General features: G+C 38.1%; 5 protein-coding genes across 15 annotated transcripts; 2 read left to right on the forward strand and 3 right to left on the reverse strand.

The window, feature by feature from the left end:
- Positions 1 to 15,062: 15,062 nt before the first annotated feature.
- Positions 15,063 to 23,189, reverse strand: SDHAF4 (succinate dehydrogenase complex assembly factor 4). Of its 2 annotated transcripts, XR_014618281.1 has the most exons (4): positions 23,109 to 23,189; positions 20,991 to 21,143; positions 18,097 to 18,536; positions 15,063 to 15,747 (listed from the first exon to the last, which is right to left on the reverse strand). XR_014618281.1 is itself a non-coding variant. In XM_084283839.1 (3 exons), exons 1-3 carry the CDS (start codon positions 23,146 to 23,148, stop codon positions 18,427 to 18,429), a joined length of 303 nt encoding a protein of 100 aa, XP_084139965.1. In that variant the 5' UTR covers positions 23,149 to 23,189; the 3' UTR covers positions 15,063 to 18,426. The 2 variants fall into 2 exon arrangements, 1 of the variants encoding a protein (XP_084139965.1); XM_084283839.1 differs by having other exon boundaries at positions 15,063 to 18,536.
- A 3,572-nt stretch (positions 23,190 to 26,761) lies between these two features.
- Positions 26,762 to 105,438, reverse strand: FAM135A (family with sequence similarity 135 member A). 3 transcript variants are annotated; one of them, XM_084285256.1, is made up of 22 exons: positions 105,310 to 105,438; positions 93,497 to 93,582; positions 89,874 to 89,994; positions 72,426 to 72,505; positions 68,296 to 68,435; positions 68,109 to 68,179; positions 67,607 to 67,780; positions 66,839 to 66,965; positions 66,275 to 66,428; positions 64,599 to 64,676; positions 62,399 to 62,448; positions 60,474 to 60,629; positions 53,873 to 53,946; positions 53,400 to 53,554; positions 50,850 to 53,154; positions 48,737 to 48,897; positions 46,705 to 46,796; positions 44,581 to 44,678; positions 38,606 to 38,757; positions 36,984 to 37,094; positions 29,385 to 29,498; positions 26,762 to 28,194 (listed from the first exon to the last, which is right to left on the reverse strand). In XM_084285256.1, exons 3-22 carry the CDS (start codon positions 89,948 to 89,950, stop codon positions 27,989 to 27,991), a joined length of 4,575 nt encoding a protein of 1,524 aa, XP_084141382.1. In that variant the 5' UTR covers positions 89,951 to 89,994; positions 93,497 to 93,582; positions 105,310 to 105,438; the 3' UTR covers positions 26,762 to 27,988. The 3 variants fall into 3 exon arrangements, with proteins under 3 accessions (XP_084141382.1, XP_084141383.1, XP_084141384.1); XM_084285257.1 differs by lacking the exons at positions 93,497 to 93,582; positions 105,310 to 105,438 and adding an exon at positions 79,911 to 79,972 and having other exon boundaries at positions 89,874 to 89,947; XM_084285258.1 differs by lacking the exons at positions 89,874 to 89,994; positions 93,497 to 93,582; positions 105,310 to 105,438 and adding an exon at positions 79,911 to 79,998.
- Positions 105,439 to 167,372: 61,934 nt separating this feature from the next.
- COL9A1 (collagen type IX alpha 1 chain) lies at positions 167,373 to 231,925 on the forward strand (the record flags this gene model as incomplete). The annotated part of the gene is made up of 38 exons (XM_084284332.1): positions 167,373 to 167,386; positions 167,709 to 167,782; positions 169,187 to 169,264; positions 169,401 to 169,533; positions 175,546 to 175,942; positions 184,825 to 184,902; positions 185,568 to 185,588; positions 186,504 to 186,578; positions 187,140 to 187,175; positions 187,284 to 187,346; positions 191,263 to 191,316; positions 191,896 to 191,931; positions 195,009 to 195,032; positions 195,323 to 195,376; positions 196,575 to 196,628; positions 198,397 to 198,429; positions 198,545 to 198,601; positions 199,325 to 199,378; positions 200,751 to 200,804; positions 202,769 to 202,822; positions 204,243 to 204,296; positions 206,333 to 206,386; positions 206,560 to 206,613; positions 206,719 to 206,772; positions 207,006 to 207,059; positions 208,126 to 208,170; positions 208,961 to 209,014; positions 209,118 to 209,171; positions 216,600 to 216,653; positions 217,411 to 217,482; positions 221,005 to 221,040; positions 221,171 to 221,215; positions 222,866 to 222,898; positions 224,964 to 225,110; positions 225,568 to 225,622; positions 227,656 to 227,844; positions 230,519 to 230,596; positions 231,741 to 231,925. The coding sequence occupies 38 exons, from the start codon at positions 167,373 to 167,375 to the stop codon at positions 231,923 to 231,925; spliced, it is 2,760 nt and encodes a 919-aa protein (XP_084140458.1).
- A 6,346-nt stretch (positions 231,926 to 238,271) lies between these two features.
- On the reverse strand, positions 238,272 to 440,733 carry COL19A1 (collagen type XIX alpha 1 chain). 6 transcript variants are annotated; one of them, XM_084284378.1, is made up of 51 exons: positions 440,348 to 440,733; positions 439,643 to 439,772; positions 431,728 to 431,802; positions 431,428 to 431,527; positions 408,462 to 408,585; positions 407,801 to 408,076; positions 405,260 to 405,340; positions 403,074 to 403,199; positions 402,536 to 402,598; positions 392,155 to 392,208; positions 371,790 to 371,843; positions 367,399 to 367,443; positions 347,009 to 347,062; positions 337,550 to 337,603; positions 336,516 to 336,551; positions 323,623 to 323,676; positions 307,519 to 307,572; positions 299,222 to 299,275; positions 294,667 to 294,729; positions 293,894 to 293,938; positions 293,228 to 293,263; positions 292,261 to 292,296; positions 292,075 to 292,128; positions 289,696 to 289,749; positions 287,361 to 287,414; positions 285,747 to 285,836; positions 285,341 to 285,385; positions 285,165 to 285,242; positions 283,818 to 283,853; positions 283,658 to 283,711; positions 283,521 to 283,574; positions 279,340 to 279,381; positions 278,365 to 278,418; positions 277,397 to 277,450; positions 273,426 to 273,479; positions 272,469 to 272,522; positions 270,181 to 270,225; positions 268,407 to 268,457; positions 268,284 to 268,328; positions 267,492 to 267,518; positions 264,822 to 264,875; positions 259,998 to 260,042; positions 257,643 to 257,687; positions 257,472 to 257,534; positions 255,158 to 255,193; positions 254,959 to 255,003; positions 251,492 to 251,662; positions 250,463 to 250,529; positions 248,507 to 248,662; positions 241,899 to 241,976; positions 238,272 to 241,668 (listed from the first exon to the last, which is right to left on the reverse strand). In XM_084284378.1, exons 2-51 carry the CDS (start codon positions 439,734 to 439,736, stop codon positions 241,532 to 241,534), a joined length of 3,420 nt encoding a protein of 1,139 aa, XP_084140504.1. In that variant the 5' UTR covers positions 439,737 to 439,772; positions 440,348 to 440,733; the 3' UTR covers positions 238,272 to 241,531. The 6 variants fall into 6 exon arrangements, with proteins under 6 accessions (XP_084140504.1, XP_084140503.1, XP_084140505.1 ...); XM_084284377.1 differs by having other exon boundaries at positions 440,244 to 440,733; XM_084284379.1 differs by lacking the exon at positions 371,790 to 371,843 and having other exon boundaries at positions 440,244 to 440,733.
- A 28,743-nt stretch (positions 440,734 to 469,476) lies between these two features.
- Positions 469,477 to 542,640, forward strand: LMBRD1 (LMBR1 domain containing 1). 3 transcript variants are annotated; one of them, XM_084285269.1, is made up of 16 exons: positions 469,477 to 469,556; positions 470,113 to 470,289; positions 478,344 to 478,404; positions 488,166 to 488,263; positions 488,961 to 489,028; positions 494,172 to 494,260; positions 496,380 to 496,453; positions 509,697 to 509,822; positions 511,481 to 511,633; positions 522,640 to 522,704; positions 523,464 to 523,566; positions 524,720 to 524,824; positions 526,066 to 526,215; positions 527,168 to 527,246; positions 542,021 to 542,112; positions 542,243 to 542,640. In XM_084285269.1, exons 1-16 carry the CDS (start codon positions 469,497 to 469,499, stop codon positions 542,360 to 542,362), a joined length of 1,620 nt encoding a protein of 539 aa, XP_084141395.1. In that variant the 5' UTR covers positions 469,477 to 469,496; the 3' UTR covers positions 542,363 to 542,640. The 3 variants fall into 3 exon arrangements, with proteins under 3 accessions (XP_084141395.1, XP_084141396.1, XP_084141397.1); XM_084285270.1 differs by having other exon boundaries at positions 488,964 to 489,028; XM_084285271.1 differs by lacking the exons at positions 469,477 to 469,556; positions 488,961 to 489,028 and having other exon boundaries at positions 470,125 to 470,289.
- The last annotated feature ends 34,076 nt before the right edge of the window (positions 542,641 to 576,716 follow it).

Consider the following 576,716-nt stretch of genomic DNA (forward strand, 5'->3'; position numbering starts at 1 on the left):
AGATGCATTTCAGGATATGGTATGGATTTTAGAAAAAGCTATGGTCTGCAGTGAAATGGCCAGGCAGTGAATGTAGTGCACAGAGGCCAGAGATGGCATCACCTCGGGCTACTTCAGAAGGAGAAGACAGGCAGCTGTCTCACTGAGCCTGTCAGCCTGGTGCCCTTTGCTTCACCTTTCATAAAGCCCTGCAGAGCACAGCCTATACAATCCGGCTTGGGAATTGTTAAAGGACATACTCGGGTGTTTGAAGAGCTGTATCTTCCAAAGCAAGCGAGTTTCACGTGGCTAAGTGAATTTTCCATGAAGTAACTCAGACACCGGAGTTCTGCCATCATTGGTGCTAGAGGTTGTGTGGTGTTCAGTAAAAATGCACACACCGACCTTGCATGAAAAAATGCTTCTCCCAGCTGTTGCTACTTGTCCTCCTGTGGGCAACCCCGCTGTTCTGCAGGGGTGCTTACGGGCAACTTCTGAAGCTCACGTTGTTTTATAATCTGATAGCTGACGTTCACTGCATATAATCTTCCTGGCTGAAATTCACCAAGTCTAAATACTTACTTTATTCAGAAATCTCCATATAAACCAACTTTAAATAGTATTTGCTAATCAGGGCAGTATTAGCATAAATTTGACTTAATGGAGGAGGATGTATCAGGTGCAAAGTTATTAACTGAAATGAAACCAGGTGTTAAAATAGCTGTGTTTTCCTAGTGTCTCATCTGCAAATATCAAAGTCCAGAAATAAATGGGTTCCAATTACAGAGCTTTTGAATTTGAGAATTTCCTTTTCATAAGAAACCTCACTCCTTCAGAGATTTTCATGCTCTTATGGAAAAAAAATAAAAATAGAGAGAAATAAAGAAAAGAAAGATCTGTATCTTTCTGGGAAATGGACATCTCAGTAATGTTCTTGAAACTCAGTGCTCTGAAGATGGCTCCTCAGGCTGCAGAGCCTGGGATGCCCACGGACTCAGATAACGTGGTAGCTGCAGCCCGTGGCTGTCAGAGAAAGGCAAAACCCAAAATGTTAGTATTAGCCACTGTGTTTCAGAAAGCACTTCAGGTGGAATTTCTTTCACAAACTTGAGGTGCTTAAGGAAATCTTTATTTAGCAGTGAGCTGGCCACCCTTTATAGTCAGCGGAGAGAAACAGACGCTCCAGAAGGTGATTTGTCTTCTTCTGAGACAGGCGTCTAACTCCGGTGAGGTGAATTACCATCGGGAAGAGCCGGCATTAGAAGGAGGCGAACCACTTGCTGCATCATTTGTTTCCCCATTGGCTGTAAAGGGCAGGGAGGGTGGCTGTCTTGTACCTGAGTGTACAGAAGTTGGTCATTTAAGAAGCAGATTGTAAGTGTTGTTTTTAATTAAGAATTTTCCAGCGCTGTTTAGGAAAATTCCTGCCCAGCTCTACTTCTGATATCTTCAGACAAAAAAAAAGAAAGGAAGCACTAGTAACTTCATGGAAAATGAAGTAACAGCTGCACAAAGGCATCTAAACCTATGCCAGGGGATTTTGTTATTTTCCTTCTTTGCTTATAAACAAAAACATAATTCCATAAACAAATTCAACAAAGTGTTAAAAAGCAGTATTTAATAATAATAATAATAATAATAATAATAATAATAATAATAATAATAATAATAATAATAATAATAATAACAACCAAGCCTTTGAAAATCAGAAAGTTTAGTTTTCAAAGCTCAATTTTAATTCTGCTTAGATAAACCTTTTTAATGCTAACATTAAAATGTTAAACTATACGTATATTTTAACATACTACTTGCATTAATTTATGCTTCACAAAATTTTAACAGTACAGAAGGTATTGATATGGAAAGACATTCCTTATGCAATGATGCAATGCAGAATTTATTAGGACAAGACTGTCTGAACTACAGCTGAATACAGTACAAATATAGTAGTGGAGCAACAAGTTTATCTCACTTCTTCCCCAAACAGGGTATTAAATGTTTGGCAGCCCTGCATGATCACTGCAATTGGAAGTCTGATATAACCATAGCACACCTGCCCCAGGAGTCGCAGGAGTTACTTGTTCACCCCATAGTTTCAGCACTTAGTGCCTGCCCCGTGAAGCAAACAGTAACAGTGTCATGCCCGAGGTGGTTAAAAGGTATAAAAGAAGCCAGATTTATAGGGGAGGCAGTATTTTCAGTGACTTCTTGTTTCTGTACAGCAGCTTGACTGGAGGGATGAGATATTAGACGTAATAAATTCTCCTTCCAGTTTCTTGGTTCTTCATTTACGTCTACGCACAGCGAACAAGCAGCAGGTACTGAATGCAGTTAGGGACATGATGGTATCACACCTAATGCAGTCTGATCTCTGTAGGTGCTGACTGCTTGAAACACACTGAAATCTAAAGATTTCCGAAAATTAAGAGAGAAATCATTAAAACTAGAAATAGAGCTCCGTCTCTTGCTAAGTGGCATCGCTTAGTGGCATGCCAGCACATGGTGACACCCCACAAACAATCTTGTGTTCTTGAGAGTTATTAGTAAGCCTGCATTGCAATTGTAAATACAAATGAGTACCTGGCAGGAAACTATGAATTAAATAGACGGATGCAAATGACTAAGTGCATTTTAATGAGCTTTGCTGTCAGTCATAAATTGTGTAAGCTCAGAAAAAAAAAATCATTACTGTACAGCTAATAAGCATGTATGCAATTATAATTTAAACCACTGCATATATTTGGCCGCTGTATGCTTGCGTGGAATGTCGTGCGGAATAGTGTGGGTGTGCAACGTAAGGGAATGGAAGCTCCACGCGGTTCCAAAGCAAGAAGAGATCTTAAAAACGAAATGCTTTGCACTTCCCCAGCTCCCTGTGTATTTTCAGCTGTTGAAGGCTATGTGTATGTTTCAGCCTGAGCCTTTTCATTTCCATTCTAAGACTGGGATTTCTGAAGGGAAGCTCAAAAAGAGAGACTATTAGATGAGACTTTGTGAGTCATGCATTTGGCACACTCGGGCTTTTAGGATAAGAATACCAGCCTTAGGTATCAGCAGTCCTTGATACCTAGCCAAGAAGAAGAGCAACAATCAGATGTAAAATTGGTTGCAAAACCATACATTTGAAAGATTAGGGAGAAATATAAAAAGAAAACATAGTGAGACAGCTGAGCTCCATTGTATTTACACCTCCACATGCAATAGGTAGTCTTAGAGCTTAAAAACATTTTGTTGACTCAGTAAACGACAGGATAGACCCTACAGCTAGGAAAGGTTTTCATTTTGGCTTCACATGGAACAAATCCCAGTTTTAGCTCCTTAACAGTAGAAGCTGTGAGTCATGTAGCACGCTTCTTCAGCCCTCTGAAATCACGAACTTGTGGAGAGCGCAGGTTGAAAACCAGCCGATGAACCACGAGTTTCAGCCTGTTGCTATCAAAAGAATCTGTCTGTACACAGATCTGCCTCTGTAACAGCATGTTTTTCCTACGATTTTCTGTAGCGCTGCTTAAGTATTAGTGTAAATAAACCTGTGTTAATCTTTTCAACGAGGAACAATTAATAACTGCATGCTAGATCTTGCCTGCTTGAACATTTGCAGTGCTCCTTGCCAATGCCACCTGTTTTGTCTTAGTGTTAGAGTATAATCATCCTTAAAGAAGTGAAAATGTTAAGGAGAAACATTTAAAGTACTTTCACTTTGCTGTCTCCTTCAAGATAATTTCTTACTGGGGGAGGCTGAAGTGGCTGGGTCATAGCCTTGGCTATGCAAATCACACTGGTTTCTGGATTTCTCTGAAGTCCAGAGATGCCGGAGAAGTATCATTTCTACTTCAAAAGCTGGTTATTTTTAGTGAGCAGTGAGCCTTTTATCAATAAAAGAATGTCCTTAGCACTCGCAAGCTGAGCTCCTATCTGCAGGAAAACATGTTTTTTTTTTCACTCGGTGGATACTTAAGAAATGAAAAAGTCTCTTCCTTCAGCCCTCTGTGACTGATCGCTTGAGAAACAGGCTTGGCTGTGTTCACTGTGCTGTGTCTGTGTCTGGCAGCTGGGTGACTGCCTCTCCAAGCACGAAGAAGTCTGTGATGGTTCCTGGGTTGCTTCCCTTGTCTTGTGTACAATGTAAAGCCCAGCTACACTGCACAGAAGGTGTAACGTCGGGAGAATGGGAGCTCTGATGCCAACAATTTGCAGCTCTAGGAGCTGACACGTGTCCAGCTAGGTATGTCATATAACAAAAAAGAAAAACGAATGTTGCAATGTCTGTACTTTTGTTACTACAGCATCTTTGATGACAAAGTCCTGCTCGAGGTGTTAGTACAGTAAAGCAACAAGGATTGGCTAAAATCAATATTGCTTGGATTTTTTAAAAATAGACTTCTATCTCTAGAAAGAATTGAAAGAAAGAATTGAATTTTCTCCTTTACGGCTTAATGATTTGCTGTTATGACAGACTTAATCAATCCGATGGGTCCACGTTCAATGTTCTGGCAAGTATAACCAGCCCTGGAGTGTTTTCTTACTCCCCAAAGGACATTGTTTCTGTGTTTATTTCATTCAGACGTCTTATCTGGAAAGCATATTTCATTTTCTTGAAGAAAAGTGTACAGTTCTGAGACATGCATTGAAATCCATGCATTGACTTCACTGAATGTGAAATGATCTTTTAACTTAGGAATTGAGCAGAAAAGGTTACAGAACAAAAGGTCCAGCTCGGTAATGGGTGCAGAAATTACAGGGAAGAAAAGAAAAAAGATCATACAAAAATCACGGGGCAGATTGAAGACAGTTTGTAGTAACAAGAAAGACCGTTAAAGGTTGCCAGACAAGACCCGTGTGTCATTTCTAAAAGTGTGCTACACAAGGTCCATTTGTTTGGCTGCAAGATTAAGATCTGCTTTCCATAACTTGTTCCTTGTTTCTGAATCTTCATGTTGTGTTCTGTAATGTCACTGTCTGCCAGATGCTTCTAGAGCCTCTGAAGCGCAGAAGGATGGTCTATTTTCAGCCTCTACTCCCATGCAGGCTTCCAGAATGCGCTGCAGGTGTTCAGTGGAGCTCTCCTGCAAAGAAGGAAGCGTGTCACTGAATCGGATGGAATAGTGAATAAAAAAGAAAGCTGAGAGATTCTAGACTGTAAAAAGTTGATGTAAGTATATATCCTATGTGATGTTACACCTGCTGAGGGGGATCATTACTTAACAAACACTGAGTTTTTAAAAAAATGTCAGTAGCTGCTGCTGTGAAGACAGAAGTAAGTGCATGGAGCAGTAGAACTGACTGCTTCCGTTCCTCAAAAGTGCAGTTCAGGGCATGTTGTTTGGAGTGGTGTGGACCTTTCCTACTGTGGGAAAGGCAGAAAAAACTGTAAGTGATGCTCTAACAACTGCTGCTTCACGCTAATGGCTTTATGACATTGCTAGACCCTGCTTGTGTTCATGCATGCTGTGGGGGCCTTTCTTAACTGGATCAGCTGCAGGAGCAACTTGGAACATGCACCTTGTTGAAATAAGGTGTCCAGCGTAACACTTGGATACTTCGTGTGTCAGCACAATTTGGACTGGGAGCTCTATTGAAATGTTGTTTTGCTTACGCAGCGCGTTTAATAATAGTCTAGTGCTAGGCAGGACACAATCATTTGTTCTTTAAAGGATGGTTTGTAATGAGCAATGTTGTCCTTACAGCCCTGATGATGTGAAATCATCTCTGAATCTGCAGTTTAAATGACACACCCAAGGTCAGCTGGCATCCCTGTGCATTCTCAGCACCAGGCAGTCTCTTGGGAATTGCCTTTAATATACAAGCTTAGAGCGTTCATGTCCATGACAGCTGTTTAATGTCAGAGGACTTTTTGTTGTGAAGTAGATAGGATAAGCCCTAGCTGTAGGCTTTTAATAGTTTTGATGTTTTGAAATGTGAATTAACGATAGTTCACTTAAACTCTGTGAGCATTTCATGTTAATTAAGTAAAAAATGTATATTTTGACAAATCTTCGTGCTTACCTAATTCCAACGGGTCTTAAATTCAGATAATCATTCGGGTATGCAAATAAGGACGTGGCTTCTTTGCATCCTTTTGACACGCTACTCAGTAGGAATCCAAAGTGGAGTGCAGAGATGTGCCTCTGAAGCCCTTCAGCCCAGTCAGTGGGGACTGATGCTGATGGCGTGGCTTTTAATCGATGGAAAAATGCAAAATAAAACTGGACGACATTGTACTGGCGGAAGTGTGCTGTTGGACATGGAAGAGGGTGTTTTTTAGTTTGATCGGACTCAGATGTTAATATTTAGTTTCATTTCTAGTTTGGGATCGTTTTCCGTGAAATCCCTCAGATCAGCAGTGGGTTCTTCTGTTTCCCTGACGGTTCTGAAGCCACCCGTAAGTGCAAACATTGCAAACAATCCACAGCTTCCTCTGCTTTCAGATGAGTTTCACTGGCTGGGCCTCACATAAAGGAGCAAATTTCCCTGGGTGTCACAGCAGTATTGAGATTTACCCATGCCTGTGTTATACAAGTTCCCTATATTCTCTGCTATTTTCTCACTTTGCAGTTCAATAAAGACTAGGTTTCATGTCCTTTGAGCTGCCGCTTTCAGAGATACAACACATTAACGAAGCTCTGTAAGTGGATCTCTGATTTCAGGGTGGTTTACGTGACATTGATGGTGTAATTTAAAACTACAATAACCGAGCCTTTTATCTTTTTTTTTTTTATGTAGCACACACTTCTATTACCTATTTGTATCATATAAAAGGAAAGAAAAAAATAATTTCCTGTTGCTTATTCTTTTGGACTGAAGGCATAGCTTACTGGTACCAGTTACATCAACCTCACTTCTGCCCCGCACGATACCGTAACCAGGCAGACTCCTCAGCACACGTCATGTGGGTTTTCTTGTACTTTTCTTTGACGAGTCTAGCAGCTGTAGTCAGAGATCTCATTTTTGCCGGGATGAAATGGGTCTCATCCAATACAGGCAGACCCAGGTCTGGTTCTGGCCAAGTTACTCCACCTCCCCTGGCTTAGTTTCCCCTTCTGTCAGATGAGGATGAAGTACTGGCCTCCTTTTAAAGGTTAATTCTGATTTATAGGAGCGAAGTGCCAAAGAACATATTACGTCTCGCACCCCTGGAGCTTGGATTAAGGTGAAAGTCTTTGCCTTGTGCTCATGTGTTCTTCCTGAAATACCTACCTGCTTTGTATGTATTTTTAGAAGATGGCATGGAGTTTGAGGTTTAAAGAAGCACTTGCTTTCTGCACTTGAGAGCAACTGTCTTACTTCGTTGACCCTTTAAGGCACTAAGCTGTCCCAAACACAGAATTGTATGACTCCTCCTGGAATCACAGCTCCCAAATCTACCCATCAGAGCAGCAGCATTGTAAAATAAGGTTTTTTGACTTCTGATCCCACTTCTGGCTGAGACTGAAAATACCTCATGCACAAGTCCTTAACCCTCCAAGGTAAGTATCTGGGAGGAGGTTGCAGGACCCTGTAGGAAGAAGCTGGCTTGTAGCCAGCAGTATTTGATGAAGTTTCAGAAGCTCTAGCCCCTCAGAAAACCAGAACGAAGACTGCAGAGCCAGCGGAGGATGTGCACAAAGGAAAATGTTTAAAAATAGATCCGATGAAATCTACACAGTTGGTAGAATTTGAAGCCTTATTATTAGTGAATGATTGCTGTGAGGAGTCTAACACTTTTTTTCCTGTAAATTTTCAAAGATAAACAGCTTTCATAGATGCAATTTGTTTGAATGAAAATGTTTTTAGAATAAACACTACAAAAAAATATCGGCTGTTATTACAGAATTGAAGAACTCGGTAGTAAATGGAAATTAAGAAGCAACTGAGTTTTTCCTCCTTCAAATAACCTGAATTTAATGTTAATGAAGCCTTGACACAAAAATAAATCTACAGGAAGGGTAAAAACTGAGAAAAACATTGAGTGTTAAAGAAAAGAATTACTCTAAAGTGGCTAAAAGAGCCTAAGGTGTTGCAAAAGCACTGATGAGATTGCTCCTTTTGAGAATGGATTTTAGTCAAGTCATGTGCAGAAAAATTTGTTCTGAGAACACGTAAGAATTGACAAAGGACCCCATGTGTGTCTGTTTCTACCTCAGTGGACCTGATGCAGAGATGCAGTGACTGGCCTTCTCCCACGTTTCTCTCTCCGTGTGGCCTTTGGTGTCGCCCAGTTACCTGGCTTTTCCAGACGTGTGCCCTGGTGCTGTATGAAGTAGCCTGCACATGTTGGCTGTCGGGGAGTCTCGGAAACAGACCTTCCCAGCCTCCTCCACAAACAGGGTGACCCCCATCTGGCTGAGCAGCGCCATCTCAGGTTTTGTTCACGTGTCTCCAGTTGTGGAAGCTGTTGTCAACTTTGGAGATGTAAAATACACGAACACACTGTGTTTGAATTGTGACCCTTACAAGGAATCACACAGAATCACAGAATTTCTAGGTTGGAAGAGACCTCAAGATCACTGAGTCCAACCTCTGACCTAACACTAACAACTCCTCCACTAAACCATATCCCTAAGCTCTACATCTAAACATCTTTTAAAAGACCTCCAGGGATGGTGACTCCACCACTTCCCTGGGCAGCCCGTTCCAATGCCTCACAACCCTTTCGGTAAAGAAGTTCTTCCTAACATCCAACCTAAACCTCCCTGGCACAACTTTAGCCCATTCCCCCTCGTCCTGTCACCAGACACATCAACATCAAACGAGAAAGCATCTGTCGGGAGAAGTGGTATGTGTACAGGTACGTTTCCAAAGGAGTTTGTTCATTTACACAGACATTCTTCATTCTTCTTGCACTCTCTCTTGCTCCTCTTGTTCTTGAACACCTTTAAGCCACCACTGGCATGAAGTTTAGTTTGGATGACGGAGTGCTCTGAGTTCTGTTGTGCATAAACTGAGAACACTTTGATTACCAGCCATTAGGCTCATGTGTTTTCCACATTCTTCCCATTGTTTAGTGATGATGCAAAAAGGAGCATTTTGTGCCGGTTCTGTGACTGCCGCAGGACAACGATACAGCCCACAAGTAGGACAGCAAACATCACAAAGCACAGGAGCTGCACGAGCCTCAGCTGGGTAAGAGAAGTGAGACATGAGTAAGAAGTGGATAAAAGGAGTAAGAAGTATGACTTATATTTGGCCAGGAATTGTTTTCTAATGTCAGGGGATACAGTGAACTACACATACCTGGGGAGAAACCAAGAACAGCCTCTTGTTTTGGTGCATATGATTGGAAGGCAGGATATAGGTCATGAAAATTAGATGCTGTTTATATTAGAATTTCATGTGGAAAGACAAGTTAGAAAATAGCCTGAATAGGACTGAGCCCCTTATGAACATACAAAAGTACGTGTTCACCTATGAGTGTAAATTTTGAAAGCAAAACTAAGCAGAAGGTTTACCCAGATGTAGCTGATAATAACCAGGCGCTTCTCCACTGAGAAATGTAACTGCATCTGACAGCATTTCAAATCATGCTCTAGAAGAATAATGACATTACTGTTACAAATGAAAAATGCCAACGTCTTCTTTTAGCTTCAGTTGAATATTTGCAGAGGAAAAAATATCTTTGTTCACATTGAATTCAGTCTCACATCTGTTAAAGTCAGTAGAAACATTACAGTTGATCAGGTCCGTAGTATCTCAAATGTATTCTCTATATTACTTTCTTTAATGACGTTTATCTTTTTATTGACTTTTTTTTACTTAGGAAACACTCAAGGCCTCACAACTAATCAGAGCATTGCAAGATAAACTGTAGGAAACAATTCAAGGAAGCTGATCAAATGGTTCCTTAAATCTTTTCCTAAGCTAATTTATACCTTTGTATATCAGTTCTGTCTCTTGACAATTGATTTTGGTGTGGGCCTGTTTGAGGAACATGGGGCCTTGAAGAGAATTGTGCTGAAAAGTTGAATGTGCTTAAAAGCTAAACTGCAAGACCACGGTAAGCTCTATGGAGGGGTGAATCAGGAAAATGTCCCGCTATCATCCCACAGTGCCTGTTAGGAGGGGCTTCTGCCAAAGTGCCTGGCAATACTTTCATCAGTCAGCTGAAGGCTGCTGGCCTTGCTGGATTTGGGGTGTGCTTCCAGCAGGTGTTACCATGGTGTCTTACAATTTGGTGTGTCCCATCAGGATACCCCTTTCATGACTGCGAAACAACGTGCATCTGGTAAACAGCTTCTCAGGACTGGAGACAAGACATCAGCCTTTGCTTTCTACTTCAGTAACTTTCTCAGTTTTCAGAATGATCTAAAATATGTATAAACTAGCCAGACTCCAAAAGAACTATTAGCTGTAGTTTTACTACATAAAATATTTCCTTATAATTTTTAGCTATTGAGTTTTGATGCATTGTGAACTGGTTTCGTGAAGTGACAGCCTCCCACACAGGGATGGAAGCTGCAAACACTTCTGCATTAGGCTATGGCAGTGGATGTGGATATTCACATTCTAGAAATAGTTATGGTTTTCAATTTCAGCTGTGTGTAGGAGGCTGTTAGTAAAATAATTTCCTTCCATGGAGAGGAACAACACACGCATTTTGTCTTGCCACAGGAGAACAGCATGCCTGTACTCAGCAGAAAGTGCTCGGAGTCCAAATTGCTGCCGATGGGGTGGCTGAGAGCACTCGGGTAGTTCAGAGGACAGCCTACAGACCACGGCTGCCCCTGCAGAGGACAGTGCTGGGACGTGAGGCTGTGGTTATCTACGCGGGACAGCGGGGAAGCACGGCGACTCACCCGTTCTGCAGATGTTTGCTGGGGTTTGCCTAGCCAAGGAATGGGGGGAGAGAGCTAACAGTGCTGGGAGAGAGGCCACAGGAAAACAAGATGAGTTTGGGATGCAGCAAAGGAGTTATGCGAGAGGAAATTGTGACATTTAGCGATGTACTAGGTCATGCTGTACATTCCTTACTGCTCATAGGAAATTAAGTTGTATTAAGAGTGGCTTCCCACAGAACTTGTGTGTGCCAGCCCTGCTTCGCTGCAGCGTGTTCTACTCATGGGATAAGTAAAAATAACTCCCACATACCCAGCAACGTTACCAAATTACCGAGGCTTCGGTGACCAGTCTCCAGTACACCGAGTCCTTCTCAGGACTGATGGTAAATCTCCTGGTAAGTCTGGGCCTCCTGTCCTTGAGGCTAGCAAAGCAGCTCATTCGTGCTGGGACTGGCTCTGATAAGGCAACTCGGAGATAGCCTAAATTAAAAAAAAAAAAAAAAAAAGAATCATCAACACGGGCTTAGAAGAAACTTATTGTGCATCCAGGAACAGTGTGAAATCCAGACCACTTCTGAAACTCTCTGAACAGATCTGGCTGTTGGAGTACAGAAGAGCAGCTGGAAAGGCTTCTGTGGGCTACAAAGCCCAGATTATGTTACATGAGAATTTCCTGCAGAGCAGGCTCCGTCTGTACCTTACCATTTCTCTCCCAGCATTCGGCAAACGATGAAAATCTGCGCATTCATTTTCTTCCAGACCAGAAGCAATTGTTCATTCCTCTGCTCACTGATAAAAAAACTAACTTCATGTTTTCCAGTGCCAGTGTGGTCTAAAATAAAGCAAGCACCAGCAGCAACTATCAGTTTCAACACGCTCTGAAATGACACAAACCTTATTCGTTCCCATAAACTGAGAGAAAAAAAGCACATACAGTGTTGTGACAGCAAAAACCCTGGGACTGTGTCAAAGCAGAGACAGAAGAGATAAGAATTGCAATTTTTATTGTGGTATAGAACAAGTAAGCTTTCCATTTTGTTCTGATAACCAGACACGAAGGGCGCACAGGGCTGTCAGTAGCTCTGGGCTATCGCTCGCCTGAGCTGCGGGGGTTCCTGCCAGCCCGGGACTCACTGCCACAAGGAAAAGGCCAGGAGGGGTCAGCTGGATTTGAGGGTGACCTTGCCACTGGTGAAGCCCACTGGGCACCTGTTTCATGACTCACCCCCGCCACCTGCTCTGCTGCCCGTCTGCCCCATCACAACGAAGCTGCTCGTGGTGGTAGCTACCAAATTTATTTTTTTTTTTCTCTGCCACCCCAAAGTATATGAGGACACGGGCCAGAAGAGAGACAACACGAGGCATGTCAATGCACGGGTAAGTCAGTATTGTCACTGCTTCGTAATAAACACTCACAGAAAGGGTTATCTCAGGTATGGGGACACAGCTTGCTACTGTAATGCTCCAGTCACCTCATTCTCCCCCCTAATTTATCAAAAATATGGTGAAATAACTCTGCTTCCCTTGCGTCCTTGTAGTGCTGTGTTTTCTGGCTTCCTGTGAAGCCCCCCAGTCGCTGCTCAGATCCAGCTCAGCGTTACCCCGCTCTCTCCCCACGTAGCCTGCGGAGCACAGCAGGCCTCAGTGACACGCCTGGTATTACCCACACTTGGCTGCAGATCGGAAATAGTTTCAGAGGAAGGGCCATCTGCTCTCCAGCTGTCCAGGCGCGCGTTTCCCTGCCCTCCTGCACCTGTTCAGCGTGTCGGCCAGCCTCTCCCTGCCAGGTGCTCGCACACCAGAGGTCCTTCTGAGCAAGGGGATGGGATAAGGATCACCCAGTCACATCCCCCTGCCATGGGCTGGGACACCTCCCACCAGCCCAGGCTGCTCCAAGCCCCATCCAGCCTGGCCTTGAGCACCTCCAGGCCTGGGGCATCTCTTTTTTTTCTCTCTCTTTGCATCCTTGACTTCCTGCAAGAGCTACATTTTACTGTAATAACGAATCCGAGTGTGAGATGTGAGACTCATCACAGTTCTGAGATGGTGGAGTTCCAGTTCCTGGGGTTACCTTTTTTATTTGTCTATCAACAAGATCTTCAGATACAAAATACAAACTGTCAGATTTCCTTCAGAGAAAGAAGAAGAAACATCTGCAACTTGCGATTCATTTTTGTGAAGCATACTGCTACCACTCAAAAAGGAACTAAAGGTACCTATCAAAAATGACCCAAATGACAAAAATTAAAAGCAGGATTAAATAACATGTAATTACCACGAGAAGAGCTGTAGCTGGCATTACCAGGCTGAAGAAATGGCATCCCCATATACAAGAAGGATGAAGCAGTGTGCCTGCCAGACCAAGCAGTTACCTGTTATTACACTACATTCCTATCTCAAGTGGAACACTGGAAAAATAAAATCTAATGATCACACGTAGACACTGTAGAACTTGCAAGTGAAAGCCCTGGGAGAAAAAAAATATCTGAAGGCATGATGCTCCCTGAGCTAAGCAACATTTGCTCACGTATATTCTGGGAGACGGAGAAATTTTCCCCATCTTTCAAATGAAAACTGGAAACACGCAGCCCTTTGTTCCTTACCCTCCTATAAGGAAACCACACAGATCAAGGGTTTGCTGAGCAAATCTATTCTTTTTTTTTTCTAGTCTGCCAGTTTTATCTTCATATTGGTTCCCCTCTTTTAGCAGGGCATTGGAGTTCAGTTGTTTTACACGCTTCACTTATTACTGCCTTTCCTTACTAGGCAACAAAAAAATCACAAATTCCCAGGTTTGAGATACCTGCTGTCATCCAGGTATGGTGTAGCCTATTTTAACACTAGCTTTATTCTCTCTCCTTTTAAGGGATGCAATTTGCTGTTCACACGGTGCCTACGAGTTAGCTCTGGGTGTCCTTTCCCACCAGAACCTCCTGGGAAGGGCACAGGCTGTAGGAGCAGTGCGGGTCCCGCTGTCTCCTCGCACGGTTCACTCGGAGGAGGCGGTGGCACTCGCTGGCACTTGGGCTTCTCTGCTGCCAGGACCACAAAGCCGCCACGTTCAATTCTTCTTATCTAATGGTTGATAAGCTCTTGCTGTCTTCAGATAAGGGAGACCTTCAGATCGCTATTTAGGCAGCTTTTATAGTTAGTTAATGGGGAAGATACGCTTCAAACTTCCTCCCATTCACCATCTGTAGTGAGGAATTCATCTCCCCACTTTAAGACGGGCTCCTGTTGGGAGGCGTCTCCTCCGCTGCAGCTAATTAGGAAGGGAGCGCAGATGGCTAGGGAAGTCGCTGAGTTTTGGAAGCAGCTGATGAGGTGGGAATCTCAGTGCAAACAATAGTTCATTATCTGGCCTCCAGAACTGACCTCGCCACCAACTCACTTCGTGGCTCACCTCATTTTGACAGAGACTAACATTTGAAAATTACAACTGTGTGTCTTAATGGCTGGGTATGTCAGCTTTGTTATAAATGAATTTGTTAATTAAGGACCTTAAAGAGCCGTGAACACTCTCATCCTAAAAATACACCATTAAAATATGCGATTTTTTAAGGCTCAAGACTACAGTTGACTGGGAGACTTAATGTCTGGAAAAAGCCTGTCAAAGTCTTACCGCCCTAAGCTTTAATTGGCACTTTTAATGTTCTTTGAGGGGGAAAAATAGCATCTTTTCTTAGAGAGAAAAACGCAGAGAGACAATGAGTATTTCCAACAAAAAAATATTGGGTCAAAGGATGAAAGGCTAATGTCTGCACTGGCCCATTACTTTAGAAGTCACTGAGCAACTTTAACCTCTTCTGAAAAGGTATCAAGAAGAGAAAAGTTTCCACGGTAAGTAAGCTCCCAACAGCTCTGCAAAAGTCAGTGCAGGTGAGGGGGGAGCAGAAGAAAGAAGTCCAAGCAGTGCCTCCAGGGAGGAGATGAGCAGAAAGATGGCCTTTCTTTTGCCTGGTCGAGATAATGTCAATCAACAGGAGAACACGGGGAAAGAAACTGGATTTACAGGAGGCTCAAGAAGCTCGTAAGAAACAGGACTTCATGACTTCTACTCTTCACAATACTTGTTTTAAATAGAGGACTTTTCTCAGGATTTGCCAAAATGATATGCATTGATATGCATGATATGCATGACTCCGTTCATGACTGATGAACAGTTACAAATGCCCGAAAATCTCCAAATCCTCTTCCCTCACAAATTAATACACTGTTTTCTATCATTTTCCTGCTGCTTCAGAACAATGTGCTGTGGTCCTTTTTAAGTGACAAAACCAAAGTCAGCATCATAAAAATGCCACATCGCTACAGACTGATGGTGCCTGTGATCCATTTATTGCAGTCAACTAAACAAGCAGTGAAGTTTTACAACAGCATTCCACAGTCCCTTAAACACATCTGCTGCGAGACAGGATAATTTGACTGATTCAACTATATAATACAACCTTGCATTTTAACTCAGTAGAATCAGCGCTGAAATACATACTTTCCAAACATGACAACACAGAGCAAGCATTTTAAACGTAGAGTGCGACTTCATGTATTTTGTAACAAAGTAATTACAAAGCAATTCCGTCGAACAATAAAGGCTTCCTAATTTTAATAATGCACTGAATGTGTGTAAACAAACTAGCAGAAACAAGTTTAAAAATGAAAAACTACTGCAGAAAAGCAACATCCAGCTTTATAGTAGACAGCGCCAACAAGCATCCTCCTGAATTACGAGATTTTGCTTACACAGGCAGAACAACTCTTTGGCTCACAGAAATTTAAGAGAACAGAAAAGGAATTAAAACCCCTGATGCTTTCCATTCCTCTTATACTAACAAAAAAGAGCTACAAAAATAGATCAATTGGTATTTACAATAAAGACATACCTTCATGGCTAATCTAATAGCTAATGCCTTACCCTTATGCCACATCACAGTGAATTGCTAATATTAGTCATCTGGAAAGAGCAGGAAGACAGCACTGAAAAAGTGCTGAAGTGCTTCCTTCACAACTGCAGACACTGCAAGAAAACCAAACAGAAATTATCATTTACACCCCACAATGTCACTGCGTTGATTATTGCACTGAAACCATGATTGGTTTTGACGGGGACCTTGCAGCACCACAAAACAGTATTTTGGACTTATCAATGAAGGAGCCCAGGGCTTCTCTTTTTGGTAAACGTCCCATAGCCAGACCGAAAGGCTCCTTCCTTGGCATTGGCCTTGTGGCCATTTATTTTGCCCAAATGTTCGGCCTCTCCTGTCTTTATCGATACATTCCTGAACCAAATTAACAAAATATGTGGTGGTTAGCAGCACTGACTTGGGAGGTGAAGAAGGCCCGTTCCTTTATGTTGCAGAGGTCTCCTCTATTTCCTGAGTGCCCACCCACTGACAACTTGTATTTACATTGGTTAGCAGCTTTTTTAGCTTTTGGAAGGCAAAAAACAAAAAACAACAACGAAAAACACCTTTGTGAGGTGCTCTTGGTACAGACAGCACTTTGAGAAGCAGCTTTCAAATGAAGGAACTCAGTGGATGCAGGCAGGGAGTGCCTAAGATGTGCCTGAGCTCCGCTGCAAACAACTCCTGTGGCTCGGGCTGACACAGCCATCACCTGTTTGGAGGCAGACACACAGGTGCCTGAAGAGCCTTCACATCAGGGAGGAAACAAGTGATCTTACTTTCCTCAAGGATAGCAACAAATGGGATGGATGGCAAGTTCTGACACGGGAATCTCCATTTTGCAAAGAAAATCATCGGTAGATTTAGCTCTTAATCGCAATGTTAAGAACTGAAAAATAAAGAAAACCATAGGCTGGTAAGGACGATTTTGATATGCTAGCCAAAAAATGCTGTTCTGTAACCAGAGAGAAGCGCAGCTGCAGCCAGAAAGCTGTCTGCGACGAAGGCAGCAATTGGAACTGAGTATTAGGAGCACCAAGAAGTGGAACAAGATAAACATTCACGGAGCTGGTGCTGGGAAAGGCAAAATCTGGCAGGAGATAATGAAATCGTGCAACAACCCGTGGGTAAGAAGGGTAGGATTCAGAATGCTACAGTAAAATAACTGCAGTAGCGTTCCTGCCTCTTCACTAATTAAGCCGTTAAGCCTATTGATAACGATGCAGAAAAGGCGGAAGTTTCCAATTAAAATTTCTGCCTTGTGTGTGAGAAGTAGGCGGTGTGTTGGGTGCTGACGTGTTTTTCCCTCTACTAGCAACTGAAGAGGCAAAGCACCACTAGAAATAGACATTTTAATAAACACCATACATTAAATAAGTCTACCCAGTGCGTTTTTAGGTAACTTAGAAATTCAACAGATTTGGGGAAAATGTAGCTGCTGTACTACAGAAGGGCAACAAGAATGAATAAGGTAAATATTAGACTGATTTTCTGATATCCAAGCAGTGCTGCAGAACTTATAGAAGATTAAGGGATCAAAAACCTAATTGCCACTTGTTAACACCCTTTTTGAAAATAGTCTTTAATAATCCTCATTTCGTTCTTCAGTGACATATGTAGTTGATAAACCTAACCAAACACATATAGTACTTTTGTAGGGTATCATGGCAGCGAGTCAAACATCTTAATCCCCAACCACCATGATACTACATCAATAAAATACACACTCAATAAAGAAACTGACAGATTTGGAGGAGGAGCTTCCCCACTGGCCGCAGGTCAGGTGGGTTTTTAGGGAGGTTTTACCGAGAGCTGTACAAGGACACACTTAATCACGCAAAAGGCAAAAGTGGATGAATTGGTACATTCTTACTGAGCCAGAGTAATGCAGAACAACATAAATCATGACTGAAGCTGATATTCAGTCAGGTAGAACTTGCTTTGGCATAGCAAAAGGCACAAAAAATATATGTATGGGAAAAAGAAATTTAGGCCATAAAATGGAAGACTCCACTGGGTTCTCCAAAACCCTTTAATTCAGTTTTAATGCCCATTGTGATGCTATGGCAAAAGCAGGTAATAGGAATTGTGAACATATAAAATCAGGGAGTGTAGAGCTGGGAAATCAGCAAAGCGCAGGCAAGGAAACACAAAGGGATGAAAAAAATGAACAAACACTTTCAGTTGTTGAAGATTAGAGAAAATCAGGTTGTTTCGTCTACCAAAAAGAGCTTCCACAGCAAATACCTAGAGTGTTAGCATTTTCAGACATTTTAATGTCAGCTTATTCTCATATTAATAATACAGAAGCAGCCGGCTCACACTCTACTGAAGTATTTTAAGACCAGGCAAGTTCTTGAACAAGTGACTGAGTTCAATCTGACTGGTGTTCAGCTCCGTGCCAGGTACCTTAGCGATATTTAAAGGCCAGCAATATTAAGATCATCTTATCTAATACTCACCTTGGACCGTAAGGTGTGAGAAAATGTCATTTTCCCCCGAGCAGCATTTAGCCAGTTTTCAAACAGACATCTCGATCTTTTCCGCCACCTCCATATCGCTTTGCCTGCATTCATACCGCCACAGGATAAATATCATTGAAGATCAGGTGCACATACAACCAACAGCTCCCAAAATTGACGTGTTATTGTGTTTATTTACATAAATATCTCAGAAAATTCATCACAAGCATGACGCAAACAGGAAGCTTCACAGCAAATCCAGCTGAGGCTTTTCTATACATGATATATTTTTCACAGGAACATTATTAGCAATATTGATACATTTACACATTAAAAGTCTATACAACGTCCTTTCCTCTCCCAATCTCCAAAACGTGTCGGTTCAGGGCCTTTAGGTCCACCCCTCTCTTTTGTAGTAGGATTGATTCCATCAGGGAACTCTAGAATGACAGGGAAAAGTCATTAAAAAGCCTATAATGTTGACAAACATAGGCACTAATTGAAACAAAGTTCTCTTTGGACATCAGGAAACACCTTTTTTTAAACTGTGTGAGTGACAGAGCACTGGCACAAGTTGCCCAGAGATATCATGGTGTCTGCCTCTCTGGACACGTGTAGGTGGCCCTGCTCGAGCAGGGGGTCGTAGCAGAGGACCTCCAGAGGGCCCTGCCAACCCCAACCTTTCTGTGAAATAGAAAGTTGTCATCATCTGTAAGCTTTGCCTCTCAGTCCACACTTAAATACAAATTATCTTGTTAAGGGCAACCTTGAGTTAAGTACCTCCCCGAGCAATAATAGAATCATTTCAGGGTTTTGGGACTACAGTCAGTTAAAAGCGTCATCAAATTCTGTTCAGCAAACAAAAAAGCAACTCATGTCCAAAGCACCACAGTGACTTCACAGAAAGAACTGGCATCGTGCAGGTATGCTGTTAACATGTTTGCTACATCTAAAATATCAGGTTGTTGTCTGCGTTTGTTCAGGTTTCTGATTTTAGACTCACAGGTGTAAGAACTTTAGTTGAGATTCTGTAATTCTTGTACTTAAAACACCGTGTTTTCACGGACACTGTTTTTTCAGTAAATACCATGTTGAGGTGTATCAACAGGCTAAACACCACCATCTATGAAATCCTAGATAACTAACATTAGACTTTTTACTTTTTAGAAAGGAGCATGAGGCTGCTAAGTCCCTGTGGTGCCCCTTCAGGAGAGGGGAACCCTTCCTGAGCAGGGTGTGAATGGGACTCCGAATGGGACTCAGGGCCAGCTGCACAGGCATGGCCAAGCCACAGAGGAGTCACTTTCTGGCATGGCACACCCTAGGCTGGGTAGTTTTTCATCCTGCGGCAGACTGCAGAGTGCTCTGAAGCTCTCTGCACCCCACACCACCCTTGCCACAGTGATTCCAGAACCTTCCGGTACACCCCGCTCTGGGCTCCCTCTGTCGCATCACTGAGCCAGCACCGGTGGGAACGCAGGTAACAAGGAGCAGGGCTGAGAATGAGAGAAGACAACAGGAACCCTGGAGAGCGATGAAAAAGGGCAGTGCCAGAGGCAGACTCATACAGCTACAGGTGATGTGGGATGACACACCCTGAGGCCTGCTTGGACACTCATAGGGACCCTGACAGGGAACATCAAGTACTCGAGTACTCCCCACAGCTCAAGGAGCACAAAAGCTTCTCACATTATCCCGTAGATGTCATCATCCTGATACCCAAGCACTGCTGCTGTGCTGACAGTGGACACAGAAGGTCAGAAGGTTTCTCCACAACAGCTACACAGCAGAGGGAATCGCAAATGGCCATCTCAAACCCTCACGTTTTTTTCTAACAGCCATCAAGGATACTATGGGCAGTGGGCGTTTTAACAAACTCATGTTATGTGTAAGAATACTCAGGTACAACTACATCTAAAGCCAAAAGAAACCTTCAATTTTGCTCTAAAATAGAACACTTAAGCCAAAAGCACAAGATAATTACGCATTTGTTTTAAATGAAGCACTAATGGCATTTATTTCCCCAGAACTAAAAGGGCAAGAGATTAAGAATTAAATACTGCTTAAAGAACAACTCCAACTCTGAGTCAATGCTCAAGTGAGTCACTCTAGAATTGCTTGCAGCCATTTTGCAGACCATGCTGTAATTTTTCAGTCGTTCTGTCATCTGGATAGTCACAGGGATCTACCAATATATTGAAAAAGCCCATCCTGGAGACCTCGAAATGGATCAACGCGGGTTATCGCTACTGGTGAACAAACAGTAACCAAACAGCACACTGGCGTGTAAGATCAAGTCTGCCTAGCGCTTTTATTTAAGGAGAGATGGCTAATCAAAAAGGGAGGGAAACAGATTCCTTCTCTCTCCTGTCTGATAAATAAGCACATGCTTACAGCAGCTTTCAGCAGTGATGTCTGGTACCTGGGGCTGCCAGGCCCCCTACACTAAGGCCAGGGGAACACAGCCCCAGCAGCTACACTTCGTCAGGGCCCCCGGCCCCACCGAGGGCTCAGGAAACAGCATCTGCTGGTGCTCTTCAAAACGCTCCGTGCACAGCTAAGAAACGGCAACCCCAAAATACAGCACAGGTCAGGAATCTTTTGGGGACTAAGAAACAGAACTGACTTTTTTGGTCACCACCACCAGTTAGAGCTATACAGTAACAGGCTAATGCTGGCCACCCCAGTGACGTTTAGTGGAACCCTCAACTAGGTGAGGAACTCGCTGGGTGACTTTCTGCAGCGTTCGACCACCCTTGTTTCGAGGAAGTTTCTGCTCATACATCCTTTGTGTTACTTGTCACAGCCGTCCCATCTCCATTTGTTTTCAGCACAACATCTCCAAACCGTGACTTTTAAAAATACGGCTTTCAATTTTGTAAAACGTGACTTACTTTCCAGGGGTTCCCTCTCTATACTGGACTCCTCTGGTTCATCAAATCGACCCACTGGTAACTTCGGTTTCTTAAGTGCCTGCTTAGCGGGTTCAGGTCTTCCTCCTGTGTTAGAGCTCGTGCTCCTCAGAGAGCTGCAAAGCACTGATGACCCTGTCAAATGAATGGACACGTGTAATGTAAACATGAGGCTTTAACACTGAACAGCTCTAGCACTGTTTAGAGAACGTCTGGGGAAAAAAAAAAAAAAAAAAAAAAAAGGAAAAAAAAAGGGAAAAAAAAAACAAACCACCTAACTTCAGAAACTAGGGAATGAAGGCCAACGAAAAACCCTTCAAATACTAGTTGAAAACTCAACTCACAACCACCTAAGGCCAGACTCTTTATTTTCAGTCCTAGAAACATATGCAGGGAAAACTGTGTTAGTTGTGTAACTCTGTTCACATAAACAGTGTATTTTAAACTGCTTGAACTTCTCTTCACCATTACCTTCTTGTATTTTAGACTCTAAATAGTAGTTGTGCTAGCACAGACCAGTACATTCTGTTTTCCTGGAAGAATCCTGACCTCCCCAAACCTGCTGATTTCCAGGTTTTGGCTCATTTCCAGCAGCTTTTTAGTCAGAAAAAGCTTCCACCTTAGCAAAGGAAAGCATTAAAAAAAATAAAGAAAAAAACATTGATCCTTTAGTAACAGGTATTCCAGAAAATTGCTATAGAATAGATGGGCTTTGTTTATGATGGTAAAATAATTAAGCTGGTAGGCAAAAGCACGACAAACTTTAAGCACATTTATGTTCACTTACACAACTGCAAATTGTGCAAATGCTTTAAAGAGAAAAAAAAAAAGGTATTAAACAAAGACCTACTAAGAATTTTTGAACATGAATGGAGAAAGCCAATCAGCTGTACCTCAAAGTTAAGTAGTCTAAAAACAAAGAGGTACACAGATAGGATAAGTCACGAATTGTTCAAAAGTCATTATCAAGTTAGAAGTTACTTGTGAAAACCTCTCAAAATGACTGATATTCCTGCACTTGGTTAAAAAGCCAAGGCCATAGCCAAAGTATCTTCGGAGGGTAGTTCTTGTTACTGTGGACATGTGCCTGAAGGGGCTCTGACCTTTCTTAAGGAGGATTCAAGCAGGAATCTTCCAGGTAACACCCAGGTGCAAACCACTGTGAAGAACTACCCCACCGTGCTAAAGGGATTGCAGCAGGCAGCCTCTGCGAGCAGTGCGGATTCGCCTCCCCTACACCAAACAACGATCCACCTGCACTGCCACAACCAGCGCATCCATTCATCCCGAAATCCCACAACCTTAAGATTCAACCCTATGGTCACATAAACCATACCACACCTGCCACCCACTGCCAATGCCCCAAAGGAATCTGTTTTTTTTTTTTTTTTTTATTATTATTATTATTATTATTATTATTTTTTTTTTCCCTTTAGCTATGACATAACAGACTATGAACAGGGAAGAATTTAATTCTCCTTCTTACACTGGATCCTTCTACTCCTGCCAATCAACTGGCTCTTCAGCAAGCTGAAACAGAGGCCACTTAGAGAAATATGGCTAAATTATGGCTGATATTCTAGCCTGAATTCAAACAGAAGTCACATTAAGCTACTGATATGAGATTGATTATCTCAGCACAGAGAGACAAAACCCATTTTTCCTATTTTTAACACTTGCTGCTGCTGACCAAGATGCATTCCCCTTGACACAGCGGTGCGAGAAGTTGATCACCAAGCACCTCTGCGACAGGCACACCCAACCCCAGCAGCACAGCGCCTTCTGCAAGCTGCCCTCGGCCTCCTCACCCCCTGAGGGCAGTCCCCAAGCCACGCAACGCGTTAATGACCCATCTGGACTTAAAGAGAAGCTGAAAATCCCTCACACACCGGGACCGGGGCACAGAGCGCCGAGGCGGCCCCCTCACCCCCTCCCCCCCCGCCGCCATTTCAGGCGCCCTTCAGCCACCGAGGCAACCGCCCTTAAGCGAGGAAGAGGAGGAGGAGAAGCCGGGAAGACCCCCAGGGTCCTCCTCACCCCCTTCTTTTCCCTTCTTTTTCTTTTCTTTTCCCTTCTCGTCCCTCCCCGCCCGCCGCTTACTGGCCGCCCCCTCGGCGCCCCGCAGCAGCCGCAGCGCCATGGCCGCCTCAGGCCGCCTCAGGCGCCCGGCGCGTGCGCAACGGCTGCGGGCGGGGCTGGCGCGGCCGCCGTTGGGCGCTGAGGGAGGGGCGGGAGGCGCGGTGCCGGGCGGGGCGGAGAGAAATAAAAAATAGTTAAAGGACAGCGGGGAAATAGCACCCGGAGGGGAGCTGGGACGGGAGAGCTGCTGGTTTAGGAGGAGGTGAACCTGCTCGCGGCAGAGGGGTTGGAATTAGATCGTTTTTAAAGCCCCTTTCAACCCCAAACGATCTATGATTGCATAAGGGAGTTAGGCTGGCACCACAGGGTTGAGCTTCAGGCTGGCTTTTTCCGCATAAATTAAAGGCTATAGAACTTTAAGGTTGCCGTGACTTTTCCCTTTTTTTTTCCCTTCACATAATTGTTTCATTATTTAATAAATTTGACCTCTCTCCCCCCAGCTGGTGCTCTTTCTGCACCAGAGTAGGTAGGAAGAAGGCAGCAAGAAACCAAGCAACGCAGCCCAGTCACTGAACCTGATGGAGTACTTCAGACCACATCTTTTTTAACTTTCCCAATTTATACGCTGAGAAAGTGCTCTGAACCCTCTACAGTCACAGAATCACAGAATTTCTAGGTTGGAAGAGACCTCAAGATCATCGAGTCCAACCTCTGACCTAACACTAAGAAGTCCTCCACTAAACCATATCCCTAAGCTCGTTAGTACAAACCTAAGCCTGGAACAGATAAGGTCTGGGCATAGGGGGGTGGAGGTCCTGTCATAAGCTCCAGTTGATTTCTTTTGAGCATACTGACATTTTTGTCAATCTCCTAACACCTCCTGCTAACTTTGCTCCTCCAGGAAAGGGAATTCAAAACTCTGTGCACAGATAGGAAGCCGCAGAAGATAACTCACTCACTCACTCAGCCATTTGTGGAGATGGGAGTCTAAAATAGCATTTTGTGTTTGAGCAGTTTAAGAAAGTAAATTAACAGCCACGCTCCGCTGGGTTTATTGCGCTGCAACTGGCAATGCCTACACGCTGGAAGTGATTAAATTTAACTGACTGCCTTCTGTGTGACATTTCCTCAATAAGCTTTTTATAACATGGTTAATTGGACATTAGAGACTGAAAATAATGGGAAGCCCTCTTCTTTATTCTAACAGCAAGATGCTGGGCTTCTAGACTAGAGAGAATAAAATGTAATACTGGTGGTTCGTGCAGGAAAAATGCTCTTCTGACCAAAAGCAGCAAGGAAAAAGCCCACAGGTCTATGACAAATTCTGAATTATGTATGCACTTGCAACAGTAAAAGCTATCACAAAATCCTCACCTTAAAAAATACCAAGCTGTCTGCAGGTACCAAGTAGCAGTACTCTCTGTGGCTTGAGGGCTTAAAGCAAATCCGTGAAAATCATGCTGACATGCATTCCCAAATGTTAAGGATGAAATAGCAATGTAGGATTAGCTAGGAACTATTCTTCCACCAAAAAATAAGCTGAGGTCTTCAAAGCATTATTTTCTACGCTTTATTTGTTGTATTCCTGTAAAAATGCAAAATGCACATTTTACTCCTCAATTGTGTATTTCTAGATCCTGCAGTTGAGCAGGTTGTGAATCTGAACATAGCTAAGTACAAATTTACCACATGCCACAGGAATTTGCCACTTTGTGATTAAAAGAAATGCTTGCTGTTGTTGTTTCCCTCCCCCCATGTACTGATCATTTCTCTCTTACTCTCCAGCTTGCCTTGCAAGGAGGAATCAAAAATTGTATTATTTATTTTGCTGTTCTAAAAAGCAGGGAATAGGAGACTTGGAGCTAACACACACTCTGCCAGCAGGTCAATTCAGATGAGCCAGAACATAAGCTTTCCATGAGTGTTATCTGGAAAGTATGACATCCACCACTGTCACACACCGCCGCCAACAGAAGTTGATTCCTAAGGCTCCCTCTGAGCATTTCCTTTCTGAAGTCAAGAAACCTTAGCTGTGTGAACAACATACCTGTGCTGATAAGATTAGCTTGGAATGAAGGGTGTTTTGTGGCCATAGAATAAATTTTCCACCAATGTGGAAATTCTTGGCTCTGCTGCAAAGCCTGGTCACTTCCAGAGTGTTCTCTTTTTTTCCCCCAATCAGTATCCAGACCCATGGGATCAGAATGCTTAATTTGGATGGAAGATTCAAATACAAACCAAGAAATTCATTTATATACACTGCACACAAGCAGAATTTCAGACACTGTCATTTTACAAAATGATGTCCTAATAATATCACTGTGAGCTTTGCGAATAACAGGAGCAACAAACCCCTTTCAGGGATTGAGAGATGGGCAGCTCCCTGAAGGAACAAGACCCTAATATGTAACTCCCATCCTGTAAGCAGCATCCGATGCAGCATAATCCTCTGTCAAGTGGTTGTACAATACCTGCACAGAGGAGAGGTCGCTATCACCACGGGAAGATGAAGCCCTGATTCAAACAGAAGAGGGAGAGAGGGAGCACTTTATGGCTGCTTTGGATCACAGCACTGAATTAATTTTGCATATGAGTCTGTACTTCTATCTGGTAAATAGAAATAAACAGGAGTAGGGGGAGCATGCTGTGCAACACGTACACAGTTGTCCAAAACATGGATGAATGCATGTGTTGTTCAGACAGCAACTGCAAGCATACCATACAGTTAATAAATGCACTTCCAGGACATGCTGGGGTCATCATGCCACTTGGTGCTGTCTTACAACAAGTAGTGGCCATTCCTTTGGGACTTCAAGATGTTGAACAGCCCCCACGAAGGCTGCAGTACTGAGAGGGCTCCCAGACTACAAATGGACTGCACTGGGCAATACACATTAGGAGAAAAAGAAGATCTCTACGTGCAAATATCACATGATTTTCTATACCATCCATTTCCCTTAAAGAACAAGCCAAATGCAAGACTGCTTAAATGTATGGGCTCCAGTATTAAAAAAGAAGACAAGAAAAAAAGTGACTACAGTGCAGGATATCTCTGCTTCGCAAATCACAAAAGCATGACGTACACTTTCCGATTTTCAGAGGGATCCAGCAAAACATTTTTCAATAGTGACAGAAATGTCTAAATAGTTCTGTACTCACAGTATTTTAACTTCATCATGGTGAATCAAGGAAAAATTTGTAGATCTACCTCCCTAAACTGATATTAAAAAATTAAGCTACTGGAATACTCTTAAACAAAAGGCAGTCAAGATGCCAGAACATAATTTAAATATTTCAAACATGGTAGCACCATCATAATATAAGAATAATTAATAAAGCTAGACTTTGTTAGAGGGGGAATGTTAAGGTATCTTTGTGTCATAAGCACTTGCTTAACCCAACTCTAATAAAAACCTCTGAAATGGACACGTTGCCAAGCTGCAGGTGCTCAGCTGAAACTTGGAAGCCAGAGAAGGAAACAGATTACAAAGACTGTATTAACAAACCATATCAAATGCAAAACCATGTCATTATAAACTATTATTGCTATATTCATTTCAAATAATACAAAATTATTAATTATATGCAAAAATGCCTCCCCAAAATTTTGGTAATTCGCAGAAGATTTCAGTTTCTTTAATTGCTTCCATTAGAGCCATTTGTTCATTTTATTAACACCAGATGCAATAACACAAGGCTAAAAATAAACATGCATTATACAACAAATTTATATTTTTCAAAAAAAATGTTCATTACAATTAGTGAATGCACAATGTCACCCCCTTTTCCCCCCACCTTTAGTGAATTATTGTTTGAAACAGAGAAAAGGGAAGGAAGGAGAAACCCAACGTAATGCTATTCAGCACCAGTAGAAAGTCAATAGACCTTTAACATTCCTGTATATCAAAAACATTTTATCTGTATCACTAAACAGGTAAAGTTTACAATATTGTCCCATTTGAAGATGTATTGGTTTCTATTTACAATACTTTGTAGTCAATAAAACATTTTAACAATATTTAAAAATTGATTAAATTCATAAAAGTATTGCAGAAATTTATAACATTTACTTATTTTATGTACATACAAGGAAGTCCATGTAAAACTGTCCATGTTCATCTGAAGAACTGACAGAGTAAGGAGCAATTTTAATACAGTTTGCAAAACCCCAATTATTTGAAGGCAGCTATCATTAAACATTCAAAAATCCTTAGTTGCCATTTGCTTCTGAAAACTAAAGTTCCAGTAATAAAATTGAGTATGTAAACTAACATGTTTTTGAGATCAGTAGAAAATATATTCCCGCAGGCGTAACGTATTTAGTAACGATGGCAATGACTTTGTAGAAAATTGTTAAGATGTAGTGATATCTGAACAGACAACTCACTAATGGTCTTTGCGAGACTCAGGGATGTAGTCATTTTCAAATTCCCAGTATTTTAGCAGCTCGTTGTGTTTCCAGTTAAAACTTCTTGCAGTGCTAAAATACGACGACTGAATGTGTAATACCGCTATCAGAATTTTTAAATCCAATTAATTTTGGCATCTAAACCCTCCTGTAAAATGAGCCAAGTAGCATTGACTTCTGTAGTCTAAGAGCCCGTAATAAACAAACCAAAAGTACACACTGTGCTTTAATCTCCAAATAATCAGGTACCCCAAATTAAGAAAAAGTAATAGAAAAGTAAAAAGAATAAAATAAAAAAAAAATATTGCACAGCCACATTACCTAGAAAGTAAAGTTGATGTTAAAAAGCCCTAAGTGTGGATGATATAAATTATCTTCCATATAAAAAGTATAAATATCTCTTAAAATACAGCTGCAGCTATACTTTAATACCACACATTATTTGATTCATCTGTTAATGAGGTAATAACCAAGTCTCTTACAATGCTTTTCTCTACTGAAAATATTTGAGGGCAGCAACAAGGAAGAATTTTTCTAAAAATATTTCTGAATCAAGAACAGCAATGTGTGCAGCTCTCCCTATGAGCGAATCTGCCGTATTGGGCAACGCGTTAATTACGTTATAACGAACCAAATTACATTCCTTATTTTGAAGAACTGGCAGAAGCAGGTTCTGGATCATTTCAGCATAAATTGGTCCTGCAGAGGAAAACAAACATTGCACTGCGTGAATCACCAGGAACAAACACAGTTCTATGACCTTGAACTGAAAACAAATGCATTCCAGAGCACTAACAGCATGTGTTATGCTGCTTTTCTGTTAAGACTGAGTACAGTTTAATTTCCTCAGATACCTGGGATTTGTATTTTGTTCTTTCTACATTTAGCGTGAGAATGTGCTTATCAGTATTCATTTTTTATACTGGCTATGTAAAAGGTATTTACTTGTCAACATATAATATCAGAATATGACTGTGCTAGGATAGCTCAACAGTAAATACAACAACCAGCCATCCAGGGCCTCCAGCTCAGTAAGGGTATGGAAGTATTCAAATTAGACCAGAGGAGGGCCATGGAGATGATCAAGGGGCTGGAGCACCTCTCCTACGAAGACAAGCTGAAGGATTTGGGGTCGTTCAGCCTGGAGAAGAGAAGGCTCCAGGCAGACCTTACAGCGGCCTTCCAGTACCTAAAGGGGGCCTACAGGAAAGTTGCGGAGGGACTCTACCAAGGCAAGGTGTAGTGATAGGACAAGGAGTAATGGCTATAAACTAAAAGAGGATAGGTTTAGATAAGGAGGAAATTCTTCACTTGTAGGGTGGTGAAGCCCTGGCACAGGCTGCCCAGAGAAGCTGTGGATGCCCCATCCCTGGAGGTGTTCAAGGCCAGCCTGGATGGGGCTTTGGGCAGCCTGGTCTGGTGGGAGGTGTCCCTGCCCATGGCAGGGGGTTGGAATTAAATGGTCTTTAAGGGCCCTTCCAGCCCAAACCATTCTGTGATTCCAGGATCTCACAAAATTGGAAAATTGCATTTTCTTCATTGCTAGTATTAAGCCTCAACTAAATAAAGCCCACGTGTTTGAAGCTACAACTGGACATCTTCAAAAAATGAAAGCTATTTGTCCTCCCCATTCATAGAGTAACACATCAGGGGCTGTGTTTGTCCCACCTAACTTTCAATGAAGTTTATAAGCTAGAAATGTGTTCAGTCTCATCTTTTGCAGGACATATTCAGAAAGCAATTCTGTTCTTATGTAGATTTTCTCCAGTACTACAGAGTAAGCCAAGGGTGTCTAAGATGTAGCTGAGGTGCCTGAAGCACTCAAAATTAAATGGGATGAATCCAAAACCTGTAAGCTTTCATATGAGTGGTCTTTCTACATTTATTACCTGATTGTTTATCCTTTAAAGCTGTTTTACACATCTCAATGCGAGCGGAGTGATAAGGAACGTAACGATCCTGCAGAGATCCTACCAATACAATGTTTTTGAAGTAATGAAGACCTACAAGAAAAGAGAAAAAAGTATATATTATAATGAATCACTTGACAGTTAGTACAGAATAATTGAATATTTTACAGCTGAAATTTGGCAGTGATTTATTATAAGACCTTGCATGAAAAGGCAGAAAGAATTAGTTACAAAAGACAAAACACAGAACAATTAGATTTTGAGTACTGGCCTTTTTCTCTGTACATATTTTAATACACATATACAGGCGTGACTCAAGTGCATTTCCTATTTAATCAAAACCAGTATGGTTTAAAACTTGCTCTGGCTTCTTAGACTGGAGGAGATGCAGGAATCAAGTGCTCAATTTCTGGCTGACAGAAGGGAGTAAAGCCCCTGCATTGCTCAACAACTGAACAACTTTAATGTGTGAGAAAGTAACTGGACCTTCCCAGGTTTCAAATAAATTAATAAATAAAAATTCTGCATATCTATAAAAACATACAGAAAATCCATCCAAACTAAATCCTGTGCTCTTCAAAAATGAAATCCCGTCTTTCTGTTCGTTTGTTTTGGCTGTTGTGGTTTTGAGATGCTTTTACATTTTGTTTGGTTTGTGTTTTTTTTTTGTTTTGTTTATTTGTATTGCCTGTGACCGCTGCAAAGACAATACTGTCTCAGCAGATCAGCTAAATCACCGGAATCTTTTATGTGACATCTGATGAAAAATGACTGCAGCAAATCTTACACAAAGATGCAGATACCAGTTCAAAAACTTTGTACTAGGCTGCAAACAATGCATTTGGAATGAATCAAAGGCAGGAATTCTCTGCAGGCTAATCTGAAATTGTTTTATAAATTCCTTGGGAATTTATCCTCTATCTTGTATTAAGTATTTCTGATATGAGCTTTCCCTTGAGAAATATGCGTTAGCATTCATGTAAAAGGTACAAAGAAGTGGGTTGCGTAGAATCAACCTGAGGAAGGAAGGAAAGTCCTGCGGAATCTTTAGAGGAATAGCAGCCTCCATCAATCCACATTTATGTAGTCTTTTTTCAGCCTCACATACAAACAAAACCAGAATTAAAACAAAAATAGCTTAGGACATCACAGGTTAATAAATTAGGCACCCCCCTTTTGGTCACAGTGACTCATTTTTGTGGTTTATATAAAAATAGAAACAATAACTTATATTTATAGTTCATAAAAATAACTTCCATAAAATAGACTTCCCTTTACTTCAGGTATATAAGGAATCTTTCCTCAAGTGTTTGAGGGAATTCTCCCATAGGAACAAAAAAGGCATACAGCATATTTCATAAGCATGAATTTTATTCTTTAACCATTCTTTTTTTTTTTTTTTTTTGGTGGTGGTTTTTTTTTTTTGGATGGGTCTTTGTGCTTATTTTGAAGAAAAATATCCAAGTCTCGTGCTTTGGAGTTGTTTCTTCTGACACGGTTGACTACAAATGTGCACTCCAAGAACGAGAGGATTCAAATGGTGTATATAAAACATACAGAGCCTGGCAACCCCTTGGATGTCTACAACGTGAGATAACTCAAACCATCTGTCAATGAGAAAAACCTGCACAGTGTTCAACAGCATCTTTTCTGCTCTCCAGACAGTCTGTGAGACTACTGAGGGCACGGGCTTGGAATGATCTCTAATATGGGAGTGTGCAGTGCTCAACTGTGCCTATCTTAAGCATACTTGTGGACAAAGAAGAAATTTATCACTATCTTTCTTTTATGCAGATGTAAAAACTGGATGGCAGACATCTTTCCATGTTGTTCTTTCACTTACTTCCTAGACTTCAAATATACCCTGCCTTTAAATTTGAAATTATAGAATAGACTGAAAACCAGAATAAAGCTCTGTTAATTTCTATGATCCTTATCTTAATTTTCCCTCTAGAAAGAAACCAAAATAATAATAAACAACTCACCAGACATAAAACAAGGTCTATCACACACACCAGAAGTATTCAAAAAACAACAAAACAACCCAAACGTAAAATTATTCTAAGCAATCATTGAACCAATCTCACCTGTTCAGCAAAATTTTCAGCTACTGAATTGGGAACCCGCCCCCAAAAATCTCATTAGGCTAACATTTTTAGATTCCTGTAGATTCCTGCAAAACACTAGAAGATTAAAACTGAATTCTATCAGAACAAAATATATTTGAACTCACCACATGACCTCATCTGCAAAACAGATCACATTTTGGCAGAGTACTATAAAAATACTGATGTTTTCATTAACTAGAAAGCACTGACTGAATTTTTCAACAGGATTTGAGACGGCCTGGAGGAAACTAAACAATCCAATTGAAGGATCACTGCTGAAATAATAATGTTTGTACCGTACAACAGAATGTTCTTTTCTGTAGTAACAAACCTTTTCTAGGCTTTCCAAATTTTTATGATGATTCTCATAATCTAATGGAACTTCATTTTCAGTCAAAATTAATTTAAGCACACACAGAGAGTGCATTTTTTTATCATTTAACCATCTTTCCATTCATGTCAGTGCATCAATGAATTCTGGATAATGGCATTAGTCCTTATTAATGAATGGTATCTAAAAATTCATGACAATTTTTCTTCCCAAATAATTTGTCATTTGGAAAAATCTGTCTGGAGCAGTAGGTGTAGAGACCTGGTAATCCCAAACTATCTACAATCAGAGAGAAATAGTTTTCTTATATACATTCCAGTACCAGAATGAGAGTAAATCTAAAGCTAAGTCTGCCCTCTAGCTGAAGTCAACGTGCAAGTAGGGAATGGAAGATGAAGCCACTGGTAGAATGGGCTGGAGATTTTCTCTGACATTTTATGACAAAAGGAATGACAAAGTTCTGTCTAACCCCCTTTAATTCAAAACAAGGCTTGAATTATTTGCAGTGGACAGTATATACTGTGGATACAATTCTTGAGCATAAAGAAATATCACTTATGATAAGCTTCAAAAAAATATAGCAATCTGATTTTGGTAATAACCTCCCATTTTGTTTAGGAATATACTAATTACAGAATCCAAGAATAGAATAATTTAGGTTGTAAGAGACCTTTAGAGATCCTCTGATCCTACCTACTTGCTCAAACAGGGCCAGCTTTGATGTTAGATCAGTAGCTCACATTATATCTGGTTGATTTGACTTGAATGAAACTCCTCAGTTTTGTCAAGCTACTATATTGCTAACATTTCCTACAATTCTATCAATTTACAAACCTGTCTGGAAAAAGGGATCTGGAAGCTTTGCCAAAAACGCAGTCTGAAAATAGGGACTTCAGAAACTCGCTGTGAAAGGCAGCTCTCTCTCCTGCAGGTTGTCTTCTGCGCTACTTTGTGAAGTTAGTACAGCACACACAAAGCTGGAATCATGACCTCAAAATTCACTCTCCATAATAGACATCTCAAAGCAGAAAACATCAGCCATGCTTATTCATTGCTTTTCTGTTGTTACTGTGGACATAGACTGAAACCCAAAGAACTGTCCTTTCCTCCTTTCAGAGATCAGGAAAACATGTATTTTAAAAGGCAGGAGATAACGTAATAAACAAGCAGATCACAATCCTGCTAACCAAGACCCGTGGAAGTGCTAAGACACATGAATCTAAGCCTACCTACGTTAAGTACAAAAACGCCTGGAAAGAGACCACAGCTATGCACTCACATTTGTGAACTCTGTGGCATAAAAGGAACAGAACCGTAGAGCAACCCTGTTGGTGTGAGGAATCCCTCATCCATCACAATGCCCGTTTTCAGGAGAGTTTACTTTGGACCAGCTCTGTCTGGTCCTGTGGCTGGAACAGGCGTTGGCTGCTGATGCTCACTCATTGTGTTCTGAAGCAAACGGATGATGAAGAGATTTGCTTCCCAATGCATTCCTCAGCCAAACTGAAGTGCCGATGCAGGCATAGTCTGCGACTGACTAACAGGACTTAAAAGAATACATACATAAAGCCGAGGAAGAAAAACTCGCAGCTCTGAAGTTTGTTGCAGGAAGCACTCCTTCCTGTGAGCAAACAGTCTGTGACTGGGGGGGAAAATTGCACTTTGAGGTTTTCCTTCGGGAAGCGAGTCTCAGCAGGCCATGCTTCTCATACACATTCATTGTAAGAGAACTAGTGCTGTCTGAAGTTCTGGAGGCACCCTATTTGGGAAGTCCTTAATTCCAAATGACCTGTAAAAATTTATATCAACTTGGGATTTACCTCCAGGGTCTTCATTCTCAGTGTCTGAGCTGACTGAGAAGCTCAAGTTTCTGTCAGCAAAGACCAGCTGATGGAACGGGGCTCCTTGCTTTTAATACCTGTACTGAACAGTGTGCTGGGATTCTAAACAAGGTATTCACACACAAAAGATTTGTCTGAAACCAAGCTAAAGCCAAATATTACACATCCCTGACACTGTTTTTAGTCAATCAGAATGTCAAAACCAGCCTACCCCATCTTCAGTTCTACCCAAGCTACTGCCTTTCCACTCCTCAGACAAAAACTACAATGTGTTCCAACTGAAAAAATAATGTATTTGAAAACCCTGATCAAATCCATATCCCTCCTCAGTCTGTTAAAAGAAAGAAAAAAACAAACAACAACAACAACAAAGTCAGATTATTTTGGTGATATGCCAATAAACACTTAGAATTTCATATACTACCTAATTCTTCCATTTTTTTGTTAGAAAAAAAATGAAGGTACAGTATCACTTGTAGAATCTGAGCATGCCTGATTCTCATAGTAAGTGGAAGATTAGTGGTAGGTTAAATGGGAGCAGATATCAGAAGCTTTGTGAATTCCTGAACTTGTCACTGAATCACAACACGGTGCTGTGCTGCGCAACGCATCCATGCACTGGTTTCAGATAATACTTCACTAATTTCCAGTTATCCTTTTAAGGACAGGTCTGTATTACTACCATTTTGTAAGTTTTATGGCAAATATTAGGTGTTCAGTTACAAGAAGCATTCTTTTCCACTAAACAAACAGACCACACTAACGTCTAAAAGCCAAGCAATTAGAAAATAATACTAAATATTTTTTATTTTTCTGTCCAAAAATTTTATCGAGTTAATTTCAAATAACTTTTTTTTTTTATTGAATAGTTATTACTGCAACATGAAATTCTATTTACACAGAACACAGTAATTTTCATGTGTTTTTTCATCTGCGCTGCTACAATTGTTTTTGTATCGAACAGCTTGTGTGTCATCATAGCTGGCAACCTGCTGTAATTTCTTGTCGCAGTATGAAGCTAACAATCATTTCCAAGACCCCAGAAGTTACCAGACAGATTGTGGCTGCTGAAGATATGACAAGCAAATTTTAAGGAGATTGTTGTTAAAGAAGATAATTCTTAGAAATGTCATTACGAAGAAACAACAGCAGAAATCTCTATTTTCCACCAGTTAAAGCCAATGTAAGTTGGCCTCAACCGCCAACGTGAAGTGATCAGTACTTTAAGTAACTTAAAATTCAGGAATTATCATAAACTTGAACTCTCTTCATTTTGAATTATCCTACTACTATTTATTTTTTTTTTATGAGCAGGTAAGTTTAGATTTTGCACCTTATCAGCAAGTACCAATGATGCTAACTGTAAGAAATAAAATACCTTTCACTTAAGAACTTTTGAATGGTCAAGTCCAGAAAGAAAAAAAAAATATATATTTTAATTTAAATAACAATCCCATCAGAAATTGCAAAATATTTAAGTCACCATTTCTTCCTGCTTGCACTCTGTTATTCTTCAAAATAAAGATTTCTTTTCATAGGGTAACTTATTACACATCCCCCAAAATTATTTTTTTTTCAGAACCCATGAAGATAATGTACAAGTGGTCCTTCTAAGGTTGCTTCAACAACAAGTTAACTTTTTAATGTTGTTCTTTCTGCTTTGACAAAGACACTTGGTAACAGAGCAATAAATGAGTTGTACTGGACTTCAAAAATATTCTACAAGTATAACACTCCATTAAATGCAGAGAAGCAAAAGCAGCTCAAAGACAAGCCTCATAAAATGCTACAGAAAAGCAGATACTTAGTTCATCACTATCATCATCGCTTGTCAGTTGCTATAATTTATTGAATCAATCATTTCAAAAAGCACTTATAATTTAAGAATCAATTCCTATTTATACATCAGAAAGATATAAAGAGGATTGTTAAAATACCCTGCCTGTCATTCCTGACAATTCAATTGAGAATAAAATGTATACGCTCCCAGACATCACTTTCTAAATGTGTTAGCTGTATACTAGATCTAAGGAAATTCTGCAAACAAAACTCTTATGTAGACGTACTTGTACACAAACAATCCAGTGAACACATTGTAAATCATAGATATCTATGTTTAGGTGGATGTATTTCCTTTTAGCTTAAAGGTACTAATAACAAGTAATGTCAACAACAACCTCATAACACAAAGGTTAGTCACTTAGATAAATCACTCTTCCAGCATATAGTGATATTTATCAGGCATAACACAACATAGGTATGGTTTTCATCGATGGTATTTGCCAGAAAACTTGAAGTACAAACTCAATTTTGCACCAGCTTTTTCTAAAACAAACAAAAATCAGACCACAACTAATGACAATAAGCATCTAGTGTTTGAGTACGAACCACGTCATCTTCACAAGTTCACTTTTTATCTCAGAACTGGATAATTATCATTCAGTGCTATCACAGGGTGAATTACAATACATGAATAGCAGGCACTGTAACAACTGGGAAGAAAACTTTTTTCACTTTTCAGTGGTCGCTTTAAAGAAAATCCTACCAAAAGATTTTTACAGTGAAGGAAAACTGAGGTAAAGAACTTAAGGAACTTGAGTAGCATAAGCTCTGGGTGACAATTCATTCAGCAAATACTGACAGATGGATTTAAGTTGTACAAAGGAAGAGCTGCATGATATAGACGGGAGGGATTTGTTTACGACATATCTATCATTTCTATTCTTACTCTGTTCTGCTTCTTCCAAGTCCTGTAAGTTTTAATACATCAAACATCACAGAAACAAGGATGTCAGTCTCTTGCTGCCCAAAGCTCTCAACCAAATGTCAGCTGTAACAAGCTGCTACAAACATTTTGACAGAGAAACGTGCCCAAATTTTCCACAAAACATCATGAGCACCTCTGGCTTGGCTGACACACATTTCAAAATCCCTGTCAAATGAACCCTCAATAAACTTTATGGAGCGTGGAGGTACTTGACTCATCACATTGCAATAACTAGCTTCAGAGACTGAAGAGGAGGCTGACATATACATATGGCTGACATATACATATACGTATACATATACATACACATATACATATGACTCCTTAGTTAGGAAGGAAAGTCTAAATGTAGTGGTCCATCTCCAGAAAAAATAATGTTTTACCATTTACTTACTTGAAAAATATAGAACTAAAACCAAAGTAACTTAAAGAAACTGAAACAAGAGCTTGTTGGAAACCTTTTTTCTAGGTTTCCTGTTCAGATTTATGCACAGTGGTCTTTAGAAGACAACCGATAATAACAAAGTTTACCTGCTTTTTTACTAAGCTTGTATAAGAACGTTTGCCGTGGATCCGAATGGTCTCGACACGTCAGCTGCAACAAAGAGCCAGACTTCTTCCACTTCTGCATAAACCACAGTCCTGCATTGTAAGGTACAATATGAGTATGGATCCAAAATAAAATATGAAAATGAATGTAAAGTACGTAACATACATCCATTTAGCCTCTCAGATGTGACTGTTCTATTTTTCATGTCAGCACTGTCACACTTAGGCATTTTACATTTTTATTCCTTTTTTCTTGTCTATATGTGTAATAAAGCATGAAGACCATTATTTCAACTAATGTACATGCCCTCCTACAAAGTATACTTTAAAAAGTGAAAATATATTGCTGTTAGACATAAGGCAATGTACAAACTATTTCCATAATTTACAGAATATTAGAACACTTTGATGTTGAAATATATATCCCTAAACAACAAGCATATTTTCAGAAATCTGGGAAATAAGCTTTAAAGCAGCACTGCTTTACACATCAAATATAACTAGGAAGAAGAATATAACAAAGGAAGCAAACTTTTCTGGGAGGAAAACCATACTAATACTTATTCTATGATTTTGTACCCTCTTTATTGGTCAATGAGCAAGTCAACTGGCTAACTGGCTTTTCAGAAAAACCTATAACCCTTGCCACACACGAGAAAAGCACACAATCAAGTCCTTATAGCCTCAACGATTTCTTTATGTGCTGATTCAACCCTCAGGGAAGTAATTATTTATTTAATTTTTTAAAATAACAATTTACTGAAGGTCTTTCTTGGTATTTTCTAAAATCTTAGAGTCTGCTTCCATAACATACCATCATAATTGCCATTAGCCAACAATTCCTGTTAACTTTTTAAGCCAATCCTATGTGAGTTAAAAGTTTTTCCTTTTTTTTTTTTTTTTAATTTTTTTTTATGAAGGAATTGGACAATCAATAAACTGGCACCAAATGAAGTAATCTTCTTCATGATTTTAGCATGTACACTGAACAGTTTAATGAGCATGTTTGTATTTACTGAAAATAAGGGTTACTCAGTTTGCTTCTGCACCCTCCAAGGCAGGGGGTAAACTCAGAAACAAATTTTCATCTTTAATTTATTTTAAATTTGTATACTACCTGAAAATATACTCTAGAATTTATTTGAAAAGCATTTTCTACAAGTTCTCCTAGAGCTATATTTAGTCTTCAGAAAAACAGACATTGACGAGACACGCATCTGCAGAAACATACTGGATAACTCATGGGCATCCAGCCTTTTCTCTTTTGTTAATATAAGAAAAAATTGTAAGGTATTTTTGAGAGAGAAAACACAATACTAATGGTTCAGAATTGCTTTACTGTGTCTTACCCACTTGCTTTGCAAATTTAGTATACTAAAATTCAGTTTATAATAAATTGAATTCAGTCCATTAAAGCTGGAGTTTCTTTAAGATGTAACAAAAAAGCCTGAATCAAACATACTGGAAAACTCATGTATCAGCCATCTTCTGCACATCTTTATTGATACTTTATTTTTATAACCTTGCACACTACATGTAACTGCTAAATGCATTTCAAGGACAAAACCTCCCCTAAACTTATACTACCAATAATAATAATATACCTGTATTAACAAGAGCACTGCTGTTGTAGAGGGTACCAAGATGTGGTCCAGACAGAGACAGGAAGGTGTGAAGTTTGTTGAGGTAATATTTAAATCGAGGTCTTGTGAGCACTGAGCGGATTATTAAATTACCCAGTGAATGTCCAATAAAGCTGTTTAAAAAGAAAAACAGAATTTGAAGGCAAACTTCTTATTTATTTTCTTTTAGACAGCAAGAAATAAAACTGGTATCATAAAATGCTGAAGGAGCATAGGAAAAAAAAAAAAAGAACGTTTCCATTCAAAAGCCTGTACTTTAGGAAATAATAGAAACACAGCTTTTCTTTCCATACATCCCAAGCCACACAAGTTCCTCAGGAAAACATTCTGAGCTCCTTCAAATTTATTTTACACATTGTTTTTGAAAAACTGTGAAAACAAACTATACTTTGACCAACACCTCCCACCCAAAACCAAGATTATTGCTGGGTCTATTTCCCTTAGCACCAAGTATTCAGAAAATATTTTGAGATGTACAGGACTGAATAAATCACAACTTCAACATGTGATGACATTCAGTATGATGAATGCATGAGAGTTACTTAATCAACCTGCTGGAGAAGGATTCTTATAAGGGGGAAAACAATTACTGAAACAAATCTGAATATTTTAAAGTAGAAGCAACATCTCAAATCTGCTTAACAGTTTGACCAAAAAAAGTGATAATCAGCTTGAGCTAGGCAACTGAAGTTATCTGTCTACCAGGAGAATATTACATTTAGTTGTATGCCTGGTTAATCAACTTAGAGGGAAGACTGATAGGACTCTTTAACTTGATGTGCCTATAATTATTACTTCATCTGAGTTGCCTCCAGTCATATCTACAAATCCATACAAAGCATTTCTTTAGCAAGGACACTACAACATAAAGCATTTCTAGTTATTATGCAGTCATGCTTACAGATCCCTGCTGAGGTAAGGACCATACTAACTTAGGCACCGAGTTAAGGAGGATATGGTACAGGTAAGACAGGCAAAATTGAAAGGAAAAAGTTGCCTTCCTGTTTTACAGAAGTAATTTCATGACTTGGAGAGAACAAGCCACCATCCAAAAATAGATGGGAAATCTATGCTAGAACTATTGTGGCTGAATCACCTAACTGCCACATTATATCCATAATATCACCTTTCCAATATGCTTTGTGTCACTGCATTCTTCGACAAAAATAGCTACAAGCAAAGCTACCAGTATCTACATAAAATATACTGCTAACAAATTACTTGACTATTCAGTTTCTTCCCATGCAAGAACTACTAGCTCTGAAAATTCCAATTTAAAGATAAATGAAAAAATCAAACATTAGGCCACAGAATTGCAGAGCCACTCGTAAACTCTGCCATAACCATACATTTCTGGGTGATGGAACAGGCTATTTGTTTGTTACCAAAACAGAGTTTAACAATATATGTGTATTTTTTCTGGTCACTTTTACTATTGGATTTTCAAAATTGCTGCAGTATCAGAAATCCTTTGCCACTGTGTTTGCCTGCTATGTTTACCTAACTTTGAAACAAAAAATAGGTATCCTCTGTGTTGCCACAGTCACATTAAAAAGCTCAAGAGAGGTGTGCTTGCAAACTAGAATACTGAGTTGCTGAATCTCTTGAATACTAAGATTTAAAACTATTCTCTTAGAGTATTCCATGAAGACCATAAAAGAAAACCAAAACTGTAGGTTATTATTATTATTTCTTTAGGAACAAGAAAATGCCTATAGAAATTGAGCAAGTTCATCCTGCAGATGGTCTGCACCACAGTTACAGCTCTTGGAAAAGAGATTATTTTCTAAACAAGATCTGGACATTAGCAGAGATGATCTCTTGGCAGTTCTTTGAGAGTTCAACCACCATTTACTAAATGACATAAGGGGATAAGAAACTCTTGTATTATACCATAAAAAGGACAATTTTTAATCCTATCATCCTCAAGAATATGGGCATACTTGAACCAAAACTTCAGAAACATGAAAAACCCATTTGAGAAAAAAAAAAAAAAAACACAAAACAAACACGCACAACAAAACATGCTTGCAATTAGCTCTGTGAACATATTTCAAAGATTAAACATTTCTTAATTTGTAAAGATCTTGAAAAACAACAAAAATTACTGTAATGTGTTGGGTTCAAACCCAGGTGTTTAGGTGAACATGCAATAAGCCTTTAATAGGATTTTCTGAGAGAGAAAGGTTCAGGAATTTTCTCAAATCAAGTGTGAGAAGAAAGGCTTTGAAAAATGCAAGACAAAAACGTAACTCATGCTACTCATTGTTTCAGATACCTACAACTGTGGGATGCTCTGAAAAACCAATGCATTTCTGAACAGCAGGTGGCAACATTACTGTCTTTTGAATACAAGATATTACTAACTCAACACACTAAAGGAACAGAATTATAATGTAGTATTTATATTTGCTTTATGCCCCAGGTTTTCAAACTCAGATCATACTGGGAAATTACACACAGTACAACCTTGTTTTTCTGTGCTAATACATGAAAGATCATGTCCAAGTATAAAAATTTATGGAAGAAAAAGATATCCATCAAAAGGCATAATCAAAAAGAAACAGAAGAAATTGCTGAAACAATCTCAAGCTCAGGAATGCTATCTAAAGTGCCAAGAGGTACATGAATAATAGGGTATATATACCCTATTGTACGTCCTCTGTTTATACTCTTTCCCTAAATATTTGTCTCTGGTCACCACTGACTGTGCTAGACAGAGTCCAGAGTCTGACTGGGGAACAGATGTTTTCATGTATGCAGAGCATGAAAAATTGCCTTTTTTGGGGTCAGGGGTGAGCCAAAGTTACTTAAAAGAGGATGAGAAGTTGAAAAATCCATTGAAGCCGAAGACCAATAGAGGTGATCAGAAATATATATAGGACCATACATGAGGAAGATGGTTTCTGAAACTATCTGCAAAAGCATGTCGTTCATTTCCTAGTTGTATCATGACCTAGAAAGGCTTCCATCCTTACAGATATTCAAAACTTGAATGGCTCTAACTGAGCAGTTTCCAAGTTGGATCTTTCTTAAAGTTGATCAAAACCTGATCTAACTATTAAGGTGGCACTCCTATGGGTGGGTAGCTGGCCCAGATGGCCTTCAGTGGTCTGTTAAACCAGAAAGTATTGTGTGATTCTTAATCCATTTCTTTTTTAAAGAAATAAATTGCTGTTGCTTTCAATGAAGATTCCAGTTCACTCCTCCTAGCTACGCTGTTCTAACAAAGATTTTGTTCAAAGCAAACGAATGCACTTGCTGGTGGGTGTATGGGTACAGTAACAGGTATTACCTTTGGCAGTACCAAACATGTTGGTTCATTAAGTTGACAATATTGTATGGTTCAGGGTTCTGATGGTACATGGAGAGCCTCTTCTATCTCAGTACAAAAACGTAGCACGCTAAATATGACTTTGAAAGCATGAGGCTTTGCTATAACTGGCCAGTACAGAATCTCAGAGTTTCTCATGACTTGTCTTGGCCTGAGGTGATTTTAGTTTGTTTTAGCTGTGACAACAACTGTCTAGCAGTCAAGAACAAGTCAGGTCTAAAGTTGGTTTAGTTTCTCTGTAGTTTCTAGTAATAACATATAGATGTTCTGTGTGGATTGAAAGGTGTATCACCAGAATAAAACACTGTGGAGGAGTGCAAACACAGCTGTCATACGCCTGAGGTCCCCAACAGCCAATTAATGGCCACTGCAGAAGCACAGTTTCATAAGTCAGGAAATAAAAATGGTGTTAGGAACAACAGAGAACAGAGACTGAGTGACTGGGTAACAATGAAAAGAAAGATCATGTGGGCAGACCAAGAAGATGAGAAGATAAATCCAGGCAGGCCCAACGCCAAGGGGTTAGAAAACCCCATCAAGAACATCATTCTTCTGCCAGTGAAGCCCCAAATGCTGAAGTCTGACTGCAAGCCATTTGTCTTTGTTCTGCTGAAGGAAGGGAGAAACCACCAACCTCAGGACTCTGACAGCTGCTGGAAGTAGAGCCTACCGCCTCAGAATCACAGAATATCCTGAGCTGGAAGGGACACACAAGGATCATCGAGTCCAACTCCTGGGTCCCCAAAGGACCACCTAAAAATCAGACCATGTGTCTGAGTGCGTTGTCCGAATGCTTCTGGCAGGCTCGGTGCTATGACCACTTCCCTGAGGAGCCCCTTCCAGAACAGATACCTACCTACCTCTGCGTGTAAGGTGTGCTCCATTTTGCCTATAGCAAGATTTTGGATGTAAAAGAGCAGGCTTTCCTAAGACAGGGCACTGCCCAGTCCTTTTTGCCTTATGGCATTGTTACAAGTCTGAAGGCTGATTTCTAATTTGACTCGGCTATTGAGCACCACTTGTATGGAGACTTCCTTCAGTACACAGACGATTTAAGAGAAGCTAGCACCATTCAGGAGAGCATGGCTAGCTAGACAAAGCCCACTTCCTTCACAGTGGGACAGCCAAAATGAGTTAGGAACACAGTGGCTGTTTCAATAGAGGTTTTCTCAAGAGTACTTTCCTGGGCTTTCTGGTTATCCCTTCAAGGACTTGCACATAAGCACGTCTTTCTGAAAGATCTCTCACACAGCTACCAGGAAACAGCTGCAGGATTTGCTGATAGACACAACTTTCTCTTAAGAAAAGCAAAAGTTGATAGATGGAGACTTCTGCTTCATGAAGCCAAAACATGACTGTAAATCTTGAAAAGGAAGCTAAAATAAAAATTGTAATTTCTTTTTTTTGTTCAAGTGTCAGGCAATAAATAAAGCTGAAAAAAATATTTACAAATCAAAAGTTTTATGAGAAAATATGCAGCAAACCAGAAGAGACTTCAATTCTCAGATATGAACAATAAGAAGGAACTGTGTGGGTACATCTATCACTGCCTTCTGACCACAGGAAAGAGAAAATACCAGCGTGTGCTGGTGGGTACAGAAGCCTCCGATGCCAAGGGTGTTCACACGCACTCTGCATAACAGACACAGTCGCACAATGCTTTTTTTTAAAAATAAAGAATAATCACCAAATCAGACAAAATTAACCATGTCAAATCTCAAAATATGAACATTTGTTTCAATGTCATCTCACTTCTTAAACACGTTAGAAGTTTTCTCTAGCTGAACAAGGCCTATCAAATACATGAGGATGCAGAAAGTTGTAGGATACGCAACAGTGACCAGTGAGTCAAAACCCGTTACAGAGGGATAATTTGAGGATGTCTAAGCAAATGGGTGAAGTCGGATAATATTTGCTCCTGTCGTCTAACAGTGAGCTAACTCCAGCTGTGTCAGTTAGAAAGTCTGTCCAAACGGTGCACCCTACTGTGAAAAAATAAATGGAACAGGTATATCCTGAAAATAACTAAAAAAGGGAAGAAGAGCACTGGGATGAGCCCTCTGTATTACGATGCAAAACACGCTTTTTAGCAGATGAAACAATCAGAAAATCAAAATAATGAAGTATTGTTCTCATGCAGCTTCCCTTTAACGTCACATATCACACTGAACTTTCCTGTAGGAATGACAAACTGCCATCTCATACTTTGTGAAGAGACTAAAACCAAAAGAAAGATAACTTGATCTAGAAATAGCGCTGCTGTGGTTTCCTTCTACTTTCTCAAAGTATTATCAGTTTTACCACAGACCACTACCACACGGGATCTCTGAGGAGGCACAGGACAGCAGGTCCGGAAACATGTAATGAGTAACTCACTCTGCCCTACAACCACCAACAGGACTCAGTGAACTCACAGTACTGTTTGGTTTGATTTCAGCTGGGAATTCCCTCTCTCCTCCATCCTCCTTTTCCCTATTCCTCCCCCTTCATGAATTTCTCTTTCCCTTATCTCTCGTGGCCTGCTTTTGAGCATCACAGTTCAGAACAACAAAGGGCTCTACTGTTAAGTTTATTTCTATAAATAGTATAGAACAGATATTACCTGATTTTTGAAAGGGTTAGATTATAAATTTGTATATACTGTATAATTTCATCTAAAAGGCGATCTGTCATGGAATCAAAATCAGCAAAGGTATCATTCTGTAAAATAAAAGAAATAAAAAATAACAACTGTGTTTTCTAATGCAGCAATATACATTCTGCATTCAGTCTGAACTCTTATTCCCCAGCGTTTCGATTAACAACACACAAATAAAAGCATTCATATTAACTTTGATTACAAACACTACAGCTGGTGTTCTCATTTTTAATTTTTTTTTTCTCATAACACGGAATAAAGTAATATACATTTTATTGTGAGACTGCTTTCTTCTAACACACCAAAACAAATCTTAACAACATGACACAACCAGCCTTACTTCCATGCCTTCCCCTGCATATATTCTTATCTTTAGTGAAACTGAAGACCCAACTACGTATTCAAAACTAAATCACACTGCCCATGAAATAAAAATATGAGACAAATACTGCAACAGCAGAGAGTCTACATTAGTGTCGTTTATTCAAAACACACACACAAAAAAAAAACTTTAAAGCCTTATTCCCAATTCATAACTGATTCTCTACAATGATTAACAGTAAGAAATTTGAAAAGAGGTAGGCAAAGGTTGCCTAAAACTTTTAAACACTAGTTCCAAAGGATCTGCACTAAAATCTGTAGTGTTCAACATATTGAACAATGCTCTCAAAAAGGGAAGAAGGAGAATAATGAGACATCGGAGTTTGTACATGAAACCAAATATCCAGGATAATCAAATCTAGCAATGACCAGAATTTCAGAAGAATCTTAATAGTACTGCACGACTGAGTGATAAAATGGCAAGAAATGCAAAACATTGTTACACAGGGAAAAACAGCCCTAAATGCACACGTAATCAGTAATCTGTATATCTGTGTTCTTTATAATAATCTACAATAGAAAAATCAGGAAAGAACAGAAAATATAAATATGGCATTTTAAAATTTCATACTGCACAAACATCTTCAATGCCCTGTCAAGTTCTGACCGAACTATTTTAAATAAGTTTGAAAACGGGCAGAGAAGGATATCATTCAGGAACTGTTCCACATGTGTTCCTGAGAAATACTAAATGAAATAGGTCTCTTCAGTTGCCTCCTTAGGAAGGAGAAATTATTCTTGCTTAGGAAATACTTGATTAACTGAAGCAGCAAATGGGGAATAATTACTGACACTTTTTTGCCCCCAAACAAGATGTAGGATTGGTTTTCTTTGTTTGCAACTGAATTATTCATGTATATGAACCATGGAATTAATCTCAACTGTATGCTGTGTAAACTGTAAGTAAAAACATTCAAAAACAAATCAGCCAACATTAAGCAGAGATGTCCATCAGTAGCTATTAGGCTCAGCGGTCTCAATGGAATTCCCAAATCCCAAAGTTTCAGAACTGCTGACTGCCACAAACTATAGGGCTACAGAAGAGAAAGCACGGCTCAGTGTCTGCCCAGCCTCCTCTCAAAGCATCCGAGCAGCTATCTGCAGAGACACACCACTGCACTAAATGAACCTCTCCTCTGAGCCACTGAAGAGACTCTGTTCTAATACTGCCCTGAAGTATGTCTAATACAATATGTAACACGCACAAAAAAAAGTAAAAATTAGTCTTCTGTGCTTTTCGAAGTTTACTGCATCTGAAAATAATAAAGGTCACAAAAGATGAAGACAGAGGTAACTTGATATGGATTCAGTGTCATGATGCAGATCTCGCAATACCCTGACAAAAGATTACATCCTGCAAAATAACACATCTCCCTTCTTGCCACACAAGTTTCTACTATTAGTGGTTTTACCATTAATATAAAAAAGTATTTTATAAACAATCCTAACTGATAATGCTGAGAATTTCGGAGATATCAGTATACACAACAAAATGGCAACAACAAATACTTCTCCTTATACATTTTTCAATGTCATACTAGGTTTTGTAACTACTTTAATGCAAGCCACAGAACAAATCACAGGTTCTGCTGGAATGCAATAAAAACATATAGAATGTGGTAAACTGCATACAACCGTACTATTAAACAAACATGTCTGAAAACATAGTGTTTATTGCTTTACAAAAATTCTTTTGTTGGTAAATACCTGATTCCTTTCGGACATAAGAAAATCTATTCTCCCTCCAGGCAGCCCTAGCTCAATGTAAGTCTTCACTAATCTTAGGTCTGCGCTGTTACCTTTAGAGGAAAAACAATCAAGAGTTATATACAGCAAAGTGAATTTGCAATAAAAGCATTTAGAGTACTAAAATGAACCTATGGCACAAGTTTATATTTAAACACAGTTAATGATATTCTCAGACCTAATTAAAATTCAGTGAGACTCAGGAAGATAAACTGCAATGTCAAATGCAGTGCCAAAACGAAAATGACATTCAATTGCAGACGCCGTTTTAAAAAAGCAAGGATTTAGGAAGGCGTTTCATTTTTTTATAGCATCCAAGAGATACATAGCACTGTGAACATTAAATTCTTGAAAACCTAATTAACTTTAATAAAAGTCAATTAAAGAACTCAGAACTAGCTTAAAGGATTCAGTGAAGCAGCAAGGAATAATGGCAAGTTGTAAAGTTTTTCATACAGTAAAAAGGCAAAATGGACCATCAGTAGATAAAGATATGCTTCGACTGGTATACAAGACAACTAAAGCTACTTTATAAGACTCCTGAAGATTCCTCTGTATCAGTGATCATGCATACTTTTGAAGAAAGGGTACCCTTTCTGCCTCGGAGAAAAAAAATAAATCTCATTAATAGGAAAGAACCTTTATGTACTGTTTTACAATAAAATTTTTACTAAGCGGATTATTCTAAGGCTTTGAATACACGTTCTTATAACAACACTTTTTATGGCCACGTTAACTTTTGTGTTAACTCTAGGTATACAACAGCACACAAACATCTACACTAGTAAGAAGGAGCATTTCTGAGTTCAGTTTCAGAAGTGCTTAATAACGGATGCCTTCTGCTCATAGGAGGAAAGAAAAGCTATTTTGTTATTTTATTTTTTTTCTAACTTAGGAATGTGCCCAGAGGAGGGTAACAAAGCTGGTAAAAGGGCCAGAATGCGTCCTATGAGGACAGACTAAGGACACTGGGTTTGGCTAGTCTGGAAAAAAGGAGGTTCAGAGGCGACCTCGTTGCTGCCTACAGCTTCCTGAGGGGACGTGCAGAGAGAGGTGCCAGTCTTTTATCACTGGTAACCAACGAGAGGATGCCCAGGAATGGCACAAAGCTGCACCAGGGGATGCTCAGACTGGATATTCGGAAAAATTTCTTCACCGTGAGGGTGATCAAATGCTGGAACAGGCTTCCTAGGTAAGATGGTTGCTCCATGCCTGTCATGAGTTCAAGATGCACTTGGACAATGGCCTCAACAACAGGTTTTAACATTTGGTGAGCCCTCAAGTGTTCAGGCAGTTATAATCAAAGATCTTTGTAGATCCCATCCAGCTGAACTAGTCTATACCGTTTTATTCTACAGTATTTAAATTCTCCTATCTTCTTTCATTTAGCAAGGGATGTTCTCATTTCTACTACAGCAAAGTCTCTGTCCTTGGAGACAGTAAAAAAAAACAACAACAAACCACTGGACATGGTCTGGGGCAACCTGCTGTAGGTGACCCTGCTCTGAGCAGAAGAACTGGACCTCAACCATTCAGTCATTTTGTGATCTAAGCTTTTAAAACCTAATAAACACTTGACTGCATTTTATACATACTTTTTTTTTTTTTTCATAACAATATACACACCTTTTCCTTGACAATGTAACACTACAAATTCTAAATAAAGCTGTTTTGTTACTATCTCTCTTCTATTACCACAGTACGGACAAACACCTAGATGACATAAGAACTGGAAGATATAACTAATGTGAATTATGCCATATATTGGGTTTATGCACATGGAAGTTTTACTCAAGACAAATCTTACATAAAATTCTAAATCTAAATGAATTTCTAGAACACACTGTTAAACATCACAATATAATGTCAGATTCCCATCTCCCTTAGGTGAACCTGTTCCAGAAGTGTTCAGTTCACAGTTCAAATAACAAAAGTTAAGCCTGACTGGTAATCTGAACTGCCATCTCATTCGGTATCATATTTCCCAGCATACCATCGAGGCCATGGACACAGACTATAAGATGTATTCCTTCTCCTGAACAGTCATCCTCCTCCATACTGAAGTAAGGTATTGAAGAAGCCAGTTTGAAAACATCACTATACATGAATCCAGGAAGTTTAAGTTGCTTCAATTCTTCTTTAGCCTGGAGGAAACTGGAATGAAACAATATTTATGATAAAATAACATCTACTACGGCCAGGCAAATTTAGGGTATCCTAGGATATAGTTTTCTATTGACTTTTTACTTTTGTCACCTATGTAATTGAAGAATACAAAGAAAAGATATTTACCAAATTACTGTTTTCACAAAATAACCCAGTTCCTCAAAATACTTTTTCATTTCAGCTTCCTGAAGTCCCCTTTCCTCTGTAACAAAATCTGTACCCTAAGATCAACTCTTCTTTCCTTTGAATATCTCTGCTAACTGTAAAATATTTCTGAAACCATAGAAGATTCTGGTTTAGTTCCAGTCTTGAGTAAGCGACAGCTTTGTTTAACTGCAATAACAACATTAGATCTGGTTCTAATTCCTGTAAAGTCCAGATAAAGATTTCCAGTGACTTCTGATAATTCTTGCCAAATTTAAAACCTATTTGCTAGGTTAGCAGAGTTAGTGCTGAATTGGCTCACTATAAAGTTCCTTTAATATGCTGAGTAATTGTTATTTGCTTCAGAAGAAACTAGATCCAGACCTCTGATCTCTTACCTATTAAGAGAGGACTTACTCTATAGCTTCTATAAGCTGCCCAAGTGCCAGGAGTTCCTCGTGCTTAAACCTTTCTGTAGTTTCTTTGTGTATGACCTTTCTACAAAGTTGTGCATCAGTTTTCCCTGCAACGCTTCAAACAGCCTTGCTTCTTTCTCTCCTTAATTTGTCTTTTTCACATGACCCCTCAGTGTCAACCCATAGTCTGTCCTCTTCTGCTCGTTTCTTTTTTTCCTCTCACTCTGCTTTTTGTTCTCTGGTTCCCCAGCTTTTTCTTTAGCTCATTCCTCACTAACTGGTAAGAGCAAACCTCAATAAAGTCAGCCTGAACAGAGACCACTGCAGAGAGCTGCTCTTATCTCTCTGCAGCAGTTTACTTAGTTCGTAACCACAGGAATGTTTAATGAATGAGATGTACCCAAGTTTGGTCTCCAAGTGACTGCTTTCCCCAAGGCCAAGTTCTTGATTTTACTCTGAGTGTCCTCTTTCTTTTATTGTTACAGAAAGCCACAAAGAGCTTTCAACTAGCTTTTCAACCTAGTCCATGCCAGTCCCCATTATCTCAAAGCTGCATTTCTGTCTTCTCACTTCCAATCTTGTTTCCTCCACAACCACTAGATCCTTCCTCCTGCTTACCACAAACTGTCTGGTCTTTATCTCTTTTGTCTGCTGATTTTTTCTCCTCGTTCCTACTTCTCTTCCAAGCCTTCTTCATTCTGATAGCAACATTTTGCTTCCAGTACAACACAGCTCATAAAGCTGCTGCTTCCCGTGTTCCGTTAGCAACAGGAATTATCAGAGAAACTCCTATTTTTGCATCTGGGATCCCCGATGTTCCTCTAAATTTGACCTTCCTGGTACCCAAAGTGTAGTGTAATTTAGAGGTGTTACATTTTGGATATTTGAAGTTAAGATAAAAAAATAAGGCTGCAATCTTGGCCAGCATTGCAAAATAGCTTCACAATAAATAGAACGGACAGTGAGTTACAGATACTTTTTGCTTTTATGCTTTTAAACTCAAAGCATATTTTTCCATACGTGCTATTTTAACAGCTTCCATTTCATTAAACACCATTTTTTATGCTCAGTAGCCACTCCAACATCACTTTTCGGTTGAATGCTTATTTTTTAAAAAGGAACATATTAAAGAAACAAGATACATGCATTTTGCTTGAAGTTTGTGAAACCACATGAAATTGCAATGTAAATCATATAAGGAATTATGTGCTAACACATTTTCCATATTAACATCTAAAATGTGATGTTACTTGAATATACAGGATCCACAAGACACTGTCTTGGGGGCACTTGAGCATAACCACATTTCTTTCCCCCTTTTACACTATATTAACATCATTTCTAAAAGCAAATAAACTTTGTTTTAAAACAGTCACTTACGCTAGCATTTGAGGTTTTGGGGAGCTTTCATACCAGGAAACGGATGAAGAAGCTGAGCTGTAGGATGTGCTGCCTGGCTGCTGTGTAATTGCATCAGATTTACTCCTTGAAGAACAGATAACATTGCAAGGAGAGTCTCTCAGAGAAGACGGAAAAGACAGACAACCAGGAGTACAGACGGGAGGCACAGTCATTCCGTCTCGCAGATGCCCACTATCAATCCTTTCAGATCTCAGGGCTCTTTCTTCTGCTAAACCATGATCCTGGTCAGCACTGGAAGCTCCATCTAATATACCATAGTCCGTTTCTTCATAATACCCATTTTCAATCATTTCTTGATCGTCCTCTTCTTCCTCATCTTGTTGGGAAGAGCAAATAATTTGCTTTTCATACATTTCTTTTTGAGGGCTAACAGGATTGCTGTTGTCCATAGGCCAAATATCTGAAATATCTGTGCTGCTTCGAGAGCCAAAGTAGTTTTCTACAAGCCCTTGCTTTACAATATCAGTACTACTGGTGGGAGAAGGATTATCTGTACCAGTTTCACTTTTAGCTGCTGACAATTCTTCCGCTGTTTCCTTTAGTTCTAAAGGCTCATTATATTTTCCTTCACTTGTTTTTTCAACCTCGTACCCTGCACTTACAGATGAAGAACCTGAAACAACAGATGGCTCACTCATGCAAGTGATTTCTAAATGCAATTTAACTGTTTCTTCTGTAGTGTTATAATGCCTTTCAAGGTCCTGAGAGCCTTTGCAAGTTGTGCCAAGGTCTGCCTGTGGGCTGTTACTTTTCAAATCAGTAGATGTAACTTCATCTGAAACAACTAAGCCTAAAAGATCTTTTGTTCCTGAGAGAGAGGAATGTATAGACAGAGTTTCGTTATCTGAATGCCCTGAAAATAGAACACACTGTCGCTGCAAACTGGTATTTGATTTTTTAATGTCATCGCATTTTGGCAAGTCAACTGTTCCAAGATCCAATACAGTTTTACTGTCACTTAGCTGGCATTCAGGTACAATAGTTATCTTTGAATTTTCATCAGGTGAGAGTTCATCATCATCTGAAGGCAAAGAATTTATAGATGTCAGGGATGATTGTATTTCACTTACAGCGCTGGTACTCTCAGTACAATGGCTTTCCAATGCATTTTTTATAGCACAGTCTGGTTTTAGCAAAAGCTGAGGAAATAATCTCTCAGTATTGTATACACTTTGCCCTTGAACATTTTCAAAAACCTGATCAGGGTTGGGGAGAGTTGCAAAAGAACTTGGTTCACTTTCTATACCAGAATCTGAAAACCTAGAAGAGGCATACGTCACACTAACATCTGGTAATTTAGTCATGTCCCCACTTACAGAAAGCTGGCTTTCTTTTGTAGATAAACTAGGCTGATTATTTTTCAGTTTTGTCAAGACATCGCTGGTGTGTCGCAAGTTTTTTTCGTAGATGTCTTCCTTTTCAAGCACTGGTTCTACTGAATGCAGTTTATTTCCAGATTCTGAAGCCTGAATATTGGGCGTCTGCAAATTCTCCCCTTGTACTCCATCCTGTGGAAACTCCGACCACGATCCAATATGAACAGTTACTTTCTCCCCTTCGTAGGGATTCTTATTACTTGGTTTGACCTCAATCGTCCTGACCCCCGAGGAAACTGGCTGACCTCCTTCAAGTGTACCTCTGGGTTGCAGAGCACTATCTACTTGTACAGTTCCAGGACCTGCCTGGGAGATCGTAAGTCTACCAAAAAGAGCCGCGTTTTCACAGTGCACGGGGCTACCCTGACTTGGTTGAACGCCTTCAGTCTTGGCAGTCTTTTCCTCAGTTCCAGATGACAAACACGTAAACTCTCTTTGACTTATTTGCCTGGAGCAGGTCTTTGTATCACAAGGAAATCCACTTAACGTAGGGTCCAGCCCTTCACCAGCATTAAATGAAGGCCTGCCTTCTGAGCTTTTAGAGGCATCTTCCAGTGCTGCACTTTTCAAACATTTGTAGCCTACTAAGACCACAGAGTCCTTAGAGTTCTGTTTCACGACTTTTTTTGTGTTTTCAGGTTTCATTGTTTTCATGAGCTTAGTAACCTTAACTTTAGGTTTATTTGCATCTTCATTTTTCCCTTTCAAAGACTTTGTTAGCATCTTTTCACTTTCTGAATGCCAAAGGTTGGAAGCACCTGCAGGTCTTATTTTCAATTCCGGGCTAGTAAATCCAGCTACAAAGCCTTCTTCAGCTTCAAATTTATCCAGTTTATTGGACTCTGACCTTGGAAGATTCTGAACTACCAACCAGGGTACATCCAGATCTTTTACCAAAAAAAGTGAGAAAAAAAAGGATTGTTTACAACAAGATTATGGAAGTAGCTGAAGCTATACAACACTGGTAATTACAGAATTTTACACATCCTCAAAACTCAAATTATAAAAACATTTCCTAACAAACAAACATACTCCTTCAAAGCCATCAAGAAATTACAAGAAAAATACTCAGTTTTTACATCGCTTCTGCTCTTTTTTTTCAAAAAGAAACTGCACTGTGAGGTGTGTTTACCTTCAGTAATTGAATCTAAATACCGATCTTCAAAGATTATGGGCAAGGAGTTCATATCTCCATCTAGTTCACTGCATTCAATAGGGAGGGGTGGAAGAGAACTGCAGAAGGAAGTGTTTTTGATAGCTGCACACATCTGTAGATGACTCTGAGCACTGAAAAAAATGAAGTAGTCCTACATGAAAAAAATAGAACTGTTTATTTTTACATTAACAGAAATCAGCAGTAGTTTAACTCCTTTAGCAGAAACTTTTCCTCTAATCACTTATTTAATACAAAAATTATTCCATTACTCATTTGAATTGCACTGTCTTAACTTGTATGTTCTTAACTAAAAAACTTGAAATCTCTATTTAAGAAAATTAAGTTTCTTTTGAACTTATATAAGTATTTTTGCAAGACAGTACTTCTACACAATGTTAACTACAGAATAATTACATGCTAAATGTTATGCACTTCAAAAGGCTACTCACTGTAGTTCTTGATAGGCAAGGGCAGCTTGCCTAGGATGCTCAAGACAAAAGAATGCTTCTGCAAATCTGCGCACCTGAAAGATCCAAATAACGTTAGAGCTAATTGTGTATTACACACAAGTTCTGAAAATTCACCAGGATTATTACACTGCAATGCTATTAACTTGAATTGGATTACACAGTAGTAATAATAATAATTGAATAATAATTAAATTACATGTATAGTTTTTGGTGGTGGTAGTTTGTTTTTTTCATGTTCAGTCTGGGCAAAGGGGGAAGAGGATACCATGGACAAGACTTGAAAGTGAAATGAAAATTTTAACTTGTGCACTAGATGACTGAGGGAAATTATATTAGACTCAGTTGCCTGCTGAAAACTTGATTACCAAGAAATGAATCATCTAAACCAGGCCCACCTGAAATAATAACACACAAAAAACTATTAGAAATTTCAGTGACAGGAAAGGAAATAACTGTTTGATGGACACTTCTGAATGGGCTCGAGGATTACCTTTGGAAGGAGAAACCCATTACATGAGCTTGAGACGTATGTTTCAAACATTTCATGAATACCCTCTTGCCCATAACTAAAACATTGTGCAAAAAATCTTTTGTTTGTAAAGATTTCAGCTGTGATTGATAAATAACAGAATGTATGGTAATTATAGGCATTGTATTCAAGACTATTGTATGCCTGAAGTTAATAAACCATACAATATTAAAATGGTATTTAATAACATATGGAAGCCTATTTTTTATCATCAGCTATGTAGACATGAAATACTGTGAATTATACAGCAATTTACTAGATAATATATATATAGAATATCTAGAAAAGCCAAAATTTTGCAAATCAGATTTCACCTATTTCCAGTATTACATTAAAATATTAATTCAATCTGAGCGCATTTTTGGAGCTTTTGTTTTTGCAACTGCCCAATTAACTGCATCAAAATGTGCAATTCAATGCACTATGTTAGTATGCTTTAGTTTGTTTCTTGTAGCATGACATACAAGAAAGAGAATGTGCTATACAGAAGCTTGGCAACTGCTTATGCATTACCTTGAGCATAAACGCCAATTTGTTTACAGAAATTAAAACAAATTTTCTATCCCATTTAGATAACCACATACATATGCAGCTAGTCTACTTAACCAATTATTATTTACCAACCACTTCTTGGCCCCCTACTCTTTTATTTTCCCAAGGTACTCTGGGCTTTCCTCTTGCTTTATCTAATTTCCCAGACAGCGACCACGAGTTTCACTTTCTGTAACTTCCACCTTTTTCTTTTTTTTTTCCCCACCCCGTCTTAATATAAGAAAACCTGGTTAAAAAAAATGCTCTGATGTGCCTAAAAAAACCCAAACAAACCCAACTAAACAAACAAAACAACACCAAAACATCACACAAACATTAAAACTCCCTATCTCTAAGCTGTACAAGGGGATAAAAATCCTTCCATCCCAACCTCTCAAAATCCTATTTGCTTTGTATATGAAATAAATCTCAGTGATGTATCACCTATGAATAGTCACAGAAAATGTTTTGAAGCAACAGAAAGCATTACATTTTATACTGCCTTGTAAATGCAACTTCTACTCTCAGCAGTGACCAGACACACACACACACCTTCAGAAATGGCACTCCAAGTTTATGCACACACATGCTGGTTTAAAACCAAGCATTCCTAACTATGCCCCTGTGCTTTTCCAGCTCCTTTTCTAAACAGACATCTACCTTGCAAATACGTCATTTTGTCAGGGCTAATCCTCAGCCTTTCCCCCAGAAAGGTACAATGTTGTTTTACTGTTTAAAAACTAGATATCAGAGCACTCGATCATTAAGACTGGACTGGTTATCATTCTAAACTCAGCAACCTAAAAATTAATTACATATCCTAATTGATTGCATAATAGAAAATAAAACAGGAGCATTTCCCAATTAGATGTCTGTGATTTGAGTCAAGAAAAGGGCGTATAGCCGTTTCCCAGTAGGGGAGCAAAGTGCTTCTGGTTTGGATGCAAGCAATCACTTTACCACCAACCAAAACTGGGCTTACACGGAAAACAGATCAACAAATCTTTATTGGCAATTCTGCCAATACCTCCAACAGAAAAGTAAGGCTTTTTTCAGTTGCAATAAATCCCATTTGTAATTGCTCAATTAATTCCAGTGCTTTTGAAGAAAATCTGGTTCTCAGCTCCAACAGCATTTAGTATAACAGCAACAGTAGAAGACGAGTTGGAAGCAAGCTCCAAAATTGCTCCAAATGCCCAAATGATGAGTATAAAACAAACAAAACAAAACAAAAAACCCTCACAACAGTAGTTTATTATGTTTAATCAGTGTGTACCTTATGGAGGGACTGAGATGTTTGCTAGGACACTGTTAAGCAGGCTCTGCAGCAGCAGAGTGCCCACCAGCTGGCACTGGTGACTCAGATGCTACCAACTTGAGCTGACTCCGCAACAGCTTTGCAGGAGGCAATTGTAGGCACTGCTCCTAGTCCCTACAGGCTTCCCCAAATTATGCACTCGATGGTCTTCCCAATGTAAGCAGAAGAAAAATTGGATAGAAGAACTGCTGTGGAGTACATACTGAGTCCCAGGCACACCAATGAGTAGCAGCACTCAGATCTTGGTTCCCAGTTCTCCTATTTTAGGACTAACCAAATGGTAAGAAATCATTTTGGAATAACGTGTTCAGACCTACCAGAAGATGTCACTATGAAACAAAGATAGTGTGCAAACTGTGTGTAATATAAAATATCTTAATCAGTTTTTTCAATGTAGTTGCAAACCTTGTTGATGGGCTATTGTAGCTGATGGATGTTTTAATCTGAATTCTTCCTGCTTTTTATGTAGCAATTAAAATCTGATTTAGTTTTACAGAGATGCACTCAAATAAGATGTTGCATTTCATTATGACCTTATTTTCTACCAATACTCCAGCAAAAGCACCTATGCACGGAGGGTGAAAATGATTTGACCAAATACAGATGACAGGCATTTCTAGGGGATATTTTACTTAAGACATCTAAGCCAGTCAGATGAATGAGTCCCTAAAAGCATTCATTTGTCTTAGATTAATATAAAACTTTCCCAGGGAGAAATTTCCAGTGGAGAGCATAGTCTACAAATACTGCAAGATGAAAAGGTAAATTTAGAAAAGATTTAGGATCCAATATAGACCAGATGAGAACATCAATTTCTAAAATAAAAGGACAGAAATTTTGTATCGTGAAAAAATCTTATTTCAGAAAAGACAGATATTCTCTCAAGAGAGTAATTATAATTAGTAGGTCATCTCTCAGATTCCACCTACATTCACTAACCAGAAAGTCTACATCATTTAACATGCAGATTATGCCTCTAGTGAAACATGAGCATTCCAGGTTTCCCCAAAGTTTATATAAAAGGTTTACAGTCTCAAGACTATTAATGCAAATTGCAAAATGTTATAGTAAGCCCTCAAAAACAGTATCCAGAATCAGTAAAGCTCTTAAAAATATCATGGCTCAGATTCATTTTTAATGTTAAAGTTTACTGAAGTTCCGCAGTGCTGACTCCTGCTCAGCTGGCAGTATGTTTTCTTATATATATTTAATTGCACATATTTGCAAATTGCTTGCACCAACTCTTCACATCTTGGGACTACAGCAAACCAGTGTAGTATCTGCAAATTAGTGCTTGTAAAATTAGGTATGATCACATTGCTGTTTCTATGCAAATCGGCTCAGGTAAAATTTCCTTCTCAATGCTGTATTATTCAATTCGTGCCAGACGGCAGCCTTGGAGACAGCCTACTTGCTCTTCGTTATCAGGCCCTAAATAAAAGGTAAGTTTAAGATTACCTCTGTCCTGCATCTCTTTTTCAGACTTCGATGTTTGGACAGATACTGCAGTATCCAGTAACTGCAGAACTCGGTAAGAAATAGCAACTGGCCACTTCTTTCAAAAATAAAATAAGCTTTATATATACATATATATTTAATAAAAAATAAGAACATTTTCAGTAATAACAAGGGTCAGCTCTGAGTTCAACCCTGAAAACTCAGAAGTTTTACAGACAAAGTATCACCACCCAGTAGCAAGCTACATGGAGGACTATGCAACCATCTTCATCTCCCCACCGCTATGCTGCAAATGCAGCTTAATACCTAAAGAAAAGAGTATTTCTGCTGCTTTTACTAAAGAAAAATGTTTTCTTTTCCTCTTATTAAGAAGCAAAATTTGCATATGATGTGATGCTTGAAACAAGATTATTTATGCAGAGTGACAGCTAACAGGATGGCCTGCTGCCCACCCCTCTGCTGGTGCAGCCCAGGATGCAGTTGCCCTTCTGGGCTGCAGGCACACACTGCTGGCTCACGTTGAGCTTTTTGTCCACCAGAAACCCCAAGTCCTTCCCTGCAGGGCTGCTCTCAGTGAGTTCTTCTCCCATCCTGTCCTCATGCCTGGGATTGCCCCGGCCCAGGTGCAGCACCTTGCACTTGGCCTTGCTGAACCTCGTGCAGTTCACATGGGCCCACTTCTCCAGCCTGTCCACGTCCCTCTGGACGGCATCCCTTCCTTCTATTGTATCAACCACACCACTCAGCTTGGTGTCATCTGCAAACTTGCTGAGGGTGCACTTGATCCCACTGCCTGTGTCATTGGTACAGATATCAATCAGCACCGGTCCACGGACAGACCCCTGAGGGACATCACTTGTCACTGGCCTCCACCTGGACATTGAGCCATTGACCACCACCCTCTGGGTGCAGCCTTCAAGCCAATTCCTTTTCTAGTGAACGATCTACCCTTTGAATCCATCGCTCTCCAAGTTGGAGATGAAGATGTAATGTGGGACTGTGGACTGGTCAGGCATGATTCCCACAAATCATGAGTCAGAAGGAAGGGAGGAAGGGAACTCCTATCCAGCTTCTGTGATGCTTTCCAGTTTTCACAAAAATATTTTTAATACACAACAGTATCTCAATTCATGCCCCAAATACTTTGATTTATATTCCCTAAAAGAACTGCAGTAAAATTCAGTTCTTAAAGTATTTGAGAGCTAGAGAAAATGACATAAATTGGAGACTTTGAGAACCACATTTAAGAAGCTAAGCTATCATTACTAGCATACACACATATTTTACATTGGTCCAATTAAAATAAAAATATGAATACTTTTGGCTCTATTCAACGTATACTTGTACAAACACTACCTTAGCAGCAGTTGAATGCAAATGCATGTTAATTGAAACAATATTCTCATTTTATAGCTTCCACCCCCGTTGAAGGATTCCAGAATTTATATGAGAAGCAGAGAAAGGCAAGAAAGATTCATAGATAGCCAGTAAATTGATCACACCTTGCTACTGCTAGCATGTTCATTCTAACAAATAAGTCTTGCACTCTTTCTGAAAGATCTCACTGATTCTCCAGAACAGACTATTGGCACAACCACAATTCCCTCATTCAACAGTGTGATTTTTCAAGGCTTTACATAAGACCCCAATCCAAATATCCCTTGTAAACAGTTTCTCCTACAGAACTAAACGAAGAAGGCTTCTGATGCAAGTGATAGAAAGCCTGGTTAAACAAATGAAATCTTTGCAAACTAAAATTTGCGAAACTTTATTTTGGATTGTCACTATTTACAAACCACTGATACCATACTCTCACTAACCAGACCTACGAATAAACTCTCTGCAAACGGTTTTACAAGGAGAGCCTCCAGATAAACTCTTAAAATGACCTCTTATGTATATGTGGTATATGTATGGATTATGATGTCAGACAGTAAAGATGTGACGCTAGCTAAAGATCAAGTTGTGTGATTGCAGAACAAGGGTGCTGGGAAGTGTTGTTTGTTTAAATGAATTTTACTCCCTGAAAATTTTTAAATGTTATATTTCTTCAAATCCTTGACCACAAAAGAGGGGAGGAAAAGATATATTTAATAGAAGATACAGGCGAAGGTTTAGTTCATACTTGAAAATATTTCACCATGTGCTCTGGTTTTGCATGTAGAAAGCAGCAAGTGTATATACACATTATCAGATCTACTGCATGTGTAGTTACCACGCATCAGTTTTTGTACATGCACACACATAAATGCCAAATTGTCTCTTTTTTGAAATCCCACTTCAGAACCCTTTCAAAGCTTAGGAACGTTATCAGTTCTCAATTCAGAAGAAAAATACATTTCATTTTATGATGTAATCTGGCAGCCTAACTGCAGTAGGGAAGGAAAATGAGTGGGCACTAGACATTGCTCCTGCAGAAAAATACATCATTTTACACAAACACATCTCCCACAGACTGCAATTTGCCTACTGAAATGCGTTTCTTATTCAAACAATCAGTGAATAAACATAAACAACGTACTTCATGTGTATTTTATATGTACGTACTTTATATATATTCCAAGAATATGCTCTAACAACATTATATACAAACTAACCAATGCAATGTAACAGCTCCCTTTGTGATTCCAACTACCTTTCCCCAATAAAACCAGAAAAATTACAATTTGCAGTCTCATTTCCATTATAACGTGTCCCAGTAAGAGTATGAACATCCCTTTTATAACACCAGAGTTAATACTTACTCTTAACGTGTGATGCTCTTGTGCAAGCAATGCTGTGACCTCCTCTTGTAAAGTAATGACCTCCAGAAATTGCCCCCAGAGAGCCATTAGAAGTGAGCAAAGCTGAGCAAGATTCATATTTATAAGTTCTGCCAGTTCATCGGGATTTTCCATTTTCTGAAGTATGGAAGAAAGATTTACATGATTACTAGACCACAGTGAACAGACAAAAAAAAATCAAAAAAAGTGTATTAGTAAGAAATTTAATTTTAAAAATAAATTCCAAATGAGAACTGTTTTGTCAAAGTATTAGAATTGAATTAAGTTATATTACAATGCTAACAAATTAGTTTTTTATTATTTTAAATATTATCTAGATGTCTATTAGTGTTAGGACTCATGATCTTAAATTGAGGCAACAAACCCATTAATAGCAACCATAACTATGAATTGCAACTGTTTGATTTTCCAACATGCAAAAATATAGTGCCTGAAAGCAATCAGAATTAGAAAACAGGAAATTGATTCTAGATATATTAGCCCAAATTTGATACAATCTTAAAAAAAAATAATAATAATGAAGACATTTCCACTTTGGAGTATTAATAACTTACAATAATGCTTATATGTCACTATATGCCTACATACACTTGAAACATGTTCAGGAATCAATGTTACACTATTTGATAGTTATAGAATAGGTTTCCTAGAACAAGGTCATACAAATTCAATGCAAAACAAGTTTTTCTTTCTAAGAGTGTACTGTAATCCTGTGATCTGGTTCCATACAAGTCAACTGTAAATTGTTAGGCTTATGTTCCCTACAACTTCAGAAAAAAATCTAGCTTTTCCAAAACTAATTGGAGACAGATAAGGCATTGAGGCAAAGGGTTTAAAAAGTAAGTATAGTAAAGATCCAACACCAACAGTATTAAAGGGGAAGCATAAAAAAGGATTACAAATACTGAAACACCAACTTAGTAGGCAACAGTAGAAATAAGAGGAACTTTGGAAGAGAACTGCATAAAAGAACAGAAAGGAGAAAATGGAAAGAACAAATATAGTTTAGCAAGCTAAGGGAAAAACTAACAAAAAATTATCTTAAGTACAAGAAAATACATAGAAACTATGTAAATGTAAAAAAAAAAAAAAAAAAAAAAAAAAAAAGCCTTTCTAGTTTATAAAATAAGATTATCAGTTGCTCACAGAGAGAGAACTGTGTTGGCTTTCTTTGTCTCCCGTTATACAAATAGCATCCTTTCAATGTCAGTATTACATTTCCTTGCAATTGCGGCACTACTTTTGAAAGCACGAATGAAAGTGAAGTCTACTACAGAAGCTGGGTAGAGAGCCCACTCAGCAGCAAAGCATGGACCATCCTGCAAAAACGTTTTCAAACTTCTGCTTTAAATTTGTCTGTGATAAGGAAATCAGCTTAGGCTAATTCTGTCTGGTGCACATGAAAGAGAGCTGAGAAGACAAGTCTAAGTAATCTATAGTGGACAGTATTTGCTTGAGAATGCATGGAAAACAGAAGGAGACAGCCTCAGGACAGATCCTTCTGGATGAGGATACGCCTTGGAGAATCTGCTTTTGTACAACTTACTATTCACACTTGATCTTGTAACTGTTGTTTGAAATCTTCAGAAAGAAGGGATTCAAATAATGAACGCATAAAATTCAAACTATGATTTTAATACAAGTAATCCATCTTTCTATAATCTTCAGTTTTATGATCTTTAATAGTTACCATGGCTACTACTGCCCTGCTGAGCCACTAGATCAGTAGGTAAGTTTTTGAGTCAGTTGAGTGATTACTCTTTGAAAGAACAGCCAAAAGAAACGTTGGCAAAAAAAAAATACAGGATGTTATCACCTAAACAGTTTATTCCCAAGTACCATGTAAAATCAGCATACTCTACTATTCAACAAACGTAAAGTAGTACCTTTACTTCTTCACACAATTCTGTAAGACGGACCTCTACATCTATGTTTTCTGGAAAGATGAGAGTATATAACTATGAGAAACATACTGTCCGAGTCGCATAGTAAAACCTATTATCTCACAAAACAATTTACAAACTTTAAAAAGAAATGAAACTATCAAATAAAACTTGATGTCACATTAAATAACACAATCAACTTCAAATTAAGTAAATGATAAAATAATTTCTTACTAATGACTGAGATTGAGGACAGAACATGGTCAATAAAAAATGGTTTGCAGCCAGGTATCACGAAGACTTATCATCAGACCTCATCAAGGATACAATTTTTTTTATTCTGAGTTACACTTGCAAGCACTGTATTGTAGATTAGTTTGCACATTATTAGAACTGCTCAACTATTCAGCAGCAATATTATCACTCAAAACCAAGGTAACACAACTTACACATTTGTTAATTCAGCACTGTTTTTCTACAGGTATATTATTTACCTGATTTGTAAGCTACATAAATAAACATAGATTCTTGTCTGATGAGTTATAGTTTGGTCAGATAAAACTCTAATTCATCTTTCCCTCAAAAGCTCAATGTCACGAGTAACTCAATCTTCCATGCTATGGCAGCTTAAATTGCATCACAACCTCCAATGTCTTTATTCCTTCATGTAAGATACTGTTCCTTATTAATCATTGCTTTTCTACTCAACCAAATCCAATCAATTAAATAATAACATTGCACTATGATAAGATTTCCTTCTACATCTGAGGTACCAGTAACAAGGGAGTAATTCACAAACCTAAAATTATTTCTGACAAATATTTAAGTTATTTTTTGGAAAACAGTACTAAGGGGAAAAAAAAAAAAGCAGTTTTACTTAAAAGCATACACCAAAAAAACATGCTTCCAAACCCACAATAATATGTTTAGGATATGGATAATGAACGTAGGCTTGCAGAACAGCAATAGCTTGCTTAGTCATCTGGTCTTTGAATGATACCATCTGGATTTGCTGAGCATATATTGATTTTCAAATAATTGCAATACCTTATGTCTAGGTTTAAACTTCATGACAAATTAACTCACACAACTCAACGTTCTGAGGAAATATGCAATATAGAAGCGTATGAAGTTCTCAGAAACACGTTTAGAAATGTTTTTGAAATAAACTACTTGCACCTGTTAACTAGACAGCACTTCATAATTGCTCTGAAAACATTTGAAAGCATTTTATATACACACTATATATGTCTTTTGGAGTGTTTGTGGCCACACAGATTTTGTCATTAGTGAAAAAATTAGATGGTTCACTTTTGAGACACGATACTAAGTAGTTATCTTGTTTGCCACACTGCGACTGAGCGTAGGTTTGATACAATAGGTAAAGCTGATGTCTGAAGTCATTTCTGAAAATCCCAAATTATAATGCTATCAAAAAACCTACAATACCAAAAATAAACAACAAAAAACCCCACTAGACAATACAAGACTATACAAAATTAATTGTTTTATAGCAGCATTGTTCATACATCTAATAAAATTTTACTGGCTCAGCTAAAATAGTTTTGACTTATTTTTTAAACAAAAATGCAGTTATTCATGATTAAGTTGGTGTCCTACTATGGGCTAAACTGCCATTTTATTCTTCTCTCATCATAAACTGCCTTGTGCTTAAACAGCACTGTACTTTGTCCAACATCAAACCAACAGTGACTCTCTCCAAAGAGAAGGCCATCCATTTAGATGTGGACAAATGCACCCTAAGCTTTAAGAATGTCTTGTGTAGTGTTTGGAAGAATCAAACCTTGAGATACCAAAAGCAATCTGAAAGATTTCACAGGAAGAATAAATACTAGCCTTTAATTATTAAAAACAAACAAAAACAAAGCCTGTAATGAACTAAATAAAATGAATTATAAAGAAATAAAAATAATTTTAGCTATTTTATTTAAATGGTGACAACTGACTGAACTCTTCAATCATTTGTTTATTAAAATAAAACAACACTAAAACAAAGCATAATATTTTCTTATTTTATTATCTACACTCAGATCAAAAAATAAGTAGCTCTAAAGACTTCAGAGTTCAACATACTCTCACTATGGCTAAATAGTGAAATAGTGTTCCTGTTTACAAAATAACATAACGTTTTATATTATTAATAAATATCTGAGGGGTTATATCACCTGCTTTGCAAACATACCTAGGTAGGCGTCTCTCTGGGTTCGTGGAAATTTTCTTCTGAGAAGGCGTTCATAAAGGACCTGCATGCTGGCCTTGGCTAGTTATAGGGATTGCACACACATGACTAGTTACTACACTCCTTTTTTCATCTTTGATTTATTATTTGCCTTAAAGTTAGTAAAAAAGCTTATTGCTAGCCTAGCAATTAGTGCAGTTAGATCAGTACACGAAAGCATATAATTTTGGTGTAATTTCTAGATTAGGTATCACTCATGATATACATTATGCTAGCATTCTTTGATTTTCTGAAACCAGTAATACTTAAATGGTCAATTACAGTTACTGAGTCCAACAGTTGTCTCCACATGCTTCTGCAAAATCACTGTCTTTTAAAAAAATTATATGAGAGAGCAACAGCAAAGCGAACAGAAGAAACAAAATTAGGGAGGTTATAATTTAATTGAAAATTAAAAAGTGACGATTTGAGATTTAAACGGGAATTGAGATTCTCTTCTGCAAAGGTCATTTAAATTTAACATATAAAATCTCCACCAAAAAACAGTTCGTTTACTTTAAAAATTAGAAATAAATGCAAGAGAGAGTTTTGTTCTTTGTGAAGTCCAGAGAGCTTCATTTTTTTATAGACATCACAGAAACATGGCTTTTTGTTCCTTTTTAAATTATTATTGTTAACTGCTGATAGATTTTAGAGAAATTAGTGTTAATGATAAGCACTGGTTATTTTACATGAGCAAAGAGTGAGTAATAATAGCATAATTAGTATTTACATTATTAGTTCTTTTTGTTATATCAATTTCCCCAATCAACGTATATACAAAATAACTGCAATAAATGAAAAAAAAAAAAAAGATTCAGAAATAAGAAAATAATTATAGCAGAAACTTAAGAATTAAAACAAAAAGCAAAATACCATAACAACACAGGAAACAAACCATGAGCAGAATATATACAATGTATGTTAAATGTAAGTACTAATTTTCTTTTAATTAATTTATTTATTTTGAGTGTTTCTTTTCAAGCTTGTATCTCGTTAGGGTAAGCTAAGTCACCCAGAGACACGACTAAAGGTCTGATCCAACTACCACTGAAGGTTTTAAGGGTGTTTGTTTTGTTTTGTTTTGTTTTGTTTTGTTTTGGTGTGATGTTAATGAAGACTAAAAGATACCTTCTGACTATGCAATTTGATTGTCAGCTTTTTTCCATTATATGTATTTTGTAAGAATGTTCTAGGGGAACTGAAGGTCCTACCTGAACCATTTAAGTATCAAGACACAATCTTAGCCTGTCTTTACAGCAACAATAGTGCCAACAGATTCTATTTGGCAAAAAGTGCATTTTGTCCTTACAAGACAGACTAAAAGTTGAGTCATTCAATAGGGTGTTTCCCTCCATATCAAGATTAAGATAACTGACACAGAAATATTCTGTACTGTAACTGTAGCAGTACTTTTGTTTCTACAAAGAAAACCCTCAGTTTCTGGTATTTTTCTGTGCACAGATTTTTAACACACTTGTTTCCTTTGTGTTCTTGAGTTATTAAATTCCAGCTCAGTTTGAATAAAAAGATTTTAGATATACAAGATGTATGAAATCAGAGCCAGTTTAGCCTAGGAAAGGGGTTATTTTTAATAACCATCAAAAGGAAAGTGATATATTTTATTAAATTCAACATACCTAGTTCAATTCGGTGAGAAGAGGGGAGCTCCTTTGTTATCATAAGGAAATAACTATGTAACCCTTTGAAAGCAAGCAGCAAACTGGCACAAAGTGTATAGTGGAAATTATAGGCATGACTGAGGAAAGATTCTGAAACAACAAAACTGCAACCCTAGGAAAAAGAAAAAAAAGAAGAAAGATTTAGGCACATACTAATGTCATACAATAAAGGACATGTTAACAATGCAAATTGTCTGTTTTTATGAATCTCATCCATCTTTTTGCAATTTTCAATGGATTGCAATATCTCGAAAAAATAAGGCTAAACAGTAAATACTGTAAGCTTTCATTTGCACAGTTTTGAAACAAGTAACATAGCCTTCTGGAACAATTCTTTTATTTTCCCATATTTAAATTATATAATATTCCCATATTATTATTTTCCATATTATATTATATTCCTGGCACAGCAAAGTAACTCTAACAAAGTTCATTTTTTATCAAACAATACTTGTGCAGAAAAGATAAAATTCACACCACCCAACAAAATACAAATGAAATGTTCAACTGAAGTATTCTTACATCTGCTGATAACTGCTTTGTGTAGTTATTGCCAAAGACCACGCTTTCAAGAGAAGGAATCACAGAGTCCCTGTTTTGTGCTGGTGCATTTCTGTTCAACCACGTATTCTTCACTGGGCGAGGGAAACTGCAAAAAGCACAAACGAACCGGTAAGCGAGATAAACAGTGATTGCAATGGATGACACGACTTAATGAAAGCTTTACTAAAATTAGGCAAAATTCTATTTAAAGAGAAAACAAAATCCCCTGGTTTCATTTATTTTAGAGAAGGTAAATGTATCGTTTGCAGAAATCATCGCCACTACAGTAGCAACTGAGAACTGAGAAGATAGCCATCAAAAGATGCTCAATTTGTATTGGACTCCATGATCCTTGTGGGTGGCTTCCAACTCAGGATATTCTATTAACAGCACCTACTTCAGTCACTAACTACAGTCAGCAGCAGATCTCAGTGATTAAAAACATGAATAAATATTTACACATACAAATATACATGTATAAATACCAATGTTTATACATTCCTTCTCTCTTCTCTGGTTGTGGGTATTATCTCTCTATTACATTGCATACTCTTATTTCTAATAAAAACAAACTCAAAATTTTGTTTAAGGTAACTAAGAAAACAAGCTTCTCCTCACTCTGAACCTTGGGTTACAAAATCATAAAGAAAACTACGTTGACTTAACTTCTTCCTAAGTATTCAGTTCTCGTAACGTTTCCATTTGGACACCCAATACTTTATTTGTATTTTATTAACAAGAGATTACCTTATCAGGGGCTGATGCAGAGCAACCAAAGAAGCATGGACTATAACCGAAATGACGGAAAGGTGGAAGTAATCAAACATAACATTGACGTAATGGTGAAGGCCCCGGTGTAAGTTAAAGTGCAACTTTAAAGTTCGGCTACTAATTGGCTGTAGTGTGCTCAGGTCATCTGGTCTAAAAAAACAAACACATACAATTACAGTGACCACATTCAAGGTGCAACGTGCAAGCGAGTTATTAATAACTGATGCAGATAAATAGACAATACAGCATTGGTCTATACTTTGGAATGCAATAATATCTACCCCAGAGGAGAGAAAAAAAAACATAGAATGAGTCAAACCAGTTATGAAATCTTAACAGACTTCAGTGTTGGATTTCTTTCTTACTCTCATATACGTCTAATATGAGCACAGTACATCTATATATAGCACAGATTTAATTAGTTTAAAAAGTTAACATATGCTGTTGCTTTAATAAAATCTTCTATATTTAAACTTACGAATAGTCTGTATCCGTGAAGTGTAGATCTAATGTTAGCAGAAAATTCATTTCATTAAGAGACTCCTCAATCTGAAAAGAAATTGTGGAATTGTGAAATCTTTCCATGTCTCTTATTTATACTAATCCAAACTGTACATAACAAGGATTTAAGTATCTGAATACAGTTAAATCAGTTAACAGATTACCTTCCTCTCATCTAACAGCATTTTTATTTTGAAAATCATCACATCGTTCACAGACACTTCCTCATTTTTGTAAAGAATCTGAAATGTTTTACTGCAAACTATATTGTCATGGATTGAAGCAGGAAAGGCAAGATCTGCACCTGAAAAGAGAAACAAGGATTAATATTATTGGCCTAGCATCTGGCAACTCCAGAGCAGCTAATAAGTGAATTTCCCATTACTATCAGTTCCATGACCACAATTAAAACCGTAACACCAACAACATCTGTGGTTTTCCATTTCAGTCAGCAACTACTGGAATTTGAAGGGAAGCACTTTGTTTCTAAGAAATGCTTTATCAATATTTTTCAATGTAATTCACTTTTTATACAATTTCTAGATTGAAGAATCTGATCTGTTCCAAGTTGGAGTGAAACGCTCTAGGCATCAAAAATTTTAACAAACCCCCTTGAAGTCTGTCTTGTTTCATTCACCATTCGTGTTGTTTTACAAGGTTTTACCACACTAAGAATTCGGAATTAACTACCGATGAGGCAGAGGTTAACTGATATATATCACCCCACTGAATTAATCAAGAGCAGCGGTGGTTCCTCCTTTCCTTCCAGATCTTTGCGTACTGCTCTGGCCAGACTAGTTCCAAGTGTATCACCTGAACCTTACATTTCCTGCTCAGGGTGATATTTCTGCTTTCAATTCAGAAGCTGTTCACCACAAAGAGTGCACAAGAGAGTGATATATGGTTGGGGAATCCGCTGCCAAAAAAGGTCAAAAGACTTTTGGAAAAAATGAGAAAAGGAATAGTTTTAAAAAGTTACTGAGGAAGTATTTAGCAATAATTACTATCCAAGGGTTATCACACAGGAAATATGATGATGGCCACTACCCTGTGAAACAACACATGAAAGAAGGTGGAATTTGGAAGAACTAAGTCAACAGAAATATCGACAGTTTCTTATCTCTCCTCACCAAGTAGCCTCAACAACATTAACCTCTCTCAGAACACTGAATCTGATAAGTTGTGCAAATGGGAGCGTGAAACATTTTTTAAAACATTTTGATTCTTCTTAATCAATCACTTCAAAGGAGTCCACAAAAGAAAAATACATCTGCAAAGCTGGCACTTCACAGGTTTGGAGTCTATGGACCACTGACAGAAAATCACTGCCCGAGTCTGTGTATGGCAAACACTCCCACTCTATAACCTTCGTTATTGTTCAACCATCCTACAGAAGCTAGAAACCAGTAAAAACATTTTTTTGTTGAAGTGCTTTGATACGCATCATTGATCTAGGTCTCTTGGACAAAATAACTACAAAGGATGACTCATTAAATGGCAATTCCCCTAAATAATGGCACGTTCACCTTGCACCAGTCCTTGTCGCATGCTGCAGGTGAAGGGCAGAGAGGGCAGGGTCTCACGTTACGTGTAAGCTGCCAGAACCACACACCATCAGCAGAAGGGATTCTGCCACTGCATTCGGATAGAAAAGAAGTAATGGAGACACATGGCCAAGGTCTGCTTCCTACACGCCGTCCAGCTCTATGAGTTACAGCTCTCGGTTCTGCTGACTTGAGAGTAACGTGAAACTGCATCCTCAGAAGTGAGAGAAGAGGAGAAGAGGCAAAGCCAGCACCAGGAACAGGCTGAGCCACGTCTACCTGGGAATCGAGGTCTCACATCAGTGGGGACTGAATTCATTCTTGTGCTGTGAACCTGTGGACATGGTCATCTTGTGTCTAAACTGCCTTATAGAAGAACATCAAACAGGAGATAATCTCATACAGACTACAAGTGCCTAAGCTTTTCTCTTGATTTCCTAAAGGATTCCTCCATCTCCCTTCAAGAAACAAAAATGCCAGGAGACATTCTCAAGTCCGGGCCTAAGGCAAACAGCTTGTCATATCACCACTGTAATGACACTTGTCCTGGGTCTGCAGGAACTCAAAGGAACTGCTAAAGGACACGGGAAATAGAAATGTAAGAAACATGGATTTAAATAAGCACAGGACCTCATGAAAAGGTGGAAAGGACCAGGCAAGGGATGGAAGAAGCTGCAAAGGATGGAGAAACAGGATGGAAGGAGGAACGGGAAGAAGGGAACAAATAAGCACGTACAATTAACCTGGGGAAATAAAAGGAAGAATTAGTTAAGAGAGTCTGCAGGTGAGGGGAAAACACAGCTAGGGTAAGGAAACTGTTGGTGACTTGTGGACAGGCTGGGGAGAATGAGAAATAGCTAGGCGAGATGACTTGGACTAGAGTGGGAAAACCGTGACTGTCAAAGGGAATGGGATTTAGAAGAGAGGTAAGCATTAGGAAAACAGAACAACAGACAGGTAGAAAAGTATAGGAACTGGCCAACAACTGCTCTCAAGAAGGAAAGACCTACAGCTAAACCTACAGACCTAAACCTACAGCTCCCCGTTCTGCTATTTTCAGCAAGCAGCTGAAACAAATGGAAGGCAGAGGTCCTCAGCAAAATAAAGCACAACCAAATCCACTAGAGGAAAAATTAATACCGCAGTGGCATCTTTACCACCAAAAAGAAACCAAAGCTGTAGCTTAACATGCATTTAACTGACAAAAAAAAAAAAAGCAGCCATACCCACTCTTTTGTTGACCAAAGTTGGGAGAAGAACACAAGCTGTTGTGTCACAAACAGAGAGACTGATCTGAAAAGGACCCCAGTTTTTGGGGTTTGGAGGGTCTGTATTTTTGTGAAACGGTTGCTTATCGGAACTGAATTCAGTTTCCCAATTGGCTTTCCAGGCCAAATCAGACACTTGTGTCAATACAGTGCATGGAGCAATACGAAGGTAAAGAGTAGCAGCTGGGGGAACCACAGGCCGATTTGTTTTGACAGCACTGCTGATCTTAACTCCTGTCAAATTGCAGTCTTTAATGCTTCGTCTAGTAATGAGAGACCAAAGAGCTAACACGTGTCACAGAATTTATTAACAAAACTGCAGCTTTCTGAGATTAGCTGGAGACTGTTCTAAAATACACCACGAAATGGAAATAAAACATTCTTTTAGCAATATTAAACATCATTAAGCAATGCTATTAAAAATTATGTTTTATTAGAGTGAAAGGATCAGTCTAGCATAGCTAAATTCCCTAAACAACCCTACACTTTGCCACTGAAATGGAATAGCCATAGTTTGTAAGAATTATTTATTTACTTTACATAAACCAAAGCAAACATAAATATGCAGGAAGCTTGATTAAGATTCAGTGTCTAAATTGTGGTTCTTCTCAAAGTTGCTTTTAAAACAGTGTCAAAAATTCAGGTTTCAGCATCCCAGTGTTATATCCCATTTTTTCGGACTGCAGCATGTTCTTCTACCTGGCATTTCCAGGAATTTCATCTGTCACTTGAAAACTTCATTCATTTCCATTTTTCACATTTCTACAGCACACTGAGGTGTGGGCTGTACAGAACTAGAAGAGTGCTAACAGGTTTCTCCAGTTCAACTTGCCTCAACAAAGAAACCAAAAGGCAGTTCTGCTTTCTAGGTCAGGTACAGGGAAAAAATGGGGGGAAGTGGGAAGAAAAGGTGGGGGGGAAGGAGGGTAAAAAAGGGAAGAGGGCGTAGCTAATTCTGTGCAGGGACTTAAATTAATTTTCAATTTTGCTGCTGGACAGCAAGAGAGCAAGCTTGCAAACAGCAAGACCGGATCCTTTCAGAGCCTTCTTGGAGGGGAAAAAAGGGGAGGTGGTATGTAGCTTTCTATATAATTGCTTGTATCTGAAGTTCTCCACTTCTTTGAGGATATCGAGTTAAATGAGAACTGTCCTTGGTAACCTTAGTCCAAAACATAAGAAGACTGAGCATATCGGGGAAAAAACAAAAGATATTAACATAAAGGAATCCTCACGTTTCACTACCAGCAAAGAGAATTAACAGAGGAAAATCAGTAACACAAGTTTTGCAATCAGCTTTTGAGTCTCATCACTACAAACAAGTAGTTTTTCAGCAGGTCATCATGAAATAATTTACATTTCATTGTGTCAATGACTGAATTAAATCACTTTTGTATTAGTTATAATAATACAAGACAAAAACGATGCTCCCTTAATCAACAAACCGAGATAACGGCCTCGCTTACTAAAAGGCTTTGCACTTACCAGTTGCGTGTAACAAACTAGCTTCTAACTTGTGTGGAATTCTTGGAGGAATTTTCATAGATGCACGGATCTGGTAAAAGCTAAAGGAAAAGACAGTGATTTGCAACACATGCTGTACAGTACAGCTCATTTACCATATGCGCTTACATACTATGGCAAAGGCAGGAACACAGACTGAGAAGGGGGAACAGAGCAAGGGAGAGTAAAAAGCTTAAAACTGTGTTCTTGTGTGTCATCACCCAGATGGATAAGAATATAAGAAGGAGGTCTGAACGCAGAGCTAGACTTTCCACACTCCACAGTGTAAATGCAAGTCTTTATGTAGATACAGGGTAATTTATTGGAGAACTGATATGAGTGAAAAATCAGGATCATCGGCTACACACACGCCCATCTCATAATGATTTACCATGTAGCACATCTATAGGCTGCTCCAGCTCTGCTGCTGAGGAAACTATTTCTGAAACCGCAGCACACACAGCACCAGGAACCCCACAAAATACCCTGCTTGCCAGACACTCTTGACATTGCCTGTCACCACCACCACCCGGTGCAAACTGAGGGTCACACTAAGCAAAATTTGGCAGCACTTGAGTATGAAGACATAGTGCTACTGCCTTTGTGATAGCAAGGGCAGCAGCTGCAGGCATACAGACGACAATGAAATAAATTAAACAAACAAAAACCACCAACAACACAAAACCTTCAGTCTTTGTTTTCTGAGTCTCTGCCCCCACCTTTAATGAGCTTTTAAACCTGTTCAGTTCCATGTGGTTCCCAAGCTTGTTTTTGATCTATGATCCTTAATTGTCTCGTATACTGATTTTATGGGACTCCTCACGTGACACAAGCACCCATAAATACACACTTAGATGGTGTGTTCTCTCCATCTCATCCCATTTCAGACAATTTGTTTTTATTTTAAGGGGTGAGGTGCAGCCAGACCTGCACGAACTTGAAACCACCGAAGCGAGAGAGCAGGAACATCCTCAAGCAGAGGCAGAAACACAGCCTCAAATACCTTTTGTATGCAATTTCCCTTCTGTATTCCATTCAATCTCATCTCTCATTTTCATGGTCTGCACTATCCAAACTATCCCTGCTTATTTCTTGTTCCAGTTTTGGTTACTAGCACCTCTGCTACACCTGACGATCCAGTAGTTCATCAGCAAATGATGCATCTATTTCCTAGTCTGACAGTCAATCAATAAAAATAATTCTTAATTTAATCCTTCCACAAAACTAATAAGTCAGCTATAGCCTGGTCAAAACTATGTATCAAAGAATGCCTTATAACAGAAGATACTTAATAAATCAGTGATGTGGCTAGAGGTAAGAGTGGAGAGCAAAATCATTCCTACCACTTTAAAATTGAATAAAGCAACCTACTGCGAAGTAGTAATTATATATTTTGTATTAGAAACCTGAAGGCAAAGAAGATTCCAAATACATTTCCTAAGTGATTCACAACCAGTAAACTCTGAATTAATTTTGCACTGGATAAAAAGTATAATATCAAACATTAAGCTTTCACTATCTTGTTCTACAAGAGTGTAGGGCATCAAGGCGATTAGGAGAGCCCTCTTGTCAATACCCCAGCAGGATGCAATCCACTGATGTCTCCTTTCTTGTGGGCCAGATGCAGCCTCCATCATCCAGTCAGTTACCCGCTTCAGCACACCGAGGACACGTCCTCACAATACTCGATAACCTCAGCAAGGAGATACTTCTCAGCAGCTCCAGTTTCGCAGTAAGCATTTCTGGATCCCCAGTAAGCATTTTGATCCCCAGTAAGCAAGAGCTTGAAACCCCACAAGCCACATCTTCTCACGACCCAAATGACTTGAATATGCTAGCAGACCACAGTGCTTGTTGCTTCAGGTGTTATGAAAAGAATGTAAAGTAATTGATGTGGTTAAATATTATTTCTCAGCAGTTCAGAAACACGCCACGTATTTTATTTCATGTCACACTAATCTTCTACCAAGCTGAGCCCCTTTACTAGCCTTTAAAACAGCCCAAATCTGCACCATTCTCAGTTCACCTTTAGTATCAGGATGCAGCTCTACACAGCATAACTTTAACTATAGCTTAAAAACTTGAACAAATGTGGAGAGATGACTGAATTAGGACTGCAACAAGGTATCACGCAAGGCAATATCCCTATTAAACCAGTTAAGACCCATTTGTCCTGGTGATGCTACTATATGACTGTTTACAAACCAGGCCTCAAAGAGAACAATAATCAATTGAATTGTTCACATTTAGAATGTAATTTGTGAAACCAAAGGCCATTGTGACACCCTTACATTTCCTATTATTACATTCAATTCATCAAAAGCAGAGTACTCGACCCTGTATCCAGTAAACCCGATGGATTTTGATGTGAGGTTAATGTGGAGATGGAGGTGTATTGTCTGCTTGTTTGAGACAGGTGGCTTTGATATTCAGCACAGATTTAAACTGTAAGCAGTTTATAACATAAAACATTTACCTGTTAATCTGAAAATTTAAATCCTGTAGGAGTTCATTTTAGGGCAATTTTTTAAATTTTAATTTCCAATCTTGTGCCCAGGTCTTTGAAACAATTATGTAACTGCATCAAGATATTTAAATGACAAGCCCAACCTCCTACACAGTATTTACCCAAATTAATCACTGCCACTCATCTTTAAATACCGTATAGATTAAGGATCTATCTGCAAATGCAATACTGTGATACTGAAACAGGGTATTTAATTTACAATGGGACTGCATTTGTAATGCATAAAACAAGGAAGCGTTTTCTAAAGCTGAGACATTCCTCATGCGACAGCAGGTTTCTAAAAGAGATTTCAAAAAATGCACAAGTGTGGTTACTCTCTTCTCCCCCAGCCCTGCTCTCCTCATCTTTCCATCTCTGTTTGGTTCAACTCATTGATGTGTGTCACAATCCTTCCTTTTCTATTAAAAGCAAACAAACAAACAACACAATGCCAACACAAACCAATGACTTCCATCTTTTTCCCATATGAATATGGAACTGAAGCATCGTCTGGGTCTGATGGAGTCTACAAGTGACCCATAAACCTGCTCTATTCAATTGCATCTGCTTGGGAGTCCAGATAACAATTCAGCACCAAAGGACTTGTCACATTCAATTATCCCAGATATCCTTAAAATACTCTGCAAGTAGGATCTGAATACAATCAACTCTCCATTATCTTATCTTCGTAAGGGGAGAACGAAGGTATTCTGGATAGTGGAAAATCCCAGACAATAATGATGCTAGGGATGCTGTCACGAAGGAAGGTCAGGGCTGGCATGCACGTTCTTAGGAGAAGCTGAGAAAACTGAATTTTTCCAGCCTCCATTTTTCTGGATGGGTATTTTTGAACAAGAATTCTTGATTCTTTTACTATATTTAGAAACAAACAAACAAAAAACATGTTACAACCTTTCCCTTAGTCCCCCTCCTTAAATGGGGAAAATATCATATATTACTGGATGTCCCATGAAATGAACCAAGTATTTAACTAAACAGAAAATAAACCCAAGAGAAATATCACCAAGAACTGTCATTTTTACAGTGTGATGGAAAACACACTAAAAACCCCGACCAGAAGCAACAACATGATATGTGATAGTTGTTGGATCACTTTATAGATTTTGCATTTATAAGACCCACCACCTGATAATTCATGTAAGATGATGTAAGATGGTTTTGGCATTTTAGCTTAGGCTACAGCAGCAGCTCACGAAGCAGAATCTGAAGGTGAGTCACTGCAGCATGGGCAGTGCCCGAATCCGATCTGGGAAGAAAAGCAGAGCGAGAGCTGGATGAAGGTCTGGCACCACACAACAAAATGATTCTGAGCAAGTCTTTAGCACCGTTTTGTCAAGGCAAAGCAACACAAGCAGGCGACAGCTGCATGATGCTTGCTGATACAAATGATATGAAAGAAAGTCTCCAAAGGGAGACTGAGCAAAGTGAGACTCAAAACAGCCTTCCTGAGCATTATGAAACTATTTACAAGGTGCTGCAAAAACAGCTCTCCTGGTGAGTGATCAAATACGCAGCACATCTTTGAGGTACTTTGATCTTAGTGGCTAAGAACACCCAGAAGAGCTCAGATGGATGTCATCAAAAGAATCCAATATTACAATAAATTGCCTGTACCGAGGCCTTTTAGACCACGGACACTTGGCAGAAATTCTTAGTCTGAAGGAATAAAGTAGATACTTGCCCTCTTATGGAGAATCTTCATTCCTGTAAGAGGAATTCCCATCCAATGCTTTTTAAAAGCTTCGCTTTGTTGGAGGGAGAGCGAGCAATTCTGAAACCTCTACAGACACCACTGCATTCAAAATTATGAAGGTTTATTTTCTTCCTGCATTATCTCACTTCCCCCAGATTCCACAGCTGAAGCACGGTACTTATTTCTGATATCACTGCTTTACCTGGAGAATGAGGAAACATTCCCTGGAGACAGGGGCCACTGCAGGGTTTACTCCCTTGTGAGCCCCTATTTGTCCTTCCCACAGATAATGTAACTCAATACCTATGGAAATGCATTCTGCTCATTTCCCAAACACTATCGGGCCATCAACCCCTCAGCAAAGGAAACCTTGACTATTGCTAGCATGGCTCTACAGTGGCAGACCATCCAGGCATGCACCTTGTTAAAGCTAGAAGCACAGCCAGGTTTTGACAAAGATGATGATCCCTCTTTACTCAGCACTCATTAGACCACATCTGAAATCACGTATCCAGCTTTGGGACCCCCGGCTCGAGCAAGTTCAGCAGAAAGCCATCAACTTGGCTGGGACTGGAGCACAGGAAAAAACAGCTGAAGTCACTAATGGAGGACTTCTAAAAATCCAAGGGATGTCTGTCAACCCAAGTCTATGTAGTGTGCTAAACGTGTGCACGTGCTGAGGTTCACTGTCTCATTTGGTCCTGAAAATAACCATATGCAAATCCATAATCATGTTATTAAACCTGCAGCTTAGTGTCCTTACTACAGACCTTGTAGAAAAAGTCCTTCTGAAAATGGTAGTTAGACTTACTGCTCTCCAGTGGACAGAGAAGACGTTTATTGCCCACACTGCATGAAGGATTCAATCTTTTTCAAATGAGCTGCATTAAAGTCTTTGAGATGCAGGATCTGGCATGAGCCTGAATTACCTTCTGACACTGCAACATTGTCAGGTTTCTTTTAACACTGGGATCATCATTTAGGTAGCTTATATTTTTCCATTAAATGTGTTGAAAAACATCATTTATAGTCTGAGCAAGAAGTGGGTTTGACAATAATTGGAATTTATCTTGCTACTAACAGAAAAGGAAATATAAGAAGGAACGGTTATTTGACTTTCTAATGCTCCCACATGGAACCACGGGCAGTAATGCGTGCAAATGCAGTCAAAAAGAACAACCATTATTAAAACAAAAATCTCATGCATAAGAAAGTGTATGTGCTTTTACAGAGATAGCCGCATGAGCATTTACTTGAAAAACACTTACTTTGCCGGCTAAAGCACATTCCAAGGGAAGCGTACGTCCTGAAAAAGCTTTATAATACAGTTCATCATTGAGGTAAAAGTTTTATGCAGTTCCTCTTGCCAAGCAGAGGACAGGCAGAAATGCACACAGCAGATTCTGACCTTCCCTCGTCCCTGAGTCCCCGTGTGCTCAACGCACACATAAATGCCTTCAGTCACACTAACCAGAGCAAACACTGAACATCTTGGACTGCAGCACTCACATGCACAGCAGGTCACCTGCAGGGCAGCTCCTACATCTATCAGTCCTCGAAACGAGGGGACAGATGTGACCCTGCAGATGTAAAACCTCAGGAGAGCTCCTGGGATCTACCGAACGCATGGCCCTGCTGAAATCCACGTGCTCAGGTGCAGACCACCACTAAGACTTCTCTCCTTCTCTGCTGTCCAAGGGGACATCAAAGAGACAGTTGTGGCAGAGCAGCTCAGGCAAGCAAGCTTCACTTGGTGCACAGGCAAATGCAGAACAGAAACTCCCACTGCACTGAGGGGTCGAGGCAGCCACGTATTAAAAGAATCCAAGAGTGACAGAAAGAACATTGCTTACTTCTGTTCAACATCTCTGTCCTACAAGCTGAGCCCCTTGCTACTACAGAGATCCTACACTACTAATTCTTTCAAGGATTTATAAAAAATTATCTTAAAAGCAATGAAGGTGTTTGGCATTTCACACGACCAGTCACAAGCCTTTACTGGTAAATGCCAGCATCCATGCATTTTTCAAGGCAATCTGAGCCTGCCTGTGATGTTTGGAGCATTTTAAATGACCTTGAAGCACAAAAACTCTATTTTAAACGTTGCTACAAATTATTCAGAATTATTTGGTATTCTGTTAAAGTTAAAACCAGTTACAGAGCTTATCCAAACAGGGAAGCATTCGATACAGGCATAGAACACACACAAAACTTCCCATCCTACACTCACCTTGTGTAAGTGCTTCCAATATACAGCACCATGACATTACATGTACACTCTGCTGTAATTGTGGGGTTTCTGCCATTTAACAAATTCCATTTCAGATCATTGAACAACAGGAAATCATTGCGCCCCAAAGACTTTGTTTGAACTCTTTTATCAAACCTATCTATGAAAAATCCAGGTATTTTTCAGATGGGTAAGACAATTTTTATTAAGAAATAAAGCAAAACAATTATTAAGCCAAAAGTCTGATGACGTTTATTTGGAAGCATTTATTTGGAATACCTCAAATAAGTCACAGCAGCTTGTTATGAAACAGGATCATATACAACAGACAGGGGAGACCAGAAAGTAAATGCAGTAGGGATTTTGCCTTATTACTACACAAAGCTTTTCCCCATGTTCCTACCAGCAGCAGCTCGGGCAGAATTCCTGCAGTGGCTATCAATGTTTGTTTAAAAACTTGAAAGGGAAATACTCTTGAACATTTATTTTAAGAGCCATATAAATGTATAGTAATAGCTCTCATTTAATCAAGTAACTCTTAACTTGTATCACTCTGTGTTTATAATTTTAGTTCCCCTTTTATTTCCTGTTATTACTGAAGGGAACAAAAAAAGAAATCACGCTGTCTTGCCTCTTTAAATTATAACAGCTCCATGAAGCTCATCTTCAGAGCTAATGATTTCCTATGTTCCCTAATAAGAGAACTTCTTAACTGTACTTATTTAGCTTTAAATTTTTATAGTTGATTTATTGATTCAGGATAGTAGCATCATAAATGATGTATTACGAGTGTGTATCTGCTGACTGACTTGACAGCTTTCTGGGGACAAAGGTATGGGATGTAGAGTTTTTCTGGCACGTAGGGCCACCGTTTTTTCCAAAGCTCCACCTCTTGCAAACAGGCAGTGGTTCTTATTCAGACACATCATAACATGTTAATTTTGAAATCAAGGTTTAGCAAACACAACAGATGGGAGACCAGAAGACAAGTCTGACAACTCATTTTCTGGTACTTACTGCCAATGGTCTTTCAAATCTTTTTTTCAGGCTTTGCAGCTGTGCAATTCTGTTCCTCTCATCTGCCAGCAATCAAATACACAAGCTTTACAATTCACTTTGTGACTTGCTTTCATGAAATGCAATCTCTGTTTTAAAAGCAAATATATCATACATTTAACCAGAAACAGAAATTCAGGTACCACAAAGGAAATTCTCACAAAAATGTGATCAAAAATGCACATTAACTGTCCATCATGTTGTATGATACATTACATAAAGGTGTTACTCTTTTAACCCTTACTAACATCTTAATCTTCCCCTGTAGAAAGCTACATCACTCCAGGAAGTCACATCAGCTCCTCAAGTTCATTTTTTTGGTCTGCAGCAGAATTCGAGATCTGTTTGTCTAAATTCTTCTTCAGGTGATCCAAAGCATTCATGAATGTCAAATGAGTACGGTGAGCATTCAAGACATGAACTCAGGAGATTCCTAAACATACCACTTCTTACCCATCCATGTAAAGGAAACAACTTGCTTTTCTTGGATGGACTTTTTTGTATTTTTTATTTTTGCCAAGCTGGAGCCACCTCCTACAGCTAAAGCATCTTCATTCTCTCCTGTACCTTTACAAGAGCAAAGTTAAAAATCCAAACTCATCAGAGTTAACCTTCAGATACTAGTTTAAATGGGCTTGAAAATGACCTTAGCCTTTTAAAATATAAGGATTTGGAGGGGAAAAAAAGGATTAAAGAGCTCTGTTTTCCCCTTTCCCTCTGCCCTGCCCTCCCAGACCCTCACTCTTGCCCCTGTGCTGCGGTGTATCAGCCTGTTCCCAGTTACACCAGCACGCTACCTGCAGACAACACTGCCCACTGGACTGGTCCTGCAGCGCTCGTGTGGGAGCTCTGGCAGCACAACGGGAGGGCAAGAAACAGCCAGGAGCAAGGAAAGGAGAACCTGCAAACTCGCACTGCCACCCAAGCTCCCAACTGACAGCTCAGGGAAATCAGAACTGACACACCTGATGTCTGCCCCCATCCTGTACCCTGCGGGCAGGGATGCCAAGTGAGGTGAAGGCAGCAGCTGAAGCAGAGGGTTTCTTTCAACACATACTCATCTCTGGGCTGCTCCCTCTCAGCCTGAGGTGTGCTGATGCAGCAGACTCTCCTGTTTGAGATGTCTTCCCAGCACAGAGGCTGAACTACAGGCACCTCTCTCCGAATGAGGTCCAGCCTTACAGTTCACAGCCTGGAGGCTGGTTGGTGAGACAGGAAGGGATCCCACTCCTCTGTTTCACCTTCTGCTCCTGCACTGGCACCGACTAGCACTGAGCTTGTGGAAGGAGAGCCAGGGAGACAAACTGGCAAAAGCAGAACCATGTCCTGTGTTTTTTTGTTTGTTTGTTTTTTTAATTTTTCTGCTGGCCTAGCATTTTGAGCTGACCCACCATAAGGCAGAAAAGCCACACTGCAGGCAAAACAAAGTTATGTGGATAAACATGAATGTGTTGAAGAGCTCAGATACGTAGTTAAGTCTTCTTAGCAGCCTAAGTCTGGAGCGCCTCTAACTCTCTGAAGTGTCTTGAGCTTCCTACCTGTCAACACAAGTCAGAGAGCTAGGAAAGGGGAACAAGTTCAGGAGCATGAAAAATGGTTAAAAACCTGAGTGTGTGAAAAGTTATTTTGTATGGCATACAGTAATTGGCAAAGGTACCAGGAGGTTTAAGGAGGGAAAGAGGAAGATTTTAAGGAGAGATGTGAAGCACCACGAGTCTTTTGTCACTTGCCTGGTGACAGGACGAGGGGGAATGGGCTAAAGTTGCGCCAGGGGAGGTTTAGGTTGGATGTTAGGAAGAACTTCTTTACCGAAAGTGTTAGGCATTGGAATGGGCTGCCCAGGGAAGGGGTTGAGGCACCATCCCTGGAGGTCTTTAAAAGACGTTTAGATAGGATATGGTTTAGTGAAGGACTTGTTAGTGTTAGGTCAGAGGTTGGACTCGGTGATCTTGGAGGTCTTTTCCAACCTAAATGATTCTGTGATGCTTGAGTAAAACACCTGATGGAAGCAGAAGCAGCAGGCCTGGCGGTGTGACAGGGCCTGGCTCCATATTCAGATGAAGCTGTATTTCTCACATCATCCAGTAAGCTGCTGCCTGTGATTACAGACACAGATCTGCATAAATGTATGAATAGATGTACATGCAGCAGAAGGGGCACAACAAGACCCAATGCCAGGACCTCCTGTAGTACCACAAGGCAGTCAACGCTGTGGAATACTCAATGGCATCTGAAGAAGCAGAGAAAGATGTTTAATGGATGTCAAACTAACTTAAAGGACTAACATAATCATCTTTCTCCTATAACCACGTGCACAAAAATAGGTCAGAGCACTTAGAAATGTCAGATTTTTCTCTGTTTTTCATTACCATCACATAGAGATTGGTCTGAACTGTAAGCCGATGCAGAATCTACATGCTACAAAAGGGTGCTGCTGAACTTGTGAAAGAGTCTCAAAATTAGCAATTTTAATGACTAAGCATGTATTTAATGAAACGTTAAAGCTGCTGCTGCTGGCACATGTCACTGCAGAACATTCAACTCAGTAAAAGATTTAGAAAGAGAAGTCACATACTCAAGAAACCATTACACAGATATCTTCAACCAGCACCTCAGCGAACACCTGCTCTCATTCTACCTTCATACAACACACAGAAGCTAAGTATATCGTTCTAAAGGTTAAAATAAAAAAGGGTTTTATCTGGAGAAAATCATTTTATATTCAGTTCTGTCTCCATTGTCATTTACTCCCTCACTAAACAGAGCTCACTGATCATGTTTCTGCTGGCAGTCTTCACAGCAGGACAGCCCTGTGCCATGCTGACACTCGATCTTTATACCACAATGTGAAATGGTACCTGGTCTTACAAACACAAGGCACATCTTTCTTTGATCACAGGAAGAAGGAATTACACACAGACCTCCAAGCATAGTCCTCGAAGGAGGCCATATGACATAAGGCATGTCATAATTACATTTAACCTTACTGTCACATAAAACAGTTACACCTACCACAGTGCTACCAGGCTCCAGCAAGAGATTAAGGTGGCATAAGCACATATTTGAGCACTTTATTTCTTAAAAAGTGAATTTTGATTAATTCAATGTCTGGAGGGTACGTCTGACTCATTCAAAATAATGAACTTCAAATGTTATGATTTTAAGTTTCCTTCCAGAAGGACGATGTAGGTCTAAGAGCTAAAGCCTGGACAAAATTCTTCTTTGTGACTTGAGATTTTAACCCAGTATCTGCGAAGTCTCAAATATGCAATAAATACCCATGAACATTTGACAAAGCCTGAGGTGTATTTTTGAACAAATATTGGCTGGGGGAGGGTTGGAGGAAATAAAAAAGAGAAGATTCTGTAAAACATCCCTCCAGTAAAACTACAATTACCAACTGGTTGAGCACGCTTCAAGAGCTTTATTTTTTCAGCTAACTCAAAGGGAGCAGTGCTCAATTTACACTTACTTTTCCAGTTTCTACTCTCAGTAAACGTAGGGCTTTTTATTTTTAAAAGGCACAATTCTAAAGGACCAATTCTATGGTACTTCAAATGGTTATTCCTCTTTGGGAGCACACCATGTTGTTGGCCTCTCAGACATCCTGCATCGGAAGGGCTAATTGGACATTTGATCACACTAACATGTCACTTCTGAAGCTCTACCAACAGAAGATATGACCTTCTTATTCCTCATTCCCAGTTTTACCCATTCTTGCCTCAGAGCAAGAAGGACCTGTGTATGTGCATCCACCACTGAATCAGAATCAGAAATTGATCCACCTCTAAAAAATATGAATAAAAGAAAAAAAGTATCTGCATTTTTTTCCCCGGACAGAATATTCCCATTTTTACAGCCCAGCCCTCCAAATCTTGAATCTGCAATACTGCTATTCGTATTGCTGTACAATCACAAGCTGAAGAACAGCGCTTATCTTGCAACTGTTAGACAAATTTGACAGCTTTCTTCTCCCTTTGAAGAGATGGCATTACATTAAGGAAAGATCAGAGCACAATACTTCAGAAGATACGCGACACGACAGAAGGGAGTTCAGAACACTTACCTCCAGAAAGCTGTGTCATACACTAATGCAGTTTGAAAGCAAAAGTTCGACTGAGGTTTATGAATTCCAAAGAAAACCAAACAGCTCAGCCTGAATGTGCCAAGTACCCCGCCAGTCTGTTACCTGATCATATGCTAAAGGCACAAACCATGGAACTCCTTTATTTAGGAACAGAAACTGTCCATCTCCTGATGTAGCCAGAAGAAAGATGAGTTGCCCCACTCTTCAAATTTTAATTTACTGTTAACAAATTATAAAATTAATTCAGACAACTCATTGGATACAGGAAAAAAAACAAAACCAAAACCAAAAAACCTTTCATATGTTGCCTGATTCCTCATTAAATTACCCTGTAATGATAGTAAGATTCACTAAGATTCCTACTCTGATTCAGTGTGTTGTCTTTTACACAACCAGACACATGGAAACATAAAATGTCAATGCTGCTGAGACACATCAGCAAGAGTCTGCACATGAGAAAACAAATCCATGGAACAGAAGAATACCATAACACTAATTTTCCAACAGTCTCTGAATTCCTGAAGCTTAAATTCCTTTGCCTTTCAATGAGGCTCAGGTTCACAAGCAAATCAGTGCCACTGAAATCCTCCCAATAACCTAATTTCAGATGTGATATGCATCCAAAAAGTGTTTTCACATGCCTGTGATATCACACCCCACAATGAAACTTCTACTTGGAAAAACAAGACAAAGCAGAGACAGAGACAATGCTATGGAAAAGCTTCTAAATCCATCTGGCTCGATGTGTATGCACAGCTATCACTGACAAAAAAAAAAAAAAGTGACAAAATAAGAATTTAACATTGGGATTTTAAGAATGCAAACAGGTAGAGAAAATGTAGACTGAATCTACAGCATCTCCTTTGTAGATTTTTCCAAGAGGAAAATTAGTATGGAAAAATCAATATTGTGGTTTCAAAACTACCTGAGAAATAGAGCCTGACACTGAGCCCACGCTGCTGACAGGAGTCAGGCAGCACAACACAGGAAGGATGGAGACCTCGCTTTCCCAAGTGTGCTTGATGCTCTGAGGAAAGGAGTCAGGAGGCTGACAAGGTCAAAGTGATAGCCTTGAAAGTGGGAGAACATAACACATGCCAAGACCAAAGGAAAATTCATGGAAGTCAGTAAGGGAATTTGCTAGTTTCTGCTACAGGACAAGGTAGGGAAGATGTTTGGTGGTAACAACAAAAGCAAGCCCATAATCTACACTTCTTCCTAAGGCTGCCACATCTTCAGTTCAGGGCAAAACCAATCTTCAGTTAGGACAACTTTGGCAGAAAACGGGCACCAGACCTGTTAATGTGTCACAGTGTGACTGGCTGTCCTTCTCAAGTATCACATAATGAGGGGACCTTAAATCACAGTAAATATGACTGCCATCCAGTGACAAAACTCAGCACACTGACACAAACAAGCATGAATAAAGCGTCATACTTTCAAAGTTATAAACCTCCACAGGCATCTGTTAGCAAAACAGAGTAATTCATACTGTGCTGGGCAATGGCCTGTGGATTATTTCAGTAGGTTATGCATTTATTTTTACATACAAAAAGCGTAAAGGCAGTGAATATCACTGATATGTCTTAGGTGTAATCACAATGTTTGAGAAATCTCGAAGTCACAAAACAAAGCTAGATCCCTCAATACACAAAATCATAAGAGTATTAAAAAAAACAGTGCTTAGCTGGGAGACATGGCATTTTCCTTTTTCTGAACAAAGGCTGATAAGAGGCACCTGAATCACAGAATAATTGAAATTGGAAGCAAAGCCTGGAAGTTATCCAGCCCAAACACCTGCAGAAGGCAGGTCCCACCAGACCCTGCTGTGCTGGCACCTGTCCAGTCAGACTTTGAGTGTTTTCAAGGATGAAGGTTCCACATCCTCTCCGTGCAACCTGGTCCAGTTGGTGAAAAAGCATTCCTCATGCACAATCTGAATGTCTCATACGGCAGCTTGAGCCTCTTGCCCATCGTCCTATCACTGGAAAACTGCAAGAAGAGCCTGGATCTGTCTTCTCCAGCCATACAAATTAGCAAGGTCTCCTTTTCACCACACGTGTTCACTTCACTATCCACCAGGGCCCCTGGGTACTTCTCTGCAAAGCTGTCTTCCAGCCAGTTATCCCTCATCCTGCCCTGCTGCATGGGGTTGTTGGGTCTCATGTGTATCACTGCCTTTAATGCAATATCAGCTCATTTCTCCAGTTTGTCTAGGTCCTTCCAAAGAGCTCTGTTTTCCACTGTATCCAACCATTCCCTGCAAAGTGTAATCGTTCAAAAAGTTGCTGAGAGGGCACGATGTCTCATCATCCAGGCTGTTAATCAAAACACCCAACAGAACTGATGCTGCATCCACCTGTGAGGGATGCCACTAGTCATTAACGACAAGCTGGCCTTTGCCCCACCTGAGCACAACGCCTGGAGCCCAGTCACCCAGCCAGTTTTCCATCCATCTCCTTTTCCATTTCTCCAGCCCACATCTCCCTCACACCGCGTTGTATTTCCCTTTGTATTTATAAAAGGCCAGCACTACAGGGCCCAACTCTAACCGGAGCCTTTATAAAGTAAGACAACGGAAGAGCTTGAAGCCCTGCCATCTCAGATGGGTCTTCTTTTATTCACTTTGTCATACAATACTCACGTATCAACCACTGACTGTTTGGGCAAAAATTCCCATGATCACATCACCCTGGTTGAAAAAGGAAAACTATGTGCAGCCTTATCTAAATGTAGCAACAGTTAAAATAAGCCAGCAGGACAACCTGGAGCAAGTTTGCTTTTAAGCAAGCAGTGCAGAGCTATAAGAAAATATTACATACTGAGATAGCTAAATTAGATAAGAAGAAGTTGTGTTCTTTAACTACGTTACATTCCTCTGCTACTTACAGCTGCAGTACAACTTCCAGGAAAAGCCATTTGGGTCCAAAAAGAACCCCACTTGCTACATGCTGGTTCGAGTTCACTGAGTGTTTTCTGTGTATGTGAACTTGATCTCTCCTAGAGAAAGTTAAACCATCAGTTTGTGACATCTGCATACCATAAAATGTGCTTCAGCCCAGGGGACAGAAAGGTCTGAACAAACCACTGGTACAAACAACTTCAAAACACACTCATGATGAAAACATCTGCCCCAGAGGACCAGACTAAACCTAGTCTGAAGTAATCCTGGAACCACAGAGATACAGGGACCTCAACATTGCCTCTAGCACTTTATTCTGAATGTACCAAATTAATTGCTGGCATAAATATAGTCCTACATGCTTCTGGAAACAATGTTGCTACAGATACAGACCCAAGAAAACATGCTACAGTGAGATGCGATAGATGGCAGATGTCTTCAGATGGTTCTGAAAGCAGGAAGAGATAATGCTGTTTGAGACTGAGTACTGGGATATGTGGACCCCACAGAAAAGCGTGGGGGGAGCAGCCTGTCACAAATTCAGATGACTAAACTGATTCAGTTTATACTTAATGAGAAAGACAAATGACTGACATCTAAAAATACATCAGAGTGAACATTCAGGCTGATAAAGTCATTTAAAGCACAGGACAAAGCTGGTAGGAAAAATAAACAACTAGACATTGATGAGAAGGAAATTCAGGCTGGACACTATGATATCTGCAATAATTAGAAGAGTGAGAATCCAACTTCACTCTCCAACCAAACGGTTCAGATACAAATCCCCTAAGTTTTAAGAAGGAGCTTGATCTGCTTGATGTGATTACTTGAAATGGCTGCAACTGTATTTTACACAGTCCAAAAGTCCATTGTGCTTCTAACACCATGAGACAGACAAGCTAAGCTGTGTTGGCTTGAATGCACCCAGTCCCAAGCAAACACACAACACGCTCAGTTCTATACCTGACTTCTGGTGAGAGAAACCAGGCTAAATGCAGCAGTAGCTCAAAAACACAAAGCCAACAATGAAATTGAGATATTTTTTTTTCCTGCTGATTCAATCCACCAGCAAAGAGCTCCTCTGGCATTATCATGTAAGTATTACATTCCTATCTCCACTAAACACAAAGGCTAGAACTTGCCCAAATTGACAGAAATGACAGAATTCACATTACTCAGTCTTTTGACTTATTCTGGCAGCTTCTTCTCCTTCTTGACATTGCTTTCTAAGGGAACATGCCCAGAGTTAAAGGTGCAGCTTGAAACCAGAGAGGCAGTATCTGCTAGCCATTTTTCTCATTATGTCAGCATTTCGCCTCCCTCAGCTTGCTGTGTGAGTTTCCTGCATTTTAAAGAGTAAGCTAAAAAGCAACAAGCCGAGTTGAACACTGGTAATTATAACGCTGTGCTTTGCTTCCAAACTACCTTTCTGAGGAATCATTTGAATCAGAGGGTGAAGACAACCTAAAGACTTCCTTTTTTTCAAGTTCTTCTCTATGAGAGTTAATGTGTTGCCATATTCTATCCTCTCCTTACATGCTGATTTCAGAGACAAAAAAAAGGAAAGGACACAGTTTAAGCAAGTGTACTTTTTGCCAAAGTAATTAGAACATTCTCAGTGTTTTCCCAGACCTGTTAAGCCTTCCTTAATCCTCTTCCTCCAATGAAGAGCAAAGTTACAATTTCCTCTAAAAGATGGGCACAGCTCGTCAGCTGCATACAGTTTGACTGCAAATGGTAGTGAACATAAGTCAACACTTCTCAGTACCCACTTCAAGTCAAAATTAGAGAAAGGCTGGCTTTACTAAGCTCTAGAGGAAAACTAATAGAAACACAGCAAAGTTGGAGCCTAGATAGCCAAGATGTGTTTTATGACATCATCTTACGCCACTTTCTCCTGATCTCCTTCCCAATTCCTTTTCATATCACTCTCCCCCAAAATATCCACCTCAGAGATTTAATACAAAGATAGCTGTGTTGCAGCAAGGAAAAACAAAACAAATGGACACATTCCCACCACCCCTGACCAAAAACTGTTTGCATTATCACCAGCTTAAAAAACAAGAATATATTTCATTATTACTCAAATGTTTCCAAGTCAAGTTCTTCTACAATATTTTGGAAAGAGCTATCATAAATCAACACTGATATATAGTGTTCCTTGTCTGTAAGCACTGACACAGCCTCAAACAGACTTGTCTAAAACCATTATCATAACAGCTAAAAGACTGACTGTACTTTTACTGTGGTCTTTCAGAAAGCTTACAGAATGGCAATGTACCACGATGCTAGATGACTAGCGAGCTTTAATAACTCAAAAATAAGCTACAAAGTATTACTTCCTACGTAGCCATAGGAAAGCAGGACCTTAGAAAGTAATCTGGGAACAACCAGGTAACAACAAATTAAAGGAGTGTGACGGGGTCTTCTACAGAGACCCCGTGGAGTTAAGTGGAAGTCAAGAGACCTATGCAGTACAGATTCTTCTGCTACTGTGGAGGCACAGCACAGCGTGACGACAGAAGCCAATGAAGTTCTCTGCTGCCAAATCAATAAATTAATAAGTTAATTGGGGCAGAAACGTTTTAAGAAGATTCAAAAGATGCCTGACATATTTCAAGCAAAAGGGATCCCAGCAACTGAAATATGAAAGGGTAAGAGCCCAGTAAGAACACAACCTATCCTCAAACGCTACAGAACTTCCCTCCTCTCCAATCAGAAAATAAATACTTGTTACAACTTAAGTTTTAGGCCAAATTACTCAAGCATTTCGATTCTAGCAAGCATATACCTTTCCAATAAGCAATTAACAACTTTCAAATCGCTGTAAAAACAGTCGATAACACATGAAGCAACACTGCGTGACACTCCCCATTCATGTCTTTCTAACATCAGCCACACATCACAGTAAAGGTTTAAGGAACACACTACCTACCCTCTTTGAAACAAATCCACGTTGAAGAACTTGTGGAGCTCCACGGAGAATTCTACCATAGCCTGAACTTCGCTCATGTTTATGAGGATGAAGAAGTCACAGCTTGTCAGCACCTTCGTTACTGGAAACAAACAGAAAACAAACTTACAATACAAGTTGGGGACAATGCCTATCTGGTCCTTAACAGGAAAACGCTACTCAATTTTACACAGCTTCCTTAAATATATACGTCCTGGGGTAAACATGAATATAGGATTTATATAGGATATGCCAAATCCTGCCCACAGTAGCTTCTTGCTTTGTTGTGAAGGAATCAAGTATTATCAGAGAAGTATCACGATATGATCAACATAATATAACCTTGGAGCTTACTGGTACCTACGTACTGCGGCTCTGCTCTGCTCCTTGGCTGGAGAGAGGAAAAAGCCCTGCCAAGGAGACAAAGAGTGTATTTGGTCTGCTTCCAGCCCCTGCTGAAGCAGAATGGCCCAACAGGTAGCAGGCACCACCTCAAGCCCAACACAAGGGCAGGGACAGCTGAACGGGGCAGAGTGAGGCCTGACAGCAGCTGTAGGATCTTTGATGGAGTGACTGGAGAGGGAAGGCAAGAGTTAAGGAGGGCACCGTGCCCACTCTTAGTCAATCTTTGTTAGCAGCAAAGTGTTAATTCTCATTGTCTTCTTTGCAGCCACAGACTGGCACCTCGCTGCTAATTTACAGCTGCCTGCTGATACTTAAATTAAAATCTTACAGACTTCGACGAGTTCTGCTGGTTTTCCTTCAACAATATCAAGTGGGTTAATAAAACAGACTACTCGTTCTGCAAACACTTGTCCTCAAACTTCCTAGCTCCTGCAAGCACTGTCAAAAAAGCCTAAAATGGTCAACCCTTTGTGCACATTAGTACTCCTGGGTCTCGTGCAGAAGCAGTAAACCTAATAGTGAGCCTGGCCTGAGCTTGAATGGGTTATGGGATTTTTTTGTTTCTATAAAACAAGCTTAAACAAGCATGTGGGAGTTTGTGAAGCAGCAGGTGGTACTACTGAGACAGAAAATAGAAAGCTGGCAAAGAAAATTCCTAGCCACAGCAGATATCAGTCACCTGAAAGCAAAGTTGTCTGAAGGGGCTACGTCTAGCCTACCAACTAAATTATCTTGGCATATGACTGAAGATAAGATTTACCTTGCTGCACTTGCTGTGCAGGTTTAGATTTTTAAGTATAAACAAGTAAATTCTGACCTTGGTTTAACAGCCTATACAATGACTCTACACACACTTTACTAAGAACACAGAAAGAGCAACTTCGTACTTCTGACTTAACAGGGAATAGGGAAAGAGGAATTTTGCTTCTGAAGCTGAGTTATGACAATGTGAAGAACTGCAGGCAAGGACCCTTCATGCCAGGTAAGGACTACAGCATGCAGGTGGTGCATTTAACACAGCTTGTCTAAAAATTCTGCATAATAATCTGAATTCAAATCAAGGGATTTTGACTAGTTGAACGATGCCACAGCATGCAGTGCAAGGGCTATCACTGATAACCTACACCACTTTGCAGCAATTTGCAGCAAGCACATCTTCTGCAAATGGAACCTGACCTGTCACCGAGCAGGGATCCTGGACCTGCCGTGACCCCAGGGAGCAAACCCTGTGGGCAGTGCATGTAACACGTGATGACGCTGGATGACACCTCAGAAAGGACAGGACCCCGTTTGGAAATCCTCAGGCCAAAGAGAAAGGACTTCAGAGGACAAAGGATGCCATTCAAAAATCTGAGGCAGTTTGCATTTTGATGAAGCTAACTACATTTTCACGACATCAGATCATCACACGCCTCTGACTCCCCAGCACTAATGGCACTGTCTTTTGTCCCTGAAATTTGGCTTCTTATGAGGAAGGAAAACCGTTCCTGCAGGAGTTGTTGAGCTACGCCAACATCCAACACTCCCAAACGTTTCCCCAGGAGAAAACCAGGTGGGAACAACCCAGAACTAGCCTGGTTACACAGATTTAAAGGCTCATTTTATGCGAGTTACTTCAACAACAGAAAAGCTACAGAGCGCCACATCTGGCATTACAAAAGGATTGCCCCATGAACTTGGGGTATTTCTGTTGGGTCTGATATGACTCTAGCTGGAGCCAGTCCCTCCCTGCTCCGCTGAGCCAACTCAGCATCCCCAACCAGCCCACAAAAAATGACCTGGGCAGGCAGCACGGCAGAGTGAACACAAGCACACACACGTGTGCACAACACGGTACCACCTGTTTTAAAGCAGTACTGCAGCAATCAACTATCAACAATATGTGGAAAAGTGGCACCCCTGCCTTGCTCCAGGATGTATTGCTAAAGCAGCACGAACTGCTGAGCCACAGCCGACAACGCTGTGCACACAGCAAGCAGTACAGCGTGCCACTGCGAGCGGCGGGGGCTGCAGGCAATCCGCTGACCTCTGCCAAGCATCGGCTTGTTCCATGCTTGTTCCTGGGTGACGGGGAGCAGTCACTGTCCTGGTCTGACATAAACCCAATCACCACTTTCTGTCGAAGCCTTTCATAACTGCGCAAAGTCAAACAGAGTTCTCTGAACCGTGTAACAAAAAGTGTTATGCAGCAACTAAATATTTCAAAGGGGAAAACCAAACTTGGAGAAGCCGTCTTGAATTTTTGGTTTGCTAATCATAGAAAACCCAACATAAAAAGTTAAACTTCCGTAGAGATATTCCTTTGTATAGATTCCATTTAAATTTACAGCTATACCTGCACTAACTTCAATAATATTACATGTCCACAACTCGTTTCAATACTTAATGAGTTGATTGTTGTATTTTAAAGCATATAATTATCATTAAGAAACAGAGAAAGAAACTGACACTTGTCCTGCCTGCAAGAAACAGAAGAATCCTTCATTAAGAACCACGTTATGAACAACAGAGGTTAATGCAGCATATAAACACGCATCAGAGGATCTGACAGTAAATGAGAGGAATATCCTAATACAGAGGATTAGAGACAACAGAGGGTTTCACAACTCTTGGTGGCTACTTAGAACTTATGAATAATCAACACAGCATTTTAAAACCCAGCAGCATTAAAGCACTGAGACTGAGTATCTCCGATAGTTAAAGCAGCATTAAAGCCACTTGATCCTATACTGAGGACCAAAACTTTACTTTCCTTTACACCTCTGAGGGTTCATCTATATGAACCTTTTCTCAAGGAAACAATTTCCTACATATCCTTGCCAGTCAACACTGTCCCCACAGCAGCTCATTGCTTCTTTAGTTACCCAAATCCATCTTTTCTGGGGCAAAACCAGAAAATGGATCAAAGATATATATATCAGACTGTTAAAGTCCACCAAAATGGAAAAAATGTTTCTTTATTCTGTTTTTTTTTTTTTTTTTTTTTCTTCTTTTTAAAATTATTGATCATTTTAGTGATACTTTACAGCAGCTGCACCAGGGCACCTCTGAGCGCAATGAGAAGACAGATGGAGGTGCACAGAAACCTCCTAAACCAGCTTTGTTCTCAGAGAAATGTTTGTGTAACAGTGCTACTTGTATTAGGAACTGCAAGACACTGCTAAGAAACGAAACCACAGCATATTCACAGGTTATCTTACCTCTACTGGTAAATACTCCATTTTAGTATGATAATTAACCAGTCGTCCAGTTCTCCACTACTGCTGTCAGAAGCATACTGCTTGAACTAGAAAAGAAAAACAAAAAAGCTTTATTAAGAACATTATATCTAGAACTTTTCAGTACTTACGTTCTTTAACCTCTTTTCTGTGTGCTAATACCAGAATTTGCCCTCAGCTCCTGCAAGTCTAACAGCCTGACAGGTGTTCTTCCAAAACAAAGCCAAAAAATAAAGTGTTTCTTGAAGCCAGTGCTCTGGCAAAGCCGATGCTGCCACGTTCAGCCAAACCTGCCCCGTCTTCGCTGAGGGATCCACAGCTTCCCATCCACAGCTGAGCTCCCACAGGGCCCCGCAGCCCCCCTGGTCTCCAGAGGGAACCTCAGCAACGTAGAGCAACCATTGCAGCTAGCTCCATGCCACTGGCTATTCCGAAACCCTCCTGAAGCTGCCGCTGACCCCATCTTGAAAGGACTTGCTCAGAATCAGGGCTCCTGTATCCTTCTGAAGCATTAGGACACTTAAAATAACAACAAAAAAATCATTCATTCTCCACTTTATCTGACATCTTTTAAATTTCAGACACGAAGAGAAGAAAATGCTTAGTTATGTCCTTTCTGTATTAATTTCAGAGAAATACAAACAGCAAACCTACTGCAGCTTGTGCAGGCAAGTTGTGCAACTGAACTGTTTTTGCCTTCACTTCACAGAAAACAGAGACACTGAAGCATAAAAAATAAATTACCTGTTTGCTTGTTTTTAATAGAAAACGTGTGTGCTTGTCATGTGCAATTATCAGTAATGCCCTGATGAAATTCTGATACCACCAACTTGCAAAATTCCTTATATTCCATTTAACTGCATGGTGCAGGCTGTGCCATACCAGTATTTTCTTGTTTTGCCTTTGAAAGGAAGAAGCTCAGTGCAAAGTCCTCAGAGTAGTTAAAATCACTCTGGCCTTAAATTTAGTATTTCATACTTGGAAGTCAAATACAAAAATACAGAATCCTACAAAGGAAAATACACCAAAATGTTTACTTTCCTCTAGTTTTCTTCTAGCATTTAAGTCTTCAGATAACTTTTTTTTCTTCTAAGTTCCTGCAGGAGCGTTGTGCACCTCTCTGCCTGACCTTTCTTCCTGTCCTCTCCTCCCCGCGTACAAACTCGGCGACCCAGTATCTGCCAACACAAACTCCGCCACCATCTATCTCTGTGCTGATGACTCACAGATTTGTCGTCCCCCCCCACCTGAGAACTGTCTTCAGTTCCAATTTTAGCTGTTTCTTGGACGCAGCCGTCAGCTGAAGCTCATTGTGGCTGAAGCAGAGCCCTTAACCTGACCTGCACGGCTACTCCCGACACCTACTTTGGGAGCGGGCACCACTGCACAACCCCACTGCAAACCTAGAGAGCATTTTTCATTTAGTTTTCTCTTGGTTCTCATAGATTTTGGCAAGGCTACGCACAGCTCCTGCCAAATTTGTCTGCATGTGATCAGAAATGTGTCCTATCCATCTAGATGGCCAAAACACATCCGAGCTAATATCCTCTCTTGTTTTAATTACTGTTAAGCTGCAAAGGAAAAAATTCACCGTGTGTGTTACTCCAGCATGGTGCTGCAAAGAACCAGCCTCAGATTTTGATCATTTCACCTCTCCTTCTGCATCCCCCACAGGGAGAGCCCAGGCCACTGCACAAAGCATCACGTAACCTGTCTTCTTCTGAAATCCTTTTGGAGCTGAACAGTGCCACAGTGTCCTGGCTGCAGATTCGAGCTTCCCAGCACCACTAACAAACCCTGCTCCTCCAGAATTAAAAAGGTGAGGGGGGAAAGGGAAAAAAAAAAAAAAAAGCTAATTCAATTTTGGGTCGCATAAACATCATGTTGTAAAACATGGGAAAAAAACCATCAACATAATGTTAGGTGAAGGTATCTAGGATACCTCATGCAAATTTATTATCCCAATTTTAAAAAGATGCCATGACTAGCACTCAGAAAAAATAATAATAATAAAAAAAAAAACAACACAACAGAATAGACTGCTTTATACTAGGATTCATTATTTTAATGAAAGCTGTATTGTTTTAAAATCTGCATGGTTCTACATTTCCGTATGAGTATAAATATCCCCAGTTACTTAAACATAATTAAACAACGATCCAATTTCACAGGCTCAGGGCAAAACCCCACTATTCCAATTTCCTTCTTGCAGGGTTCTCTGAGGCTGCATTACTCGCAGACAGCCATTACAAGGGTTCATTCCCCTCTTCTTACCAAGCTAATGCAGGATACCTATGACACTTCAATGGGCTAGATAATCGACCAGTATACAAACTCAAGTTTTCCCACTTTTATCTTTAAATTTAGCACCAGTATCTGGTCCTCTGTGCAGCACTGATAAAAACAACATACTACACTGAGCTGACGACTCAGTTATTCTCAGTAAGCGTGGAAGTCAGTAAAATGTTGCCTTTATTTTCTTCTACCCTACTAATAGACCACATATCTGATATAACAACATATCTTGAGCAGTTATTAGGCTTATTCTCTTTTACCCTAACATTGGCCTTCGACAAATGACATGGCATTTCTAAGCTTCCTCGTTAAGAAGTTTACCATGAGAAGTTCTGCAAGCAGCACAGTTAAAAAGCTGCCTTCCTACAGACACACTGCTCCCCCTCCACCACGATAACCCCCTATCTGCCGTGACACCTTGACGAGGCAAAAGATCACACGTCCTGCAGGTACTAGGAACGTATACCCTCTGTGAGGGGCCAGCTGCTACAAAACCACATAGCAGCCGATTTCTGCATTTTTCCTCCCAGAAAGGGCACTAATTTCAGTGTCTTCCCTCTTCAGCCGCCAATTTACACAAAACACAATTCATCATCTTTGAGAGCCCTTCTCCTCTCTCGCATTTGGCTGAATTGAGCAATGGTCTCCAGCCCTAATTTGCACAGAAAGAGGAAACGGAACATGAACAAACCAAACTGAACATTGTATTTGTCCTTCACAAAGACTTCCCCTAAAAAAAAATAATGTTAAAAAACAAAATTATGGTTCAAAGGGTAGGAAATAACTAGCAGAAATTGGACTGCAATCTGGTTTGTCCCAGCGAAACGTAGCATTTCCATGAAAAGCAGCGGTGGTTCAGGATGCATACTGCCATGTAAGCCAGGCCATGTCCCACTTTGGTCCCAGCCATCAGCTAAGTGAGAAAAACAAAGCAAATACTACTACACTCATGTCCTAAAACCCAAGAATAGACTTATTTTGCATATAATTTTTATTTAACACAATCTACCTATTTTTCCTAACAAGCTACTCAATATGGGAGAGAAAGAAAAAATAAGTGCTTACTCTAGATAATTAAAAGTCTTCTTGAACGTACATTCACCATCTCATAACCTCAAGGATTTACGAAGGCTGCGCTATGTAAGAATTAATAAACTAGGAGGGGGAAGCTTTCCAACATAGTTTGATTCTGTCCAACTGAAAAGTTTCCTCATAAAGGGTTTACTAAGGTTCTATTTCAGCGTACGTGAAGTGTACTTATTTCCTTTTGCTACTTAGGGAAAGAAAATAAGCACTTCTCTGAACTCCACGTGCCATGCAATGCCATTACATGAAAATTAACTCTCACATATGCATGAATGAATTTCACGTTAAAATGTCTGCAATGACTGTTATTATCATTACTCTGCCATATTTTATGAATCAGAATAATGCTCAAAAGAGTCAGTTGTCGCAACTTCCTTCCCAGCCTAAGCAGATTTATTGTTAAAAAAATAAAGCTTAAGAGAAATAAAGGAGAAATCTAACAGTACATGAAGTAAACGGTACTGTAGCATACAGTGTATTATTTCTTCATAGGTAATAAATCCGTATTAAGCAATTCTGTAAATAAAAGAGAGTACAGTTTACTGACTTAAGTCACTGTTCCAATACCTGCTCCGAGGTCACAGTTTGGCAAGACAGTAAATAAAGTTTAGATTTGACAGGTCGATTTCATACTGGAAGGCTTCATGCCAAATAGCTACCGTCTGTCCTCAGTCAGCACAAATGATATATTGTGTACTCTTACTAACTTAAGAAAGGTGATAGTTTGCCTACCTGATCAAAGTTACATTACAGGATAATCTGATAGTAAATCTGATCCAGGAACAGCGATCACAAAACCACTTCCTTGGTAGCTCCTACACCAACACCATCTGTGGTGACAGGCTGGATGTGCCAGCACGGAGGAACAGCGACTCCACCAGGCCCTTTATGCGGAGAAAAGTCATTTCATAAACAGATGGGGGCACGGTGTCGGAGCCTCGTTTATTTTTAACACATCATGTTAATAACCTAACACAAAGCCAGTTGACTTGGAGCTGACTGTACAGGAATATATCTACAAAAAACATGGTCTCCAACATCACTTTTTCCCTTACTGTTTGGCTTCCAGTTTCCCACAATTTCAACAAAAAAAAAAAGTGGCAAATATTATGTCACATAAATTTAGGCTAAAAGATTGTTTCTTTGATTTTAAATGAAAAAAAAAATATCTTAAAACTCTGGAAATACAAAGGATTGTTCTCATCCTCTCAACTTCTGTCCACTGCCTTTATTTACTACTGGTCAGAGAAATGCCACAGCTTCTTGTTCTTTGTTAATGGTTTTCTCACCATAGATATTCCACAATGTCCTCTGTGACACAAAACATGCATTAACTTTGCAGTCCAATCTGTATTATTTTAGTACAGTGCAGTTCGGTTAGGGTTGGATGTCGATTACACAGGCTGCCACTGGGAGCGGTGGCCTCACAAAACTAACGGGGTCATGGCAAAAGTATCTCAGACTGTGAGTCAAAACCATTGACAAGTTTTCAAAAACATACTGCAGCTTCAGAAGAGAAGGGACCATCCGCAGTCAGGCTGGTATTAACATCTAACCCTGAAGAAATGAGCAAGGACACGGCATGAATTGAAGCCAGCTCTTCTCGGGAAGCAACACCGGTCATGAGCACCACAGCAGCTCGAGAAGATCCTGGCCCAGGTGCTCATTTCTGTCTTCACAGCATCAGAGCCTCACCCCCACAACATGCCGACACATTGCTTGTGGGACAGCATTTTAAAACGAATTAGTTACCATTTCAGAGTAATCTATTTTTGCAGGGCTCGATCGGATCACTTCCTTATCCTGTTTCAAAGCACAGCTCCACAAATAGCTGTGTCCCCACCACTGCTGGGGAAGGGACAGCAAGCTGCAGCCGGAGACGGCAACCCCTCAGGGCTCCTTTCTCTGCAAGGCAATGCGAGGCCAAGCAAGGAGGCTTGAATAGCAGCAGTCTGAGAGCAATTTTCCCTCTTCACAATCGTTCCAGAGGTAAAAAGCCCTACACTCTATACCAGTCCTTATACAAACCAAACAAGCTGGAAGAGGAAAGGAGCCAAGGCAGGACACAGCACTCCTCCTGCTGGGATGGATACAGCTGAAAGAGCCCAAGCATGGGCCCCAACCTGACTTCGCCTCAGCTCAGCACTCGGGATGTCCCAATCCCTCTTCCAAGGGCTTGTGTTTCAGGGAGGGAAGCTGAAGATGGCAACATGCCCCTCCTGAAGGAAGCGTGAGGAGCCTCCAGCAGTCCTCTGTCCTGCCAGGTCTGGAAACAAACTCTGCTCACAGGATCACTAATTTACAGTGCCAGCCTCAGAAGACAGGCACAACTGCTGCTGAAGAAGGGCTCTTCCTCTCCCCGAAATGGAGGAAGAAAGAGTCGGGCCTGCCCCGCGCCCCACGCCACATGCTGGCCCCTCACGGAGCCGGCAGTTCCTCCCGCTCCAGCACGGTGCCGAACCAAGAGTTACGTACAGAACCCCTGTTAAACAGGCAAATATAGCAACCTTATCATATTCAAGTTTTGCTTTTGTTTATTTTACGGCTTAATAGCTTGATGCCCCTTTTATCTCTCCTCCCCACATGCCATTTCACTGACAGAGTAAAGCTGACACTTGATGAGCTGCTAGGAGAGCTGACAGGAGCGCAGAACGGCGTCGCTGTGTTTCGGAAACAACACGTTCAAAATAAAACAAACTTAATGATCACCTTCAGTACCTTCAACGGGTAGACTTGAAGGGTTACATCAAAACAAAGCAGCAGACTGATTTTTAAATTAGCCTGAACCATCACCATTGCTATTTAAACAATTTCTGGCAATGTTTTATATGGAGCAGTTTTTTGTTCATTCCTTTTTTTTCCTACAATTTACTTGTCATATTTAGTCAGAAAATACCATACTAGCAGTTGGTAATCATTAAATCCTTTATACGCTCCTTTCATGTATGCTACAACTGCGATAAGGAAAATCACCTATTAAATACAACATAACGCATCCAGAAGAAAAAAGCCCAACAGCCAGGAGCCCAGTTAGCACAGGTATTCCCTACCCTATGGACACATAGTTTTCAAACAGCTTCTCATCACCTCCTATTCTAGGTGAGAGGGATGAAACCACAGCTGATCACGCTGACTGGCCATATAAATTTATTTTCGCATCTAAACTCTACCAGCTTTCGTACCTTTCACACATCAAAAGACGGGAACATACCTGCCAGAGCTCCTTGTTGCCAACCAACAGCCAAACCAAATATTTGCAGCCTTAGCTGACATTCAAAGTTACTTCAGAGTAACACAATGTCCTTTCCACAGAAGAGACCGTATCTCGAGAATATTCAAGGTAAAATTAGGTAAAATTACCAGGTGAAAACCGATGGCACAAAGCCCCTGCCTGCCCCACAAGGGGGTTCATTAGAACAGGTCCAGTCTGACAGAAGAGGCGCAAGGTTGGAGGTCTAGGTGTCACTTCCACTTGTAGCTCTACTACTGACCTCAACCATTAAAAGGCTTTCTCTCCATGCATCACAGTAAAGGTGTGTTTTCTATTAGCTACACCCCCGTTCTTCTGTCATGTCAGAGATACTCACTACCTTGGCATATTTTGCACCAACTTATTTCACTGAGCTGAAGAATTTAAGGTTAGAGGTATGGGGAACCACAGGCCCTGGAATTATCTGGTAGTTGCTATAATCTCAGTTTGCCCAGAAAATTCATAAAATGGAAATGAGCAATCATCATGCAGAAAAATCATAAAGTGACATCTGAACTGACAGCCTGAGAATAAAGTAGGTTCTCCAAAAAAATACTTCTTAAACCTGTAGGAGAGCAAATACTATTACATTTCTTTCATAAGCTTTAATAGAAAGAAGATAAAAGATATACTGCGAGTCATTCTGAGAGCAAAATTTCAAGCCCTTAAAGGGAAACTTGCTTTATTAACTTCAGAAGCATCTAAAGCATAAAGAGAATTCAGCTTATTTATTTTATAGCTAGGAAGCATGATTTGCTCATCTAGCTTGACATCCTGTATAGAGAAGGTAACAAATGACCTATGCCATGATCAGTAGCACATAGCAGTGATAAATTTATGAAGTTTAAAGAGGTGAACAAGGTTGTGACTACAACAAACAGAACTAGATCTGAAAAGCAAGACTGCTTAGTATTTCAAAATGCCATAAGTTAAAGGTGAGGCTTCCTGCACAACTGACAAGTGCTGTGGATTTTTTCTGCTTAACTCTATGAATTAGGGAGAGATGGGGAGGGAACTGGTGATTTATTTGGTAAATGAGATTCAGCAAACTGTATGTATATGTATGTAGGTATATTCATATATAAAATATATTTTTTTAGTAAGTAATATTGATAAGGGTGACTTCATGTCTTATTTCCAAGAAAACTGCTGGCAGAATATTAAACTTCAAGGCTTAGCACTGAAAATGTTCCCAAATCCAAACCCTCCAAAGCAAATCCATGAAAAAAAAAAAGAAAAAGACAGCACTGAAACCATCTAATGAAACAGAACTGATATCATTTCAGTCTACTTTATCACTTTCAACCCTTGTTCTGCTTATAAATTGAACTCTATGAGGCTTCACTCTGTTTCTTTTCCCTGCCTGTTCTTTCCAAGAATAGTGCTGTCACAGATTTCCTGCTTGAAGTAAACACAGTTCGCTCACCTCACTTCTCCCTGACCCCAAAGTATGGCAAACTTATTTCCTTCCTTTCAGATTTTTTTCTTGTATACTCTTTGTTGTATAGTCTTGTTACCACAAATGTTCCACGTATTGTTCTCTGAGGAAGACAATTTGTAAGACAGGCTTCTAGAAATATCAGCTACACTGCATTGCAAACATACCAACTGCTTTTGCTAGAAATGAATGCATAAATATTTAACTGCCGTGTTCATACTTCCACAGTGACACAGCTTGCTATACACGATGCTTTCTGAGATGTATTCCGTGAATTAGTGCGATTGAAATGTGTTCAGTAAAATGCCAGAGTAAGCCAAAACCAGCAAATACTTGAACTTGAAAACACGTGCCGTGCCGCACAGAAAACATAAGGTGCATGAACATTACCAGAACATAAGGACATCCTTTTTTGTTCTTCTTAGCTGTGGCAGGAAAACGCAGAAGCAGCACTTACTCAGAAACAGTCTGACTATAGTAACTTCACGGGGAGATGAAAAAGTGGCTTTTGAGTGTACTTAACCAACCAAACCCCAGTCTGCTGCTCCTGATTTAAAACAGGAAAATGCAAAGTCTTTGAAGGCTCCTATATCCTACACATAAAGCTTTGAAGGCTCCTACATAAACAAACTTTTCATTAAAAGAAATAATCACATTTTCCAAGCTTTTCCACTAGCAGGGAAGAATGACTGTAAGACTAAGTAATTCATAACTTGAGAAACATTAAGTTACGTTTGTAGTTTAACCAAAGCAGAAACTGACCATGCCTGTATTTCACACCAATGCTTTGGCTACACGCTTTCTGAGCCAGCGGCCTGTCAGAAGTGCCTGACATACAACAGGAGGCTCTCTGAACAAATATCCATGGTGAACAATTACTGGTCAATACACAGATGCTACTTGTCCACCCTGTCATGAAAACGACATAAAGCACCAGTGAGAGAGTATTTTTCCATAAGGAGAAAAGAGGGAGGGAAGAAATCCCGAACAAAAAAAACACAACTCTTCAACCTTGGTTAACTAGAGGGTATCCAAGGCTAGGCTTTAGTCTTTAGGGACCAGGGGTTGCAAAAGAACAAAAAGATTTCAAGACAGAAGACACAAAGGAGAAGATGAACCCTTTACCAAACAAGGATGAGAAGCACTAGTCTCTATCAATAACTTCAAATATTGAAACACAGGCAACAGTAATAAGAATACACAATTTATTGTGATTCTCACATTACGGTCCACCTTTGTTAACAGCTTAACTTTTGTGTTTCTTCAGGACAGCACCCATGCTGAGAAAGAGACACAAAGGCACCAGTAATCTCAGCATTTTATCGACAAACATCTATATATCCACCTCCTACACGGGCACAGACATCTAGTTTCTCTTCAAAAATATAAAGTAGTAGTACAAGAATCAAAGTTCAGACAGGACTGCCCTATCTGTCTACCCCCAGTAGTTCAAGGCTTTGCCACTCACAGTAATCTGCTTTGCCCTGCTGCCGTAATTTGCTTTCCTATCCAGTTCCACAGGATGGTTGTGGCACGCATAGCCCATCCTAATCACTTCCAACACTGCCAAGGAGAAGCTTGCACCAAAATATCAGACTGTAACCTGGCGAGAGTGAGATAATGACAGAAACATCCTGTTGCAGGGTGTTAACAACGTCTGAAAACCACAACGATCAAGTCCACCAGAGGCTGTCAGCCTTCCCTGGTGGAGAGCTGACATTACAACCACAGAACTACAGCGCCAGGTAACAGTTCATCTGCACGAGGGTTTCGGTGGCTTCACAGCAGACACCAAGGCTTATTTCTACTGGAGACTGAACACAACATGAGACGCTGCTTTTGAGGTTTTGCTGAACTCAGAACAGAACTAAACTCTACAGCAGTGGAATTAGATTCAATCAGCAAATGTATTGGGCTGTCTGGCACATTTCAAGAAATCACAGTTTTGAAGACAGATTTCGGCTGCTGCGTTCACTTGACTATTACTGATTACTCTGCGTGCCAAACCCTACCCAGGCCAGTCATGCAGACTGTAATTTAAAGCGAAGATAACAAATCCATTTTATTAACCAAACAAGTGTAGATTTAAGAAGAAAAACAGTACTTCCACATATGATATCAGAAAATCCTTACCAGTTTTATAGAACCGTGCTTCCCATGGAACAAATGTAAACCTTACCAAAGAAGAAGTTTGAATTAACGTTCTAGTCTTTCCTGATTACTGTAGGAAAGCTGAAGAACTGACTTATGCTACTTACAGGGTGAAAAATGAGGCAGGAGAGGGAAAATAAGCACGGCCAACCACGGAAGTATAGATTAAGAGCTATAGCTGTACTCTGACCTTGCAAACGTGGGTGCTGCCACCACGACTGCCACCGTCACATGGCAGAAACAGGGCAATACGACAATTCTGCATTTTATTCATTTTGAGTATTTGCAAAGATACAATAAAGTCTGGCTTATCGTTCGCCTCCTATTAAACAGCATTTTGGTGTTAGCAGGCAAAACACTGCTGAATGGAACAAGGAGAACTATGCTGAAATACGTAATTTGCTTTTCCACAAACCAGGAATTTTTTCCTCCTGAAAAAGCTGCAACGCTCCAGGAAAACACAGCTTGACCGAACCAGGCTTGGCTACCCTTCAGCAAGGGCCAAGGAGTTCAGCTTCACAATCCAAACGCAAAGTGTGAGAGTTTCAGGGGCCTGAAATGTAATACACCCCCTTCCAGGGCACTGAGGATCACGCCAACAGCCTTCCCTACTCATCCGCCCCACAAACGGAAAAGCAGCGCAGGGGGATCTCCGCTCATGTTGCCCACCGATAACACCACATTAAGGTCGCCGGCTGCCTGCCTTAAAAACCCAAGAGAGCCAAAAAAAGGCACTTACGCCCCGCCACTCGATAACAGGTTGGATTGCAAGGGAAGTTTGCTTCCTTTGCCATCGGAAAAGCCCACCGTGAGGAGAAAAGGGAAGCGGCCTTGAACACCTTGGCATGACAACCTCTTTAGCTGGAACCCGGCCGTGACCGCAAATCCCCCAAAATAGATTTTATTTATTTTTTTGTCATGCCATGTCCCTTCCAAGCAGCATGTCGGTAACGTTCGGCCACGCAATACAGCTTCACTTATATCCTAATAGGAAAAAAATAATAGGTAAAGAAACCCCTACGGCTCCAGAAAGAAAGCCAAGAGTTATTTCTATGGAAGCAGTTCCCGAAGGTGCACAGCTGGGGGGGTTGGGGCAGCTCACCCCACCGCCGGGAGGTGCTGCAGGGGGAAAGCTGAAGCCCCGGAGCCCCCCTGGAGCCCCCCAGGGCCGGTCCCAGCACCCTGAGGCTCGGGGCAGGCTCCCAAAAAGCCCCCGGAGGCTGCGAGCGGCGCCGGCCGTGCCCGGAGCCGGGGCGCTGCGGGCAGGGGGCGAGGGGGGGAAAAACCCCTCCCTGCCCTCTTGGCAGCGCCGCCCCGCAGCCGTAAACAAGCGGCGGCAACGTCAAAAACACTCCCCGGGCAGAAAAAAAATACAGAAAATAAGGAAAAAAATCAGGGAAAATCAACCAAACTTCCCGCCCGCGGCTCACCCGGCGAGGCGGGGGGGGGGCGGCACAAACGAGCCCCGTGTCCCCCCCCCCCCCCCCCTCCGTCCCCTCGCCGGGCCCGGCCGGGGGGGTCCAGCCCGGCGCCCCCCCGCTTCCCGTTCCCCTTCTCCCCGCTCCCGGCACCGACCTGGGGCCCGGAGCGGCGGCGATGGCCCGGCGGAGCCCAGGCCGCGGCGGCAGCGGGGTGGCGTGGCGCAGGCATCCGCCGCCCGCTGCTCCCGGGAGCGGCCCCGCGCCGCCGGCGCCCGCTCTGCGCTGGGCGGGGAGGCGGCGGCGGCGGCTGGAGGAGGAGGAGGAGGAGAAGGGGGGGGGGGGGGGAACCGGGGGATGGCCGCTGGGAGCCGGCCGCACGCCGCTTCCTGCTCCCCGCAGCCGGGGGGGAGGAGGGCCGGGCCCCGGCGTTATGCTGAGGGCGGCGGAGCGGGCGGCAGCCGCATCCCTCGCTTCCCCGAGCCGGCGCCGCTTGGCGGGGGAGACGCCGCCGCCGCTGCCGCCGCCGCCGTGGCGGCCGCTGGCAGCCGGAGCCCCGGCTCCCGGCTCGGCCCCGCTGCTCGTGCTCCCCCTGCCGCCCCGCTGCGGCTCCGGAGGGGCCCGGGACAGGCCCCGGAGCGCTGCCCCCGCAGCCCCCGCGGCGGCTGAGGGCGGAGGAGGCCGGCCCCGAGCCGCCGCCATGGCCCGCGGGGCCCCGGGGGTGGTGGCCGGGCTGCCACGGCCCTGCTGTGGGCAAAGATCGGGGGGCTGGGGGCTGGGGCAAGAGGGAAGGCGAGGCTGCGAGGGGAGCAGCACGGATCGTCCCGGTGCCGAGGGGCTGGGAGGCCCAGGTGCTTCAGCCTCCCGTCAGCAAGCGCAGCCTGAAAGGCAGGAGGTGCAAAAAAAAAAAGTGCCAAAAAAACAAAGTTATTGGCTCCCTGAAAAGACAAAAATCATCTTAGGCGCCTTCTACCTGCTTTCCTTCCCCTAAAAAATAAATAAAATCCTTGATGGGAAGAAAACTTGCATCCTAGCTTCAATATAGTTCTTCAACGTGGGCTTCCCCTCTGAAAACCAACCCTAAACCCTTAGCTGTTATACAGAAATCGGTGTTAGAAGAAGTTAGAGGCAGGCTAGCAGCAGCAGGGCTGCCTTTTCCTATTCACTTGGTTATCGTGTGTCTTTCAGCCTCGCAGTCTTAGGCCAGCCAGGTGGCCGGCACTGTTGAATTTGATCTCTTAGACTTTGGATATGGTTCTTTCGGTAATACTTCTGTCAACTGATTCAACATCCAAAGATGCAAACAGAAAATTAAGACTGGCCAAGGAGGAAGCCTGAGTGGTACTGGGTTTGGAAGAACGACGGAGGGATGAGACGCTGATCACAGTGCGGAGTTGAGATCAGCTTCGTGAGGAACCCCTGTGAGTTCCCAGCACCTGTTTATCGCCCTAAAATGTGATTAAGATTGCTCTGGTCATTACATGCAGGAACTTGCTCACTGCAGGCTAAACTCATGGCTATCACGGAATTTAATTCTCATAAAAGAAATCTCAGTTCATGAGAAATTAATGATTTAAATTAAGCTTGCATCTGATTTATCAGGACTGTACAAGTGTCTTGAAGCTTTTTAGAAAGGTAATTCCCAAAGCACTGCTATCGATCCATGCCATTTTACTTATTTACCCTTGATTCAGGACAGGCTTGAGCGGTCTTGTGGAGTCAGTTCTGACATACGAAATAATACTGAAGCAGTTTGTGCATGTCTTACAAAAGGACCCCCCAGGTCTCAACACAACACACCTCCAACTTACTTGCCCCATAAATGTAGCATTTTTATATTAAAAGGTGCTCAGCACCAGATAGTGGCCACGGCTCTCAAGAGCCAGATTCTGCTGAAGGTGGTCTGGTTTCTGAGTAGCCAGGGTCGGGCTGACGGTTTGGATCGGCTTTATACATTTGCACAGACATACACTTGTCTGGCTCAATATCATACTGGTATTTTATCTCTCCTGAAACTTGCCTTGACTTCTCCTATAAGTTAAATGTATCTAGCAGGCTTCTTTCCTGTCAAGTCAAGGAAGCATTTCTTGGCAACAGCCTTTTCCCCTGATACAAGCAGAAAACTGGCAGCTTGTTCCCATAAATGGCAGCATTCCCATTAGAGACATCTGATTCACTGCTGCTCCCTCACCAAAACCCACTTGCAAAGATCTGTCGCAAATCAGCCCGACTGCTGACCACATCTCTCCTTTGGATGTGACAGAGGGTACTCTTTTGGGATGGGGTCTGCTGACCTCCTTTGTAATGTAAAACGTAAAGAAGGATGCTCTGACAACTCTTCTGAATTAAGACAACCTTCTGGAATAGCAGCTCACTGAGTGCTACACAAAGCTGCTGTCATTCCCAGGAGATTATTAAAGTATAGGTGTGCTATACATGAAAACTGTCATGAAATGAGTACCCTGTTCAAGACTGGATGCACTGGCAAGCATGTAATTTAGAGATGCATATCTGGAAGTTGCAGATTATCGTCATTATTAAGTAGCACAGAGAGATCACTTAGGTACAATGCAGGAGACCCTAATTGCTCACTCCTGCCATATGATTCTGCTGAAACTGCTTTTTCTGTGGGAAATTAAATTAAATCCTCAGCTCCTATCTCTGAGCATTTTTACTAATCCAGGATTTCATTAAAAGAATAGTTCCCTGATTTATGAGCATGTCTGCATGGCTTAACGCAGCACCGATACTGGGCTGCACCTCAAGCTAGCACTGAACTCATGCAATGCGTGACCAGCCCAGGGAACTGAAAAGCGGTGTAACACCAGCAGCTGAACTGAGAAACAGGACTGAGAACCCGAGTGCAATACCACAGGAAAGCAACTGCACCACTTCCAGTTTCAGAGCTGGTCTGACCAGTGAGGAGCTGGGCATCTCTCCACGGAGCTCCAGCGCGTAGCACAGCAAGCACATTGAGGGAAAAGAACAACACGGTAAAAATGAGGCAGAGTGGAGCTGCGTAAGTCTTGGAAAATTGGGTGGAGCTTGATCTCGATTCAAGGGAGAAGAAAAAAACAACAATGGATGTTGTGTGGAGGAAGCTTGGTAACTGTGCCTGGGTGTATCAGGGGGATATTCAAGAAGAGCCTGGAGTAAATAAGAAAAAAGAGTCTGACGGAGAAGTCTGTATGGGTGGACAAAGAGAAGGATTCAATCTCAGGAAAAATTAACACAGAAGAAAAAATTGGACATGGAACGGAATGAAAAAGATTGCCAGATTTTGAGTTGAGTTTATATCACACGAGTGGTTCTTGTATTACCGTGTCTAGGATTTAAAACTGAATGACTGGAGGAGCGATTCCTGTCAGAAGCAGCTGCTGATTGTGCTTCTTTGCTGTCAAAATATGGAAAAATGCTGAATGAACTTTCAACTGATTGCTCAATGAAAATAAAATTCTAGACAACTGCCAGATTTGGCTGTGTTCCCCAAACGAATATCTAGATAGAGGATACACAACGCTAGGCATGTTCATTTTCGGATAACAGATTTGTGTGAAACATCCTCTGCAATGGCTTTAACCATGAGAAAACATAGAAGCTAATTGCATCGTGAGAACATTTTGATAACTCTGTGTTGAAAATAGTGAATGGAAAGATACTTTTATGTACTGAAAGGGATCTCAGAGTTCTCATTGGAACATGTAATTACAAAATCGTAATTAAACTAGTATGCTACTAAAATAGAAAGTGTTACGATCAGGATGTCCTTTTTTACTTTAAAGAATTTGATTAGGACAATCTAAAATTAGCTTTGAAACTTTATTACATAATAAATGGATGCAATGTGTACAGGGTTCATGGAAGAGTGGTTAAAATCTACTTTTTAACAACTGTGATCATTTCCTCACATGGTGAAAAATGAGAATTTTTTGGTCTTTTTGGGTGAAGAATCATATACAGAAAATAAATTACCGGTATAAAACTATGGCTACAGAATTTAAAGGATCGATCTTCACCTGTCAACAGAGGCTCTCTACATGGAAAACAGGGAGCTCAGTGCTGCAGCTGGCTTCAGCTTGCATGCTTTTAGGTAAAATAAGGAACTTGCTCTTTCAGCACAGGGCTGACAGTGCCATGGGGAACCTTTCAAACCACTGCTGTTGTCGCTGGTTTCAGAGGAAGCAGCAAGAGTTCAGGTTTAGATGTACTGGCCTGAAATAAAGGCCCTTCAGGAGGTGCCGAAGAAAGTGGCTAGACACAGGGTTAAATGAACGGACACAAATTAGGTGTTGGAAATGTGCAATTAAGGATGGGGAACAGAGTTAACGCAAGGAGATCAGTTAAAGAGAAGTTGAAGCTACAGAGAGGAAAATGATCCAAGGTTGTTAGTATGTTCAAAAAGGAAAAGGGAAGGAGAGAAGGCACGAGAAGACAGCAATGTGAGACTCACAGGGAATTAAAATTTTAGATACGGCATATTAATTATCCTTCAGAAACAAAGACAGGAAGAAATGTAATCCATAGGGTGTAGGAATAAAACACCCATGGTCAGCTGGCAATCCCAGGGAAGATAGATTCTACAGAGAAAACTGCATTTGGTTTTGTTTACAGGTGTGTATTTCAAGGAAGAGCTGCAGGAGTCAAACTATTCATTAGAAAGGCACAGTGTATGTTATGTTAGTGTTCATCGAGTGAAAACCAATGAGGGAAGGAAATGTGAAAAATAATTGAGTCTCTTAGCCAGAACCGATGAAAGTTATCTGTTTGGAGATCTACTTTAAAAGTCTAGTGCCAAGAGAGACCACAGAAAATATATCTGCATTAAGTGTCATTGCTATTTAGAAAGTTAAGACGTACTGAACACGAAGATTTAAATCAAGTAGCGCTTAAAGATCTTCAGGGTTTCTGAAGATGGGTTTCTGTGGGTCGTTCTCTGACCCTGTCATGGAGGGAATGATGCTCATGCCTCTGGTCCCAGCTGTACCTACAGCGAAATGCCCCCAGTTTGGGGGTACCCATGGCTGGGTTCTCCCAATGCCCGGCCATGCGGTTGGGTGACATGTCAAATGACTTCTGCACCAGAGCCCCTTGGCTCTTGGAAAGGTATCCCATAGCACTGTATATTTCCTCCTACTCAGATCACATTTTGCTTTGCCACAGGCTGCCCTTAGCTCGAGCCACTATCGTTTCACAGGATGCAGTGCATACTGCAGATACTTCTGTTCCCACCAGAAATCGCCATTTGCCATCTTGATGAGCTGCACAAGTTTTTAGGACTACTGCTTCTTTCCATAAGATAACTCCGCTCGCTGACTTGGTTGTTTCTAAACTCTTTCTCATTTTCTCTATTATTCATACAGAGCAAAACATCGCATTCGAGGTACAACCCCATGGGTGCTGGATGGAGAGAGACCACTGCATGTGCTGCTGGGTCAGTCAAATGCCCCCCAGCTTTTTTTTATGTGCTACTCTGCCATAGCAAATGAGTGTTTCGTGAACCATTTTCTATCCATTACCACCTCCAGGATATTTTGGAGTATTTTCACTCTTGCTGTATTTGCTGGCATTTTTTCTGAGCTCGCTGTTAGTTTTTTTTTGCCAGCCATATACCTAGGTTCTCTGGATCCTATCTGTTCTTTCTCGTGATGATTACTTTTCTTAATTGAGCTGTCATTACTAAGTGTAATTAATGTGTTGCTTGATTTTCCTTCTTTAATACAACTGAAAATTGTTAAGACCAAACCTAAAAACAAGTTAAAAAATTCAGCTAGATGTTTTTCCGCATCTAGTTTCCCAGTTCTTTGTTGCTGTTTATTGTTGTATTTCATGTACAGTATCTTTCCCAGATTTCTGTCTGATTATGTAGTATGGGATTTACTGCTATTTTCTGTATTATTATTATTTTTTTTTTTTAATAAGAGTATATAGTTCTGAGAGCTGGGGAGTCCAGCAATAGAATAAATCCAAATTGACTTTTCTACAGGATGTGATTGATGGCCAAAATGAGCTCTCAGCTCTCATAATAAGCTTGGCAAGATGACAGAGAGAGAGAGGTATGGTGTAACAGGCATGAAGAAAACAGAAGAAACAAAGTTTGGGGGACTTAACCACGTTTTGCCCAGTCCTTTGCTTTGGATTTGTCAAGGACTTGAGCAGTAATGTGGGCCCTGAGGCCAGAGCTTAAAGAATTACCGTACTGTTTTGTTACAGGACTGGTAGAAGAGATCACCACAGTCATTATTGCAATCACACACAGACGCACGCACACACACGCATGCAAAAAAAAATAAATTTAAAAATGAGTTTTATGAAGTGTGGGAGTGGGATGGTAATTTGTAGATAAGCTCAAATCTATGACATTACTGATTTTAAAATGTGTTAATGTAAGTTTCTGTATGCAAACAGCCGTGAATTATGTTTTATTTAAATTGTCATGTGCAACTAGATAGAGTATGAAATTCACTAAGACATCCAGATGGTCTTTTATTGAATTTTTTTTTTTTTGCAGAGTTACTGTCAAGTTTACAACCTGAACTGTTAAAAAGAAGGTATCCTCGCAGAATTTGATTCAAATTGCACAGTTTCAGGACTGCTAGATCACTTATTTAAGTCTACCAATGCTGTACCTGTATTTTGGATAAAAATTTAGGTCTTGAGGGATAAATTATTGCTTAAATAGCTTCTGAAATACTGGGGTTTTAAGATCACAACAACACGAAAGGCATAACAATGGAAATTTACAGGTAAAATACCATCCTGAAACAACTAAGTCAAAAGAGACACTTTTTTTTTTTTTTTTTTTTTTTCTAATATCACCCAAGAGTTTTAAAAAATCAGTGAGAACAAATAGCTTTTGCAATAAAATATTCTATTTTTCAAGGTTACTGAGGTTGAAAAAAATATTCTGAAGTTGTATTGGCTTTGAGTAGTGTAAGATGTCATTACAAGATGAAAGGAAAGTTGCATCTGAGGGCAAACACTTTCATTATTACTACAGATGGTCTACTTCCAAATTTCCCTAACTGATGAAGTCTTCTCAACGCCACTGTGACTCTGATAGTGCTCTAGGTTTCAGTTGCCCTGGATCGAACTGAATATATACTTGAGGAAAAAAAACATGATTCTGTGTCAGGGTGGACCAGCTTGTATCTCCAACAGAAGAACAGTTACTCAATTTTCTCTTCAGCTATCTCAGATATGATCTAGCCCTGGTATTTGCTAAAGCTCTAACACCCATTTTTTAAAGAAGAGTCTTTAAAACATCACAAATGGTTGTCAAAACCATAAGTCATACAAAAACTATTGCTCACAAATACAGAGTTAAAAATGCGTTGCAGATTATTGTTCAAATTTATGCTATTGTACCGTGCTTCAGACACTTCTGACACAAAATAACATTTTCAACTAATAAAATGGAGAAAAAGTCCTCGTCCTTTGCCACGTCTGCTGCAAAGTATTGGCTTTTTCTTTCATTATTCTATTCTAAATCTCACATTATCTGGGATTTTAAATGACACATCTACTAGAAAAATGACTATAAGCACACATTCCTAGTGTCAGTTCTCAGTAAACCAAATGTCTCTGCTCTTATGCCTATAAAAATAGGCTGGAAAATGTGAACTCCAAAAGCTGAGAAAGCTATAATGCAAATTAAACTAGTCCATGAACTCTTTTTTTTTTTTTTTTTTAATTTACACATCTTTTTGGTGATTGAAGTGGTACTATGGAAAAATACATATATATATTTTTGCACGTAAGCAAACAGGTTCCAGGCAAGAAAACTGGTTCCAGGCAAGATTATGTCTTTTTATTATTGTCTAGACAAGGCAGTAAAAGTAAATGGTTTTCTGCCTCTTTGTGGTTGCCCAGATATTGGGCTTAAGCATTTCTTTATGTTTCTAAGCAGATGGAGCTGAAATGGACAGTACTTTGGCTCTCCCTATCACGGTTGTTAGCCAGCAGCAGGTGCCTTTCTTTACTCCTGGTACAGACCCAAAGCAGGCTGGCATTAACCTCTCAGGGACTATGTAGAAGAAGGATTTCTGCAAATTACAATACCTTAAGGTAAGATGCAGGTTACATACACAGCCTGTAACATTCGGGTGTTGCTGGATGCATTTATTTCTTTGTAGACATCGTGCAGTTAGTGTTGTGTGGACTGCATTAACAGAACTCTTTCTGGATGCTTGCAAACCTACCCCACTGCTGTATACACAAGGAAAAAAAAAAAAACAAAAAACACAAAAAAGGCATATGCTGCCAGTGCTAAATAAAATTAACTGTTGCTAAATTCAGATCAAAATGATGCTCTTATATGAACTGATGCATATCCATCCTGTGCACTGGTGTAGGGACCTAGGAATCAGACCATGCAGCTGCTTAGCTGAAAAAAGTGACCCAAAGATAGCAAAGGGAAAAAGAAAGCATGGCTTTAATTCTTCAGAGTGCAACACTGAATTGTCCAGTGTTAGCTCCACACACCTGGGGGCTTATAGCAGTGTCGAGGCAACCAGGTATGAGTGGAAGAATTAGGTAAAGAAAATGCCAAGTATGAGAGTATTGATAATTATAATGTACCAGTTATCAATGTGTCCTGCAGAGATTGTGAGCAGGCACTGATGTGACTAATTCGCCAGGGTGTGGACTCAATTAATGTAATATATCACTCTCAGGAGAATGTATTGGAAATCCAACACATCCTCAGCAATGTGAACCAGGACATAGTGCTGAGAGCAATGATTCCCATTTAATGCAGGGTAGGCGTTCAAAACAGGGGTGTCTGCAAAGAAATGTCCCAGCCTCTCCTTCCATGTGGCTCCCCATAAAGGCTGATCTGATCACTCTCAGTTCAAATGATCTCTTCCTTAATTTGGACATGAAGACTGTGAACAAGCTTGAGAGAGAAGAGAGAAATGAGCATCACCATGGGATATGATAGGCTCACCTATCCTTGTTTTTTGCAAAGTGTATGAAATCTCGGAAACTTATCTTGCAGTCCCTTGCTGCTGCTGCAAGAGCCAGACGATGTTTCCCCACTCGACAGACCAGCTCCACGCAGCCTTTTTTTTTGCTCACACTCACAGTGGTGATGGGAAAAACCTTCCTGCAAACTGGCAGCAGTGACTGTATGCGGTAGTGTCCTTTAATGGAAAGCATTAATACAAAAATAAAAAGCTTCACGGAGCATACCCAGCAAAGCATGACTTACTGTAACAGTCCTTAGAGTCACTTCCATTTCTGTATTTGAGATATTAAGACATAATATGCTGCTCTTACTCATCCTGTTCCTGTAGATTAATAAAATATAGCTCTTGGATCATTAAAAATTCCAATGCATTTCTGAGTTATTTTGATAGAGAACATGTCTCACTGTCACTGCAACTTGAAATCCGCTTATCTGGAAACTTCATTTATGACATGGGAAGGTTTTGCTTGTGCACACAGATATCTTCCTTCCTTAAATAAGATCTTTCCTCCATGCTGGTATCTGAACAGCTCAGTATTCATGAAGTTGCAGCAGACTGAAAAGGATTTAAAACAGTTACTTGCTGATTTTTCTGCTAAGATCTAGACTCCGCCCTTACACTAGTTTATATTTCAGATAGATAATTTACAGATAATTAATAATTAACTTTCCAGGTGCTTTCCTAGAGAAAAGAGCTATGATACCAAGTTTCACAATATGCAGAAATTTACTGTCTCAGAGATTCAGCTAGCACTATGGATTCTTTTTGAGATAAAAGTCATTATTTCTCAGTTATGGCTGCATACTGGAAATTACATTATATCTTTCCAAACTGTATTTTTCTCTATTGGATTCATATGCAACAAGATCAGTTCCTTCGATGTTAGTGACAGCCTTCAAGGAATTAGATCAAAATAATGGATGGCCAGGGCAAAATGACTGTCAAGCTGCATATGGACAGGACTGTGTGGATGTACACGTGTTTGGAGCACAAGCAAGGAAAGCACACAGGAGTGCTGCAGGAAACTGTGTGTGCAATAATCACAAAAAGTGGCGTGCTGTAGGGGTGTGTTGAAGGATGCTCAGGTTTATTAGCCACAGGAGTGAATCTGTGATAAGCAGGCTTTAAAATCTGTATCATTTTATTTGTGGATAATAATTCCACACACCAGAGTTGTGGAACCTCACACCATCAGCAGCTTCTACTGCTCTCTGTCTCAACATCAATGGCAAGAGGAGAACAGGTACATTTGTGCTTTTAGCTCCATGAAAAAGCTATGGGCAATGTTTGCATAGTATTTCCCTGCAGCCAGACAGCTATTTCACTCACATTGAATGCCTGCAAAAATGCTGAATTTAAATACAAGCTAAGTGCACCAGTGAACTGCAATCTTACTGACCAAGTTTCAACACATTACTGATAAACCTGAGAATTTAAAATGCATACAGGTGTTCCTTATCGTCTTTGCTGTGACAGACAATGCACCCTTAGCAGCTTTAAGCATTTGGTGGCTGTAAGGCTGTTCCTTTGTTCACAAATATACTGTGAAGAGGAAAACATGCCCAGTACTGAAACAAGAAAGCAAACAGCCCCTTTTGTTGTTGCTTAGCTGGGGTCACATTCCTCCACCACCATGTGCCATTGTGCTGCCACTTGTCCTGCTGGCACATAGCAGGACAAGGCGTCTGCAATCAAGGCAGCAGATGGTTCTTCGGGTCGCCTAAAACCAGAGTTGGCACGGACACAACATTTATGACGCTGCTAAGAGAGAACAACATATTGGCATGGACATAATAACAGATCTCTGGATAATGAAGGCATCCTGTGTCCTATTAATCCGTTCACACAACGCAGTAGCCTTCAAGTTTGCGAATAATGCTTTTTTTCTGTTAATGCACGTGCTTGTTTCGTATCTGGTGATACACAGGCATTCAATACATAACCCATCAATTTAAACCCAATTCAGGGCAACTGTTTGGGGAATATTTCAGGTTTGGACTATGCTTGTGGACAGCACAGCAGGAGTTGCCTTGAAAACATCTGTGACTGCTGGGCCAATGATACAATTGCCAACAGTGAATTCATGGCCAATTCATTTTGTTCTGTTTTGCCAGGCTCCACAGAGGGAAAGCAACACATTTCTGAGCAGTGGTTGGCACAATTGTTAAGGCAAGTCCCCCAAATGTTCCAGGAATGCAGAAATTTCAAGAGCCCGCTGCTATCCATATTCCATTTCCACTATAATATTTCCAGTAAAAAAGGCGTGAAAGAGAGAAAAATACAGACCTTCAGTGTGTTAGACTCCCCATCACATCGAGTCTTTCCAGAAAATGTTTCCCAGTCCTAGACCATTTTCATGTTTTAATGTTCACAATATGTTGCTGTAGACCACTCCACAAATGTTAACGGAGGCAAGGCAATGAATTATGATGCTGTGGATTACAGAACACGCTCTCTGTCAGCTGAATTGCTTGTTATGGCCAAATGCGGATACAGTGCTGATATTGATCACTGCACTTACATTAATGGTTTGTTGTGGATCAGGCCACCATGCCCTAAATAATTAGTATTAAATGACTCCAAGCATGCATTTTCAGTTGAACTCCAAGGAGGAGGCCAGTTGTCAAAACCTCACTCAGACATGGCACAAGAAGGTCTTCAGAGAAAGGAAGGAAGAGGGGCATTGGGGAAGATGTTCAGCTGTTTTCATGTCAAAGCTTATGCTCCCTTTAGTCCTACTGTGTAAATCCTCTTCACTGTGAGGTGAGATGGTCAAGAACACAAGGTTTACCAAAGGGAAGAGGCCATAGATACATACAGCTAGCAATCTTTCAAAACCAGGAAGCAGAAATGTCTTTCTTGTGTGAGATGTTTCTTTTCTTTTATACCTGATCCCTGCTCAGTTTGTCCTTTGGTATCTTGGTGTCTGCTTCTTGTAAATAGACCAAGTACTACAGCTTATGCTAGGTATAGTATGAAAGAACTGCCTGATGGATCCAATGCCCGCTACTTGTTTATGGGCTATTATCTACGGAAATGGGTAGGAACCAGGCAGAAAATCCTTATTTTCCTCCTGTAACATATTTTCTTTAAATTGCCAATAATGAGCTTTAAAAAATGTTTTTTTTTTTTTAAACAAAATAAACTAATGTACGTTGCATTAACCCTTGTTACTTTTGTAACACGAAAGCTACAGACATAATATTTTGCAAGTAAGAGGTGAGATTGTCATGACTTCATGGGGAAAACACCAGGTAAAATAGGATGAAAAAATCCAAAAAATGTACCACAGGGATCCCGTGACAGTGAGTAGCAGCAGTAGAGCCAGCTATGGCACCTTCACAACTAAGCCAAAGCACTGGAATACATACAGAACTATTTAATCCTTCAACTCTGGCGTTGTGACATTGTGTGTAAACATGTGCACACACAACTACAGATTGCACCTACACTTTCAGTGGTCTTTTCAAAAAATGCGGCCTTTGAATTGTAGATGGTTTGGGATTTAATGCTTAGTGGAAAAAGGAAAGAACACTGTGCTTTAGGTAAAATCACATAGTCCAAAGACACCTGAAGATACTGCTGTGAACATATGCATGATGTGACTAACTGAAATTTAAGGGATATTTTATAACCCAGAATAGCTTTGTCATCATCCTTGTGAGGTTGCAGCACTGTCTGAGCAAAATTGAAGCTTACAGAGGTGTCTGCAAAAGGTCACGTCTCACTTCTGTTCTCAAGCACCACTGCTGCTTTTTGGGGCTTATAGTGAATGTAAGATAATATGATGAAGTGTGCATCTTCCCAAACACGGTGAGGCACAGGGGAATAACAGTGGATGTGGGCCCCCATCATCTAATCATGGAAATGGATTGGATTTCCCTGGCCCAGCCCTGTCAATGGTTGTCCCAAAAAAGCCATCATGACACCTGTCAGATAAGTCAGGAGCAGGGCAGCCCCAGCTCCAGCATCGGGCACCTCCATGGGGACAGGGACAGGCTGAGGCCAGGCTGGGCTGAGGGCCCATGGGTGGGCCTGGCTCAGTGGGGCCCGTGGCCAGGCAGGGCTGGGCTACGAGGAGCTGGAGCCCGGCCCTGCTGCAGACTTGCTGGGGCAGGGGCTGATGGCCTCAGGGCTGACGTGGGACCCTGGGCCATGGACAGGGTGTGAGGAGTCCCAAGGTGGTGGGCAAGGACAGTCAGGCCCATTAGTGCCCAGACACCAGGCTGTTGGGAGCACACACTCATCCCTGCCACTCGCTGCAGCTGGGGACATCAGGATTTGGCAGCCTTGCCCCTGCTGGACTGCAGGGCATGTGTGCAGCTCCTAATGATAAACCCAAACTATTGAGGATAATAGGCTTTTTCATTACGAATTACATTACTGTTAGCATGCCAAAGATTCATCAGATGATAGTCTCCGGCTTTATGGGTTGTTTTTAATGCATGATAATCTTCTCTAAATGTTTTGTATTATTTCTTAACGAAAGGTACATTAGAGTCATATAAAATATATAGACATCATCCCATCCACAAAATCTCTCCCTTTTTATGAGTTATTTCAGCTAATGTATTTGTTTTCTTATGGATCATGATCAGTGTATTTTGAATGACTACTGTATTTTGAATGATTGGCCTCTATTAACAGGAAAAGGATTGATTTTAGGAGTACAAAAAGTGTATGGATTTTCAGTAAGTAGATAATATTTTAAAATCCCCAGACTTTACAGTATCGGGAACAAATCTTACCCATGCTGTAATACTGCTAATTTGGATAAGTGTATGCCGAGTTCTTTAAAAACAATTTTGAAGCATTTTGTACAAGTGAAAAATGAGAACAATATATTCCACAAGTATAATTGGCCTGTTCTGATACAGACAGTCCTGTATTTCTCTACATAAAACCACGGACCAAGTTCTCTAACCCCACACCACAGCTCCTATAACTGCCTATACCAGGAAATTAATAGGGACCAACACACAGTGCTCAGGCACAGGCACGGAGGTTGTGTGCTTCTCTGCATGTTTCTGGCCTGCACTAACTCGTATTCTCTCCTGCAATGGCCAGGCAGAGTTTAGGGAAGAGCTTGGGGCTCGGGGCTGTTCTCACGATGCAGGAGAATATAGCTGTATATAGGTAGCTGTATGAACATGAGCTGTGCTGTGCCACCTTCTCTCGGGACCAGCGAACAGGTCCTGACCCATTTTCTTTCCCAACGCAATAGTGCGTGGTATTTCTTCACAGCATCTTGGGAGAGGGTGAAAGGTGGCAGGAAGAAGCAGCCCAGACATTGCAGGATGACACACAATTCCTTTGAGACCATGTCAAGTAATAAGTTTGGCACTTTAGCTCAGACAGACGCAGTAATTCTGGGACTTGGCCATACCTGTCCTAGTTTTTCCTTTTTGTTGTAATTGCTGTTGGTGGTAGGTTTTTTTTTTTTTCCTTTTTTTTTTTTTTTTTTTCTTTGAACAACAGCATTTGATTAAGAAGCAAATGGAAACATGGCTGTCCCTCTTTCTTATCTCATTTGGGCTCTAACTACATTTAAATTAATGACAATGTCCAAATTGGTTGTGGTAGCGCAGCACCAGCCACTCACTGAAAGGGATGAATGTGAGATCAGCACTTCAGAAAAGGAAAATCAGCACATCCATCATGCGTTAGACCCTCAGCATTCAGCATAACAACAGAAAATATTTATGCAATAAATATAATGAAAGTTCTGCTCTGATATATCTAAAGATTGCTTGAAAACAGCTAATTAGTTCTGCATTTCTCAGACCGTGAGGCACAGTGCTCTGGCTATGCACTGGTAACAAGGGACAAGGCATTCTCCACCTCAGACTTGGATGACATACATTATGATGAAACTTGGAGATCCTTAACTGAGCCAGCCCTTGTGGGAAATGAAGCATGACTAAAAGGGTCAGAAGGCACTGAGTTTTCTCACTTGAGACAATCTATTAATGTTTATAATCCACTACATAAAATATGAGAAATAATGTTGCTAAGGACAGAAGTACAAGGTTGCCCTCTGCCAGAATCCCAGTTTCTCTAAATGAACAGCTCTCTGTGCAAGAACAACTTAAAGTGACAGGAAAAAAAATGGTATGTTACAGTCAATTATTTTTTCTAACTGCCCAGGCAATAGAAACAATTTGCTAATATTTAACTAACAATTAGTGAAATTAATAGAATACAATCTGCTTGTAACCTATTAGGCAGTTATTTTGTATGCTGTTTATCCAGGCCCAATGATAACTGCTACTAGTCTACCCTGTAGTACTAAATGGAATTGTATGACCATGATGAAAATACTTCCTCAAACAAAATATGTTGCAACCAAATGCAGTGATGAAATTTTATCTGTGCTGTTGACAGCCCCAGTTTCTCCTGCATTCAGTCTCCATTTGATGAGCAAGCCTGGACAGGTCAAAGCAGCAGAAAGTAGCTTGGATTTAGCATGGTTAGACATCCAGTACAGAGGAACCCAAAGCATGTTAGAATTTGTGTTCTGTTCTTCATGTTGGGAACCAGCTCAGACCTTGTTCTTGCTCAATGTTTTCAGGGTTTGTATGATCAAAGCACTTTATGTCTATATGGGAACATCATTACTGAAAGAGGTGATCTAACCAGACTATGACCTATCCACACTGAACCCTGAGTAAGGCATAAAACCTTACTTATGGATCTGTATCTTTTCCAAAATCTGTGTAAGAAGTTGCTGTGCTCAGCAGCAATAGCTCCTGTGAGCACTTCTCACTCCATTTTACTGCAGTGACATGTTTTAGCTTAAATACTACTAGCTATACATCTTTATATTAGCTCAAACAATGCAACAATGGCTTAAACTATTCAGTCCTTGCTAAACTGGAACTTATGAGTGAAATCCAAGGAACTCTCTCAGCAGACCAGAAGGGTGGGAGCACAAAGGGCATGCAGAGCAGAGGGCAGAGCATGGTAATCTCTTGCACCAAGGCAGATGAATCCAGAAAAGCACAGCACTCACAGACTTAGTCAGCTAGCATTTAAAAAAACACAGCTGGTCTGGTCTGAGACAGTTTAATGTAAATGTCATTTTACAGAGTAAAGAATTATATATATACTTCCTACTTTACATAAGTATATACGTATACTTCCTATTTCATACTCTTTTCTTTGCCTTTTCTAAATCGTGTCTCACTTTTAAAAGCAAACACCATGAAGCTAAATGTCAGAAGAATTTATTTCCAGCTGAGTGATACAATTATTAACAAACGAGTAATCAAGCCCTTGATAATATAAAATTCAGAGCATACCTTTGACATTTTGAATAAAAGTATAAAAAGTGCAATTAAATCAATGCACCCCCCTAACAGAGTTCTTACATCAAAATTCTGGATGGCTTAGGTTAACTCATGATTTCATTCATAATTTTTCAAATTATGCTTGATCACTGCTATCTGTTTCTACAGAAAATCATTAATGCTCTTTAGTGAAACCAATTATCTATCATGAAGATGATCGTATCTTATTAATAAAACATTTCAAGAAAATATGTATGTATTTCAGAGGCAAAATTATACAAAGGTGTCATTGAGATAATATACAGGACCAAATTTGAGTCTACATGTTGAATACCTTCAAATATGTTTTATTCTCAAGAAAAAAACATATGCATTTTTTGTTTCATGTCCATAGGCACAAATGGTATCTCTCCTTTATGCTGAGAAGTCCCCCAAAATAAATCAGTGTTTAAGAAATAAATACGTTTGGCAACATGCTTTGTCCTCAGAAGTCATAAATGTTAAAATAAGTTTCAATGCTGCTATCACTTTCATGAAATTCATATTTGTAAATTTTGTCTTAAAATGTCAGAAAGAAAGTATGGTCTAGGGGTTTTAAATATCCTTTTTTGTTTCTCTTCTCTGTATCTTCCATTTTATTTTCCCATCATATGACAGTTGAAGGAACTGGCACACTACAATAGTAGGCCAGAAAGTATGTAATTTGTGTTCAATTACCCTTGTGCAGTTCTGCTATATGCCACAGGTCCTGCTGGCAAGCTGAAATTCATTGAAATCTCATAGAAAACTCATCAGTTTAACCTGGCATTTTAGACTGCAGTTGTACAATAAACCGGCTGTTTTTGAAATGGAGATGATAACTTCCTTCAAAACTATAGCTCTTCCAACCTCGTGGAGGTGGTTTAATCTTATTCTCCTGATTAATCTAGGTGCATTCAATCTTTTTGAAGTTTCTCAGGGATTTATTTTATTGTAAATCTGAATAGACCATTGGAGGATGGAAAAAACATGACAAAATGGCTGGGAATTTGAGAAAGCAAAGGTACATTGCTGTTTTCCAAATACTTAAAAAAATTTTTGAAAGCCATTGTTTCAAAACAGGTAGGCCTAGAAACTACAATTAAACAAACAGAAGAAGTGATTAGAGCTACTGAAGGGTCTTGTCTTTGCTTTGATTGCTGTTTAGAAAGTTTGATCGTTAGTTTTACAGTGACTGAAACCTGATTTCCCCATAGGAATACATTGTCAATAGAGAGGAAAATACTACGACTCTTTGTGTCTGAACACTTTTCCTGCTGGCAAACCCATTGAACACTATCTCCATCAATACTTTGTCTTCTTAGAGTTGTATTTTGAAAAAAAAAATAAATCCCGAAGACAGGGTCACCACTCCTGTGGGTACACAGCAGGAATATCCAGTGATAAATATTTAGGAGCTGTGATATGTAACTATCATTGCTACAACTGCAGAACTAATACGACTGGTATTCAGGATGCTGTACATAAACATTTTAAATTGACTTGGGCTGAGGGACATATCACTGATCACACTGTTAATCACACCAGGGTGAAGCTACCCCAGTTTCTGCTGTGCTCAGATACTGTAGTAATTACTGTGTCACAGATAGCTAGTTTGATGGAGTATAAAAAGCCGTGCAGACCCATTAGGTCCCTTTTTGATAAGTATAGTTAACGTTTGCTGGTGAAAGGAAGAGCTGAAGGAGCAGCGATTAGGCACTTCATCCTCACAGAAAATGTGGCGTTGTTTAGTGTATTGTCTTGAACCTTCCTCTAACAAAAGGTTATTGAGAGATGCTGCTTTTTCCACGTTTTCTCTTGCTCTCTATTAACGTGTATGTAGTTAAGGAAACAGCAAATATGGCATGGAATTGGAATCACAGTAATATTTAGGACTGATGATAAATAAAAAGATTAAAATGCATGGTATAAAACCTATTTTTGCCTCTATTTTTGATACTGAAGGCCCAAAAGTGTAGGAAATTCACTTGCAATAACCCACAGAAATGGTTATGGCTATTCTTTTCTGGACTATCTTTATTTATTTGTTTGTTTGTTTGTTTGTTTGTTTGTTTTCCATTTGTAGTTTTAGTGGCCATCTTCTTCCTTTCTCATACTTTTCTCGAGTTGGCTGGAGCATCACCAAGATGCAGACGCTGTGTTTGCCGTATGTTTACTTCGTAGACCCACCGGTCCTGGGGAAAGAACTCCATCGCTCTGAAGGGTCAGAGGGACACGCGAGCCCTGCGAGCACTGCTAGCAGACTGGAAGAGGACAACGAGGACCCTCAAGGCGTGTGTGATGCGGGCATGAGGAAGCAGCGTGGAGTATGGCATAGTTTGAGGTGAAGGGAGGCCTGCTTGCTCTGCAGTGCAGGCATGGTCCTACAGATATGAATGCCCAGAATGCAATAATGTAGCCTAATGGCTGCCCTGACCATTTTGAACGGTATTAGGAGTCACTCCCATACTTTCATAGTCCCAGACGAGAAAAATGGAAAGACAGCCTAAAGCTGCTTCAGCTCTCTGACGCCTGCTCCATCATCAAGTTCTTTATTATGCCTGCGTGGTGCACAGCACAGATTATCTCCTGTGTGTCTGAGGGAAGAAGAGATCTAAATGTAAAGCAGACCGGCTATATTTTAACGATGATAATGTTTGCCCTGGAAAAGGCAATTCAGATTTGTTTAGATGCTCTCCTGACTAGTTCCTGAGCTTGAATGCTGTGTGCAGACTCCTTCAGCTGAAGCAAATCACTCTTCCTGACGTGCCAGCAGAGGCACAGACTGCTGCCCTTCAGGGCACAGTGCAAGAGACGTTTATTTTATTGAGCAGCTGATTGACTAGCTATGGATATTTTTCTTGGGTTTGTTTTTGCCAACAGCACATCTAATTTGCGATTTAATCTTTTTATTCAATGCCTAGCTGTCTCAGCAGTCCACTTTCAGAACAAGCAAGTGAAATGTATACATTGTCTGTTGTTTGCAATTAATCATCAGTGATTACGCTGTGAAATTATCTATCCCATATGATTTAATATCAGTAACGGATGGCTATAAAAGTTACTTCTGCCATCTGCATATTTGTTTTTTCCAATTGCTATTCAGAGACCAGCTTTTTAAGGATTTTTTTGAGCAGAGAAAGATAGCCATCTGCTAATCTTGACCATGAACATATTTTAAGATATGTTGATTTGATTATGTAATGGAAGTGCAAATGGGGAACACGCAGTTGAAGACTGTTATCAGTTTATTGATCAATAAATATTTAAGTAACTACTTACAACTATTTCTCATTTCTAAGAATGAAACAAACATTTCTGAATGTTTCTTTTTTAGGCATTTTTGAAGCTTTTGAAACTGTTTACTATTCAAAACAGGATATTTTAGAAACATTGTAGTCTGATAAAGGACAGCATGTTTTTCTCTTTTTAGCAATCAACTTACTGTGTCAGTAATTTTAAAGCCCATTACAGGTATTTATTTAATTAATTAAGGAACAAGCATGTTCATATTCAGTGGGTAAATAAAGTTCTGTCTTTATTTCTCACCTTTCCTTATCACTGCAATCATAAAAAGTAGGTTTTAGATGATACATATTTAATATGGTTTTGTTTTTAATTTTTATATTAGTTTATTAGAATTTGGCTAAATATGTGATTTAAAAACATAATTTATTACTTTTATTCTGACAAATCACTGCAAAATACTATAAATAACTTTTCTATTGTTTTCCATTATTTTTATCACTTACCAGCTATGCAGCAAACTTCGATTTTGCTCATGCCTAGATATCTTTCTTAGGACTCTAAGAAATTACATTGGTAATTTCACATTATGCTTAATCCTATATTTATAACCTGTGTTTGTTACTTGAGTATAGTATGCTGTTTAACTTCTGTGTTAATATTTACCAATGAATCACCAATATAAGGCACACGAAGCGTATCTGCTCTCTTTTCTAGTTGTTGAATGTACATATAGTAGAAATTCCTGAGTATTTTTTTGTTTGACTAGTCAAGGAAACTGGAAATTTTTGTTTTAGGTCAAGTGAAACAGAAATTCTTACCTGTTATGGATAAATATTTGGAAAAAAAAAAAAAAAAAACAAAAAAACAAAAAAAACAAACAAAAAAAAAACAACTCTAAAATTTGTTTAATTCACTTCAAAATATTCTTTTAGCTGAATATGAAATGCTGCTTCTAGATGTGTATTATTTCAAAGTAGTAAATTTAGGTACATTCTTAAACAAATAATGTTTTTGGAAATGAAGAGTAATGAGATTTGAAATCATTTAAAAGGTTTAAGCAAAGTATTTCCATTTTTCTGAAACAGTATATTAATTTTTACATCAGAAAATATCATTTACTTTTGGCTAAAACTCATTTTTAAGCAAATTAATTATTCATTAAGACATTTGGCCCAACACTTTTTCTGATGAAGTAAAAATTGATTTGAAAAACAGTATTATCACTATGAAAGATATTTCAATACATAATTTATGAAATATCACCCAATAATGACATAGATTATTCTTTGTGTGTGTGTGTTACACAATATTAATAAAGTCCATATATTAGACCAGTTTCAAATAATGCCAGTATTTTTAATTCAGGAAAGATAGACCACTAGAGAATATTATCATTTCAAACTTTTTTGTTAGCTTTATTTTTAGGAAGGGAGTATAAACCATCTTCCCTAATGTTTTAAAATTATTTTCTGATTATATCAAACATATCAAGCAGTCAGAATTCTGCCCAGTTCTATACTGGCTCTGGATCTCTCCCAGTGCCCTGAGCAAACCTGGGTCTGATACTTAATCATGGATTTATTCAGAATTTTTCTCCACCATTTCATTTATTAGCACATAAAGAGCAACAGAGAAAGATGGAGTCATTGTCTGAGCAGTCTATGCTGAAAAGGCCACTCATTTCTCCTGAGTGTTATTAACTACAGCTGCTGTGAAAAATGTACTGCATTGAATTAATTAATTAATGCAATCATGAGTCATGATGGTTTGGTCTTACTGAACACATCTCTTTCATTAATAGAATCTGTGATTCAGACATTCAGACATAGCTTTCCATGGGTAATCGTGCACTCATTTAACCATTTATCCTTTTTGTGGAACCATTTTGTTCTACATTCACTTTGTGTGCATAAACACTGTAATCCTGTAAACTAGTTGCTTTCCCTAAAAATATGCTACAACTTTATAAAGTGGGCAAAACACCAATAAAAATAATTTTGAAAATGTTACTTGAAGGCAAGGCTTGGACTGCTACAATACATAGTTTATTTCTTTTTTTCTTTACAGTGTATTAAAATTGCAATATTTTCCTTTCACTTGCTTTGATTAATCTTTGTATAGTGTAACATAAACGGATCTGATACAATCTACTACAGCATGTGACACGTAACACACAACCTAATTTTAACCTTCCATGCCCGCGTACACGTTGTTTGTCCTTGTAGGATTAGAATTGCTAATGCTGCCTGTGGCTGAGACCTAAACCAAACAGCGCGAAGTCACATAAATAAATGAGAAATTGTATTTGGTTTTGAAAGTCAGTTGAGCTGAAATAGCTTTGGTTTGGGTGAAAGAAAAGGCTTAAAGTCTTCAGGAAAGTGAGCAGCATGGTTAAACAACAGGTATTGTCTCCCTCTTTCAGTAAGTTGTACCCCATTCTGAGAGCATTTAAAATAAGATTTGATTCCTGATGATACTTCTGTGCTCAATTCAGATATCTCTGTTTCTGTTGGACTCCAATTTTCAGTGCAAATATTCTATCAATTTCATGAATATCTAAAAAAAAATAAAAAATAAGTACAATGCAATGCAGAGAAAAGGAAAGGAACCCTGTCTGAATCTTGGCAGTGTAACCATATTTTAAGGAAGATGCATTTCAAGGGAAAACAAGAAGAGGGAAAATAAATGTACCTGAACATTGTCAAAAAGAAATGAAATAGTGAAGAAAGGACATAATTTTATGAGAAGTGTTTATACCACAAGCACTGTCGTCTAGTTCCTATTGTTCTCTTGAAGTCAAATGGTATAAGAAAACCAGGACTAAGAGCATGACAAAGCATACTTGTAACACTAAAAAAAAAAAGCCTCATGTGTACATGAAAACTATTGATGTCTGAGAGATGAGAGGCCCAAGCCAGAGAGGGACTTCTCATAATGCAACAATACTGCTTAGTATTATAGAGAAGTCTTTTTAGCAACATCTGTGTCTTGCCCACCTGACTGGGACTTAGAGGGAAAGACTATGAGCACTTGGATTGGATCCAAATGGGTTTAGGTAATGTGAAGCACAGTTTAGTCCACAACAAGTAACAGCTACATGTTGTTGCCTCAGAGGCTGTGGTGGTAAAACCAGACACACCTAAACCAGAGACACCTACAGAATTTTGCACAAGTGAAAAATTGGTGGGGACTCCCTTCTCCTTGAGTTTAGGTCTTCTGCATTACCCCTTCATTCATGTGCTTATGTAGATGCTAACATCAGGATCAAAAGAATTTGGCAAGCTAAGAAAGAGGCCACCTAGGCTAGGTAGCACAACTATTAAGACTTGGAAAAAACACTGACACTGCTCTGAGAATGACTTTCCAATGGGTCATGAGTTAAGGCAGGTGGAGGAGAGGACAGCCTGTTTTGTGGAGAGGCACAGGGGTTGTATGAGAGTCTTTAGGACAGAAATTTAGACACCTGTGGATGCCAATAGAAGAAATATTATTTGGGGGCAGAAAACACACTGAAGCAAAGTAGGGGTTCAGAGGATGCTGTTGATTGAATTATGATACAAGGCGTTGCGCTTCATGTAATCATTTCAAGTTTTGCTCAGTGACTTAATGATTTCTAGCAGTGCCTTGGAGCCAAACCAGCTGGTTCTTATAAATCAAAGTTAGTATAAAATTGAAAGAACACTGTTAGGTCAAGAAGCTACTTTACTGGTTTGCTTGCTTTAAGCCCCAGAGATGCATTTTGACACATGTCCCCCGATGTGTCTGCTTATTTTAATATTGTAGCCTGTCTTGCATAAAAAACAAATGCAAAAAAAATTCTGCACTATCACTTGGACAGCCTAGAGCTGCTTCCATGGCGAGCTTATCCCAGGAAATAAATGATCAGAGAACTGATCCTACTAAAAATATAAAGAAAATAGCTTTCCACTGGTTCTTTGTATGAACTGCTCATATCCAACAAGTGGTTTGCCAGCACAGAGGTGGGATATATGGTCTGAAAGGAAAGTGCTGAGCAGCTATGGCTGGCTGTCACTTAAACTGTTGTGAAAAATGTATGCTGTCTTCCTAAGTCTCTGATTTTCTACTGTCTTTTGTGACCTGGTGCAATGGTGGTTCATGTTCTCATCCTCAAGCTGGTGAGAACCCTGGTTTTGTAAAGCCAGGTGGTGTTGAAGTGAGGGGAATTTGTTACCCGTCTGTAAAATTATGCAAGTAGCTGCTTGATCAGGCCTCGCTAGGGAAAAGCAGTCAGATAAATACTGTCAGCTGCATGAAGTAGATGGAATAAAGACATTTCTTTCTCTCATCTCATCCTCTGTCAGAAATCTTACATAGTATTTCTAAGAGTCAGGTATAAATATGTTTTGGGCACAATTTTTTAGATTTTGTGCCCTTTTTTTCGTTTTGTTGGCTTAGGAGAACTGTTCTGATAACCAAAGATGATGTAATCAGTTCTTAAATTGGTTCTTAAATCCCCCTCCACCCCTTGGAAATCTATCATGATCTAGCCAGAAATATCCACTAAACTGATCTGTGGACTGTGGAGGGGTTGTTCTTTATTCTTGTCTTTAGTTATTGAATTGTGTCCTGAAGAATACAATTTTTCTGAGTTCTTTATGAATGTATTTCCTGATGAGTACTTGATGCATATCAAGATTATTTTCCCGAGGGCACTCAGCCACTGTGCAAATCAGTCTGCAAGGTAAACCTGGTCCATGGCCCTTCTGCCTGCACAGGGCATGGTATGTCCCAGCACATCTTTGATCCTTCCAAAATACATCCAGGAGTGAAAGACTAGATCCACTAATATTAAGTTACTAAACAATTTACATGAATGCCTCAAGACCTGCAGTGGGAATCCAAATGAGACATCTTAAGGCTAACTTGGAATGACTGCCCTTTGACATTAGAAGAGGGAGTTCAGAAGGCTGAATCTTCCATCTCTATAGGTGTTATAGGTCACGCCTTGAGTTGACTTGCAGCTACAAGCTTACCTTGTGAAATTATCTGGGTTTTGTAACATTTTGCAAGCCATGCATCATAAATACTTTTTAAATAAATCACATATGACACATCAATAAATCAGTGTCAGTGGTGGGAAAAGGATAGTTAGGCAAAACAGTATCCTTTAATTCTCCAGTGTGGTCAGGATTAGGAATCATTGTGACTCAGCAGAACCAAAACCAGAATTCAAGCCTGATCGTAATTATAAAGCCAGGTGCCATGGGCACTCAGATAGGAGAGAAGATTTTCTCTCACCTCAGAGGTTCCAGCAAGAGCCACTGAGTCACCATGCACCATGTATGAACAAGTAATCCTCTCAGTTGCTGTCCTTGCTGAAATACTACCTGGGTTGCTTGTGCAGAGTGACACATCCTCCTGATCAGTCTGTGAGATGTGAGGAGGAAGACAGAATGAGTGGTTAAGGAGTTTTCAGTTCACAGGGTAAACCACCTTCTTGCCATAAATGCAGACAATAAAACAGATGAAAGATAATTATGCATCATAATCTCAAAATATATATAATTTTTTTTTTTAAGGATTTTTGCAACACTTGTAAGTAAATTCTTTGCAGTTCCCATATTTTCTATAACTTTCTTCATTTTTTTCTTATCTGACAGTTAAATGAGTAAATAAGAGGATGTAATTTGTGTACAAATTGCAATGGTTGTAATGAAGCATTAAAATATGTATGATATGTATGATTCCTAGCAATTTGTGATTCAATAGTTTTTATGAACAAAACTCTTGGATCTGTGCTCAGATGTAGTAGAATGTATTAGATAATTTAAGATGAATTAAATGTATTAGAATATAAAATTTATCAGAATAAACTATGTATCCGAATAAAATTATTAAAATAAAATTAAATAGATGACTAATAATGATAAATCAATTAAGCTATTTAAATTTCTAACAGTCAAGAAAATAGTTAAGATGACTACTGTCATCTGATGACTACTGAGTGTTATTTCTTGGATGACTTACCATTTTCTTTTACTCTCACAATAAATATACAGACTGATGGCATGTTACCTTACCCATACATCTGTAAAGAAGAGAAGTGGGTAAAAGTCTTACAGAAAGGCATCTTGGCTGTAAGAAATAATACAATAAATCTAGGAAAAAAAGACAAAATTTAGACATTTAAAAATATATTTTTAATCATTTTTTGCTGATGAATCCAAATGTTGAAGTAGATATGTTCCTGAGTGCTTCACTTCAAAGCTATTCAAAATATCTATCAATAATAAATACATATTTTATAACCAAAATGCTTGGAATATATAACTAGTTTAGAGAATTTCATTTGTTTGTTTGTTTTTCTGAAAGTCCTACATATGTTTAAGCAGGCAGTGTGTATGGTATGACTAGGAGCCAGGTGTGAAGACAGTGCCTCACTGAGCCTAAATACAAGCAGGATGTGTACGAGAGGTGGAAGTGGGGCCAGGCTAACTGGGAGGAGTGTAGCAGCATTGCCCAGGCACGCAGGGAAAAGCCAAAGCTCAGCTGAATTTGAAGCTGTTGAAAAACGTGTAAGGTAAAAATGGCTTCTGCAGGTTCATCAGCAGCAAAATGAAGCAAATATGTGTCCAGCTGCAGAACTGGATGGGTAAAAAAGAACCTGAAAACACATGGAAGTACTTTCTTTGCCTCAGTCTTTACAAACTAGGTATTTCCTCAGGCATCTCTATGGTGACTGATTGACTCTAGGGGAGAAAAGTACTGCCTGTAGTAAAAGAGCACTGAGCTACGGACTGCTCAAGCACATTGGACATAAACCCATAGGTTCAGACAGTACTCTGAGGGAACTGGCCAGCAGTATCGTGAGACCTTTGAAAGGCAATAGAGGCCATGGGGTCTGGGGCCATGATGTATAAGGAGAGGCTGAAGGAGTTTGACTTGTTCATCCTGAGGATGGGAGGCTAAGGATTCTCACCCATGAGCATGGGCAGACACTGGGACAGGATCCCAAAGCAGTGGTGGGATGCCCCTCCTTGTAGAAATACAAAACTTGACTGGACAAAACCCTGAGCAACCTGATCCAGTTTGAGAACTAGCCCTGCTTTGAGCAAGGAGTTTGGCTCAATGACCTCCAGAGCTCCTTTCCAATGTAAATTAACCTGTGATTCTGTGCTACACTAAAATCTGTATTTTACATGTTAGTTTTTACTTGCTTTAACTTTTTGTACCATTCTCTCTTATCTCTGTTAGAAAATTTAGGTGAGCTTGGATATTGTTATTCATAAGACATACTTGCATGAAGTCTTCAGTTGTAAGTTAAAAATATATTAAAAAGCAGACTCTGAAGGTACCTGCTTTTTGGTCAAGAAGCACTCAATAAATCTAACAACAGGTATTCCTCTGTGAAGAATGGGAAATTTCTGCCTTTCAAGGTTTGGCAAGCATATGCTCTTTATCTCAAGAAAGCAGGCTTTGTAGCATAGTCGTATTTTAAATTGAAATCTGTGGATTAAAAAAAAAAATAAAAGAAAAAGGAAAAGAAAAAGAAATATGGCTAGAAGTATGTTTTTGCAGAAATAAGAGGGCCTGTAAAGCACCATGGGGTTGATGGCTCCTTGGGGTGGGGCTGGGAACAGTTTCCTGGGGCTGTGAGGGCAGGGCCTGGCACCAGGACCTGTCCCACCATCCCAGCCAGGAACAGGGCAGTGGGGGAACAGGGGCAGCCCCAGCACTAGGCACCTCCTGGGGAATAGGGACAGGCCAAGGCCAGGCTGGGATGTGGTCCTGGTCGGTGGGGGCCATGGCCAGGCAGGGCTGGGCTGCAGGGAGCTGGAGCCTGGCTGGGGCAGGGGCTGGCAGCCTGGGGATGGTGGGACCCTGGGCCGGGGGGCGCCTGGGTGGTGCTCATGGACAGTCAGGATAGTCATGGTGGCCTTTCATGGTACTTTCTTTCTTGGCACCAATTTTCTGTTTAAATATATTAAAAAGATGCTAAAGCATTTCTTGCTGAAAATATTTTCTTCTGGGAACATTTTAAAATCTTCCATCTCAAAGCAAGCCTTTATCATTCAATTTTTTCTACCAAGGTTATTTGTTAGCTCTGTATAATTTGTATTTAAAAAAAACTTGTTTATTTCAATGTTTAAAACAGTATCTCTCTTTTAAGACTACAGATGCAAATGTTTTATATATGTCAACATGTACCACAGAGTAGTTTTCTGGTACTCTTATTGTGTGAATGAATATTATGTACAGTATAGTAAGGTGCGATAGTGGTTACTGAGAAAAACAGCTATTTGTGTTAGAATATTTATATTAATTGGGAAGTTAATTTAGCCAGCTGGCATACACAAGCCTTTGGCTTATACAACTCAAAAAGAAATGACTCAGATGACACCCACTCTCATAAGAGAAAAAAGATTATGAAAAAATGATAATGCATTCTTGAACAGCTACTTAAAAGTCAGAAACCATTCATTTGGTGAGCTGCAAGATTTGCATGAGTAAAGCTATTTGGATTTATTGGAAACAGAGTTTAAATTTTAAAATATAAAACCTAGCTCATTTGAATGTAGTTTAAATGAAGGAGATTTACTGAAATGGTGATCCTCATTTCTCTCACTGGTCTATATCATACACAACATACAGTTAATAAAGAGTATATAGATAACAGGCTATATAGGCTACCTGTGATAGCAAACAGGATCTATCTTTCCATAAAAGAATTTATCAGTCCTTCTACACATTGTTTCAGGTATTTATAATACATAATAAGTAGACTTCCTGTTATTGAAGGAACCATAGAATCGTTGAGTATCCCAGCCCACAAGTATCATTGAGTCCAACTTCTGTCTCCACACAGGATGACACAAAAATCAGACCATGTGGCTGAGAGCATTGTCCAAGTGCCTCTTGAACTCCAGCAGGCTTGGTGCCATCAGCACTGCCCTGGGGAGCCTGTCCCAGTGCCCGACCACCCTCTGGGTGCAGACCCTTTCCCTAACACCCAGCCTGACCCTCCCCTGTCCCAGCTCCATGCCGTTCCCTCAGGTCCCCAGAGAGCAGAGCTCAGCGCCTGCCCCTCTGCTCCCCTCGTCAGGGAGCTGCAGGCTGCTATGAGGCCTCCCCTCAGCCTGCTCTGCTCTGGGCTGAACAAACCAAGGGACCCCAGCCTCTTCTCATACCTCTTCTAATAATGTCTTCCCTTCTAGATCCTTCACCAAACAAAGAGATTAGAATCCCTAACAAAGAGATTAGAATTGTCCTCAGGACCAGTAACTGGATTTCTGTCCCATGCTCAGCTTTACAGCTTTTGTTACACTGTCTCCCCTGTGTTTTATCCCACAGATTCGTTACGCCCCTCCAAGAACAGACTCACTCTCAAAGCTATCAGCAGCAGTAACTTTCTATAGAGGGATATGGAAAAGACAAAATTATCTATTCCTTACAATGCTGTTCCTTCCAGCATATCATTTCCTTTTGTTAATAATAAAATAGTCATTGTAAGCAATATCAATTATATTGTTTTATTCTAGTCATGGTGGTTTTTTATATCCAACAAGCAGAGTGATATTGCAAAACCAGTCCCCGACTCCAGGAGTAACAACTTCCAATGGCAGCAGCTCTTCCAATTTGGCCTACTGCTTTTGTTTCTCTAGGACATCTATATTTAACTCTTTTTAGGTAATTTGTGCTCTTATGAGGCACGTTTTACCACACATTTATCCCTGCATGTGAACTTTTCTAGTCCACATACGGAAAGACAGCTCTGCAATTTTTCCATCAGTGGTCATTATAACTATATTCCCATCTATCCAAAAAAGCAGCAAACACAGAAACACAATTCAGGTTTTAGGATTTTTCCATTTCCATATTCTCAAACTCTCTAATCAACATTACATAAGCAGAGAATGCAGAGTGAGGGTTGCTTAGGAAATAACAATGTCACTTTTATTTTAGCTAAGTGATTGAGAGAATTTTTGTCCCAAAGTGATAATGAAAATGTATTGCCGCAAGATATCTTTAATCACATAGGTACTAACAAGACAAAAATCTTGCTAAGCCTGTTGTATTTCAAGAGTATTATATATTTGGAGAACATTGAGGTTTTTTTATTTAAATCATTATGTCAGGGTGTATGCATTTCTACAAACTTATGCATATTTTAAATAAGAAAGCATGAAGCTGCCACAATAAATTCATACAGGAGAAATCTGTCTGTCTATCAGTACTTTATTAAATAGCCAACAGGATTGGCACACTTCTACTGGAGAAAAAAAACAGAGGCTGTAGATCCATAAAAAATGGAGAGTCTGCACTTTCTCAGAGCTGCAACACTCTACCGTGCAGTGGCAGCCTTAGTACTGGCACACAGAAACATTACGACAGAGGCAACGGGCCAAGGAAGAAGTGCAGCACTCTGCAGCTGGAGAGTGAGACGTCTGTCCCTTGCAACTACAATGGAATTGCACATTCATGGTATGGGGATTAGATGCCTGGAAATACTTTAGTCATTAGAGAGTGCTGACAGGAAACTTTGACACTTTCGGCTCTCCTGAGTGCTACCATGTCCCCAAAGCATTCTTTATTTGATCCCTCGCTCTGTCAGGACAAGCCTTCTAAAGATGTATTGCTGTGTTCCTGGTAGGTAGCTTAATTAACTATGCACCTTATTAGTACACCGTACAAAGGAGCAGGGAAATCTTCAACCAATACAGTCAGTACAAATAATGGCTGGTTGAGTGTGGAACACTTTATTGAATGAGCTGGTACGGCTTGACTGTGACTCACAGACCTCTGTACTTCATGCATAAATCATCTTTTCATGGTTTCACTAAGTCACCATGTGAAGGGAATCAGGAAAATGTAAGTGGATAGGCTTTTCACAAAGAAGATCATACCCAGGCTTCACAAGGCCCTTCTGGAGCCAAAAGCAGGGCATGCTTTGCATACAACTGCATTGGTCAACCTTGCCTCGCTTCTGTTCCCCCTTGCCTCTGCAGCACATGCTCCTCCTTTATCTGGCAACAGTTTGTAGAGAGAGGCACAGCAGAACAATTTACTCCTAATCAAGCTCACATTTCAGGCTAATATTTCAAGCAACAGGTAGCTTGTTATATTTTTTAATATTTTCTTCATATCAGACAGAAGAAGGAACATTTCTTTTAAATTAAACACTGATACTTTGATCTTATCGTGTGGCCCTGGGCTCTGTCCAAGATTTTGATGCAGCACCTCCCTTCTCCCCACCCCTGCTGCTACATCTTGTCTTGGCAATACCTACTGCAGCTCAGAGGTCGTCTCCTTGTCTGCGTGACTCAGCTGTAATTGCTCTGAATTTTGATATGGGAGTTTTGGAATGTGAATCAGTGACTTAATGGATGAGTTGTCTGTTTCTTACATATGGCTTTAATGAGGCATTATTTCCTGTTGTCCTAGATTTATAAGACAGTACATCTACCTTCACCCACGTGAACTCACCATTATTATTGATACAACTGTCCTGTTCATGTTTGTTGCTTCCTGCACATCCATGCAGACACACCTATTCATGCATAGCATATACATATATGCATGGTGTGGTGAGACATGGTACTCTGGTACAGAGACCATGGAAGAACTATAAACACTGACAATATGGGGATGACGAGTTATGCTTACCTCCTTCATATGCATATCCTTGCACAACTGCTTTTCTATGGTTCCTTTCTTCAAGGAGTTGTTTGCACAGCACATAATGACCGACTTTTATAGTGCATTGAAGTGGTGTCCTGGTCTGTTACACTCAGCTTTTCACATGGACTTTGCCCTTAAATATCTCCTCTATAATCCAAGTGAAAGAAGGATTGCACAGTTGTTTTCAGAAAATAAAAACCACCTCTGTAGTAGTAGCACAATAATGATCAGAAAATAGATAATGGACACGTCCATATTATCTTGTAAGGAGAGCAGCATATTTGGCATGTGATGCACAAGTCCTTAGCTTAGCTGTGTAGAAATTCAGCCATCCCTTGCTGTGAAATCCTCCTAAGAAGGGTCAATATGCCTGTCCAGGTATCTACTAGCCACATGCTACTACTTCACACCACTTGTGGACAGGCAGTGGAGAATTTTACCTGGCAGACAGAGTCCTGGCCATGTCCTTGTGGCAGGAAGAAGAGCCCTTGGGCTCCTTCCAAAACAGGCAGGATGGGGCCACTTCTCCCTGTTTCTGCTGTTGTCTCAAAGTCCAGTTGACAGAGAAGGGAGCAAGGACAGCCTTTATGAAGTCTTTGTTGGGCATTTATCAGGCGGGTTTGAAGTAGCCCATGGGCTCTGCACGGCACTTCTGTGGGAGCTCATTCATTCTCCCCAGCAACTTTGTTTAAATGTTTAAAACAACAAATGAAGGGGGTAACAAAGCACTTCCAGATTTTGAGGGGTAAAAGGTTCAACATTTGTGTGCCTTTTAAGTTGAAGAGGACCTTGGGAAATTTTGGATTGACACAGCAGTTAGGTAACCGAACAGGGTCCCCACAAAGATGCTTAAGTGGAAGGTAGGTAGGAGAACCCCTGCAGCTTACAGTTGGCAAATTTCCTATCATTGACAGGTTTCTTCATGTCTCTTCTTATTCATAGTAATTTTATTTTGAACTTAAACTCTTAACTTCTTATTCATATGGAAGCCTTTCTTTGGTTCTATTTTTTTTCCACTTACCTCTGAACCCTTAATTTCTGCTTGATTAAAACACAGCCAGTCATTTTGTTCAGAAAGATGACCTATTTTATATAGGTCACTATATAAAATATACTATATATATATATATATATATTGTATATATATATATATATATATATAAATATATATATATATAGTAATAGTATATATATATATACTATGCACTATATATAATATAGTGCAGTATAGTATATTTTATATATAGTATATATATATACTATTACTATATATATATATATTACTATATATATATATACTATATATATATACTATATATATATATATACACACTATATATATATATATAGTATATATAAAATATACTATACTGCACTATATTACCATCAGTGTGCAGTTTTTGCCACCAGGTTTGTTTAAAAAAAAAAAAAAAGTAGGTCAATAATTATTTAAATGAGGAGACAGGCTTCTTAGGTACTAAATTAATTTCAATAAACTGCCAAGCAAAATGGTAATTTGCCACTGCAGAGGACATATTAAACATGTTAGCTATGAATTCTGTAATAACTGGGGCAGCAATTTCAATACATCTGGCTCCAAGACCCACTGTCTCAGCATTTATATTCAAATTAACCAATCTCTGGATATTATGGATGAACTCAGAAATTACATACTTCAGTAGAAAACTTGCGAAAATGAAAGTCCCTATTTTTGGAACATAAATGTAGGCTGTGAATTTTCTCATCTCAGTTTACAGAAAACAATCTCAACCTCTTGGCTTAGGTAAAAACAGTAATACTGAGTTCATTAGCATGCTGACAGCATCATCAGCTCCATAATCACTTGTTTTCCAATGCCTGTGCCGCGTATTGTTTTGGCTCAAGCAGGTAATCCCTCCCTTTGAGCAAGGCGAGCGCGTTATGCCCACTCTTCCCAGATGGGAATCATCTATCTAAAGCGTATTATGGAATATGAGCAAACACGATAAACAGAACTTCCAAACCCCTTCACAGTATGATATAAATGTCAACACCAAGATTAGAAATGCCAGCTTCACAGAGAATGAGATTGGTAATAGTGGAAAATCACTCCAAGTCTCTACCAATAAACCAGACCTTTTTCAGTTTTTCTGTTTACCATATTATTTGCATAAGGAATAAATAGGAATAAGTCCCTTCACGCTTTGCATAGACTCTCAAGGAGCTCAAGTCCCCAGTCAATGGTGGCTCCTGTTTTGTAGTGAATACTCAGGACCTGCTATAGGCTGACAGATAGACTTTTTTTTTTTTTTTTTAAAAAAAACACAAACTTACCCTTTTTAACTGATAACAGTGTTTGGCACGAGTTTTCCCTGACTAGTCACAGGATTTCCTCAATACTTCCGAAAGTGTTATAGGGGATCTGGAGTGTCAACCAAATCTCTGTTCTAAAAACAGGGAAAAACATTCTTTCAAAGATAAGGAGAACACAGCTCTGATGGATGGCCACTACAGTCCATCAACAGCATAATGCGATAGCCTGCCTTAATTGAAAGGATAGCAGCATTACTGTGAGTTGTGTATGTAAAATGTCAGTAAGATAAAGGAAGTTTTAGGATGTAACTGAACTGCAAGATTAAAAAGGATCAGGCAACAACAGAATGGTTGGCAATCGGTTGGACAGATCCCGTGGGTAAGGCTGAATATTACTCTGCTCAAAAGGGAGGCTTGGATCTAAACCAGGTTCAACAATATTCCCTCATGCCTTTAAAAAAATATTGTACTTACTGCAAAAATAGACAAACAAACAAATAAATAATACCTGAGCCATGCTTATGACAATTTAGAAAGAACACAGAACAGCAGCAATACAGGTCTCCTAAGGTTTGATGGGTAGTTTTCAGAAAACTATATAAGTAGAGAGATATGATATATACCCTGTAACTTTAAAATTTCAGCTCCTTTAAGCCACTAATAAATTAACAGAAATGAAGTCCCAGTGGGGTGTTGTGACACAGGCTAAGCAAGCCTGTGCTATTTTGTCACATTGGTTTAAAAACTGTGAGTTAACTGCAGTCCTGTCAACAAAAATCCCAAACACCATTGTATACCATATAAATAAAGAGAAAATAGCACATGGTCCTTAGTCTCTCTTCCACATATCTATGTTTTGCATTTTACAGATGCGTACCTCTTTTTTGTATCTCATTGTCCACAAAACCACAGCTGAACTGTTTGCGATTCTTATAAAAACAAAAAGCAGAACAATCTGCATGGTATGACTTTTCCTCAAGATACCGCAGGCTGTGCAGATGCCTAGGAGTTCAGCAGTTCTGAAAACTCACTGTGGTAATGGTTTCATTTTCAGACAGAAAGCATTATGTACGTGCAGAGACCGTAAGAATCTCTAGAAATGCCCAGAAGGCAAACTTGATTGAACAGATATCAAGCTCTACTGGAGCTAGCAAAGGCATTATATGTGATCTTCCAGGAGCCTGCAGAATAAGCGTAGGCAGCAAGATAATGTTTAATATATAATAACTGATGGAGGAAAGGCCTTATTAAATTTTGTATTTTTTTTTTTTTTTTTTAGGAACAGGTAGACACAGTCTACATTCTGAATTTTATTACATACATGCAACAGTTGTGATGCTGATATTGCCCAGCATTAGACTGCTGTATACATGTGTGCATAGCAAAACAAGCACTGCAAATGCATGCAGCCTTCCGAGGAGTAAAGTATATAGAATCTACACTATTTACCTCCCCTCCCCTTCCTTATTATGTAAGTGAAGGGTTTCACTTTTTAAATTTCTCAATATTTTATAAGATTACAAGTGAGTGGAAGGAAATCAGAAATTAGAATCGGGAGGATTAAAATGCAATACATTTCTCTTTTATTTTTTTGATATTTTTTCCATAAATATTATGATTTCAGGGCTTTGAGTTAAATGAATATTTATTCAAGCACAGAAACAAATTACTTTCAAAGGTCCATAATGTATTCTTCATAATACACTTGCTTTTATATGTCAAAAAATGAAGTTAACAATCAGTACTCTTTAGAATTCCTTAGCATAGATACCCAGTGTAGCTTCATCTGGTTAATTATAAGGGAATTACTAGGAATACATGGAAGTTTACACTACCACAATTGTATTCACCCAGCAGAAAGTAAAACTATCATGTATAAGCTGTTGCCTTCAGCACCGTCATGTTTTTTGAAGTGTGATTACTATATATTCCTGTTTCAGTGACACAGAGGAGTACTGGTTGGAAAAACAGCATGATTTTAAATTGTAGTGCACTTATGTCATGTGCTCTTAGACAACCGATATCATCTATTCTCTTGAATTCTACATCTGGTGATTCATCCATAGTCACTAATCAACAATGTGAACAATAGATATTCATTTGCAAATTCCTCACGTGACAAACTTATTCTTTGTCTTTCAAAGTTATGGTTATTACTTTAGGTTACATGTTGAGCTTAGACTTTGTAACCAAGACAGATGAGAGAATCTCTAATATAAACATTAAAAAAAGAGAAATAACGTGTATTTTTTTTTACTGTTGACATTTGTGAAAACAGTAATGTGAATATTCACATAAAGTAAAAATGATACTGAGCAAGGTAGGAAAGAAAGGGGGCTAAGAACTCAGATGGATACTTAGGAGTCTGGTATTACACACCCTTAATTGGTGAATCTGTAGAACATAAACAGATGGTGAGGTCTTTTCCTATAACACACAGTTTTATATCCACTCATAACAAAGGATTGTTAGTACAATTGTCACAGCAAGTATAATATTCATACCTTAGTCTCAGTTTGCTACTGTGATAGTCGCCCCCTCAAGACACAAATATTGCTCTGCAGAAACTATTAACTATAAATAACTTAAAATAAAAAGCTCTGATTGTCACCCATATTTTTAAGACTTTAAATACCATTTCTTTTATGAAAAAAGAAATCATGTTGTGATTCTTCTTTGAAAATCATGGTATTGTTTTAAATAAAAAGGAACATTTGTCCTCAGTTTCTGATTTGAGTGGAGAGATGGCAAGACTGAAATATGTTCAGTTATTCAATGAACACAGAACAGCAGCACCTCTGACTTTTTTCTTTGCACACACACATATATATATGCATTTATTAAAAAAAATGCATAAAATAAAGGCCAAAATTCTAGTCCTGTTGAGGACTGGAGCTGTTCAGATGATTTCAGTAAGTCAGGCTTTCATCCAAGGGCATTGTAACTGAGAACAGATTCAGACAGTCTAGCCTCGGGCTAGGGATAAATTGAAATCCTAACAACAGACCAGGGTTATGTCTGTCCTGTGGGACACGAGAACATTTCCAGGCTCCTAAGGCCAGTCACATCCTCTGCTTGCTCATGTATCACCTCCATGTCAGAATGAGATCTCAGCATCACCACACCTTCCCTCATCTCCCCCAAATCCTTATTTTCTCATAGAAATCTCAATTTTTCATGAGCAAACTCAGCTGTAAGGGCTAGAAGGGAGTAATGGCATTCCCAGAAGAGACCTTGATCTGGACTGTCTAGGAACTAGTGCACTGAGATGCACCACGTACCTCCCCTGTCCCTAAAATGGCCTTCACACCAAAGACTACACGCAGAAGGGAAGGGATGGGAGATGGCTGTGCTGGGCCTGTGTGTACAAGGAACACAGGCATGTAAGAGTATCCCAATTTAACCAGCCGAGGGAAATGGATGTCCTACTCCACTCTTCACTGGTGTGGCCTTACATCACTACTTTGGGCAGCTTTGGGTGCCACGGTATAAGAATTACAGAAAACTATTGTTTTCTTGACATGACAGAAGTAGTGCCCCTTTTTTCCTGTGGTCTGAAGTCACTACATTACTAGAGGAAGAAAACCAAGAAAACTTAAGCTAATATTATTCTTTCACCGTGTGTACTTAACTAAATCTAAACAGGAATTGGTCTCTCTGTCTGCACTCATCTGAACATGATTGCTTAATTGGGCTGTTTTGTAACACTTCTCTAGCTACCAGAACTTACTTTCTAACCACAAAACCAGAGTATGACAAAACAGACTCACAGTACTTTGTAATTTACTGAATGCAGACTTTCAAAAATTTTTCCATAATAAGAGGCATTTATCAGCTGGGCTATGCAAATGCATCTTCAAAGCCGTCATTGATAAACTGAGAAACTGGAGTAGAAAGCCAAGCTGCAGAGCATCGTAGAGCAGCTGCCACCAAAGGCAACCTGGGCTCTGACTTGGGCTTTGCTGCCTACACCACGCAGCTTCTGGCTTTGCCAGTTCTGACCAAATGCACTACGAGTTCCCTTCAAATACCCTTCTCCAGTTATGCTGTACATTCCACACTGCACAGCCACTGCTTATTTTCCTTACTTATATGCAAATCTGTGCCTGTTGATCAATTTGAAAAGCAACAGGAACATGGCTGTTCTGTGGCGTATGAGGCAGTGTGCAGAAGTAAGAGGAAAAGTGGCTGCTCTCCCTGCAAAACTGAGTTCAGTCCTACAGTAAGTGGATGAATCTTGAGTTCTTTCATTAGACCTGTTCACTAAAGTCTCTGATGACCATCTATTCACTTAAAGAAAGCTTTTATCCATTCTTATATTTTTATTTAATTTATTGACATTGATGGATAATCCTTTCTCCCTGAGTTTCACAGAAGCTAAATTAAAAAGGAAAGCAACTAGTTCGTAGAAATGCAGCTAATGAAAGCTGTTGGAAATTCTACATCCACCAATTAACACAATGTATAGATGTTCAGTGTCAACATACACGTTGTCTTGGTCCTTTTCAACATCTACTTGCATCCTCTAAATAACTTCATCAGATACTGCAAAGAGCAACCACATGTTTTAAATGTGGCACCCAAAAAATCAACTTATCACATACCATACACTCATGAGTAACACTTTCCATGGTCATCAGTTGGCTAAAAGCTTCGATCCCACTCTGGTGGGCAGTGCCAGGTTAAGTCCTATATGAAGGCTGGAGGAAGAACAAAATCTGTGATAGAAGAAAGGGGAGAATCAGAAGGGCAAGCAAAAGAGGATGAGCAGTAAAGAAGGGGGAAGAGAAAAAAAAAAGTGAGGTTAAAATCTGGATAAAGGGATTCTCCTCCTAAAGCATGAGAGGCTGTATGACACATCACAGCTGCTGAGATTGTGGTTGGAAGTATAACATGATGCCATGTAAGCAAGTGCTTGTGATTAATGGTAATCTAAATCCACATGGTTTCTGAGGACATAATTCACTGATCTATATGTCATTTGCTTGACTTTGATGTATGAGGAGCACCGGTGAATATCTAAATTCATTTCTGCAGTAACAGTAGACCACACTCAGCATCCCCTATATCCTGCTCTCTACTTAACAGGTACACAGACTGCAGGAGCTATGAGCTGCTAAAAGAGAACTGCGCAGGCCTTTCAGCAAGCAGTACACTCATAACAATCAAATTCTTTGCTTCATCCATCTAATCCACTGCTGCCCAAGCTCACCACTTTTCAGTTCATAGAGTTTATTCACTGTAGGAAGGCATGGTTAAGCTTCATCAGCCTTACTGTACTTTGCAGAAGTGTTTTCCTACACAGGGACATTTTTTTTTTTGCTGACTTTTGCTTGAGGTACGTTTGATTACAAGACTACAAACCTTTAATAAGAAAGACATGAAGGAACCCTGAAGGAAGAGACAAAGGAGGAGTGAGAGATGACAAGGATGTTAGTGTGACCGATCACTTAGCAGAGATGAAGGTGGAGAAAAATATCTCCCACCTAGACTGGTTGTAAAGTCTTGTAAGGTGACTCCTTGTCACCATTGACCGAAGCACACACGGGACCTCCTGTGGGAAGGGAGTTTGCTCTCCTAGTGCAGAAGTGACAGGTGGCATGGAAGCTGCAGCCTTTGGTGTGCTTGTGTGAGGATGCCTCCCCTCCTCTGAGACAGCCTGACTGCACATTCTGGCCCTCATTCATACCTGCTTTGCCCTGATGCAGCCACACCAACTTCCCCACCTTTGGTTGGGAAGGGCTTCCCAAATGCTATGGCTGAAATGCTGTGGTTCTTTAGATGCTCCTTGACTTGTATCCTGTGGTCACAGTAATTATATGCTCTCTGGCACAAGAGGATTGCTTGGATGTTTCAAAAGACCCACATACAGTGAAAAAATATCTAAGTTTAAGTAGCTGAGTGTATAGATAAAGATATTAAGTACAAAAGTGTATGCTAACATTCAAATTGGTATTGGCAGCAGTGTAGCTGCTTGTCAAAAGATAAAGATCATATCCTGTAAATGGATTCTCTTTGGCCTCAGTTCAGCAAAAAAAAAAAAAAAAAAAGTGTCCAGTACAGCAACTAGAGTCAATACAGCACTGTAACATCATTTCCATTGACATCTGCCTTCTCTTTGTCCCTGTCTCTACCAAAATGATTCCAGCAATAAAATCTCCAAACCAACAATTAAAAAGCTGAGAAACCATTAAGAAAAAGACTAGGAAGGTTATTAAAATAGCCTTGATAGAGTGCATAGTTTGAACTTCCTTTTTCAATCTCATCCTAATGGATCAAACAAACATTTGTAGGAGAAGAGATTTCCTCTTTATCACCTAACCATCACCTTCCTTTTATAACATGACTCCAGATCCTGTATGAGGCTCAAATACATGGGAAAAGAACAAGAAAAATGTTCCTACCCTATAAAAATAGTTTTATGTCCACCAGCTACTAATTTACCTCATGACAAGTTCTTCAGCATATTTTTCTGACTTACACAATCTTTCAAACTCTTCAGAAAGTAAGCATCTTCAGCATGAAAGACAGGAGTCCTGACAGCTTGTAGTTAGAAAATGATAAATTGCATCATCATAGCATTATTCAGCAAGCTGACCTCTTCACAACCTAATTGGCCATGCTACGAATTTGGAAATTACAATTCTAACACACGTTGTCAGGACTCGAATCTTCTGTGTTGGCTTTACTATTGATGCATTGTCTGATCTTTGACACAGCAGTTTCCCTAAGTTTTTCCATCCATGAAACCAAGATAAAATGCAACTCCCTGACACATTATTTTACTGTTGTGGTTTATTTTTTTTTTGTAAAATTCCTTCAAGGTCTTAGATGGAACCTGTTAGGGTCATGCAAATAGACATGTTCACATAGACAACATTGATTTTCTATGCTCTTGGATTGTCAAAGGACTTAGTGAATCACTCTCTTCCACTGGATGGTAAATAGCAAAGAAACTAAATTTAATGCGATTAAATTTGATTCTTATCATGTCAGGTTTCAGTCCTGCACATGAAGGCTACTTTTTTTTTTTTTTTTAAATAGAACTTGATATGTTTATGTTTTCAACTCAATGACTGAATTTGTAACAGTTGTGAAAAGAGGGCACCTGAACTGAATAAGGGATTTTCATCAAGTCTGACTTCTACATGGACATATCAGCAACTCCTAACCATCTCCCAGCTGCCCCATCATTTGGGGTACAGAGTGGAATTAAAATACTATTGATCATAAGAAAGACTTATGATGGTATTGATGGCATTTTTCATGTATTTGAGATCAGTGGACTCAAAAACATGTGTAGAAATACAACATTGAATGAAGGATACCAAGCCCTTTCAGAACAGAGAACCCATTTTCAAATCAGGTGGGTTGTATATGAAAATTACTAAGATTTGGATTAGTTTTCCGTTTTGAATGACCTTTGCCCATCAACACGAAGGTGAATAAAGTTGTTTCCTATTCCATAACAGATGTTACAATACAAATGATTTGTTTTGTTGTATGTTATTGTTGACAGAGAAGGTGGAAGTGATGTTGTAATGCTATTAGTTAAAAGCATGTCTTTCTTCTGGAAAGACCCCATGGAGTTTAATAGGCAAGAAATCAATAGAGAAGTCTTTTATCAGGAAGAGGTAATCTACTGAAATCGATAAAGAATTATCTACTGTGTTATTTCTTAATGGATCTTAGAGAGTTCTGCAGCAAAGATACTTATTTCTTTATATTAAAAATTACAATCATTGTGATTAAAATTCATACATTTGCTTACAAAGTTCCGTAAGCTAGGATCAGGAACATGCAAATCATAAGTTATATGTGGCTCCTTCATTTGGTATCATTCTTTTTCTTCATTTTTTTTTCAATCTAGCCATGATACTTATTTGCAGTAAGCAATAACACTTACTTTATTTTTTTTTACTAAACTATAAAGTTTAGTATCTATGTTGTTTTGTTTGTTTACAATGTTATATAATGAATTTGAACTAGAAGTACACACTAAAAATAGATAATATGACCTCCCATTATGCAAATGTGGAGACCAAACAGAGTGAGGTTAAACGAGCCATGCCAAAACAGTCCGAAAGTGTCAGTACCACGACCAGAAGTCAGGCGTGCCTCAATTCTATTCTAGATTTAACCCGCTACAAAGTACAGAGGGGTGGTAAAAGGCAAAACAATTTTAAAAATGTTAACTATAATCAGTGGAGTGGAAGTATATAGGATATCTCTTGTGACCTTTACATCTGCTGGTTGACCAATATTTTGTCCATATAAGTTTGAGAATGTTTTTTATATTTTCCAATTTAATAGGAAATTAAAGAGAAAAAAAAAGAAAAAAAATAAGACCTAACCATCTGAAACAATCAATACAGAATAAACATGCACTACAAGTAATAGTAGTGATACCCAATGATAAGATCATCTGGATCATTTCAGTTGGGTCATATTATTTCTCTTCTTTTCTGTGGTATGTCTTTTTGCTTATTGCTAGCCTGCCCTTGCTAAAAACAAACAAACAAAAAAAAAATCACCAAAATAGCATATGTTTATGGCCATTGACTAATGTATTAATGTGTTTGTATTGTTTATTTCAGCTCATTGTCTTTTCTCAGATTAGCGTTATAAGGTTTACTGAAGCATTTATTACTGAGACATCGTTTCAAAATTCCAGCTGCTTGTTTGCCTGAGAGAGGTCACTTTTTGTATGGTCAAGTGAAAACATTATTATTCTTTTGAGTTCTTCCCCTCAGCATAATAAGCATGGACAAGACGACTTTTATACAAAGGCTGTTAAATTTTTATGAAAATTTCACTAAGTTCTTATTGAGTTGTCTAGTCTGACAATAGCAAAACATGCTTTCCCTCCTGTTATGGGCGATGTTCACCCAGCATCACTTCATGCATGTGAAGTGCAGCCATATCATTCTATGAAACACATAAATGCTAATATTTTGGAGATACAAAATTCGTAACCATTCCTTAGTGTTTAAGCTGAAAACAGGCACCGCTACCCTGTCTGGTTTTCCACATGGAAGTTTTATACGTGCGTGCTGAGGTGCAGGGGTTTCCATGGCAACTATAGGTTTGCAGAGTATTCAAGAAACTGCAAGTTAAAATTAGCTCGGATGGTCATGCATAGATGATAAGGGCCTGGGGCTGTGCAAACTATTTTTGTGAAATTTCGTGGAGGATGTTGCAATCCAAAACCGATGTATGGTATCGATGGCTTAAGGCAACAGTGGATCTGGAGCAAAAGCTGGCCAACTGTGGGGATCTAAGATAAATGGATTGGCTTTTAAAATAGATTTTAAAAGAAAACCCAACTTCTAAACACACTGGAGAATGGAGAAAAATTCATTCTGATTAATTAGAGTTAATGGAAGTTAAATGACTCAGGAGCCTTCTTGCTGTCATTAAGTTAATTTGTTCTTACAGCTATTCCAGTTTATTCCTGAGTGTCTTTCCCTTGCCTGGACACCATTCGCAGCCAGGGTCTGTTGCAGCCTTACTCAGTGCATAGCTAAAAAACTATAAATTTAGAAGAGAGCTCAAACAAGACATTGGCTTGTGTCCCCTGGGTCTCCATTTAGACTACAAACACAGCACTAAACCAGGAGGCTTTTGATAACTTTTCTGTTTTAATGAATCTTTCTTATAATACTGTGGGATCCATAGAAATTGGAGTAATGCTGTAGCTAAGTTGTTCAATCTGCCTCTGAGCTTGTCTTATTTCCCAATAAAGCTGCACAGAGCAACTATGAAGTTATATTTATGCCATACAGTCATTTGTCATTAAATGCCCTTGTATTATCTTCCATGGTTGTTTGTATATCCTAACGCAGGAAAGTCTCATGTTCTGTGGGCATTATATCCTGAGGAAATAGAGATAGCCTGTTTGGGTGTTTCTCTGAAACAGTTCAATAGATAAAAAGTGATTTAAAAGGCATAATCTTACTTCTATTGCAGTCAGAAAGAGACTTAGATCTAAGAAAAGGTGTTGTGTTCTGTCCAGTCACTGCTTTAAGAAATTAAAACCTACAAGTTACATGTAACCACCTGCTTTCAATCTGCACTACATATTTTTATGTATTTTTTAATAATTTTATTACAGTTTTTAAAAGATGGGATATGTCACCCTTCCTTTCTGCTAATGAAAACTCTCTTTCAAGAAATCAGCTAGTTGATTGAAGATACTGACACTGCAGAGGAGGAGATACATGAAATACTCTGAGCAGAGATGTTTGTCATCCTGATTTTATTATTCTGATAGTTTTGATAACACATGAATTCCAACTAAGTAGAGTTCACTCAATTTATTTTTTTTTCTTCATCATGGTGACTTCTACACTTCTTCAGAAATGTGTTCAGGGAACACTAAAGTAATACCACTGACTCCATCACAGTAAAACCATCTTGAATTCAGGGTGCACTGTCAATATGGATGCCCTCTTCTGTAACTGAATATTAAAAAGTCACCTGCAATCACAGGTTTGCCTACTGTTTTCTATCAAACTGACAAGAGACCAACATCTCACTGTGAAAAGAACATGTATCATTTATTAAGCTCATGAGCCACTAGGTACTGAAAAACAAAAACATATTAAGATGCACAAGAAAAAAGATGTAAATAAGAGCAGAAACATGCAACTGGCCAAATCACTGGTGCAGCTTCATCTGCATACACTGTGCTATGCAGATTTACTTCAGAGATACTGTACGTTATGCTTAAAAAAAGGGCGAGAAAAGTGATAAAGGTACAGCAAGGTTTCTCTCCAGAGAAAGAAGACCGAAAATACTGGCACCACTTATTTTAGGACAAAGACAAGGGTACATAGTAAAAAATATTGTAAAAGCCCATGTAAAAGAGAAGTATGTTATGACTTCTGCTCTTGCTGCAATATAGTGAAAAAAAAACCAAGAAATCAATTCGCTGTTTAATTTCCTCCTTTCCAGCCCACTGTAGGGAAAGCAGCATCAATGGAGTTAGTGCCCTACTTCTTACTCCCTGTCTGTACATTTTCTCACACTCTGTTGTGGGTGGTAAGAAATTGTAACCAGGCAGACACTTGACAATAGGGCACTGCCAGTAAGGGTAGGTATAGTTTTCCATCATCTTAAAGCTATAAAGAGCCAAGATAAATCCCTCTGCAAAAACATGAGGAAACTGGGACATCAGTCCCGACCAAATCTGTCTGCTCAATCACTCTTTAGGACATCTCATCTGTCTGCGGTTGTGTGGTTTCTACACCTTAACCATAAATGTGCAGCATTTTCTTCATTTTTACATCATATTGTGCATATGGCATCCAGAAACAAAGAATGTAATTTGTTGAAAAGAACTGTGAAATGGTGCAGCAAAAATCTGTACGTTACAGAGAGTTGTTTGAGAAACAGTAGCTAAAGAAAATACATGATAATACTAGCTGTGCACTCAGGTACAGTATTTTTTCAATTTTAAGTGATCATTCTACAAAAAAAAAAAAAAAAAAAAAAAAAAAAGATTGCTTTTGCACCAAGTATTATTTTCAGCAAACTGTAACTTGGCCAGATCTAAACTGATTTTCATCAGCACATTCATATACTTTTCCTGAGTGAGGGCTATTTTGTTAAAAATCAATTTTCTGCTGAAGCACTTTTGGAACTGCAGCTACTTAAAAGAAGAAAAATGTCTTTATACACACGCATATATACATATATATGTAAGTTTTGTTACTCAGTCAAGCTCCAGGATTGCTTTGTCTTGGACTAAAGTAATCTGGGTCCAACATGTAAAAATTTCTGGAATGAATATCTGGGAAAATGAAGATCACAGGGGAGAGTGCTACAGCATCTGTCCAGAAATATTTACACCTAAAATGTTACTAGTCAAAATGAAGCAAGCACAGCTGGCTGTTTTTTCTACATACATTTTTTTTTTTTTTTAAATCTTAAATTGTCCTGTGTGTACTGCCCTGTAAAAAGTCCAACTATTAAAACTACTGTTAATGACCCTCGCTAGTTCTATTAGGACATAAAAATGTTTTAAATATATAAATAAGTATCCTATGCAAACCAAATTGGATGATATTTGTGAGTATTTTACTTAAGCTTTTCTTGCTGATGCCTACAGACTGTTTTATGAGGGTCTTTTCCTTGTTATATTCTATACAGGAAGAAAATGACAGATGAAATCCTAACAATTAGGCCAGTTATCTTAAAGGGTGGTCTTAGGAGCATTCAAGCTATAGAGTTGCAAGACAGTCATAAAACAATTATTGTCTACCTTAATAATACAAATGACTAACGATGAAATAGGATGTGACCTGTAGTAAAGAAAACGTGCATGACGTAGGGAAAGTTTCCATGGGAACACCATCACGAATTCTAAAATATCTCTGTCTTCAATAAGAAAAATATGGGTAGACATAAGCTTCTCTCACAGTGGAGTGCTTTTGGCAGTTAACAGGCTCACTGAATAGGTGCTGCCCAAGCCCTGTTAGCCTCACTGCTTGTGATAAACCCAATTGTCTACTGCCTCTATCTTTCCTCTAGCAGCTCTTTCAGTGTCTGCTATGCAAGCAGCAGATCAGATGCACTCAAAGCAGACACACTCAAAGAGTTCGTTACTCATTTAGGGGGCTTTCATATACAATGTCAATGAGCTATTTTGAAGTATATATTCCTAGGCTAGATTCTGACTTTGTCTACAGCTTTGAAAATGAGGAATACTTCCATTTATTTCTGTGGACGTAGTGGGGACTAACTCAGGAACAGAATAAAAAAGATCAGCAGGGAAATGTCTAGCTGTATTCTTTGAAATGTATAAATCTGCTGTAAACTGCACTGTTCTTGCCATAAATTCATATTTGTTCACTGAGCAACTGCAGCAGAAACAGTGCAAACAGCTCAAATACATATCTTCCTGGCCAGGTTTCAAGTGCTTTATTCTGTCTTGTTGACTTTTATAACTCTGGACAGCTTTCTTCTCCCTGATGTTCAATCTTCACATGTTTTATGGGTTGTTCACTTTAGTCTCCTTTTATCCCCTAGCTATTCTTTCAATCTTTATCAGCATCCCTCAGACCTTCAGTTTTGTTCCCGTTGTTTTTAGTGAATTCATGGGCATTTATGTACTGCCCAACACGCTCTTCTAAGATAGTGGCCTTAAAATACACGTCCACTCTCCAATGAGAGGAAGTCTCCATTACAATCTGGGTAGCACACAAGCATCCTAAAGTCAAGGTGGCCCTCACAGAGTAAATACTCTTTCTTTCTCCAGGGCTCCATTCCCTAACATGAATCACTTCATAGGAATCATCTTCATTTTTCTTTCTCTTATGTCTCTTGTATGTCTGCTCTTACAAAAATCTGGTGTTCCCCCCCCCCGCCTTTTTTTTTTTCCCCCCTCTAGAACGTTTCTTTGAAGTCTACCATCTCTTGATCTCATCATCCTTGTGGTTCTGCTGTTTGAAACTCCTAATCTTTTTGAAAATAAAATGTATGCCTCCTCATAGTCTGCCCTATATGCTGAAGCTGCATGTTTTGCTTCAAGAACACAAAATCCCTTCTGAGTCATGTCCTACAGCTGCTTATTGAACTGTATCTTAAGTTCAGTTTTCTCCTTGTTCTCCAAGCTTTCAACAACAAAAAGATGCAAGCTCTCTTGATGTATATCGCTTACTGAGATGAGGCAGTATATCTGCAGCTGAAGCCCCTCCTAGTCAAGCCATTCCCTGCGTGTAGATGTATTGGGTCTGGCTGGAATGTTAACTTTCCCTGCAGCAGCCCATACTGTGCTGTGCTCTGCACTTGTAGCTGGAACAGCAGTGTTATCACACCAGTGTTGTATCTACTGCTGAGCAGCACTGACACAGCATCAGGCCTCTCTCTAACACTCCTGGGGGGTGGGCAAGAAGTGAGAAGAGAAACATCACCAGGGCAGCTGACCTAAACCAACCAAAGGGATATTCCATACCATGTGATGTCACACTCAGCAATAAAAGGTGGAAACAGAAGAGGGGAGGGGTGGGCTCTCGTTGTGAAAACGTCGGTCCTCCTCCCAAACACTGGCTACGTGCATTGAGGCCCTGCTTCAAGGACGTGGTCAATCATTGCTCATTTGTGGGAAGTAGAGAGTAATTTCTTTCCTCTGCACTTCCACATAGCCTTCATTTATTTTATTTGTTTGTTTTCCTCCCTTCTTTTTATTTTCCCTTTCCCCCTCCCTTTTCCCCTTTCCCTTTTTATTTCCCCTTAGTTAAATTGTTTAGTTCATAATAATCTTTATTTTATTATTATTATTATTATTATTTCCCTTTAATTAAATTATCCTTATCTCAACCCGTGAGTTGGTCTTTGCTTTACTTCTCCCCCTCCTCATCTAAAAAGAGGGGGAGTGGGAGAGCAGTTGTGGGGTTTAGCTGCCCAGCATGGTAAAACCACCACAGTAGAGTAGCTTCTGTCATATGTCACAATCAGGGCCCTGAGGGCTCTAACAGGACCACAGTGTCCCTGCCCACTCAAGGGCCCTTGGTTTGGCCTGGCCTCATCTGCCTCCCCAGGGATGTGCCCAGTATAGGCCCAGTATGCTGTGCAGTACCCCCATCATGTTCTGCCCTACCCCACAGGGGGTGCCAGGCCCTACCCCACATCCCCAGGGAGCCCCACAGCTCCCAGCCATGGCCTCAGGGAACTGCCAGCCCTTGTTGCTACAGGCAGACTCCTTTTTCATTTCACTTATCATTTGAGATAAGTATAAGATTGATGCTAACATTGAATGTTTAAAGAATAATACTTTCCTCATTCTTACTAGTATGGAGATGGACAGATTCCCTAATGAGTGGCTGCTCCTCTCTTTGGAGTGCCTGGCCCTCCATGCTCCCCGCTGAGTACTGCAACCCAAGGCCACGGTCTGGTATCCAATACATAACTAATACCACTTCACTGCCAGGAGTAAGTCCAGAGAAATGGAAGTCTCAGCTGAATCATGTAGTGTTGATTATTCTTTGGAACATCTTCTGTGACCTATAAGGTGGCTGATAATGTTGCAAGGAAGAATCTTCACTGAATTTGTACAGAATCTGTAGAATGTTTCTGTATGGCTTCAGGGTGAAAGAAAGAGGTTTCCCACTGCTCACAGGATTCATGTGATATAACTACACTACACAGTGTGGACACGAACTCATGTCCTAGGCTAAGTCCTATCTGTCCAGTTTGTCTGGATGGCCATCATCTTTCTCAATAGTAGAAAAGTGACATTCAGGAAATGCTAAAGAAACCTCACATCCATGCTAGTCCTGAGTATGTCTTTGCCTGAAATGTAGATGTGCCACTCCTTTGCTTTGCTAGATTGCCCCATATATCCTGCCTGCCCTTTTGACACCTGCTATGGGGCTGGAAGGAGCCTAGGTCTTTCCTACAAGAGCCTGTGGCATCATCTGTAGCCCGCATACCAAGCGGGCTTTGTGGTCAGACTGAGCACAAGGCTGTCACAGGTTGTTTAAGTACCATGAAGCCTGAAAGGGACAGACAGCAACCCCCTGTCCTGATAAGCAAGCCCAGGGCAAGAAAAGAGTTGATCAATGCCTTTGAGCACTCACAGCTTTTAGACTATAGAAGGAAGTATGCTTCCTCTGTTGAATCCCTCCTGAGAACCAACATAAAAATATTATGATCCTGCAGTATATTTGAAGGGAATTTTTGTTCTACAGCCAGACCTAGTTCTATCAGCTGCTGCCCTAAGATTTAATTCCACCAGTTCAGCTGAATCCATATTTACCCAGTAAGAAAGGTGCTATGGATCACCATTGCAGAATGCCAGACATTCTTCAATTGTTAACATAGTATTCCACTAAATGATTTATGATGAACCCAGTACCCAAATAACCCTGACTGTTAATGTTGACAGAGTACATAAACAATAATAAATACAGTTATACTGAAGTAATATGTTATATGAAGAAAATCTAACCTCTTTTTTTACTGCTTGCAACCAGATTCCAGACTATAGCATTTGAATCTGCATGCATACATTCTTATTAGTTTTCTTGCCTCCAGCATTTACAGTATTTTCTGTGTGTTTTTGGTATGAGACATAAATTTCTAGCCAAGTAATATTTTCTTATTCTGAATGTAAGAGAGATTCCTAAATTATCATTCCTCTGGAACATGTGATAATTTACAGACATGTCTACATTTGGCTTCTGTCCAATTCAATATACCTGGTTTAAGAGAACACCCAGAAGGAAGAAAACCTGCTAAAGCTGCAGTTTCTTAACCTTGGCTGCAAAAGGGAAAGACATTATTAGTAACTGATGACACCAGTAAATTCATTCTTTCCTTTATCTTTTTTTTTTTTTTTTTTTTTTTTTCAATAATTGAATAGTTGAATAGTTTTTCAGGATTAATTCAACAAACAGCATAGAAAATCTCTAGACACTATACCTCATCTAACCAATACGTTCTATTTAGCCCATCTTAGTACATTTTCTTCTTTCTATACCACTTTAATATGTACAAAATGTAGGAGGAGACAACTATTCCAGGCAATTTCCAGAGTACATGCCAAAATCATACAATGGCTGAAATTTCCAGAAAATTTTTAAAAAGTAATATGGACTAAACTAAACAAAACATTTAAATGCTTGCATACTCAACATTTCAATTTTAGGGCTCTCCTCCTAAAATGGAATCCAGGCCTTAAAATTAGTCACTTAAATTTCCTCTTCAGGGCAGCAGGAGAGGACGGCATACCTTAAGGCCTACACCCCAGTATATCACGTGCTGCATGGGGAACCAACAGGAAATGCTAAGTGCAGGAGCATGTTTAAAATCCTCACCTAGAGCCAAAGTACCTGACTCAATGCTTCAGGAAGGTTCCTCCCTGTTTCTGGGATCCAGAACGTAGAGTCCATCCCTGATATTAGGCATTTATACCTAATCTTTGAAAGACTAATCAGAGCACAGCCTGTTCAAATCAACAATCAGGATGGTTACAGATAATGGTACCACCACACCTATTTTGTGTGTAATAACAAAACACGTTGCACGTGTACTCAGAGTATGTGCAATCAAGCTTCCATTTCTTCTGCTGCTGGGACTGACTGACACTGCAGTTGTTCCAGGTGCACTCCTGGCTATGCTGCATGAAGAATGATGCAAGATTCATCATGTTGGAAGGAGAACATACAATAAACAATCACGACTTACACATGAGAATTGGAACTAAACCCCAAAGGAATGGATCTAATTTCTGAATAGGCTGGGGAGCAGTAATCAGTCCACAGCTCTTCCATCCATCCAAGTTGAGTCCATGATCATTCTCATTATTGCAGCTGCATTTTTTTTTAGGTAGTTTTGCAGTTACAGGAAGAGGAATATTGTTTGGCAAAGTGAATGAAAACTCTGTGGAGTGCAAAGTGTAAAGCAAATGGAGGGTGTGAAGCAAATACACAAATAAGATGTCAGCTTATCAAAAATATGGGATCACAACGTGGGAGTTACCAAAATGTCTTTATGTAGCTAGTAGGTGTACAATTATTGCCATCTGTATCACTGATTCTCCCAGTCAAAGAGGCAGACTGCAGAAAAGACTGAGAGGTCATTTAAATTAGTTGAATAACAGTCAACATAACTCAAGAATGTAAAGCTAGTTAGTATTTGATAGAACAAAGTGGTCTGCTCTTTTTGCAGTAAAGCTCCTTTTAAACAAGGTGTCTGCCTTGCTGATAGTGCTAGAGTGCTTGAAAGCAAAAAGTTTAAAAATCCTAATTCTTGAATAGCTCACCAATTTAACTACGGATAGAAATAACACTGCTGACATCGAGTGTCTTAACAGCCTCCATACTACCAAAAGATGGAAAGGGCTAATAATTCGTTCATCTATGCAAACATACATCTTGCATTATCAATATTAAACAGTGATAATACATTGTTAGGTCTAATTTAATTTATAATGAATGAACAGTATTACATGAGAATCTGAGCATTGGTGATTATAAAACTCCACCTATCGGACAGAAAAGTTAGTTCATGCATCATGTTGCCATAGATAGTTTATTTGTGCCCAGCTAACACTGGGAAAAGATTTCCCAGTTTAGATTGTTTTCATCAAATGAAGCTCTGCTTTTCCTGAAGCGGCTTATGCCAGCTCAGCAAGTGAAATACGCTATGCAGATGAAGCCCATTTATCTGGCATAACTGTATATATATGAGGACTTTTCTAGTATAAAATGTCACAAGAAATCCCACACTCTCATTATTATGCCAAGAAACGGTTCTGCAACGTAGACGTGAACTCATCCTAAAAAAAAGTTTCCTATAGGTGGCATTAAACAGGATTACTGAATAGGCTTTAAAAACAGCCCGAAATAGGGAAGTTTCTGAAGTTTTAGACATTTCACAGAACTGGAGTACACTGTGTGTCAAATTTGTGCTGCATTACCTTGGAAATTGTGTTCAGTGCCCTGGAGTATTCTTCTCAATTACATCAAAGGATCTGAAACACTCTGAGAAATGACCTAGAGGTATAGGAGACAGCCTGAGTGACAACACATTTAGAAAAGGTTATCACTTGCATTCATATGCTGATTGTGGCAAGCAATTACACTGCCAGTCATTTGCTCTGGGGCTGCAATCTAGTTCAGCATGAGCGCTGTAGATAAGCTTTTTTTATGAAGTATCTGTGTAAGAGAGTAATCAAATAGTGGAATTTGTTGTCGAGAGAGGCTGAGGAATCTCCATCCTTGGAGATAATCATACCTTGACAGGTCTTGAGCAACCTGTTCTAATTCGCAGGTTAGTTCTGCTCTGAGTAGGGGTTGGATCAGATGGCTTACAGAAATCCCTGCAACCCAGAATTGTTATACAAACCTCTGCTACTCTTCTGATAAACTCATTACACACCAACACAAACAGGATGTTTGTGCTCTTCAGTCAAGTACATGAGTTTTGGAAGATTTGACTCAAGAGAGCTCATGCTTAAAATGGTCTTTCAAATTCCTAAATCTAAATATTCTTAAGCGTAGCATTCAAACATACCTATCTATCTCAAATACTGTTGAGAACACAGTACCGAACAGAGTGCTGTTCTTGTATATCTAGGCTTTTCAGACAGCTTGATATGGGCCTAAAAGATAGGGTTTTAGCACTCCTGTGAAGTTCTCTGACTATCCTCAAAATTGCTAGTGCCAGGGAAGCAGCTGCTTGCTCAGCCTTCCCCACCACCTGGTTTTGTCCTTAGCCTGGGAAGACCTTTGCTAGAAGAGACACGATACTTTGCTTTTCATGCTCAGTTTGTCTTTGGTTTTCCTACAAGGCTTCCAAAAGGGAGAGTGATTTTGTGGTGGGAAGTTTGCCTGCCAAGGGCTGGCCTGTGATCATTAACTCATTTCACACGCCCTAGCGGACATTGGATAGTAACAACGTCTGCTCAGCTCTGTGCAAGGCTTGACTCAGAGCACTGACCTAGAAGTGGCAGAAGTCCTCTCCCACTGTTAATCCTCCATGCTGCTGCCTTGCCCTTGAACACGTGTCTATCACTCGGAACTATTTAAAGTATGCTGTAAATCTTTGCAGTAGCTGGCTGGTTACCAGAGTGGCTGCAGTACACAATGCAGTCTGCATAACTCGGGTGAGATTACAAATATTGTGAGGAAATGTGACATTCAGAACATTGTAGTTAGGTTATTTTTGTTCCCAATTTTTGTGCATAGCTCCCACTGACAGAGACGAGATGTCTGTATATAGGAGACATTCCTACCTGGATTTCATTGTGAGTCACTTGGCTCTTGATTTGTCAGCCCTCAATATCAGCCAAATTTCTATTATCACCTTCCTAAATCTTTTGGGGGAGAATATTTTCTTAAATTGATTTTGGCATTAAAAAAAAAATATCTTCCCTCGAAAAAAGGTATAGTTGCCTGCATGTTATAAATGTTATGGATTTCTCAATCCATAATTTATAAGGACATAAATTCTGGGAAAGTTCTACGCTTTAGGAAATGAACAAAGGTATCGTTTCAGCGGTAAGCAAAGGGAAAGACATCTGAAGATATATTACAATAAGTTCTATTTAAAAATACATTCTTACATATATATATATATATATTTGCATTAAAAAAAAAAAAAAAAAAAGTCTCATCGATACAGAAGTTTAATGAAAAGAGATCCAAAAAATAAGACTTCTTAGGTCCATTGTACGAGAAGCCCACTGGTCAAAAAAGAGGGGAATAAAAAAATGGTAGTAACAATGGATTTTGGTCAAGCCAACTATAGGACTTCTAAAAATAAATGAGAAAGCAGCAAAACAAGTTCTGTGACATTTGCAGGAGTGACTAATTTGTAAATGACAACAGGAAATATCTAATCATATCTGATGAGATATACTTCAGAGCGTTGCATCAGAAACATGAGAGACAGAGAAGCTTATGCCTCTAGATAATCAGCATGAATTTATTTATAGGCATGTTACATTCCTTCTTAAGTGAGTTGCAGTAAAACATTTACCAATCTTTTCTAAAGCCTGCTATTTAAAAAAAATCAAGATGATAAATAGTCTGCTGCTCACCCTTTATTTTTGTGGTTTGGTTTCTTAAGAAAAGTTCACGTAGTTTTCCAGAAGAAATATTGCAGATATCACCCAGATACCACTGGAAAATATTTTTTCTTTTCTGAATTCAGTCTTGCCATACACTCCTCTTAAACTATCTGAGCACTTGATTCTTGCAGCAGCAATAGCTACCTACAGCTATAGAAACTGAATAAAAAGTGACTACCAACTCACTTGTTTCTGGTAGTGAAAGTCTTTCTCATTCTCAAGGTCAAGACAATGGAGAACAAGGTCCAGAAATTGAGTACAGGTACTGAGATACTCATAAGTTGCAGCAGTACAAATTCTGTTTGAATGAGCAGAAAAAATTGCCAACATGATTGTGTCTAAGCCCTGGTTCAGTTGTTGTGAGTCATTCAGGAGTCTCTGACCTTGGAGATATGACCTGCTCTGACTTTGAAATAGATTCTGCTTTGAGAAGAGTTTGTACCAGGTCACCTTCACAGATCCCCCCAGTCTTATTTTTTTCTATGCATCCTATGCTGTTCGGATAATGCCCAGTGTGCGATGTACTCTTTGAGATTCCTCTCCATTGACAAGAATAAAGCTTCCATCCCAATATCTTGCATTTTGGAGAAAATTAGAAACAGCAGAAGAAAAATCCCTTCCTTCTTAAACTATGGCTGTTTTTGCTTTTTTAGGAATGCTGCTAGGTCTGTCTCCTGCAATGTGTTCTGATATTACAAGGAGAGATTTTCCTTTATGAATTTTCAATATTACAGAGTATTTTAAGTATTAAGAACATCTGTATCAGGTCAGACCGAAGGAACATCTGACACAGCATACTTTCTTTGGTATAGATATTAATAGCGGATGCCTAAAGAAGCACATCGGGTAGAATGAGTACACTGCAACTTTTCTCCAATGTATTTTCCCAGCCTGCAGTGATTTGTGGTCCAGTACCTTTGTGAGCTGGAGGTGGTCCCTGGTGGATTTTTCCTCCATTAATCTGACATGTCTCTTTTTGATCCCTTACAACCTTTTAGCACTCACAATGTCATGTGGAAAAGAATTTCACTGCTCACCTACATGTTGTACGGAGAAATTTAGTCTGTTGCTCATTTTGAATCTTCTGGCTTCCAGCCTCAGTTGATAACCTCAGTCCTTGTTCTGGAAGAGGGCAATACCTGTTCTCTATTTGCTTTTTCCATGATGCTCATAATTTATTACATCTCATTTATTTCAAGGTTGAAGAACCCTCATTTATTTATAGAGTCACTGAATGGGAGAGAGGCAGGATTCACAGAATCACAGATCGGCTGAGGTTGTCAGGGCCCTCTGCAGTCCAACCCCCTGCTCAAGCAGGGACACCTATAGGTGCCCAGGATCATGTCCAGATGGCTTTGAAGGTCTCCAAGCAGGGAGACCTCTCCACAACTTCCCTGGGCAACTTGTACCAGTGCTCCACCTCCTGCACAGTAAAGTGTTGCCTGATGTTCAGAGGGAACCTCCTCTGCTTGTTCTGGCATGGGCACCATTGAAAAGAGCCTGGCTCTGTCTTTATTATACCCTCCCTTCAGGTATCTATGTATGCTGATGAGATCCCCCCTGAGCCTCCTCTTCTCCACACTGAAATTCTTACTCATATTGAAATCATTCCCAACCCCGCTGACCGTGGTTTATGCAGTAGCGATTTGAAATTTTCTGCTTTGTTCACAATGGTTTTCCTAATTTCTCCCAACATGCAGTTTTCATTTTTTGCCTACTACTAAGCACTGGGCTATGTTTTCATAACTCTTCATAGAATAGCTGACGTATCTTTCTAGAACGGTAGAAGCCAACATAAATTTAGGACTTTTTTTTTTTTTTTTTTCATTGCCAATTATTCCCTGCTTATTTAAAGGGAATTTCATCTGCTATTTTATCAAATGCTTACTAGGTATTTTGGGACTTTCCCACAATTTTACGCCCTCAATGTTCATTTTTATTGCTTGGGTAACTTCCTCATATCTGCAGGTGTTACCACATCATTATTCACAATTTTTCAAAATCATTTCTGGATGTGTTTAACAACACAGGCCTTTGTACAAATCTCTGTGGGGCTTGGCTAATAAACCTCCCTCTGCTTTGAAAATGATCATTAATTCTACCCTGTGTGTTTTACTCTGTAGCCGTCATTTTGTCAGCGCAATGCTCAGAAGGGCACTGCCAGTCATGACATAAAGGTAGACTCACTGAGAGAAAACAGAAGGAATAATTTTTACAAGTTTTTTTGCTGTGTTAGTTTCATCTGAATCAACTACTGACCAGAAAGATTTTTGCAATCCAGTAGCTGTATTGATGTCAATAAACAGGGGCAAGTGGGAGTGTAAAATCTGTGCAATGATGACATAGAACTTGTTATAAATAATTGAACCCTTGCAAGCAGATAGAAATATACTTCCCAATGTTTTATTATTGTGTTATTCTGCCATATTTATGTACTTTATGTTTCTTACAAGAGAGAAGATAGCAAATGTTAAATTTTGGCACAGTTTTTTGATACAAAACATATCTTGCAGATTAAAATGTATATTCCACATGTCATAAACATGTCATAGAGGTCGATATTTGCCAGCATTCTCTGGTCCTAGGATCTGCCCTAATGTAATAAGTTGTGGAAACCTAGTTTTCATTATGAAACAAACTGTGTCCCCATCCCAGAGCTGTTCAAACAGCACTTGAATAAACACGAACCTACACACTGATCTCCTAAGTCTGCAAAAAGTCTGAAATGACTTTGGGAAGAGCTGGAGACTTTGGGGATCACCATTCAGACAAAAAGCTGCTACAGAAACCTCACAGTCTTCAATGATGTGATTTTTTTTTTTTTTTCCCCAGCTGCCACAGAAATCAAAATTTGTGTCACAGGATTTGCTCTTTTGCAGAAATGAGTAAGAGGAAATTAATATTTCTCTCCTTCCCTGCCATGTCAAGACCTCTCAACCTCTGCTATGCTGCATTTTTTTTTTTTTTCCACAAGGGGCATTGAGCTGGGCTGAGGAAAACCTTCCCTGCCCTTTGGGCCAGGCAGCCGGAGCCAGGCTGGGCTGTGGATGGGGGTGAAGGGTGCTGAGGGCAGCTGGGGAGACAAGCAGCAGGGCAGGGAGTGCTGCCAGCCTTGTCACTGAGTGAAATAACTGTTTGCTAATTTTAATTTCATGAGTGTTTTCACCTATGAATCATTGTTGTGGTGCACATATGCTTGTGTAAGAAAGGGAAATCTTGATCCTGATTAAATCAATGGAAGGTTTGTTACTGGTGTTATCAAGGGCATGATTTCTCTCAAAGAATATTTTGTGACAGTAAAATAATTCTTGCTGCGTCATTTTGAGATAAAGATCAATGGGGCTAAGTTCCATCATGTTAACAATTTCAAAAAGTTCAGCTTTTAAGAACTGAAATTTGTGATCAGATAACATAAGCTTGGCTGGAAAAGAATCTGAGTTATAGTGTTAGAATTTCCCAGCTCTGTAGAAACATGAAAGAACATGTTTTTCATCCTCTAAAATGGTGTGATGGTGTTGGAATAGTATTTAGGTAATTTGCAGTAATAGGAAGAGATAACAATATAAAACAATATCACTGAGTTATATTAAATATGACTGAAGCTGCTTCCAACACGCATGCATATATGTGCATGTATATATGTGTATATATATATACAGGTATATATGTGTATATATATATACAGGTCTAGTTAAGTGCAATTGTGAGATTCAGATCCTGGGTCTTAGGAGTACTATTTGCTATTACAAATTAGAAATTCTTTACTATATTTTATACTAAACTATCTAATACAATCATACAAATTCTATTTCTGATCCTATTTCTCTTGTTGAGAATCAAATCAGTAAGATCAGCGTGATCTGTAGACCAACACAGCCGTAACTTGAGTGGGATCAGAATTCTAATTTCTGCTGAAATAAAGCTGTTTTTATTGCAATATTAGCATATTTCTGCTTGAAGTCTGCTTAACTTCACTTTTGATTTTCTCTGCAATTCCTCTAGAAAATAAATTCTCCTATATTTAAGATAATTGGAATTACTGACTGTAACATTAGGGGATAATGTCTGTCTGGCACCCCTGGAGACAAAGCACAAATCTTTTGACCTAGAAAGAAATGAAAATAGGAAAGATGCCCCAATGCAGACTTTCATTCCAAGGTATGGGAACAGTAAGTCTCATCCATAGAAAGAATTGTTACAGCAAATGGACATGAAGCTCTGGTGGAAGTTTGTCTGGTCTGATGTATATACCATTTCTGTTTGTGCCATCTCTGTTATACCATCTCCATGAACATCCCACAGAGATCTGCTGGATTTTGGAGACTGCACTGGGAAAGCCTGGATGTTCACAAACTGGCTTCAATGATAGCACAGTGAGGTTAAGCTGGAAGGATGATTATGCTGAGGAGATGATTCTGGCCCCATGTACTTCCAGATTTCTCTAAGTGACCTCTCGTATAAAGAAGCTGTTTGGTCTTTATGAAAAATGAAATCTGACAGCTTGGAAAGAAAAGCTGTTTTTCTTCCCATGCCAAAATTCATACAATTTTGGACAGAAAAGTACATTTTTATGATGAAGGTAAGGATTTATTGGCTAATAAATTATATGCTGAATTCCAGTGATGTGTTGGAACCTGGCAAGGATTATAGTTTTGCTGTCAATTCAATTACCCTAGACTTTTGGATGTTGGTTTAATTATTTGTTGTTGGTTTAATTAAATGGCGCTTAAGTCAGTGCAAGTTTTGCCCCTGATGTCAATGAGATCGGTCACAGGTCTAAGTTGTCTTAACTCTTAGAGTGATTAATAAAGAGCTGATCTTTCAGAAACACTATCAGTCATAGTGGTGTGCAGTTAATCTCGAACTATCAGAGCCAAACTCACGCAAGTTCAGTGAGTGGCATGTGCTTATACCAGAGTCTGTTAAAATACCAAGAGAACAGGCAGCAATGTCCATTGTCCTATAAGTAAGAACAAAGAAAGATGAAATGTGAAAAATAGATTTTTGTTATTGTGAACTGAATGATGAATGTGGCCTTAAGAATCTGAAGTTAAATGGGAAGAATGAAGGCACAATTTAAAAGAGAAGTACCATGTGATGCAGACGTGGCATTTCAGAGAAGATGAGATAAATAAAAAGCAACCTCCCTCAAGTCTTCTCCACTGCCCTTCTCCCCTCCAGCTGTGCCTGGAGGAGCAGGGGCAAGGCTGAGGCCAGCAACCATTTCTCTCTTGTGAGACCACTCGCTTGGGCTTTAGCAAAGCAGATTGGACTTTGGTTCCTCTGGTTCCCAAAGCTTGTTCGTGAGCCATCAATATCTGCAGGTATGCCTTAAATACTTTTCAGAGGAAGGACAAACTTGTCTAGTCTCTCCTAAAATTCCTGCTCGAAAGTACAGGCCAGTGACACTGAGCTTCTTCGAGACTAGTCAAACAATGAAATGTCAGGAGATGGCTTAACTTAGCCATCCCAAATTGCACTCAGCCCGAGCCTGAACTGAGGGACCTTCTTCTCTGCCACATTTAACAGCTCCTCCTGAGCCAAATGTTGGTTTCTGTGGTTTGTGTTGGATTGCGCCTTCTGAAAGTCTAACTACAGCCATCTCACTGGAACCTTTTTCATCACAGAGAGCAAGCCTTTATATCTGCAGGAGAAGCTGGGTCCACCTAATTTATTTGCTATTTCCCTGGCAAGACCACAGTCTTACCAGACAGCTGTGCAAATGCATGTTCACCAATTCAAGCTACACATAAGAAAAGGAATATGGAATCAGACATATGAGGAGGGGATGTGAAGTCAGATGTGTGAGCACACTTTTAAACACCTAGTGAGGTGATGACATTCCTACATGGCTTGTCTTCAGGAGATATTTGATCAAAGTCACCAAACCTTAGCTAAACAACAGAGATATTTTTGGAGAATCACATTCTATGTTGTTTAATTAATCTACTTTCAAGGGTTTAGCAGTTGTTTTTTAGGTGACGAATTCCCAAGCAAGTGGCTAAACATCAATTACAGTGCACTGAAAATTTCTGGAAAAAAAAATAAATCTGTATTAGCCTATTTATGTATTAGCCTTCATAAAAACAGAAAAACACAAAGTGACAAAGAGACACATCAGAATACTCACGTCTTCTGAATCCGTATACCAGTTGGACAGGGACTGTCCCTGTGACCCTCAGCAAGGTATATAAGATACCTTCTCCATATATCTCAGTTTACATCTACATGGAATGGGAATAATATTGACCAGATCATGGGGCTATTAAATCAGCTACCACTAGTTTGCCTGTTAACATTTATCGGGCTCTTTGAAGATAATGTGATAATTATTAGTAGAACGCCTAATCAGAAGGTTCGTTGTAGATTGTGAGTTTTGTTTCAAGTGGAAGGCATCAGGATGCACACAGGACAATCAGAGACTATTAGCATCTTTTAAAGCGTTTTCCTTTTCTCACAAATAGAATAGCAAATGAGTTTTCCAAGCCTTAATTACATCATTTTATTTCAGTAAGTATGTCTTTTGAAGATGCTGGATTGGGAGAAGACATATTACAGGTACAAAATAACCCCTTGAGAATCACTGAAATGAAATGCAAATGAAAATAGATTATAGATTGTTCAGAAACCGAGTATGTGTTTTCCAAATTTCTCTGAACACGCTTCCCCCCCCCTTTGGAGGGCATTATGTCTGTTTGAATAGCCCCAGACACAAGCAATGTCAGGCTTCTTTTTGCTGTGTGCCCAAAATATTTGCTAATCTATTCAAAGATGGTATAGATATGTCTCCATATCTAACTACTTGGATGGCTTTTTCTTCCTTAATGCTGCTGTAAATAAATTGACAATATGAAGCAGTCTCAAGTGCACACTGTCTGCCACAACCTCCCATTTGATGAAAGAGATGGTTTGACACCTAACTCTTCCATTCCTTCACAAATTTGTTACTACTTATAAACCCCGAGTGCTCTCATTTGTTCTTTCCCATGCCACATCATCCCTTTCCCTTCCTTATAGCTTCATGGGACTTCCACATCACTCCCTCCTGCTCCTTATAAATTCCTCTTGCATCCTACAGGTATCACTGCATGCCACAACAGTAATATTAGCATGGTGGATAAGTGACTCAGGTTTGTGGTGACTTCAGCAAACTTATTGTGAAATCTAAATAATATTTCTCCAATTTTTAATTTTCTTAATTGACAGTAGTTTCATCTGCCCATTCTGGCACATGTTGTAGGTTGACCATCATGATGCTAGACTACAAGCCTCCTGGTGTTTACCTTTCTCTTGATGGGGGAAAAAGTGGTGTTACTCAAGACCTGTGATTATCTGCTTGATCAGGCATCTTTGACTCCAGCAACTGTCAGGACTTCTTGGCTTTTCACCCCTTTCCTTTGGTCTTTTCATGCATACAGATTTTAGGCTCTCTCACTGTCTCTAGCCATGTGAACAAATGCAAACAAATGTCTTTCTGTGTCCAAACGTGTGCATTGTCTATGGAAAACAAGTGCTTTATCAACTGAAGAACAGGAGTCTACTTTGTAGTGCCTGTGTGTACATGTATTCCTTAAAAAGGCTCAAGTTTAAGCAATAAAACCCCTTTTAAATAATTGGTTTTATTCAGAAGGATCAACTGGGACATCTCCAGCTAGGCTTCTCCTGAGAGCGTCAGATGAACAAATCAGTGAGAAATAAAACTATCTCCTTTCTAGGACTGGCCTCTTCTCGTGAAGCTTTTAGCCTTAACACCGTGTCAGGGCCACCAGTTTTCTCAAAAATCCCTTGGTACATGTAATTCTTTCATCTGCCTCGCTGAACAGCAGACCCTGCCATTCGGCGACTGGCATCACTTAACTCACATTTTCTTAATCTCTCTACCCTGATGCTGGCATAAGCAGCAGCCTTTTCTTTGCTCTCTTGGCATCTTTGTGCTCAGCTGGCTCCTGAGATCCGCCCTCAGACCCCACCAGGACACACGTCTGCCAGCCCCCACCTCCTTCCCTTCACAAGGTTAAAACCGACCCAGCAGCCGCACCTCCCTCCCTGCTGAGTCCTGCATGGGGCAGAAGGAGCAGTCTGCACCCATTCACACTCTCCTTGACAGGGCTAATGACAGGGAACCAGAGAGTGTGAATATCTACACCAAATATTCACATGAGAGAAGTGAAGAAAAGCAGCAGTGAAGATGAAAAGCAACTGGTAAGAGAACAAGTGGGATTTAGAGAAATCTGTAAATAAGAGATTAGAACAGTTAAAGCTGTCTTTGCCAACTGCCTTCTTTGTTGTTTGTTTTCATGACAGCATTATACGAAAGAAATGGTAATAGCAAGAGCTTTGTAGACATGTTTTATTATAAGGACAAAGATAAAATTTCTCGTGTAAAGAAATTGTCTTGTCAAGTCTGTTAGTAAATTCTTACCTCATGGTTTTATACACTTAATATGCATGACTGAGGAGAAAGTCAACAGCAGAATCTGTCAGAAACTATACATTCATACTGGACTTTACTTTCTGTTTACAGGAAAATTACAGCTTTCTTGTACGTGTGTAGTTTTCTGGGGTCTTTCGTCTCAGCTACCATCCAGCAACAATCAAGTAAGGAGATAGACTTTATCTGCCTTTCCTCTTTCTGTAATTTTGACTGTCAAAAGAATTATTCTGAGCTTATTCAAAATTAAAATCCTCTCTAGCTAGCCATCACAACAGAAAGATAGAACTACCTGTGTGTGTATGTATGTATCCATGTATATATAGAGAAAGAGGGGAAAAAGTGAGAGCTATGTGTATTATTTTAAATGCACTATTAGATGTATTTTTTAAGGTAAAGATTAAAATCTGCATATAGGTGGTAGGTACATGACACAAATTCCCCCTCCTCCCTCTCCTCCCCATCTTTCAGTGCTCCTAGTTAGATATTAGTCTGCTATATATGGCAACAAACTGGTTCCACTTTATTTGCTGGGAATAAAATATAAATGGTTGGATGTCTGCCATAAGTCTCATCAAATAATATAGAATGAGGCTATTTCTAAGGTGTAACATGTCAGCTTGAATGTTCCCTTTAAGCCTATGTTGTCAGAAGGAAACCCACATTTATGGTTGAGCCCTTGCAGCACACAAGAGGCTCTCTGTAGGTTAGAAATGTATCTCCTTCCAACTTGCATTCTTCATTCTTCCCCAACCAGACTCTACTAACATTTTCCATATTGACCTGATACCGGACTTGCACAGAATTCTGAAATTATTTGAATAAATTTTTATTTTCCCTTCTTTCTTCCTTAAATTAGGGAAATCAGCTGGGTCTCCACTTCATTATGGGGCTTCTTGGCAGATAATATTCAGAAAAATTACATTTTAAAATTTGCTTTCTTCAAACAAATGTCTTCCACGTTCTTGCTTGGATCAGTAAAAAAAGTCTGTAAATCCTTCTTACCCCTACCATGTATTTCATGAATCAGATTCTCTCTGATCAGACGTGGCCCAGTGGATGGTGGGAACACCTGGAATACCAGAGAGGATGGAAGAAGTGCCAACAATTTCTCCCCTTCTCCCCTCAACAGCCTCTTTAGTTGGCATAAAGCTTGTTTAAGTTTCCTTTGGATTAGGAACACTATTGATTTGGGCAACAGGCTTTTTTTTTTTTTTTTTTTTTTTTTTTTTTTTTTTAAGTTTGCGTAAACCAGAAAAAATTCCAGACCTAAAACTCCTAACACTGCAGGTCTTCTTATGCTGGTACAATTATTCCTCCATAACTCTGCTAGAAAAGAATAACAACTCCCTCATTTAAAGGTCTAATAAATCAAATAATGACTCATTTGAAATTTGGAGCTCCCTAGAAACAGATGTTTATTTTATTTGACCTCTGGCTTTACCAAGTACACTTTACATTTATTATTTATAGTTCTATTTAATTCATAAAATTCTTACAATTGCTTCAATTAATTTTTTAAGGTGATCTCTCTGCAGACACATGGTTAACTAATTCACCCCTTTTTGCAGGACTACCAGCCATCCTGGGTGCTAGTCGGAGAACTGATCTCTGTCCAACAATTAGGATTGGCCAAGATGACTTACCAGGAAAGTATCATCTGACCTTTTCAGGAAATAGCAGCTGTTCAGAAACTCTAATATTCAAGTTATATTCAGCTCTGTCACTGCTGAAATTAAATTAAAATAAAAGTTATATTTTGGGCATATGTATTTTTTCTTGTAGGCTTTGACCTGATTTCTCAGTTCCAAATAGAAAAAGCTGCTTCCCGAGGAGTTATCCAGAGAGTGGTGGGTTCCACTGCTCTACAAGTGGCTTATAAATTGGGACCCAATGTAGACTTCAGGATCCCAACCAGGTAATTTTCTTTGCTGCTTGATTTTAAAATATAAACATTTTGCAATTTTATTATTTAAGTAATCCTCTCTGTAGTTAGATGACCTCATTTACAAAGTTTTTGAAAGGGAAAGATGAATTCAACTTCTATACATTTTTTTTTTTCATTGACACTACCAGACTAGGTTGATTCTGTAATAGCAATTTCGGGGACAGCCACGTTCCTCTACCAGTGGTATTGCTCAGGGTTCCTGCAGGTCTGCTGAAAGAAATATATTCACCTCTAGAAAGTGAGGCCAAAAGCAGAGAGGTGAAGCAAAGACAACAAGAGGACAATAATGAAAGTTTTCTTAAAACATTGAAACAAAGAGATTTTCCTTATCCTTTAAAGGCTGCAGAGACAAGAATTGAAAATTTTTGTGTTTGTTTGTTTGCTTGCTTGCTTGCTTGCTTTTTTGGATAACTGTTACGTGCATGTTCCTGGCTGATTTATGATCACTTAATCTACAAAGGATGATAGCTATTATTTAGCGTGTCACAGGCAAATTGCAACAGGAGCCACTATTTTGGAATCTAATTATGTTAGTTCTTTAGATGCCAGACCTGGTGCAGGTGAAGGAATAGAGACAGTACAACAGGGTAGAGAAGTCTTTGTCAAACTTGTGCAACCTTGCATTCTGGTCCAGCACCTGATGTCATTAAGAGTTCCTTTAATTAGCAATTGACTGGCATAGCCTTCATTGGACTACTGTTTCAGGTAGAAATAAATGGAGAGCAAAGTATTTCTGTTGTACCCCAGCTATCACTGACAAGTTTTGCTTGCTGCAGTCTTCCCTGGCTTTTGACTCTATAGCCATTAGGTTACCCAGTTTTGAGTTTAACTGGTTGGTTGCATTGGACTCGATTACTTTCCCTCACAGTGGCAAATCAAGGCTGCTAGTGCATAAAGATGAACCCAAACACAGAGAGAAAATGCGATCTTCATTTTATGAAAAAATGTAGATTCTCATATTCTCAACTTGTGCATTTTATCTCAGAAAGAGTCTGAGATATCAAAGCTATAATATTTTCAAGAAGGTTTAGATGTATTGCTGTAAATGGCTCTAGCTATATGCTTGATACACACAAATAATCTCTAATCAAGCCTATACCAGCTTTGTTAATATGCTGTGACATCTGAGCTGACTGCTGCCACTGGGCTTGTTGGCTTGGTGTGGTGCTGTATTATCAAGGATTTACCACATTCATGATGCTGACTGGCACCCTCAGTCAGCGCTGTGCCATCACACCGCAATGCTAGCTCACAGTTTACCTGAAATTTCAGTTTGTCATAGGGCCTGCCTGCCACTATTCATTCAATGTGTATTAGGAATAGTAAAATTTAGGCTGGTGTATGATCATTACACTAACCTGTATTAGTCAACATTACAGTGGCTATGGCATGGGAATGAGAGCTCAGTTAGCTGGCTGTGGCTCAGTATATTTATTCAGTCTTTGCTGTAGAACTAGCTTACACAGTAGCTGAAGGACTTAGCTTTAAAAAGTGTGCATAGTTTCCTTAAAATCTATGAAATTGCAACTTGGTCTTTTTGCTGCTTAGCTTACTTGCCAAGGTTCAGAAGTATGTCCCAGAATGAATAGAGTTTATAGAATTTAAGTAATAATTGTAATGTTTTTTAATTACAAGCTTAAAAAATATTTTACAACAAAGGAATATGCTTGCGATATGTTTTTAAGTGGGGAAAAAGGCTAGCTGCCTTTATGTGCTGGATGAAGTCTTAATCCTTTGACTTCACAAATGGGAATCCCATTGCCGGTGTCATGTCACAAGGCCCCTAAGTCAACACCTGCATGGAAAAATGAATGCCAGGGAATGTTCCAAGGCATTCATACATTAACATCTACACTGTTAAAATATTGTGCAAGACCTTGACATGGTTTTGGTCCATACTAATTAACACTCTTAAAAAAAATCCTGGGTACTGCTTGACAGTTAGCATTAGGTCATGGACCTTAGACCATGTTGTAGGTGGTCATTGTGTTTTGGAAGTAAGCAGTACTTTTAAGTAAGAACTTTCTCTTGCCAAGTGAACTTAGTATCAGAGAACAGCTCTGGGCACACTGAACTTAGTAGCACGAATGTGGACAATGAATCTACAAGCTATATCTCTTTGCCTGCAGTCTCTTCTCTGCAGAAAGAAGAGCAATGTAAAAATGTAAACTGCCTTTTGAACAGTGCTTGTTCTGGGGGGAGTTGTGTACTGGAGACCACTTTAAAAGATGACTTGAAAAACACTAAGATGGGAAATTATAAAATGAAAATAAGAAGTTTACAAAGAGTTTTCAGTAAACTTGGAATATCCAGAGAATTTCATAAGCTGATTTCCTGGTTTTTCCTTTGGCAATAATGCTTCCCTACAAAGTAATGTGCCTCAAATGCCTGGAGGTGTGGCTTTCCTACATCCAGCCACCAAAGTTGTTTGGGTGCATTTCCTTTTTGCATTACATGTAAGATACCTTACATAGTACCACTCCATTGATATTGATGATGACACTATAATGGAAAAGAAGAAAAAAAAAAAGCAACTAAGAATCTAATTAGCTCATAAGAGAAATAATTAGCTCAGACCTGGATGCTTCTGAAGAATAAAGACCAGCCGAGGGTAATGAGTCCTAGCAAATGGCTTCTGGCTAATGACTTTGGACAATTGCTTTTAAAAATGCTTAGTTAGTTAGTTAGTTTTCTACTGTTATTGCCTTTTCTTTTTTTTTTTTTTTTTTAAATGTCTGCCAGATAGTTCCTGCTAGGTCAGCTGTGATTCTGGGCTTCAGGAGGTGCAGATGCAAAAGAACCCACACCTGTGGGTATATAATACTGCATTACCATTACATTACCATGAGGTTGGTCAGAGGGATTTCAACAGACGTTTCTAGCTGATTGCACTAACATTTCTAAAATCTTCATTTAGCAAGGAGTAAGTTATCACAGTGGGAAATGGTGCCTATCTAAGAAACTAACTCTTAAAGAAACATAATAAAGCAGGTGGTTATTTTGCAGTATTCAAGCCTGTAGTTAACATTTTAAAATACTCTGTTGCTCTTAATGAATTTTGAAGACAATGACGCTATTTAGTGTTTCCACTGCCTACTCAGTCAAATCATCTTGTTTGTATTGACGCCTGCTTTGTAGGACTCAGCCTTAAAATTTTAAAGAAATATTTCTGGTAAGCACTCAAGCTATCAGAATAATAAGACTATTAGGTATTTATGAAACAGAAGGAAAAGAAAAGAGTGGTGTTTCAGAAGTTTCCTTAGACGAATTACAGAGGGGGAAAAACTGTGTACTGAAATGCATTGGCAGGACTAAAGCCAATGGGATTGCTTTTCATTACCATGGGAGTAATAGAGATGAGAATTTGTCTCTGTTTTACTTAAATTATAAATCTTACACAGTTACAGTCCCACACAGGGTACGTTTCTGGTGTTGGTCAAACAGCGTTTAGTTATGCTGATATTTTGTCGTTTGTCTAATGGCAGCAGCTCTTCTGATTTGTTATTATTATGTTTTTAAATATAAATATTCATGTTTGTGCGCTGATTTTTTACTGTTTTATAAAGTATACTGTTTATAAAGTATTTCTTATACTTTAATTTCCTTTTACCAATGTCACAGAGTCTTGCACAGCTTCTCTTCTTTGTATAACACTCGAAAAAGTTAAAGTAATTCATTTCTGTTTTAATTTCTGAGTAAGAAGGAGGATCCATATGATGGCTTTCTTTTTTCTTTTTTAACTATAGCTATTATTTCTCTGTCTCTCTGTCTCTCTCTCTCTTTTTTTTTTTTTTTCCCCATTCTTTCATTTATTTTTCCCAGTAGGTCAGATGAGGTGAGAATCTGTGCAATATTTTCAGCAGTGTTACTGTGAGAGTAAAACTTATCTGTGCAGAGAAGGAATGCAAGTCTCTCTTCAGAGGATTAGTAATGCTGCTTTTAGCTGTAAGGCTTGGCGTGTCAGATCCCCCAGAGCCACTGAACTTAACAGAAAGTGGAAAGTCACATGGAATTTAGTTTAAAAATTACCTAAAAATAAAAAAATAATACCTTTGATAGGATAGTAGTAAAAACAGCTGTTGTGCAAGAACATACAGTGAGATTCAGCAAATGAAAAAATAAATGGCTTGGGTGAGCTAAGGTTTTAGGAGTAGAGGAGACTGAAATACTTGTTTAAGAGACATTATAGAAGGATGCAGAGGTCCATAAGGGATGTGCTGACTGGATCAGGAGCTTAGCAAAGTTTAATGTGCATCAGAAAGGGGTTAAGGAGTGTGTTTGCAGAGCAGGAATATATATATATAAATATGTTGCATAAGCTAGAAGCCTAACAAAAGGAAGGACTGTGGACAGCAGTAAACACTGGAAAGTGCTCAGAATATGAGGAAAGGTAAAGTGTCCACACATCACTGGCATTTGCTTTTAAGATGGCAAGATACAAACCAAAACACAACACAACAAGCTAGACAAAATCCCACCAAACAAAGCCAGCTGGGACAGACAACTGCATCTGCAGTCACCAGCAAAATGAGTCACAGCAAAGCGCAGACAACTTAAAGATGCTGGCAAGGAGCCCCCTCTCCCACCCACCTGCGTATATCTCTGCGCCTTGTGCAAGGAGATAATCTTCCAGCCAAGTGTTCCCGTTCCTCATGCAGCAGCTTTCCCTGCAGCTGAAGTACATATCAGACCCCAGGCTCACGGGGAAGGAGCAGGGACGCTAGCAGTTCGGGTGGTTTATTATTAAGGTGAAGCTGCTGCTGCTGCCAGGCTTTCCCAGTCCTTCTGAAATCTTGGTGAGACTGTGCCGTCGCCTGCTGGAATACGATTGTACTACAGCTTTGGACACATTACTACTAAGAAATGTGAAGTACGCTCTTACCAACTCAGTAATCATCAAGGATACAGAATAAGAACTATTTTTTTTTCGTTTTTTCCCCTTTTTTAATCTCAGCCTAAGGTTGGAGGTTCACTAATGGCTAAATTCCTGCTGACATAGGATTGATCCGCCACACAAAAATAATCTTTGTTCAAAATGTCTACTTGCCTAAGGAGTTATTTTAATGAATGCTCATGACAAAAAAGCCCTGCATGTCTCCATACTTAAGAATTTTAGTCAAATACATTTTGTGTGTGTGTGTGAAATTCTTAAATGTGGATATGTGGCAAACAATGTGTCAATGTCAACTCAATTTTGGCACTGTGATCTTACCATCTATAGAATATGAAAAGGCATCTTTTAAAAATATTCTACCAGTTTCACTGACACATTTGAGCTAAAAAATGGCATCTCTATTTGAAACAGTGATACAGCTAGTAGTATGTGTTTGTGTTATAGGAGTACAAAACAATGAAACATGTAATAAGTCGCAGATCTTCCCCTGCTACTTGTAGCCTCATGGTTCAGTGCCACAGGACACAATGCATTTTTAATGTAGGTTCTCACTGTGTGCATGATTGTCGGTGAATGATCTGTTGTATGATTACTGCTGAAGTGATAGCTAATGCATTAACAAAGTGGTTATTATCAGACTGAACAAGAAAACGCCTTTACTAAATACATTCTTATGTCTTCAAAAATAAAAACAGTTTTACACTATTTACCTAACCAATTGAAAGTCACACTAAGTTGATTTTGTAAGTCTAATATTAGAAACAGCATGATTGTAGGATAGACTTTCTAAATGTAAAGTACTAGCCTGCTGTTGCTTGATCCATTACACTTCAAAAAGGTTATCATAAATACTTCACAATGAAGGAAGAAGAACCCACATTTCTGAACCAGTTTATTTTGCCATCAGTTACACCAATTACTCAAAAAGGTATGTCATTTTGGGACTCTACAGGTAGAAGATAAAAAGAATGATAAAAGAATGTTTAAAATATGGTTCCACTGAGGAACTGATTTTTATTACTCTGCTGTGGTATGTGGAGGTTTTCAGAAGAAATACAACAAATTTACTCTATTTTGATCCTACACAGTGCAATATATTCCAATGGATTGCCTGATGAGTATTCCTTTCTTACTACTTTTCGGATGAGTGGACCCACACTTCAGAAATACTGGACTATTTGGCAGATTCAGGATTCTTCAGGAAAAGAACAAGTTGGAGTGAATCTTAATGGTCCAATGAAAAGTGTCGAGTTTTCTTATAAAGGAGTGGATGGAACTCTCCAAACTGCATCATTTTTACATTTGCCTTTCTTGTTCGATTCCCAATGGCACAAGCTCATGATAAGTGTGGAAACAAGCAGCGTCACACTTTTCATTGACTGTATTAAAATAGAAACCCTAAACATAAAACCAAAAGGGAAAATCAGTGTTGATGGCTTCGCTGTGCTTGGAAAGCTTAAAAATAATCCTCAGATTTCAGTTCCGGTAAGTATCAAAGCCTTAAATTACTACAAAAAATGTTTTACAAGATCTTTACACTTAATCTTTTTCATGGAATGCATCTTCATATATTTCCTGAAAACATAAAAGGCAGCACTTGGCAGGTAAGTACTATGATTTTCAAATTTTGCATATATAGATATCCTGTGGAAGGTAAGGGATCACCCAGGTTATGTCTAAATTTCAATAGTAAAATGTTTTAGACACCCACGCTTCTGTCACTGGATTCTGCTGTCTGGATATATCAGCTGCTAGTTTCCTTGTTTGCATCATATGTTGAGCTTGATCTAGAAGGAAACCTCAGGACATGGGCTTCGGGACTGTACTCACACCAAAGAGAGCAAGAATTGGGACCTTTCACTCCTATGTGTGAACCAACCATCAGCAAAAGATAATTAGTTCTGTCTCTGTCAGAATAAATATTTTAAATAGTTAATACAAAGGGAATATCTTCTGCAAGAGATTGACGGGAGTCCTTATTTACTCAACTCTGATGTTCACACAAGAAGTAAGAGAACCATGTTTACACTGGTGCTAAATCAGAGATTTATCTTCACTATCTTATACCTCAGGAAACTCTTCCAGCCATTGTGTTACCTGGTATGATCCTGTTGACAGAATTGTTTTCTCTTTAATTGGCTTGATTTTTATTTTTTTTTTCCAAAAAGACTGACCCAGAGTAGACAGCTAATTCTTAAAGAGGGTTCTTGTTAATGGGCACCATAGGATGCATAAGCATACTTCCTATCCTATATCCTGGAAGTATAATATCAGAGTCCAGGTCCAATCCAAGTGAAGGGCCTAGCAGAGATGAGACATAAAGCCCACTCAGCTCCACAATACTTCTCCTGGCTACCTCAGGACATCCCATCCCCATATCCTGACTTCTGCAAATCCTTTTCTTAGATATTAACTTTCCTTGTGCATTGTACTAGATACCTAAACTCACTGTAGAGTGTTCCTTTACTCTGTGTAGCAACACTAGGCAATGAAATTCTATTTTATATCCTGTTAGAGGATTTAATGCTAAAAATATCCTCTTCGTGCTACTATATTTTGGGGAGAGTTGTTTTGATGGAGAAAATAACATTGGGGCTGACCTACAGAAAATATTGAATGCTTTTGTGACCTTCTACCAAGAAAAATGAATCTGAAAAACCCCAGGGATTTTATTATTTGGTTATCTGATTTAGTTTCCAAGATGAGTGATTAATATAAAACACAGAGAAAGAGACATACCTATAACTTCTGACAGAAAACAATTTGTAGCTGTCACATCTGCATTTTACCTTTTAGACATCTGTGAAAGTGTTTTTCTCAGGCACTGTTTTTTCAGCTAATGAGTCATACTGCACTTTATGCTGAATAATAGGAGAATTTTTTCCCATGGTAGCAATAAATGACATTTAAAACTTTGGAACGGATTTTTCTGTATTCACTTTGTAGATTAAAAGGAAATAGTTTCAAAATACTGTTGAAAAAATGCAGAAGACAACTGCAAAATTCCATACATTTTCCTGTTCCTTTCCCAAGGATCCTCTGTAAGTGCCTTAAAAACGTATAAAATGAATAGTAAGGTATAGGGCATTCATTTTAAAATGACTTGGATGGCAAAAAGAGAATTACATGCTTAACATATTGTAACCATTTCTCATACTACTACATTGCAGATTTGCAGCAGCTTTGAAGTAAAATGCATGAAGTGAGATAATGTTGCATTACCTATATCTCATATTATCTGCCAAAATTGAATGAACTTCAAAGGCCAAATGTCTCAAGAAAAGTATCCTCTCATACTTTGTCACTTCTGTATGTGTAGGCAACACTATTGCACCAAATAGAAATCAGATTTACTTGAAAAATGGTGAGAGAAAGCTGCCACAGATATCTGAAAGTGGCTGCCTAGGTAAGTTGCTCTAGATGTGGGTTGGGAAATGTCAGTAGGTGAAAAGTTACACCAATTCTGTTGAGAACAAAAACTGATCTTTGAAAATTTCATTTCAGTAATGCTGAAGTTGATACTGTTAGGATTAGCTGCATGTTTTGCTGACTGTTCTGAGGGATATGAGTAGATGAATGGATGGATGGGATGATGAAAAGTTTACATATTCTAGGCATGACCCTAGGATGAAAAAAATTCCACCCTAACACCACATCCTTCTTTGGAAAGATATCTAGATTAAATGTACAGAAGGATGTAGGCATTATGGATTATAGCTTCCAGTATGCAGTGCTACAGTAAACCATGCCCTCAAGCTAGACACACAGACATGCCTTTAAAAACAAGGAGGGTTTCTGTTGCGTGCTGAAGTAATGATTGGAAGTGGCAGCCTACAGACTAGGAAAGAGATGTAGTATTAAGGTGACATTGGCAAGAACTTGGATTTCTACCCATTCTTCATTGGTGCTCTGGCTGACACTTATTAAGGCAGCCCTGCAGAGAAGGAATTGGGGATACCGGTGGATGAAAAGCTTGTCATGAGCCAGCAGTGCACACTTGTGGCCCAGAAAGCCAACTGCATCCCGGGCTGCATCAAAAGAAGCAGGGCAGCAGCTGGAGGGAGGTGATTATCCCCCTCTGCTCTGCTCTCGTGAGACCCTGCCTGGAGTGCTGCATTCAGCTCTGGGGTCCCCAGCACAAGAAGGACATGGACCTATTAGAGTGAGTCCAGAGGAGGGCCACAAAGATGATCAAAGGGCTGGAGCACCTCTCCTATGAAGAAAGGTTGAAAGAGCTGGGACTGTTCAGCCTGGAGAAGAAAAGGCTCTGGGGAGACCTCATTGCAGCCTTTCAATATATATGTAAGGGGGCTTGTAAGAAAGACAGAGACTTATTATTTTTTTAATTATTTTTATTTTTTTAACCAGGGCCTGTAGTGGCAGTACAAGGGGCAATGGTTTCAGACTGAAAGAGGGTAGCCTTATATTGGACATTTAGGAAGGCATTTTCATGATGATGGTGGTAAGGCCCTGGCACAGGTTGCCCAGAGAAGCTGTGGATGCCCCATCCCTGGAGGTGTTTAAGGCCAGGTTGGATGGGGCTTTGGGCAACTTGGTCTGGTGGAAAGTGTACCTGCCTATGACAGAGGAGTTGAACTAAATAATCTTTAATGGACCCTTCCAACCCAAGCCATTCTGTGATTCAATGGTTTTGGCTAAGATTAAAGAAGTTGGAAAAAGCACCAGAAGAAAATTAGAATTTTATCCTCCTTCCTCTTCAGCCATGTTTTTTTTTGTCTGTTTGTTTTGCATTCCCATGTTTTGCAGAGACTTTTTTTTTTTTTTTTTTTTTTTCCAGTGATGCAGACAAACAAGGAGCAGTGAATAGGTTGGGCTCCTCAGACATTTTGTGAGGGAAGAGTGTCCAGTATTAACTTCTGTCTCATCTATGTTTAAGCACTTACACCATTAGGCACTGGTATGAAGCTCCTTGAGGTTGGAAGAATGTTAAGTATGGGTCACACTGCTTCAAGGATGAAAAGACAAAATGTTATTTTTCACTTATAATTCACCATTTATTATGCAAAATGTTTGTTTACCCCTTTAAAATGTTTATGGAAATATTCAAACATATTTAGTGCATTTTTGGGGAAAAATAAAATCTTTTACATAAGGTAGGCCTTAAAACAGGAATATGTTCCACATTTTTTGCCAAAAAGCACTGGAACAAACTGCCAAGGAAGGAAAAATGTAAGCATCACGTTAAATTTTTAAACCAAGTCTGGACATCAAAAAATATACTTTAATTCAGACAGTGCTGTGGGCTTGACATAAGACTCACTAGATAGAAATGGCTTGTTCATGGCCTGTACTCTGAAGTCAAAACTGTCAATGGTGTTGGTCCAGCCTGATACTATAAACACATAGATTTAGGGAAGCCATATGCTCTGGCATTACAATAAAGAATCACAGGATGATGGACTAGAAACTTTAAAATGTGTTTTTATACTGCACAAGTTTGTGTTTTGGCCCGTGTGTTTGGTTTCTCTTAAAATAGAGTAAATAAATCTATGGTTAGGTACGTCCTAGGCTTATCCTATAACTTGCTTGACTATATTTAGTTTAAACATCTCAACACTCTTGGTTATTTAATATGTCCCATGCACAATTTCTAATTTATTTCCAAGCATTGTTAAAGTATATGACTTCCAGTGTTAACAATTTTTAAAGGACATAAGTTACGTTTCCTGGTTTTCTTCTTTTTATTTATTTATTTATTTATTCAGTATTCCATGAGTGCTCTATTTATCTTGCAGAATAGGTCAACTTCTTACAGGTGCACTATAATACATGTCATTTTAAAAGAGATTCTTTATGGCTTGTTGTTACTGTGATTGCCTCAGAGTAATGGAGTTCCGTTAGAAACTGGCTTGCCTTTGAGTCTTTACAAAGATTTATCCCAGGATTTCTGGAATGTTTTATAGAGGGCAAATTTTTATACGGGTTTACAGCTGCATTTTATCTTTTCTTAGATAAAAAAGAAAATAGTTCTTTTTATCTAAAAGTAATTCAAATAATCGACTATAAACTCTAAGCAATACAAGATGTATCATCAGCTCAAAACTGAAAAAGAACTTACCTCCTGAATCCCATGTTTGTTAAGAAAAGGTAAGGGCATTCATTTCCTACTGCTCAAATATTAACTGCTGTGAGATGGTGTAAATTACCTCAGTTTCTGTGATTTCAAAGGCACTACCCTGATTTTCTCATAATTGTCACTAAACAGTTGGCTAGAAGTGATCCTACATCATTATTTCATCTACATTTAATGCTGTTGAACTAGTTCAGTGCAGTTACCTAACTTACAGCATGTAAGAGGAAACTGCTTATCAATATTTGTTGAACAAGGATTAATTTACACTGTTGCACAGATTATATCCATGTATTGTAAAAAAAAAAAAAAATCATCTTTTTTTTCACTCTGTGAAATCTCTCAGGATAAGATATGTTTACATAGATGTCACTTATTCCTGGTCACTTAACAAATGTGAAAAACAGTTGATAGCAGACTTCCCTTGGAACAAACAGATATCACCAATGAAAAACAGCAAAACCTCCACCTGAAAATCAATTAGCTGAACTGTAATTCCCACAAAGTGCTGTTTTTCCTTGAATCATCCCTGATGCAGCAGTAACCCAGCGGGACACAGGTAGCCAGCTTGTCCAGAAGGCAGCTGTAGACACGCTCTGATTTACCCCCAGAGGAGCATCACAATTTCTCTTAAAGCCTATGGTACTGTTAAATGCTTCACTGTGGACTTATGCTGCTATACTGAAAGTAGTACTCTAGATATTTCGGTCTTACTAAATTTACTAAACTTCATATCTAAAGCACTGATAAGACAACTGAATTGCATAGCTCTCCTACTGAGATGTGCAAAACTTGGGGCATTTATGGGCATTTCCATCAAACTTAAGAGGACAAAACAGTGAACTGATGGACATAACTAATCCAATTATATCTGTGTTAATAATTTAAAATGAAACTGAAATCCTGTGGGAATTTTGGAAAATGGATGTCAAGGATATTGACCTATGGGTCATAACCACCTATGGGTCTTAAAAGATTAAATTTTAATAACTCTGCTTTATTACTACCCTTGGTTTATCCAAGGTTAATTTCTGTGAACATTGTGCTTATATTTAATCCTTAATAACACCTTGTACTGATTTTATAGAACATCTACTCCAGCCATCTTCAAAATGGTGGCATCCTTTAGATTCTAAAAAAGCCCAAAGCAAAATAATTAGCAAGAAACCATGGTTAAAGATAAATAAATAAATTAGTGCTGCCTGACTATGCAACTGTGAACTAAGATATGTCAAATTAAAACTGCATGTTCAAAATATTACAACTGCTTTCACATTCACATTGTGGCACAGTGTTTTGTAAAGAATGCTAAGTATTTTATTCTGCATGTGATGCCTGCCTCTTTTATTAAGACTTATTTCTGTTTGTTTATTAATCTCATGAGAGTTTTGCTAAATGCTTACTGTTCAAACCCCTTCTTGAACAAAACAAAGTGATCAGTTTTCTCTTTGGCCATTCAAGAATGTTGGAAGAAAGCATGTGAGACATTAAAAGGATCTCCTGGCTCAGCAAGTTAAGTTCCTACTGTAGCAAGTAATCCCATTTTACAATCTCATTAACAATTTTTCTGTTTTGATATTGACTTTGTACAAAGTTGAAAAACTTGGTTCAAACTTAAAAACGTAGATGCATCTGCTAGTAGTATTCTCTTGAGACTTGGATGTTAGCACTTAGAGAGTCATTCATCAAAGCCTAGGCCAGCCCAGTAATTAGCATCTCACAGCTTTCTTACCTTAGTGCGGAAGCCAAAAAAAATCTGAAGACAACCCTCCTGCCACACACACACACACACACACACACAAAGAGGCAACAATTATCTATATATAAAAAAGGCAAAACAAAACAATGTAGTGATGCAGGTATTGGCTGCTGGTAGTATGTTTTAAAAGTTATTTTTCAGAGTGTTTGCAAATTTTGTAGCACTTTATAAGTTGCAAATACAGCTCAGGACTATTGATTTCAGTTACAGTTGTTACTGATCAGCCTTCTTGCATAACCTATACCCAGATACTTCAGTTCAAGCTACTAACCTTTCCTCCCGTAATGCAGATTGCTGTCTAATTGGGCTATTTTGATTAAAATAAAAATTAAAATTAACACTATATAAGAATTACGAGGCAAAATCAGGAGTACAATCCACAGTGGCATGTCTGCCTTTGTCACAAAAACATCCTTTCTTTTTCTATCATACTTTGCCATATTCACTTCCAATCTTCCAGTTTCAGCTGTGTATGAACCATTTCCACAGCCGTGCTCCTTTGGTCTGGTAATTGAGGCAAAAGTTCTGAGGAAAGAAGTGTGGAATCACAGATTCAGATTATGTGCAGAGGATGCATTTACAGGCAACCTTAATTCTAGTATTTCCTGGCTACTGAATGGATTACATTTTATTTTTAGCATTATTAAATAATACTCAATATCATTTTACTTTAACATTAAACAGATACAATGGAAAATAAAACATTGTCACTTAGAACCATACCCACCCCATTTAAATCAGAAGCAGATTATTATTTAAATCAGAAATAGATTATAAGCACTGCTTTAGAGGCATTGTGGACCTCTCTGCCTATGCAAATGAGCTCCCAGGGTGAATAATGCAGACTCAGGATTTAATGGTATGGTATGAAGTAAATTATCATCTGGGGGTCATTTGGTCCCATTTTTATGCCTTTTTATGAATCATTGTATTGCTGCCTATTAGTAAGAAATTATAGTATACGTTCAATTCTTTTATATGTCTATTATGAAGGATTGGGAAGGGTTTTAAAATGAGAACTGGGTAAAGGAGATGAGGAATTGACTGACAGATAGTGGTGTCAGATAACACTGCAGGTAAAAGAAACTACTGCCTCTGTGCTGTTCGCAGCACTCTGGAAACTGGAATGGCTGTGCTAAATAGAACAGCAGAGATGTGATACCAAGGAGTTCAGGAGTGGCAACAGAGAAGTAGTGAAGGTGAAAGGAATAACAAAAATATACTTGTGGACATGTGGGTGTCTTGCAGAGATCTTAAAGGACTTCAGACTCAAAGCCTTTTTCAGCTACAGCAGTCAGCATGCAGCTAAGTCAATGTAAGGAAGGTGTCAGGAGAGGAAAGCGTCTCAGTGACAGTCTGCTTTCTGCTTTAGTCACAGGCTGGGATTGAAGAGAGCAAAGAGATATCTTAGAGCAGCGCAGGAGGCAGCCAGGAAACACTAAGACATTATGTTGTGGGAGAGGTGGTGGGAAGCTGCTTTAGCTCTATAGAATAAGAAGAAAGATTGAGAGAAGCAGAAAAATAAGAAATGGAAGCCCCTGGCTGCTCCCACTTTTATTTCAGTTTCTCAGAAAAACAAATCACAGTCTTTTCTATACCAGGACTCTATGTTGCAACAAGAAAAAAAATATCTTTATTTTCCCCCAGGTAAATCACTCATTAGTGGCTCATAAACCAAGCTGGTACTATATACGATAGAAAGTGAAAACAATCCTAGACTTTAAAACTTGAAAATAATAACTATGCACAGTGTAATATGCTTTTGGTACTTAAAATTCCACTTGATGCATTATAAATCAGATGATAACACCTCTGAAGATGTGTATGTGAGTTATTTGATAACTATTAGCAGAAGATTTGTATTCTTTTATTTACGTATGCTCATTAAGTGAGACTTGGTGGCAGTTTCTGAGAAGAGGCTATCTTAATCCTGGGTCATTTTCCAATGCCAAATGAAAACTCAAAGAAGATGTGAAATTTCACAGATATATATAACTTAATTGCAGAGTGTTGCTACTGTACATACAATCCAGTTTTCTGAACCACTCACACTTGAACCATCTGTTTCTGTCCTCAGACCTCTCACACTCCTTATAGACATAACCATCCAGTCAGAGAAAATCTTTTGGGGACTGTGTGTCCTTTAATAAAACCACCACTATAGCATAATATGAGATAAATGCCTGAGCTCATAGGAACATCTTTAAAAATAAATGATGGATCTCACCTCTCTTTAAATCCTTCTGCAGGTTTATGCCTCCTCTATAAAATGTCTTCAGATTTCGGGGCTGGAGGCATGCAGGGAGGTGATCTGCTCTGGAATAAGCTCCAGAGGCTGAGCCCGACCACTCCAGTGGCTCGTGCTGAATTGCATCTCTGTGCCCTTACACCCACACCTTTTATTGTTAATACCTGCCTTTCAAAACATACCATTAGCTGAACAGTGCTCATCCTATTAAAACCTTTTCAAGTGTGTTCCCCCAGACTGATTTAATGTTGTTTTGTCTTCCCCACCAGTTTGACATCCAGTGGATGGTGATTCACTGCGACCCCCTGCGACCCCAGCGAGAAGGCTGTGGCGAGCTCCCAGCCCGGGTGAGCGGCGTTCCCAACCTGGCACTGCCGAGCCAGGCTGCCACCAAGTCCATCCAGCCCTCATGAGCCTCTTTTTTTCCCGTCTGTGTCCAGAGATGTCTATTTTCACCATACCTGTGTGAAATTTGGTGCCTTTAGAAACCCAGCCCCCCATGAGCAGCAGCCTCATTTTAACTCTTCCATGCCTTCCTTTCTTTTCTTCCTCACTTGCCACTCGTGCCAGAGACTTTTGAAAGCTGTGTCTTGCAGCGAGGGGAGATTTTTGCCATCTCCTTGCAGACTCCTGGGCAGCCTTAGGGAGGGAAAAACTTGGTAGGGGGTGAGGGAAGGTGCCCAAAGCAACAGCAAGCAGGGCAAAGGGTTAAAGGCGCTGCTGTCATTCAATCCTCTCCTTCCCAGCCTTCAGCTCTCCTCCAATCCCCACGACCCCCCTCTCCCAGGCATTTAATAAGCAGCCGTGAGGGGTGCCTGCAGCTGGGCTCACCTTTTGGCTGTGGGGACACGTTTGGGGTTTTGGTGCCTTGTGGCACCCAAGCAGGGTGCTTCCTACCATGGCCTGGGCTGTGCCAGGCCCCCTGTCTCAGGGGCTCTTTCTGCAGATTATATGCCTCTGCCTGGCTCAAGTAAGTTTCCTCTGACTTTGTCCCTTTTTTTCTCCCTTGCAGATAAGCCAGACGGTGATTGAGGTAAGTGGGAGGGAAGGGATGGTGTTGTGCGCTAAGGGAAGGGGTCTGAGTGAAGGGAGGCTGAAGGCTGCTCTCTGTCATGCCCAGGCACTGACCCACTGAAGGGCTTTTGACCCTTTTCTCCTCCACCTACAAATACCACGGGCTGGGTTATTTCTGGAAAGATTGGTGTGGGGAGGAAAGGCGGCCGGAGCAGCAGTGCAGTGGGGAGTAGGGCCCCAGGCTGGCTTCCTGCTCACAGAGAGCCTTTGTGGGGGCTGGAGCTGGCTGTGAGGAGAACAGAGACCCCCATTATAGGGACGGAGGCCCATAAAAGCCTTTCTCAGCTTCCACACACAGGCAGTGCCTCCCACCTCTCCCCTGGGAGCCTGGTGCTTGCAGGAGCCTCTGTGGATGCTAATGTAATCCTGCAGAAACAGGGGGAGCTGCTGAACCTGCTGTGAAGTACAGAAAGGGCTGGCTTAAACTTTCTTCTTTAGCACAAACTCTCGGGAAGACTGTCTGCTTTTTGCTCTCTGAGTAATTAGAATATCTCAGTGAGTTTCAGTGCTTGGTTTGCAGAGTTCACTGTTTCTTTTTTTTTCCTGCTGCCCTACCATCAGCACACAGCTGGGTCAGGGAATCAAGCTGCTGTTGCCTTGCCCCAGACCTGTGAAGGATCACGGGGTGCAGGGGTGGACAGGCTCAGGGAGGGGGTTTAACACCTCATCCCCCTTCGTCCTGTGAGGGGACTATTGCTGGCCATCACCACGAAAGCTAAGATGGGAAAGGGCCTGTGGGTCCTGACACGGACCCCCACTGCTGCTGATACCCCCTGACTAACCCAAAGAAGCCCCTCTCATTGTGCTGGTCCCCCCTGACTGGCTCTCACAGGTTTACCAGGATCTAATTGCTCCTCTTTTTATTTCTTGTCAGAGAGGTCTCCCTGGTCCACCAGGCCCCCCAGGTCCGCCAGGGCCACCAGGAGTTCCCGGTATTGATGGCATTGATGTAAGTATTTCCCGTGACGTGCCTAGGAAATAGGTGATACCTCGAGCTGTACCTGCATTGTCCTCACTGCCAGCACTTGACCCCAAGGAATTTGAATTTGTCTAGAAATCTACACTGGAACTGACAGGTCTCATTTTTTTAGCAAATGGGAATGGAGAGAGGGGAAGAGGTAGCCTTTCAGATTCTCTCTGATATAAAAATTATGGGATTTATTTTATGTAATTATGGTCATATGATGTGATTATTTGCCTTAAATAGGGTGTAAGGATTTTATAGTTCTTATCTGAAAGGGAATTACCTAGTATCATTCTTAATAGAGCCTGCTAAGGATTTGTGGCATTATTCATGATAGCAGCTACTATATATTTTCCTTCAATTCCTGTCAGAACTTTGAGTGATTATTCTTGTTAGTCTATAATAGAGATCATGTGGGTTTATATTCATTCTTTACAAAGAGAATCAGTATGGGATTATTCCCAATAATCTGCACATCAGGGTTTCTCATTAGGGACCATGAAAGGTCCCTGTAAGTTTAATACCTTTCCTCTTGTTTCTTGTTAGGGAGAGAGAGGTCCTAATGGCCCCCCAGGTCCACCGGTAAGTGATTTCAGCTACTTTGCATTTGCTTCTCAAGAAGAGACGTAAAAAGTTTTGTTTCTGCTTCTGTAGATGAAATACGCATAACTCTCCTTTTAATTTCTGAAGGGTCCGGATGGGGATGCAGGCAAGGCTGGATCCCCTGGCCTGCCTGGAGAGCCAGGAGCTGATGTGAGTATGCTTGACTTTCTGGATTTTTTTTTTTTTTTTAATTTAAGAAAAATACTTGGTTTTAATCTATTTCTGTAGGAGCATGACCTTCTTTTGAGGTCTCTGGCTTCCTCACAGCTGCCAGCTAAGTGCCAGCAGCATGCGTGGGGGAGAAGGACTTTTCTCCAAGCCAAAATGTGCTCTCTTGAAGGAACACAACTCTGTGTCCCGCCTACCAGGGGGAGAAGAAGCCAAGGAACAGTGTTGGGTGCTGCCACCCTACTGAGGAAAGGGCCCTGGTCAGTGCTGCTGCAGGCAGGAGGCTGTGCTGCAGGCTTGGGTGAAACAGCACGGTGCCCTCCTTCTCCTGCCCCAGAGAAACAATGAGAGCAAGGGAACTCAGTGATGGACAAGTAGGGGAGTCTCTGTAGCAGCACACCTTTCTAGACCTGTGGGGGAAGCAGCCACCTCTGGAAGCAGTCTCAGGTCAGCACCCTGCTCCCTTGGGAGATGCAGAGCAGGGCAACGAGGGCAAGGGGAGGATCCAGTCCCTGGCCAGGGCAGCTCCAGAGGCAGCACAGGGCACGGAGGTGAGACCTGCTCCTGCACATGGGGCAACTGACATGGGGCAGCCGGCACGGAACACCTGTGGCCCTTCCCTCAATGGTCACCACCGGGTGGCCATAGGCCATTGGCACTCAGTGCCAGAGGGGAGCGCACAGGGTGTGGTTTCTGTAATTTTAGGGCTCATTTGTCTGCAATTCCCTAAAACAGAGAAAATGGGAAAGAATAAAACAACATTTCGATTGATATTAAAGCGAATGGTTATCTATTTTTTAACAAATTGAAGCATAAATTGGAACATCTCAGTTTCTGAGGAGAAACTGATTTTCATGTAGCTGTTCTGGAAAAAATCTAATGTATCTATCTTTCTCTGTGGAAAATAACAGGAGAATAAAGGTTCAAGATTCACCTAATGCTGATGGTCTGTTAGTTGTATCCATTGAATATGTTAGTGGCAATAAAAACACCTCTGTTAAGCAAGACTTACATTGTTACTTAGATTGTATGCCAGGGTGCAGGCAAACTGACATGTAACTTACATACAATGCTTACACAATTTCAGACAAAAAATAAAGATTATATAGAAGTATAGATTTTATAGATCTATACTACAGTGTAGCATAGATAATAGCATATTAGTATATTATGTAATATTACAGTTGATATAAATTGAAACACCTCATATTTGTTGAAGATTACAACACTGCAGCTAAGTTTTTAATTTATTATTATTATTTTTGGAAAAGGTGCTAACTGGACATGAACCTGAAACAGTCTTTGGTTAGACTTCAAATTTCAAGACTAAGTGGAAATGGGCTTGCCAATGCTCCCATTATTTTCAGTACTTCAAATTTTTTTTTTTTTTTTTTTTGAGAGAGAGAGAGAGAAATACAGGGCCACAACCCAATTTACATGTCAAAAACCCATAAGCAAATTTTCAAAGATGATTGTCTCTTAAAATTTTCACATTAGTTGTGATTTTCTTTTCCTAGCCGGGATTCATGGTAACACAACCAAGAGAAACAGAACTTGTAAAACCCACCTTAGCTTTTAATATTTATTTGCACTTCCATGTTCCCTCATATTAGTGGATGAATGAAACTAATACTGAAATAGCGTATTCTGAAATGTTAAGCCTTTTTTTTTTTCTATTATTTTCAGTTGAAGATAAAACATGGGAGCTCATTGTATTCCTGCTGTGCATTCAACTTTTAATTGGGTTTTAAATTTATTAATTCTTTCTTCCATTTTTAATTGGTGAGGCAGTTCTGACTTAAATTCTTGTTTTTCTTTCACAAACTATTTCAGTGTCAGGTTTAATAGACCGAGTAAAGATATTGTACAGTAATTGCCTGTAATGGTCATATAAGCTCTAGAAAGAAAATTATCGGAGAAAACATCCCTTTGGGTGAACAAAGAATCGCTGGATGTGCACCAAAAAGAAAAGTATTGGACAAACATAAAAGCAAGGCTTTTCTTAAAGATTTCTGGAAATTTCTTGGCCACATAAGCTGATTAAAATGTTGGAAACAAAAGAAAGCAGAAGAACTCCAAATGAATTTGCAGTTATAATATCATGATGACTTTTTAATTTTAGCCAGATAAACAAGTACAGTTCAAAGACTAACTTCAAATCCAGCCTGGCATCTTTGTTGACTTTTTGTTCAGAGTGGTTAATATAAGCCTGTTCTGGTTTATGTAGACAAGGCAGTCTCTGTAACCTCTTTTTCCCAAGAGGTGAATGTTTGTGATTCAGTTATGCCTGATTGCCTTATGTGGCTATCAGAAAGTTGGAGTGTCGTTTCCCTCAGGACTGAATTACAGGGAATGGTGACTAATGGTGTAAACTAATGTGATCTTTAGAGTGAGGGCATGGCAGATGCTGCCACAGTGAAGCGGTGAGCCTGAGGAAGAAGAGCTGAAAAATAGATGTCAGTCCTTCATTAATGGCTGACAAGAAGTAGAGGAAAAACTTTATTTGGGGTGACCTCTGATACCAATACTGAACTGTACTGATGCTTTCTTCCTCATGAATTATTGTTTCAGCATGTTAATCATGAAAAAAGGGGAAAAGATAAACAGAAGTATATATATGAAGTATATATAGCATATACGATACACAGAAATATATATGGTTTAGGAAATGCATTTGCATCACTTTATGACTGGTGCTGGTTTGTCTCTGTTCTCCGGTCTAACTCTTTCCATAATCAGCCAAGGTCCTAACTAGTCTATACAGCTGTCCTGCAGGTGTACAGTGCGAGCCCTCTGACTCCAAGTGATTGTAACTTCTTACTTTTGAATTGGACACATCAATTAAAAGCATGAAGAATATTTTATTTTAGGGTAGTCAAGACTGATTTTCATTAAGTCGTTGCCTCCTGATTCACAGAATCCTTAAGGTTGGAAAAGACCTACAAGATCATCTGGTCCATCCATCCCCCTACCACCACTGTCACCCACTAAACCATGTCCCTAAGCACCACATCCAGCCTTTCCTTGAACACCCCCAGGGATGGTGACTCCACCACCTTCCTGGGCAACCTGTTCCAATGACTAACTGCTCTTTCTGAGAAGAAATGTCTCCTCATTTCCAACCTGAACCTCCCCTGGTGCAATTTAAAGCCATTGCCTCTAGTTCTATCATTAGTTATCTGTGAGAAGAGGCTGACCCCCAGCTCCCCACACCTTCCTTTCAGGTGGTTGTAGAGCGAAATAAGGTCTCCCCTAAGCCTCCTCTCTGAAGTTACAACTCAACCAAAATGTCTAATGAAGTTATTCAGAATCTCAATATGTGTGTCTCTATAAATTGGTTTTACTAATATATACTTCTTAAAGAGAGTCTGACAATTCATTTTAATTTCTAGTGAAGTGCATATGCGTAGAAAGGGCAGAAAAAGGACTTCTACAAAACCAGTCTTCCTTGAGTAATTTCAGATACCTGCTTACCCTTTTGAGAGCTTTGATGCTTCTTCCAGTTTGTAATTATGAACAATTTATTTGAAATGGAAAGCACGGATGGTTGTTGTTTTTAACATAATCAACAAACTAAATTCATCAATCTTCCATCAGGACAAAATATGATCATTTGAGTTTGCATAATAAGTTAATTGAAATTTAACAAGAATTTTTGGAAGACATATATCACAAGCACTGATATTGGCCACCAGAAGCTAGTACTTTGAATTTGGTTAGTGTTTAAATGTAAATTAATATTGAATCTTAGTTCTATTTCTATATGTAAATAGGCATTTGAATTGGAAGTCTGCTGCAGTTACTCAGCTTCATTATGCTATGGTTTAGAATGTTTCCTGTTGTGATTAAGAAAAGCTCAAGTAGCCTTTAAATTAACATTTTATCCATACTTTCAAAGGGATTCACAGGCCCTGATGGATCACAAGGACCCACAGGACCAAAAGGACAGAAGGTAAGAACAAAATTATATGTGAAATTATGGGACAGGCATTTTATCAGGATTTTGTTTGTATCTATGCAACTAATGAAATGCTGCAGCCTTTCCTACAATATTAAAATATCTGTAGAACTTGGTCCCATTAGTTCCTTATCTCATACTACAAAGCAACTTCCATTCCCTCTGTCAGCAGTAAGGGAATGGTGATGTTACATTGGTAACATTAAGACTGAGCATCATAAATAGTGGCAAAGCTCTTCACCTCTTGTTGAATTGTAATCATTTCATAATTGTATGCAGTGGGAACAAGAACAGTGAAACTTAACTTCACCAGCAATCAGACAAATGAAATATACATCAGAAGTCAGAGTAACTAGTGTGTTTGATTCTTTTCTGAGGGGAAAAAAAAAACGAGGGTGTATCCTTTTAATATTGAGAGTCTCCTTTATGTTATGTCTCACTGAAACCACTGTAGCATTAAGTGAATAATACTTGCAGAACATGTCCACTAAATAATACCCTCCAAAAGACGAGAGCTGTACGTTGCATACAAAACTTTGTGCTAATGTCTCTGCAAAACTCCATTTTTTCAAGGGTGAGCCAGGACTGCCAGGTGCTCGTGGACTTCCGGTAAGCCATACATTTACTATACGAGGAGGCTTTTTAGACCTTCACTATCAGTATGAGGGATTCTGATCGTAAACTATATCTGAGGTTTCAAAGAACTCACAGGATAATGAAGTAGCATGTTGAGGAACCTTTTTTTCCATTGTATCAGAATGTGCAGATATTATCAAAGAGGATACATTTGGTTTGTATGCTAGAGAAAAGAAAAGCCTGTCTGTGATGTGGTCACAAGTTTTGGAAGCATAGATACTGTTGGTTTCCATCCACTTGTGAAAGTGCTGTAGAAACAAGATAGCCCACGTTTTATTGGGATAAATTAGTCTATGTACAGTCATTCCTGTTTCAGCTCTTCACCATATGTTTAATTAGTTTTACTCAAGTGCAAATGCTGTATATGACTTTCTGTACTGTTCTGTATGCAAAAAAGATGAAAAATGAGAGAGGACATGCAAAGAATACTGGGCAGGTTGACATGCAGATGGATTTAACATTGATTTTTGGGGGCTGTAAAGAGTTGTGAATTCTAGGAATTTTACAGGTTTAGAGAAGCAAATGCTAGTTGGTATGTAGAAACTTAGGTTATACAGGAAACCAGAAAAACCTCAAGGAAAATGAGTACGGGAAGAACATTAGTGGTATAGAATTGTAATAGGTCTATATATAATTAAAACTTAATTAAGATCTAGATTCCTTTTACAGAAATTGTTGGAATTACATAAAAGAAGCATTTTTTTCCAGCACAGCTCTTCTTTTCATGAAATTCTTTATTTTTGACCGTATCTTTATTTTTGACCCTAACCCATTAACTTTTATTAAATTTATATTACAAAATCATTTTGATATTTGTCCATGGAGGAAATTGCAATGTTGTTCCTGAAGAGGTTACCTTATAGATGTGTTCAGACTTAAGATGAATCATCCTGTGTGGACATTTGCATTTGATTTTCATGAATGCTATTTCTTGCCTGAAAATATGGAGCCAGATTTAAATAGGTAATACCTTTATAATGGCTAGGTTATCTGTAGACTCAACAGATAAGCTAAATTTAGTCACAGAAAGTAGCAAAACTGAGGTACATGTAGATTCTGGGTAGACTGAATGGCTTGAGGGTTGTTTTTTTTTTTTTTTTTCTTTTTTTTCTTTTTTTTTTTTTTTTCCCTCTCACATGTTGAGGAAACTATTTCTGTGTCATTTGCAATATTTTTTAAAATAAGTAGCTGGAAAGAAGAAACAGGTTAACTCTCTCACATTTGTTACTCAGATGATATGGAAAAAAATATACATAAAAATGACTACTAGGTAAGAGAAAAAGTGGGGAATTATAAAGTGAATTAATGAATTAGAGGTTAAATACTGTAGTAAAAATCTGCTTGACTTGATTAAAAATTACTTGGGGAAAATATGCATTATTTTATCTTATCATAAACAGACCAATGAGAGATGGAATAACTTAAGAGCCTTCAGAAAAATTGGGTATATGAAATATGCACAAAGAGGGTCAAGCTAAGTTCTTCAACTTAGAAGCAGAGATGTATGGGAAAGCAGCAAACTGGACCAGCTTGTCAAAGTGAATGCTGATTCCACTCAGAATAGCACTGACTTAATTCAGGTGACCATGTTTTAATGCTGTAAAAACAAGAAGTCTGAGGAGATTTTGGACTGTTGTTGGAAGTGTAGCAACCTTTGACCTGAGACTGGTGACACGCTTCAGTGACCATCAGTAGGGATTGCCTTTGGAGATGTTCTGCTTCTGTTAAATAAGCAACTGGGCATTGTGTTTAAAAGTGAATTTGCAGGAATATTTGTGATGCTGAGTCAAAAACTGGTAGTTATTTAAAGGTAAAGAAAAGGTGGATATACTTGGTCACCTCATAATAGTACTGGAACCTGTTATTGCCCTTGTAATGATTAAGGTTAAGGTTAATTTGTAGACCTCAGATTTTAGGAAGGAGCCTAGTGTTTGATTTTCTGGCTCCTTGGTTGTTAGCTTGTAAATGCTGAATCCATATGGAAAGATTAATGCTCAAAATAAATCTTAGGGAAATTCCTTTTATATTGGCTTTCATTTTGATGAATGGCTTTAAGCTGCTGAAGAATAGAGTAGCCAGTGAACTCTTTTTCAAAATGGCTAATGCCAGTCAGGTTGCCTTTAATGAGATTTAAATTTAATATTTAAACTTAATTTGTGCTAATGACCCTCCCACACACACACATAAAAGAGGAGGAGGTAGGAGTGGAGGAGTGGAAGTTCTGAAGTATAGTGATTCCAATTCTCAGACACATTTTGAGAAGCTATCACCACAAATGCAAAGTGGTGAGGCTGTTTAACCTTCACAGGTCTTTGGCTTGATCTGAGACCTCATTTACTAGAAACATAGTGAGCACACTTCTGAGGCCTCATACTGGCTACATGATTAATTGAGTGTTTAGCTGTAATTATGCTTTGCTTTGAATTCAGTCAGTGGCCTTTTGCAAGTAGAGTAGTCTGTCTTTGGATGGTTATCCAAAGCCCTCGTTTCTGACAAAAATAAACTGCTTACATTGCTAAAATGCTAGGTGCAAACAGAAAATCAGAAGCCTTGGCTGCAACATTCATTAGTTATAAATGATTATCACAGTTTTTCAAGCTCATCCAATGGAATTAATTGTCCAAGTTAGGACTTGAGAATAACTGAAACAAAAAATGCAAAGTACCTGAAGTTTTATATATATTGTTTGCCTTTCTGCTTCTATCACACTTTCTTCCCCAGAATGTATCTGTAGATGTGTTTATCTTGGTGATTGATGATTAGCTAAACCCAAATGTTTTAATCTCTTCATTCCTTTGTTTAAGTTTAGGCTTATAAATAAGGGCAAAGAAATGCTACTTCAAGGCAGCTTAATCAGTAATTTAATTTTTCTTCTGATATTGATTACCTAATAATAAGTTGATGTCTAATGTTGGTTAAACAAGTTTTCTAATACAGAATGAAACATCAGAGCTTTTGTGTGTTTTTATCCCAAATACTTTATTCTTGGTAAACAGTTCAACTAGGTGTGAAACTCTTTCCACATTTCTGACTTTTTTCATATTTCACAGGGCAAGGGGCTTCTTGGGCCACCTGTAAGTATCATCTTTACAATTCATAAACACACTGTTTAATAAATCTTTTAAAATCTGTAATTAAAAGTAATTCAGTGAAAAAAAGAAACTTTTAATCCTGATGTTCTATGTCTATTATGTATGCTTTCTTCAGCTGTTGAGGTTGCTTAGGTCTGTGGTAGATAAGACAATAATACTTGTGTCTAAAGGCATAATTTGTTTTTTGAGAAAATGCTATATCCTCTCTCCTTGCATACTTGTTATATAGGTATTGTATGATCTAAAATTACTCTTGAACTTGGTTGTTACAGGGGCCAGTTGGTGCAGCAGGACTTCCCGGTGAAGTAGGCCGTTCTGGCCCACCTGTAAGTACTGCCTTGTTTGCTAAAAGTTGTAGGTTTGTTCAATTGCTAGAATGTACTTAAAGAAAGTGTGGGTAGTTACTGTGCCATCTAAACATGACTTGGGTTATAACAGCACTTGAAAACATATTTTTTTTGTGTCTCTGCAGTGTTCACTGGTAGAGGAAAGATCGTGTTTGGTCAAGCTCATCAGAAATAAAGAGTGATTAATAGCACAAAGTTAGGGCCAGCCAGTAGAGCTGAATTAAATGATTCATATAATGTTCCTCCTATTGAAAGAAAACTAAAATCAAAAAGCTAACCTGCCAGAAATCTTGGACGTAAAAGTTATTATTACATGTAGAACTTTAGCTTTACTCCTGTGTTCTCACATGTACGTTACAGTAACCCATCACGTACTAGTTCTGTTTTCCATTTGCATGGCAGTGAACACAGAGCTTCAGTATTCCTATTTAGTCTCATTATTTAGTGTGACTACATCTGCTGATCTTAATGCTGAACTGTACACTTAGCTTCAGTACAGTGTCATATTTTGACATTAATATTCTGTTTCATTTTTGATTTAATAACATATTAAACAATACAGAAATGACAGTATTAAGTTATAAGGTGGTCTCAGTCAGAAGATTAGATTATTCTTTTTCTTAATTAAAGACATTCAGAAAAAATAATTAGCAGAGCTTCTGTGTTTTGTCTTTACTTCTGAAAGTGCTAGATATCAACATTCCTCAAACAGGAGAAGATTCTAAAGTTGTAAATTCATCTTGGGCTCTGATTTATTTATTTTTTTCTTTTTGCTTTAGGCACTTTTGTCAGCTACTAGGATTTTTTAAGTCAGATCTTAACCAGCAGTTATGAGAGAGAGGTATAAACAGATGATCCTGTGGTCAGATATTTCAGATTTCTAAAACAGTTGAAAGTTGGTGTTATTTTTTTTCTTTTTTTTTTTTTTTTTTTTTCCTTCCATTGTACAACATGGGTCCAATGCTAGTAGAAAAAAATAACCAAATTTTCCATTTCCCATTCTGCTATGGGAACCCATAACCATATGCTTGGTTATGGGGTCAGGTTTCAGTTGGCTACATGGCCTGTCCTTCTGTAGCTACTTCATCTCTCACTGTTATTTGGTATGAATATGTAACTACTTCTTGTCATTATTACTATGAATCAACATAACTATTTTACTTTTTTTTTTTTTTAGGGAGATCCAGGAAAGAGGGGGCCACCAGGACCACCAGGTCCACCAGGCCCTCGAGTAAGTGATTGTCTTTAATATGTGCTAATGTCTGAATTATATTCTATTGCTGCTGCTTGAACAAAACATCTCCTTAAGTTGTACAACTGAATACCGACCTCAGGATGGTCTGTCTCAGCTTAGTAGCGGTAAACTGGTCTCTGTAAGGAGGAGAAAAGAATTATGTTTGTCTCAAGAGCTTGAGAAATACATGCTCCCAGGTGCTACTTATTTTGTCTCTTGACTGCTACTTGCAAGGGGTATGAGGAAGATACACTGGTGCTTTACCTCCCCAGAGGAGTGGTTGTCCTCTCCAAGCCTCTTGACAGGAAGGATGTTTGTTATGCCTTTGTGTTATGGCTATTTACTTGCCCGGAGAGAGAAAACCTGAGCATCTGGCAGGCACATTGTAGGCTGTGTGCTGTGAAATACAGCCACTGGGAAATGTGTCTCATTGTCTCTTAATGTCTCTTAAAAAGCTGTACTCTTCCTCTGTTGGACAGACCCCATATCCATAGGCTTTATCCAAGTCATGTTTCTTTTGTTCATAAAAGTTACCAAAGAGTTGCAAGAGACATTGTAAAAAATGTGAATGATTAAGTGGAGAAGAGTATTTAGGAAACAGGTAAAAAGGAGCCCTCAGTAGCCCTCAGTAATGGTGTATCTCTTCTATTCCTTGACAACTTTGTCCGCTAGGTTTCTGAAGTGCCACCATCTTCTAGTTAAAGATGTTATGGACCCTACTATACCCTCAATTTTTTTTAAATTTTTATTTTTTAAAGTCTTTTTGTATAAAAGGAGAGCAATTTATTACTTAAGCACCCCGCTTCTGTCTGAAATAATGTTCCATCCCACTGGGCTTCAGAGAATCAAGCAGCTGCTGTGAAGTCATATTTCTCCCTGTTGTGCCTCATAAGCACTCCTGTTCCCTTCCATCAGTTGTTAGATTTAATATGAGGAAAGGCTTTCCCCCCACTGAGTCCATCTGGTTGTACAGAGATCTCCAGTTTATTGCAATATAACTGACAGACATTCACTTTTCTGCTATGTGTGTAGTAGGAAGATTATTTTCACTGTAAGGTTGTTTTTTTTGGTCTTAAACAATATTAAGCTGGAAAAAGAAAAGACCTGACCACAGAAATTGTTTTGGGTTACGTTTGAAATCTACATTGTTTGGAACTTAGCCTTGGAATACCTTAGAATAATTCCCTAAATACTGAAACTAAAAATTATTTTTTTGTTATATCAAAATGTTATGAATACGCTTCTATGGATATAATAAACCTCTGTTACAAATTACAACATCAGGTTAATTACAGATATATTAGTAAATTAAGCAGCAAGTCTGGAGAATTAAAAAAAAAGTTGGACAATCTGAATTTCTATATAACTTCTGTTATATAAACGTATTTGCTTTATATTTAATAGAAAGTATCTTTTAAGTAGCTTAAGAAAAAAAATAATAAAACATATATATATACACACATATATATGTATATATGTGTGTATATATATAATATATATATATATATATATATATATATATATAATATTTCCCCCCCCCCAGAAAAGTTGATGCAACTTAGAGGACAGGATTTTGTAGGTACCTAGAACCCTACAATAAAATCCTACAATCAAGGTGCTCCTCATATCATAGATCTTTTGGTTGATCGTGCTTCTCATTCCAGTTTAAGATTGCAGTATTTTCTGTTTTGCCTAATGACTCTATTGACTGGTGGGTCATGGGTGATTATTTTTCTTTTTACTAATTTTGATTAATTTAATTTAGGGAACAATTGGACTGCAAGATGGTGACCCACTGGTAAGATTTGTTCACCCTTTTTTTTTTTTTTCCACTCTTTTTTTTTTTTTTTTTAATCACCTTAAGGCAACCTTATCCAAGCTATGTGGTACTAATTATGTGGGTGCTTTTCCAGTGTCCCAACGCTTGTCCACCCGGCCGCCCAGGACATGCTGGCTTAATGGGAATGAAGGTAAGAGAATCTGTTTGAACATTCCTTACAGAGATACCTTCTCAAAGCACTAGGGAGGGTATTAGCCATCTTAAAAGAAGGGTAATTTGCTAGTTTCAAAAACCATTGCTTAGAGTTTTTTCTACCCTTTACTGCCAAAACAACCTCTTGTTGAAATCTCTTACAGCTGCTGTAATCTGCAGAGTAAAATTTATATTTCCTGAAAGGATTAGAGTATCCGAAGGAATTCTTCGTTCACTTTTCAGAGCATTTGAAATCTAATGACTCCAGAGAGTCCAAATATTCCACCAAATCCTTAGTCTGTTTTCCTTTTTTTTTTTTTTTTTTTCTCATCATGTAACTTGTAACATGCTAAATTGAAAGGAACACTCTTATTTTATCTTTTATTTTATCTAAGATTTTTTAATTTAATTTTATTTTTTGTATTCTTCACTGGATTCTGGGAATATTGTTGTCCTGAGCAGATTGTTATGTGGTAGCCTAAAAAGAAATGCTAATCTGTCTAGAAATATAGTCTTGTTAGATTCAGGAACTGGTTTGTTTGAAGATGGTACTTAATATATGGTACTAAATGAGTGGATGATGAAGCATTGGTGAATGGGGTTGCGGAGGGAAGAGCAAGATTGTTCTGAGGAGTCTATGTCTGGTTTACAGAACTCTGTATTTTTAATTTGGAATCAACTCTAATTATTTATTTTGGTTTCTACACTTATTTTATTTTAGGGACAGAAAGGCTCAAAAGGAGAATCTGGTGAACCAGGAAAACAAGGTTATAAGGTAATAAAATATATATGAAAGGAAAAGCTGCTGCTGCTTTTTACAGTCTAACAGTAGTTTAGCCCTTTCAAAAAGAGCATTAGATTTTGTTAGAACTATTACCTATTTTAATAGCATACATGAAGAGATATTACATCTTGTAATACTGCAGAGTAACCAAAGACACATCTCTATTCTTCATTCACCTGTAATCTGTATTTATTATGACACAAAAATCAGTGCTGCTATACTGCTCTTGCTTTTTATTTTGATCATTCAAAATTAATTATTATAGAACTTGAAGTCAAAGTTATTAATCAGAAAACTTCCAAACATTTAAATGCAGAAATATTCTGTGGATTTACCAGATAAATTGTTCTGTGGCACAACTTAGTCATAACAGGGACAGGAAGAATGACAGGGCAAAATATGTTTGAGAGGGAAAGGACATAGTGTAGGATCAGACACAAAGAGAAATTCTAACTGTAATAAAGAAGCCAAATCTGGTTCAGCTTGAAGTCTGAAACATGAACTCTCTTAAGGTGTTTCATTTGGGTTAACCTTGTTTAATATTGAAAAACTGGTATGAAAATTTGAGAAATTTTGGACTGCATGCATGCATGATTCAATGCTGGTTGAAAAAAAAAAAAAGAGAACATTAAAAAACCACCTACCCACCCACCCAACCAACAACAACTAAAGAAAACAAACAAGGAACACAAAACAACATGGCTCTCTATTCCTAACTATATTGAAAAGAATGCTATTTTTTTAGGAAATATTTTTTCCCTTGTTGTTGAACAGTTGTCTTATGCTCCAAAATCCTTTTATGCAAATTGAATTGGCATTTCATAGCGTTGTGCTACTGTGCACTATTATTGTATGAGAGAAGTTATCATGTAATCACTTTGGGGGTTAACCAGTTGATAAGGCATTTTACCATTTTAATTTCCGAAAAATTTTGAAACACAATGTGGTATTATGACGCAGAGTTACTGGCATATCTGGTCCTTGAACATTTATGAGTATCCCTTCTTTAACATTTATGAGTATTGCTTCTTTTTACTTTAATCTAATAAATCTAATAGAACAAGGAAACCTAAAGAGATTAACATCGAGGAAGAAAATGAACAAAGATAAAGAGGAAAATATCATTACTTTTCTCACTACTGGGGATTATTTGAAATTATCTCTTTGGCTAGTAGTCAAACGGAATGTGAACCTGAACTATCTGAATCTGTCATTGTTCTGAGTAACTAGTCTGACTTCATCTGGATTTTCTTCAGTCAGGGCTTGTTGACAGAGAGCAGTAATTAATAAATGTATTGGCTGTGATGAGAGGGCATATCCATGGTACTGATAAGCTACAAATGCACTCCTTTTGCTTTCTCAGGGTGAAGAAGGGGATCAAGGACCCGTTGGTGAAGTTGGAGCTCAAGGCCCACCAGTAAAGTATTTCCTCTTAAATAGTGTTTACTATTTTTACTACAAGCACATTGGCTTCATTATGTTGCCTATTATCTATTTCTTTTTATTGTAAGAGATATTATAAAAGCTCCACACACGTTTCTTTTTATTCTGCCATATTGGTTAAAAGTGAGAGTAGACTTATTTGTAAAAAACAAACAAACGAACGAAAAAAACCTCAACCAACCAACCAACCAAAACCATTGTTGCATGGCTTATTTTTAAAGTATTTCATGTCATATGTTTTGTAATGTTTGGACCGTGCAAATAGTTTTTTTTTTTTTTTTTTTTTTTAATCAGTTTTTTGCTTTTCCTGTCTTTCCATAATTTCAGCCTTGCAAAACTAGTGTTTTTGTTTAAAATATTTAACTGAGAAATTCAGACTTTGCTAAGACTTGGGGGTGGAGTGTCTGCTATGGAAGAACAGATGTTTTCAGGTTTCTGCCTTTTTGCATGTCAGGGAAGTAGCCTTCAATCATACCTATGATTTTGGAATTATTTTATTGTACTTCTCCTGGCTTGTTTGTTCTGACACATACCTTCTCAGCTTGTGTCCTCATGAGGACCTATTACTAGGGTTCAGCATAGGCAATATGTAACAGAAGTAAGGGGGTCATTCTGAGTAAGAGCAAAAGATGTGGAGCTCAGGCATAACACATTTAATTTATATAGTTTATTTTCTGATGGATTCTTATACTTTCTTCCTAGGTGTGGAATTATTTCTCTAGTTCCACTGATATCTAGATGTGACATTTTGTGGGAGCTTACCTTGATGCTCATGACATCCAAATCCTAAATAACTGAATTCTCTATAAACATAAAACAACAAAAAACTGCATTAGGACTAGAGAAGGATGAAATAATCCTTCTTATGTCTGATGCTGAAAAAAGTATCCCTGGGGCCTTGGTGCAGAGAAGGCACTTGCCTAAGATGCTTATTCTGCTTTCTGAAGGGCCTATGGGGACCAAACTCAGTTGAAGGTTCTTGTATCACTGCAATAACAGGAATATAAAATACTTAGAGAATGACTTTCTTTCCATTCCACTTTACTGCTTAATATCAACTGGTTAGTTGATGACCTTACAAACAAGCTTTAAAATCATTGTTTCCTCTTAAAATGTGAGATTCTTAATATGAAGAAGGTGATGTCAGATAGATACCCTATAGAAAAGAGGATAGACCACACCTTAGAGAGGCAGGTTGAGAAGCTGTTGACAGAGCTCTCTTCATATAATTTCCTGCATGTTTCTTACATAAAAGAATGTAAGGCTCTGATGCACAGAAAGAATTGGGAATCTGGTCTCCACAGCAGCACCTACCATCTACCACTTTCACATGATGGATAAGACTTACATAAGATAACACCTCTCCCACAAATGAAACTAACTTTCCCACCTGACTGTATTTTGAAGAGAAGAGGTAATAGTTATGATGCATCTTGCTGCACTACAATGTCTATGCAGTCTAGTCTCTGGTGGGCATATAAGATGAGCACTTATATTTTTAAAAATATTGCCCAATTTTGTCTACTGCTGTTGTTCTATAAAGTCTGTTGGTGCATTTCTCTGCATCTGTCCTATATCTCACTTCAGACAACTCAGCTCTTTTGCAAACCTGGTCTTCATGTATTCCTCTTACACAGACCGCAGAACTGTGCTTCAGCTCTTTGGTAATTTCAGTTGTTAAAGCATATTTGTGGTTGTAGCATTCAGCCTGATTGTTTACTTAGTCTTTTAAAAAGTCTTAAATTAGTGAAATGTCAAATTACCATATAAATTAAATATTCAAATACAGAAACAGATGGATTTTTCCTTTTGTACTAAGAAAGTAGTAAAATAAACATAAAGAAAGCAAGTAGGACTGCAAGGAGTCTTCCGTTTGAAAACTAGGACAGTTCTGATTAAAAGATTTAATAATGATTTGAATATATTTTTCATTTTCAGGGCATTCTAGGTATCAGAGGTATAACTGGTATAATGGGACCTAAAGGTACCAAAGTGAGTATTAACTTTTCATAAAATAGACTGGATACAAAAATGTACACCCCTGAATATTTTTAACCTTACTTAAATTTCTCCTTTTTGCTTTTTTTTTTTTTTTTTTCTTTTTCTGCATGTTCTTTCTCCTGCCACCTGTTTTTCCATTGCTACTATACTTTTGCATAAGAAGAAACACACCATGGTCTTTCTGATAAATGAAGTACACATACTCTTCACACATACTCACCATTCCCTCTAATCCTTGGATTTATAGTGGTTTGGCATGTGTGCAAGTACGTAGCTGGAAAGATTGCAAGTTATAGCAGCTGTAAACTATAACATTTTAATTAAAGCTAACATTTATTACGTAGTCCTTCCTGTGATTTGCATCTCGCTGAAGGCTTTTCCTTCCCTTGTCCCAGTTTTTGTCAGTATTTTTTATTGAGAATTTGTTCCCCCTCCATTCTCTCTCTCTCTCTCTTGGATCTTTGGTGTCTTAAATTGCTGCCAGTGGGATTCATGTTTATATGGGCTTTGACTTTGCTGGGTCATTTTCCTGTTGTTCATCAAACTGTTAATTCTAAACTGACTATTACATTTCTGCTCTTATGATCTTGCTAACTCTGAATGGTCAAAATGTCTGGAAGGAAAAATATGTAGCAATCGTGTCATTGTCTCCTTCTCCAGAAATGAAGTCACAGAAACTTTATTCTGAGACCCGCTATTTTCAGAAACAATAGCAAATTTGTCCTGATTATGAATCTTCTCATTGGTGATCGTTTCTAACCTCGCAGTCATGTTTACTGAACTATTACTGGCTTACTTTGCTTAAATTTTTGTGCTGGTTTATCTATTTGAAATACTTACTGTATCTGTTTACAAGGAGTTTCTTGTTCTCTGTAAATCCTTCTGAAAACTTTTTTTTTTCTCTCAACTAAAAATGATTGAGTAGCAATTCTACTGTGTGCTTGAAACATGTTATACATGTAAAATAGCTGTAGTGCAGTTTACAAGTTCTATTCACATTTTGGTAGTATTCTAGTATGTGGTGATGGAAATAGTATTGTTAAGGACAGCACAGACATTTTCTGAAGTCATGTGAAAATGTCTACCTGCTTTCTCTCTCATTTTTTTAGAGAACAAATTGGTAGATGAATGACATTTTTCCATAGTTAATAACATAGTTTTTGTAACTTCACAAACCAAAACAAAGATATATTAAAAGAATCTTTACTAAAATTCCTTTTTTAAAAAAATATTTTATTTTACTATTCTGTTATAATGTAGTGCTATAAAAATAAACAAACAAAACAAACAAACAAAAAACCTACCCTCTGCTGCAGAGAAGCTGCAGCTCCCAGCAAGCTAGGAGGGAGCATAGCTTGTTAGTGTCTCAGTGCTTCATTTTAATGTTTTATGTTATCGGCTTGTTTTGTAGGGAGCTCGTGGCCTTGATGGAGAGCCTGGCCCCCAGGGTCTTCCTGGAGCACCTGTAAGTAGAATGTGTGTTAGCAAAACACTTCCCAGGGTCTACCCAGTTAGACGCTCGACCTGAAACTTTGTGGCTGTAAATCAGAAAAGCTTCTGATTAATCCAATTAAACTGATTCCTCACAGGTGAATAAATGTCTTCACAATGACACCATGTCCAAAATCACTTACTGTCCCAAAGGAATTATTGTGCAGTTGAACTCTTTTTAGCCTTTCAGTATTGTAACCTCTTTATTCTGAGTGCTACTGTGCATTAGGGTGGCCTGGAATTCTTCAGCTACTTTTCTTTTTCTTCTAGAAAATAATACGTTCATTAGAACAAAACCTGTATAGATAATTTGTGTGCTTCCCTTCTCTCCCCGCTCCAATCTGGCTGGAATTTGTGTTTGGGATAGCCAATAAATTCATGGGTTAAAGAAGTGAATGCAACAATCTTTGCTTATTCAGTCCTGGATTTCTAGGGGATGGCTTGGCTTTAGCTGTGTTTTTAAAATATGTTTGTCAGCTGGAGTTTCAAGAAACTGCATTTTTTAATGTAATATAAGCTTAAGATGTTTTGCTTTAACTGAGTGTGAATGTACAGGTAGACTAAAAGATACTAAGCTTCCTGTTCTGTCTCCTAATACACTGTCCAAATTATCACATGCTGGGAGTTACTAGGGGCATGCTACAATGCTGTTTGGTTCAGTTAAGGCTAAGTCTTCTCCTGATGCACACAACACCTTTCATTTTCAGTTTGTATTACTGGGAAGAATATTTGAGAGATGTTAGGTATTGTTGTAATTACTGTTATTAGTGAAATTGTTGCTGTACATCAACAATTTCACATCAACAACAATTGTACTTCAATATTTGTTTTGAGCAGCTGATTCTTCAGACTGCCCCTATGAACTGAAAGTTAATGTGGATCCTTTTTGTAATGCAACAGAAAATTAGCATTCCCATAACTCTGAAGTTTTTCCTCCTCAGCAAACATTCCATCAAAACAGGTCTGGTTTGTCCTTTCCATAGGTAACCATATGAATATATGCTCTAGTGTGTGAGAGGAACCAGCAGTGCTTTTGGCAGTTCTAGGGAAGAACGTAGTGCAGGTCAGGTGTCTACTTTTCTGCCCTTCAGTTTTCGATCCTGTGGGAATCAGGGACTAGACTCTAAAATCCCAAACTAAACTCTAAGTTTACATCCAACGTCAGTGTGAATTAAGTATTTTTATTAATAAATACACTACAGGAAAATACATTACAGTCAACTCCTTAGATGAAGTTTGTTTTGTAATATGAAAAGAGCAAAAGAAATGTACTCATTGAAATGTACTCACGTACATTTCATGTATGTATGTACATGTACTCATGAAATGTACTCATAAAGAAATGTACTCATGTTATTTTGAAGAGCTCAGAGCAAACTATTCACCCCAGTTGTGATTCTGATAGTCACAGATTTTTATTAATTCTCTATGCATGTTCTATGTGCAGGGCACTGCAAGTCCTCAGTGCTGCAGGTAACACTGATTATCTGCAAGTTTTCATGGCCCTTGTGTGAGACAGGTTCAGGACCCTCCTGAGAAGGATCCTGCAGCCAACTTGTCAGTCAAGTGCCTTTGACTCCAAAGGTGCTGATGCTGCTGGTGGCCATTATATACACTGTGCTATGGCAGGCAGACTACGTGGCAGTAGATGCAGAAGGCAAGTGTGGGCTCATTTTTTTTTAACCTGTGCCTGAATGAAAACTTGAGTGTAATAGCAAGGGCACAAAGCAAATTCAGTCTCAGAAACAGTCGTTCACACATAAAAGATGCTGTAGGTAAAGTCTACTGAAGGGATGAGTGATCTTTGTGCAGCTTCCAAAGCCCAGATAAACCCTGAATTTGGATAGATATGGGACCAAAGAGGCCATAAAAATTCTAAGCACTAGAATGAATTGTACTGTTGTTGATTTACTAAAGGTCTTATCTTAGAAATACGAGTAAGGTTACTCCGGTCTTACTGCTGAAAGAATCTTGTATATATTTTTTTGTTGTTGTTTTTTTGTTTTGTAGGGGGATCAAGGACAGAGAGGTCCACTGGGAGAAGCAGGTCCAAAGGGCGAAAGGGTAAGCACAAATTTCAAATCATGTTTGCTTGCAAACATTGACAGTACCAATTACACTGTATATTTACATGCTGTAAGTAAACACACTAATCCATATCTGACGCATGGATTGATGTTTTTTGCATCTGTTATTTCAATGTGTTTATTTTCATTTCTTAATTTTATTATTGTTAGGGTCCTCAAGGAACAAGAGGAATAAATGGTCTCCCTGGGCCTAAAGGAGAGTCTGTATGTATGCGTTATTTGTTCATTTGCTTTGGCATTATGCTGGTTTATATAGCAGAGTGCTTCGAGAAATATCTCCAACATTTATTTTTTTTTTTTTCTTTCAAGGGCTTACCAGGAGTTGATGGCCGGGAAGGTATCCCTGGAATGCCTGGAGCAAAGGTAAGGCACAGCTGGCATGCTTTTAATTTATGTAGCTTTGGTAATGCCCTAGATTTATTCACTCATTTGGGGCTTTTCATTGTGCTGCTGCCCATGGCTTTATGCACATTACTAGGGTAATTAAATGAACTTTCCCATCCTCCAGTTGCAAAAGTACTTCATCTCTGTGTTCCAGAATTAAAGTTTTCCTTTATGTTTGACTTGCATAAATTACAAATTAAGATGTTTTTCAGGGTGAACCAGGAAAACCCGGTGCTCCTGGTGATGCAGGGCCTCAAGGACTGCCAGTAAGTATCTGGTGTTCTTCCTTTGAAAGCTAGGTTCAGTTCAAATCATAGAAAGGCCAGATACAGGCTAGTTTGGCACTGATGCTGGAGTGAAAAGTGAAAAACTAACCAAAATGCCAAGGAATAGCAAATCTAGTGCAAGGGGAAATTCTGTTGTATGTATGCAAAATTGCTTTGCACAAAAGTTTGAATCTCCTTGTGTTACTCCAGTGAGGAATTCAGTCTGTGGCCAGTGTGCAATTCTCTCACGGTTTCTCATACCTGAAACCCTGTGGATATTGTGGTGTGACCCCACAGTTAGAACTGGTTGTTAGTGACAGGGGAACACAGGTTCCCAGGGTGACCTGGAAGAGCCAACCTGCTGGTCTAGCAAGGCCTAGAAGAACAAACATCTCCTTTTGATATTCTGCTGGCCCAGAACTTCTAGAATACATCACACGTCTTTTTTTTTGTTGTTGTTGTTTTGTTTGTTTTTCTTCTTCTGAAAAACTGTTTTCCATTGTACATCCCTGTAGTGTGGTTATAGGGAATCAATAGTGGGTTTTCAACCATTTTTGAAGGTACTCTTCTTATGGTAACTCATCATGTTTGAAAGCTATGCCAGTTGTCAAAAGCTAGGTAGAAACTTCTTTGAAACACTAAGCTATAGGAGTAATTGCTGTATTAAAACAGAATTGGAAGTAGATTTGTAATATGAAGGGAGCTCTTAGGCTTGGAAGAAAATTTGGTAAAAGCATGTAGGCTGTTGCACACAAGTGAGGAGAGGATGAAATGTATACAAACTTTATCTGTTAAACTCTGCCTCCAGTATTGGGACACTGAGGCAAGGATCTATTTCTAGTCTAAGCCTGAAAAAGGCATGACTCCTTCTATTTCTGCCAATTACAAAGGAGAAATAATACTCTCTATTACTTTATAAGAAGAATTCAAGGTTGGCCTATTGGATAAAAGTGCTTCAATACAAAGTAGAAGGACCTGAAGTACTTTACTGTGAGAAAGAGATAATTTAACGCTGTTTCCAATCCTCTTAACATCAAATAAACACTGAACATGCTATTTCCTTTAGGGTTTGCCAGGTTCTCCAGGTGTGAAAGGCATTCCTGGTCCAAAGGTAAATCATCTTGAGTATTTGCTTTCTTATAAAACTGTATTTGTGCTTATCAAGTTCTAAAGTATTCAGTGAAATTGTATTAATTTTCCATTGTGATAAGTGACAAGTCTTTGGCTGAAAGAGCCAAATACATTCTTTCATCAACTGTAGTTGTGTGCTTTTTAGTGATTCTTCTACTGTATGATCTGTCTGTGGTGATTCTAGGTGCTAAACAGTACCTAAAAAGACCATTTCCTTTTGAATCTATGGAAGTGATTGCTACAGAATGCATGTGACACGGGTACCTCAAAACAGTTTGAAATGAGGAATCTCTTAAGAATATTCACAGTTGCAATAAGTTTATAGAATCATGGAGATTGTTGTCTCTATGTATCAACAAATTGTAGCACCATTTCAAATTTTGCTTTAAAAAATCATATGACTGAGACTGTGGAATGTGTCATGCCGAAAATAAATAGTTTTCTTTTTCAATTACTTAAGACTGACCAAGACTAAGACCTGAATTTCAACTGAAATTACATGGGTTGATATTACCCATTTGTGAGTTGAGAGCAGTAACCAAGTCTATTTGGTCTTTGTCAGTACATACACGACAAAACAACTGAAATCTGACTTTTGAAAAATTACACGGAAGGAACTAGGTAAAAGTTGAACTAAAACCAAAATAAAGGTGAAAGTTAAAAATGAGTAAAGACTGATTTTTAGACCTTACTGATTTTCTTACTTCTCATTTTATAATGGAACAGTAAACCATTGGCCTGGCTGATATTTTTCATCGTTTGTCCAACAGGGTAATAGAGGTCCCCCTGGGGTACCAGGTTTGATGGGAAATTCTGGTAAACCGGTAAGATCATTAATCTTATTCAAAACATAGAAAAATGAAATGTTTTGCATTGTGTGAGGAATCACTTTTCAAATTTGTTGCATCATTCCTATTCCGAAAACAGGGTGAACAGGGGCCAGAGGGAGAAGCAGGTCCAACAGGACCCCGGGGACCACCAGTAAGTAGTGAATACTTTTCTAAATGACTACTTACCACTGCAGTGTCTCAAGTTACTGTTGCTGCAGCTGTCAGGTACAAATATTATTAAGTGCAAATGCTAATTCTTAAGGTTAATACTAAGTCTTTCACTCTACCTGTACCAGGTGGCTGTGCATTATCGTGCAGAGAAATCCAGAAACACAAGTCCTGTGACTGTTTTTGGCTTTGGTGATAGAATAAATTCTAAACCTTTGTCTACATTCTTCTGGTCTTTGTTTTTAAATAGGCTGAGTAAAAGCCCAAACAGTAGTGTTGATTTTTTTTTTGACAGTATCTATTTCTAGTGCAAGTAACGTGAAGGCAGGGTATGGAGGAAAGGTCCATAGGCCTGTCCTGCCTAGTAAAGAAAATGACTAGAGACTTTTCTTTGGCCCCCTTGGTCAAGTGGCCTGGCATGGTTTGTCTTCATACTGCTATAATCTCTTAACACCCACCCCCTGGTATCCAAGAGCAGGCTGCACACTCTCAAGTTGCATGTTGGAAATGGTCCCTTTCCTGTGTTCCCAAAACTGTTCCTGGGCATTGTCTAGGACAGTGCCAGGTGACCTGAGCTATAACTGTGCTGACCATTTGTCATGGATGATGGTGTGCTGCTGGGGCCTCTGCCTTGGCCCTTTCTGGTTTGCATTGTGAATGCAGCTTTACTAATGTGAATTACAGCATTTATCTCAACTTAGAAACACTGATGTTTTACTGGCATGGGATAAAGTTACATGAGGTCTATCTAACTTCCCTTTGCTCTTAATCCTTCTGTGGGGGATAAAAGGATCAGTGATTCGAAGAAAACTTTCATATACCAAAATTCAATCTGACTGCATTGACAAAGCTCACGAGGCTCAAGGATCTATAAGAAATTGCTTTTGCAAGCTTCTCTCTTGCCACTGGTACCGTAGGGATACTTTCCTGGAATCTGCCGAGCTTCTGCTATTGTACATAAGTGATTTACCCATGCATTTGTAGGGATATCCTCATACAGGGCTTAGGGATTTATTGATAGGGATATATCTGTAAGGGTATTTCATGGCTCAGGGATGTGTTCTCTAAATTAACTCTTTTGTGTCTAAACATGCAGCAGTCACCAGCCAAATATCAGCCTTACTTTTCTGCTGTTTTCTTCTGTGGTCTGCATTATTGTGTGTTAGATGCATTAATTCATGAGATCATGTGTGCTGTAGATTAAATCTTTGCATGAGAGCTGTGCCCACAGCTGCCTATAAGTGATACAAAAAGGAGGTTATAGGGGCATATGTTCACTAGGGCAGAATACAGCACTTTCAGCTTCCCATACCCCCAACCTAAAAAAAAATTAATTTTGTTGTTTGTGTTTAGAAGTGTTGGATGTATAATAAGGTTTTTTAGCTCTGTTCTTCTGTTGATATTTTGTATACCTGTAACAGGAGTAAGAATTATAACTGAATCAGACCAAAGTAATTGTCCACTCCAATAATGCAAGGTAATCTGCTAAACTATGCTTTTAATCCTCTCAATCTGAGCATGAATTTACAAAATCAGCAGTCCATACAAACAGGAGCTGACACACAAGGTTAATTATTAGTAACCCCGATTAAATACAGTGATTTTTCTGTTTATCACTTCAGAGACCATTACATTTGTACCTGTCATTACAAAATGCACTTATTTAGGAAAAATGAACATAGAACAAAAGCATGGAAAGAAAAACTTGTAGCCAATGCAAAATGGAGAATGAAAATGCATTATTGATAGTAAAGTTATGTGCAAAGCCCTAAGCAGTAATCTACTTCTCATCTCTAGTTCCCTGAAAGTTATAAAGAGTCCTGAATATTAACTATGTTTAGCCTCCTCCTGATGAAGACTACAAGCAGTGTATGGCTGGAAGGGCAAGCTGTTTTTCTTTGGAAACAGACAAAACATTACTTCTATGCAGAAAATTGGAACGACGAGGATTTTCTGCTCAGTAAAAACACAAGATTGGATTTTTGAACCTCAGTGAGCTCTGGTCCGAGTTGTGTTTGCATTTATTTTCAGTGCAGAATAAAGTGTATTTTCTCTTCCTTCTGCAGTAAGTACTAAGTCTATTTCAGCCTCTGCTCTGGCCTTGTATTTCCAGGAAAAAAATAAAATCTGCCAGTTAAATAATTCCACACCCCATCATTTTCAAACTTAGAAAACTATAAATTTTGGAAATAAGCTTTGAAAAGTCTTTATAATTGCTCTAAAGAGATTTTCTTGTGAATATGTTTCTATTTCTTTCAGGTTTTGAAATTTTCTCACAAACTTTAACATTTACTGATTTCTGATCAATTTTATTGCCAAACACTTTCGAAACCTGAGGATTTTATGGCTGCTGTTTAGGTGTTTTTCTTGTCTTTTTTCTTCATATTTCAGACTTTTTAGCATTCACTTCAGTTCCTTTCTTTCTCCTTTACCCTTTGTACACTTTCACTACTCCTAGTAGAAGACTCTGGCCGAAGTCAAGAGGGGCTGGGCTTCTTCCTCAGAATTGGAAGACATTTTGCAGGAAGAGCTTCGTTCCCTATCTGTATATCCCTATCTACACGGTAGCAACTACATTAGAGATCCACTTTATTTTCTCATGTTACTTACCTGTGTACTTCACTACTGGGGAAAGGCAGGTGGCTGGTAGTTGAGGGCCAGAGCTCTAGAGGAAAGGACCTGACATGAAGGTCTATGGTGGAATAACAAGGCTGACTGCTAAAGTAAACCACAGTCTGGTATCTGTACTAGGGAAAAATACGCCTACGTTTGTGCTATATTAAAATTTTACTTGACTATTCTGATTTAACTACTTGCAAAAGACAACTTATTGAGAGAAAATCTTCATTTCAATCAGTGTGTAGTTTTTTGAGGGGTTACACAATGGAGCACCATTAAACTATAATCAGTGACCCTGTTTGTGGGAGAAATCAAGTTTTCTGTACTGTTTACAAAATGCTGTAGCATCCTCTGCCACAAAACACGTTATTTCAGTGTTATTTTCATTATTAAACAACTGTTGGAATGTAATTGAAGTGTATTGTTAATAAAGAGCAGGTCAAAATTTTTTGCAAGTCTGTAAGCATTTACAATTTCACAGGGAAGATATTAAATCACTGAAAAACGGATAGCTAGACTTAATAAAAAATAGGCAAACTCATGTTGGGAGATTCTTATCTCACTTTCAAAAATACAGTTTTAGTCTGCCATTGCTTTTCCTTAGAAAACCTAATTGGCACATGAAAGGAAAAACTTTTAATTTTGTTTCTTTAGTTTAATATTCATCTGTTCAGCAAAACACAAAAGCAACTGGAGCGACATGGAGATTTTGTCTTTCATTTCTAAATCAAAAATATTCCCTCTTCCACTCTAATTGTTCTGTCAGTTAACTTTATGTTTCCTTCACATTACAGTAGCCAATCCAAGTAATTACCAAACTCATTTGTGATTTAAATTGTTCTCAGTCAGTTATCCTGGCAGGTGGCCCAAAGGAAGCAAATCTCAAACATCAGTGTGTCATTCCTAATCAGTGGAATTTAGCCATGCTCCCTCAGCTGCTTAGCTACTTTTTTTTTTTTTTTTTTTTTTTTTTTTTTTTTCATAATGGTTGAGATTTAGTAAGATTTTAATTTCTAATTTTTTTTTTTTTTTTTCAGAAAATACTGACATCCCCCTTTCTTCCCCCTCCCCATTTTTTGTTCCTTGTTTCTCTTCAACTATTTAACCTCTAAATTGCTACTGTTAAGAAAATATGTATCCCATCCTATGGTTTAGAAGTGAAGAGACTTTGGACCATTTAAATATGTTTAAATTAAGTTGAGCACAAAGTTGATGTATATGCAGACCAGCATATGTGTGTTGTTAAAGTATTTAGGATGTGATGCATGTTTTCCTAACATTAGCAATAGAGGTTGCATATGTAGCTGCATAAAATTTGGTACCTTGGCTTACTTTGAGAGGCTTTTGAGTATGAGTGACCCTGTATTCAGGTTCAGGCTGGCTGGGCTGACTTATTCTCTGGAGCTGCTTTTATCTCTGTTCATTTTGAAGAGGGAGCTTAGAACATAGCTTGCATTTGATTCTGAAATGTCAGATAACTTAAATGTAGATGAGAATACTATTTTCATCTTCTTAGATTTTTTTTTCAACTAAATCATTTTTTGATTATTAAAAGACATTTTCCTTTGTCTTACCTACCCTGAAATGTATCATCTTACCTTATCAATTATAACTAAAATCCATTTTTCTATGACATTCTTTTCAGATGACTCAAACCGAAACAATGGGTCATTTTCCAAGTTGTTTTTGGCATAGTGGTATTGGTACAGTGACAGGATGAAACGTCCTCACCTCTAATGTCCTTATATGATATATGTAGGTATTATTGGACACGTTTTGTATGTATAATTCAGAGGTGTTTCACAAATGGTGGGTCATAATTTACATTTAGGGTATAGCCAGAGGACATACTAGTTTATAGCAGAGCTGAAAGAACAATGCAGGCTTCCATCCTGTCAGATAAGCTGTGTTTCCAGTGACCTAAGCCTCTAGGTGTATGTGACCATGCTTCCTGACCTTCCACGGCTCTGCAGTGTGGTTCATACGGGGCAGTGCTTCCTCCTCTCAGTTGCACTGCATGGGCTGCCCAAACCTGAGTAGTATCTCCAAGCCTCGCCACTGTTGACCCCTGTCTTTACAAACTGCATGTTCAGATTCCTGTCTGCTACCTTACTTTCTAACCCTCCACCTCCAACAGCAGCTTCCATTGAATTTTGGACGTGTTATACCTCTGCTGTCAGCAGGTATCCAAATGCTGGCTTTTCATAAAGACCATATTCTTTAATAGGCAGTAACCTGGGTAAAAAACACCTTTATCATGAAGTTAGTGTACTGATGTGATATTCATTAGAAATTCACACATTTGTGAGATTGAAATTAGCTGGGGATATCCTCATTCTTATTACTGTTCTACTAACAGTGGCATCCTTAACAGGATCAGTTGCTCACAAGGAAATCAATAAACTAGCGAAAGGAACTGTTGTGCCTGTGTGCTCTGTGCCTGTGGGAACCCTACAAAAAATCAAATCCTCTGAATTTCAGTGGGAATGAAAACCATCCCAGACCACTGAAGGAAGGGCAACCAGAACTTGTAAACTGCGTTGTAATGTACGTGGCATTCGAAGGCTGAATCTAACAGAACTGTGAAAGAGACATTAAATCTGCTTTTAAATGTACCGAGGGGTCCCTTAAATGAAGGGAATGGGGAGAAAGTAGATTCTTCTGATGTGACTCTTGGCATATTTTAAATGTTTACATGAGGACACTTCAAGATGCCTTTTTTTTAATTCATTCTCTGGGAAGGGAACCTAAGGTAAATAGCTGAACATGAATGTTAACCCTGAGCCCTTTCAGTTAAATGTAGTAACTTGGAAGAAGCTTTGCAGTCTTAAATTATGCCATGGGCCAGTGGGATTCCTGGTTGTTCTTTGGGTTATGGTCTCTTACTCTCTGAAACAACACCTGCAGATCCTGCAGTGATGGCCCTTAATTTGAAGTGATCTCTCCTTACAGCCATAATGCCCATGTTTATAGGAAGCACCATGCTTCTGTGTTGTGGTCTTATATTCTTTTTTATATCACTTTTTTATATCAAAAGCATCAATGTTTGAAAAAGTGCCTACAAGGATTTTTTATATTTAAATAAAATGAAAGACTTTATTGAATTCTTTATGACCAGCAGAAACATTGATGTGCTTAAGACATTAATTATGAGTTTAACTCCACGGAAGGAACATTGCTTTTTTTTTTTTATAGCTGCATAGCATTTGGATGTGAATGGTATGACATATACAAGGAGACAAATTTTTAACACTGATTGTAAATTTAATCCTCCTCTTTCCTGCATCAGAAATGAAGTATTCTGGGTCAAAGATGTAGTACTGAATTATGTGATTAAAATACAGATTTACAAAAAGGCTAGTGCATCTTCTGGGTAGCAAAATAAAGGTGATCTGGGGGGCTTTTAAAATTTATTTTAGGTTTAGAACTTATACAAAGACCTTTAAAAGGATAATGACCTTAACACAATAGGATGTTTTGGAAGGAATGAATGGAAAAGTCTTTCTGTGTTTGGTTCTCTGATCTCTCCAGGATACCTAACTATTTCTGGAACTATAGGGCTCAGTCTTTCCAGGCTTGTATGAGAACTCATCACTGCATTTATGACCTGGTGTAAAAGGCATTTAAGTCAGCTCTTTCTTTTTATTGTTCAGTATGTCACAATATTTTCCTTATTACAAAGAAAATACTTATATTTGAACTTATTGATTGTGTACAGTACTAGAATGCTTAGATCTGCTTTTATCCAAAATTTTCTAAGCTATATATAGCAGGGTTTTACATTTAACATCCTAATAACTTTGATTCTTGATATTTTATGATCTTAAATGATGCATCATGCTTTTATAGCAAGTAGTGCACATGTGTTTAGACAACTGAATTAAGAAAAGTGTCTTGCACAACAGGCTTGTGTTGGGTCAGTGTTTGAATTTATCTGTACAGGTGAGAGTACAAAACTTATTAAGCTTTTCTTAATAGTTTGGTTGTAAAAGACAAAATCTTTTTGAGATAGGTACTTTATTTCAAGATTTGCTTAAACTCTTTGAAATTTTGACTCAGTGTCAGGTTTACCCAGAATGTGTTTTCAAATGGCTGCATTAAGAGATGAAGTTATAACACTAATGTGACTGATGATCTGAATGCATTAACATACCTGAAGTGAAGCTAAGAAGACAAAATCCAGTTAAGAGCATATTTATGCTTATCAAGGTTGAATGGGGATTTTAAAATGTCTCTCCTCCTGACAAAAGTCTTGACATATATAGACATGTATTTTTACCTAAATGAATTTGTTAAGCATGACTTCTGCATGCATTTTTCAAATTTGTCCATTGCAATGTGGGATAATGGGCTTTTAAATATTTTAAGATGCTTGTAAGTCATGCTTAATTGGGTCAAGTGGGAGTCTGGTTAATGAAACTAAGCATAAGCCTAAATCTAAGGGTTAGCCCATTGGGATTGTTGTAGTGAAATAACTGTATTCCTAATAGGTAACTTTCAGGTGCAGGACATGAAGGAGACTTTATTGTGAATAATCACTCATCAGAATTAAATGGTTGAGTCATTTAATGCTAATTAAATATTGTGTGTCATTGTGACCTAAAAATATTTAAATTTCTTGGCATTCTGGTATCTAACTCCTGTGATATTTTTACAGTAATAAACAGAAGTCTTGATTAAAGCCAACTGCTAAGTAATGTAATTCACTAAACATTAAGGAAATAATCATACTTTATTCCCGGTTCACAAGAAACGTTTCAGGAAATAACAGTGTTCTTCTATTTCCCATAAGGGCAGCAGAGGGGAGACAGGTCCTGCGGGCCCTCCAGGTTTACCAGGGAAACTGGTAAGCAGTTTATTTCCACATTCAGTGCTTATGTGTACTTTCAAGAGCTATGGTATCATCTGGAACTACACTTAGCCATTCATCTATGTAGGGAACTGAAAATAATGTTGAAATGAGAGATTGTTGAATTTCTTTTTCAGCCCTCTGTGACCGTACTAATATTAGTAAAAGTTGTTTTGAAGTTTCAGGAACTGTGTGACTTTTTCTTCTGCCTAAAAGAAACACTTCTGTGATGTGCAAAGCTGGGTTGCACACCCCTGTGTGGGCTGTGCGTGCATGGGGAACAGGAGCAGTGAAAGACTGGCTTTCTGCTAACAGCTACGTGAAACTAATGAATGGAGCAGATTATGAATGCCACCTTTTACTACTGCTCCAGCAGTATTTACACAGCAACAGTCAGAAGCATAGCTGGGGAGGTTTTGGCTGAAAGAGCCTGCTGTTACAGAGGAATGCACAAATCACAGGCTGCAAGATCTGAGGAAGTATTTTAAGGGAACCAGACTGCAGTCGAGGGACTGAAGAGTGGAAAACCCTGTAAGCCATTTCTCTTGTGCTTGTCAGCAATAAAATTATTGTAAGACACTGTTTAAAGGGATATATTTTGGATCGGCTCTATTTTGATCAGATAATCACCTTTCATCAAGTTGGGACTGCTCTAGAAATGAGATTCTTACCTATCTGCTTGTCAGGGTATGACCTGCAGCTGATCATTCTAAAACCGACTGGGTAAGTTTACATCTTTAACTTATTTTCACAGGGTCCCCAGGGTGATATTGGACTTCCTGGACTGCCAGGTCCTCCAGGCCTACCTGGTGGTAAGGGTGACAGGGTAAGAAATGCACTCATAAATACAGTCTGCACTTTGACATCAAGAATAAATGCAGCAATATGAGCATTGCTTGCAGTTTTTACATGCATTGATTTCTTGTGATTTCTTGTTTTGTATGTAGATCTGTTGGCTGCCATTTGGAGCCCATTAACTACTTGTAGCTCATAAAATATACAGGGAAAGTCACAACATTACTTCAGATTTTTAAATAAGGTTACTGTTGTTAATACATTTTTTTTTTTTTTTTTTTGAGTTTGAATCATTTAGGTACTTATCACATTGAAAATCATTGACCCAACCAGATCTGAAATTGTAAGTCAGGCTCTCTGGTCACTACAGAACTATGTGGAACATCAACCCAGTTCTGCACTAGATAGAGTGTCTTTAACAAACATCTTAGGATCTGCTATGGACATACACTGCTTTATGTAGGTATTGAGAAACCTATGTGTACATGCACACTTGCAGGATAGAAGTACCCCACCTAGGATTTTGTTAGGAGGGAAGAATTGGGCCATAGAGACCTCAGGTACCTGCAGAAGATATCCTGCTTTGCTGAATAGATGTCAGTGAAGACTTCATATACATATTTAAAAAAAAAAATAAAAAAATCCTTATCTTCTTTTGCTCACAGGAGGCTAGAGAGGGTGGAATTCACTCACCAAACTTCAGACATCTTTGTTACAGGAATTGTCAGTTCTGCATTGTGCTTCATCCTTCCTATTTCAAGCATTGCCTTCAGTATGAAATGAATTGCACTTTTGAAGTGTCTGTTGCTTTCCATTCACAATTGAGGAAGCATACGACTGTTAGACATGTGTATTGCTGCTCTAGATGTCTTTTCTTTGAACAGACGAATCCTGCCCCTGGCACCCTATACACCATATGGTGGCTGGATAGGGCTCACAGTTGCATTTGGCAGTTTTTAAAAGCTGCTCAGGTACTCAAAAACATGTTTGTAAGACAGCCTTTGTTGTCCTTGAAGTATTTCTTCATGTGGATTTTTTTTTAATGCTGAGATCAGAGACATGTTTCTAGTCAAATATAAGCATTGACATAAAGCAGTCTCTTCTTTTTAGATTGGTAACGATTCATAACTTACTCTTCCAGAGGGAGATCGAAGGCACCTAAGGAAGCAAATATGACATGAACATGACTAGTATCTGTTGCAGTGCTGACAATCTCCCTCCAAAGATGCCTATTTCTCTCAATTTATCATATAAAGCGGCTTGACCTGCAAGATAAGAACAGAATGTAGATGGTGTGAACAGCCCCATTCAGATTCTGGCTAGTCAGGAGGTTTCTGTTTGCCTAATGGGCAGATGATGATAGTTTTTGTTTGTATCCTCATGTTGGTTTCATGCCCAATGCATATAAAGTCCAAAAAACTCTCCCAGCAGTGATTTCATCCTATGATTGCTTTTTAGCTTCCCTGTTCTGACACAAGTATCAACTGAATCCACTCATATCCTGGATTCATTTTTTAATTCAGTCCCACAGAGACTGGAGTGATTTTTCTGGGTCAGGCTTAACATGGCTGCAGCTCTGCTAATGCATACAGCAAGTCAGAAGCCTGAAGAGCAGTCACATCATGCCACTCTGTCCTTTCTCTACACTGGTTTTCTCACAACCGCATCTGCCTCTGCCTATTATACTAAATTACACAGCTTCAGGCCAAGACCCAGACCTTGGCACTGGAGCATGGTCTGATACAGTTCTTGGGCATGGTTTCGAAGGGATTTTTACAAATAGATAAAGAGTAAGTTAAAAAAATAATAATATATATATTTATATATTAACATCTTACCCTGTTGTCTCCATTGAAATTTTGGAAGACAATGGAAAATGGATTTGGATTGTTTCCGTTGTGATTTTTTTATGCCTGCTGATACAAATATTACAGATCAAGTTTCACAAAAGCAAAAGGTTGTCCAGTTCCAACATTATCAGCAGTTTTGTTGCTCAGAAGAAAAGGAAGTGGTGAAAAACAACACAAAACTCACTGTGTTAGATTGGAAATCAAAGTCTTCTTGTTTGAGTAATTGGAAAACCTGAAGGCATGATTTTGAAAATACTTTAGACAAAATAGTTTGTGTTATTTGACAAAGCTTGAATGTTAAATAGGTCTGTGATTTCCACTGCTTAGCTTAGTGGATAATTTAGTATTGGCTCTTCATCCTCATCATAATGAGAACAAATCTGAATTCACAGTTTCTGTGCCTGTGTCTTATAGGAATTAAATAGATCTCTGAAATTAGAGAGAAAATACTGCATCTCTGTCTGTTTTAGAAAAAGAAAAAAACTTTTTATGTACAGCTATAGTAATTTAGAATGGGTATGTTTGTGCATTGACTGCAAAGAACATTTAAGGATGATGTGATTGTTTTTCTAACAAAATACAAATACTAGAATTTTCTTAATTGGTGCACTGTTCTACAAGTGAAATACTTCTACAATAGAAACAAATGACATGCTTGAAATGAATCAGGTCATAAATTTATTCTTCTTATGTTCCTGCCTGTCCAAAAAGGTACATTTAGACACTGTTACAGGATTCTAAGATAAAAGATAATAAAAAAAAGGGGGGGGGGGGGGAGAGGGAACAGAATAACAGTTTTAAGATACAGGTAAATTCAGCTTTCACTGTGATAAAAATTCTAGAGACAATGCTGCTAAAACCCCTGAGAATTAAACAGAAAGCAAGACAAGGTTGTGACTGAAATTGTGGATGTCTGGCAGTGCTTATCCCACAATACCAAGGCTAGTATGGCTCACAGCTATACAGAATACTTAATATGGCCAGAAAAAGTGATACACTTATTAGATTTTTACTTATAATTTCTAAGTGGTTTGCAGAGCAGAGTTGTAGCAACTTCAAGAGCATCTGCCATATAAAGGAGAGATCTGCTCCTGCTTGACAGGCAGCATGTGACACATTCCGGTGTGTTATATATTCCACATTATTACTTCCCTTCAGCCTGTCACCTTAATTATCCAGGGAGATTAAAGTGCTTTCGCTGTCATTCTTAAAAATGTACAGCTTTAAAGGTCTACTGCATTAATGCTAGATAGTTGGGAAGACTGAAGATGATTTAGTATACTTTTGTGAGGTAGGAAAAAAAGTTAAGGGGGTTCAATTCATACTAGCAAAGTGGCATGAGGAATTTATTTCCAAGGAATCATCACTGTTTTCCACAGTGCTGTAGTCCTCAAATCCTGTTATCTTTCCCAGTAGATATTACTGCTGAGCAAAGAGGACAGATCTAATTTTCCCCCTTAAATTAATATGATTTATGAATACACTAGAAAGCTCCTATTGTGTTACTCGTGGTATAGCATATGACACAAAATCGACTGTTCTGTATGCATTCAAGAAAAGGAATTAAGAAATGGTAAAGGGAGACAAATGTTGCTCTGAACAGACCATGACTCATTTACATCTACTGTACAGAGTGGAAGAAAACTATTTAAATTTCTGCAGTTTCAAATTCTAAAAGATTTTTTGTATCTTTAATCTTTCAGGGTTCAGTGGGTGAACCAGGACCTAAAGGTGAACAAGTAAGTGATGTTATAGATCGTGGTAATTTAAATTTACACTACCAAATGCTGCACTGCATCACATTGACCAAATCTGAGGGCTCACAATGTTTTTTTTCTTTCTTTTTTTTTTTTTTTTTTTTTAATATAGGGTGCACCTGGACCAGAAGGAGATGGAGGAGAAAAGGGTGACTTAGTAAGACGTTATTCTTTCTTCACCAGATCTAATATTTTGTTGCTGTTAATTAAGACTTCAAAGTGTGGTTTGATCACTGAAATACAATTTCAGTTGTGTACTAACTGGACATACTGCAAAGCATAGCAGTTCTATTAGCCTGGTCATATAGTCCAGCTTTTGGAAAGCATTTTGAAATATACATGTTCTTTTGTGCGTATAACATAGTATGTTGAGGCGTGTGTGTATATATATATATATATATGCATACACACACACCTATTTATGTATATATACATATGTGCATATATAAAAATTGTTGGTGTTTGAGGCAGTGAGGATGAGGAGATAATTTAATTCAGGTGAAGCAGGAGCACAGATAAGTAACCTTAATAACTCAGACTTGATTGAAATGTATTGTATAGTATCTTTTGGAAATAAGATGCAACAACTCTCTGTTAGAAGGAGAATGGTCTCGGAGGAGGCCTTGACACTGAGATGTTGCTGGAGAGCACAGAAGTGTGGCATGATGTGAATTTAATGGATAATGCCTGTGGCATGTGCCCTTGGGTAAAGAGGATTTGTTTTTGTACAGAAAGAGAAAAGCATGAGTGCAGTGGGGCTCCTACAGTGGGGCTCCCTATCCAGCAAAGCCAGAACTTGATCTTTCAAAAGGAAGTAAACTGCTCCCTACTTAAAATCAGTATGCTGCCAGGTGGTATGCTGTTAAGAAGTGCTTTTTTTTTTCCCTACCCTCTACAATTCTGAAAAGGTTTTGTAGCTAAGTAACAGCCCTGGTGAGCTAAATGTCCACTGATAAAGCTGTATTACCAGTACACAGGATTCCAAGGAAGCAACACCAGAAGTTCTTTAAATGTGCTGTCAGCCTGTTTTTAAGCTGGTAACAGTTGTTACTTCTATTTCATTTATAAAATATTCATTAATAGTGGCCTTTCTGGCCTTTAGAAACCACTTATTTCATCAATGCCATTTAGGAGAAATGGGAGAATATAATTTTCTAAAATCTCTCCAAGTGTAGTATGATAAAACCAAAGAAGATGAGTCAATGTTTCACAGGCAGTTACAAGATTTTGAACCCAATCTGCTTTTTGGTTTGTTTGTTTGTTTTTCCCCACAATTTAGAGGAAAAACCAAAAACTTCTGAATAGTGACTGCTATTCTCAGTCAAGCCATAGGGGGGGATCTTGGGGTTGCTGGAAGCCAGAGGTTATGTTTCTGGGAAAAGGAATTTCTAGGGGTTTGGTTTTCTTATAGCATGGTGGGTAGACCACTGGTTTCTGTTAATGTTTTATTAGGGCTAACAGAACACTGTAAAATAGCCATGAATCTGACAAATAAGCAGTACAAAGCCAGCTGTAAGAAAAATGCTTTCTTGTTTGTGCCTTACAGAAAGAAATCTTACAGAAAAATCTGAAATTCAAGGTTTTTTTTTTTGTTTGTTTGTTTGTTTGTTTGTTTTTGTTTGTTTTTTGTTTTTTTAATGAGTTGTAATTCATTGAAGTGCAATTTTGCACATACCAGCAAGTGCCTTGGATGCTATAAGCGTGAACTTTTTCTTATACAGGAGAAATGTGTCAAGTTTACTGCATTTGTAATGATGATGGCAATAGATACTCTCTTCTAATATAATGTGTCTTGTTTTTTGTTTAGGGTGATATGGGATTACCAGGTGCAAAGGGATCTGTAAGTATAACAAACTGCACTGTTACAGAAATACTGGTAGATCAGATAGATGGTTTTCTGATTAAGGAATAAGAATACAAATAGTGAGACGAGTTCTTTACAAATAATAGTGACATCAAATGAGCTCCAACAGCATTTCTTCCTTCTAAATTCTGAACACAGTTTGTATTAAAATGAATTAGCTTTGGAAAGGAATTCACATCCTGAATGTTAAAGAGAACCAGCACTGAACTGCAGTTTTCTGGCCACTTTTTATTATTATTATTTTTTGAGGAAATGAATGCACTCTTTATGCAGTAGAGGTGCAGAAGGAGGCCCGCTGCAATGGCTGCATGCGGTGTGTAATCTTCATACTGTGAAAAGGTGGCAGTAGGACTATACTGCCTGTGAAAGTATTTCTAGCCCAGATTAGTTGTTTTTTTTTTTTTTTTTTTCTTTTTTCTTTTTTGAATAAAGAAACAGTAGCTTTGATGTGGAAGATGAGTAGAAGCTTGTATGTCTCATAAGAGGAAGAACTTGAGAGCCGAATGCATTCTTTTATTTCAGCATCACTGAGGAGTGGGATTATCGCAGGAGCTGACAGTTTGGGCCATACTAGTAACATATCAACAACTCTGCCTCCAGGGAACTGAGATTGAACGTAACAAAATGAGCTGTGCTTGTGTTCTAAGGGGCCACTGCGCCTTTGGGACTAAGCAAATGCAAACTAGGCATTTATTGCTAAATGAGATATTACAGGAAGGACATGAGGAAGAGAAGCAGCAGAGGAGAAATCTGTAGCTCTTTGCACCAATTTTTTAAAATCTCTTCACCTGATGAGACCCTGGAGTGCTTGTCATCCCAGTGAGTAGGGGGATGAATAAACCATCAGGGAACCTGATTACTTGCCAGGCTGGGCAAGAAAGAAATGATGGCTTCCTTGTTGTGTAGCTCACAGGGGGAATTTTGCTCTGATTATTTTATTCTGTGAGTGTGTTCTCTGGGTCTTATGTCAGAGCCAGCAATTAGCTGTCGGGAATGCAGTGGAAATGGAACTGAAATGGCTCCATCTTGTGGATTTAACTGATATTTAACTGATAATCACGCGGAGGAGTTGACCATGTTTTTGAGGACCTGCTTCAGTGGGGTAATTTTGCCGAGAGATTTGAGAAGCTGTAAATATGTAGGGATTTTTTTTTTTTGTCCTTTTTTTTTTTTTGGTGCTTGTTTTTGGTTTTGTCTTCATTACTATTGATTAATGGTAGTAGAGTAACTTGTATTGGAAGTAACTTGGAGGCTTAGGTCTCACTCTGCATGCTATTTAATCCCTTAGAAAATTTCCTGGCACAGAAGGTATGGCTTTATTTACTAGGATGTACTTCAGTGGCAATATTGATGTAGCCCCGCCATTTCCCAGGGGCCAGGATGCTTATACCAGTAAAATAGCTCTTTATACCCCATCCCTGAGTGCAGTAAGCTGGCAATGCCTCTGTTCTAGCACTGTGCCAACATCACCTTCTGTGAGCACGTTCCCTCCCCAGTGCCAGCAAAATCAAGCGTCGGACCTGGAAGCTGTGTGCTGAGAGCTCTGGCTCTGATACCTAAACAAAGCCAAAGTGTCCACTCCTGAACTCAGCCTGGGGCTGGGTGATACAAGCTCATACTGTGGTCTCTGACAGAGGGTATGAAAGGCATTTGGAGCAAGCAGGGAGCTGGAAATTTTGTAACTTGAGGAGGACTTAATGGCCAGGGAAGTCGTATGTGACATACATGAGGGCAGAAGTACAAACTGAGAGACCGTTCCTTGACAAAAACAGTGTCTTCTGTGTGCTATGATGGATGATGATTCTGTCTCTTTTGGCAGAATATCTTATTTTCCCACTCTTCCCCTTGAAATGAGGGGAGACTTTTATAAACCACACAGCCACTGACCCCAGAAGCTTATCTGAAAAGGTGCCGCATAACAGCTCTGCAGCCCCGTGGCTGTTACTTTGAACTTGTGATTAGCTCTTGTCCTGATTTTGATATGTCAGGATAAGTCCAATGCCAGCATGGCGGTTTTTTGAAATTCCTCTGTCATTGCCAGGTTGGTAATCCTGGAGACCCAGGTTCCCGGGGGCCTGAGGGAAGTCGAGGACTGCCTGGCATGGAAGGACCACGAGGTGCTCCTGGACCACGAGGCCTGCAGGGAGAACAGGGTGCCCCAGGGCTGCCTGGCAGCCAAGGTCCAGCTGTAAGTACTGTCCTCCCCTAATTGATATCCCTTTGAACAATTAGCTGGCACTTGCACCACTCCTTTTCTTGCGTCAGGAGATACATATGCATGGGAAACCCAAGTGCTACATTAGAGTACTTGAAATACACCATACCTTGCAACAGACCCATCTGTACACCAGAGAAATCTTAGGGCTGGACAATTGGGTCCTTTGGTCCTCAGCTTTCAGTTTACTTCCATTTTCTTGTGCCCACCAGTCTCCTGTGGTATGCATGTAGTGTGTTTGATACATGGGTGCACCACGTACACACAGGATCTACCTATCTTGCCGGTCAAAGTGACTTCAGCTGGCACAGTTGTAATTGCAGGGGCTGGGACACCTTTTGTTGAACAGCCAGCATTTTCCGCATCAGGCACCCTTATAAAATGCTCTGTGGTATCAACTGGTTTTTAAATTACTATTTTTCAATCCTAGGGAAAAGAACCGACGGATCAGCACATTAAGCAGGTCTGCATGAGAGTCATGCAAGGTAAAGATGCTGAAAAGTGTTTGATGTTTCTTGTGCATTTAAGTTACGATACTCAACTGCTGGGGAATCAGGCAAGATTTTCCCAGCCTTAAGCACAGTAAATGGCATGCTCTTAGCAAGGCATGCTGTAGAAAGTCTTTCCACACGCTAATGTAGACACAATACGAGAAACTGAAGTCCTTTTTTTACATACCCTGTGCAGCTCATTGCACTACTTGTTGATTCCACGCTATTTATGTAGTAACCAGGCCATAGACCAGAGTGTTTTTATAAAATACAAAAATTTTGTATACAAATCACTTACTGTGTTTATATATATAAAGTACACAGTGTCACTGAAAGCTTGTTTTGCCTTTTGTGCTTATACACTGTTAGATGACAGCAAACAGACTACGGCAAAATAGGTTAAAAAAGAATGGAGGGAGTGCACAGAGAACCTTTCTACAGCTAACTTACCATAAAATGAAAATAATAGGCAGATGTTCAAAACCTTAATTATATTTTCTCAGTTCTTCTCTGTGCATGCAGAAAGCTGGAGCTTTTCTAATACAGTCGGGTGCATACTGAGTTTAATAATTTATGCTGTCCTGTAAGCACAAAAGAAATATTTCAATACTTGCTATTGAAGCTGACCTTTGGGATATTATGACTTTGTAATGCTAAGAGTTTACCATAATGAAATTGCTGCTCATGATTTAATCTAAAAAATCTCAGTACAAGTCACTATTCTTGATACCATGGGGATATTTTTAAAAAAACTTTCAGATAAAGCTGTCTTAGGGTGAGATGATTTTCACATGCCTATAAGTAGGGTAAAGGGTTTTTCAGAGTGGTTTCCTGAAAGTCTAATTTTAAGGAGTGAAATTAGATACAATTCTTGATTATATTCATAACAATCACAATTAGCAGTGAAGAGAAGGGTATGAGAAAAATCCAGACTATTTTCATTGCATCCCTCTAGAGAGCCTCTGTAATTGTCAACGTGATCATGTTAAAAAAATAAAATCCAATAGGGTCCCTGGTGCCTTTTCACCATAACAACAATCATAATTGAAGTCCAGCTCCTCAGGAGGCTTAGTCTGCAGATTTCTGTACCCAGTCTTCCTCATTTATCTGCCGGACACAGTTGTGTTATATTTCAAATCCTGCTCTCCCTGTCATCTTAACCATTTCTGGACTGTGGACACAAAAATAGCTATTTTTGCCAAGTTGTGCAGACTTTACAGCAAATCTCATGTGGAGTTGTGTATGGCTATATCCAATGAAAGTTATTTCCAAGGCGTGATGGAAAGATGGCTTTGAAATCAAATAGGATCGTTAAGGAAGGAGACGGCTCTGCTCATGCTGTTACAGCAGTAGACTGAAAGGGGGAGGGGGAGAAAGGAATGTAGCTGGGTCAGACCATTCCAAGGAATGACAAGTTGATCTTATGCCTAATGAAGAGCAAAGCTCCTGTTGATTCACCTTAAGAAAAGATCAACATTAAATGTTCAATTCTTTACCAAAGTTGAGTTCATGACCACCAATCCGAGATGTGTCTTTCCTCTGAAAAATAAGGCCTGCAACTAAGTTGCAGGCTCACTGCCTGTGGTCTTTTTAATTCCTTTTTGCAAAGATGAATCTTCGTAAGTATTAACAAGTAGTAACAAAGAGAGAGATTTGCTCTTTTAAGAGGCAGCAATTACATGAGTAAGTTTTCTTAAAGGTGGATGAAAATTAAATGACAAAGAAAATTGTGAGGGCACTCGTAAGTAAACTGTATACATTTAAGTCATTTCAGCCTGCAAACATTACATGTTTAAGATGTAGGCTTCAGAGTGACCAGCTACACAGTTTGCCACTGATGAAACTAAGATAATATGTTATACGTAAAGATTTTGCAAATAGCATTTTACATAAGGGAAGTGCTGCATGGTAATCTGTCTGTTTCCATAGCAGAAGATAGACAACCTTCTTTGGTGACCTCTAATGCTTGTGAATCTCTCCATTCAAGCCCCGCGTGCTGCTTAACTTTGTCCTTCTGTTCGTTGCAGAACAACTCGCCCAGCTGGCCGCCAGCCTCAGGAGGCCAGAATTTGGCGCTCCAGGTCTTCCAGGCCGACCTGGGCCACCCGGTGCTCCAGGGCCTCCTGGGGAAAACGGCTTCCCAGGACAGCTTGGCCCCCGTGGCTTGCCTGGCCTTAAAGGTCCCCCTGGTGAGATCGGTCGTAAAGGTCCAAAAGGTAAGAAATTCTGTAGCTGGCTTTCAGTGGTTGGCTGGAAATGCTCTCCTTGTACTTGGGGTCACATTACATAATTGAAATTTGGCTTTCTCACATATTAACTGCATTAAAATTAGACTTGGCTTTCTGAGTTTTCCATGTTGTGTAACAAACAATTCTCAATGCCAGAGGCAGCCTACGTTTAAATCTCCTTTTTATTTACTATCAACAGCTGAACAACAACAAAATCAAAGCTCTTCTGGCCAAGCTATAGAATTTACAGTTGTTGTTCATGATATTAGGTTGTCTGAGGCACAGAGAGATGATAAGCATGTCAATCCTCTGAGCGAGGGATTTCAACATCTTATTTTTCAGTCAGTTGAACCCAGAGAGTGATGTTTTTTTTTCCCCGTTGGATTACAGGTTGTTAATAAACAATATGCAGGTGTGAATGTCAAGCAGATCCTGCATTAGATATCTAACCTGTTTCCTGACTCTGCTCCTTCAGTTGCCCCAGTGATTAAAGGGCACATTGGCTGGCCTCAGCAAAACTTGTTTATAGATGTTTCTTGTCATCATATCACTAATACACTATGAGAAAGGACAGACATCTGCCTTGAGCTAGACGTAAGCAGCTGAATCAGTTTCCTAATATTAACAGTCTGTCTCATGGACTCCTGAGGTTTGTGTTTTTCACATGCTAAAAAGTTCCAGCAGGGATTTTCTCTTTACCCTACGCAGTCCAGTTGTGAACCTCACTTCTGCATGAATTACAGTCTCAAAAGCTAACATAAACAGTCAGGTTCATTCACTAATCCCTAGTCTAAATCCATCTAGTTTCTCACATTACAAGTGGCTGATAAAACTCTGCCTCGTATTTGGGTATAATACTCAAGCCATTCTTATATTTAACATCATTGCACCTTATGCCACAATCTATTGATTCTTTGGAAAGGACAAATCTGTAAGAAAATTGAGTTACCTTACGCTTCACAAAAAAAAATGTTGATCTAAGTTAATCTCTTTTGTTCCCATCTGAGAGGGTTTATATGCCTTCAAAGGATTATGCAGGGGAATTTTCTGCAAAGTCTTTTGTGCACCATGTATGTATTACTGTTTGTATTCAGCAGTGGTTTCAATTTGTTTTCTTGAAGGAAGGTTTTATTTTAAAAATTGTATTTCAACACAAAGCCAGTCTGTTGCCAGATTAGAGTGTTTACTTTTGTCTCAAGTTCTATTTGAAAGTAAAATTGGAAAAAAACTTTGAGAGAAGGAATAGAATACAAAGAAAGCAAACCCTAACTACATTGTTGCTGTAGTTCTGTTACTGTTTGATTTAATGTGGTGTCACCTGTATTCACAGAAGCAATTAAAATGGAGATACAAAGGTGGGCTGATGTGATGAACTTGAGTCAGCACACAGCAGGCTGCACTGTCATAATGTTAAAAAAATAATAATCTGCACAGCACATGAAAAAACAAACTCAAAATTAGCAAAATGCTTTTTCATACCATAGTTGGTGTTCAAATTCCAGGTTACCTAATGGTAAGCCTTGAAACAAATTTGCAGATACCAAAGAAGTGGTGCACACGCACGTGCGTGTGCTATCATGATGGTGCTTTACGACACAAACCAGGTATTGCCTAGGATGTCAAACACCTGCCAACTACTGTTGTGAGAAGACATCATCACCTTGCACTGAGGGCTGGGCTGCTTGGCTGACTTCACTTTCTCCTCTAAGTGAGGTTTTTGCCATGTTCACCTGGAGGCTGTCTCAGCATAGGAGTGGCACCAGGGGGAGGCTCCCAGTGCTTTCTTCAGCCTTGTGGGCACCAATATATTGCCCAGCTTCTGTGGCCACCTGCTGTATAGGTAGTGGAGGCTATTTGGTACCCCCTTGTCCAGGCCATTTCGTGGAAGTGCCAGGGTAAGATGAGTGACATTGGTGGGGTCTTCAGGAGCTTCAGTGCAGTCAAATAATTAGACTAAGAACTAAAGTAGTTGTTTTAAATGGCATCCACGTTGATACCTCGTGAAAGACACCCCTAAAAGACTTTGATTATATTATTTATGAGGTTCTCAATAGCTGCATGTTTCATGGTACGTGGCAGGAAACATGAAAAAGATCTCCATGCACCCACCAAAGAAAAGCCTGTGTAATAGCGGCCGGCACACGAGAACAAAGTAATTTGTCTTATTTTTGTGACCATATGCCTTGGATGTCGACAGTATGCTGTAATCTGTGCAAGTAAGCTTCTATTTTCTTCTGTGCAATAGCTGTCTCAAGTACTAGCACTGGAGAATTTTTACTTACTAGCTGAATTCACATGGTCTTTCAAAAGCCCTCTGTCAGTAACCCAAGGCTGAAACCCAAAATAGCCTTTGTGGTTCTGTGATTTTGGTTTATTTCTCTTATTTAGGCTGTGGTGTATTTCACATGGTACTCACTGTCCTGTCCCTATTTTTTCCCCTCCAGCGTGTCTATTAAGTATAACTCAAACATAGGGAGGGTGGAAATGGCGCCCAAATCTGCAATCTTTTACAAGAACATATGTCATGACATCTTTCAAAAACTCTAGGAATATATACAGCCACCTGAATTCTCTGCTTATGAGCTGTTCACTTCTTAGAGGTAACTTACTGAAGGTAATACTCCAGGCAGGCTGTAACCAATGTTTCATGAATTTGCTTTAGGTGAACCAGGAGAAAGAGGAGAGAGAGGATTTCCAGGCAGAGGAGTGAAAGGCTTCCCTGGACCAAGAGGTCTTCCAGGTAAATATAAAAGGCTGAGGACAAAGCAGAAAAGGGAGAGATGTGCAATAAAAATTTATTCAGAATGGATACCTCAGGCTACCTTGAATACGTTAAAGGTATCCATTATTAAGCAATAAGCTTCCAAACAACAGTAATTCCTAACTTTTTTTGTTGTAGGTAGTGATAAAGTCACAAATCCAAATTAAAAGCTCTTTTACTAAAGTGCTACCACCCCACCCAAGATTAAGAAAAATATGTACAAAGCATTAGAAAAAAAAAAATAAATCAAAAACATAAGAGGCAAGCCACAAACCCAGACTATCTTACTGGCAGTCCAAGCAATCTTCAAAATCTCCATTCATAACTTAAGACATTCAAAATATAATTCTTCATTTTTGCAGTAATTAATTACAGTGTTGTGTAATAGGGCTCGAGGATAGATACTTGCTGATAAATGCAGCACAACTGGCCTCTAGTGGCCAGTGATGAAAATGAACATTTCCATCAATGTCTGCAGCATGTTCACGTATATACATAGTAGCTACCAACATTTGTTCCCTTTGTAAAAAGGAAAACAATTTCAGTTGCGTATATACTGATACCCAGGATGTCTGGGAGGCTCAGAGCTCTTCTCTTCAGAAATTTATCATTGGAAAAGGCTTACTAAAATCACTGTATTTTATCCCTTCATTGAAGATTTAAAAAGAAAAAGATACCTCAGTGCTCAGCAGTTCCACTCTATGCATCTATTCCCCAACATATCTGAGTGGAAAGTAAAAATAAATTCTTGATACATCTCTTTCCAGAGCAGTAACGTAACTCTGAAATAGCAAGTAGCATCTGCAGCTCCACAAGCCTCACCAGCAGAATTGCCTGTGTGGCTCCAATCAGCTCTATGGTGCAGGTTTATAGGGTGGCAGGTATAACTGGAGAGGCTTGGGACCGAGATTTCATTGCTATAGATGTGTAAAGGCAGCCTGGTTCTCTGCTGGTGAGTAACTGTCTCTCTCTGTGGTCACCTCTCTGGGGAATCCACTGAGAGCAGTAAAAATGGAATTTATCCATCTTCATACAGCTTTTAACAAAAGGCCGTTCAGTAATGTGAGATATATGCTGAGCGCATGCCATGCTGCTAGCTTGAGACTTGATTCCTCTTTTCCAGGTGAGCCAGGCAAAGCCAGCTACGGCAGGGAAGGCCGTGACGGCGTACGAGGTCCCCCTGGGGTGGCCGGTCAGCCTGGAGTTCCCGGTCCTCCTGGCCCTCCTGGCCCTCCAGGGTACTGCGAGCCATCGTCTTGCCGGATGCAGGCTGGGCAGAGAGCTGGTAAGAACGTGAAAGGGCCATGAGTGGGCAGCGCACGTGCCACCAAGTGCTAGCATCAACTTGCTTCCTGCACAGACAGCTGAGAAACAGATAAGGAATGGAGGAGAAACACAGACACAAAGAAACCTTGCAGCCGAGGTTTCAGTAAGGCATTTTAACACAGCGGGTGTCCATTAAAGGTGTGCTTAGCAACACAAGTTGGAGCAATGGTGCTTACAAAAACACACGGGCAAGGCCTTTTGGTTCTTCTCCCCTGGGGAAAATAAAAGCACTTGTCTATTAATAGTGTTTTTTTATAAATAAAGAGTTTCCATGAATACTTCTTCTCCCATCCTTAATTTCTTTGTATGATGTACAGTGAAATGACATGTCTTCAGGCAACAAATAAAAAAGGATTAGTTTATTTACTTCAGTTGTAGCTATATTTTTTGTGCACGTAAAACACAATCTAGAGCCCCCTGAGCAGGCTCCATCATTTCATACTTGGTTATTTCGATGTACATACATGGTGCATGTGCTGTGCTAAGCCTCCCTCAGCTCTTCAGCTGTGGAAATGCAGCGTGGAAACCTGCCCCCTGCCATGCCTACAGTCACCGGGGGCTCATGACTAAGCCCTGTGGAATAACCTCTTTGTTTTCCATTCCAATTTGTGTTGCGTTCCTAATTTTGGATGAAGCCTATTCCAGCTCAACTCCTGTGTCAAATTCACATAAAAGGCTGGCAGCCATTTTCAAGGGAATGTTAAGTCCCAGAAACGTACCAGTTTCATAGCTGAGATTACGTATTTTAAAGTAACATCTGTGGTTGTACAAAACACAAACAAATAAATGATGTCTTAACCCCCTGTATGCTTTTATATGTGTGTTTATGTTCAATATCAATAAACAGAACAGCTGGAAGGCCACCATTAGACATCCCAAGTTGCCTTTTTTAGATAAACTCAATTTAGAGAAAAATGTGCAATGTGGATATTTTGTTTCTCTCTGTGTAAATTAAACTATTTGTGTTTTTGACTGTACCTTCTCTGAAGCCTGTTCTTTCTCAAAGAAAACAATGAAACTATCACATGATGTTTTCTTTCATTTTGCTATTAGTCACCTGCATTTTAAAATACAAACCTTGGCACATTATTTTTTTTCTAGACCTTCGTTGTCTGTTTCTGTTCAAAATGGGAGAATATACAGAAATAACACAAGCAACTGAACTATGTATTTTGCCTCTAACATACATGTATAAGAGAACACTTAGGAGAAAATATTTTTTTATTGTTATATTATAATATATACTCTGAAGGAAATTGCAAAATCAAACCCCATAAACCTACCCCCGAAACAAACCTGATGCGGTAGCTGCATTTAGGAGCTGCTTCCCTGGCACCTCAGCTGGTGACAGAAAATGCCTAAATAAGCTCATGTAGGAGAAAAAGAAAAAGCTGCTAATTTGCACATCTGTTTAAGAACACGTTAAATGGGATTAATGTTATTAACCTCTGTATGACCCTTGCACAGCCCAGTGTTTTAAATGATGCAATACTGCAAGTCGTAGCTTCAACACTGCTGTCTGTTTAGTTCCACAGAAGCAGCACTGGGTGAGATCTGGGGGAAGAAAGTAGAAATAAAGAAACATGACATCCTTCCTAGAGACTCTGGGCAAGACTGAGACAGGATGGTTTTCCTGCACCTCCTGTTTGGCCAAGCTTTCTCATAACTCATAGAATCATAGAATCATAGAATATCCTGAGTTGGAAGGGACCCTTAAGGATCATCAAGTCCAACTCTTGACATCGAACATGTCTACCCAAAACTGACATCTTCTACTTCAATACTACAGGAATTCATCAGAATAGATATGTGCAAAGAAATTCAGTCTTAAGAAACAAATCCAGACAATTGCATATGAGGTGCTTGCCTTGCTCATCCATAGCAGTGTTCCACAAACTTTCAGATTAGGTCAGTTTTTACCGATGTAGATGACTGTCCTAAAAAGTACGTAGCGTAACAAATAAAACACTAGTGTTAATGACAAATTGTTTCACCAGCAAACTTTTATTTTGATTATAAAGTGTGTAAAACTTGAAAAAAACAAAAACAAAAACAAAACCACTGATAATGAAAGAATTGAACTGATAAATCATACAGAATGAAAATATTATTTTCCATACATAATGCATAAACATAATCAAAAGAAGAAAAACCCCAACATTTAAATATAAATGTGAAGTGCTTTAAAAAATATAGTCTGAAAATGCAAAAAATTCCACAATGGAGAGAAAACATTGATATGTAAAAAACAAACCAGAATTATTACAATCAAACAAATGCAACACTGAGGGTCAATTCAATGCAGATGCTATGTAAGTGGACAGCTTGAGATTGGGACAGATTTTATCTAAATAATGGTAGAACATATATCAAAAAAAAATAATAATCAGGAATTGAATGTTAGCAACAGCACATTCAAGTAAATAAAGATTTGGAAAATAAAAGCATAATCATGAAGTTTAAGGCATATTAACTAAGGTGATATAGAAAAAAAATGGTGGTAGTTTAAATAAAAACAGGTAGATGGCACAAAGCAAAGAGGGTGGGAGGTTTCCCAGGCCACTGATAGCATTGCCAATTCTAACAGCTGCTCCTGGACTCTCTGGGTGAGGTCCTGAGTAAGGATTTTTCTCCTGCCTTTCTGGTTCAACAACACAAAACATGATGAAATGTCCAAATGACAACCTCCTGGAAATCCCTTCCACCACTGGGGATCTTTGCCGCCACTCATCACCCTCAGGGTGTAATGGTGCTGTGATCATAGATGGCACAGCTGCCCAGTTATATTACCCAAGCGTAGGCAGGAGCCCAGAGAAAAACATTCAACAACCGCCTGCAAACTGATAACCAGTTCTTTGCAACCTGACCTGATACCTTAAAGTTTTGACAGACGTGCTTTCCCTACTAGGCTATTAACAAGTATTAACAATACTGCTGCCAAATACTGCACTATGTTTTTATATACAAATATATATAAAAAAACATATATATGACATATTTATATTGTTAATATAGTGTATATATTTATATATGTATATCTACTTAAAGTTTTCTGTCACAGCCATCACTGGACTCAAGCAACCTGGTACGAACAGGTACCAAAAAACTTTTGTGACTATTTTACAAGGCCAAGCTAAAGGATGAGTGACGGCTCTAGAGCACAATTTGAGGCACCTGAAAGAAGGAAGAAAGCAAGGCTGGCGAGATTACACCAGGATTTGCTTCCATGAATACCCTCATGTGAGCTGAGTCTACACAGAGCCAAATCCTTATCTCCAAATTTGCTTTTCCTTTGAAAAGGGAGTGTCAGCAGGTGGTTTGAAGACTACCTGGAAGACAGAGTAAAGGAGAAACTGAGTCCTGTTGGTTCCTCCTGGCAGAACACAGCAGCGACACTCCACGTATAAACACATGCTGCACTTTTGCAAATGTTTTGAAATTACTGAATTAACTGTGTGAGATGTGTTTGCTTGACCTGCTCATAGGATGGACCAGTAAGATGAGGGGTGGATGCCACTGTTCCCAGTATTATTATTTGGCCTTGCAGTTTCTGCCTCCTTTGTACTTAAAACGCAGCCACAGCACCGTCTCTGCACCTGGATCACAGGTAAAGAAGAAAGGGCCTATATTTTGTAGGGTGTGTTACTCTCATCTCATTTGTTATAACCTCAGTTTTATTCCCCTCCCCTCACTCCTTTCAAAAGGACTACTCAAACTGTGGCACCTATAGACAACACATGTAGCAAGCCTGCTGAAGCCACTACCAAATTTGAAGAAAAAAAAAATCACGCCAGTGGTCAAATTATCACCTAGCATCCTTTATAATGCCACTGACCTGGGAGTTCTCTTTTTTTTTTCTCCTGGAGAGTTAGTAAGAGAAGAACGAAAACAGTTAACTCACCTGAAGTTAACCACTTTTGGAATGAGAGCGATTGCCTCATTTTTAGACTGGACTGTTTTCTGCATCTGATTCATAGATTATATTAACTTCCCTCAGATTTATTTACCTATTGAGACCAAGATTTTCCACTTTTTTTTTCCCTCCAGCCTGTGCAACCTTAAGTTTCACCAACCTGTCATAAAGCATGAGCCTGCCCACGGTGTGCTCAGCAGCCCTGTGCCCCACCGGGCTCACTGCAATGGTTGCCTTCCTTTGCATCCTCTTTTATCCTTCCTTTTGATTTGAAACGTAAAAAAGAAAAGGTTGTCACTTCTGACAGAACCACTATTCATGTACAGAAAACATAGGAAATGTTGCCATTTTCATCTGGAAGCCTGTTTCACAGATGTAAATGGCCACATGAACAGTGCAAAGAGCACACTTTCTATCCACTCAATACATATCCTTTGAATTGAACCTTAAGTGTTGCAAACCAAAAATATAATGAAGGAAAGAAGCAACCAGTATGCATGTACTGTGATGAATTCAGTGACAACTGCATATCATTCAGAAATGAAAGAAAACAATAAAATAAGGTATGTCATTGAACTTCCTTCAAATGTATCAACTGGAGACAGAATGTATTTACATTGAAACATCAGTAAATAATTAAAAGCATTTAAGAACAGCAGACTTGGAGATAAAACTGCTAATAAAATACATGTAGACTACATTCTTTTTAGCTACAACTTATTTTGGTCTAGAATCTGTAATGTTCGTTAGCAATTAATATTTGAAAACTGCATTTTCCTAAAGTACGGTGAGGTTTGAGTTGGCTTTGCCAACTTCAACAACAACCAAGGCAAGGTCACAGTTAAACTTGTTCTCCATGGTCTACACCAACCTCTATGAATGGATTTAGAAACCCATCCAGCATCATCTAGTTGTAGTGGTCATAACAGATTTCAGAGAAACTTTACATGATTCAGTAAAGCTCAAATCTAACAAACACAAACAAAAAAAAAAAAAAAATAAGGCAAATGCAAAAAAAAAAAAAAAAAACAACATCGTTTTGTTTCCTGAGATACTTCTCATGTTTTAACATGCTAAGTTAGAGCAGCACTTCTACCGAACTGGTAAATTAAGAAAAGAACTTAGTGGCTGGCTTTAGGCTAGTGTATCTGGAGAAACAAGTGTATAAAATGCTAATGTAGCTGGGGGTGTGTGTGTGTAAGACTTTTATGTAAACATCACAGAAAAATAATAATAAAAAAAAAGTGTACACTGACATGAAAAATAGTATTTCACCATCGTGAAAAATAAGTGCTAAAATATATTGTGTGATTATCCATTAATTTTAAAAATATGCATATTTAACAAAGCTGTGCATATCTAACACCTCTCGTAATCCACAATCAGAAACCAAAGGGAGGAGTGACGATGCACTCAATCCCATTTCCTCATCACAGTGCTCTTCTAGCATTAAAACAAATCCAGTTTAAGACAAAAATATCTGATCTTAGAACATAACTAAGTAGGCTGCACTGCTGCTTGATTGTACAACTGCGATTGTGCTGCTTTAGTTTTTACCAACCTCTGCAGACCCGCTGCTCTCCTGGAGACACCTGCCATTGCGGGGGACGTAAGTGATGCCCAGGGGCTGCGTGTTCTGCTTCTGCACGTTCTTCTACGGTGTGTCTAGATACATAAACAATCTAAGCAAAATTACCTGAAAATAATTACCGAAGAAAGGCAGTATTTCTCCATATACTACCATGTAAAAAATAAAGGGATTTTAGGAAAAACTACCAGGCTCAAGAACACAACGTGAACTCTGGTGCCGTGCAGCTACACAGCACCGGGCCCTTCCTTGAGCTGCTGAGTTCAGCCCTTGCTTTCTCACTGCTCTGGGAAGGTTTCTGCGCTCCCCCGTGTGGACAACAGGAGCTAAGCTGCAGCCTCGGAAAAGTCTAACCCTAAGTTTATTGCCTTCTTCGAGCAAGCCGAGTCGTTCTGTACATGGCTATTAGAAAAAAAAGCCCAACACTTTCTTAGGAGGCAATAAAGAGACTTGCCATCAAGTAGAAGTGTCCGACCCTGAACAAGAACAAAGCTTGGAGAGCTTTTAAGAAAGGTTTCAAACATTTTGTCAAAGATAATTCAGCTCAAAGTTCCAAATACACATTCCCAAATCAGAGAAATACCTTGTGGTGCTGGAAATAACAACCCTCCCTGTCTAGTTTCTTGCAATGTTTACCACAGCACAGACTGCTCAAAACAAAGATGAAATCGATGTTGTGGATGCCCCAGCCCTTGAAGAGCTCAAGGCCAGGTGGTATGGGGCTTCGGGCAACCTGGTCTGGTGGCAGTGGGCTGGAACTAGTGGATCTGTGAGGTCCCTTCCAACCCAAGCCATTCTACAATACTATGACACAGCAAATCCCCAAACAGATGAAAATCCCCTTGCCCTCCCTGGCTCCCCTTCCCAAAACCCCAGAGAGCATCAGTCTAAAACTGCAAACAAATTTCAGGGGCCAAACCTGGAAACCACGCAGACACACGTTTCCAGCTGCATCCTGCTTTCAGTTGTAAAAATGTGGAGTTGGAGCAACCCCATGTAAAGGGAAGTCAAGCTGGGATTAATTCTGTGAACAACATGAAATCTTTAAAAAAGGTATCAAGAGAGCCCATGTAACAAAATACCCGTTTTCTCATGTGAGAAAATTAAATTGGGCTTTTAGGAAAACAAAAAATAATGCATCAAGGGTAATTACCAAAGTAATTACCTGCAGATAAATTCAAAGTTCAAATGTTCAACTACATTTTAAAAGACCTTTAGATTTGAGCCCCAAGAAAAAGAAAAAGGCATCTGTAGGAAATAAAGATGAAAAAATAAATTTCTTCAAATATAAAAAGTGTTCTACTTTCTGCTCAGTTCAAGTAAATTAAAATACAGGAATTGCATCTGGCAACTAATAAATGCTCAGTTTCAGCTAGCTAAAAGCCCCAAAATATACAGATAAAACCCTAAGACAGCGTGACAGTCTATGTACAGCATTCCAGAAGGGGGCTGCTCAGAACCCTTTCAATCTTGTGATGTTCCCTAAAAGACAGCACCCTTTTTGATATTATCACAGAAAATGAAGTTTAAAATTAACTTACAAAGTAAAAAAATATTTCCATTTTACATACATTGGAATTACTAGAGAAGGAAAACAAAATGTTCCTGTGGGCTGCCTGGCCAGCAGTTCATTTGAAAGAATTGAACACGGTGCGCGGGGCCCGGGTCTTTGCGGGGTGAGCCGCCCACCCCCAACACCAGCAGGGTGGACATTGAGTGAGGCACCACGGCAGCCATCGGAAGCACTCCTTCTCGCACCGCTGGGCCAGCTTGTAGAGAGGAAAAGACCAGACCTGGAGGGGCAGGTGACGTCGGAGAGAAAACCGAGGAGCGTTTATAGGCACGGGAGGTCTGAAGCAGGAGCAGGAGATGTGGAGCTCTGCACCGGTGGGAGGAGTTGTCCCAAATGTGCCTTCATCATGGTGCAATGAAGGTGCCCTGGTGGGGCCTGCAGGGACAGAGGGCCAATGCTGCCTGCTAGGGCACTGCGAGGGGTGGGCAGGTGAGGAGGCTGAGAGCTGCAAGCTGTCCATGGACTTCAACCCAAATCTCAGTACTTACAGGGCATGCACGTAACACCCTGAGCCCCTGCAGCATGCCTCCAAGTGCAGCGTGTTGCAGCTCTCCATCAGAGATCAGGCTTGTGACACGCCATCGGTTTTCTGGCATCCTCCTTCCAGCTCACCTCTCCTGTCCCGGGTGCCAAGATGCCAACTTTCCATCCCTGTGTTCATTTAAACATTTTCCTTCTGCTAAGCACCTTCCTCCCTCAAAATGTGTGCTTAATACACCAAGTGACACTTGGAGGTCGCTCCCAGGGTATGATTTTCTTCTTAGAAAGTGTGACTGAAGACTCACCCTACTCCCTGGATACCTAATGTGACTCTACAAGGTACAAATCTTTCTCCTCTTGGTCTGGAAGCAAGTGCTAGGAACTCTACCCAGAACAAATGTCAATATATTATTTTAGTCTCCCACCATTATTACTGTTTTTAAGTCAAGATCAGAAGTCAGACATTAATTCTGTATGAGAGCTTCTCTGGAATCTAACACTCCCAATCTGGGAGCACTTCACTGCCACCTGACTGAGCGGCTGGCTCCTTCGGCACTGCTGAAGCACGGCGGCCACCAAGACCACTTGCCTGCCTACAGCAACACAGCATTACCACCTTTCTAATGACAGAATTCCCTTAATAGCATTTTCAATTTCTATTACACTGTAGCCAGTTCCTTAGGACTAATCTACAATTGTCGGTTTCCTGATTGTAAGGAGTGAAATTTTGGCCAACCCTTCTACCTCCTTTTCAGAGTCAGGCTCTGTACAATTGGTTTTCTCCACCTTTTCTTTTGGCCACTCCTTTGAGCTCTGTATGATTTGCATGTTGTTCTCTTTTGTTCTTTACTGACAATGCCTGGTCATTTACCCAATGCTTGCAAGCTGCATGCAGTCAAGACCCATGTCTGACAACTTCCAGAGGACAGTTTCCTAATTTTTCCAAACTTCTCTTGAACTTCAACTATTTTTATTTTTGCAGCCAGTTACAAGGACCTGTGAATTTTACACTTTACTGGTTTCAAGTTCTTCTGAAACTTATTTCAGGATGTAATTCTTGCAGGAGAAATAGGAAAATGTGCCTTTTGTAAGATCAGGGACTTATGAAGGTTTCTTCTCCAGATGTCACTGCTAACATGTGTGCTCTTGCTAAAGCAAGATGTCTTTTTCATAAGCAGACATAATGGCAGAGTAGCTTGATTACAAGCAATGATAATACACTTACTGAGTTCACATGACCATTAGAAGGTGTCCCAGTTCTCAGTGAAGAACAACACCAGGAGTCCCTACCACTCACACCCGGAGTGTATATACAACCGTGACTAAACCAACGATCAAGTTCTCAGTTGGAACATCATTCATTCAACAGAAACACCCCTTAGTGCTACACCTGGTGAATTCCCAGTCAGTCTGAATCTGAACTGGATGGGAGTAGAGATCATAAAAATATCTGTTTCTTTCTTTGACATCTAGAAAATTATATAAGTGGTTGGTAGGGCTCGTGGTACATGATGCAGACCTGGTTCAGGGGGTGTGCCAGAGCCTCCTCAGGGGACAGTAACATTTAGTCTGAACAGAGTTCCTAGCACTCCAGCTAAGATCTTACATTCACCACCAATGGGTACACTTTAAAACTTCAGAACAGCATTTTCTCTGTTTAAACTTCACCACCAGTAAGAAACATCAAGCCAGCTTACATACTGAGGCATATGTACTGCCTTAAGTTATAATAAAATATTTTTTGTTTGAAGAAAGAAGCTTATGAAAATTATTTGGGCCTATTTTCTCCTCTAAGCAAAATAAATATGAGAAACATAACACATGGAATGCACTCTGGAAAACAAATGTCATCATTTCGCAATTATGACACTGCAAATAGAATAGAAAAAGGCTCAATTCCGCGCCTTACAAATTATCTACAGACCATGCAGTGTCAAGGGAACAAAAAATGCACCAAGTATTTCAAAGATTAAATTAACTTATTGAGAGGAGTGAAAAGTGATTGTGAACCCAAGTGTCTATGGGAGAGGGTTTTTATTTCCCACTGGTGCGTGACCGAGTCTGTGCTACATGGTAATAGCAGTCTGCTGGATTGCATCTTCCATTAGGTCCAGGTGGCCCTTGCGGTCCGGGTGACCCTGGAGTTCCTGGTGAGCCCGGCAGGCCAGCAGCTGGTGGAATAAAGTTAGAATTAGCACAGTCCTTGCCAGAGTACATGCAATGCCTTACATCTCTGAAAGTTCGCTTCATGCCAGCTCATCTGCCAGAAGGCTGGCGAACCTGACCTCACGCTATGGCAAAAATCAGGAGGAATTCACTGATGTAAAATGTGGGAGAACCAGGAGAAAGGCATGTTAGTACATAAATAATGATAGCGTAAAATAAATCTGGAGACTTGTACCTGCAGGGCCAGGTGGTCCAGGATTACCAGGCAGTCCAATTCCAGGCTCACCTCTTTCCCCTTTCTGTCCTCTATAACCTACACAGAATAAAGATATGAAAATAAGAGTGTCCTCTTATTACAAACAGCAATCTTCTATAGACCTTGTTGACAAGAAATTACCATGACAAATGTAATTTTGAAAATTCATGCTCACCTCTTTTTTTTTTTTTTTTTTAAACCTGTGACTATCATTGACTATCATTGTTTTCTAGGACAGCTGTTGCATTTCTATTTTCCTTCTGGAAAATATGAGGATTTCTAGCAGTTGCACCCTCTGCCAGAGGACCCTCACTATATTTAATATCCTGACCTTTTCCATTTTTTTTTTTTTCCAAATTCTTAAACTTCCTGAAGTTTCTGTCAAAATGAATTGAACGTATATGCTGCTCCAGCTCCATCTGTTTGATGAAATGATATAAAGCACCAACAAAAGGGCCATCTGGAATCCAACCCCATCTTTAACTGACCGTACTCACAGGACCATAACTGCAGCCAGCCAGCCCATCTGTGACAGCCCACAAACTGCGTGAGACTTTGGCCTCCTTACTCTATATAAACCCTGATGTCTGCACTTTTTAGCTGTAAACTTGGGCTGGAAGCTGTATGCTTTGATGTTCTCCTATGTGTAAGAGAAGATCTATTCACTCTCCAGTGTTATGTACCTGCCCTTACTTAGAAGTTGTCTTCAGACCTTGTGCAGATTAGGGGTGCTAGCACAGAAAGCCTTCTTTAATGCAAGTACCTACATGTTGTTAACAAGGTGATTACTAATCATACTTTGAATATTTCTCTTCATTTTCTTCACAGGACAAAGCTTTGTATTTTTCTAAATAGCTTCCATCTTCTCACATGGTACAATTCCTATATAACTTTTTTTTTTTTTTTTTCCCCTTAAACTGTTCATAAAAAATTTTATTAGTTGGAAATACTGGCTGCTTTAGAGAGAAGGGTTCATGGGTACCAGTATAACATTTTGCCTCATATTTCAAGTAAGAAGTCCTTCTAAAAGTGCAGCTTTTCTGTTTAAATTATGTATTTTATGTAGGACAGGGGATGATAGCATTTTTAAAGGAACAAGTGTGACACCTTCCACAACCCCTTACTTTAAAAGGGATTTTAAGAAAACCCTCTTGCCTCCTCTCCCCAAGACCCAAGATGTTGGCGTGTAAGCAAAGATTAATTTGCCACCTTCTGGTCACACGTAGAATTAAATTTGCTCTGCTTCCAGGACCAGCCCATTTCCAGTGTCACATATGCCATACAAGAAACCCTCCTGTGAAGAGCTATAACTTAGTTTAAATTAAAAGAGAAGAGGTGTAGCTGACCAGTCAGCATAGTGGCATCAGTCCACCTGATGTCTCATGAAGAATAATAGGCACTGGCAGACAGAAGGCAAAGGTGGTCCTGTCAGTGCACTGCAGTCTATGGCAACACTGGTACTTGACAGGACAATCCAGAAGGAAACTACTCAAAGTGCTGTGGGTACCAATTCAGGGTTGTTACAACAGACACAATGCAAGAGGAATGGCACACCAGTACTCAAACTTTGTTAAACACAGGCTTACTGTACACTTCTGTAGAAGGGCTATTATTACCTGTTGCGTTCTGGATTTCAAAACAGAGCATGGATGATCTTTTATCAATTATCTGTCAACACCCCACAAAGGCAAAAGCATTTGAAAACACATGCAGAGTGACATGCATAACATAATAAAAGGAAACAAACTGATTAAAATCTCACAGAGAAACAAACTGATCATGCATCCTGGTAACCGAGTTGTGTTAAACAGAAGTGTGTGAGGCATATATGCACGTAAGCTATGAAGGCTTGGAAAAGGGTATATGATGGTGTTTCTATTCAGTTGTGAACCTTGATTTTCTCTTCAGTGACCGTAGTAGTGCTTTATAACTACATCAAGTTGGTTGACTCTGAAAACCTTGAGTAATACATAATAGTTGCTACTGTTTAAGAAGCTCAATCACACACTCACAGGATCTATTACACTTCCTATTTATTACACATCTCTAAGTTTCTTAATTTACAATAGATAATTACAGTACATTTCTCACTACAAACCCAGTTAAGTTGTAATTTTACAAAGTAGTGCTGCCACTAATCATTGTTTTGGGGAAAAAGAGAGAAATCACATTTACGATGTATCACATTTACAAAGTCCATGGTAACCATTACTGTAGATATATGACACAACACAGTTGAAAAGGGACTGAGATAAACCAAAAGGCTCTGTAAACATCAACGGAATTCAAGACAATAAGGAAGAAACCACAACAGTACAAACAGCAGCCTGCCTATGCAAATGTAAGAATGAGGGTAGTGTAAACAATTAACTGGTTGTATTTGAATACATATACAAAGGTGTAGGTTGCACATAGTGGCAGATGTTCTTTTGACACTGAAACTTAATACAAAAATTCCCAGGTATCTTTTCTAAAAATAAGGCTTTATTTCACAAAATATAAGCATATTCGTAAACAGGCCTATATGTAAACAGTCTAAACAATGTCATATGTAATTTTGGCAGTAAAATATTGGATTTTAAATGAGGTATATTTGCTCAGAAGTAGGTCCATGATTATTCTTCTAGAGGTTAATAATACCTTCTCTCTGAGCTTAAAGCAACAAACTCATACTTAGTCAAAGGAAAATATTACCATACAATTACGTGAGATTTTGATTTATTGTTTTTAACATAAAGGCACATATAAGATGTCTGTTTTTACTGGTAGAATTACAATGCCAGTAAGAGGTACCTGCTTAATTCAAAAGGTTTCAGCAAAGCTTTCACTTGGGTTCCAGGAGTTTTGGTGTAACTCCTACAACCCAAAATTTGTTGTATGTAAACATGTACCCAACACGGGTAGTAGTATGGTAAACAAGTGGTAGTAGTGTGTAGCAAGGATCTATTTAAAAAGAGAAGCATTCTTCTGTTCATAGACTGGTCATAGCTAAAATGAAGCTTTTGGTTCAGTGCTCTGTCAGAACTACAAATATCACATACAGAAACATCACTGTTGCAACACCCTCAGCTCTACTTGGAAATGGTGCAAGTTTGTGTCTACGTGTTGTGGAGGTAAAAAGGAGTCTCATTTAAACAGCTCCAAAAAGTGTTCTGCCTACATTGCTGAGACCTTCTCCCATCCACATGGATAATTAATAATGCAATAGCTGAAACCAGCATGCCAGTATCTAGAGAAATCTGATGTTCTTTAATATGAATGTGAAGCAAACACATTGACACAACAGGGAACAATGATTCTAAAGTATCCACAGTATTTTACTGTGCAAATGCATATGAATGCATAAGAATGCATATCACTGCATTCCTACAAGCAAAAAACTGCAAAGCAACTTCACGGCTGAGAGGTAGTAACTATGTTTCAGATCAAAGTAAAACAGGTTAACTCCACCCTACACAGCAAAAAACAGTTTACAGGAGGTAACAGTTTAAAGCAGTACAGCTATTTCAGAAGAGTGACTGTGTCTGGACAACATCCACTACAATGGGCTCATGATGCCAACCAAGGTTCCCAGATGCTCCTACCATGCAAATTATTATATTAAAAGCTCTAAATTTCACTTCAGGAATCAACAATAAAGACAAGGAATTTTCACTACTCATCAGATGGTCTTTTTATTTCCTGATTCCTTGAGGCTACCATGAGCTACGAGGACTCTTATGTTTCCTTATTTTGATAAAAATAGTGAGGCTTAATCAGGATTAATACTTCTTTCCATATGAGAAAAATCATCATATTAATGTAAAAGATAATATGCATCTCTTAATTACAAAGTTCTCTGAAGGGAATTCTGTCTGATGGACCAAAATTCATATTGTATTATAGATTAAAAAATTGAATTAAATTAACAGAGTCAGTTGAACTATTTCCTGTAACACCTGGCAGTCTGACTGCCTGCAGATGGATGGCATTGTTATAACTTGTCAGTAAAATCTTGAAATAAACTTATTCCTTCTCTACAAGACTCTAGCATCATTTACAACACTGGTAACACTGCCTCACAGTATCAGCTTACTGATGCATATGCTATAGGTTATTTTTTAAAAAGAATATATAGAGAGATATTCCAATCACTAGTATACAACCTGTTTAAATACCAATTGCATATTTCATCATTTATTTTGCAACTCTTTGGTGGTTTTAAAGAGCTAGCAGCTCTTTATATATGCTTTTTGAAGACCATGCCCACGCTTCCTAGACTTAGTATCTGTGTTTTCTGCTTCTGAGTTTACTGCCTCTGCCCATGAGTTTACTGGGCAGGAGGCTTCCACCTCCTGGTGGCATCAGAGCAGACTGACTCCTAAGGAAGCCACATTGGAGGGACTCCACACTGGAGAGACTCTTCTAAGCTGCAGGCTAAGCAGCTCCACGAACACATGGCAACGCCTGCTCCCTCCCACTGGCCAGAGCTCTGCTCAGCATGCAGCATCACAAACTGCTCTGGAGGTGTTTGTCCTATTAATTATTCTTCAAAACTATCTTTTTTTTTTTTTTTTTTTTTTCCTTTTCCACTGACTTTTTTGGACAAGTGACTGTTTCACTCTGCTAGCACAGATGTGCATTACTGTGCACAGCAAAACCCTATTAAAAACCAGTTGTTGCCAATCTGGGCTACAACTGAGTGAGAACCACAATAATGAATAACTGGCAGTCAATACCAAATACCCCCAATGCATGTTATCTGTCTGGCCTCCCAGGTGGGTAGGTGAACATAACATGCTTCCTCACTGACTTGGACACACGTGCACACAGCATGCTACCTTGATGGTCTCAGACACACATGCACATAACATGCTTCTCCAAGAAGTCTTGTCTGCTCTGTCCTTTATGGTTGAAAATAAACTGAAATATGCAACGATACTTTGCAATCTGCTCAGAGATCTGAATTTCTTTTTAGCTGTTGGCACAAAACAACAAGACGCACAGGCACAACTGGGAAAGGCATGAAATGCACTTGTAAGTGTGCTTCTCTCATGGTAATCTCTCTTACTCATAGTGTAATAAGGAGGCAAGATGAATTTTTGGTTTTCTTGCCTTTGAAGTATGATTTTCTATACCTTTTGATATATCAAAAGAGAAAAAATAAATGTGTTTTATGATTATTAAAAAGTAACGAAAGAGAAGTAAATGCTTCTCACTTAGCTTAATGCTTATGAAAAAAGGTTATTGATAAAATAAATGGAATTTTGTGTACATGGGGCACTACTTTTACTTAAGCATAAGGCATGAAAAAGCAGCTTTATTATTTTTTTCAAGCATAGCTATCACCTTTACTTTTGATGCTCACTAGCTGGAAATGAAGCCTAGTATAACGATCTCAGAGGCATCTCAGACTATCCACCACATACATACTCATTGAACAATCTGCCACCAACATTAAAGGTGACTGTTTACAGTGATCTGAATATTCAGATAATGATGAAGTCAGTGCTGTAAGATTATAAGGCTTTATTGTTTTCCTTGATCCTTTATTCTTGTTCTTCTCATTCTGAGCTCATCTCATTTTTCAAGCTTCTGTCAGGGGTTTGCGCTTATCAATGTTAGTAAGTCTTTATTCTTCTGATAGCTTTAGGATCCACACATCTTCAGTTTTGCTTTCATGTTCTTCATTCCAGTCTGACTTGCTCTGACTCCAGAGCAGACCAAACTAACAAAAGATAATAATAAAGAACTACCTACAGATAAACTGCAAATTACATATTGCCCACAAAACATTATTAATGGATAAATTCCCTTTTTTTTTTTTTTTTTTCTTTTTCCTTTTATTCTGTTCTCCTCTTCCTTTTAATCTTGGATAGGTTGGGTCTACAGTATTACACAGCTATGATGATCTTGGATTTCTTGAAGCTAATTTTGCAGTGAAGGACAGTTCACTGGAATGAGCATCTTATACTGTCTGAGTGCATTGAAATATACAAAGTACCATTAAGGGTAGAGTGAAAACCTTATTATTCTGAAATTGATTTGTGAAAATAGATTACTTCACAGTAAGAAGGATGCATGCTGTAATATTTCAGTTTTCACTGCTCCTTAAAAAACAGTATTTGCCTTCAATTTTTCCTCCCCTGTGTTGTCCCAGGATCAGAGCTGAAAGTACTCACATTTGGAATTCAATTTTTTTTTTTTCTTTCTTAAAAAACATGGTCTCTCAATATGGAATAGGATGTTACATTAGTTACATTAATAGTTACATTAGAGTGCTGGCTTAATTTTTCCTCCTCGTTCAAGTATTTTGGACAGGAAATAACTGGTACAGCACTCCAGATATCTGTCAGTTTTAGATATCTGTCAGTAATTAATTTGATCATTTATTAGACTCAAATGCACTGATTAGGAGTTTCAAATCAGTAAAATCCACACATTTACTATGGGTTAATATTTAGATCTAGTCTGGAAAAACATAAGTACAGTTTTAAAAGTTAATCATTAGGAAGCTAGGTAGGTAATCCTGGTTTATTTAATAACCATTAGCAAGTGTATAAGGATTTTAAGATACAATTCATGGAACCATTTTTTGGAATTCCTACCTTGAAGCCCACGTTCTCCAGGTGGCCCTGGTAAACCATCCTTTCCTGGGGGCCCTGGCAATCCATCTTTTCCTGGGGGTCCTGGTTTTCCATGAGCTTGGGAGGCAAGCATTGCAGCAGGCAGCTTCAACTGGGATACAAACTGAGCCATCCTTTCTTCATTAACAAAGGACACAAGAAAAAATGCTAAGAAATCTATTCATAATACATGAAAATAAATAAACCCCAAAGCTCCAGATAAAGTAAGTTTCAACAAGTAAGGTGTTTAATCCTTCTAAATTTTCAGCAGTATTAAATGCTCCTATAAGTACTGAGGTCTTCAGTTCAAATGAGTTCATGTCTGAGTCTTTACCCATTGCAATAATCTGAACAGATTTGTACTAAATTCATGTACTATCTTTTACTGATAGTAAGTAGTCCAATATTTTAAATGACTTCTGACTCCTGCTGGTGAAGTACTTGAAATACATGAATGCAGAATAATTAGTATTTAACATACCTATGAAGGGTACATTTTATAACTCATATTAAGTTGCAAAGTAGAGCTCAAATACTGTGAACACTTCTTGGGATGTGCTGAAATCTTCGAAACAGTTGTAAAAAGATAAATGCTCAGCAAACATTATTGATTGCAGAGATTTCAGCATGAATTGTTGAAGCTCTTGGAGTAAAGTGCGCTTGCTAACATTTCAGCATTCTTTAGAGGCAGACAAAGGCTAACCTTGAATCTGTCTCAGTTACACTGGATTAAAAATCTTAACTAAGTACTCCACACTTGATCTAGTATTTACTCTGCCAGAGTTTTAGAATTTGAGTAGAGTGGGCATCAGACAGAAAATAAGCAGAATGATAGAAAACAGGCAAAGTGAAACAAAGCCAAAACCAGAAGATTTGTGGGTACACAACTGAGGTGTAGAAAATGGAATAGTTACAAAGACAAAAGGCAGGACACCTTTTAACACTTTCTTTTTATGAATAGACTAAACATCTATTAGCATGCCATTTGAATGGGAAAAGGAGGTAACTTCAGCCAACTATCTGTTCTTCAAATACACAACAGGCTGAACTTCTAAGAGGTGGCAATCTGGGTAAGTGTGAAAATACACAGTAATACCGTTGTTATAAAGTGGAAAACTCCCTGAATGGTTTGATAAGTCTCAAACTTTATCTGGTGTCTTTCATCCCTAGAAGCTGAAGAGGTTTGTATCCACAGATACTGATGATGAAATAGCTAAGCGTATTGCAGACATAAGGCATTGCAATAGAAGAGTCAAGATGTATTCTAGCAGCCCCTTGCTTCAGACATCCATCTGAGTTGCAGCTTTTCAGCTCTGACTAGGAAAATGCTGGGGAATAAAAATATTTCCTTTTCAGCCTAAGGACACAACTAAGAAAGCTTATACAGTACAAAGGCCTTGGCTGGATCTTGCACTTGTTTAAAACTGCCAGAAGTTGATGGTCTGCAAGGGGGCTTTGGATCTCCACATAGCTGTTTGCTGAAAATGAACAGCAGTTTAGACCTGTGTGACACAAAGCTGTTAAGTCTTTATCTAAACAGTCACTAAGTGGCCATACAATTCTGTATTTCTATTGTGTCCATTTCACTATTTTTTCAGTGTCTTACTGGTACATTGCAGATACATATATGTGTCAGTATGTATCTAAAATTATACATACATATGCTTGTTATTATGATTTGGAGCAAGTTATCTTTTAATGCTGATCTTTTACATAAGGAAGCACTCTGGCTAACATATTTTGACTTATAATAGTTTGAACATAATTATATGAAGTCGACAAACAGCAGCTAAGCATAGCTATAGCAACAAGGCAGCTACTATGCACCTTGTGAGTTACATGACTTAAAGAAATGTATAAAAAGGCTATAGGAAAATAAAAACTTTTAGAATAGAATTTAAGACTTACTTTTAATTGTATAATACTTATTTGTCTTACCTTCAAAAACCTTAAGAACTTCTTGTTTGATATATTTTTTTATTTCTTCAAGTGAAACCGCATCAGCCTGATGAGGAAACAAAAAGGTGATATATACTGGAAGAAACATACAGAGGATACTTTACAATGCTAGAGAATAAAAACATGCTGAAATTAATACTAAGAGAAAAAAAGGTTTCACCAAAAATGAAATATTCTAAAATCTGTGTTACTCACTTAGCTACAAAGTTTGCAAATAAATTATAACACTATAAAGGCCACTAACACCATAGAGTAGAAGAGGTACACTCAACCATTAGGATGATCAGCACTTATGTGTTTTGAAAGTAATTTGCATAAGACTGTAAAGAAGTCCATTAACACTGTCTTACTTTAGTAGCCTTTTGTATAACATTTGGCAACTTGTCACCCCCTTTAGGAGGCTCACTACTTCCATGCACAGCCAATGAAATAGAACGGTATCACAGGACCAATAATTTCAATGCAAAAGGTTTTTAGACCATTATCCTATCTGATTCAGAGCCTCTCATTAATTAAAAAGAACCCACAACATGTATGTGTGCGTACATGGAGACAAACTAAAGTACATACTACTGACAGGAAGCACTTCATTGTCTTTTTAAATACTAATTTCTCCTTTATTAAGAATCATATTTGTATGCCTGCTTTTCTCTCTCATTTGAAAATATGTCAGCTCTTAAGTTTATGGAAAACTTTAAAATTAGCTGTATTAAGTAGCCACACTGATTTGTCAGGAGCTAGATAAATAAATAAAGCTTATGCAGAGCATGCAATTTTATTTTATTATTATTATTTTTTAATTAAAAAGAACTGCTTCATCATCTTGGTTTATTTTTTCCACAACTGTGAACAGAACACTGAAATAATCTCAGAGATATCTTGACTTTTATGATACTGTGGTATCATAAAAATGTCTGTTTGAAGTGCTGCTGCTCAGCACACACTCAGCAGACACCTTCATCTCTTTTGAATTCAAAAGCAACCAACAAAACCTTTTTATTTTCTTACCAGTAAACCCGGGGGGCCTGGTGAACCTGGGGGACCTTGATGACCTGGTGATCCTGGATGGCCTCTGTCTCCTGGTGGCCCAGTAGGACCCATGGCCCCCTTTTCTCCTGATGGGCCAGGTTTCCCTCTTTCACCTTGTGGACCTTTGTCTCCTGGAATACCCTGATCTCCCTGTGTAAAATAAAAGTATAAAGAAAACACCTATCAGAACTGACTAGGAAAGATCACCAAGAATGCTAGAGAAATTTCTTCCTTGTTCAGAAGTTGATTTTTATACCAATGAGTTGTGCAGGGAAGCTGATTTATATGCTAATCCTTGCCTCTGAAAACACAGCAAGTAGTGTTTTGTTTTCTTACACTTTTAAAGTTGAAGTCAATGACAAAACATAGCTTGACTCTGCAGTCCACTTTTTAAGTACAGAATTTCATGCAGAAATTTTATAGACCTGATCCATAAAAGGATCTAGAGTTGTCAAATAAAGCAGAGGCTGAATTTAGGTGCTTAGCTTCTCCTGGGCATAAGGTATCATTTCTTTTCCCCTGTAAATTTCCATAGATGTCTTATATGTATATCTAAGGCATTATATATATATAAAAGAAACAACAGATACACATTAATCAAAGAAACAACAGACACACTCCACTTAAAATGACTAACTTCCCTACAAATGAAATAAATTAAAGGTTTATGTTCTGGCCAATTTTCATTATGGGCTGAGATGGCATTTAAATTTGTTTTATTTGTAAGGAATTAAATCTTTTAGAATGACTGATTGTGTTGTCTATTAGTTCACTGAGCTATAGCTGTGGAGCAGAGTGCAGCAAGTCATGCGTTCAGATTGTTAACAAACAGCTGATGGTTCTTATGGGTCACTGGCTGCCCTTGATGCATCACTGAAGCTCATGTTAAGTTCTGCCAAAAGGAGGAAAGAGCATTAGGAACTGCCTACATCCTTACCAGATAAATCGACAATACACATTTATGAGGAGTAAATGAATGGAATTAATTGCATTTTTAATGTACAGAAAGTACTGGTAAATTGTATTCAGATCTGAAACTGATAAAGCAATAAAAGTGTAGTTATATTCACAAGGTTCATTTACATGACATGTTAAGACTGAAAAAGTCAGAGAGAAAAGTAAGGATGAAATTAGGAAGTTGTACACTACTTTCATCACCATCTGTACTCCAAATCTGTGTTATTTCCAGTGAGTTAGAGCTTACTAAAGGCGATAACTAAGCTTTCCTACAAAGACTGTCACTTGAGTTGCTTTACTGCATTAAGTGAAATTGCAACACATTCCCAACTGACGTTTAAATTACCCTCAGTAAGAGCACAGAGGCTCTGAACTCTGGAAAGCCAATCACAAGGAAAAACAGTAAAAACACACACACAAAACAAAAAACAAAAAACAAAAACAAAACCCCAACAACTGTCCAAATCAAAGACCTCCTCAAATCCTATCTTACATATATAACTGTAACCTGTCAAAACTGCTAATATAGTCAGGGAAGTCAGTGTGACATAAAAACAATCTCAATGTTAATTTTAATTTATTGTATTTCTATTAAAAGATTTATTCTGCAAATATTGCAGGTGCCTGATTTCCAGTTTAAGTTTCTGGCATTAATATTTTGGGCAAAAATATGCAGCATATGAATGATTTCCTATAAACATATAGCTAAGTTAGCTATTCAGTCAAATATATATATATATAAATAAATGAATAATATGAATATGAATATGAAAATGAATAAATATATATAAATGAATATATATATATGAGGCAATACACAAAAGATACCTGTTGTAATCTTTGTCTCAGACAACTGGATTTTCAAGAGCAGGCAGGAGCAGGAGAGGGAGCATATGTGCATTGGGGAAATTGGAAGAGTAATGTTCTGACGGAAAACACAAACCTTTCCAGGTTCCTAAAAATTTTCAGACTTCTAGCAGAAACTGTTTTGTTCTGCATATACTTATTGTATCACGATATGAATTGCAGGACCTTAAGAAATTCAAAGTACAAAAAAGTCTCTGACTGATAAGCAGATCTTCAGTAGTCTGCAGGAAATAGGCTCTTTCCTGGCCTTAAAAAGTTTTTGCATCCAAAGCCCTATCTCATTCACTCAGAGCAACCTGAAACATTGCAAAACTGAACAAATCCTGTTCTATAAAATGTTATTGCAAACTTTGGAAGAGGCATAGCCTTTAATATAATTTTTAGCTTAGTTTCTTTTTAGAGATTGCAGTCCAGGTTATGTGGCACCTGAGAACACTCCATTTTGACTGATAGTGCTTTTAAAGGAGATGACTCACATATACGTGAGTGAAAAACTATATGAAGACTACTAGCTTAGAGGAAGACTTAATTAAAAATATATTTAATGCATAAATACCCACGTATCATTTCATAGGCTTAGAACTCAGCAGAGCAGGTATGGATAGCTGTACTACCACTGCATAGTCCCTCCACAGTCTGGCGGGTTACAAACTCTTGTCAAAATCTGTCAAGCTCTCTCAAAGATGCAGCTTTAGGTGGGGTCAGTATGTTTCAAGGTCATGCGCTTGAAGTTCCAGCCTCTTTCTCTCTTGTATGTGTATAGTACTAGTTGTAGGGCACTCAAATAGGTAACATTGATAAGGTTAAGGCTGAGCAATGTAACGTAATGCACAGTACGTGGTACAATAAAAAGGTTCTCACATTTTATTTATGTTCTTAAAGGCAGGAATAGACATTATGAAATGCTAATTTCTACAGGAAACAGTTATTGTAATAATGGTTAAAACCCGGTGTATGTCTCCTTAGTGTCATACAGCAGTATTTCCATTTCCAGATTAGACAAAGAGGTGCTTTTTGGATCATCAGATAGACATGGCATCAACTGTATTAGAACATCAGGGCTTTAGCCTTTTCTGTTACAACAGAAGCATCATGTGCCCTAGAATTTTCTTTGTTCTAACAAAATAATGATCACCCCCTGCCTCCTGTAATGATTCCTGTCCAACATGATCATCTTACTAAGAACAGAATTGTCTAAACATTTTGGCAAGAAGTAAAGTAATGCATTGGCACTCCGGCTGCCTAGAATTACAGGCTTGTTTTACGTAAAATATGACTATATATTCGTGACATGAAAAGGCTCCCAGGTGGAAGATGGGGAAAGCTTTACTGCTTTCAAAGTTTGACTGCATCACAATGGGATTATCTATTTTCTAGTTTTCATCCAACTGAACCATTTACACTGTCCAGACCAACTGTGTTAGAAGGTCAATAAATGTGTTTTTCTCTAGATCCAGAAGCCAATTCAATTCTAGTTACTTGAAGTGGTCTCTGGGACTCTCAGTGTCTAAAATGCTTGGAGTTCACAGAAAATTCACTTGGTTTTGACTGTAAAATACATGCCAATGAGGTGCTTAGGTACTTAGTTAAAGAGAAATAAGTTATTAAGACAAGGGACTTACACGTTCTCCTTTGGGCCCTCGGTCTCCTGGTCTCCCCACAGCCCCCTGAAAAAATGTTTTTGAAAAAAGCTAAATATATTGCTTAAAGGCTTTGTTGTATGTCCGTTTATTAGCAGATATGAAAGCAAATACTAGGATTAACAGGTATGCTATTTGTGAATAATTAAATAAACTAGTGTGCAAAAGCATGTTTTCCTACCGGAGGACCTGGCAATCCATCTTTTCCATTGATTCCCTATAAAAAAAATATAATATTTTTATTATTACAATTATGTTCATGCATTTTGAAAACAAGGGGTTAAGCTATTTTTTTAGAGCTGGTATTAATACATATTCTAAAGCTTCACAGTCAGAAGTTTGTGTGGTTACAGTATTAAAATACTCAAAAATAGTCTTGGGGCATGTACAACAAAAAAGCTTGGGGCCATATTGAACTATTGAGCAGATTAAATCTGAACTGAGATAGAAGTGCAAGAAATATCTTCAGTGACAAGGTGTGCATAAATTTTAATGAGCTCACAACTTTAAATGACAAGTTACATGGAAATTCTGCAAATATGTAGAATATAGAGCTGTGAACTCCGTATGAACTTTTCAAATCATAGCTAATCATTATGCCAACACAGAAGAGATTCTTATATTTCTTATTCTAGATATTAGCCCAAATGTTTTATGAGCCCTCTGCTGTTACATAGATTAGGCCTTAATAATAAGCGCCAAAACCATTCTTTGGTCCCTAGGACTTGTGACATGCCACACACGCAACCTACTGGGCTAAACATTTTTCCTGCCCAAAAGAGGATGGTCTTATTCACCCTACCTACTGGGAGCATTTCCAGCCTCACATTATCCCCCAAACTGGAACATGGCATTGTCTCACAATGTGCTAGTTGGTATGGGCCAAATTAAAGTCACATAGTAAGTTAACCATTGCACAACACCAGATAACTACAAGATAAATGATCTGGCATTGTTCAATTTACTGGGATATATATACATGGCCAGAATCTGCACATGCAGAAAACTCAGTGCTATTTTGCACAATGAGAAAGAAGACTTGTATGAGCAAAGATATCAGGAATATTTCCTCCCCTTTCGTACTGCAAAGCACAGTTTTGCATGTATTAAGCATTTCCTCAGAAACTGTCACAAATGGCAGGATTACACCGAGGGGGACAGAGATAAACCACCCTCTATGGAAACGCACAATAATTTGGCTCAGCATATCACAGCACCAAAAGGCTCTGCAGCTCCACCCCAGCAGGGCTACAGGTGCCTGTGCTCAATGGCAGCTCAGATCTGGTGCAGCCCTGTAATCTGGGATCAGACTGCTGTGAAAGAGCTGGGGGAACAAGACCTGTGAGGTGCCTCCTTCGAGGCCTCCCTTGCTTCTCTCAGGAGCCACTCAAGCAGCTTGTGTGGGTAAGTTAGTGATGGCCTTGTGCCTTATACACCCTGACTGTGCCTTGTTGGCTTGATTTACAGGATTGACCAAGGACCTGCCCTGTCATCATGGGCTTCTCTGGCTGCCACTGGGCTGTTGGCTGACCTGAGTCTATTTTAGTTTGGTCACTGTGAGCCTGCAGCCCTTGCTGGTGAGGCCACAGCCCCATCTTGCTCCTGCCCTGAGCTCACTCACTTTCCCTTGCAAAACAGCCCACTCTTGTGACTCCCTGACAGAAACTATGGAGGTAGGCATTAGGGCTTTAAAGTTTTATTAGTGTTACAGATTTTCAAGCTATTCCTTAAATTGGTCCAATTTGCTACAGAAATTGTCTCTTTCAAGAGAGGAGCATAATGTAGAGGCATGCTAATAAACCTAAATGGTCTACTTCTCATGCTTGTCACTGAAACATCAAGCTTAGGGAGACACAATTAGTTCTGAGCTATCCTAGCTGAATTGCTTCTGGAATATAAACCAGGTTGTTTTAAACTAGCCCAGACACTGCTGACTACAGTACTGTCACATTTTAAATAAAGAGGTCAGATTAGACATATCCTAGAAGCCTAGTAAATGCTTCAGCTGCAGTGTTGCATTACCTGTATACAGAAGGACAAGAAGTTTATACAGAGAGTTATGAAGCAAAACTGTTCTCTATCTAAATTGAACCCAGGAATGCATTTTGTTACCCCATCCTTTATAGACCGTGTTGAGTGTCTGGGTTAATATTCTCATTCTGAAAATCCACTAGAGGAGCCTTGAAATCAAACGGATCCCAAGGACCTTCTAAAAGGATCTCATCTACCTTTGACGTAGCTCAGTAACATCAACTACAAAAATATCACACCAGGCTTCATATAAAAGGAAGTATTGACTAGATGGTTAAAACTGAGCACTGCAACTCTAGAATGTTCTTCAGAAGTTATCTTGCCTGGTCTTCAGAAGTTATCTAGCCTTTGTAGGATCACATCCTACAAAGCAGGATGTAATCTGATTTCTTTTGTAACTTCTGACAAAATAAAATGTAAGTTTTTGAAATGAACATAAATATATTTCATATAAAATTGCTTACTGGTTTTCCTTGTGGCCCTTCTGGCCCAGGGAAGCCTATATCTCCTATAGGTCCTCTTTCACCCTAAGAAAGAAGAAAATACGTGTATGAATCTGCATTTAAATTTTTTTATTCAATGTTAGAAATATTTACGTATTATCACAATGCTCCAGAACTCAAATCTGTACTTACAGGTTCTCCTGGCATCCCTGGGGACCCTGGAGATCCTGGCTTTCCCTGCAAAAGGAGAGCATTACAAATTCAAATTAAAAATAAAAAGCAGAATATCAATTTCTCTTAGGTTGAAATTAAGACAGGATATGTATTTGAGTGAAATACTCAGGTTATAGCTCAATAAATGCTTTAAGAGAGAAAAAGAAATATTTTAAAAAGGGTTTATAAGTGATTTGATGTCTTTTGCAAAACCGTTTGTTTTTTTGCAGGCCTTCGATGCTCCTTTCCAGGAGCAGATGTGCACCACAGCTTCTGTCATCCTGTTTCTTTGACTGTTAGGCATTATTCGTAACTTGGTATTCCACACAAAGTCAGGTTCACATCTTGGCAATTTTCTTCTCAGCACTTTTAAGCAGTTGGTGACTGTATTTAAGAACTTAGTCTCTGTGACATGTCCTGGTGCAACATTCATCCAGTCTTATTGGTATCAGCTGAAGTCATCCTTAACTATCACTCATCCTGCTTCTGCAGTCCCTTACCTCTCTCAGTCAGCACTGTTGTCCCAAGGACATTAGTCATCACCCAGTTTAGGTTGGGACACCATTTAGGCCTTGCATATGGACAGGTGGACAGCACACTGCTATCCTAATCATGTGTAATTTGAAGAAATTAACAGACCTCTTTGTAGGAACAGAGGATAACTCAGATTGGAAAAGACCACTGGAGGCCATCTAGTCAAAACTTCTGCTGGGTCAGCAATCAGATTGGGCTATTCAGCCCCAGAGAAGAATCTCAACCCACATTCCCTGGAAATATCTTTGGACCAGATTCTCAGATGACTTCTACAAGTGGTGAACCTAACACATCAGCACCTGTGACGACTTCAGGAATGACATGACTAAGGATTCTTTCTGGTGAAAATAGGCAGTTGTGGCAATTCTTGCAAACTCAGTCCAAGTTTCCTTGATAATCCCACTTGGCAAAAAGCCAAAGCTAAAATGAGATATTTATATCCCCAAATGGGGACAAGCATCCTCTACTAAATCTAGGGAATAATGCTAGCTGAGGGGGACAAATACTCCTCCAGCAGGCTATGTGGATATAATTCCAAAACTCTTCCTCGACTACTAAAAAATATTGTCTCTCATAAATCTGTTATTTTTTATTAAAACTGCTTAACATAAAATGTTAAAGCAAATAATTTGTTTCAATGGATTTTATTAGAATTAAATGTAAACGACAGAATGCAACTTCATCAGTGACAAAGGGAAGTCATTAAATATTTAACATCCAGCTAAAATAGAAAGCAACAAGATTTGAAACATATCCAGTGGGAAGTACACAGGGAATGAACAATTACGACCAGCCTAACTGGCTGTTGCATTATTGATTCACAGTGTAAAATATATTTCAGAGTAACAAACTTTGAAATTTCTACATGGGCTATAAAGCTCAAAGAAATCCTTCTCTTCTTCCTTTAAATGTGCACTTTTACCTTGTTTTAGGATAACTTAACCAAATTAAGCTATTTAAGCTGATGCTCTCTCTTGGAAATAACAGTAAATATACTAAATCAGTGGCTAATGGAGATGGGAGTGCATAGATACAGACTTCTCTTTATTTCATGATACACATTTATAATTTAAAAACAGCTCCTGAATGGATTGGTAGCTGCCCATATTTAATAATAAATGTATTTGCATAGAAATTACTCCATGCTGCCTCCTGAAATATGAATATATGTATATTTTTATTAAACTGTGAATGCAATCTAAATAAAAATAATCTTTATTTCCTTTAGGAACACAAACAGAACAATTATAATTTCAATTTATCATTAGTTACATTTCCTTTCACCTACAACAAAGCTTCAGGATGACTTTCAGAAACTTCTTGAATTCTGTATGTAAATAGCTGACAAAGTATGCCCCTAAAGCAAATGTTTGATTGACTTGATATGCAGATTGTCATGGATTTCAATAAACGTTAATATTTTTCCTTTGTGATAGAAAGATACTCAGAAATTTGTGTATGCCCAGGACCACAGAAAATGACTTTAGAATTTATCTATATTAAGCTGAGGCAATGAGACGAGTCTTCTTTCTTAAGTGATATGAGCATATGCAGCTTATAATTCAAGCTTTATTATGTATTCACTCCATTTCCTCTAGTTACTTTAATAATAACATGAACCCTCAGTACTATTAAAATACTAATCCCTTTAGGAAAAACTTGTCGCTTTCATACCTGCTTATAAAGCATTAACCAAGAGTTGGCATCCACAAACAGTGAGTAAGATTACAGCTCATCATCTTTCTTGACTATTTTTCAACTTCTTCTAAAATATGAGTTTTCTTTAATGAATATACGCACCGGTGTCCCTGCTACTCCTGGTGTGCCAGCTGGTCCACGGTCACCCTGAAGGAAAGATAAATCTGTGTTTAAATGGTAGCACTCAAAACAGGAGTTTGTTCATGGATTCTGATTAAAACCTGAGGAATGATTATGCAGTGAACTGAAAATGAGGACAAAAGCCAGGCTCTGCTAAATGCTAATATTTAGCTCTGACACTGACTCATTTTACAGACTTGAACAAGTAACTTAAATCCTTTGTTTAGATTTCCCTGTCATAACTTCCACACTATCCTTTACACTCTGTTTGAGGCCTTCCTTGAAAAGGGATGGAAAGTCCTGACTTATCTGTAGTTTTCCAAATAATTATCATTTGTGGTCATGACAATGACCAAAATCAACACAGCATAATTGACTATCCTATCAAGATCTCCATATTTAAGATGTACCTTTTAAAGAAGCTTTTGCCTTCTGCTGCCCAGTCATCCATTTGCTTCAAGTTAACATCCTTGATTTGCTTGTGCCATGGTCTTTTAAGGGGCAAAGTTTCTTCATTTATCATACCAGACACCTTCATCGATGCTTTAAGCTAAGATAATAGATTTTGTGCTGGAGCTGATGAGGTGTGGGCACAAATTCATCTTTCTCTTTTGAGAGGACTATAACTCAAAGCAGATGGAGGAAGCTCACCAGTGGTGAAACTCTACAGAAAGATTTGCCCTAACCCACTGCTGTCATGTATCAATCTGTAATACTGCACTCTGCTAGTGTAACATGGGTTAAAAATGCAAGAAAATCGGGATGCATGTTTCTGTAATCATGTCAGGAAAGTCCTGACACAAAGCCAGGTGAACAGGAGAATATTTTCATGAGTTTATGTTACCTGGAGCTGTTTTGCAAAAGCCCTTCCAACATAACTCAGACACGTTCTTTTGTACAGAAGACCCTGAGGAGACGTTGGGAATTCTGGTTTCTGTATTTAAATCTAATGCTGATTTGTGTCATTCTCATAATTTCGTTCAGGTAACACAGTGATGATGCTTCTAATTAGAAGCACTTAACTGCATTACACAAAGCGTAGAGAGATGACAAGTTAACATCTATAAACAGTTTCGAGATCCTCAGATCAAAGGTGCAATGTAGGGAAAAGCATCAATTATAGTTACGGTAGTAACAATAGCTTTTCAAAAAAAGTTAAGCAAATTATGCAATACAAGATGGAGAAATGCAGTGCAGGACAGTACCAGACAAATGAATACAAATTCTGTTTTGCTTTTCCCTTTGGGGTTTTCAGACTTCATGACAACAGCAAGGAACATGTTTAAGGTCTTGCCGTGTATTACCTTTGTGACAGAATGGCTGCTGTATTAGAAACCTGACAATGCAGTAACTAATTCTGTGTCAAATAATCTGAATCTGGCTGAGCAGCCAGAGGCTGGCAGCCAGCTTGCATGCATTGGCTGCTGGGAATCACCTCTGCAAACTAGAAGAGAGATCTCCAATTTGCTTATCAGCCCAAAGGGGCTAGTTAATGAAAAGTGCCCTGCCTTGCAGGGTACCTTCACTCTGACACACCCACTCATGTAATAATGCTGATCAGACCAATATCACCAAATCACACCAAACCAGAAGAGACCTTCGTGTCTAGAGGGAGTAGCTTGCTTGCAGGCCACAGTTTGACCTCTCTTGCTCAGGAGATTAAGAGAAGTCACTTAAAACAAGTTTCCCCCTCAGCAAGGAATCTAATGTGCACCTTCAGAGTAATCAAGTACTCAGAATACATTTAGCAGGGCATATTGGCTTGAGTAGTGCACTCTGCCCCTGTATTTATTTTGTACCCAGAGCTTATATGGGTGGTTTCATCATATGCTGGCTAGGAGAGTGAAGCTGGAAATTCCCAACACTTCCCCTGCACTTTCTTCCCTTTAAGGAAAAGGAAATTCCTTATTCTTACCCCTCACCCTGACCACATTCAGCGATGTGATGCACAGCTGTAAAACCACAGTGTCTGCACAGTGGAGGGAAGGCAAATTTCACCCTGAGAACACAAAGTTCTTCTGCCAGTTCATGATATTATCACAAAACTTTAGCTGGCATTATCTACAGAAGATAGCATTCTGCTACACAAATGTACCTCGGAGCTCTAAATTACAAACCAGCATGCACTGTACTGTTGGGACTGGCAGGCAGACACTGGGATTGTGTTATTTGCACCAGAAGTGTGGAATTTTGACTAAATTTAGTAAAGGAAAGAATATTTTGGCTTTGGGAAAGGGCCAGGCACTCACTTAGCTTGTTTATACAATCTGCTCCATTGCTTGTTCCCGTTATTTAATTCTTGTCCCCATTTTGTCTCAGTTAGGCCTGTAATACCACCCTGTGTTTGTTCATGCTAAAATTAGATTGTCCTTAATTGCTTGTAAATTGTAGTCTTGCAGAGCAAGAATCATCTCATGTAATTTAAACATCTAGTGTAGACACCTATGGTAGCTTGTTACCCCCCACCTCTCTGCACGAGTATGTACAGTGATATTAAGAGAGAGAAACTTTTCATGTATATGGCTTTTTGATGAAAAACACATTATACTAATTTTTTGTATGAAGTCATTGAAAAACATGTAATTCCTAAAAGATAGGTATTCCAATTGCAAAAACAAACAATCAAAAAAACCAAACAAACCAAAAACACACAACTATTTCTCCATATTGTACTTTGAAGATATTGGCAAAATCAAAGCAAAGCATTTTTACTGACAATAAACTTTTCATTTTTTTTTTTCATTTATCTGGTGATTTTTTTTGTGCTTAGCCACACCTAAAAGTAAATACCAAAATCTTGAAATTTTTAGCATTTCATAACAAACTTTTCTCTAAATTTGTATCAGCCTCCATAACTAACATGTGAAAGGCTGAAACACCAGCAGCTCAAGGTAAAGATCACTTCCCAGCACTAGAAGGTAGACTTGAACTAGAAGAAGGCGCTGGAAACTATGACACAGTTCAGGATGTGCTGGAGTGGCTTCATACAGGCAGGGGAGAGCATCAGAAAAGTAAAACAGAAACAAGGGGCCTTTTTTAAAGTAATGATCAACAGTCTGAGAAGTCAGTTCTAGTCAGTTCTGCCTTTGCCTTCACAACAAATGCTGCAGGGAATCGGAATCAGTCTATTTCTACCTCTTCCTCTATTTCTATATTTCTGTATTTTTTTTTACTCACCTGAAATAGTCTTTTTTTAATTATTTTTATTTATTTATTTTTTTTTTGTATGAAAGTCTTTCATGCACTAGATCTAGACAAATTCAGGTACAAATTTCTCTTCAGGTCTGTAGCTATGTCATAAGTCTTACAAGACAGACAGACTGTAAGCATAAGATGACTCTCACAAGAGAACAAGAATTAGTGACCATACTTACAAACTTGTTAAACATATTACAGAATCACAGAATTATCTAGGTTGGAAGAGACCTCAAAATCATCGACTCCAACCTCTGACCTAACACTAACAACTCCTCCACTAAACCATATCACTAAGTTCAACATCTACAAGTCTTTTAAAGACCTCCAGGGATGGTGACTCCACCACTTCCCTGGGCAGCTCATTCCAATGCCTCACAACCCTCTCAGTAAAGAAGTTCTTCCTAACATCCAACCTAAAACTCCCCTGGCGCAACTTTAGCCTGTTCCCCCTCGTCCTGTCACCAGGTAAGTGGGAGAATAGACCAATCCCCACCTCACTACAGCCTCCTTTAAGGTACCTGTAGAGAGCAATAAGGTCGTCCCTGAGCCTCCTTTTCTCCAGGCTGAACAATCCCAGCTCCCTCAGCCGCTCCTCGTAGGACTTGTTCTCCAGACCCCTCACCAGCTTCGTCACCCTTCTCTGGACTCGCTCAAGCACCTTGATGTCCTTCTGGTAGTGAGGGGCCCAAAACTGAACACAATACTTGAGGTGCGGCCTCACCAGAGCCAAGTACAGGGGGACAATTTGGAGCACACTACAAAGCAGGGCTTGGAAAATCTCCTATATGGCACAAATTCACTACCTTATTTTTATTTTTATTTTTTAACAAAAAGAGGAGAAACAGTTCCCTAAACCCCCTACTCTCCTCATAAGACAATATACATATGGTAAAGCCATGTTTGCTTGAGAAAAACAGAAATTACTGTGTCCTTCTTGTAGTGAGGGGCCCAAAACTGAACACAGTACTCGAGGTGTGGCCTCACCAGAGCCAAGTACAGGGGACAATCACTTCCCTAGGCCTGCTGGCCACAATGCTTCTTATGCAAACCAGGATGCTGTTGGCCTTCTTGGCCACCTGAGCACACTGCTGGCTCATATTCAGCCGACTATCCATCAATACTCCCAGGTCCTTCTCCGCCTGGCAGCTTTCCAACCACTCATCTCCCAGCCTGTAGCTCTGCTTGGGGTTATTGCGCCCCAGGTGCAAGACTGGCACTTGGCCTTGTTGAACTTCATACAGTTAATTTCTGTAATTAATTAATTGTAAATTAATTATTGTAAGTTAATTTCTGTAATTAATTTCTGTAAAAACAAAAATTAATTTCTGTAATTTCTGTAAATATTAATTTCTATCAAGTTAAGGAAATAAAATACTACGTGACCTCCTACACACACATTTCCACTTGTTGAAAATGGAATTTTATGTTGGGTAAGCAAATGATTTAGATCCACATTAAAGCAAAAAAGGAAATGCAGCTAAGTATACAAATCTTTTTCACATAAAAACATTAACTTTCATAGAAAAGAAAAATTAAACAAGATTTTGGACACCATTTAGCTGCAGAGAGTTCCACTAAGAAGTCATGACTTCATTTTTAAAGTCCTACCTTTTCCCCTGGGAGTCCTTCCAGTCCTGGTAATCCCATTGGTCCTGGGTCTCCCTATTTATTTGTTTTTTTTTTTTTTTAATTAAAAAAGATTGCATGGATTAGAATTTCTGTATTCTACATGACATGTTGAACAGCAAACAACAGCAGAATATTAAACTTGATATTACTAAAATATCCAGTTGTTAGGTGAACAGATTTTGCTATACCATGCTTTATTCATCTGAGAATAAAGCTATTCTCAGAGGCACTGTGCAACTATTTCAACTAACTGTTTTAATTTTGATTAAGAATTTAATCCAGAAGACTCCCCTCCTGTGCTTCTGCAAGCCAAGGTCAGCTCTAAACCACCTTCAGGTGGTAGAGGCACAGAGTGTGAGCATATGCTGTCAGCCATAGAATGAACATCTGAGCAATTCTGTTCAATTTTCCAGTTGCATCACTGTATCAGAGCAGAGCTCCGTTCCCTGCACAAAACTTTCTCTGTAACAAGAGACGCTGTTCCCTGCGCAAGTCTTCAGGTTTTGAAAGAAAAACAGGAAAATGCTGCACTGGAGAAATCAGTTTAACAAGTGGAAAGGCCCTTTAATTCTTTTTCCTATTTTAAAGAAAACTAACATGTAATTTTCCACAGAGATTTGAACTACTGTCAACAATCCCATTATTTCAGCTATCTCAGTTAACCCAAAAGCCACAGCTACAGCAAATTCCTTTTATGGATTTCATGAAGTCTTTGGCAGATTTCACTTTCCACACCCTACTTGGGAGAAGGTGCTTCCTGAGTAGGAAGTGGATGCCAGTATAGGAAGATACATTCAGCTTGTCGGGATTATGATAAAATCACTTTAAAAATATATTTAAAAAAATATATATATTTTTGGAAAATCAATTAATCAACTGTTTTAGGAAACTTTCTCAAAACTAAAACTCAGAATGTTTTGCTTTGAGAGTTCAGTTATTCAGTTTTAGGTTTCTGCATTGTCCTTGAGCACAGTTACCACACTGATCACTGATTTATAGATTGAGGTTTATCTGTTTGTGTGTCTGGCTCTCTGTTAACACTTGGCAAGGAGTCAAACATTATCATAGGCCTGCATAGGAGATGATGTGCCTTCATGACAGATGAAGTCTTAGCCAACTTTTCAAAATATTACCTCCTATCACTTTGGGCTCATCTGGGTTAGCCTGATCTAGCTGCGCTTAATTCTGATACTCTTTAAAAAAAATATTTCTCCAATACAGGGTTAATAAAAAATATTTATAATAAAAATATTTTATCCAAATCAGGGTTTCCTGATCTTCATCAAGTAGGCAATTCATCAGCAGTTCAGGGTGAGCATAGTCTGACGGTACAGTTTTCTTTCCTAAACTGCTCATTTTCCACCACTATTAGCACCAGAAATCAGCAAATTCTTTGCAGTTCTACCCATTAGCTAACACTTGGTACTTATCCTGATTCAATCATACTGTCTGCTCTGTGACAGAGGTCTGCTGGACACATTTCTACCACTTCGACCATGAAAGTCCATACCTGTTTCACTGCCTTACAACATTATAGTGCTGTAACTATCATTATGTAGTTATGTGATGTTCCTTAGACTTAAAAAGGAGAAATACAAAAATGTAGTGAAATTTTAAAATCTGTGAGAATACCTATCCAATTTTTAAAACAGTATCCATTTAAAATGACATTTGATAGTATCATACTTCTTGAGCTGAACCACTGGTACTCAACTTCTACAAACATTTGTTGGGTAATTTTTACTATCTCCAGTCATCAAGATGCAATACACTTAAGTTTCAATTTTGCCACCTTCAGCGCTAAGAGCTGCAGTGACAAATCACAATCTAATGATGAATATAGTTTCTCTTTATGAAGGCAGGACATATCATGTCTGTCACTTCAGGGAAAATGTATTCCTAGTCAGGATTTGGATCTACATTCTGCTGGTGGCTAGCCATATGCTAGTCTATGCACCTGCTCAATATTCTTCCAGTAGTTATTCTTCTCCTCGTAATTGGGAAAGAAAGATCACATGAAAAGAACATAATGAAATGCTTAAAGGAAAAATACTAAAAAGTTAAGCAGATCCGCTTATTGTGGTTGTTTTTGAATGTCAAACTGCAGAGCTGAAACTTGTAGTGGCTCCCATGATAATCATCATCTTGTTCACTAGGGGCAATGTGATCATACTGCAATTACCTGTCATGTCATTTCTAATGAAAACATCAACTTCTGGTTGCTCCTAGCTAGCATTACATAGAATACTGTCCCTTTGCCATTCCAAATTTAATGTTGAGAACAGTCTTATAGCTCTTAAGTTATCTTCTATCTTTATTTTTTGTATGTCTGCATCAAATAAAAGCTTAATTTCTTGCAGCATGCATACTTTAGTCTTAAACATATGCAGTGGCAGCTCAGCAGAGATGAATCCAGAAGCAGTTGATACTGTGTTCAGTCATTCATTATATTATCACTGCAGAACTAGTCACCAGAAATTGCAAAATTCTCAAGACTGGCAATAAAAAGGACTTTCCCCCCCCCAGATGCACTGATTCTGCAGGAGATAAGCTACCTGCTAAAGTACTTAACGGACTTGTCCACCCTTGTGACTGGGATCATGTGTTGAATTACTTGGGGAATCTCTATCATGACTAAAAAGTACATACCACTGTGCCGGGATCTCCTTTTGGACCCTACAAAGGAAATAAGAAGCGGATATACATTTAGAGAATTACACAGTAACGTGGGATTTTTCTGTATAAATGTATTATATACATTGTTAATGCAGTGCAGTTAGAATCAGTACTAAGTCCAGCCCACTCAGCTGGTTAATTGTGTCTTAAAAGAGTAGAACTTGCTAATGACATTTACATGAAAGAGAATCTAAGTAAGTGCAGAGGATCTTGGGCTCCACAGAACCAAAACAAGAATGTCCAGCTGCAAACTGGTATATCTGCACTGTGCAGAGTAGTGCCTGGAAAGACGCCACCTCTGTAGTACTGCCACATTAACTATTTTGCCAGTTGTTCTGCCCTGTAGCTACACGCACTGCATTGGTGACAGAACTGAGATCAGAATTCATGAGTTTCTCACTTCCAGCACAAAATTTGTTATGAGACCATCACTACCTCTAAAGAGTATACTGCATATTTTAAGATATTAAGATACTGTCAGTAAAGAGTCCAATACCAAAGTATGCACCACTGCAGAATTTACTTAGTATTTAGCATAACTTTAGGGTGAAATATTTAAATTGAAATAAACTACTCTCCCAAAATGGGCTAAAATGCTTAAAATCACATACTTCATACTTTACTACACACCAATCATATGCTAGTTGAGTTATCTTTTCCCTTTCACATATAAAATCCAATTCCATGGCATTTGTCAAAACTCCATTCAATTAACCTATGTTACTGTCTGAATTATTAGAAATTACATTTCTGTTAAATACTTACTGGAGGTCCTGGTGGACCTGGATAACTTGCGACACTCACACCTCCCTGCAACAGCAAATTTAAAAGTTGAGGTGGACCAAAATTAGGTGTTGATTGAAAAAAAAATGCATTATTAAGAAATACCTGGAGTTTATATAAGCTGCTCATTCCATTTCTTTCATTGTAAGGCATACCCTTTAAAACACACACACAAAAAAAAAAAATTAAGTGTCACAACTACGAACTATAAAGGCATGCCCTGTTCAAGTCCTGTATCTCAGCAAAGCTGTGGTACCATTTTTGCTCTAGATTAATTTTTCAAAGATTCCAAGCATTTCAGTAAGAACATAAGATGCACACCTATGTAAACATTTTTTTTTTTTTTTTTTTTTTTTACATACAACTGTAAATTCTCAGTTTACATTATGTTTTGATATTCTTACATAAAATCTATGAGCAACTGGTCAACTGATACAAGCAAAAGCAGCATTGCACATTTTCTTTTCATGCCTGTTTGAAAATCAATGTTAAACTAAAAATGAGAAAGCAACTAACCTTAAGCTTCAAGTGATTTGAGAACATGAAGGCTTGATCTGTAACTCTAAATTAATACTCAAGCTTGACTGATAAGACAGCAGTGCTCAGAAGTAAACTGATTCATACATAAAAGTCAGTGGCTGAACTGCCAAAATATGTTTGGCCTGATGATTTCCAATGCACAAAAAGTTCAAACTACACAAATTTGTTCAACTTATGAACGGATGAAATTCCTGTTCTGAAGATATTTAGATTATTGAATGTTAACCATTCTTCCTGTATGAATATTTACAAAACATGTATGTAAAAATGACTATACTGAAAACAAACAGCTTTAGGCAGCCTTCTCAACTCAGCCCCCTCCTCCCCACACACAACATGCTTCCAGCACCAATGAACTTGTCTGAGGCTCTAAAATCTTTAAAGATTTAAAGATTTCATGATTTCAAGATGAAAACTCTCATTATGCATAAAAATAATGCAAACAAATATAGTATGTTTTATTTTATTTTTGCTTTTATGCTTATTTTATGTGTAAAACCTGATGGACACAGAAAACTACTGCTGCAATACAAAGTCACAGATCTAGCTAGTTATTCTGTCATTACTATGTACACCTTGTATCCTGGCAATGTCCTTCTCATTGCTATCCTTATACCAAATTTCCGAGATTCTGAGTATGTCCTTACTTAAAACGAGCTGCTGCTCTAGAGAATTTCCTGAGATGTGGATTGAATTTTGAGAACTGTTAAGCAAGGACTGAAAAACATACAGTCCTCTAAGCGAGATTGATTTGGCTCTAAGGTTAAATTTGGGGCAGAAGAAAATTAATTTTTGCAGAGCAGGCTAAAAAAGGCTGCAGGTGAAGTAGGCAGGGATCATTAGGATGGGGCTAGATTTTAGAACAAAAGCTCTCCCCTGATTATGGTTAGGGATGGCATTTCCAAGGCTGTTGTTAGCGTTAGGAATTTTAAGGTGCTGCAGTTATTACTTCTCCAGAACTAATATTGTGCTAGGGACTATTCCGGTTAATTTAAAGTCCAATGAGCTCCATGGACTTCCCTAGGTTACGTGACCAGAGTTCCCTGATCTCAGGTAACTAAAGTGTCTAAACGAACCTTTTTGTCCAAGGTTATTAAAGTAACTCATTTGCCCAAATTTCTAGGATGGCTTTAGTGACCTGAACTTACTCAGTGATGAATCACAAGGAAAAAGAAAAAAAAAAAGGAATACAGAACTATTTTGCAAGAAGACTTCACTGCCTTCCTGCATTACAAGTATGTATTACAGAGACAGTCAATTATTGATATATGACATTGCATTTTACTCATAGGTATATCATTCCTGGCATACCATTCAAAACGCAAACAAAATGTCTTACCGGTGGTCCAGGTGGTCCAGGCTTCCCAGGAGAACCTTCACTACCCTAGCACAGTGAGAGGTATAAAACTCATTTAATAAAACTGTTGTTCTAATCTATTCCATACCCAAACTACGATGACCATAATGACAATAAACAAGAGATACAGTCAATAGTATCTCTCAACATGTCGGTAGTATCAAGAATGAACTATCCTGAACATCTCCTACTAAAGCTTTAGGCAAGTTATTAAACATTACTTTATACCAGCTTGTATTTTGTTAGTTACTTGATGCTTTATGTGTAGTAACTTCCGTATGGCAAAATAGTGGTAGTAGGGTTGTGAAATGCTCCATATTTACCAGCAGGCAGAAGAGGGAAAAAACACTTGTTAATAAAAAAATCTAATCAGTTGGCAGATAGAAGTTAATATTCATTTTATGGTTTGTAAATTATTTTGCTAAAATCAATCCTCAGTTTGTTCATTCACAGGTAAATCAAGATGACCTAGTTTCAGAAGTTCAGTTTATTCAGGAACATAGTGGGTAAGAAAAAATCTTTATTAAGAGTTATAATGAATATCTTCTTGGTTTTTACTGTAAAATAGTTATCTGTGGGTTCTTGTAGCTGTAGTCTGTACTGCTGACATGCACTAAATTGCTCATATTAAGAAAAAAAAAAAAAAGTTTCTTAGTTTTACCCTAGTGAGCGCTTTGAGCATTATAGATGTGCAAAGGTTTAAATGTCAAATTTCCCAAGCAAGATCTTTTCAAAATCTCATCATTAAGATTCAGTTAAAAATTCTCTATAATTTGGAACAGGTCTGCCAGAATTTTTTACTCACTTCATTGAATTTTAATAAACATACTTCATTGAGAAACCTAGGCTGCATATTTAAAATTATTAAGGTGGGAAAAGTCAAGCTGAGCGTACAACAATACTAATTAACCAACCAGAAATATATCAATATTTAATTACTATTATATTAGGATAATTTCCAAATAGTCCTGCTAAGTGTTAGAAATGTTAAGCTCCAGATCGGAGAATTTAGAGTATTTCACAAAACGAGAAAAACGCTCTTTTTTAGAAAGCTTATTAAATGATCACTTTTTAGATGTGGTCCCCAGATAAAAGAAGGAGGAGGAAAGTACTCTGGCTGTTGTTCAGCTCATTACTTTTCAGTGATCTGACTTCTGCCCTTTTTGACCACACTATTTAAGAAGAACTGGCTTTCTCATTCTCACGTGATAGTAAGAGGCCAGCTTCCCCTGATCTTTCTGATGCATAATGTAAAGAGCAGCTACAATTAGGCCTTAATCAAGAATAGAGATGTGCACGCCTTAAGCAGCTGGCCTAACCCTGCATTCTCAGACTCTTTTTTCAGTACTTTGGAATTGTAAACAAGGAACTAACAAAAACTTGTTTTTAACAATGGGTTACTTAAAAAGGAAATTAGTTTGGTAAATTATTTCTATTATGGTCAGGAAGAAGATGGTTCTCAACTCATTTTTATACTGAAGTCACTTCACAGTTTTACAAAGTAATGTTTCTTTTTCTTAGTCATACCAGAGTCAAGGTTTTGTAGAGTATTAGCAGGATCACAGACTGATGTGGCAGCACTGTGCCTGGAAAAGTCCAAGCCAAAGCTGAAAAAAAACCTCCAAAAAAGCATATTCATGTAAAATAAATAATAAAAAAAATTATCTCCAAAAGTATTTTGCAAACTCAGTTTGTCTTCTGTATTTGGCTGATCTGAAGTGCCCAAGAAATGAATTTGACATCTTCGTTTTAATGGAAACTATCAAGAACCTCATAAAAAATTGATTAAAAAAACAGTGCTATAACAGCCTAAATTAATTATAAAGGAAGTTTATATACTTTTGCAGAATACATATACTGGATAACTTTCCGTATTCACAAACCACTTTTAGAGTATGCAATTACTTTTGACTAAAATACTGGAAAAAGAATGAGAAGCAGAGCAAGTAGCTAGTCATACACTATTTCACAAAGGTATTTTTACTTTCTTAATTTTATATAATATGTCATACTCAGAGAACATTGCATCTTACATGTACCACAGGGCTATGCTTCAAAATACAAGCCCATCTTCATGGCATTGTTTGGGGAAAGCACTTAAGACACAAATAAAAAATTATTTGAAAATATATGTCAAGTTCACGTTTACATTCTATGTTAAAAACAACAAGAAAAGAAAAAACAAAACAACAACAGAAGCCAAAGCGTAAGAAAGTAAAGGGATTACACAGCCTGTGCAGATCTCTATGAAAACTAGAAAGAAGGTATACCTTTTCGCCTTTTGATCCAGCAGGACCAGGATGCCCAGGTCTTCCTGTGGCTCCCTGCACAACAAACACAGTATTGGTTAATACCAGTTAAGAAACAACTAAACACTGTAATTTGCATTGCAGCCTAGCTTTTAAAACTTGCACCTTTTGAAGGTCACTTAAACCTAATTACTCTTCTCCTTCAGGTTTAAATGTTTCTTTTTTGTCTGATACAACAGCTGTGTCCTACTGATAAGCCCTGTGAAGGGTAAAACTTGTGTTTGTGGTTGTATTTTCACCTTGTGAAGACTAAATGCGCTGACCTTAACCAGAATCTCTTGATACTGCTAAGAATCATGCTTCACTGCTAAAATGGCAATTTACATATTTCACATTAAGCTTCCTAAATGTGTTATTTCTAAAAGAAGGGAAGCATTAGTATTGTCAACAACCTGTGAACAAAGAATGACACTAATATTTCCTCATAGAAAATAAAATTTTAAAAAAACCCAAGTTTTCACAGTACTACCATTTTTTTTTCAGTGACTTTAAATATTGTTAGTTTATTCCCATACTTTGTAATTACTTGGTTTCAGAATTTAATGTTTTCATAACGCCTGGTTAGAAATATTTTTAGATTTTTATTACTAACATTATTACAGTAACTGGAGTATAAATACATAATTAACTCCAAGTTTGCCCATCGTACATATTTTAACCTCAAAGAGTCTCTAGTAAGGCCAAAACACCAAAAGCATTTAAGTTACATCAACTCTGAGGCCAGACAATGACAGTATTTTCAGAAATATCAACTCACAACATAGCTTATTCTTTTAGAGCCACTGTGGGTAAGATTTTATTGTTACTCTCCTAAAAGCTACAAAGAGGCACAAGAAAGTAAGAATAAGAAGTTTTGCTAGATAATCCCATCAAGCTTTGCAGAGAAAGGTTAGACCATAGAAGACAGAACACACTTACAGACGGTCCACTGGGTCCTGGCACACCAGGCAGTCCAGGAACACCTTGAAGGCCCTGAAAATTAAAAAGAGCATATGCCTGTTGCTTCTCCCATGTACACTTACAGTCTCAAAAACTACTTACATTTAGCACATCCATCAGTATTATAACAATACCGAAGCACACTTTCATATTTTAGGAATAAAAATGATATACCTGTAGTTGAGAGATTATTACTGAACAAGGTTAGAGGCAACTTACTGCTTGACTCAAACACAAAATTCATCCTTCAGCGTTTTCCATTGTTAGCTTATATCCTCCAGATCTCCTGGTCTTAATTGTGCAAACAAGAACAGTCTGTCTGGCTTTTCCTTACAGATTAATTTTCTATTACTAAAAAAATGTACTCAGACTTCTCAATGGTACCTCATACTATCGACAGGGCGGAAGGGAAGACTGACGAGACTCTCATGAAGTTCATCAAGAAGTGCCAAGTATTGCACCTGGGGAGCAACAACCTCAGGTACCAGGACATGTTGGGGGCCATCCAGCTGGAAGACAGTTCCGCAAGAAAGGACCAGGGAGTCCTGGTGGACACCAAGTTGACCACAAGGCAGCAATGTGCACTTGCAGCCAAGAAAGGTAATGGTATACTTGGCTTCATTAGGCAAGGTAATGCCAGCAGGTCAAGAGAGGTGATCCTTCCCCTCTACTCAGTGTTGCTGAAACTGCACCTGGAGTGCTGTGTCCACTGCTGCACCCACCAGGTACAGGAGAGACCTGGAGATATTGGAAAGAGTCCAGTGTAGGGCCACCAAGATGATCTAGGGACTGGAGCACCTCTCCTATGAGGAGAGGCTGGGAGAGCTGGGACTGTTCAGCCTGGAGAAGAAGAGGCTGAGGGGATATCTTATCTATGTCTATAAATACCTTAAGTAAGGCTACAAAGAGGATGGAGACAGACTTTTTTCACTGGTGCCCAGTGCCAGGACAAGAGACAGTGGGAAGAAACTGGAACACAGGAGTTTCCCTCTGAACACTAAGAAACACTTTATTGTGTGGTTAACTGAGCACTGGCACAGATTGCCCAGAGAGATCATGGAGTCCTTGGGAGATTATAAAGATCTCCCTACTTGGAGATCTTCAAAAGCCATCTCAACATGGTTCTGGGCAGCCTGCCAGGTGTCCCTGCTTGAGCAGTGGGGTTGGACAATATGACCTCCAGAGGTCCCTTCCCTCCTCAGAAATTCTGGGATTCTGGGATCTAAATGCAACGATGCTTTTTTGTTGTTGTTGCTTTGAGAACAAAACATGGTATTTTTCATAGTATTTATTGACCTGCTTTCCTATTTTTATTTTATTCAACTGACTGAAAACTGATAGATTCTGGTATCCATTTACTAAATATACAGGCATGTAACTTATTACAGCAAATACAGGTAGGTTTTGAGATAAGTCTGCACATCACTGAACTCTTTCCTCTGCCCCACCAGACTTAGTCAGATGAAATTTTAGGCATGTAACAACCATATATCTAATCTACATATAATATATATATATATATAGTTTTATATATACATAATTATAAAACAAATACCAACAAATAATAATATATATATAATGAATATATACTATATAATATAAACTATATATTATAATATAAAGCATATAAATAATATACATTATATGTATGTGTAATGAATAATAAATATAAAAATAATATTAAACATATTATAATGTATAACAACAGTATATATTTAAGCTAAATGCTCTTGATTCCCTCTGTAGTCAATGAATGCCCCACCCAACAGTGATTAATTTTATCTGAATTGGGTGCCTATCCTCTGAAAACAGGAATCACCCCAGAAAAGGCATGTTTCTCCTGTTAAATACAGTGTTACAGAAGGTATTGTGGAGTGGGTAGTGCAGAAAACCAAAGAGGTCAGGAGCCCTGAAAGGGCTCTGAGCGAGGGTCTGAAGGAAAAGCTTCAGATAGAAATAAATCAAGAAAGATTTGGAGGTGGAGAGAGAAATTGATTTCCTTTTCTTTGAGGACATTGATCTACTTCTGTAGCTTTTCAGCAATCCAACGGATAATGTGTTCTCTGCTCATTTTGAATTATTTTACTCTTATAGCACAGTCACCCAGAAAATTATTATGAAACCAAAGGAACATTTTCTGTAATTCTTATTGCTAATATTAGAAAAACCCTTCCCTGAAAAAAAATGAATGCTTTAAAAAGGAAATTAATTCTAAATAAAGTAATTGTTGAACTTTTATCATGGGCCACAATAAAATTTCAGCTGCTATAAATACTGAAATCAGTTGAAGAAAATGAAACTTGAGGAACTGCCCTTCCTTTCTAGTCCAGAGAGAAAAGACTAACAAACAAACCTGTACTGAAGTGCTAAGCATGGCACCATTTTTACTACACAATATTAGATTATCACCATATGAACTGCTGACAGGATTCCATTCAAATCTTTTATCATGATGTTTCATTTGATGAAACAGTTTTGGTTTATTAATATTATGTTAGAGAGCTAAGCTTCACAGAAAAATTAAAGGGCTATCCGAAAGCATACTGATATTCATGAGTGTATCACTATTTCTTTTGAAGAACTTCAGGCTGGGATTTGAATCTCTTCTCATTTTGATACTCACCAAATCATAAAAATCAAAGTAAATGCACTATTTTGTACTTTGTAACTTTGTAATAATGTTACTTTGAAACTTTAAATCTTTGTAATATCTTCTATATATTTTTCTGAAAATAAATTCACTTGCACCCTCATACCACACTAATCAAAAGACATTGAACATTGAACAACACTGAAAATATCAGAGTTAAGGAACCTAACCAGCTATCAAACAGTGAAAAAGCAGAGCACAGTACCCTACTAAATCAATAAAAAGAAAAATTAGAATTAACTTATTCTGGAGTTCTTTTAAAAAAATGGTTACACTTATAATCTTACCTTAATTGCCTCTAATCTCTCTTTTGATTCTCCATAGTTAAATAGTGTCAGAATTATTTTAACTTTTTTTTTTGTTAATGCCTCAGACTGCTAGGGTTGAATTGTAGAGATATGCTATAGGTCATGCAAATGAAAGATGTATTACTTTCTCATTACAGCTCATGTGTTTTAAAATACTATTTAGTAACATATAAGTATCAAATACTTAACTGGTATCAGTTAAGTATTTTGGGATTTCAGAGTGGTCGTCAAACATTTCTTAGAAGACAACTTATTTTACCTCCTTCAGTTGGCTACAGGCACTGAGAAAATTATTTATTTACTCAGATTCATCTGCTTAAAAGCTTTTGATTTGGTTATTTATTTATTTATTTATTTTCCCCAGAGATTACTCTTGAGCTGTTAACTGCAAATAGTTCAATCTAAAATGAAAGCAATAGCAGCTATTTTGGATTCAGCACCATAAGTTATGTGCCTTTTTTCTTCCCGTAATGACATAAAAATAACTCTAAAAATCCAGTATGTGACGCAAAATACTGTACATATTTTAAATTCAGTCTCCAAATATTTTCTGATTTCCACTTAATAGTAATTGCTGTTATTACTGTTCCCATCACAGTATTTGCCTAATGGAATAATTTTTAAAGTGAATGCTAAATAGGAACTAACACAATGAAAGCAAATACTTTATAAAATATGAAGTATTTTCTGAAAATATTTAGCATTTACCTTTTTATCGCTCTATTGTTAAAAAATAGCATTTAAATAAATTTGAGACTTTAAAATATACAAATGAGAAAAAAAAACACACAAATATGAAATAGATTTTACTTAATTCAATAATAGTGTTTAATCTTGTTGAAAGTTTGCAGACAAGGGCTATTTATTGTGATACACAACTATCTAATCTGTTTTAAAGAATGTAATATTATTCTATACACATCATTCTTAGCCTAGATCTTTATTAAGGTTCAGGTCAGAAAGTAATTGTTACAGAAAAGAATTAATTTTACCTCATCGCCCTTCTCTCCAGCAAGCCCAGGAAATCCACGTTCACCTTTGCTTCCCTATGAAAACATAACATTCAAACAAGTAGTTTCTATTAGATAACAATGAATTTCATGCTATGGAGGGCATTTTGTGACCCACATTTAATAGCATGAAGCCCTTACAGCAAAAGTGCCTAAAATAAATAAACAAATAAATAAATAATAAATAAATAAATAAATAAATAAAAAGAGCTCTACTCTAAAAAAAAAATAAAATAATAAAATACTATCTATAAGTTTTAAAATGTGCCTCCCATTGAGATGAAAGGAAAAGACTGTTTTTAGCTAATAGGTGAAGTAGCCTAAAAGACTGATGGAGATAGTCTCATCTTATGAATGCCAAAGAGCTCGTCCACATGGAGAAAGTATACTAGGTATCCTTTCACGTAATTACTTTCAAGTAATTTCAAGTAATTAGGTTCTACTATTGTAGAGCTCTATACACGAGACCATATGGCATTTGATCTGATTACAGTAAAGCATAACTTTGATTGACCTCAGTGAAACTTCAAGTCCCAGTGGAACTACTGAGTTAGTCCCACAGGGAACAATTTGCAAAGCCACAGAAGATCCAGTTGTTACATGCTAGAGGGATATAGGGGAAGTTTCTTTCTTCACTGCAGGATTCCTGCATGAATAAATGACTTAAAATAAGCCTATAGATGGCAATGCACAACTGGATAATTAAATGTGATCTAGGCTTAACTGACACAAGATACAAAAGAGCTATACTGGCTTGGGACTCAATTCCCAAGCTGTTTAGCTTACTTTCCAGAGAGGAATGGTGCACTAACATAGGAAGAGGACTGAACTGTGAAAATAGTTGGAGCTTTTAAGCTTCTCAGATGCTACAGGAATAGGGCTCAGACAGAGAAGTCTTTTATTTTTAACAAGCAACAAAGCAACGTAAAGTACTGTCTTCAAAAACTTACCTTTGGCCCCTCTCTACCAGGGATGCCTGGAGGACCTCTTGTGCCAGGATCACCCTAAGGAACAAACACAAAGTGAAACGACAAATAAGCATTTTTATGACAGGGCAGAAGATTTGATCTATGCAACCACACATGTTGGTTTACCTTCCTGCCTTTATCACCATCCCTACTGGACAAGTCTGTCGTTCATTCTCATGCTCACTGATTCAGGTACACTAATTTAGTCATTTTTGCAAAAAAGATTACGTTAGTAATAGAAGCTTAGTTTTAATAGTTAAATTAATACTAAATTTTCTAACAAAATTTGGAAGAAATAAGGAAAAAAAGAAGGCATGGTATATATTATTAAAATACATTTTAAAATAAAGTAAGACAGATATAGTCTTGGTAAAATAATATCTGAATGTAGAATTTGAGCTAAATTATTTCCAAAGCTCCTTGGTGAGACCACAGAGTTGCAACAAAAGGAAATCAAGTTTATAGGAGGTAACATATAATTAATTGATTGTTACTGGTAATTGTTATCTTTCCAACCTCAACCCATTTTATGAGATAGTGACACTATTTCTTTCAAAAAGAGATAGTACAACATTGTCAGAAATTGAAAATGAGGTGTTCTACTATTATTTTTATAACTGAAAGAGGATAAATATAGACTGGATATAAGTAACTTTTTGATAACGAGGGTAGTGAGGCACTGGAACAGGCTGCCCAGAGTTGTGGCTGCCTCATCACTGGAACCGTTCAAAATCGGGTTGGATGGGGCTTTGAGCAACCTGATCTAGTGAAAGATTTCCCAGCCCACAGCAAGGAGGTTGGAACTAGATGATCTTTAAGTGTCAACTTAAGCTGACACTTAAAAATCAAGTTTCACTTGAAAGATCATTTAAAGATCAAGACACTTAAAGATCAGATTTCCCACGCAAACCATGCTATGATTCTGTGGTTCATTCTATAACATCTGAAAATGTTTACCTTCAATATAGCACCCATGTCTCCCACTAGTGGCAGTGCAATCTGAAATTTTAAAAGGCAACTGCAGTTAATATTTTATTCGACACTACTGATTCTAATAGATACTCATGTTTTCAAAAGTTTATATGGCTGCATAGATAGCTGATTACATACACGTTGGCTGAAATATTTTTCTATGAAAACTCCAAATAAAAATCAGAGATTCAACATGTTTTTTAAATGTTAAATATCACTCTTGACCCAATCTAGCAATGTAATTCTTTGTTACAGCTTGAACAAAATTGACATGACAACAGTGTAACTCCAGAACATAGTAAATTCCGATTTCAAATAGTAATACATACAGTGTTGTTCTTGTAGCATACCAGCAACACATCATCCTTATTGGAAATTCTCACAGTCTATTCTCACCTGATTATTTTTGATGTTTTCCTTCTGTTTTCTCCTGGGCTTTGACTCTACTGTGAACTGCAGTCTGAATTGTGGAAATGCCAAAGCTAACTTCAATAAATTATCTCAGATACTGGAAATAATCCAGCTTCAGAAACATGTGCAACACATGTAGTATTTTGTCCTGCATTTAAACATTAAGAATTAATGCAAAACTCTATTTTGCCACAGCCAAATTGCTACCAATACTAAAGCCAACCCATCTAAAGTTCAATTAATAGGCTAACACTATGCTGCAATATATCTGCATCCTCAGATTTCCAAGTGTTGTCATTAAACTTACATTTAAAGACTCCCCATAAAATCTGATCGAGCTGATTATCATCAGTTTCACTCACAAATAGACTTCAATTCCCAATGCTTATTTCCTTCTGCACTTGCTGAAGTAAAAATAGCCCTGGGCATACAATAAAATTAGACACATGAGAACCTTGGTACTGTTTTTTTCAGTGTGTTTCAATAATTTCCACCTTCTACAAGAAAAATACAATGTAAGCACTTTTGTAGCATATTAGAACTGCTGGTTGGTTGTTGGTTGATAGCAATGGGTGTCAAACCCATTTCAAGAGAAGCACTGTAAATAGACTCACTTCTAAGTGTAATCATGAATAGACCATTTACAGTGTCACCTTTAAAAGCATGCTGAGAAGTTTTCTAATTCCCGTATTTTAGCTGCTGTACAATTTTAAGACATAGAGCTGTACAATTTTAAGACAGGGTCCTACCATCCAGCTGCCGGGGCACACCACGTATGAGAGTAAGTCTACTGCGTTTGTGCCATGCAGTTCATCTGCTCTGCACAAGAAACTAATCCAGTCTAACTGCACACACACTGCGAAGTCACAACTACTTACACTGAATTCTGCATAAGTGTATGACATATACCGGGCTTTTAAAACTGTTAAGATGGCCTTTATTTTCCAGCCTCCTGCTTGCTACATCTTCCTTTAAATATGTTCTGTCCAAAGAGAAGAATATTTCAAGAGAGCAAAAGGCAGTAACTCCCCTGATAGTGAGTTTTAGCATTCAGATCTGTCTGTTTAGAGGTGGCATCAGATTTTTTATTTACATTTAGTTTGCAGTGCACTGGGCCTTCCAGAATCTGCTCTATTTATGGATTTTATTTTTCTTATTAAGGACTTTATTATCAACTGTCTCAAGTTTCATCTTACTGACTTCAAACTGTCTCTGAATTTTAGATTTTGATTCTATCTTCAAAGAGCTAGCAATCTTTCCCAGACCAGTTATGGAGTTTGTATCTACTTGTCCAAATAAAATTAAAACACTGAAATGAACTGGGCATGGGAGAGACCTCTCTTTCTGAGTTTGACAAGATCTGATAGACACTGATACCATATTTTTTTGATAAGCCTTAGCTATATGGCAGTTACTTCAAGAGCATTTTTTGCTTGCTTATAAAAACATCATGAGGATAGTCTCAAAGTTTGAAGCCAGCCAAGATACATAGCAGCACTGTTTCCCTGTCTTTCCCAAGAAAGTTAACCTTCCAGAAATGGGAAAATGATTTATTCCATGCCAGGTTCTTATCAAAATAATGCTTGCATTCTTGTATTCATATCATTCTTATCATTAGTATTTAGAATTAATTAGGAAAATAATTCATATCTTTATAGCAATAAAGCTTTTTTTCAATTGACCTATTATACTATAGTCCCCCTCCTATTCACCTTTTATGATGTATGCTTTCTGATCTCTTCATTCCTCAAAAGCCTCATTTTTATTAAATGATTAAATAGTAGACTTGACTCACCTTTTGAATAATTGCATTTAAAGTGCATTTTTCTTGGTTTTATGTCCATTGCTAACCAAAAATCATTTATATATCAATCTTTCTGACTCTATGACTTAAGTTCTATCTTCATGCTCAATGCTAGTGAGAGATCTGCTTTTATTCAATGATCTTAGTCCTTTGTGGAGCTATTGATACTGTCAAATGTCTCCTAATGCACTGTAACATTTGCTGCTGTAGTCATGACTTAAATGAGGCAAATGGTCCAGCCACATAGACAGAACTCTATCATGCAACCGGAAAAGGTTTGCTGCATTGACTGATGATAACATGGGAGCAACCTAATGGAATCACCATCCTAATCCCTGATGATCAACGACAAATACATGCCAGCTAGTTCCCCGTCTCTTTTTCCGAGAAAGCTGACTATTCTTTCTGATATGAAATCTTTGTGTGACTTTGGGGTTAGTTTATTCCTTGATTTGCTCCAGTCCCCAGGTATACTTATGGACTGCTGTGCACCTGTACCACTACATGTTTAACTGCAAGCACTGTTAATTTTATTGCCTAATACATTCCTGCAGCAGATATGGAGCATTTCTAAGCTCTTCACACACTGTCAGTAGTCTGCAGACCAGTTTGGAAATCCCTGCCTTACATGTACATTTGTGTTGCTGGACACCTGGAAATTTAAATCACTCAAAAGACATGAAGCAAGTCTCTGCATCTGAGGAATATGTATAATGGTCAGGTATTTGTAGAATTGTTAGCTTAAGCAACAAACAGACTGAGGCCTCTGCCCCCGCTCAGTGAAAAGGCCAAGTTCATGTCTTGGCAAGAAACAGATTTTGCCAAAGGACATAATACAGCTCAAATGTGAGGTTTTATTTTCCTTTGTTTTGATTTATCTCAAACAAACACTGTATCTATTTAAAAAAAGAACACTCTTTGATTAAATACCAAGTCATATTAGACCAAGAAGATCACAAGTGAGTTTAACGATCTTAGTTTTTATTATTTTTAAGCTCTATTTTTAATTAGTTTTTTCCAAACACCTACAGATTTTTATTTTGCTTATGGAATACATTCAAACAATGGCTCAGGGAATCAATAAAGCTTCGTTTGGCATCATAAAAGCCTCTGTAAGCATTTGTTTCTAAACAAAAGTTTGCTTTTAAAAATCTCTGAAGTAGCTGTAGGGGTTCAAGACAGGAGCAGGAATAATGACTGAAGTTTTGCCATTATGCCCACTTTGTAAACATGCACATGGGACTCTCCCAACTCCCATGTAGAATACTCAGTGATATCTCAGGGTACTATTTGGCCTGAGGCATGTGTAGGCTTCATGGATCTTGTAGTGTTGGACTTCACAAAATCAGTAAAGCCATAACATTGTTAAATAGAAATCACTGCTATAATACTCAAGAGGAGATGCTAACTTCTAAAGTGTATTGAAGGATCAGGACTCATTTAATGGCTTTTCTCCCCCTAAACCAGCCACTTAACTTTTCATTATTGTTAAAAGGAATGTATCACAAGAGACTAACTATTCTCAGAGTTTCATCAAAAATTAATATCTTCCTTCTGTGGCATAGCAAAATGAGCTTCAGAATACACTTTTTTTTTTTTTTTTTTTTTTTTTTTTTTTTCTTCTCCATTCTTTTAACAAGGTCTGCACCTGAAAATTTGTATTATACAGAACTTCTTATGATACTGAGGAACACTCAGTGGTACAATAACCTGCCAAGTTATAGCCTGGCAGAAATGCTAGTACACAAACATTCAGGTAACACTTGAGAACAGGGTGTTATCCTGTGAATGTCAATATAAGTTTAATTTATACTGCAATACTAAAATCAAGTTAAAGAAAAGTTGATTGAATAATCAAATTAATTTAATCTTTTGGACTTCTAGGCTTGATCTTAGCTCCTTTAAAATTTTCTCACCAAAGCAACTGTACAAGCTTTCTACGTATACATACAGGATCGCCTGGAGGGCCCGGTAGTCCTGGCTTTCCATCTCTTCCTGGGGTGCCCTAGAAACAAATTAAAAATCTGGTAGCCTTAAACACTGACAAGGGACATGTTACTTTTTTTCTTTATATATACAATTACTTACATTAATACCTGGGGTACCTGGAGCTCCTGGTAATCCTGGAGGTCCCCTGGGGCCCTAAGAGCAGGAAAAGTCATTTAGGATTTAAGAATATTTATCTTTTACTGCAAACCTATTAAAACTAAATTAACTTATATATATAAATAGAAAGATTGTATCCTACCTGAACACCTGCTGATCCAGTTGGCCCTATAGGACCCTGTAAGAAAATCTCAAATAATCAGTAGACACACTTTTTGGGATAAAGGAGATAAACTTGATCAAAAAATACTGAATATGGGATACCACTTCAGTTCACATTTCAATGAAGACTTGTTTAAGGCTTGTTGTTAAATCCAGATCTAATTTTGCCCAAATCAGAGAATTCAAGATTTTGCTGAGGTGCATTTTTACGGTTAAGTAATGGCAAATAAGAATGATCTGTGGTGAAATATGTTATTTAGGTAGGAGATTCACAAGAAACCAGAGACAGTATGTTGAATAAAAACAAATTAGAATATTTAAATATAAATTAGACAAGTTTTTAATTAAGATTTGAAAAGATGTACTTGAATAAATCATTTGTAAGGCTTATTACCTTAAATTAAAATTTGAATGTGAATCTCCAGTCCCCTTTCTCAAACATTTTCTTTCTGTATCTGAGTTCTGTCAATAAAGTGAAATGTATTGCTCAAGTATATTGGCCTGGACTGAAAAGAAATTACCCCATTCACCACAGCAGAGTATGAGTGCTAACATCTACCATCCCTACCACCATTTTATTTATTTATTTATTTTTTTTACTGAATAATCTGCAGACACTACAGGTGCTATTATGTAAAGGCAGTAGAAATACAGAAAACTGGGAAACAAACTAAATAACTGAATCAGTTACTACTATATAAGATTTATTTAGCATGAATGTTAACTACAGGTTAACTGGGTTAACTACAACAACTTGTTTCATGTTTGAATTTAAACTTCATAGAGATGCATGAGGAAAGTTGTCAAAAACCAGAACTTCACTATTTCCTGACACAGTACCTGGACACTGTAAGCTTCTCATTTATTAGCAGTAGACCTAAGCATGTAATTAGCAGTCACCGTAAATGCAAAATCTTGGAACTGATGCAAAGCTTTCTACATCACTTCTTTGCCTTTTCCAGTACCAGTAAAATGCCATCATCTACAGCATAGAAGATCTCTCTTCTCTTGTACCAGTGCTCAGGCTGGATTTTGCTGACAACTGCAAAAAGTTGTTGCTTAGAAGCAGATGCAATTAGTTGGAAGATGTGTCAATACTATTTCTGGCTTGTCAGCAAAGTAGCCATTGATTCATTTCTCCAGGCTTCTGCTTTTAAGTGAACACTACTAGATGTTTTTGGGACTGGATAAAGGGTAAAGTTGCTGAGCTGGGAACTGAGTCAGAATGGAGTTTATGGCACAGCTTTTTACTATTATTCATTTACTTGTTGCAGTTTCTCAATAATGTACAGCAAGAAGCCCAAATTCTGGGTACTGGGATACTTACTGGTGATCCCTGAATGCCTATTCCAGGAGGCCCCATCTCCCCAGGGGCTCCTTGTACACCAGGTAGTCCTCTTTCTCCCTAGAAGGGCACAAGGATTTCAGTTACAACAGGTCTGAAAACATAAACTAGACTTTTATCCTATATTTTCAGAAACAGAAATAATATATTTTTTGTACCTTTGGTCCCCGTGGACCTGGGTTTCCAGGACTACCAATAGGACCCTAAAATAATAATAAAAAAAAGAACAACCAAGAAAAACAAATTGTTTTGAAATCAAAAAGACTAGCTGAATTTTATTGCCAAAACTAGTCAGCCTTTATAAGTAAACCATGACAGATTTACATACACCTTTGCTGTCAATATCACTGTCACTAGAACCATGTGTGGGCCTTGCACTAAAAATATGGATTTCTAGACTATATTTAAATGTACTTACAATAACTCTGTAATATGTATTTCAAGTTTGAAATTTTATCTGAAAAATTACTTGACCTTACTACTTTTATTGTGCAATGCAGATACTTTAACAATTATCCCTACAAGAAAAAAAGCCATAAAAGTCTTTTCGGATTGCAGACTTACTGGTGTTCCAGGCAGACTTAGTCCAGGAGGCCCCACCTCACCTTTTGGACCTGGATGTCCAGGCGGTCCCATAATCCCACCAGAGTCCCCCTACAAGATAAATGAATCAAACTGAAATTATCAAGATCATCGTAGAATGTACCAATACTGAGAGAAAGAATAGAGAAGAAAAACAAAATGAAACAAACAACAACAACAACAAAAAAAAAACACACCCAAAACTTTATAGAGCTCTGCCTTTCATAACTGCTAATTGTAAGCAAGTGAGCCTATCAAAATCATGACCATGGTTTTATCAAATTTCTCACATTTAATTCCACAGAGATTCAGCTCCCTGCATCTGTAAGTACCTCAGCTTTTAAGAGATAGGAAAATCCTGTGCATTGTTCTCCTAATGTATTATTCACGGGTACCAACAAACTCCTGAAAGTGCTAGATATGTATGTATGTATGTATGGATGGAAAATATATTTAAAGGCTTCAATTTTCTAACAAAAAAATAATTTTTTCAAAAAGTTACAGAAAACGAGGCACAGACCATAGAACCCCTAATAGTAACTAGCATTCTCTCAGTTTTCCATGCTGCAGTGCATCTGATCTATATTTCCTTGTCTGCAGCACCACAAAATGCAAGTTGTCACTAAGCCCTGACAATTACTCCATTGTAGGAGCTTCAGACTCTCTCTCTGCCCCCCTCCTCTCTCTCCAGTTACCTCCTGCTCGTGCTAAAACCTTGGTCTTCACTGTATTCCTGTTCACACTTAAAATTTCTCATTTCAATGCATGCAGCATGTCTTGGTCCACATCTCTACAATTTCTCCTGCTTACATAAGTAAATCTGTGCCTTTTATTACACTGTCCTCTTGACTTTTGCATGCTTCTGCATAATTCTCTGTGATTCTTGCTGATTCCACTATTGCCTGTTTTACAAGATAGTACTTTTTTGTCATTATTCCACCGTTATTTTCTTCTGCTTTTTCGTCATCTTGCTTTTCTTCAAACTATTAATGGATTTTATTAATTTCCTTTGTGTTTCAAGATGTATAAATATCATAACACTTTAAACAGCTCACAGCATGCCTGTATAGTGTCTTTTCTCCCCTTTACTACATAAAATGTATACATATGCAACTCTTGCTGATGTAGCTGAATTCCAACCAAAATGCTGTCTACCCAGCACAATACAATGCCATAAAGAGATCCCAGACTTGGCTCAGATATGAGACAGTATAGCTGCCTTAGTGCTCTGCCAAGGTTAATAAGTCTGGCTGTGAAGCAGGATTTTACACATTAGTCTAGTTAGGGCACTATTCTGAAAATGCTATTATGTTGTCAGGACCTGAGCTGGTATTTCTGCATGACACATTTTTATTTCAAGAGCCCAACCCAACCTCTGTTGAAATAATTCTTAAGTTATGAATCTAAAGAGCAATTGGGTTGCCAAAATGGCCTGCAATATCTCCAAGGAGAAGATGGAAGTTCCCCCTTGTACATTTCTAAATTAATTCATAAAGCTGCTGGAGAGATGCACTACAGGTGGACTGAACATTTCTTCAGAAGACAGTCTAATATGCTCTAATATGTCAAACTTAATTAGAAATGGTTAGAATATACCTTTTCTCCTTTAACTCCTGGATTTCCTGGTAACCCATGTTCTCCTGGTAAGCCCTGGAATTAGTAAAATAAAATATAATATTAAATATAATCATGTGTGTATATATATATATATATATATGAATGTTTTTATAGCCACTCCCTTAAAATTTATCTAAAAATTACAGATGAAAATGTACTTCAACTGGATTATTTACTATGCATTAGTTAACCCATAATGTTAAAGAGTTGATAATGCTTCTTTACGCAAATTTATGAATCATTTTACTTTAAATCAATATTAGATAATCACGAATATAATGGATTATTTTCATATTCCATCTTTTATTTCTAAATCTTCTGATTTTTCACATTTTGATTTTAACTTCATTATCTTCCCTTGCCCTTTTTATCAAAGAATTGCTATTAATACAGAGAAATTAAATAAAAATAAAATAAATAAAAAATATTCAAATATTTGGAAAGTTCAATTGATTATTGACTCTTTTACTATGCTGGAACAAATACAGAATTTTCTTCTCATAACTTTTCCATCTTATTCAGCTTGATACTACTGTATCAAGCAGTTTATCAAGAACTGCAGTTATTTCCATAATAAATAACAAAACCTGCTGAAACAAAATGGTCATATCATTTTCAGGTTGGAAATTGGGAGACATTTCTTCTCAGAAAGAGCAGTAAGGCATTGGAACTAGTTGCCCATGGAGGTGGTGGAATCACTGTCCTTGGGGGTTGGACATGGTGCTTAGGGACATGGTTTAGTGGGTGACGGTGGTTGTAGGGGGATGGTTGGACCAGATGATCTTGGAGGTCTTTTCCAAACTTAATGATTCTATCATTCTTTATCTAAGCATAATGTTTAAACACAAATGGAAAGTAACCTTTATGAAAAAAGACAAAAAAATCATATTCCTTTTATTTTTCTTAGAAGCGTAAAACATAGCTTTATGAGCATCTATATATGATGACATTTGCATACCAGCAGTGAGGGTTTTCAATAGCTGTGTTTGCTCTTCATCGCATTCTGTCATTATACAGACAGCTACTTGTTTCAAGCAGTCTTCCAAATTAAAAGCATAAGAAAAAAAAATACCTGAAAAATAGTCTTCTTATATCAAATCATCACAAGAATATATGGAAGTTTAAATTTACTGATTATGGAGTGGACATTGTGTCTGCACACATGCACACCCTCCTCCTGGAGGATCCAGGAACCTCTCAGGAACACTCCTTTTTTGACACCACTTCTTTCTGTTTCTCTCACCTCTTGGTTGTTGCTGTACAAATAGTCTATGTGCACAATAGGTGATCAGTTTCCAAACTGGCGGGCTTGTCTTATGTCTCTGTTAACCGGAGAACCCATTTGTGCCACTTTTGTTTAGTACAGGTTCTAGCAGAATTTTAAAGCAGCTCCCAAAGTTCTACTGAGAGCAACCTTATGCTTGAGAGCTCAGCTGATCAGTTTTTGACACTCTTACATGCACAAATACACACACACATCTTATCTGCCACCTGTTCACTATATAAGCTATTTTTCACCTACAGCAGCCATACAATGGCTTTCAGTACTTTATGACTAGCAGCAAGTCATTGTACAATTAAATTGGAATACCAAATGACAATCATAAGAATAATCTATTGTTCCACTTCCTGCACAAGTGTTTTAGTCATTTATTCTATTGAAAAGTAATTCAAAAATAGGGTTTTCTATTAATTTATTTCCAACTAATACATCTACTCTGATTGATGATTTAATGCTGTCCATAGTTTTAATGGAATTAGGCAGGGGATGAGTCTGGCTCTGAATAAGAGTTTTGCTCATAAATCTGACCTAAATGCTAAGACAATTAATATAATTGTTTATTCTGTTTCTTTTATGTGAAGTAGAACAATTCAGAATAGTACAAAACCAGACAGAAATAATAAAGAAGAAAATGTGTTTAAAATTTGGGTGTACTCTTACTTTCCCTACTTTGCTCCACACACGCTGTTCTTTGCAGTTCATGGTATAACATAATTCACACTTTGCCAGAGATTTTCAGTTCTCACCTAATCTCATGAGGTAAGAGTGATTTTTGTAGAGTTAATTACCTGTGAATCAGAATTCAAATTAGTATTATCATCCTTACATTCTTGTGCAGGTGGTAACACAAGGACAAAAATAACATCAGCAAATCACTATCCTGAGGCACAGTCCATTACTACTCTTTGACAGCTGATTTCTCTAGTACCACTCACAAAAGGAGTACCTATGGAAACCTCTGAGGTACTGTTTCACTGGCTAAACGCTCACATACCACACTTACAATGCTTGGTGAAATTACACAATACGTACGACTTCTCCTGGCAGTCCCCTGGGCCCAACAGGTCCTGGAGGTCCTTGCAGTCCCTGTGAGATGATATAATACACGTTCAAGGTAAAAAGTCAAGACACCTATTGTAATTCAGTGTAAAGAGTTAGAATCTACAAAGAAATTAAAACATCCATCATTTAAAATGATATTCTATGTGGACTAAGAAGTACAGATTTTTCTCAGTCATTCTCCCTTAATTTAGTCCAATATTTTTTTGAGACTAATATGTACAAAATATGAAGTATGTATACAAAATAAATACAAATGCACTAACTAAAGGAAAAGCAAAAACAAATTAAGTAAAACAAGGATATGTCCCCCTTCAAGGGACAAATCAAAGTTATGTTTGAACCATGTGGTACGTGCTCTTTCTCTTTTCAGAATAGATCTCATCTGAAAGACTCTGAAAAGTACTGAAAGACTACTGAACACATTAAAAAAAAAGGGAATTGCAATGTAGAGAAAAGAGGATGACTTGATGCAAAATATAATGATCCTTTGGATCTCTATAAGCCTTTTCTGGAAGGTATACAGTGTGATAGTGACCCAGATTTCACAGAATCACAGAATCATGTAGGTTGGAAGAGACCTTCAGGATCACCTAATCCAACCTCTGACCTAACACTAACAAGTCCTCCACTAAACCACATCACTAAGCTCTACATCTAAACGTCTTTTAAAGAGCTCCAGGGATGGTGACTCCACCACTTCCCTGGGCAGCTCATTCCAATGCCTCACAACTCACAACCGGTAAGAAGTTCTTCCTAATATCCAACCTAAAACACCCCTGGCACAACTTTAACCCATTCCCCCTTGTCCTGTCACCAGGCACGTGGGAGAATAGACCAATCCCTACCTTGCTACAGCCTCCTTTAAGGTACATGTAGAGAGCGATAAGGTCGCCCCAAGGCTTCATTTCTCCAGGCTGAACAATCCCAGCTCCCTCAGCTGCTCCTCGTAAGACTTGTTCTCCAGACCCCTTACCAGCTTCGTTGCCGTTCTCTGGACTCTCTCAAGCACCTCTGTGTCCTTCTTGTAGTGTGGGGCCCAAAACTAAACACAGTACTCGAGGTGCGGCCTCACCAGAGCTGTGTACAGGGGGACAATCACTTCCCTAGCCCTGCTGGTCACACTGCTTCTTATACAAGCCAGGATGCTGTTGGCCTTCTTGGCCACCTGAGCACACTGCTGGCTCATATTCAGCCAACTATCAACCAATACTCCCAGGTTCTTCTCTGCCAGGCAGCTTTCCAACCACTCATCACCCAGCCTGTAGCTCTGCTTGGGGTTGTTGCGCCCCAGTTGCAGAACCCAGCACTTGGCCTTGTTGAACTTCATACAGCTGACCTCAGCCCATCGGTCCAGCCTATCCAGATCCTCCTGCAGAGCCTTCCTACTCTTGAGCATACTGACATATGCACCTGACTTGGTGTCATCTGCAAACTTACTGAGGGTGCACTCGATCCCCTCATCTTTATCATTGATACCTTTATCATTGATAAAAATATTGAAGAGGACTGGCCCCAGTACTGAGCCTTGGGGGATGCCACTAGTGAAATACTACAGCAATAATTGTTTCAACAGCCTGTGCCAAGGAGGGACCTGGTCTCCAAAGAGCAGTCTAAGGAGTTGTAGAATCATTTTTAAGATGTCAGAAAGCTGTATTTTTGTGCACTTCTGTTGCTGCATTTATTCTACCTGTGATGCTTTTTTGATGATCTAAGGAACTCGGGTATTATCCTTTTCCTCTTCACATTTGTTGGGGATAGCTGAAGTTGAGGTTGGTCACTGGAGCCACAAGTGCTGCTCCTGCCCACACGTAATGGATCACTAAATATTGCTACAGGGAACGTGAAAGGTGTTGAGTGGAGGTCACATTTTCAGAATTCCCAACTCTGTCTTTGATACAACACAAGCCATTGAGATATCCTGAAGACCAAATGGTACTTCAGTCACTTTCTTCAAAGCAAGCCAATGACTACTTTGACACTACCTGCAGTTTAAAACACAGGAACTACTAATGCACTGGCAGTGGTTACTCTTTGCCTTACTGAAGGATAAAGTGTATATACTCAGTGTATTTGTAACAGCAAAATGAGTGCTTATATGCTTAAGTGACCAAATAACATTTGAGCCACTTGAGTTTTGCATAGATATTCCCTGATGAGTGATGCTGAAATCAAGAATTTTATGAACTAGAATTAAAATAGCCATGATCCATGCACAAACTTCTGACATACACTATTTGCAGTCTCTGCTCTTTAATACCAGCTAGAGTTGACAGCATTCAGAGTCCTCTTATAGCAGTTACAGACTTTGTTTTATGGAATGTTAATTCCACAAAAATACCTTTCACATACCATTGATCCTGGATTTCCAGTGAGACCAGGTGGTCCAGGGTCTCCTGTTTCACCCTAATGATAGTGTTTGAGAAAACAAACAAACAAAAAACAAAACAAACAAAAAAACAGCTTTACTCGTATGTCTCCCAGTACCAGCTATGTACACCAGCCATGTATTTCAGTGTGTACAAGTTAAAACAATACCTTATCTCCTTTTGATCCCTCCATTCCAGTTTCTCCCTGAAAACAGCAGACATGACCATAAGAAGTATAAACTTAAACTAAGATGAACTATTAATTTAATTTGCTACCCTAGAATGTTATATTATAGTTTGCAAACTTAGTAAATATTGAGAAAACGTTGCAGAATTTCTGATGTCTTGTGGAAACTTTGAAAGGCATTCCTCTTTCAAACGAATTTGCAGGTTTTGCTAGTGGTTTAAAGAACAATTGCTTGAAATCACATTTGCTTATGAGATTCTCTATTCTAAAATCTATTTTTCCCCAATAATTTACTACTTGTGACGTAATATAAATCTCCAAAAAAACACATTATTACTGTATGCCTTATTTTGGTTATTATAACGTTTATCACAAGTGTCTAAGCAACCTTCAGTTGTGTATTAAACAATATAACTAGCTTCTGTCCAATGCCACATGAGAGAACAATAGTTAATTAAAAAATAAGCAACACATGTAAACAGACTTTTAAAGAATGAGGGCTCTGAAAATATCCCCCCAAATAGTGAAAAATTATGTACACATAAAATGGCTATAAAAACACTGCCTGCTGTTAAATGCCACACCGAGGAAAATGACACAACCACTAGAACAGCTTAGCCCACACACAATTTTCTGAAATAAATGGAAGAGAGCAAGGACCTTCAGGGAACAAGAACTTGTGCAAACTCAGTTCAGGGACTGTAATAACTGGCCATATATTTGCTCAATAGAAATGGTGAAGAACTGGGTACTATGCCACATCTCAGCTTTATGTATAACCAGGTTGAATTTAATGCACATGTAAGAAGGAGACAATAAACATGTTATGCTACATAATCACTGAAACTAATGAAAGCGTACAAAGAAAAAAATTACCACATTAACACTGTACAAAAATCACACAAAATAAATTATTCACATCATTAGCTCAAAATATGGCTATACTTACTGGATCTCCCTTGTCCCCTTTTTCAGAAGGCTCTCCCTATGACAACATAAAGAAGGTGATAACACAGTGTTATTTCAAATGGTAAACAGTACACATGTCTGGGTTTGGTGAACAAAGTTCTTAATTTTTGTTATTTTTAAACCTATGTAGAATATAAATATATAGACTTCAAAAGTTTATGTGAAGGATACACACCTATAGACACCCAGTAAAAATCTGCAAAATTTAAGCTGAAGCCAGAAATAACACTGAACTACAAAAGTTTATTTACAAATTTTAATAATTTAAGGACTCCTGTTTATTCATACAGATACCAAAGATCATACATACTTTCAATTTTAAAAAGTATGAATGACATCTAATTCACGAGGTAATCCCTGAACATAAACTTATATAAACACAATTTTAGAATGGTATTCAGTAACATCTGAATGTAATTAAAGTTAAGACTTTTGGGAGTTGTTGGAACAGGGAAGTTTACTTGCACATGTAAATATTTTCTCAAGGTAGGGCTTGAGTAAAATTACTGAGGACATTCAGATCCTGACAGCTTTTCTAATGCTTAAATAATTTTTCCTGAATGAACTTTCCAAGATTTGATCCATACATTCATTTGATCCACCTTCTAGCATCACACACAAGCAAATAAGTAAGGAATTAACTTACCTTTTCTCCCTTTGCACCAGTCATTCCCACTTCTCCTTTTTGACCCTTTTAACAAAAGAAATTATATTTTAAGACTTTTATCTACTAACAAATGGAAATTAACTCCTCCTGTATTACATCTGTACTCTGTTTTTCCTGCAGTGGAATTTGCTGCTCCAAATCAATCTAAATGATGAGCAGATCCGCAGGCTTCTCAATAAAAATTGTTCTCAATCTTGTGACATCTGGTGCTTGTCCTTTTCTTCCAAGTTTAAAAGGCAGCCAACTGTCAAAAAACTATGCCACTCTTTAAACAGGGAAGGTGCCTATAAACAATATATTGTCATATGGTTAGAATATGAACTCTGAGCAATATTTATAGGCTCATTATAAGTATTTTTGGTATAGCAAGTTCCATCATTACAGAGAAACTGCTTTTAATGTTCCTGATTTACTATCACAATATCTTTCTGAATTTTGACTTATTTGGAGCGTTTTTCCCCTAACAGGCTGGCCATCTAACTTCACTTCTTAGCCAGTGCTGTGGAAGCTACAGATAATTCGTCCTGCATTTTCCTTTTCTGGCTCTCTTTTTGAGGACAAAGACTCACTGCAGTACCTGCAGGATGGCACATGAGTTGGACACTGGACTACACCAATCAAACAGCACACATATAGAAAATCTATTCCTTCAAGAATGTAATAAATCAAATAATAGATACTATGCTAAAGGTGGCAAAGACAGGTTAGATGGGAGCTTTGAAATTTATCAAAATTTCACACAAAATGCTTACAATTTCTCCTTTCTGGCCTTTAGGTCCAGGGGTCCCAAGTAATCCTAGTAGTCTCATATCACTCTGGGAAGAAATATCATCACAAAGAACATGTCACCATTGATTTGTGGTGTAGTTACCATAACAATTCCATGTAATTTACCAGTATGTAAACTTGGAAGTCCTTATTTACTGTCAGAAAGGGATACTAAATTCCTTTGCAGTACATCTAAGTAATGTATTGCAGCAACACATTCTTTTTCATGCATTTATATTCCATTCACAATTGCAGAACACGTACAAAAACATAAAAGGCAAATGTCTTTGCTGAACATTGCTATGCTAATCTGTGTTTTCTTTCCTCATATCAATGCAAAGAACATATTCTTATGCACATCTTTACAGTACACTTCTCAAGTATGTTAGAAAAGAACAATAAAAATCACTATGACAAAAACACAAGCCTTTTACTTCTGAGTAGGACTAAAATAATTCTACTACAGCATTGAGACAAAAGGAGAGGGAATGAATAAGATCAACTGGTTCCTCCTATTGCTTCTCAAAGAAAACAGATTTAAGGACCATGGCTTCAGGTTGTATGCTTGCTGAGGTACTACTGAACTACATCTATTTACTCTGTACAAGGTAAAGACACAATATAGTAAAAAATAAATGTTTTCCTCTTCACAAAGCCAGGCTCAGACTACTTATGGGGAACATATTTTCTTTTAATGACAATGGAAATAGCAAGAAAAACAGTGGCCCTGAAAAATTAGCTTGAATTTGGATCAAATGAATCCAAACCCTAAAACATCTGCCATTGGGATGAATGGGAACACCAAGCAAGTCAATTCCCCTTGTCATTTTCTGGTTTCCATATCTGTAGAAAGGGGAAGTATCTTCATGATTAGAAATGGCATTTAAGTTCCTAATATTTTTTAGAAGTTAATAACTGAATATAACTTGAATGAAATTCAGATATTTTATAAATATTAAAGTTCTGAAGGATCTTCTATGGTGTTTAGGGTTTGTAATGCTATTACTAACCTGAATATTGAAATCAGCTCCAGAGCAAGAGACAGATTCTCAGTGAAGGGAACCTGAGTATTGCCAAGAAGAAGCTGACTACTGCTTGACTGAGAACAACCTAGGTGTCTGCTATTAAATAAGGATTATGCTCTAAGTTTTGATTTATTCTGAGTTGTGCATCTTTTGCATATATAGAGAAAAAAAGGGTATTAGACATAATAACTACTTCTACGCTCTTTGCATATTTATAGGTCATTCACTCTTTATAACAAAATGCAAGAAAAATATGCCAAGGAAAAATGTCTTAGGAAAGTAATAATGAAATATTCACAAATCAATTCATATTTCTGGAAAATTTCCTGAGCAGATTGTGATATAGCTCCAGTTACTTTGTTTTGTAGCTTCATTTTTATTTTTACATGTAGAACATTTCAGATTAAATTGATCTTTATGCCCTTTCCAAAGATGTTTAGAAGCAGGGTTGACTGAAGTGACCTTATACCTAAGTACGGTAAAATGTTAAGTAAAAAAGATGACAAAGAGAGGCCTTGAAAGCCCAAGCAAAGGATGATAACAGAGGCTAGAGAGCATATAAATATAAACCATGAGTCATCGTTTACCAGTCACCAAAGAAACATAAGCTACAGAGCAGGGCAAAAACAGTTTTTGGCATAACAAAGAGAACAAAATGAATGTATCAAATATATACAAAGCATCTCATTTACAGTGAAAGCACAAAAGACAAAACAAGAAGGATTATAAGAGTAGTTGTATACTTTGCAAGAACAGGCACAAAAGAAGAACAAAGAAGGAAGAAAGGAAAAACACTCCGGCACCGTCTCCCACCCCATTTAGGATCAATGCTTCTACAATCCCCAGCAGGTTCCTCTCACCTTCGTTAAAGAAAGATTGATGTTTTTGGTTTGCCATTCACCACAATCTGCTGCTACAAATCAGCAAGTTTATTTATAGTGCTCTCTTTTTCTATATGCATGGGTCAAGTAAATTACACTTCTTGAAAACTTGGACTCTGGCCTCCTTACACAATACACTGATTTGATACAGAGCCAGAGAAAGATTAGTTGCAACAAATTATACAAGTACACTGTGCAATCATGGCAACTCATTGATACCAAAGAGAAAGCAGAAGTATTGCAGAAGGCTTGAGAACAGAATAATCTGCTAAGAAATAGAGAAATTACAAGATAATGATATTATTAAATTATGATGGGTCTTAAGATCATCTCTTAGTGACCTCACAACTACCTTGGCAGCAGTGTTTATCATAACTCCTAGAAACACCAACACAAAGAAGCTGTACTACTACCCTCAGAAAAATCTGATATTAAAATCTCTATAGCAACAAATATGCGGTCACAATTTAAACACTTCAAGAACACAAACAGAAATAAGAGCTTGTGAGATCCTTGAGAATATTCACAAAATGCTGGAAAAAAAAACAGAACTTTCCTGTGGTGTAAGGAATCTCAAAATCCACAAAATATCACTGAAATATCATCTCACAAATGCTAATAATCAAAGCACATTCAAAATTACATACTGAAACGTGAAAAATTCCTTGGTATCTCCAAGGTGCATCAAACAAAATCAGCACTGATCACACTATGCAACAGTGTGTAACGGAGAAAATTTAATACTGCATATATCTGCCTAAATGAATAATCAATGGCAAAGCAGACAAGCTGTCTTTGATGACTTCTTTGATGTTTTTGTCTTGTTCTTGATAGAAATGTCACATTCCCATCATAAACAATATAGAAACTAATATTTCTGCTGTAGCAGTCAGAGACGTAGGTTGACTCTAGCAAGACCTGAATATGTAGTTACAGAAAGTTGGCATATTTAAAACCTGCTACTTGAATCAAAAAGCCATCACCTCTCTCACCTGAAACAAAACCCTAGCATTTCCTTGTTGAACAGCTAATTGCTCATGACAGAGTCATTAAAATCTTCAGACAGCTGAAGGAAGAGGAAAGTTGGTAAGCTGTACAGGATTTATAAGACAATTAATTTACAGACACAGAGCAGCTGATCTACATTTTTCCAGAAGATTGTTAATTAGGAAATGTAATACACTTTAGGAACTCCTAGAGTTGTACAACAACAAGAAATGAGATTCTTGGAGAGAGATGCTTGCCAGTTCCTGAAGATCCCCAATATTTTTGTTCCCTGTTGTAGAATTAACCTTATAGGGACCCTCAGGGTAGAAAAGATTAGTAGTCCAGAGGTGGGAAACGGGTTACAATAAATATAGTATTGATAAAGAAAACAAGACTGGTATCAGTGAAAGTTGTCTTTGGCATGAAGACAGAAGAAATTGGTAATAAAAACAAGGTATAAATACAAAATATATAAGACTTCAATGCATATACATGAAATGGCAGACCAAAAAGAGAAAATAAGTTTCCAGGTATAAAAATATCCAGGACAGCATATAAAACCATGCTTAATTCCTAAACCATGCCCTAAGCTGAAATACCGATTTGGAATGGATTAAATATCAGAAATATCAGAGAAAACATGTCAGTGATAAAAGCAACCAGAAAGATTTGTTTGCTTTGAATTTCACTCCAGAACTTTTTTTTTTTTTAAATTGATTTTATTACTCATCTCAGTATGTTATACAATAAAAATAGTCTGATTTCACCTTCTCTTCATAGTTATGCATTTTATTATTAAAAGAGATGGATGTCTTCCAGGTTTGATCTGCGTGACATAAGGCAGAAAGCACACAGTAACTTCTGTATTAAGCAAATATTCCTGTAATGCTTCATACATCTCTGAATAAAATACTATTTTTCTATTCAGATAAATTATGCACTCACTTCAGCATCAATTAAGAAAACTTGCGTGATCTTTGAATCACAATGCCTTACAATGGCAGACACGACAACTGCATAAATGATCTGAAAAATCTGTGCTCAGAATTTAGAAGAGAGAATGGCAGCTCTGTCACTAGTAGCACTAGTAGGCAATTTTAACTTTTTTTTTTTTTCTAGGAAGTGCTTGTAGCTGCAAAATGTTACAGCTACATACAGTTACATATACAGACAATATTCTTATTAGTATATATTATACTCTTAGGGAGAATTCTTACAGATCTCCAGTAGACCTTTTTTAATGATACCTCCGTGTCTTTCTATTCTATTCTTAGGATCATGACAAGTTTGAGAGAGAAAGAAGAAATGTCAAGTATGATTTAGAGCAATTAGGTTTAGAAACGGGGAGCCGGGGCTTTACACTAACAGATGGACAGTCCACCTACCGTTTTGAGTTACAGAAGGAAAAAATATGGGAGTACAAGTGGCATGGGAGATATGTATCCTGCAGGACAGATGACACAGTAGGTGTGCAACCAGACTGTGGACTGAGCCTATATAGGAGTGCAAAAAGCGAACAGGGAAGGATCTACCTTTTGGATGAATTTGGAATGTGGCTTGCAGGGATCAACACTGTGATCACTTCTATCTTAGATGCTTCTTAGTCATAAGCACACAGACACAGACAGACACTCAAAACTCCATACCTCATTATAATGCTTGTTCAATGAATCCAGAATTCCTTTTAGTCCAGAAGGACCCTGTAAGGAAAAACATATATCAGAAAATAATTTTAATTTAGCTAATGTTATGTTTACAAACCTGTATTCGAAGAGTACTGGGACTTAGATTTTTATTTGATTATACAGTAAATTATTTTGTGTCAGATCATTATATCTTTTTTTCTTGGCACAAGGAGAAGCACAGTCAGTCTCAAAATCCTTGAGTTTTGAAAACTGGCAACTTTTATTCGTAGCAAATCAGTCTGCCAGAGAAGGCAGAGGTGACATTCATATCAACTTTAATAGGAATCTCTTCTAGTATGAGCTCAATTTTCACTCCACAGCGTTTTAAAACTTCTTTTCAGTAACTCAAAGCACAAGTTTTGATGTAGAAGCAGCTCCTACTGTGAGTAAACAGGTGGATTTTTTAACTTAGAGCACTGAAAGTGAAATTGAGGAATGCCAGAATTCTCTGAAAGACCAACTTTGTAGTTTTATGGATATGCAAGTTTAGATTTATACAGACACCTTTCATCAAGAATTTCAGCAAAGGAGAGCATTTCTTACTTATATGAAGGCTTAGGATGGAGAGATTAAAAAAACAAAAAACAACACAACACAACACAACAGACCCTCAATAAAATTTTTAAGTGTTGTGAACCAGGGCAAAGCACAAGAAGTTGACTAAAGATTTTATGAACTAAAAGTTAGGAAAATTTACAAATTAGCACAGTAACTCTCTACATCAAGCAATATGAACTACAGACACTTGTGGTTGCTGTAAGGAATATTTGACTACATTAATAAGATTAAAAAATCACTTTTTCAAGTCACCTGGTCTGAATTAACTGAATTTAACAGATACAGGGCACAAAGGCAACTCTTCCCTCCCTCTTCCCTCTCCTTCTCCCCCCTCCTTTCTTTTTTTTTTTCCCACCATTACAGACAATTTACAGGAGCCTGCAACTTTTATGTTTATAGGAAAAATGTAGCTAGCACACATGTTCCCTAAAGATTGCTTTATAAAAGTGAATTCTTTTTAGTTTTGAAAAGGGTTGTTCCTTGAGAAAACGGAGTCTGTTTATCAGTCAGAGATTCTATGTCGGAGATTGGAGATTAGTCAGAGATTTTAATCGCACATTTTCATTTTGCGTAAGGTCTTTGTGAATTGTTTTATAAGCACTGTTATTACACACACATACATAGGAAAGTAGCTTTCTACACTTTCAGAATAAGAATCTATTGAAAATTTCCCCCATTTTTAAGCTAAAGGACACATAAAGCTATTACAGAAGTCAAAATTACTTCTCACACATGGACGGAAATTTGTCCAGATGAAAATACTATTGTTTTCCACTATGAAAAGTCCAGATAAGACTTCCTTAACAAGAACTGCTGCCAAATTCATGCAGTGCAACACCAAGACTACAGAGTATTCTTAGGAAAGTTGAAAAAACTGCCCATTGATAGATGTCACCTAGAGATCCAAGGAAAATACTAAAATGTCATGTATTCAACTGTGTAAATATTGATGAAAGTTTTATTGCCAACCAGTAATAATGGGAAATCAGTTACTTCTACTGTATATACCACATCAAACATCACATCTTGCCTCACTCCCTCTTTGTTCCCCAACATCAGAAGAGACACAAGCCCATATTTTTTTCTATTCATTTTTGAAGTGGATTGTCACTTTAAATTTAGAATGAAAAATAAGATAAATATAGTCATGATGTTTCAACTGAGATACTCACTCAATTCTGATTACTACAGTTAATGGCAGAATTTCTACTCTGATATCCATATTAAAGATGACAATTTAGAATTGGAACTGAACCATGATGACACTGCATACTTATTACATGTCTCAACTTCAAGACTGTTGTTTTAGAAAGGACTCTGTAATACAGCAAGCTGTCAAAAAATCAGAATTTATCCTCCCTTCTCATTTGCCACTATGTTGTTTCCTTTACGTTCCCTCCCCCTCCCCCAGTGGAAAACCAGTAAAAATGAAACCACTGCAATAATAAAATCCAGGAAGGATCAGATGCTCTATCTGCCACCAAACTTGACCTCTCAGATATTATTTGTACATCAAATAAATCATTTCTGACAAAATTGAAAGCCTTTCTATATGTCACTGTTTTGAGAAAATGACATAACCTCAAGAAACCCCAAAACTATCTTGTGACTAAGGCAGCTGAGGGGAACTTAGGGAACTTGGGTTGGATTCTTGACTACATCAAAGGCTTTGTGTTACGAGGCAAGCCACTTCTCTGTGTTAGTCTTCCCATTTTCAAAAATTGACATAAATGTAAGTATTCTGTCTGTCTTTCTATAATAAAATGAATTAAAATAATAAAATTTTGTACAGCAGAAGAAAATACTTTTATTCAGTATATTTATTTATTATACTCTGAAGTCTCTACAGGCAATAAGCAAACTAGTATTATTGGCTTGCAAACGCACAAGCAATGAAATTAACAGAAGTTGAAGAATTACTGTGCAGGCAATTTCTATCTTTTGAATGAGAACTTTGCACATCTGCCACTTTGGATACTTTTCAAACGTGCTCCTCTGCAAACACCAATCAAAAGCTCACTTGAGCAGGGTTTCCTTTTTTTTATTTATTTATTTATATATATTTTTAAATTGTATATCAAGTCATGTAATTGAGGTAACCAAAGCACACAGAGAATACATGTGCATGAATAAGAAAAGAACCGAAAACATCCTGATTATTTTTGTGAATCACAAGCAGGTTTCAGATGTTGCTTCTATACTCAAGGTAGGAACAGAAATACAGGTGTTTAAAAGAAAATAGCTACAAATTGTGAAATTACTGGGGTTTACAATGTATTTTTCTCCCTTAACTTTTATAGTTTGTCTGCATTTCTGTAAAGATAAGATTGCAGAAAAATTTACCCAATCTCACAGTCTGCATAGTAAAATGTGTAACAACTGAAATACACTGGTTGCACCTCAAGAACAGGCCATTCCTGAGAACACAGCGCTGAAAGGGACTCAGTCTAATCACTTTATTCATCCATTTCAGATCTGCGCCTACCCATTGAAATAATATACTGCTCTCCTGATTACTATAATGGAAAAAGAACATGAAACCCATCAGTGCAGATGTATAATATTGTATAACTATTTCTAAAGAAAGCACGATGAAGGCATGATGGCCTGCCACAATAGAATACATTAAAATACATTTTGATATGGAATTTAAAAACTTAAACGCGCAGAAACAAACAATATGACCAATCATTGCCAGCCATTCCCATCCTAAGCATTTCCAACTTTCTTCTAAAAAGCAGCAGAATGTCCAACAATACCAGAAATGCTACTGACAATTTTCACTTACCATTACTTTTGATTTTCTGTTTATTGTAATTAACTGATAACATTCATTCACTTTCAAAATATTGGTAGAATGACAGTATTTTCCAAGGCAGAGGAAATGAGATTTCCAAGGCAAACTGCTGGCTACTTAAGATAAGTAGGCTGGTGGCACTGGCATATGTACTGAATAAAATGAGACCAATTCCAAGTATATGGAATTAAATGAACAAACTCAAGTAGCCTGTGAACTTCTCCATTGCCTCATATGGAACATTAATGAAAAAGAAACCTTATTTTAATTTAAGACTTTAAGGAGACTTTAAGCTAATCTTCAAAAGAAAAATGATTACGTTGATAAAGATAGGAAGTTCAGCCCCTTGCAAAGGGAACTGGTGAACTAGTTTTTGATATAAAGAAGCTGATGCTTCAGTTTCCTGCTTAAAGAAACTTCACATAGCAAATGTGAAGCAAATCCATTCAGGCTACAAACAGTAACTGTGGATATGTTGGTATAAAACAGCAGAGATGCAAGAGGATGAATAATCTTGATTGCAGTGCATTATTAACCTGTGATTTAGGAGACCCAAAGTTGATTTGCCAGCTCTGACACATACAGCTTGTTGGACAAGATGATACTTGGCCAAAGTATATAGTCCTCATGTTGCCCACCTTTAAAAACAGTGCTGACAGCATTGCCCTTCTGCCAAACTGTAACACTGGGCAGAAATCTTCCTCTGACTCACCCCAAAGAACACTGCTTTAGTAGTTGAAGTATGTAGCACAACTCTGGCTTGTCACTCTTTATTTTTAAAACAGTTTGATGCTCCTCTGCAATGGGAACTACTGAGAAATGGAATTCTTCCAGTCCTAACTGTTCCAGCAGAGGCTGAGAAAACTGGGACAGAAAAGATAAGATCAACACTTGATGGAGAAACCAGCAAAACTACTTTTTTTTTTTTTTTTTTTTTGTACTATTTACAGAAGTAAGGCAAAAAAAAACAAAAAACTCTTTTGAACCTTAGATAGGTATCACAAAATCTGTTTTGTGTCCTGTACTACCCTGTTTCAGTATTGGTATCTCCTACAAATGACCATAAGATGTAAAACAGTTGCAGACATCAAGCAGCTTGGAGCAGAAGAAATAGAAACATAAATGATTGTCTCTTAACAGAACTCTGAACAAAACTAGGCACCTACCTATCAGCCCTACACCAGAAAAGCATTTTGCCTAAGTAAAGATTACAGAATCAGGCCAATGCATCACTATGCCAAGAGCATATAAATATTAAGGTCAAACATCTTCCATACACATGCTTTTAAGTATTGAATAAAATACTGTTGCTGGAACTAGAAAGTCTATGCATTAAACACATGAAAAAAAAAAAAAAAAAAAACTATGTTTTTCTGGTAACCCCTTCTGTGTTGCTAAATCCTGTAGATGTTTTTGTTAGCAGCTACCGCAGAAGAAAACTATCAGTTTAGCTCTACAATAAGATCAAAATGCTACAATAAGATCAAAATACTTAAAACCTCAGATCATCCTACTGTGAGAGTATTTCTTTTTGTTTCATTTATGAAAGCATTTTGATTTCAACGTAGAACCATGCAGTGTGGGATAACCATATGTGAAAGAGACAGTATCTCTTTCAGAGGCCTTCAGAAGAAAACACAGACAAAAAAATGTATGAAATACATTTGAAGAGTACACAGATTGATTTCACAGTTGTAATATCCAGAATGGTTTTGAGGGATAAAGGAATAGTGGATTAAACAGAAGCTTTAGTTTTAAAAGGGAGGAAGCGATCCAAAAGCACTAGAGGGAGCTGCAGTTCTATTTAAACTATTTGGATTCCTTGTTTTCAGCATAAATTGTTGTGCACTGGAGTGTGATGTGTGAGCACACATCTCAGCTCTCTAGCAGTGATATAATAGAACAGTACTCAAAAACAACATCAGAAAGCATGGATGCAAACCATGAATTCTGAATCAGAAGGGAATAACAGAGCATTTTAAAAGTCTACAATGTTTAATAAACCTTAAAAGAAATACTCAAAGGACCTAGAAATCATCATATGGGTAAGCATAGGGAAATAGTTCTTAATAACCAGTCAGGAAAAATATTCATTGACTCCTTGCCTTTTGTGGGCATAGGATTTGCTCCAAAGGGAAAAAGTGACACAATAAAGGATGCCTGGAAGAGATGCATAGGGAGTCCCGCTTTAACTGAGTAGTTTTATCACCATGTGCCAAGAGATCTACAGTTCTGACAAAGTGATGTGGGTTTTTAACCAAAGATGTGCAGATGATCTTAAGGGACTGGAAACTAACTACAAGCATCAATTTCACATGGGAAAAAAATCCCCAAAAAACAGGCTAGAATAAAATATAATGAGGTATTGAGAAAGTGTTAGAAAAGTCAGAGTAGAGGCAGATGGGAATACAAAGAAAACCTTAATTGCTGCAATGCCAGAAGTAGCTGAAAAGTAATTATTTTGATTGATCAAAATTCATGTCACCCCTTAGCAATGTCCAATTTACAGATCTTTTGATTGTTCAGCATGTGGTCTCATACGTCCTTCCTCCCCTTTGGAATTGTGCTTTATACCAACTCTCCTGAGCATTTCATCCTTCTGTCTGTTCGCTAACTTCCTCAAGGAGGCAGAACTTTCCTTCTTACAGCTTTTTTTTTTTTTTTTTTTTTTTTTTCCTTTTTTCCCCCCCATTGCTAAACACCTGGCTGTTCTCCTAATATCTAAATTAGGTACTCAGACACATGGCATAAACTGATAAATTAAAAAGGTAATTTTGTTAACACTCAGTGTGTGCTGTAGCTACCTTCAAAATTAATGACTGAATTACCTTTTTCTGAAATAAAACTTTCTTATTCTTTTGAAGCATGAACCAAACACCAAATGTATATATGCCAAATTTATGATAGACACCAGCATGCAGGTGTGATAGTTCTGTTGTACTTCAGAACCAAAGCAGAGGCTGACCATATATCCGTATGGATGAGGAGGTTGGCTCTACTATTAGAAGCGCAGTTACTGTTAGTAACTGGAAGCACCATAAAGCAAAACTTAGTATGTTTAGTATGTTCATCCCACCTTGGGAAAGATGGAAGGAACGCTGAATCATGTTAAAAACTTGCCAGTATGTACCAGCTTTAGCACTTTAATTATGAGTGTACTACACATTAGTAAGCATTACTGCTTACACAATATGCTTTTTCTATGCTATTTTGTCAGTACTGGAGAAAGAATTCAAGATGCTATTGTAGCTGTATCCAAAGCAAGAACTGCATCAAGACAGCTATACAGAAACAAATACCTTTAACCAATATTTAGGCCATGACTGCTTGAGGAATGCTTTTCTGGGGTATGGTCCCCAGACAGAGCTCTTCATATGGATGCTTCAGTACTGACAAAGCTGAGCTTTGCATTGCTGTAGGAAAATCTGAAATAGGCTTCAGTAATAAAAATGCAATTTAGCTTCCACTGAATGTTTCTGGTATGTCTGTCAAAGACCATACATCTTCCCAAGCCTGACCTGCCAGCAAAACTATGATAGCAGAAATCTGTAATGGAGAAACAGCTTTTCATTGGTTCACAAAAAGTTAAGCAGATTAGGTCTCTGCTATGTTTTTGTTTTCTATTTTTTGTCTTTTAAAGGTAATTTTTGGCATTTGTATTAAGAAGGATTCTGTATCATGCCCTTTCTCTGTTTGGATACCCCCAGTCTGCAATATCACTTTAGCATTAGTAATCCACAGGGTACAAAAGACTCAAAAAACAAGGCTTTAATGCGACTATATGTAGGGGAGGAGAGGGAGATAGAGGGATTTTTAACTACTTAGCTTTATGCAGGATAAATGAACACCATTATCAATTTCCTTCTGAGCACTTCTAGCAAGGCAAAAGGGAAATAAATGTGATTTGCAACATTTATGTGGTTTTGGTTTTAGATAAGTGTAAATGACATCTATTTCAATTTATTCATTCTATTTAATGCAACATCATTCTCTTCTCTAGAACTAAGCCTAGAAGTTTTCCCTTGCTGTGGGCTTTAAATATTTTGAGATGCAAACTGCTGACCTTTATCTATTTCAGGTAAGCAGAAAAAAGAACTGTGAAATCCTTGCTTGATACTATGAATGTGAAGCAGCAGCAGTTTACTTATTCCACAAATTAATGGCTGCTTTATATTTGTGCGTGATAGCATTTTTACAAATACAATAAATAGGAAATGTTACAAATATGATCACGTTTTCCTCTACGAGATGACTGCATTCGTTATAGGCTAAAATAGACCAGATTCATGCTTGATTTCAAATTTGAAAATCATGTATCTCTTAAAAAATAAATCCCAAACCTCTTAGATCTGAGCTAAAACCTTCAGTGCTTCATACTACAAATCCTTTCATAGAGTCATGTATTAATCTTTTAATTCTTCTGTAAACTCATCTGAACCACAGCTGAGTGCTCATTCCAGTGCTGGGTATAATCGTCCCCACCATTCAGACAGTTGGCACATGCTTCACACAGTCCTTCATCTTTCAAATTACCCCCTCTGAGACAGAAATTATCCCTTCATTTACAGAGCATCACGCATTTTGTAAAGTGAATGAATGCACAGTATTCACATTTAGTATACATGGCCGGTCTTTCTTTGAAATGCCAGATAATTTCTATTTCCCCCACTGCGGTTTGCATCTTGCTATTTTGCTGTGTAGTCTCCCGTATTTGTGGACACAGTCTCTTTCTCTTTGTTGTATCAAAGGGCTGGGTATAGCAGCTGTTTGATACAGCAAAGAAAACACTGATCATCTGTTTTTAGCTATAACTATGATCAGGTAAGCTGGTACAAAAATGTTAATAAAGTTCACTGTTCTAGGATAGAGGAGAAGATTTCCCATTCCCCTTGCTATTACTCACAGGAGGTCCTGGTGGTCCTGGTTTTCCAGGGAGGCCTGGCTTGCCTCGTCTTCCCTGGAAACAAAAAAGAGCAGCAGATGTTAATAAATGTTATTGCCAATGATTGATCCTGTAATAAGAATTTTGTTCAAAAGAAAGATTTATTGTCTTATTTAGAAAGAAGACATCCAAAAACTAACCAAAGTGAATACTTCACTGCACTACCTATGTATAGTACTTTTAGGATTGTTTTTAATAATTAAGACAAACAGTATATTTGCATCAATGTAACATTTACTGTCACATTTGAAAGCTTTCTCATGTGAATGCACATCGATAGTGCTATAAACAGAGTATCCTGATGATGTATAAAATTGTATTTTCTCTTAGTATACCAGAGTCTGTGATGTTGAACTGTGATGCAGCAGTAGTCACCCTGACTTGTACATGAAGTATAAATGTGCAGTATAACCCAACTAACAAACACCCATATACTTCCATGGGATGTAAGAACAATTAGAAAAAAATGAGATATTTATTTGCGAAAACAGTTCATCTTCTAGTGCACATGCAACATGATTTGCATTAAAAGTTAAAGGTCCATAAGTCTACCTAAGTTAACAGGAGACTTTCTACTCAGTCTAAAAACATACACATACAAATATTGCAATTTTTTAAGCACAGCACTCAATTGAAAAACTGCTGTTTTCACACAAACTTTTTTTTAAAAAAAAAAGAAATCAAATTACTTAAAATTCCATAAAAATTGAAGTAATTCACAGTACTTTACATCGTTATTGCCAAGCTGAAGTCCAATGCAAATTTTTTTAGTAACAACAGCTGAGAACAACTAATATCTAGGTCTGATGTCCAAACAAAACCAAAAGCAAATCAAAAAAACCCAACAGTATTATATCCATAAGGACTTTTTTTTTCCCCTGCATATGGCAAATGTAAATCAACAAAAAGCATTGAGGGGATGGTCCTAGTGAAAACGTGGCTTATGAAATTAAAAACTGAAAATGCTTGCTGACAGCTCACAGTTAACACATGGGGATATTTCTGCAAGTTATGATTCCTGTATCTAGCCCTACCTCTGTATCTAATTAAATTACATCACACAAGCTGCAGAAGTAAAATCTCAGGAACAGAGAGGGAAACCGCTGCATCACTCTTCACAGGTGAAATTCCTGATGTGTAGGAAACCACTCTCATGCTCTGCCTCTCTTTAATCTCGAACAATACTGAGAGTAAACACGATGATGGATGGTAGTAAGGGTGGAAAATCCCTTCCTCACCAGGGTAACCTGCTGCCTAGATGTCAGGGGTGCTCCTGAGGAGCAGGCCAGCAGGGTTTGAAGCCCTTCAAGCTGAAGAAAGAACTAAACAAGGGCTGTGGGGATATGTTTCACCCACTGGGCTGTGACATATGACATGTACACTGCCACCATGGCTTTATGAGTCACTCAGTGTGTTCTAAGGGCAGCATGAAAAAAAAACACTCAGCATATTTGGAGCGCCGAATTCCTGGGTCTTAACTGGCTGAGACATATGCTATGTGCTGAGCTGTTTAATCCTGCCAGTACTCGCACATGCAGAGCTACAACTGGGGCAGCTCAGGGTGAATTTTCAGAATCAAAATATGGCACCAGGTGTCTATACTGGCTTCAAAGCTATCCTGTCCCTCACCACCCACCCCATGACATGTCCTCTGTGTGCTGGTAACATCACCCGTGCAGCCATGTGATGAACCAGAGCAAGCAACTCGTCTCAAGTACAGATACCCCCCAAAAAAAAGTAGATTAATTTTTAAAGTTGGTCAGTTCTGGATTTCATTCCCTAAGCAACCATGTAGCAAGCCTGGCATAAGAGGCCACAACACTGGTAAAGACGTACACACACATACACACACCAAAAAGACAGCCTGTTGCTAGTTAGCACTGCCACTGAAATAAAACCTTGTGAAATATCAGAGTACGCATCTCTGGGCCTTCACCCCACATGCCAAATTCCTATTTAGATTTTACATCCCAAAGTTGAGATGTGTGACTTTTGGACTGATTTCTAGTTCAGAAAGGCAGATGGAAATTAATATTTCCCAGCTTTCTTGAAAAACAGTAAACTTTCCGAGAAAGCATGAAAACCAGAGTGAGATAATGATGTGAGTAATAAACAAATATAAACTGCTTCATACTTTTAAAATAGTTCCTCTGAGTTATAATGATCTATACTGTTGACTTCTTGAAGCACCTTCCTTTTCCTGTTTGGACTTATTTAAAGCATCCTGAGGATGACACTTAAAATCACTGCAGTCTAAACAAAGTATCAAGGAAGTGTCACGGGAAAGAAGGCAGGGCTTTGACTGGCAGACACAACTGTGAATGAGGTGTTAATTACACAGGAAAACACGCAACATGTTTGAAAGGCAATTTCGCCTTTATTTACAAGATGAGCTAAAATGTGATTTATGACATATTGCCAGGTCGAGGCTTGAAAAGCTTTCTGAAAAAATATCAGTTATTAAAAAAAAACGGGTCAGTCATTTTTCAATGTCATTTATTAATTACCAGAACACTTACCTACTGAAACAGAATAAGCACTTGCCCTACCTTTTATTCAACCCTTAGAGTATGTGCCATTAAACATTAAACATTTAGAACAGTCACAAATCTGTATTTTTAGAGGATCAAAAGTAAATGAAAATAACAAAAATTAAATGTGAAATAAAAATACCGACATTTTCCCTTTCAGAGAGGGGCAAAAATTCCAAGAATTCAAGTTAGATGTTTCTAGATTTATTTATTTTTTATTCACATCATGCATTCTTTGTTTTTCTTCTACTTTTATGGCCAGCGTAAAAGGCAGAGCAATTTTCTTTACTGGTTCATAATTGTAAACACATTTTCACTAGCAAGAATGTTTCTGATTGAGCTGTTCTGCAGATATTAGCCTGTTTCTTAGTCTTAAGAACCATTACAGCCAATGCAGCAATCACTACAACTGTACCAAAAATAAATAGGTAAAAAAGGTATTTCTGAAATGATGCATCAGCTTTTTCTAGAGAAACAGGAGTCCTCTTCCTTTTTCCTACAAACCATTCTAAACTTTAAGAAAGAAGTTTCTTACATTTCTAAATTTTTAAGTTTCTAAGGCCACTGATGTAGCAATGCTTTTTGGATGCAGAGATTTAAATTTTAGGGATACAGACAGCGCTCTGCCTGCTTGCAAGCACTCCTATTTCTCTATGGTTTCCCAGCATCAGTATGAAAAAAGTAAAGTATAAAGTATAGTAAAAGGAGAAAAAAAAAAAGTGTATCTTTTTGTTTAGGATAACATAAAATTAAAAACTAAACAATTAGAAGGGTTTTTTTTATTTTTTATTTTTTTTATAAGCCCATTATGGTCTTGCCTTGAGCAGACCATGAGTCAGTCTGTGACTCAATATTTATGTTTTGATTCTGAGCCTTCCTTCTGCCAAGAAAGAAGTGAAAATACCTTGGTGTCCTCTTGGGCTCACAGAGTAGGGCTCAGCAGAGCTATGGCTCCAGTCTCCTGGTCAAAAGTGGGCGCTGGCAGCCCGGCGAGAGCTGTACTCTTCACTGTATGGCTGTGTATGGGGCAGACAGCTGGCACAAGAGGCCCAACAAACTGTTCCCTTGCCCCTTTGCAAGCAGATGTGCAGAGATTACAACATTAAAAAAAAACATTGACCAGCTGCACAGTGTCATTCTCTGTACAAACATTACCTACAGACAATAAATTTAAGGTGAAATTCATTACCTTTGTTTCGTTGAGTTTACTGAGCAAATACTATGGTTATAAAACAACTCAAAATATAAATAAATGTTCCAGGCATCATGCAATTCCTTTAAATCAAAAAGCAATACCATCTACACTAACTTAAAAAAGAATAATAAAATAAAGTAAGGATAAGTCATGTCAAGAGCTGTCTAAGATTACTTAGAATAATATTTAAGGAAAATAAAAGCAAAATAGTTGTTTGCTATTTCCTTTGTACTGCATCCATTTTTGTAGTCAATCAGTGGGATAAGAAGTTATCAAAATATAACTGATATTTTAGCCCATCTCATTGACTTCTGAAATGCTAGCCCTGAACTAATTTGGACAGCAGACTAGTTTCCTCTTTCCTGAGGACAAACTCCAGCTATGATACACACACAAATCATTTAAGCAACTGCTTGGTCAGGGGCAAAAAGAATAAAATATTAAAAATAAAATAAACAAGAAATTATATGCTTCAGCAACCCCCAGCTGAGTGCCTAGCTGAAGAACACAGTCAAGTGATCTCTTCATTCCTCTCTTTCTTTGCCCTTTCTGTTAATCAAAATGACTTGACAAGTTTTGCCTCACGTTAGATTGAAAGCTCTTAAGAAGCAGGGCTCTGTGCATCCTTGCGTACATTTGTGCTCTGACTGCAGCCTCTGGGCACCGCTGCAGTCCCAATACACAATGGCAGAACTCTGAATGTATATTGTAACTCCCTGCCCTCTCGTGTTACATCCATCTATTCATGTATCCCTAATTATAGAAGAGTAAGACCACTAATCCTAGTGCCTAAAATAGACTGCAGATTATTTTAGGATAAAATCGAGTGGAGTTATGTAGGAACACTGACATGATTTGCAAAATGGAATTGATAATTTAAAGACCCCACACTCGAGAATGAAGGCAAAAGTTCTTAAAATAAGCCTGTGGGAATTTTCATGGGAAACAGCTAATTAGCAGTCCCCGAAACACATCATCACATTTCAAAACAGGAACTAGTTCTAGAGAAAGTAGGAAGCTGGATTTAAAGCCGTAACTACTGCAGTTATTGGACAAGATTAATGAGGCTTATGTAACTCGTTTGCCAGGCTAAACCGAGATCCCCTTGCGTAAGCCTTAAAAACAGCCTGAAACTGGGACAGATACACCCAGAGCAGGAAGAAGGAGGAAAGCGAGGTCACCCATCTCAGTGTCCAGTGCATGGACACTTGAGGGGCCCCTTGGGCACCTAAATGTAGCCATACAAGCAGGCTCCAAGTAGTTATGAGATTGCTTTTCCATGTGCCCAAAGCTCCCTCAAAGCAGCCCAACAACCAGGCAGGCTGAATTAGCCCTGAGTCTGAGTTACCTGGGAATACATAAATGAGGTTTTCCTTTGCTTCATTCCTCAAAGCTGATTGATACACCTAACCTTTACAGATGTCCAGAAAACCAGAAAAATTGAACTTGCTTGTTCTCTTCAACTGGAGAGAGAAGAAACTGTCACAACGCAAAAGCACGCAGCCACCGCACGGCTGTGGGTCAGGGGACTCTTATCCACAATCATGATGTGAAAATGATAAGTCTACAACAAATCCACAGCCCAAATACAGTCATTGTTTTCCATTGAGTATTTAACCAACATTTTGGTAATATTTAAAGATGTCTTTGATATTTAACCATCTAATGGCACACAAGTGTTGCTAATAGGGGTTTTGTCAGTAACTGTGGTAGTGCCACAACTGCAAAACTTTTTATGTTAATCCCTAGAAATCTTATATTTTGGATATTCTGTTTCCTACATGAAAAATCCACCTTGTAGTCAATGAAACCTTGTCTACTTTGGTAATATAGTATTAGGACTTGGATGTACAATTTATTCACTCCTATTAGCCCTGGCCTTGAGGATATATGATGGTAGCTGATATATAACAAATTAAAACCTATATTAAATGTTAAACCTGAATAAACTCTCAGGAAATAAGGCCAGAAATTAAGCAATGTGCAGGAAACAAATGAAAATCTACACCTCGTATGTCATTAAAGCCTTTCACAGAAGCATAGCCCACAACACACAAGATCCTAATCCCCTGTTTTGTAAGGGAATTCACTTGGGAACTCCTTGATAATGCAGAAGTATTCCTTCGCTCAACTTTGGCTTTCTAATTTTAGGCATGATTTCCAATAAAGCCTACTTACTTTTCTTTTGTATTTATAAAATGCTAAAAGAGATCACCTTGCCAGACTATATATCACTCTTCAAATGTATTTAATAAACATCAAAAAAGCCCTTAAACAGGCATAGCAATGCCAGGAATAAAACACTACAACCTAAATTCTTCAATGCTTCTATTACTAACAAATCTCTGCACAGTCAATCATATTTTTTCAAGTGTATCCACAGGAGTGCATTTTTAATTCAAAATCACTTCTGAAGATATTTTTCAACTACATTTCAATTTTTTTATAATGAACATCTTATTTTTTAAGTACAAGAAACAATCTCCTCTCAATTTGCTATGTCTTTTGCTAAGAGACATAAAAAAGTGATAAAGTATTTGGAAATTGGTTTGAAAATTCTAAATGAGATCTTGAAATAATTTCTGGTTTGTGATTAAAAGTTGTATTTTATGGAAAATACAACTATGGAAACTATGGACTTTTATGGCAAATACAGAAATTAAAAAAAAAAAAAAGGTATTTTCTAAGTGATGACCATTGTGTTCTAAACTTTTTTTTTTATTATTCCAGTTTTAAAGACCAAAGTGGGAAAAACATGCAGTTTTTGACATGTACCCTACCTTAGTAGCTCTTTACTTTCCTTTAAATTTAGAACCATTCTGTTTGAAAAAACAAATTATTTCCCTCTTCTACATTAACCATTTTTAGACTGTTCAATACCCAAGCAAAGGAATGTACAGCACTTCAGCTTAAAGAGACTGGAGCTTTACATACTTAAAAACAACTTACATCAAAGTCAGGAAGGAATGACAAGATTAAAAGAGATTCCAAAACTCCAGAGCTATAGCTGTGAAAAATATTGTTTGTGCTGTGCCAGGAGCCTAACCTACTATGCAGTAATTATCATTGCTCTGTAAAGCTTGTTTTACAATTGGTTGAGTACAACATTTACTCACTGAACTAGAAAACAAATTATGTCAAAGAAATGCTTAAGTTCTATAAACCAGATAAATGCAACCTGAATTTAAATTCATTTTGATATTTGTATGTCACTTTAAGTAATCTAGTTAAGAAAATATAACAATTCCCCACCCAATTATTTAGGAAGATCTTCCTTAGTGTCATAATAATTTTGCTCATACTTGATTAGAAAAATTTGTAATCTCAGACAGTAAATTGATTATTTAATAGGTAGATATTGAGATTTCACAAGATCCTTCCAAACACACCATTTTAATGAGATCAATTCTGAAACACCAGATATTACAGCTCTCATTTTTTTGGGGGATTTAATTTATCGATGAGATAATGCTGAAACAACCTACTCCTAAATGAAGTATTTGCTGTTATAAACACACAAATTGGAAATAAGGAAGTAGGTTCAAAAATATTTACTTCAAGACACCTGCAACTTCCTAAGGAACAGAGTCAATAATATGGCTGTGGTATCATGGAAAGATTTGTACTTGTTTGAACTAAATTCATCATTGGAATCAGGGAAACCACCATAGTGGAGAATTGGTATGTTTAAGTATATACACAGAACATTTCCAAAAGTCTTGTTAATCCATAAAAATGAAGTTGCTGGCAGCTATGCTGAGAGTAAGCTAGAGACAGTTGAATAAAAATCACAGAATTGTTTGAGTTGGAAGGAATCTCTTGAGATATCTAGTCCTATCCCTTTGCTCAAGCAGGGCCACCTACAGCAAGATGTCCACAATAGTGTCCCCTTGAGTTCTGAGTATATCCAAGGATGGAGACGAGAGAAAAGTATTTATTGTTTTCAGACAGATTTTCCTGTCTTTTAATTTGTGTCCACTGCTTCTTGTTCTGTCTGTGGGCACTACTGAAAGAAGTCTAGCCTCCCTTTTCTTCACTGCCTCATTATCAGCTATTTATACAAATTCAGGTATTTATAATATACATTGGTAAGGTCCCCATGAACCTTCTCTTCTCCAGGCTGAAGAGTCCCAACTCTCTCACCTCTCCTTATGTGAGAGATGCTCCAGTCTCTTTAATCCTCCATGTGGCCTTGGGCTAGACAATCTCCAGTAAGCCCTTATCTTTCTTGATGTAGCTTTACCAGTGCTGAGGGGAATAACATCTCCCTTGATGTGCTAGTCATCTTCTAATGCAATCCAGGATACTACTGGACTTTTTTGCCATGTAGGTGCATTGCTGGTTCATGGTCTGCTTGTCCAGCAGGACCCCAAGGCCCTTCTCAGCACAGCTGCTTTCCAGACTGCCTGCCTCCAATGTGTACTGATGCCAGGGTTTATTCCCCTCCAGATGCAGGTCTTGTTGAAATTAATGCAATTCCTCTTAGTACAGTTCTCTGCCAACTTGCTAAGGGTACAGTCTACCCCATTGTCCAGGTCATTAATGAAAACATTGGACATGATTGGCTCCAGTACTGAGCCCATTAGTGACTTGTCTTTGACAAGACTTTGTTTCACTGATCACAACCCTCTTCACCCACTTATTCAGCCAGTTTTCAATTAACCTCAATGTCCTCCTTATCTAACCTGTCCTTTATCACCTATAATGATACTATGGAAGAGGGCATCAAAAGCTTTACTTGCTATCAACAACATTCATTGTTCTCTTCCCATCCATTAAGCTAATCTCACTGTAGAAAGCAATAAGGTAATAAGCAATAAGCACAATTTCCCCTTCATAAATCCATGCAGGTAACTCCCAATCACCTTCTTATCCTTCATGAGTTTGGAAATGGTTTCCAGGAGAATTTCTTTTCCATCACATCATGCAAGCTGATCAGCCTGTAGTTCTCTGGACCTTTTTCCTTCTTGGAGTGATATTTGCTCTCTTTCAGTCTTCAGGAACCTCTCTCAGTTGACAGATAAGACAATGAAGAGTCACCTTGTGATGACATTAGCCAGGTCTGTCAGCACAAGTGAGTGCAACCTATCAGGCCCTATGAACTTACTTACATCCAGTTTATTTAAGTGTTCCCTCAGTGGAGGAGTACCAGTCTGGGGAAGTCTTCCTCACTCTAGACACTCCCTCTGGTCTCAGGGGCCTGGGATTTCTGAAGGCTGGTTTTACTGGTAAAGACTGAGGCAAAGCAGGCATTGGGTACCTGAATTTTCTTTGTCCTTTGTCACCAATTCCCCTTCTCTGTTAAGAGAAAGGTCTCAGAGCAGATCCAGTCAATCTCCTCACTCTCTCTGGTGCTGTGCATTTTGCTGACAACATCCCACAACTCTTCCACTTGATCTTGAGCAACTTGGACTTGAATTCCTCAACAACTCCACACCTTCTGCAGCAGACCCCAGCTTCAGCAGGAGGCCCCTGCCACTGCCTCCAGCCCAAGACTTGCAGAGCTTCATCCTTCTTATGAAGCTGCCTGGGTCCAAGAGTCTGAGAGCTACTGCAGTGGTACCTGGGTCCTGTGTGCTGTGACTATCATATTTAAGAACGTGTATGCTGGACAGGGGAAGTTTGCTGGCCACTTGCCAGAAGTTCCCAGATACCAACAAAATCACACAGGAGTTCAGGAAGATACTGTACTGGGTCTGGCTGGAATGTTAACTTTCCCGGCAGCAGCCCATTCAGTGCCGTACTCTGTACTTGTAGCTGGAACAGCAGTGTTATCACACCAGTGTTGTGTCTACTGCTGAGCAGCAGTGGCACAGCATTGGGCCTTTCTCTAACCCTCCTAGGGGGTGGGCAAAAAAGTGAGGAGAGAAACATCACTAGGGCAGCTGACCTAAACCAATCAAAGGGATATTCCATACCATGTGGTGTCACACTCAGCAATAAAAGGTGGAAACAGGAAGAAGAGGGGAGGGGTGGGCTCTCGTTGAGAAGACATTGGTCCTCCTCTCGAACACCGGCTGCGTGCGTTGAGGCCTTGCTTCAAGGACGTGGTCAATCATCGCTCATTTGTGGGAAGTAGAGAGTAATTTCTTTCCTCTGCACTTCCATATAGCCTTCATTTATTTTGTTTGTTTGTTTTCCTCCCTTTTTCCCCTTTCCCTTTTATTTCCCCTTAGTTAAATTGTTTAGTTCATGGTAGTCTTTATTTAATTATTATAATTATTTCCCTTTAATTAAATTATCCTTATCTCAACCCGTGAGTTGTTCTTTGCTTTACTTCTCCCCCTCCTTATCTAAAGGAGGGGGAGTGAGAGAGCGGTTGTGGGGTTTAGCTGCCCAGCACGGTAAAACCACCACAGATACCAAAAAGAAGAAGAGCACAGAAACTACTTCACGAACTGCTGTGCAGGCTAGGTATGTTCTGGGCCTGGCTCTTACATGTGAGAAGGAGAAGTTTTCTAGATTTTCTAGATTTCAAGGTATGCTATAATTTATTTAAAACTTTATAATATATTTGTTTAACAAAGTTGCATTGATGTTTTGTATTAAGATTTTTTTTTGGAATTCACTAAAACATAAATAAAATTAAATCACTTTCAGATTATTATTATTATTATTATTATTATTATTATTATTATTATTAAATGCATCAATTTCAGGGAAAATTTCTGCTACAAAGATATCCAACTAAAGTTAAACATTAATTTCCAAAACTTCTATAATTATATTTTGCAAATATACATTTCATTATACTTAACATAGTGAAGGCAGACTATGAATGACTCCACACCTAGTATGTATTTATAAATGTGGAAACTTTAAGTACAGTAATACAACAAAATTATTTGAAGACCAAAGAAAACTCTTTACATGGGGAGCTGAAGGACCTTAGTTTTCTCAAAAATAAATGGAATGGTGACTTCATGACAGAGAAAAAATACTTCAAATGTCTCTTCAACGTAAGGCAGACATGACAAAAAAGTAGGTTTTGGAAGGTCAACCTACATGCTCAAGTGTAAAGAAAAAAGCACATTTTGAAATGTGGGATTGACAGGAAACACTGCAGCAATCAAGGAAACTTGTGAAGCCTCTGCTCTTCATGTCTTTCAGATGGAAACCATATTTCTGTTAGAGACAGACTTACCTGAAGTGCAGGATTATTCAGGAATACTGAGAGACACTGAAAAATTATTTGTCTAATAAAGGAATGAGAGGGAAGGAACTGTCCCTACTGGTCCACTTCTCCCAGTTACCAGAACTAAAACCAAATGCCCCGAGCAAGGCCTCACATCTAACATGAACCACTTATAATTAAACAAAGTCACTAGTGGTAGAGCAAGAAGAAACACTAGTCTTTTTGTAAGAACAGCAGAAGTTTGAAATGAATGCCTCTCAATTTAGAAAAATCAAATTTAAAGAAAACATTAAAATTAAATATTCTTCTCAATTCAGAATAGGACAGGATCTTCTATATTATTCAACTGTTATTCTGATTCATAATCACACATAATGGAAATTATGGAATACTGCTTTTAAAGAGAAACTTGTATTTACAGTACTAAGAACTTGGAGGTAACTTAAAGTAATGACTAAGATGAGAATTAGTAAATAAATACAACTTAATACATGCAAGAAAAATGTGCAAGTATTTTTGACAGTAAATTCTAGAAAGCATGAAAACTCCAGAAAGTACACAACAGACAGTTGTAGCAATACATTACTTATTTTGAGAAAAGAAAAAAAAAAAAAAAAAAAGAAAACTTTTGCAACTGATCAAATTTGAAAGGAGAGAACCCTGAGTGTTAAAGAGGGATGTATACATACATTTGGGGAATTCAATGAATGAGAATGAGCTTGAGTTTTCAGAATAAGACATTAAAAATGAAATATTTCAATATTTCTCTCAAAGAAGCAGGAACTTAACCTTTTTGTTCTTTGGTTTGCTGTCTAGTCTATGATCAAACCAGGTACTTTCTCAGGTAAGTGTATTAGCTAGGCTTAAATTACATATTTAATATAAATATATTAATAAATAAAAATAAACTTTAATATATACTTATTGAAGTATAAATACAGCTATGCACTACATTTTATTGCAAAGATTAATATTCTAACATCTACAAAATTAGTAATGTTAATATCTTCCCTTTTTACTTTGCAGTTTGGTTTCTAGAGCAACACCATCTAGAAATAAATACCAATGTTTGTATTGCTAGTGACAAAGAAACCCACACTTTAAGCTGATAACTTTTTGCTTGTATCTGAAAACATCTATCTTAAAGTGTAATATTTTTTCTTTTCTATTGATGTTTAGATAGCATCAATTCACTATTTTTTGTTTCCTGAAAATTAATGATAGCAATTCTAGTGAAGATGGCCAATATGATAAAGATAAGAATGATTTATTTTGGAAAAGATTACTTGCCAGGAACTTTTACAATGTACCAATGAAAATGCTTTATATGAAAGTATGAGACCTTGCTTGAGCAACTTTCCCAAGGGAAAAAAAAAAAAAAAAAAAAAAAAAAGTAAATTGGGATAAATGTTTCTGCCATCAGTGGAAATAAAGGCGGAAATGCAGGTGGAAATGCATTCTGCACCTCTCATTTAATTTGGCATTGTTTCTTTCTATTATGCTCACTACCATGCTATTATGGTGTTCCATGATTTTTATTTTTTATTTCCTGGATGGAAGAACATTAAATATACTTTAAACATATACATACTCTATCACATAATTCAGCTCACAGTTGAAGTAAGAAGCAAGATCCATATATATGAGCTGTTAACTGGGAGAGGGAAAGGAAATTTGAGAAATCTTGGAAAGAAAGTGAAACATGAAGGACCATGATTCTACTGGCTTCAGTGACCAAAGGGAAAAGTAATGAAAAGGTAAATGAGAGGCACAAAGAGAAGGTAAAAAAGGAGATGAGAGTAAAAAGGTCCCAGCAAGTGGGAACTGATGAATTTATTCTCATGAACATAACTAATATACTAAACTACTGATGTGTTTGTTTTATACTCTTCTATCATCAAGTTCCATTGCTGAGTTATTTGCATACCATCATTTACAAGCCTAAGAATCTGCTAAGAACTGCTCATTGACTTGGGAGAAAGATCATATCCCAATGAGATCATGTAACAGAAATACAACAGATGACCGGGCCAGAGAAAATGAAATATATATTATTCTAATAACCAAATATTGACTCAATACGATGTAACTGTGCCTACAATGCATTAATTGGACAAGTGTTTACTGCCTTATTTGAAATAATGTATTGATTTCCTCTTGCTCTTGAAATAAATAACCTACAGCCCTCATCTGATTCAGTGATATAAATTTGTGCTTTTAAGCAAATTCCACACATATGTCAATATATGTCAATAAGCATTTAAAGGTTGGCACAACTTTGAACTAAACCCTACAATTTATATTTATTATAGCTATTCATAAATATGCATGTGTATATTTAAAGATATAATTTCTAAAATAATTACTTTAAAAAAAACCTATGTAATAGTAAATATAGATTATTACTGATTATAGATTATAAATTATTATTCAATACAGATTATTACCATGAGACGAAAGAAATGCTACTACCCAGACTTACTCCTTTTAATATGGCATATGGGTACATTTGCCCTAGGTCCCCTCTGTTGTCAAAATAAGGCGACTGGTGTCCACTCTGGGGAGCATCCCATGACTCATATTTGTTAGTAGTTCTAATAATAAGCTCTGTGATCTTGGATGAAAAAACAAAATCCCACTTAAAAACACTCTCAAAATAAAATGCATGGCTCCGGCCAGTTCAAACAGGAGAGAAACCCACTGGCATGGCTTTTATTCTTCTCCGTCTAACACATTTTGTATTGTCACTTATCTAAAGCACTAGCTGTCATGAGTCTTTTACACATTTTTTTTTGATTTTTTGACATAACATCATTAACAATGTTAATTTTCCTCTGCTCCTTAGATCTTGTTTTTAGCATGTTCAGAGGTCTCTAACTTACACACTTAACAATTCTCAATTTGCTATTAACATCAGACTAATTTTCCAAAGAGCTGAACACTAAAAAATGCTGCTAAAGTGGGAATTAAAATTTTGAAATATGATGCATACAGTGTAAAAGGAAAGAGTAAAATTGTCAGATTCTCAATGTTTGGCACCCAAAATTAAACAGATTTTTTCAAAAGTTTGGGGTACTTTTTTTTTTTTTTCCCCTTATACATTACAGTTCAAGTCTGAAAATTGGGCACGGGCAAAGTAGCACCTTTACATCTGAGCAATATGTTGAAGAAAAATCATCAGTTGGTTATATGCTCTATATATAGCTTTAATGCTTCAAAGACAGCCCATGACAAAACCAGTAACTTCATATAATGTGAAAGATTTGGAAGATCTGCTGGAAGTAGAACAAAGGAACATGACATCTATAATTAAATAAAAAGGAATATTTAATAGCCATTAGATATGTGCTGTCCTGTTTGTCATTAAACAGAGCAGAGATCTTGTTACAAACAGTATGTTATTGTGTAATTAAATGTATTGGAAATGCAAATGCACATGGGGGTTGAATTAAGACTGCGAGCTATGTTATTAAAGCTTGGGTGGGGTTGGCCAGCAGAATGAGTATTATGAACATCTCACTGGCAGAAAGATAAAGACAGATGCTGTGAGTATGAAGTCTGCTGTTCCCATTGTCTGGCCCAGGGCAACTGTGTGCATGGCTGAGATTATAAAACAATCAGCACTCCTGTTTTTTAATATATTGGAGTGAGACAGCAGTTCAGTTTTTATGTGTGGATAGGAAATGGCCATGATAAATTTATCAATCCCCTAATTTTCACTGCAAAATAAAAGGGACATCTCCAAATGAATTTCTCAAAAATTATAGATAATACAATGCATTAATTCTGAATCTTTGCCTTACAAATTAAGAAATTGAAAGAGTGATGCTTCTAAAATAGTCATATTTATAATTATCCCTAAAGGAGAACTAAGAAACTGTGAAAGTCTGCAGACTGAATGCTTCACATAAAAACATACAAACGTGTGTTATAACTGAGTATCTGGAGCTTTTCAGTATCCCGGGTATCTAATTACATAACAGTAAGAGTCATAGTAATTATAAAATCCTTAATAACAAGTCCATAATCCCATGTTTATATTTACCACATAACTTCTGATTCTCCCTTACTACACTGTCTTTACACTGTCTTTTATTTATTTATTTATTTATTTTTTCTGAAAGGATTCTCTAGCCTTACTTTGAAATTTAAATAAACTCAGTTTTCAAATTTTCCTGTTTAACTTAAATGAAATTCAGTAATAGTTTTGTAACATAAAGAAAACAGCAATAAAAGACATTGAGTAATGACATGTAGGCCTCAAAGCTTTTGTTCAAGAACTGGTCCTATGTTACACCAGGGAAGTAGTCACTACTAAAACTATTAAACTGGCCTTTAATAATTGATTGTGTGACTAAGGTCAATAATATTAAATCCTTCCACTTTAGATAACTTAACTGAGATATTCAACATTATGATACCTAAAGTACGCAAGAATTATTGAGAGATCCAGTTTTAAAACCATGAACTGGGTGCCATTTCATTCATAAAAATATAGAAATGTTTGAGTATGAATATCCTCCCAAGGAGAAAAATAGGTTATAAACTTTCAAGTTATTTCTTGAGATACCATGTTCATAAATATTCATTCTCTGCTCCACTTAAGTACCAAAGACAGGAGGTCAGGGAAAGTGAAAACATAATATACACACGGAAATCAGCCAATTACTTCATTATAATAAAATTTTCAATAACCAAATGTTTATTTCATGCCTTGGGCATAATCTCCACTGTTGTTGTTTTTTTCTTACTGTATCTCACTTCTTTGTATACATATGCTAGGCTCTGACACTTGCATAATGGCATCTACAAAAAAACTTGGGTCATTAGCTCTGGATTCTAATAACATTGTAGATAATGATCTTACATTCATATATCCTAGATGTAGTAAGGTATGGTCTATTTCTGCAAGAAAACTAAATCTCCTGAGCAATTTTAGTATTCTTTCATTTAAAATTAAAACAGAAGCATATTGCACAAAAGACAATATCTACATCTGTGCAGCCAGTCATTAAAACATTTTAGATGGTTTAAATTGTTAAATCTCCTTCAACTGAAGAGAAACCTCAAATGTCAAAGCTCATTTTATTGTCAGCATGCTTCATACTCAGCTGCTACCTTTCAATTTTTTATTAGTGCTTAGAAAGAAGTCACACATCAAGGTCAGTGAGCACACACACCAGTTGTTCACAAAGTTTACTCACCCTTTGACCTTCTTTGCCAGGTGGACCCTGGGGACCCTCCAGCCCTGGCAAACCCTGAAAATGCAAACAATAAACAAATATAACATTCAATATTATTTTAATCCTGTATTACTCTGTACAAGTGAGACTAAGCCTAAGAGCCAGGTGTCAAGACAAACATTTATTTCTACTAACAAAAGCAGGTTAGTTGCAATTACATCTTCAAGGGAACAGTTGGATTCAGGTGTGAGGAAGAAAATGCAAACTGTAATTATTAATCCTATTCCTTTATACAGATGCTGAATCATTTAGAATCAGAGAGGTGAATATCAGCATTACTTAAGCAATTATAAATGTATTTAGCTACAGTTTTGTGTGAAAATCTATTTATTTAAGTTAAGATGCCATAAGAAAACAAGCAATTTATGTTAAGTGAATGACAACTTTACAACTCAAATTCAAACATAGGCCCTAGATGTGGAGGGGAAAGGAAAGGAGGGGAGAGATAAGGCAGAGAGATAATATAGCAGGTAGACTTATGCTTTCTGTATTGTAAGAATCAGCTCTCTGCAGTTTTCTCTGTGTACCTGGGCTGAGCTTTCCAAAACTCTTCAGAGTCACTTCTGTCTTCCCCTCTCCTGCACCTAACCAGGTGCAGGAGTTTGGGGTATTTTGAATATATCTGAGCCTTCCTTCTGACTCAGTGCAAGACTGACTGTGCAGACACAGAATTATAGACTGTTTCTGAGGCATGGGGGTATAAATTTTATATCTGATTAATGTACAATATAATCATAAAGCCTTCAGATAACAGCTTTGTGCTTAGAACACTGCTCCCCCTTAATTTATGAGTCACCTTGGAACAATTTTTTTTTTCAAAATGACTTCAAGGAAGCTATCCAATTTCCATTATAGCAACAAGAAATACGAAATGAGTTTCAATGTAATCAGCAAAGAGCACTGAGCAGATCTACTTCCTATAATTTTTTTTTAAATGAATGCAATATTGCATATTCTTACAGGGTATCAAAAAATCAAGAATTTATGTTTAGTTTACTTAACAGTTTGAAGTACTAAAATATTACATTCTTAACCATTTAAATTATGCGGACTTGGTTATTACTTCAATATACTTCAAATTGAAATGCTTCAACCTGAGTTATATGCTTGGCCAAATTCCTTATTTAGAATCAATAATGCAGATTAACTGCACCAATAAGGGTAAACTGAACCTTTGTGAGAATTGCTTTTTTAAAACATGTCCAGATTTCCAGAAAAAAAAAAAAAAAAAAAAGTTAATTTATGATTTCTAATTCCCAAGATAGACTGGTGAAAGTGAGCATATAGAAGTTGCTAGCTCATATCTCTTCAATGGATATCTTCAATTTATTAGAATGAAGGCTGACTTCAGTTGTAAATTAAAGCAGACAGCTCAAGGGTTCTTCTTTTCCTATCATTTCTCTACTCAGCCTCTGAATACCTCAGACATTTTTTTTCACCACTACATATTTCTTCTTTCCCTTCAGCACATAATACAAACAAGAAAAGCTTTAGAATCTTTTACAAAATTTATGTATGCTGTTTCCATTTTTTTCCAAAAGTTTATGGAACTGGAATATGCATGACAACGTTGTGTCAAATAAATCCCAATGAGTTAATTACAGTGCTATTACGTAGCATATACTTGCACAAACACATAGAGCAATAGGTGAATATGAACTCTGGAAGCCTTTTGTACTTTCTCAAGGTAGTTTAAAAATTTGCTGAGAATCCTTTCTGTTCAACTATTAGGAATATTTTACTTTGCAGAGAATTCTAGGAATCCAGGAAGAGGCGAAGCTTTGTTTTGTTAATATTTCATTTTTAGTGACAATTTTATGTATGGGAATGAAATGAAAGCCTGTAGTGTCTGTTTTATGAAAGAGGAAATACTGCGCCTCACATGTCTGTACAATAAGAGTCCAAGGTCAGGGAATTATACAACAATATAACCACACAATAATGATAATTAACAGCCAACATTTTTGCTCAAGACCTACTTTTATTCTTTTTCTTCTCTCTACAGTATTATTGTCAAGAAAAAGGAACCAGATAAGAAGGTTTATCTTCAAGGAAAGGGAGGAGAGCTGCTTACAATTAGTAACTACGCAGGGAGGACTATGTACAAGGAGCCATATCCTGACATTGAATCAGAGGTAAAAGTTCACACTAACTTCAGTGGGATCTTCAGTTGAAAAAGTGACAGGACAATATGGGCTGCATTAAATAACATGGTTGCAAAGCTGCAATAACTTAGCAATGGTAATGACTTAGCAATGCTATCATTATTCAGCATTCACTGGATGAGATCCTGGAAAAATAACCGAAGAAGAAACCTGCAGAAGGAATGAAAATAAAACTTCTCAACGGTGAAATCTCTCTAAAGGGATGAATAAAACATCCCCTTTTAAATTCCTATAAAACCTGGCAATTAAGTTAACAGTTCAGGCACAGAAAAGAAGAATGTAATTTGTAAGAAGGCATACCAAGGTTTCTACTTTGGTCTTTTTCCTGTTTAACTTCTGGACATCTCCCAGAGATCTCTGGAGATCAACGATCATGTTCTTCACTCCAAAAACAGTAAAGTAAACAACAACCAAAGCAATCAAAATTTTTGATTCATTATTGTGTCAGTTTCCAACCTGAGTCTTGCATCAGCAACAGGATGAGTATGGCAAAAAGCAAAAAGAGATGCAGGAATAGCACAAGGCATAAAGTGGGACATGAGAATGGCACAATTCCAGTGGTGCCTGGCTGACAGGAAAACATAATGCATACTTACAAATGGCCTAACATGAATGGATTTTCCTGATTCTTTTAGACCACCTTTGAAGTTGGAAGGTAGTGCCCCTCCAAATAATTGTGGAGAAGCAAATTCAAATAATTTGCAGTCTTTAATGCCTGCACCTTTCATGGACCAGGTTAAGGCCTTTGGAATTATCTGCCTGAAGTAGCTTGAGGAACATGAAGTGGAAGTATCTCAAAACATTAACATATGCCTTGGGGAAAAGAAATTAGTAAACTGGAGGTGCTCAGGTGCACCTGAAACCTGATTCTGGCAGCCAAAAGGGCCAATCATATCCTGGGGTGCATCAGGCACAGCAGTGCTAGCTTGTCAAGGAAAGTGTCTTGCTCTACTTTGTGCTGGTGCAGCCTCACCTTGAGTGTGCAGTTTTGGGTGCCACAATATAAGAAGGACATAAAACTATTAGAGAACATCCAAAGGAGGGCTATGTAGGTGGTGAAGGGTTTAGAGGGGAAGGTGTGTGAGGAACTGCTGAGGTCTCTTGTTTTTTTCAGCCCAGAGCAGAGCAGGCTGAGGGGAGGCCTCATAGTGGCCTGCAGCCTCTCGAGGGGAGCGGAGGGGCAGGTGCTGAGCTCTGCTCTCTGGGGATAGCGACAGGACCCAAGGGAACAGCATGGAGCTGGGACAGGGGAGGGTCAGGCTGGGTGTTAGGGAAAGGTTCTGCGCCCAGAAGGTGGTCGGGCACTGGGACAGGCTCCCCAGGGAACTTGTCATGGCACTGACACTTGTCATGGCACTGAGCACTTGGACAAAGCTCTCGGAGATAGTGTTTGATTTCTGGGTGGTCCTGTGTGGACCCAGGAGTAGAACTCAATGATCCTTGTAAGTCCCTTCCAAATCAGGATATTTCTGTGTTCTATGAACACAGAAAATCTACTACAATGAGTGAGAATAGCTATGAAAGATAAAACATGATACACTGGCAGACACAAGAGGGTCATACAATATCTTGAAAAAGAAATTAAGAGTGGGAACTGGCAAATTCCTTTATAAAGAGGTAAACTAATGGTAACTGTTGGCAAGGGAAAAGATGCTGGTTGTTATGCTAGATAAAGAAAAAGCAAGCTTATAGTTGTTTAAAGAAAACAATCATTGAAACAGATTAAGATTTAGTCAAGGGAAGAGAAAAAAAACAACATATTTAAAAAATGTTACCGTAGAAAAACTGAGCTTTTAGAAGAACTTGCATCTCATCAAAGGTGTTAATTCCTACAAATATTTTTTAATACATAATATTTCCAGACAGATAAAAACAATTGAGAATTATTAAACTTTAGATGGTAGAGACAGCAACTCACAATTCAGACAGTTAGGCTATTTTAAGTTTCATAAGGTATCAGTTTAAAGTGTTGGCACGTAACTGCCAGAAGCTGCTTATTACAGGACCAGAATCCTGCTATGTGACTGTGCAGGTACAAAAACATGTTAAAATGCTTGTTACATCAAGACAAATATCTACAGAGACATGGTTGAGACTTGGTTTGTGAATTTACTAGCTCAGAATAACTGCCTAACCTAAGAACACATCGTGAACAAAAGCAAAATGTTTACTGTGACCTCTTGGTGAATTAAAAACCAACACAAAATAGAACAGCTGAAGTGGAAGACTGAAATTATTTAAAGTTGTTATTTGTATTACTTCCTCTGAAAGCTTATGTCTGATACTAAAAGCATGTTTAAAACAACATTTTACAAGTCAGTGTATTTTTAGTCTTCTGAAAGTTGCTTCAAAATGTAGCTGATTGTTTTTGAAGCAGGCTAGACAGACGCCTTATGCACTCTTAAGTTGCACTGCTGAAATAGATTCTGAGCATAGAAGACTTTCCTTCTCTACACAAATTAGAGATGGTATATAGATGCTAACAATAAGAAGAAAGGTATAATTAAAGCATGCGCACACAAGAAAAAATTATACTTTACAGACTGTTTTCTGTATTCTATACATAAACTATTCTCATCCAATTTTGTGCCTTTCAAATTACAGCATATAAGTGACCTCATTTTTTTACTGTATAAATGTTGCTAGACAGGGAGAAAGTGCATGAGACAAGTCAAGCAAAGACACAGATAAAAACTTGATTAGGTATGTAGAAACAACACGTGGTAACGTAAGAACAGGTCATTTTTTGCCATTTGAACATGTGCTTTTATAATCATAAAACTTGCTACTTTAAAAACACTCGGCTATAATATACATTATTTGGCTACAGTTGGTATAGTTCCACTGAAAAAAAATCACAGTAGAATTTTTATTTTTTACAAGCAAATCGGTAGGCAATTCCCACTGCAGAGACTTGACCTAGTTCTTCAAGACACAGTTCTCACTAGGATAAAGAAAAACCATCACACTGATGGATTTAGGTTTATGATGATCCCTCTGAGAAGTCCACAAATAGAGTAGTATAAAATTGCGCAAATCAATAGTACAGTAAAAAGTGACTTGATTCCTGAAGTAACAGAACATGTGATCATGGTAACCTGCTCCAGCCTGAAAGAACCAAATGGCATTCCCCACCTGTCCAAATACCGCTCTTCTGATGGACGGTACTGCTGCTGCTGTACTTAGGCAAAAATGCCCCAGCTATGCAGAAAAAAACAGACAAGATGCATCCAGATACCGTTCAATTAAGTCTTAAAGTCTTCCAATCTGGATGTGTTACCAGATCATAGATCTACTCTGCAGGTCATGATTTTCACTGTGACTCTTTAACATGTTTTGAGAGTATTTTTCTCTTTGGCTCGTTTCTACTGCATGTTGTGGGGAAACCAGTGCCTTCCTCCCTTGTAAGAATGGGCTATTGCCATCAGCAACATTTGTATATATCATCAACATTTCCAAATGTAACCTTCCTTCACATCCTTACTAAATTAAGTTAGGTTGGCAAGCTGAAATATTTTAACCCCGTTTTTGGCCTGTTACTGCTACTGCAATAATCATACTGCAATAATCATACTGCTATCGGACTGCTTACTTCTGTGGAAGAGGAGACAGCATTTAGCAGTAAAAATTTCAGGCTGTAAGAAAACATGATCAGAATTTTTTATTTTTATTTATGATAATTTATTACTGATGCAAACAAAGTATATTCTCACTGATCTCATTTCTGTAATTCTCTCTGGTAACTTCACCTGAAATTTATTTTGCTCCAGAGACAATTTCAAAGGAAAATTGGAAGACTAATTTCACAGAAGTTCACACTTTATGAACCTAGTACTTTTAATAGACCTGGGTCTATCTGCTAAGAAAAGAAAGTATCATTTAAATTCCTGAGGAGTAATTTGAAAAGATTCTTTACACTGATGTCTGCTGTGAATAGGAAAGCATATGGGACTATTCTCTAATCATTCCTCTAATGAAGGACATATAAATTCTATTCATGCCAATTTAGGAGACTGTGAATTTTTGAAAAACATAAATCTTCTGTGAGGCCAAGACATGAATTTTCACTTGTGCTTTCAGTATCAGTATTACTGCACACAGAAGACAGATTGAAATTGCTAAAACATCTTGTTTCACCAAGTAGGGTAATCTTAATAGGATCTGCTTCCATACTTAAAAAGCATTTCACAAAAAATGAATATTTGTAAGTTATACTGTGAGAATTAAAGATCATTATATCTAATGTAAAAGAACTAAACTGGTATTTTTATGAAGTTAATACACACCCAGTAAAGAGCTCAAGCAGTTGAAATTCAGATTTTTCATAGAGGGCTATATATGAAAATTATAATTATTATTATTAAATTAAATATTATTATAATTAAATAATTAGAATGAAAATATGATTTTCTGTTATAATTAAATAATTAGAATGCAAATATGATTTTCTGTCTATACTTTCTTTAGTTACCTTGTATTGCTCTCCTTTAGTTCCTGTCATTATGTGAAAAGAATGAGAGGATAACTTTAGTTGAGACACTTACTAATGATAGGTGTGGGTGGGAGTGTATGTCCCGTCTTAAGTAACACAAGTTATCTCCAGGACATGTTTTATTTTTCAGTGTGAGACACAAATTGCTTGCAGGAGTCGAAGTAAGTAAAATTTTGTACATGATTTTTCAGGAAGAACCATCTGAAATGCTGCTGCTGATTATAACAGAAAAAATGTGGGGATGCAATATGTTACCTCTTCAGAGGTCCATATAAAGGCCAAAAAATTATACTATAATTGAATATGTGAAGGTATTTCCTAGCAAGTACTGGAGAGCATGAATTACAATTTGAGCTCTACACAAATAGTTACAGAAGCTATGAGAGGAAAGCTGAGTAACCCCTTGCTGATGTTTGTTTATTGAGGGAATGGCCAAAAGTGACTGCAGAACTTGCCTGGGCCTGGACCTGCAGCTTCCCCCTGCAGACGGCTCACGCTGCACTTGTGCCCCAGCTTCCTTTGGCCCGATTTAACCAGCCCTGGGAGCCAACATTCCAACTATCTGTTTAGTAAGCAAGTCTTGGGTACTGCTGTCTGTGGCCGACTTAAGCCTTGGCTTCTGCGTAAACACTTGGTGCCATCTGGATGACTATTTTATAACTCCTGAAAGGGATAGGTTCACAGGAACGTACAGACGGACACTCATTTTCCTCAGGAACTAAAAGCAGCGTATCGAGTGTCGAGGGGAATAGTTATCATATATTTTACAAGAGATTGCTGCGCTACCTTCCCTCACCTGTCACTCTTCTGACACGACATGCACAGGCTTAAGCTGTGGATACCAGAGAGAGAGGGAGCTGCTTAGCCAGCTGTGTCACTTCAGAAAACAGTCGCTAGCTTCTCAAACCAAACATCACTTTTTGACAAAACTGCCCAGCAGAACAGTATAATCTCTGCCTCTTATTCTTTGAAGGCTCCTCAATTATGACACAATTTATCAGGGAACTTACACTTTTAAAAACTAATCATGTTACTGCATAAAGAAAGTATAATTAGGGAGAAAAATTCAGAATATATTCCCAACTTGCGCTATAAGAAATTTGAAAAATACTGAAGAAAAGAGATCTAGTACATATAGAGCATTTCAGAAAGTTAAAATACCAGAGAAATTAAAGACTGCAGAAGTATAGGATGAGAATCAATCATGACTTGGGACTACTCCTATAAAACTGCTACCAGAACTGAGGAGACAAATATGTGTATCTCAACTCGTAATATTAATTGACTCCATGGAAACATAAAAACTTTAAAGCCGCATTAAATATACTTAAATATGCACATATGTGTCAAATTTAGTGCCACTAAAATTTATTTGTATGAATAATGCATGAATCAAATACTTAAAACTTCCTGTAATTACTAATTTCACTAGGATTCTACATAAAGCCTTTTTTTTTTTTTTAATCTATTTCTTTTTGCAGCTGAGCGTACTTTGCACTACAATGCCATTTCTTTTTTTTTTTCCCCCTCTAACTAATCATGCAAGAATGATGATATTGTATTAACAGGACTTTCCATATTTGCCTTAAAAAACCATACTGAAACACATGGGCTGTGATTCTAATCCCAACTCTATTAACTACAGAAACAGCCAGGCATATACTTAATTTCTTTCTGAACTCCCTGTTATTACTGTAAGACATTTTGTTAAGTGTGCATGCTTTAGCATTTTGGTAGAGATTTACCGTTAAATGACATTAAACAAGATAACTCATCTCTAAGTGCTTTGTTCAAAGCAATGCACTTTCTGATCTATGAAATTTCAATTTCAAACTGATTAAAAAAAAAAAAAAATGGTTCTCAAAAAGCCACAGCATCATTTCCCCTCTCACAGTTTAGCATATGCTCATTTGCCTGATAGGTTGTTACAGTTGTTGGGTATTTATGAATTCTGCCGTCCATACTATGTTGGAGTATCCCTCATTCATTAGAGGCTACAACGGCTATATCTATCTATTAAAACACCATCAGATTTTTCCTCTAAAGACAAATAACTTCATTCCATCCTGTATATTTTCATGCTGGTGGGCAGAGATCTCACTGTGTTTCAGAGCAGTACATGATTTAGTACTCCTCAGGAATTCCTGAGCCCCTTGAGACAATGAATCACTCACACCCTTTAGACTTTCACAGTTCCTACTACTTATGGCTACTTGTTTCTGCAGATTACCTACAAACAACTGGGCATGGATTAAAAATGACTAAGCAGTCTGGGAATCACTGCAGTGAAGCAGCCTCAGCCTTTTTGTCAGGTTCATGCTCCCTGTAATGGGGACAGGACTGTGGTACAGGCCTGCATGTGAGGAGAATGCTCTGGCCCTGCACAGCCCTGCAGATACTCTAGTTCATCCTGAGACTGGCATGAATGGCAGAGCTTCTCTAGCTTATTCCACCACTGGGTAATTTCTGTGGAAATGATTATGAATGAAGGAGCTATACAGGGCAGCGGAACTCTGTAACACTGTAATTTCCTACATGTATCAACATGGCCTTTGTGCTGAGGTGGAAGGTAGATGACCCAGGCCCAGCCTCCTAGCTTGACCAAACCAAGTCATTTTGAATATCTCCTCCCTCCATATCCAAATGCATTCTGGACTTAGCTCTAACAATGTTAGCGCATCATTATTATCACCTCTCTTCCTTCCCTGTCCCACAACATAATAATTCATTTTGCGTTTTGATAAAAAATAAATAAATCATTTTAACATTAGGAAAAACTAAAAATGATGATAATGATATAAATTTACAATATTATGCTTGAGTCTGAAACAAGTGGAACATTTTAAAACTCGGATTTAACAAGACTCATAACTGAAACACTGATGTCACATTTTGGCTGTAACAACATAAATGGTCCTGACAGAGTAAGTTTTTGTTCAGTGACACGTGAACCTTGATATTATCTGACCTATTACTTATTCACAGCAAGACAAGACATCTCCCTTTCCTGATTATATATTGTAAAAGTCATGACCACACAGAAGTCACACAAATAAAAAAACAACTCTGAAGAATGGATTTTCCCCTAGCCACCACAATTCATGTCATTCATCATCTTTAAGTTCTTGCCAACAGAAACCCATGACTATTTACAATGGCAGAGAGAGAAAGACTTCCTGCTGGGCCATATATTCCCACAGTGTTGTAATCTGTCTTCAAACTGCTCAACTTATTCACACACGGTTTTGTCTCTTCTATCAGTTGACAGCTACAAAAAATATTTCAGTACTTCAGTTACTAACAACCCTCTAAAGATTTGTGCCTGCTTTTCTTAAAATTTAAATGTTTCCTTTGTATGAAATTAAAACGTTCCCTAAGTATGACGACAACCATCAGTGGCTGTACCAATGCACTGCCATCTTGCTATGCCTGAATTGACTGACCTGAAACGTTGCGCAGCATTTTGTAATGAAAGAAATGTAATCCTTTGACAGCCCATTTTATGAAAAGGGATCACTTAATGTAGAGAAAGACTGAGTTCAGTCAATTTGAAAGCAGCTTGTGATTTTCAATAACACACTACTAACCTCTGAATATGACTCTTAAGAAAGCTAAGTGCACACAATTTTAACTGAAGACAACAGAACCGTATGAATTTAGAAGTAGTTCATAACACTGACTCTTGGGGTAGAGCTATTCATATGCTGTAGAACTATAGCCTCGGAATTCAGGAGTTTTCATTTCTGCCACTCTTTTACATCATTATCAATTGTTGTCACCCACACGGATTGTCCTTACTGAGAGGCCCATTCTCATTTCAGTTTGTGAAAAGAATCACTTGGATCAGACAAAATGTATTACTTTTATAAAGCTTATAAAGCTTTATAAACCTTGGAAAGTTCTAGGGAGCATTTATCTTTAGTCTTTGTACACGCCTGGGGCACAGATCGTTGCAAGCAAATTAAAAACATCATCTACTGTCTGTAGCACTATCTAGCCAGAATACAACTAATACACAGGTCATGGAATCTTCAAAATTTTATCTTCTGCTGCACCCATATATATCAGATCTTTGCACAGAAACTGTCTTAGATCCATATTCAAGAAATCTTTTCTTGATACTTGAAAGACAGCTAATCATTATGTCTAATCTCACTCTTTTTTTGTGGGTAAGTTACAAGAAAGGGAATAAATCAGTTAGTAACAGAATTTTCAAAACTTCTGGAGTCTGATATACAGACTTTTTCTATAAAGAAAGAAAGGATGGTACTTGTCTGCTTTTTTTATCCCCCCTCTGAAAACTGTAGAAACAATAAAAGAAACTAAGTGGCTGGATTAATGTTCTGTGTAAGAATCTAGTAAGTGATATTCCATCATGATAATGTGACACTACTTTTTTTCTTTTCAGTCTGTGCTTGTTATTTATGTCTGGTCATTTGTAAGATACAAAGATTATATAGATGTCAAAATCACAACATGTAAACAACTAAATTTGAAAGTATTTGAAATGACAAACTCCAAACATTTTTTTTTTTTTGATAAAGAATGCTTCATACTGCTGCATATATTATCCTCAACTATTATCACCTGTCTCCTTTGAATCATCAAAATTCAAATAGTGTACAATTAAGACACTACTAAAATTATTTTAATTATCAGTAGCAGCATTGTTATGTAATGCAAGAAACCAGAAGTGCATAATATGTTTCAGGAAAGAATGAATTCTATTTCCCAGAGTTATATGGAGCCCATGTTAATTTCCAATTTATAACCTATAAATTCTCAGTTTTGTGGTTGCAGTAAACTTCTCCCTTTAGTGCTGCAATTGCTTTGTGTGGTTAAGAAGGTAGTTACTGAATGTTCATAACTTTAAAAACACACTTTGAATCTTACAGGGATGATATTAGAGGAAGAAAAATTCACATTTTTCATGAACTGATGGAAGCAATTAATAAAGCATTTAATAGCATGACTAGTTATACTAATTATAGAAGCTAAAAATGCATGATCAAAGATTTTGGAATATACTTTGCACCTACAAGTAAAAATTGTAATCCCGATTCAAAATACTTTGTTCTGTACACAATAAAAAATGGAGACTTCACCCCCTCCTCTAGAACAGCATTTGGATATGTAAATTTCTGTTATCACTTTATCACCACAAAATCCATGTCAAATGGGGAAAACAGTGTTTTAGTGACAACTAATTAAAGGGTCATACATGTAGTTTGTCTTCAAAAGGGAACAGACTATGATATTATATCAGAATTAAATAGCATATAATAACATAAACCATGTACATGAAGCAGTCACTAACTGTAGGAGGTTGGGAAGAATATGAACACACAGTGAGTCAACAGGAGCAGCTTTCCAGAGGGCTTTTCAGACTGAGGGTGTTACCATGTAGGGGTATCAGACACTTTACAGGATGCAGTGGAAATGCATTTTGGTATTGCACAAGAATTATTATGGGATGTTTAGTGGAAGAACCAAATCTAGGGAATGTCTGGGTGCCAGTCACTAGGCAAAGACTAAGATGAGGGGCAAATACTGGGCAGGCTGAATGTACGCCCAGCTACTGGAGGGATGGACGCATGCTGCATACAGATTTCCCATTACCAGACCTTCATTTTGATCAACCAGAGAGTAACAGGACAAGGCTGCTGGTGCTGGTGCTGCTTGTGGAAGTGCTGAGTGTCCACCTGTGCTGACCTCCATGGCCATATACATGAATACTCACCTCTATCCGTCTCCCATCCTTAACTTTTTGACAATAAGGTCCTGTACCTCAAATTTGAACATTTTGATGCCACATATATAATACTGTGTCATATATGTGACACTGTAGTCAAAGTTCATAATAACACAACCAGATAATAGAATAATTACAATATCTTAAAAAGTACTAATTATTCTTGCAAGCTTTTACTGAAGAATGCTGTTCACTAATAATATCAAGTGAATTTACTCTTGCTAGTACTTAGTGGGAAACAAGAAGCTTTAAATATGCTTATTTTCTTTACATTTATAAATTTCCATTTTCCCTCCTTCACAATTCATACTGAAAATGTAGTTGCATTCTAAAGGAGAGGGGCCTGGCTCTTAAATTTAATAATGGAAGTATTTACTTTGTAAATTAGCTACAAACTGCAGCATTTCTGAGAGATTTCCTTTTTTCTTTTTTTATGTGTACTTACACTTAAGGCCATTGGTCCTGGTGGTCCCACATCTCCCTGGTTAAAATAGGACAGTAAACAAATGAACAATCTCTTTAGTTATATATTTTAAACCTTTAGGCATTTTAGAGGATATGCACCATAGCTTAAGTAAATTCATTATAGTCATCACACATTCTCTGGTTACGAAAATATAGTAGTAAAGATATATATATATATATATTTCAGCAATTCCATAGATACAGACAATTCTGCATAGGTTAACCGAAAAAACAAAAAAAAAAACCTAATCACAAAATCATCTAGGTTGGAAGAGACCTCCAAGATCACCTAGTCCAACCTCTGACCTAGCACTAATCAGTCCTCCACTAAACCATATCACTAAGCTCTACATCTAAACATCTTTTAAAGACCTCCAGGGATGTTGACTCCACCACTTCCCTGGGCAGCCCATTCCAATGCCTAACAACCCTTTCAATAAACAAGTTTTTCCTAATATCCAAACTAAATGAGACAACAAAGCCAAAAATAACACCAGATAGACCTCTGCATAAGTGATTCAAAGTTTACAAAAAGCAATCCTGCAAACAGATTTGCACATGTTAAATTACAAGCCTCCACTTGTATGCATATTGTGGCCACTGAAGTCAGTGTGACTGCTCCTATACGTAAAGACATCTGACTGTAAAATGTTCACAGAATTAGCTTTTTGAGGTCTGAATCTCACTGCAAGACCTTCAGGTGCAATCAATGGGAGCAAATCAGAGCACCAAGAGAGCAATTCAGGATATGTAATTTATGTTCCTGCTCTGAATTGCTTTCAAAAGAAGATTCGCCTCCTTCTGTAGTGATAAAGAGTGCTTGCCTTCCTTATTTACAGTTAGTCTGTACTTACATTCTTCAATCCTTATGCTAGACAAACAGCAGCAGTGTGTGTTTATCACACATAGTGAAGGCAGTGTATTAAATATTGAAGAAATATCACGCACGTTCACATATCATATACATACAACTTTACAAGTTGTTTTTTTTTGTTGTTGTTGTTTAAAAAGTACCTTTTCTCCTTTGGGACCAGCCAAACCAGGACTACCAGGGTCACCTTTGAGTCCCTGGGCAAAAAAGAAGAATGCATATTTGTTATCATCCTTGGAAACTGTTGGACAAAATCCTCTATTGCTGTAAATTGGTATATACTAACCAAATAAACCTTAAAATATTAAGATATAACAAAAATAAAAAATTATTTATTTTCATTATTTTGTGAACAGAGACACATCTACCAAAGACCACGTGTCTTCAACAGAGAATTAAACATACAAAGCTAAACTCTTCTACCTTGACTGTGCCCCTTTATGGCAAGTAACATGTAGGAATGCAAAATTCTTTTGAGGTCTCAGTAGGTACATATCTTGTGCATTTAACAAAGATAAATAAAATGCCAGTCCCGCAGCACATTCTCTTAAACTATGCCAAAATTGGGAATGGTAGAGGTGGACAGAGCATTGTGGTTTCTGTGTTTCAGTTAGCAATGTTGAGCTGGTGAACTGCAGCAGGGTTCACCTCAGAGCAACTCCCATATTCTCAAATACTCTAATTTTCACCAGTGTTTGAGAAGGGAATTACAGAAATCATCAAGTCCTTTGTACCTCTCCCCAGTTCTGCCTTCAGCTGGAGAATCCAAAAACATTACCTGCTCTTATACATTGCAAATGCAGTAATTTCACAACATGGTTATTCCACTAACATGCCGCCAGAAACAACCCAGAAAGAAAAACTCTTATCCCTCCTAATCTCTGCTGTCTTCTCCTTGCTGCAAAACACATGGAAAAAGCAAGAGGTTTTGAAATATTCAAGCCGCTCTGCAATATGGAATAACCTTGCTTCTGATGTTGGAACAACCTAACAGGAACTACTTTTTGTTTAAGCCAAGAGCTCTGTCTTGTGCTTTCCCTCTGATCAATGTTTTAGAGACATGCCACAGGAGAACACTGATGATGCGAGTCAGAGAAAGCTCTATGAGTTCAAAGATTTTATTTAGAAACCAAATATCAATAACGTGGGCAATATAGGACCGAATCACAATTAGATAGTTCAGAAGTAGGCCAACATCATTATTATTGTGGAGGTTAAGCAGGTCAAGGATAGAAATGATTCATCTACATCTGAATAAGGGTTTACTAACTTAAGTTCTTCCCAGCCCCCTTTTTGCCCTTACAAACTCTGTTCCTTGCTTTGCAGGAATTGGAAAGATAGAGACAACTGGCATGAAAATGATAAGCAACATCTGTGCCTTGGTGGGTACAGAAACATTAAATCAGTGAGTGTTCTAAATACTGCATATTTGTGCAACTCCACTTCCTGCTAAAATTACATTAATTCACCATCTGGAAGGAACATCATTTAGAACTATATGAGCATTTAAGTACCCACTTTGGATTAAATTTGTGGTTGTTGTAAATACCCCTGATTTAGCTTTGATTTGTCCTTTATTAAGCTTGCCAAGTATGTAATAGTTAAATCAGAAGTAGTTTTGCTGTTTGAACTTAAAAATGTAATAGGCAGATGGATTCAAAAACCAAGCCAAAAAAAATCTTTCTTTTTATGATTTGCATATTTATGAAATAGTTTTGATATTATCTCCATTTACTACATTTTACTTTTCACCTGCTTATGAAAGACTGCATAATACATTCCCTGTTCTGAAAGCCACTTTAGGGATTTTTCAGGTATGCAAACTGTAGGGATCCGTTTCAACGTTAGTATTAGTGAATCAGCAGTGCAACAATAGGCTTGAGCTCAAGGAATAGTTCTAAGGTGGTGTATTTACAGAGGAGAAAAAAAACAGAGGAAGATAGAAAGAAATCTGTAACTCAGAGGAGGAGATATATGTGTGTGTGGCTTTATTGAAAAGACAACTGCAAACAAAAGATACTGAACTGAAGCCATGCACTGTCAAACTATGAACATCATTTTTTTCCTAATTTATGTGTTTATAGCTTTTAGTAGTGTTCCTGCAGTGGACCTCGGTAAGGCATGCAGTTTGACAGCTGATGATGCAGAGATGATGACCACAGAAGTCAACCTCACATAAGGGGAACAAGGGGACAAGGGGAACCTATATATTTGACAACAAGATTTACAGTGTTTGAAGTGTGATTTTTGAGTACCTGGGAAGGTTTCTGCATAACATTTTTATTTTACAATACTGAATTAGCTTTCCTTTGCAGTTTATACCCACAGAAAAGAAATATCAAGAAAAAAAAAAAAATCCCCCAAAGTTATCCCAGTAGAAGTATTTCCCATTCTTCATCACCTTATATTTCTTTTAAAGATATTATTATCTTAATAAGTTCCAGACATTACAAATGCTTGGAAAAACAGATCTGGTACTATATCATGCCTATTCTTCATTTCAACCACCCTTTTTAAAGCAGCTCCAAGGGTTAGCTGCTGTTGACTGTCTCTGAGATGACATAAGAAATAAGAATTCCTGTGCTGTGTAAAATCTGTAGCTGCTTCGATACAGTACAGTACAGTATCCTGTCTCTGGCAGAGACCAGAACAGGATGCTTCAGCAAAGTGGATATGGTTATCTAAACAGATATCATTTGGATGATTTTAGATTAGGCTTTAAATTAGAAAAGCTCATTTTCTACAACATTGTAGGAGGAAAAGGCCAGTGTTGTAAGTTTTTTTCTATTGACCTAAGGAGTCCATAGTCAGATTTGTCAGAAATTCAAGAACTAAGTAAAAATTTCAACAACTTGCATGACAAAAGGTAAATGAATTGCTGAATTTTATCCTGGTCTAATTCTGGCTTCTTCATAACAATACAATAATAAACATTTGTGAGTTCATGAACTTATAAAAACTCTTCATGAACAGTTCGCATCTGTTACCTTTCCTCAGCTGTAAAGACTACAGCTTAGTTTTTCTACAGGTCAAAATAAACTTATATCAGGGTTTCTCTCTGGATGCCAAAATGCACAGTAAGCATTGGGATATGCTGACTTAATAGTAACAAGATAGCAACATGAAAAATTGCAAAAATGAGAAACATTATCTATAACAAGACAGGGGTATGAGTGTAACTGAATTGCTGACCAAGAGAGAAATTACTGGAACAAGTATTTCACAAATACCAGTAAAAGTGTAAAGTCAGCAAAATTGGGGCCAGCAGGGGAAAGAGTAAACTAGGGGCAGACTCTTTGTTTAGAAGGGGATGATGGTGATATTTCTTCTGGTGGAAGAAATTTAAGGGAGAAGTTTTCATACTGGTTGACAAACCTTTAACTAGGATTTTCACTGATAATAGTTTACAGGAGTCTTAAACAGCCTACAAACTCAACTGGATTAAGAAGAAAACAATTACAAAACAACAACTGTGCCTTAAAACTGTGAAAAGGATCATGATTTTGTGAATTCTTCAAATGACAGAATTTTATTAATGGTAGCCCAGCACTACTGGCATAAGAAGCCAACAGTTTTTCTGTTTGAATTTTCCTTTTAGACCAGTGACAATCTCACACAATGCATGCTGTGCTCTGGAGTTCCATGGAGAAGAGAAAATAACTTTACTTAGTGATCTGATAAATATTTTCCTTACCAAGTCTGAGAACATTTTATTTGTTCGCTAGAAGTGTCAGGTGTAACCGGAGCCAGAAAACTAAACAGTTTTTCAGTTCCTATGGTTTCAGTCATTTGGATAAGATCAGAACAGTAAAAGAATTTGAGAGAAAAGGGAACTGAACATTTTCCTCTAAGCCAAGTGGTCTCGACTGCAATTCTTTTGTGACAACATGATGTTCCACAAAGCAGTACTCCTACCATTACTAGTAAAAAGGACAGATGATGAAGAGAACAGAGGATTTCATAGTTTGCTGCTTGTGTTTGGGATTCATATCCCATATGCCTGCAGTACCTGAAAAACTACACGACGAAGGAATTGTAGCCCATAGGAGTGTTGTCTAACTTCATCAAAAAACAGTAGCAACATGAAATATGTATGTACCTTTTGTGAGCACTCCTATATAACCTATGGAGGTTATATTTAAAGGAAAACTCAGCCATGGGTACTTGCACAGGTTGAGGGAAGAATCCTGTAATTTTAAGGAGTCTGCTTCTGTAAATTGGATTTTGTGCAGACTTGTGTCTCTTGCTTTTAACCTTGACACTGTGATGTTCAGCTGGGTTTGAAAGCCACACCAGGGATTTATAAGGGTTTAATGAGCAGGCACCTCTCTAGCTGAGACCAAATAGCTGGCAATCACTGTGCTAAAAACACCACAGCCCAAATGGAGGGATTGGAATGACAGGCCAGGGCAGTCTGAGGAGGACTTTCAACAATAGACTGACAATAAGCTACTTTGGAGCAAACCCAGAAGCCTAAAGAAAGCTAGGGTAAGTAAAGAAAGCTTACTGGGAAACTGCTGCAGAGCTGCCAGATTTTTTGAGGCTTATGCTGTTGGCAACAGGCAACTAGACTGAAGTGTTTCCACAAGGACTGGAGAACCACAGGGACCAAGGGTGTCAAAGGAGCCAGGATTCCGTTTAACAGTTCATTGAAGCCTGATTAACTACTAGTATGAAAAGACAGCTATCGGCCACAACACAAACCTCACCAGTACTCTTAGATGACATGAGCCTACATAATTTTCTCATCTGCCATTAGTTACTTATCCAGAGCTGGGAAATATTTGAGAAGTCCATTAAACTCCCACCCTGAGACAAATGTTTACCATAATAACAGACACAAGTTTGATCAGGATTCTGAAAAAAAAAAAAAAAACCTGAATTGTTAACTTTGTTAATAACTTTTTATCAATAATAAAACTCTCTTTTCTTCAGAAATTTTAGGAAAATTGTCAATATTATGCTAAATGTCCTCTCCAAGTAAAACATGCTTTTTATTCCCTAATGCTTGATGAATTCTGACTGAACCTAGCAGGTTCACTAAAGCCTGAGAAAACTGTATCATACATTGAAAATTTTCACTCAGAGAAGCATCCAGTGCTTATACATCACCACAGAAAGGAGAAGAAACAGGTAAAATGTACTGCCAGCTGACAACAGGTGCTCTTCACAAAGAAAAAGTGCTAAGATCAGCTGGATCCCAACTGAGCAGCAGCCACGTCTTGCCTGCTAGAGATGCACTTTGTGCAACAAATATTACACAGCATACATGAGGCTATGAAAAATGCTGCAAGATTGGCATCATATTCTGAGGAGAATAGGTTTTCCAGTCTAAAAGAGAACCGTTTGGAAAGGTATTATTCATTATTTACAAATGTTTTTATTGCTGGATGCAGAAAACTTCCTTGCACAGGTCCCTGGCCTGCATTAAGTGGTTCAACCTCACACCAGGCTAAAATGTCTCAGCATGACATACTACCTAAAGCACTGGAAATACAGTAAACAATCCAACCACTAACAGTGTGGAACCAAATTGTTATGGATCAAATTAAAAATCCCTATGGAATAATAAAACTTAGAAATATTCTCATTATTAAGACAACAAAAACATGTTTTCTCCACAAAATGGTCTTAAAATCTTAATTAAGGCAACAGCTTCAGAGTCAACTGTACAACACAAAGCTGAATATGTTGCAATCACTTTTCTAATTCAGTGTAGTATTTTCAAAGCTCCAAGTAATATCCTATTTTTCAGTTTATACATCATGTACTTTCAAATATTGCCATTGATCTTTTCTTGTTAATGTCATTCAAAAAAATTCAAATTGTTACACTTTTAGGATTTTCTGAATCCCAAACAATGCCTACTGTCTCCTTAAACCTTTGCTCCTAACGGAATTCTGAGACTCTAGATTTAATTAAATAACATTACCAGTTTCACACTTGAAACAATAGGATTCTTCACTTACCATCCAAGTATTTCCTTTCAGTGTTAATACTAATGCAGTTCAAGATTACAATTACAGAAAAGCTATGAGGGTGTGATGGTAAATGACTGTTACCATTACATCAAGCCACTGGGTCCTTTTGAAAATATTCTTATTTCTGATCTGATTTTCACAAAATAAAAAAAAAACCACAACACATATAAATATAAAAACCCAGTACATGTACATTTTACCTTCTTTCCACTGAAAACCTGTGATTTTCTCATTGCTCACTGAACTTCACAGGTCTGTCCTTTCACATTAGTATGTAAAGAGCAATGATATTTTATGTAGAAGAGTTTTTAAACAGTCACTTAAGAGTACCAACATTCCTGATAGGAGAAGAAAAATACTTAGTTAATCCGCTGGTTTGAGGGTGTAGGGATTATGCAGCAGATTTTCTTTTCTTTTCTTTTCTTTTTTTTTTTTTTTTTTTATTTTTTAAAAAGTTTACGAGAAAGACTTCTCTTCCCCTAGCTTTGCATGACACATGCTAAGAGGTATGACAAAACTTCATTGGCTTCCTTACTTTTGCTAAAGGATTTCATTTTTGTTTACAAAACATGAAGTAGTAGTATCCCATGGTATTCACCTTCTATCTGTACCACTCATCAAGAATATGACATGACTCCAAAAGGAGTCTAGACGTTTGAATGGGAAAGACTTTCTTTCAATTCACACTCAAAAGTGTGAATGTTGCTTAGATTTACTCCATGGATAGTATCATGGATATTTGTATTGGAAATTTGTCCTTATTCCATATGGAATGTAAGGATGACAAAGTAGTAACTGCATTTATTAGGATTTCTTTCAGACAGTGCATCCATGAACATCCACTTGTTACTGTGATAACACTGCAAGTGATGGCATTATTAATGTCAAGTGGCTATAAAAGTCTCAAGGGATAAAACTTAAGAGACACTACTCAAGAAAATTGGCTGTTCATATTATACAGGCAAATAGCTGCTTACAGATGTAATGTGAATACATACTCCAGGAAGACTACATTAGTAACATGTAAGTTATTTATAGCTACTCCTTAAGAAGCTAAAAACAATGGCAACCGCATTACTAGTATTTATAGTCAGTATTTGTGTTGTCAGACGGATTTTGAATAATGTCCCAGGCTGGGAAACAGCACTGTAGATCTTGGCTCAGATTTGTGGAGTGATAATCTAGGAGATGTGCAGAGCAGTTAAACATATTCACAGTTCCTGCATCCAAACCTGGTTCTGAATGAGATAAGCTGACCCAGTTAGCACAATCTGTGAGGGATGAGGGACTTCAACATTACATAAAACTAGTCTACAAATCAGGTTTAGTTTTCCTTCTCTCATTTACTTCATTCTAGCAAGAATGTTCTGTACAGCTAAGAAAACAAAAGCAGTAACAGCAAAAAGAAAAATAAATGGAATTTTTTTCTGTGACACCTTGTTTCCTGATTTTGGTTAAAATAAATTTGCATATGTTTCTACCATTTGTGCAAGACAAAATGTTCAGTCATCATTTTCAAGTTCTTCATTTGTGAGTACAGAAACCCTCACTCCCCAGCCAGAGAGACAACAGCTGCCAACAGCCGATACCACCAGCTTTGAGAGTTTTCAGGCTTTCTTTATACAGCACTGCAGATTACACCATATAAACAGATTAACTTGATTATTTTGGAAATATCAGATGTTACATTTCTGTATGCGGAATGGGTTTGAGAGACACTGATAGCAACCAAGAGTCAATGATACACAGTCCTTTAAATTTAAACTTAATGACTGGCATCTCCATACACTCTGATAACTGAATCCAAAGCATTTTATTTGTGTTGTTAAAAAGGAATTATGTGTGGATTCAAACAAAATGGTGTTATATTGCCTTGTGCAATTCTACTTCAAAAATATTTTAAAGACAGTTCCCATGATGATAATCCACCACTTTTTTTGACACACTACAACAGTTCACTAAACTTTCCGAATTATAAAGGTTTGATATTTTACACGTTCAATGCCACAATGTCAAATATGTTCTAGAGTTCACCAGATACTTGGTATACCTTACTCATCCTAAAAGATTTATGGAACAAGATCCCATGTAGTAAAGGAGATCGTGTAAGACCAACACAGAAATGTCCCCAGAGCTATGGAAAGAAACACAGATGTGTTTTTCCATGCTGTCAGCATATATGTATGCCTGACAGAAGTATATGGTTCACCTTTACAGACAGGCAGGCTACAAGAGAATACCTCTTTGAATACCTAAACACAGTTTCAGCTCAGTACATAGTACATGTTTTCACATGAAGGATATCCACTATTCACTGAAAATAGTCTGATTCATCTAGCATTAAACTAGGGAAAACATATTTTTATGGCTACAGTGTGTGGAAAAAGCCAGGTGACAAAAAGGGTGATGATCTAGTAGGCTGTTTTAAAAACTTTAAACTGTATATATAGCTCAGTGCAAATAACCACATGCATTGCCTGTGTTCTTAGTAAGCACAGCTAGGCTGTCATAGTATTTTGGTGTGGAAAGTTGAACCTTTCACTCTTTTGGTAATGTTGCTGAAAAGCATTTTTTATGCCTTTTTTTTTTTTTTTTTTTTTTTTCCCCAAATCCTGTATCTCATTGTTGGCTAGAATTCCATCATAATGCCAGACATTCCCCAAAGAATATAGACAGACAAGTTCAATCCTTCTGTGAGATGCTCTCTGTGTTCAGTTGTGATGTTTTTGCAATTGGGAAGCCAACAGTACCCTTCATTATCAAAACTTAAACCCAGGCTGACCTCCAGTTAAGGTCAAGGAGGAGACAGGAGGGGAAGAGGGGGATAAAGAAAATTGATAGCTTGATTTTTATTTTTAAATCTTGCTGTTCAGAACATGCTGGTTTGCTATTTCAGTACTACATTGACAAACCTCTGATTTTCTGTCCTCTTATTTTAATATATTTGGAATAAATACAAAAATAAAGCAGGCAGAAGTAACGGTTATCACTGGGCACGTCTATAGTGTTAGCTCAAGTTCAAGCTTGGATGTGAACTCAATGACCAGGAGTATCTTTTTTTTTTTTAACTTAGATTCAAACCACAGCTCAAATATGAACCAGATCAATTAACTAAATAGTGGGTGAAATCTATCAGAGAATATAAGTGAAATTTTAAGTCAAATTATCTATTGCATGAGCCACATGGCACAGTGAATGACCCATTGCACTCACCCAGGAATGGTTAACAGTCTTTGCACTTGTTTTTCTTTTTCAGCAATCAAGGCCCCAGGCCTAGCTTTACCTTGCCTCCAGAAATGTCCTCTTTTCTCATCAATCCTATGTTGCTTTAATATCCATGCCTTATCTCATGAACTCAGCTTATCTCATGAACTCTAAGCAGATTTATCATGGAACCTTCCATATCCTTACCGACACCTTTCCCATAAAATGTTAAGGCCTAAGACCTCGTATCTCAACTGAATGCACCTCTTTTTCTTGTGCACCATCTTGTGAATGTTAACTCTCCAGGCATATACATTTTCTAAATCCGTCACTCTCCTTACACAAAGTCTGAAATTCATTGTTTGCCTATCCCCCTAAAAGTTTTCAACTTGATTCTTTTAGTATCATTCAGTTTACCTCTCTTCCATGAATGCCTTCTGCTCCTGGTTCTCCTTTATCTCCTTTTTCACCCTAAAAGAATGAATATTTATTTAATTACATTTTCAAGATAAATACTAAACCATGACACTTTTTTGACAGGAAAAGTATTTGAAGATTCTGGTCCATCCTACATGCAGTGCTACAAATGCATTGCTGACTGCACAAGCTAAATTATTTCTTACATTCCAAAAGAAATTCTTTCCAAATAAATGACCCTGCAAAAAGGTCTAGCACCAAGAGCTAAAGAATTTTATAATTCACAGTGCTACTGAACATCCATAAAGACTCACCACAGAAAAATATTCTTAATTCTCACAGTGCTCTGAGAACAATATGGTCAAACAGAAATTTACAGTGAGGGACAATTAATGGCTTTCATTTTGGTACCACTTTTTAACGAACATTGTTCTGAAAATTATTTATTACAAAGATGAATATAAGTGACATATCTAATCTATGAATCAAAAGGAAAAAAAAATGGCAGGAAGGATTCTTAGAATCAACGACACAGGCTGGTTCCTGGGCTTCCTTATGAAACACTGACAATAAAACATAACATTCTTTGTAAGATACAAAAAAGGATTCAGTTCCGTACTATCTCTATGTACCATACGATCCTAGTTAATATAGATTTCATCAGAAGTTATCAAAATCTGCTTAAAAAGACAACTTAAGGGAGAATGCCAAAACCAACAGGTCTCATCTGTGTCACTAGGCTGAACTTTACCAAATTACAAAAAAAACAAAAAACACATCATTTTGATAAAAGCCTGAAGACTGACTTTAGTAAAGTCCAAGCTCTTCATTATTAACCAAAGAAAGGCAACAGCCCCACACTGAATTTCAATTATCTCCAGTGGACTACATATGTTTGAGGAGAACCTATTCATTATGTCAGCATAATCTTCATAATTCTGTTAGGTAAATGGTACTGAACTGAGATCATTCAGCTAATTCCATTTGTGACACAACCCTGATTCAAAGCTATTTCTCCAGTGGCAATGACAGAGGGCATTTCATCTAATAATCAGTTTTGCAAAATGAGTTTGCATGAGCTTTCTCAAACAACTGAAGCCTACTAACAAATTAGCAACGACAAACTGTGAATTTAATAATCCCATGCAAAAGATGTCTGCAGTAGTTCTTTGTTCTCATTTCAATACATCTTGTTGATAACAAACCTAATGCTGTGCATTAGTTTGAATGGTCCTGCTAAGGTTTTTCCTCAAGTATTGCCTTTTTTGTCTGTCAATAACACCAAACTTTAAACATGATCTATCAACGCATCCACTGGATAAAAAGTTTAAAGGACGCCAAATTGTTACAGGATTTTAACACTGGTTATTTTAGTATGTTTAATCTATCAAGTTCTCTTTGTTCTCTTATTCTATGGTTGATATAGTAATCGTCTTATTGTCTTACACTAACAGTTTAAAACATAACAGTTGAAGTTCCAGATTTATTCTTTTTTTTTTTTTTTTTTTTATATATATATATAGCTGAATTTTAAACATTTTAGTTTTCATCACTGTGACACACTGGACATTCAACACTGTTTTCATTATCTTTCAGCTGGTATTAAGTCACATTGCTACAGCCTTGCAGTATCTACAAAGGTACAGTCATTTATTTACCATAATAACTCCTTATTTTAATGTATTTCTAGGAGATTTAAGAAACATTCCAATTTATCGAGCTGTCTTCTATGGTTTATCTGTTTATGTACTTTAAGAGAAAATTGCATAAATATCTACAGTTCTGATTCAGAAGCAGCAGTAACTTGTAAATTCCTTAACATATACATGGAAACCTTAGATAAAAGTATCTTGTGATAATTTGTCATCCTACACATACATTTACATTAAAAAAAATGCATTTTTTAAGCCTAAAACACAAGAAGACCCTCCCCTCACCTTTGCAATATGCATTGATGTTAGATTAGCAGCACATGTGTTAGAGATCCTGCCTTCTTCTTCTTCAGCAGCCAGACAGTAACTTTAAAGCATTGGCAAATGGTTCTAGATACATACAAGTGTAGTTGGTGAATGCAAGGAATAAATAAAAACTCCCTTCCTTATGATTTACAAGATGCTGAGATTTAAAATGTTTGTCAGACAAAATGATAAAAAGCACCCTCTGCTAATGAGCCCCAGACCTCTGCAGAATCCCAAGAGCCCCAGGCTTTCTGCCATGTATGCCATTTTACTATGAACCTATTCTGATTTTTTTAATAGACTAAATTATTTGTACTTGCCAAGCCTATTGTGCACAACGTTCGTGTCCTCTGTGAAGCAAGAATTCAAATCAAACAGAGGTCCAATTCTTACAATTTATTTTTCTGTGAACTGAGCCAAGCCATGCTCATTTCTGCCTTTGTGGAGTGCACTATGCTGCATAATTAACAGCTTCAAACATAGCCAATTTGCAGAACTGCTGAAGCCACTCTGCAGTGTAGATGAGGCTCTTAATAATCAACATTGTGTGTTACCTCATAGATTAACAAAAGAGAAAACAGAGAAAAAAAAAAAACATGTTAATGCCATTTTCTGTCTCATGTTCCTGCCTGCTGATACTAAACTCAGATGAGACGATTAAAGACTATTTGGGAAGTAACTGGATGACAAAACTCTGGAAGTGCCATTACTTGTTTATTAGTTAACTAAAACTAATCCAATATAACACTGAATTCTTTGCATTCCTTTGGGTGTATTCTGCTTTTAATTGCTCCAGTGGAACAAGCTGATGGGGTTGCTGCAGTAGGTGCTAGGAGGGATTCAGTCTTGTGTACGTAATACTGGATACACTGCAGTCAGTGGCAACATTCTCTAATTAGAGCTGGAGGCTTGCTCAGGGTCTCTGCAAGACTTCAGTACCAGCCTTAAGTCACTTGGCAACTTTAAGGCTGCCTAATTTTCCTTGCATACTATTTACTCCTTATTATAAAGACAAAATAATGTATAAAAATATAATGTATAAAAATAATGTATAAAATAATTTGTTAATAAAATACATTTATATCTAAAAAATTACCTAAAAAGGTAAAGTTTATTTTGTGGTGCTGCTCTGTTAATAATACTAATTCTGAACCCCTGATATCCTTTGTACCAAGCACTTTTAAAGTACCATTGTTCACAACAGCAAAAATATTCTCCACACTATGCAAGATAAATACCTTGTAATTCTCAGCCTCTGAAATCCTGTGATTTTACCCTACACAATCTTTAAGATAATTATATTTGTTTAAAAAAAATGTTCTGGGTTTTGCTACAGATCTGTCTCAGAAGAATGCTCTATTTGAATTTTGTGTGCTTGCAACCATTTCTCCACAGTTCCCTATAAACTGGATCTAGCTAATAGTAATGCTTCTTGATTTTTTCTAAATAAATTATGAATTTAACGAATCAGGATCTTCAGCTCAAAAAAGAAAGGCCATATGGGTCTTTCTCTTTTTGCTGATATAATTCTGGAAAGCTGGGGCTATGAAGGGCTCCATCCCATAACGTTCTTATTGTCTGACACATAAGCTTTCTACAAAAGGTGGGATAACATATGACAGGAAAAGAGTGGTACTTGAGGAGAAGCACCTCCGGTCTGCTGAAACACAATACCATTTAGAAGGAGTAGTAATGAAATCAGAGTAATGATCCTGTCTTCATTCAGACTGGGAGGAACCGTGCAAGGAAATAGAAAAGTCACATAAGTGGCTTATTTCCAAACAGGCTCGAACCCACGTAAGATTGCTACCTAAGCAGAGTCAGAAAGAGACACTGCAGAAATACACTTTCTTATAAAATAAAATCAACAATGATGACCTGGAATGATGTCACTGTGAGCTCCTTATCTTCCCAAACCCACTTATTTAGGACACTCAGACTCAGCATGAAAGCAGGTGATCACAACACTTCATAGGCATCAGCAATTCAGAGAGTGGAGCAGCTACACTTATCAAGAAACCATGACCAAAACATTTCTGATTCAAAACTGTGCCATCACTGTCTAGTGAGAGAGCCATAAACAACAGGTGCTGTGCCTGGCCAAGCTGGATAACGTGTCAGGAGAAAGATCTTTCCTTCCTGCTTCACTTATGTAGACTGAGCAATACTGAAGAAGTACATAGGGGATAACTACTATTTGGTGTCATGCAGTACATTTCTGAGCAAGCTCCAGGAGAAGCTATATAAAGGCAAACTACCACCTCAGTTGAGTCCAAAATCTTAGGCACAGAATGACTTGAAGCCAAGCCAATCCATGGATCCAAAACTGCACTGATGAATCGTCTCTCCCTGTCAACAGGAATGAGGCAGTCATCTATTTTTATTCATTGTAGAAAAAACTCAAAATAAAAAATGATCTCAATCAATAAGAACAGCCATTAAAAAATTAAAAAAATTAAGTTCAACAAATATTGCGATGTAGTGCTCTTGGGTTGGAGAAATCAAATTCACAAATAAGAAATAATTTGTGCATCACTGGTGCAGAAGAGGATATGAGGACTATCACAGATCATACAGTGAGTGTGAGTCTGTAACACAAAGCTATTTTCAAAAGGCCAAGCTTCATTTTAGGATGAGCCAAATGCAAATTGAAAAAAAAAAAAAAAAACAACAACAAAACACGTAATTATTCTTGTTTACTTGTCACTACTTGTCACTGATCAGAATAATGAAGGATGGTGTCTATAGTTCTGGGCACTGTGCTGTTCATGGAACACAGCCAACTTTCAGGTACCCACTCTTCTCCAATTCAGAATGGTAGAAAGTTTGGAAATAAAAGCTATGAGGGAAGAGTGAACACAGGACGTGCTGATGGCCTATAGAATTATGACATCCTTGAGAACTAAACCTTCAGAAAACGCCAAATCGTTTTAATTAAAACATCTAGAAAATGCTACAGGACGCGTAACAATGAGACCTTACTGAAAACACAGCTGAATAATCTTTTGATCTCTTAATGTGTTCCTCAGAGACCTCTGAATCTCACTTCGGTCCTTATCTTCAACATAACACTAGCTGGTGAAAATCTAAAAGACTTCCTAAAGTTCCTTGGTGAGGACCAAAGCTATTAGTTGAGATTATCAATGAAACACTGAAAGACATTAAATAATATTTAAACAAACAAACAAACAAAAAACTATGTAGAATACTACATGGCATACGTTTCCTCTTAATAGACCTATCAGAGTAAAAGACATAATGACACAACCCCAGCCTTTTGGATGACAGATCTTAACCTGCATAAGAAGAAAAATGACTGAGATTTTAGATGAATTATGCTTTTTATATTTATTTATACCAGACTAACCACAATCTAACACATAGCTTTGTTTTCAATCATAAATGCCCCAAACTAACTCTGCTCAGGCTCAAGATGCTCACACTAGCTTTGTGTTTTGCCAAGAGAAATTTAGATGTTGTAGGTTGAAAACTTTGCTCTGCGTGATATCATTGCTTGTCTGCCACTGCCATTTAACTTTTTTTTTTCTTTAAATCTTTAAATGTCAATGAGAAAATTTTCAAAGTCAAAGAGAAAAAAATATCACAAAACCAACACCCCAACCTCTACCTTTTTGGTATAGTTATTTGATCACATATTCTCAGGTTTTAATTTTGGGTTAGAAATTTTTCATTCAACTTTTATTCATAAAAATACGCCAATAGGTAAATCATCATTTTTTATATTATTTACTTTTTTGTTAATCAATCAAGTCTGGTTGTTCTGCAAGAACCCATATTTTGTCTTAAATCTTGTATTGTATCTTTCAGAAGAGATAAATGGTCTGCTCTGCTTTTGGGTTGTGTCTAGTAAAATGGAATCATAACACTTCTTTTGGACTTCAACAAATATTTGCACTTTTACAGAATTTTGCTCTTGTAGTACTCTCAAACAAAACTTAATAGTTGAATTTGGCTCCAAGCTGCTAACACCAAATTATACAATATTTTTGATTTTTAGTGTCTTGTGTATCTACCAATAGATTAAAAACTAAAAAGAAAAATCCGCCTGATTTAATGAGCACTCTATTTTTTCCTTTCTTAAGTAAATATTACAAATGCATTTGACTTTCAGCTGCAATTGTTTAAAGCTCTATCTGCCTTTTAGTGGGGAGGTTTCTGTTTATACTGGCTTAGCCTTAGTGTTGAATGAAGATTTTTCCGTAGGAGGCATAAACTAGTTTCTTTTCAAGGCTTGTCTCCTAAGGAACCTAAACCAATCTGTTCTTGTCAGTAGTTGACAAATAGTATTGCTTTCACAGAACACAGTATTTTTTAGACACCCATACTTTCATGGTTTTGGCAGAGTACTGCTATTGTTATTTAGACTCTGAAAGATGTTCTGCAGATGGTTACAGCCATGTCAAGTGTTTGCACAAGTTGATGGACTGCTACGTCTATTCTGGAAAGGCTGCATCTTCAGCTCTATTTCTACCACATGACAACAGAAATAATGGCATTTGCTCTAGCTGTGACTATTTCTGAACTGCATTCATCAGGCCCACACAGGTGGCACTATCATTTACCTCCATTTTCTTAGGGTACAGCAAAGTCTTGTGGCTTTTTTTTTTTTTTTTTCTCTAAATTGGTTGGAAACAGAAGTGCTGAAGTACTAACAGGCCAACTCCTGTTCTTACCCCTGCCATCAGAGTGGTTCCAAAGAGTGTTTAACAATACGGTGATAGGTGCTTTATAGCTTTATATAAATAAATGAATATATATATATGTATATAAAATATACAATATTTTATATATATATATATATATATATATATATATATATATATATATATATATAAGACTTAGGGTACATAGAATTACAAACTTTAGACCAGGAGCTCCTTGGAGTTTCAATAAAGTTCTCATAGACCTGATAAAATCTAAAGGTGTGATATATTCAGTCTTCTGATGAATATTCATCTGAGAAGGAGGTTTGATTTGTGTTCTAAGTATGCATACCTTGCTCATACTTTACTAAGGGCAATTCAAAACACGGCTATAGAAGTAAGGGATGGCTGTCTTTTGCACAAAACATAGTAATTACAGCTTTCATGCAAGAATTTTTCTCCCTTTCTAGGTGAATCGAAATCCACAGCTTCCACTTCACTGGCAACTGTCCATTATAACCAGCCCATAGGATACTGAGCTTGCAAACAATTACCATCTTTCTGTTCTAGCTGGGCAACATTGCAGTAAAGTGTGTAGAATAAATACAACAGAGAATGTTCTGTAGCCTGTTGCAAGAGGGAGGCATCTTTAGAAAAAGCATCCTGGGAAATTTGATCTCTGTCTGCCAGATGGCTATTGACAACAGGAGCAAGTTTAAGTTAACACTAGCCTTCTGTAAGTACGTACAACTCATATAAGGGCACAGGTCAAATTCCTTCTGTATCTCTTTTTGCACAATATATACTGGCCACACCATACCCTTCCCTCCCCCAGAGACATCTAAGACAACTGACTCTCCACTTACTGTCACAGAATCTCTGAGCTTTACAGTAAATTAGCTGCTCTTCTAAGCTAGCTTCTTCAATTTCTTAAACTAAACATTTAGGACACACAAAAAGTAGAGGCATAAAGCTGCTAATGGAGTTAACTACATCAGGCACATACTTCTGTACAATTTACCATTCTTTAGCTTTTGTGTGTATCACTGATAACAGCCTTAATATCACAGAGTCACAGAACAGCTTGGGTTGGAAGAGACCTTAAAGATCACCCAGTTCTACCCCCACTGCCATGGGACACCTGCCATTAGACCAGGTTGCTCAAAGCCCCATCCAGCCTGGCCTTGAACGCCTCCAGGGATGGGGCATCCACAGCTTCTCTAGACAACCTGTTGCTTGGACTTGCATGCTGCCTAGGTCAGGTCTTCAAAATAGGTATTTTCTAGTTCTGTCTACATTAGCAAACAGCATGGCATGACAGAAGAGGATCTATGAAGCAACTGATGCAGAGAACCAGATTTTCACATTGTACATGTTTTGTGGAACCTATTCTAAACCTACTTTGGAGTAGCTTTAGTCTGTTTTCATGAACTCAACATCTATTTGCAATTGCAGCACCTTAAGCTTGTTCTTGGAGTATATCTTTCTGTTTCGCTTCATCCAAAAGTAATCACACTGATTTGATTCAGCCCCAAAAGTCATCTCTAGTACTGTAGTACCTTCTGGTCATAAAAATTTGTCTATAATTCTGAAATACTTTGGTTGCTGAAGAAAAGCTAGACAGCAGTCTGAAGAAACAGAACCTGATGAGATATAAACCAGTAAATAGGAACTCTTTGGGGGCCAAAAGAGTTCCCTGACTCATTTGCTTTACTAGGTGTCACACCAACAGTTGCAATAGCACTGCACAGTGACATTGGGGACAGGAAGAAGCAGCTGGAAAAGAAGAGACAAAGAAAGAAATGGTTCTTCTCATTGACAATATTGCCTTAACAAATATCATCTCTTGCTAAAGGGGGAAATAAATGCTTTGGAGATTTCAATGCAGTCGTTAAACATATACGTTGCTGACTTTTCAGTAGTCACACCCACTTCTGTCCTTACAGGTTTTTGTTTCATCTTTCATTGCTCTCTGTTCATGAATTCTGATCTGTATCCTAGTTGTAAAAACCACTAAAACCACTCTAATGTGACAACTGCTCACCCAAGATTACAAGTCTGATTTGGACTTAGGGAGCCCACTGACTTAAATTGACACAGGTATTTCATCTGCAAATTTTCTTCATAGTATTCATACTTACTGTAGAAATATCACTTAAAAAAAAAAAAAAAAAAAAAAGAAAAAAAAAAAGAGCCTAAACTCTAAACTTAAAAAAAAAAATTATAAGGCCACACAGGCTTACAAGTGATTTATGCTAAATAATGTTTTCAGATATGATGGTCACTAATATTGCATTAATACTGTATTTTGCTGTATTATCCTATTGCCTCTTCTCATTAGATACCCGTCAGTACTCTCCTTTTCCAAAAAGGATAATCCTCTGCAACAGTGCATACATCATCATCTCACTGATAGTAGCAGCTGCAGTAATCTGACAGCCTCCTTCTGCAGAGCCCTGCCAGCTCATTCTTGCGGTGTATCTTTGCTCAGCAGTTCCCAAGAACTGCCTCCAGTTTGAGAGAAAGGAGGCTCGCCTGTCACTAGTGTTATTTAGTCCACTATGTTAAAGTAATACACTGCAGCTGCCAACAGGGATTCGATTGTGCTTACTCTCTGTTGCTGTAATGCCTCCTTCTTGCTGAGCCTCCTTTCTATCTTAAAGTTCTTGGTAAAAAAGGCATTTCCGATAATAACTGCACAGCACACTATTCAATCAAAATAATTAAGTCAGAAATGATTCAATTTAGAAATCTTTTAGTATGGTACTAAATATTTTCATGCTTGTATTATGTTGAATTTCCTAAAAGGGGATAAGTTAGGATAACTTACTTATTTAAATAAACATATAAATACAAATGTAAACGTACAAGCTTGTTACTGTAAATGTGCACATGCAATCAGAAATTAAGAAAATACACGTGCTCAAAGCTAAATTAATCACCAGATCTGAGATTGAGAAGAAATACCCCACCTAATACCCTACCTAGATTATGCTGTCAGAGAATATGAAAATATGAAACTACTTTAATTTTCTATCTGGGCTAACTGACCAGACCAATATCATGTGAACTTACCTACAACGTATGAGATTTATAAGGAACCAAAGTATTCAAGGTATGCTACACTTCCTGCAAAGCTTCCCACAGCATTTCCAGTTAAAAACAACCCTGCAAAGGTATTAGTGAAGTGTACACAGTTTTTACAAAAGTAAAATTGGGAAAAAGACGAACAAATACACATACATGTATGTGTGGGTGCTTGCACAACAGGAAAGTTAAGTTGCAAGCCGGAAAAAGGGTAAGAGAGAAGGCACAGATAATCAAGAACATACAGAGTAATAAAAATAGCTACCAGACTAAAAAAGAAATTCAAAAACAGTGTTATGAAAATAAGTTTGAACAAAATGACTGGATGTTGAACTTCAGTCAGACCTATTTCGCTGAGACTATTTTGGGGAAACACACACATGATGGGCTCTTTCCAGGACTCTCTTTAATCCAACTAAAGTCACATTTAGTTTTTAAAAAAAATTACATTCTGGCATTTCTTCTCTTTGGACTCAGCAATATATATTTTTTTTCTTTTTTTAAATTCAGACTGTTAAATTTAATAAATACTAAGCAAAATACTTCGTTATAATGTGCTATAAGGCTTTTCACCAAAGATGATTTGCAGAGTCAGAAGGGAAGATATTTTAATTCACGGCAATAAGCTTTATCACTTGAACTAACAAAATAGCTGAAGTAAATGCTCTTTTCTGGTGAACCAATAATATAGGCTGAGCACGAGACACATTCCATCCATCACAGAACACAAACAGTTTACTAGCCAAGCTGATGAAAAACAGGGAAACCATAAATTCTGTATTCTACTTTTGACTCCGAAATGGATTGAGATTTACTTCTTACAGACTAGATCCAGGCATGGACCTGCTGGAATGGCAGAGCACTCAAAATGGAAGAGGTAGGGTGTTCTTCCAATAAAGAAGTCCCACTTTAACACTGATATACTCGCTGAATTATTCCTCATGAATTATTCTCCATCTCTTCCATCTCCCTCAGAAATGCACTCACACCATCCATTCTTCCTGTTTTCCCCAGGCACCCACTCAATCTCCATGCCCATCTCTACCCTATCTTCCATACAAAGGTGACCCGACTGTAGCATTCATCTCACTGGTGCCATACTACCCTGAGTTCTTAAGTAGAAACTAGGACCTCAACGTGTCTACACAAAGCAAAGATGATGCTGTGCTCTCTACTACTGCTGGTGAATATTTCTTTGCTCCTCCAGAATACTTTCCCAATGCTAAATATGCACCACTCCATATAGGTAAAGTTGTTCCATTGATTTCAAATTAATTACCATTTATCAAAATTACAGTCAAAAAGGTTTACAGCCTTAGCTATTTCCAAGCTAGTGCATCTTTTCTACGCATCCAGAACTGTAATGGTACCCAGCCATCTATCTCTGGATATGTGCTCTGAGATCTGCAAGGCAGCACAGAGGTAACTATTACTAGGAGCACAGCCAAATGACCTGGCACTCTGCTTTTCCCATTACGTCTCAACAAAGTGCCCACTAAGGAAGCTACACTGCTTCTGCCACCCCAGCCAGCTCATTCAGAGCAGCCTTGGCTGCTTCTGCAGAGCACTGCATGTACCTTCTTGTACCCAGAGCTCTACATCTTGGCCTACTACATGAGAGACTTTCTACGTTGTGGAAGCAATGGGAATTTAGGGAATTTGAGGACCAAAGTTGCACTAAATATCTGCAAATGGCCATTTTTAGAGTTTAAGATTACACCAAACCTTGGCAGAGAGAAGTTGTACTGAAGAATAAAACTTTTCAATGCCAAAACTGCACCTGTCAAATATTACATCCTAATTCAAGGCAGAAAGCTTGACAGCTCACACCAGCATTTAGAAGTTGGCAAAGTCACTTCTCTCCTCCACTAATCTTGTTCTCAGCAAGACACAAACTGTTTGCACTCAAACCTCATAAAGCAAGCCATTTTGAGGTAGAGGGCTAGTATGCAGTACCTCAGGTGGAACTGTTAACATTTAGCAAATATTTAGCAGTGAAAAAAAGGTTCATAATGGAAGAAAGTATGCGACTTTATAGTTGGAATGCTCTTTTAAACCAATTATTTTCTTAATTGGATGTACTGGGAAGTGGAAATCTTCCATTATATGTATATATTTGTGAACAACACTTAACTTTCCTATGAAGCATACAAAGACTTTTCAGGATTAATACTTTAACTTTACGAATTATTATTTCAGGATTAATACTTTAACTTTACGAATTATGAAATCATGACTATGCCTAGTAAAAAGATGTTACACTTCTATTTGCATATTTGAGGCTTTTAAATGTGCAAAGATATATTTGAGCTCAGAAATTGGTTGTGTTTCAAGAGGTAAAAATCTGTTAACTAACAACGAACAAGTGTGTATGTTCTCAAGTTTCTCATCTACTCTTCTACCAAGAGTAAAATGATGAATGTAGGACCAACAACTCTCCTCTACTGCAGAATGCCACGAGAATAAAACAGAGGAAAGTGCATCAGCAGAGGGCTGAAGATTACCAGTTTTTGTATAGATATGTGACTTTTTATACTTGTACTTTGAGATAACCTCACTACTTATGAGAGCTATCCAAAATCAAAATGTCATATGAATCTATGTACTGAAGGAAGTTAAATGTCAGGAAATACTAGGAAGGCACAGTGAATGAAACAAAGAACTTCACTGTCATATTACATACATTGAAATCCTTGTCTCTAACATCTTAAAACCTTGCAACTGATCTATACAACATCCAGATAAAGCTACTAGGAAGATAAAATACAGATCAGTTGTCATAGGAGATAGGTATTTCTCAATTGGAAGAGACAGCTCAGGAATGCATGAGAGATGCTTATCAATTCCTGATTGATAAGTAAAGGGAGAAGAGGAATCTTCTAAAAGGAGAAATAGGGGACATTACATTAAATTAACAGGAAGCAATTTCCAAATAAACAAAAGGAAGTGGTTCTTCAAACATGAAGATAAACACCATAATTCCTCACCACAGGATACTGCAGATGCTTAAAGTTTACATGAATTTGAGGGGAAACTGTACACATTAATGGAAGAGAAGTCCATTGAAGACTACTAAATTCACTGAAACCGCATCTGGCTGAGAACACAGTCACAAATCATTGGAGGCTGAAAGAGTGCATGAGGAGAAGCACTGTACTTGCTTACTCTGTCCTTACGCTTTTCCCTAGGCACCACTTTTGGCTATCATTAGAAGCAGGATGCTGAGCTAGACGAACCTTTAATCTGACCAAATGGGCATTTGTAGGTAAATTAGACAGTGATATAGCTTGAGTCCTGGAACTTGGTCATCTATATCAATAAATTGATAGACCCTAGCTGTGAAGGTCTCTTGTAGATGTTTCAATGAGGCTAATAGCACTTCCCCATACAATTCCCAGGCACAGTTCAAAAGTTACCATAGGCTGTCAACTATTTTAAACAAGCACTTTTGATGAAGCCTGTTTGTTTCAAGGGCAAGTTAGTTAAGCAGTAGGAAGACAGACACATCAAGGCAAATGCCACAGAACTCCAGGATGAACCCTGGTAACATTTAGCTTACTGGGATAAATGCCAGTTAAGACTGCTTTTATTACAGGTAGGAACTTCTTGTAGGATTAAATGTGTGCTTTTCCTTTTCCCCTAAAACATAAGTGTACATGTTTCTCTGTGATGGTATGTAATATGCTTCGTAGTAAAAACAAATCCCAAATAAAAACACTCTCATGCCCTTTAACTGAGATGGCTGTCTTGCAAACAGCATTTAACCTCATAGGACTTTATGAAAAAGATAAATTGTTATTCACCATGTCATAGTAAAATAAAAATATATATATATATACATACAACCAAAGAAAAGAACTTTGGTTCCCATCAGCTTAAAAGGTGTGAATACATAACCAGATAGTTACAAGATGAGAGAGAGAAAACTTAACGCTTCGCTTCATAGCATTAAGAGACAAGTATGAAAAAACTCAGGTCATATTTGCATCCAACTGGTAAAGAACTCGGTCTTGACTGCTTGAAATAGGATTTAGAGGACTTCAGAAAATTACCTCAACACATTATTATTATTATTTTTTTAATTTCAAATAAAATATCTATTTTGAGCAAAGGCAAGGAGACACATTTTCAGCACAGTGGCATGGACTCAATCACCATCCAAACAAAACCTTGGAATTGGACTCAGTCTGTAATGCAAAGTGCACTTCCTTCCATTCCTCCAAAAAACATACACAATAACAGATCTGTTGTTTCAGTGGCCATGGTTATATCAAGATTTGCAGCTTACTGAACTTAGTATATTCTACACTTAATAGTATATATAAATACTGAAGTATTTCTAGCAGAATGTAGAGCTGACAAGTAGTTGTATTAACACACAGGAGGATCAACAATTGCTTCTCTTAATTGTCATTTTTTATTATTTTTAATTATAGATTTTCCAGATCCATTAGTTTTCTACTCCATGAGCAATAACTCCTATTTTTCAACCAGACTGCAGGCTTCCCTGATACTTGAGCTGTCTTATGTGGACTGTTTTCATCACTGAGATTTATGGTATCAACATCAAAATATTAGACAGCAAAAGTAAATAATGACTAACTTCAGCTAGCACCTTTGAAAGGGAATTGGCCTCCTTCTGCATTTACTTATGCTTATTTAAGAAAAGTTTTTTGAACACTAGAAGGAAAAAGACTACACATGGGGACATGCTGGAAGTTTATAGCCATGCATATTCTGAATGGATGAAAGGTAGAGGAGTATTTTATTAGGTGTGATAGGATGAAGAAGAAAACGTTAACCTCCAGGAAATCTTCCTGACACTAAGATCTATTAGGAATTTTCTTCTAAAGGAAATAGAGGAAGCCCTATTTCCTGGGATAATTCAAATTGTACTTCACAAAATAGTAAATATATACAAAGCACATCCTGCGTTTAGAAGAAAATGAAGCAGATGACAATTTTTTTCTACATTTAGGCTGGACAAGCCCCAGATAATCTCTCTCTTCTCACATGTATACACAGGCAAAAGCAGAACTAAAACATATAAAAAGTAAAGATAAAAGGATAAAACTTTGGAAATAATGTATGACTGTCATTATGGCTTCACTCCCAAAGTTTCCCTTACTCAAATACATCTAACTTTTTTATTTATATAATTTTACTGAGAAATATCAATCAAAGAGTTGCAGTAAAATAACCACCACAGATCAAGTGTTCACAAATGAGTATCACAGCACACGAACTGACACAAAACTCAACTCCAATGACACCCAGTTTTAAGATCCTCTATTTAGAGTATGAGACAGGAATTGAATATCCTTTATAAAGGAAAGCAACCAGTCATGAAAACTGCAATTGAAGAATCCAGCTCCAGTGCACAGCCACCCTCCTACTCTGTCACTCATCTTCTGAGTCTTCTGAGCAATCAGCTAGTACTGCAATTTAGTCAATATAAATTGCCTCTCTGATTTAAAACAGAAACATGGATTTTATACTAGTGCTTTGAAGAAGCTACATGAAACAAGGAATGTAGGATTCCTAGCTCTGTCTAACCAGTATTATCTCTTAGCAACAATCCTGTCATGCTTGCTTGGCTATAAATAACATGTACAATGTGTTGGCTTTTCAATTGCCACTTTATTTCCAAATAAAATACAGATCTGTTCCACACAGGGTGCCAAATTATCACAAAATTTATGTGGTGTTGAGGTTCCACATGTCCCTCAAAACTTAAATACCAGTGTTCTAGCTTGATTACGGAAAAAAAGAGTATCTGTGAAGCATATACTGCAGTAAATATATACTCTAGCCAAGGAGGTAGATAAGGAGATGAAAAATGGGAGATCTAGGCAAAGAGTACTAGGTAGCATTACCAAAGGAAGCAAGAATCTGGAGGTAAAAAGGGATAAATCATGATTTAACAAAAAAAAAAAAAAAAAAAAAAAAAAAAAGAGCATGGCAATTTTTGCTCTAATAAATTTTAAAGATTCTCCTTCTTTTAAAAAAATATTGTAATAACATTTTTTTTTTCAGAGACCTCTAAATTTCATTTATTTAGGTCAATTTACTTTGTAGCTATATTTATTAAAAAATAAACATACACATCCAAGCAACCATATACAGCGCTACCCAAGGAGGCAATCCATGGCAGCTTTTATGAGGAAGAGAGCATCAGCTGGCAGGTGATCAGGTATTTGAGCAAGGGCACTGGTCTTCCCCGAGATGTGATGCTCTAGAACAAGAATGTATGTATATACCCTTCTCAAAAAAAAAAAAAAAAAAAAAAAGAAAAAAAAAAAAAGTGGCTAAGCACATTCTAGTGAAGGAACCAGTTCTTATCTGAAGCTGAAAACCATGTACATACAAATCTCCACTAAGTCACTTGACAACTTTTGTTCCCTAGTTCATACTCTAAATACCATGCTGCTAAAACCAAAGAACATAGATTGAAAAAGAAACTGTCTAGCTGTTCTCTGTGTTTATCCAATTAGAAATTGGTGTGATAACTTGCATTATTTTGATGCTATCAACAGAAAATGGAAAAGTCATTTGAGATAATCTGATCTCCTGTATTTTAATGAATTAGGCCTTTTGATAGATCATTCCCTTTTCTGTAACCAGGATAAAAAGTACAGAGCACTGGAAGAGGAAATTACTTCCATAACAAACAACAGAACAATTAAAAAGCCTTTCCTAACAGCTACTTAGTGTCTTCCTTGCCCTGCTTTCAGCCTGTTACTTCGTGTGTTATCCCCTGCAGACACAGAAACTATACCATTCCCTTCCTCTATGAAGCCGTCTTACATGCTTGAAGGCTGGTTATATAGTCCTTTTCAGCTGACTCTGTACTAAGTAATCTTCATTCATGCAATCCTTCCTCAAAGACTATGTGTTACATAGATCAGTTGTTCCCAGTGATCTCCTTCCAACAACTTTTAAGTTAAAGCTTTACCAATAACAAATAGCACAGTACTAGTTCCTTAGTGTTGCAGACAGTATTGCTCTTTAAAACATCTTAGTTTCCTTCATTGGCAACTGCCTTACTTCATTCACCTGTGTTCATCTTCAGATACAAATAACCTTCAGATTTTAATTTGAAAGTAGATACTTCTTTTTGTTGTTATTGTTGTTCTCTTTCTTTCCTGTTTCTTTTTCTTTTTTTTTTTTTTTTTCTTTTTTTTTTTTTTTTTTTAACCCCAAATCATGTTTATTCTCCCCTACAGGTAGTTGCTTGCACTTGTTATTTTTTTTTTTGCATCCTATTTTTTAGGCTACCTCTGATTTACAAAAAAAAAACAAAACCCAGTACTGAACAGTATTCACAGAAGACAGATTCACTTAACATAGTCTTCCTTGCTGGCAGCAAAACAATTAAAACTGCTCTCAGTACATACTTTCTCAATCATACTATAGAACATAGATCAATGCTTTTGTTGCAAGCTGTAACACTATCATATAAGACAATGACATTACCTACCGAACACAAAGAAAACAGAATACAAAGAAGGATTAAAACAAATTTACACTGAGAGTATATTTCCTGTAGAGAGAAAACTTGCAGCCTGCACATACACTTGCAGTTCTGTAGCTTCCCTTACTACTGTTGGCTGTTATAAGAGAGAGCAAAGTTCAATGTAACAGGAGGAAAAAAAAGGAAAAAAGAAAAAAGGAGGAAGGCAGATCAAGACTTCTGATTCCTCAAGGAGACATACGTGTAGCAAAGAAACCCTTAAACCTAAAGAGAGAGATTTAACCCTAAAGAATTAAGAGAGATTTAAGCCTTTAAATGTAAGGAATATCCCTTAATAGCTTAAATTAAAGATGCCTCCTGTATCTTTCATTTACGTATGATCAATTACTTTCACCTCAGTTGCCTACGTCTCCCTGATGTACCTTCTTTGTTGCAACTCACTAGAAGTGGGCGTCAGCTGCCTACAAAGGCATCTTGTGCTATTTTTAATTTCTGAATCTATGGTGGCAGCTGCCCCTCCTGGAAGTGGTGCTCTGCCATCAGCTCTGTGCTGTCTCTGCCAGCTGTGTGTGGCACTTGGAGACTGCGGAGAGTCTGAAATGGCAAATACCTAATGTTTAGGCAGCTGTAACCCTCTCTAGGTGTTATGCAAAACAGATTACTCAAACACTTGTCCTGTTCCTTGAGATGCAAGACCTAGCAGAGCAGTTTGTATTAGTAAAAATTAAATTTTAAGTTCCAGACTTCTTAATCATGTTTACTACACACAAATTAGAACGACAATTGTATTTTGGACAGTATGTTATAATGGAAAGATACAGACACCTTTTTAATACCAGAGTTTAGTAACTGGAAACAGCATTGTTATTCTTCTAAATTATTTAATTTATGGTCAAACTGAGACCAGGCTGAGATCTTCTTCATGTTATTTTAAAATACACTCTTACCTCACAAATCATGATATGTAGCTCAAAAAAAAATATTTTTGAGCAATGACTGGTAAATAAGGGTTCTTCTACTCATATTTCCTTTTATTTGAAGGACAGTTGAATATCTTGTTAACAGTTAAACATTTAAACAGAATCTTTTGATTAACTTCTGAACTTAAAAAACAAATAGGAAAAAAAGTCTAAAATGTGCTGACTCAACTTCCACATAAGAAAAATGTTACTGCCAGTCATTTGGTCATTTTATCTCTGCCTTAATATAAGGGAAATCAAGCAAAGAGAGTGGCAGCAACAGCTGGAGCCACGTGCCTGTGTCCAAACACAATTTATTCATATAACTCAAGGAAAGCACGGCACAGCTGCAGAGCAATTATGAAAAAAAAATCAACAAGCCCTTCAGAACTGATGAATAATGATGCTATGAAGGAAATAAGATCTGTCTGTGAAGCTAGAAACACTCAGGCTTAACAAGTGCTTTTTTTAGAGACTGAATCTTCACGTGATAAATTTTAGTTGCTGTAGATGCTGGCTTTTACTTCTGATATTTTTTCCTTCCTGGTTACTGGAATACTTCCTCCTAAGAAAACCCTCTGCAACTTTAAATCTGCTTAAATTAATCTATGACATATTTTCTTTAAAATATGAACATTGGAAAGCTGTGTGACACTTCTGAAGAGGTATGGTGAGTGCATGAATATAGTCCTGTCCAAAGCAGCCTCTGCACAAATATACTGCTCTTTCTTAGAATCAAAAGCTGCCACCCGCTCACCATTTTCGCTAGTCTGAATATTGCCAGAATCTCAGCATCTCTCATTCTTCATCTTGAAGGACATATAAACATACAAACGTATGTGCTAGGTTAAAGGTTGGATCATTGGGTAAGGACCAGATGATTTTAGAGGTCTTTTCTAACCTAAATGATTCTATGATATGATTCTACATAAAAATATGAACATACAAACACATGACACATTCATCAGAAATGATTTTCTGCATCTTTTTCAGACAGCAAGCTGAAGCACAGAGAAACTATCTATGATCCAAGAAAAGATATATCCTTAAATCAGTTTGCCTAATCCAAATCTGCCAAAACACTACTAAAAAAGCAGTAACCAGGTAGTAACTTGTTTAAGGAGCTAAAGCTCAACTATAAACTATTATTATTGTTAGTTTAATTCCTATTAGGCAAGCTAAGAACAGCCCCTTCTTTCCACTCGTCCCTCAACACAGACTTGCCTTTGATGACCTGTTACTTGTCTGCAGTCCCACAGGAAGATTAGTGCACATCACCTAGAGCAACCCAGGCCAGCATTCTGTCTGCTGAGACAGCCTTCCAAAGGGCCAGTTTCATTCCCATTTTAATGCTCATGTCTTTTTCAACTATTTCTGGCCAATGCAGAACATCTGCAATTAGGAAAAACTGTTTCAGGTTCCATTTCTGATACCCACACTTGCAAAACAAGGAAAGGTTTCTCCTTGAATTTGCACTTGGAAGCTTTATGCCAGCCAGGAGACTAGCCTTAGGACAACATCCCAGTCCATCTGGCAAGGGGATAGAACTGCCAGTCTAAGGAAGAGGTAAATGCACCTCCATTCTGCAAGGACAAGCAATCAAGTTACTTCTATTTGAGTCAGATATGTGCAGGAGACAAAACTCTTGCTAACTACTGTGTAGGTACACAGGAATACATCAACAAATATTAACATTTTAAAACTAGTTTTTATTTGTTATCCCGTAGAAAATGTAAAATTTTGCAATTGCAGTGAATTTACTTTCTTAGGAGAAAAGAATGCAAAATATTTAGTAATTATAATCAACACATTACAGTAAGTTTTTATAAAATGTTTGTAATTTATAAAAGCAATAACTTGAGTACTATAAATACCTACACTATTTCATCATGCATTCCATTCTGTATAAATAAACATCTATTAGTTACCATAGAAATACGGTAGCAGTAGACACTACTGGAGTCAAGTGGTTCTGGTTCTGTTAGACTTCATTATTTAATTGTTTCTTGAAAGAAAGAGAGAAAGGGAGAAAGGGAGAAAGAGAGGTTTCTAAAAGAAGTGATTACGCTAATTAATATGCATAAACTATTCCTTGTTATTAAGCCTTTCAGGAATCACTGACACAGCAAAAAGTAAGAGTTTTATCTGTGAAAGGGTTAAGGGAGGCCTTTGGAACCAGGCACCAGTTGTTTTTCCATATATCAAAACATTAACTAAAAAAATAAATAACATGAACAGAATAATTTACCTTTTCTCCGTCTTCACCTTTACTACCTGCAAAGCCACGTTCACCCTGGAACACAAAACAATCAAATAAATATCTCAAGCAAATATTCTTCAAATAACTGCAGTCCTTAAAATACTTTTATTACATTGTATTACATTTTTATTATGGGGTTTTATTATTAATTAATTATTTAATAATTAATTATTTAATAATTAATCGATTAATTAATTAATTATTATTAATTTATTATTTATTATTACATTTTTATTATGGGATTAAAACACAAAAATACATTTGGATAACGACAGTCTCGCATTGGAAATATGCAAAACCTCTACAAAAGCTGCCACAGTTTTCCAATCATTGCTCATATTTTTGTTCAGCCTAAGGGATCTTCCTGGCTTTAAAAATTATAAACTGTTGATACTAAACATGCTCACTATAGCCTGGTATTCTGCAGAATGAGTTTAATATATTTATTCCTATGAATTCCTTCAAGTTAATTTTTCAATATGACTAGTCATCTGTAAAGGCCTCAAAACCACATTCAATTGAGAAAAAGATACAGATGTAATTTAGAGAAGGAAAACCCATTCCTTTCACTTTGAAAACTTCGTCCCAATAATCAAGTATTTAAAAAAAAAAAAGAATTTGAAATACTAATTCAAGCTCATCTTATTATGGCAAATTGAATCCTTTATTTAATGATCTTCCAATAAAAAGACCTGTTGTAATGCTCTTCTTGCTCCACTTCGATAATTTTTAGCTCATAAAAAGATCTTATTGTAGCATTCTTAATTTGTTAATGTCTCTGTCAAATGGTCTTCAACCTGGCTACATTACAAGAATTATAGTTAAATATTTTAGTCATATCTTTATTAACATATTCTTGTCTGTTTTGTGAGATATACAACAGAAATATAGCCAAAATTACATACTTGTAATACAAAAACTCCTTAATTAAACACCAAACCAAACCACATTCTCTTTCTCCCTTAAATCGTCTGGAAAGAGCTGGTTTCCATGTCTTTGCCAGCCTAAAGAATTCAGTCTCACTGCCTCAGTGCAATGCACATGACTGCTACAGGTTTGAAGATGAGAAGACTGGAAGAATTCTGAAGTAAAGCATATGGCATTGTTTCTAAATTGCTTTCAAAAAATTAGAATGAGCAATAACTAAACATTCTTTCACCCTTTGGAGATTTTCATTTCCATATATAGTCCAAGGTTTAAATGAGGTCAACTAAAACTGCAGGCTACAACTTGCAAATTTTCTAGCAGCATTTTGCCAAATTGTTCAATTGATACAATATTGTGTAATACACATCTGGGAATTAAATTCAAAGCATAAGAGATGTGCAGACTTATAGATTATCAAATAGCTTTAGATTTTTCAGCACTGCCTGCAGTGTCTCTTCCCTATTTGCTTTTTTGGCTGGGGTGACTCATGCAGTCAACAGCTTAGGGGTCAGTTTTAAAAGCATACCCAAGACCAAGCATGCAAAATATGCGATCCAGTAAAGTAACCTTCCATATATTCTTACAAAAAAAAAAAAAAAGAGTGGTTAATTACTGAAATAATTTCTGAATGTATGCAAATTCTATCCTGCTTCCCATTCGTCTCCAATTTTGGATATGCAACAGAACTATTTACTTTTGACAAATTTCTAGAAGTAAAGCACTTTCTTTATTTATCTTTCCCATTTGTAAGACTGCAAATCCTGTCTTTATTCAATTCCCAATCCATTACATAAAAATTATTCATAGATAGAGTCAAAATTTGCCTGGTTCGAGCTTGTGTCCATTGCCTCTTGTCCTTTCACAGTCCACCTTGGGAAATCTGACTCTTGCTTTTCTGCACCCTCCTATTACTTGCAGATAGCAGTAAAGTCTGTTCCCTTCCAAATCACCTCAAATTATGGTTGAACAAGCACAGTTTCCTCAGCCTCTCCTTGTACATCATGGGCTATAAGCTCCTGGCCATCTTGGTGGGCCTGCACTGGTGTCTCCTCCATCCTAGATGCAACATAATGTTTGCCTTTGCTGAACTTCATTAGCTTATTTCTGCAGCATGTTGAGGTTCCTCTGTATATATCCTTCTCCTACCTTGACAGTGCACTGGCTACTCCCCCACATCTGGAAGGGTGGAGTAGTAACATCACTACAAATCATCCAGGTTATTAATAAAGGCACTAAACAATACTTGCCCCAGTATCAATCCATGAGGGATGACAGTTGTTAGAGCCATCAGTTATTGTACTGTACCACAGTTATTCCACCTCTGACCCCAACAATACAGCCAATCTTCCACCCCACTTATAGAGTCCGTATCTCACAGATCTGACTACATTGATATGATTGGAAACTACCAAAAGCCTGTCTGAAGTCAAGGTAAACAATATCCACTGCTTCTTATCCACACTGCCTGTCATCTTATCAGAGCAGGGAATCGGATTGTCAGGCATGATTTGTCCTTGGTGAATCAATTCTGGCTGTTCCTAGTCACCTTCTAGTCCTTCATGTATTTAAAAATGCCTTTCAGGATTTCCTGCATAATTTTTCCAGGGACAGAAGTGAGGTTGACTGGCCTGCACTTCCCTGGATCTTTCTTGACGACAGATGCAATGTCTGCCTGTTTGTAGTCATCAGAAACTTCCCCATGTCATCATGATCTCTTGACATTAACAGTGGGTAGCATTGCAGTCACCTCAGCAGCCACTGGATGCAAGTTGTTTGGTATCTTTTACATGTCCATTGAGCTTAAGTGCTCCTTAACACTCTCTTCCTTTCCAGTGGGCAAGGAACATTCCTAACACACTCTGCTAGGATGTTCAAGTACCTGGAAGGCCTGAGGGCAAACTTTATTATTGAAAGCCAAGGTAAACAAGGCACTGAGTACTCTCAGCCTTTTCCATGTCCCTCACTCCATGAAGCAGTGGGTCAGCATTTTCTTCAGTCTTCCTCTTGCTGCCAAAATACTTCACAGAAGCCCTTCCTGCTGCCCTTCAGAATTCCTCATTAATTTCAATTCCAGATGACCTTTTGGTTTTCTAACTCCGTCACCACACGCTTTGGCAATGTTTCTATTTCCCTACTGGGTAGCTCATGCCTGCTTCCACTGTTTACTTTCTTTCTGTTTTTGAGCTCAGTCAGGAGCAACCACTTCATCCATGCTGACATTCTGCCATATTTGCTCAGTTTCCAGTATATCACAAGGGACAGATCCCTATGCTTTGAGGAAGCTGCTCTTGAAGACTGACCAGTCTTCTGGGCTCCTGAGACCTGCAGGACCGTCTCAATTGCTCCCTTTGTCAGATTTGACAGACTTAGTGCCCTGAAACTCTCCTCACAGGCCATGTTTTCTAGACTCTTGAACATACACTAGCTACCTGCTGGACCCTCTTCAGTTTCTCCACATCTCTCAAAATAATGACGAAGCATGACATAACTTTCCAGATGCCGGATTGCCAGTACCAAGCATACAGAAAAACACCATCCCCTGATGTTCTCCTAAGGTGGTTCGATATGTGCTTTACCTTACATCCACTAGCAAAACACTATTAGCTTATATTCAGCCGCATGTCCACACTCAGGTCATTTTCACAAACATTTCTGCTCAATCAGTCAGTTCTTTGCCTGTACCAATTTATGGGGTTATTAACCATTTCCTTCCTTTTTCACAAATACTGTTTAGGTGTCCAGAGTTTTTCCCACACTTAAGAAAATTCAATTAGAGAAAATACGAAATTTAGTCAACAAAAAGTGTAGTGAAAAAAAAGTTTATGTCATTTCCACTTGACAACGTTAAAAATATCAGCCTACACTAGCCACAGCTAAATTACTTCAAAAATTTCTAATGTTACAAAATTCTCACGTTACACAGCTCCAACCAGACAACTTTAACTAATATTACCAGTAAACTCTAAATTGCATATGCATCTTTTTGCAAGTTCTGGCCTTCCTACAGTATTCCACCTCCAGAGAGGAGCAAAAGATTAAAATGGAAGAGTACAAAACGCACTGCTTCCCTCATCTCATTGTGCTGAGATCATAACACCCACGTTTCACTTTCTTGGATCTGTGTATCTCATGGCTACAAAGATCCTGCGCAGTTCTGAGACCTAGACAACTGCTCTTAATGCACAGTAACACTGGTGAGTCTGTCTGCGCCACTACGCCTTGTGCCCCTTCTCTTGTGAGAGAGCAGCTGACACTGAAGTTGTATAACATGATGCCTCTGTCATACCCAAAGTCCAAGTCCAAAACTGGATATATAATTCAAATACAATTTATGTAGATACTGAAGGGCTGGCAAAAAGGATGTTGAGAGTAAAACCACACACACACACACACACACACACACACACACAAAAAAAAAAAAGACTACTTTTTTTTTTATTTATTTAATTTACCTTGAAACCAGTAAGACCAGGCATGCCAGGAACACCCACTAAGCCAGGTTCCCCCTGAAACAAAATATACATAACCATCATTTTTTCAGACCTAACTCAAGACTGAGCTAAATTAAGATGGAAAAAAATAGAGATATATTTCCTTCTCGTTCTTTTTGAACAGAGTTGTTGAATTGATTTCTAGGGTCATTTATGTCTGTTGATTTGTATTTGGTTAAAATACATTTCATATCCAAGATATCAGACAATTAACAATTACAGGTTATCTAACTGTGCAGCAGATGTAGCTGCAGACTGCTTCAAATGACTGAGCCACAAGAAGATCAGAGAGTATGGATCACGTGAAAATATTTCCTTACTTTTATTTCAGGTTATGATTCAGAAATATATATATATATATATTATATATATATAATATATAATTTTTATATATATATAAATATATATTTTTTCTAATATATATATGTATTAGAAAAACACCTGCATACTATCCAAGTACCTAAAGACCTAGCAAGGGTGCCACAATTTCCATGCTCTCCCTCATATTTAATAGGTGCTTGAGCCCAGAGGGATCTACAATTTAAATGTATTTCTGCTGCTACATGTGAGCTGAGTGGTGTGGTGCTATCTTATATGTGACACATCTGGGACAAACATTTCTGCCTCTTCCATCTTACAAAATGTTCCATCCAGGGATGCACAGAACTTACTTTTCCCATATTTTCAGCACTGAAATCACCACAACCACAGCTGTCCTCATTGAAAAACACAGGCAGAGGTGATATAGTTGATATAGTCATTCATGTTTCATAGAATTACCTACAATTACGGTATATATGAAGCAGGATGCTGGCTTCTAGGCTCTACTCAGTCAAAGGGAAATTTCAGACCTCTTCCCTGTCTTAAGAGGAGTGCCCAAGCTACTGCACCAGATGAAATGCTATGCCTTGATCTGGTGCAACCAGGCAGGCAAAAATCTGTCCTAAGTGAATCTTCCTAAGTGAATGCTCTGACCAAAAGGTTATGTTGTTAAATTACTGCCTCCTCTACCTGAGATCTTATAAAAGCACAGTAAGTCATCTGTACATCTGTTACTAACATCCCTCTTCCCCCTCAGAAATGTTTCTTTCGTGCACTACTCATGAAAATTAAGAATCTAATTTGGGTTTCTAAATACCATTTGAGACTGGATGCTTAGGACTTATGCGTGACACTGAACATGGATACAAACATCTTTTTTATAAGAAATGTTTTTAAAATGTAATTGTCCACTCTGAATAACATGATCATGCAATCTTTGGTTTCTGAATTAAGACTAGTTGAGCAGAAGTTAAAAAAAAAAAAAAAAAAAAAAAAGAGAGAGAGAGAGAGAGAGAAACAGTAGATCTCAGTTAACAGCTACAGAAAATTCAATCTTGCATTTAATATGGGCTTTTGAAGCAAGAGAAAAACAAACATGTAAAACGATGTAAAAAAAAACTAGTAATATCTCACATAGAATTAAACTATAAGATATTGCAACCATTTCCCTTTCCAACCCTTCTCAGCAAAGCTGGTTAGACAATTACAGACCTAGTGAGAACCAAGCTATACCACTGAAAGCTAAGAACCAGCCTCCATTTACAGATTTATAAATTATGCCACTGTGAAGTACATTAATTTTGGTTGCAATAAATCTGAAGTTGCTGAGCTAAGTTCTGTTTGATAAATTCATCCATACTCTAATAACTTCAAGTGGGAACTTAGACGACTTATTAAAAAAATCTAAAATCAAATGCTTTCTCCATTCCATTCATTGCCCTACTAACTTGCACACCATCCAATTCAGTTTTCTAGCCAAGCAAGAATTCAGCAACAAAAAAAGTTTTGAAAGTTCACTTGTTTGACTCCAAGCCAATTGGAAGATAAATGCCTCACAGACACAAACAAGAACAAACAGAGACAAAGAAAAAACTCCAATCTCTGTACAACACAGAGAGAAAATAAAAGAACAATTATTCATCTAAATGATACAAGTAATTAAACAAATAAATACAAAGCACTCGTGATATATAACAATTAAAATATTGCTTAAAATAGCCTGTTAAAATGGCGTTTTTCTCACTCTACTCAAGGCAGAGTTTCCAACATCTTCCTTGCAGCTCCCCTCCGTAAAAATAGATGCTAGCATGCTGGGGAAAAATTCTAATTAATCATCACAAGTAATCCTTTGTCTTTCATTTTCTCCAAATTTACAACACAGATTCAGAAATATTCTCTGTAGTCTAATAGTTACCAGATAATATGTTATCTTCACTGCTATTCTAGATCATTATAAACTAGAAAAAAACAGCACACATTCACTGTCTTTTTTGTTGTTGTTGTTGTTTGTTTTTATGAAGACAAGGCATAGATGTTTTGTCTTGCACTGGTTAATCAGTGTTCTGCAAATGATTATTCATTCAACACTATAATGCAAAAATAATCTTCCACATCAATATTTATTCTTATTAAATCTAGAATGATGAATGTTGTGGCTGCTTTACTATTCTGGAAACGTGCAGTGTATGTATAATCAGGTTCTCAATGTATCTATCATGTATTGATTCTGCAGTTTTTACTTGCACTGCAACATACTATTAAATTAGAGATTTGCTTTCCAGCTAAAGGTTTTCAAGCTACAATAAGCTGAATGGTGTCTATGTGCTTAGCAACTACCTTAGAATGCATATTATTTTTCTAAGAATTTTTATACCTTGACTTCCATATTTTGCTATTTTTCCCTATAAGAAAGAGACTTTCAAATTAAAAAAAAAAAAAAAAAAAAAAAAAAAAAAAAAAAAGACATGATATTTAAGTATCTGAACTATATTAAGTGCACTGGTTATTTGTACTACCAAATAGTATGATAGTATGGCACCAAACATGAATTAGGTGTCACATTAACTAATCATAAGACAAAAAGAGCTGAGAGAAAGTTGTATCAATGATTTAGAATGTGTATTGCTATTTAAATCCTTTCAGGCATTAGCACAGTTTATAACGTCAAATGTACTGGAACTTTGTGAGATTCTCCTCATGCTTGGGAAAGACAATTACTGTAAAATATTTTAAATACTTGTTTTACAGATATGATTTCTATGAATAGAAAAAAAAAAAAAAAAAAAGGCAGTCAGATGCTTCTCCATCCTCAACAGGCAGTTTTTCTTTTATTTTAAAAATTACTGGGGCACTGCCAGGAGCTTGATTTACAGAATAGACCTGCTACTTCAGGGTTACTAGCAAGGAAACGCATCTTAACAGAAGTAAAATCAGCACGGTCAAATGCTACTTACTGTTTTGATAATTTATGGATATGTGCCTTCCATTACCCTGAGTATGCCAGACCCTTGGAATAATCTAATAGCCCGGTGTTTTAAAATGAGGACAACTATTTTTAGCATTGCAGAAATGGAGCGGAATGTTCAACAATGTGCTATCACAGGACTCTATCAACATCCTCCCCCTCGTAACACGTACAGAGTGAGTCAAGAGCCACCAACAGGGTCAGAGCTTTCCCTTTAATAAATAACAATCCCACACCAATTATACTCCATTAGATGACATGTCCCTTAGCCTACTAGAGTATTTCCTTGTTTCTCTAAGCAGGCTCATTTTAATGGCTAGAACTACCCAATAAAATATTAATTATTTAAAAACATACTCATAAAAATATGCTAAGACTTGCCCTGTGAATCTCCAGGACTTGTCATGTCAGGAAGCTTGTGCTAAATATTATGACACCCTGGTTTCACTGTGTCTAGTGATCCTTTTGTTCCCACTTGGTTACTGCTGAACTACCAGTGCTCAGCACTTGCTGGGCTGCAAAGGCCCAAATCAGGGCTCTCCTTTATCAAATGTGATCCATGTAAGCAAGCATAAGAACCTCCCTTAAAATAACCTAGTGAAGAAAGAGCTGGTGACAGGTCAATGATAAGTGTCCTTTGCTCTCTTCTGCTTCTACAGCAGCCTCAGCATAGTACTGGTACTCCATAGTTCCGGCACAGGAGTGAGGGCTGGTCAGGGAACTTGCATGTCCTGATGTCTTAGTGATCAGGGCTCCTGCAGCTTTTCTGTGTAGCTGCTCATGAAAAGGGCAAATGAGAACAGCCCAATAAGAATGACATAACCTGAGTCCAGGAGGCACCAATTTTCCTCATTTCTAGCCCTTCCTGACAACCATCTCTGGGACAAGGCTGACTGATTCAGCCATTCATGTCACCTAGAAGTTAATATAGTGAAAACTTGACATTTGAAAATTTAGGCTTCAGTGCTTTGTAAGCAAACTCATTAATAAGCAGGTAGAAGCAGCTTACAACTCCAGAGAACACAATCACAGGGCTCCTTACTCCAGACTACATACTCTCTACTTGACTTTGTTCCTATTTTATTTTTCTATTAGCATGCGCTAAAAGTGCACAACTACCACAGTTTCTATATTCATATACATAGAACACACATATTTTACAAACACATGGCATAAATCAGAAGTTTGTTTCTGTATTTTACTCCACAAATTATTTTCATACAACATGAGAAGCTAGAGAAGTTGTTATGAAAAAAAAAGGAGATGAAAGGGTCACTCCAATTCCTTTCATGCATCACAGCACAACTATAGGCCTGTACGTTGCCTTTCCTTTTCTTTAGAAAATTGATAAGAAACTGCCTGAAACCTTTATGGTAAATGTCAAGTAGAAGTTTTTATACCATTAACAAAAGTATCAGCAGAAGCAGAGACTCCACTGTCAGTAGATGTTCCTTATGCTTTTGACAAGTATGAGTGGTGTTCATTGCTATCACACGTCCTTAGAGAAGTGCCTACTGCCTTCTTTCTGTTGAAATTCCTTATCAAGAACTGGTTCCTCAGTCCAGAAGACACACTTCCAGTCAGCATTCATAATTGACACTGATTTCAAGAAGAACAGAACTGGACTGCAAGGAACTTAACAACAAAACAGAGAAGAAAAATAAAAGCAGACCGTATTATCAGCACATAACCACGACCTCACGTAGCTTATGTTTGGTTCCCAACTGTGCCTCTGTTTTATGTAACCTCCAACAGGTGATTTATACCTTATTCTCCTTCACTCCCTCCTACAGTATTTTAAGAGGAAATTCATTAGTGTCTGCAGAGCCCTCAGAGGCTGTAATGAGCATTACGAGCCAGAGTAAAGCTCCACATGGTGCCAAAGAGCAGTGGAATGGGGCAGCTGCTCCTTATTCTGCCTCACTGTGTTCTAGAACCTGAAGTGCTTTTACCATTTTTTGTTTCTCTGCTTTTCAGACTGCATCAAATGACCCAACTAACACCTTTTTTAATGGCTCATCACCCAGTTACATACCTTAGGTAAGAAAGGTAAGAAGCACAACATAATTTACTACTGATAGAAATAGGTAATGTTTAATATATTTTTCCCATTGTCATTTAAAAACGTAGTGACAACATGAATTGAACATGACCTTCAAAACAATCCTGCCCAGTTGACCTGTGACACCATACAGAGAGCATAAAGAAAATCCATGTGAAGAGCATGAAAACATTTCCTGTAGAGTACTGAGAATAAGAAAATAGGCTTCTGTCTGCAAAAGGTTCCGAGAGATTCATAGCTTCTTATGGACAAACAGTTCAGAATATTAAGTCTAGCCAGTTGGATACTTCTATCATCCAAGACAACACAATAGAAAAAAAAAAATGAAGTGATCTTATACTCATGGACAGCTGATAGATTTTTATAACTACATTTTTTCCTTTACAGTAGATTTGTTGAGAGAAAAATTGCCTGAATTTATATACCATCTATTGATTTACTGTTAACCCAGCCATAACACAGCCTTAAAACAAATCTAAACCCTATTACATTTTCAACGGAACTGCAAATTCATCTAATTGACCTTGCTAAAATAATATTTGAAATGCAATAATGTTAATTATCAGCTAAAAGGCATTCTCTGAAACTAATGAATTGCTGCAGTATTTTTAAAATAATTATTATGATTATTATGTTTACCGTAATAATTGGTGCACTGAGGTAAACTACACTGGTCAACCTCTTATAGGTGGGAGGCTATTCTTTAATGCAGGAAATAAAAAAAAAAAAAGAAAGAAAAAACTTATAATATTAATTTCCATAACCTGGAAGTTCTGCAGTATATATTCCATATATTTCCATATATATTAATCTATTTCTGTGTATTCAGGATGGAGATTCTCAGCTGGTACAAATGGCAGTTTACACTAACAAAGATCTGTCCCACAGAACATCAACCAGTCTAATGTCTAACAGTACAGCTATAAAATGCAAAAAAGCAGCACCAAAATTACAGATTTAAGGTGAATCCAAAATAAATAGATAGCATATAGACTGGAATTTCTAATCTAGGAACTAACTCAGCTCAGTATTTGTTCTGAAGTACCACATGTTGGTTTGCTTGTATAGCTGCAACCCCCCTGTCAACTATTAATGAGTAAAATAGTTCCAGATACAGTTTCCCTGTCTCCATTTACACTCAGAAGTGTAATAATTTCTTAAGAAATCTCTTTTCACTTTTGACTTTTGATATATTTTGGAGATGGACTAGTATTAGGATTTAAGAGGCTACAAAGTCAATATACTTAGAATTCCAGCAGACAGTTCTCTCACCTGTGAATCCAGGTATCAATCAATCTGATTTCAGCACAGGAACCACAGGGGCTGCTTCCTAAAGTCCATGTATACCTTACTGCTATCAGTTCCATGCAGCTTTGAAGGAAATAGCAGCATCTCAGCCTAGCAAAGTTGTAACTTTTCCTTTCAGCCCATTTTCTTGACCTCTTGGATGCTTATTAGCCTATCCCTACATCTGGGATGCCAGACAGAAAGAGCTAGTCCACTATCCAAGGGACACAGACTCCACATGAGGAGTTTTTAATCATCCTTTCACTAAAAAACATTGTTTATTTAGAGAATCAACATTACTCTGACAGCCATTTCTCTGGCCGCATTCCTTTCTCATTCTTCTTAAGTTCAGCAGACATACTGCCAGAAAACTGTATTCTATAGTGTGGTATTTCTTCTGGCTATTTCACAACATTGGTATTATAACCTCATCATTGCAAAGATCCATTTATTTTTGTTAACAGTTCCTGAAGTCTCATCTCCTTCAACCTCATGTATTTGAAAACCAGAAAACAAAAATGCTCAGACTAAATTATGAAGAAAAATAGAGGGGGAAAAAAAAAAGACAAACTGCTCATAGTCACTGTTATGTTACAGATGCTATTGCCTAAGATTCTGAGAGTTCACATTAATCAAAGATTATTTATAAGAGCATCCTGATACTCTACTATTTCCAATGCTGGTTTGGCCAGAAGAGTTGCTTGCTATGGCAGTGACTAACAAATGTCACAAAGATCGTTGTTTCTTCCACTTACCGTTATTTGAACAAAAACCTTAAACTGAATTAAACAGGCTACAATTGAGACAATCTCTCTTCAGTTATACAGAGTCCTGTGTGTAGCTTACAATAAAAGCAGTAAGGATTAGCATTGTACACTTTTTATTCTCATCCATTAAGTACTTTCTGACCTTCACTCTTCCCTCATAGCCCTGGTTGTATCTCATCTATACTGTACACCCTTCTGGGCATGGAATTTCTTTTACTCCAGTCTTATGCAAAACTCTGTACAAGAAAGTCCCAGGACTTCCTCATGTTAAGGGAAGAGGCAAACACAGTATGTAACTGCCATACCCAGAAGTCTTGCATTCTCCTTCCATCCCTGCTCTATGTGGAAATGTTCATTGTGACAAATCGACAGGTAAATAAACATTTCTTTAAACCTTATTGGCAGGAGCTATAAAGAAAAGGTACATCTTCTACATGTAACGGTAGCAGGTGCCAACTATTAAATAAAATTAGCATGGATTAATTTCTCCCACTTAGTGTCTGAGGCAAATGCTTTCTTTTTACAGACTGAAGCAGTATTACCATCATTTTTAAGGAGAAATAGAAGAACTGCCATTCACAACAAAAGGCAGAATAGTGAAAGGGGAGTAAACTCTGAACAAAAAGCATCAGCTGACTAGCTTCTCAGTATCTGTGAAAAAAATCCGTCCTGTGTGAGGTACTTTTAAATACAAATCAAACACCTGTCAACCAGCTGGGCTGCGTGTGTCACTGCTGAGCCATCTGCAGAAACACGCCCTGCTCCAGTTGCTTTACTTAGCCCGGCCTGGGAACAAGAATCCATTAGACAGAAAGTCAACAGTGGAATTAGCAGCACTTTTTCTTTTAGTGCCCTTCCACTTACTTGTTTGACTTCTTATGTTTCTATTTTTGGGAGCATCATGCCAGAGCAACAGTGCTGACTGGTGATTAGACAAGACTTGGCCCAGCCTCAGCACGTCACATTGATCTGATCGATTCAGGCTTGAAGCATGCGGTATGAATCTTAGGTGTTGAGAAATACCGGCTAGCCATGGCAATTTAAGGAGTACACCCTGTTCTTCTGTACCTGTGAATAATTTTACTGTATGGATAGAAAAGTTTGCATATCCAACAGCTTGTTATCTATGAATGAAAATAGACAGCAACTTACACGAAATTTGGAATATAAAACTGACATTATAACTTTTACATTTTGAGGGGAGAAAGTATGTTTGTTGACATTAAAAATCCAAGTGAGCTGGATTTAAAATAATTATATGACTAATATACCTCACCCACCAAAGAAAGGACAAAGAGCTAATAGTTAACACTCTCAAGTCCAAACAGTACACTAAGCTCCATACAATTTGTACTACGTATAAATTTTCTATTACATCAGGCTAACATTTATTTTTTTTTAATTTCAGGAGCTACTTTTTCAGGAACTATAGTTGTTGTTAATCAGGCAGAATATAATGTTATATATAAATTAAGTTAGTAACAGTAACATACGTCATAATTTTTAAGTTATTCTACTACAAATCAATAATCCATTGGGTTTGAAGTGTTATATTTAGTAAAGTTCACTAATTTCTCAAAAGAAAATAAACACAAGTAAGCAGAATGTGTCAGAAAAGTAGTACAGCACTGAAGTACAGCAGAAAGTTCCTTCCGTCCTGATTAGTCTATCTCCGGCAACACACTGCTGCCAACTTTTATGATTTCGAGTCTTGCAATAGCTGGTATTTTTCTTAAAGCCCTACCTTCTTACTAGATGGGAACAACTGAGAATAATAGTTTTAAGATTTCCAGTCTCTACCTGAACGAAGAAAAAAAATAATCATGAAAATGTAACACCATGTGCTACAGGAACCTCACAAAAACAGCCTAAAAAATATAATTGAAAAAAAGAATTGAAAACTCCTCAAACCTCCCCCCTCCCATTCAAAGTCTGCAAGGCCCTGACTCAGCCTTCTCAAATGCAGTTAAGCACACCAGAGCCATGCAGACTATGAGCTGGAGTATTCATGAATCTCTGATTAAGGAACAAAGAGCTGCATTTAATGACTGCATTATTTAACGACTGCATTATTTTTTACTTCCACGTTATGTAACAAACTAACAAAAGCCTCTTCTACATGGCAGCATGCCACTGTCCCTTTTGCTCCCAGCAGCCCAGACCCCTATAAAATGGATGGTGACCTTTGGTTTCTTTGGCCACACCTCATGTAACAATAGCAGTCACTGCATTCAGAGCCCATGTGACTGGTCACATTTTTCTGGTTATTAAAATTTCCTTTCAAACACCAGAGCCCTCCCCTTCTGCCCCCACTCTTATCTCACCGCAGTGACACTGGCCTATCGCTTTGATGCTGAGCAATTCAAGCATTAGCGTCTGGCTTCCCAAACACAGTTTGTACTTTTGTCCTACTGAGGCTGGTCTGATTCTGACAGAAACTAGGAGAGGGCAGAAGATAATGCCACGGGTTAGCTAATGGACCAAAGCAGGCTTTTTTTCCTCAAAAAAAAACAATTCTTTAATGCAGGATGAAGTCTCTGCTCACCAGCAGCACATGCCCGAAAGCCGTCACTAGCACCATTCTCTCCAGAAAGGAAACGGTACCAAGCGGCGCCGCCGCACACAGTGGAATCTGGTGCCCTGCAGCTGGCTAGCAAGAACCCGACTGTACTGCTGCCGTGTAACTTTAGGAGCTGAAAAACCAGGGAGCTCAACAGTTCCTGCAGTTGGGAACTGCAAAAATCACCTAATAAGGCAAAAATAAGTCAGCACAGCAGACAGCTCTCTGGAATCAAATTTATGATCAAAGGCTATTCAAAACACATCCTTGTAATGTTAAAGAGAGAGCAGAGCAAGAAATATACATGCTGAAGCAATGAAACAAGTTTTGGAAAACATAATGGTATAAAATGTTTGCCCAGCAGGATTTTTAGAGAGTGTATTCATGAATCAGAAAGCTATAGAGAACTACTCTTTTCACATACATTCGTGTCTTAAATCAGACATGCATTAATTATACTCAAAGATATCACTAAAAACACAAAAAGAACACAGGAAACACATACCAGATTTGTTATTGCAATAAATGAGATCCAACCACCTGATGGCCAGCAGTTCTCAAACTCAAGGCTTTAATATAATGATAGTAAAGTTTCTAACTGTAAAACCACTTTCTCTCTCTAATATTTACTTGTTAACTCATCAAACCTCATATTAAAAAAATCACACCTTGTTTCCTATTTAAATGTTTCAGCCTCATGTTAATAGAGCTCATAATTTTCCTTCTACTTTGAAAATGTTTCTGTTGTCAAATATTTCTTTCTATACTAGTGATTATACTCTTCAGAATTTGTTGCAGACTCCAAAGTAAAGCAACAGAGAGATTTTTCAGAAGCTGTACAACTTGTACAAATTATCACCATACCTCATCTAAAAATGTTGAAATGTAACCGATTAGCAATGATAGGAGCTCAGAAATTGGATTGTACTGAGTAATATACAAAATGAGGAAAATGGCTTTAAGCAGCACCTATCCAGTGCTCTGTATGCATTTTTGGAAGCTTTCTCAGGGATGCTGATGAGCTACATCCCTAACCCCTGTCAAGAATCTGTACAGCACATGAGAAGTGGAAGACGCTGTGTGCAGAGATCTTTCAAGACAGCTGCAAGGAAAAGACTGTGTCACTGGAAGCTCAACACCAATGTCTCTTCAGATTTGCATGCCTGTGTGAATGTGAGATGCTCTAGGAGCACGTGCTGGACTGGCATAACAGGCCACATGCCCATGACTCTTCTATAAAGTCAAATAGACTTTGAAAAGTTCTAGACAGGGTTTCCATGGTCTAGTTGAAGCAATATTGAAGCAGTTCAATGAGCACAAGGATCTTCATGATGACACAATTTAATTTGGATGTACATGTAACAAGCTTCCCGTGCTTAAGAGGCATTATAATAATATAATGAATAATAAGCTTTTTTGTTTAGCCCTGAAGTGACCAGGCAATTGGACTTGATGATCTCTGCAGGTCCCTTCCAACCAGCTATTCTATTTTGTTCTAAAAAGCTATCTCTGAAGATCTGACCCTGGAGTAACTCAGTATGGAGATGGGTATTAAAACTACCTCCGAAAGTAATTTGAAGTTGCACACTGTACTTGCATGTCTTTTTATTGTCCTTTTTTTTTTTAATTATTTCTTTTTTTTTTTTCTTCCCTTAAATCTCTCAAATAATGCGTGTATTTGGAAAACCACACACTGGGCATTTCTAAGCCATGCATTTTATTGAGTTTCTGAATTCTGCAAGAGTTTTTTTGTTTGTTTGTTTTAATTGTAATTAAAATAATAATCTTGTAATTAAAAAAATATATCTTGTAATTAAAAAAAAAAAAAAGTATCGTAATGTTTCATAGCAGTTTTCAAATTCACTTTCTCAGGCACTGTTAAGGGAAAACAGAGCTCTTCCCACCAGGCAATGCAAAGCAGGTGGTTCAGGAAGTGTTAACATGCTTTTCTGACACTACAAATGGTATCCATATCACATTTTGGGAACCCTTTTACTAATCATTTCCTGACTTGTACAAAAGAAAACGCTACTGCAAAAGGATAATCAAATTTAATGAGAACAAAATGGTCAGTGCTTGGTTTCAGAGTCAGCTAAGACTCTGCAAGAGTGCAAAGAAAGCACACTGTTAATGGACTTGAGAAAACTGAAATTACAGATTTCAGATTACAAATTTAACTCATTAAATGAGAAAATCACCAACCACCACCAAACAACATTATATGTTCAGGTCCTGTTGTCTTCCAGATCATAAAATATGTGAGTTTGTGTATAATTTGTTGGCCATCACCACAAATAGATGCAAGTGAACAAAAAAGGGAACAATTCTTTTGTATATAACTACTGTACAGTCACACGTGTACCAAATCTCATCTTCATCACTCTTGGAAGTACAAATAGCACTTGTACAGTTGGTAGAGCTCTTGAAACGTACACTTAGTTTTTTTCTCTGGTCTGACTTTGAATATAAATCTAAGTTGTGTGATGATAAACATTGTTTTTATTCATATAAGCATTTCTTTCTCCTTTCAGTCTGTCTAAACTGTTTATTTTAGTAGTATACTGTGGGAGTAACCACACAGTGCAGTAGCAAAAGCACAGCATATTGAATATTTTGCTGCTTCTACAGGCTTAGTGTAAAATAAAAAAATAAAAAAAAAAAGTTATTTTGGTGAGCTTACTCAAAATATTTAATATTTTAGGATGTCTCTTCATAATCTAGATTGGAAAAAATAATGCAAAAAATACAATAGTAAAGCTAAATGATTTGAAAGTCGGGTATTAAAAGTGAATGGAGTTGCAAGTATTTCACAAATGTAGTTCAATGAATATAGGTGCATGATCACAATCACGATGAAATCTACACTATGGACTAAAATTGAGCAATTATTATAGAAGCTTGGTTACAGGGGAACAGACGAAAATGTATTTTGGTTTGGTAAGTCATCTGAATCCTCTGAATTACATTTCTGGCTACTTCAGTTGTATTTTACAGAATGTAGTAGAGAAAGAAGAAAAAGTATTTCCATAATAGAAAAAACAAACAAACAAACAAAACAAAACAAAAAAAACAGACAAATATCGAATGGTCAAGAATAGAGCCAATCATTCACCTTCAGCAGCTTAAATCCTTTGACACATGCTGCCATCAGCACATCCTCACAAGCCTAAGAGTGTTTGGGCTAGTAGGACCCATAACATATGCACTTCCCTATATGCCATGGTGGCAACCTCTCCCTCAGAACTAGGAAAGCCCTCATACACAGAGACTGATCTGTTCCTAAACAAATATGCCAAGAGAGCTAGCAGGTTCATCTTGACTGCTTCAGGCTGCTTACTATGCTTAAGTTCTAGGAAGTAGTCCACCATGTTAGAAAACATCACATTAGAGACCTGCAGGAAGGATAAGTTCTCAATGCATTTACCAGAGAAGTACATTTTTTAAAGATTTTCCTGCTGCTAACTGTACTGGGTCTGGATGGAATGGAGCTAACTTTTGCCACAGCAGCCCATACAATGCTGTGCTTTGCACTTACACATAGAAAAGCACTGGTATCACACCAATGTTCTGGCTACTGCTGAGCAGTGCTAGCACAGCATCAAGGCTAGCTCTCCAACTCCCTCTGGTCCAAACGCTGGGGTTAGGCAAAAGGTGAGGAGGGGGCATCACTACAACAGCTGACCCAAACTGACCAAAGGGATTAAAGAGATATTCCATACTGTATGGCATCATGCTCAGAAATACAAGCATGAAGCAGGGACAGCTTTCAATAGGAAAGCATCTCTCTTCTCAAAAAACTGCTATGGGTATTAAGGCCCTGCTTCCCAAGACATGGCTGAACAATGCTTGCTGATTGAGCCCTTGAGCAGGGCTAAACAATTTTTTTTTTCTTCCTTTTGCTTCCACATGCCCCCCCCCCTCCCCTTTTTTGTTTGTTTTTCCTTTGAATCAACTGATTCTTACCTCAAACCATGAGTTTTTTTCCCCATCATAATTTCTCTGTTCTGTAGAGGAGGGAGATCAAGAGAGTGGCGTGGTGGGACTTAGATGCCCATCAGTGTGAAACCACCACATTAACCAAAACACAGCACAAAACAAAACGCAATCAAACAAACAGGAGTACATTACCTAGTGTCCAGGACATAAATAAAGTTTTAATTTGGAGCTTCACTGTCATGGTACTGTAGACCCAGGAGCAAAGACAAAGAAATGACTTACTCAGCTGCTTGGATAAGTGAAACAAGAAGCACAGAAAACAGAAAAAACACAGCTATACAGAGGCAAATCAAACCCAGTTTGTTCAGATTTACAAGAACCTCAGGAAAGGAAAGTGACAGAACAAACTCCCTGTAAAGGAGAATGAGAAGGTCTGGTGGCAACCTCAGAAATGGTCTAAGAATGCGTTCTTAAGGCTGGAAACTTCCAGCCATGGCTCAAAGTGTACAACCCCTTAAGTTGTCAGACTATCTAGAAGTATACTACAAAAGAAGAATGAAGATAGGATACCCTTACTACAAAGTCTGATGGTTTGCTGGACTGGAAGAGCAGAGAGATTAGCCCTGTTCTCTTCCAACACAAAAAGTATAGCAGTAAAGTTGATCATCCTTATCTCTATCCATCCCTCAGTACATGCTATGAAAAGGCCCTGCACAAATGCAATCTGTAAGCAGTAAGAGATCATCATGGCAGTAAAGAAACTGGGTTTCACCAACAGGAGAGTTCTCTCACCATTTCAGTATGACAGGAACGCTAGGAAAACAGTGTTGTGTTTTTGTTTGTTTGTTTGTTTGTTTTTAATAGGATACTTCCCAGGAAATGTAACAACCTTGCTCAGATTTCATCAGTGGTGTAATGCAACACACACAAACATTACCTAAAGACTGCTTCGAACAGCAGAGCAAGCAGTTCTTGCTGTAATGAGATTACTCCAACTGCTAGACCAGGTTTGCTTACCTTGTAAAACCTGACATGAAGCAGATAGGCAATTGTCATCCTACACGTTAGAGCACTCCAATCTCCTCAAACCTCTGCTTCAGGGACAGATTTAATTTCAGCATGTTTATTCTCAGGCCATACAGCCAGCACTCTGGCTGCAATCCAGTTGTACTAAATAGCTTAAGAAGTGTATCCAAAGAAAATTTCACTTGCTAATCGGCATCGAATAAAGTACGCTAACACACTGCTTCTTTGACAAGTGTTTGCTCTGTCCTCATAGCCCTTGCCGAAGACCTTCAAACCTGCCAAGGCATAAGGACTCACACACAGTGATTCTGATTTACCACAACATTTCAGTTCTTCTTGTATCATAACTGGATAGATACGTTGACAAATTTTCCACAGAAGGCTGAATCACAAACCAGTCCTGATTGCAGGAAGGGGATTATGGCAATGTTTTCCATATCTTCCGGTAGCCTACAATTGAAGTCAGTTTCCTTCCAAGGGAGGACTATTGCTGCCTTATTTTTTACAATTATAAATTAATACCACAAACGATTCTCCTCTGATACTTTCAAGAATTCCTTCTGTTGCCCTAGGTAAGACTTACTATTTTAAAAATACCTCTGAGGAAGGTTCCCTGAAAAAGGTCGGGGAAGAAGAAACTAGGTAGTTAGACACAAATATTTGTGATGGTGTCTGTGATCTACCACCTTCTGGCTTTGAGGGCCTGCGGTAGGGCTCCACAGGGACTGCATTTGATTCTTCACTCTCTAGGCTGGTCACCAGTACTGTCAGACTGACTGCTTTTGCCCTGAAGGCAGATGACATGACAGGCCTGTTGTAGTGTGGGGTGTTGTCAGTCAGTGGAAACCTTGCTTTTCATGTTGGCAGCTTACAAGAATTACAGTAGAAAAAACAGAACTGCCTGAACAGACATCCGTTTTCTTTTGGAAACAGGTGTGTTAAAGTTATTCTTATGTCACTCTGGAGTCATCAAGACTTAAACTTTGTTCTCTGGATTAGCACACAGCAGGTCCAACCTCTCAAATGGCAGAACCTCCCACCAGTCTACACCATTTAGATCTGCAAGTATTAGCCAGTACAACTGTTGCAAAACCACTGCAGCATTCAGTGAATGAGAAATTGTTCTGGCTGTATCAAGGGCCACCTGCAAACTATTGTCGCCTATAACCTGTCCTACGAATGACTGAAGGCCAAACATCACATTTGAAGAGAGACTGAAGATGTAATGAGGTACACAATCTATTTTCACTTCTTAGATCCCTGAAAGTCAAGGCCATATACAAAGGAAGACTTACAGACTTGCCTAGAAAATCTGCAACCTTTTAATTGTCTACGTAGATTTTGAAAATGAAGTATATCGTATTTTCTGGGGACGTAAAATTCTCTCAAGTAATAAAGTTGATCAGATAGGATTATTCTAGCTTTAGACTTTCACTACAATGTTGGGTAGATTTGAGGTAAGCAGTTCTACAGAAACAGCCCTTCTAATAGTCCAGTTTCTCTCATTCTAAGGTAAAGTTTCAAAAATAGGTCACATGAATTAAGCAACACTGCATTATCCTAATGATTCTATGATTTTATGATTAAGATCTGCCACATATTTATTCTCTGAACTTTTCCTCACAGAAAGAAATATGAACAATGAAGTACTGTAATGGATAGTTTCTGGGTGCACCAGCCCTTTTGCTCTCTTAAGTATCAACCTGCATTTACATACAAAATAGCTGTATCTTTTTTTTTTTTTTTTTTTTTTTTTCCTGATTAGTTAGTGACAGGGTCATATCTGCACAAACTGCAGAAAAATATGAATTAGACATCCCAGTCAAACAAAACCACATCTCTGTTAACAGAAAATGTGTATTGAGGGGTGTAAGAAAAGGATAAGCAGTGCTAATTCCTGAGAATGTTCCCTCAGCATTCCACGATCTGCGCCTCCCCTTCCGGAAATATAGGAGATGCCTTTGTACTTAGCAGTTCTCAGAGGATTTTTCTTCTTTTACTTTGTTCAGTTGTCTTTGAATCCATGTACACTTCTAGCATTCAGAACACCCCAGCAAAAAAAAAAAAAGAGCTCAAAAATAGCAGACACGCAAATTCACACGGCTCTTGGTGCATCAACTGAGAGACAGACCATGTTAATACCTTTCACAATATAAGGAAAATAAAGTGATTCGACCTCCATAAAGACGCTAATAATTCCATCCAGCCTTGTATTACTCTACATAGACATGACAACTCAGGCTAGCATAAACCAGCTGGCTGTATCTCAGTTTCATCTAGCTATGTATGTACAAAATAAACATATATATATATATATTAAACAGCTTTTGGTCTTGCCAGTTTCAGATTTCACAGTAGTTCATTTTTAATTTGCAACAGTGATATGACTTTTATGTAGTCTGAACTAAAAGAGCTATACTGTTCAGGAAAAGTATACTGTTCAGGATAAGTACAGTGTCTCAAGATTAAATATGATCTGACTGCTGAGCCTTATATAAACTAACAGGAGCTTTGGGATTTGGCCTCACAGTGAATCTGCAAGTCACTAAAAAAAAAAAAAAAATATTAACCACGGAATCTGCATGAAAACTGCAATAATAACTTTTACTGGAAAAGCAATGTCACTTGGTAATTTTCAAGAAAGACAACAATTTATTCCCACCAGCTCCCTGAGGGAAGCAAAGTAAGTAAAAACTGTTTAACTAAATCGAATTGAAGGTTGGAAATTAGGAGAAATTTCTTCTCAGAAAGTAGTCAGGCATTGGAACAGGTTGCCCAGGGAGGTAGTGGTGTCACCACCCCTGGGGGTGTTCAAGGAAAGGTTGGACATGGTGCTTATGGTATGGTTTAGTGGGTGACTTTGGTGGGGGGGGGATGGTTGGACCAGGTGACCTTGGAGGTCTATTCCAACCTTAATGATTCTATGGTTCTGTGAGGCTTTCTCTGGTCAAGTGTGTCTCCAAAATTCTGGCAACAACAGATGCTTATGGAAAGTATAACAACAGGGCAACCACAGAGACTTCCCAGTGGGTTTCCCAGACTTCAGCATCTTGGAGTTCAAGAACTTTCAGAGAAGCAGTGTTGTCCATCTTTGACACCCTCCGTAGATTTTTATTTCATCAACTTTCTAATCAGTTTTTTCAAACAATTTAAATCCTGTGGCAGAGTTCCAACTTTGATTTTGTTATAAGCAGAAGGATATAATATCTATCCTTTCTATCCTTTCAGAACTTGCTATCAGATCATTTGGTATTCTAGTTCTCTCACTGGAAGAGTATGAAATAAATAAATACAATCCCTATTAATAGTTTCTGTTCCACACATACTTTTATAGAGCGTACTTTTGTAGAATTGTTGTAGAATGCAACACATTTCCCCTCCACTGTGACGTTTTCAAACTGAAGTCCACATTGCCACATATTAATTGGAAGATGCCCAATGCTCCTGATTACTCTTGACACCTCCTCTGAACCTTTTCCAATGCTATTATATCCACTTTGAGATGTAGGAACCAGAACTGTATACAGCATTCAAGATACATCACAAGGCAGTTTTATTAACAGTAGTGAATTTAAAATGCCTTTTCTTTGTTCTCCATTCTCTTCCCTAATCTTTACTAAATTAATTTTATTTATTTGGCTAGTACTTAACAGTGAGCGTATGTTTTCATTGACCTCTAATCTCAAGATCACTTTCATGAACAGTAATAGCTAATCCAGAGTCTAATATGAAATACGTAAGTTTTGGCTTGTTTTTCCTTCCATCGCTTTACGGTTATTTTCATTGAGTTTTACATGCCACTTTATGATTCACTTCCTCAACACTATAAGGTCCTTTGAACATCTTTGCGGCCTGCTCTTCACTTTTTTACCATACATAACTTAGCATAAGCAGCAAATGCCATTATTTTAACTCATCTCTCTTGTAATGTCATGTATCTAGCTCCTATTTTTAACAAAAACATAGTTTGAGAAAGAAATAGTAAGTAAAAGGGAAAGCCAATTTCATAATTCTATATCCTGGTAATTACAGATTTTAAATCTCACAATTAAAGTGAAATTCTTGCTTGTTTCAGTGCTTCGAAATGTGGATAATTACTAAATAAACAAAACCGTGCCATTACTAAAATGCTGCATATGTGTGAAAGGGGTTTGTCAACCATCAAGTGCAATACTGAAATTTTGAGCTTATCACAGCAACAGTTGCCTTAAAAAGGAATACTTTCTTATAGTGCTGAAAGGACAGAAACTTGAAGTGCATGATGAAAAAGAACCTAAATTGACAGTATTGACGGATGAAGACTTAAAACAGGAGGTTACAGATACCACTGGAAAAAATAAAAATAAAAATCTGTGCAATGGTCTAATGCATGTATCTGGAAAGCTTCATTCACTTATGTATTAAATGGTTTCCAGCTAGTAGGTGGAACAAAAACAAAACAAAACAAAACAAAATCACAAGAGGTGAAATGATTATAATCTCCAGCAGCATACTGTTTCCTCAGTGTTATGAGGGCTGTCCTCTATACTGAAGATATCAGGATTTTGGACTAGTGCGTTTCTTCTAATACCGGTAACTAGCTCTGAACTCAACAAATCTGTACGACTGCCTTAAATTGGACAAAGTGAATGGGTAACATCCTGAAATGAAGTGAAACTTACTTTCTTGAATACACAGGTAGGTTGATAAACATTCTTAGCTATGGTTATTTGCTTAGAAATCAGTGGTGTTTACTGCAAAGCTCTATCAAGCAGCCTGTTGAGAGCATAAGCGCTCATTTCTGGACCTATAGACCACAGTCTGCACACTTCAGGTTATCACAGAACTGAAGAATACAGAAACCAGTCTTCATTAATCCTGCTTCCTTTGCAAGGCTGAGGCGTTAAGAAAAGAGCAGGGAGGGCTTTCCTGAGAAGAGCTGCAGCAAGTGTTGGAGACCAGGCTGGATCAGATGTCCACCATGCCATCTGGGCATGAGGACAACATTCCTATGGCAGTGCAGCTATGTGAAAGTTTAGCTGTTGGTGTCACCACCTGCTATGGGCTGGTGTAGAGTTGTCCTCAAACAGAGCCAGTCAAGCTGATCTGCCTTCTCGTCCACCTCTCTGCATGATGGGCCTGATAGAATATCTCCTTCCTGCTCTACCAGTTGGGTGGGCTTCCCTTGCTTCTGTATAACCTCCCATCCTTCTACCCTCCATCCCAGAAAAAAAAAACACAAAAGTACGTGTGCAGACAATACTATTGGTTGGAGTGTGCTACAGAAAGCTGGAAGTGTACATAACAGAAACTAGCTTTCTAACAACAGACGCGTTCTATCCTCACATTTGTGTGTGTAATTATAGATAAGCTGCTGTCAGAGTGAACATTTCCCTGTTACATACTTCCATACAAGAACATACCTTTTCTCCAGGAAGACCAGCAACACCATCCTGTCCTTTTGCACCCATCTCACCCTGAAAAACAAATTATTTAGTTAGAAGTTCTGAAGATGTCTAAGATTGTTAACTACTACTCAGGTCATATGTGATTCAACAGAAAAGTATTTCCTACCCATGCAGACCTGTTTTTGTCTGCTTAGCAATGTAACAATTATAGAAGAGAATGCCATACATGCAACACTAAAATCTGGGAAAAAAAAAAAAAAAAAAAAGTACTTTTAAAGCACTTACAAGGTCAATTAAGACCCTGATCTGAGAAATACTTGCAAACGTACGTTTCTATAAAAAACAGGTCTGCTCATTTCAAGGGAATTCATTGTGACATTAGAGTTAAGCCAAGCAGGTCCAAATTCACTGCGTTGAGTTCACTGAACACTGAGGAAGTATATGTAATAATGACTTTTTTGGTCTGAAAGTCACATGCATGCAATATTTGTAAAATACACTGTTTAAAGTCAGTCCCCGTTTCCCTCCCCATCACTCCCTCAAACCAAACAAAACCCTAACTGTAAGCAATCTGTAAGAAAATCTTAGTTTTAAGAAACAAATCACTGACTGATCAGGAACGGTGTGGAAGCTCCCAGCAGCTTCAAATCAGAGGTTGAGTCTTAAAATTGATTGAAATAAATATTTAGCACACAAACATTGCTCAATAATGTCAGGTATGTATTACAAAATTTAAAAGTCAAAGCCAGGTGTACACTAAAGGATAAGGAGAGTAGTTAAACCATATTACAGTTTTTTATTCTAAAAAAATGTAAGTTTTGTCTACTTGTACCAAGGGGTGATACTTCTCTAGGGAACAAAAAATTCTATAGCCTTTTTTGCAGTAATTCACTACTTTATGAAGAGAAAGTCACTGATTTGAAAATAATTAACCATCAGGTTGGTTCTTTGAATGAAAGAAGTGCATGAAGAAGCACAAAAGCCACATTTACACAAATAATTGCTTCCTAAAATAGGATATAGACTTAAGTTTGGTGCCCAGATCCAAAACTGCAAACCTAAAAGCCCCTGCTGAGGAAGTGCCCACAACCTCTAAACTCACAAAGTGTCGAATTTTTTAAGAAGCAGGGCCATGGGAACTTTTGATATTCAAAATATGCAGAAACTTCTTAGTATTAGGCAAAGTTCATTGACTTTGTCAATAAACCCTCTCTGTAGTAACAAATGCCAATTTCTCACGATCTTCCCAAACAGGATATACGTACAGTGCTGCAGTGACTTCTTTTTCTTCTGCAACATATCAGACAGGAGATTTTTAATTCAACAGTCTAACAGAAAGACTTTGTGTGGGTCACAGAAGACACGTCCTGTGCTCTCCCCAGCTTATGGGTATTCCCAGCCTGTGCAGCACACTGGTTGTAAGGGGATGTACAGTTGTTCCAAAGTTTACAGGAGGAACATTATGAAATGTACAAGTGATCTGCATCCCAGCAGCCTGGTCTCTTTTCAGAGAGCTAAGAGACCAGGCTCCTATCCAGATGACTGTTCCTGCATTTTACGTGAGACAGTCACCGTGTAAAGTGCCCAACAATTTCTTATGTTACATCCTAAGTCTCCATCAGGTTTAAAGTGAATTTAATTGATGTAGTTACAGTAAAATGACCTCAGCTAGGCATCTTAGAAACCAGCACCAGCAGACAACCACTGCTGTAAAGCTTAAACACACACAAAAAAAAAAAAACCAAAAACAAACAAACAAAAAAACTGAAAGAACTTCACAGACAGAGTACTCTAAGTACATTCATCTTTTAAGTGTAAATGCAGTACTTCTCTTCCAAATGATGTCATTAACCTTTCTGAAGTTAAGAAAGGAACATCAGTATTGGCAAGAAGACCCTAAAGTACACAGTGAGAATATTTGCTATATCCCAGACCAGCCATTTATTAAACATTTAATCCAAGGTAAAGGAAGGATTTAGAATATGTGTTTTCTTCACCGTTCCCTTCAGGCTGCACTCAGCAGCTCCTGACTCAGCACAGCATCCTCTGAAGTGCTTAACTCTCCTTATGCTCTACCCAGGGAGTCCATGGATCAAATCCAGGGCTCTGCACTGCAGTCTAAGGAAGGTGCTGAGAATTCAATATTTTTGCCTTTATCCTCAAGGGAAGCAAATAAATAAATAAATTCAAGTGCTACAGGTCAGATTTCCTTGTTACTTTCTTCCGAAGGCAGAATGATGTGTCCTTTGAAACAAGCTGTCATATCCTAATGCTATTGATGTTGCTTCTCACCTATCCATAAAACTCACCTATCTTCCCTGTCCTCCATTGTGAGCTCCTGAAGTCTATTCACAGAAGCCATCATAACGCCTTCATTTATAACATGAGCCAAGCAAATCAACCAAAACAAGATGTACTCCAGTGCAGAGCACCAATCCATCTGATCTTACACCACTGATCAGAAGCAGCAATGTTCCGGAGAAGCCTATCAGCCATTTTTTATGTCCTATTTTTTAAAATATTGGAAGGATCTTTAATATAGGTATGCTAAGTTACTCCTGCCTCAAAAGTAGCACAAGATCTTGTGTGTGCAAATAGCATGACCCCACTACTACGAGAGAGCAAGAAGCTGAACTGGCCCCTAGTTAGCTTGGCTTATCATCCACGGAATGACAGCTTTATCTGTGCACACTCTGTTCCCTTATGCCACTTGCAAGTATTTTAATAGACCAGAACTGCTTTGTTACATCCAGTAGTGTATTTTTATATACCGTATAGGCTAAAATTACATGGCCTGGTACACGTCCGGAAGCCTTTAACTATATGACTTACTAACTAGTTAACCACTGTGTTTACATTTCTGTTTCATTAAGTGCAGATGGACCCCCTGCCTTGTAGACAATCATTTGCCATTGCAAATTAGACCATTAAGTTATGCCTCTATCTTGTAACTGTGATTTCTATAACCACAGTCTGAAAGGCTCTAGTTTCTCAAACTTTTGTTCAATAAGCTTAAAGATCACATATTACATGTTGTATGACCTACAAAACAGTTCACACAGGCAGAAGGACAGAATAAAGAAAAAAATAAATAAGGCAAATGCATTTTTAAGTCTTTTTGGCCTATCTTTTGCATAGTGGTATTATCCTTTGCATCTGCAGATCTCAAAGTGCTTTACAGAAGTGAATATGCATCATTTTCACTTTCTCACATAGCAGATACCAAAGGTATAAAATGAGAATTTAAAACAGGGTTCCACACCACCAGGCCTACATCTATCCCTACATAAATCTCTTTTTATACCTCAACAAGAGCATACCAACTCCCAAAACACACTGCAACTGAGCCTTCTAAGTTTGTGTAAATAAATTATTAAGAAGGCAAATAAAAAAAAATGCATTTGCTTACAACTACTAAAACCAACAGAAATATATGCTGGCAACAGTGAAAGCTGACAGTACAATGAAGGCATTATCGGTTATGAGGTACACTCAGTATAACATTCAGCATTGGTACATTGAGCTTTAAGTCTACTGTTAAGGTTTTCTCTTAAGGGTAGCAGTGAAAATACTTTTCAACATAACAAAAGATATTTATTAAATAAAGTATTTAAGCCATAACACATTTTCCAGAATGTAACATCTTGCAAACAACAGGATGGCTACTATATTCTTGACAGTGTTTATTTTGGTGAGCTCATAAGCAGACAGTGCGGAAATCCAGCAGGCTCGGGATAACAAACACCAAAATGTTTCTGTCAACTTTCCATAAAGCCAAGCCAAGCCCAATTCTTAAAAAGAGACTGCAGACATCAAACATGCTTCTTTCCAGTGATGCCAATCAGCCATCTATTTGAAGTGGAACCTATTTTGCACATCTGAGACCACCTGCACTATTACACTTGTGATTATTTTGTTACATCGATGATTCAGAGTTTCAAAAGCACATGACCTTTATATTTTTGTGCCATTCAGCCATTATTTCATGCTTTTGTTAGGAACTGTAAGTTCTATGCTAGTAGCAAACACAAAATACAGTATCTATATCAGACATATTACTGATGCGTTATGTATAGCAATAATCGCCTAAAACTAAATGGGGTAATAAAGAGAATGAGAAAGATAGTTATTTAAATTAACAAATCACAAACATTCTCATGTAAAATTGAAAAACTTAGTTTTAAAACAATATTTTATTTAAACACATACTTTTGCCATTTAAGAGACAAAATAATATGTTTACATTGTGATATGGTGTGGAATTAATGTAACACATTAATATTTAATCTAGAAAAGAATTTCTACAAATAATTTTGAGAGGAGTAAAATGTTCTCAGCAAGTTTCTGTACTAACCAGATCATGATTTTAATGTAAGATAAAAGCAAGTGCATTTAATAAATGGAAAGAGTGACATGAATATGACATAGAGCACACACTGCTAGAGTACTATGTTACAATACTGCTCATCTACAATGAGGACATATTCATTCAGATAAAATAAAGAACCTAAGTCAGTTCAGTTCTCAGAATCTCAAAATGTTCCTTAAACAATTTTTATTTATTTATTTTTTTTTTAAGACTTGGTTAGCTAAACTGGCTTTCTCAGTTTTCATTTCTGCATGGGTATGTGTGCCACTAGCATCAGAAATGTCCAGGTAAGAAAATATGTATTATTATCAATAAAGAAATGTCAGCACTCTGATGAGAGTTGTTCCCAGTAGACAGTGTATTGCAGAGAGTGACTTCCAAAAGTGATAAAGTCAAAGGCAAAGCAAGGAACATAAAGAATGCATCAGTTATACCCCACATGCCATCTGTATAATTAACATCAGAGGTAGTCTGTCTCAGAAATTACATAAGCTAAGAAGTATTAAAACTTAGATGCACAAACAGATATATATTCTCATGATTATAAAGTGGTCACAAGTATTTAGACCTGGAAAAGGACAACTCATTAGGAACTCCAGTTGATGAATACAATCAGTTCAGATTCAGAGAAGTTGCCAAGGGTGAGAGAGAAAACTCATCCCAAAAAGTATGTGGCCCTGCTTCAGCAGAGGCGTTGGACCAGATGACCTCCAAAGATCCCTTCTGACCTCAGCCACTCTGTGAATGAGCCGGGCATCTCTATGTGGCATTACTCCAGTGTTTTCCTGCCACTGGGGTAAAAGCAGCAAGCATATAACCCCGGCCATATCACTCTTGTTATTCCTAGTAGGAGTTTCCTGGCTACGTGCTGACCTGGCAGTGAGGGGCTCGGCGTGGTCTCTGTTTGAGTGGTTAACCCTTGTATTGAGGGGCCCAGTGGCTGCTGCTGCCATGCTTCAGCTTCAGCTCTGGGCATGACCCCACTGGGGAGGGGTGACAGCCCCCAACCCTCTGAGCATCTCCGAGTGCTGAGGATTCATTGCTACCCTCTCTGTTCTTCTTGGGGAAGACTGGCTGACATTCTGAGAACTTACATGAATACTGGAATGGTGAATACAGTAAGATGTGAATATATAAGAGTTTGTTGTTGTTGTTTTTAAGAACTGCATTACTAATGATGCTTTTCCACATCAATTAGATAATTTACAGCATTATCCAGTTAAAATATTAAGTAGGACTAGCAATAAGTTCTTTTTCTGTTTATGTGTGGAGTGTTTTCCTCTGTCCCATTATACGATTTGAGTCTACCAAGTACTCTGACAACTCCTGACTTACGAAAACCCCTTTGTTACCACTGACAGCCAGCCATATTTTGCCCAAGAAATTTTTCTTTTTCATGCATTCCAGTCTCTAGGTCCCTATCTGAGTCTATCAATAAGCCTTGCCATGAAAATCAGACCAGAAAGGAACTATTCTCAAGGCAGTGTAATACAATAGATACGCCTTAGATGGAATCAGATAAACCTGGGTTATAAGAGGAATGACAGAGAAGGAAAAAAGGAAGACTAATAAGGAAAACAGGCAGAAAAAGCAGTCAGACACCTCATTTGTTCTCCATAAGTTCTTTTTTCAAATCACTCTATCACAAATATTTTCTCAGTGCAACAATACTGCATCAATCTATTTCTACCAAGCCTAAAATAGCATTTTAAACATCTTTTTCTTTAATTAAAATATAAATTAATGAACCACACTTGAATAGCAATAAACTTCTTCATGGTGTGCATCAATAGGCACTTTAACGTTTGAAAGCGCTGTGCCTCTGTTTTTTTGCTCCCTACTGTGCTTGCAGCATTAACCAACGACCTATTAACATAGCTCGTAATGGGTTATTATAATAAATTTAAATTTTTAATTCTCTTTGGATTTCTATTTAAAATATTTTGTAGCTACAAAGCTTACTTAACATACAATTAATTTTGTAGCCTCCTCAGTAGAGGAAATTTGTTTGTATATTCAGTATATATATAATTATTTCAATTACTGCCATCCATATTCTGCCTTTCTGAAGATTTTCTACATGTTGAGGGCAAAATTGGACCTTGACATCATGATCAAAAGACTTTTACCAGCAATAAATATGTTTTTAAGAGTCTGAGTAGCAATATATCATGTTAAGTAGTATAATTTGCTTCCAAAACAGAAAACATGGTTCATTTCTCACTCAGCTAAGCAGCAGCAGAAGCCTAACTCTACAGAACATACATCAAAATGTATTAAATCACAGGAGAGCTCCATCTGACTTTTGAGCACTTAAAACTTGTGAAATGCACTGTGGTGAGAATTAACCTACCATGAGAGTAACACAGAATATTATTCAAGGATAACCTAAATTGTACAACTGACTGCTGCTGTCTCTCAGTTTTCATCTGATGGGAAGAAGCTATCGGGTAGTCTGAAATGTGTGTTTCAAGTGCTTAGACAAATAAACAGAAAACAAATTTGGTTCTGGTGACTTTCTAAGTCTAAATTATTCAAACAAGAGGTTGTCCCCTGCTGCGGATAGCTGGGGAATCTGGATCTCCAGGCAAATAATACCCTTCAGTGCAACATTGCTGATTGCAAGCCCGCACAAGAAACAAAAAGAAGGACTCGTGCCCTTGAGGCAAGTTTGCTGGTTTGTTTTTGTTTGTTTGTTTGTTTGTTTTTCCACATAGTAAGTGGTGTGGTATCAAACTGAACAGTCTGGTCTTCCAGCAAGAAAGACTGACTTAAAACAGAACAGCTCCTCTACCCCTGAAGCACCTTCTCAAAGCTAAGGGAGGTACTTCTGTTCCTGAGTGAAGAACTGTCCTCTTAATGAATGTCTTAATGAAGCCATAATGGAAGGTGAGACGTACAAGTAGAAAGGTCTTTCAGACAAACAGAATAATTTTTGATCAGTGCTGTTCCTCTGTGTAGGTATTGAAACTTGCTAGAAATACATCAATATTTGCATAAATGCCTATTCTAGTGAAAACATGGCACATTAATCATTTGGGCCCACAACACACTTTGGTCTTTGGCGCTGATCCCTTCATAAGTACTACAATGAGTTCTGCTAAGCATGCAGGAATGGCATGAGAAAAGGCTAATAATTAAATTCAAAATGCCTAAAAAGGGCTTATCAGCTGTCATGCTTTGAACTGGTGATACTGTAGGTATTCCTGAACAGGCAAAACAGAGTCTGATCTGAAGAAGCAACTAGGGTAGACTGAATAAAAGGGCAATTTTGAGGAGCTCAAATATAACCTAACACCAATTGGAACATGCAAAGACTTTCTTACCAATCCCATCACAACAAAAAGGCATGTAAATTCAGCCATACATTTAATTAGTGTGCATGGGAAACAGGAATGTAACAATGTAAATAAAAGAATAAACAATGTTGGGCTGAACAAAAGATGACATCAATGGATACAGAAATTTTATAGGAAAAAAGTTAGAAATTACCAGTAACTTGTTTTCACTTGGATGCTGCCATGACAAGGACATTTAAATGTCCTGAATACTGGACATTAATACCTGGATGCTATTAATATGATTTAGAAGCAAAATAAACAGTAGGAGGAAAAGCTGAGCAAAGTGGGAACAAAGTGGGAAACAAAGGCTGAAGAACCACCAGAAAACTTACAGAAACCTTTTGTTTTGTGACTGAAAACCTGGCCAACAAAGTCCTCAGTAAGCTATCTATTTCATGTGAAACATATTACAAAACATCTAACCACAGTCTGTTACTCTCCTGTCTGTCACGTGGCAATAAATCATATATTTGGAACATCTGGAATGGTCTGGGGTATTGTTTGTCCATCTCTAATTATTGATGCAATAAGGTCATCATTGATAGCAAGTGGTACAGAAAACCTGCACAAATGCAGAAGCAAATGAGAAAGTGGTGCAAAGCCTCAGAGAATGTGGTATTCAGGTACTATTCATTTGCTCTCAGAAGCCAACAGTGAGACCATCCCTTTAATCACATGAGTAATGTGACTTGAGACACTGGAAATATCCCTTACTGTTGAATTAGTGTTTTGACAAAATACAGCGTGAAAGGTTTCACTGCAGAAGTCACAGAAAAGGGAGAAACTGAACCATGCATTTCCAAATTTCAAGTCATTAAGAGAGCTGACACCACACAACAAGAAGCAAGACATATCATCAAGGGAGAGAGCAGATGTCTTGGTTCATCTGCAAGTGTTTGCACTGTGATTTCTCCAGTGGACCTGCAGAATACTGTTACCTCTGTGGGAGTTACTGACTGATGGAACAGCCCTAGAATAGTAATTTATTTTTTTTATGTCTCCTTCACACTGCCAAACCTGCACCCTAGCAACACCCTTCTTAGTCTTAAAGCTAGGAAGTAGCAAGTACCGGTGAATTATAAGGAAAGTTCAAATTACACAGCTTTCTAGCTGTTTGCTGTAATACCTCTGACTTTAATCAACTGACTTTTTCAGTAACAAATGTCAATTTACTATCAGTAGGATCAGTTGCTGGATGCACATAATCTTGCTCAGGCTCTGAAGATTCAGTCAAGCATCAGAGTGGCTGGTGATAACCTGATCAAATTTGGATTTACAAGTAGTAGTCCACTGCAAAAAATATCTATTTTATGTAAAGCTAAAAAGTTTTATTTTTCATTAATTTCAAGCTTAATGGTTCTTAGTTTTATATCAGAGAAGATGCCCACTAAAATGAAAATTTTGTACTTTGTAATTTACAGCCATGATACACATAGTCTTGTGCAATTTGTTATCAGTGATGCATTGAAGTTGAAAGGATTCATTGACTGTTGGTTGGTTTTCAAATCAATGAAATAGGAGTTTGGTAACAGAGAGTAGCTCTAACAAAGATAATTGTGCTTTATACTCAGGTCTAAGATCAGTAAAAGTTGGTGATTGAGATTGGAGGTTATCAGGAATCCTACTTCTATGTTTCAGGCTACTGAAACTAACATATTTGAACTTTCTCCTCCACTAGGACGTAGTATCAAAATTGACACATATGCTGGAGGAGAGGAGTTGGGAAGGGCAGACACTATCTAGGAATTTATACTCAATTTCAACTGACTGTGGATAAGCCCTTTCAGAACTGAACCAATTTCAGACAGGGTCTGCTGTCCTAGGAACAGCGCTAGATGTCTTCACAAGCTGTTTCAGATCACATACTAATCGACGTGCTGTAAGGGAGGATGGTGGGTTAGGACATCTCCATACAAACTGCTGGACTAGGACTTTCCAGGTGTCTTCATCTCACCCAGAACTCAAAATTCCTAACCACTGTATTTCTTGCAGTCCTACAGTAGGTTATTCAAATTGGCACCTCTATGAATACAATAAAAACACTTCCCAGACATGTCCTGATGACCTTCATTACTAGGAAAGCCCTAAGCTAAATAGGAACAGGAATGTCACAGTAAGCACCACAGAACAACAGTATGGAATACGCCCATGGAAAGGCACACCAACTGGGCAGAGGTTTGCCAATGCCAGGTCCCTTTCTCTTTACAATTCAGAAAGTTTCAGGAAAGAGTGATGTCAAAGACCACAAGTACTGAGGTTGTATCAGTGAATTCTTACTCTGCTACTGACCACTGAAAAGATTAATCCACCACATGGGATTCTGGCCATCAACAGCAAACACATACATTGTAGTGGCAAATCCTTGTTATAGATGACATACATGACTTCTCTGTGTTTGGATAATGAGAAGAGACAATATACTGTCAGTGTTGGATACGTGCTTGCTTCACAGGCAAGTAAACTGTGTTCCATGGAATTCGTGAGTAGGAGTGGACCCCAGAGTGAGTCAGCTCTAGGCTGTGTGGCAGAAAGGCCACGCTTAGAACCAGGGACTGACTGATAAAGGATTTAACCTGTGTATAAAAAGATCCCTTTATGGAATAACAACATCTGTAAAGTTTCCATCTGCTAAAGAAGAAAAAGCCACAGATGAAGATTTCAAAGAGAGAATGCAATTACTATTTACCTTTTCACCTTTACTTCCTTTCTGGCCTGGCAAACCAGCTACGCCCGGTAATCCTGCTTCTCCCTGATTTTAAAAGAAAGAAAAAAGAAATTAACAAGGAAACAGCTCCAGAATATATATTTGGTTTGAATTCCTTGTCTTAATCACAAAAGCCTAACAAAACAAATGAGTCAGAATAAATGTAGTGCCATGTCCAGAAGGGTTGAAAAAACACAGTATGTAGAAAATAATTCATTCTGAATTAAAAACATTTACTCTAAATATAATGTCTTAGTAGTAATTCTCATTTTTACTATTGATGCAGTTGTGGTTTTTTTTTTGTGTGTGTGCTGAAACCACAAAAACTTCTAGTCCTCCGTAACTCTAATTTTAAAATGAAATTTTAAAATGTACTGTTTCTTCACTGCAAAATACAATGTACAACGTTCTAAGATAATAATACATTTTTGATGACTACAAAAGAAAACTAAGATTTTTGTTAATACCTATCAGGATTAAACAGGATGATGCATTAAAAAGTGATAGGAAAACCTCATACTTTATTTGGAAAGCAGTGGCATCTGTCTCTAGATTCTTGCCGTGTTCCTGGAAATGTGTATATTTTGCTGACATGACCAGTCACTGGTGATGAAGTAGTAGCAAGTAATCTGTCTTCATGTGGGCACTAAAATAAAAACAAAATTTTCTGATTTTTGGTCCATTTTGGTGAATAGATAAATAGCATCCAAACACTACTTTCGACTTACTTTCTGTTTTAACACTACTGTACATAACACATTGCAGAGATGCCACAACTGCCAAACAGAAGAAAAGCTGTAGTAAATGAAAACCTAGACATTGTGGTCCTGTACTGAAATCACTGCTGGTTAAAACAGATCTGATTGTCCCAATTCTTTCTTCCAAAAGAGTCCAGACATATGAAGAAAGCCTCTCAAAATTATAAGTGAAAGCAGAAAATGCTCATTGGAAAAAAAGGAGTATTTCTCAGTCCTGTCCTTCACCCTTCCCCAAAATGCCAGAATGTGAGGGATTTTTATTTTTTTATTTTTTTATTTTTTTTTTGTAAATGTGAACAGTGAAATACTTTGGACATACACAGTTTGGAAATAAACAAAGGCCTTGACGCCAATATTCAGCTGCCAGCAACTTTATAAGAGCTGAGCCAGTTTGAAGATACACTACCAGACAAGTCAACAGAACCTGACAAATTTCAGGAGCTCTCATCAAGATGTGATAAGGTCTCCTGTGAGCCTTCTTGTCAAAGAAATTCCAACAGGATTTACATTTTAGTGTAGAAATTCATAACCAAGGATAAATTCCTTCCCTTATATTATTGAAATTTTAGCTCTTAAAATGGGTAAGGAAGTCATGAAAAAGAATCAGAAAATGTAATGCTGATTTCAATATGAAAGTCATTAACGAGTAATCCATTATTTTTATATCTTCAATGTAAGACATACAAATGAAACTGACAGTGCTTTTATCTAAACAGTTGAATGAGTGCTTAGGATACTATCAATATAGCATATCCTTGATCTTTTTGTGTTCATATATAATTAGGGCTTGTATTCTTTTCTGTTACTGTGCCATAACTGTTAAATGATTTTTATTTCTGTGCACAAAGTGAAACTTACAGAAAAAAATCATTCATTTCACCTAGCTTTAAGCTCATAAATTCAAGAGGAAGCCTGCACTGTCATAAGGAATATATTTGAAGTATATTTTAACAAGTTATTATTTAAAATTGAAATTTCCCTTAACAAGTTAGATCTAGCCCCTTTAATGCCTCTGATCACCTATCAGTTGTCAGTTCTGACAAACTATTATCTTCCTCTGTTCTTAGGCAGCTTTATCCCTCCATTCAAGCACTCCTTTCTCCCATCTCTTTGTACACAGGATCAATTAGACCTTCTGCAAGTAGGACTCACTGCAGGCTGAGAGGTGATGGTGCTCATGGTCTTAAGAGAAGCCTTCTCTTAGATATTCGTAACTAACGAAGCAATATTTTAATGTCTGGGATTTCTTTTTTTTTTTTCCCCTCTAAATGGAGTTAATTTAGCAAAAATATTTACTCACATATATAACTTCTAGCATTTCTATAATTCTAGTCTTACAGTTTATAGTGATTCAGTCTATCCAAACAAAAGGGAATAGTGAATATTGAACTAAAGCAATGTTTTCCCTTATGTTAAACAACATACACATCTCAGCACATACACTATAAAGAATAAAGTATTTGCCAATTATGGAACACCTATTCTTCCATGTTATTAAATTGAAATAATGGAAACACTCTCAATACCCTCCTGTTTTTCTTTCCTTCCACTGTCACGCAGAGACTTTCATGGGCTTTGTTTATTAATTATAGTGCTAGAGTAGATACAATTGTTATTAAAATGGCCTCTCTGTTATTTGACGCCATTCTCACGTAATGACAGTGATTTGTTTCCTAGTCTCTAAAACTTCCTCAGTTACTAATTAGATACTAATCAATTTTAAGAAATGCATTTAAAAAGCACTAGCAGCACCTAGTGCCTTTTACTGAGGATCCACTAAGCCATTTGTTTTGGTAACAAGAAATAATGCATGATGACTCCAGATGCAGGATTAATTTTTAGGAGGTAATTAATCTAACACTTCAATTGCAATTTCTTTATAATCTTTAGTAAGAGACAATGAAATAATTTATTTTATATTACCACTTGTATTTTAACAATAACTTACCAGCTCAGCAGATATTTCACAACATGTATCTTCTGTTACAACGTTTGGATTACAATAAACTGTTATGCGGTGAAGTTCAATCTATTAAGAAATACAAGAGAAGAGATTAACGTGAAACGTAAAAAATATCTTATGGCATGTATTTTCTAATCATGGTGTAACAAACTTTCTCTGAAATAGCATATATTTCTGAAATACTGGAAATACCGAAAAATCCCACCATTGTTTATTTTCTCACTTAAGGAACAAGTTACACAGTCTCTTACTTTGAATTAAAACACATTTTAGATTTCATTTACCTTCACGTAAATTGCAGCCCTCTGTGCTGCACTTAGTGTGACTACATGGGCATTTCAATCCTCTAGATGTTCTCTGCAAAATGTAATTTTCTCCTGCAGTGAACTAGTGTAAAGTTTTGACAAGCTCTATGTCCTGTGTATCTTCCATCACTTTGCACCTTGCCACTAAATTGAAGAGCAAAAATTCTGTATGTAAGACTTCTGTTTTAGAGACTCAGAGCAGATGAACAGCATCTAATTTTAGCTGGTTGGGCCCCTCAGTACAAGAAGGACATCGAGGTGCTTGAGAGAGTCCAGGGAAGGGCAACAAAGCTGGTGAGGGGTCGGGAGAACAAGTCTTACGAGGAGCAGCTGAGGAAGCTGGGGTTGTTCAGTCTGGAGAAAAGGAGGCTCAGGAGCAACCTTGTCACACTCTACAGGTACCTTAAAGGAGGCTGTAGCAAGGTGGGGGTTGGTCTATTCCCTCATATGCCTGGTGACAGGATGAGGGGGAATGGGCTAAAGTTGTGCCAGGGGAGGTTTAGTTTGGATATTAGGAAGAACTTCTTTACTGAAAGGGTTGTTAAAAGCTGCCCAGGGAAGTGGTTGAGTCACCATCCCTGGAGGTCTTTAAAAGACATTTAGATGTAGAGCTTAGTGATATGGTTTAGTAGAGGACTTGTTAGTGTTAGGCCAGAGGTTGGACTAGGTGATCTTGAAAGTCTCTTCCAACCTAGATGATTCTGTGATTCTGTCCAGCCCTTACTAAAGTCCAAACATGTCATGGACTGCACTGACTTACAGTTACTCACAGGAAGGTGTAGGGAGGGCCTAATTTCACAGAATAGTTTTGCTACAGGATGTCTCATTCTGCATCTGCTTTGTGTTCTCTTATTTCTTCACTTGCACTTGGTATTGAGAAGTGTGTCACTACAGGATCTGCTCTGCTGCCTTCGTCGGCTTTATGCCCACGTTTTTCTACATATATGGAAAACCCAACTGCCAACTTCTACTTGGGATTATCCAGCTGTAATCAATGCAAACTTAGAGGTATTTGCTATTTTTCCTCTGTGCTACTTGGAAATAAGGAGATGGTACATAAATTTGAAATAAATTTGAACTCTGTCTTACAAAATAAAATGAAGTATGAACTTAGCCTTTCAAAATAAGAGCTCTGATGATTCCTGGCCAAAGGTTTCAGCACCTCACAGCATGTATTCCTCTTATAATGCTAACTTGCAGTTACAATAATGTTATTTTCATCTGGAACTGTACAATGTACATAATAGAGCTAAAACTTTCAGATGGCCACTATAAACTTCAAGACAGATGCTTTAAACCTGGTAATGAGATGTCAGTATACTTAAAACAAACTGACATTTCCTGGAACTTTCCAATCGCTTGCTCTGAGCTCTCTATACAAGGAAAGAGAGGAGGATATTTCTGGAACAGAACAAAGCCCATAATATAAAGGGTTGCCTTGGGTAATTCCACATTACCCCGTTTATCTATAGATGAAGCAACAGCTTGCTTTTTTCAGGAACACTCCACAGCAGCTTATTTTTCTTGTATTTGCATTTCATTCAGCAGATCTTGCCCACTGTGTTTTGTAGGAAAGGGTGGAGGAACTGGACTACTTTACAATTGCCAGCTGCACGTGCAAGTCAGTTGCTTGCATCAAAGGCTGCAGGAAATGCACATTCAGCCACTTCCTCATCCCTCTCATTTGAAGGAGGGATAAACTATGAACAAGGTGTTCGTATTTCTGCATAACTGAATTACCTTGGATTGATACAACTTTGAAACCATAGGCAATCTAATTTTTTGGGTCTCTTCTGCTCATCATAGGGGGACAAACTGTAACAGATGACTGATACAAACTAGCATTTGTCATCCCAATAGCTAAATCTCATAAAAATTGAAAGAAAAAAATATTACTACTGGAGTGATCTCTTAAGTGTAGTAATGTGTCTATGGTAACTACATGGCTGTTACTCCAAAGTAAACACAGAAAAATAGACTCTTGAAACCAGGACTGAGTTTTTGTAGTTACTTTGGTAACAGAAGGTTTGCCTTAGTGGACTCTACAGCACTTAACATTGTTTAGAAAAGACCTAAAGATTGTAAATTAAGAATTCACACTCAAAATTAATAACCTGTTTTGAACCATTTTTTCCCTACCCAATTCTTTATGATGCTTGTCAGTAGAAGTGTGGAGAAAACACGATTTCAAGTTTTCCAGTTTTGCTTTCATACTACTCACATCTACAGGCTTATCATCTGTAGCACGAGAAGCAATCAGAGTCCTTCCCTGCAAGTCAATGGTGAATTTTTCATCAGTCTGTTTTCTCTCAATTAAATTACAATCCAAATAGAGGGAAATGATCCCCGACTGCACGCTAATACCAAGTTTATGCCACTGCCGATCGAACAATGGATAAATTTCTCGACTCTTAAAAGTGTAGTGCAGTATATTTCCCTGAGTGGATTTGGTCATATACTCCACGACCTTTTTTGAACCATCCAGAAGGACAGAGATCTGAAAGCAAAGTGAAATAGAAGAAGCAGTCATTTAAAAGTTAGAGTAGAATAGTTAAACTCATACATAAGCTATATGTAATAAACTTTCATTACACAGATTGGACTAGAATTATGAAGCATGTTTTTTTATGTAACTTTGTAAAAATATATCAGCTATAAATCAAGCATGCCTTCTATCCTTGTTCACAGTCCTAACTGAATAAATTTTCTTAAATTTTTGTCATTCCTATAATAAATCATGAACTATATCAGATCAGTCTGTCTACTATGTATAAAGTGTAGCTAAATTCAGTGGTAAAACATCCAAAAAGTGATAGTTGTCATATTACGTGGGGAGAAAAAAATAAAATAATAATTAAAAAAAAATCAGAGACAACTCTAACCTCAGGAGTGTCATGCTGATTTAAAATTTGCCATATATACCAACGCTCTTTCTTTGTATTTCGCCGTACACGGAACGTAGCAACTAGAGAGTATTCTTCAGGAAGCCCATTTGGAAATACTTGCCTACAACAGAAAGAAGGAAAAGAGAAATAAAGAAAAGAGTTCTCTTTGTTCTTATGCACATATAAACATTGCTTGAAAGGAACAAACAGAAATAATACCTGGTGAAAACAAGGAGCCAAATGCTCACTCACACTCATACAAATTCACTGGCTTCAGTGTTCAAAAGTGCCTCATTTCGCTTCCCCAAGCTCAAAAGTACAATTCATTCTATTATAAGAATGCCTAAAGATTTATTTTGTTTTTATTTTTTAAATCCTAGGTTACTATAAATAGGAGTCTTTAAAGAAGTGCTGCAAAATGAGTGCAGTATATAAACATACTTTAAAATACTGCTTTCCCCAATTTATTGCTCAGTACACTGGAATAACTTTCCCAGAGGATTTGTGGAATAATTTGTGGAGGATTTGTGGAATAAACTCCATCCTTGGAGACTTTCAAATTCAGCTGCAGATGGCTTATAATAACTGCAATAACCTAATCTAACTTGTTGGCCCTGCTTTGAGCTGGGGGTTTGATTCAGTGACCTCTATGGGCAGTGACTTGGATGTCTTGAGTATTAGAACAACTGAACTTCATCAGGCTTGAGCAAAAATAAGAAATGCATTTCTGAATGAATGTCTTGCTGTGTTTGATTTTGTTACTCCTTCATTACATAAAGTATGCTCATGCCTCTAAAAACATGCCCAACTGGCTACCTATATCACAGAACACAGTAGAACATCACTTCTATGAAATGTTAAAAAAGTTTGTACTTCAGAAAAAAGTTATGGAAATCAGTCTGTAACTCAACTCTATGGACTCTGGTAATTATTAAATATATGATTGAACCACATGAGGTTCAAGAAGTCCAAGTGCCCCTGGTCCGGGACAATCCCAGGCAGTTTAGACTGGGAGAAGAACTCATTGAGAACAGCCCTGCAGAGAAGGACTTGGGGGTTCTGGTGGGTGAAAAACTTGATATGAGTCAGCAGTGCGCACTTGCAGCCCAGAAGGCCAGCTGCATCCTGGGCTGCATCACCAGAGGAGTGTCCAGAAGGATGAGAGAAGTGATTGTGCCCCTGTGCTCTGCCCTTGTGAGGCCCCACCTGGAGTGCTGCATTCAAGTCTGGGGCCCCCAGCACAAGAAGGATGTGGTGCTGTTAGAGTGGGTCCAGAGGAGGGCCACAAATATAATCAGAGGGCTGGAGCACCTCTCCTGTGAAGAAAGGCTGAGAGAGCTTGGGATGAACAGCCTGGAGAAGAGAAGGCTCCAGGGAGACCTACCTCACTGCAGCCTTTCAATACTTAAGGGGGTTTTACAAAACAGATGGAGAAGAACTGTTTACTGGGGTAGATAATGATAGGACAAGGGGGAATTGTCTTAAGCTAAAAGAGGATAGATTTAGACTACATATTAGGAGGAAAATCCTCACTGTAAGGGTAATAAGGAACTGGCACAGGTTGTCCAGAGAGGCTGTGGAGGTCCCATCCCTGAAGGTGTTCAAGGCCGGGCTGGACAGGGCCCTGGCCAGACTGATCTAGTGGGTGGCCATAGGCAGGGTCATTGGCGTTAGATGATCTTTAAGGTCCCTTCCAACCCAAGCCATTCTATGATTCTATGTACTAATTCTGTTGCAAACAAATTGGGTTGGTGTCATCACATTTTGAAGCTACTGCACGCCCAATTACTTATTTTCTAAGGCTGAGGTGAGACAAATGAAAACTACAGACACAATGTGCAAATACTTAAAGAGTTAACATTGAGTTTTTTATGTTGGGATCAATGCAGTTTGCTGAAAACAGTCTGGGTTGCCCAATGAGCTACACTGCAAAAGGTATGCCACAGATCAGAATGGAGGAAACATGAGGGCCCCACGCAGCAGAAACATTTACTCTGTGTTTCATCCCATGATCATTTGAAGTAAATAGTTTAGTTCTGTAAAACTACAAATGGGATTATAATTATACCATAATGTGCTACAAAGGGTTTATTTTTAAGAAGAAAAAAGAAAGAGGAAAGCACCAGCTGACAAGACAATAATCCCACCACCCTCCTGGAAGGTAGTGCACTTCAGCTCACTTAGGACCTCAAGAAAAATGTGTTCTGTCTAGAGGCCTGCTATAAATCCTGCCAAAGAGCTTCTTTATGGACTAACACCTCTTTAAGTCCCTTATGTGGGAATCACACGTCTTTGGCTTATTTCCATCACCTAATTCCTGTTTTTATCCCAGGACCGAATTGGCTGCACTCCCACATTGTCAGTGCACCCATATGCTTTGTTGCATAGTTACAGATGTTTCAGTGTCAAAAGGCAAGACAAAAGAGAACAGGCTTTGCAGGACTTAGATCAAGATTTCATCCTACTCTATATTTTAATTATGGCATATTAAACATACCTTTATTGAACATTAGCATTACTGTTCCGATATGCACTCATGTAAACTATCTGGACGTAGGATCAGGCCTACGGTTACAGCATCTGAGACAAGACAAGGACACGGCATCTCAGATTTACAGCTGTAACCTACACAGGATATCTGACTGTGGGAGCATCTGATTAGCTCTCCAAAAGCAATTTGCTTTCCCAGTTAAGTTTCACATTAGGAGACACGTGGGAGTCTGTGTTAATGGGCAAAGGGCAGACAACTGTGGAAGGGAAATGAACAGAAGTCTTCATCAAATGAAAGGAGGAGAAGCTACGATTGGTATGAAATGTCTGCAATATAGACAGAAGTCATTTCTGGACATGGATAGTCTAGTAAATATGAGCTTTTTTTTTTTATTATTTTTTTTTATTGTCTCCCATTACTGTAAGCTTCCCTGACACTTAAAGTGTTATCTAAACAAATAATACTCTCAGTCTTCTAAAATTTTAAGGGTTTGTTTCAGAATATTCTCCAAAAAAAATGGTTGTGTGTGAGTGCACATCATATAAAATTATCTGTCTTAGCTGTTTATCAGTACACTTGGAAGCAGGCAGGAGTTAAGATATGGGCCAGCACTATTAAGAAGTGCAGGGATTCATTCACCATTGAGCTGATTGAGAAAACTGGGTTGGAAGTAATGAGAAAAAAACACAAGGGTTAAATTAATTCCTAATGACACTACACCAAATCCAGTGAAGTCAATTGAAGAGGTAAGATATAAGTAGAATTGCAGAAAGGATTAATTTGGTTAGATTTACAGAATAATTCAGGTAGGAAGGACTACCTCTGGAAGCCAATGGATTCAGCCACCTGCTCAAAGAGAGGCGAACTTGAAAATTAGATCAGGTTTCTGTGAAACCTGTCCAGCTGAGCTTTGAATGTCTCTATGGATGAAGATTATTCCACAAATCCTTTGGGAAACTTGTTCCGGTGTCTGCCCACACAGTGATTTTTTTCCCAAGATCTGGTTGGAATTTCCTTTGCTACAATTTGTGCCCATTGCCTTTTGACCTTTCACTGTGAAGCTCTGACAAGAGTCTGTTTCTGGCCTCTCCATAATGTACTCAAAGACAGCAATGAGGTCTTCCCCGAGCCTCCTCTTCCCCAGGCTGAACAAGGCCAGCTCCCTTGGCTTCTCCTCACACATCATGGGTTCAAGCCCCCTGACCATCTTGGGCTTCCACTGCACTTGTCCCAGTCAGCTTTTCCTCCTCTGTCAGGGAGCACCAAATTGGTCACTGAACTCCAGATGTGGACTAACAAGTGCCAAAGAAAGAGAAATGATCTCTCTCTTCCCCTTACCTACTGGACCTATACTTGCTAGGACAACTCAAAATATAGCTGTCCTTTTTCACCACAAGGGCACTTGGCACCAGCATCTGCTCCTTCTCAGAACAGCAGCTTTCTGAGCAAGCAGGTAGCCAGCATGCGGTGTCTTATGATGCGACCCTTCAATGTGCTCACCATTCCCAATGTAGAACCTACAAAATGTATTTTGTATCACCTTTTAAAATTGATGGTTATGTTACAAAGAACTTTAGGTTGTTCAATTAAATTATTAGTTTGGGTAAAAGTGGTGTAAACAAATAGCAAATCAACAGTGTCAAACAGACCAAGGTGATACACCATGCTTCAGAAAAAACAATATAGCAACAGAGAAAACCACTTTACACTAATCTTCTTAGGAAGACAATGTAAGACCATACTTCACAGCTACCTGAACAGCATAGTGCCAAATAACATAAATTCCATGTATATCAAAGACCTAACTTAACAAAAATGTCTTCATTCTCCAGTTAGTGTTCTCACTGTATAACTATACGAACATATTCCTTTGTTACCAAAAAGTCATTAACAGATGCTTAAAAGTATGCGCTTTACATTCAAGCCCTCCAACCAGATGGTGAATGCTATAATGAAAAAAAAAAAAAAATCAAAAATCAAGGGATAAAATATTTAGAAAACTAGCATAATATCTACTGCTATATATAATTTCCCTTATGTTCTTATTTCTTGAAAGGCTTGAATTGAATGTAACAGAATAAAAAGCATGCATCTACCCTTGAAATAACTTAGCTATAGATGATCAGTAAGATAGTATAGCAAAATTTTAGCATTACTCCCATTGTATCTTCTACTCAGTAAAGCTCGGTTAAAGGTTCTTCAGGAATACACATGGTATGTGTGTGTTCTAAACAATAAATATAAAATGACATCTGATGGGGGAAGAATTTGGGACAGAAACAACATAAAACCTCATTCTGGAACATGAGAAAAGCAAAATAAATAAATAAATAGATAAATTTAAATCTCACAATACTGAACTTGAAATTCAGGCTTTGAATGCTTAATATACTATTTCACCTGGTTGCATCTGCCAGCATGTAAAAAGGATTACCATGAAAGATTAATGAGATGTCACATGAAGGGTGAAAACAATAAAGTAGCAGCATTAAACACTAATGTAAAAGACAAAACCAAGTTGTTCCACATGTCCACAGCTCAACAAGTACTTCCTCACAGAGTATTTACTCTTTCCATGCAGCACACAGCAAGAGCAATTAGGATAGAGAACAAGGATGAAGGAAACCTGAACCAACCTCACCTCAAAGTCTACAGATGTAAAATACATATACAGAGAACATTAATTTAGGGTAACACTCCCTGGTGTCTAAGCCAAAAGTAGTAAGGGAGATAACAGGTCTTAATAAAGCTCTAACATTGCAGAACATGGGCAGTAATTAGTAATTGTCTCAATTCATCTATAAAGAAGAGGACAAGAAAGAATTTGCAGGCTAATAGAAACATGCAAATGAGAGTATCCTTAGCATCTCTGATACAGGGGATGCTTATGGTTTCTTGGAGAAAAGTATCTCAGGTGTCTGCATAATCATACTTGAGAGAAAATGATGAAATTTTTTCTTCCCCAGGAAATGTGTTAACAGTGGGACAATGGCCAAGTTCCCCCATTCCTGTTGAGCTTCCTTAGCTTAGGACAATCCAAATCAGGTATCCTTCCTGGACTACTCTAACCTTCAAGACTATTAAAAAGGCCTTTTTCTCCTCTTCTACACTTAAAATGATCATGATTGTTGGTATTTGTGTTGAATTCAGGGCTGTCCAAGTTTATTACATGCAATTTAAACACAGGCAGTGGTTTAGGCACCTCAGGACAGAGGCAAAGCTCAGGCATCTGTACATTCATCTCTGAGTCACAATGAAGCTTGGGTGGGAGCTAAATGCCTGGCTGCTTAAGCCATGGTGCTTCTGAGCTTCCATGGAACTTATGCCAGGATGCCAAAGGAAATCTGTGATAAAAATGATTCATTGAAAGTGCCACGAGGGGTTAGGTGGTGCTTCAGAGTAGACATGTTGAATCATTCTCTGAGATTCAGGTGCCTGAAGTCTGACTGGATTATATTTTAGGTGGAATTTAGACAGTTTGAATTTCTCCCTCTGTCTGCATTGTCAGTAGTACATAATAAAAAATGAAAGTTGATGAATGGAGCTCTGTGTTCTCAAAGTGAAGCACGCCCTTGGTGGAAACTGCTGAAAACAATTGCAGGAATTGAAGCACATGAACTGAACACACAGACTTGAATTTATACCACCCTAGACTGCTGGACTGAAGTGTATGGTAAATTACAGATGCCCCAGCTGGCAGACTGAGTAAAAAAAGAAAACAAGAAAGAAAATCCCTATTGATACAAGGATTTAGATACAAATCCAGACAGCTAGGTGTATGTTAATGTTCCACAGGTTGGATCATCAAGCAGATACATCCATAATGGTAATAAAAAACCAGGGTTGTCCCAGCAGCATCTATGGGCCACTCTATCAAAGCATATGTACACTCTTACTTGCAAAGGCTTTTGCTGCATTCTCCCATTTTTTAATTGATTAAAAGTAGCTATATATATATATATATATATATATATATATAATTTTTTTTTTTTTCCTAAAAACAGGTGCTGTGGCCCAGGTACAGCACAGACTGTACATTATGAGGTTATTAGAAGAGTACTTACAGGAATTTTGCAAGAAGTTTGCATCCATTTTTGTGCATACCCTCTATTATTTATAATGATCATGTACAAAGAGATTTTTGGCAAAAATATTTGCTTATGATTTGTTTCCTCAGAAGTTCTGAAAATTTCTGAAACACAGCTACCAGCTGGTTCTCCTAGTGCTACCATGCTAAATGAAGTAATTATGAATGAATTAACTGTGTATTCACAGAGCTATAAAAACAGTTTTAGTTCTATCTTTGTAAAGCAGCATTGAATTACCCATATCAAATTTAGTAAGGCAATCCTTTATTTACCTTTTGTTTTTATTTTTAAAAACTCACTAATGGAAAAGCAGCATCTATTTTTAAATCTTATGAACTCTAATTGTTCCATATCAAATGAGTGTACACTACAGTATATGACAAACTTCCGTATTTACAAGTATCAATGAAGCCTCCAGCTTGCTGAATATCTTCCAGGAAGAGAAAGATGAGCCAACTTACATTTCCTGAGAGTGAAGTGAGAGATGTTTAGAGTTTATGGCAAGACATATCTTCTCCAGCTGACATATACCATTACCTGGTATATGTCACTTGTAACATGACAATGTTACAATAATTTGGTGACCAGAGCTCAAGGAGTTAGTTTAAACAATTTTCCTATCATGGGTGATGATTTATTTAGTACTACATTGACTGAGACACTGAAATGTTAACCTTTTTGCGTTTGCTTTCTTATTCATAACTGATCTCAGCTTGAATTCCCTTAGCAAAGTGACCAGATACAAAAAATCTCCTCATTACTCTCTATTTCTACATCCAATTACTACATTCTTGACGCTCACTTTTTGCCTAACTTGACCAGTACAATAAGAGAAGGGGAAATAGCTAACTAGAACAATTTACCAATCTCTGCCTAGAAATATTATTTGAAATTCTTTATAAATAAAAGTTAAGAACAGCTGTTTGTTACCCAAAATAAGAAATAATTTCCCTCCCATCCATCTTCCTCAAATCACACTAAGATGCACTATAAAGTTTCATGTTACATTAGGCCTGAAGTTGTTTTCATATGACACATTATATGATGCAACTTAAAGGAAACTATTCAGACAGCTTAAGAGTTATTAATTACTTGGGAAGTGCACAACCCACTCAGAAAATGTAGCACTGAAAGCAAAGCTGCAAATTATTTTAACACCGAGGAAAGTGATTTACCCATTTTATAAAATTCAACATGCCTCTGTTTTCCTTTACTGAACAGGTATAGATTAGTTGTCACTTTTAACACGTAGGTGGCTCAGATTTTTTAGGTGATAGTTAATGTAATTTTCATATTTTTTTTTTTTAAGGTTATCTAAAAAATCTATTGGTTTGAAAAAGAAATAGAAGTATAAAACCTGTTAGTCCTGCTCAGAGTATGTTTTCTGAAGTGTTTCCAGCACTATTCTGTATCCTTATTTACAAGAACTGCTGGTGAACTCCTGGCCTTGATAAAGTTAAAGGCCACTCATGCAGGGTGAGTGCAAAGAGGTCATTATAACAAACTAATTCTGCTTTCAAGTTTCACCAATTTCTGCACATTTTAACTTCTCTGAAAAATCACCCAGAAGTGTTAAGAACTACTGCCTTAAAAGTAATAACATATAATTATGGGAATACAAAATGCCACAGTTTTTCTTTTCATTTTCTTAAGCAGAATTCTGCAGCCTGATAACATTTTGAGAAAATTCAGATCAACACTTAGGCTTTTGGAATCTTATCTAGTGGAAAACAACTTTCAACACTTCTGATGCGGTTATAAAATACTTGCTTCTTTCAATGTGGATATTTGTTTTATGAACCAAATAGGTCCAAGAAAAATCTGTGAGTTTTCCTTCTATCTGGAAAACAAATGTAACCCTATATAGCAAATATAACATCTTTTGAATAATGAATATGTAACAAATATAAAAAGACTATTAAATAGGTACAAAAACTAGTAAGAGAATCATGTTATAAAATAATATATTCAAAGAGCATGTTTCCCATTCAAAAATACCACACCTGACTCTGAATGTTGCATACTAAATTAAGCTGCTCAAATCAGCAGTAAGCATCTTTCCATGCTAGGGGTACACAGGGTGACAAAGAACGACAACCAGTGAACATTGTGATTGAAGATGAATAGGGGAAGGGATGGAAGCCAGCCAAACCACCTGAGCAAGCTAAAATTTTACTCAAAGAAATCTCATATTCTGAAGGATTTTCCCACATCTATACTGTCATAGACTCCAGAAAAGCTAATGCAACAGAGTAGATCCAGAAAATGTATATACTATAGTAAGTTGCCTTTTTATGTACAAAGCCAGTAAACGGCATGTGTAGGATACAGGCATTGAGATGTCCCTCCAGACACTTTAGAGCTAATTTAACATCTAACAGCATGGTTACCTGGGATTCAGAAAGACTGAATGGCATGATTTGCTCAAGTCTTACATTAATACAGGTCTTACATTCAGACTGTTTATTCTCCTTAGGACATGACCAGAGCACAAGCAAACATACTGCTGGTGGTGTCTGACATGAGGAAAGTGAAGAACAAAACTGTGGAATTCCACTTCTTTCACAACAGGCAAAACATTTCCTCTGCATCTCCTTTCTCCTAACCATGCAATTCCATGACACTTTCTGGTGTCCCGCTGCCTCATGCTGCTCAAACCAGACTGGCGTTCTGCGTATCAGCATCACTTACTGGCCAAGGATAATGCAGAGACTTCCTAACGTCAGTACCAGAAAGCAACCACCAAAAACCCTCTCTGTTGTTCCAGTCTGTTTTTTCCAACCTGATTATTCACATATATATTTTCAGTAGCTGCGGAAGTGTGGTAACACTTCTGGAGCTGATACTGATGCCACAGTAATTGATACCTTCAGTTCCATCCGTCCCTCCTCACAATGATGTTTCAATAAGAAGTTGCACTAGGCCTGCTGTTTTTAGAGTCTTGTGAAAACAATAATTTTACTAATCACATGTGCCCTTTCATTGAACATTTCTCTACAGATGCTAAATCTGTTCATGTATCAAAATTTTAAAATGTCAGTTAGGAAAGGCTCCCTCCAGTACCAGCATCCAACTCCTTATCGTTGTGTAGCTACATTGAGAATATAAAAACTCAAAAGAAAACCTGCTTTTTTGAACTCTTATCATTGCTTTTCAGGAGTCACACTCTTCCTAAACAGACACCTCACTCTCCTTTCCTAGCTGCAGCTAAATGTGGTAAAAAAAAAAAAAAAAAAAAAAAAAATAATAATAATAATAATAATAATAATAATGCATTTTTCTAACAGGTTTCAACACCCATGATTCACTGTAGGAAATGAAACATCACAGTGCACATGCAAACATGGCCTTATTGCCCAACTTGAATATCTCAGAAATCTTTACAGCCTTCATTATTTAGGACCACACTAGCAAATTGATTGCCTTCTTTGACAGAACTACTCAGGGCCTGATGTATTTCTGACAAGCAATACACAAAAACTGAAAAATAGTTTTCTCTTTGGAGATTAATGCAAATGGCTGACTCTGGAGAAACATGATGATCTTTCCATTTCTTAGGTGGTTCTGTGGTTGTCTCTTACAATGTGGTCCTTATTCAAAATTTAAAGGTAGGAGTTGTTTAAAAGAAGGGCAGAGATTTAAATTTTCCTCAAGTCATTTAAGATTTGTATTGGGCTTTTTGATATTTTTGTATGATCTCTCAAGGCCATTTTGCTATGCCAAATATGCTAAAATCCAGTTGTGGTAGACTTTCTTTTCAATTATGGCAAGATTCAAGAGAAGAGGATGTGAACTTCAATACATTTAAAAGAACTTTACACACTTCTTTTAAGATCTACCCCCATGTCTTTATTTAGGCATTTTATGAGCAGCTCTAACTAATTTGTCCTTCTAGTTTGCTCCCAGAAATGGAGTGGAGACAACACATCTAGTTATTAGAAAAGTCTATTACTTGGCAGTCTCTGAATTCAATGAGAGATTAAATTCTTATGCTAAATATGATTCTCTACAGTGGACTGGAGTTTTTCAGCTGAGCAAGAAGTCTTCTGAAGATGTCAGAGAAAAAAAATAATTACTGTAACCTCTGAAAGTCAACTGGCAGAAAAAATTGTTCTGCACGCATTTCTACATGCTTCCTACCCTGAAGCAAGATCTATTGGTATGATGTTAATTATTTGTAGATCTTCATGGTTGCTGTTGTCCAAAATGAAAATGTAAAAAAAAAAAAAAAAAAAAAAAAAAAAAAAAAAAAAAAGGCAGAAGACAATAGGGGATTTGTACATTGGAGGCTGTGATCATTTCAGTCTGAAGACAGATGATGCCTATCATACTTTGGAGAAGAGGGAAGAAATAATGAATGTTTCTTTTTCCTTGGACTATGCATATTCACATACTCTTCACTAGAGGAATAAGAAATCAAAGCATGCAATTTTCCATAGGGGTTTTCACAACCAATTTACCAGCATTGTACAGATGTTTGTATTGGTATCTAGAGATACTAGCCGACTCCAGAAAGAGAATGGTCTTTTTAGTTTTGTACACAGGAGGGTTGATCAATTCAAGCGGAGCTACACACTGAGAGACTCACAACCTGCTACTTCTCACGCAAGTCTTGTGCATTTCTATATGACCTTGTGATACCCAACCTAAATGTGTTGTTTCCTTTTAACACTCAATTTCTAGCTGTTTAGTCTCCCTCACACCCATCCCAAACTTTTGTTAGATTTTAGCAGTGAGAACAAGTGAGCACTGAACTGGTGGTGAGAGCAATGGAACAACTGTTTGTTTTTTTTTATTATTACACTTGGAATAGGTTCACCCCTTCCTTCCCCGGTACATGCTGCCAGATCCTGGACAGCCCTGGCTGATGATGTAAGACAAACCATCTCCCAGGCCAGTATCAATACGATGAAAATTGTGGGTGGTCACGCTGAATATAATACTATGATTGGCAGTGGAAAGGGAGAGCTAAAAGGGCTGCTATATGGATGGAGTGCAGCTGAACAAAACTAAGGGATGTTTTTTCCTAACCTCTCCAAATAATTGCTTGGATAACTAGCCACCTCCTCCTCCTCAGCATTCAGGAATGCCCACCAATAAATTCATTCCAGGCTGAAGTTACAAGCAGGTCACGCTAAGAAGTGTTTGAGAAAAAAGGCTCAGGCAACGCTGAAGATACTACAGCCGACAACACTGTTACAGATGGATATGGCTATCCATCTTGGTTCCAGATGATCTCCCCAAAAAAAAGAAGGCATAAGAGGTGAAGATTAAGTTACCATCAGAAGAGACTGGAGTAGGAAAGAGGGTTAGTGATACCAGATACCACACTACTGACCTGAAATAAGTAGCTCTGTCAGCTGCAAGAGTGAAGCTACGGAGACAGAACATGCTTTTGCTTTAACACCCCCTACACACAACATGTCTATGACTAGTCTATGAATATTTAAGCCTTGTGTTCTGCTTACAATTTGAAGAATAACTAGATGGATAATGTGCTCTTTTACAGTTTGAAAAAAAAAAAAAAGGTAATATTTATGGATTTTAAGTGAACAAATATGGAAATAAAAGATCAAAAATACATCTGCATCACATAGAAAGACTTAATAACAGTTTCAGAAACTGGAAAGTATTGCTTTTATAAAGTCTCAGGACTCAGAAATTACTTGTCTAATTGAAGTTAAATGAAATAAATACACGACATAAAAGTACGTACAACTTGGCCTGCACCTCATGCAATTTCTGTACTAATGAGATTTTGGCAAGTTACACATTAAATGGGGTTGAAATATATCAAGCTCAAAACTATCAACATTGAATTGCTATCTGCTGAGTCGTAACTATGTTTACCAGGATGGGCCAAGGACCTATGACTTGCCAACCTTCTTACTACCTGACCCAGCTGGGAAATAGCCGGGTATTCACTATAAAGGACTAGCAGAGAAACACACAAAAAGCTTAAGGGTCTTGCATTTGACCCAAGACAGAGGTGTTGAAAGGAGACTTCAAGCAGTGGAAGTTTTGGATAAGCGAATGAATAATTTATTTAGTTTTCCCCTAAACATCACATTAAAAGAACCCTCCGAATCCAACTTGAAAGAACAAGGGATATTGCAGAGAGTCTTTCTCAGGCTGTAGAAACAGGCCAGATGCCTTATATCCAAACAAGGAAGCCTGACATGTTGTGAGTTTACAAATTTTTCTCAAAACAGTGAAAGCTCCACCACTCAAAAACTTTCATTAAAACAATGCATGTGATTCCATTAACTATAGCTGTATTTGATATTGAATCATCTATATCACTTTTATATGAAAGTAACAGAACTAGAATGAACAATAATTTTATTTTTTGATAGTATGGCTGAGATTGAAATCTTTACTGCTGATGAAAATTTGATGAACTTCAAATTATCTACTAGCTAACTGACAAAGTGTAAAAGAATTATAACTAAAAAAAAAATCACTAATATTTCACATTGTATAAAATGATAACATTTAAGTACGTAGTGAGATTCAATAAAGTTTTTGCAAGTTTTGAAAAGGAAATATTTAGCATGCACACTGCCCTGTGACAAAAACACGTTTGATGTATTCAGTCTCACTATATAAATTACTTTGCTGACAATGGAATTAAGTACCTAACATTATGGGAATGTTTATGGGAAAAAAAAAAAAAAAAAATCTGTTAACAGTATAGTCTATAATTGAAGCACACATTTACTTATGCATGAGAACAAAGTCAATCTAACATAAGCTATTTAAAGATATGACATTTAATTGTGATAACAAAAGTTAGGATGCTGTAAAAAATGTAATCTTAGTGATAATATGGATTCATATTAGAAGTGATAACAGATCGTTAACTGGAGCAATGGAGCTAGGCTGTATTATAACTTCAGTTTTTCAAGAACTCCAACCAGTTAATGAGTCATGACTTTCCTTTCCATAAAATCATACCAGCTATCTCAAATCACAGTGTTTTTGTAGTGCTCCTAATATTTTCACAACAAACCAATCTTAAGCTTATGTAATTTCCTGGCAACATAGCATATCTGTCTCCACATACTAATACAGTCATTTACCACTTCCCAAATTTAAAGAAACTCCCGTGGAAAGGGAAGTAACTTACGGAACATAAGAAATCTTTTTAAAGTCTATGCTCCTTTTGAGTAAATACAATTGTCTGACAGCATTTCTTGTACCTAACGTTTTCAGTCACTCAAGTCATCACATACAGCTTCATATTGAACTACTGCTAAAACTTATCTTCTATTTATTTTTGATCCTGTTGTGGTACATTTTCATCCAATGTCTCTGACCATGTGATTATTCTTAGGAGTTACTGTCTTTATCACATATTGTCCACACTTCACATAGGAATCAAAACCTTTTAACCTCCTATTCTCAGCTCCCAATGACTTAACTCCACAGGACATATTTTCAAAAAAAGCTAATGTACTAAAAGATTCTTCTTCCCTTTGCAACTTGTTTCCAACTAATACTTTTACCTAGAAAATGAACGTTATCCGTTAATCCTACAGATGTCAGCTGCTAAACATCAATCCTGAGTGCCAGCAATAACTTAATGCTGCAATTGCCTGTGCTGTACTCCAGAGTAAGCATATCCAGCATGACAAGGACCTGAGTGCAAGAACTGGACGTGGAAGTACACTTCCTGCCCCACATCTTGGCAAGCAATTCCTGTCATTGTATGTGCTCCTTGTGAAAATGACTTCATTTTTCATAGACTTCATAGATAAATTTAAATTGGCAAACATTTAGCTTTCCGAACTGCCCATTTAGAGACAGATCCAGGAAGATGAAAAATAAGGTGAGTGGAGGGACAGCATCTTGGAGGTGCTATCCGTACGGTCGTTTCTTAGGACTAGGCCAAAGCAAACCTCACCTTCCCTAAGCATAAAATAGCCATTGCTATTTTGAGATAAGTATCAACAGCACTTGAGTAATCAACAATGCTCACTACAGATTGTGAACAAAAATGTTTCTTATTAAGTTCTCAGCACAGAGTTCCCAGAGGAAACTGAGATAAATCAAAGTTTATCAAGAATTTCAGTATTAACAGTGCTATTATGGGTATAGTAATGAGCAGGAGCTTAATGCCTAAAAATAAAAGATACGTGCATTTTCATATGACTAGTAAAAGCCTAATGCCAAATTATTCAAGGCCTGTATTGTCATGCTCAGAGTATTTTTAGATTATTTTATTTTATTTTTTTTTTTAGAATTCTGATATTCTGCAAATAATCACATTGACTAAACCCAAAAATAACATGAGCTCTTGCACATGGTCCTGTTAATATACTGATGTCTGTATACCAGTACTTAGCTGCTAGAGATTACAGACTGTTCTTTGTCTTGAAGTGTATTAAATCATTCCAAGCTTTAAAATGATTTTGTGTCATGAAAAATATTCACTAGAGATGAGGCTGCAGTCAGCAAACTCTGTATGCTTATGACTAAAATCCAGCTGATACTCAGGTCTCCAACTGAAAAATCCAGGGCATGGACCATAGTGCTGATGCAAAATTAGAATACTATTTTTAAATATTTGGTCATTTGTCTCCATCTCTAAAAATGTTTTATGGCACATTGATTAAAAACTGCAAAGAGATAAACACAGAAGTTCTGGAGACAAAAATCTTTCACAATTAACTGAAAATAAATGAAAATCAGCATAAAGCAAAAAGCACCAGGGAGCTTCACTGTAAGAAAGCCTGTGAACTATTTTTAGAAAGGAAAACTAAAATCCAAGAGGCAAGGTGGGGAAAGGAAATTATATTTCTTTATGACATCTTTAAACATCAAAGACTCACTGTAGACACAGATGTATCAGCACAAACATCTTTTTGTAAGGTACAGCTTTACTCAAAGGGAGAAATGCCTGACAGCTTTGCTAGTGCAAGCTACATTTCACAAAGTGTTAAACCACAAAGGCAACCACAGAAGTTCTGATTTATTACAGTTTTTTTCAGCCTGCTGATAAATGCCTTATGAAGCACTTGGCACCAGTGCTTCAGCTGGAGATATAAGCATTTGACAGAGACACTTGAATCCTCTCAGCCCAATCAGGAAAACTGATAAATTATCTTTCAATCTCTACTTCTACAATACAACACATGGGAGCAATGGTTTATCATCAGCTGCATGCGTTATATACTGTACCTTTCATTGAATCCTGCATGGCTGCATATAGCACTGCTGAGTATATACCCATATACACTCTTGATTTCTAAGAAACTTAGTGTGTTAATTTTGCAACTGTATTTTTGTTTTAAGGCTATTCTAACTAGAATTTGTATCAAATACAGGTCTTGTTAGAGGCTTAGATCTGCAGCCTCCTTATTGGTTCATAGTATTACCTTGTACTAAATTTTGGGAACTCCCCCTGAAAAAAAAATGTCCAAGAAAAAATGGAGCAACATTACAAAGATTGCAAAGGCTTTAGAAGTCAACACGTTTGGCAAAGAAAAAAAGAAAAAACTCTTGTATGAGTCCCCCACAATCTGGCATCACTTAGGGCTGTATTTTACTAATATACCAGAAAATTGAATAACCTCTGACAGAATCTGCATCCAGTTTTTTGAATGAGGGCATAGGGATGTGTCCAGGTAAATTGCTTGTGCTGAATCTAGAAATCTAATACCAGAATAACCTTGCGATATCTGTGACAGTATATGTTCTAATCTTTGTTATCTTAACCAATAAGGAAAATGAAAAGTAAAGTAGTTTTGGCACCCCTATCAGATGAAAATAAAGTGGAATCCTATATAGAAGTATTTAGTTCAAATAAAATTGCTTAGATAACGTACTTTTTTTGTTGTTGTTGTTGATTTAAAACAGAACAACAGAATTGTTGTTGTTCATGGGGTAGATTAAAACTTTAAATTGAAGGTGCAGTTTCAGGATTTGCTTAAACTAACTGCAAGCTGCTGAGAGCAGCAGTTCTGTGGTGCCCCTCCATGCTCCTCCCCAGCTTTTTGCTCCTTTTCCACTGTGATTGATGGAGATCACATAGCTACTGGGATCAGCCACTGGCCTCATGGACCAGAGAGGCTGATACTGGTGTGCAGAAAGTAACATGAGGCCAAGCGTAGGAAAGAAACATTAAAAAGATGAACTCCAAATTTTATTTTCTTTGAAATAATCTTGGCTGGACAGATTTCTCCTTTAAAAGGAAGACAGAAGGGAAAAAGTTAACACTAAGCTGAACTGAAACTTTTTTTTTTTTTTTTTTTAAATTAAGGAAAGTTTTTCAAGTAAGAAAACTGCCTTGTTCATCCAGTGCTTCTGTAAGTTGCTTATTGCTTGTCTGAAATTTCATCCCAAATGCTGAAGCACATAGAGAGTGCGGATACAAAAAAAAAAAAAAAAAAAAAAAAAAAAAGGCAGAAAAAGTACACTCCTACTGTGGACCAATGCCTGTGTATTCCACATCTCCCAAAGGCTCCTGCCCTTTATCTCTAAGTGCTTTTTGGCAAGATCAACATTGCTGGGGGAAAAAAAAAGGAAAAGGAACAGTCTGCTTCAGCCAACATTGTCTTACTAATTCAGATGGTAAGACACTGCCACATGAAGTGCTCTGCTCTCTGGGGAATACGCTAAAGATCAAAAAATTCAGATTTGCTACAGTCATTGGTATAATTAAAATAGTTTTGCTGCTCTCTGTTCCCTCACAATCTGCTTTCAATGTAAGTACTATACATTTTTTAAATAAATTCTTCCCCTTTGCCATATATCTGTCATTATTTCTGCTCTTCCGATTCTTCATTTGTAGAAAATTGCATGTTAAATTAGGATTTGAGATTAGTACAGCAATTAAAACCAATTAATGTCTGAATTGTAGATCTTTATTTTTTTAACAAAGATGTTGGCATGTATCTTGTAAATTATCAGGTACAAACAAGCCCATATACCCAGGAAAAGACATTCACATGTTTTCATTCTTTAAAAGAGGCATTGTCCTATTATTTTTCGTAGTAAGATGTCCCAGTTTTCTCCTTAGTTATGAAAAGAAATAATTGGTGTTTACGTGGTAGGTACAGATCCAATTTGTTCTTTCAATAGTACTCCTTGTATTAGCCTTCTTTTTAATTTCTAAAATTGAGTTTTCAAGTTTCTGTAATAAATACAAAATATATGACTTCAGTACCTTTAGCCAGAATTGGAAATACAAAGACTGTATCACTGATCTACTACTTTGAAAGACCTGAAGAAAGCATTAAAATTCGTACTAAATTCAGGCTCCCACACTCAGGAAGTAAATTCCAGTGACAAGGCCCTTTTCTTGAAAATACCCTGCAACCAAAATACCAGACATTTCAATCTTAGCATTGTTGGCTCAAAGAGCTCAAGTGCCCTCAAATTAATACACAATATTGGAAGGAAGAGGTGTTTTTTCTTACATAACTGTCTAATATTCTAACATAAGTATCTAAGTACAGATAAAAGCTGGTTAGCATAATGGTAACTACTGCCATCAAACACGGGTGCCATCTCATTGCCACTTTCATTAATATTAAACTGTATTACTATAAAAGTGTTTGATGAAAACTTTTGAAAACTGGTAAGTTGCACAACTATTCAATCTATATCATATTTAAGAAATATGTACACCAGTTCTTAATATATGTCTTAATATTATTTTTTCAAGACAATTGCTGAATCCCACTGGCCAAAACAACTCATAAGCAAAACTAATCAGAAGTCATGCGCATGTAAGATGCTCACTGACTGCTAAATTCAAATGCAAGGTACTGGGTATTTTGTTGAATAGACAGAGGCAGAGAGCAGACTGCAAAGTCACCCAGAGGTAGGTGCCTTTGGGAGTAAAGTGCTGGTTAAAAGAAGGCTTCTAGGAGTAAGCACAGAAACTGCCTCACTAGATGCCAGTGGTGTTCAGGAAATGCAATTCCATATGCATTCCACAGATGCATTTTTTGCAATTATAAAGGTTAGCATCAAAACCAAACCAAACACATGTATAAACGTTCTTTCATCATCTATTTCTGTTCTTAGCTGGGAATGTACCGGCAGAAGCAGTAACATTATTTCTGTATCTTGTAGCTAGACATCAGGAAGGGGGGAAACACTTTCTCTGAAACATCGCCCAACCCACAGTCGCAGATCTTTCAGCAGCAATAAATGAAAACATTGCTGATGGAGCTGAGTAGTCCAAATACAGTCAAAATCCAAGCTCTTTTTCAGTATCTTAGACCAAAAGTAGAAGAATTCCTAACAAAAGTCGTAAGAGTAATCCCAATTGCTCTAATTTTGAGATCATTTTAACAGCCAGCTCTGACAATCGTGTCAGTAAATGAATATGAGCTATCAAACCAAATGAGCTACAAGATAAGAAAACAAAATGACTGTGCCATTAGGATTTCCTAATCATAAACAACAGATGTCCATTTCAAAAACACTCTGAAATTCAGCTGAAACCAACTTGCTACATCTCTTATTAGCTCTGTACAGAAATTTCAGAGCAGAAAAAGTGGCCCACAAGCAAGCCAGACAAGTGAGAACAACTGGCATCTTTAGAGAAGGACAGTGAAACTATTTCAGCATCTTGCTGTTTACTCTAAAGCTACTGAGGAGCAACAACAGCCTAAAAGGCCTGATGCCAGAAGCTCTGAGTATTGCTGGCAGACGTGAAGGAGTTGCTATCAGCACAGAGCCCTCCACCACTTCTGTCCGCAAGCTTTACACCGAACTGGAATAAGTGGTGTAGACAGTACGTATTAGACTCCAGCTAAAAAAATGTGACTTTAGCTAACAAAATGTGACTCCATAATGTACTTATTGAAATAAAATCAAAACATAATAAAATTGGTGTTACTATGATTATGTAATTAGATTGCCTACATAACTGTAGGGTTAATTTCTTTAGGATTCAGAGGTTCAGTTATACTACTTTAGTCCAGAGTAACTTCTAATAATGTCTGTGTAAGAACTGCAATACAAAACTCACAGTTTCTGAATTTAAAAGTCACTTTTTAACTCTGAAAAGATTAAAAGATTAGTCACTTACACAAAACATCAGAAGTTACCCACATCCCACCACAACACATATCATGTGCATATCCCCTTCCCAAAAGAGATAAAGAAATAGAACCAAAATTCAGCATAAATAGATATAATCGATTCCCCAAGCTGACACTGCATTGTAAATTATTTACAACATATAAATAGGTGCAACACTACTCCAGGTCCATTGAAAAAAATCAAAATGGCATCACACAAGAAAAATGGCACAGCATAGCTTTCTATTACCCACACTACGACTGAATGAATGAAATGCAAGAGGAGATGTGCCAAGTTACTTGATACTTGCTAGTCAGCTTAATCAGATACTCTCAGTTTCCTGCAGGATGGAAAACAAACACTGTTCTGCTACTTACTGCACACCACGTCTACTAACATATTTTCTGAGGCAGAACGATCCTAAAAACCTCTGAGCATCTAATAACACAAGTGTTCTGGAACTACACAATCTGCCATACTGTAAGAGAAGAGGATTTAAATAAAATAATATATTACAAGATATTGGACATGGGTATCTGAGATAAAGTAAATTATAAAATTATGATGACAGGTATTCCTGCTTCACTGAAAACCTATAAAGTCAAATACTCATTTTGTGCTCCTAACTGCCATATGCCCTTATTTAAAAAACAAACAAACAAAAAAAAACACCTCAAGTTCAGGAGACTATCAGAAATACTTTAGATACATACTTCAAAACTTGTTTCTCTGAAGTCTTAATAACAAAAAGCTATTATGTGTTTGGTATTTGGAATAAGAAAGCAAATTATTTTCTCAGTTATAACATACACTTCTCTGTGAGGAAAGGTTTAAAAAAAAAGCAATAGCAACGCTATTGCCCTTAAGAACTACAATCTAACATAAATTCTACAATGCTTTAATGTTGCTGAAAATATTTTAGCCCCCCCCCCCCCCCGCTTTTTTTTTTTGTTGTTGTTTGGAGAGAGACATGTAAAGAGGTACAATTTACTTCCACAGCAGGCTGACAGAAAATATCATGTTGTACCTTATTAACATTAATAACGTGATATTATTTTTTAGCCTAACTATATTCAAACCTTAGCACTGACTACAATGGTACTTGGTTATCATTTCAGATTCATCCAGTTGAAGTTTTCATCCACTGGATACTCATTTTTAGGAGAAACTGGAAAAACTTTCTCTTTAGTTTTTCTTTAAAGTCTATAAACTGAAGAAAATAATGGGGTGGAAGATGAATGTGAGAATCCATAGACACTAACGAAACTAAAGCAACTGTCCTCCAGATTTACCATTTATTGAAGTTCTTTATCCCCTGGGCAAATTGGACTGGAAATAAAGAAAAACTACCAGTTTTTGTTTTCCTTATTTTTGTCTCCAAGAGTCATTCTCCCTTCCAAACAGCTGAACAGAAAAAGCAATCTGTTAGGTTCCTCTCCCAGCAAAAAACAAACAAACAAACAAACAAAACAAAACAAAGTAAAAACAGAAGCATTCTTTCTTTCAAGAATATTTCCTTCCAATTTCTGGGAATTAAGACTTTATTGAGTAGTAGCTATCAACCGTTACATGACTTCCCCCATTTTCACTGTCCTCATTAATAATAATTTTTTAAAGAATTTGAATTAGTACTTAGGCTTACTAATAAAAGCAAGTAAAAATCCTCAACATTTTCAACCTCAACATCATGGCCAGAACCCTTCAAAAATATCAAATTCACAGAAATCATTTTCATTCACGGATTTTCCCCAAAGTAATATGATTTTAAAATAATGTCATTAATCTGTCCTCTTAAAATTTCTAGCTCTTTTCACTCCATTTTTTGTCATTGATTTGCCTACATTTTCAGAAAAAATGTAAATCAGCTTACAATATACATTTATCTGATTGCACACTTAGCTCTACTTAGTTTCTTATTCCTCTACTATTCTGTATTCTCACATTTCTCTCAAATTCTTGTCCTGAAATAAATCTGTAAAAATTTGTAAAATGAATAATAACATAAAATAAAATAAAATAAAAAAGCTTTCTTATTGACAAACTTTCAAAATAGTTTTACGAAAGACTCATATTTTGGTACTTAATTTTACCTGTTTGTCTTCCAAGGATGATCTTGAAAATACTAGGAAGACACTTATAAAAAATAGAGCTCTCTCTGTGTCAAATAATTTTATCTAGTCATTTTTCCTTCAATAACAATCAAAGAACTTTAGAAGAGACACTGATTACTTTGTACAACTTCAAAGAATTATGCAAGTATACTAATTGAACATTTACAGTACCTAATATTTCCAAAAAAAACCTTAGATATTCTAAGTTTCTAGTTAGAGCCTAAGCGGTATTTCTTTAATCACTCTTGTCTCCCAGAGATCACTTCATTTTTTGCCTGGGTGTCTCTGATCCTCTCTCTTTCTTCTTCAATTACTCTGCCAACAAACCCCACTTTGGTTTTCCCAGGATCAAGCTGAAGGGGAATTCTAAGGGCTTGGATGTATTTTTTCCAACACAACCAGGTGACAGAATTCTTGCAACAGAGAATACCCAACCTGAAAACATGGGAATACAGTTAGTCCCCACATCATCACAAGAACATGCTGTACAGAAACAACAGTCCCATGACTCAGAGCACATCTCAACCACAAAGCTCTGAGAGGATTCTCTTTCTCTCCACTGTCCAAGGATGAGGAACTTGAAACTACATTCCTAAATGCATCTTACCATCTCCTCGTCTTAATGAGGTCTTAAATTCATGCAGTTCCATTATGCCTTACTCTCTTGTACCCTCCTTTTTGTTTTTCATGCAATCTCTGCCCTTCATTCAATTGTCAGAAGAGCATGCTGCCTAGTTTCACCTCTACTATGAGTACCAGCCATTCTTTTGGTGCTCAAAGGCAAGATGTCAAATTCACTGAAAAGATATAATCATGAAAATACAGCATTTAAGAAAACTGTGACTCTCTCTTTTTTTCCATGCAAACAGCCAATTTCATTGAGGGAAGATTAGTAAGGTAAATACTTCCTGTCACGCCATGAAAGTTCTTTGTTTCCTTCGTTTTTATAAATCTTTATGTATAAACAGCAGAGTTTTCAGTATTAGAATTACAGTTTGAGAATAGGATATTCTCAATTAACTTTCTTCCTGGATACTTCCAGATTTCAGAAAAGGAAACTCCTGAATCAGACTGATTCCCAAAAACTATCACAGATGAAAATGCCTAAAAATGGACATGCTTATCTTTCTGTAGTGTCCTTTGATACACTGCTTAGTGTATCAGATTATTAATAGTATTTGGTCTGAGCTTCCTAATTAAAGACTCTAGGATGAAATTAGTATCTTACTTACTTTGTGTCTCTGATGAGAGGAGCACTTCCCAGTTTAAAGCAGATTTTTTCCCCTCCACAAGACGTCAGTCTCAAAGAAAAGCTTTCTGCCAGATCAAACCCTGCAGAATATGATACACTGATTTAGTTTACATAACACAGTTTTTTAAAAGCATGGGTAAACTTTTTAGCATGCTGGGTGACTTTCTAGAGGACAAAAAGTTATTTTGAAAACCAGTACTTTAAGTTACAGAAACTGACAAAATTCATTTTACCAATTGATTTAGATAATTTACTCTTCGTATTAAAGAAAGCCATTTACCTGACAAACCAAGACTGTCTCTGTTGATTTGTTTGAGATGATGAACAGCTGTTTTTATTAAAGGACACACAGCACCTTCAAGAGAGCACAGGTTAATATTTCTCATAAAATTCTACCAAATGAAAATGAAACAGAACAAACCATCATGACAGGTATAGTCATAGCAGGAATGTTTCTTTTAGTTTCTCTATCTTTAGGATATAGAAAATAGCAATAAACCAAATCACAAAACCTAAATGAGAGCAATAATAATTAATTTTATACTAATTTTCCAATAACATAGGCAAATATAAATTTGATTATGTTTTAATTCAACTGTTTAGGATTAAAGCGCACACGAATGACAGAACCAGAAGTTCTTACTATGAACCACAGTTCTTACTATGTTGTTTCCATCTACAATACTCTATAAAGTAGTCAGATCGGTTCTAAGGTTGTTGTTGTTTTTTTTTTTTTTTCTGATTATATTATTAGAAAAAATATTTTTGATTAAGAAGACATTACAATGAATCTGCAACAATATAGCATGAATGATTACTGTTGCAATAACCTGTTGTTACCTCAGTGAACATTCATTTCAAAATGTGGATTAACAAGAATACGATCATATCATATAATAAACAATGCAAGCAATATTTATACTTTGAAAATTAAGCAGCTTTACAGGGGATTAAGTCTGAACCAAAGTCTTTAGGCATACAAACATAATGTTCTAAAAATTGAAACATGGTAAATTCTAAGGCTATCTCTAGCCACATGCTTAGATCAAACAATGTATTATTATGCAGCATACAGTTTGCATACTTTTTTAAATATGTGCAGGAATACACACTTTTATGAAGCACATACAGACAAATATCCCTTTTGTGCATGGGTCAGAAATAGGGCTTTTTCTTTTTTTTTTAAATAAAAAATAAAAATTTAAATAGCCCCACTAAACCTTAAGGAAACTGTCAAAAGGAAACCAGCAAGCAGGATTTGGCCCCTATTAAGAGCTCCTTGTCGATCTGATGTGACTAAGGAAATGGCCAAGATATGTCAAAAGATACTGAGCAGTGAAGGTCAAGGGGCTTTCCAAAGTGTCAGTTCAATAAAAAAAGCAAGGAGAAGTGTCCTAGCATTAACCTGGAAATCATCTATATTTAAAGGTTTCCAAGGGCATATAGACAGGGTTGACACTTAAAATAGCTATATTTGTAATTTTAAAACATGTGAACTTTGTCATTTTTTCTGTAGTAATGCAGAGAGCACATTAGCCTTCAAAGGTTTTTGATTCTATTAAATGCATTACAGTATTTTATCTGGACTACAAATGGCTAATCAGAAACTACCAGTAAAAATGAAGCTAAATTGTATAATACAGATATAAAGAACTTTCCTATCAACGCGGTTAATGAAAGGCATCTCAATTACAAGTAATATGACTTCTAAGTTGATTTATTTTGAAGGCACTGAGACAATTTATTCTTTCCTTCCTTCATATATAAAAATGTATATATATACATGCATTTACGTATATATGCTTATACATAGTAACGTGTATGTTTGTGTACATACTTATATACAGTACATGCATATATACTTATATATGTATACACAAATAGATACAAAGTTTCATGAGAAATAAGAAACATATGCATTGAAAACAACTGTAACTCCCATTATAAATTCCTTTTTCCCAAAAAAAAACCAACATGCTGAACTGTTAAGAATATTCATTCATTCTGAAATCTCTGAAACTGAAATCTTTCATCACTCTCAGTTTGTAGGGAGTGTGGAATTACATACTAACATAGCAATTTGAATACACCATTTACCATACCCATTAAAGGACAGAAAGAGGCTCACCTTAGATACTCTTTAATCTGCAGACCTGGGATTTCAATCATTTATAAAGATTATTAAACTATAGATTTGTATCTATACCCACTATAGAGCAACAAATTGGTTATAGTAGATTTACAGAGGCATAGCTACAAGAAATATGTTGGTGTAAAAAAAATAAATAAGAAAAGCCTCTTATGGCTGAAGGCACAATAGCTTGTCATGCATGGAGCAACAAACATCTTAATGTATTTCTTTTTTTAATTAACGCAAAGAATATGGACAGACTCATTTTTCCATTGAATTACTTTACAGTTCTTATAAAAAGAGCAGCCAGATACAACCTGTTGTAGATTTTACCTTGAACTGCTATAGTAAGAGATATAGCACCAGAGATTAAAAAACAACCTTTTTTTTTTTTTTTTTTTTCCAGCACTAACTTACAAGAGGGCTGAGCAACTAAGGACTGGGGTGTATTAGCTTATTCCCTCCAGCCACTTTCTTCCAACTCCAAATAAAGAATCAAGCCTTAATTTCTGTGTTATCCAGATGATAGCAATGATTCCTCACATGCCACAGACTGGACTGTGGACCTATTTTTATCGGTGGCATAACAGTCACAGCATAGACAGGCTATGTAAATGTTACTTATTTGGTTGGTTTCCATTTCCCTTTGAAAACTGAAAGGGTTACTACAATTATTCTCCTATCTTATGCTGTTGGTTCACTCCTTTAGTCCAATATTATTTTATCAGAGAGCTAAGACAAAATCATAAAATATTAAAAACCAAAAAGCTCTCCACATGAAGACTGATAACTTTAATTGCTATAGATTGATGAAAATTCTTTCTAGAGTTTACACAGTCAAAAAGTAAGTCTCTTCCAAGATTTTTAGTACAGCTGGCAGATCTTTAAATTCTCTTTGGCCTGAAACAAAGCTGCTCAACCCATGGATAGCTGAATTAGAGGATCTACACGAAGACATTCAGGAAAGGAAAAGTACACGACAAACCCTTATCCAGATGTAGAAACCACACACAGCAACCTGCCCCGTTATAATACATCACTACAAAACTAGAGAAGAAAAACCAACAAGCTTACAATATAATAGGTTGCTCTACACGTGATAAAACTGAGTTTGTTTTGATTGAAGTCCACAATTCATATTAGAATGGTGATGTCAAAACTGAAGTTACCATACCTATAAATTAATGAGATCTCCTATTCATAGGAATAGGATCCATTAATCTTTGGAAATCAGTGAGCTGTACATAGGTGGTTATTATTACAGAGTCAACCTAATTACTTCAATACACATATCGATGTGGATAAACCAGGTGTGTCATATATAACTATGATCTTCTGTCTCTCCACTGAGAATCTAGTAAGGAAAACTTTTATTTTTTAATAATAGAATTTTGTAAAAAAATATATTCTAAGTAGGGTGGTTGCATCTAGCCTTGCTTGCTGCAACATGCTAAATTGCGTCCTGAGTTCTTATAATGGTCAGATCACTTGTTGAAGCATTCTGCAGCTTCCATCTAGGTCCCATGCTCAGTTTTCCTTTCCATGAAAACTCAGACCCATAAGACTCTGGTGCATGCTTCAGTCTCACTCTTACAGACATCTCTTGGGTGCACTTCCTGATTGGGAACTGTAGCTTCCAGTAAGCACTCTTGGCTTTTTTAGGACGTGGATGAACTGAAATGACCAGATTCACTTCCCAAATACCTATCTGCTACTTTGTAATTAAAGCTCATGTTTAGGTGAAGTTTCAGTTGCTGTCTAACCCACTGATGTGTACATTATGAGGGCACCAAAGCTTCTATCAGAAAACACAACTGGATAAATTAATATGGCCCAGTAGCAAAAAAAAAAAAGACAGCTGTTACATACACACGATATGTTGGATTCAAGCTTCAGGAAGAATTCCAAATTATCGAGGATTTATCTCACATTCTAACTGGATCAGGCTTCATAAAAATATAGGTAGAATGAACCTTTTCAGAGTGTGTGGCTGACTTGTTGGATATCATTGCTAACATTTGCAAGCCCACCTCACAGGTATTTATACTGAAGATGAGGGTGCTATACTCAAATACTCTGTTGGACTGCTTTCAAACAGGGTCAAGGAATTTAGTCCCTCACATATCCATAGCCTCATGTGCAGAGCTACCAAAAATGAAATATGTTTTTTTTTTTTCCTCTTTTTATACTGAAAGCCACTACATATTGCATTACAATATAGGTATTAATTAAGCCAAAGATAGAAAGAGGAATAAAGGAGACTGAATCTACAAATTTGTTGATATAGGAAAGAAATCAAGTCCAAGCCCAATGATTATTTAGACAGTTATGTAAACAATTAATTGCTTTGTTAGAGATTAAGAAATTCTTACCAAGTTCAGGTACTAGGAGTATGGTGTACCTGCCTCATGCTCACAGTAGACCTTGGAGAACTGGATTCTCCCATGAGGAACAGGTGGTAGGGGGAAAAACAGGACGTTGTACTCAAAGTGTATATCTTGGCTACAGGATATTTTATTTTATTTTTATTTTTCAGGGAAAGGGAGGGAAAGAGAAAAAAACAAACAAACACACAACTGTAAGCTAATCTAGTCTACAAGCTTCACTCTGGGAGAATGTGTGTAGTCTCTCTTATGTACTATTACTCACTAACTGAAATGGCTCTCCACAGTGTGCAGGCTTTCATGAATCACATCCTTACAGACAGCCAAAGTTCCTTCTTCGCTGCCCAAGAAGGCTTACGTTTTACCTACATGTTAAGAAATCCAAGAGTGCAATAGTCATTTAAACACTGCAGTGCTTACAGCAGTTTGTGGATCCAACCTTAAACGTTCAGGGTTAGAGTTTAAACACTCCTAGTATTAAGACTATGAATGTATTTTATATGAGAGTGACTACAGAGCCTTTATCTTGATTTTGAGAATCATCTAGCTGTATTAAAGGATGAAAACTGAAACTGATTTGCATGCTTGAAACCACTCACTGTATTTGGGTTAAAGTGCCTATCTGAACTCATGATCTAGAGCCAATACTTTTCACAACTCATTCCATGTCAAAAGGCAATGGAAATTCACCATGACTGACAGTCCCAAGACTTTATTTATGCTACATTTTTCATGGGTTAGCAAGTGACTTTGAAAAGGATTGATTGTTAAAGAAAGTTGAAAAAGCAACAATGATCTGGGAATGAGACAAGAGTATTAGTATTCTTAACATGGAGCAGTTAGGAATGATCAGATTAGAACTTCATCTGTCACTAAAGAAGGAGCTCATGTCCATGCTCCAAAGCCAAATGCCCCTAACAATACAGCATAAATTTACAATGTGAAAATATTCTTGAAGTCAGATTAAAAACTGGACTGGGGAGAACTCCTGAATCCTCTCCATCAGATTTACTACATTCTGTCATTAGAAGTAAGTGCTTCCTTCTGATGAACCATCAGAATACCAAAACTTCTTAACAAGTGAGAACTTCAAGAAACGCTTGATGTGAATCTAATGGTTATTGGCCTAAAGCGGACTGGTTCAAGAAAGCTCACTCTGATATTTTTTCTAATACCAGTATTTATTTAGTTCAGTATTGACTTGATGAATAAATCCCAAAGTACATTCAGAATGCCAGCTCAGAAAGTTCTTTCCTATGTGTACATGGAAGTTAAACCTTTCTCTTGCACAAGAGATTTCCTTCTGTATATATACACCCCCCCCACCCCTCCCCTTCAAATCAAGGTTAATTTACAGTTTTCCCTGCATTTGAAGCCCATTCTCAGTCAGAACTCACCTGACTCAAACAGATCAGGTGAGATTTTTCAGGATGCAAATGCAATATACCAATATCCTATCTAAATGAGTTTTTGCTGGAAAAACGTTTGTATTAGCCCAGTGTGAAATAAACGCTATGCATATGTTGAAGGGAAGAACCTGGGCAGATCCTGAAGGACAGAAGCAGATCTATACAGAGCTGCTATTTGGGAGAGAACAAAGGCCCAAGGAAGAGGCAGTTAATAAAAGAAATAAATGGAATGGGGGAAGACCAGATACACTCTCTTCTTGAAATGTGCACACTTCCAATCTGTAACAGATTCATCTGCATACAAATTATCAAGCTACAGAACAAGACAATTTTGCAACATGGGATACTCAGTTCAGCAGGATGGGGCAGATTCAACAACAAGGTCTGCAAACGCACCCACATCACCTAGCACTTCACCCTTGCAGGGTCTGTTCTTTCTCAGCTCTTGCTGGTCTACAGCTTGTATTTCTGTTTTGGATGCTAACCGCCCTCTAGGATGCTAACCATCTCTAGGAAAGTCTCTTTCCTGTTGTCACCTTAACACTTCACTCTAAGTCTATTCTGTGCTGTTGGCAGACCTGTACATGCTGGCAGCTATCTGCTTGTTATTCCTCACCATCTGCTCATATCACCTCATACTGCAGAAGCCTCTCAATTGTACACAGTCAGTTGTTCTCAGGAAAGGTTCAATCTCTCCTCTTCCTCCCAGGGGTTCCACTTGACCCATATTTGATCAATTCGTAGCAATTAGGTTAGGGAACACTGCAACCTCCCTCCTGGCTGCCCAGACACAAACTTCTAAAGAAACATAATGTACAGTTCAGATGTACCGTTCACTACCAGTTCAGGTTATCTGTCACAGTCTGTATGACAGGTGTACCTTTTCCTACATTTTTTTTTCCCCATCTAATTAAAAGTGAGAGAAAATGCTTCCTGGCATTTTGTTTTAATATTTTCTTAAGTTATACATTTTTCCATTTACATTATTAGGGAAGTTTGTGCACTCACACCCTTCTAGCCCTTTAAAAAAATTCCCTTCCATAATCCACTATATAGAAATAACATAGAAAACAACCTATTTTGCTTCCTTTAGACAACCAAAGAGAATGATTGCACAGCTGTTATGTAAGGCTCACTCCCTAACAGGGGTTAAGAACAGTTCATCAGTGGAGCACTTAGCTTTGCTGCCCTAAAAATACAAGGCAAAAAAAGTATTTAACTTAAACTCAGATTCTTTACAACACATTACTCCTAACCCACACGTTACATTAATTATTTATTAAATATTACTTTTTTTTTTTTTTCCCCTGGAGTAATAAAAGGATTATTATACTAGTAATCGACTTTTTAAATTTCTTGGGCCCGAGTTTCAAAGGTGTTATGGAGATTTAAAGTTGTTGTGTATGTACAGATTCTATTATCTTCTGTTATCTGTGCCTATTATCTTCTTATCAGATTTCTGGAAAAACAGCACCACTAAAAATAAGTCTCATCTTATAAAAAAGGAACAATCAGTAACTCTTTCTAACTCTAGCAACAAGTATGTTTTCCCTCCTGATAATTGGAGAACAACTCTAGAAAATTAAGGTACATGTTAGGGCTTACCAATTCTAGAAAACTGACAATTCCTTATTTTATAAGCACACACGATGTGCCTTCAAGACAGAATTTACCACACTTGGGAGAGCCAAAGTCGAGTTTAAGTGCAACAGCTAGATAACACGCGGACAGCAAGAGAGAGAAGAAAACGGAGAAGTATGAGAGTAATTGCAGAAGATGAGTAACAGCTTTTACACTAAACAAATTCATTATATTCCCTTCCTCTGCCTGCTTAAGTGCAAGGTTCTGTCCTACTCTAGGCCTGTTAAACTTAAGACTTGGTTTGAAGATTAAGTTTAGGTTTAGGTTAGGCTAACGTGCATAGCTTGTTTAGGTTAATGTAATCACTGTTATAAAGCCACATGGTTTTGTTCACAGAAGTTTTGCAAGCCCTGATGCAGAACCTTAGTTTGCACAGTAAGTTGAAAAAATACAAAATACAACTCCTAGAAACTACAACTACTTCTAAATGTGAATCTCCCAAGCACGTGAAAGACTGCTTTGGAATTGTTTCTAACTTAGACTTCTTCAAATAGAGGTTAAAAAAAAAAAATCCTTTGTAATTTTGCCTGCTTGTACACTTTATTTTCTGTGTATTGTCATTATTTGTCTAAATGTTGATTACTGAGATTTATGCTTTTGGTCTGTGATGAGCAAGAAAAATGGAAGTACCTGTCTGGTCACTGACAGCCACACAAGTAGAAACAGGGAGGAGGAGGAAGACTGCCATACAAAGCCAAACTATGCAGGATCCAGTGTACTTCATCTCCCCCTGGACACATGTGAACAATCAGCTACAAATCTGAAACAGAAAATAATCACATTCAGAACAATCTCTTCTTCAAGAATTTCTTAACTGTAAAGAAAAAGAGTAAATCACTTGTTAAATGTAGTGTATAATTTATCTATTTTAAGGAGATACAAAAATAGACGGAAGTAAATTTAGAAATAAATGACAAAAATATTCCTTTAGTTCTCTACTAAGGTCCTAAATAACGTCAGAAATATTAACTGAGATATATTAGCTGTGAAGGCACTAATTATTTATTTCATTCGTGATGACCCATGTTATTTTTCTTCCAGTTTTCCAATCTCAAGCATGCCAGGTTAACTGGTCAGTGTCACACTGCTGATGCGGTCATCAAATTGAACACGGACAACGCATGATACTTTTTAAGTACAAGCAAACAAAAATGTGGCATTTCTCTTTATTGCAAAATACACTGCAAGCACTTGTACTGAGTTTACGGTTTAGACCTCACAGAAGTACAACCTGGCTTCAACTCTTGTCAGCACAATAATCAGCGTTCCTTCCAAGCCAACGGTAATTTAGAGAAACGTCAGAAACCAGCGAAGGACAGAAAACACTTTTCTAACCGCGTTTTCTCTCAGAGAAGCAAACCACGCAGCGACGATGCACTTTTAGCCGCTCTCGTCGCACGGCATCTCCCGCCGGCAGCTGCCCCCGGGGCAACTTTTCCAAGCGCCTCCCCAGCAGCGAGCGCCCCTCCGCAGGGCAGTCCCGCGGCGTGCCCTGCACCTGCCGCACCAGCAGGTAGCTCGCCCCACAGCGGGCTGCGCCCCCCGGCAGGAGCAGACACAGCTCCTCGCCTCGGCTCCCCGCCGTTTCCGAGAGCCTTCAGGGGGACGCGGCGACCCCACTCCGCCTCGGCACGGCTCCGCCGCCCCGCTCCCCGGCCCGGAACCTGCCTGCGCCGCTCGGCCCCGGCCGGTGGCTCCCTCACGGGGCGCCGGGAACCCGCTAGGGCGCCGCCGGAGAAGGTGGCGCCGCCCGCTCCCCTCCCTCCCTCTTCTCTCCCTCCCCGGGGCCGCACCTACCGCGGCCGAGGGAGCCCTCTGCCGCCCCGGCCCCGGCCCCAGCCCCGGCCCCGGCCCCGCCAGGTGTGCCAGCGGCTGCCCCTCGCCCCGTCCCGCGGTGGCCGAGCCTGGAAGCCGCCCCCCATCCCGGGCACCCTCCCCCGGTGCCGGGCCCCCGTTAGAGCCCGCGCGGCGTCGGCCGCTCCCGCTGAGGGGAGCGATGGGCGCTGACACTTGTAAGGGCAGCGAGGTGCCCGCGGTGAATAAAGGTGCCCGGTGTTGTGCCACGTTACGTCAGTTTGGCCGCCTGTGTAAATTACTAAGAGTTTACTAGGACCGCTTGCGTCAGCGTACTGTCGCATGTACCTGTGGTCACCCCCAAGCATGCCCTACGCACCTACACAGCCACCAGCAGGCTCCTATTGCACAGGCTGATTACAGCACATCAAAACCCTATCGTCTATATTCTATTTACATACTTAAATACAGACAAAATCAGTACTAAACTTAGCCAGCACTTCTAAAAACCACAGGAACACTGAAGTAAGCGTGCGTACCTGAGGTGCTTAGGCAATTCCCTGCAAATAACGAGTGGCTTACCTTTAATTTTTATTCTAGTTTGTCCCCCCGAAGCACCGAGAACGCCTGTGCAGAGCTGCCGTGGTGCCGAGGAGTTGCTGGAGTGAGTCTCCAAAGAGTGGTGGAGGGGGATGCAGCTCTGTCCTTATTAGTCTCACACAGCGTGACCCTCCCACTCAGCACAGAATACACCGCAAGGAAGGACAAACAACCACCCAGACACACACTTTACATAATCATACTTCCCCATCCGAAGTGCAATAACAGCGTAAGAAATGCTTTCTTTCTACCCCCTCCCGTCCATAAATTAATTTGCCAGTGTATGAGTGCGTGAATGAAAAGGTGTCTGGCTCTGAGTTGTAAAGGACTGATTATGTACATTAGCACACTGGCAGAAACTGGCTTTTATCACTTAAGTGTAAGCACACGTTATTAATTTTATATACTTTATCATAAATTTAAAAATCAGCCATCCAAGTAACCAAGAGAGTGTGCCTATTTATGGCACTGATGCTGCAAAATGCAGCATATTACTGGCATTTGTTTTGCCTTTTAAAATCTATCATTTACACATCAGAATGTTCTTGCACTGTAATATCATCTGTCTACGATAAAATGGTGACATTGAACACTGACACTGGCTCTCATTTGAATATGCTAAACTGCACTTTTCTTAGGATCTCTAAGTGTGCTTGTGGCAGTTTTCTGTATTGCATTTTACAGATGTAAACCAGAAGGACGGAGAGAAATAAAATGACGAGAAATACATACACAGAACACAGATTTAGTGCTTATTTAAACATATTTCATTTATATATATTCAAGACATATTTCATCTTCTACTAGTGGAATCATTCTGACAGGGGAAAAAAAAAAGAGAGAAAGGTGATGACTGTTACATGAAAAATAGCTTAACATCAATTTAGCTCAACTGGTCTTGAGGTCAGAAAACTCTAAGAGTTAGTTTTCTGTTTTTCCTCCCAACATATTTTGACTTGTGCTTCAACCAAGACAACTAGCCAGGATAACAAATCATGTGGAAAGATATGATTATCTTTTAGGTTTAAATTTCAAAACAGTTGTTGTTCTTCCCAACTTAGTATCACAAGAAAAAGATGAAATTGCAGTTTATGTATGTCTGGTAGGGTGTTTTAATCCACAACTTTGCCACAAACTTGTACTGTAACTTTGTGCAAGTTACACTTTTCACTTGCTTGCACTGTAAATTACAGAAAGTAAAGCTTCCCTACCTCACAGGGTGAGGCTCAAGATCCCAATCCTACAACTGACAAATTATCCGAGCACTTCCTTTGCCTTGAGACTGTTCATTTGATAAAGGCTAATTCAATGTTTCAAAAAGAGCTTCGAGGTCCTCAATTGAAAGACCCTTTGTAAAAGCTCTGATCCTACTGAAAGGCATTACCATTTTTTTTTATTTGAGAACTGCATTTCTCATTGCTCTTTCAAGTATAAAATTCTTATGATCCTTTTGTTTTACTTCATCTTAGATGCCCTTAAATATATGGATTCAGTTGTTACACGGATATACACAGCCTTATTAATTTCAGTTCAAAATTTACTTTCTGAATTAGGTAAACCTTCTAATTGCATAAAACTTTGCACATACAATCCCTTCATCCTTTAAGGAAATATTTCTGCCCCTCAAAGCTTCTGTAGTGCTCATGAGTCCAGATCCAAACTTGGTTTTCATTTTCTATGAGGTAATAAAGAAACATAACCCTTAAACCAAAGATGTTGTTCCACTTACTGAGCTAGCTTCAGTCCAAAAAGGAAAATTAAAAATACCTTATTTGGACCATGTCAACTTCAAAACACTCCACATCACTATGAAAGCATAAGAAGAAGAATTAGAACCTCCTGCAATGTTCCCTGGCTAATACAGACACTTCCTGTACTCTGGCCCCGATCTTCAGCTAAATGGGATTAAGCCAGTTCATGTAAGTCAAAAGAATTATGCTGATTTATACCAGTTGAGGACTTGGACGTTAGAGACTGTAACTGTATGTATTTATGGAGAATACTGCTCATATTGATAAAAACAGCCTTGAATAGCTAGTGACATAAAAATTGGGAACAAGAAAAATCTTATTGTTTACAAACTTCTGTCAGGAGCCAAAACAAGCTTCTCGCCTGCAGTACGAGAAGCAAAACCACAACCTGCAAAACTTTTTGGTTACGATGAGCAGCTTAAAAATGTGAACCACTTGCACTCAAGTTCACCTGCAAACTATTAGCGTGCTCCACAGAAAACATTTTCTATATGCAGTTCTCTGCTTTGTTTTCAGTAAGTACGGGAAAAAATAATGATAAGGTATGATCTGAAATACCAGCAGCAAAAGGATGGCATATTATGTTATCTTTGTAGCAATACAGTTTTCCAGCCATCTCAGGAGTTAGCTAAAACTCTCACTTGCACACAGAAGACAGGATTAGACCTGGATCCAGGCAAGAGCCAAGGCAAATATGCAAAGAAAGAGAGAGAGAGAAACTAAGTTTGACACCATACTTAGCGCAGACGTGTAGAACACGTCCCATCTCCTGTGCCAAGGGTGAACTACTCCACTGAACAGCTTTTACCACAGCTGCAGTTGCAGGCAAGATACAGGGGGAAAAGGTGAGAGAATTGTAGGGTAGAGGGATGCAGGGACAGACTTACTTATTCTAAAATTTGTTTCTCTACTGCTGAGAGTCACTTTTAGCCTCTGTTTCTTTTGCAGTGCTATGATATCCAAAACAGTCAAGTAACATAATTCACTCTTGTCTGGTGCTAACAGATTTGTCTCCATCTTGTTAGACCCACATTTTTTAACTTGTGTTGCTTATGACAACACATGCAGGAATGAATCTGCAAGTTTTGACAAAACTCTTTAAAAGTGGCAGTATTCTACGCAGAAAGTTTTCTAAAAATAGGTTAATTTGAAACTCCCCTTTACCACACCGTTTCTCATTGTATATAGAGCACAGTATTTCTGGTTTGTTTTTTAAACCCTTAAGTGGGATTGTTCCTTGCCAGATGAACCTTCCTGCCCTTTGCAAGATTTGCTAGTCGTGACAATTGCACTGAAATAATTAAAATGCAAATGCTTTAAAATAGGTTAGACTGAACTATGATGGAAAAAGAAGACCAGTGGAATCCTGGCCTTAAGGAATTTCATGGAAATTTTAATATCGATGTAAATGGAGTAACTAACTCAAAAAAAAAAAAAAAAAAAAAAAAAAAAGTAAAAGGTAACTCAAGTGAGGGGACTTTGGCATAAACTACATCACAAAGGAATTATTTGTATGTGCATGCACACACACTAAACGCTCCTAAGTAGCAAAACAAATAGAAAAGCTAATGTCACTTCACTACTTCTATAGGAGAAGGAAGGAGCAAAAAACAACTGATACTTCTTTTTCTGAATTCTTATAAAGCACTCAGATTTTCAGTAAAGGGTACAAAATAACTGTCAGAGAAATGCAGAGAATACTCACTAGTATATCTTTGAATTATTGGTTGCCTTGGATCCATAGATCAAAATTTATTCGCTGCTCTTCAACACTTGATTTCATAAAATAATCAAATATTAATAGCTATAATGATGCAGCTACAACAACAAAACCAAAAAATCTTTCCTTTTGCTCCAGCTCCAATGCTGCTGGTAATCCCAATCTCATAAGAAAAAAAAAAAAAAAAAGTTCTATTGTGTGCAATATTTAGTGCTATCTGATCTTAATATATGTCATAGCTTTAATAATGAACACGTTAAGCTAAAACATATATATTTCAAATTAAATATAACTCTTAATATATTGCTTATATTTAATAGTTGCAAACATGTCTAAACTGTGTCACATGATGTTTTAAGTATTCATGACTATTCCAGAAACAAATACATTTCTATGCATATACCACTCCTTAAAGTGTTAGTTCACAACTTCAGTGAAAAGTTATTCCAACCTGAAATAGTGTTGGATTCGTAGAATTCAGTATGACATCACTTCAGTCTAAATTGGCTAAGAGAAACAATGCTAAGAATAGTAGTGCCAAAATATTTAGGCCCTTAATTTATTAAAAGGCATACTTCACTTCATCTTCTTATGGATAGATAAATGCATGTTTATAACCACACTGCCATGATACAAACAGCTTGTCATGTGTTCTGTTGCTTCATGAACCACACAAAGAAATACACACACACAAAAAAGAAAAACTAAAATAAAATAACACTGATAACATGAATATTTATATTATTATTTTGTTGTTGTTTTCTTTGTTTCACATCAAATCCACTCTACCTGTAACAGAGGAAATGCGTGCCTTTTGCTGGCTTTTGTGTTGCAAAAAGAAACAAGCATGTTATTGAACAGCTGACTACCAACTAGAAAAACAGAAAGGTGTTTTCCCAAAACAAGTCAAATGTAAATCACATCATCTGGCTTGTTTTAGATTGAAGTACTTATATGCCTTTAAAAGTCACTACACATAATGAAAAGATGAAAGCCAGGTTTTAGGCAGCTGTGCTGGGAATTACAAATTTTGGCTCAGTATTTCCATATGAATATGCTAAAATCCTATGTGCGGGCTGAAAACATCTATAAAGCACTGAAATATGTTAATTTAAAGCTGCTATAATGCAAATACTAGAAAAAGGAAGATGAAGAGCAAGAGAAATATCAGCTGAATTTAAGATTCTACAAATAGACTAAGTTGTATATGTGTTTTAGGGTTACAAGGCGACTTTATTTTAGGCAAAGATAAGACCAAAAGGTCTTATCCTTATAATATTCTATGCTTGCTTTTTAAAACTTCTGGAATACAAAGTATACATAGCCCAAGAAGTATCAGTTAAAATTCCACTGTAAATTGTAACAAACATGTCTACGCAGTTTCAAGTCTCGATATTAACCAATGCCTCCTACTGTCGTGTCCTTTCTGTCCAATTTGTCACAATTGTACTTAAATATAGAATGCTACATTTAAAAGTAAAATTCTTTTAGGTCAAATTATGAATGGTTTAAAATTTTTCAGAAAGTAATTTCTATAAATTTAGCTATCAGTCTTGAGTATCTGCAAGACTGATAGATGTTTCCATCATTTTTTATCAACCTATTAACTACAATCATATTAACATCCAAGATTCTGAATTCATGCAGAGCTATTTACGATTATGTAGAACAACATAAAAATGAAACAATAAAATGACACTTATTTTGTTCATATTTACTGCTGAATAAGTGAGCACAATAACCTGGAAAGTCAAAGTACGTGTACCTTTTATCTGTGTGTCTGCATCCACATACTTTGCCTTTCATCTAGGAGTATATATTCTCAGAATTTAACAAATATTATACTTTTAAGTCAGAAATCTTATAGATCTATGTAGGTTTGATGTCTGCCTAGAACTATCTAGTTATGATCTCAGATGTAAAAGAACTCTCAATTCAATAGCATCTAAAGACTGCAGCTAGAAGCGAGACAGACATACAAGCCAAAAAAGTCTAGCTGTTATGTGCCCTGTAAAAGAACCTACTGACTCTGTAGGTCAGATGTTGACATTGCAATCCCACATCGCCTTGTGTATACATGTATTTTTGGGAGCTGGGGAATTTGCACACTTATAGAAAATGACGGTTGAAAGGAAGAATCTATCAGAATGTGTTTGCATGACTATTTGTGTACTTATGCACTGCAATTCAGATAAAATTTACTGTTTGTTAGGAACGCAAAAGCAACCATTAGCTCTAGAAAGGCCAGCATTTACATACGTGAAAGGTTCTTAAATATAGCCATGTAGTGTGTCAAGCGTAACATTGGCATCAGACTCTAAATTGTTTATTTTGGGCACTTCAAATGTGGTTTGGACACGATGGATTAATTTAATTTTGGAGAAAGGCCAAGCAATTTAGCATGAATGCACCATTTTGATGAAACTTGGAGTAGCTAGGAACTGCTCTGGTTTCTTTCCTTTTCTGATAAGCGGAATCGAGATATATACCATTGATTATATTAATTGAGTATAAAACTTAATCTTGCAAGTTAGTTACTGACTCAACAACAGTGCTGGATCTAATTATGTCCTAACAATTTAAAGTGGCATCCTGCAACTACTTAGTGAGAGAATATTTTCACATGCAAAATTATTCAAATACATTTAGAGTTCTTGTCTTGATCAGCAGATATAATCTATAATTATTAGAACAGTATTTTTTGACACTGATACATATGAAAGAATGTGTCTAATTACAGCAGGAAGATGACCTTAGGCCAAAAATACAAATTCAAATGAAGGTAATTACATTACTAAGATGTTACCAGTCTGTTTTCAGAGAAGAGTCCTGCTTGTGCGCATGAGGGGGAAGACAGTTTTCAGGAAGATACAAAATTTTGTATAATAAATTTTGTTCACCCAAATCTTTTCAGTAATGATGTTGCTCCAGGGGAGGTTTAGGTTCGAAATGAGGAGACATTTCTTCTCAAAAAGAGCAGTAAGGCATTGGAATGGGTTACCCAGGGAGGTGGTGGAGTCACCATCAGTGGGGGTGTTCAAGGAAAGGCTGGATGTCGTGCTTAGGGACAGCGTTTAGTGGGTGATATTGGTGGTAGGGGGATAATTGGACCAGATGATCTTGGTAGTCTTTTCCAACCCTAATGATTCTATGATTCTATCTTGATGTGCCTCCAAATCTATTTGGGAAGAAGTATCTTTGTTTTTATATTAAAACTACAAGGCTAAATTCTTTAAAAAAAATAAAAAATAAATCATAGAACTCAAGATCTACTTCCTCAGGTATTCCTCAACAACATTGAGCTCATCTCTCCTAATGTAATATTATTCCATTTCCCAGAAATTAAAATAGAGGCAAATTTTTAAGGAACTATTCTTAAGTGACATATACTTTACTTACATAGGATTTGACTCCTGGAGAATAGGGTTTAAAAAAAAAAAAAAAAAAAAAGGCTGAAACTGAATAAACTAAATCTTTTGGCAGAGGTAAAAAAACAGCAACAAAGCCAACAGACCAGTCTTACCATAAAATGCCTGTAAGTAGAATACGTAGCTTTCTAAACAGCTGTAACAGAAAACAAAACCTTGCATCATGCACAAAGGACAGTAACATTCGCTATTTGTCTTTACACAGGGTTTATCTTCACCACTTAAATTATTTCTTGTAATCAGGACCTAGACTCGAACGCCAAGTTAGACCAGCCCAGTTACAAACAACAAAGCTGGCAAGCCTTCTTCAGTCCTCCCTAGTATTGAGCTTTCCTACGTAAATCACTGGGACATCTGAACATATCCCACGGTTTTGTGGTACGGCACAGCCAACTGCTTGAGGAATGTTCCCAGTGCATTGAGGAAGAAGTTGCCTTCTTCCAGGCATACTTTTGCCATTATGGAAAGACAAATACATACTCGCTTGATTTGGCATGTTTCTTCAGTGTAAAGACCACAGTGTTAATAAATCAAAAGCAATTTAAACATGAGTTTAAATCTAGCTTGAAGCAGCATCTGTTAGCTATGGCTAGGGGAACTGTGGGACTTTGAGTTCTGTTATGGTCTGCAGATGCAATCAAACTCTAAGTGCAATACAAACTGACCAGAAGGCACATGAGATGTCTACATTTAGGGTGTAGTCTCCCTGGTTCCAGAAATGGGATTAACTCCTCTCTGCAAGTATCCCTCTTCCTTGATTTCAGAGTGATGGTATTCCAACTTCAGCCTGGCAGCTATGCTTCTCAGTGTAAGCAAGCTAAACCTGTGCTTACTTAAAGATTTTATAGAATCTGTGGACATCCAGTACACATTTATTTAAGTTTTAGTAAGATTTTAGCTAGCACTCTTAATTAACAACATTTTAATTAATATTTTCAGTGGAAAATCAGTCCTTTGACTTTATGAGAATGTTAAATTTTCTGATTTGTAAAAAAGAGTTTTCCACTTATGTCCTATGTGGTCTCAAGGAGTACAGACAGGTGGCGGTAACTCCTTGGATTCCCACCTTGTTTTATTTTCCTTCATGTCATAATATGGTTCAGAAGTTTTAATACAGTTTATGCCACTGCCATTATGCTGAGTTGAAATATGTTGTTCCAAAAATCTCCCTAATCTTTTGCCTTGCCTGCATGGTGACAGCTTTTCTCCAGACTGGAGCAAAATAACAAGTTACCAAGGCAGGGAAAGCCAGGCAAGGAAAAGGGGCAGTGCACAGGGACGAATATTTGATGTTTAGCACGTGGGAGGCCATGAGTGCTCACCTATGTGCACTTTGTTACTTATTTATGTATTTCACAGATACTTTTTGTTTTGTTTTCTAACAGCTAATAAAACATATGCATTATTTAAATATATATTAATATTGAATATAGACATAAAATATTTGAAAAATAAATCATCTGATTTATTTAATGATTTATTTATAATCTTTCTATGAACTATTTATTGGAATGACAAAGTCAGGAGTGGAGGCAATAAGATGAAATGAAAGAAATAGAAACTAAAATTAAGATACTAGAGTACTGTTTGACTGAGTAGCTAGATCGATTGTTTTGGATTCCTTTCCATTTCTTTGACTGTTAGAGTAAACAATGTCAAGCTAATTTTTATTAAATCAGATGCACTTCATCTCTTTCCATGTAGATTATTGTGCAACATAGTTCTTTTTAGGATATCAATTTTACAGTCCTTTACATGTTTTCCGTTTAACAATAATTAAGATAACAGAGGAATAACATTAACACATGGTTAACTGCACACACATAAGTGGGTGTGGACATTAAATGAAGACAATCATAATGAATTAAGAATTTGATCTTACTTTTCTGATGTTGCAAAAGTGTATGCTTCTAATGCCTGAGAAATACATTATCAAGCCTTTTTTCCATGTAAATACTACTGTAATACTTTCTTCTGTCTGTTTACTCACTTCTCTTCTTGCTTTACTTCTCTGTTTACTCTGATCATAGCTCTGAGACAGCTGAGAAGTGCCTTTAGCAGCCATTTAGAGAAAATCTATCAACATTGAGATGAACAAGAAAACACCAGAAGAAGAAATAAAAATCAAAGAAATACACTTAATTATTACAAAATCCAACCAAGAAAGCTCCTTGACCACAGCTTTATCAACTTAATTTCTAATTAAATTACCCTGAAAACAGAAAGAGAACATAGTTAACTTAAAAACTGAAACATTTTTAAACACCTTTGAAAAGCCAGATCTACGAAGAAAATTTTGTCATTCTGTTTCTTACCATTTCTCCCAAAAGAAACTTTTTCCTACAGCACTGATACTAGTTCCAATCATCTTACCCTCTGCTTTCAGATTTGCCTTCTTAATGTTGGGTTATTCTCTCCTCCATTATCTGCAGGAGACTACTGCTTTACAACGCTATTCTAGATTCCCACTAGAAAGAATAAGCAGAAAAGAATTATGAAGTTAGCACAAATAAAATGCTTCAGTCTTACTGCAGATCACAGGAAATGTTGGTAACTTGTTTTATTTAGAGTGAATTATTGGCTTTGCTGAAGTCAGTGTATGCTTTGCTACAGACTTCAGCTGGGACAGAGTTGCACACCTGGTTTGTATGACCTCTGTTGAGTTGCTGTTACTGCAAGCTGGGAGTACTGAAGACTTCAATGAAGCCAGGATCTCACTCTAAACATATAGTGTTACCAAGACTTCCTGTCATGCTTAGAAAGAAGACAATTAAGAAATAAATATGCCAGAATTATAGAGCTTGCCAGAAAAGCTTTCGTGGATTCTAGGCTGTGTTGTATTTAGTGATAATAACATAAGCTGAACAGTAACAAAAAAGCCAAACCTTTGTGACCCAGAGACAGGAAAAATAATATTTAGAAGCTGAGCTTTCATGAGCTTCTTGTCTGGGTTATAATAGAGTCAGTAAGAGTATGCTAAAGTGAATGCCGTACTTTTTTATTGTTATTATTGACTTTTATAATATTGTTGAAGTTCTTGCTTTTGTTTTCCTTTCCTAACCCTTCCCAGCCCCTGTTGTAATAGATACTTTATTTTCCAGTGGTGTTGGTGTTCCTGATTTCAGACCTGTAGACGGACCACTGGTAATCTAGCCAACTCTATACAGATTAAGTGATGTTTTGTTTAGCTGTTACACTGAAGAAAATGAGGAAACCTTGAAGAAAACAGGGAGACTGGTAGCCTTGAGCTAGAAGAAGCAAGGGAGATATGGGAGAAAAGCTAAAAAAAAAAAAAAAAACAAAAAACAAGGAGAAAAACAGCTGAAAGAAGATTCCAGATTGACCTATAGCAATTTTTGCTCATTAAGGGGTCATTGACATATTAAAAACACACCCATCAAAATGCTAATATACACAAGGGTGTGACTTGTGTATAAATAATTGATTCAAACCTGACTTTGCTTGCTTTGTGAAAGATCGCCAAGCACCTGACTCTGCAGAGTTATATATAATTAATTATTTAACTAAAATCCTTCATGTGTATTTTGGCTCTGTGTGCTTATTGGTGAGGTGCACCACGTATGAACTTATGGATAATGTAATGAAAGACAGATGAATGGTAAAGATGAATCAAACTCAAAGAGGAAACCCTTGTGGGGTGTGTCTTTGTGTGTGTGTCTTCCAGAAGACTTTGAGGGGGGGAAAAAAAATTCCCCACAAAGGGTTTTCTGTGTATGACCATGCTAGACAAGTTCTTGAGGTGGACCTACCTGCATGTTGTTCTGGAATTTATCAGACTGAAAGATTTTTCCTATCTATAAAGCAAGTTTTATAGAATCTTTGATAAAGTAACTCCTTAAATAGAAGAAACTCAGTTTTATTAGGTGAAACAATATTTTAAAAGGTTTGAAAACAAATCTACTTACACACTGCCAAGTGTATCTTTGCAAGACATGGTTTTTTTTTTTTTCCGTTTTCCACAAAATCTTGCAGCTTTCAATTGTTACTTATGTTTGAAGAAATTACAGATCTCCCAAAAAGTCTTTTCCTAACTGTCATCAATGAGACTTGGGCTTTGGTCTTCTCTTTGCTTGCTAAAAGCAAAGACTATATGACTATATATATATATAGTCTATATAAATCTATATAAAGTCTATAAGTCAAAGACTATATGACTACATATATATATAGTCATTCCATGACTATAGTTTCATGCTTCATGTTTTACCTGCTTCACATTTTGTCCCAGCCTTACCGTGCTGAAACTTGGGGCATGGTAACCAAGCACCTAGGCATTGTAAACTTCTTCCAAAGAATCTGAGGGTCTCATCTTGGTAGCTTCTTTCCCTCCTGATGTTATAATACCTGCCACAATTATCTTGCTTTTTTCTTCTTTCTTTTTTGTAATCTAGACTATAAATGGTATCCAATCATTTCTGACAAATTCATTGTTTGTGGGTGAGCCTGAACTCCTTTTCTTTCTCAGCTTTCAACTCCTTTCTAGCTTCGGCCTTTGGATCATGATATGCTTTTATGTGATAGATTAAATATCATTACGGTATCACAAACCTTATTTCCACGTACAAACTTAGGCTGTCCTCAGATGTTCTCCTGAATAACAAAGATGAATTGAGGGGCTTTTGTTTTGTCTGTCTTTCACTACAAAGCAAGTCTGTTTCTTTTGTTTTACTTTGCTTTTTCTTCTGTAACCATTCCTGTTCATCAGTTACAGAGCGTAATGCTTAGATGCTGGAAGCAAACATAACAATATAGTTATACCATTAATACCATACTAAGTAGTAACACAGCTACATTACTGCTACTTAACATTTCTTTCTGTTAAACCCTATTTTTTTTTTTAGCCATCACAGATTGCTGGAAGCTCTCATTATTACCTCTCTTGAACAGTTAAGTTTTTCAAAATGCTGGAAGCCACTCAGTAAGTGTAGCCCTGCAGTATTTATTTCCACAATAGTAATCTTAAATTTGATTTAATTGCATCACCTTTTTCCTGGGCAACCTAAATGACCCTATAAAAATGAACGTTTAATTATTCCTTACTCAATCATCTTCATGTCAACAGCAAGCTATTTCCAGTGGTTTCCAGCTGAGTAAAGCAAAGCACTGTGCTCAGTGTAATGATGTTTATCTAGAAGTAATGTGATAGTTTTCCAGCAAGCCAGCTGAGCAATCTCCAGTTTTCAGGGAATATTCTAACTACATGTAAGAACCCTTTTTTTTTTTTTTTTTTTTAAATTGTAAAACTGGAATGGGGAAAGGAGGACTGAAAGATTTTGAAGTTGCTTAGCGATGCCTTCATTTTCAGTCTAACTTGTAACTGCTAAAACTTCAAAAACTAGTTGATCACTCATTAGTGTCATTCAGACCTGCTTTTTCTCATACTACCATGTTTTACAAAGGCTTGCAGACCTACTTAATGTATGCAAACAGTCTGTTTCTGAAAGCAGTCACTTGGAGGCCCTCAAAACCTACTATTGGTGTATCTACAGAGTCCTTTTTGTAAAGGAGAAAATAAAAACAACAACAACAACAACGATGCTTTAAATAGATTTATTGAAGTCTCTTCTGTAGATGTTACGTGTGCCTAAAGAAAATGCTTATATTTTTCATACATTTGTGTAGTGTGCTACATTTGTTTGAATGATGCCAGGAGTCAGCAAAACTAAAACTCAAATAGAAAAAAAAAACTCATATACCACAGCTAAGATTTTAATGATAAAGGTGATCCAGACACTCAGTGCAAAAGCGCACCTGAGCAAATATGATGGTGAATGTAATAATCACAATGTAAATGCTTACACAATAGAAAATGTTAAAAAAGCAGCTTCTCTCTAAAGTCATAGAAAATATTACACACAAGTACACTAACACAGCAAGCAAATTCTTTACAAATTGTATTTGCTGTACATCTTGTACATGGCCAACACTGAACAACAATAATTTGGCTATCACCTTCTCCAGGTACATATTTTCAGCTCTTCTTTACGTCAAGATTCCCACCAGAGCATGCCTTGTGAAATGCATTGATGTAATTTGCAAACAAGTACAACCTGTGCAACAGATTTTTTTTTGTGCATGACCTTCCCCTCCCCCCCTTTTTTTAACTGACTATAACAACACAAATGATAACATAGTGAAGAAACAGGATAGGAGAGTTTTTTGCAGTTAGGTATTTTGTTTTGTTTTTAATGAAAAAGGAAATGAACACACAAAATAAATACACGTATATATTAAGTAAATACTTGCCCTGCGTCGTCATACTCTTTTATAGATCTGCACATTTCCAGTGTTTCACGTCAGCAAATGCTATCTGTATCACCTTTTATTAAATGATAGAAAAGATCTCAAGATCTAATCAGCCATATCAGTAGGATTTATTTTGCATTCGCTTATTCGACAAAACATTAAATTATTAGCAGACTCTGTATTACTATGTTGAAAACCTTGTGTGGTGAGAAGCAGAATAAGTTTTCTGTTAGCAAAAGTGTTTATGTAATTAAAACACAATGAAAAACACATGAAATAATGAAAGAAGATAAATAAGAATTATGTTAATACAAATATGCATTAACTGTTTCTATAAAAGGGAAATATAAATAAGATGTGGAACAAATTTCAGCAATCACCACTTTCATGACCATCATCTGGACTCACAGCACTTTCAGTACTGAAAAAAAAATTGTACCAAGGGGTACTTTAAGACATAAATGTAAGCTCTGTGGACTGACCTAAATTATAGGGATACCCTATAGTTTAATAGACTGCATCAGAAAAGATAGGGAAGATTTTGGTGAATGAACTGAGCATTCGATGACAACACAATGTGGTTGCTGGATTGAAGGAATGAGAACAGACACTGAGGTCTGTCAGTGCTTAAAAGAAAGGGACAGGATTTTACTAAGTCTTATTAGCTTGTCTGTCTTGCAACAAAGAGAGACCAAGAGAGACAACGATGAAGGTGAAGAGATCAACTTGACCAGATTTTCCACTTCTTTTTAGAATGAAAAAGTTCAGAGTTAACAGTGGAAATGCTACATTTGCAAACATGGGAAAGAATAATGTTTTAGATAAAAGTTAGTCACAATAGAGGAGGATTCATTCTTGAATACATAATAGTGAAGAAAGAGCAAAATTTAGGTATGCTGTAGTTGTACATATCTACATAAATGTAGGCTTTGATGATGGCACTAAATTACAGGCTTGAATGCTTTGGAAAGCAATGAAGCCAACAATAGCAACAGAGATTGACAGACAGATTAAATTTTGGATCAACCCATTTCAGTTTTTTAAAAAAGGAAAAATATCCAGATTTCCTTTAAAGTCTCTACATATTTAACTACAAAATCACTCATATATTACACGCCCACTCCTGAAGTTCTTCCTATTCTAAAAACTTCCATGGAAGTGAAAAAAAATTGTCAAAGTAAGGACTTGAAGATTTGGCTTCCACTGAAATCTCTGGCAAACACTGCATAAAGCATGGAAACAATTTTGGAGAACTACAATATGGGAGCCCTCTGGTGGGTAAAATACTAAAATGCCCCTAAAATGGCAATCACTAAGTAAAAAGTCTCCTGCCACTTAAACTGTATGTTTACATCTAAGATTGCAGCAACTTGTAATTATTAATTAAAATTTATTTAATTGTCTCACCTATAACAAAATGTTGAGTTTATACATCACTCCTTCTCTATAATTGCCTTCTATTCTCCTCCCCCTCACTACTCTAACATTGAGCTGCAACCTGAAGAGAAAAACTGTTCACTCTCAGGAAATAAATGAAACAGGAAGAACATGTGAAACTAAATTCTTGTCAACAAAAACAAAGAAAAAACATATTAGTACCTCATATCCATGTCTCCTGTTTCTGTCGTCAGTGACAGGGAACATTAACTCTTAGTAGTAGCTTGTAGCCCTAGCATTCCTTTCCGTCTTGTAAAATAAAGATTACACATACCAAAGTTTTCAGAGCAAAGACTCTGAGATTGTTCCTCACCATTTACATATACAGACCTGGCTCTGCACAATTTGCACACACACACAGTCATTTCAGTCCTTGACTCCATATGCTCCTCTCCTCCCCCCAGGACACAGTCTATCTCACCTCCTAGAAAAGAGACCAGTAGTGGGTTGTATTCATATTTATTCATAACCAAGTGATACATGATCCACATAGTTCAAAATCATATTTTAAAGAAAGGACAGAAATAGCAGAAAGCAAAATAATTTGCTCTTCTGTGAAGTCCAAACTAAAGAGGGAACTGCTGCTATGCAGCTGATGATCAAAAAGGCCTTAATGATAAAGCTTAGATATCAGCAGCCCATTCCTATTCTTTGTGATATTGCTTTGTATTACTGTCCTATTACTCAAATCTTGGTGCAATTCCTAAGAATAACAATTTCTGTTGCATTCTCCAAACAGTTATGTTCTATCTAAACATAGTTGCTCCAAGTGGCATTCATCACTGACTAGTTCAGGTAGGAAGGGACTCCTGGGACCCTTCTCATGAAGCCTCCTGCTCAAAGCAAGGTCACACTGACTTCAGACCAGATTGCTCAAGGTTTTATCCAGTCAAGTTCTGTACATCTCCGAGAACGCAGTCTGCAAAAGTAATCTGCTCCACTGCTTAATTATTCTCAGACTTTCTTTTCCTTGCATGTACCCAGTCAGATCGTCCCATTTCAATCTGTGTCCGTGTTGTCTCCTCATCCCACCATGCACCAGTGACTCCATCTTCTAGACGACTTCCCTGTAGGAACCAGCAGCCTGCATTTACGTGTCCCTCAAAGCCACCTCTTCCTGTGCAAGCTGAGCAAGCCCAGCTTCCACAGCCTCTCCTCAGTGCCATCCTGGTGACAACAGTTTATCGATGCCTTTCCTGTGCTGGGAAAATTGGAATCAGACTCTTTCTTTCCACATGCAAGCATTAAACCTATCCCTTTTATCATTTTGAAACAAGAATAGGAACCTTCATGCTCCTGGGAATGGGTTTAAGGCCTATTTTGCTGGTTAGAGACGAGGCTCAATCCTTCACTGTAATACAAAATCACCTCTCCTGTGCCGCTAGACAGCCCTTATTTTTCAGGATTCTTTATGCAATCTATATGCTAGGCTTAAGTAATGTAAATGGCTTTGAATCAGCCTTCTCAGCCAGGGGAAATTCACCTTTATCATGAAGATTACCTTCTAACTGTAGCAAATGATCAAAATCCTAGCTGTTGATGAATGCCTAAGGATAGCCATACTGTGCTGGAATAACTGAAAGATAATAACTGGAGTGGCTGAAAGCTTACTGCATTGGCCTTTCAGTGCCAATGGCAAACCCTCTGGAAAACAGGGAAGGCTGAAGAAGTTTCCCTTGCATATATCGTCGGTTTCTGGCACTCCTCTGTCTTTGAACTTTCTGATGTGGGAGGTTGCGCCTGGATCAGAGTGCTCAATGCTACTTGATTTATCTCTCATCCATGAATTTCTCTACTAACTTCCAACATGACCATATTCATGGCATGCTATATCCGAAGATAAGGATAGCTAGTTTTTAAATTGTATCAAACACTTGTTGTTTTTTTGTTGTTGCTCTTGTTTTTAAAATGTCTGTCATTTTTTTCTCGAGTAACATCTTCTCCAACACATAGATTCCAAATTATTCACTTTTTGTCTGTGCAGAACCTACTCCTTATTAGTTCATGCTCACCCTCCCCTAACCTATCCCAAATTCTGTATCTTTTCTGAGATGGGCAACAAAACAGCCTGAAATGTTCATGAAGTCTAAAGGCAGTTCTATCTATCTAAGGTCATCTATGTCCTTCCATTTTTTTTTCCTATTTGCCTTTTTGACTAGCTATGAATATTAATGTTTTTGAAAGCCAAAACTATTGGCAGCTTTGCCATTAAATTCATAGGTCAGAATTTAACCTACTCTTTTGCTTTATCTCCATCTAGTTTTCTTAGTCCATTCTGGAAAAATCTGCACGTCCCTTCTCAGTCTATGCCTTGGCTGCAGTTTTCCCGTGTATATAAGATGAGAAGTATCCCTAATAATTTAGTATAAATATGCACAAAACAGTACTTTGGATGATCTAGTATGATAAGACAGACTATCTCAGTTCATTATTTTACTAGTACCATGTGAAAAATACTCAGTAAAATCTTTTATTCTGACTAAAAACAACAAGGAGAAAGTTTAAGGGGAATACATTACTTCAGTAATTTTTGTCTATAACCTCTTCCCACTGTAGAAGTTCACCCTGTTTTCATTCTTATCTGCTCAGACAGAGCTGTCATTTGCATACAGAAAAGGCAATAAAAGCTTCTACTTTAAAAAATATAAAACAGAAAAACATTGACTTTGGTGGCTCCTAATAATTTTTACAGCCCTCATTTAAAAAAAGAGTTTCCAATCTACGCTGTACCTCCTGGAGAAGTCAATCACCTCTGCCTTAGACTCTTTTTTACTATTCTGCTTTTGTGAAAATAAACAAAGTGAGGAACAGAGCAGAAAAAAAGCCTTCGTAAACATTATTGAACAGTTCTTGGTAAATATTGAGAGAACAACTACTCCACATGGTTCCATGTGTTAATTTTAAATTTATAACTCAATGTATGTTCATTTAGCACTTACCAGCCTTTTAAAAATGATCCCTACTCCAATTAGAAAATACTTTAAAAACAAACAAACAAATCAAAAAAAAAAAAAAAAAACATAACTTTTCCCCTATTTCAATACTATCATGGCAGTAAAAGACACGTATCTTATCACAGAATTATAGAATCACAGGATGGTTTGGGTTGGAAGGGGTCTTAAAGATCACCCAGTTCCAACCCCTCTGCCATGGGCAGGGACACCTCCCACCAGACCAGGTTACCCAAAGCCCCATCCACCCTGGCCTTGAATGCTTCCAGAGAAGGGGCATCCACAGCTTCTCTGGGCAACCTGTGCCACTGCCTCATAGTAAAAAAAAAAAAAAATCTTCCTAATGTCTAATCTAAATCTCCCCTCTTTTACTTTTAAAATGGTTCCCCCTTGTCCCATCACTATCTGCCCATGTAGAAAGTTGCTCTCCGATTTGACTCCCTGTCTTGTTGCACAGGTTTGCTATTCCTCTCTACCTTGTGACAGTTCAGTGCTTTGATAAAGAGTTTACTAATCCCAAACTACACCAGATTTTTCTTTGCATGTTAGAAACTTCCATATTCTGGTGACTTGGCTTCACTTAGGATGGTAATCCATTTTGTGTATATCAACCATTATGCACATCAACTATATGATTCCACATATATAAATTATTTTATAGATTCATTATCAAAAGACATTAAGAATGATATGCTAAATGGACAAAAGACAATATTTTACCAATTAATAGCATAGAAAGTCTCTTTAGCTTCCAAAAACTCAGATGCAACCTTTGGCTTGGATTTCCTGAATCATACCCTACCAGTGTCGATGGGTATGCTGGGAGGATCACCACTGTATTCTTACTGCTTTCATATATGCTTTCCCTAAATTCCACCAAATATTGAGAAAACCTTTTCCACAATCTAGTGTGACCAGACCATTTGATTTTCCACAAAGTGACACCGTTGTTTGCTTTGAAAACTGTACCCTGCTCTACACTTTGCCAAAATAAGAACTGAGCTGACATAAACCAAAGGGAAAATTATTGATCAAACAATAATTTTCATGAAATTCATGAAAATACACATTGTCCCTGTTTTTCATCTAAATGTTCAACCATTGATAAAACAGAAAGGAAGTACGGATATTGAATAAAGCTTAGAGGAAAATGAGATTTCTCTTGGTGAACATGAGTGATAGGCTAGGGTAAAGCCAAGCAGTCTAGAGACATTAGCATGATTGAGGAGCTTGAAGCAAGGTAATGTTTTAGCATAAGGCAACTACAAGGAGCAAAGACATGAAGAACACATCATGATGTTCTCTATTAATGTATCGATAAATAATACCCAAGTTAATTTTGTGAATGTCTTCTAAAATGTTTGTTAACAGGCATGCAGACTGACAGAATCCAATTTTTTCAAAAAAAAAAAAAGTTGCTTGTTATTTTTTTTCCTGCAAAAGTGGAAAATCTTATTCATGGAATGAAAATTATCTCTTAATAGTGTTTAGGAAGAAAAACAAATCTGTGTGACTGGTTAAATAAGGCTAAGTAAGCATCAAAGTGCACTGACGGAAGGAAAGTGTACTTTGCCTGTGTTCACCTAATACAGCATGACAAACCAAACTCAAAATCTAGCTTGGTCTGCAGTAATGGTAAGTGAGCTACAGCATTAAGTCAAACATAAGAAAGTTTGAGAAGTTATAGTCAATTTTCTTCACACAAGTTTAAGGACTTTTAAGAAAAATCTTACTAGTTATTATTGCCAATGGTTAATCACACAGTACCAGGTCCAGTGCATTCTGTTGCATAGGGTTTATAGGTATTACTGGATTCTAAGCTGTGGAACACAAAGACAAATTGTACCTTTAAGCACAAGGTTGTGATACGTTTTGGCAAATAGTGCTAACTCCAGTTTCACTACTTTCTCTTCTAACACTGGAAGAAAATACACAGAAAAAGTAGAGTTACTCTTTCAGAGAATTTTAAAATATGGGATTGCCATTAGCCCACACACTTTCACAGCCCCCCTGAAACTTGTGGGATTATCAAGTGGCGAGGAGAGCAACTTAGTCAAGTGAGATGGTGCACCTGCTCTCTGTTGGTATGTACACTATCTAGTTCAAGTATGATACTAATCCCTCATCCTGGTCAAAATGAATACTAGATCATGTTTCATATACTTTAATTTCTACAATATTGCTCCTCTTCTTTCTGAGTCTTTTTTGTCACATGAATATTAATCAGCAAACTTGCTACTCAGAAGTAAATTTGACATGTAAAATACTTTGCATGGTTTGTACTTATTTCTGAATACACTTTTTTTAATATGCTTCTTTTTCAATAAATTTAAAAAGAAAATTAAAGTTTACATTCTTTATAAAATGAAACCTTTACAGAATGCATTTTTGCAGTCTTTGTTTTTCAACTATGCAACTGACTTGATGAGGAAAATTAAGATAGTATTTAGTTTTTCCATACCATGTCTGCTACCACCACAATACACATCAGTTTTTTGAAGAATATGGTAACAGCATTCTTGTCAGACTCATTCATTTTATTTTCATTCACACGTTCTATCAATGATCTGTAAAAATGCCTTTTTTTCTTTTCTTTTATTTTCTTTTCTTTTTTAAGAAGTGAAATGAGAATATTTAAAGAGTCAGATAGCTATTAATCCTTTTAGTTAGGATGAGAAGTCCATACAGATTTATCAGCCCTACCTACTAACAAGCTCAACAAAACATCTTCAGAAAATCATCCAAGCTCACTTTTTGTAGTGTTCTCACCCTGTGACCCCATACACTACACCCTACCCAAGTTCAGTTTACTGGAGCTCTTCAGCACATTTGCAGATCAGGCTGCACATTGTGGTAACCTTGATGACAAGCTTTTACTTGCAAGGAAATGTAAGAGGAGAAGAGACAAATCTCTGAGTCTTGGCAGGAAGAGGCACATCCACTACTGGAGTGCAGGGGAAAACAGCACCACATGGACATCTACCAGGCTTATTTTGTAAAGCTGGCTGGAAAAACAGCACTAATGTTTACTACCACTGCACCAAGCACTTACTTGCACTTGTGTGGTACCACACAGTCTTTCAGCTGTGAGATGAATTTGAGCAATTTGGGAATCAATGAAGCCACTTCATATGCCAGCCCATACCACTTTGTCTTCTCTTGAGTAGTAAAACTACAAAAATTTACACCATGTCTCCTCTTCAGTTCATGTGCAGTGATGTTTCCTCTGCAGCAGTGACTACCTACCTCCTTTTACACTCCTTGAATCGTGAGAATGAATGTCTTCTTAATTAGTCTCTTGTTAATTAGTCTTAACGACCAATGTAGCTCATGGAGCTACATTCTGCAGTTGCTTGTTTTCACACCATGACATACCAATACAATTACATTTTTGAGTCTTTGCTGATGCCCCTCCGAGTACAGCCCCAGGAATAGCTTTGTCTGCACCCCTGAATGAACAATCTATGGACAGAAATCAGTAAAGGAGGAAGCTAGTATTCTTTCCTGGGTGATTAACCTTTCTTCATCAGACTTCAGTGAAGACAAATGAAGGTGTGTCCTCTCCTAGCTGGGATTTTCAAACTTACATTCAGCATTTTTGTACATTTAATGATGAACAAAAAAATCCAGGCCATATTCTATTTTTGTCTCCCTAATTATCCAAGAAACAGATATGTGCTTGAAGCACAACAAACAATAACTTCAGTCACCTGTTCTCAGTGCTTTCATTTGGGTGTTGAATCCTGTGGGTGGCCTGACAGATTGTAACTCAAGTTACAGTCGGTGAAACAAAACCTTACAAATGAAGGTGAGATGTATACATGTACACGTAAGTATACTACCAGTATGTCAGTACAGCAGAGAAGCATAGTGATAAAAAGAGATGCGTAGCCTGCTGGAGTAAAATGCAGATAGACTTGGGGCACTACAAACAGCAGATGTCCTGGAGGTAGTCTGCAGTGGTATGAAAGACAAATACAACCATAGTATGCCAAGAAATGTCTAACTAGCATATCCTCAAAGGTCGTCCTGTCTCCTGTCTATGGACACTGTGAATATTCCAGAATTTGACCTCAAATTTATCCATGAACACCCCCTCACAGAGCTGTGAGGATACAAACATGAAGGTTTCCCTGGTACTGTTTTTGTCTGAGATGGAGTCACTTTCTTTGTAGTAAATGACATGGTATTTTGAATTTATGACCAAAACAGCATTGATAACACACTGAGTTTTCAGCTACTGCTGAACAGATTAGACAGAATCAAGGTATTCTCTCTCTCACAGCCCTGCCAGCAAGTAAGCTGTAGAAGAGCAAGAAGTTGAAAGGGAACACTTGCAGTACCCTGATCCAAACCAATCAAAGGAATATTCCATACCATATTACATCATGCTCAACAACTATTAATTTGGTACATGAAATAAGTTTCACTGAAACCTTGATAAACTTGTCTGTTACCTAATTATGAGCAGGTTAATGAAAATAAATTTATTTTTCTCCCACTGGGAAATGTCTTTTGTTTTGTTTTTACTGTCTGTTAAGAAACTATATAAACACCTAACTGTTAAAAATAGCCATATTAGAAAGGAAATTTTTTTTTTATTATGTTACTCTCATGACTTATTTACTAAAACAAGTTAAATATTTATGTAACTGCTTTGGTCAAAATAAAAAGATTTGTGGTAAGATAGACCTATAGCATTTCCTCTTTTTTACAGCAGCCTTAATTCTTAACTTGTTATGGGTCTCTGATGTTCACCATTTCAATATTTTATTGATAAAGGTATGCAGCACTGCACAAATAATAAAATCTTCACATACTCCAAAGACAGATTTCTTCCCTTGCCATTTGGGAATAATTGATTTTTAATGCTGTTCTTTATGTTGTTAATTCTTCATGGGGTCTAGAGTAATTTTGAATTATAATATACATATTTAATAGTAATGACATCCAGGGAAATATTTTCTGTGGTGGAGATAATATACGCACATAAGTAGTAATATATATTAAAGAAATCTAAGAGGGTGTACACTATATATTTTTAATTTAATCCTAAATAGAGAGTAGACAATAATTCAGTGTGATGACTTCCTTCTATGTGCTTTCATAGTTGAAAAGGAAAGAGGACTGATTTGTTGCTTTCTGTGAACTCCCATTTCTTTAAATTATAAATATTTCAATTATTTACAAACCAAGTATTTCAGTGTTATTTGCTAAAAAAATGGAAGGCCATTTGGTATTAGCTAGGTATTTTTTGAGAACTGTCTATGCACACATCATACAGCATTCATAAAAGTAAAGGCTCAGGAGGTATTTAGCCTGATAGGGCTACTATAGGGCTGTTTCATGTTCTCCTTCTGCTACATTCTGACCATACGCATAAAAAGACAGAAAATGCCTTTCTGCTTTTAATTCCCTTCATCCCGAAGAATCTCTATTAAAAAAAAAAAAAAAAAAAAAACAAAAATTAAAAGAACATACCACCTGTGACTTTGTGACGTGTGTATTCACTTCATAAAACTCTTTCTGAAATCTTTCAATATTCACTACGGAGAAATCTTGAGTTCTAAAATTATTTTTCAAAGAACATTGTCACTGGATCATAAAATAAATCAGGCTGGAAGGGACTCCAGGAAATTACAGAACCACAGAATCACAGAATGGTTTGGGTTGGAAGGGACCTTCAAGGTCACCCACTTCCAACCCCCCTGCCATGGGCAGGAACACCTCCCACCAGACCAGGTTGCTCAAAGTCCCATCCAGCCTGGCCTTGGACGTTTCCAGGGATGGGGCATGCACAACTTATCAAGTCATTTCTGATCCTTCAATATTTGCCTCAATCATCTGCTTCAAAGCATGGTCAAGCACCAGTTGAAACCAGGTTGCTCAAGGCATTATCCCACTTTGTTGGAGAACACCCAAAACCACACATCTCAAGGCAACCTGTTTCACTTCTGAACTGTTTGCACAGTGAAAGCATTCTCTTACCCCCAAAGCCTGATGTGCTCTTGTCTCAGTTAATGTCTGCTGTCTCTCCTTGTCCTACCACACACCATGGTGAAGCGCCTGGCTCCATCTTTTCAGAGACCTCCCTGTAGGCACTGGCAGGCTGATGTCCATTCACCTCAAAACCATCTCATCCCCAGGCTGAACAAGGCTAGCTCTGTTGGCGTCTCCTCACAAGCCAACTACTTCAGCCCACAGCCACCTTGGAGGCCTTCCCCTGAACTCACTTGTTTATCAATGTCTTTCCTGTACTACAGGCCTAAAATTGGACACAGCACTCTAGATGGGGCCTAACAAGTCCCAAGCAGAAGATAATCCTTGAGGCTGTGCTCCTCTTGGTGCAGACTAGCATGCTGCTGGCTTTCTGTGCAGCCTGGGCACTCTGCTGGCTCCTCGTCATCTTAGCAGAGCTTCTTCCCTGCCAGTCAGTCAGTCACTGACCTGGGTTATTGCAAAGCATATTTTCTTTTCCGGGTGCAGGACTGGGCATTTGTCTTTGCTGACTTTTAGAAGATTCCTGTTGGCCCGTCCCTCTAACCTGTCCAGGTAGCTCCAGATCAAGCATATGACTAGATACACCCAGGCTGGTGCACAGAAGAGTAAATGTGCTTGCAACGTGGGACTCCCAAAGCAAACTGAATCAAGCAATGACTCTCACTCTGCAACAGACCTGTAGCTGTTTGGGCTGCCAAGGAATGAGGTAGCTTGGCCTTCAACATTTCCTGCAGCTTGAACATTGTAGGGTGAGTGGAACGTTAGAATGGAATGGTAAAAACTATACTGAGAGCTTTGCAGAAGGGCTGTAAAAAGGGTATGACACCACTTTCACAAACACCAATTCCTCTCATCAGGGAGCATGGTGCTAAGAAAGGCCATACTGGCTCATGTTAAAGAAAAGAAAGAATGAAGAAGAAAGACAGAAAAAGGATGGGGCCAGTAAGGGAGTCCAGATGGCTTGGCAAGCAGGTAAAAATACTGTACCCTGCCCATATTTAACCCTCCCTAAAAGCCTGCTAGAGCAAAGGTTGTGGGACATGCACTTTGGTTCACTTTAAAGGATGGAAACTGTGTGTGTGCACTACTGAATTATGTCAGCTCCTTAGAATGACATGATACAGTGTGAGGAATAGATTAACCTCTTCTCTTATAGAATATCAACTAAGATCCTGACAGCCATCAATCAACACAGTGAAGAAGAAGTACAAGATTTATATCAGCACAATAACCTTCTAAAAACAGCTAGGAATGAAACAAGAGCAGCTGAAGCCCATCAATATGACATTTTTAGTGGATGGAATCCTACTGCTAGTGCTTTGTTTCACCTTTTAACCCATCCATTGTTGTATATTGTTATCATACATGCTGTTAACCATGATGGCTACTGTATGATATGTTCAAGTATAGTAGTTGGTGCGACAATTTTTTGTACTTTCTAAAATGACTTTACATCATTATAAAAACTGCCTTTAAATATATTACAATGCAGAAGAAAAGTTGAATAGTATAGCAGTCTATCCATATATATGTTTGAGAAATAAATGACCCTAGATGGCCACATGACCTGAGCTAGAAAATAGATCCAGCCGGTCAGAACCTGAATGAACAAGCCCCAGCTGCCCTGGCAACAAAGGGCCTGTGAACAGGTTCACGCTGTTGGAAGGCAGCAGACTCTCCCAGCAGCCAATACAGAGTGCGTTGAGACATGGACTGACCATGATGCATTTATATGATCTATCTGAAGTTTCCATGAGGTATTTGGGATGGAGATCAAGAGACCTAACAACAAGTGGGTGTGTTACAAAGTGGAACAAAGCAGAAGGAGGAGGCAAGGGGGCAAGGGGAGCCCACACATAATGGTACCGTGCTTGGAGGCAGCTTTCAATAACCTGGAGGCTGCAGAAAGGTTAATGACACTCAAGAGGTAGGGAGGCTGACGTTATATCTGTTAATTTTATGCTGATGTTATATCTGTTTCACTCAGGATGTTGTCACATAGCTCCTAAACAACATCCCAGGCTGCTGCACCATTCAAACTGCTCTCATACCAAATTCTCATCTGGCAGAGGTATCTTCTGCAATACCTGACCACATATCCCTGGCAGGCCCCTTTTAATAACAGCATTAGAATACCCGAGTGCTTGTTTAGCACCAATTATTTGATTTGCAAACACTGTAGCCTGTACCACCCTCACTGCAGACAGAAAACCAATGCAGTTGTCTGCCACTCCAGTATAAGGCTCCCACACCACCAACACACTGCCCATTGGTCCTTTCTTGAGATGTATATGCCAGCCTTCTTGCTCTTTGATCACCCCATTTGTTGGCTCCTATGTGCCATCACTGAGAACTCCTCATAGCAAACCTCAACACAAAGCACTGTCATCTGCTGCTCCAAGGCTTCCCTGCAACATGTCCATTTTCCCTTGGTGAAAAGTCCAACCAGCATCCCCCATCTGTCTGTAACTGTCCAGGTTTCGGCTAGGATAGAGTTAATTTTTTTCCTAGTAGCTGGTACTGTGCTGTGTTTTGGATGTCGGATGAGAATAATGCTGATAACACACCAATGTCTTAGTTACTGCAGAGCAGTGTTTACACTACGTCAAGGACTTTTCAGCTTCTCATACCACCCTGCCAGTGGGTACCTGCTGGGGGTACACAAGATGCTAGGAGAGAACCAGGACAGAAACCGGGCAGCTGACCCAAACTGGCCAAAGGGATATTCCATACCATATAGCATCATGCAGAGAAATAAATACGGTGTGGCTGGCTGGGGTGGGGTTGGGGGGCTGCTGTTTGGGGTCTGTCTGGACATCAGTCTGCAGGTGGTTAGCATCACTTTGTGCATCACTTACTTTGTGCATTTTTTTTCCTTAATTTTCTGTCCTACTAAGCTGTCTTCATTTCAACCAAGAAACTCTTTTTTTTTTTTGTTTTTCTTCCTTGATTCTCTCCACCGTCCTGCTGGAGGAAGTGGGGGTGAGCAAATGGCTGCGTGGTACTTAGCTGCCTAGCAGGTTAAACCATAACAATAACTAACCTTATGAGCATATGAACATTGTCACATGCAGCAGCAGACAGTGCTGGCCTGAAAGCAAGTGAAAAGCAGACAAAGGTGATAGCCTCGCCTTGGCAAGCCTCAACCTCTGCTGCTCTTCTCATCGGACTATGAGCCCACCAGATTGCCAGGAGCTATACTTGGCTCATGAGCACCACAGCCTCTGCACGTATCTGTGTGCTGCCTGTGCCTGAACACCAAATAGAAATCCAGCACAAGAATCTGTCTGGAATGAGTCTTCCAAACTACGCTGCTACTGCATAAGCAGGCCTGTTCTTTCAAGGCTACGAGATCCTCTGAAAACTGCATCCATGAAGATGTCATGGAAGTATGCCATCACATACTAGCACCCTCCACACTGCCCTGACACCAAACAGGAGTACAGCACGTGTCCACTGCTCTGGAGGAAACTTTCTCCCGTCCCCCCCAAACACAGGTCTCGTCCCTTATAGCAAAACTATGAGTACACCTAAACCCCTGCCCCCAACCACTTCACACATAGCTTGTGAGTGCCCCCGAGGTAGCAAAACTGGCATGGCTTTGTTATTCTGTGCCACGCCATGGGTTTATGCATCTGAAAATCTGCCTGTGTCTGTAAGCACGTAAGACCCTAAAACACCTGCTGGGCTTTTTTATTAAGATGCATCTCTCCCATGAGGAGAGGCTGAGAGAGATGGGATGTGTCAGCCTGGAGAATCGAGGCTGAGGAAGGTTATTGCCAATGTGTATGACGTAGCTGAAGGGAGGGAGCAAAGGAAGGAGCCAGGCTCTTTTCAGCGGTGCCCAGTGCCAGGACAAGAGGCAGTGGGCACAAAATGAAGCACAGGAGGTTCTGTGCAAACACCAGCAGCACTTCTGTGCTGTGCAGGTGGCTGAGCACTGGTACAGGCTGCCTGGAGAGGCTGTGGGGTCTCCCTGCTTGCTGACCTCCAAAAGCCACCTGGACACGGTCCTGAGCAGCCTGCTGTGGGTGGCCCTGCTGGAGCAGGGGTTGGAGCAGACGGCCTCCAGAGGGCACTGCCAACGCCAGCCTTTCTCTGATCTTGTATGTAGTTAAAACATCTCACGTGTTTTTACTGAAAAAAAAAAAAAAAAAAAAAAAAAAAAACAAAAAGACAATACTTGATACCTTTATTACTTGATATCTTTTAGTGTATCTTTTCCCAAAACCTCCTCTTTTTTTTTTCTTTTTTTTTTTATTTTCCCTCGTTTCTTGCTGCCTTTTAAACAGGAATCCCCTGAGGCTGCTCTGCCTCAGCCTGCCCACCAAAAGGGAGGGCACGACCCAGGCGGGAGGCAGCAGCCACTGAGGCGAAGTGGGACACCCACAAATCCAGCCCGGCCGGTGGAGCTCCACCTCGGCCGGGCCGGGCGGCCCCCGGTGCCCGTGGCGCCCATGGTGACACCGCGACACGCCTCCGCCTCCGTAATGGCCCCGCCTCGCAGGGGCGGGCGGCGGCCGTGACGGAGCGAAGATGGCGGCGGCCGCTTCTGAGCTGCTGACGGGATGGTGCCTCTTCGGCCTCGCGTTGCTGGTAAGAGGAGGCTCTCTGGGCATTCGTGTGTCCCCGGCGTGGTTGTTCCTCGGTCGGGGGCTGCTCAGAGCCCGCAGCTGCCCCTGTCAGGCCCTACAGAGGGTCGGCTTCTTCCTTCGTTTTCGCTTCCCGTCCCGCTGTTCCCCGTCCCCCTTCCCTTTAGGGGACGGGCAGCCCCCCCTTTCCCTTATCGTTCTCCTTTTGGACCCCCCATGTAAAAACCGTGGGACCCCCAGGGATTTTCCCCTCGCCTGGCTGCCCGTGTGCCCCTGGTGGAGCTGGTCCCGTGGCGTTGGGACGCCAAAGAGGGTCCGGGTGAGGGTGTGTGGCCGCCTCGTCTACTTGTCGGTGTACTCGGTGCTACTTGGGCTTAGGCTGTGACTGCTGCTCTGGTTTTGACAGCAACTACTGGTAGTGAAGGCAAAAAGAGTGAACATTTAGAAGAATATAACGCTGATGTTCAGGTACAAAGTGGCCCGAGACAGGGCCTAACTTTAGTAGCTGCTTTCTGATGTCCTTGTTGTGTTCGCTGTAATTATCCTTCCCTGTTTTACAGGCTATTCTGATTTTCTGCTGGGTTTATGTACGCAAGTATCAAAGTCGACGAGAAAGTGAAGTAATTTCTACTATAACAGCCATCTTCGCATTGGCAGTTGCACTGATCTCATCAGCACTGTTACCAGTAGACATCTTCTTGGTTTCGTATATGAAAAATCAAAATGGTACATTTAAGGTATGTACTTTTAAAATGTTAATTGTTTCTTTGTAAGAGGCAGTTCTCTCATGTTGAGAGGGGATTTTGTTTCCTTTACGTGTTTTGTCAAAGTATTTAGAACTTTTGCTAGCAGCAGTGCTGTTGCTCCAGTTCCTGGAAAGCTGTGTGCTAGGACTGCAAATACAACACTGCTCTGTTCATTACTTGAACTGGATTTCAGTTTTCAATTCTATTACTTTATGTTTTTTCCTGTAAGGCTTTCCAAATTCTACTTGTTTCCAAACACTTATTAATTTTATTGTGTTAAAAGGAGTGTGTATACTACCCTTGGGTTATAGATACATCTTGTAAATACTGCTCTTCCGTACATTGTTATGGGGCATTCTAGAATGGAACTTGTTGCTCTATTACTTAGAAACATACTGCTTTGCTAATTCATGTTTTAAGATTTGTTTAAATACTTGTTTTTCAAGCATTCATTTTTTCTGGTACTGAAACATAGCATAGTGACTCTACGTAGGTCTTTACCTATGATGTAGAGTGTGAGGTTAGCTGCTTGCAAAGCAGCTTAATACAGCTTTACTAGGGAAAGGTGAAACTCCCCTTAAGGGGAGTGGATGTGTGTGGCAGGGGAATATAGTAATATCTATTCTTGCTAGATACTGCCACACCTCTAAACAGGTATGGGGACCTATTGCACAGTAACTGTAGGGGATTGCTGTGTAACACGTTTTCAGTGAGATGAATACAAGGATACTAGCATACTATACATTGAGAATAGTACTGAGTATTAAGAAGTATATTGAGCCTGACAAGGTAGAGAAATAGCTATGAGAAAATAATTCCAGATGAGAAAGTGCATCTGCAAGGGACTAAGTAGAATTTCCTGTTGTAAAGGGATCTAGCTGGAGGCCTAGTTGGTGAATGCACTCTTTTCATGATTTGAGAAGCAGTTGTGAGGCCAAATGTAGTCATGCAGTCAGTACAATTTTAATTAAAGAAATGTGATTAATAGAAGGAACAGCATCATATTTAAAATACTGATTTTTTTTCTAGGTTTAGAACTGTGTTAGTGGCCATGTGCTGTGGGTAAATGGAAGGGTGGGTAGATTCTATTTAAAATTGTGCCTGAAAGCAGCAAGCATCTGTGCTGGTGGTAAAGGTTTTATTTCTTCCAAGTACTTTTACTTGTGTTTCTGACACTTCTTGGTCCTGTTTAGTTCCTAACGTTTGTAGATGCTACTTGTGGTGTGTTGTTCAATACTGCCCTGCAGAAGAATTCTTCCTTCTCTCTTAATGTTTAACTCAGTGAGTTTCTAGCTTTGCAGCAATAACTTGAGGTCTTCTGATTCAATGCAACACAAGTGTTGAAGTTGTGAAATAAAAATATGACCCTGGCCTTCCTGATAAAGTTGAGTGAATCTGCAGTCAGAACATACAGACTTACATGTAAGCAATAGGCTTTGATTCTTTGATTTCAATTTGAAGCTAGGAAGTTGTCAGCATGTTGACATGTTGATTTTCATGATTAATTAAGATTCTTAACACTGTGCTGGATACTGCGTATTGCTTTTCTGCTACAACTTCAAAAGCAGAAGAGGCTGGATTGGGTTCTGAGTGTTTCTGGGAATTGACTGTACTTACTTTAAACCATTGCTTCAAGCCTAGCACTTCCAAGGCTGGTGCTTAGCACATCCACGTCTGATGCTGGGCTATGACTGTGGCCAGAATCCTTTATTTTCAATAGCCAAAGTGACTTAGGCATTTGATATATTACTTTTCCTTGGTAAACTTTTGGAGACAGTTCTAGGTAGCAGATGTGGACTGTATTCTCTGTAGATCAATTATTAGTTCATCAAAAAATCCTTCAACTGGACGATTTCAGAACTTGTGCCAAAAGAGTGGTGGCAATTACACAGCTCCTAGGTGCATGATTTTTGCTTTACAAATCTTTTTTTTTTTTCTCTGCCTCTCAACTGTGATTCACAGTGGCAGCGCTAAAGAGATGAGAGTCAAGAGTATTCAACTTCTGAGTTGAGTATTCAACTTAAGGGGTACTACATATGGACTCTCAGGTCGGTTTTTAATCCATCTGACCATCCTGTCAATAAATTGACTTTTCTGATACTTTTTTCGGTGAACACACTTGTAGCTAACTACGAGAAGTGTTGTTGTGATTTAACCCTGGTAGGCAGTGAAGTCCCACGCAGCTGCCTGCTTGCTCTCCCAAGGTGGTGTCGGGGAGAGAATCAGAAGGGTAAAACTCTCTGAGAACTCATGGGCTGAGATAAAGGCAGTTTACTAGGTAAAACAAAAGCTGTAAGCGTAAGCAAAAGAAACCAAGGAGTCCCTTTGCTCTTTCCCTTTGCCAGGCAGGTGCTCAGTCAGTTCCAGGAAAGCAGCACTCTTCATGGGTAATGGTTTCTTGGGAAGAAAAACATCATCACTCTGAACAATTTTACTGCCAGGCATGATAACCATATGGCATGGAACATCCCTTTGGTCTCTTTGTTTCAGCTGTCCTGTTTGTGTCTATTCAATGCTTCCTCTGCACCCCTAGCCTCCTGGCAGTGCAGCATAACAAGGAGAGAAGTCCTTGACTCTGCATAAGCACTGCTCGGCAGCATCTAAAACATTTGTGTGTTTATCACCACTATTTTCATTACAAATCCAAAACATAGCATCAGAGGAGCTTGCTATGAAGAAAATGAACTTTTTCCCAGCCAAAACCAGGACAAATATGTTGTGCTAATAGCAGAGGCTAAGCAGAAGCCAAGGTTAGTCTGGTGGTTGAAAGTTTCTGTGAATAGTATGTGTTCACTGACTAGTGAAGGTGTGTGTCCTGGCTACAAGGGTCAGTTTAATTGTCCTGATAGTAGTAATAATCACCTGTACCAGATTATCCTCTGAAGACTGTCAAAATGGTGCTGTTTTTTGGATGAATTTTCTTAAAACAGTGTTCTGTAAACATTTTCTATCCTGTGGCCTGAGGTGTCTTCCTTGACAAGGGCTATGTACTCTAACATGGTCAGCCCTGGTTAACCTTGATGTTTTGTCAGTTTCGATGGCATCGTGGAACTTAACAGAGTGTTTATACATCTTTCCATGATGATAAGTTATTCTTTACTATAAACAAATGGCTTGTGGCATCTGGTACCTGTTGGTTAGTACCTGTTGGTTGTCTCACCATATGTCTTACTGTATTTCCCGAGACGTGACAGTGGTAATGCAAGCAAATTGAGCAATTTTGGTACATAGAGGTTTTGCACTTACAAAAGTTTTGTAAAGGTCATGTAGTCCTTTAGGAAAGGAGCAGTGGTGAATGGACTTGGGTTGTCATTATTCTGTGTGAAAAGGAATTCCTTGAATAGAATAGTTCAATTGAAAGGGACCTACAAATATCAGAGTCCAAAAACAACTGAAATATTGTATTTCAGAACAACAGTGCCTTATTATCATAAGTTGCTGACTGGACACAGCTGCTGAGGGAAGAACGAAGATGCTTCTGATTCATACTGTCAGGAGAAGCGAATGTTCTTCACAACTAATTTTCTATGAATATAACTACTAAGGAAAAAAAAAAAGCACTCGAGGGAGCTTTTCTTTGGTTTCAGCATTTAGGTAAAATGGATCTGTCTTAAACTGCCTTTTTTATATTCATGTATACACAGCAATGTTTTACTGATGTGTTTACATCTAACACTTGTAACTGTATTTAAATTTCCTGAGTTCTTCAGCATAACTCATGTTAATGTGTACTTAAGAGTATTAGCTTAGTGTAGGCCATACTACTCATTGTATGTCCTTGCAATTTGAATCCTTTATCTGTCAATACAACGCACTGTTACAGGTATTGTAAAGGTGGTGTGATGCATTCTTGCTAAACTGCATGGAACAGAACCAAGTGCAGCAGACCAGTGCAGAATGTGTGAATTCAGCAGATCTTAAGAGAATCTGTGGTCACACTTTCACATCTTAAACAGTTACAGAAGGCAGTAGTGAAATCTCACCTTCTTAATCTGTTGTGTATCTAAGGTATTTGCTGTGTATTCTGTAAATTTGGGTCATAATGGGTGGAGAAGAAAACAGGCCAGGTCTAGAGGCTCTCCAGATGAGTTCTTAGCTGAGTTCTGTACATGCTTGTCCAGTAAACTTTTATATGCCTGTCAATTTGAGAAATACCAGCACTGCTGCTGACAATGTCTGAGCTCTGACACTCAAAAGGCAGCAGCATGTCCCTTGACAAGGCAGCGCTGCTGTCACTAGCTTTTGAAACATCTCAGAGGAACTGGTTGCTGCTGATGAGGTGTGCATACAGATAACTTGCTGGTAAGAACAAGAATTTTTACCTCAGTTGGTGTAAAACTAAGTAGAGAGAGGCTGAATGGAAGCCTGCACAATAAGTATGCTCTGCTCTTAAGCTGGCTTGCATTACAGATTTTTCTTTTGTAGAGTAATACAAAGTTTACCTTTGGGCACAAATGTGCTGTGGTGAAATAGATCTCTGTATCTATATCCATACATTAATGTAAGATAACATCTCAGCATTTTAATAAGCTGTCGTGTACACTTTCTGGTCTATTACTGTGGTCTTGTACGCTGCTTAATTCAAGCAACAAAATTAAAAGTGTTTATGATGTTTTGAAATTCTGTATTTTTATTCTGTTATGAATCCTGCTAATACTCTTCTGGAGGTGGAGAAAAAACTTTTTTTGGTAGTTAAGTCCTATCAATTACTAGCTACCTCTTCCTGTAAGTGGCTGTGCAACAGTGGTAAAGTGGTTAAGCAACAGTAAGACCCACAGTTGTTTTTTCTTACTTATTCTTGCTTGGTGTGTGTTTTGAGTCTCTCTGATTGTGGGAGAGACCTTTTTCCGAGACCTACTTGAAAGTGCCACCTGTTCAGTTAGCACTTTTTTCCCCGAGGCGTAATTAAAGCAACACACTGCCTTATTTTTAACACCAGGCAAATTAAACACTTTAATATTCTGAACTTAGTTACTGTCAAATTCTTTTTACAGTCATACAGATGCCTAGAAATTTTTCTGTTGAAACACTGTTAGGGTTTGGGCCTGACAGTTTTCAAAGTCTGGGCTTCCTGTGTATGTGACAGGCACTTAACTTTAGGCAGTGTTGTTTCTAGCCCTTCTGTTCAAGTATTTTCACGCTTTCTTTTTGCTGATGAAAAATATCTGTATGCTTTTCTACTCCAATTCCAATTGGATAATGATCTAACTTTAAATGCTCAGTGTAAAGTGGCCTATTGGGAATCTTAATATATTAATTTCAAGGAAGGTGGTGCTGATTTCCTGAGATCACAGAAAAATGGCTATCATCTGAAATGGGTATGGTCTGTCATCAAGTCCACATTCCATGGGAATTGAGGCAATTCTAAGAGAACTGGTAAAGCAAGTGTCTGAATTTATCTTGTGCAGTCTTAAGCAGCATTCTTACTTCCGTATTTCATATGTGCTGTATCAGTGTGTGCTTTCTTACAGCAACTGAAAGGGCTTGAGTTCACCAATTTGAAAAAACCCTACGCATAGGATCTGCAAGGAGCTTAGATATTACTGGATCTCTTATTTTTCCACTGATGTATTTTGGAGACATACCAGCACAACTAGTTAGCTTTCTAAAAACTTTGCTTCTGGACAGCTATCTTTCTGCTCTCGACTGTGAGTAGAGTGGATCCCACAAAACCGGAGCAGTTCTGGAATGTTTCATCTGTACAGACAGGCTTGCACCTCTGTATCCAGTGCCTGGTTTGGGCTGCCAACAATCATGTTACAGTCATGTTAAGCTTCCTTAATCCTATAGTTCCAATAAGAGAAGGAAAAAGGAATAGCTGGGTGCAATTACTAGTGTAGCTGTAGCAGCATCTTTGCTTCACTTTTCGGAACAATTCCCCAGGAGTACTGTGTAACTGGATTCTGAAAATTGTTAGCTTTTTCTCTTGCTGAATAATGGATGTCAATGCTGCTACATCTGGGATATAAATTTTAAAATGCATGGGTGGGTTTCTGGCAGTTCTGAGGTAAGATTTGAGATACATTTATTAATTTCAGTGATGAATTTTAGCTTCAACACATGACTTTCAGATAGGAATTTCAGGAGGAAAACAGTCTGTCCCTCGGTGTTATGTAAAAAACTTCAGTGCTTAGGCCAAAAACTCAAGGCTGGCATACAGTTAGTGTCTAAGCTCCACTGGTGAGTGAAATATTGAGTAATCCAGTATTTCTTCAAAAGATTGATACAGGGTACTGGTCTCTGAAGCTTACTGTTTATATAACTCAAGTCTTATGTTAACCTTTGCTTTTCAGTTTGAACTTCTGAAAAAGAAGACGAGGGTTTAAAGTGGGTAGACAATTAGTAGAAAAACAAGTCTATAAGCTACAATAGCATAATAAAGTCTTTGCCATTCTCATATCTAATTATTGCATCAAAAAATCTTAGTCCTGGCTATTCTATGACAGGAATGCTGCATGCAGTCAGGTGTCTTAAGAGATCCCATTCCCAAAGTGCTGTGGGAATTGGCTCAGTGTACTTGGTAGCTGCCCAAACAACTTGGTGTTCTACCTGGTCTGTAGTATTTTGTTTCTGAAAAGTATTTCTTCATCAAACGGTCCTCTTCTTGTTCCTCCATGCCCACTCATTTCCAGTTTTGCTAGCATTCTACAGACAGTAGGTTCTTTAGAAGTAGCCTTTCTGTGTTTGTATTTATGTAATACTGATAGATAAGAGGATATAGCTATCATTATATACTTGTATTCTTTAATATGTGATTATTTCAGTGTTGCTAAATACAGTTGGAACAGGAACTGAGGTACAGTACTGCAGAGCTTCTGAGAAGTCATGGATTTTTGTATACTGTTAGTATCTAGACCTATACGCTTGAAAAATAGCTTCGATACCTTAAAAGGCTATGTATACAAAATCAGCTGTTCTTCCCAACAGAGCAAATTCTGCTTATAAAACTTGACTCTGTTCTCTCTATCAGCTTGCATGTAGAAAATGCTTATCTCTACTACAGAGCTTTTCTTTCTAGAAAGGTGTTCCCAGACTTCAGTGTGCGATGCCATTTCTGTGGCTGAAATCCAGTTAAGCCACTTCCAGCCTCAAGTGGTGTTTTGAGGCTGTTATTTTTAGCAATTCCCATTGTCAGACTTTGTGATCTAAAAGTAATGCTTTTCTGACTGAGAGGTAGGTAATAACCTCAAAATGAGTACATCATTGACTTGATTACGTCCCTCTCAGTTGGCTTTCAGCTTAATGTAGGCAAGCCTCTAAGACAGTTCAAGCTGCAACACATCTGACTACGGGGCTGGGCTATTCATACAGCTAAGTTGCCTGTAAAATCTTTTTCTGATGTACTGTCCTGCTTCAAAGCCTATCATATGTTGTTTTTTTAGGAAACTCATTCTGAGGACAGCTGTGTCTGTGTAAAGGCTTGGCCTATATGCTTAATGTCAACTGTGTTACTCCAACAGTCCAGAAGGAAAAGGGCTAGGACTGAGAATAATCATATCTCCAGGATTTTTTTTTAACAAAACACTTTGAAGAACTGTTTAGATTAAGCTTCAAACTTGGTGGTTGTGTTGTCTGATACATATTAAGTGAAAATTAGTTTAATAAAAGTGGATATTCAGATGACCACTTAAATACCAAGTACAGAACAACAGGAAATATACTCAGCTGCTAAAAAAAAATTACACTAACACTTTTATTTCAGTTATTCATTAAAAATTAATATATTGTAACTAAGGGTATTAATTTCCAGGGGGGTGGGGGGGGAGGGGGAAGAGCTTTGAATTTTTAGCTAATGACCAAAATGAATATAGGCAGTTGGGATGCTACTGTAGTGTCTGTCATGTTAAAGGTAGCATTTCTTAATCATAATGATTGGCTTGAACTTACTCACTTACACAGATAAGTTCAACTTAATATCAACAAACTGGGTCCTAATGTTTTTCATTAGGCTTTTGATATAAAAATGTTTTTCAGTTCTATGAAAATGCAATTGAATAAAATGTTCTTTTTATTTGGTGCTAAATGCTTTTATTCTGTTTTACTAGGACTGGGCTGATGCTAATGTTTCAAGACAGATTGAAGACACTGTACTTTATGGATACTATAGTAAGTATTTTTAACTTTTTCCTTCCAGTTAATAGGACCTATCACTTTCATACCTTTACTTAAAGATATTAAGCGTTCAGGGGTCATACTGGATGATTGCTATTTGGTTACATTAGTCCCACACTTAGAGCCTTTCAGTGAAGTTTTTACATTCAAGTGCCCCTCTAAAAATGCAAATATACTGAAGGCTAAACCAGGAAAAGGCTAATGGCTTCTGTCACGCAATCTGCTGTTAGCATGTATACTGTATGTATTTAGAGGTTCATTTAGGTCATCTGATGGCTTTGATATGTATATATATTTTTTTTTTAGCACTCAGGATATGCAGTGGTGTGAAACTTGCCTACCGTGTGTACAGTCAGTGCATTTATGATCATAGCACTTTTTAAGATTCAACAACTACCATATTCATGTCTGGTGAGGATCTGCTGAGGGAACTTGGGTTATTTAGCCTAGAGAAAATTGGGGTTCAGGGGAGACCTTGTTGCTCTGCCTCAAAGGAGGTCATAACTAGGTGTGGGTTGGCTTCCCCTCCCAAACAACAAGCAATAGTACAAGAGGAAATGGCCTCTAGTTGCACCAGTGGATGTTTAGTTTGGATACCACGAAAAAAAATTCTTTACTGAAAGGGTTGTAAGGCATTGAGAACTGGCTGCAAAGGCAAGTAAGTAATTGAGTCACCACCCCTAAAGGTATTAAAAAGTGTATTGCTTAGGGACATAGTTTAGTGGTAGACTTGGCAGTGCTAGGCTAATGATTGGACTCTGCTCTTAGAGGTCTCTTCCAACCTAAATAATTCTATATTTATATATTTTAAAATATATATTTTTTGAATCAGTTCAAAATAGCTTGTGATTTGCTATTTGCAAATCAGTTCCTCACTTGTGAGGTTGCATGTGTTGTCTGACAGAGCCAGTCTCACAAACCAGAATGTATAGTTTCATGCTGAGTGAAGCCTAAAACCAGAACTGGTAAAAATAAAAATTAAAAAAAAGTAAATCTGTGGTTTAAAAAATGAGCTGTGTAACTACTAATTTATCTTCTACAAAAGTTCTTTACTCTAGAATAGTGGAATCATGTCACATGTGCTTTCTACTCTTTGTTAGGTTCTTCACTAATGATGTGAATGCTCTTCAACCTTTTCTCTGTACCATCTGTATAGATACATTAAACTGATGAATGAATTCCCATAAAATAGTTTGGGCTAACTAACCATTGAACGTGGTCTGGAAGACTGGAAAATGTTTTCAGACCACAAATGCCTTTTCTGAAATGAGATCAAGTGTATAATTGATTCAGGCTGTTTACTTTTGGATATAAGTTGAGTGGGTTGCTTTTGTTATTGAATAACTTGAGACTGCATCCAACTGAGCTTTGGATGACAAATGTTAAAATATGAACTCTTCACAAAGTTCACATATTTGAGTTTTAATGAAAATCAGCTAATTTTTTAATAGAATTAGATTTTTATAGAAGGGAAAACCTTGCAATTATCTGTCTACTGGGATTTCATCTAGTACTGTACACGAGTATTCTGTGTTGCTTCTGCAGCAGATGCTTGTAGAGATACCTCTAGGTTAGGCTTTGCACTAAAAGTTGTCTTTACAGTTGCTTTTTAAACTTTAAAAAAAACTTTTTAAGTTCTTAAACTTAAAACCTTTTAATTTTTTTAACTTTTTTGTTTAAAGACCTAAATTTTATGGACTGGTTTATATTTTAGCTAAATCTACTTAAGTTCATTTTCATTACTTCTCTGAGGAGAACTTACCTGTTTCTGCCTTGTATTTGAAATGCCGTTACAACTCAAAACCTAGTTTAATATCTCCCAGATTTAGTAGATTATTAGTGACTACCAGTTCTAGTATGGTTTGCTTTTATCCACATTAAGATATAGAAAGTGTTAAGGCATTGCCAAACTCTTTCTAGTTCAGAAGTTTTGGGAGATAATCCTTTTCAAACTGCAGTGCAGTACCCATAGATGTACAGTACTCAGTGTTTACTTGTAGTTCAGATGTGAGATTATCATTTTCAAAGGGTTTGTTTTCTTTTATATTTGGGATTAGTCTAAATAGCAAAGATAAGTCTCTTTAAAAGCAAGATATCTCCTAGTAAATCCTGAACTAACTTTTGTGATAGATTTCAAACTTAAACCTGAAGAACTTCGAAGTTCTTGATTTTTATTTTACCTGGACAGGTCTGCCCGAAGTTTTGTAGGACTAACATTTTATTTCATAGTATATCCTCCAGATGGTGGTAGAGATTTTTAAGATGCTTCAAAATATTTTTCTTTCGTAACTTTTGGTTTGAGGAATTGATGTATTTTTATAACAACACTGAAGTGAACAGTAGTAACATTTTTCAGAAGCCAGCATCATTCCTGTATAAAAATGCAACTTGATAGTTCACCTGTCTGTTTAGGTCTAGTTCCCCTGCTGCTGTTGCACAGCACAATGAAATGAAAGCTGAGAATGAATAAATTAAACAACTCTTCTAGTCTTGTAATGCTATTCCGTTTTCTTCTACTCCTATCTTCTAACAGTATGGGGTCTTGCCATGTTTTAAAATAAATGGGGTGACTGGAGTGAAGTTGCTTTTTGTACCTAGCCCTAGTATTAGGGATGTGCATACCAGTACTCTCTTTCCAAAAGTGCACTAATAGCTGTATAGGTCTCAATCTCTCCTGTAACTGTATTGTACTTACAATTCACAGTATGGTAAGTTGATAAGTTTAGGTCACTGCCCTTTAGTACAAGTCACTTGGAGGCTTTGGTTTAACTGCTGCAGAATATTAAGGATTATTTTACTGCCTGTGTTGCGATTTACTGAGAAAGCTGTCACTAAACTTAAAGGGGAGGGAAAAAAAAAGAAAATGGGTAGGCTCCACAAGCGGTCCTGTTTCATACCCCTCTGATAGATTGCTTGGCTTGACTATTGATGGAAAAGTGAAATTGCTGTGTACTGGTAGAAAGCAAAATAAGGCAACTCAGAATGAAGCTTGAAATGCAGTTGTTTCAAAGTGAGATTTAATGTAAGTGCTTAGCATAGGAAAATGGTTTACTGATTGCTTTGAAGCCCTAGCAGCTTAGTGTGTTAGTTATTTCTCAGGTAGTTAAACACTCATCTTACAAGTGTTTGGTACTGGGTCTTTGACCCAAGGACTTGGGCTTCTAGGAAGTAGCTGGAAGCTGAACGCAGCTACGTGCCTTCTCCTATGGTCAGAAAGTGAAAGCATGCTAAATATTGTGCAAAACTTGCACAGCTGTACCTGACAAATACTGGAGTGACACAAACAGAGTGACATTTATCAGAGAAACCACTGCCCTCCTAAGAAATACGGCTTTTGAGAACCATACTACGGTGTGCTAGAACATAAATTGGAAGACTTAGAGTATTGGCACTTCGCTAAAGTACTTGTAACTGTCCTGCTTCAAACAAGTGTTGTGTGATGAACACCTGGAATTCACTACTGCTTTGTATTTGTTAACTATCAGTGGGGAAAACAAGCTGGCTGTCCTTGCTTTAAAAATTATTTTACCGAGCCTTTTGTTAGGAATGTGAGGAATGTATTGGGGAAGAAACAGTTGTCTGTAGGTCTTCAAAAGTAGCTCGTAACTCAGATTTGCAGTGGAAGTGAGGGAGTATATAACAAAGCACTGTTTTAAGCGTTTCTGCAAGGCATCGGTATATAATGCCATCTGGAAGAGCAGATGGCTTGCATGATGGTAGAGATTTTTGATCGTATAAGGTTCTTGAGCCTCCTGTAGTCTCTAAGGGATTTCAGGAACTGTATTGATCTCAGATACCCTGCATGAAATCTTCCCAAGCCTTTCAGGTGTTCTAGTTCCTTCTACCTAGTGCTCTTTGCTGTTCCTTGTTGTCTACTACTCCTCCTAATTGTCCTCACGTACTTCTAGAAAAAAAACAAGGCAAAACACAATGAAGGGACCATGGCAATAATTTACTGGAAGATTACTGCCAAGCCTGAGTCTCACTGTTAAAGTGTCTTTGAATTGATGTGGTACAAATTGTCCTTTAAACAAACCTTACCGCAGAATTCTTGCTGCAGATTGCTTGGACTTGTTCTGTGACAGTAATCAGCATTATGCTGCCTATATGGTGAAGCCCTCTTGCAGTGGTATTGCTTCAAGCTTCTGATACAACCCAGAAGAAATGCTTTGAAATGGCAGTTGAGCCTGTGAGCAAGTGCAACGAGCAATCACCGAGTTAAAACTGAAGTGCATGGAAGTGAAATAAGGAAAACTCAGTCAGTTATGCCACAAGGTCACAGGCAAGGGAGCCAGGGGTAAGGAAATATTTATCACTTGGCTGACTGCTCGCTGCTGCAAGACTTCTGACTTTGAAGGTTAACTTTCCAGGGAGCAAACAGCTCTTTTAGTGGGCAGAACAACAGGCAATTAGATGCTTGCCTGTAACGCTTTTGAGCTGATGAAAGGTGTTCCTCTTAACAATTGGGAACAACAAAAATTCGCAACTCGGATCAGTCTGTTCCCTTGTGTTGATAGGAACTCTGCCAAGTCTTTAAAATTTTCTTTGTGATATAATAGGAAGAAAAGCCATTTTACTCTATTAGCTGTATAGCAAGTTTTCTTTCAGGAGAAAGAGGAAATGAGGAAGCTTTCTTCGTGTGCCTCTCAGGTGTTTCTCCTAGGAAGCTTTAAGACTTTACCTGATGAGTGAATGAAAAGGTCTTAATTAAAATGATCATGTGTGGGAAACGCAAAGACAAAACTGCTTTTAAATTCACTTTTCAGTGGTATGGTCCTGTGAAGTTACCATGGTAACATGGCTTTTCAACCGCTTGAATCTGCTCTGGGCAAATTGCAGAGCTGTTTCAACAGGGAGGGTAAGTTAGCAGTTGGTGGGTGCTTGTGCTGTGCTAACCCAGACTTAGGCATTAGCAGAAATTCACTCTGACTTACAGAAGTGCCGAGGCTGGAAAGAGGCCGCTGCTCACAGCAGTTTGTTCACACCAGTCTCCAGCTGGATGCTGAGTATCTCCAAGGCTGGAGGCTCTGCTACATTTTTGAGTAGCCTGTGTCAGTATCTGGCCATAGGCAGACTAATTCTTGCTTAAATGAACATTTCTATATTTCAGTTTGTGCCTATCTTCCTTTTATCCTTTACCTGAGTACCACATAATCAGGTATTCACATGCGTTGATAAGATTCATTCCTAAGCCTTCTTTTCTCCAGGCTAAAGAGTCCCAGCTCTCACAGGTGCTCCTTGCCATTTTGCTCTTCATTAAGCCCTCTGTTTTATGTGTGTCTCTTAACACTGGGAGCCCAGAAGTGGATGCAGCACTCCAGACCTGCAGTGCTGGTAGGGCCACACTGAGTCAAGGGGAGCAACCACCTTCCTTCTCCTGGTGGTGACACTGCACGAGGCAGCCTAAGATGCTGTTGGCCTTCTTATGTTTGCTGTGAGAACACTGCTAGATTTGTCTCATCTGCCAGTGTGGTGAGCTAAGGTGACCCAGCACAGGGTCTAACACACTGGAGGCGATGCGAAGAAGTGTTAACATGACAGGTGGATGGAGGAGAGAGGGAGGTGGGACCGCTCCTTGGATCAGATACAGCTTGCTCACTGAAGAAGGCCTTTCAGCATTTGCCAGTCACATATGATCAAGTAAATACTCATGATTCTGTGTTTTTTTTTGTTCTTAGTGTGTGATGCTGATGTGCTTCATTGTCCACCTCTCAAATGTTTGTCTAGAAATAGTTATATTAAAACAGTGTTTTTAGCTATACTTATGCAGTACATATTTAAGTAATCTATTTCATCGAACTTGGAAGTAGGATATAGCCCTGTAATACAGCTTTTGCCCATGTATTAAATGAATTAGTAATATTTTTGGCATGTACTTTGTGGACTGGAGGAGACTTGCATCTAAAAGCAACTCCTGCATGTAAGGGTATACTTCACATGCAGAATTCATCTCTATGGATTTAGTCTGTCTAACAACCAAGAAAACAGCCGTAAATAAAAATCAAAACTAACCATATTTCCTTGAGGGAGAAAAGTGAAAACTCTTCCACAGAAACAAAAGAAATGACCAGAGAAGCTGTGGATGCCCCATCCCTGGGGGTGTTCAGGGCTGGGCTGGATGGGGCTTTGGGCAGCCTGGTCTGGTGGGAGGTGTCCCTGCCTATGGCAGGGGGGTTGGAACTGGGTGGTCTTTGAGGTCCCTTCCAACCCAAACCATTCCATTATTCGCTAATAGCAGATGACAGTTTTCAACATCTGGTTATACTTGCTGCTCCTCCAAGTGTAATTGTAGTTCCTTGTCGGTACCATAACAGCATCAGTCTTGCAGCTGGCTTGTCTTTAATGTCGTTTGCCTCTGTGAAAAGGACTAGGTCTGACTAACTCCAGTTATGGCTGTTGAGGGAGCCATAAGGAATGAAACTGCAGAAAGTGACCAGGCCTGCGTGACTTCCCTAAATACCTCCTCCTATTGCCACCATTAGGAAGACAGTACTGGGTTTGATAAACTATCAGTCTGACCAGATCTTTGTATTCTGTACTCACTGTTCCACTGTTCCAGGATATTGTTTTCTCAAATTTGTATTGAGAATTGCAGAGAACAGATTTCTATTTCTGCAAGGTTTTGCTCGTTCGATTCTTCCCCTAGTTTAATAGCCAGCACCCTCTTCTTTGGAGTGTGTAAGGCTTCTGCTGGTGGAGCTGTGTGTGAAAGGCATTCATTGATACAATCTGGAATGAGACTAACCCATTGGAATCAGTCTTTCCCCACCCTTCTGTAGATAGCGTGGGACCAGCTAGGTAGGTATTTCTTGTTAGTATAGAAGTATTATCCAAAAATAGCTTTTACTGTATCTTGCTGATTTGAATATGAATATATATTTGGCCAGATGTGGCTTGGCTCTTCTTAATAAAGACCAAGAGCTACATCTGGCTCCCTCTTCAGGAAGTTAAGGGGCATTTTTAATATTTGGCTGACTTTGATCACAGCTGCTCAGGCAATTCCTGAAGAACAATTCCACTGCTACCAGTTAAAGTTTCAATGAATTAAAGCCTTTTTGTCTGCCAGTTGATAGAAGCGTGTACAAAAGGAGATGGGCAATACTTTCTCTCAAATTAGTTGAGAGTCAGCTTGGTATAAGAGGTTTTCTTACTTAAGAGGTTATCTTCAAAAGGTTTTATCCTTCATTATGCCCAGCTTTACTCCATTTTCCAGAGGATTCAAAGCTCTGCTACTTTGGGTTGCACAAAAGCAAGGCTAAACTCTCTTCTATTGTTCTGCTGGCATGACACTAAGCCAGTGTGATTTTTTTTTTTTTTAATCTGATAAATTCCTGAGTATAATAATAAAATGGAAACATCTTTGAGAACTTCGATTGGATTAACTATGACTTCAAGGAAAGTAGAGTTATTTAACCTTTTGGTAAGGCTAATCTGGATAGGAATTTGCTTTGCTTACATTGGCGAATAAGAGAAGCTTATAGATGTTAACTTCAAAGTTATGAAACTTAGGATGTCAGGAGCTTAACATCGGGAGTTTTTTACAATACTCTATTTAGAGCTGCATAGACCTGGATCTAAATTCGCTTTAAATATTCTGGTATGCAAACATTATCTTAAACCTCTTGTATGGTTTTCATGTGAGCCATTGGATGTAGAAAAGGAAATGAGTTTAAATTTGAATAGAACTGTTAGTAGCAATACCTATTTCTTATTGAATTTGTACTGGATAAAACCTTGATTCGATGTCTTGCACTTGTTTGTGTTTTTTTGTATGGACATGAACTCTTTACGTCTTGCAATATATTACTCTGAATAGTGGGTTTGTGGAACTATTATGGTCATGTTTCAGACTTTCTTTACTGTAAAAGTTGGATCTATATAAAAACACTTAAATCAGCTGCGTTTATTTGGTGCATGAACTTGACTTAAGTATTTATATGGTCATGGTAATGAACTGTTAAAACTTCAGTAAAATGTTTCATTTATGGAAGTATCTCTGTTTTAAACTTCATTGTAATAGCTTAAGCCTGCTAATTCATAGCATGAGTTGAGAGGCACCACTTACAGTCTGGAAGCTTGGAATGAATTACTTTTGGACAAAATCTTCATATTATATTCTTGGCAACGAATTTACTAAACTCCTGTGACCATCTTTTAAAAGCTGAATGTGGTGGTGTTAATAGCAGTATGTGGAAATAGTTTTTGGAATTGTTTCTTGTACTGAGTTGAAAACTTTGCTTAGCTGTCTTACCGTATGCTGTTCGGATGCTTGTGGTACCAGTGGCTTTTTGCAACCTTTGTAAAGGCTGGGCAAGCTATACAGCAATTCAACAGCATCAAGCAATGCAGTTAAATAAGACAGTTCAACAAAAGTAGTTCAGCTGGTGATTAGGTGATTGTCAGTGGCCATTGAGAAAGGTCCTCTGCTCCATACTGTAGTAGATCAGATAAGCTCTTGATATTAGCAGGAAGAATTAAGAGAAATTACCAAAAACAGTTTTATCCTATAAAAGCATACCATACTTAGTTTTCAAAAAGCAAATAGTTTAAAATCAAATTCAAGATAGATATTTAGCTATGTATTTGGTAACTGAGTGGCAGCAGCTCAAATTCAAAAAAGTCTCTAAGCTTAGCATCAGAAACCTGAAATGTTGCCTTTAAAAAATGAATCAAGATACTGCAGTAATAGCATTTTTAGGTAGTACCAGTGTTTGGTATAGTGGCATGTGGTAACAGTATTTCACTCGAATCGTAGATAATTTTTGAGGTTTGAGTCTTTCTTCCTCTATTGCTTTGGAGGAAGCATGGATTGTCCTGTTATTTGGTGAGTTGTGGCCATACCCCATATGAGTAAAGTATGCTGAAGCAGATTTACAAGACTTAAACTTGGAAGCAGGGTGTTTTCTGTGCTTGCAGTGACCTCTATGGGTTGATTATTCAGATCTTTAATGATGACTGTAATTTGCATAACTAACTATCATAGTGCAGTTTATATTTAGGACTTGCCTAAAAAAAAGGCAGATCATAGATTTGAAAGATTTGATTCCTTGAAACACAATACTGAAGCAGTTTACATGCTGTTCTAGAGCATCTAAGAATGCTTTAAGATTGTTTCAAGTTATCTAGAACTGAATTTTATTTGTGTTGAATGTGAGACAGTTTACAAACAAATCAAGATCTATTTGTTACACCGTTTGTTACACTCCCACACCAATTCAGCATGCTAAATGGTAGATGCGCATAACACTTTGAAATGTTTTCTCAAAGAATGACTTATCTTAAACTTCTCATTCACATCTAGGTAGTAGGTCTCAATACTTCATTTGGCTTCATCAGCTAAAATGCTTTTTTAAAAAGATTTTGTGGAAGCAGCTGGGTACTCTGAATATATTATCCAAGATAAGAAGTAACAAAACTAAGTAAGGAATAATGTTGTTAAATCCTGTTCTCTGTTCCCAGTGTGCTAGTCCTGTATGTCACTACGTGCAGGCGATTGCTTCCTTTAGTCTTTCTGTAATTGATGAATTCAAGATTGATCTGAAATCCGTAGTCCAAACAGGTTAACTCCAAAGGACTTTTAGAATGAACAAAACAACAATAATTCACAGGCTGACTGTTAAATTTATTAACTTTTCAGTGCTTGAAATTGAGATCTAGAATGAGAAGAAACTAGTCTTTTTTTTTTCTTTGAATTACTATGCTGTAAATGAAGTGCCAATATAACTGTCTTTTCACTTAATTAATCTTTTTCCTAGCCTTGTACTCCATCATATTGTTCTGCGTCTTTCTGTGGATACCCTTTGTCTATTTCTATTATGAGGAGAAGGAAGAAGATGATGGCAACACATGCTCAGTAAGTGTACCATAACAAAGGGAGTTAAAAGTTCTTACGAGATTTTTCTTAGAACTCCTGGAAATACCTGTGAACAGGCTCTGAAGCAGAAGACAGAAGGATTATGCTGATTCTGGGGTAGAAACTAAATCTATCTTGTGCTTTCATTTTCTGAAAGTAGGCGGTAGTAATTTACGTGAAGCTAGCAGCTGATGTCAGTAATACACTGAAGATTTTTGATATGCATAACGGTCCAAGGAACACAAATGCACACCAGTAAGCTGCGAGCTTCTCAAATGAAGAATCTTTTTCTTAGAGTCTTGTAATCATTAATCACGGTCCCTTTCAACCCTATTCAGTTGTAATATTAACATGAGGGAGAAAAACTTCTAACTGTAGCCATAATAAGCAATAATATAAAATATTGGTAGTAAGAATTTTCTTTGAGTGTTTTTGACCTGAACAAGTACACCCTGGCTTCTGGCCACAGCTGCCCAAGTGCATAGCTTAATGGAAGCATAATTCAGTATCATTGTTCGTAGTCCTCAAGCCACAAGACTCCTTAAGAGCGTATACTACAGACTTGGACCTAAAACTACTCTTGCTTATTTTGGAGGTTCTCTTGAAAATCTGTTGTGTTGAGTGTGCTTTTTAATAACCTGTTGGATAAATCCCTTTGGATTTATGTTAATATTATAATTTTCTTTTTAATATACAGCAGGTTAAAACTGCACTCAAATATACTCTGGGATTCCTCACAATTTGTGCAGTTCTTCTCTTAATTGGGTAAGTATTTACATTGAATACTAAAGAAGGATATGCGAAATAGAGCCCTAAATGGAACTTTGTTCTGTGCAAGATTAAAAAGTTATATTGGTTGAGCACAGCATAATGTAACCAATATCTAGCTTATCTCTATTAAGGCTTAAATAACCTGGGTATTGTACACCTGAAAAGCAAGTGTTTAACTAGAAACCAAGCTGATATTTTCCTTAATTGCAGAGGTGCTTGTGCTTCCAAGTTCTGACTTTTTGTGCAGTGTGAATATCCATCAAGGATGTGATGGTTGCAACTTCTATTTACAATTGTATTGATACCTGAAGTACACCAGGGTGTAAAAGATTCGTGCTTTTCCTGCTTGCTTTCTCTATGACCAAATGCTTTTGTGGACATCCAAAATCAGTTCTTGGGAATGTGAGTAGATGTAATGTTTTTAGTACTACCCCCAAATGGAGATCTTCTGTGGAAAAACATGAATATAGTGTGGGGTAGTACTTTATAGAGTTGTGCCTTGTATGAAAAACACTTCACTGGAATTTGTTTAATATGCAGATACTACTGAAGTGAGTAACTTGTTTGCAACAAATACTATTATTCTGAAATTCCAGTATTACAAAATCAATTTAAGATCACCATTAAACATGACATGCACACCAATATTTAATGCTTCTAATGTATGCTGTGCCATATGTGTTTTGACTGCAGCAGTAAAGCTGGTAAAATTTACAAAATGTGTGTTAAAATGATACATAATGAAATTCTAGAAAGTGAAGTAGAAACTAGCAAAATTAATGTTTCTCATTGTATACTGCCTTATTGTTTTATAGTATCGTTTCTAGTTTGGAGAAACTTCAAGGTAGGATTCCAAGAGTTTTAGTGCCTTTCCAATTAAAAGTAGCTTGTTGGCTGCTATGAGAGACTAAAGGACTTAGAGTTAGCTTAATCTGGGTCTAAAAATACTACTAAAATGATCTGACAAAGCTGTTTCTCTAATCATTGACTTTAATCATACTCATATAAATGTACTGTATAATGTATATTTTGGGTTGTCATCAGAATCATTCTTTTGTTTGCTTTTTAGAAATAGGAGGTTGCTTGCTTCTTTAAAGATAGGATGATGTTAATATCAAACTGATGCCCTTGCATTGGAAAAGCACCCTTGCTATTTAGGAGGCTGTTGCAGAAAATTTACTCTTGGCTGCCCGCTATAAGGGAAACTACAAGACTGAACAGCTCAGTTCAGGAAGAAAATGAGAATTGTGCTGAGGAAAAAGGTGGACTTGAGTCTGCAGTAATAGTGGGTGTATTCTGAATGTTCATATACACGTTGTTATGGAGGAGTTGGTCTGCTATCTGCACAGCAACAGCAAAGAGCAATATCAGAAGTCCTACTGCCGTAGGAAAGAGCTAAAAGTGTTGGAGTTCAAGTCTCAACATGAGGGGGTTAATTAAAGGTGGGACTGAGGACAATCTTGCAGTACTACCTATTATACCTAGCAGTAGCAGATTTATTTATTTTTCCTGCTGGTTGTGAGAGGTAAACACATGGTCAGTATCAGACCAACGTTAAACCAGACCTTATGCACTGATTTTATTTTTAGGAGGCCATGCTTAGTGGATAGACTCATGCACAGAGGTTGCAATAGCTAGGGGGCCTGGAATGTTTCCTGTTAACTTCCTAGTGAAATTAGGTTATAGTCTGACTTCTTGTGCTTGTATGGTTAGTGTATGGTACCAGAAGTGATCTTGGTTTAGCAAGTTGTCTGTATAACTAACAGATCTATAAGTAGCTTGGCCCCTTTAAAGATAGGGGCAAAGACCTCTCGGGGAAACCTTTCCTGTGCAGGGCTCCTCAAAGAAACCATAAAAGCTGGCTGAGCTGGAAGTCTAAAATTTATCTTACTCTTATCTGAATACTTATCTTGCTCTGTTAGAGATCAATGTTATTATTTGGGGAAATTTAATATTTTTTTCTTCTGCCAGTTCACCTTGTTTTTTTTTTTTATTCTAAGTATCATTAAATTAAAAGCAAAGAATAGACAAACTTACACTGGGATGCTCAAAACTAAATTTACTTGTAATGCAGTTCCCTTCTTAAAATTAATTTAGTATTTACCATTAAATGTCATGTGTTTGGAGGCAAGGAGCTTGAGGTACTACAGTCTACATTAAGGCACCTCTATACAGCACCTTGTTTGGAACTAAAATACTCCAGTCTGAGGCTAATAATGTCTGATTTTGAGCATAGCTTCCTTGACTATCAGTGTTTATAATTAAACTTGTTACCTTCCATTTTCTGGAAGTACTATGTTCTAAAAAGCTATGTACATAGCCCTAATTAACCTATAAATAATTGTGATTTATAGCAGAATTCATTTTAGGGAAGTGAGTTTAAAACTAGTTTGGAACTCTGTTGCTAGAGACCACAGTTAGTAAATCTTACATCTTTGATTTAAGGATCAAATTTGACCTGTGTACACCTGTGTGCTGTTAGCTCTGCCAAATGTTAATAGTCTTAAATTGCTTGTCTAGCATCTATTTTTCATTCTGCAAGGTAGATCTTGATCGTGATATTCCCAGGAATTGTTTTAAGCGGGAGATTGGTTTGACTCTGCTCTGAACATTAGTACACTTGGTAATTTCTTTTCTGCGAAGAGCTGCAAGTGCAAGACAACAGTATTGGCTGCTCTGTTCACTTGAATTAGCTGAATTCCCAGTTACGCCTGTAAAACTGTGTTGGCATTTGCACTCTATTCACTCACTGTCAATAGACTGACATGTTGTAGTGTGCAGGTGAATAGTTACTTAGCAAGTCACTGTCTTACTATGTTGATAGCTCCTATGGTCCATTGACCATTTAATCAATGTAGCAAAATGGTTGGCTTCTGTCAAATTTTTTCTTGCTTAATGTGCATGAAAAATAGGCCTAAACTGCTCTGTATCAGTATCATGATGGCACAATGGATGGGCTGTGTTTTAGAGCTGTTTTGGGACTGTGGGCTGGATGCTGGTCTGTAGATAGCTAGGCATGCTGGCTGTGCCTAGCTTGTGTCCTGGTAAGCTAGAGGTTAGCAGTCAAAGCAGGCTGGTTACAGTCTACTGGCTTAGCTGGCCTCTAGTTGGGGGACCCTGTTCTTGAAGGTGAAATAAGATTCTTGTTTGGGATTGGAGACTGTGAATTTGTAGAAACTGCACTCCTTTCCAAGGCCCTTCTTGCTGCATGGAAGTTGAACAGGAGCAGAATCAGAGATGTCTCATGGAGTCAGGATTTAGCTGAATGCTAATTGAAGAGCATGTATTACAGGGTACTATGCCTTCTACTCTGCTTATGGTCCTTCGATGTGCTGGTTTGTGAAAAAAAAAAAGAAAAAAAAAAAAAACACCACCACCACCAAAACTATTGCTCTTGGAGGAAGAAACTGGCAAGTTATATTCTAAGATAGTCTTCCATCTCTTTTGTTCCATCCATGTGGTCCACAGACAGTAAATTCATACTGATTTTTGAAGTGAAAGGAGTTGAGCTCACTTGGCTTGCAATTGCCTCCTATTTTTAAACTTTTTCAGCAAATAAACTGCAGTTTTTTGTGTTATCTCTTGCAAGTAGACAGTTCTACTTAACTTGTTTTAGTACCTGTGATTTGATCTTGTCTGGATACAATTTTAAAGAGAGAATTAGTATGAGAGGCATTTACAAGACTGAATCTGTAAGCCAGCAAGCATGTGTCAATTCAAGTATTAGCCTTAGTCTAGATAAGACCCTTTAATTTTGTTTGCAGGTTAGTTATTTGTTTTTGAATGATAAGTGTACATAGTTTAACACTAATCTCTGAAACACATGCTTGTATTCTATACTTGAAGTTCAAGGCATGTTCCTGGAAGATGTGTTATTCATTTATTGGAACTTAAAGGAAGAATCCCATTCTGTACTTCTATTTATGCAAAAGTCCAAAAGGTACTTGTGAGCATTCTTTTTGTTTTGTTTTGTTTTGTTTTTTGTTTTCTGTTCTTATATTCTTTATCTAAATTTCTCTTAGTTTTCTTCCAAACTGGCTTCCTTGTGACTTGTAGACTTTCACAGAATGGTTCAGATGGGGAGGGACCTTAAAGATCATCTAGTCCAGTTCTCCCTGCTGTGGACAGGGACATCTTTCATGAGATCAGGTTCCCCAGAAAGCCCCATCCAACCTGGCCTTGAACACTTCTAGAGATGAGGCATTCACAATTTCTCTGGGTAACATCTTACGGTATATCACCACCTTCAGAGTGAAGAATTTTGTCCTAATATCCAACTAAATCTTTCCTCTTAGTTTGAAACGATTGCCTCTTGTCTTGTCACTGTGGGCTCTGATGTCTTTCTCCAGCTTTCTGATAAGCCTCCTTCACATATTGAATGTCTGGAAGCTGTGATTTCAGATTGGTATGGAAGTACTGTTTTTCTAGCTCTTCAGTAATAAGCTGTTGTCTGTGGAGGTGCTGAAGAGGCAGTCTTACTATTGGACTTTGAATGGGATGGCTGTTTTACCTGGCATTCTTCTAAGCACTCTTTGCAAATCTCTTTCCCTGAAAGGTCAAAAATACTTACAGGGCTTCTCTGCAATTCAGTTCTCTCAGGCAAAACACCAAACAAGTGGAATGCGTAAGAAGTGTTTCTATAGTTGTAATAGAGGGACACGTCTATGTTCCACTAAGTTTTAATTAAATGCTTTCTGTGGCAATCTTGAATTTTATACTAGTTTTCAGTAATGTAATTTTTATAAAAGAATCCTTCTAAAGTGATAGTTTTTGTTGTTGTTGTTGTTTTTAACGTCTCTGCCAATGAGTTAAGCCAGGTTAGTAAATAAACACAGGACATAGGTTACTGATGCTTGAGTGTAAGGTCCTTGCCTCTGTTAGGACTGGTAAAATTAAAAATTGTTTGTTGACCTCAGACCTGACTGTGCACAGGCTCACACATGAACTCTGCTGATCTGAATATTCCATATGTGAGGAATGTGTATTAAATGAAACACTGCCTTCAGAATTTTTGAAGCTTAACATCAAACATTTTTTCTTCAGCAATAAATGGATTTCTGTTTTCTTAAGTTGGAAGTACAATTTTTTGATATTTGCCTAACTAGGGTAAGCGAGATGACTTTCTGTTTTGTTACAGGGCTTTTGTTCCTTTGGATATTCCCAATAAGAAGAACTCCACGGAGTGGGAGAAAGTGAAGCTCCTCTTTGAAGAATTTGGAAGTAGCCGTAAGTTTGAGATCTCTTCTGAGTTTGCTATTAGCTTATTCTGTCATATTTACCATTAACTGAACAAAAGGTAACTTTCCTGGTGACAGTTCTCTAATTTGAGTTTACTCACTCCCCTGCAGTTATTCTTCAGAATAAGCTTTGGAATGCTTTGAGCTGCTGATTCCACAGGAAAGAATTAAATAATTAAAAAGAGAACATAGTATATTAGTTTACATTTCAGGGGGCACTTTAGGTTGCCAGAGTTGGTTTCTCTGTCCTGTACATGCTCCTGCACTTGTGCATCTACTGTATGCATAATGCAGCAGGCACTTAGCTCTGTTACTGCTTTTAATTTTGTGGTTGTCGCACAGGTCTGAGGATTCAGTTAGTAGCAGTGCTCTTTGCAAAGTCTTTCTTAATATGAACTCTGTTTTAAGCTTTTCCTGCAAGCACAAGTGATAAGGAAGCCAAGTGCATTGTTTTGTCATAAATTTTGCTGTCACTTTGTTTGTCTGAAGCTAGAGAAGTGTTCTGACAGGATGGAATAAAATGTTTCCTAAACTGTTGATATGGGTAGTGACAGTAGTTGAACTGAGATGCAAGCTACTTTCTCTAAGCAACATTGACATGGCTGTCAATTAAATATTCAGTTCTGTAGCTGTCTTTGCTCTGCAGCATAGCATAGCCAATGTTTAGTTCTAGTAAGGTCATCAAGATGCTGGGTTGGGATGTGCATGCCTGGATTTGTTTTCTTGGCTCTACTGCTACTGGCGCTTTCCTGTGACTTTAACTTGGTAGGACCAGGCAACAGTCTTCAGACTGAAGAGACCTCAGGTTATCTAGTCCATCTCCTGCTCAAAGCTGGAAGTTGTAAGGTCAGATCAAGCAGCTCGGGGCTTTATCAGCTAGTTCTTGAAAAAACCCTTACAGATGGAGACCTTCATTTCATGGTGAAAAATAATTCTTCTACCCAGCATGAATGTACATGCTGTTGCTCTTTGTCTCCCATTCAACCACTGTACACCACGGAAGAGCCTGGACTCCACCTCTTTGATAAACACCTTGGAGGTACTGGCAGGCTGTGTTAGGTCTCTCCAAAGCTGGCTCTATTCCAGTCTGAACAAGCCCAATTCCCTCAACCTGTGTATGATATGTGCTCCAGCCTCTTGGAAACAGGCTAGTGAATGGATGCTGGTTAACAGGTTGAATGAAAGCTATTTTGCTCAGAGTTCTTGAATCAACCACAGAAAGGGGGAGGATATGAGGGAGAACACGAGGCAGTGGCTCAGTTTGCAGTTTCTGTGACTGGGTGCAGACACGAAACCCATCTGTCAAAGTTAACTTCTCTAATAGCTACTATGCACAACTGTGCTGCTATTTAATGAGAAGTTCAAGGAAGCTTGCCAAGTTGTGTCCTCATAGGCAGGATTAGGGACAGGGCTGTTATGCAGAATTATGCAGGAGGATTCCAGAAGTTTGATGCCTTTGGGAATGAGTTTGGTATCATTCTTTCCTTCCATTCCCTTCTAATTTCTAAAGTGATAGCAAGACTGCAGTAACTCCTCAGTTCCCTGACCTTTTTCCAGTTTGTATCTGGATACATGTGGTCTGAGTCAAGCCTAAGCCCACAGTCCCTGGCTTGTTTGGTTGTTTGAGGGATCTATGTCTGCCTGATTGTTTGTGTAGTGCTCGATTATGAGAAGCTGGGGGATAACAAATCAAGGATAAAACCATCCAGAATGCATGCTTAAGTTGTGGAAGGTTAACCACAATACTCTGTGGAGGCTGTAAATAGATACTGAAGAAGACATTAGACAGTGGTGGGAGTTAAGTTCATCAGTGGCTATTCAACCACTTAGCTAAATGCATTATCTTCAAGCCTATAGTGAGGGAGGGATGGCTGTTCTGCTTCTTCAAGTATTGGAGGAGGAACAAAAAGCTGACAAATTCACCTAGTGCAGCTTGTTGTGTTTTGTTTTTGTTGTTTTTTGTGTGTGTTTTTTTTTTTTTTAAGTTAATATTGCTGGTAATTACAGCTCATTTTTTTTCTTTAATGAACTTAAATTTCAGGAAACTAATTGAAGAAAAATGAGTATCTCTATTGTAGGAAACTTAAGTGGGCTTTCTCTTTTTTCAGATGGCTTGACTGCTCTTTCATTTTCCATCAGTTCCTTGACTGTGATTGGGATGTTGGCAGCTATCACTTACACAGTAAGTTGTTAGTATGTTTCAACTTCATATGTTAATGGTACTTGCTGTTATCATGAACCACAGTTGTATGGAAAAAAGTCATCATAGTAAGTAGCTTCAACAGTATCTTCTAGCTCTGTTTATTCATGGTTTGAAATAATACTTCAACTTCTCGGAATATGAGGAATAACTTTACTGCAGTTTAAGAACCACTGTTTCAGAACTTGAGCTCAGCTCAGATTTAGTTCCAATGTATTCCTGCAAGGGGAGATCATTCTTCATTATGCTTTGTAATACAACTTCACTGGTTCCTACTGTACTAAGGTTTGTCTCTTGCTCCATTCAGCTGTAGAGAACTAAATACTGCTATTTATACATTGCACAATGGCATAACCTAGACTTGGTCTGGTCATTCTGAGTTTAACCTTACTACTGCTTGTCTACATTGATGGTTTTATTCCTACAGAGCTTTATAAGCAGAAGTCTGACAGAATAACTTGATGTATAATGAAACATGCAACATGTTTGTGATTACAACTACATTTCTTGTAAAAGGCTGTTCTTCATTCAGTAAACAAAACAGCAATTTCTTCAGCAGGTGGTATTGCTTCACAATTCTATAGTTCTAGAATGTGAGTATAAGTGCATATCTATACATGTCAATATTCAGTTCTACACACGAAGAATCTGCAGTATCTTCTGCCATGTAAACCTTCAGAAATCCGGAAGATCTTAAGTTAAAAGCAAATTGAGTTTAAACACTGTAGAAGCGTGTTTTCTAAAGCCTGGGGAGTGTTCTTTTAGTCCTACACATGCAATTAAAATACTGCAGTTCTTAATGTAGATTAAAAGGATTCAGAAGAGCGCATTCAGTAACTGATCGTGAATCATAGGATTAATGCTATTTGACTATTTTTAAGTGTGAAGGAAAAGGAAGCATTTTAATTTACAGGCTTTTTGATTGTTTGTAACTTGTCACTGATAACTGATGACAAATGATAACTGATGCCACACATTTTGTGTGTGGCAAGTGACAGTTGTAATAATTCGGCCAACATTTCATATTCATGTTGTCACATTCTTTTTTTCATCTATTGAGTTTATTCAGTCACTGAATATCAGCTGATTTGTATTGTTACAGTATTAAATTGTCATCGGGATAAAATTCTGCAACTAAGATGATGATTTAAAGCCTAACAGTTAACTGCAGATGAAACTTAAAGGTTGTATGAGTTCCATGTTTTCTTAATAGGTGTTAATCTTTTAAATGTGTGTCCTTGCTGAAATAGCTCTCCTCATTGCAGCCTGGCTCTAACACAATAGACCTGAGTAGCTTTGCTAGTGAATGCTGAGTGGCTCGGTAACAATAGCTCGTACAATAAAAGTTATTTTGAAGCACTGCTACTAGCTTGTCTTTGGGCAAAAGATAAGTGAACAAAACCATTGCAGAACAAGGATAAGAAGTAAGAGCCCTTTAGTCATAACTAGATAAAGGGGTGAAGTGCCTGCTAAATCTTTTGACTCCTGAACAAGTCCAAATTTAATAATAAAAAGACAAAGTTATTAGCTATGCTTTTATTAATGCCTTTAAGCTGGCATAAGTTACAGCAGGATTCTGGGAGGCAATTCAGCACAAAGCTGTAAATGAGGATGTTGAATGCCAACAGCTGAGTGGTGATGAGGCCACTGAGCCACAGCTGTAGGAGACAGCTCACACTGCTGTAGGAGAGCACTTCGGTGGACCACGGAATAGGAGTATTTAAGTCAATAGAACTGAGAGCATCTCAGCTCACCTAGCTGCTCTCAGCTCTATTGACTAAGTGCTTTATTTTGAACTGAATCATGAATTTAATTACTTTTAAGCCCTTTCTGACTGACATAGGTGCTAAATTGTTCAGGCTATATTGCTGACATCTAGATCATGTCCTGGTCAAAAAAGACCTAGACCTTCACTTAGCTTGTAATAACATGTCAGCTTTTAAATTTGTTTCCCTTAATTATGGAAGGAGAGATTAATCTCTTGTTCAGTTACATTACTGCAGAGCATGTGTAGAGTTTTTGACCTTCAAGAAACTAAAATTAAGAACAAAGTCATTAGCTAGGAGAGTATCTTCACTGTTTTGGTCTTTTTTTTTTCCAGATTAAAGCTGGCAAACAGCTACCCAAGTTTGATTTCTTTTTTGTAATTGTTAATGAACATCAATAAGTATTTAAAATGCAGACTGTTTTACACAAGTTTATTGTTGACTGAAGCGTAAACAGTGTTTCAGAAAGTAACATTTGAAAGCTTTTGAATTTATTGCTAATACTCCCCACCTATGTTTTATTTCCTTACCATGCCACTGACTGGGATTTACTGCTGAGCCCAGACTGTTTCTAGGCACTGTTCAGGTGCATGTCACAATATGCTTCTGTCCTTGAGACTAACTGAATCTGGGAATGTGTGACTTCTGTTTAATGTTCAGTAACTTCAGTGTGCTATGCTGTCTGGGGCTTATCAAATGAAGACAAAACCTGTCCTTAAGGCTGGTGCCTTAGTTTTACTGTGTTTAGGACTTGTACAGATAGTGGGTGGTGGTCATTCAGGTGAAATATCAAGCATGAGAGCTACAATAGCTTTCTTTGAATGCCTTAATTACTACATTTTTAAGGTTAATATGTTGCTTGGAAAACTTGGAGCTGTCTATGCAAATGTTTGGAGCATGAAATTACTATTCATTTGCATTCAACTGCTGCATTTTGTCCTTCTAAAACCGTAATTTTTGTTACACCGTAGGGTTTACGACATGGTGGGAGAAATGGAGGAACTATTCTGTGGAAGACTTGGGCATGAGCTCACAGGGGAGGGGAGGACTGCTGTCCATCTTTGGTGGTGTACTTTTTGGCACTGTTTACAGGCAATCACAAAATCTTAGACCAAAACAGTGAATTAACTTTGATACATTGGTGGACTGAGGTACAAATGCATCATGGTCAGTGAAAGCCACTGAATAGAAGGTCTACGTTCTCAAAGTTGGAGTTGGAACAGCTTTCCTAGGTTCTGTCTTATCATAACACTTTGCCCACTGTAGTGGTGTTTAGGCATCTGTAAGTATGCAGTTTCTACTTGTAGCAGCATGACAGCACTGCTCTCAATTCACTGTTCAGACAGTTTGAGCACCATGCGGATGCCATGTCTCTGTGTGAGAAATAATCTGCAGCCAGGAACACAGGCTCAGGCAAGGATCTCAGTGAAGTAGCATTTTATTCGCAATTGCAATGGAAGACATCCTGTGAGCAGAAGTGCCCAGCAAAAGTATATCACAACCTTATGTTCCCTATTACCCAATGCTTAATTCCTCCCCAATTTCCTCATTGGCTGAGTACTACAGCTTCACAAACTACTCGATGCTTATTACTATACTATACATGGATGTGTACAAATTTCTGTTAATTTCTCCTTTTCCTTTTTTTCCTTCTTCTCTTATGACTAGAGGGCCCATGATTTTTTCTTTTTACTGATTTTGCTCTGCTCTTCTTGTTTTTCTTAGCTATCTCCCTTATTTTGGAACAGTGGGACCTTCTACTGTCCCCTTATCTGCTTAACATACTCATGACTGTTACGCCTGCACAATCACATTTAAATATGCAAGGTTAGTGGAATTTTCCACTGCGAAAGCACGCTTTAATTCTCACACCTGGGTTGTGGTTTGTATTGAGGACTGCTTTTCACAGTGGTAGGACTTAATTTAGAAGTTAGTTCAGTGAAAAGTTCATACACCATCATGCTTTACTGAGCCTGAGAGAGGGAGAGCTGTAAGAGTATAGCCTCTTACACTATACCAGTCTGGATAGCTCTAGTCCTTACACTTAAGAGGAAAACAAGCATAATTCTGGAAGGAGTAACTGTTTATTTTTGTAAACTTCACAGTTCAGTCCTTTGTGCAGTCTGCCTTTTAGGTTTGTATTCTTATGTTATATTTTATTTAAAAAAAAAAAAAATTGCCTCTAGATAATTAGAAGCATTAGTGCTCAGGCAAGTTTGATGCATTGTCTGTAATGCTTGCCTGTGATGTTAGACATCTGACAAGTAATTAAGTTCCTGTATTTTTAGACAGCCTTCTGTAGGCATATAGAATTGTTTGTCACGGTCCTTAGTTGTTAAACTATTCTTTAGTAATTGGTGGTAGGTTTTTAAACACCAAAAGGAATACCCTTTTTATAAGGGTGAGCACAAGAACATCTTGAAATCTTTGCACAAATGCTTGGCAGCTTATGAGAAAAGGGTAGACAACAAATGAGAATGTAATACATGTTACTGGAATTTCCTTCTCTGAACAGTGGTGATCTTTGTTCAGTTGAGGACTTGCAGTAAAGATGGAAGTTCTTCCCCTGGTTCCCGACTTCTGAAAATCCTCAACCTGTTCCATTGCAAGTTTTTTATTTGCACTATTAAAGGAGTATGTGGTCATAAGAAAAAATCAAGAACAGATGTATCCAGTCTTCTGTATACTAATTTATATTACTGTAAAAAATAATAATATATATATATGAAATATATATTTTTTTCATAAAAATATTTTTAATCAAAAATATATATATATGTAATATATGTAGTGAAGGCTGTAGCATAGTAAGAGGCTAGCAAATGCTTTCATCATTGAATTGTATTAAAATTTTTAAGTAAAGAGTGGTTTTACGTTGAAGATCTACAACTTGATTCTGTGAACTTGAACACAAAACACTAAAAGTAAAAAGTGATGCTGTGCCTGCACTTATTGCAGCTGACTTTAACTTCATCTTAAATGGTATGTCTAGAAGAGTACTATGAAGCAGATAATTAGTGGATTCTGCCTATGTTGCCTGGAATACAACCTATCCATTCTACAATGAATCTACAATTAAGTTAACAGGACTGTTGTGCATGGCCTTGAATGTTAAGAATTGGGTTATAGCTGTTCAGAAACTTCACTTCTGTGCTGTGGTAATATACAATACTGAGAAGTTACGGAAAAGAAGCTGTGGCATTGGCACCAGACAGCCTTGAATTTGAGTAGATAGTGAGAGCAAAAGCTCACTTCTGTATGTGTATGCTCCTAGGCTTTCTCTCTGAAAGCATACTTCTCTGCTTCCTCAGGAAGAGAGGTGCAGAGAGTGATGCTCTTTAGATTGTAAATGACTACGGTTTAAGTTATGGAACTAACATATTTACTGTAATGACTAATCTAGTTAAAATCTATTTTTTAAGGAGTACTGTCAGCATTGATCCAACATGCTGGGCCTCTTTGAAGTAACTGTTGATTTAATGTATTGCTTTTTGGTGAAATCTATGGTGAGCTATTCAAGCAGCAAAGAACAGACTTGCCAGACTATGCAGTGTAGTCTACACCATATACATGTGGTGTGATGTTCCTGGGGGGACATAAGTTGAAGCATCATGCTGGATTAGAATTGCTGACAACTGTCAAGGTACTGTTACGGTGAAAGATAAAGCTACAGTTCTGTTTAGTTGTTGTCAGATTAGCATGCTGGTTTTCATTTTCTCCTGGCTTGAATATCAAAATCTATCCACTAAATTTGACATATTGATGCAAAGAAGGTGTTTGTGTTTTTTTTTTTTTCCATAGTATGAGTCAGAACACACAACACCGTCATTGTGTTGTGAACTTCACCCCAGCTTCTGAGTGGAGTATCATGAAATGCACTGTTAAAGCTCAAAATGCTAAAGAGAAACATTTTGGTATGGAAAAACTCCTGAGTTCTTCAACTTCAGCTAAATATTATGTATAAATTTAGGAGGGGGTTAATAATATGTATTGAACCTGAAAGCATCCTGTCCCTGAAAGTAAAGCACTAGGAGAATACTAACCTAGAAGTAACAGCTCAAGGAATTAATGTGGAAATTGCTTACATCAGGGAAGGTCAGGACTTCCTTAACTACTTCCAGGGATGATTTAATATAGAAGATGAGGTATATTTTTCCAATGGACAAGTTGGTGTCTAAGGTAGGCACAAAATTTTCTGAGTTTTCCAAAAACATAGAACTCGTGTAGTGTTATTACATGCTAACATACCTTATCAACTCAAGAGGCAGTGGACACCAACTGGAATACAGGAGATTCCCTTTGAGCGTCAGGAAGCACTTCTTTACTGTGTAGGTGACGGAGCCCTGGCAAAGGTTGCCCAGAGATGCTGTGGAGTCTCCCTCCTTGGAGATTTTCAAAAAGTATCTGGGCATGGTCCTGGGAAAGCAGATGTAGGTATCCTTGCTTGAGTAAGGGGATTGGGACTGAATGATCTCCAGACATCCCTTCCAATCTCAAGAGTTCTGGGATTCTGTCTACCTTATGGACCTGTGGCATTTAGAAATGTACGAAGAGTGACACCTGCCATGTTTGTAACTGATGATGTGACATGTCCTCTCAGCTTAAGCTAGGTTTTAGCTGAGGAAAATCTTGACAGGACAGTGATTGATGAGTGATTCTTTCTTTGGTTCATTTTATCCACAGTACCTGTTTTGCTCTTATAACCTCACTTAGACCACACTGCAAAATTTCTGTTCTAACACAGCTTTTCTTTTATGCAAATGATTTATTAGATTATTTTTTTAACATTTCTCTTTATTCACTACCGTGGAATTAATGCTCAAACAATGTTGGGCCCTTTGTTTAATAACAGTATGCAGTGTCTTCAGAGAAGGAGGTAGTTCTGTGTTCTAGGAACTATGACCTTTTGCAAGATTATGTGCTGATAATTCTGTGCCAGAGGATAGCAACTGCATTTAAGGAATAATTTAGTGTGGTAGGAGGCAAATTTTCCAAAATTACTTGTGCAAGTGAGGGGAGTGCAGATAGTTGTTCTGCAGTGGGGGGAGCACTTAATGCTTGCTCATGATCTAAACATTATAAATCTCTTTATTTTTCTTCACCTTGTAACTTCAGTGACTTGATTGTACGAGAAACAAATTTGCATGCTTTTGCAAATGGGTGCGGAGGAAAAGTGTTCTAAGCCTTGGAAATTGCAGTTAAGTTTCTTGTGTCCATCTTTGGTTTGATCCTTGTTTTTAACCTGGTCTTCTTGAATGTACTGCCACAACTCTCACTTCATGTTGTATTTCCTTGCTGAATGGTTTGTAAAATAATCTTTTCTTGGCATTAATTCATGGCATTAATTAACCCTTCTGGAAACTAGGAAGGGGGAAGAAGGTGCAGCTAGGAAAGGTGTATATTCCAGATTTTATTTCTGAGAGGACAATAGTGGTTTTATCAAAAGTATAGGTAAAGTCAGTTATGATTTCTCATATCATAGATATGTCCATACTACTGACAAGAGTGTGAAATTATATCATTTTTTCAAAGTACATGCGATGTTTAAATTAGAAATGTTGTGTGAACTACTTTCTTGGTGTGGCTCAGCTTCCAGTATAGCTTTTAATTGTTGGATCCTTTTCTGTTACAAAACCGTAATAGCTCAAATCTGCTTTTTTTGGTGTTATGTAATGCATAATACTGAAATACAGCACTTGGTTTTTAAAATACATTTGTAAAAAATGTGAATAAGTGATCCTTAGGGGGTCTCTACGGATCCATGACCTTGATGATTTATACTGACAGCTTTCTGTGTCTATAAATATGAGATATAATAAGAAAATGATAAATCAGGGCTGCAGTGCTTTGTTTGAAATAGTTTCACAGATGATGTAATTTGAATCTATTCTTTCATTAATGTGTTTTGCATGGGAATGGTTTTACATTGCCCTAGGTATTAATGCAATAGTTGTTGTCAGCTGCAGATTGCTATTTGAATTCAAGGCAGAATAACATATTACTCACACAATGATAGGCAGATTAATTTTTGAGTGATCTTTTGCATCTCATTTAACATGTCCTTGAAGGATGATTATAATTGGCTTTGTAATTTTTCCAAAACATTTAATAAGCGTTATTTGACTTTTTGTGAAATAGTAAAGTGATCCTTTCTCCTTCATCCTGAGAGAGAAGACGTTACAAAACTCAGTTTGTCTGCTGACAAATTTAATGATCTTCTCACACCTAATTTTTGTCCAGAGTATGATTTGCTTTTCTTTCATTTGACTTATTTCTATTGAAGGGGAAAAAGCTTAAAGCCTTTTGTAATCTACCTAACCTTAAAAGCACTCATTTACTACTGAACTTCTTATGTAGACTTCAAACAGTTACTGAGAAACCTACAAGTTAGCAGCTTTTATGGTTGTTACCACTTAATCACTTCAATATAGCTTCTTAAATACAAAAGAAACTTAGTTCTTTGATTATGGTCACTTCTTCATGAAAAAATAAATATCCGGAATAGCAAATCACCTTGTTCTTTTGTTTTAATAGCCTGATTCCTACCGCAGCCACAGAAATCTATATGTGTTAAACTGCTGGATCAATGATAGTTTTGTACCTTTGAGGTTTTAGAGATTATACCTTGAAAGTAAGTTGGTCTTCTAGTTGCTAATGCTCTTCTGTGCCTGATGGAGCAATGCAGAAAAACAACTGGGTATAATAGCTATGCTCTGGTTTTCAACTGATAAAGTTAAGTTTTCTAACAGTTCAGTAACATGTCCAGCAAGCACAAGCTCACTGTGTATGCTGCAGAGCAGAGGCTGTTGTCCTTGAACATACATGTAAGTACTGCAACTCCTTGGCTTCCGCATCTTACAAACCTTAATGGCACTCTTTTGGCCAGATTAGTCTCATATTTTTCCTTGGTGTTTCTTTTTACTCTGTGCAGTGGAAACTAAAGCTCATTAATATGAAATATGAAGGTGAATGTATTAATGTAAAGCAGAAAGGTACTGTAGCGATGAGTTAGAGGAACTGGTGAACAGGTACTTAGTGTTCACTGTTCATGATGTGTGCAGGAGATGACGTAAGAAATGCCAAACTGAACTGGTATGTTTGGTAATATCAGTTTGTTCTGTGATCTGAGATTGTGTTTTGTGAAAAATTATGCTCTCATAACCAATCTTCAGTTCTTAATAAAACTTAAAATAAGAGAACTGGATTTTAGCTAGTGAATAGATTGAATGATTTCCCAAGCCATATGAAATGAGCATTCAGGAAAAAAGAACCCCACAAACAACAACAAAAACCTGTACATGAGATGGTCTTACATATTCAGATGTATTTAAGAGGCTTTCTCCTTTATTCTTCACAATTTAGGGAAGATCTGTGAACCATTGTGATTGTTAGCCATCTAGAATATTGCTCTGGAAGTAAGATTCTCTAATTCTGACTTTTATCTTTAGAAAGATAGTATGAGTAAACAGCCAGATACAAAGACAGATTTTTTGCTGTGAGGGAAACAGTTGACTATTACTTGTCGAGTCAGATTACTATGTAAAAAAAAAAAAAAAAAAAAAAGTGCCGTGTAGGTGTGCAGAAAAGAAAGATACAGCTTAAAGAAAAAGTGCTGTGTATATACAGCACTTACAAGCTTATATAAAAGTGTTGCCTATATTGGTGTGACATGTTAAAGTGCACCACATTTGACTCAGTTGTACTAGCTTGCCTGCTCCAGCACAAACAATGCTGTATTGTATCCATATGAAATAGGCAACTGAACTATATCGTATGTTATAAAGGGGGAAAAAAAAAGTGTCGTGTGGCTTCCCTTGCATTTAATGTAATTCAAAAACAAACAAAAAACAGTGAATATAGACCCCTTCTATACCAAAATATTTTTGATTTTTTTTTTTTGTGGAACCTTCATACCATGGAAAACTAATCTATATTTCACATGAATGTCTTTAAAGTGCTGCATATCCTAATCTTAAGGTATCTAAGCTGAATGGATTCCTTTTTGATAAGGGTTTAGTTGTTAGAATTGCGTGTTTTGTGGTCTCACTTTCAGCTGAAGTCTTGAAACGGGCTGTTAGAAGAAGATGGGAACTTTGGGGTTTATTTTGGACCCTTAGAATTGTGAGCACGTTACTTGCTTATGCCTTTTATGCAGTGATACAATAGTAAAGTGACTTGTATTTTAAATTGGCTGTTTCGTGCAACTTCGCTAGAGGGCAGTGCTCTGCAAGAGATGCTCGTCAGGATTAATTTCTAGGCATTTTGTACTGTATACGTGCACACCACTTTTAAAACACCTTAGGGAAAGCATTTAAAAGCTGTATCAGCTATATGGACCTGTAAAATAAAAAGAACAGGGACTTTCTTCTATGCTATGCAAGTATTTTCTTAGTTCTTAGTATTTTTAACTTTAACTGATGGCAGTTCACCAGCTTTAGTGCTAGTTGTGTACCAAGACCAGAATCGATTTGTTCTGTTTGATCTTTAACAAGGAGAGATTATTGCTTGGGCCACGTTTAAGTCATTAGACCATATTTTATTAGTTGAACACAGCAGATGTAGGTTATGAAACATAATCAGCTTTTAATTAACCTATAATGCTTGATAGCTTCAGGCGTTTTCAGTAGGTGTTCAAAACGTAGTTTTAAGTATTTAACTCATTTCTAAATGCATCTACTACATTCACGTTGGAAATGTGTTGTTTTCCCTCTGCACTCATGACTGATCTGTGAGCTTATGGCTCATCTGGTTGCATATTAGGCGTTCCCAACTTCATAATACACCTTCAGTGGAAATCTTTTGGTAGCTTGTGCAACTTAAAAAAAAAAAAAAAAAAAAAAAGTTAGAGTAGCAGTTACGATTCCCAGCCTTTCTGGATTTTATTAAGAGTTTATCCCTGAAGTATTTGTTTGCTGCAACTTCTGTAAAATGGGATTTTTACAACTTATTTTAACGTCACTTATTTTATATCTTGTACTTACAGATGACTATAAACTTAGCGGGTGACTAGTCAGACAGACTAATAATGCCTTATGTAGTCACAGGCCGGGGAATTTTGGCAACCCTAAGGTGTTGTAAGATGCTGAGCCTGCAAGAGACAAAAGGAAGAGAACAGCATCTGTTACTCCTGAACTTACGTTTTTTCCTGGAGAATGTGAGGAGAGTAGCTGGATCTGCTGTTGACAAGATGGGAATGAAAGAGAACACGGGAAGCCTGAAGATGATGCAAACTGAAGCAATGCTAGTGTAATCTCTAATGTGGCATCTTAGTGATTTCTAGAGTAAAAAGTATATTTGTGTTCTATGGCACACTGAGAACAGCTGGAGTATAATTCTCACTGTTCTTCAATACCTACTGACACTGCATAAACAGTGTTGAGCTAGTTGTTGTTTCCATGTGACTTAAAATCATGAAGGTTGGAAAAGGCCTCCGAGACCATCTGGTCCAGCCATACCCCCACCACCGATGTCACCTACTAAACCCTGTCCCTAAGCACCATGTCCAACCTTTCCTTGAACACCCCCAGGGACGGTGACTCCACCACCTCCCTGGGCAACCCGTCCCAATGCCTGACTGCTCTTTCTGAGAAGAAATGTCTCCTCATTTCCAACCCAAACCTAGGTCACTCATCTTTCTGTACTTCATCCTCTGTCTATATTGATAATTTGAAAGAGCAGTATGTCTTACTCTCCCCCTGATGATCGGAGAGATCTTAGTCTACCTTATTCTCTAGGCATCTAAGTTAAAACCACTTCTAATACTGCTTCTTCCTATGCAAGAAAATGTTTATGTAGTGCAAGTTGTGAAAGATCTAGCTGAATGTGTTCTTCACTAATGAACATTTCAAGAAATATTTTAGGGAGAATACTTTTCTCCTACCCTCTCTTAAATGCTTTCAGGTGATTTAACAGGTACCACTGTTTCCTTGGGTTTGAACCCTGTTGAGAGAGACATGTGCTGTACATTTGTTGAAGTTAATTAACGCTGTTCCACGAGCTTACTGGTAACTGTCACTCTGAATGTAAAAAGCCTAATTCCCCAATAAATGAGTAAGACTGTGAGACTACTAAACTTCTGTTTCAATTTTTCCTAGCCTAATATTTGCAGAAAAATGTTTTGAAACAAGTATTGTCATTTGCAGAGAGAAACTGAAGTCTGTGGCATATATTTATGGTGAAATGGTAATTAAGCTAAATAATGAATTGTTTGAGCTACAAGGCTAGTAAATAAACTCATTTGTCCAAGGGGCATAGAAATACCTGTTTGTGGCAGGGCATCTGGCATGTTGAGAAGTATGCTGAAAATGTATGGCTTCTTGCTTTAAGTGTACTGTTCACGAGACATTAGGGTGTCTGAGCAGGTCGTCAAAGAGGTCAAATCAATTTCTGCATATAGAAAGCTCATGTGATTTGACCTAGCATGCACGGAGACATTTATGGCAACTTAGCATTTGTGTTAAATATTGTAAGAAATGTAAAGCTGTGCTTGAAGGAGGAAGTAGTACGCCTATGAACATCTATGAAACTGCTACTTTCTGAAGTTAAATAATATTCAGATATTAAGCACTTTATTATACAGCATTTGTTCCTTGAGATTCTGTTCAGGAACCTTGCTGCTGAGCTCAGCACTATGGAAAACCTGTCACTAGTAGCCTCCCACCCCTGATAAAAAACAAATAAGCCATAGCTAGCTTTTTTGACCTTTGCCTAAGTCTGTAAAATTCAGAAGGGATTGGGGAAGAATCAATGAAACACTTCTGCGTATCTCACCTCACATACTTTCTGTTAGAAAGCTTGCAGATTTTATGTAACACTGCATTGGAAAAATCTGGGCATAGAAATAGGCAGACACTTTGAATGGTATAGGATTTATAACTAGGAGTTGGGGCTAACAGATGTTTATGGATGTGAATGGATATTTAAGTAGTCTTCTGAATATAAATGAGTTTAGGCTTTTCACCTAGCTTGCTTCTATGCTGTTCTTTCTACTACTGAAATTTTTATAGTAAATCAGGTAACTTTTCTAGGTAACTTCATTTAAAAAAAATAAGTTGAGGGCTATTGGCTACAAGGAAGCTGTTTATGCTTTACTTCTAAAACTATTAAGGTTCATTATGTACAAATTCCTTTATTATACGATGTTGTGATTAGGATCTGAGTTGAGGAAGTTAAGGTTTTAGAAAGGTGAATGATTTGACCAAAAATGGGCTAGCTTGAAAAGTCTTCAGTGGGTTATGTTTACATAACATCTTAACGTATGTTATTGTCTCAACGATCTCGAGAAATTTACTTTGGGAGCAATGTGGGACACTGGAACCTGCATAGTGTTCCTTCTGTTTTACTCAAAAACGAATTAAAAAACTACTTTGTGATACCTTACAGCTACAATATATGGTAGACTAATCAGATGAAACAGTCTAGCAGAGAATTTGAGTATATATCTTTCCTCTTTGTTTTAGGCTTATGGTATGTCAGCTTTGCCTCTAAACTTGATTAAAGGAACTACCAGTGCAGCTTATGAACGTTTGGAGAACACTGAAGATATTGAAGAAGTGGAGCAACGTATGCTAAGGATTAAGTCCAAGGTATCTGCTTTACGCTTCTCACTTACCTAAGGATCTTTTTTTCTTGCTTGGCTTACCAGTTTATGGTCGTTACTATGAATTCTTTTGTTCCAGACAAATGTAAAGAATAGCAAGCTAGAAGAGAGTAGCACTTGCAATTCTTGAATTATTTGGAAATGCGCGTGGGTACTTGTGTAGTAGAGATGAGGGTTTCTTTATCAGTCCAACAGCAGTAGTTATTTGTACCTCACTGCTAATAGTGCTGATGAGCTAAGCTTGAATTTCTGCAGTCCTGCTTAGATATATGGAAGAGACACACCTTGTGGAAGCAAAGAATGTTAACCTCACTGTAGTCTACTACCAGTTATAGCATCCAATTTTTTGATGCTTACTCAGTGTAGTTGTTATCAGCATTGGATACTTCCTGCGTGGAGCTGCCACAAGTCAGGTTCATCAAAGTATTAATCATCTTTATGAATAAGTAACAGCTCTAAATATTCGTGCTTCAAAGTTAATGTACTTTGTTATGAAACATTTATTTGTTAAATGTGTACTTTGGGAAATACATTTCGATTTCTAAACATCAGGATGCTAATGCCATTTGTAAACCTGTGATGGCTTTGCAGCTCACTGAAATGCTGTGCATAATAGAAGCAGGAAAGCTCTAACTACTTGGGAGTGCTGAACAGAGATAAGATTTCTCCTGTATGTGTAAGGTGCTGGGGGTAATCACCTACCCTTTTCCCAACCCATTTCAGATAATGGTTTGACCAGTGGTTTTCATAGCCCTGAGTGGGGGGATGGAAAAGAAGGGGCATTAAGGTGTGAGCATTTTCATCCTGATAGGCCATATGTGCTGTTACGTGCTCTGTGGTGGTAGATTGCCAGCAGTGTTGAAATGGTTCTGACAGGCTCTGCTTGATACTTGCTATTTCCGTATGGCATGGATATCTTTACATTCTACAAATCTTGCATAATGAAACCTAAAAAGTAGCTTTCTGTGGTTTAAGTTGTAACATTTTTGGTTTTGTGCAAAATATGGCTACAGCAAAGGCATTTTGATTACTGAAATCAATGAGAGAAATGAGAAAGTCCTGGAAAAATAAAGCATTGCTTGTTACAGAGGACTGTAGGATTATGAGAGTTTGCAAGCACCTAGTGTTAGCTGGGTTTGGTAACAAGACAATTAAGATCAAAAGACAGAATGACTTTGTTCTAGTTATTTCTATAATTTAATGTGACCACTGGTACCACCTAATTTTCTTTGATTTATGGATTATGGTCAGGATTCTGCCTTAGTATTTAATTGAAATCTTAGTCAATTACATTTGTGAGAAATCATGAAGAAAATGAGGCAATGAAATGAGTGCAATGAAAACATGCAGAACTGCAAATGTATCTTACTCAATCTTTACATTAGGTTAGGTATGTAGTTTGGTCTTCTGCTATTAGTATGCTCTCTGGATTCAATTAGTCTTACAGCTTAGGCTGGTTTTGAAAAGTTTTTTTCCTTTAAGTCACTTCAGGGTGTTGAAGAGCATATGGGGAAGATGCCTTCCTATACCTGAAGTGGTATAGAAACAGTATGAATTATATACCAACAAATCTTAGATCATTAGGTATCAAGTCTATTCTTTGATTGTGTTCCTTGATCTCTTGCAATACTTTTTGATAATCAGTGCAGAGATGGTCGACCTCTGTCATCAAGGGATAGACGGACTGTACAACAGCTAGAAGAGAGACTAAGAACACTTCGAAGGAGGGAGAGGCATCTGGAATCAATTGAGAAAAGTTGGTGCGCGAAGTTCTGTGAAGCTATCCGACCTCTAAAGGTAACAAGTTTTGACACATTTTGAGAGTTAAGTTGCATGTAATACCTTCCAGGCTTCTTCCCATATGTATCATAGGACAATTACCGTACTGAGTATCAACTGCTTATGGTTAATATACCCCATGACAACCTCACAGCAAGTGATTAAAACACCAGAATGGATGCTTGGCTAAGATAGATAGTTAAGTTGGAGCTAAAAGGACCTTTATCTTATTTCTGTGGTCAACTTTTGTTTAGCTTTTGCTATGATAACCTTACTCCTTTTTCCTGACAACAAAGAAAATATTAATATTTGGACTGCTTCCAATGCAGACTTGTAAATGTGTTATTCTATCACTTTCATTATCCTGCAAATAAAATGGTTCCTTGAGTAGATGATTGGCTTCAGGGGGTTGGGAGAGTAGGGGGCACATTGCTGCTCTTTGCTCATCCAGACTTCTCACTTCTCACCTAGCAGAGCCTCCAAGAGCATGAAGTTACATTTCTGTCTTTCTGATACCATGTTTTCTATTCTACAACTCACACAAATAAAAAAAAAAAAAAAAAAAAAAGCTGCTAGTTGCTGATTTTGGATACTGTGACCACCAACTCTTTGTCAATTTTAGAGATCTTGGGAAAAATGCTCCTAACAGTGCTACCTGCTTAACTGCAAATTGGTGTTGTGTTTTGTACTTTTGGGAAACGAATGCTGCAACTCTGTCTCTGTGGGATTCTCTGAAGACACTGGCTTGTAATCATGTTGATAGAGGATTGACACTTTGATCACTGATTTCAAAGCTTAGGTTCCTTCTCTTCTCTCTTCTAAAGTGAAAACAGGGCCTTCATCTCATGCACGCACACAAACCAGTTACATTTATCCAACCCTAATCTAGCTCCTCTGGGTATATCAACCCATGTGTTTCACTTATCTATTATACCTTGAATTTCATTTATCCTCATCACTTTGTGCTGAGGTTCTTTTAAGCATTTATTTTTACCTATCCTCAATGTTATTGAGTTTGTTCTAGTCCTGTAGTGACCTCCTTTCTGAGAAATGACCGAATCTGCTGTCTGCTTCCTTGTTCCTTAGCTGTAGAAACTTTGATTCCTTTCTCAAAGCATTCCTCAGTCCCCTTAATTTAATTTCCCTTGTCTGCATACACTGTTGTCCTTTGAAGAATCTGGAGTTTCTTAACATGCAGATTTCTTTTACAGTATGTCTCCCAGTTGTGGTAGGTTGCCAGTGGCCAGCTGCCAGGCACCAACCAAGCTTTTTTTCTTGTTCCCTGTTCTCCATGGGCTAAGGATTAAAAATGAGGTGGGGGAAAAAAATTGGCAGTTTACATGAAGATAGGGAGACCACTTGCCCAGCCATCATGGGCAAAACAGATTCATCTGGGGGGGGGGGGGGGGGGGGGGGGGAAGGTAATTTAGTTTACCCAAATCTATCTAAATTGGCAATAGCATAAAATAGCAAAATAAATATCAAATCAAAGATAAAACTCAAAACACTTTCCTCCAACCTCCCCACTTCGTTTTTCCTAGGCTCAACTTCACTCCATACCTGATCCCTTTACTTCTTCCCCACTGTCTTCAAGGAGGTTTATTGTCAGTTCATCTCCTTTCTCTTCAAGCTTTCCCTGTGCTCTAGCGTGGGTCTTCCCACAGGCTGCAGTTCTTGGGTGGGTAGGGTGTGGGAGAGGAGGAACCTGCTCCTATGTGGGTCCTCTACAGATTGGAGGACTCTACCTGTTCTACCACAGCATCTTTCATGGGTTGTGGAGGAAATCGTATTTTCTGGCACAGAATACTTTTTCCTCTTCTTCCTTCTATGATCTCAGTGTTTTCAATTTTTCAGTTTTTTTCTTCTCCCTTACTGTCATGCTGTGTGGTGCCCTTTGTTAAATGGTTTACAGAGGTGCCACCAGCTTGGATGATGGGCTCAACTGTGTCCTGCTGTTGGAACCAGCTGTGTCCAGCATAAGGCAGCTCCTGGCCTCTTCTCACAGAAGCCACCCCTGCAGCCTCTAAATAAACCTCTGCTAAAACCTTGCCACTCATACCCTATACACCAACCTATTGTGTTTTCTGTCACTTCTTTTTGAAGCCTGTGTGTGCAGATAAAATGGTGTATGTAATGCATGCACATGTAGGACCTACTTCAGACTAACCAGAAGTGCCAGCAATTTTCAAAATTAGTTTGTCTGAATAGATGCATTTACAGAAATAGGATTGATGTCTTGTGGAGAATAATAGATATAACACTTTCAATAGTTTCCTGTAGGCTAAGACCTGTTTCACTCAAGTCTAAGTTGCTTGACTGACAGGTTGTGGAGAAAACATGTCTAGCTCAATGCATCTTCCAGATGTGTCTGCCTGTCTCATGGCTAAGGAAGAGAGGATTAAAGAGGTGTTATAAACCAAAGAGAGGAATGTAAATATACACCTGGAAGCAGTACCCACGCTTGGTGTATATCTGATTAAAAAGTAGCTCTAGCAGCTTTGGTCATATAATTGGAACGTGATTTGCTTCAAAAGCAAAAAATGAAAGAAATAAAAAAAAAAAAAAAAAAAAAAAGGACATGGATTTATGGTTATCGTTACCTTGGATTATGTGGGGTGGAATAGACTTAATCATGAATTAGACCTTATTATTTTTGTCTTTAACTTGATTGGCTAGATCCTTTTTTATTTCATCTTGTTGCTTATTCTTTAAAATATGTCACGCTTTCCTTGTCCTTTAACTTATTTTGTATGGTTAAAAGAGCTCCTTCCTCTAGAGAGGACATGGAAATAGTAGTTACTTGGGGGGCAGAGAGGGTACAGTGAACACATGTTGAAGATTTATGTATATCTATATATGACTTTTTTTTTTTTTTTTAGAGCTTGCATTGTGGCTGAACATAAGGTAGTTAAGAACAGTTAGGAGTGGTGCAATATATTGAAAACATCGTATGATACGGGAATGTGAAATGTACTATTGTGTTATTGCCATGGAAAATCTCATTATTTTTTCTCAAGCATGTGAAAATAGGAAGAAGAGAACAAAGAATTCCATAGCTGTCAGTTGATTAGTTGAAATTACATGTAGCCAGCAAAAGTGAGAGATGTTGACAAGAATATATGCATTTCGAATGAGCATCTTGTGAAGTAATTGCTTGATCAATAGTAAGCTGGATGTGTAGAACTTCAATCCTGATGCTTAACTAGTGCAAGAGAGACGCTTACTGTGGCAAAGCTTTCATCATGGTCTTTTGATCTTAGTTGACTTATGTATATACCTGGTTTAAAAAATAAAATTAAAAATAAAATAAAAGTACTTCTGTGAAACAGTATTGACATATAAAGTATTTTTTTGCCAACTCCAGGTAGTAATTTTAGTATGACTTTAGCCTGTACTTTGTAAAGATGAGGGGGGCTATGAGCAATTTGCCCTGCCACTGCCATTGTTAATTCTGAGTACCAATGGAAACAGGCTGAGATTAAAGCTGGACAGAAGCTTTCAGTGTAATATTCTTGGTGGAGTTATCTTTCAATGATAACTTAAAATCTAGATTAAACCCTTTTGAATAAAAGACGAATGTCTGTAACTATCGAAGTGAACAGTTTGTGTAATTTATTTAACTTATAACATTAACCTTAATTTTGCGAAATGTGTTGGTTGCATGTAGTGTCTGTAGGACTTGAATAATTCATTGTATTCTCATGGGATAGTGTACGATACCATTAGCTATTTACGGTCAGGGTAGTATTTTCAGTGTCTCTTACTGTTCTTGTGGTTTGAATTTATTTTTTTTTTTTTACCCTCTCAGTGAGTAGCTGACCTAAGAATCCAGGACTAAAAAAGTAGAGTTGCAGATAAGTAGTTCTCCTTGGCAAATTTTAACTTAAAGCTGTACTGTGAAGCATGTTACAAAGTGTGTGTTTACTTTGACTTTTCCTAGAGCTCTCCTATGAAAGTGATAATGTCCATCACCTTAATAAACATCTCAACTTGTTAGTCCAATAGTATTTGAATTGCCTCCACACACATGTAACTTCTGAGTGGCTCAATTCGTGGCTTTATGAATCATAGAATCATAAAAGTTGGAAAAAATCTCCAAGATAATCTGGTCCAACCATCTCCCTACTAGTGATAACACACACTAAACCAAGCACAATGACCAGCCTTTCCTTGAACACCCCCACGGATGGTGACTCCACCACCTCCCTGGGCAACCTGTTCCAGTATCTGACTGCTTGGAGAAGAAATGTCTCCTCATTTCCAACCTGAACCTCCCCTGGTGCAACTTGAGGCCACTCCTTCTAGTCCTATCACTAGCTACCTGTGAGAAGAGGCTGACCCCTAGTTGCCCATACCTTCCTTTCAGATAGTTGTAGAGAGCAATAAGGCCTCACCCTGATCTGCCTCTTCTCCAGACTAAACAAACCCTTTTCTCTCAGCTGCTCCTCACAGGACTTGTGTACCAGGCCCTTCACCAGCTTTGTAGCCTTTCTCTGGACATACTTCAGGGCCTCGATGTCCTTCTTGTAGTGAGGGGCCCAAAACTGGACACAGTACTTAAGGTGTGGCCTCACCAGAGCAGAGTACAGGGGGACGATCTCCTCCCTGGTCCTCCTGGCTGCACTTTTCCTGACACAAGCCAGGATGCTGTTGGCCTTCGTGGCCACCTGGGCACACTGCTGGCTCATGTTCAGGTGAGCACTGACCAACTCTGCCAGATCCTTTTCCTCTGCACAGCTTTCTAGCCTCTATCCCAAGATGAAGAGAAGAAATCTTTTTATAGACATGTATAATATTTCTGATCAATGTAGAAGTGCGGAAAAGTCTCTCAAACCTCAACCTCAAAGGAACTATTTGTGTCAGTTACTAGATAAGGAGAGTGCTATCTCTGCTTTGTTTTGGGTTGTAGATTTGCTGGGATTGACAGACTATGATGATATGCCTGGGAACAACACTTAGTTTCAGTCTTGTTTTTTGTTCATTTGTTTTTACGGTGTTAATTTAGTGCTTACATTCAGACTTCCTAATAATAATTGCTTTTGTATAGTGTCTTCTTACACTCTTGCTTTAATTACTTTGTTAGAGCTAAATATCTGGTAGTAGTATGTAGTTTGTCAAAGCCAAAACTTTATTTTTTCTGAAGAGTATGTTTTCTTTGACATGGACTGAAGTAAATTTTACAAACTACATTTGTTTTACTCAAAGCTGTATAAAATTATATCAAATTCAAAACAGAATGGCCCCACAAGAATCATAAAGTTCAACTCAGACACAAAGCTGCTAATTTTTTAATTCACTTAAAAACAAGACACCTGGAAGATCGCAAAGATGTGAGTAGTGGACAACATGGAGTTACTACGTGAAGTCAAACTAGTCTAATTTCTTCCTACAGAATCTAACCTTTCATGTAGATAGCTAGTCTACTCTTTCTCCTTTCTTTACTATGGTCTATCACACCTTGATCTGATACTCTCAGCAATGAGAATTTTTTTTTCTATTGATAGAGAAACTTTAAGGAAAAAATTACAGAGCATGTAGTTAGGCTTGCTCTCAATGTGTGAACAAAGTTGTGAAACAATGGAAGTCTGCTCAACAACGGTAAGTTTTGAGTATTGCATTGGTTTTTCAGGGGGGACTTAAGAACATTTCTGGACTGAAGTGATGTCTAAAGTGAGCAATAATAGAAAATAAGTGCTCAATTCTGAAAATGAGTTCCCTTTGTGAGCAGAGCAAACAAACTCAAGTGCCTTACCTTAAGCGGTGACTTAACAGCATTTTCATCAGTCCAAGTACATGGAAGGTGCTACAAAGAGAACAGTGTTCTCTTGGTGAGTAGGAGGTGGCACGTGAACTCAGGAAGGGAGATACAAACTGTTCTTCTGTCTAATCTTAAGGACACAAGGACTTTTTGTATATATAGATGCTTCAGTTTCTCTACTTGTTGCTGAAGGCCTTCGGAGAAGTATTAAGTATGTGTTATTGAGGGTGGAGAGTTAGGTTATTCCTCTTGAATCCCTTCTGTTCTTTTTTTGTGGGCTTTTGATCTTTCAGCTCTCTCCAGAGAAGTGAAAAAAGGGAAAGTAAGCAATTGCTGTGCAGGGCTTTGGGTAATACCTGTGCTGGCGATGTGCTTGTGCAGACAGGTGCTGTCATGAGTCAGTTCATCTGCTTCAAGGAGGTGATGCAGCTAAACTGACAGGCTTTCTTCCTGCAATCACAGCTAAATCACATCTTCTAAATCAGGGAGGCTGAGAAGATAACAAGCAAGAGATGTGGCTATTTCACGTCCTAAGTTTATATGATAACAGTGAAACTTAGGTTAAGCAAAACACTTAATACCAACAATCTTTTTTAACTCCTTTTTTAACTTCTTTCCCAGGTTGCCTGACACAATGTGGAAAGTAGGTCATGTCATGGCTTGACTCAGTTGGTTAGCAGATGCCCAGCCAGCTATTCCCTCACTTTTCATGAACGGGATATTGGAGGAAATAAGATAGGAAAACCTTGTGGATTGAGATAAAGACAGGGAGATCATGTACTAGTTACCGTGATGGGCAGTACCGCCTTGAGGAAAAATAATTCAGTTGTTAATTAAAATATATTTGAAAGGCGAGAAAGACAGCACTCCACCACCCACCCCACTTTTTTCCAAGGTTCAGCTTCCCCCCTTCATTCCTGACTCCCCCATGGCACAGGGGGATGGGCAGTGCAGTTTAAAACACCTCTTCTATGCAGCTCCTTCATCCTCGCGCTCTTTTCCCTTTCCCTATGTAGGACCACCCCACCTCTTACCAGATAGCAACCCTACAGCCCCACCACTGCCAGCACCTTGTCAGGTAAACCCAATCCAAATAGCAGCTCTTACCTGTGAGAAATCCAGCTTTGTTTCTTGGCCAGTGTAGCCGTTGAATAATGTTGCATTTCCGTGCTACCACTTTTCTTTGTTCTGCTAATGGATACCAGCTCTGAGAGGATGACTGCTCCTTTAAATTTTCATTTTGCTTCATTGTTGCTTCCAAATCGTGGAATAACTGTATCAAGATGATTTGCAGTTGTGTTTTTTTTTTTCACCATAGGAAGCAATTAAGCAAGCAAGTATTCTTTTAGTTTTTTTGTTTGTTTGTTTGTTTTTGGAGGGGTATGCTTAGCAGATCACGCCGGCTCAAAATGAACCGAGGCCTAACTTTCATGATCATCTCAGTAACATTTTGTAATTATCCAGGGATGAAATGGCTTAGCTTGACTGACTTCTGGGAGCAGGAATAGGAGGCAAAGAGCTCACTGCATAACTCAAAGGGTGATAATGGGGGGAAGGTTTAGGTAGTTGAAGGGAAATGCTAAGAAAAATGGTGTAAACAGAACATGAATAATATCAGAAGAGCTTAAGCTTGTAATTTGATTATGCACAGTTGAAGTAGAAAAACACAATAATTATTAGTATTCTGAAGTCATTTGCTCTGGTTTATTACACTAGAATACAAGTCAGCTTTCTTCCATGACCTGGAAGTGGCACACTTTTACTATTGAGATGTGCCAATTTACACACTTTTGTCTTGGTTTTTATTTATCCATATCTCTTTAATGCCATATGTTCAAATGTAAAAACAAAGCTTTGAATAAACCAGTTCTAACTGTCTTCTGCTTCAGCTGTTTCCTTACATGCTAGTACAGAGGCTTTATAATACAAAGATGCCAAAGGGATTTATTTCAGAGAGCAGCATCAGTTGTAGGAGCAAGTGTTTCTGCTTATTGTCTTTGTAGTGTCAGCAGTGTTGCCAAAAAACAGTGAACCGCATAGTTATAAGGTTACTTGACTTGTGGATTAGGAGACCCAAGCAGACACAGCTGATCAAAGTGATGTAAATGCAAGGCAGCAGGTCTGCAACCTGCTCTTCAGCAAATGTTTTGAGTATGAGTGGGGATGGGGTTTGTGTTTCGTAGCTGAGGGATTTGGGGAAGTGGCCTGGCAATGGAGCAGCTCTGGTAATAAGGAGATGGTAATGTAGCTTGAGTTGTGATTGCCTTGAGGTCCTGCTTCCAAAAGAACTATGGAGTATGAAGAAATCTCATCTTGCATAGGAAGTTTAAACTTCTCTTTAATGTAGATTGAGAGTTGCTTTTTTTTCCTTGAGTAATGACCTTCCTAAATTCCTCTGTGTGCTGTTTGGCTGAAACCCAGGCTTTTTGTTTTTGCCTGTTCTCATATTAAAAGCTTTTTAACACCCATTGACAAATAGTCCTGTTATAAGAACAAGAGGTTTGTTTTAGTCTTGTCCTTTGCTCTGAAGTCAAACATGTTCTCTAGGGTTTGGATTGCTTTTCATTTATGCTGTAACACAAAGATTAAAACACTTAGTGAATTTTCATGGCTGCATCTAAAATCTTTTTAAGATATTCTAGTTGGCTTGAACTAGTAGACAACAGTACAGTTATATCTCTGGAACCGTGTCTGTAGAAGACAGATCTGTCTTTCGTATAGGTGACAAATAAAAGGCAATAGTGAGCATATAGCTTCAACTGCAAGTTTTTTCTAGCTTGTCATAGACTAGGGGGGAGGTAAGGGAGGAAAGGAAGTACTTACTCTGTTCTTCAGATACAAAATGGAACCCAACTGCAGGATGCTTTAAACGTGACACTGTCAGGTTGATCTCACTTCGTAAGACTCAGACCAACTGCACAAGTTGTGAGCTCAGCTATTAGTCTGAGTGTTAGTATTCTTTTATTCATCAGTTATATTTTGGTTAATAGAGTAGTCTTTTTTTTTTTTTATTTGGTTAATAGAGTAGTCTTGATTGGGCTGTTGTCAGTTATGAGGAGAATCTAGATAACCCAAGGATATCTTCAGTGAAAGGCCAAAGTCAATAGATGCTTTGAAATTGTGTGAGAATAAGCATTTTGCAATTAATATCAACCTGTGGCTCAGTAGTCTTAATAGCACTGTAGAAGCACAGGATGAACTAAGGCAGAACAAAGGTCCTTAAGTTTGAGATAGAAAAGGCTTTGGATTTGAGGTTAAAACAGGAAGAGGAGTGCTTTTTTAACTGCTTATCTACTTTTAAGAGCATAATGAAATGCATTATTTCAAAACATGGTCATATCACAGCATTGTAGGGGTTGGAAGGGACCTCAAGAGATCATCAGGTCCAACCCCCCTGCCAAAGTAGGTTCCCTACAGCAGGTTAGGTCTCTAGCAGATGGGCCTTGAATATCTCCAGAGAAGGAGACTCCACAGCCTCCCTGGGCAGCCTGTTCCAGTGCAGGTATTTGTAAACATGATCCCCTCTCAGTCTTCTTTTCTCCAGGCTGATCAGACCCAGGTCTCTCCGCTTTTCCTCACAGGGGAGATGCTTCAGGCCCTGTATCAACTTCGTGGCCCTCTGCTGGACTCTTTCCAGGAGATCCCTGTCTTGTTTGTGTATACCAGATTAGTTAAGGGTACCTGTCTACTGTTTACGGTCGGCAGAAAGTAATGAAGTAATACAGGCTTAAGTCTCCTGGTCCTAGTTGTTATTAAACATCTGTTTCCTGTATAGCTAACACATAGTGGGAGGTTGCTGTGAAGGGATATGATCTTAGAAACTTCTTAGTTTGTACCTCAGGCAGTTTTCTACTGGTGATCCAGATTGCCCTGTGCAAAAGCTTGCCAAAAGCTGCCTACCTCTGGCTTTATAAAGGGTAGCTGGAGCTGATTCAGTTACAGTGGTCCTTATTATTATCTGTGCTTAGCTATGCTTATGACTTGTTGGCTAAGTAAACATAGCAGGTGATGTATTTTTTTTTGGTTTTTGTTTTTTCAAATTCTTGAGTACAGTATCCAGCCCAAAGAAGGGACAAATGACTCCCCTTGGGCAGCTGAAGGGGTGTGGAAGTGCTTCTAGAACCTTCTGTAGAAGAGAGGCCTTTATCTGGCTGTTGTGATGTGGTCATGGTAATCTCATCTGTATTTATCCATGAGTGATTAAGATGTGTTTTAGAATGATAGTTTTTTAAGTTGAATCTACATTTTTTTTGAAGCTCAAGTGTCTTTCTTCCTACTTTGGTAGTTCTAAGCATCTTATTTTTTTCTGGTCCATTCTGAAGTCGTCACATCACTTCAAAGGTAAATTTCTGGGTAACTTAAACCTTTGAGTCAAAATACTTTGAAAGCTGCTTTCTGTAACTTGAAGCTTGAAACTTACTTTGAAATAGTCAATGCTACTTACTAACTGAGGACTTGGAGACAGAAGCAAGACATGGAGCTGGTATTTAGGCTGATTTACTTGAGTTTTATATCAGCCCATCCAACTGATTTTGTCAGTGTTACTAAGTTGCTCTACAGAAGGGAACTTTTGTTTGGGAAAGGTGAGTTAGGCCTTTTAAGTTCTGCACAGGTTGTCTTCTGTTGAAAGGAAGCACACAGATGTGGTAATGTGGTCATGGAAATAAATTCTGATTTCCCTTAATTAAACCCAAATACATGCGTGTAGTTAAGGTTTTCCATTTTATATAGCAAGTACAGGTAGTGTGTTCTGGTAAATGCTGTGTTCATTTAATATAACATCTGTGTTCTTAGTAGCATGTTTGACTTGTAGGTAGACTTCACAAGGGCATGTAGTGATAGGACAAGGAATAATGATTTTAAACTGAAAGAGGGTAAATTTAGATCAGATCGTAGGAAGAAATTCTTCTTGTGCCACGGCAGTTGCACTAGGTGATCTTTAAAGGTCCCTTCCAAGCTAAACCATCCTGGGATTCTGTGAGATGTACTACAATGCTTGGTTCTGAGTTTAGTGTATCCACCAGACAAAGAGGTGGTTCTCATCTCAGGTGATTGTCTTTTAGAACGCTTGACATAAAACCTGTTTAACTAAAGAAGCTTTTTGTTAGCACTTCTGTCAAATCCTTACCAAAAAGTTATTTTAAGTGTGTTTGATCTCTGATCTGGTCCAACATCATTAGTCCTGCATTGAAACTTAGACAAGTTTTCACTTATTGTATCAACTGCAAGCATTTTCAGTTTCATTGTAATATATCTTTGCTTCTAGATTGTGTGGGGAGTATTCTTCATTGTCGTGGCACTGCTTTTCACTGTCTCTCTCTTCTTGTCAAAGTAAGTACATTTCAGCACTTTTTATCCACTTGAACTATGTACTTTCTCTTCTAACATCAAAGTCAGTTCAGGGTTGGTTTGCTTCAAGAGTCAGCACATTGCTTTCCTATGATACGTTTCCATAGCTAGAGCTGGTTTTCTCACTGTAATAAAACATTGAAATTGAACAAAATGTGCTAAAACAGGTTCAAAGAAGGATGTGGTTCAGCTTGGTTAACTGCATGCTGCTTAAAACAGTTCTGATGCAGCAGGGAAATTAAGGATATACTTCAAGAAAGCTTAATTCAGAGTGTAGAAGTATTTTGAGTGCTTGAGTGAATCTAAACGTGTAGGTACTCATTGGGCTGGGTAACAGGTGCTTATTCTTGCAGTAAATGACATATAATGCATTATCATGTGCATTGTATTGTAATTGTTTCATGGAATTGAAAGCAATTTAGAGAGCTGCAAAAGTAGTGATTTCAGTGAAGACTGATATTTAACCAGTAGTCTCAAATGTTGGCTTCTTTAATTTTTCAGACTGGGCAAATAAACTGTTTCCAAACGAGGGAAAAAATAAAGTGGCAAGGAGATACAAAAATCAATGTACCTTTCCACAGAACAAGTGCAATGAGTGTTGGTAAAACAGCATGTGTCTATATAAGTACAGAAAAGCTTTTAATCTTTGTTTTTAGTTCAGCTTTTTTTGACCTGCCTTTTTTAATTGAACTGAAGACAAAGTTCTTGAAGAACCGTAACACACTTTTTTTATTACCACAGTTTAGACAAGGCTCTACATTCAGCTGGCTTCGACTCTGGATTTATAATTTTAGGAACCAATCTGACTAATCCATTGAATATGCTGTTACCTGTTCTTCAAACAGTAAGTAAATGAGTTGGTGGTGTATAGATATAAAGGATGTTTTGTTTTTGTTTTTTTTTTGCTAAGTTGCTAAAAGGCAAACTACATTTCTAAAATGATTCATTAAAAGAAAATTCTCTAGATGCATGTTCTGTAAAAGCAAGGTGACTTCCTTGTCAGTGATCTGTTTTAGTTATCAAGTACTGATGTGAAACTCTCAGGTGGGTAGAAGTCAGTTGTTGTAGGAAAGCAGTGCATGGGGCTATTTGGTATCTGAAAATGTGATGATGAAAATGGTCAAGTGTGACACCAGTTGTTATGCACAGACTAAAACCGATTTTTTTTCTCATGCCTACCTACACTGAAGTTGTTTGTGTGCTTAATAGCTTATTACCCGTAAGTGCAGTAAATGCACTTTGGGTTCTAATGTTATTTTTACCCATTGAAAAGATACACTACACTCTGTGCAGTTTTATATGTTACAATAATGCATTACCCTTTGAAAGAAAACCTACATTAGAACAAACATTTACTAACTTCAGTAGGGCTGGAATGCAGCATGGCCACATAGAAATTTTGCGAACAGCAGTGGGTAAGCTAAGAGGAAAAGCTGTAATTGTAAGTTAATGCTTTACCCTCCCCTTGCTGAGTTCTTTCCACCTTCTCAGTATAATGGGTTGGTACAAAGCATTGCTTACCCCATAGTTTCAAAAACGATTAAATACTTCAGTTTGTAGGTCACTACGAAGAGCAGTGTTCTGCCTGGCTGTTCAGTCACGTTTTGTATTCAAGCCTGTCCAGAAATAATCACAAAAAGAATGCCCGTGTAGTTTAAGATGATTTTTGCCACTGCGGATTTTGTTCTGACGAGGTATTTGAAAGAATCAGGTATTTGGCCTGAAAACTTTATAAAATCTCATTCAAAATTAAGGCAAGGTTTAAATTAAGAAAAATGATCAGTTACTTTCACAAACTAATGGTGTAGGCCCTCATAGAAGCAAGCTATTCTGGCTCTAGTTGGGACTAGCTATGTAGCTTTTAAAGAGAATGACAATTACTACCTCAGATGCTTATAGGTAGAAACTACTTAGCTTGCTTTCATTGGGGGAATAGCTTGTTTTCTGATTAGAAGACCATATTGTCATTTGAATTGCTTGTATGCTTCTTGTTTTAGGTTTTTCCACTCGATTATATTCTTATTACAACTATTGTTATGTACTTCATCTTCACATCGATGGCAGGGATTCGAAATATGGGTATATGGTTCTTCTGGATAAGGGTAACTACCACGTTGTTTAAAAATGTGACATTGAATATGTTTTATAAATAATGATGACTATTTATGTACAGCTTTATAAATACTGGGATGCCACAAATAAGTGTTGTTTATATATGTAATGACTGTTAGAAGCATACTGTACAACTCCTTCACTTTTTGAAAGCTACTCTGTTTTGCAGAGTTATCAGACCAAAGCTGATGAGTGTGATAAGCAGTGCAGTCAGCTGACCCCTGTCAAGTATGAAACGAGTGCCACTTTGGCTTCTGCCTTTAAGTTGAAGCAATATGATTCTGATACAATGGAAGTATTAATTAATTTCTTTGTCAAAATAACTGTGCAGTCAGTAAGGCTTAGCTTGCTTTTTAAGTGGGAAGCAAGGTTTTCTAATTTGGTAAGAGAAGAGTACATAGATATGGCATATCTAAATATGATATAAATAATATTACAAAGCTGTTTTTTCAAATTCAGTATCAACAGTATACCAATTATACCTATGATCCTTAGTTAATATTTCCCTGCTTCTGCATTCACTTGACCACTTTCAACCCTTCATGTAGTGACACTCCCAAATTGTGAACAGTGACACTGAGTCCAAGCAGTGAGTTACGAGGCCTGCTGCCTGTTTTGGTCTTTCGTCATTTACTCTTCAGCTGCTGTTTGCTTTCTCCTTACTATGGCACTCCAGCTGATCCTGTGGGGATCACAGGAGTAGAATGGTATCTACAGGTAACAGCAACAGCTTATGTCACTCCCTGCAAAGGAGAGTGGAAAAGATGCAACTGTATGGCACACCAATTTTCTCAGTGCCTGGGGTTATGATCTCATGATTCCCTTCTCTGGTTTTAGATCTGATCAGAGAGGTAGTGATAGATGACATCTCACCTTAACCAGAGGATACAGTATTATTTGACAAACAAAGGCAGGGCTTGATATCAGTGATAAGCAACACTATTTAAATCTTACTAATAACTGTTTCAGGAAGCTTCCTGATCTATAAATTTTCTGGGTCATTTGTACAATTGTAATAGTTGAATAGTTGTACTTAGAATTTCAGGAAAATATCTGAAAGTCTGCTTTAACTCAACGGAATTGAGTTGCTGGAGGAGAATTTATAGCAGCCTCCCACTTCTGTTGAGAGGATTAAACCTGTTACTTGTACTTGGATTAAAGAGAAATGTAAGATTTTAAAAAATAAAAACTTGAATTTCAGTTGTTAATATTTGTATGTTTTCTGTTTTAGCTGTATAAAATCAGACGAGGAAAAACTCGACCTCAGGCACTCTTATTTCTCTGTATGATACTTCTGTTGATAGTTCTTCATACAAGTTACATGATCTACAGTCTTGCTCCTCAATATGTAATGTATGGAAGCCAAAAATACTTGGTACAGGTGAGAAGTAACATGCTGTATGGGGGTTGTTTTTTTAAAAAAAAATAAACATACTGTTTACAGTGACTGAAAGCCAGGCTCACTTTCAGTTTTAAAGGATCTGTTAGCCAGGATTTTTCAACTACTAGTAGGTCTCTTGTTACTGCACAAGCCAAAAATTGGCTGTACTGTATGTAATGTGATTTAATTCCTTGAGCATCTTCACACAGTACAAAACTTTGAATATTGCTTCACTTCTTTTGATAATACAGCTGCTAGCTTCCACTGGGCTTTGTGCTGATATGCTTTTAGGTTGCTGAGTGGCTAGGAAGCGTTGCTATTCTACAGTTGCTGTCTTTATGTGCATGTTTATGAGAGATGACAAAGATACAGCTTTGTACAGTAGAGGATAATCAAAAAGAAAATGTGTATGTACTGATTAATTGAATTTTAGGGTCATTTTTTTAAAGCTGCAATGCAGTTTGAGACACTAACAGGAGTGTTTGAGATTTTCAGTAGTTCACTTGCAGCGTGATCTTTTTCTTCCCTGGATATCTAATTATATTGGATGCTATCATCTTAAACCAGAATAAAACTGGATTCAGTATCATTATTCAAGCCTAAAAATTCCATAGCGTCTTCATCACCAAACATGAATTCCAAATTATGTTTGAAAAATTAAGATTTAATTTTGGAGATGAAGTTTTTATTTTGCATGAGTTTTCACAAGCTGTTATTTTTTTCTAAATGAAAGCATACTTATAAATTCCATATTAAATTACTCTTAAATGATAGTTTACTTAATACATTTACTGTTCAAAATCTTAATACTTTTGAATGTGTAAGAGGTTAGTGGAAGACTCTTCTCTAAATGTATTTATTTATTGAAAGGTGTTTATTTAAGAGACTACCATAGTTTATGGAAAAATGCTACGATAGTTTGGTGTACTAATTTTGCATATTTACAATGCAGAGTAATAAGACAACTGATGGCCAGCCAGGGAATGTCACAACATTTGTTTCTAAAGACTGTGATGCAGATGCACCTGAAGGTAAGATGAATTAATTTCTTGTGTTTCCTATGTTGTATGTCCATGCTCAGCCATAATAAGCAGCTTAATTCTTTGTTGACTTTGAATTGCTTTGGTGTAATATGAAGCTTTGACACACAGTTACATTCAGAAAATTCATACTGACAGATTATTGAATATGTTTAAAGAAAAGATTGTTTTTAGTAGAATCCGTGTACATCAGGGCATTGCAATTAACTTTTAAAGTCTTCCATTTACTTCAATATGTATGTAGAATACCTTAAAAATAAACCCTAGGCACTGAATAGCTTAGCATCTGAAACACTAGTGTATGCTCACCATAGAAATACGTGGAGAAGTATTCTATCAGAATTTCTAATGTACTCAATAAAATTAAGATCTGACTTTCTCAGTGTGAATTTACAGATGATAATTCTGCAATTTTTATTAAGATGTAAGTACAGGCTATTCCTAGAGCAACAATACCAGAGGAACTAGATGTCTTAAGCTATTGTCCTGTAATCCTCTTAATTTTAATCTATTCCCTCTGACATCCAGTGTAATACTTGCTCATCTGTTATTAACCATCCCTTTTTGACTTGCTGTTTGGGCAGAAACTGTGCCATGGGTGATTTGGAGCTGGGAGCAATGACTAGCAAGCAGATGAATAATGGGGGAGCCTTCCCTGATTTTCCATTTTTGCAGTCCTTAATGCTGAATTTTTTGAGAAACTTTGTATAGATTTTGTTCCTCTTTGAAACTTGGCTAAAGCTGGGAATTTCATTAAGAAACCAAGCTAAATGAAGTCATGGTGGATTTTTTTAATGTTGTCTTCCCTTCTGCATATAAATAATTCTTGCACCATTTGACTTGCACTAGCCATTTCAATACCGATACTGCCATTTAAGGCCACTATCAATTTTTATTGATTGCTTTGGTCTTTTGTTTAAAAAAAATTGATCTCAGCAAAAGATTTATGGCCTTAAGCATGGTCCAGATTTTTTTCAAGTTGAAGCTCTCAATTCCTTTCTCTGGCAAACTTTCAGCTTCTCTGTGTAAAGAGAAGTTGAATTATACATGCCTTAGTATACTTTAAAAGGCTTGACGGTGTCTGTATTTGTTAAAATAGATAAATACCTCTCTTGCATTCTCATCTTCTCATTCTGTAACTATTGATCTCTGACTATGCTTCTAAAAGACTTGAGCAACTCCTCAGCTTCTCATCCCATTTGTGTGTGTTATTGGGTAGGATATTTGATTTTAAACGTTTTTGTACTATTGCAGTTAACTGGACATCAGTTCTTTGTTCCCAATTTTTCACATTGTAGTCTGTCTTTTGCAGGATGGTTCCCTTGTATTTACACTTGTCATCAAATTTAGTATGTAGATGTTGCTCTTATTCCTTCCTGGTGGAAGGAATACTACATGGAAAACTACTATGGGGGTAGTTTTTTTCCTGTCTCCCTGATACTTCATTCACCTTTCTATTTATGATGGCTGCTTTCAGCCATGATGTAATGTGTGAAGTGCTGTATTTTTTTGAGGAATGTGATAGCTCAACTCATAATTAAGTTGCCATATTGTTGTGATTAGAAATAGAAGCTCTTCTGTAGCAAAGTTCAGAAGAGTAAAATCAGTCATCTTTCAATATGAAAGATCACTTTGAGGAAGCTATGCAGATCTTTTTTTTTTTTTTTTTTTAAACAGCTTCTTGTCTTGGCAAATATTTTTTTGGAAGAAGAATGTACTCATTGTCATCACCGAGCTCATTAGTCTTTACTTTCCTGGGAGAAATTCAAGTGGTCTTGTTTTCACAGACTGCTTCTTAATCGAAGGAAGTGAGGTTGGACTGAGAAATTCCCTAGATTCCACCTGTAGTTGATGGTACTTTAAATACTTGCTGTGATTTTTTCCATAATTTTCTTTGAGCGATGGAAACAATATAGCTGGTGCTTAAAGCTTGTCTTCTGATGGGCTGAATGCAAAAATTGGCTTGTGTAAATGATGACTTCGATTTGCCATTGTTAACATGCATCATGTTTGCCTGCTTTAATAGAAAAGAGGTGGCAAAGGTATTGATATGCTGTCTTATGCTAGCCTTGTATAAGTAGAAGAAGATGGATGGATTTTTGTTAAATGTGAATGTTAATGTGATCAAAAGGCTTTAGTGGAGTTTTGTATCTATAAATACTGTCAGGTTATGATCTTTTAATACAAAAAAGAAAAAATTCTTCAACTTTAATAAATGAATGTTTAATGAAAACCATTCATTCTTTCATCCAGTCAGTTAGATGGACTGTGTTAGGGAGGTGAAATATAGTACTTGCCTGCAGAGTACCTGCTGTTTTTAGTACCTGGTAATGAAAATTAATGAAACAAGTGTTGTGGATCCTACTTCGGTACTCTGTGATCCGCTAGGAGACATTGTCAGCTGAAACATACTGAAGATAGAAACTAGGTTTTAAATGTAATTTCTCTTCTTGATAAGGATATTAGATGCATAGTGAAAACAGATGCAACTAACTTGAGAAAGGTTGGCTAAGCACTTGTGTTTTTTTTATTGACCTCTTTGGTGCTAGGGTTTTATCTTATGAAAACCACTGAACTAGAACTAAATGCAAGTATTGATTTGTCTTCTCAGCACTTACTCTATTTTGTTTTGTTTGAACTGAATTCATTCTTATTGGTGCTTTTACTTAGAGCTATGACCTTTTAATAACAATGCTGATTGATGAGCTTATAGCAATCAGCTCAATAGTATTGAGTACTCAAATACTATAGAGATGATTTCTACTATTAGTGCACTTTTTTTCAGAGATAGTAGAAGAAGCTTCATCTGATATTGTTATGATAGTTATAGCAATTAATACTGGAAAACTATGCTATTGTTGAAACTTCAGTATTTAATGGGGAATGTTAACCGTGTGCTAGTTTCAAACCAGTGTTCAGTTGGAAAGTGAAGGTTACATTTTCCAAAGAAACGTAAGGCAGTTAAAATACAATTTTAGTATTAAAAAAACCCTCAGATACTTAGGGTTAAATATATATTTCATGAATTTTTAATGTTTTTGTCTGCTTTCATGCACTAAACCTTTTATGCATTATTTCCTTCTGGTATGCAGGTGAATCTGCTTTATACTGAATGCCAAAGGCCATGATAGCACAAACTACAGGAAACAGACAAAGCAGAAGTCAGGAAGTAATAGAGCAGGTTACATCTTGTAACTCAAAATGACTTTTCTTAGTTGTGCATAAGGCTTATGTTCTGATTCATATGTACTTCTTTCTTGTAAAGTTCAAAGAAGTCTTTGGAATGGCAAATTTCCTATGTTATAGGCAAAACAAACATTAGTTCTCAGTGTTTGATAGAGTTGGGTAAAGATCTCACTTGATTGTTGTTTTCAGGGAGTATTGCTAGCTGAAGTGCTGGGTGCATAGTTCAACTGAGTATAAGGTCAAGCAAAGGAGGTTCAATTATGTGATGAAGAACTTTTGGAGTTGGACTAATGCACTGAAAAACTGGTATAGGTTTAGCTAAACTGGTTAACAGGACTTAATGTAAGTGAACAGTGACTCAACTGAAAGCCTTTACCTAGGACTTTTCCCAGCCTCCACTGTGAGATCTTATAAACAGTATCTGTCTCTTTCTAGGTTGGAAATCACATAAGTGTTTTTATAATATGGGAAGCATCGTTCACTTTAAATGTATAACAGGCTGTGAATCCTTTTGATTTGAACTCTTTTGCTTAATTGGAAAAATGAGACTTACCCAAGGTCCGTTAAATGCTGGGCACAGTGCTGAGCCTTTTTCATAGACCTACACTGATTTCAACTGTATATAAAGCAAGAAAGAAAAAAGATTGTATCAATTTAAGCATTAATGTGAGCAGGATTTCCTGTATTAATTGGCAGCTTGCAGCAGTAGCATTCAATTCCTACTGTGCCGTGGCATTGTTCTTATCTCTGGAAGATGACTTTTCCTGTTTAATTGTGTTTTGCCTTTTTTTCTTAACATACATCATGGGAATAACGTCATGAGAATATTCTCTACCACGTGACTGTGTACTTAAAAACAAACAACAAAAAAAAAGGTAAACCACCCTACATGTGGGGTTCTGAATGTCATTCTTACAGACTAAGAAGGTACAGCTTGCTTAAACTATTGCACTGTGTAGGAAGTCTGTACCTATCCAACGAAAATATCTGGAAGCTTCTGCCTAGGTGTGGCATGAAATGTACTGCATCCCTGCTGCAGAGGATTTTACATCTGTTAGGCACCCATACAGTACTTGCTACACTCAGTCTTGTTACATTTTTATTAGCTGAAATGCACTATATAACTTACGATACTTTTCTCATTAATCATTTTACAATAATGTAAATCACCAGAACTTTACTATAAAAAGCACCTTAGGCTGCACCAGGAGAGGTTTAGATTGGATATCAGGAAGAGTTTCTTTAGGGAAAGGGTGGTTCTGCTGTGCCAGGAGGTGGTGGAGTCCCCGTTCCTGGAGGTATTTCAGAGACGTGTGGATGTGGCACTTAAGGATGTGGCTTAGTGGTGAATTTATAGTGTTAAGTGGGTGGTTGGGCCCGATGATTTTTGAAGGTCTCTTCCAACCCAAATGATTCTATGATTATTATAGGACTGTGCTGTTACCTGGAAGTCAATAAATGCAAGACCTCAGGTTTTATTTTAGCCTGAATGCAGACTAGATTTAGATTTCACTCGAGTTATAAAGGTGACACACATTTGAATGCCAAAACAGGAACATGTTCTGTTTCTCCTTAAAAAGAGAAATTTAGGAGACGTGTAAAGTGAATGTTCTGAGCTACTTGCTTGTGCTTTTAATATTGGTGCTTCTGTAGTAAGCATCTTAAGACCATAGATTGCTATTTCCAAATGGTTGTTTTAACTGAATTAATTTGCAATTATGAAAAGCTCCACAAAAGTCCTAAACAGGGATTTTAGCACAGACTGTTACCCTTTCCTGTTACTTTTCTGGATGACCTTGCCTAGTACTTAGTCCTGAACCTCCACTTTTAGCTAACACTATTGAAGTTCTCCATAATCATAACAACTCAATAAATGAGTACAATGGTGCATGTTTGACTCCAGGCAGCCCAATATAGCAGCTGTGCATGGTGTGAGTAGCTAAGATTCCTTTATTTTTTTCTGCATTACACTGTTCATTGATATAGTCACAGAAACACGAATTCCTACGCCTGTTTTTTCTGTACCTACCACTGTTAACAGATATGAGCTGCTCTGAATTACTCCTTCTTTCCCTCCAAGAGATCTTAACTGGAGAGCAAAAAGGCCGTGCTTACTAAGTATTCTGAACTGTTAACTGGAGTTCAGCAGTAAAGCAACAGCAGCTGTGTATTGTCTTCTTGGATCAACATCTTAATCCAACGTCTGTTGGATTTAAGTCCAGCAGTGAAGTGAGATGCTCTGATATTATCAATACTTTGGAGTAAGAGTTAAAACTCCTTAAAAACGATTGAGGAGTATGTACCTATTCTTAAAAGGAAGTAAGGAACCCAGTGTGAGTACTCATTTGAGTAAGAAACCTACCAATGCCTACAGAATGATCCTCTAAGGCAGTACTTCCAACTAAGGCATTATATCTGGTCTCTTTAAATGGCAAAAGCCACCAAATCTTTTCAAACTGAGAATATAACACATTAGAAATATTCAGTAAAATGGTGGGAGCTGCTTCTGCTGGTCTAATCAAATTCATCTTCTTTTATTTCGGTATAGACAGCTGACAAATTCATATCATAACATGCTGAAGAACAGCCATACAGAAAAAAATAGGCAGCAGGCTGATGAAGCTACATACAGATGTTTCCTGTCCATCTTTGAATAAGGATTGCTCAGTAGACTTAGAGCACCTTCATGAATAGGCCCTTTCTATTACAGTGCCTAGGATCTGTGGTCCTGCATGGATGACTGAAAAATAGAATCTGAACTATGAGAGAAGAATATGACCAGAGTACACACATGCATTGTAAATTCTGTGTGTAAAGGAAAGACAAAGTGGGAAAGAATGGGTAGCCATTGTTTTGAGAGCATCATTAATGATAAAATCACTCATTCACATTCAAACTTTTATTTAAAAGGATTTGGCATCAGATTTTTCAAGTTTGACTCTTTAATGATAGTCGTAACTATTTTTTTCTCCAGAGAGTAATTAAGGAGTTCCAGCATGGAAAGTTGTGCTGCTTTGTGAAATGCCTCTGAGTATTAACCAGATATAAATTCTTCTAAGGACTACAGGAGTATTCCATGTGAGGATGTTAAGAGGTCAAGATCAATCTGTTAAAGGTTCTTCTTCCTCCTCTTCCTCCAAATCCTTTTCCATCTACCTGCCTCTCAGGAAGGGGAGGGATGAGGGAGGTGGGGCAGTTAATCCTTCAGTCACACAGGACAGACTTTTCTTTTGTTTTTTCTAAAGTGGTTAGCAGAGGGCAGTATGAAGTGGAAAGGACATGATGTGAAGTTAACATTGAAGGCCAGGTGCTGTAATGTAGTTTTGGGAATTCTGAACTGCTGTAAGCTGAAGCTTGTACAAAGCTGATACTGGAAAAGGGGATAGGTGGTGAACGGAAAGTGGCTTGATTAAAGTGAAAATGTTATTTTATTTTGACCATTGGTTGCTTGCTTTCTGGAATCTTGTATCCTTATTCCTCTCTAGGATATTGCCTTCAAAGTTAATAAATATCTGGGTCTTTAAAATAGGAATTGTTTGTCTTCTGTTACTTAAAAACAAATGTTCAAGGAAGACTCTCAGAAAATACCTCTTGCAGAAGTTCAAATTAAGTCTGTGATTTAAAGGCAAGAAATGGCAATTATAGGGCTTGTATCCAAATGCTTCAGGCTAGTTATGGTGATTAACCTAAACTGTACACAGCATTGCCAATCATACCCCATTGCAGATGAAACAGAAAATCTACTGTAGAGCCATCTACTGTCTGATCCAGTGGTTTATAGAAGGATGTGATCTCTGGAATTTGTGGCTTCAGATTTCAGTCATTGGTTAATGCTCTGCCTTATCACTAGGTACATGGCCCTTCAGCACTTAGTATATTCTTCACTTAACAGCATTTAAAAACTGAAGTAAAATCATCCTTGAAATTTATGAAAAAACAGATTAACAGATTTAGCTCTTTGAATCTCATTAAAAGGTTTCCCTATAGTCTGTAAATATATGCAAATCTTGGCACCCTCTATGATACTCTGTAACCCGACTACAATAGAAGCCTGATAGCTGAGTGCCATTTTCCATTGTAATGCAATGGCTTTAAGGTGAACTCCAAACCTAAAATGATGAAAAGAGTACTGATAGGCTCTTTCAGAGTATACAGAGAAGTGGTGAGAACTTGACTATGCTCAGCTAAAGCTTGTTTGTACTTTCTCTGTAAGATCTAGTGCCCTCTTTCTGCAGCTGTGGCCTGCACTTCCTGTTCATCCATGCCACTTTTCTTCCTCAATAGTCACATTTAAACATTGTCTATGTGACCCAGATTCTCAACTACATTCTCAAAATTTAGTGTTCAGAAACTTAGCTGACCTGAGACTTGTCTATTCAACATTTTTCTTCACCTTTCAGCTCCAAGACCTGCAGGATCTCACGGGAAGCCTCTTTATGCTATGAAGTCCTGCTTGCACTGTCAGGACTTGCAGGTTCTTGAGCTGTTTAACGTGAACGTTCATAGTGTGTAATTATCAAAAAGTTGTATGACTGCTACAGTAATTAAGTTACTGTAGAGTAATTATGTAGCTATTGGTTATCTTACTTCTGCTACAAAATCAGATCAAACTCATAAAACCAGGATTCACATTCATTGCGTCATTTTCCAGCTTTGTCTGGGATTCTAATAGGGTTGGGTTTGACTTGTATATATGCTGTATAAGGTATCAGGTATACCTATCTATAGCTGGAGTCACTGAAAAAGCAGAAATTGCCTTCCAAATGATAGTCTGTCCTAAATGGTTTACTTGACACTTAAGAAATCATGTGATAACACTGTTAGCAACTCTAATTTAGAACTAACGAGCCTTTTCAGAGTGAGTGTAATTCTATCTGAAACTAGCTTTCTCAGAATTTAAATATCTACTGGAACACTGCTAACTTCATTTCGAGTGTTTGTGGAAACTCAGATACCTTCCACTGGAAATAGGATGTACTTCTGAGCACTTGGGAAGTTGGGATCCTCTTTCTGTTTCCAATGACGGGCACATTCCAGGTTCCAAGCTCCTGGCTCCTGCTTAACTTGTTAAAGTCTTTTCCTTTGGCAGGGTTTGATTCCGAAGGTAATAAGCAGCTCTTGTTGAATAAAGTAGTTCTTGAACTACAGCTAGGCTGATTCAGCTCAACTTCTGCTTGGTTTCTACAGGTCCCTTCTACATGCATCTCACTAACACTTCCAGCTCAGCAAACAAAAAGGCTGGGTTGAAAAAGTAGCCAACTTCTCGTGCTTGTGTGTTAGACATATTTGAAAAGACTGTAGATGGCTGCTGTTTAACATCTGAGTGATTTGATATGTATCTTGGGTGTCCTGTAGTACTTTAAAGTGCTGTCAGTGTGAGAAGTCAGAAGCTTAGTGATTCATGTCTTTTTAAATGGGGAGCTATTGTAGCTGCCTGCAATCTGCTGGAAAGGTCCTTGTTCTACGTGAATGAACCAATTACAGTAGTGCATTTTTCAGTGTGATTTCCATTCTTATAAGGAATCAAAGGTAAATTTATTGCAGAGTTGACCTTGAGGCTAGTGTGTCATTGTGAAAGACGAAAGAACAACTTGAAAGTTTAAACAAATTCTGGGAAGAGTTCTGAGGGAAAGGGGCAACTGGTATGTGATGCTACAAACTAAACATTTTAAAAGCTTCCTATAGCAGATCAATTTTAGCTAGTGAAACCAGGGGGGCGGCAGCAGCAGAGGGGCTGGGTCATGAAGCACAAAGACAGTCTCAACAGCTGAATGTATGAACTGTGTATGTGTGTGTATGTCCCAGTAAAGAATAATATAGGGCAAGTGGGCTAGATGGAATGTGCTAGCAGCCACTTTTCATGTAGAAACTGCTGAGTAACAGGCAACAAAACCAGTCCCTTTTTCCCTGTTTATCTAACAACAAAATTATCGTTTGTGACTGGAGGCAGCTGTTACTGCCACTCCATGAATGTGTTTCCATTGAAACCTGTGAAAGTGATATATGAAATAGAATCTTAAACAACAAACTTTGGTGGCAGTGTGAAGTCCTGGAGTGACCTTAACACTTCCAGAAAGGCTGGATGAAGCTGTTAAATTGCTAGATGATAAGTACAAAAGCAAAGGGGAAACTTGTAATTAGAAAACTTTTGGTATACCTACTTTTATCTGAGGACACCTGAAGCTTATTTTCTCTTGTCCATCTTTGGTCTGCGACCAGAACCAGCACTGGAAGCAAGTTCATGTTCTGTCTCTTGAGACTTTATTTAGCAGAGTATTTAAATTTTATTACTTGTTGCCTATTTCCACTATTTTGTGTGAATGAAAAATGTTTTTCAAAACTGCAAAAAATGGTACCTGTCTCTTGGGATAGCTTACAGTGCTGTAGCACCCCTTCCATCAACAGAGATTGTGATCACTCAACATACCATCATACTAGAAGTGAAAGTTTTGTTGCCCTCTTGAGAAAAATGATTTGGACGTTACACAGGGTGATTGCTTTATGGGTCTCTTACACTGTTAGATGTGGCCATTAACTTCCTCACATAGTTTCTTTATATATGCAATGTTACTTTTTTGGTCAGTTTGATTACTATAAATTGTGTACTTTTTTTTGGTCTGACTTCCCTAGTGAAATGTTGAATTGCAAGACAAAACTAGATAGTAGCACTTGTATTCTGTGTGCTCTATAGCCACAGATTAATCCATTGTTCTTGAACACTTCGGTAGTATTTCATAAGGTGTGAGTTAAATCACAACTTTTTGTCTAAATTGAGATATCAAATTAAGAAATTATTTTTATTTTGGAGCTTGAGAAAGCATTGTATGTATATTGCTGAGAGGAAAATGCTGCCATTATACAAAATAAAAAGGTTTTTTAGAGTGCTTATTTTACCTTAGGTATGTCCTTAAGCAATTTACTAAATGGATGGCAGGTGTTTCCAAGAAAAATATTAATATTGATACACAACTTGTAGGTTCCAGATGACATCTCAAAAGGTGTCTGGAAGTTGTCCAGCTGTGTTCCACAAGTTACTGCGTCCAAAACCAGCTATTCTTGCTGTAGTTGCTCACCCTATTTGTCAAAATATGATTTAGCTTTGTTGCAGGAAAGCCACGGTAAGAAAACTCTAGTATCTTATATGTAATTTAAAGGCAGTTGACTGTTTTATTGCAATGTGGAACTGGCTTGGACTGTAATGTAGGAATGCTGTTCATTCTGTGGTACAAGATGATGCTTGTCTTGGGTCACGTAAACCCAAGTGCAGCATACAGGAATGGCAGTCAGTAATAGGTGTGTCATGTTATTCCTCATTGTGCTACTGAAAGGCTATCTGGAAACCAACGAGACTAGGGAGAATGCTTGAGATGTCACAGCTGTTGAAGTGCTGCTGCATGTGGGGCACCGAAGATGTGCGGTAACCATCATCCTCTCTTAATGTTCTTATCCAAGTTTTAGGTGACTTAAATTAGGAGTAGCAGCACAGCTGGAAGTAATGCCTGTGAGGATGAAACATAGGTTTCCACTTCGTTACACTTTCTCAGGAGAAATCTCAAACCTTTTGGAACTTGATAGATGATTTAAGTTTATAAATGCATCAAACCCTTTCTTGAAGCTCAAGTTGCAAGTTGGAGTGCCAGCAGCAGCTGCTTTCTGTCACACAGCTCCTGAATGATTGGCAGCAGGGCCATATGAAATGTGAAGTGTTTCTGAAAACCTGAAGCTGTGCCTTCAATGCTTTTAGTATTCAGAATATGCAGTGCTTATACATTCTAACAGAGAGAGGAAAGCTGCAGGTTTTCTTTTGGAAGTACCTTTGAGTGTATTTTTTACTGAAAATATGTTTTGCTCAAAATCAGGCATGTAAACTTTGTCTGTGCTTGACACACTCAGTCTAAGTTTAGGTTTTCCATCCAAAATGCCATGTTTAGTGTTAGGTCTGTTTGTGTTGTCCCCATGTATAAATATACCTTCATGTAATGTGAATTGTAATGGTTATGAGCACACAGGATCTAGAGAGATCATCTGGCCTAATCCTCCAGCAGGGTCAAACAGAGCAGGTTGCTCAAACCCATCCAGTTCTGGTTGTCTCTACAGATTCTGAAGCCTTTGTGGGCAACCTGTTTTAATGTTTTAACAATTCTCGTGGTGAAGTTTATCCTGTCACCTAATTGAAATATTTCTGATGCAGCTTGTCTGCCATCCATTGTCATTTCACCATGCGGGTCTGGAAAATCTTGCCATGTATTTTATTTTTTTTTAAGCTTCCACTAGATAGGAGAGATAGCAATAAGGCACACCTGCAACTACATTTGTTGCAAGCTGAACAAACATGTCTTCCCTGTATGCTCTGCACTCTGGCTAGTGGTCCTCTGCTGGACTAGCTCCGGTATGCCAATATTTCTTTTATGTTGGGCAGCCTCAAATAACTCAGCAGATGCAGTTCCCGTTCCAGTAGAAGGAAGTAATCTCTCTTCCATGGTCCTGCTGGCTCTACTCTTCTCAGTGAGGCATGGTTTTCAGTTACATTTTTTCCATTGCAGTTACACATTGGTAACTCCACTTTCAGTTTGTTTCCCAGAACACTGAGACACTTTCTGCAAAGTTGCATTTTAGCTGGTTGATCTTCGGCCTGCACTGTTGCTTTGTGTTGTTTTGTTCCAGGTACTTCCCATTTGTCTTGATTGAGCTTCAAGTATCATTTAAAGGGGCTGCAATAATTGGCTCCCTCTGGACAACATCCTTACCACATAGTGTGTTGGACCTCTGTTCCTTGCTTCCTTATAATTTGATCTAGAGACTTAGTGAGGATGTAATCTGTTATTATCCAGTTCATTAATGAACAGGTAAAACCAGTGTGCACCTCAATACTGACTCCCAAAGAATGCCAGGTTTTTTAAATTACTTTTTTCACATCTATTTGTACCTTTCCTCTAAGACTATTTTTAACATCCTCTTATGAGAGCTCACTGTTTTGAGATGCAGAAAAAACAGACTGCAATATATGTAAATAAGTTGTTGGTTTATGCACTGAAGACTCAGATTATAGCTGTTTAGGCTCTTTGATTTGTTTATCAACAGATTTCTTTATCCTTGCAATTCACTTCCCAGAAAAAGCCTTTGTTCAAGGATACGAGTAAATTGAGCCTAAGGGTTTTCTAATTCACCAGAATGAAAAACTTTCAGTGGACCTGAAGTAAAATGTAGTAGACTTTTTGAGCAATCATGGCTATTAGCACTTGTTGCTTGGTATCCTTTGTTTAAGAAACCTTTCTGTCTTGAATCCTTGTTTTTTGGCTTGATTGCTTGGTCAGCACTACATAATATGCTTAATTCTTAGTGGTAACAGTTGCCTATGAGAAGCTTGGTAGTTTTCCTGTACATGCCTTTGTTCGAAAAGGTTGAGATACTGTCAGTGTTATTCACAAGTATCATTCTTAATAAAAAGATTTTTATCTTATTTCAGGTTGCTCATTAACCTATTCTAAATTCTGTCATTGTAGGAATAAATTAAATGTTGTTACATCAGCCTATTTAGTAATATCTTAGTTCAGAAGGAAGAACTAAAACTTACTTGAACTTGTGACACACATTCAATTGAAATGTTTTCTCAAGGTCAAATTGTTCTAAAATATTTACTACCGTTTATTTAATCCAATTACAGTAGAGAGACATCTGAAAGTCCTTTAGCTGTTCTTTAATTCAAGTAACCAGCTGGAGAGCTGCAGATGGTGTTGACAATACTATCTGCAGTTATGAAGCATCTTTACTTTACCGCTATTTCTTAGCTTTACTTCACCTTTCTTATGGCAGTGTCATCTTAGCAAATGATGGAATGTAGTGTGCTACTTCACTTTTCCTCTCGTGTAGGGTATGTGCTCTTGAATGGTATCAACAGGGGAACAAAAACTGAATTTAATTATGTGAAGAAAACTGGAACGCCAGGAAGGATTGCTTCAGCAAAATTCCTCTACTTGCCATGTACTTTCACTTGATGCTAGTGGAGAAACATGCTTTCTCTACATGAACTGTTCCGCATTTTAATTATTTGTAGAATGTCTCTGTGTTGTATGCCTAGTGTTGAGTACTTGTGAAATCCCAGTTCAGCACTTTTTGTCTACTGATACTAACTTGCAGCCTGTTAGGCTAATGGAAATCGATGTGCTGCATAAAGTAGGAGTTATCGTAATATTTTAATTATTATTCTGTTATTTTTATCAAATATAATTCATTGATGGATTGTTGGGCGGGAGTTTTGTCTGTTTAGATACAGGGTATTCTAGACATTGTAGAAATTTGGTTTCATAGAAGATTACCTTGGCAAGGCCAAGCAGCAGACCTTCCTAAGACCTTCCTGAGAAGGCCTATCCTTAACTCCTACTTTTCCTCTCTCCAGAAGTAGTGAGCTGTAGTATGTGGTGGTGTTAAAGCAGCTTCTCTGATGTGGAACTGTAATCGTTAAACAAAATACTTGCCTTTGGAAACTGATATTTGTCTGTTTGTAGCTTGTTAGATGGCTCTTAGAGTGAAATTACCTAATTATCACTTGCAACTTCAGAAGTGGAAAGCTCAGTTGCATCTAGGGGGTATTTCCAAACCTGGTGTAAGAAGTGACTGAAAATGAGCCAAATTCTGATTTGGTTGTGTTCTCTAGTGTTCAAACTGTTTAGATGCCAGTCTCTGCACTGAAATAACCTTTAGGTGAGGTTTAGAGCATAGTAAATGAGAAAAATAAGAGGTCACGTTATTTTGTAGCATGAACTCAATGCATTCTTCCTTGTTTTGGAGCAGTGATTCAACTCGCTTGCATGTCCTGCTGACTACCCTCTTACATGATCTATCGAATGTTACAGTCCTGTACAAGCCTTTATGCTACCAGGCTGCAGTGTTAGAAATGTCTTGACAATTTGATCCTTAATTCCGTTAAAAATAAATAAATAAATAAAAATCCGCCACTTTATAATGGCAAAGAATACTTACATGTTTTTAAATGTGGCTGCATTTACAGTTTACAGAATAAGATTTGACCAGCATTGTCAGATATTAGGTGTAAATAACACTTCGGCTTTCTGTGTCACCAGAGATCCAGTGTGTGTACATGTGTGTTGCCTACACAACTCAACATTATTGTTGACTTAAATTTTTGCAAAATGTATGCGCTTACAGTAAGGAGAGGGTTGTTTTTTTTTTGTTTTTTTTTTTTTTGAGGTACTGAAGTGCATTTTTAGTACAGCATTTGCTTTTTATCTCCTCTTTATGATTACAGTTCATGTAAAATGGAAGATGATTATAATAGGATGTATGCCAGAAGAAGCAATAATTGATAGATCTGTACAAATACCCAGTAGTAATGGGATTACCTGTGTAACCGTCAGCTTTCAGTGCCATTCAGTATGCAATAATCAAATATCCCTCTGCTATATAATTTTGATAGGATAGTACATTTGATTTAGTGGAGTGGAATTGTTTTTAAAAGCTGAATACCCTCTGAAAGTGCTGCATTGCTATCCTATAAGTAAATTGGAATTAGTTGATTTTATTTGGTCTGTGTTAATCAGTACTATTTGCTTTCCTTTTAGATCAGTGTATTGTTACTCGGACATACCTTTTCCTTCACAAATTTTGGTTCTTCAGTGCTGTCTACTACTTTGGCAACTGGGCGTTCATTGGAGTAAGTACTTTTAATTTGGAGATCACTGATAATCATCACAGAGTTATTTGCCTCACCACACTGCTATTCAGTTTTACATTTGTTGCCCTTAATTGACTAAGAATTAACTTTACTTATTTTAAATTTTCAGGTCTTTTTAATTGGATTAATTGTATCATGCTGCAAAGGCAAGAAATCAGTCATTGAAGGTGAAGTGGATGAAGATGATTCAGATATGAGTGATGACGAACTGTCTGTTTATTATCGTTGATAGCCTTTTACCTTCAAGATGGGAAAATGTAACGTAAAATAATGTTGAAAATAATATCCATGAATTGCTATCCAAATAAGCATCCTTGTACCTGTAAAAATAAGTGTTCTTGCTTACAGGGGGTCAAAAACTGAATGTCACTTCAGTATCTCTGTTATATCAGAGCAAATAGTGAAACTGGATTTGAATAATATATAGAAAATACTGTTTTATGATTAAATGTATATGTGTAACTTTCTGATGTACGATTTGATAAACTGACTGCAATTATTTCATAACTCATGTTGTTTATCTCTTAACTTATGCTTCATAAATGATTTCATACCTAACTTATAGAACACTATTTTTTTATTCAAGCTCATAAATAAAGTGGGCTAAAATCCTGCAAATTGCTGATACAAACATTGCTAGGAAGATGTGGATCAAGTTTTCACTTCCAGGCGAATGCAACTTAACTTCTGCATTAACTTTGCTGATATTTCTGGGATTCCCATAATAAACTATAGCTGGTACGACACCATATTTGAAGTATGCCAGAAACCTGAATTTGAGGTACATAGCAAGTTCCCAGTATATGAAGAATAAGTCACTTGCACTGTCTTATCCCTATAAAGCTACAGTAGAATCCTCTAGTAACCACGAGGTGGCTTTTGCTCTGTAAGGAAAATTGTTAGTGTAAATGACAATATTCAGCACTGTTGCAGTGTTTTAGTGTGGCTCAGTTCTGAAGCTGCCAGGTGCCTGACTCAGTAATAACCAATGGAATAATTAAGATTTAATCAACTGTCAATTTATTTTTTCTCTAAGGCATATTGTCTAGTTTGAAGCTTTTCAATTTTTAATGTAAATGTTGTCAACTTGTTTACAAGCAAAAAAGTTTATATAAAAACAGTCCATAAACGTTTTTGTCCTTCATATATCTTTAAATATATAGTTACTGAGCTATATTTTTGAGACTGAAAAATTTCTTGAGGCAGAAGAAATTCTTTGGCAGCCTGTGAAAGAGCAAATATTTACAGCTACAGGTTTTTAAACAGGTTTTTAAAGTTCTAGTGCTACCTGAGGGGATGTTATAGTCCACACAAACACATGAAATATAATTCAGGTCATCTTAATAAGTTAAGTAATTATTGAAGTATACGGAAACTTATCTTATGTTCTGCTTATGTATGATGTTGGCAAATTCTTTAAAACTGACAGCTTTCTGCTCAGTTGTTTCAAGAACAGTATGCCTCCCACTGTAGTATTTCAGAACAGCAGGAACTTCTGAATTTTAATTCAGTTCCAGTATTTAGGGAGTCTTAGATGAGTTGCTTAGTTAATTTGTGAATATTGGGATCTAATGTTTGGACTCTCACAGGAACAAAAAAACAAACAAACAAACAAACAAAACAAAACAAAACAAAACAAAACAAAAAAAAAAACAAAAAAAAAACGTGAAAGTCTTCTGTGCCAAGTATTCCAATATCCATGTTCATGTGGCAACGTGGGTACCAGATCCTGATCATAAGCTGCAAGTATGCAGTCAAGGTTGCTGAACTAATGGTAACAAGTTTGTTTGCTGCCAGTGTGATGTTTGAAAGGACAGAAATATATTTAGATGCTGATAGCAGGTACTGGAGGTTGATTAGGCAGTCTGAGTTACCTTTTACTAGAATGAGCTAAATTCTATTTAAACATGACCATGGGGAAACTGGCAGGGAATTATAACAAGTTAAATGACTCAGATGGAAAGTGGAGCCTGATGCTGGCTGTGTGGAAGCTCCTTACAAGCTGCATCCAGAGGCTATCAAGACTTTACAGCAAATGGTTCTTTGTGGATGCACTGGCGGAAAAGTTACATGAGCTAATTTAAGTAAAGTTAACTGCTCAGATGTCCTTTTTTTTTTTTTTTTGAGGGTTTTATTCATATTTCATCAAAAGATTTAATTGATTATAATTCACTTCCCTTCTCTGGCTGTGTCATACACAGGTTTGTTCATTAATATTTCTGATCCTAAGACTGGGCTGTGATACCCAATTTTGTAGAGTTGCATCCATTCAATTTCAGCTTCCCACTGAGGTGATTGCTACTTGTCTGGGGAAGATTGGCAGGAGGGTATTGCTTTTGTGCCATGCAGCTGCTTGTGAGTTGCATGCAGTCCCAGGCCAGGATGCTTAACCATCCCTGGATGTTTGTCACTCTGGCTTCTCCTGCTTCTAGGCTTTTCTTAATTTCTAGATTCTTCCCAATCTAGTCCTGATCCACTTTTGATGTGGTGGCATTGTCTCTCTTGCCTCTTTCCTTCTTTCCTTAGGAGGATTTGGTAAGTACTGCTTGTTTAATCCAGCTGTTACCAAGACTTTACAACCAGACCCTTATTACCTGGAGCTAGTAAGAAGCAGGCCATGAAACTTCAGAAGTTTTATTTCATTTTTTTTCTCTCACCTTCTGTAATACAAGTAGTAAATAATTGTCAGCATTAATAATCCAAATTGTTTTTCACCTGTCCCACCCTCACTAAAGTTTCTCAGGAGTTCAGCTGAACATTTTGACTGACAATATTTTAAAAGGTTTTGTATGCACTAATGTAATTCTCTAGAATATAAGAATTCATCTCTATTTAGCACTTCCTTCATGTGATGGAAACTTGACGTGTTTAACTGAGCTGTGCCTTTAAAATGAGCCCAAGGTGCTGTTGAATTGTGTGTGAAGTCACCAGCTAGATTTGAACATCCCGTATCACTCAATAAAGTAGACTAGCGCTGGATGTAAGATAGCCAGGACTTAAATGCTTGTTATTGATCAGTACTTGCAGCAACTTTTAAGAAACAGAACTTCCAATATATTTTTTCATTGTCTCTTGTGCTGTGTTCAATAAAATACCAGTAAGTAAAACAATGAATTACTTTTCTTCCACAAAGTTATTCTTTCTGCAGTAGCTCTTGTAATGTGACTGCTATAATTGACTTATTGGGCTTTTAGCTGTGAAGTGATCATCTAGAGTTTTCTGCAGGTTTTTCAGCAAATTTGAACTTGCCAGTCATGTTATAACACAATATTCTATGTTGTAAGGGAACTTCTGACATCTTCAATTAAGTTTCAAAGATGTAATTTTTTCTGCTCTAAAGTCACTTAAAATAGCATCAGAATTGTTTCACTGTTTTGAGTACATGAATAATGTTCCAATTTCATCTGCGTGAGCTTTTGGAACTTCTGAATAGGTGTAGTGCTGCAGTCAGACTTGGCATATATTTGGGTTTTTGGTTGTATTTTCTAATCAGTTTCTATTGTGTTTGAGGCTTGTGAACATTCAGAAGCTAGTGAGCTTTAAATCTTACTGATTTTAAACTACTGTCACCACAAATATGCTTAATAGAATTCAGCAGCAACACCTGCCAAATGGGACCTCTTCTTGCTACTTATTCTGCAGTGATTGATGGTTTATCTACAGTTACAAATCATAAATACAATAAAGCCTGTAATAACCTGCTTCATTTCTTAGCTGAAAGCCAACAGTATGCAGCAGATTTCCTGCTGATTGTCAGAAACTAATGAAAAGCCTTTCCTGGTGGAGTGCAAAGCAACATTTGGTACCTTTCTTGTATTCTTTTGCTTGGACTTCAGGTGGAGATGTGAAGGTGGACTTAATATTTTGCATTCAAAACAGTAATCTGGTAGGTAGAGTGTATCTATACCAGAATCATGCCACACAAGACATTCATTTCATACTTAATGTGGTAATTTAAACTGCATCTTATAAACCTTTTCAGTGCTCAGGTTTTGCATAGAAGTAATCAGCGTAGACGTAAATCTTCAGGTTCTTTGAGATATCTTCTACTGTTTGGAAAGTGTTTCTTGGGTTCATAGCTGTTTTGTTACTTAACTTCATGAGTGCAAGTTCCTGAATTATACAGTGGCTCATGACAGAATTTGGAGAAAATTTACCCTGTTAGAAAAACTATTATGCAGTTTATTCTAAAATATTGATAACTTACTGGCATGCAAAGCAGCGTTACAGTTGAAGTGTTTAAAATAGTAAGAAAAAGCTGAGAGAGTGAGCATAGAAGGTAACTTATTTCTGTGTAAGTAGATACTCAACCTGTTCTGACAGCATTAAAACGGTGAAGTTAGTCTGGGAAGGAAATAAATCGTTCCTTTTGACACTATGTAAGGGGAAAAAATCATCCCTTCCTGAATTCAAGTCTAAAATAATTTGAAATACGCATAAGTTATAGCATTCTTCAGGCTCTTACCTTAAAATTATAGATCATTCCAACAAATTTCATTACACTTGTGTAATCTCTCGCAAACTTCTGCAAAGTCAGCTATCTTACGAATAAAGCAAAGAAATCCCTGTGTTTCCTGTAAATGTGTATTTTGACTACTTTCCGTGGGAAAAAAAAAACACGTTGTTTTGATTGTGGTAAGAGTTTATTTTCTGTTAATATAATAGCCTGAATCTTAAAACAAGTTCTGTTTCTAAATTAAGCTTGTTTCTCTGGATTATCTCAACTGGCAAATTCCAGTGTTCTTGACCAGTTTCAGGGAGCTGTTTCTGTTACACAAATTGTCTGGAAGTTGGGCTGACTTAACATCCTCCTGCTCAGGGGGATTACATGAATGGTATCACTTAGAGTTGTACCTTTAAGATTATTATCCACTTAAAATAGACAGTTTAAGCATGTCTAACACAACTAGCTCTGTAGTTCCCGTCCTGACTCACCTCTAAGAAAAGAGTAATATATTTAGGGGATTAGAGAACTGATCTTAGCAGTGAACCACACAGACACAACATACAGCTTCAACTTTTCAAGCAACTTAAAAGTGTGATGTCAGATTTCTTAGTGTGAGAATCCACGTATCCCCTGTAAGGCTGGACTGTGGGAACGCTCAAAGCAAACACAAAGCTTATTAACATGTGCCTAGTTCCTACTGTAATTTAAGTCTGTGGGCTTTCCACCAGAATGTATTGAACTTCCTCTTGAGGAAATAAAAGAGACTGATTTAATATCTACTCTGCTTCTGCTAAGCTGTTTAATCATAAATCATTATGTTGCTGTGATCTATACAGAGTGTGAAAATTCTCCCATAACCTGTAAGTATATGGCTTCAACCAAGAGTGCTTCAGAATCAGAACAGCAAGAAGGACTCTTATTAATGTGAATGTCCATGATAATTTTATTCCTTCCCCCCTCAAAAAAAAAAAAAAGGCAGCAAGTGGACTTTATTATTACTTTATTATTGTATTAAGTGATTGAAAGAATGTCATGGGACTGGAACATTTAATTCTAACATGTAATGTGTGATCTAAAGATAGAGTTTAAGTCCTAAGTTTCTCTGGGTTGCACTTGTTCTCTAAACTTTTTAGTTAGAACAATACAAACATGAGTCCTTATTTCCTGCTGATAACAGGATTATTTTAGGATCAGATTTTTAAAAATGATGGGTGTAGCTGAAAGCTTCTGAGTCCAGATCTTAAGTGATTTTGGAATATGCTGCTTTGATTTTGTATTTTCCCAAAGTACTTCAAACACAAACTATTTTCCTTTCCAGCTCACGGAGGAATTAAAACATATATGCATATCCTTTTAATGAAGAGTTGAACAAGCCAGAAGTTTTTCTGTATTTGCAGATAACATTCTTGATAAATTAACGCTCAACTAACATGTTTGTGGTAGAAGTTCCCTCATTGTGCCCCCAGTTCTGATAGGCAGTAGAACAGCATTTCTATGAAGCAGTATTAGGCAGTAGAAGAGATTTCTGTTCAAAAGCTGGATTGCGTCTTTCTTGAACTCCCTTTGAACATGGTGGTAGGAAACAATGATAAAGAACACTTATTTTTTTAAAATACTTTTTCGATATGACTTCTAGCCCTGTGCTATTTCAAGCCTATCCAGATGCTACCTGACAGTATGTGGGAAGATGCAGACATCTCTAGGGAAACAGTGTTGATGAAAAAGCAGTTTTCCTTGATGAGACAACGACTTGGGGAAAAGACTCATCCACGTGCTACATCTATAGAGTAACTTACAGCTTGCACTGTACAGCTCAGCACGGTACTACGTTTTAGATAACCTGATGTCTAATAGATGCTACTTCACTCTAGGTGATTTCTCTTTGTGGGGGCAGATAACGTTGAAGGACGGTGTATGTAAAACCAGAGTGCTAAGAAAGGAACTTCTCTGTTAGAGGTAGAGATGACCTAATGGCTCATACTTTGCTTCCTGTTCTTTGATCTACAAAGAAGGAATCAGATCCTTCCTGATTAGATAGTCATAAATAGATATGCCACTTACCTGGAGGTATGACTTTACACCTTTTGTAGGTGAGAAATGATCTTTGGTGGAAGCTGGGCAGGGGCTGAATCTAGTTTTTCTTAGACCTGTCACTTGAATTACCTTGTATTCATAACAACGATGGATGAAAAGATGTGGGCAGAACTCAGTCTGAGCAAATCTTGAGCTGTCCAATCCTAGATATCTCTAATTCAGATCCTTGTATATTCAGAGATATTCTCTGCAGATGTGCCTAAAATCAGATTGCATTAAATCTGAAGTGCAGCTGGAACTACACACTCCCTTCTGGCTGCAATACCTTGCCCAGTGCTGGTAGGCCATTATGCTGTCCTTAATTTGGATGGAATAAGCTTTGGCTTTCACGTTGAGAAAAGTATCCTCATCACCATGTTCTAAGGGAGCACTCGCTACCCCTGCTGTTGAATGTGCTCTGTTGCAGATACCTAAACATCTCTTGATGTCAGAGAACCAAAAGAGCTGTGCTCTACAGTGCACATGCAAGGTAAGAGCAGTTGTGGTGCTCTGCCTACAGAGGGTGGTGCACCTGCCTGGCAGCAAAGTGAGATTTGTGGCCTTGGAGGTATTCCAGAATCATTAGGTCTATCTTGCAGGATTGAGAAAAAGCTGCCCTGTAAGTGCAATCGAGCAAAAGACCACTCATTCAACCCTCATCCTGCCATGCTACCCTGCTGAAAGGAGGATTTTTCCAGCTGTAGAACCAGTGCTGCCCAAGTGATGCTTGTGGAACCAGCGCTGGCATGCAAGACAAGTGGTGCCAGCCATAGGTGGTAACAGTAGAAACCTGCATCCCACTAACAGCAATGCTGCCTTCTTCCAGAGATGGAGCGCATCCACTTTTGCTTTAGAAGAAGCTTCAGATCAGCATCCCGACAAGCTGGCATCCTCCTACAGTGGAGCAGAGAGCTGCTTTAATGCCTTTCAACTGCTTCCACAGATTTCCAATGCAGCCTGCAGAAGTCATGTGAGGATGGTTGTCTCATCCTCTTAGCTATGTGCGAACAGGCCCTGTTTTGACAGGCTTGCTGGATGTGTCTTCGCAGTTCTCAGTGAGGCTTCCAGGTCTCCTGCCAAAGACACAGCGACAAGTACGTCATTCAGGCTTGGCAAACCTATGGTGGGGCTTGATGAGCAATGTGGAGAAGGGCTGTTCTCCACATACATGGATTGGTCTTAAGGAATATACTCTGAATAGAAATGTTTCCATATCAGCGTCCTCTCTTAGGCTAGTGCGTGCACAAATCTTTGTAGCAGCAACAGTCTTGTCTGATATGACGGTGATTGTCTCGGACTGAAGTTATCTCTTAAAAATACTAGCATATCACTCCTGATGGTGTTACTTTTAACCTTACACCATCTGTTTCTCTAGGGCCTTAAATAAATTTACATGTTTGTCTTAAGATAAGCGTAGAACTAAACTCATTATTATCCAAGGATGATTTTTTTTTAGGCAAATTTGTAAAATTAGTTTTACAATTTACTTAAAACTGCCTTTTCAGGATTGCAATACAGTTCCATGGGCAACTGATCTCAAAGTGCTTTGAGGAGTCTACTCCATTTTGTACAAAAATGTTGCAAAATGTATTCTCGAGTGCTGTCTGAATTGCATTTAATTAATTTGGTTGCCTGGCTGAGTTCACCTAAATCATGATCATCTCAAGAATAAAAGTACACTCATGCTGTACCTAGTGTCCTGTTGCCTTCTGACATGGATGTATTGTTTGGACACTTCCCAGAACTGTTCTTAGCGATTATTTTGCAAAGCTTCATTTTTTTTTTCAACTGCAAAGATTATGCTACTAGTTGGCAGATGTATGGGAAATAAAAAAAAAAAAGTAAATTTCATCACAGCTCATACAGCATCATTATTTTTTGAAATATGCCAGTACTCCCAAATCTGTACTGCTCCTGTGTGAGCAATTGCAGTTATAAAACTTTGCGTCTTGGACTTGCCTATCGAATTGCATGCAGGATGAGAGCTGTTCTCCATGGTGTAATGGATTCAGCTATCTCCTCTTGTTCCCGGTGCAGTGACTGTCATCAATGTGAAGGAGGAAAAACTATCTGATGTGCTCCAGAGGGGGGTTGGCGTGGTATCTCTCGAGTTCCCCAGCAAGCTATATGTAGTTCTTAATTGTTCGTAAAGCGCATTTAGCTGTTTGCCATTGTGTTACTCTCAGAAGAGCTAGTAATGCCTCCTGCTGTTTGCATCTCGTATGTTCGTATGATTAGTTCTTGGTTATGAAAAATGCTTTTCTGCTGTGGTGTAAATCTGATTTTAAAAGCTTCCTAGAGTGGAAACCATTGCCCCAAAGTGGCGAAACGACTGTTTTGTTACAGCTCATCTCAGCCAAGAGATAGGAATGTTAAGTGTCATAATGCAGACACTTCTATGTTTTATTAATATATGGGTTGATGTAACGTATAAAGAATAATGTAAATTATTTTGCATTTAAGCATGCTTTGACTTATTGGAAGCGAAAGTCACCAAAACCAGGGAGGGTATTCTCTTTCTTGAAGCAGATTATTTTTAGCGAGAGAGGTACAAAAATATATTTAAGGAAGTGAAATGGTGCCTATTTGAATTAAGAACAATAACATTTCCCTTGGGTAAGGAAGAAATAGGATGAGAATGGAACTGCATCATGCTGAACTGCTCTAACAGCTTGCTGCCAAAAGGGATAATTCTGATCCATTTTTTCTGCCCTTCTCTGCATAATCTTTCTGCATCTAGCGTTACTTTGTCTGTGAGCTGAGTTAGTCTGCTGCTTCAATAGTTTTAAATAAAATATAGCAGTGTTCAGAAGGTGCAAGGGGAGGGGATGGACTGCGTGACTGGGGTGGAGGAAAAGGGCTGGGGAAGGAGCATGGCTGCCTTTCTTGGGACAGCCAGCAAGTTGTTCATAGGATCATGCTGGAAGTCTTTGAAATATTGTCCACCCTTTGGGAGCCTCCAGAAGGACACTTGTAAGAATTGATGTGCTCTACTAGAGATGAGGAAGGCCCCTTGTCAGGGCTGCAGACTTGGATATCAAGGTGGATGTGATACTCTCCTAGCCACGCTGGAGGATGCTTATTTGGCTACGGGAGACCTTTCTGCTTAGTCTTAGACTGCTGTGGAGCTGTGGCCTATGGCAGTCTGATTTCCCAGGGCTCCTCTTTTTCTCATCCCTTCCCCTGTTCCGCCTCTAGCTCTAACCATGCATTAATCTTACCTGCTTCAGTGGGCTGAACTGGCAGTACAGAGATTATATATTTTTTTAAAAAGATTTTTTTTTGAATGTTTTTCTGTAGCTTAAATTAGATGTACTCTATCAGGCAAGTTGATAATGTGACATTTTTTACATAAGAGTGCAGCAGATCTGCAGTGTGTCTTTGCAATGCCCTGCTCTCTTGCATGTGGCCTGGATACCCAAAGGGCGGCAGACGTGCATGGACTGGCGAAGAGTTAGTGCCCACAGGGAAAGAAGCCAAGCTTTTTAACAGGTAACTACAAAAGAGTTCTTGGACTGTGGCGAGGTGTTGCAGTGCATGCTTGCTTCAGGAGGGTCCCTGAGGAGCTGGTCAGAAAGAGACAGGACAGCTTTCCATCAGCTTTCTGTTCCATAAGAAGGAAGTGCATTTTTATTGCCTGAGCAGGTGGGTTTACAGCAGCTTTGGAGTAAGCCAGACCCATGGAGGATCAGCAAATCCAAGGGTGTGTGCTCCGTGCAGGTAATGGTGTGTAATGGCTGAGCTCGTTCCATGATGGTAGCTGTTTCACAGCGGAGTTTTAAAGAGGCTACTTACCAGCTCTTTTGGGAATCCCCAGCTTCATTCTGGGAATTGGCTTCATCTGAAGAGAACAGAGGAAACATCATAAAGCCAAACCTGTCAAAGTTCTGCATAGCTATCTTCATACAAAGTTTAATTGCTGTGTCTAGCAAAAGTATGGGTATGTGATTTTGCAGGTGAAAAAAAAATATATGCAATGAGGTGTAATAGATGAAATACTACATAAAAATAAAAAATAAGTGAAAATACTTCAGTTTGAAAACTAGTTATTTAAGGAATTCAACTTTTTTTCTGAGACCAGTGGTGTCTTAAATATACAAAAATAGTCAGTTTACATTATTTCTGCAAGGATATGTTTCAGGCTAGAAGAAATCCAGCAGGAAAAGCAGGACTGGAAGAAATCTGATGGTCATGTAGACTAACTGGAACATCGTATACTACTATATAGGCATTTGTGCAGTATTGTACCATACCCATTAGTGGTTTTGAGTTAATTCAGAGAGAGCTCTAGACAGTCTATCTCAATGGCTGTTATCCTTTCAGATATACCTAACGAAGTGCTCTACTGTAAATGAAGTTGGCATCTTTTTGTTCGCGCTAGAAGTATAGGAAAGAGTTGTTCACTGTTCCTTTAGTGATCCTTGTTTGTATCGTAAGACTGTTGCCATGATTTCTTTCTTTTCCCTGCTTCCTGACTTGATTTATTATTTTTTTTTAATTTTAGAAAAGAATTTTTCTAGTGTCTTGCTGTGTAGAATGGTCAGGGGTTTTTTTTGAACCTCCTTTTATTCTTACTATCGTTCCGTGGATGCTTTTGACTTTGTCTGTCTTTGTTCAACTATAGCATTGAAAACAGGACAAAAAAATCCATTCATGATTAAAAGGATAAGCACTGCAGTCTCTATTAACCCCTGGATTTTTTGGCTGAGTTTCTACTTCAGTTTCATATTTCTGCACTTTTTTCTAAAATGTTGCAGGATAAAGAAAAAAGGCTAATAAGAGTATTGCCAAACAGCTTGCAAGTGTCTTAACAGAACAAGTTGCATTTATTTTTAGCAAAGTATTCCCAGTGGGGGAAAAATGTATAGTACAGGAAAAATGCAGACCTTTTTTTCTTGCAATTGTACTTTGGTCTGTCCTTTTTATGTCCTTAGACAACAGAAGAGGAAATTCAGTTAGCTACTGGAGTGCATAAAAGGAATGTGTAATGCACAAGTTGAAGGCTAATGTGAGACACAGAATGACGTGCAGAAAGGAGATACTTCAATTTCAGTAAAAGGTAAATCTTGTAAACATCAGTAAGAAAACAGGGAAGGACTTCTCTGCTACTCAGAGCAGGAAAGGTAATTAACATGCCTGAGTAAGATCATCTCAAGATCATTGCCTTTTTATTGCACCAATGCTTACTGAAAAGGTTGGATGGCTGACTGTTGTGGGCTGGCGTCTGAAGGACCTAATCTGTAGATAAAATGATAAAATATTACCTTGAAAAATGTTGGAAAAGATTAAGAGTATGATACTTTAGAATGGGTTAAGCCTGTTGAACTTGATCCTAAAATAGAATACCACCCTCTCTCTCACCCCTTGCCCCCTTAAAGAAAAAGCAACTGGCTGATGAAATCTCAGAGCCTCTAAGTTGTTTTGGGAAATTCAGTGATGACATGTTGAAACATGGGGAGAAAAAAAAAAGCAAATCTAGTGTTTGTTTCACATGGAGATCTCAAAGTAATAGAAAAATCTAACACAGTCAGCTTCATTGCTTCTCCAAGATACATACTCGAATAATTTGTAATTACCTGGAGGCTTGCCAGGAGATAAGTAATAGTTGATAGAGATTTACTGAAAACCTGTCTTGCAGACTGGTTCAATTTTCTACCCTGAGAAGGTATGGGCGTTGTGGGCAGAGAAGAAAGCTCTGGCTTTAGAAAGCATTTTGACAGTCTTGATGACATTCTACAATAGTATCATTATGGACCTGGATGAGAGAATGGAGAATAGATTTAATAAACTTGCAAATAGTTGAATTCTGGGGAGGAGTGCAAGCACTCTAGAATGAAAGAATAAAATTTAAAATGCTCTGACAAATGGTACGAATGGGTGCTGTGGTCAGGAGGAAAGCCAATGTGAAGAACAAGTGGCTACTGGTTATAATTTAGGGAAGGCTCTGGAAAGTACTGTGCATTACCAGCTAAATAAGTAGAGCTTGTGGCCACAGTATTTTTAATTCCCTTAACAACTTCATAGAATCATAGAATATCCTGGGATGGAAGGGACCCACAAGGATCATTGAGTCTAACTCCTGGCTCCACACACACAAACACCCAGAAATCAAGCCACGTGTCTGAGAGCATTGTCCAAACATTTTTTGAGCTCTGCCAGGGTCAGTGCTGTGACCACTTCCCTGGGGAGCCTGTCCCAGTGCCCGACCACCCTCTGGGTGCAGAACCTTTCCCTAATCCCCAGACTGACCCTCCCCTGTCCCAGCTCCATGCCATTCCCTCGGGTCCTGTTGCTGTCCCCAGAGAGCAGAGCTCAGCGCCTGCCCCTCCGCTCCCCTCATGAGGGAGCTGCAGGCCACTATGAGGCCTCCCCTCAGCCTGCTCTGCTCTGGGCTGAGCAAACCAAGGGACCTCAGCCACTCCTGTGTGGATAAAAGTATAGTAGACTTGCAAAAAAAAAAAAAACGTGAAATTACTGTTCCACTTAGCAATCTTAAGGCCTTACCTGCCGTACTTCCTACTGCTTTGTGTAGTGTGTTTCAGAAACAAATAAGCAACTGTGAGAAAATTCCCAGGAGAGTAACAGGAAAGACTAGGTGTTAAAGTATAACTGACCAGGACAGGCTGGCTGAACTTGTGGGAAACTTATTCTAATAGTAAGAACAGTGAACTCATTGTTTAGGAAAGTTATGGAGTCTATCATGAGAGATATTTGTCTTCCCTGTTCTTAAGCATCTGTTTGAAGGAAATTAGATGTCTGCCTTTACTGTGTCAAGGAGCTGCAAGATCTTGCATTATTCTTCCAAATGCTTAAGCTGTCACAGGAAGGCTTGCACTTATGCAAACGAGTACGTGTTAGAGCCCTTGTCTCTCTATCTAACATCTGTCTTGTAGTAGTGGACAATACTTTTGCTCCTCAAGATTTTCTGTTAGTCTGTTACTTTCCATAGGGGAAAGTAAGTGAAATTGAGATTATATAGTTTTGTTTGTTTGCTTAGAGTATATTTGTAGTGTGATGGTATTTCCATGTTGATGTTGCCTGTAGTTGTAGTTACTGCATATTCTAGGTGCATAGAGACACTGAATTCACACTATAGAAAGAAATGGTCCATCAGAAGTTAATTCCCCTTCATAGTGGTTTGTATGACAAAGCTGTAACCGTTTTTTAAAATAGTGTCAAGGAGCAACAAATTACACCTCTGACTTCAGCTGATGTTATCTTTTCAGGAAGAAAAAACAAGACTGAATATCTACTGCTGGTGATTACTCAGCAATTAAGATAAATTGGGGCAAAAAAAAATATTGGAAAAGCTGAAAATTGATTACAGTGATACAAAATCAATAATGGAAACAGGCTGATTTGAAACAGTTTCTGAAGGTAAGCAAGTAGTTTAGAGAAAATCAAAATGTGGTAATAAGCTGCACTTAAGTGATACACATTCACCCTCCCTCCCCATTCCCCTGTTAAAGAGTATTTGTGTTCCTGTTTTCACATTGAAGCACGGGTAACAAGAGCTATTCAGTTAAAGATTGCCATAAAATGTTATCCTCAGAACACAGAAGAAAATGAAAAGGAAAAAACAAAAGTGGAAAACACTGTAGAAGAAAATGCAGCTGATTTGATGACTTTTTCACAGGTTCACAAAGACATACAGCTGTCTTTGTACTGCTAACAAATAAGTTTTCTTATGTTCCAGTCTTTCCCTGGGAATTGAATTAAAGCTATTTCATGACTTTTGACTTTTTGTTGTACCCCAGTGAGCGGCAGATAATGACCTCTTCCAGCTTTTCTGGAATTTCCTCTTTTCATGGCCCTGATATCTGTCAGTTCTAATATACAGAAACAGGTAACACAAGAACAGCTGTAGTGGGTCAGACTAAATGCATGTCTAGTCCAGGATCCTGAAAGCCCAGGGAAGGAGACAAAAATACATCTGTAGTGATGCTTTCCAAAACATATTCTCAATATCCAGCAGTTCACTGGGGCCTTGTCTTTTCTCTCAATTTCCATCCAGAATTCTCACATTATTTATTTTTTTCACTTTCTTTTCACCTCACTGTTTTTATTGGCTTGGATTCAATGCCAGTTCAATATAGCCATATGGTGTTTGGTTGGTTTACAGCCTAGATGGAGGAAGGTTATTATAACCTGCTCTACTATTTATAATGAGTAATAGTAATTGGCAAAAGAGATGTAGGAATGTAGATTGGGTATGACCAAGTACTCACCTGGAAGATTTATTTTTGAATTTGCTTTTGTTCCTATTTAAAAAATAGCATTGTCTTCAGATATACCAGTTGTGGGTTCTGTCTTTCAGGCTGGTGGCAGTCTAAGCCTGTTTCAGCCTCTGCTAATCCAAAGTTGTTCTACTCCATTAAAATAAATAATTATTAAGGAGGGACTCGTCTCTCTTTGTAGTGCCCCTACAAACTATCTGTTTTAATATTTATTTATGAACTACAGGACTGAGTTCTTCTCTTTTGACCAACTACATTAGTGGGTACTTTGCTACACTTAAAAGTAGATCTATGGAAAAAAGTGCTTGGTGTGAAGACCCTTGTGTCTACACTACCTGTGTATTTTGAAGTGTCTCTTTGAATTAGGTCTGGACCTTTGGACTGAATGCACATTTGTGGTTGAAGCTCCATAGGTTAACTCTACGTGCAACTTCTTGCTTTGTTTCGTTTATCCCAGTTTGTACATGCTTAGAATTCTTTGCAGTATGAACCAAGGCACAGTGAGTGGAGTGGTCAAGAAACGTGCTTCAGAAATGCACTCCAGATTCAAACTGGAGTTGTGATCCATTTGCAGCTTTTGTCCTTGTACAATAGATTTATTGTAATGTTGTGGTTTAACTCCAGCAGGCATCACAGCCACTCACTCACTCCCACCACAGTGAAATGGGGGGCAGAACTGGGTTGAGTTAAAAGTTGAGATACAATCCAAAACACAGCAAGATAGGAGGCTGTAATGAAGAAAATTAACTCTATCCCAGTCAAAACCAGGACAGATAAATATGCATTCATTTCTGAGAGGTCTGATACCTGTGAAAGACCAAAAGAAACTGGTGTCAGTGCAAATATATTGGCCATACATACATGTACATACATAGCCTGTGCTATGAGACATAACTTGCAATGACTGTTTGATAAAACTTGTGCTGGCAATAAAACATCCCTTGGCTGTTTCACCTTGGGATGAAACAGTTGATATTTGACCTGTTCTGAACCTCTCTAGGATCAGATTCCAAGAATCCATAAGGCTCAAAAGTGCCCTTTAGCTGTTCTGTTAGCTTTCTGTATCTTAATGTTTTGCTGTGTGATGACTTATGGCTGGCAGGAGGCATGAAAAATGCTTTTCTCTTCAGCCCTGGTCAGTTGTGGTCTAAACTTAGCATTACACAACTGCCGAGGAAGTGGTATGTTGCTGAAAGCCCTCAGAGGAAAGAGCTGACCCCTTGTCTGCTGGAGGAAAAGAGCTGACCCCTTGTCTGCTCTATTCTGCCTGAATTAATTTATTTCTTTATGATGCTGATGTTTATACTTTCTCTTTTGCCCCAGGTTGTATATAGCTAAAATACTTTTTTGGTATGTCTTAATTAAAGTGTGTCAGGTTCTGAAAGTGCTTCCCACAGGCACCCTGAGTTTTCTTATGGATGCCCAAGTACGGCATCCTTGACCCTTGTCAGAAAACAAGCTGCTGTGTGTCCCATTCTTAAGTAAGCCCTCCTGGCTTTGCAAGGAGCCAAAGCATGCAATTCAATCCCATGTAAATATTTGATTGAACGTTCAATTATCACAATTTAAAGCTTTTTTGTATCTGGAATATAAAGCTTTTGATAACAGCAAAGTTGAACTGTTAAAAATTCTACTAGTTTGTAAGGAAGCAGATGAATGCCTGCATCCTTTTGTTGCAGCTCCTGGCATATTCATTTCAGAGCATCATTTGCTGGAGGGTCATAATCAACAATACAGAAATTAAATACTTGCAGCCTGTTTTACTATGACAACCTGACCATCCTATTGTCTCAACTGCTGCTGGATGTAGCAGATTGATTTAACCCTTTATTCTGAGTTATTGAAGCTATGAAGGATGAAAAACAGTAGTTGTCATGCTTTCTTCTGTTTGTATTGAAATTTTATAACCTCAAATGTAGACCCAACTGTTTGTATCAAAGCCATAGCGTATAAACAGCACTTTCTTTATAAGTTCTGTTCCTTGAGCCTTTTGAAGTATTTATGCAAGATGACTAATAACATTCTCGTTAAACCTTTTTTTTTTTTTTTTTTCAGTCTGTGAATATTCACTCTGTATGCTAGTATTATTTGCTTTGTTTGAATGGGTGTTACAGCTAAAATTTTTGTGCTCTTAGGTGAAATATAGTGAAAAACTGTCAAACATGCTCAGAACCTAAACCCTGTTACCATAGGAATTCATGAGCAGCAGAACAGTATTTTATAATTTTAAAGGTCTTTCATTTTTTCTTGGAATTCAATTTTATTTAAGTATGTAGCAAAACAATGTTTTGTTTCCGGAAAATACCGACTGAAGACTCGGAACAACGGGCTGGCCTCATTGCTTTTAAAAAGTGGTAATGACAATATAAAATTATCAGTGTGGGAGGAGAAAATAAGCCTGAATTTTCTGTCTTCTGAGTCTCAGTTCTTTTCCTGAAGGCTCTGGTCTGATTCAGAGACTCACAATAAACTTAAAATGTCATGCAACATTATTCGATGCAGAGCTCATGTGGGAATCTGCTGCAAATGATATGCAGCTCCCATCAGCTGTTTCTGTTCTAGTTTCTGGGTACAAAACTAAGCCCCAGCTCCTCCTCACAGAACTCTGAAACACGACATGCTCGAGTTCATATATGTACACAGGTTTATGGCCAGGGCTTTGAGAAGGAAGACTGTGGAATAATTGTATTTCATAGCCTATTTCAAATCAGTTTGGGAAAGGGCATTTTATAGCATAAGACAACAAAGCTTCAGAACATCTGTAATATAAGATAGTTTTCCTTGACTGTATAACTGGAAAATAGCATAGCAACTTCACTTGCCAAAAAAAAATCAGTTTTCCAAAAGAATAAAGAAAAAAAGTCCCAGATTTTGAAAGAGTATGACAAAATTTAAAATTAAACAGTAATGACTGAAGGAATCACATGGCTGAAGGGCTGTGAAGATTATGAAGGGACCAGAGCACCTTTCGTATGAGGAAAGGCTGAAAGAGCTGACACTGTTCTGCCTGGAGAAGAGGAGGCTCAGGGCTTAGGAGCTTCTCTCTGAACATCAAGTTGCACTACTGTCACAGAGCACTGGCACATGTTGCCCAGGGAGGCTGTGCAGTCTCCCTCCTGGAGGTAGTCAAAAACTGTCTGGACATGGTCTTGAGCAACCAGGTCTAGGTGACCAAGCTTGAGCAGGGGCTGCTGTACCAGATGACTTCCAGAGGTTTCTTTCTACCTCAGCCATCCCATGAAAATCAGGTAGCAATTTCTATAGCCCACAAGCCTATTTCGGAGAAAATAACTACATTGTTTTCATATCTCCCTATTTTCTGATAAGCAGAAAAGCTCTTGAAAACTCCTCCTTTCTTTTCTGTGCTCATATTCTCTGTCAGTTCTCATTTTGGGCTTGGTTCATCATCTGCTTAGTCCCATGTTTTTCCTCTGCTTGAGATGAATGGTCTCACTGAGTGCTTAAGTTTTAATGCTCTCAATGTCAATCCTTTGTTAATGACTAGGGGGAGGTAAGTGAGGAACCCACAGCTAGCTGTCGAATGCACATGACACGTGCCCTTGTGCTTGTATGTGTGTATATATACACTTAACACAAGCATATATATGAATTCCTGTATACTTTAGCTGTTATAAACGCATTACAGCTCAAATGCATCCACAGCCTTCCCATCCTCATCTCATTCTAAATTTTTACTCTTCACCTGTAATTAGATTTATTTAGTAGTTGACTGTAAGTGCTAGGAGTAAGACCTCTCTCTTTTAATGGGTTTGTGAAATGTCAGCAATAATGGAATCCAGTCATGATCTACATCTCTCAGGATTCCTGCAGTATAGACAAATGGCTTCTGCTCCTATATTGCTCAGTATTGCAGTGCAGGGACTTCTATGATTTTCAGGCAGAAATTGTCAAAGCTCATTTGAACTTAGTTACTATTAAGTGAATGACACATTTGTTATTTTAGTACTTTTTCTTTGTTCACCTTCTTTGTTGTAGCTTATCATAGGCTTTAGCTTAAGGTTTTAGTAACATTTTTTTCAGGTATGTAGGGGAAATAATACAAAAATATGGTGCTCTGGAAAAATTACTTTGTGGCACCTCCTTTAGAAACCTACGTGTGAGAGGACCATGGTCATGCTGACAAACACTACCTGAATACTAATTTAAAAAATTCTCCCCATTGCATGATTTTATATTTAAAGTATCGTTTCAGTTTAAACTACCACTTACCAATAATAATAATAAAAGAAAAAAGAAAAAAATACCCTGTTTCTGGTTTTGTTTTTTTTGTTTTTTTGGTTTTTTTTTTTTGGTTTTTTTTTTTGTTGTTTTGTTTTTTTAATCACAAGTTGTGCCTTCAGTCATACTTCATATCTCCGTTATTGTACCAGAACTTCTAAATTTTTGGAAGAGTATCAACTCTGAGTCTTATTTTGTTGTTGTTGTTTTTTAACTGAATACTGCTCGAGACTTTCAAAGTCTTGGATATTTTTTTAAAATTATTTTTAGTGAAATAAGTTATCTGTATGCAATAAATTCATCATTTTTCTTCTCAAAAGCCTATTTGAGTGCTCACAGTAACCAAGCCACATGAAATAATCCAAGATTTCCTTTTATAGTCTTAGTAACTCGTGTAGGCATGTCTAAATTAGCTGTCTCCTTCCCTTCTCCAATAGCAATCAAAGAAGCCAAAAAAAGTGATGATTAACAAGGAAGAAATTTTTTATGCATTTACTTAAAAATTTTAGAAATTTCCTGGCTGTTTTCTCCTTCAGAATTTCTTTTTTAGAAGTTCATGAATATTCAATATTCTCTGTCTGAAGTGACTGGCATCTCACTTCACTGCATCTGAGTAAACCACCTATATAAAAGAAAATAATTTCCACACTTTAGTAATGTCTGATTTGGGGAATCCGTGGCTATCAAATCAGTCAGCAGTAAATGTTTGAGTTTATAGCTCTAGCCATAGATTTCCACAATCCTTCCACAAAGTCCATACTGAGAAAAAAAAATTAGACATGTGAGGCTAGCAAGAATTGAAGTTGAAATAATTGTGGTACGGCAATTGTATATTCAGTTAGCTATGTATTTAGGAAGACAATTGCTTATTCCTAAGCTGTTCCAATTCTGGACACACAATGCTTGTAAATTCCAATCCGATACTCAGCTGCCTGGCTTTGAAGAGTAATTTTTGACAGTAACTTTTCTATGTGAAAAGTTAAATGTTCACTTGATCACAGGAAAAAAAAAATCTTTATGAAGTTCTCTTCCCCATATCTAATCTGACTCCTACACTTTTTTAAAACTTTTCCCCCCTTAGGAGGCCAAAGAAAGTTTTTGTTTTGGTTTGGTTTGGTTTTTGCCCCCTGAGGAACAAAAGCATCTCTCTAATATTCTCTTCTACAAAATATGTCTTCTTCAGTTGTATTTTTAATCTTGAAGAACTCCCTATGCTGTTCAAAGCTCCCCATTTAAGGAGTTGCAAAAGTATCAAGTCCTGTGTGTCCTGAATGTACTCACCCAGGCAGTACAGGCACAAGGCTGAAAAGCTCAGAGTTACTGTACATGAGGTCAGAGCATCATGGTGGCTCAGAGTGAGGGATCCCTATCAGTACGTGTACATGCAGAACCAATTGGCTCCTCTAACTCCTGTGGGAGCGACAAGGTATTCTGTACCTTGAGAAATCAGATTTTTTTAATTTGGGTACATACAGAAAGTTAAACTCATTTAAAAAAACAAACAAAAAAAAACTTCAATAAGACAACTCCAAAGAGCTAAATCATGATTTGTTGGTTCGTCTTAATGTTTACAGTTGCAGATGACCTTATTTTCACATTAAGATGGTGACTTCTGTCATGAGAATGGAGATGCCTTTTAAGTGATGAATATTTCTTATAATGGTTTTGTAATTAGATATTTGTAAAGTGTGACTTTTTATTATTATTATTTTCAGAAAGAGTACGAAAGGTCATTTTAAATGAAATGGGACCTGTCAATTGTAGTCCTGACAATTTTAGAAAATCCAGCAGCTCCACTGAACAACTTCTAACAGCTACTTTAGCACACATAAGTTTAGGACTTTTCTGAATTGGCAGTAATCCAAATCATTGACTCACAGTCTTAGAAACTGCTATGGATGATTTGTCTAATGGCCTAGCACGGTCCTCCAAAGCGGAGTAAATCACAAGCCGCAAGACTTGGATGTGTGACCAATGTGTTTTGTTCACTCGGTCAGCAAGTAATTAAAAGGAAGATTCAAGCCCTGGCACACAACACAAGCTATCCCAAGGAAGATGAATACCCCTACCATCATAAGCTATATCAACCTTCAGATGTTTTCTGTTTTGCCTCCAAGACTCATCAGTCTTGTATTAACTGCACTGCTTGTATAAGTTACTCCCATTCACAAGTACAAAAAATAAGACTTGAAGAATTTGCACGACATTTTATCTTGCATCTTAATTCCTCCTTCATATCCCTGTTTTTTCGTCTTGTGTTTCATTTATTGACATTAAATAAATAAATAAATAAAGTTTGCATGTATCTACACTTGTAGGGATTCTTGGATAGTCCAGATGAAGAAGGTACCAGAAAGAAAGTTCATTTTGATTAGGTAGATTTTGGAAATCAAAATATAAATTTTCTTTATATGTATAACTAATAAAAGTGTTCTACTATGATACTTGAGTGGAAAAAGGAATGGTAAAGAGCTTTTGGCCCTATGAAAACTGTGGGTTTTATTTATTTATTTATTTATTTATTATTCAGAAAGCTTTACATGTCTTTTAGGCTTTGAGTTAAACAAAGCAATAATTTAGTTATGAATCCCAAGTACAGAACTTTTTTTTTTTTTTTTTTTTTTTTTTTTTTTTTTTATAGCAGTAAATTAAGACCTTACTTGGCTGAATTTTTTACAAGATGGCTACTCCCTCTGTTTCTTTGAATTATTTGTAGGGATAGATCAATTGATGCACTAACTTTATGATTCAAGTAATATGTCTTTAGTATAAAATAGCAGAAATAATCTACAGCACAAGTAGAATATTGGAAATTAAAATGTATACAGTGGTCTAAAAGAAGTGTAAAGGGAACACGTCCTTGCAGCTAGGCATAAGGTGCAGTAATCACCTTATAGGCATAGGTCCAGGAGAGCCCTTCCTGTCTTTGACAGGAATAGAGGAATTCACAGCACACCAAACATTTTTTTTTCATTTACCTGAGTGTGGAGAGAAAGGGAAAGCTTGCCCCTCTGTCCAAGAAAAGAAAGAACAAATAGTACAATATCTAGTTCCTTTCTGCAGGAGTCCTTCCCCATCATTTCTCTTTCTGGATGCTTTTTGTTCCTGCCAGGTTAATCAGGTATTCAAGATATGGGTGCTCTGAGTTGATGAGACACCATTTAATCTTTTCCTTTTGCAGCAGCTGAGAACTGAGTATGCCCAACAGCCACCTCTTTTTCTCTTCTCTGGCACTTGCTTTGACCTGCAACTTCTTTTTCAGACCCGGTTCTTTTGGTTTCCAGGGAGAAAAGTTACTTCATGTTGTCTTTTCTTCCCTTCCCTCAGAAAACAATAGCATTAGAATGACAAATAGCTACATTTGGAATGCATATTCTTGTTTCCTATGTTGTTCAGTCAGGAAAAAGGTCAATTTTTAATGGATTTTTTTTACTCAGTGAGTAAGCTCTGTCTGAGGCTGTCTTTTGTCCATTTTATTACTAGTGTACATCGTACACAGTGTACTATGGTATTTCCATAGGCACTCCCTCTGTCCCAGGAGTCTGAGCTCATTAAACCAAGCTGCTTAACCTGTCTCACCATCTCCTTCTTATACTGCTCCTTATCACATACCTGGTAGTTTTTAATCTGCTTTGAGGTATTTACTGCTTCTTGGAGACCATAATAGATCCTTTGAAATGCTATGCTAAAATAATTTGCTGTTGTAGTCAGATTATGCTGGTCTTGTTTCATGGATAGCATGAATTTGACTTACAATAACGCATTCTGATTAAATGATTTTTAAGTCTTAACAATTTATATTATTTTGCCATCAAAATTAAAAATAATTAAAACTAGAGAAAAATATTTTCCATTCAAGAACTAAGAACATTTCCTTCAAAATATTTTCTTAGCTCTCACCCAGTTGCACTTCATCTGGAATTGAAAATCATCCATAAAAGAATGAGTGAAATGTGAAAATTAATTCTACAGAGTTCCTGAGGATCACTTTTAGACTGAGGATTGTTAAGACAGAAATCTATTTGCTGTCTCTGCAGCAATCAAAAAAATCCTGTTGAATCTTATACTCTGTTGTGGATACATCAAAAAGAAGATGCACTCGTATGCTCCTTTAAGTGCCTCAGTAGAACATTTAGCTCCTGCTAATGTTCACAGAATATCCATTAGACTTGCAATCACTGACTTGCAATCTCCGCAGCTAAATTTTACTCATCACTGCCTAAATTCTGGTAGCATCAAGTTACTTAGTTCCTATCTTCTATATAAGTACTGACAGAATTGACAAACCAGACATTTGCTCTTCGAGGAGTGAGGGTCTGGTACATACTTAGATGTCTCCTAACTTGATTAAGTATATGTCTTCCCTCCCCTCTCTCACTTGTAGAGACCATTGATTTAAGATTAAGGGAGTAGGAGATTTTTCTACTAGGCTCTAAGTTTTATTGTCTTGTAATAAATCCACTTTGTATATACCACTTAAATATTCATTGGGTGAAAGACAGAAACCAGAACAGACTGGGGCTGTACAGACTAGCAGTTAGGGCACCCACTAAGGGAGCAAAGCACAATCATTTTGTTTCCTGCTCCAATGAATACTTAATATGAAATACTGAAATATTTATTGGTAAGAGGAAGTGGTATCTGACCACATAAGAAGAAACATCTTTGTTTGCATGAAGCTAAAATGAAGGCAAATCTACAATGAAGCTGAGGAAAAGGGATCAATATATGACAAAACGTATGTATAATTATCTGGTTGATAGAAAGTGCTGAAACAAACAAACAAAAAACTTGCATTCCATACTATTGAGAAATGTCTTTTTTATTTATTAGGAATTTTAAATATAACATATTTGTTATAAGATGTAAGAGCTTACTTCTGTTATGGCCTGTTGGGACCATAAGAAAAAATATATATTCATTAGTAATGGGTCAGTACCAGAACTTAAAAAAAAAAAAAAAAAAAGAGAGAGAGAGAGAGAGAGAGAGCCTCTGCATATTAAATAATGCCTAGTTGTTTTCTTTGCTAAAAGAAATCAAATTTTCAGTGTGCCATGAAGTGATGAACACCAAACTCATGTATTTCTGTTGAGAAATTGTTATAGTGCACATGAATGTTTTGATGCAATGTATTACAGTGAAGTAGTGAAGTCTGGGCTTTCTGTGAGTGCAGTATAGGTGGTGAGTAACTCATGAAAATGTGTTACTCAGCACAATTCAGGTCCTAATAAGAAGATGGGTATTCAGTTCCCGGGAAAGGGTAAGTAGTGGAAGGCCATAGACAGATGGGCATGTCACAGAAACTGCCATCAAATTGCCATTAAATTGAAGCCTTTGTTGGTAGCGTCAGCTAAAAGGTCAAATCCTAAATGGACACAGAAATTAATCTAGCATCTCTTTCTTTCCTGTTGGTAGTAATTAGTCTGAAAGCCCTTTCCTCCCCCTCTTTACTGATCTGGCTGAGGCATCTGCACTCTGTGGCATTTTAAGACGTTCACATCCACTACGACTTGGTGGGATGTAGTTGAGGTGAACAACTAACCACTTGCAATGCAGTTCTGCAAATCAAACATACTCGTTCCTTTTTTCTTAGTGAAAAACACTTGAGTACAATTTTGGTCCTTTATAAACAGTTTGGGGGGAATGTTTTATATAGCACAGGTAGTTTGCCTTCAGACATTACATTGTTATTTGGAAGTAAGGTAATCATTAACTTCACATTTTTTTTCCCTCTTCACAAATAGCCTGTGAAGGCTTTAAAACATAAGTGGTTGTCTAAAAATGTTTGAGGATGTCATATAAATGTATTTGAAGTATTGCTTTTTTCATGACATTTTTAGAATTCAGTATTCAGGTGGTTATATGTTATGGAGAAATCATCATTTATTGTCTGAAATTTTTGAGTGTTTGATTAGGCGATACAGAGGTAACAATATGTTCTGCCCTCCCAATAAAATTTGGTTATAAAATTAGCCTGTGTTTAGTTACCATGGTGATGAGCTTTTTTATATAGCTTTGTTCTTTTGCCTTTTTTTCCTCTTAGCAAACAACTATATGCTTCAAGAGTTATCTTAAGCCTTCATATGAACAAGAATTTGACATATAAAATGTTCACATATTTCAAATGAGTTATTGTATCAGTGTGCTTGAGAAGAAATATTTGCAGATGTATCTTTCTTTTTATGTGCAAATAGTTTCCTCTTAAGCTATCAATCTAGGAAATATATATCTTTAAAGGGCTAAAATATGTGATACAATGGAAGAAATTAATATGGTGTTGACTATCTCTTTCGGAAACCTTATAATGAGCAAAATAAATTCTGGCCTCTCGCTTTCCAGCTGTTTAGGACACAAGTTGTTCACTATTGAGCAATAATGAAAGTCCCCTTGGATATATATTGATAAGATGACGATAATGCCAAGCTTTTCAGAACTGAGAAAGCTTATCTATCCCGTGCTTCAAGAACAACTAGATTACTTAGGGATAGTTTTTTTTTTTTTTTTTTTTTTTTTCATTTGTGACTACCTACAGTGATCAAAACTCCAGAGTTTCTTAGGTAACAAAGAGACTGTAAAAGAAATGGTGGAAGTATGTCAATGAATCAAGTGTGAAAGTGGTAATCACAGTTATATTATTTATACTTCCATGCATGTTTTGTAAGCTATGAAAGTTGTTTAGGCACTTCTGCAACAAATCACACTCTACATAACTCTGTCATCTGTTGCAACTATGCATGAAGAGAGGTTTCTAGAAACACCACGTTTTTGGGGCAGCAGTTGGGGGAGAGAGGGGAGGAGGAGGCCTCTGATAGACACAAGTGTAGGTATCTCCTCCAGTATGCTAAGCTAGAGAAATTTGGTTGTGTCTTTCTCTGTGGATTGGTTATAAGAGCCGCAGATGTCAAGAGTAAGCCAAATTCAAATTAAATTTTGAGTCTTAAGTGCATTTTAAATCTGAAGACACATACAGCAACAATGAACAAATCAATTGGAGATTCACAGGAGGATTCAAAAACAGGATGTGCAGCATTGTAGGAGTGGAGTTGTGTAGGCAGTAATAGGAAATGTATTTAATTGAATTACTGCGCTTAAGTGATGAGGCTGTGAATGGTAAGACTCAGACTCTGAGAAAGAAAAAAATCTGTTTCAGGAAAAATGAAAGATGATCTGTTTTTTAGAGAGGGACCAGCACACAGGCCTGGACATACTTTCTGTTTAAATTACTGTTTTGGTGCAGCCTTTTGTTTTTAAATCTATTATCTTACGAAGTTTAATAAAAAAAAAAAACTAACAAGTTCTGCCTAACAAAGCATTTAAAAATAACATTTTTTTTTTTTTTTTTTTTTTGGATAGACCTTAGAAATAATACAGATGACATCCTTTTTTTTTTTTTTTTTTTTTTTCCAAATCTTGAACATCTAATTTCTACAACATTTCGCCTGAATTGCTATTTTCTTACACTTAAAAATACCCAAATTGTGTTTATATTCTAACAGTATCTTTAGAGCTTGACATGACTAAACTTCTCAACTACAGCTGCAATGCCACAACTTCGTAATTTAATTTCCAACAAAAGTAGTATCAATACAATACCTTTAGATACTCAGTTTGTTTATTTCACTGTCTAAAACAAATTCTAGATTTCCAGAGCACTGTATACAACTATTCCATATACCGAACAATGCAAAATAAAGATAAGAGGTTCTGTGAATGTCCATGTTTTAACACCATCATCTGAACAAGGAAATGATAGGCTTTGCAAACATTACAATTGCTATTGTTTTTTTGCACAGAGTGGGGGTCTGCAATCTCATTCCCCCTCCTCAGAGGAACAGGGGGAGAAAGTACGATGAAAAAAAAAAAAGAGAAAGAGACGAAGGGTTGAGATAAGGACAGGGAGATCACTCACCAATTACCATTATGGGCAAAACAGACTCAGCGTAGGGAGATTATTATAATTTATTGCCTATGACTAACAGACTAGAGCAGTGAGAACTAAAAGCTAACTACAAACACCTTCCCCCATCCACCCACTTCTACATCCTCCCCCTGAGCAGCGCAGGGGAACAGGGAATGGGGGCTGCGGTCAGTCCCTAAAGCTTTTTCTCTGCCGCTCCCTCACGGTCCCTCTCTGCCCCTGCTCCATGTGGGGTCCCTCCCATGGGATGCCGTCCTTCCCGAACTCAGCCTGCGAGGGCTGCCCACAGGCAGCAGCTCTTCAAGAACTGCTCCCACATGGCTCTGTACCACGGGGTCCATCCCCCAGGAGCAAACTGCTCCAGCACGGGTCCCCCACGGGTGGGCAGCAGCTCCCCGCAGGCCCCCTGCTCCTGCGTGGGCTCCTCTCCACTGGCTGCAGCTCTAGCCCAGGGCCTGCTCCTGCGGAGGCTCTCCATGGGCTGCAGCCTCCTCCAGGCCGCATCCACCTGCTCCACTGCGGGCTCCTCCACGGGGGGGCTGCAGCGTGGAGATTTGCTCCATGTGGGACCCATGGGCTGCAGGGGGACAGCCTGCTCCACAGGCCGCAGGGGAGCTGCTCCTCCATGCCTGGAGCACCTCCTGCTGCACTGACCTGAGGGCCTGCAGGGCTAGTTATCTCTATTTTCTCACTCCTCTCTCCCAGCTGCTGTTATGCAGGAGATTTTCCCCTTTCTTTAATCTGCTCACCCAGTGTCACTCCCTGACTCAGCCCTGGCCAGCAGTGGGTCCCTTTTGGAGCCGTCAGGAGATGGCTCTGCTCTGACATGGGGCAGCTGCTGGGCTCTACTCACAGAGGCTTCCCCTGCAGCCCCTGCCTTCTACCAAATCTTTGCTATGTAAACTCAATACACAGTTCAATATTGGGGATACTTTACTGTCAAGTCTTTTGCTTTTTCAAGGTCTTCATCTTGGTCCCTGAGCCTTGTCTCAGAACATGCAACTCAGTCTTCCATTATAAAGCCTTTAATCAGAATTACAGCTCCTTCTAAAAGAAGCTTACCTATTGCAAATCTGTCTGTGGTGTAATGTGCTTTCAGAGCACAATGTTTTAAAAGGTAAATGGACCTCAGGTGTAGCCATAAATAGACTCACTAGACTCCATTCAGACATTCAACTTAATGTGACAAAGGTATGGCTAGTTGCACACAGATCTAGAGTGAGAAAAATAAAAAATAAAAATATATATTTCTTTGAGTGCACATGGACAACAGCATGGAGGCAGCTGTTAAAATACATTCCATAATTGATAGTCTGGTGCTGACTTGCTTTAGACATAGTAGTTGAACTCCTTGAACAAAGGATGATGGCTTAAATTCCACCAAATCTTCAGCTCATCAGCCTGTACATAGGATGTAAATCTGTTCTGTGTTTGTTTTTAGTTATGCTCAGTAATCCACAGCAAACAATTAGTAGTGATATTGAAACATTCACTGACAATGGAATGAAACAAAGACTACTCATTACTTTGGAGTGGTATTTTTCTTATCTCACTTAGCAAACCCCCAAAGGAGGCAACTGAGACTGGCCCTCACTGCCAAATTTTTATGTTTGAGTGATGGGATTTTTCTTTGATGTGTGATCAGGTAAAGTTGTAGGTGAAACTAATGACCCATTCAGTGCAGCTACCATGACAACAGAAAATAAGGGATACAGAATGTTTTTTTACCAAGTTAAGAACTGCCAAGAACAGGTTTGCTTGACCTATGCTTTTGGAGAATTTTGGGAAGTGTGGGCATGGTATTGCAATGGGGAGCCTCTTACAGCTGACTTGCTTTCTTCTGCATTTTCTTTGGCCTCATTTCTCCTGGGAAATACAAACTGTTGTGGTTACTCAGGGAGCTAGGCTTGTTCATATATTTACCATCAAGTACAATTGTGAGTCATTTCAGCTGAAATTCATTGCAATACACAAAAAGACACTGCAAGGACTAGGCATGCATATCTTAGATCCTCTTAAACTTTATTTTGAAAACTGTTTTATTGTTTGTGGGAAGGATAAGTCTAGTGAAATTATGCTCTACCTAAAATCATTTCCAACCTTTCTGAATTTTCTTACACATTTGTCTCAAATCCTCTTCTTTATAAACACAGCAGCCATGCAACTTCTGCAAATGCTAACACAGTCTTCAGACCTGTGCATTACAGTCGTATATTTCTGGCTTTAACTTCTGTCTTTGAGGAAAATAACATATTGCACAGATGCAGAATCTTACCCTCCCTTGGTGTTTGCAAACACTGTCTTTCAATATGCATTAATGCATGTGGTCTGACCACAGCAGAGTAGGGGTATGGCTTTTAAATGGCATGTAGCACTGGCTGTGTCACTGAAGATGGCCAAGAAATTCTCTTAGCACACCAGAATCTCTTAGTTGACGCAGATACGCTTAAATTCAAAACAGAAGCAGACTTCTGATGTGAATCAGAACTGTTCCTACACAGCTACTTACCGTGCTTTGAACTGCACTGTGGAGAAGTCTCAGGCTGTGCCAAGTGAAATGAAATCTAAGGTGTGATCCAGGAGCAAATCTAGCATGCTCCAGCCACTAGTGAAACATCAGTGTAACAGCAGAAACTCATCTGGCACTGCAGGGTTTAACCTGATTGCTATCACTTAAGGTAAGGAGAAGAGAGAAATTTGTTTAAAATGAGTCTTATTCAAAATACATGAAGTCTTGTTTATAGTGATGCAAAGGAAACAAAGAGAAGTCAACATTATGTATTTTTCCTGTTATTCATTAACATTTTTGTCTTCTCTTGATTATTGGCCAGTTGGCAAAATGTCACTATGCTAAATTGGCTCCTTAATTGATTTATTAGGAGACTACTCAGATGGTTTAAGTGGGCTTTATTAGCACCACATTAATAATTCAACTCTTTAGCAGAAAGCAAAGAATAAAAACATAATTTCCTTACCAAGCTTGGTTCCACCTTACAAGCACAGGGAAAGCAAGCTTCAAAAATCTGTCTGTTTTCTGATAGTTTTTTTTTTTGGTGATTTTTTCATGTACTTTGTCATACAAAGGGTGAAGCTGTTTAATTTATTTCCAGTTCCCAGTTCAAGTGCTGTGTATAGCAATATTCTCACTAGCAATACATGGCACCTTGCTGTAAAAATTGGACTCTTGCCCCACTTTACAAATTTCCTGAGACTGGCACCCGGCATGAGACTGCAACTATCTGGGACCTCTCTGTCTCCCCACAGCTCCTCCTGGTGTGAGAGCTGCTGCTTTGGTGTGTCTCTTGGTGTGATGGCAAGAACGCCTGTACATATTTTTTAAAGAAAAAAAAAAAAAAAAAGTTGAGGTATGTAGGATAGAAAAGAGCAGTTTTCTGCTGCAGCCTGTTTCAAATGGAATCTCCTTACAAAAAAAAAAAAAAAAAAAAAAAAAAAAAAAAAAAAAAAAAAAAAAAGGAGAGGAGGTAACCTGTGCCTTTCTCAAGAACAGCGTGGGCCATGTGTTCCCTGGGAGCTCAGTGGAGGGCAGAGCAGGATGGGCTGAGAGAGACCATGCAGTCCTTGCTCTCACTGCAGATACATTGTCAGGGAGTGTTTGTTAACACTCTTAAGAAAATCTATTTTCTCCCCAGTAGATGAGGTTTTGCTATTAATAGAGTCATTAGATATATGTTAATTGTGTTCTACTCAGGTCTTTTGTATCTTACAGCAGGTGCACTTTGAAAGAAGGGGCATAATTTCACTCCAAGGCTTTGGCTAATTGAAGATCCTGGCACAGCACTGCAAAATCAGATGTTTCTGACTCAAATATCCCTTCTTCACCCTGAAGAAGGAAGAAGATCCTTAAAGACGATATCCTTATTTTCACTCTGTCTGGATAGCTCTTTCTTTGTCAGTGTAGGGCAACTTTGATCCTGAGCTGTAGTCCCAGTTCTTGCATATATCCAAGAGTAGCTGACTGTTCTTGAAAGAGCAGCAGACAAGGATGTAAAAGAACTTTTAATACAATGCCAACAGCCTTTGCCTTTCAGTTTGTGTTTTCTAAATCCTAGCAAGACAGGACTTCTGTACCCAGAGGACAGAAAGAACCAGGGTTATTTTTGTCTTAAGTGGTAAGTAGAAGTGAAAACAGTTTGGCTTATCCTGTTAACATAAGCCTTGGGTTTGTGATAGCAAGGCAGGCCTGAAGTTAACTGTGCAGCACTATGAGAACTCACATGAACACTATGAGAACTTCTTCCAATCATTCATATTCAGACCTTGTGTGAACCTTCTTCTGATCTCCCTCGTGCTGTGTTTGAACCTATCCACTGAGGATTTATGTATGCAGCTTCCAGCTTTCTGCCTGAGATGATCTCTTTTTCAGTGTTAAGGAAGAACGTGCAAGGGTGGCTAAAAGCTGATGGCTGTACCCTCAGAGTTACAGGGGTCAAAGTGATATACTGCTGTCTGTAGCGTGGGCAGAGCTATAAGTCGAGGCCTTGTTCCTCACTCACACCATAAATCAGGGCTTCTGTAACTATCATGGGAGAGCACCCTAGGAAGTTTTGTCACAAATTCTCTCACAGCCTGACCCAGAACAGTTAATTACAATTCCCCTGCCTGAGGTTGTGTCCTGCCCAAAGGGACATACAGATGACTCTGTATGGTGGAACCAAAGTCCCAGCATGGCCAGCAGACGTAGCAGGTAGCACTGAAGGTGGCTCGAAATCTGTGGAAGGTGGGATGGTCTCCAGTGGCATCTGCAGCAGCTCTCCCTGGCACAGTGGAGCTCTGGGAGGGATGGAGCTTTCCACATGTCAGACTGCAGACAGTGACTAGTGCCTCTGGCTGGTGGTGGGGCAGTCAGAAGTGGTGTTCTTGCCTGCTGGAGGTGTGCAGTGGATGGGGAGTTGCTACCAATTTATGAAGCTGTGGGAGCAGGCAAGCAGCTTACTAGCGTGGTATGAGGGAAGACAGAACAAGGATTAACAGGGTCTTCTACAAGACCTTTGGAAATTAACCTACAGCTGTGCAGACAGAGGGGAACCTGGAATCTGTGCTCACTGGAGTAGGAAATGGAGAATGCCATGATGGAAAAAGCTGGAGGTTTGTAACTTTGGGCACCAGGATGAAAGCTCCTTCTCTCCCTGCATAACTATAACTGCAGAATAGGTTCAGTGCATTCCTAATAGAAGGGGGTCTGGAATTGCACACATCCAGATGGGCTGTACCTATGGGAACATGGGTACAAGTGCTTGGATGACTTGAGATGCACAGAGATGCAAGCTCAGTTGCTGAATGGGGTTGCAGCTATCCCTACTCTTGCAATGGCCTTTGGTCTTCTATTTCACACGTTCCACCCCATTGAATTCTGAAAGCTGCTTTCCACCTCCAAAGCAAAGTGGGATCTCAGACTGGAATAATATTTTCAACAAAGCAAACTTTTAAAGGGAATGCTGCCATTTCTCAATTTGCTTACATATCTCTGTTTAATTATGGTCATAATGTGGAAGTTGATATGGAAGGATGGGTCTAAAAGAATATTTAGGGCAGAATACTCTCAGGCCTTGTGGGGACTGAAATTTCTAAACCACTCCTTCAAGACCTTAAAGACTGTGAGTCAGGACTCAGAAACTCATCACATTATACATTTAGATGTGTCATGACACATTCAGATGTATGCTTTCTGACAAATACCCTCTTGCCCCTTCTGGCTTTGTGGCCCATTTTCAAGCTTTTCTTGGTAACTGGCAGGGTTAGGAATGTAATGTTGTTGTTATTGGTGTTGTTTTTTTCCCCTGACTTCTTTCAGACTTTGTTTTTTAAGTTTCATTTAAATTAGTAGTAATGTGCTGGTGTGTTCATACAATGTTAACTCTAAAGTTTTTAAAATAAAGACCCACGATTATAATCTATGAGCTGGCAACAACAAAAATTGGATGCAAATATGGTAATTTAGACTTATTTTAGCGAATATTTAGATGGATTCACAATATAATTCTTATGTCTACAATCATAATTCCTCTTAATTGACTGCTTAGCATGTGATTATCACAGTAATTTCTGGGGCTTAATATCTGTAATAAAATAATATTTGCTTTCTCTTTTCTATGAAATCACTGGCTCCAGTAAGCATGGCAAAAATTTATCCACAGTGAAGAAAAGCAGCTATCAGTGGAGAATTTGTACTTAAGTAGCAGGCTGTAGTGAGAATTTAAAATTCTCAATTTTCAGGGTGAAGTACTAGTTGCAGATTTATGCTTAAAGCCATACATTCAGTGTTTATATCTCATGCCAAGCTGCAGGGAAATATTCCTGACAATGTTTTCCTTGTGCCCTGCACTGACGGATTGAAATTTACAGCTGACCTCCCTGACAATAATTCTGTCAGAGGATCGGGCCTTCAGGCAAATTGCCAGCTCTGACATGAAACTCTGCAAATGGAAGGATGCAGAAAGCCTTTTGCATTAAAACTGTGGAGATGTAAATTTTCCCTGACAAAAGTGGCATTGTGGCTTCTTTTGCAGCTTTCTCTTTCATCATTTTTCTTCCAGCTGGAGAGGGAGAAATGATATTTTTCTTCTCCCAGGGAATTTCCAATCATGCTAAAATGCTGTTATATTAAATGCTAAGGACTTGTAAGTGTTCTTGAAAATTTGGCACTGTAATGAAAATTTGTGGCCTCTAAGAAAGTTTCAGTTAGTTCCCAATTCCAGGTATCAAATGACTTTGAAATATCAAAATAGAAGAGACAATGGATTAGTCTAAGAGAAAGATTATTTTCATTGCAAGGATTTTACTGATAGGTCATACTCCTTAAGAACTTTATGGCCATCAGTGTACAATATGCTGTAAAAATGTCAGTGGTTCAATAGGACACACTTTTTTTTATTAACAAATTGATACAGGAGACAATTTCACAGGCATTATGTTGCTGAAGGTGCTGTTTCTGAGATGGGAAATGCATTAAGCTATGTCACTATGTTCTGCCTTATGATTCATTTTTCATATAATTAACAATTTACTTCTGTACCCACACTCTCTGTTTGCTTTTGCTATGTCCTGTAGCATAACCACTATATTTCAGTAGTTCAGGAAGATGAACCCAGAATTAAATGAATAATTAACATGCAGATTTCATAGGTAAAGTGTCTTAGAAACCCCAGGGATGAAAAGTACTGTGCAGAAGTGCTGCACTGACAGTTAGGGTGAATTTATGTTGAGTGCAGACATGATCTCAGTTCAATTCCTGCTTCTTTTGGAGCCTTCCCAAGTAGTTACAGGTAATTCATTTAGGCACAGGTTTTTGTGCCTGGTCCCTAGAGCAGACTGCTGCCCCCTTGTAGATGTTCTTCACTCAAACACTCAGGGAGCTAAAATAAGTTCCCCCTTGCCCAAAAAGCTGATAGAAAGCTCTCCCAGGCAACAAGCAGCAGATGATGCACTGAAAATCTTTTTATGGCCAAAAGGGAACACAGTATCTGTATGGTGCTAAGAATTTATTGTCAGCCCACTTTAACAGCCTAATCAAAATACAGAAAACAATTATTTTTTGTCCCATAACAGGAATACCAGCACTCACTGTCCAAACTGATTAAGAAAGAAAAATAAATGCCTCTTTAATATCTTTAAAATTGTTGCAAGAAAGACTTCATATTATCATCCCCTT

The sequence above is a fragment of the Netta rufina genome (genome assembly GCF_964035555.1).
Source record: "Netta rufina genome assembly, chromosome: 3".
NCBI lineage: Eukaryota > Metazoa > Chordata > Aves > Anseriformes > Anatidae > Netta > Netta rufina.

What these genes read in the sequence shown, in the direction of transcription:
- SDHAF4 (XM_084283839.1), bottom strand. Translation starts at nt 23,148, where the DNA reads ATGGCGCTGCGGCTGCTGCGGGGCGCCGAGGGGGCGGCCA. An exon ending in GGGCGCCGAGGGGGCGGCCA is followed by an intron (nt 21,144 to 23,108) that starts GTAAGCGGCGGG and finishes TTCATTTGACAG; the next exon opens with GGTCATCAGTGCTTTGCAGC. An exon ending in AGAGAGGGAACCCCTGGAAA is followed by an intron (nt 18,537 to 20,990) that starts GTAAGTCACGTT and finishes CTGTCATTCTAG; the next exon opens with AGTTCCCTGATGGAATCAAT.
- FAM135A (XM_084285256.1), bottom strand. Translation starts at nt 89,950, where the DNA reads ATGAGCGAAGTTCAGGCTATGGTAGAATTCTCCGTGGAGCTCCACAAG. An exon ending in CTAACCCTTTCAAAAATCAG is followed by an intron (nt 38,758 to 44,580) that starts GTAATATCTGTT and finishes CTTTTTAAACAG; the next exon opens with CTTTATTGGACATTCACTGG. An exon ending in CAGTGCTCTTGTTAATACAG is followed by an intron (nt 37,095 to 38,605) that starts GTATATTATTAT and finishes CTTACAATGCAG; the next exon opens with GACTGTGGTTTATGCAGAAG.
- COL19A1 (XM_084284378.1), bottom strand. Translation starts at nt 439,736, where the DNA reads ATGAAGTACACTGGATCCTGCATAGTTTGGCTTTGTATGGCAGTCTTC. An exon ending in GGCTGTCAGTGACCAGACAG is followed by an intron (nt 431,803 to 439,642) that starts GTACTTCCATTT and finishes GCTCTCTTGAAG; the next exon opens with GTGCTGTGTGTCCTTTAATA. An exon ending in GCAGCTTATATAAACTCCAG is followed by an intron (nt 268,329 to 268,406) that starts GTATTTCTTAAT and finishes TTGCTGTTGCAG; the next exon opens with GGAGGTGTGAGTGTCGCAAG.
- LMBRD1 (XM_084285269.1), top strand. Translation starts at nt 469,497, where the DNA reads ATGGCGGCGGCCGCTTCTGAGCTGCTGACGGGATGGTGCCTCTTCGGC. An exon ending in TGTACTTTATGGATACTATA is followed by an intron (nt 478,405 to 488,165) that starts GTAAGTATTTTT and finishes TCTTTTTCCTAG; the next exon opens with CCTTGTACTCCATCATATTG. An exon ending in ATGATGGCAACACATGCTCA is followed by an intron (nt 488,264 to 488,960) that starts GTAAGTGTACCA and finishes TTTAATATACAG; the next exon opens with CAGGTTAAAACTGCACTCAA.